Here is a 518,352-nt window from a genome sequence, read left to right as displayed (position 1 = left end):
CCATCCAGGCACCCCAAATTATTATAACTTTTGAAGGATATATTTGCAGGTTTGTTATTATAAGGCATTTGCTTTCATTTGATTACAGAAATTATTGTATTGTTTGGTATTTCCATCATTGCTGTTGAGAAATCTCATCGTACTTCTTTAAAGAGTTTTTTCCTTCCAGCTGCTTATAAAATGTTCTCTTTGTAATCACTTTTAGCAGTTCAGCTATTAATGTACCTACATATGATTTTAATTATCCTGCTTGGAGTTCATAAAGCTTCCAGATTCTATGACTTGATATCTTTCGTAAATTTTAGAAAATCTAGGTCATCATCTCTTCAAATATTACTTCTGCTCATTCTCTCTCCTCGCCTTCCAGAGCTCAAATTACATGTACCTCAGAATATGTCATCATGCCCCAAAATTCTCTTATGCTTTTTTTTCCATTTCCTATCTCTTTTTCTTATTCTAATTCAATCTGGATAATCTTTTCTAATCTTTTTTTTCTCATTTATCAATCCTTTCTTCAGTCATGTCTAATCTGCTATTAAGCTCATTAAGTTCTTATTTGAGTTACCATAATTTTAAGCTTTTTAATTTTCAAAAAATTTGTCAAAATTTCTGTTGAAATTTCTTTTATCTTTTTCCTTGAACGTATTGACAGTTACTCTAAATTTCATGTGCAATAAATACAATATATGGATCTCTATGGATTTATTTACTTTACCTGTTTTGTTTTTTTTCTCTCACATTGTCGTCTCATCCTGGAATATCTATAACTTTCCACAAAATACTGGAAGTTATGTATAAAAATTTGTAGTGATAATTTGAATCTCTGATGCTTTCTTTCTCCAGAGAAGACTTACTTCTTTATTTATGTATTTATTTTTGAAATGTTAGAATAGGGATAATCACCTGAACACGCTCTGGGGCTATACCAATTCAAAGTTTTGGTCTTTGTGATAACTTTATATCTTTTATTTGTACCATTTCTAGTGGGCCTCAACTGAGAGTCTAGAGTGTTTACCAAATCCTCTTTCCTTTGATGGTCTCTGAACTCAAATTTTATCACCCCAGCATCATGAGAAATGAAACCCCTGTGCAGTTAATCAACCTCTTGGCCACTGCTTTCTATCTGATATCTAATCCCCCGCTATTGTACACAATTAGTGTACAATTAGTACATGCCTGGAGGGGATAAGCAGCACAGATTGTTGGGATCATCTCAATTTATATACCTCTTTTTCCAAAATCCTGAGTTCAGGGTTTCTTTTCCTAGTTGCTTCAAAACCAATTTTTTACTTCATTCAGTTCTGTTAAAGTTGTTGTTGGAAAGTAAGTAATTATGATATAAGCTGGTCCATCTATACAGAAGTAAAAATCCTCTAAATCTGTCTCTGTGGATTACGTCTGTGAAAAAGAAAAAATGGAGGAGAAAGACCAGTAGGAAGATAATAACAATCTGAAGTATTGAACTTCAATCTGAGATTAAGACAAAGAGACAAAAAGTATATTGAAAAGTGAAAATTACTAGAATTTAGGGATCAGATGTGATCAGATATGTAAAAAAAAAAAAGATTCAGAAGAGACAAAAAGAACCAAGCATGCTTAGATGATGGATAGTGGTGCCACTAACTGAACAGGGCACATGAGATAGAACAGGATTGAGGGGGTCACAATGGAAAGGGATGTGGTCAAAAAGAAGAGATAATAAATTCTGCTTTGATTATGTTCAAGGTGTGTGTGGACATGTTAAACAGAAATAGCCACTAAACAGCTAGATTTGGGAAAAGAGGTTTGGACTATTGATACAAATGTGTAGTTACCTGAAATATAAGTGGTGGTTAAAATTATGATGCATGCAAAACTATATGCTATATTGATCAGGTGTTGGGCCTGCAATTATGCAGGTAAAGTTCTATATGCAGAATAAGTGAACAAGGCTTAGGACATAACCCTGGAAAACCTGGATAATTAAGATAAGGGAGGCAAATAAATATTTAGAAGCAATATCAATTAATTATATACAAAAATAGTTCAGCAGTCCAAACAAAAACCATCAATCCCTTTTTTTTCAGTTATTCTGTGAAAAATCTTTTCTTCCCAATGTTAACTCTTCTATATTCTTTCTTTGTGTAGTTCTAAATGAACAAAGCTAGCATTTTAGTAAGCCCATAGTAAAACTGTTATCATGTATTTCTATAATGATTTATGAATCAGGAACAAGACACAAACACCAGAATGATAAAGGAAACAAAGGTAACATGAATAAATTCAAGCTGGGGTTGATCTGGTATTACAGGTTTAGAGAATAGGCTCTTGGGGCACCTATGTGGCTCAGTCAGTTAAGTATCCACCTGTTGATTCCAGCTCAGGTCATGATCTTACAGTTTGTGGGATCAAGCCCCATATTGAGCTCTATGCTGACATCATGAAGCCTATTTGGGATTCTCTGTCCCTCTCTCTCAGCCCCTCCCCCACTTGCACACACACACACTCTCTCTCTATCAAAATAAATAAACTTAAAAAAGAGAGAGAATACTTTCTAAAGTAAGACTATAGGTTGTAAAATCGGAATGCCAAATTTGCATCCTGACTCTTCCACTTACTAGTTGTGTGACTTTGGGAAAGATGCTTAATTTCTCAAAGCCTCAGTTTTCTTATTGATGAAATAAAAATAATAGCAGTACTTACCCCATTAGGTTGCTATTACAGCAAAATGAAAGAATGTGTGTAAAGTGTTTAGCACAGTGTCAGGTATATAATAAACTATACATAAATATGGGAAGGTATATAACTTCAGACCAATTAAATTGTATAAAGGTAAAATTGGTGTGAACATTCACACCACGGTTGGATTCAAGCTTAAAACACATTTTACCTATGTTCAAATGCCAGGGGAACTTAATTGCAATGGTTTTCACTCCTTTGATTACCAAAACTAATCAAACTTTGAATATTTCCTTTTTGCTATGTTGTCCCCTAAAATGAAAATAAAGATGAACTTCCTACATAGAATGACCATCTTTTTGTCAAAGCATGTGAATGACCATGTTCCTTCCTTTAATTGCCTTTGTATATGTAATGGAGGTAATTGTAATATATGCCTTCCAAACTAGAGGGAAGGGTTATTGGCTCATGCAAAGGTATATGCTATATTTATCAGGTATTGGGCCTCAATCAATCATACTGTCAAAAGATCTAGTTACTGCTCCTGTTAAAATTTCATGTGATTGGAATTCTCCTGGGGAATTAATTCTCCTAAACCAAGAACAAAATTTGTATTTGGCCAAGATGATAGCTTCACTCTTGAAACCAACAAATTTTAATGATTGAAAAGCTAAACACTTGCTATTTATCCAAAGATAATAAGCAAATTTATATTCAGCACTAACTGTATTGACTTTACTTTCTTTTGCCTTCAGAGATCTTTTTTCAACATTTTTTTTTTTACCTCTAATACTGTCTCCACTTGAATGTGCTTAGTTAAAATGCACTAATGCATTCAGAAAACATTCTTCTTTCTTCAAGAAAGCCACTTTACCTGGGTGCATGGAAGAGAAGAAACTTGTTGACTCTATTCTCTCATTTTCCATATTTTACAAGTCAGAAATGTTAAAAATGAGGCAGCTACAATGTATTCTTAAGAGTCTTTCAGCTTTAGGTAGCAGAAATAATACAAATTATTTGGTACTCAAAACAAATGTGTAGGCAAGTAACTGCAATGCACAGGAATGGCGCTGGCTTAGACACAAATAAATCAAGGGTTTCAAACTGCTTCATCACAACCTTCATCACTATTGAAGTCTTCACTGAAGTCTGTATGTCTCTTGCTCTATTTCTCTCATATCTCTTATCTCTCTGGAAAAATATGTGTATTGGTTTTCTTTTGCTGCTTTAACAAATTATCATAAACTTGATGGCTTAAAACATGTAAGATTTAGTCTCTTCAAGTTCTGAAAGAAGTCCAAAATAAGTCTTGTAGGGCTAAAATCAAGGTGTGGACAGGAATCATTCTCTCCAGAAGTTCCAGGATAGAATCTGTCCCTTGCTATGATGGTTAATTTTAATGTGTCAACTTGACTGAGCCACATGGTATCCAGATATTTGGTTTAAATATTATTCTGGGTGTGTCTATGAGGGTGTTTTGGGGTGAGACTAAACATTTGAATCTGCAGGCTAAGTAAAGCAGATTGTGCGTGGGCCTCATCCAATCCATGGATGATCTGGATAGAACAAAAAGGGCAGAGTAAGGAAGAATTTGCTCTCTGCTTGTTTTGGATATGGGACATCAGTTATCTGCCTTCAGACTCAAACTGGAACTTCACCATTGTTCTCCTAGGTCTCTCTAGCTTGCTGACTAAAGATCTTGGGACTTCTCAGCCTCCATAACCACATGAGCCAATACCTTATAATAAATCTCTTTATGTTTTTTTTTCTGTTTCTCTGGAGAACCCAAACCAATGTACTTGCCTCCTCCAGCCTTTGGAAGTTGCCAGCATTTCTGGTTTGTGGCCACATCACTCTAACTCTCTGCCTTTATGGTCATTTTGTATTCTCCTCACTCTGCTTTCCTGCTCCCTCTTATAAGGACTCTTGGGATTACATCAAGCCCACCCAAAATGAAATATCCAGATAATCCAGGATAATCTGCTCATCTCAAATATTAATTTAATCATATCTTTAAAATCTCTTTTACCCTGTAACATATTCACAGGTTCTAGAGTTTCAAATGTCAACATCTTTGGAGGGCCATTATTCATCCAACCAGAGAGGATGTCGTGTTCACCAATTCTAGCAGAGAAATCCTAGGGAGAACTCTAATTGGCCCAGTTTAGGGAACATGTACATCCCTAAGTCAAACATCATGGCCAAAGGAATGTCAAGGATTAGTCAGCCTAATTTGCATGGCTACTCCTGAGGGATGGAATGAAAATGTTGTAACCATGGTCCAATTAGGTTTATAGGAATTTGGAGTGGAAAGGCTCCCCAAAAGAAATGTTGCATTACCAGAAGAGAGGAGGGATGGTGGTTAGACAAAAACAAACAAAAAAACCTACAGCAGATGCCCAGTACATATCTGAATGCTCTTTGGCAACAACAGTAGAACTCTTCTTATTTAAAAATTCTTTGTGTGAGACTATGTACTTGTCTGTATGTTTTCAGTCTGGAACAACAACAACAACAAAAAAGACTTGAATAAGGGCATGGGATTTAGAGGTAAACCAACCTGAATTTATAGTTTGACTCTACCCTTTCTGGCTGCATATAACATTTGACATGTTATTGAAATTTCCTGATTTTCAGTTTCCTCACAGGTAAAATAAAGTCGCTTACTATATTGCACATGGATATTTGTCATGTTTCCAACCCAGTACATTTGAAAATATCTTTATTATAGTGGAATATTCCTGGGGCACCTGGGTGGCTCAGTTGGTTAAGCATCTGACTGCGGCTTAGGTCATGATCTTACAGTTTGTGAGTTCGAGCCTCGTGTCGGGCAGAGTCTGTGTCTCCCTCTGTCTCTGTGCCCCTTTCCCACTCATTCTCTGTCTCTCAAAAATGAATAAACATTTTTTTAAAAAGATATTTATAGTGGAATATTCTCAGTCTTAAGAGTGCTGCTTCCACAGGGTAGAATACAGAAAACTAAATTCCCTGGGGCGCATGGGTGGCTCAGTCAATTAAGCATCTGACTTCAGCTCAGGTCATGATCTTATGGTTTGTGAGTTCAAGTCCCACACTGGGTGAGCTTGAGCCCTGCTTCAGTTGAGCCCCACTTCTCTCTCTCTCTCTCTCTCACTCTCTCTCTCTCTCTGCCCCTAACTCACTTGCACCCTCTCCCTCTCTCTCTCAAGAAAAAAAAGAAAAAAGAAAATTAAATCCCCAGCCTCTCTTGCATCTAGACCTGAGGCTATGACCATGACTCAACTTCTCTATTCAGACTTATATGCACCGGAATTTGCATCAGTAAGTGAGCAACAAGTAGGAGTCTACAGTCTGAATGCATTTTTGCTGCTTCTTTTGATGGTAGCAGCAATAGTGTATCCAGTTTCTCAGTGGTTTGATGGTCAACTTTCTGGCACATAAGTGGCATGGGGGCTTGGGGAGGAGCTGGGAATTGGCACCACCTTCCCTAATGCTCTGTAGGACAGCAAGAGAAGCAGTGGTTTCCTCTTTAGTCCAACTGTACCATGTGGTGTTGAGAATTGTTTCTAGGAGTGTAAGTTGAAAGTCCAGTTCTCTAGGCCTTCTAACAATTCTGCAAGCCAATGAATATCCTTGTAATAAACTCCCTTCTCTGCTTAATTAGCTAAAGAGAATTAGCTTCAGTTGCTTGAAATTAAGAGTGATGACTGATAGATCTACCTCAGGGTTGGTGTATAATTAAACAAAATAAAGTATTGTCACATAATTGGGCTTCTTTAATTTGCCTGCCACTTGGGATCATCTCCCAAATACACTATCTGTGCCCAAGCTCCTGTTTCAGGGTCGGCTTTTGAGGGAACCCAAGGAGGACAGACCACGTTAAAGGAAGCGCAATCCCAAGAAAACAGTAAACATTGACTTTGAACATTTCAGATAAAAAGAGGCATTTGAAACTAAAATTCCAAAGTGAATGCCCCAATCATTCTTTTCTTCAAGTCAAATTGCTTGAACATGGAATTTTATTTTTAAAATTTTGGAATGATTCCCATGACTTTCTATGCCATTAAGGTATCTGGCATAGATTATTTATTTTCCACAGAAATGTTGACAAAATTCTCTAAAGGGAATAGTATTTTTAATATATCAAGTTATCTCTGTGCTTATCCCAGAAGTAAAAGGTTTCATATGTGTTTGCACTGAAAATAGTGCTGAAATTTGAGAATGTACTTAAAAGGAGAAGACTAACATGCAGTAATATTCTACTGGTTGGGATGTATTTTACAAGAAATCTAATTACTTTCACAGAATAGTAGAAAACCTTAGACCTAGAATATGTGAATGATTTTCATTTGAACAAATTAAGAGAATTGATTCATCTTTGTTGCAAAGCAATCTAGTTACATTTAGGGAACATTCACAATGTTTGAGTTCAGTGTTTCTAGAAACCTAAAAAGAAAACTAGAGCACATTTTCCCTACAGGCTATAACTTGAAAATTCAATTAAGATTTATTGATAAAAGACTGCACCAGCTAAAATATATTATCCTAATTTAGGAATCAATAAGCATTTCTGTGATTTTTATGCACTATAAATTATATACTTTAATTTATACCTATCTGATGTCCAAATGTGTTGGCAAATAAGATGCCTACAGCAACGTATGGGGATAGAATAGAATTCTGCTAATGTTGAAAAGATGTGGCATTTGTATTCTAAGCATAACAGAGCTTATGTGGACTGTTTTAACAACTTGCATACTAGACTCATTACATTTATATAGTGTCCCTTCTGTCTCTAGTCTTTTACACCTGGCTGAGCCACCCACACACCATAAAGACAGACTGAAAGCACTGAAAGTTTTAGGCAATTGCCTCCACACTTTCCCATTTCTCTCCCCCAAAACTTATACCTCCTTCTGGCCTGCTTTGGCTTTTGATAGCCTGTATGTGTAATAAGGTTTCAGGTGGGGCTGAATTGAGAACAGTGGCTGGGTGGCTCAGTTAGTTAAGTGGACTACTCTTGATTTCAGCTCAGGCCATGATCTCAAGGTTTGTGAGTTTGAGCCCCACTTCAGGACTCTACACTGTCAGCGCAGAGCCTACTTGAGATTCTCTCTTTCTGCCACTCCCCTGTGTGTGCTCTCTCTCCCAAAATAAATAAATAAACTTAAAAAAAATATTGAATGACAAACTGGCAACATTTCTTGGGTTAGTTTCCTGTAGCAAGTCCCCTTGGAGATGTCTGTTTTGCTCTCACTTATGTAAGATGGTCAGGCACCTCTTCTCATGGGGGCGAGTCTCATAACCTCATGTTTTTCCTAAAGACTTCTTGATATACAGAGCATGCTTTTAGTGGAAGGTATGGGGAAATTTGCATACTGATGAAGATGCCATTTGAGAAAAAAAAGTGAATCAAGATCTGAACAACTTCCTTTTTGAGATTTAACATTGTTAGAAATTTTCTGACAGATTGAGGTGGTTCAGTCCAAGATTTTTCATAGGAAAGTAGCACCAAGGACTCTGAAGTAGAACTCTCCCTCAGTGATTTGTCTTTAAGACTCAGCCAACTCAAGACCTAGATGTCTAAAATAAGCACATGGGATGCATGAAAATACTCCAGTAGCTTCCGGTAATGGCCTAGCATTGATCCTTTGGGGACCAATGGCTGAATGTGTGCAAGTATAAATTTGAAAATTAACTATGCTATAACTGTAGAGGGCTAAGGGATCTGGCCAAGTAAAGGATATCCTTGTAGCATTGGATAAGTGTTCCTGAGACTGTGTAGAACAGGTGCTTAGTAGAGATACCAAGTACAAAAGCGGAACACCTCTGGTGTTAAAAGACTTGATAGACTTTTTGGATCTCTCCTCTAGCTTCTTTCTGAAAGCTGAACTGACCATTGTGAACGACTTGTTACGGGAAGATCACAGTAGGCAGACATTGGTGTTTCTGCAAATTTGAGAATGAGATATGTCAGGCTGATAAACTCAGTTGTGGTTTCCAGCTCTATTGACTTTTAGAGTTTTGAAGCCTCCCTCTATTCTTATATCTTTGGGTATAAGCCACATATATTGTGAAACTTAGATCACAGTTCTATTTTTTCAATGGGAGTGTAATAACTGAGCAGGAAAACATAGTTGATAAATTTACTTTTTAAATATCAACATAAGTCAAAATGTTAAAAATTTTAAGAACAAGAAAATAGTGTATAGATTTATAATACCCTTTTTCACAAATCTCAGTGTTTAAGTGAACAGTAGGGAGCTGGCTAACTGAGAAAGATTCTGAAATACAGATTGATTGAATGATAAGAGAAGACTATTCTGTGTTAGAATGAATAGGTGGCAAGTAGAAGACCTAGACAAAAACAAGACCAAATAAAGCCAAGAAATTTACATTGTTTGTCTTAACTCTGTACTTTAAAATCCGATTCACACTCCCACTCCTTATATAGCTGGCACCCAATAAAGAAACAGAACTTTGGAAAAAAATATGTTAGAAAACAAAATGAAAGAGGGGTACCTGGGTGGCTCAGTCGGTTAAGGCACCTGGGTAGCTCAGTCAGTTAAGTGTCCAACTTTGGGTCAGGTCATGATCTTCGGATCAGGTTTGTGAGTTCAAGCCCCGCATGGGGCTCTGTACTGACAGCTCAGAGCCTGGAGCCTGCTTCAGATTCTGTGTCTCCCTCTCTGTCTGCCCCTCCCCCACTCACACTCTGTCTCTCTCCTTCAAAAATAAATACATATTTAAAAATTTTTTTAATGAAAGAAATAAAATCGGATTTTAAAAATAAGGTACTTAGTAATAATCTTAAAAATAAAAGTATAAGATTTACTTGGGGAAAAATGGGAAATAGAGATATGCTTTGTATAGAATGACTTAATAATATAAATATGAGAATTTTCCCGAAGCTTAATGGGTTAAATCAATGTCATCCCAAAAAAAAATCCAAAAAAGCTTCCTTTTTTCTTTTTGGACTTGCAAAAATAATTCTGGAGTTCACCTATAAAAATAAATGTATTAGCGTAGAGCCAGAATACTTCTGAAAAAGAATATTAATATGAAGGGAAAATACCTACCAGATGTTACTATATGTAAATCTTCAACATTACGGAATATGATTACTAGCAAAGAACAGACAAATCTGTGAAACAAGAGAATTCAGAAATAAACCCCCAAATATATAGGAATTTACCACATAGTAAATATATCTTTTTGAGTCTCTGAGAGGTGAATGGATTATTCAATAAATGATACTGGAACAACAGGGTAGCAATTTAAGAACAATCTCACAATAAATTCCAGATAAGTAAATATTTAATTGTGAAAATAAAAACATAAAAGAACTAAAAAAAAAGATGAGGCCTTTTTTTTTTTTTTTTTACAATCTTAGAGTAGGAGACTTTTTATAGGAAGATTGAAAATCCAGAAGTCATTAAGAAATTGAGTCATACATATGACTAAACAAAAACTAAGAGCTCCTACAAGACAACAATAAATATTACAAATAAAGACAAAACACAACCAACCAACTAGCTGGAGAAAAAACAATTTGTAACACATGACAATTAAGTTCTAATTTTTTTAATATACAAACAACATTTGTTAATCAATAAGAAAAAAAGCAACCAAATAGATAAAAATTGACCTAGGATATAGACTTGGAAATACACTTAAAATATTTTCTTTAAGAAAGAAATGATGCAGGCACAAAACAAAGTCTCTTTCGTGAGTCTTAATTCTAGTAGGCAGGGCTGATAATCAGCTGGTAAGTTTTGTACAACCACACTAGTTGCTATTATGACTTTTATGCCCAATCCGATTGATTAGTGCCCATACCCTTCCCTGTTGTTAAATATTGTAAATATCATCCCTCCTAGTAGAGGATAACAGACAATAAACCAAAAAAATATATATACCAGGGTTTCTCAACCTCTTCACTACTGATATTTTGAACTGAATAGTTCTTTATGTTGGGGGCTGTTCTGTACATTGTAGGATGTTTAACAACATCTCTGGCCTCTAACTCACTATATGCCAGTAGTAGCAGCTCATCCACCTCAGGAAAATCAAAATGGTCTCTAAACATTGTCAAATGCCCCTCCCACTGTTGAGAACCACTAATACATATAATATGCCAGGTAGAGCATTATAAAGTGTTATAAAGGAAAATAAAGGTGCGTGGGGAGTGACAGAATGGAGGGAGGCCATATGCTACTTTCGGTAGGGCAGTCAGGTAAACACTCTATGAAAAGATGACATTTGAGCAGCAACTTTAAAGTGAGTGAACTCCCTTTAAGCGTGAGAGAGGGAAGAGGATTCCAAGCAGAGGAAACAGCAAGAGCAAAGACTGAAACATGAGCAGGTCTGGCATGGTTGAGGAATAGTGAGAAAGCCACACTAGGTGGAGCAGAGTGAGAGAGGGATTGATAAATGAGGTCAGAGAAGACTCCAAGAGTCAGATCTTTTAGGGTATTCCAGGCTTTGGAAAGAACTTCAAATTTTACTTTGGATAAAATGGAAAAGCACAGGACAGTTTTGAGAGAAGATTGATATGATCCATCTTATTTTAACAGAAAAAAAAGGAGTAAAAATAGCTATGAATCTATGAAAAAATAATCAACTTCAGTTGTAATTAATTCAAAGGACTTTAAAAAATTGATGTATAATTTTTTTTTTCACCTAGGATATTAGCAAAGATTACAAAGTTGAAACATTCAGTGATGCCGAATCTTTAGGGAAATAAGCACATTCCTCTGCTTTTAATGGATGTAAACTGGTACAACTTCTTTGGAGGACAATTTGTCAACACCTATTAAAATTTAAAAATTGATGCAGTAACTGCATTTAAAAGGAACTTAACATAAAGATGTACTCCACAAATGTACAAAAACATAAAATTATTTCAGGGGCATTGTTTGAAATATTAGGAATTCAGCATTTTGCTCAGTGTTCACTAATATTGGACTGGTTATATAAATTACAGCAAATCTATATAATAGAAGTTGTGCAGTAATCAAGAAGTTTAAAGTAAATCTACATAGGCTGATATGGAAAGATCTTCAAAATATATTGCTCATTCAAAAAAAAATAAAGCTAAATACAAAGCAGCTTATTGTATAATTCCATTGTTATTTAAAAGGATTAAAAAGGTGTATGTGTTTTGCCTTAGGATACTCATTTTCTTTATATCTGATTTCAATTAACTGATTTGTTCCCTGTGCTTTTCATTAAACACAATACAAGATGATTACTAATGAATAGTTCCTTTTGTTTGCACACTTGATTTTTAGAATTTTGTTTACTTTGTAGATTTATTTTGGGGGACTCTGCTTTTTAAGGTATTACATTTTTATATTTATATTTTAATATAATTTCATAATAAATATAATAATTCTACAAGTAAAAACCTGATGAACTAGTATATGGTTAGAATATTCTTGGAGAGGTACATAGAGAAATGTTAACAATGATTATCTCTGGAGAATGGAACCAGAAGTGGATGGAGTAGGAAATTTTATATTTCATTTTAACGTTTATTTATTTTTGGGACAGAGAGAGACAGAGTATGAACGGGGGAGGGGCAGAGAGAGAGGGAGACACAGAATCGGAAGCAGGCTCCAGGCTCTGAGCCATCAGCCCAGAGCCTGACGCGGGGCTCAAACTCACGGACCGCGAGATCGTGACCTGGCTGAAGTCGGACGCTTAACCGACTGCGCCACCCAGGCGCCCCTTATATTTCATTTTATACCTCCAAGTACTCATTTAAGGGTTTTAGCATGTTCATATTTTCTACAATATCAATAATACTTAAAATTAAAAGAATACAATCTTCTGGAATACTAGTGCTATTCCATGAACAGTCTCTATACCAGTGGCTTTGAACTCCTGTCTTCTGGGCCTGTCTCTTATTTCTGGTCTAGGATTACTTCTTGGAAATAATAACAAATTTGGTTTTCCTGGTTTTTATGCTCAATTCTCTGAACTTCATTTGCATTTGGCCTGGCTTCCATTCCTCCTAGTGCTCCAGGTAACCACCTCATGTGATTTCACCTGTGATCCATCTGTGTGCTTAACTGGCACCCACTGGTCTTCCATGAAAGCGGGCCAGACCAGAGTTTCATTAACTTCCAAGTACAAGCAACAGTATCACTTAGGGAAAGTGATTGCAAAGAAATAGTGATATTTAATACAAATTGACTTCATAAAGGTGCTCATTAACTATTTGTATTCAAGTTGAAGATACAAACTGGTCGTTGTTGCCATGCTTTTATTATAAAGTTGTAGGTTATAATGAATGGCTTATATGGTTTAGGGCTGTGGGCATGCCTCGCTCAGAAGAGGTACCCACACCATATACAAACACAGTCATTACAAAATAGTAGACGAAGTTGGGTAATTGCTTTCTTACGGGTACTCAACAGGCTCATTTTTGGTGCCACACAGGCCACAGAATCTATAGGAATACTGTTTCAGATTGCCTTGGGGCCACATGTAGTTTGCAAGGGAAAACTTATCTGTCTGTTACCCACCCCACACCCCATGGTTAGTTCCCTGTCAAGATTCTTAAATACCACTTTCTGGCCATTACTCCTACTTCTCACATGTAGGTTGAGTACTTTTCATCTCTGCTACTATGACAGGTTATCCTGAGTTGCTAACATGTAGCCAATAATAAATAATGGCATTCCTGACATTTTCACAAGGAATAAAACAATGTACATAGGTGTACATGTCACTTTTTTGTTGTCCAAACTTATTTCATGCTTTTTCTAACCTTTATTTTTGCCTAGTGTCTAACATCTATTTCTGAGCAGAGTTTTCTAGTTAAAAACTTCCTGATTTGTTGACATCTTCTGGCTAAATAACTGTCAGATTCCCATTTGGCCTTTAAACTTTCTTCCGCTCCAAGTGAATAAACACTAAAGGGGAAAAAAACACAGATGCTCAGAATCAGAGTAAATAGCATATGTCTTTTTCCTACTCTGCCAATGCCAGTAGTGGTATTGCAATCCTAATTAATAAATGTGGTTTACTGAAGCCAAAAAACAGTTATTATTTTTTCCAGGAATTACATTAAGACAGTATTAAAATGATTATTCAGGTACCCTACTCTTTAAGGACAGATGAGATTCTATATAACTGTCTGAAAAGCTAATTTGATGAAATCCTATTTGGTATTTTAATTACAGTATTGGGGATATTATTACCATGAAAAACAAATTCTCCAATCGCCGAGTGAAAAGCTTTCAGGAAAGAAAAGATTGCTGTGGTGGTCATTAATGTGGTTTGCTGGGCACTGTCAGATAATAGCACTCCGGATTATCATTGCACCTAGAGATCAGCTCTTTCTGCCTTCAGGTTTTGGACATTTGGACAGATCTTAGCAGTGCCTTCCCTCCTTCATGATCTACCTTTCATTTTCCTTCCATTACAAAACCTTAGGAATTTCTCTTTTACCAGGGCGTGTCCACATTCTACATAAAATTCTTCTACCTCCTATGTTTTTAAAATGTGCTTATGGACCTACACAGATACATAACTAGCACATGGTATATTCCTTGGGAAAATTTTTTAACTTTAAATGATATGTTAGTTTAATTCCCTATTGTATCAATTTTGTAAGTTTTAAGTTTTACATACTGAATAATGGTTGAGATCTGCTATGAATTATATATATATATACACACATATATATATGTATATATATACATATGTATATATATATACATAGTAAACATATACATATACATAGTATATATATATACACATATATACACATATATATACATATATACACATATATACACATATATATGTACATATATACATATGTATATATATATACATAGTAAACCTCACTACTAATGTAGAAAGTATGAGATATAATCAATAGAACTTTAATTTATATTCAACCAGCCTCAAAAGAACTGCTACCACTTTGTATGTGAATATCTATTTTATCTGAGATGTAAAAGGAAAAAACTGAAATTTTACTTGCCATCATAATAATTATTGGGAAGTGATAATAATGTTGTGTAAGTCTTTCAAAAATATATTTTCTGAGAAATTAAAATGTTTTAATGTTTTAAAAATAGGTTCTTAAATTTAAGATGCATGCATTTGCAATATGAATGGAAGGTTTCTTGAAATCTAATTTTAATTACCTGCTTTGAAACTTGTGTGTTTTGTGACCGTATATAATAACTGATGATTACTAATAAATAGGTAACTCAATTTTTACTTATTTAATAGTTATATTGTATTATCAGCTCTCACAAAGAATAATTACTTACAATTATTATATTTAGTTTTTTTCTTTTCAAGTACCTTTATGAAACAGAGTTTCTAAAGTTCAAAACAAAAGCAAAAACATAATTTTGACCCAGATCTTTTTCCTGTATATGACTCATGTATATTCTCCTTCTAGAACTTCTTTTGAAGTGATGACAGGCCAAAAGATGGAAGAGGGAAACAATAAAGAGAAATCAAAATTTCACTGCAGTTATTTAATATTATTATAAAGTCAATTCACCAACTTTAAAAGAACAGATAGGAAGTGGTGAGAAAAGAGATCAGAGAGAATAAGTAAACAGAGATTTGATGAATGGATGAGAAATGGATTTCATTCAACAAGTAAAAAGAAGCCAGTAAAATTTCCTGATCAGGGTATTGACATAATAAAAATTATCTTTGCAAAGATTAATCTGCAACAAATTAACAAGAAGGGAAACAAAATGATATAGGAATCTGTTATAGTACAGAGATCCTGACTGCCTGGAGTAAAGTAGTTCTTATGCAGAGGCAGAGAGTGTATAAGAAATATTGTGAAGAAGAAATGGGTAGAGCTTTGGGACTAATTGGTATAGGTAACAAATGAGAGGAAAAGATAAAAGCAACTCTCAGGCAATACGTTTATGTTGCAGCAAAGTTATTTGTTTTGGTAAGGACATCTTCTGAAGACTGTCATAGCTACCAACAGGATACCAGCTATAATTTAAAAATCCCGGGGGGCCTGGATGGCTCAGTTGGTTGAGCATCGGGCTCTTGTTTTGGGCTCAGGTCATGACCTCACAGTTTGTGAGTTTGAGCCCCTCATTGGGCTCTGCGCTGACAGTGCAGAGTCTGCTTGGGATTTCTCTCTCCCTCTCTCTCTCTCTGTCCCTCCCCGGCTCGCTCGCTCTCTTTCTCTCTCTCAAAAAGTAAATAAATAAACATAACAAAGTTAAAAATAAATAAAAATAAAAATTTGATGACAGGCATGCCTGCCTGGCTTAGTCAGTAAAGCATGCAACTCTTGATCTTGGGGTTGTGAGTTTGAGCCCCATATTGGGTATAGAGATTGCTTAAAAAATAAAATCTTTTGGGGCGCTTGGTTGGCTCATTCAGTTAAGTGTCCGATCCTTGATTTCGGCTCAGGTAATGATCTCACAGTTCATGGTTTTGAGCCTCGTGTTGGGCTCTGTGCTGACAGTGCAAACCCTGCTAGGGATTCTCTGTCTCTCCCTCTCTCTCTCTGACTCTCCCCTGCATGTTCTCTCTCCTTCCCTCTCTTTCTCAAAAATAAATAAAAATTTAAAAAATTTAAAAAATAAAGTCTTTAAAAAATAAATAAAAATAAAAATCCAGTGACAAAGAGAGAAACACATACTAACAAACAGGTGCCATTAACTCACATAATGCTTTTAGATGAAACTATATTTTATGAATCACAACAGCCATATGTGTGTTCATATTGTGCACTGTTGGGTTCTTCTGAACATCGATGTTGAGATGAATGCTACCTACCAGTGGCTGTGACTATAACATCTACAATCTTTGGAAGCAGTTGAGCAAAACTTGAGGAAACCTATTTATTCAGTTCTCAGATACTATCTAGCTCAGAATGGCTTCAAAGATGCTTTGCACGAACCTGTTAATTCCCCAGAGGCCAGTCATCCATAGATTGGCTACTAACTGGATGAAGAGAAACAGGAGTGTTATATTGTTACCAACAGTGATGGGAAAGTTCACAGAAGGAAGGACTCTTCTCCCCACCAAATCCCTGGTGTCCTTGCTTTCTTAGATGAAGGGGGAACTAAGAATTATCTACCATACAATCTTAGTTTCCTAGGGCTGCTGTAAAAACATCACCATAAATTTACTGGCTTAAAATAACAGAAATCTTATCTTTCACCATTTTGGGGGTCAGAAGACTGTTTATGGTGTTTATAGGGTCATGCTCCCTCTGAAGCATGAAGGGTCTGAGGAAGAATCCTTGTTTGCCTATTCCAGATTCTGGTGACTCCTGGTAATCCTTGGTATTCCTTGGTTCATAGTCCTGCTTCATTCCAATCTCTGCTTCTGTCTTCACACGGCTTTCTACACGTATCTGTGTGTCTTCACCTCTTCTTATAAGGAGACACCTGTCATTGGATTTAGGGCCTGCTTTAATTCAATGTAACCTTATCTCAAGAGCCTTAAGTAATTACATCTGCAAAGACTCTATTTCTGAATAAGGTTACATTTCTGAGGTTCTCCGTGGACAGAGATTTTGGGGAAACACTGTTTAGCCCACTATAGATACCTAAGTAAAAACCTAAACATGTCCCAGGCATGCTCCCACATCTTGTAAAGAAAAATGTTGCCTTTTTACAGTTGCTGAGTTATGCAAAGGTAAAAAAGCAATTAAGTTCTGAATCTAAAGATCAAAGGAAAAAATAGCCACAAGGCTACATTGGGAGTAGGTTAAAGCAAAAATGTTTTGATTGAACACAGCAACACAGGCATTAAAGAAAAGGCACAGTTTCCAAACTCCAGGTTTAAATTCTTGAGAACACAGCCTTCCCATGAGTGGTGGCTTTTATACACACACCTTTCCCTACTTGTGATAGACACATTCTGCCTTTATTTCACTATGAAAGAAGGAAATGAAGAAAAGAAGATAGGACATATTCCGCAGGCTTGTTATCGGACTTTCTTTTCATTAAACAAAACCCTTTTATTTTGTCAATTGATGTTTAAATTGTACATTTAATGCTATCTTCATCTTTCCTTTCATTCTCTAGTTTAGCATATTCATCCATTGAAGCCCAATTGTAATATTTTATTTTATCTAAAACACTCTGATTGTTCAGTCATGTAGAATAGAATGTGTGGGATTTTTAAAAAATACTAGTTTGTAATTCTTTTTGAAGTTTGTGTAAAATTGTGACTTTTTAAAAACTCATCACAATTTTTTTTCTGAACATGAATATAATTTGCATAAAAAATCAGAAAGAGGAATATGAGAAAAGATATTAGATTTATAAAACTATCTTCTTTCTTATTGTTGCTTTCACATTCTTATTCAGCAAATGAAAGGAAGAATTACATCACTGTAGGAATTCAGTAAGCTTTTCCTAGATAAGACTAAATTTGTCCTCCTGTCTGAATTAAATAAAAACAGAAGAAATATGGTTAGCCAGAATAATAGAGGCTGATGATAAAGAGATGAGTGAAACTGTGCCCCTGCTATTGAAGTGCTAAACAAACTAGTGGTAAAGAAATAATTATAATGTGATGCATGCTTCAGTAGTGATATTTATGTATTGCTATGACATTATAGGAGTTAAGTTGGTCAGAAAAAGGCTTCCCCGGGAGATGGCATTTGAGCTAAATCTGGAAGGATAAGAAAGACTTTGCCAGGCAGAGAATAAGTTGGAGAAGGATGCTCTAGGCAAAACAAAGAGCTATGCCAATTTGTGAATTGTATTGTGTTCAGAAAATGTTAAGACAATTATTGTATCTAAAGAATAGGGTTTGTGTGCCAGATGGAACATGGCAGGAAACAAGGATAAAATGATAAAGCAGATTAAGATCAGGTTATGATGTGCTTTGTCCATGCAGTAGGTATAATATTTTACAAACACTACATCAATGCACTTTAATGTCTCCATTAAAGCATATTCCTTTGCATGCTTGCACTTCCAAAGTCAAGCCATGAGGCTTATCATACCAAAGCAAATACCAAAATATTTCAAATATTTCAAAATTTTTTAATATATTCAAAATTTTGAAAAAATTTCAAAAGCCTAAATAGTTTGTATAAGGGAAAGGCAATCCAGAAAGGAAGGTTATGTGGGAAGAGTCTGCTTCTTTCAGTCTTGTTCATTAAACAGAAAGATGAGACAGGAAGAGTGAAACCAGGGGCATGTTTCCTCTCTCCTCCTACTTCCTGCTTTGAAAGCAGTAGGGTTGCAGGTGGAGGGCGGGGGGGGGGGGGGGGGGGGGCATGAGAGGGAAAAGCATTTAGAAATGTCAAAAAGTGAAATTAGCAAGATGGAGGGCTTTGGACCTAGGGACTCACTCCTTAGGAGTAGTGCTGGGGAGGCCATAGGCCTAGACAAACCCCACCCTTCACTCAATGCAATGTTCAACACGGCATAGGAACCATGATGTGGAGGTGGGGATAAATGATGGCCACATAAACAGACCTGCAGCACATCTCCTGGCTGCTCATGGCTTATGCATGTCCTACAGGAATCTCAGAAGTTCCTGAATGCTTTTGAGAGGGAAGCTGAAAGTGCTGAGAATGCCAGTAGACCAGCCTAGCCTGGGGTCATAGAAAGGACACTCTGTGAGAGAACTTAAAGTCCCAGAGCAAATGACCAGGCTTCAATAGTGAGTGCCATCCCATCCTCCCAAAAGCTGCACCTCGATGTTCACCAGTCCAAGGAGAATACTCATTCAACCTTTTCACTGTAAAGGTTAGCCCATCAGCCAAGTAACATATATTTTTTGAGCAGCTGTATTCTTTGCTGTGGGGATACAGAGATGAAGGAGACAGGCAGAACTTTGTGAAGAAGTGATATTTGACTTGAGCCCTGATTGGTGAGAAGAAGGCAGCACATGCAGATCTGGGGGAAGATCTGAAGTGAGCTAGGGCACTGTGAATGAGGAGGACAATGGCAGAGGCTAGAGTCAGAGAAAGACGCAGAAGATACAGAGCCTTGCAGGCCATGGTAGACAGTTTGGATTTTATTCTGATTACAATGGGGAATCATGAAGAGTTGCATGAAGTTGCATGAAGTGACATGATCAGATATACCCATTAGAAAGACCCTTCTGTGGGTGTCTGGGTGGCTCAGTCAATTAAGCATCCGACTTTTGATTTCAGCTCAAATCACGATCTCACAGTTAGTGAATTCAAGCCCGCAGTGACAGTGCAAAGCCTGCTTGGGATTCTCTCTTTCCCTCTCTCTCTGCCCTTCCCCTGCTGTCTCTCTCTCTCTCAATCTGTCTCTCTCTCTCTCTCTCTCTCTCTGTTTCTCTCTCTCTCCCTGTCTCTCTCAAAATAAATAAACTTAAAAAAAAAGATCATTCTGGGTGCCATATAAAGGGCAGACTGTAAGGGACAAAAGTGAAAACAGGGAGGTGGGTCAGGAAGCAATTTTAGTATTTCAAGTGAGAGATGACAAAAGCATACTTATAACAGCAGAGACAGTAAATATTGTTGGATTTGGCATATATTTTGGAAGTAGAGCCAATAAGTCTTGCTGATGAATCTGACTAGGATGTGAGGCAAAGAGAGGAATGGAGGCTGTTGGATTGATCAACTAAGGCACAGTGGCCATTACTTGATGGGAAGATTTGGTGGGAGATGAGTGAATTTGGGGAGAGGTGGAATCAAGAGTCTTGTCCTGGCAGTGTTGAGATACCAGTTAGACATCCAAGTGGAGATACAAAGTTGGGAGATAGATATACAAGTTCAGAGCAGGACAATATAGGGTTGGAGATGAGAGGTCAGTCTACAGATTATCTGTCGCATATAGATCGTATTAAAAGCCAACAGGCAGGATGAGGTCATCTAGATAGGGAACAAGGAACCCCCCTCACCACGGAGAAGTCCTGTGAGCTGCATCACCCTTTCTTCCCAGCCTAGATACTCTTAGAGAGTAATGGTGGAGGGAGAAGAAATCTCAGAGACCAAGCACTCTACAAAACACTACACATTTTATCCAAAGGGATGTTTAAAATTATTTTGCTGGATTACATTTACAGGTTTAGATTAAAATTTAGATTTTCTCTTACCCACCACACAGTAAGTGAGGGCTTATCAAATCAGCCCTAAACAAAATAAAGAAATTCCATTTTCTTTGATTACCTGAGCATAGTGGGAATAAATCTGAGATCTTGCTTCATATATAACTTTAAACCAAATAATTCTTGCCAACCTACACATAGTTCAAAAAAGTCAATATGATATTTTAATGTCATATATAAAAGAAATAAAAGGAAAGTAATTTATAATAAAATAATATGTATTTCAATATGTCAGTACTCAGACACGACTACACTAGAAAATATGAAGTAGTCAGATGCTTGCATCTATATATAGACTCACCATAAATGTGACAGCCAGAAATGTGGATGCATTTTTGGCAACTCAAATACCCAAACAGCATCCGCCATCAATAACACGATTCTCCAAAATGGCAAACAACTTTTGTAAGGTTCTGAACAAAACCTAAGTACATACTTCCCTCAATTTGCACAATACTTCCATTTCTGTAAAACCACTTTTTAGATGCCTAAACAGGCTTTCCACTTACATGAATTTCTCTGGAAACACTGTGCAAGATATGAAATAATTTTTCATTAAGCAAGAGTGTCCATGCATTATAGGCCATTTAGCTTCCCTGGCCCGATAAAAGTTAATAGTACTCCCAAATCATGTGACAACCAAAAAGGCATTCATAAATTTGCAGATATAGGGAGTAGTATTACTCCCATTGAAGACTTCTCTTTAAGTAACATCAGATCATTTTTTAGTTAATATAGAGCCAATGAGAAATTATAAGCAGAAAGGTATTCACACACCGGTGTTTTGGTGTGTGAACAATACCAATGGTATTGTATAGATTTAAATGGTGGAAATCAGTGGCTTAGAGTTCCATTAAGTGGTCTTTGCAATAATTCAGATAATAGAAAATAAAAACCTAGATCAAGATCATGGCATTATGAAGGGAGGAGAATCATAATCTAGACACAGCCTTAACAAAATTAAAAAATAAGAAAGTCCATTACACATAGATTCAGGAAGAGAGAGGAATGTGAGATGGCTCTGTATTTTCTAATTTGGGAGAAGTGATAATGTCATTCACTGTATTAATGAATATAAGAAGAAAAGCAGATTTGGAGGACAAGAGGGTAGAAAATAAGTTATATTCCACTTCAAGAAAGACTTGAAGAAGCTGCAGGACAGTTTTGTTTCCATCCATTTTACTATGACTAATTCATTAAAAAAGAATATATTGACTCAACTATTTGCCTGTCACTGGGTTTGTAGCAGTAAGACAATCATATTCTCTGCCCTCAAGGAATTTACTATCTAGTAAGAAAGAAATACATCGCATTTATTTCATTATAACAGTAGTTAGCACACTTATGATAAATGCAATAAAGACTTTGGCATCCAATGAAAAGCTGGCCTAATTAGTCTGGGCAGCAAGGAGATGTGCCCTGCCTGAGAGGCTCCAGGAACATTTATGGCCCCCAGTTTCTCAGCTGTACTTCTCTACATCACTCTGCACTGCTAGGATTTCACATTAGTTGAGAATCATTGAGATGACCTATTGTTCAATTTCCTTAGCCATCATCTTTTTGTGGTCTCTGAGACAGGCCTGCAACCTTTATTATCTATCATGGCTTTCAAGTGAGAAAAGAGCTGTTAAATCTTTCATGGATACAAAGTGAATTCATTAGGAAAAAAATAAAATAAATCATTTTTCCCTAACCAGATTTTTTCTCACCAAACGCCTCTACCTCTTGGTAGAGTTGTGACAGCAACTGACCTTTTTGAAGTCTCATATACATCCATAGAGCTAGATACTCATACCGGTGACCCTATGCCAGAGAATTTTCAGGTATACCTGGAAATGTCTACTTGTCTTTCAATGTCACTTCTCCCACTGTCTATAAAACTCCACCTCCACTTTCCTGATTTATATGGGCAGCCTACAAGAAAGCTGGTTCTTTCAAAAATTGTCTTAGACCAGCAGTCTTGAGGAGACTAGTAAGGCAAAAAGCCAATCTAAAACTGCAGAGCAGTTCCAGCAAAATCAGCAGATCCTCAGCCAGAATTACCTGACACTTCCCATATACCAAAGGAGACTTGGTCCCACAGGAATCCCTCCTTACTTACACGTTGTGAAGAAAAACTGGTGCAGCAATTTCTCAAATGAGAGAAAGCTTTAGTTATTATCAGAATAAGAGGGGAAAGTGTTATATAAAGTGGACTTCGGTGAGTTATAAGACTGTAGATGAAATAAGTTCCCTATTAGAATCTGACCAACTGATATTTAAAACATCTGTGTTCAAATCACTCAGTATTGAACTGGCCAGGGGAAATGTGGAAGATTTTCTACTTTGTAGTTTTCACTGAAAAACTCTTTTAAATATACTTTTAAATGTAATTTTCATGAATAAGTGACTACTACAATGTAACTCATAGTTTGAAAAATCAATATTTGTGTGAACTTCTGAATTTTGCCTCTGGACCTAAACCATAGTTAACACACACACACACACACACACACACACACACACACACACACAACTTTTTTTTTTAATAGAACAAATATAAAATATAAGCCAGGCTACAGTGAAAACAGAAATATCTATTAAATAGAAATAGAAACAGCTTTTAAAACACCTAAAAGATCATTAATTCGTAAAGTCCCGACCATCCTCCAAACACATTTAGATCAGTTGAGAAAACCTAGATAATTAGAAGGTTTATGGAATATTAAATAATTAAATAGAGGTGTTTCCAGGGGGTGCCTGGGTGGCTCAGTCACTTAAGCCTCCAACTCTTGATTTTGGCTCAGGTCGTAATCTCATGATTCACGAGTTCAAGCCCTGCATTGGCTCTGCACTGACAGTGTGGAGCCTACTTGGGATTTTCTCTCTCTCTCCCCCTCCCATGTGCATGCTCTCTTTCTCTGTCTCTCAAAAACAAAATAAAATAATCTTTAAAAAAAATAGAGGTGTTTCAAAAAAAAACTATAAGAAAACAAAAAAAATGAGGTGTTTCCAGAGGCAAAGAGGACGTCTGTAATATGTTTTGCATCTGTAATATGCTATTTTACTATTATCATTGACAATTTGAAGATTGACATACATCTGTTTGTAGAGCAGATAGGATCTATGCAACATCTACAGAAGAGTAATTCATTTATGTTGATGTCTAATTAGAAAATTGTGAAAAGCTATGTACTAAAATACTCCAGCTATTTTTAAGAAATAGAAATAATATAGGGGCGCCTGGGTGGCTCAGTCAGTTGAGCGTCTGACTTCAGCTCGGGTCATGATCTCGCAGATGAGGAGTTCGAGCCCCACATCAGGCTCTGTGCTGACAGCTCAGAGCCTGGAGCCTGCTTCAGATTCTGTGTCTCCCTCTCTCTCTGCTTCTCCCCTGCTCATGCTCTGTCTCTCTCTGTCTCAAAAAATAAAGATAAACATTAAAAAAAAAAAAAGAAATAGTATAGTGTGTGTGTGATTGTATAAATATATAAGCACAAGTCACACTACTGTTCTCTTTTAATTACAGTTTCAATGAAGATAGAATCAATTGCATTTCTGATACGATAGGTGTACCTTTAAAAAATATATGTTTGATTTCTCTTTCAGTAACTAAAAATGATGACTGTGGAAAATACCAACCTATCTTAATAACTAGGGGTCAGAAAAGGGATGATGATAAATACATTCAATCCTAGGGCATATATTCAAACCAAGTATGTATAAATAATGAGGTGTCCCTTAGCTATAATCTCTTTGGGAACCTCTTTTCAAATTCAGATGTGAGAACTGCAAAACACAAGCTGATGCAATATTCTGAAAAATCCTCCAGAGGGAAAAACATCTACAAAACAAGCATATCAAATGAATTGTGTTCAAGAATTTAAACCAAAATGGTAATGCTAAAAGAGCAATATAGGATCATGAAAATAAAATTATTTTTCATTATCATTTTAGATCATTCTCTCTGTTTTGGAACTGAAGTAATTACTTTCAAGAATATATTCCTTATATGAAACCTGAAAGCTATTATTGTTTTATCTGTCTTGGTTTAAAAAAAAAAAGCTATTACTTTTATGATAGCATTTGACTTGGTAAAAGTAATAAAACTATAAACTCCCTTGTCAAAAGCATGGAATTATTTAAATAGATCCCACTTTGACCACACAAACATGATAAAATTAAGAGAAGTTTAATGTTCACAATAAATCCCATAGGATCTGAGAATATTTTTATGACCCTGAATATGAAAGTTCCCATGAGAAACATTTGCGTTTTTTCACTGCATAAAAAACAAAGCAAATTGCAAATAAGGTACAGAGAACTTAATCAAAAGTATTTCACCAAATGTTAACAATTGAGTACCTACAAAACCATTGTGATAATATTCTCATTGACTAGCTAACAAGGAAAAAAAAATTTAATTTTTAATTTTAAGTAGTTTTCTAAAAGTGTAAAAAAAATCCTCACTCTAATCCTGGTTTACAGTTTAAAATGTTAATATATGATAATGAGGCTACCTTCTGAATTACTAGTGGAAAGTAATCACTGGGATAGTTGTTTTTATATTTTAATGTATCCAATGGAAAAAAAAATAGTTCTGTAACTTTGGCAAGATACAAAAACTTCTAATAATTTTTGTAGTTAAACTTCTTATGCATTATTCAGTACTTACATACTATTGTTTTATACTGATATGAATAGCAATCTCACAAAGCACTTACAAAATTTAGAATCTTTGATAGAACAGGATTAGTATAAAACCTACATTAAAAATTTGTTTCTGAATTGTAAAATCAAACATATTCAAAGTAAAATAAAAAATTATATGTTTGGTATCTATTCATATTTCTATTGATTCTTCTATGTATTTGTCCACTTCTGTTTTTCTCGTGGGTTGTTTGCCCTTTTCCCATTGATTTAAAGGCTCTTTTTATATCAGAGACTCGCCCTTCTCTGGCCCCACAGAGAATGTGTCACAAAATTTTTTCCAGATATTGCCTACTACTGTTTAGTGTATCTAAGACAATTTTTCTCTATACATGCTTATACAGTAACTTTAGATTTGCTCATTTAGTGACTTCTAATTTTCATGATATTCTTTAAAATATCTACCTCACTCACTCATGTTTTCTTCTTATACATTTATGATTTTGTTTAATAAAACTTAAGCCTTTGATTTAGCTATTTTGATTTTAAGAGTAAAATGAATAGCCCTATTTCTCATTTTGCAAGTAGCTAGCCCACTTATTTCAATATCATCTATAATTTATTTTCCCTCTGACTTGAAATAATACTTTCTGTGATTAACAAAATAATGCTTCCCCAAAGAACTCCATATCCTAATCCCCAGAACCTGTGAATAAATTAGGTTATGTGGCTAAGAGGAATTAAGGTTGCAGATGGAATTAAGGTTGCTATTCAGATGAACTTGTGGTGTGGAGATTATCCTGCATGATCTAGGTGGGCCCAATGTAATCATGAGAATGCTTGTAAGTGGAAGAGGGAGATAGAAAAGACGGAATCACAGAGAGATTTGAAAATATTATGCTGCTGGTTTTGAAAATGGAGGAAGGGACTCCAAATAATGCAGGCAGCTTCTAGAAGATGGAAAAGGCAAGAAAATGTCCTCTAGAGCCTCCAGAAGGAATATGGTCATGCTAACTAACACCTTAGCCCGGTCAGACCCATTTTGGACTTAGACCTCCAGAACTGTAAAAATAATAAATTTGTGGGGCGCCTGGGTGGCGCAGTCCGTTAAGCGTCCGACTTCAGCCAGGTCACGATCTCGCGGTCCGTGAGTTCGAGCCCCGCGTCAGGCTCTGGGCTGATGGCTCAGAGCCTGGAGCCTGCTTCCTATTCTGTGTCTCCCTCTCTCTCTGCCCCTCCCCCGTTCATGCTCTGTCTCTCTCTGTCCCAAAAATAAATAAACGTTGAAAAAAAAATTTAAAAAAATAATAATAAATTTGTGTTGTTTTAAGGCACTATGTTTGTGATAGTTTGTTACAGCAGTAATAGAAAACCAGTATGTCTTATTTTACGCATGAGAAAATGAGAATTAAAGTGACATTAATTTCCTAATTAATGGCACATTTTGGTTAATATAAAGGGAACTTTATTTTTAGGCCCACAAGCTAAACTTCTTATATTTACAAATAATAAAAAATTAGTAAAAGAAAGAGAAAAAAATAGAACTTAAAAATATAGCACAAATAATTGAAGGGTTGAACTATAAGTAAACTGAAAAAAAAAAATAGGAGGTAACTACTGCGCAGTTCAACATTACTATGGAGACCTATAGTAGATTACCCTGAGGTTTGGATAATCAGTTCCTTTAACTTTAGAGTATAATTTTCTATGAACATACCTGACATTTTTAGAATTTCTGGAGCTACACAAATGAATGGCCACAATAATGATGCCATAAAATAAAACTTTTACTGAGAACAAGGAAAACTTTGAAATATTACGCAACCTTACCTTTCTACTCAATGTATGATCTCCTTTCCACATAAAGGTTGGACAGAAAAACTTTTCCTATCAGTTGAAAGTGTCATGTAAGCAGAGAGAATCTTTCCAAGTGTGCTTTCTCATGCATTTTTCTGGTGTAGAGCAAGCATGAAGCACTAGGCTTTGAAAGAATGTTCAGAGATTTACAGTCAAGGTAACACTGTAAATTTAGGCTTTTGTGTACCCCTGTAGCACCAAAAATGAATCAATAATACGTAAAAACATTAGGAGAGAAAACCAAAAAGATGTAGTCAAACTCAAACATGAGATAGGTCTCCATGGATGAGAAACAGAAGAGAAATGCCAGAAGTTCTGCTAGACTCTAAATCCAAAAGTAAGCACTAGTAGCTAGGATTTTGTTTCTGAAGGCTAACAGAGACAACAATATGGCACGCAAGATGGAGAACTGAAATGACATCCACTGATCAAGGCTAGGGCCTGGAGTGGAACTCACCTCCTAAAAGGAAAATGAAAAAACACTGTTGTATCTGCTGCTTTGGTCACAGTGCATATGGAGCTTCAGGCCTAAGCAGAGAGGCACAGCTCCTTGACTGTGGAAAAAAAGCAAGTTATTAGGTGGCTTGAGGAACAGATCTGCAGTACTGTCAAATCAACATGTACTGATGACTCCAAGTTCTATTATAAAACTCTATTTTAGCCTAGAGATTTGGAAGAGGCAACCATACGACCACCAGCTAAGCAGAGGTGAGCACAGAAGTAGAGTGAGATAGAAATGCAAAGTAAAATTTCAAAATACTTACACTTGTGTGTGTGTGTGTGTGTGTGTGTGTGTGTGTGCCTGTGTGTATCCAAGAACAACAACAATAAAGTCAACAATTAAACAAATCCATCCCAGATGAAATTAACTTAGAGAACAGTCTAACAAAGATATTTAGATAGGTGTTTAGCAAGTTCATTGATATAAATGAAGACATAGTTTTCTTTAAAGAAGAAAAAGAGAAGAGCTGAAAATTTTCAAATATTGAGTTAGACTAGTGGATAGGAGTGACCATTTTCAATGGTCATTATCAATTTCATTTTTAGTTTCTTAAAGTACATATATCCTCAGCAGTATAGTTTCATTAATACTAGAATAAGTACTTGTTTGAAAATATCTTAACTGATACATAAATTAACTTATGCAAACCTACCTGGTTTTGCCATCTTTGGGTGTTTGTACTTTCTATGGGCTTGTAGTAAACAAAAAAGGAGAAAGAAAAATTTGTCCCAGTAATACAGTACTTAAATTTTGTGTCATAAAGCTGACAATTGCTGTTCCTTTAATGTCTTCTGATATATAAACACTGTAGCCAAATAAAAGATAAAGATAAAAAAGGAAAAGAAAAAGAAATCTGAACAAAAGGAGACAGAAATAAAAGAAAAAAAAACAGGTAAAATGAGAATCATAGAACTTACAGAAATTAAAAATGAAGTTATTTTTAAAAACACAATAAATTGAATAAAATTCACAAGACATAATAGATACAAAAAAGAGAATTAGTACACTTAAAGATAATATCAAGAAATTTACCCCAAAAGTAGAACTTAGAAACAAAGAGATTTATTATAAAGAAGATAAATAGAGGATTTAAGGGTTTATATTTATTGAAAAAGAGCAGATGACAGACTGCAAAGCTTTACTATGTGTCCAATAAGTATTCTAACAGGAGATAATGGAGGAATAGTAGAGAAACAATTATTGAAAAAATAGTACCTGAGAAATTTCCAAACTCAAGACAGACATAAATCTTCAGATCAAGAACACTCTAAACATAATGTAAAAAAATGAAACTAAATTCATATGAGGTGTATCCTACTGAATGTATATAACATTAAGAATAAAGATTAAAAATACAATGAGCTACATCTACGCACTACTAGAACAGCTAAAGCACAAGGAGCAACTAGAACTTTCCTACATTGTTGGTAGGATTATAAAATCAGACAACCACTTTCAAAAATATCTTTGTGTTTTCTTATAAAAACAAACAAAACAAATAAACTTCTGTATGAACCAGAAATCACATCCCTAATATTGACCTAAGAGAAAGAAAAGCATATGTCTATAAAAATATCTGTAGAAGGTTTATAGAAGATCTATTTATAATAGCCTCCAAACTGGAACTCAAAAATTCATCAACTGGTGAAAAGTGAGTAGATAAAAAAAATTGTGGAACATCTATACAGTGGAATGCAACTTAGCAATAAAAAGACACAAAGTATAATGCATATAAAAATATTAATAGATCTCCAAAGTTAAGATAGAAATTAAACACAAAATCTTATATAATCCCATTTATGTAGCATTCTGAAAATGGAAAATCCATAGAAATAGTAATAAGATCATTGTCAGAGACTGGAGATAGGTGAAGGGTTGAATAACAAGGGACATGAAAGAATTTGGGGGTTGATGGCAATGTTCTATATATTGAGGTATACACATGAAAAAAGTGGATTTCACTTATGTAAAATACACCTCAATGAACCTGAATTTTTAAAAAAGAATGAAGAAAAATATTAAAAGCTATCAGAGAGAGAAAAGGAACACATTTTAAGACTTCTCCTTGAAAAATAAAAGGCAACAGAAGGCAATAAATTATTAGATTTAAAGCAACGAGGAAAAATATATATAAACCTGATCTTTTATATCCAGTCAAACTATCATTCAAGAATGAGGCAGGGGCACCAGGGTAGCTCAGTTGGTTAAGCGTCTGACTCTTGATTTCAGCTCAGGTCACGATCTCACAGTCCTGTGATGGAGCCCTGTGTCCAGCTTAGTGCAGAGTCTGCTTGGGATTCTCTCTCTGCCCCTACCTCACTCATCCTCTCTTTCTCTCTCAAAATAAATCAATAAACTTAAAAAAAAAAAGAATGAGGCAATTATATTTTCAGATATATAAAAGCTAAAAGAGGTTACTGCTTATGGATTCTGACAAAAAGAACTAATAAAAAATGTCTTTCAGCAGTAACTAAAATAAAACCAGTAGGGACATATGAAAATTTTATTTTAATGGTGCATAAAACTCAATGAAAATAAATTTAATTAGTACTGAGGGTAAGACAATTCACTGCTTTCACATTTTAAAAAGTCAAGCAATTCTAAGACTAAAGAGGATAATAATGGATCATTAAAACATGCTAAGATCATTTTTATGTTTGAAGAAGAATGGAAACACCAAATAACTTAAAGTCTGTGAGAAAAATCTATAGTTAAATATTATGCCAAAAAAATAAAGATTACAACTAAAAGACAAAATATAAAATCAACAATAAATGACTCAGCAGATATAAAGTGGAGAATAGAAAATTTTTGTAATAAGTCAGAAAAAAATTTTTAAGTAACCAAAAAAAGAATTGTAGGCATAAAATATAAAATAACTTAGTAAAAATAAGTGCAGCCATATCAGAAATATTAATAATTGAGATTATTAGGTTGGATAAAACAACAAAATTGCTGTATGCTGCTAACAATACACTAAACCTAAAGACCACACACAACAGCTGAAAATAAAAAACAAAATATATCTTATGCAAATACTAGCCAAAGAAAGTTATTTTAGCAATATAATATTTGAAAAAAATCAAATTAAAAAAGGGGTTCCCGAGTGGCTCAGTCGGTTGAGCATCCCAACTCTTGGTTTCAGCCTAGGCCATGATCTTAGGGTTCATGGGATCAATAAAAAAGACTAACTCAAAAGAATGAGATGACAAATCATAGACAAGGAGAAAATGTTTGCAAAAGACACATCTAATCAAAGTTTGTTATCCAAAATTTACAAAGAACTCTTAAAACTCAACAATAAGGGGCACCTGGGTGACTCAGTGAGTTAAGCCTCTAACTTTGGCTCAGGTCATGATCTCATGGTTCACGAGTTCAAGTTCCAAGTTGGGCTCTGTGCTGACAGCTTGGAGCCTGGAGCCTGCTTCAGATTGTGTCTCCTTCTCTCTCTACCCCTCCCTCACTCATTCTCATTCTCTCTTATTCTCTCTCTCTCTCTCTCTCTCTCTCAAAACTGAATAAACATTTTAAAAATGTTTTAAATAAATCTCAACAATAAGAAAACAGCCTGATTAAAACAATGGGCAAAAGACTTCAACAGACATCTCACCAAAGAAGATATACAGATAACAAATATGCATATATAAAGATGTACCATATCATATGTTATTAAGGAATTACAAATTAAAACAATAATGAGATACTATTACATATCTATTAGAATGGCCAAAATCTAAAACAGTGACAACACCAAATGCTGGAGGGGATGTGAAGCAACAGGCATTCTCATACATCCCTAGTGGGAATGCAAAATGGTATAGCTCTCTGGAAGACTTTTGGAAGTTTGGCAATTTCTTAGGAGGCTATACATATTCTTGCCTAATGCCCCAGCCATTGTGCTTTTCAGCATCTATCCAAAGAAGTTAAACACTTATGACCGCACAAAAATTGACACACAGATACTTATAGCAGATTTATTTATAATTGCCAAATTTTGGAACAGAGATGTTCCCCAGGAGGTAAATGGATAAACTGTGATATGTCCAGACAATGGAATATTATTCAGCACTAAAAAGAAATGAGCTATCGAGCTATGAAAAAACATGGAGGAATCTTAAATGCATGTTACTAAGTGAAAGAAAATAATCTGATAACGTTACATGCTATATGGTTAGTGTTTTATGACTTTCTCAAAAAGGCAAAAACATAGAGACAATAAAAAGGTCAGTGAGTGCCAGAAGTCGGAGGAGACAGAGGTGAAGAAGCAGAGCACAGGAAAATTTTAGGGTAATGAAAATACTCTATGATTTTATAATGATGAATATATCTCTATTATACATTATATATTATACATTTGTCCAAACCCACAGAATTTACAACACCAAGAGTGACATTTAAGTTAAACTCGGGACTTTGGGTGATTTTGATGTGATGCAAAGGTTCATCTTTGGTTAAAAAAAAAAAAGTATTCTGGTGAGTGATTTGATGATGGGGGAGGCTATGTACATGAAGGGAAAGGGAATATGAGAAATATCTATGCCTTCCTCTCAATTTTGTTGTAAACCTGAAACATCTCTTAAAAAATTAAGTCTTTAAAAATAAAAAAGGTGCACTATTTGGGCAGTGGTGTCTTTATAGGACTAGCTTGGCTTCAGACTTCCAACTTAGTTCCTATATGTGTAGCTTCCAAGATTGATTCCCCTTTCTTCCCAGAGATTCTGAGAAATATCCAGTAGTCTTTACCATAATCCTTTTCTGTTGATGCCTAGCGGAACTGTTTTTATTGCTTATAGCTGAAAACCTAAACTGATACAGCTCTGAGGTCCAATCTACCTGGAAAGTAAGGGAAGAGTTCATCATATAAACTCTGTTGAGAAACAAAGACTGTGCCCTTGGGCTGTATTGTTGGGAATCTGGGCCTCATGACATTAGGTCAAAGTTTGAAGAATCTAAGAGTATGCCAAATTCCACTAAAACTCTACTGAAACTTCTGTCTGATCACCTATGATTTTGTTACTGTTATATCCAATGCATTTTCTTCTCAAGTTTGATATTTTGGCTATATCTGACACTGTTGACCATTCCATCCTTCTTGAAGCTCTATAGTCTCTTGACAGAGAGAATTTTGAGGGCAGAGATTGAGCAGATGATCTTTGTATTGCCAGTACATTGCATTCTGCAAGCAGAATGGCATTCAATGAGATTTCAATGAATGAATAAATACATATTTTATTTTTAACTACAACTAAAGGAGAGCGCCTAATCGAATAAAGCACACAAGAAATTTTGGTTGATAGGAAAAAAAGAACAGTAATTCATTTTGACTGTTTTGAGTCCATTGTAATTATAGTGATTAATAATGGCATGTCAGCAAATTGTAAAGTAATGCAAATGTATCAATGGGGTTGATCTATTTGTTAACATATGTTGATTTATCAGTTAGGGAGCAAAAAGATAATGAAGGAACTATAAAAACTGTATGCAGTTGTCAAGATCCCAAAGAACATCAAAAGTCCAGTGGATATTCAGTTAATCATACAGGTCTTTACCTCAACAAAACCAAAAGTCCCTTGCTGATTTAACAATACCATCTCATTTTTTGGAACTTCAGAGATCACAGACTGATTACCACATCTAGGTCAAATCTGAAGGTGAAAGCAATTTTCACCTATACAAAAGCAAACCCAGCTCCATTGGCGGTTTATAGTTAAATAATATTTATACCAAGATCAAACTTGCCTCAACCTACCAGATATCAATCTCATGGACATTCATCGACCAGGAATAGGGGTCAGAAGACTTTAGTCTGTGGACCAAGTCCAGCCTCTCATCTGTTTTGGAAATAAAATTTTATTGTAACACAGCTGTACCCATTTGTAAATGTATTGTCCAAGGCTGCATTTGCTCTATAATAGCGAAGTTAGGTTGAGACAGATATAATGTGGCCCACAAAAAGCCTAAGATATTTACTATCTGGATCTTTACAGAAGTTTGTTGATCCCTGATCAAGAATATATGAATATATGAAGAAAGCAGAGAGGTCTAATTTAGATTTTTGAACTTGTACAAGGAGCCTTGAAAATGGGAATTCTTTCTATCCTATTGTCAGAACTAAAGTTTCTCCCTCATCTCCTCCCCTCTCCATCTCACCTTTTCCTTATAGTTAAGGCTTACAACTATCAACAGTTTGTCATAATTAAAATTTGTGATTAAAAACATATGGTGTATCAGAATTCCATGTCCACTTGTTAATTCACCTAATTCTTTTTCCTAGCTTCTCACATTGTTCTTACTTGCAAAAAATTAATGGTCTCCTTTTCGCTAATACTCCTTCTTCTAACAATCCTTCATCAATCTATTTCTCTGCTCTTATTTTTTCACAAATATCTTAAATGTAATACTTCCTAATGTACATGTTCTTAGTAACATTTTCTCCCAGCTCCACACTTGTTCATGAATCATTTATCTGTCTCCATAGACTTCATCATCATTCTGTATGGCTTAATTCCCTCTTGCTTTGACCTTTCCTTTAAACCTCACACCTGCATTTCCAAATGTACATCTTCATGTGGGCGTGTTGCTTTCCTACTCACACTTGTCTGGTTTGACATCTAAATCATTGTCTCTACGCACAAAAAAACAAATCATAAAATACACACAAAAATAGCACAGCTATTCATTGTTTACATTCCCTAACGCAGTTAAATGCACCACTCTCTTACTGGTTGCCAAAGCTAGAAACAAGGGAACCTTCTCAACCATCTACATCGAACAAAACCTAAAATTCTGAAGAGTCTTGAAATTAAAATGTATTCAGGAATTGTATTCTTTACATTTTATTTTTTAAAGAGAGAGAGAGAGTGCAAGCTGGAGAGGGGCAAAGGGACAGAGAGAATCTTAAGCAGCCTCCACAGTCTGCACAGAACCCAACGCGGGGCTCAATCCCACAACCCCCAGGTCATGACCTCAGCTGAAATCAAGAGTTAGATGCACAACCAACTAAGCCACCCAGGTGTCCCCATATCATTTTTATTACCCTATTTTATATTCTCATCATCAAATAACTTTAAAATAGTAGCAACCTATGTTCCTGGTTTCAATTGACTATTTCTCTAATTGATCACTCATATTATTCTCAGACTTACTATAATATGAATCTGATCATGAAACATCTCTGTTCAAAAACCTTCAAGATCCACCCCCCCATAACTCCCAAAGCAAAAGTTTTAGAGTGGCATTCAAGGTTGATTATGCCCTGAGTGTCTTGTCTGGTCAGATTTATTTTCACTTAAATACCTTCTTAAATTTAAGTATAATAACATTTGATTATTTTCCATTTTCCAAATATATGTGGCATAAGAGTTGAGCCATTCTTCCCACCCACACTCCTTCACAGACTTTCCTAAGCACTTGAGAAAAAAATAGGTGGTCGTAGTTTGGCTGACAATTCCATTTTGGTTTACTAAGAACCTAATGCAAGCTGGCTGAAGAAGAGGGAAGGGTACAAAGAGGACCAAGGAGATTCTGAGGAAATAATAAGGCAATTATAAGAAAGAGAAACTTTGCAGAAAGAGCAGGGTTTTGAGCTGTTTTGCTGTATGACTCCTTCCTCTGTTTTCTCATTAAATCTTTACTAAGTCTATTTTTCTAAATAATACTCTACACAGTTGGATTTATTTAAGGGCTAAAACTGAGTGGCCTGGCCTGAAGGAGTACATGAGGTAAGTCCAAGCTGACCTTGGATTCCATTTAACTGCATATTTGTTTGCTTCCACCTTTATTTTATAAATGTTTTTGAAGGCATGAATCAGGTTTATAGGGACTGATCTCTGCTTATGTGATTGATTTGAATTCTATTAGTCTCTAACCTGTATTTTTCCTTTAATTTCTATTTTAATACTATCTCTGTGTACTATTCTCCTAATCCTTCTAGTATAATCAGCTGGACAAATGAATTGGCTCATTTCCACAATCTTATCTCCTCTATATTGGTATCCCCTGCTGTGTTACTCCACTTGGGTTTTATGAAAGACCTACATTAGTACCTGTCTTCAGTAACCAAAAGAAATATGAAGAGGATTTTAGCTTTTACAAAAAAGGTGGAAGGTGGCATCTGTTTTGCAGTGAGACCTTACAGAGGCAGCAGCACCTCCAGCAGCGCCCCCGAGCTTTTTCCCCTGGAACTACACTCAACATCTCAGCATGAAGGGGCATAACTTTGAGCTGTGTCTGTACCCGTGCTTTATCTCAATTCCTTTTCTGCATCTGTTAGCAAGATATGTCCTAAGGTATGAGAAAAGCCCAAGAGAGATTATTTTGAGGGGTCTGGAAATGCTCACAAAATTTTACAAAGAAATAAATGGTAATTACTTCTTCACATTACATCATTTTGGCTCACAAATGATTTCATAGAAATGCTGTACTTTCAAATCACAGGGAGATTCACGGGGTGGGGGGTGGGGGCGTAATCCTCTCACTATCACCAACATAGCACATGCTTAGAAAAGCTCCTTGAGGCTACTTATTCCTTCCTTGAATCAGAAATCAAAAGCCATTAAAATTCTTTAGAAAACAGCTGTTGTGTTTGACTTCTTTACCACTACCAAACAACAGTTGTTGGATATGACCCCTTCTCCCATTAAATAGCATTAGATGTGAGATACTTTTAATGAGGCTTATGATAGTCTATCTTTAAAGCTCTCTTCCAGTGCACTAAATTAGAGCATGCAATTGGTGTTTAAAAGAAAATCATGCCAGACATTATTTTAACAGTGCTAATTAACAAAATCCTAACTCTCATTGTTGCTACATTCTGGTACAGGGCAAAAACAAATAAATAAGACAAGATTATATCAGACAACAATAAGGCTATGGGAAAAATAAAACAGAGCAATGTGATAGAGTGACTGACTGATTACTTTAGATTTGTTAGCTTCAGTACATTAGAGATGTGAGGCAACTGAGTTACTCTGCGATATTTGAGCTGTGACCAGAATGACAAAAGAAAGCAATTATAGAAATATCTGAGAAAGGAACATTCCTGACTGAGGGAATAGCTAGCTCAATGGCACTGAGGAGGAATGAACTTGGCATGTTCAGGAACAGAAAGAAAAGGCAGTGTAAGGGGATGGAGAGTTCAAAATGATGACAAAGATGCATGCATGGGGATACATCACATGAGGCCTTGCAAGCCATGGTAAGGAGTATGGATTTTCTTCTAAGTGAGATAGGAAGTTTTTGAAAGGTTTTAAGCAAGAGAGTGATGGATCTGATTTACATTTAAAAATGAAGACTCTATCTGCTGTACAGAGATGAGATTGTGAGGGGGCAAGAGGAAAAGTAGGAGGCTCATAAAGAAGTCTAGCCATGAGAAGACAGTGGCTTGGACCAGGGTGGTGTAACAGAGACAGAAGTGGTCAGATGTGAAATATGTTTTGAAAGAATGAAGAATCAGATGGATTGGGTGTGGAGATGGGAGAGGAACAGAGAGAGAAAAAGAAGAATCAGCCAAGACTTCCATGTTTTTGGCTTAAACAAAATGAGATGGTAAATATTAACAAAGAAGCAGACTGGAGATGGCAGGACTACTGAACTTTCTTTTCTGGCCATTTCAGATTTGAAATGCTTATAAGACATGCAAGAGGAAATGCCATTATAGGTAGCTGGACACACAAATCAGAAACTCAGCGTCAAGATCAGAGATGACATACAGACCAGGGACTAAATAGAGACTATCAGGGAGTGCATGTAGAGCAAAGAAGGGAAGAGAGAAGAGGAGATGTTTAGAGGGTATTTCTACCAATATTTTGGTAACAGCAGAGGAGAAGGGCCTCTGAGTTCGGAGGACAAGCAGAGCATGAGCTCTTCTTTCTTTCTGAGCTCCAGACTCCTACATCCAATGTCTATTTTATAATCATCCCCAAACAACCAACAAGATATCCTTTTCCTCTGTTACTGCTTGAAGAAATTCTAGGATTTTTCTGTGAGCTGCTTGTCCAATATTCATATTTGTTCTAAGAATACAAATGTTTCCAATGACTTCCTCCTTTTGCCAGATTCTTTTCCTGATGCAAATCACACACCCCCCCGCCCCCCGCCGCCCCCCGTCACTTCCAAACTCAGCATACTCTGTTCTTTGACTTTGGTATCTAGGTGTTCATGCTTTCTCTGATGGCACAAGTCCTGTTGTGCTTTTTGTTTCAGAGGTTCCTTTGTGTTCTGTGTTGAAGCATTTCATACCTCATCTTAGTAACTAAAGAGTTTAAGAGAAGTACTTGAGGCAGAGAGCCTGGCCAATTAGCTTAATCTTCACCACTGACTAGAAGTATAATCTTTGGTAAATCCTTGAAACTAATTTACCTCACTTCTAAAATATATACTAAAAGTTATGGAAAAAACATTAAGTGAATGAGTAAATTAATAAATGTATATAATAGGTACCTAAAGACCAGGAGTTAGATCAGATCTCTTTGTCATCTAGAGGTCTTGACAAACACTAACAGTTTTTATTCTCTATGATTTGGTGGTTAAGAATTTTGCGTAAGAAAAAATAAACTAGTAATACCAGTCTCTTCATCCTCTCTCTTATGCCAATTCTCATCTTTCAATGTGAAAGTCATTGTTACAACTATTGTCTGCATGGAGTTGGGGCTTAAGAATTGTATTGCAGTGAGACTTTTTGGCATGAAGTCTCCAGTACACCGAGAGTTGCCAGAAGGAACAGTAACCTAACCCCAAAGATAGTTTCAATGTTTTACTTAGGCCTATATTGCTAAAAAACCCAGTGTCCATCCTCTTTGTTCTACTCAAAGGACATGGTTTCCAAAGTGCGGTGTACAAAACAATGGGGAGCAAGAATAAAATATTAGACTTGACACATTTATTTTGTGTCTAAAAAATATGAAGGGATTTGTACTTTTCTAATACTTAATGCACTAACACGGTTGACCTCAACGTTCCACAAGTCAAACACAGTAGCATGTACAGGAGGCCCGGGAAGGGTTGGCATTGAGGTGCTCATAAGTTGATTGTTTTTCTAGGTGTTATACCGGAATTTACATGCTACACAGAATGTTGTCAATGTGGTTAATTTTTATAAGATTAGATCTTTAAAATAACAATGGAGATTTTATATACTTTGTCTAAGACAAGGTGTGACCATGAAAATATTTTTACCACACGGTAGGCAGTTCACTGGTTATCTCCTAAAAAGGATTATCCAACTAAAAGTTGAGTAATATTTATCTTAAAAAAATTTTTGATAAGTGTGTCCACTTTGCTGAGCTTTGCTATGAATACAAGTGACTGTCAGATATTTTTGAAACCAAAATAATATTCTTAATCAGTTTCTTCAAGGTAAAGGTGATATTTTCAATAATGAAGGAAAAACTGCTATTCAAAAGACAGTTGTGCTACAGAGAGATCATTTTTAAAATAGTTACTTGGAAATGTCCCACTGTTTTGTTGCTGAAAACAATTTAAATGTAAAACTTCTAATATCTGCACACTTAAAAACATGGAAATAGAGTTTTTAAAACTGTTGTTAAAAAATTTTCCAGGTGAGTAGTTTCAATGGGTTTTAAACCTCTTTCTTAAAATTAGAAAAATGCAGTAAGTTCTGATTAGTTTCTGAGAACAACTGACTGATGTTGGGGATGATACATGTTTGCTAGCTACATTTCAACAAAACCCTTTGCATAATTGGGGATGGGATTTAAAAATAAGTATGAGTTATCAAACATAGATAATGGTACACTTCTATCTGGCTGTACTTATTTTTGTGAGATAGCTCTTTTAGCTAAAATAGACATTAAAACCAATATGGGAATAAACTGAACTTAGAACCAGACCTCTGAGCCACTATATCATTAGATATTAAACGAAGATTTTTTTGCTAATGTTTTGTTTTGTTTGTTTGATTTTTGAGAGAGAGAGAGCAAGTGCGAGTTGGGGAGGGGCAGAGAGAAAATCCCAAGCAGGCTTTGAAATGTCAGTACAGAGCCTGATGCAGGGCCTGAGCCCATAAACAGTGAGATCATGACCTGAAATCAAGAGTCAAGCGTTAAACTGACTGAGCAACCCAGGCACCCCTAAACCAAGATGTTCTAAATTAATGATGTATGTCAACCAAATTGACATCACCAAAAAAGGCAAAAGGTTGTTAAACCATTGATAAATAGAATGAAACAGTGTGAAAACTATTATTTAATCTTTTTTTTTATCTCATCATTCTTAATTTCTATTTTGTTTGTTTTATGAAGTATGTATTATAGTCTGGGGTGCCTGTGTGGCTCAGTAGGTTAAGTGTCCAACTTCAGCTCAGGTCATGATCTCGCAGTTCATGAGTTTGAGCCCTGTATCAGGCTCTGTGCTGACAGCTCAGAGCCTGGAGCCTGTTTTAGATTCTGTGTTTCCCTCTCTCTCTCTGCCCTTCCCCCACTCATACTCTGTCTCTTTCTCTCTCTCTCTCAAAAATAAACATTAAAAAAACTAAGTACATATTATAGAACATTATTAAATATATATAATTAGTAATTATATAATTGTAATGAATGAGCAATGTTTAAACATTTTTAGTCAGGAGTGCAAAATCTAAAAAGAAATTTGGAGATCACTGCTTTAGTAGAACCAATCCCATGATGCCTCAAATTCCCGTTTACTTCACCCATCTTTGGAGGTACAAGTGCCTTTATTATCAATTACAACCTGCTGGTCCATTCCTTTTTTGTTTTTTTTTTTTTAACGTTTATTTATTTTTGAGACAGAGAGAGACAGAGCATGAACGGGGGAGGGACAGAGAGAGAGGGAGACACAGAATCAGAAGCAGGCTCCAGGCTCTGAGCCATCAGCCCAGAGCCTGACGCGGGGCTCGAACTCACAGACCGTGAGATCGTGACCCGGGCCGAAGTAGGACGCTTAACCGACTGAGCCACCCAGGCGCCCCTGCTGGTCCATTCCTATACTGCTTTTCAATCTTCTAATCTGACTGAATCCCACTCCCATCTCAACCTTTCCACTCTGCCCTCTAAAAAGCCTGAGTCTGGATCACCAACTTCTTGTGGTAGCTAATCTCCTTAGATGGCTCCCAATGATCACGTCTCCTGGTATTGACAATATCGTGAGTTTCTCCCTGGAATCTGGATTGTCCTTGTGACTCACTTTAATAAATAGAATGTGGCAGAAGTGGTACTATGCCAGTTCTGGGTCTAAGCCTCAAGAATTTCTGTGAGCTTCCACTTTTGTGCATTTGGGAGCTCTGAGCTGCCATGTTAGAAGTGTAGCAACACTGCTGGAAAGTTCATGTGGAGAGGGAGAGACCCTGAGACTATAGGGAGAGAGACAGGGAATTGTCCTAGCTGAGCCCAGCTTTCCAGTCATCTCCACTAAGGCACCAGATAAGTGAATGAAGCAACTTGGATTTTCAAGCCAAATCAAATCCCAGGTGACCTCAGCCCCATCTGACATCATGAGAACTGGAAGAATCACTCAGCTGGGCCCAGTCAACCTACAGTATCTCAAGAAATAGTAAAATTATTACTTTAAGTCACTGAATTGTGGTATGGTTTATCAAGCAGCATTGATAACAAAATCCTCTGTTATATTCTTAATCTTCTAGAAACTTTCCCTTCCATCTTTTGACTGAAAACTGACTTTCCAGTTGAGGACATTTTACCCTACAGTCCTCTCAAGTGACAGCTGCTTTTCCCCTCACACCCCACCTATGCCAGGGCCAATAAACTGAGCAGGTATTGTCCTTGCTCCCCACTGTCCTCCTGCAGAGACCTCTGCTCTCTTGAAGCTCATGCCATCTGGCTATATCCTTCCTAAATCATGCTGCTGCCATCTGCTGATCTCTTGGCCATTCCTTTTACTCAAAGACAAGCTAGCCCCTGGCTCACACTCCGATTCCTGCTTTTTTCATTGTGCTCTATAATTTCAACATCCATGTGAATGACTCAGCCTATAACCTTCCTCTTAGTTCCTTGACTTCTTAAGTTTTCCTCACCTCTTTGGCCACCTGATCCCACGGTCATACCCTCGAATTTATAAATGGAACCACCTCTGAAATATAAATTTCAAGTATCTCATTCTTTTACCTCACATGTGCTATTAACTGCACTGAAACACTTATTTGGCCACATCAGTGTCTCTAATAGGCAATGACATGTTGAAGGAAATAACACAATCAGACTAACACATTTTTTCGTTGATAATTACAAACTTCATACGGACCTTCATCACTGCCCACAATACTAATTAGTTTCTGCATTAGGTTTGCATTCATAATTTTGGACACAACTATTTTATGCCATCTCTTCTCACCTCAAATCTCCTATTTCCCCTGCCCCACCCCTTACCCTCCATTAATGATGTCTCCTCATGCTTCATAAATAAAATAGAAATCATTCAATGGAGACTCCACATCTTCCTGACATCAGATCTACCAACCCACCTGTAAGTGGGTTAGTATCTTCACTCCTGTGACAGAGATTCACTTCAGGTGTCTGTCTCTCAGGCTCATCAGCCCACTAAGAGCCCTGGGTCCCATCCCCTCTTGCTTTTCCAAAGGTTTTGTACCTCCAATTATTCTGTCTACTTTGCATGACTGAGAGACCATCCACTTCAGTGTAAAGACAAAAGATATTTTTATTTTATTTTTCAAAAAAAAAATTAATGCTTATTTATTTGAGAGAGAGAGAGAGCACAAGTGGGGTAGGGACAGAGAGAGAGAGACACAGACTCTGAAGCAGGCTCTAGGTTCTGAGCTGTCAGCACAGAGCCGAATGCAGGGCTCGAACTCATGAATCGTGAGATCATAAACTTGAGCTGAAGTCAGAGACTTAACCAACTGAGTCACCCAGACACCCCAATTAAAAATATTTTTAAATACCACATCTCCCTTTAAAACATTTTTTAAATGTTTATTTATTTTTGATAGAGTGCACACATGCATTTGCATGCGAGTTGGGGAGGGGCAGAGAAAGGGAGACAGGTTTGAAGAGGCTCCACACTGACAACGGAGAGTCCTCTGTGGGGCTTGAACTCATGAACTGCAATACCATGACCCCAGCCAAAGTCAGATGCTTAAAACTGAGCCACCCAGGCACCCCAAGTCCCATATCTCCCTTATTATGCTATTTTTCTGCTCACCTCCGCAGAAATTCTTTTAAAAACGCACACAAGCAATCACCTGCTAGCCCTTCTTCAAACTCTAAATCTGGCTTCACTTTGGGGCACCTGGGTGGCTCAGTCCAACTTCAGCTTGAGATTTCATGGTTCAGGGGTTTGAGCCCCACCTCCAACTCTGTGCTGGCAGCTTAGAGCCTGGAGCCTGTTTTGGATTCTGTGCCTCCCTCTCTCTCTGTCCCTCCCCCATTCGTACTCTCTCTTTCAAAAATAAATAAACATTAAAAAAAAATTATCTCTGGCTTCACTTCCCAGTATTCCCAAAAATTATGCTTACAGAATTACCCATAATCTTCTCATTGCTAAATCCAATACATATGATTTTCTTGCCCTCTTGTTTCTTTTTCAGTTTTCTCCATTTGAATACAAGGCATCACCATCCATCCAGTCACTGAAACCAGAAATCTCAGCCTTAATTAGCCTTAATTACTTACACTTAATTCCTCCTTGACTCTCTCACCTAAATCTAATTCATCAATAAGTGCAGCCTTTTTGCCTCTATACCTGTAATCTTTTTACTCTTCTTCACTACAACCAGCCTGGTGCAAACCACATCATCTCTCACCATCAGCTCTTATTTTTTCACCAGAGCCAAGGTGATCTTTCCGAATTATAAACTGTACTTAAAATGAAATCTCAACTCTGAAACATGACCTATAAGACCCATCTGATGGGATTATAATGGTAATATTTATGCTTCCCCTCCACTCCACACATTCCATACAAAGGAGAGAAACTTCCCTCTGAAGGAAGAAAATTAAGAAAATACTCCTGTTTTCTCTCAGCAACTGCCCTCTCCACTCTCTTCCTTCCTAAGCCTTCCATCCCCTGAAAGATAGAGCTAAATTATCTCACTGATGAGTTGGGGAAAGGGAACTGAGAATGTGTGGCCAGAGATTTCTTGGGTTCTTTCCTTCAGAATGACTTAATTCTCCTCTGCCCTTTAGTAAATAGCCAGCCACTGGAGGGAAAACCCACAGTTCAGCTCTCTTTGGGATGAGAGGAGAGTTGGTTTGTTCAGGGCCATGGCAGGGGGAGGAATGCTAGTATGCCCATTTGGCTCTCCTTGCTCATTAGCACTATCTGTAATATAGCTGCTAATTTGACCTCCAGCTTATCTGACTCCTGAGTCCTGTATCTCACTTGGTTTTAAATTCTGGGATAACACAGAGGGCTTTTATTTATTGGTACCTATTAACACATCAGATTCTACAATATTTGAGTTTTCACTGTCTCTGCAACTTCATTTTTTGCCTCTCTCTCGTACTATTATGCTTCAATTATTCTGGTCTTTTTTCATTTCCTAAAACATAGTCACAATTTTCCTACCTCAGGATCTTTGCACTTGTGGCTCCCCCAGCTCCTCCTCTGTTTTTTTTTTGCATGATCTGCTTCTTATCTGCAGGTCTCAGATTAATTATCTTGTTCAAAGAGTGGCCTTCTCACACAATGTTAGTTACAGAATGTTCCTTCCTCACTGCCATTTTTTTTTAATTTTTTTTTTTTCAACGTTTATTTATTTTTGGGACAGAGAGAGACAGAGCATGAATGGGGGAGGGGCAGAGAGAGAGGGAGACACAGAATCGGAAACAGGCTCCAGGCTCCGAGCCATCAGCCCAGAGCCCGACGCGGGGCTCGAACTCACGGACCGCGAGATCGTGACCTGGCTGAAGTCGGACGCTTAACCGACTGCGCCACCCAGGCGCCCCCCTCACTGCCATTTTTGTCCGTTTTAGCTCCTTATCTGCTCCTCTCACAGTACTTATCATATGTTTATGTTTTGTTTGTTTATTTAGTTGCTTTTTGTCCTTCTCACTCAAATGGATTCAATGAGGAAACAAGTCTTCATTGTGAACCGCTATATACCCAAGTCTCAGCTCACAGTAGGCTAGTAATCACTGTTTGTTGAATAAATGAATGACTACGTGAAAACAGTAACTTAGAATTAATATCTGGCTTGTTGAACTGATAATTACAAAGTGTTAATTCCAGTAGATTTCCGTGTGAATTTTTCATATTCCTATAATTGTTTCGTTCCCAGAAAACTGGGAATAGGTTTGTTTATCATAAAAATTGGATTTCAAAAGTGCAAATGCCTTAGAGAGATGATTATGTCAAGAATACAGGAGTCTATCAATGATGTTTACTGAGAGCTTACACATATTGAACAATTACTAGGTTCTAGGAAGGAAAGCAAAACATTAAAAAGTGGATCTGGATAGTGGATTGGGAAAGAAAAACCCATGAAATGATGAAAGCATACATATATAGTAAAAAGTCAGAAAAAAGTATAGAAAAAGTCAGATTAGAGAACTATTAATAAATTATCAAGGATACTCATATATGTAATATCACATATGTGTCATCTGTACACATAGGTTTTAACTAATTTTCATACATTTGGTATAGCAAAGTAAGTTTAATATTAACTAGTCAGGTAAGTGGAATAATGCCCCACCCCCACCTCCAAAATGTGCATATCTAAGTCCCTAGAGCCTGTGGATATGTTATTTTACATGGCAAATGGGACTTTGTAGATGTGACTGAATTAAGGATTAGGAGATAAGAAGATTACCCTGGATTGTCCTAGTGGGGCCCAATATAATCACAAGAGTCCTGGCAAGGGAAAGAAAGAGTCAGAAGAGGAGAAGATGTGATTGCTGGCTGGAAGGAGCACACAAGCCAAGGAATGTGGGCAGACTCTAGAAGCTACAAAAGGCAAAGAAACAGATCTTTCTCTAAAGCCTTCAGAAAGGAATGCAGCCCCCTTGATACCCAGATTTTAGCCCAGTGAGCTCCATTTTAGACTTCTGATCTCCAGAACTATAACATAGTAAATCTGTGTTGTTTTCATTCAACAAGTTTGTGGTAATTTGTTATAGCAGCCATAGGAAACAAATACATTAAGCAAAAACTATATTCAGTCTTTAATACTTCAGAATCTTGCAGCCCCTCAGAATCATCACTATAAGAATCAATTATTAGTGAACTGTAGGTAAATAGACATGCTGGTTAATGAGGCTTTTCTATTAGAAAGTCTGAATGAGCCAGTTTTTATTATAGAAGCTTTGTAAGTACTAAGAATTGCTTAAGCAGGGTTGGATGAGATTAAATTAGGATATGTCTCCTTAAGGAAGTCTTTAAGTGATTTTTAAAGTGTTAGAAGAGGACCCCTGAAAAGGAAATGATGGAGATTATGAGAGATCTGGAAAAATCCAGAGGAAATAGGCAGTCACTGGTGACTTGAGCTACATAGAAGTATATGGAGGAAGGATAATGTAATCAAAACTCCTCTTTTGAATTACTTTATTTTTATTTAAAAGGCCACTCTCAAAGGGGGCCTGCGTAGCTCACTCAATTGAGTGTCAGACTCTTGATTTCAGCTCAGGTCACGATCTTACGGTTTCATGAGTTCGAGCCCCACATCAGGCTCTGTGTTGACAGTGAGGAGCCTACTTGAGATTTTCCCCTCTCTATGCCCCTTCCTAGCTTACACACTCTCTCTCTCAAAATAAATAAATAAACTTGGGGAGGAGAAAGGCCACTCTCAAAATGCTTATAGATGTTTCACAAGAGGAAAGGATGATTACAAGCCTTGGGTATAGATTATTAGATTAGCTTCAGTTAACTCTGAAAAGAAAACTGTTCCTAGGTAGAAACTAAATCAGACAGGTAACTTTGCCAGTATAGAGAGGTAGGTAAGATAAGATATAGGTGTTTCTTTCTTGTGCAGTGTCATAGTGGAAGTGAAGTTAGGGGTAATGAAACAGGTTGACATTCGGCAGTGTGATGAAATGAAAGGGATGTGGACTTTGAAATCAAACAGACCAGGTTCAAATTCTGGCTCTTTTTTTTCGTCATGTGACATTAGGTAAATTAATCAAACTATTTTGTTTCTCCATTTCCTTATTTGTAAAACACCTAACTCATGTGGCTAGTACTGGAGGTTAGTATTACATGAGAGTTCTTGACACATAAATAATCCCAAGAGCATCAAAACTAATTTCAATTACTTCCCAGTTTTGCCTTAGGCCAGTTCAGGGTCAGAGGAAAGGACTGTTAAGACTTAGAGGATTTCTCTACCAAGTCGGTGAAGATGTGTATATGTGGGCAGTGGGGTAGAGAGTCAGATAATTTTAGGTAGTAGAGCTAAGTGCCTCTATCAGAACCAAGCATCATGAAAAATATATTCCTTAAATTTGAAAGGCAGTTCATGCTTTTTTCCCTTGACAAACGTAATTCACAGTTTTTACAAAGATGAATTGAGAGTCAGAGACAAAGTGAATTGCCCCCACCCGAGACAAAATTAACTGCCACAGACAGAAGTCTTTAAAGGTAGAATGGGCCTCAACATTCTTGTGTCCTGAACTTTCTTTCTTTCTATGGCATTGTGCTCAACCATCAGTTCTCTTGGTGTTCTGAAGTCACCTATTTTTTTTTTTTTTTTACTTTGGCACAATTTTCTCATTATTATGCAATGTGGAACATACAATGAAGTGAGTAGACTTGGTAAAGAACCTGTAAACTGAGACCTCATCTTTCTCTAAGCTGACATCTTAAGGACTCTAAGGACTGACTTAAATTCAAAGTTTAGAGATGAAAAGGAATGAAAATTTACCCATACTTATCCAATGGTCTAAAAACAGAATTATAATAAATCATTGCATATTATGATTTCGAATCCTAAGTGCATAGCAAGTTTCTAACTCTCTTTTTAATGCAATAGAATGGCAAAGCCAATTGAAATTAAAATAGACTAAATATCATTTCAAATAACTGAGCCTATATCCTAATCAAAAGTAGTTGTGTTAAATTCACAAATAAAATATTATAGTAATGCAGGGATTTTGTCTTTTATATTTGTAAATTTCAGAGAAACAGGGACAAAAAATACTTTAAATACTTTAAAGACAATGAATAAAAAGACAAATAAAGATATTTTATAATATAGTATTATTTTTTAATCTGATGAGGTCACAAAAAATATAAGGTATTTTCCCTCAATACATTTATTTCCATATTATTGCAGTGTGGATTCGAACCAGAGAGGCTTAGATCTTATTTCTGCTTTATTTACTAGTTATAGATCCTAAGTTAAATCATTTAACCTCTCTGAACATGTTTCACTATCTGTAAAGCTGAGATAATAATACCTCACTCATAGTGCTGCTATATTACTTAAAATAAGCAATACTACACAATACCTTATCAGTCATGAAGCCAATACCATTCCCTTAGTAAATTTCTCAGGACTATCCATTACTCTCTATCCCCACTGCTTCTATTTTAGTTCAGCTCACACCTAGAATATGATAATGGTCTCCCAGCCTCCAGTGTAGACCTCATTCTTAGCCACTTTTCACTTTGCAACTACTAAAATATAAATTTAACTATGACATTTTCAAACTTCAAACCTTCAAACCCTTCAATAACTCCCTGCTACCCTCAGGATAATATCTAATACCTTACCTCAGCCATCACAGCCTTACAAGATTTGATCCCTCTTACTTGTCCACTTTTGTTCCATGACTTCTCCCTTTCCCCAAATCTGTGTACACCTCACCCTAACCATTGATGGCTTACAGATTCTTCAAAAAGATTCAAGCTCTTGTCTCCAGGCCCATACATATGTAGCTTTCTGTTTCGTTGACTTTTATTCATCTTTCAGGTCTCTGCTGAGATGATATCTTTTCGAGGAGGCTTTCCATGATAGGGTTAAATGTCCTACCTATATTCTTCCACACTACCCATCTTGGTAGTTATAGCACTGTATTTTAACTATTTACTTGTCTGTCTCTGTGCTCTTTGAGGGCCAAAACTGTGTCCTAGTCATACTTGTATGCCAGTTCCTAGGTAGACTGGCACTTGCCCTCAACAAATACTGCTTTGTTTAATCTGTTACTTCTTTTCCTGCCCCTTATACTGTTTTCATCATGTCATTCTATTTCTTTTTTTTTTTTAATTTTTTTTTCAACGTTTATTTATTTTTGGGACAGAGAGAGACAGAGCATGAACGGGGGAGGGTCAGAGAGAGAGGGAGACACAGAATCGGAAACAGGCTCCAGGCTCTGAGCCATCAGCCCAGAGCCTGACGCGGGGCTCGAACTCACGGACCGCGAGATCGTGACCTGGCTGAAGTCGGACGCTTAACCGACTACGCCACCCAGACGCCCCCATGTCATTCTATTTCTAAGAAACTTTCAGCGACTCTCTATTTCCTACCTTATCAAGTTTAAATTCCTTGCTTGGCATTTTTAACCCCCCACAACGTGTCCCTCATACTAAATTTCCAATCGTATTTCTAACTATGCCCTAATATGTACCCTTTTTTATGATCTTACATATATGACATATCTTTGCTCATGCTGTTTCTCTCTCTTGGAATAGATGCCTTTCTTCCCAACATCTCTCCACAAAAAAATTCTATCCACCCATATCCTCTTCTTATGAAGCCATCTTTGACTAATTTTTTTTTTAAATGTTACCACTCACAGACTTAGAGGATTTTCTAAATAGGAGAGACTTTAACAGTCTACTCCCTACTTTTGTTCCACATGATAAGCACCTATAGTTGTCTCTTAATAGCACTGAACACAGTGCTGAGCTCAGAACAGATGATTTTGAAGTGCTTTGTCCCATTTAAAAAAATGGGCACCTGGGTGGCTCAGTCGGTTAAGCATCTGATTTAGGCTCAGGTCACGATCTCACAGCCCGTGAGTTCAAGTCTTGCATCGGGCTCTGTGCTGACAGCTCTGAGCCTGGAGCCTGTTTTGGATTCTGTGTCTCCCTCTCTGTCTCTACCCCTCCCCCACTTGTGCTCTGTCTCTCTCTAAAAAATAAAAAAAAATAAATAAAAGAAATGTATTCAATCTGAGGCTATAGTTGCAATATGTAGATATTAGTCAGTTTGAGGTGATAGACCATGAAAAAAGAAAAATTTAATTTCATAATATTTAGAAAACGGTTAACCTATTAAGTAAACGAAAGATGTGTGTGGGCTGCGGGTGGGGGAGGGGGGTAGGGTTATAATGAGCCAGGGGCTGAGACATTTCTGTTGTTCAACCTAGACCAGCCTAAACTCATAGAGATATTTCGAAAATAGTTTAGGGGTGCCTGGGTGGCTCAGTGGGTTAAGCATCAGACTTCAGCTCAGGTCACGATCTCATGGTTTGGTTCATGGGTTTGAGCCCGCATCTGGCTCTGTGCTGACAGCTCAGAGCCTGGGGCCTGCTTCAGATTCTGTGTCTCTCTCTCTCTGCCTGTCCCTCACCCTCTCTCTACAAAATAAACATTATAAAAAAATAAAGAGTTTAGGTAGAAGACTGTTCACTGCCAACTCATTTTTTATCACTGTAAAGTTCAGTTAACTACTCCAGTGAGATTCCCTTAAATGATATTCAGAATGTCATGGTAAAGAAGAGGCAATCATTTCCCTATTATTCTTTTAAAGAACATTCTCTTTTCTCTTGACTTCCTCTTGCTCTGCCCTTCCCAGTACAGTTCCTTTAAAGAATTTAAATCACTTTTAACCTCTTTAAGGATATACACATTAATGAGGTAAGTCATGTTATAAATCTTGCCAAAATGTAGTGCTTCTGAGCCTTTCTAATAAGCATTTTCTTTGATCTTTCTCCACCCACTCCCAATAGCTATCTGGCTAATCATAAACCAATTTTCAAAAATAACTTGATAGACAAATAAGTCTGTGATACTTAATATATTTTTTAGATAGAATTTGAAAACCTTTGCTTTGTGCCAGAATTTCCTCCTTTATTTTGCAGCAGGCCTAATGAAATCTTGACTATTGTCTAACCCGGAGCATGGACACTAGTAGCTTTATTTCTGGAAAATTCTTGACATCAGGTGACTATTTTCTAGCTGTTTATGTAATCAGTGACTAGAGGTATCCTCAAAGCAATTCTTCTAATACGTAAGGTTTTTTAAAAAGTTTATTGATTTTGAACAAGAGACATTGTGAGTGGAGGAGAGACAGAGAGAGAGGGAGAATCCTAAGCAAGTTCTGTACTGTCAGGGCAGAGCCCAACATAGGGCTGAAACTCACAAAACTGTGAGATCATGACCCGAGCCAAAACCAAGAGTTGGTCGCTTACCTGACTGAGGCACCCAGGCACCCCTAATGTGTAAGCTTTTTAAGGGCAGGGGCCATTGTTTATTTTTTATCCCTAGTGCCTAGTATCATAGTGCCTGTATCGTAGGCACTCAGTAAATTTCTATTAGTCAATAGAAAAGAAACTAATACAAAGACCAGTAGCCACCTAGCAGAAGACTCATAGTTCAGGATAGAAACAACACAGATAGCAGGCATTATCATCATCATCAATTATAAATATTTATTGAATAACTAATTTTACTTGGTAAAGCCCTAGAATTTATCAAATGAATATTAACACCATTCTTTCTCTCTTTCAGGATAAAAACTCTGAGAGAATGAAGACTCATTCATACAAAAAATTTTTATTGAGCACTTGCTGTGTACTAGCATTGTACTGGCCCTGGGGATACAAGGGCAAATAAGGCAGACAAAAATCCCTGCCTTTAGGGAGCTTAAATTTAAATGGGGGTGCATACCAATAAGCAAAATATATATTATTTTAGAGGTAAGTGCTAAGGAAAAAATTAGTATGGAATTCAGGATATAAAGTGGGAATGTTGAAATTTTAGATAAAATGGCTAGGAATCCCGCATGCACGTAACTTTTGAATAAAAAGATGAAGAGAAAAAGGTCATATTCCTATAATAGGAGAAGAAAGGTGAGGTGAGGAGAACTAGCGTTCAGTGTGAAAAGGTAGGTGTTACATTGGTCCACTTCTGCATGTAGCATTAAGTATTGGGTCTCACTACCGATATACCAGTGCTTTGGGCCTCACTGTATGCAGTCTGCCTAGACAGCCCTGTAATTTTAATTGGTAGGAGTGCTGAGGGGATGGTTTATGGATTCAAGCAGAACCAAAAAAAGCACTTAAAGTAGTGTCAGGTAGGAGGTCACAAAGCTGCTGAAGCAGCTTTTGCTAGTTTCAATTTGTATATCCTAATGAAAGATAGAAAATGCTCTTAGAAATTACTGTATAAGAAAAGGAAGTAGCAGGAAAACTGAAGCAAGTAAATTTGAGAATCTGGGAGAGATTAATGAGTAAGAAAAGAGAAAGACAAAAAATGAAGAGCAGCAATACAAAGACCCTACGGTGATCTGGAGAGGTTCAAAATGAATGTGAAACATGGTGTGTGTCTCCAAAATGAATAGGGAATATGGCAGGGGTGTATGTGTGTAGCTTGCATTGGTGTGTTATGGATTGAGTCCTGTCCCCTGCAAATTTCTATGTTTAAGACCTGACACCTAGTAACTCAAAGTTTAACCTTATTTGGAAATAAGGTCATTGCAGATTTAATTAAAGATGAGGTCACACCAGAGTAGTTGGGCCTCCAATCTACCATGACTGGCGTCCTATAAAAAAGGAACATTTGAACAGACATGCCATGAAGATTGTGGAGCTATGCCACCCCAAGCCAACGACCTATAGAAGCTAAGAGAGGCCTGGAAGAGATCCTTCATTAAGTGCCTTCAGAGGGAGCATGGCCCCACCAACACTTTAATTTCAGACTTCTGACCTCTAGAACTGTGGGACCTTCAATTTCTATTCTAAGCCACACAGTTTGTGACACTTAGTTACAGCAGCGGTAAGAAACTAATTCGGCGTGTAAGATTATTTTAAGGCAAACACCAAGAGCACTCTTTTATCACAGAAAGGGAAAGGGTGCAGAAGAGTGATGTGCCTGATTGTCTTTATGCATCAGAAAAGCCCAATAGCTTGGATATCTGTAGTTCAGTTGTATTTTCTTGTTTTACCAAACCTCTCTCTTTTTAATTATCGTGTTTCATTTTTGTTTTAGAAAACTCACATAAAATCTGCTCTCTACTTAACGAATTACAAGGCGCTTCTGACTTGTGTGCTTGTATGGAATAAACGGAAACTGATCTGGCTGTGGGCGGGGGACCGGGGGGGGGGGGGCGGCCCGGATTAAGAGAGAGAAAGCGCCTTTTTCTCAACATTGAATTGAAAGAATAAAAGTTGAAAGGGAAAAGCAAGCCCGATTCAGCTATGCAGCATCTCACTTCCACAGGTTGTACTGCTGTGGCCCTCTCCCCTGCAGGAGTGCGGGTGCTGCTGTCTGGGGAGAGCGAGCTGATTCCTTACCACGATTACGAGGGGTCTGGGCAAGACCAGAGTATGGAGAAAAAGAACCTTTCCTCCAGCCTCCTCCCTCCCGGCAGAAGAACCAAAAACCTGGCGCCTTGCGCGCATGCCCAGTCGGGAGGGCGCCGTCCAAAGAGAGCGCCCCTGCTCAGGCTTTTCCCGCAGCTGTTGGGGGCTGGGGGGGTGGGCAGTGCCCGGAACCCGCAGCGGCCGGGCGGCCGGGGGAAACTCCGGCCGGCCGACTGGGCGGGGCCGCCGCTAACTCAGCTAGACTTTTATTTTCCTGCCTGGTAACCATGTTCCCGCCACCGTCCCAGGGAGAGGGGTGTGCCCTCGCGGTAGGGTGGAGCCCGAGGGCACCCCAGTTAAAAGGCTGTTGAGGCGTCTCGGGGGAATGGAAGGCCGCGCTAATGTCGGGAGAACAGCTGACTCCCTGAAGGAAATCCTGGGGCGGTCACTGTTCTCGACTGCCCAGACCACTCTGTTTTTAAACTAGCCACAGCCAAGACAGCCCTAACTGTCCCACCGTTACGCCCGCTAACATTAAGCGCCCTCCCAACGACCACCTCCCTGCTCTGTGCTCAGCGGGCCCACAGGCTGCTCTGAAAACGGGCGTCCTCAGGTATCTGTCTCTCAGAGGTGCTGGCCTTATCGCCTATGCGTCCATTCCAGCTTCATTTCAATGTGCCCGCTCTGCTTCTCGACCACCCTCCCGGGTCTGAGGCGGCCCAGCGTCTCCGGGAAATTCCCGCCTGTGCAACCGGGTTGTCCCGTAAAGAACATGGGTCGGTTTTCCGGGTGTGGACTGGCGGGGTTGGAGAGCAAGCCGGGGCAGGCCAGATGGTAGCACTCGGGACTCCGTATCCCCTTGCCTTGCCTTCTCCCGGCCCACCCACCGCACCGCAGGCGGTCGCCATCAAGCTCCTCCGCGGCGGCTGCAGCTGGTCCGCAAACACGCCCACCCGCACGCTCAGAATCACTTGCCTCTGGAGTGGAGGAAAAAAAAAAAAAAAAAAAAAAGAGGGAGGTACTGAGCATGCTCGGCGGGGAGGGCGGGGCGTTCTCGGGCCGCGAGTCAGGGCAGGCGCTCCTCAAGTCGGCTCGGCGTCTCCGCCGCCCGCCCGCTCGGAGCCGCGCCCGCCGCAGGCTGCGCCCGCCCGCCCCGCCCCGCCCCGCCCCGCCCCCCGCCGCTCGTCCCCGCCGCGGCCGCGCCGCCTGCAGCAGCAGCAGCAGCAGCAGCAGCTGCTCCTCCCCGGCGGCCGCCCCCCGCGGGTCCCTCCCTGGCTGCGGGAGAGACAGAGGTAGAGGGAGGACACAGCGCCGCGCCGCCCGCACCGGAGACCTTCGCCTCGCCCTGCTGGCTCCTCACCCTCTGGGAGGAACATGGGTAAGTCATCCTTCCTCCCCCGTCATCGCCTGACATTTTTCTCTTTCTCGGCGTGTTGCAGGGTGGGAAGCCTTCCTCGCGCAAAGTTGCCAGATTTCTCAAATCCACGGGTGTAAGACAGTGGCTCTTCCTCCGGGAAGAGTCGGCGCACGCGGAACGCACGCCGGTCCCCGGGCTGGGAGGGTCCCGAGCGCGGGGTGGGGTCGGGCCGCGGCTCTCGGGCACCTCGCTGCCTCGCCTCCCCTCCTCCATTCTTCCTGCCCGAGCGGGTGCCCGGGCACCGCGGAGCCTGCCTCGCGGGCTAGCCTCCTCTGCCTGCCCCATCCCCGTTTCTCCGGAGGCCGCCCGCTTCCTTTCCCCGGCGTCTGCTGGGCTGGAGGCTCGGTCGGACCGCCAGAGAGACCACTTCGCCTAACTTCCCTGTCAGGGCGACCTTTCCCCATCTTGGGGACTGTTCATCCCGAGGCGGGGAAGTGCGAGCAAGTAGTTTGTCAGGGCGATTGTACAACGTGCACGGAAATTATTTTTGATGGGGGAGAGCGGACAGCCTCATGGGTTGAAAGGATGACTTGTCAGAGGCCACGAGGAACGTGAGGAAGGATGCATAGAGCCGCTAGCTGTTGAATTAGTGTTGGGTGACTACAGTGTGCAATATTCCTGTGCTCAGCCCATTTTCTTGGTTCCTTCGCCTGTCTACTGTAGGAGGAAACGCACCCTGTAACATGTTACCGAACTTACGTGTTAGTTATTCGTTCCCAGCTTAGCCTGCCTACATCTACATAATCTGATTTTAGTTCCTTTGTATGTCTGGTTAATCTCAAGAGATTGTTTTGGATGAGATATTTAAAAGCAAATATATTTTCTAAAACTGCATGTAATTTATCTTAAATTTTTTTCATAACATACTGCTTAAATACTAAGTTCAGTAATTACAAAAACGTCTGATTAATTCTGCAATTATTTTTTTTTAATAGTAGCATTTCGGAATAGCATACTGCTATGTGTTCCCAGTTTGCTTCCACTGTTATCACAGTTTCCTCTTTTTAAAATTTGCTCCAGTGGCATCTGTCAACTCGGATTCTCCTACCCCTTCCGTGCAGGTTATTTTAAGTCTAAAATGAGTGTGGTTCTCTGATCTGTCAATACAGTGCTCAACACATCTAGAGTTAGGTCGTGGCAACTCAGAATCTTCAAGGAAGTATCTAAATCTAGAAATGGTGTCGATGGAGCTTACTGGGAAAGCAAATGCTCCAAGCTCTGTTTCAGACTTTTGAGGCTAGTGTTGCAGGAGGTGATATGAATGAAAAATGAATCTGGGGCCCTGAATTTTATTTTCAGTTCAGTTTTTCTCCCCCTTTTCACGTGCTATTGACATGGTGAACAAATTTATGTAGAAATGGGTGGCTGATATGTACTTAGCTTTTCTCTAGGAGTAGAAATTTAAATAAATATTAATTCAGATTATCGGACACATTGTGAATTTTCCTTGAACATTCAAAAATTTACTCCTAATTGTAGGTCACAAGTTTCTTCTGTAAAATACAATTGCCCATGTTTCAAGGTGAGCTACAAAATCCATTTAAATAAAATTTTAACTTCCATGTTGAGTAAGAATCTTTTCAGTAGAAAAAATTCAGTTATGTTGCAATACTTATGAATAAAATACTTAAAACAAAATTATTTACTTAAAAATAATTAATCTTCAAAATCTTGAATGTTATTGCTTGATTTCAAAGAATGGCCAGATAGAAACCTCTTATTTGGAGCCTCTCAGATACTCTTTGATTAAATCAGTCTCCCATAGCACTCTGTACCTTGTTGGAGGCTTTTTAGTACTTACATAATCTGCCTTATAATGGAGTTGTTTATGTGTGTGTGTGGTTAGCATTTAGTCATGAGTTCCAAAAGATGAAAATTATGTCTTATTGATTTTTGTGTATCCCCCCACCCCTCCGTGCTTTCCACATAGTAGATATTCAATAAATCTTTGGTGAATTCATTGTTGAACTTAAAACCTACCTATTATTTTCAGTTTGTGAACCTGAAAGTATGGGCTGTGAACAAACATTCAAGTTGGTAGACTATCATGGAGGCTTGGAGGAAATGGGAACAGAGAAGTATAATTTTACTATGACTACTCTTCTCTCACTAAAAAAAAACAAAGAAAAGAAAAAGAAAGTTGGCTCTTCTCAGAGCTAAAGGTTTTGGAATAGCCTCCAGGCTAGCCATTTCCTTCTGCACTGCTGTTTTCAATGGTAAGGTGGTTTATCGGATGATCACTAGATACATACAATAATGTAAAATTGAAACCGTGGAAAGCAGTTTCATATTCTGAACCAAGGAAGTTATAACAATTCGTGTATACATAAAAGGTATCTTGATTAATGGTAGGAAAAAAATCACTGTATAAGGCCGTCTCAAGAAATAAATGAGGTGATTTAAAAAAAAATTTTTAATGTTTGTTTGTTTTTGAGAAAGAAACAGTGCGAGTGGGGGAGGGGCAGAGGGCAAGGGAGACACAGAATCTGAAGCAGGCTGCGGGCTCTGAGCTGTCAGCACAGAGCCCGAGGTGGGGTTTGAACTCACAAACTGCGAGATCATGACCTTAGCTAAAGTTGGATGCTTAACCGATTGAGCCATCCAAGGCGCTCCGTAAATAAGGTGATTTTTAATAATCTCATGGCAGTGATTTTTCCCTGTAAGAAAGTGAAAGAAACTTCCTATATAATGTTATGGGTGATGGCTATTATTTAATGTATATATTTTATTATAAATTCAACATGTACTTAATATTTATTGAATATCAACCACATACACTGTACTGTGGGAGGAAAGAGAGGAATAAGACATTCATATTTCAAGCTGCATATAATATTAACAGGAATGAGGTGGTACATACACAGCTATAACAGAAATAAAGTATAAGTGATATAAAATAACTTTACATTTACATGTATTGTAGATTCAGGGCATGGAGAAAAGGTTTTAGAAAAATGATGTTATTTGAAACAAAAAAAGTTGGTTAAGCTTCTGTAAGGTAAAAATGAATGGAGACGGTTAATTAGGCCGGGGGTTGGGAGGAGAGAAATGGCATAAGTGAAGTTAGAGAGGGAACACTCAAGGAGTTTCAGGATATGGTTAAATAACCATGTTTGGTTGGAGCAAAAGGTAAGGTAAGAGTGTGTGTCACCTTCCTCAGTACTAATAGGTAAAGACCAGATAATGGAGGACCTTAAATGACAAGTTGAAAAAGTTTTTGGACTTTGACTTGTCTATTGAGGGACTGTGAAATGTTTTTCTGTAGTTAAGTGACGGATCAAGTCTGTGGTTTAGGAAAATTAATCTGTCAATTGAGTCAAGGATGAATTAGATCAAAAAATAGAGAACACTTCAGAGGGTGGTTGTTGCAGTGTGGGTGAAAATATTTACTGGTCTGAACTTGGCTGTGGCAATGGGAAGAGAATACTGCAAATAAAGAACAGAATTTCCTTGCTAACCTATTGAATATGGAATTGAGAAAGGAGTCATACATTGTCACCTGGGCAATAGAGAGATGTAAAATTATTAATATATATTTAATCCACTGGAAGAGGAAATGTGAATCGTTAGTTTTGGACCTGGTGAATTGGACTGTTTAGTTTGCCATTTAGATTCTCTGTTCATTGATGACAGGGATTCTTATAATAGGTTTTGAATACATTTCTAACACTAGTGTCTGACACATAGTAGCCATGCAGTAACCATTTGTTGACTGACTGAAACTAGGTGTAAAAAAAAAAAAAAAATTAACAAACAGTTATTTTAACTCTAAAGAGAGGATTTTGAACTAGAGATCTGGAAGTTACCCATAAATCTCCTGAGATGATATTTCAAGTTAGGTAGGAGGCTGAGAGACAACACAGAGAAAGAAAAAATTTGTCCAAAGTAAGAATCTTGAAGAATGACCCATTGTTAGGGAAGTGGAATGGAATGATTTGACACTGGAAGGGACGTAGGAGTGAAAGACTAGAATCTGCATGTGGTTGGTTTCATGAAAGAATGGTCAATAATGTCTTTTGCTTCAGACCAGTGATAAGGACTGAGAAAAGGATCTTTGTTGATGTAGTTTGCTTAGGATATTGCTCAGTATATTTTCTAAAAAGCAGCTTTAAGAGGTATGCTAGAAATAGAGGTCAGTTGTAGAGGCTAACTGGATAATGAGTGAGTGGAACTAAGAATTCCCAATGTATTCATGCTATATCCCTTGACCTATTTAAAGATCTGTAAGTAAGCATAGGCTTTTAAAAACATTTTTAAAATGTTGCACTTTACATGGAATGACACATGCTATTTTCTTGCCTGAGAATAATTTGTTATCTCACCATAGTGCTTCAAAATTTCTTTGACATTCCATTTTTTATGTCATTGTGTCTTAGTACAGTATGCTTTTTATGTTTGCAATATCTGTCATACAGAGTGAGCTTAGAAATGGTTTTATAATTTCACATGACATTTTACATAAAGTGTACTCTTCACTGATGAATGGTTTTATCACTTTTTATTTACTATTAGTCTTTGTGAATTTTGGATTTCTCTAGTTGTATGCATGCCTCTAATTATACTCTTAATTCCTGGAGTTGTGTTTTTCTCTATAAATTTGTGTTAGCTTTAGATATGAGTCTTTTTTTTTTTTTTTCTCTTGTATTTCTAAGTCCAGGAATGGTTTCATAGATAAATAGTAAAAAATAGTACTTTTACTTGTTCTTTGCAAAGTAGAGTGATAAAAATCTTTGTAAACTGATAATCACTAAAATTTATTATTTTAAAAGAGATTGACTAGTTCAATAATTTTTCTTATGTTGCCGTTATATCTATATTGTATATGTCTTCTTTTTTTTTTTTTTTTTTAACTTATAGGAGAATTGAAATCATTAACTTTGGTAGAGTCATAGTCTATCTAGTACTATGATTTGGGAGGTTTTAATAACCCTAATTCATTTTGTGAACTGTAGATTTTAACTTTCACAGTGGAATGTTGGAGCTTCTAGCTGCCTTTGGGGAAGAGTATGGTTTTCCTCTTCAGAGATTCCAAATCACCTGAATTTGAACTTGGCAATTCTGGTGTTATTGGTGGCACCAACAACAGCTATAAGAATGACTTAAATTTTTTAATCCTTGCTCATAAACATCAGGAAGAGTGGAGAAGGAAGATCCACTCCTTTGGGAACTTCATGTTAATTTTAGATAATCATGTTCAGATAACACTTAATTTAAAATACTTTCCTAGGCATTTAACTTGGCAAATAGTTCTTTCTTGTGGAGAGAGGAGGTATAATAAATGAAGATACCAGAATAGGTTATAAAGTCTATTTTGGTTATAAAATCCTATGATTCTGTGAAACTGAACTTTAAAATGTACTCAGTATCATTGATGTCTTAAATATGCCATAAACATACTTATATAATTCATTTTTCTTTGGAGTAATGTCGACTTGAGGTAGCACTTCAGGGTTTGAACCAACCTGTTAGCTTTGTCTAACCAGACAGCCTTAAATACCATTACTCATACTGGCTAAGATATGGATTCAAATTGCAGAGTAATGTCATTCTCTCAGTACATCCATTTATACAACTTTTGTTGCTAGAAGCATTCCAGGCATTAAAAGTGAGAATTAGGATAGTGATAAATGGAAGTAAATTGAGCTGCTAGCTATGATTGGCTATGCTTACAAACTCCAAAGTCCTTCTAACTTTTTGTACAGAAAATTAATTTTGTCTTTATGAGCTATGTATCTGGCCTCTTCTCTAAAAGCTGTTTTTACTTAATTTTGTCCATATTTATGATTTTAATTACTATGTGTATGCTGTTAGTGCCTGTGTGTGTGTGTGTGTGTGTGTGTGTGTGTGTGTGTGTCTGGGCTGTCTTTTCATCTAAGAGATTATTAGACATCTCTACATGCATAGTTAATTCAAACTCATTTAGCTCAAAAGCAAACTATTGTGTAATAATTAATAATGATAATTAGAGGTGTGATGGTTAATGTTTAACCAAAAACCCTTCTCCACAAAAGCCCTGATTTGTGGTGGTTGTTGATATCCTATGAATTCATGGTTGGGAAGAGATGAGATACAGCACACTAGTATATGGTGGATCCACTATATAGATATAAGAACCTGTGAGCACAGATCATAGTAAAGGGTAGTAAAATAATTAAGTAGTAATGAGTTTTGAGTAGTAATATCTTTGTTTTAATATAACTTACTTAAGTTTATAAGATTTAATTTTCAATAATGTGTGTTTTAATAATTGCCTCGAAAATTCTTAAAAATTTAATAATCATTTCTCATGGGCTGGTACAGGTGGGTTCTGGTATACCACTGGATTAATAATTATCATTTATTACTGTTTAATAAGAACTATTGATGAGTTATGTTAAACTTTACACTTTCTCATATTTTTAAAATTTAATTTTAATCTTTTCAACAATTCTATGAAGTGGGTGATACTATCCCCATTCTACCGATTCAGAGAGTTAGGTAATTTATCCAGGGGGAGAGAGCTCAGTCTCTAAAATTTTGTTTTAGAGCAGTGATTCTCAAATTCTGGCTTGCTTAAGAAGCCTGTAGCATTTGTTAAAAAAAAAAAATTACTAGGCCCGCCCTCAGAAATTTTGGTAAGTAGGTGTTGGGTAGGCTGAGAATTTGCATTGTCAAGACATTGGCAGATGATGCTGCGCTTTTAATAGCCTCACCATAGAGCATAGGTCTGCAGACTTTTTACATAAAGGGTCAGATGGTCAGTATTTAGGCCAAGAGGCAAAATCAAAAATAAGACAGAAATATATATGATGAGAGAAAACAAATATCCACAAATATTTTGTTGACTATGTTCAAAATACAACGTTAACTGAACAAAAGTTATTGCAATATAGGTCTACCAATGAAAATATTGTAATTCTGTTTTTGAGATAGCATTTCACTTAATTGGGATTCAGAGTTACCCTGCCATCAAAATTGATCCAGATGTTCATTTGTTAATGCAGATCTTTAATGTGATTTTATGGATTTTGTCTTTGGAACATGTTTTCACACAGATAGGTACTCTCAAATGCTTGTATCCGTGTATCCGTCCACGGGCATATGATTTTATTAATGAGACTATTCATTTCTATGGAAGGAATTATAGAATCTTTTAGATTCTTCTCTTGACGTTTAACATTTAGCATGCTACTGCATTGCAAATTAACCACTTGCAATAGTAAAGTAGAAACTCCTCTGTTACTTAAATGGATTTTGATGTTTGGAAGTTTCATTTGCGTCTGAAATAAGGTCTGAAAAACAGTGCTGCAACAGTAGTTTGAGCTTGCAAAATATATCTGTTGTAGATTTGTATATGTGTGGAGATCTTACTGTATAACATTTGACAGCACGAGAAGGGTATATGGCAGATTGATGGTTACTTGTGTTTCCAACAACGTTGTCAAAATGACTTAACATAGTTATGTTTCTCATATAAGCACTATTTTGCCTTGATTTTCAGGTCAAATTCTAGGAAACACCAAATCTGCAGCAAAATCTAATTTCCAGAGGCATTCATTGTCTGATAATAGTGGCATTTTTCCCCCAGAAATTTCATTCTCACTTTTTTTTTTTAATGTTTTACTTATTTTGGGGGGGGGGGCAGGGAAGGGCAGGGGGTGGGGGAGAGAATCCAAAGCAGGCTCTGCACCATCAGTGCAGAGTCCAACGTGGGACTCAATCTGAGCAGAAATCAAGAGTCAGATGCTTAACTTACTGAGCCACCCATGCACCCTGCATTCTCACCTTTCTGCTAAAAAATCACGATAAAACTCTACCATTGGTAAGCCATTAAACTGCTCTGTGACAAGGTAAGTCAGGATATTTGGCTTCTAATTCTTATCGAAGTACACAGAACTGACAGTGGTTAAATCAATGAGAGTGAATGAAGTTGATACTCCTGGCATGATGATTTAAAATATCTTCCTTATAAAATGCCTGCCAATAAATAATGTAATGAATAAGCATAGACTTTAACCACCTTACATTTCCACAAACATTGTAAGTTTGTTCAGCTATGCCTTTTACTGTTCTTCACATTTTTACCATCATCATTTGTAACACATCTTAGCAGATTCCACTTCAGGTTGTACTGAATTAATATTTTCTCAACTTTGAAAATATTCTTGCCTATTCTATGCAGACTGTTCATAGAAGCTACTTCTTTAGTTACTTCACACTCAGCATCAGTCGTTCCACAGATAACATGCAGTGTCACTAATACAGGTCAGCTCATCAAGAACCAAGGAAAACCTTTCAAAATCATTTGCCTTATTTTTTAGTTGAATATTTATATTGTTCCTAGTGTCCTCACCTCTTCAAGTAGCTATCATCACAGAAAGGCTGCCTCAAACAAATCACCGCATCCCCCCCCCCCCCCCCCCCCGCACCCCCCGAAATATTTCGTTAGCTCACCATGAGCTCACCAAGCTTTCCGTGCTTGGTTAATGAGTGAGCCACTCAGAAACTTACTTCATTTGCAACTTCATTTTCATTTTTTATTTTTGAAAAGAAATTCGGCTGTGATGAGCCATTATGTTTTATGTTTTCTAATTTCTCTGACCCTTCCCTATGAATTGTGAATATGATGAAGGCTTAGTCTGATAATATAGTGCTGTATTTTTCTAGCATAGCTATAGTGTCACTGCACGATACAGTGGTTTGCTATCTTATTCAATAACGAACTAATCCGTATACCACTTTAAATACCTTAAAAGTATGACATTTGAAGTATACTTTTCCTGTTTTGACTTGATCAAAGTGAAACGTTGTGTTATGTCAGTAGACATGGTACTTGAAACAGTGGACAGCCATAACTGTGCTATCCACAGTGCTGTCCATAATTTGGAGCACATCAAACAACAGGGCAAACTGATGAAAGTGCTACCCACGGTTTTTGTCTCACCTACTCAACTCTGTCATCATAATGTGAACACAGATATAGACAATAAATACAAGAGTAAGTTGTGTTACACTAAAACTTTGTTTATGGACACTGAGTTTCAATTTCATATAATTTGCACATCATGAAATATATTTCTCTTTTGCTTTTATTCAACCATTTACAAATGTAAAACTGTTTTACCTATAGGCTATTCAAAAACAGGAGTCGTTTGCTTGCTTCTACTATAGAGTCATGCTAAATTACCTCATCTTTACCGGTGACTTTTTCTCTCTGTGAATTCCCTAGCTCAGTAAATGGTATCACTATCTATCCAGTCAACCGTTCCTAAAATCTAGTCATTATAACATCCATTGGATTCCCTAAGTTCTAACAGTTCTGCCTCTTTGAATCAGCCCTCTCCTCTTTTCTCCGCTGCAGACATGCCAGTTCAAGGTTTTATTACCCCTTGAAATCTTCTTACTCTTCTGTAACAGATGTTCTTTCCCCCAGCATTTCCCCTCTTAACCAGTTTTTACATGCTGCTAGAGTACTCTGTTTAAAAGGTGAATCTGATCATTTCACTTCTTAGATATATTTTTTTCAGTAGCTCTCCAACACATCTAGCAGGGTTCCCAAACTCAAATGAAGAAGCTATATGATTAAAGAGGGGTAAAGTGGTAAGCTTTTGACACAGGTGCAATTTTTTCCTCACATACTAAATTGAAAGGAATATTTTTTTAAAATTAATTTATTTTGAGAAAGAGAGAGAGAGATGGAGAGCAAACAGAGGAGGGGCAGAGAGAGAGAGAAACACAAACAGACTCTGCACTGTCAGTGCACAGCTCGATGTGGGGCTTGAACTCACGAACCATGAGAAGTTGACCTGAACCAAGATAAAGAGTCAGATGCTTAACTGACTGAGCCACTTAGGCACCCAAGGAATATTTTTTATTTTCATAAAGATATATGTTTCCTCTCACTTTTCTTAAAAATTGTCTGTTTTTCATTTTCTCTCTTTTGATAAAAGACAAAGGTTAGAAAAATAGCTCTCTACTATAATAAGAATAGCAATGAAAGCATGATGAATGGCAACTAACACTGGGCCTCAAGGTGAAGATACAACAGGAAATGAGGAGACTATGGCAAACTAGAGGGTATGTGCCTAACCTACAACAGGAGTTCCCTACTGCACTCCAACCGTTTTTGCCGTGTAGGAATGTGGACCCAGGGAAGCCAGATTTGGGGACTTTTAAAAGAATCCAGCAATTAGATTTTTATCTACAGATAGCTGGCCCTTGAACAACATGGAAAATGGTGGCATGGACCTCCCACACAATTGAAAATCCACATATAACTTTTGATTCTCTGTAAAGCTTAACTACTAATAACCTGTTGACTGGAATCCTGACCAAGAGTAGTTAATTAACATATTTTTTAAATTTTATTTTGAGAGAGAGAGAGAGCGCGAGTGAGTGGGGAGAAGTAGAGAGAGAGAGGGAGACAGAGAATCCTAAGCAGGCTCTGCAGCTATCAGCATAGAGCCCAACATGGGGCTTGAACCCATGAACTGTAAGATCATGACCTGAGCCAAAACCAAGAGTCACACGCTTAACCCCACTGAGCCACCCAGGTGCCCCTATTTTTTTTGTTTTTGTTTTTGTTTTTGCTTTAGAGAGCACAAGCGGGGGGAGAAAGAGAATCTTAAGCAGGCTCCATCCTCAGCAAAGAGTCCCATGTGGGGCTCGATCCCACAACCCTGGGATTTTGGCCTGAGCTGAAATCAAGAGTCAGGCACTCAACCAGCTGAACCACCCAGGTGCCCCATGCATATTTTTTTATGTTGTATGTATTATATACTGTACTCTTATGATGTAAGCTAAAGAAAATAAAATGTTATAAAATCAAAAGGTGGGGGTGCCTGGGTGACTCAGTTGGTTCAGCGTCTGATTCTTGATTTTGGCTCAGTTCATGATCCCAGGGTTGTGGGATGGAGCCCTGCCTTGGGCTCCACACTGAGCATGGTTGCCTACTTAAGATTCTCTCTCTCTCACCCCATCTCCCCCGCTCGTGCGCACATGCTCTCTCTGTCTCTCTCTCAAATAAATTTTAAAAAAGAAAACCGTAAGAGAAAATACACTTACAGTGCTGTACTGTATTAATTGAAAAAACATTCACGTATAAGTGGACCTGTGTGTGGTTCAAACCTCTGTTGTGCAAGGGTCATCTGGACTTAAGATTGTTAATGGTTTTTGGAATTGTAAGATCCAGGGCCTCCAACAATGACATCATGGCTCTGTATCTTTCTGTCCAGGGCAGAGAACTGAGGGTTAGGGAGGCTAAGAGACATGCCCAAGTTCATACATTGAGTTAGGGGTAGTGTCAGATCTAGAATCTTGATTTCCTAACTCCTCTGCTAGTGTTCTCTTCATTATACCAGGCCAGCTCCAATTTGTTAATGAAGAAAAACACATCTGTACACATACACAAACACACATACCTATACACTCATGCACACAGAAATGAGCTAACTTCAAGGAGTCACTCACGTAAATAGGTTAGTGGAAAACTCTTCCCTTTGTAACATTTTTATTACTAAAGTCTAGGTCCTCATCTCTTCATTCCTGTACTACTGAGACCATTTCTTAGTTGGCCTCCCTACTACTAGACTCTGTGCTCTCCAGTCTTTTCTACATGCTACAACCAGATTAATCCTTTTAGATTAGTAAAAATATACTGCATTGATTATATCATTCTTCTCAAGATCTACTACTACTTGAACTGACTATCCTATCTTGTCTAAACTCGGCTGATCTTTCAAAAGTCATAGAAATCTGTTACCTTTCTTATATTTCTCTCTCTGAAATACATCTTCCTTTGATAATCACTGACCCTGAAATATTCTTTGTCAGTGATAACACCAGTATACCTTTGTTCACATTATTCCTCCTCCTAGAGTAACTTTTTTCCTCTGTTCTTATTCATTCTCCATTGTCTAGCTCATGAAGGCTACTTCAGACCTCTTATTTCTCTGGATACCTGTTACTTCTTGGACTCCTATAACACATTCACTAATACAATTTTAATCACTCAGTGTTTCATATTTCTTGTTGGCATTCAGTAATACTTGTTTGTTCAAGTCATAGAGTCACTGCAGACTTAGGTCAGTCTTCTTAATTAACAGCATTATCCTATAGTGATTATAGTCATGTTTATAATAGAGCTTGCAAACCAGCAGCCAACGGGCCAAATATACTTTGCAGATGGGTTTTGTTAGAGAAGTTTTAGAAATTGGAATTAGTCAAACATTTAAATAACATGAAATTTCTGATAGAAATCTATTTTGCAAATTTTTCTTGAAAAATTAAAAATTTAAGATCCCTGAGCCTGTATTCCTATTGGTGACAGTTAATGATAGTGTCCTTAGGCAACGTGTGGGGTCTCCAGTACTTCTTCCTGTTATTTTAAATCCTACAAATTTCACTCAGTACTCTATCTGGAAGATATTTTTTAACCTGTTCATTTGTACTTTATTTTTTAGTTTATTTTTTTTTTTAATTTGAGTATACCTCTTTCATCTGGCAACTATCTTTTAATTTTCTGTATTTATAGATTTGATTCTGCTTTTTGTTTATCTGTTTTGTTTGTTTTAGATTCCACATGGAATCATATTGTATTTGTCTTTCTTAGTCTGATTTAACTCACCTAGCATTATACCCTCTGGGTCCATCCATGTTGTCACAAATGGCAAGATGTCCTTTTTTATGGTTGCATAATACTCCTGTGTGTGTGTGGGGGGGGGGTATGTGTACACTGTGTCTTCCTTATCCATTTGTCTGCTGACGAACACTCAGGTTTCTTCTGTATCTCGACTATTGTAAATAATGCTGATTAAACATAGGAGTGCATATATCTTTTCAGTTAATGTTTTTGTATTCTTTGGGTAAATACCCAGTAGTAGAGTTATTGGATTATACGGTATTTCTATTTTTAACTTTTTGAGGAACCTCCATACTGTTTTCCATAGTGGCTGTACCAATTTTCATTCCCCCTTGCAGTGCATGAGGGCTCCTTTTTCTCCATATCTTTGCCAACGCTTTTTATTTCTTGTCTTTTGATTCTAGCCATTCTGACATTTGGCCAAGATGACAGCCATCTTTTCATGTGTCTGTTGGCCATCTGTATGTCTTCTTTGGAGATGTGTGTTTGTATCTTCTGCCCAGTTTTTCATTGGATTATTTGTTTTTTTGGTGTTGAGTTATATAAGTTCTTTATGTATTATGTATTTTGGATATTAAACCCTTGTCCTATATATTATTTGCAAATATTTTCTCCCATTTAGTGGTTGTCTTTTTATTTTGTTGATGATTTCCTTTGCTGTGTAAAAGCTTTTTTGTATGTGTATGTATGTATACGTATGTATGTGCATGTATGTATGTAGTCTTAATTTCTTTGAAGAGACATATCTAGAAAAATATTGCTGTGGTTAATGTCAGAGATATTACTCCCCATGCTGTCTTGTAGGACTTTTGTGGTTTCAGGTGTCATAGTTAGGTCTTTAATCAATTTTTAGTTTATTTTTGTGTATGGAGTTAGAGAGTGCTCTAGTTTCATTCTTTTGCATGTAGCTGTCCAGTTTTCCCAGCACTATTTATTGAGAAGACTGTTTTTTTTTCCTCATTGTATGTTCTTTCCTCTTTTGTCATACATTAATTGGCTATACATGTATATAATACATATAATATAAAACATATAATATTAACCGACCATATTGTGGGTTTATTTCTGAGCTTTCTATTCTTTTCCATTGATCCGTTTTTATGCCAGCACCATACTGTTTTGATTAATACAGCTTTGTAGTATATCGTAAAATCTGGGATTATGATACTTCCATCTTTGTTCTTCCTCAAGATTACTTTGGCTCTTCAGAGTCTTTAGTTCCATACTAATTTTAGGATTCTTTGTTTAGTTCTGTAAAAAATGTTATTGGTATTTTGATAGGGAATACATTTAATCTGAAGATTGTTTTGGATAGTATGGATATTTTAACAGCATTAATTCTTCCAATCCATGAACATGGACTATCTTTCCATTTGTTTGTGTGATCTTCAATGTCTTCCATCAGTGCTTTATAGTTTTCAGAGTACGGATCTTTCACTTCCTTGGTTAAGTTTTATTCCTGGGTATTTTGTTGTCTTTGGTGCAATTGTAAATGGAATTGTTTTCTTAATTTCTTTTTTATGCTGTTTGGTTATTAGTGTATAGAAAAGATACCAATTTCTTGTTATTAATTTTGTGTTTTGCTACTCTACTGAATTCATTTATTACTTCTGTTACTTTTTTGGTAGGGTCTTTAAGGTTTTTTTTTATGTATAGTATGTCATCTGTGAATACTGACAGTTTAACTTCTCCCTTACCAAAATGGATGCTTCTTCTATTTTTCTTGTCTGATTACTGTGGCCAAGACTTACAGTACTATGTTGATTAAAAATGATGAGAGTGTACATCCTTGTCTTGTTCTTAACCTTAGAGGGAAAGCTCTCAATTTTTCACCATTAGATATGATGTTAACTGAAGTTTTTTCATATGGCCTTTATTATGTTGAAGTATGTTCTCTCTAACCCCACTTTGTTTAGAGTTTTTATCATGAGCAGATGTTAAATTTTGTCATGTTTTTGTGCATCTGTTGAGATTTTCATATGATTTTTATCTTCGTTTTGTTGTTGTGGCATATGGCCCTTACAGGTATTTGAATTTGTGATCTCTGAGATTTCTGTTATAACTTTTGAATTACCAAAGAGTTAATTGTATTCATTTGGCCATCAATCATGGTTTAATCTGCAGTTGATCAGAATGATACAAGGAATTAGAGAAATAGAGGATAGAATCTCTCCTCTTTCATAAATTAATTCTGTAGCATAGCCTTTAGCAAGTTACTTAAGCTCTTTAAGCCCTCATTTTATCTGTATCCTTAAAATATTATCATTATTATTGAATAAGAACCAGATAATAGATTTCAAATAAAAATGGAAGGGGGAAAAAGCTCATTTCATAAAGAACTAATACAACTCGTAATAAGGAATCCTTCATACTCAGTTACTTAATAAAGGCTGACCAACCCCCAGACCCAGATCTATTGTATTTTTTTCCCTTTTTTTTGTGTGTGGGGGGATACCCTTGAGCATTAAATACACTTACTAGGGAAAATGATGGTATGGTATTTTTTAAAAAGTCATCAAAGTGCAATAGGCTGGTAGATTGTTTCTAAAAAAATTATTTTCTTGTACATATTAGAAAGCATTTTCTAACATATAAGGATTACATAAAATTATTTAAAATAATTATATCAAATGAATTAACATAGAATTACATAATTTTAAAGTATTTAAAGCAACAGTTTAAATTTAAAATTATGTAAAAAAGAATTACACAAAATTATAAAAATAATTTCAAGTAACTAGTAAGTTCCCCTTTTTTTATGTGTGCGGATTTTGTTTTTATATTCAGGAAAAGAAAAAAACAGGAATCATTGTACTTTAACAAAAAATTGCTTTCAAAGCTATGAGAAGCTTACACCAAGATTATTTTTAACAAGAAATTTGTCAGGAATGAAAAACTGTTTCCTTTAGTTCTTACAAAAAATATTCCATTTTGAAGATTCCTCCAGTAGCTCCATTATAAAAGATGACACTGATCCTTATAAAGAAGCAAAGCTTACACTGAAATATTTATTTTACAGAAATATAGATGTTAGTTTACCTTTAACAACAAAATTATAATAATGACAGGACTTTTATATGAGCTGATTAACTTAATTTCCTTTTAGTTGCAAGAATGCGTTTTTGGGAAGGGTAGCGTGAAGCTCCAAGAAAGAATAACTGTATTGTGTCACATTTCTGACTTTTATGTGGTTTGTATAAAACATCATCAGTCAGATCACAAACACAGGACTATCCTATTAGGCAATACAGCAAGTGACAAATAATGCAAGCAGTGACAGTTTTGCTTTTGAAAAGCTTAACCTCTAACTGTAAGATAGTAACATAAAAGAAATGAGTAACAGAAACAGATAAGGATATAGTTTGGATTCTTGAAAGAGAAAACGCAGAGACCAAAGAATTTAAATAAGAGAATAGATCATATTTACCTTTTAAGCACCTAATAAAACTTCTCAAGAATATACAAGTGCTCATTACTTACAGTGATCTAGAAAATTTTTCTTAGAATTTATTTTTCTATTTAACACTTAATGAAAGCTGGAGTATGTATCCAGCATTGGTACTGCCCTTGAGTTACTATGGCAGAGACTGCTCCTGGTACATCTCATTGTGATTTCCTTCCTTCCTTCCTTCCTTCCTTCCTTCCTTCCTTCCTTCCTTCCTTCCTTCCTTCCTTCTCTCTTTTCTTCCCTTCCCTCTTCCTTCCTTCCTCCCTCTCTTCCTCTCTTTTCTTTTCTGTCTTGCACACATTCACATATATAGACAGTTGTTAGCTCATAAAACTACCTAACACGGTTGGGTTATAAATTAATTTTTGAAGAATTTACGTCTACGTAAAGCAAAATATAGGCACTCCTTGCTTTGCACAGTTCTGATATTCATGAAATATGAATGAGTTTCATTTAACCTGGTACTGTGAAGATTGCCTGTTCACTGGAAAGAGCCTAGACATTGAAGACACATGTGTCTGGATTTATCCCACCTTTGGCACTTATCTTTCTGGGCAAGTTATTCAGCTTTCAGATACAACTTTCTCCATTAAAATATGGACAATAACAATAACACCTATTTCACAAGGTAGTTACAAATATTGATGAAATAATAACTATATAAATTTTAATTTCTATTCCCAAAGGTGAACATACATTTTTTGGGAAACTGTATCTTGTGTTCAGATGAAAAAGCAATCAAAGGATCTAATGCTGTTGGTTGTGTTATTTTAACCAAATCAGTATACCGAATATCAAATTATTATAGCAGATTGTGCTTTCCAAAGATGGCCACAACAATATCTCTTTCCCCACACATATTTTTCAAGAACTTGCCATTCCCCATTGAGAGCTGGGGAATTCTCTTCCTTTTTAAAATGAGCATGCTTGTGACTCACTTGTAACCAATAGAATGCACCATAAGTGTTCTATCATTTCCTAGGCCTGATAGTAAAAAATATTGCTTCCATACTGTTTGTGGAAATACTGACCTGCGTGGAGCCCTGAAAGTCTGACCCTGTAGCTACCATTCTGTGGGGAAGCCAGGCCATCTGAAAGCCTCGGGTCTCAGGTTGGCATTCATAACCTTCCAAGTCCTTTCAGACCAGTCACCAGAACCATCAAATGATTCAGATGATGCCAGCCCCTGCTATTTAGTCACTCTCGGAGACACACCCCTATCTTTTGAGACTCTCCATTGAGGCCCCAGACCTTGTGGAACAGAGACAAACCATCCTCAGTGTGCCCTTTATGAATTCCTGGTTCACAGAATCTGTGAGTTCAATAAAATGGCTTTTGTTTTATGCCATGAAGTTTGAGGGGGTGGGGGGGGGTTGTTAATGTAACAGTAATAATTGGAACAGTTATAAAACCTGAAAGATACATTGTTTCAGTAAGAAACGGATTGCTATTAAAACTTTCCAAAGTGGGAACTACCTGATGAATAAATGTTTACTGGGTTTTCTTTTCATTTTAAACAAAGATGGCCTAACAGAGAATTTTGTCTAGTAAATAGCATTTCCCTGTGGTTTATTTAATTGTCTTTTACTTGACATTGATTCCCTTGAAGAAATATTTGCTGCCAGAAAAGAAATATGCATGTTTAAACAGTTAAACAGTTTCATTATTGCTTTATGGTAAACTTTACCTGTTGGCTAATAAAAACTGTCAATACTCTTAGTAAAGATAGTTACCACTAACATTTGTATATTTAAAAAAAATTTTTTTTGTTTATTTTTGAGAGAGACAGAGACAGAGAGAGAGAGACAGAGGCAGAACATGAGCAGGGGAGGGGCAGAGAGAGAGGGAGACACAGAATCCGAAGCAGGCTCCAGGCTCTGAGCTATCAGCACAGAGCCTGACATGGGGCTTGAACCCACAGGCTGTGAGATCATGACCTGAGCCAAAGTCGGATGCTTAACCAACTAAGCCACCCAGCCACACCAAAATTTGTGTATTTTTTTTTTTTTCTCAAAGCACAGTAGCCTAATAAAACCTGATGGGAACAAAGGAATATCTATATTCATCTTTCCAAATTAAAATTTAGTAGTTATCCTTAATACCAATTTTAATGTTAATCCTATAATAATAACCTCATATTAGTATATTTGGCAAAATTATTTTGAATTTGTGTCTTTCCTATCACTTTTTGGGGGACTGTGGATTTCTACATTTATTACCACCAAATAATAAAATAATACTTTGTTGTACATTTACCAAGGGATTTCAGTTATAGGGCCATTCTTATGATTTTCTAAAATATAATTGTCATAATAATGGTACTTTTTATTAAGGCAATTACCATGCAGAAGATAATCAGTATTGTAGTAACATTTGGATGGACTGTGCTTTAAAGTTTGTGTGTGTGTTTGTAAATATAAATAACTGCATATATATACACATGTATATACATATGTGTACATCTATATACACATACACACACACACACACAAGGTGCTTCTAGAAGAATGCACAAGAAAATGTTAACATTGATTGCTTCTGGGAGTGAACTGGGATATGTGAAGGTAATTCCCACCCAAAATAAAATCGAAAGTAAGGGGGAAAAAAAAGTTTTTCTAACTGTGATAACTGTGCTATCTATATTCATGTTTGTATCTTTGGCACTTAGTACAGCGTCTGGTGCTAGGTCAGCCTTTAGTTCATATCATTGAACAAAAAGAAGCTTGAGGTTATCTTGTTAATGTATTATTCACTTGATCCACAGCATTCATGACCTGATACATTATGATACTTTTCACTGAAAGAGCTAATATTCTTTGTCTTTTCTCACATAATTTCTCATTTTTCTAAGAAGGCTATTCATGTATCTGTACTAGTCTAGGTCTAATCAGAAGACAAACCACATAATGTTAAATTTATATGTATATATAAATATCCTGACAAGAAACATGAAGTATATACATCATACAACATAGCTTGTTATTTACAGAGCATTTTAGTACATACAGCAGGGTTGCACCACAGGAGAGGAACTCTGAAATTACAACACTAAAAGCTTATGTAGGATTGCTGGCACATCTGTCATCCAAGATACACACACACACGCACACACACACACACAGACACACACACACAGACACACACACACACACACACAGTCTATAATCTGGAATTAAACAAATCATTCCTACTGAAGGGGAAAAGTATCTCTAGTGTTATTATCCTAAATGTAAGCTAAAAGCAAACCTCTGGAAAGAAGAGGGGGATTTTTTTTTTTTTTTTTTTAATGTTCCTAGAATGTCTCCAGAGAAGGAGACTTATTATAGCTTATCAATTTCCCTTGCTCAGAAGGCCCTAGTAGTAAGGAATGTCAAGAAATCCAGGGAGAATGGTCTTCCATTACACAGAAATGTAAACAGGAGACATTTAATGTAAAAAATATTAAGCAATAATAGGAGAGTAACTTTAAAGGTATATAACGAATCTGATGGGTAACCTTGAGCTACGAGAGTACATCCAAGGAAGGACAAACTTCCTCGGAAGGTGAGTTCTTGTTAAGATATAATTAAGATCACTGGGTTGCCCAGGCCAGAGGTAGCCCACAGTCACTAGGCCTGCAGGGACAACTCTTTGGAGAGCATGCAAGCTGAGGTTGATGAGTGGGCCCCAGACAGTAGGGCATGCAGAGGAAGTTGGGGTGCCGCAGCAGGTACTGCTAGAACTGGGCTAGAGAGGCCCCTTTCTACAGGAACCCAGCACACTTCTTTGTACAGTTTGGACCAGAGTGGCTCTGGGCATCCAGCCCCACGGGGTTTCCAGCATGTACTTTTCCAGGGCTGAAGAGATGGTGTGGGAAGCAGTGACTTGGGCTGGGATGCAAACGAGTTGTCTGGGGCTCTTGTACAGAGTTCTCTTGCCTCAGTTGAGAGCTGGAGAAAAAGTATGGTGAAAGCTATGACTTGCAGATGTGTGGCACTGGAGAAAATTATGAAGACTGAGCATGAAGGAGAGCACTTCCTCTTCAGTACTATCCATTGCCCTCTACAGACCTACCTTGTATCTTGCCATCTGGCAAAGGGAGAATATTTAAAGGGCCAGGATTCATTTTTACAGATCAGGCAGTGAGGGTGAATTTGGAGCTGAGAGACATAAGTTGATAACTGACCTAATGTCTCTTCATCCTGTTGCTTAAATTTTCTTTCAAATTTATGGTGCATTATAGCTTTAACACCATTTAAGTAAGGGTATTGTCATACTTTCTGATTTATTCAGTTCTTATCTAAATCGTCTTTTGTTTTATCTTGACTCTAAATTTTCATTATGCTTTCTGTAGCAGTATCCTGGGAAAATATTTCTTTTGTGGGTTCATAAATAATAGTTTAGACAGTATCATTTTCTAAAGATTTTTTAGAAAAGATTTTTAATATATACCTATGTTTAATTCACCTGTCACATTTATGATTACTTGTGTAGATATCATTTTTTCTTTTTGGCATTTTATTCAGAAAAGCTAGTGTTGCCTAAAAATTTATAAATTTCAGTGTACATTATCTCTTCCTTGTTATTTATTAGATTACTAAGTGAAACTATTTGCTTTGCACCGATCTTAATGAAATATACTTCTTTATATGTTTCTCCAGCTAAAGAAAGTTCCTTTTCTGTAGGTCTTTTATGTCAATCTTCCATCCAATTCTCTATTATTACAAAGCGTTGTAAACAGGGTCTTTCCTTCTTTCTCTTTGTTTGATTAGTGACAGCTTTAAGTATATTCTGATGGAGAATCTTGCTCAAGACTGCTTGTAAGTCAGTGTTTAGCCCCAAACACTTCTCTTTATCTATGTTATGTAGATAGCCTTCGGAAATTCCCATACACTTAGGCAGAATTTCCTCTTATATTATCTGCCCCTTGTCTGACCTTCCTTCCCTGTCAGGCATATCTTAGAGTCTAGGGCAGAGCTTGGAGGCATGATATCATTTACTCTTGAATGTTAAGTGCCAGGAACCAAAGCATTGTAGGCAGATACTTAAGTATCATCCTGGAGGAGTAGAAGGTTACAGCTAAAATAGTTAAGTCCAAGATCAATGTGTTAATCTAAGGGGCTAAGTGGAGTGTAAGGGACAAATTAGATGGGGCCTGAACAAAACTGAGAAATACAGGATAGAACATTGTTCTGTAAGAATCCTGGTGGTAGAATATTGATACTGTGAGAACTCTGGTTTGCAGGCACATGCTAGGTATAAGAAGTTAGAGCAGAGCACATATATTTCATGTGGTTATTTGTATGTTTCCAGAGTTTCTCTTCTGTTAAGGACTCAGTGAGCTTACCTGTACAGGAGTGAAGTTTGAAAGTATATAGTTTCCATTTTCCAGCATCTTCTGGAACTCATGTGTCCAGAGAGCATCCCAGTAGTTCTTCACACAGAAGCTGTTTGTAATAACAGATTGCACATTTTTACCAACATCATTCTGGTATAATTCTTGGGTTTCTTTAAATTCTTTGACAAATGCCATTAGACTTTGTTGATTTATCTACATTGATTTTCTAAGTTGGCTTATAATATTTTGGGTGTTGACTACTATTGGGTATAGTATTTTAAATCATTCTGTTAGGGAATTGTTGAGAAAAAGAAATCGCCCTCATATTTTTCTGGGTCATTTCTGCGACATGGCATTAAGCCTGGATCTCAGTGTAAATCCCTATCTAATTTTAAAAAGCCAATGTATTAACTTTTTATCAATTATGTTATATGCTAAAGCTATAATTGATAGTTATAAAACATGAAAATAATTCTTGAACTCTAAGTGAAAAGGTTTTAGGCATAGTGTGAAATAAAATTTTACAAACTATTTCTTGCTTTTATCCATGATGGCTTAATATTATAGTTGTAAAGATCATCTGTCAGACTCTTGACCCTCTAATCAAATGTGACAAGTTAGACTACATTGTTTCTGGTTTAAACTAAAATAGACTTTAACATCATTTAAGAATGAATGAAAAGTGATTGCTCATAAAGTTTTTATCTGATTTCTGAAATAATTAGAATGAGAAGAACACTTAGAAATGTTATTTTTAGGATAGTTCGTCTTAATAAAAATATTAATTATGGTGGTTTGTACCATAATTTATAATAAAAGATGCAAGCACAAGTAACTCAGAAAGTAAGGTAGATTTTCAGGATTTGTGAAGTTTCTACTATAGAGAACAGTGTGAGTATCTTAGAAGAATTTCCTGTGCTACAAGAATTTTCCTTTAGTATAATAAATAAGCTAAATAAATTTCCCTCTAGTATAATATCTTAGTGTCTTAGTATCTTAGGGTATCTCAGAAGAATTAGCATCTTAGTATCTTAGAGTATCTTAGAAGAATTAGTATCTTAGTGTCTTAGAGTATCTTAGAAGAATTTCCTGTGCTATAAGAATTTCCCTCTAGTATAATAAATAAGCTAAATAAATTTCCCTCTACTATAATAAGTAAGCTAAATAAATTTCCCTCTAGTATAGTAAATAAGCTAAAAGAGTTTTATTAACCCAGGACTATAAAACTAGCAAAATGAAAAAAGCAGAAGAGATAGGGTGATCTTGGTTCTAACATTGAAGGGGCAGAGAGAGGAGAAGGCCAAGAACAAATGTTCAGAGACTGGTGTTTTGAAGTCAGTAGAAACTATTCAAAAAAAAAAAAAAAGAAGAAAAAGAGTCTGTTGCTTCAAAGATATCAAATAAGAGGACTGAGAAAAATCCACTGGATTTGTCATGATATCATTTAAGACCTTTGCCTGAGTAGTTTTGATAGAAATTAAGAGGACTTGGTTAGATTGTGGTTTTAAGAGTGATGAAATAGTTAGAAGTAGGAGATGCAGAATTAATGACCAAAGTCAACTTTGCTTACCTCTTTGAAGATGTTATGTTTCTTTTCACAAGGCAGGCTAGACCATCTACTGTCATATAGGAAATAAATTACTTTTAAGAAAAATTATTAATACTTCTTAGTAGTAGAACCTCCCATGAAAATTATCTCATTCTTGACTCACTGCCCCCCCCCCCCCCCGCACTCCCACCAGCCAAAAGCTGACAAATTTTTCATTAGAAGAGTTTCAGTGTCTTAATGGTAAGGATTCATTGCTGAGATTTACTGTCATGGTTTGAGGGAGTCCAAAAATAACACCCTCTGTTCCTTACCCAAGTTCAGAATCACTGGAGACGTAAGCAAATGAGTTCTCTGATGGAATTCAAAATAACTGCTTTAAAATTGGTGAAGGCTTATTTGTATAGTTACAAAGGAACTGCTAATACTCCAGGGCTGAATTAGATGTATTTGCTAATGTTGTCACTGGTGTAGCTGTACACCCAAAGGTACGGAGGAACAGAGAGTTCTTGCAAATCTAAAAAATCAGGAACCCAGAAGGGGCTGAGTTATACATATCCATTTCTTCTTTCTCAACTTATTAATCATATATATTACTTCTTTCCTAGAGAACAGAGGTAGTGGTGGGCAGTTGCCAAGGGAGTACGCAGAAAGGACCAGAAGTGTCAGTGTAGTAGAAATTTTTCCATAAGGAAGCTTGAGGCCAGTGGGAAAGGGGTTGCAACCCCAATCATTTTATTCCCCAATATGCTCTTTTATTTTATTTTTGTAATGTTTTATTTATTCTTGAGAGAGAGGGGGACAGAGTGCGAGCAGGGAAGGGGCAGAGAGAGAGGGAGACAGAATCTGAAGAAGCTGGTTTCAGGCTCTGAGCTCTCAGTACAGAGCTTGTCGCAGGGCTAGAGCCCGCAAACCCTGAGATCATGACCTGAACTGATGTCAGACGCTTAACCGACTGAACCACCCAGGCTCCCCTCCAACATGCTCTTTTAAAATTGATGTATATTTGGGGTGCATGGGTGGCTCAGTTGGTTAAGTGTCTGACTCTTGGTTTCAGCTCAGGTCATGATCTCATGGTTTGTGAGTTGGAGCCCCTCATCCAGTTCTGTGCTGACAGTGGGGAGCCTGCTTCGGATTCTCTCTCTCTCCCTCTCTCCCCAACTCGTGCTCTGTCTCTCTGTCTCTCTCAAAAATAAATAAACGTTAAAAAAATAAAATGCTTAAAATCATAATAATGTGTAGTAATTCTCTTTGACAGCTTTAGTTGTCTCTGGATGAAGAATTTAATGAACTTTCCTAAAAAGATCTCACATCATTAATAGGCATGTAATTATTCCCATGGAGAGACTGAATGATTTTTTGTCAATAAGAAATCTTTTAAAAGTGGGATGATCTATGTAGGTTTTAGTTATATATTTTATATTCTTTAATGCTTCAATTGACTTCATTGATCTTAAAATATAAGACACTATATACTTCAAATCATATGGAGTACATAGTAGGTGCTTAACAGGTCACATTTACCTTCCCTTTGCTATTGGTACACTTTGGTTCTTCAGCATGTCATACAAAGGATGGTAACTAGACAGCTTTGTACAAGTAAGTAATTCATTCCTTTGTTTACTCAATTAATTTAACAAATATTTACTGGATACCTCCTATGTATCAAGTGACAGGTATAGTGCAATGACTATAATTAACAAGATGCCCCATACAATATAGTGGGGAGCATATGTTAACAATTAAAAAATATAATTAAAAATTATCAGGGGCGCCTGGGTAGCCCTCTTGGTTGAGTGTCCGACTTTAGCTCTGGTCATGATCTCACGGTTTGTGAGTTCAAGCCCCGCGTCGGGCTCTGTGCTGACAGCTCAGCCTGGAGCCTGCTTCAGATTCTGTGTCTCCCTCTCTCTCTCTGCCCCTCCTCCACTTGTGCTCTGCCTCTCTCTGTCTCTCAAAAATAAATAAATAAATGTAAAAAAAAAATTTAAAAAAAAAATTTAACCTGGGGCATCATGGTGGCTCAGTCGGTTAAGTGTCTGACTTTGGCTCTGGTCATGATCTCGCAGTCTGTGAGTTTGTGTCCTGCGCGCCAGGCTCTGTGCTGACAGCTCAGAGCCTGGAGCCTGCTTCAGATTCTGTGTCTCCTTCTATCTCTGACCCTTCCCCACTTGCTCTCTCTCTCTCTCAAAAAAGTAAATGAACATTAAAAAAAATTAAAACAAAAATCCTGTGAAGGATGGATATAGTGATTGAGAATGAACCCGTAGGGTTAAGGAAGAGGACACTTAGGTGGAATGGGCAAGAAGGTCTGTAGGGTGGTAACATCCAGATTGAGACTCGATGAGGAGGGCATGTCAGGTAAGGAGCTTTGGGGATGGGATAAAGGGAAGGAAAGAATTAAAAAAGACCTAGATGCCAATATAGAGTATGAATAACTCTTAACTGCTTTTTATTACTTGTTTACTGATAGTTTTGATAGATTGCTATAATTTGACTGACATAAGTCTTACTTTTTTCCTCAGTGTTGGGATAATTGCTTTTTATTGCTTTTAATAATATGAACCTAGATATTATATGTTATTCATACTTTATTTCAGGAAAATCACCTTAATATGTGCTTAATAAGTTTGAACAAGAATATCTAAGATATGATTCACTACAACTTTCTTTTTAGCTTATAGAAGAGAAGAGATATATACAAATATATGGTTTTCTTTAGACTAAAAATCAATTTCTCAAAACTGCTTAGTCCCTCTTAAGAAAGTAAATATTAATCTTGGACGTGAAGTCCAAGGTTGTCAAGGTTGTACGAGGTGTCACTAGACCATGTTAGTATTATTAGATATAAAATTTAAGTTTACTTTTTCTTGGGTTGGCAGGGAAAGTAAATTATCTTTCATTTCATAATAGGGTGTTTCATCATATTTTTAGAATTGTCATCAGCTGGCAATGTACAAAAGTCTATTAAAATGTATACCTTACTTTGAAGTAAGAAAATGCCTGAAATTCTAGTACTGTAGCAGCAATGCTGGAGGTCCTTGGTATCCCATTAGGGTATCTATGAAAGTCAATACCATTTGCATAATGCCATCAAGACATTATTTGTCTTTTTCACTCTGTTGACATTTCCCTTAACAATAGTACAAAAGCAATTATGGGTACAAAATTGTGGGTGCTTTCAAGTATATGTGAATCAGGGTAGTAGCAGCACCAAACTAGTATTAGTACTAGTAGTATTCTTCACCATGACATACTTAGAGTAAAATATATGTACATACACACACACACACACACACACACACACACACACACACACATACACTCACCAGTTTCACGTAAGAATACTCATGATGAAGCAGGAAAAAATGTTTAAAAAAAATCTCAGTCTCCTTAACACACTTAAAAAATATTCTGTGTAATGGAAGGTGCTCATAAAACACTTTCATTGCATTGCAAAGTCTGATGGCTGTTTTGAAGAGAAGCACTTGTGCAGTTCTTTGAGTTATGAGCTGACCAAGGTACCTTTTTCCATGGAAAAACATTTTTTATTTGAAAGAACTGAAAGACAAACTGGTTTTTCATATTTGGAAGATGTTTTCTCACAAATGAATGAAGTTAATTTTTCACTTAAGAAAAACAACTGACGGTATTTGTTGCTGGTAGTAAAATTGAAGTTTGTAAGAGAAGATTAGAATTTTGGAAAACTTGGGGGCACCTGGGTGGCTCAGTCAGTTAAGCATCTGACTTCGGCTCAGGTCATGATCTCGTGGTTCCTGGGTTCAAGCCCCCTGTCGGGCTCTGTGCTGACAGCTCAGAGCCTGAAGCCTGCTTTGGATTCTGTGTCTCCCTCTCTCTGAGTCCCTCCCCCACTCATGCTCTGTCTCTCTCAAAAATAAACATAAAAAAAAGGATTTTGAAAAACTTGTATACCTTCAGCTTGACATTTCACCAGTATTTACAACGTGTCTTTTAGTAAGATTAGTGATGATACTAACAAATGTGATATTTTGAAATAGTACAATGAAATGTGTCAATATTTGGAAGATAACTCCATGACCTAATTTTTTAAATGACCAATGCATTGATGATAAATATCTCACCTGCATGAAGGATCTCATTGCAAGAGATCAGTGGATTTGAATGTGAGAATTGGAAGCATTTATTAAAATCGTTTCAGATTTCTCATGGCAACCAACCTTTAAAAAACTACCACTTTTCAAGGTTTGGTATGGTATCAAAGACTATCCAAGATTATCTGAAAAGGCTATTAAAATACTGTTCTGATCTTCCAACTATGTATATATGTAAGGCTGACTTTTTTTCATCTACTCAACCCAAGCGACAAATTATAGAAGATTGAGTACAGAAGCAGATATGAGAATCCAGTTATCTTCTATTAAGGCAGATTTATAGAGATTTGTAAAAATGTAGAATAATATACCATTCTTTTCAGTGAGTTTTTTGTTTTTGTAATATATTTTGTATTAAAATAATAATTTTAACAAGTAATAGTTTTATAATATTAGGTTTAAGTAAATTACTAAAATAAATCCTAAAAAGTCCCAGTTTTAATTATTAGTATGTTAAATGTCAATAGAAATAATTGATGTAAATAAAAGCCCTTTAAGAATCTGAATTTTTAATAGTGTAAAGAGATTTTGACAATCTATGGTGTAGCAGAATCCACATACAATTTAGCATGAGAGCACAGCTTTATAATCCAAAATGTACATGTCTTGGCTTCAAGCAGTACTTAGGTTTGAAGTGTTTTTCAAATGGCAGTGTTAAAGTAGGTTTTATAGTCATCAGCTTTGTATTATTTTAAGTCACATTTTTTTAAATGTTTGTTTATTTTTGAGAGAGAAAGGGAACGTGAGTGGGAGAGGGGTACAGAGTAAGGGAGACACAGAATCTGAAGCAGGCTCCAAGCTCTGAGCTGTCAGCAAAGAACCCAATGCAGTGCTCAAACCCACGTACTGGGAGATCATGGCCTGAGCTGAAGTTGGACGCTTAACCGACTGAGCCACCCAGGCACTCCTAAGTCACGTTATTTGAAACTTTTCTAAACCTTCGTTTTCATTTTATGTCTTTAAAATATAGCAGAGGAAGCCAAAAATGAAACAAGATATTATTTGCAAAGCTATATAATTTTTTTGTGGATGTTCATTTTTTTTCAATTAATCATGGCTGGTTTCCCGAACAAGCTAACTATGGAATAAGAATCCCGAGAAAAATGTTCTGTGATAACCTGTATTATTCCTGAATATTCCTGGTATCTTAATGGATACAGATTGAATATTTCATATGCAAGTTAAATGGGTACATTTGATTTAAAAAATTTGTAATAGTACAGTCGATTGCCATTTTGTAATGTATGTGGGAGTTAATTCACAATAATGAGGGCCTGTTGCCTGTTAGTGATAACTGTCATGAAACATGATGATCATATGTTAGTGAGATTTCTGATTTCTCTTTTTTTCTATACGCAGATAATCTCAGTGATACCTTGAAGAAGTTGAAGATAACAGCTGTTGACAGAACTGAGGATAGTTTAGAAGGATGCTTGGATTGTCTGCTTCAAGCCCTGGCCCAAAATAGTAAGTCTCATTATGTTTCGAATGCCAAACAAAAAAGTGAAATCAGCAGTCATTCAGAAATTGGTATGTAGTTTAGCACATAACTTGCATTCACATAACTTGAGTTCTTTTGAATCCTATCCCAGAATACTGGGGTTGTTTCACATATTCCCCCCACCTACCCCCCCCCTCCCCCACCGCCACTCTCAAAGTACTGAAAGCCAACTTGATAGGCAGAAGAAAGGAGGAATTGATTGGTGGTGATGACATTAATATCAGCCCCAGAGAGAGACCATTATTTCATTCCTAACAGATAAGCAACATAGTTGTTTTTTCTTCTTAACACCTACCTTTGTTCTTTGAACAAGACTTCTGTGCATTTGTGGGGAGACTGGGGAGGAGAAGCAGAGGGGAGCTTAAAACACCTAAAAATTTTTTCTGAGATCCTATGGTCACCTTTTTATTTTTATTTTATTGTTATTATTATTATTTATTATTTTGAGAGAGAGAGAGAGAAAGAGAGAGAGTATGAGCAGGGAAGGGGCAGAGAGAGAGGGAGAGAGAATCCCAAGCAGGCTCTACACTGTCAGTGCCAAGGCTGATACAGGGCTCGAACTCACGAAACCTTGAGATTATGACCTGAGCCGAAATCAAGAGTAGGATGCTCGATAACTGAGCCACTCAGGTGGTTCCTTTTTAATAAAAGTCAACTTTTTAATAATTTTATTTTAAAATAATGTAAAATAATGTTTGTGCTTAGATTTAATTGGAAAGAGCTGTAAGTCATCCAAAAATCCCTTAAACCTGAAGTAAGACTTGATCTTTGATGCTGTGGTAAATAATAACAGGGATAAAAATTATACAGCTCTTCATTGGCTAACGTATTGTTGCACTTGATCCATCATATTTCCATTCATTAATTTTTGTAGTATCACAGAAAACAGGTACAGAATGATTTTTATCTGCTCCCTTAATTCTTTGTCCTGCTATGGCTTGTGCTGTACTAGTTTTTAATTACACCATTATCTTATTCTAGGACTAATTATGTAGCTGTCAAAGAATTCAGGAGAAAGTATGTAGTGTTAGAGTTTGAATTTCAAACACTCAGAGATGTTTGTATTATTTCTTTTTTACTTTATTTTTTAGTGTACTATGCTTAGAAAATCTAAGATGATTGCAGTACTCTCCATCAAAAAGCACATTTTTTAAATGTTTGTTTATTTTAAAAGGGGAGAGGGGCAGAGAGAGGGGGGGAAGAGAGAATCTCAAGCAGGCACCACACTGTCCGCACAGAGCGAGATGTGGGTCTTGAACTCACGAACCTGAGCTGAAGTCAAACACTCAACCGACTGAGCCAACCAGGTGCTCCTCGAAAAGCACATTTTAAAGCTAGCTTGGAAAATTCTTTTTTAGTAGTTCTCTTTGCTTTTGAGATTGTAACTCTGTCCAGCTATTTAATCTTAGAGATAACAGAGAAAGGGTTTGAAACAAGGAGTTCAATAGGAGCAAGGTTCACCATGGTAAAGAGAAACAACAGAAAAGCAGGGTGTCTAAGGCTGTGCCGTCCATTGTAGTAGATATATGTGGCTATTTAAATTTAATAATTTAAAAGTAATTTCCTTAGTCTTACTCTTCAATAGCCATATTTGGCTAGTGATTACTTTATTGAAGATCACACATATAAGCCATCTCCACGATGACAGAAAATTCTTTTGGATAGCGTAGGTCTAGAGGACTAGAAAGAGCCTGAGTTTTAAACATGCCTGTATAGGCAGATTTACATAATCATGTGATTAAGCCTAAATAAATTGAATATCTCAAGCTCATTTTTTTGGGAAGAGTTGTTTTATTATACTCTTGTTTTCGGTGGCCTTTTTTTTTTTTTTCCTGTTTGATGAAAGAATTTTCTAGATGGACCATTTGTTCAGGAACTGAAGGATATGGAGGCAGTGTTCTTGGTTGTATGTAGAGGGTTGTTAAGTCCTGTCCTGGAAAGACTAATGACAGATAAGTGAAGTTGAATTAGAGAAATGAAAAAAGGAAGCAAAAGTTTATAACTTTTTGAAGAATAGATTTAAGGAATACAGGTATATAATTGTTGGATTAAATTTCAGATCCATTGCAGACTTACTCGTTGAACCCACTGATTGAAAATAGCCTTGAAATTGTATATTATAGTGTTAAGGCCAAATAGTCACAAGGTGTTAATAAACCAACAAATGCTACCAGTTTAACTCTTGACTCCCCAAGAAGGGAGTGAAGGAATATGTCTTTTTAAGACTCTGTAACAAAATTCATGTGTCCTTACCTCTAAGACTATTGACACTAAAGAATTTGACACAGGAAGACAGAGTTCGTGGAAATGTTCAGTCTATGACTTGAGAGTGATATCTGTCATTGATTGAGTGCCTCCTGTGTATTCAACACTGGACTTGGGACTATATCTGTTATTTAATCTTTCCTATAGTCCCATGAAGACAGATTATCATCACCATGTAAAGGAAAAGGAATAGACACTATAAGGTTACTTCCCTTGCTCTGACAGAATTTAGCATTTGGATTTGAACTCTTAGTTTGGATTTATTTTGAACTACCAAATAAAAAAATTATATTCTGAGTAAAGTGTGGCTTTTTGCTGAGTGTATAGAGTACAAACTTGTTTCCAAAAGCTAGGTTTTAATATTGTGTCTTGAATTTTTGCTTTTTCTTTAAAATAGGTTCAAATTATATTACTAAAGAGGGGAATGATATATAAACTTTTTTCCCTTGAATTACAGACAAATGGATTACTTTATAGGTATTGATGTATTTTTTTAAAATTAGCATGTAGCTTTTAAACAAGAAAAAGTAAAAAAAAAAAAATTGGTAAGATCTTTATTTTCTACAGTTGTTCTTCCTTGAAGTGATTGATCCATTGTTACTTTCATCCTCTTCAAGGTAAAATTATAAAACATTTAACTTAAGTGAATCTGTACTGGCTTTTTTTTTTTTTTTTTTTTTTTTTTGGAGAGACCTTCTGGTGTCATAATTCTTCCTTAGTGTCAGGTGTTTTAGCTAAAAATATCCCTCTTTGTACCAGAATTGCACCTGATCAAGAAACAATGATTTCTCCATTCTGTACAAGATGGTAATGTGTGTTAATAAAATCTGAACTTAAATTTTTATTTTACAATCTACTAACCTGTCATTGGAAAGGACAAATCTGAAAGTAAAGAAATTATGCTTTTTAAAATTTTTACACTGTGGGAATTTAGTATATTTGAATTGCCCATCAAAAATCATAATCTGAAATTAGAATATTTGCTTTGATGTATGACTTCAGAGTGATTTTCTTTCTTAAATTTTTGAAGTAACGTTTTATATATATATGTGTATATATATATACACATACACATATATATATGTGTATATATATATACATATACATATATATATATATACATATATATATGTATACATATATACACATACACGCACACACCAGAATCTTAAGAGGCATGAGTTAGAACATTTTAATACTGACCAGGTTTTATGGAAAACATTTTAAATATTTTGTGTAAATCTCTGATCTAAATTAATAATAGAAGCAATTATTTACTCATAAATACTTCAGATCTCAATTTTAAAATGTTTTTAGGGGCGCCTGGGTGGCTCAATCAGTTGAGTTTCCAAATCTTGATTTCAGCTCAAGTCACGTTTTCATGAGTTCGAGCCCAGTGTCTGCCTCTGTACTGACAGTGTGGAGCCTACTTCTCTCTCTCTCCCTCTCTCTCTGTGCTCCCCCCTGCTTGCATGTGCATGCACTCTTTCTCTCAGAATAAATAAATAAATAAACTTAGAAAAAAATAAAAACATAAAATGTTTTTAGTAAATATTTGAAGGCCACCCACTAAGATATCAGATTCTGTTTACTTTTGTCTCTTTTGATTCAGAGAATAGCAGATTCTCTGTAAATGCTTATTGTAGTATGCTTACTCTATTTCATGCTTATTTGAAAATTTAAAACAATAGGCCACATTTTCATCCCTAAACATTAGGACAGGAATTGTCCTTAGAGAGTATGATATCTAAATCACCTTGTCAGACAAACTACTAGCATAAATCAAAGGTCCAAAGACAAAAAAAAATTAACAGTCCATTCATGGTAAAAAATTCTATTCCATTGTAAGAGCGTGGGGACCATGTTCTGTTGCTGAGGGAACCACAAAACAATGCCAGCATGATCACCAACACAGCCTTAAATTCTTGTTCTAAAGGATTAGGCTGTTTTCCTCTGTCTCGTTGAATCATGTATCTTTGTACTCTAACTTTGTTTAGTTAATTGCCTGACTTCATACAAGAGTCACATAAACGTTGATTTTCTGTAGAACAACCCTGTGAGAGAACACCAGTTTACTTGTCTTTAAAGAAAAATGTATTTAGTATATAGCTCCACATTCCTAACTTTATATCATATTCCTCTACTTGTCTTAGGATATTTCTTAGCCCTTGTTCTTTTTTTTATTCTTTATTTTGATTTTTGGCTCCCTTCTAGGCTATAATCCTAAACATACCAGATTATGTATACAAACTGCTAATGTAGATTACTCTGAATCTTTTCTAACAGGACTTGCTGTTGTCATTTGCTTTTAGTCTGTTTCATACCTTTAATGTTTCCTTTTTTAAATTTATTTTTGAGAGGGAGCGCAAGTTGGGGAGGAGCAGAGAGAGTGGGACAGAGGCTCTGAAGCGGCCTCTGTGCGGACAGTAGGGAGCCTGATGTGGGGCTTGAACTCAGGAATTGTGAGATCATGACTTAAGCCAAAGGCAGACGCTTAACCGACCGACTGAGCCATCCAGGCGCCCTTTAATATTTCTGAATTGGCTTACTTTTGGGTAACAAAATTATTTCCTAAGGGACCTTGAAACTTGTTATCAAATGGTTTTCAATAGCCATGTTAAATCTGAAATCACTGACCATGAAAGATTACTGCAAATTTAGTAGAAACAAAAAATTATTTTGCTTCTTTCATAGTAATATCTGGATTTCAATTTTTTTAATGTACCACAGAAGCGTATGATGTACCACAGAAGCAATATATTTCTTTTGCGAGCCAAATTTGTTATGTTGTTTACCTCATTTACATAGTTTTCTTTTATGTGATTCTTGTAGTTATTGTGTCCATAGTCCATAAGGGCTTATTAGTGGTGCTAATCATAGATTATCAAAGTTCAGTTTTTACTAAATAAAGATAGCATTGTGGAATAGAGGAGACTAAAGTAGAGAAAATGGTCCACCAAAAACACATTGACAGTACTGGATGAATTGAGACTCCTGGATTGCCATAGAATTGTGGGAGCAAGTGACCTAAGTCAGAAGTTTCCACACATTCTCTAAACACTCATACAGATCAACAAAGATATCAGGTAAATATATGAATTTAGTGCCATACTGTTATCTGAAGATGTCCTGTTTCTGGTGATGTTCTCTGGTCCTTTGTAGTCTTTACTGCTTTCCACTCAGAGAGTCCCCCTTAGAATTTTTTGCGTGGCTGGTTTAGTGGCCACAAACTCCTTTAGTTTTTGTTTGTCTGGGAAAGTCTTTGTCTCTTCTTCTAGTCTGGATGGCAGCCTCACTGGATAAAGGATTCTTGGCTGCATGTTTTTCCTATTCAGCACGTTGTATATTTCCTGCTACTCCCTTCTGGCCTGCCAGGTTTCAGTGGACAGGTCTGCTGCTACCCTTATGTGGCTACCCTTGTAGGTTAAGGCCCGTTTGTCCCTAGCTGCTATGAGAATTCTCTCTTTATCTGTGTATTTTGCCAGTTTCACTATGATATGTTGTGGTGTTGACCTGTTTCTGTTGATTTTGAAGGGAGTTCTCTGTGCCTCTTAGACTTGGATGCCTGTTTCCTTCCCCAGTCTAGGGAAGTTCTCAGCTATAATTTGTTCAAATAAACCTCCTGCCCCTTTTTCTCACTCTTCTTCTGGGACCCCTATGATGTGGATATTGTTTCATTTTTTGGAATCTCTTAGCTCTCTAATTCTCTTGTGATCTAGTAATTTCCTTTCCCTCTTTTTTTTTTTTTTTAAGCTTCATTATTTTCCATAATTTTATCTTCTATTTCACCTATTCTCTCCTCTGCTTCTTCATTCCTCACTGTCACTGTACCTAGTTTATTTTGCATCTCAGTTATAGCAAAAACTGAATAGTTTTTAGGTCTTTGGTCTCTGCAGCAAGGGTTTCTCTTGTGTCTTCTATGCTTTTCTCAAGCCCAGCTATTAGTCTTATGGCTGTTGTTCTAAATTCTTGTTCAGATATATTGTTTATATCTGTTCTGAGCAATTTTCTGGCTGTGATTTCTCCTCGATCTTTCTTTTGGGAAGAATTCCTCCATCTTGTCATTTTGGCTAAGTTTCTGTCTTGTGTGTGTTTTAAAAGCTTGTTATGTGTCCTGCACTTGAGAGGACTACTATATTAAAAAGGAGTCATACACTGTCCAGGGCCGGACACTCCAGGAAGCATTCCAACAAAGAGATCAAGTAAAACCAATTAACATAACTTATGTCTTAAGCATAACTAGAAGTTAGACTAAAACCTTCAAATTATTAGGGAGAGAAATAAATATCAAAATCTAGCCTACTCAGCATCAGAGCCATGATAGAGTTCATTGAGACTGCAGAAACTGCATGGAAAAGAGGAAAGGAAAATTGGTTGAACCAGGACCCCAAGGGTGATAGTACATATTTAAAATTGCCTTTAGTAAGAAAAAGTCCTAGCCTGAGAAAATACTAAGATCTGGTCTTAGATTTGATTAGAATATTTGCTATTGAGATATCAAAAGGAAGAGACTTAAAAACAGGACCCTAGGTAACAGATCAAGTGAGTGCCACTTTTGAGGATGAGCTTATTCTGCCTTGCAGACTTGGAGGTGGATGGAAAGAAGGAAGCAAAATAGGGAAATTAAGTGTTCTGTACAAGTAAGAAAACCATAAAATTAGAAGACACACTAATAATCCCCTTTGGTTTAAGTTCATAAGAGGGAGCTTTTGAACTAGAAACCTAGATGTTGATCCCAGATCTTACCCTTGTTGCATACATTTTTATTGCTTGTATATACAGAATTTGAAGTTGTAGGTGATAAACATACAAATTGCTATAATGAATAAAGCAGAAAATAAGAACCAACATTTTAGCTATTAAAAGTTTTCTTCCTAAGCAAACCATAAAGCAGTTATCAGTAACAGAACACCATGACCTGTATTAAATATCTTTAAGTCTTTGCATGTATGAAAACAAATCCTCAAGTAAGAATTTCAGATACTTGGAATAAAATTGGATAAATACCAGGATGATGTGAAATAAGAGTTAACTAGAAGACTGATTGAAGAAAAAGAATCATTTAAAAACTTTTTTTTAATGTTTGTTTATTTTTGAGAGTGAGCAGGGGAGGGGCAGAGAGAGAAGGAGACAGAATCCATTGCAGGCTCCAGGCTCTGAGCTGTCAGCACAGAGCCCAACACAGGGCTCAAACCCACAAACTGAGATCATGACTGAGCCGAGGTCAGAAGCTTAACTGACTGAGCCACCCAGGCACCCTGAAAAAGAATCATGTTAGTAATTAAAACTAGATTATAAGATACCAGGAAAGAATAGAGGTGACTGAAAATTAAGGGTCTTTGAAGAAAATAGGCAAAAGAATGAAGACAAAACAAAGGATCAGAGGGAAAATGATAGATATGTAAGATAGGTAAAAAGATCCAACATACACACAATTGAAGCCCTAAAGGAAAAAAAAAAAAACACTGAAACAGAGCTAATATTTAAAACTATGAACTTTTCTGAAATAAAGACCACAATCTACATGATGTGGAAGAGCCAGCCATGTACTTGCAAAAATTGACCTGTAATGGTCAACTCAGAGAGTTAGTCTAGTAAAATTTTTACTTTATTTTTTAAAGATTTTTTTAAAAATGTCATCTCTACACCCAATGTGCGCGCAAACTTAAAATCCAAAGATTAAGAGTTGCGTGCTCTACAGACTGAACCAGCCAGGCTCCCCAAAAACTTTTACTTTAAAAGTAAAAATAAGTACAAAGAAAAAATCCTTAGGACCTACATTCAAAAAGGTCAAGTTATTTAAAAAGGAAAGAAAATCAGATTGGCATCAGACTTCTTAGCAATATATTGCAATATAAAAGCAATTCAATAATGAAACAGTATTTTAAAAAAAATTCAAGGAATAAGTATTTTATATTGAGGTAAGCTGCTCAGTATCAAGGCTATTAAAAACAACAACAACAAAACAGTTAAATGTGGAAAAACCCAGGGAACACTATACTCTTTAGTCTTCCACAGGAATCCTCTAAACTCATGCTGTCCAATATTCCTTCACTGACGTGGCTATTGAACATTTGAAATGAGGCTAGTCTGAATTTAGGCACACTGTAGATTTCAAAGACTTAGTACCAAAATAAATAAAGTAAAATAAAATTAAAATAAAATAAAATAAAATAAAATAAAATAAAATAAAATAAACAAAACCTTATTAACAGTTTTTAAAATATTGATTATATATTGAATCTCATTTTTTAAAAGTTTATTTAAATTCAGGTTAGTTAACGTACAACGTAGTATTGGTTTCAGGAATAGATCCTAGTGATTCATCACTTATATAAAACACGCAGGGCTCATTCAAACAAGTGCCCTCTTTAATGCCATTCATCCATTTAGGGCCCCCTAGCCCCCACATTCCCTCCAGCAGCAACCCTCAATTTGTTCTCTGTATTTAAGAGTCTCTTATAGTTTGCCTCCCTCTCTGTTTTTATCTTATTTTTCCTTCCCTTCCCCTATGTTCATCTGTTTTGTTTCTTAAATTCCATATGAGTGAAATCATATATTTGTCTTTCTGTGACTTATGTAGCATAATACTCTCTAGTTCCATCTACTTGAATCTCATTTAAAAAAAATTTTAAGGTATTTACAAATACTTGATTTCTATAAGCCATTGTTTCTTGAATGGTGGCTGGTGGCTGATTAAAGTGGGTTTAAGAGTTGGGCTGCCCAGTGTGATATGATGGAAAATGCAACATCATCAATAAAATACAATTGGGTTATTCAGTGTAGGAGAGGACATTTATAAGAAGACATTTAAAATAATGAACTTAAGTTCATTAGTCAAGGGTCACATTCTAAGGAAGAGGCAGCATATCGGTTCCAAGATATGTTCTGTGCACTTAGTCAAAAGCAGAAAGAAGAGGACGGTGTATATCCAAATATATTTGTATCCAGGAGTTTGCAGAAAGGCTTGAATCTGATTGGAGAAATGAGAAAGACCGTCTTGAAATCTGTCACAGGCCATGAGATTAGCAACAGAAGCAAAGTATAACTATGATACTGGACGCTGTTTGCCTTTTGAGGTGCTTTTAAGCTGTACTTCATAAGGAGCCATAAAAGCACTTGTTTTGTGCATTCTCCAGAAGGAGATAAGCTTCCATTGGTATTTGTACTTTGTGACTAAAACATTGGCAGAAGACCTGGTTTTCTAACATTAGCTATAAATGTTACCATTTTGCTTCTTAAGTTTGCTAAATTTGAAAAACTTCTTCTGTTCCTAACAGAGAGTAAAATATGTAAGAGAAATGATGCTATATGCCAAATATATACTTAAAAGGATCTGTCCTCAATATTCATAGTACCAGTGCTGACTTACTATCACTAAGGAGTACACTTTTAAGTTATTGTTGAGGGAAAAGTGATGGGGTTTGTGCTGCTCTGTTTTTTTGACATTCTTTTTCAACAGAACAGGGTTGCATGTAACTCTGCCTGGACAGCTACTGTGGGTTTTCTGTGGTTATATGCTTGATTGATGTAACTGGCTTCTTTTATTTATTTTTTTTATTATTTTATTATTTTATTAAAAAAGTTTTTTTTTTAATGTTTATTTTTGAGACAGAGAGAGAGAAAGAAAAAGAGAGAGATGGAGTGCAGGCTGGGGGAGGGGCACAGAGAGAGGAGACACAGAATTTGAAGCAGGCTCCAGGCGCCGAGCTATCAGCACAGAGCCAGATGTGGGGCTCAAACTCACAGACCATGAGATTATGAATGACCTGAGCCGAAGTCAGATGCTTAACCAACTGAGCCACCCAGGCACACTTGGCTTCTTCTTTTTTTTTTTTTTTTTTTTTTTAAGTTTTTATTTAAATTCCAGTTAGTTAACATAGTGTAATAGTAGTTTCAGGTGTACAATATACTGATTCAACACTTCCACACAACACCCGGTGCTCATCACCAGTGCCCTGCTTAATCCCTATCGCTTGTTTAACCCATCCCCCACTCACCTCCCCTTTGGGAACCATCAGTTTGTTCTCTAGACTTAAGAGTTTGTCTTGGTTTGCCTCTCTCTCTTTTTCCCAACTTTGCTCATTGTTTTGTGTAACTGGCTTCTCTCATCAATTAAGCACTATCCCAATATGTTCTGAATGTGTTAAAGAATATGAGGTATATAGATTGGGCTTTTGACTGATACAGTGAATTAGAAATGAATTAATACATTCCTAACAGAAAGGTATAGTTGATATTTAATGGAAATTCTCAACAGAAGGGTATAGTTGATATTTAAAGGAAAATAGCACAAAGTAATAGATTTATTAATCTGTATTCAGTGTCTTTACTGTGATTATAAATGTTTGAAGCTGATATTAAATGTATGAGCAGTATCATACCTTTTACCTCCATAGTACCATAGTCCATGGTGGTTGTGTTTCCTCTAGCAACCTTCTTTACATGGTTTAAATGTTTTCACTTTTACCTCTGGTAATTCAGATTTCCTGAGTACCCATTTGAAACAAAGATTAAAGTTTCACCATTATGTACTCTTTCAATTCTATAAATGAGAGAGTTTGTGAAATAATAAACATTGAATCATTTTCCTAATGGAAACTTTTTAATAAAATATACATATTATAATTAATTGATAGAATTATGTTTATGACTTATTTTGATATACGGTATAAGGTGATGATCTAATTTTATTTTTTTCTAGACAGTCACTTTTCCCCAATACTCTGTGTTGTTTAGTCTCCCTATTGGTTGACGATGCTCCTTTTATCATATAATAACTACTTAATTTAATGTAATTGGGCCAATTTTGGAGTTTTATTCTATGCCATTAATCTGTTTGTCTATTATTGTGTTGTAGCCATGCTATTTTAATTATATTAGCTTTATGGAGGAAATTTCTCTGTAAATCTGTCAAAAATTTTTATTTTCATGGGTTTAGTATGTAACAGAAATTTTGGAAATTTGCATTGTCGTATTCCTGTAACAATCTAAGAACACAGATTATATCTTCTTTTATTTAAGTTTTTTTGTGTCTCAGTGAGACGTAGTTTGGTACATATGCTTTCCATACATACCTCATTTTAAGTATTCGTATTATTTTACATTTTTTGGTTGTTATAGCAAATGGAATTTTTGCCATTATAACTTCTAAGTGGTTATTGTTGGAGAAAAATTTTAAATCTGTATTGATTTTTATATTTTTATTTGTATTCAGCTACCTTCTAAACCCACCTAGTAGTTAAAATAAAACTTCAACTAGTTCTTTTTGATTTTGCAATCAGAACATCTGCACAGTCACATTTTTGCTTCCTCTTTCCCTTGTAATTCTAGATGACTTACTGTGTTAGCTTGAAATACCAGCAAAACAGTAAATAACAATTATATGGATAGTATCTTACTTTAATTCTGCTGTTAATGGCAGCCCTTTTAATGCCTCATCATTCAGTATAATACCTCTTGATTTAATGTAAAAGTTTTCTTTCATATTAAAAAAATAGTCTTAATGAATTTTTTAAATCAAGAGGAGTTTACCTTTAAAGCATAAACCTTTAGCCTAATCAATTAATACTAAAAATATTATTTTTAATATTATAAAGTTTATGATAAAATTATTTGTTGGGAGAATTATTACTAAAGGAAGTTTTTCTTAAGAATGGGAAGGACAACATAGCTTTACAATTTCAGATTGAAGGCCATTTAATATACCAGTAAGGTTCAGTATGATTTATATTTTCCTTTGCATATTCAGGGACAAATACTTACCTAATAAGAATTAGTACCTGAAGAATAATTAAAATTAACAGTATGAATTGTGTATTGTAGAATGAGTGATTATTAAATGGTCTGATAAACATTCTAGGAAATTTCTCAATTTAGTACTATATAGCCCTCAAAGTTTTCAGAAGTACAGTCAGTAAAGCATTACTTTTTTTTTCTTTTTGTAGGGGTGTCATACAATTTTTTAATTAAGTTTGAAAATTTTAATTTCCATATAATCAACATACAGTGTGATATTAGTTTCACGTATACAGTATAGTGATTCAGCATTTCTATTTATTACTCAGTGCTCATCATGATAAGTGTATTCTTTAATCCCCATCACCTATTCCACCTATTTCCCCAACCACCTCCTCTCTGGTAACCATCAGTTGTTCTCTATATAGTTTGTTCTCTATAGTCTGTTTCTTAATCTCAGTCTCTCTCTCTCTTTCCTTTGTTCACTTGTTTTGTTTCTTAAATTCCACATATGAATGAAATAATATGGTATTTGTCTTTCTCTGACTTATTTCACTTAGCATAATATTCTCTAGTTCCATCCATGTCACTGAAAAGTAAGATTTCATTCTTTTGATGGTGTATATATATATATATATACACACACACACATATGTATATATATGTATCACACGATATATATATATATATCACATGATATATATATATATATCTATATCTCACATGAGATCTGTATCTCACATATATATATATGTATCACACTATATATATATATATCACATGATATATATATATCTATATCTCACATGAGATATAGATATATATATCACATCTTCTTTATCCATTCATCTTTCAATGGACACTTGGGCTGCTTCCATAATTTGGCTATTATAAATAATGCTACTATAAACATCAGGGTGCATGTATCCCTTTGAATTAGTGTTTTTGTATTTTTTGGATAAATGTCCAGTAGTGCAATTATTGGATTATAGAGAAGTTCTATTTTTAACTTTTTGAGGATCCTCCATATTGTTTTCCACAGTGCCTGCACCAGTTTGCTTTCGCACCAACAGCTCACGAAAGTTTCTTTTTCTCCACTTCTTTGCCAACACTTGCTGTTTCTTGTGTTTTTTATTTTAGCCATTCTGACAGATGAGGTAATATCTCATTGCACTTTTGATTTGCATTTCCTTGCTGATGAGTGATGTTGAGCATCTTTTCATGTGTCTGTTGGCCTTTTGTATGTCTTTTTTGGAGAAATGTCTGTTGGTGTGTTCTCCCCATTTTTAATTGGATTATTTGTTTCGGGTATATTAAGTTGTATAAGTTCTTTATATATTTTGGATACTAACCCTTTATCACATATGTCATTTGTTAGTGTCTTCTCCCATTCTATACATTGTCTTTTAGAATGTTGTTTCTTTTATTGTGCAGAAGCTTTTTATTTAATGTAGTTCCATTAGTTTATTTTTGCTTTTACATCCCTTGCCACAGGAAGCATATCTAGAAAAATGTATCTACAACCAGTGTCAGAGAAAATACTGCCTATGCTGTCTTCTAAGATTTTTATGGTTTGAGGTCTCACATTTAGGTCTTTTGAGGGTTTTTGTGTATGGTGAAAGAAAATAGTCCAGTTTAATTCTTTTGCATGTAGCTGTCCAGTTTTCCCAGCACCATTTGTTGAAGAGACTTCTTTTTCACTTTGATATTCTTTCTTCCTTTGTCAAAGATTAATTGACCATATGATCGTGGGTTTATTTCTGGGTTTTTTATTCAGTTCTTTTGAGCTGTGTGCTTGTTTTTGTGCCAGTACCATACTGGTTTGATTACTACAGCTTTTAAAAAAAGTTCTTTTCAATGTTTATTTTTGAGAGAGAGAAAGCACACACGCATGAGCACGCATGAGTGGGGGAGGGGCAGAAAGAGAGAGGGAGACACAGAATCCGAAGCAGTGTCCAGGCGTTGAGCTGTTAGCACAGAGCTCGCATCCACAAATCATGAGGTCATGACCTGAGGCAAAGTCAGAGGCTTAACCGACTGAGCCACCTAGGCACCCCAATTACTACAGCTTTGTAATATAACTTGAAGTCTGGAGTTGTCCTACCTCCAGTTTTTTGTTTTTGTTTTTGTTTTTTTTTAAGATTGCTTTGGTAATCAAGGTCTTTTGTGGTTCCATACAAATTTAAAGATTGTTCTTTTTTCATGAAAAAGCCTGTAGGTGTTTTGATAGGGATTGCAGTAAATTTTAACAATTTTTGTTTTTAACAATATTTGTTTTAACAATATTTGTTATTCCAGTCCATGAGCATGGAATGTGTTCCCATTTTTTTGCATTGTCTTGAATGTCTTTCATCAGTGTTTTACAGTTTTCAGAGTAAAAATCTTTCATCTCTTTTGGTTAAGTTTATTCCTAGGTATTTTACTGTTTTTGGTGTAATTGTAAATGGATTGATTTTTATTTTTTGAGAGAGAGAGAGAAAGAGAATGAGTAGGGGATGGGCAGAGAGAGAAGAAGAGGGAGAGAAAGAGAGACAATCCCAAGCAGGCTCAGCAACGTCAGTGCAGAGCCTGATATGGGGCTCGAACTCATGAACTGTGAGATCATGACCTAAGCTGAAATTAAGAGTTGGATACTTAACCAGCTGAGCCACCCAGGCATCCCTAAATGGGATTTTCTAAATTTCATTTTCTCCTGATTTATTATTAGTGTATAGGATGCAACAGATATCTGTACGTTGATTTTTGTATCCTGAAACTTTACTGAATTCATTTATTAGTTCTAGTAGTTTTTTGGTGGTGACTTTAGGGTTTTCTATATATAGTATCATGTCATCTGGAAATAGTGAAAGTTTTACTTCTTCCTTACCAATTTATTTATGTTGTCTGATTGCTGTGGCTAGGAGTTCCAGTACTGTGTTGAATAAAAGTGGTGAGAGTGGAATCCTGGTCTTGTTCCTGACCTTAGGGGAAAAGCCCTCAATTTTTCCCCGTTGAATATGATGTTTGCTGTCGGTTTTTCATATATGGCCCTTATTATGTTGAGGTGTGTTCCTTCTAGACCTATCCTGTTGAGTATTTTTATCACGAATGGATATTGTACTTTGTCAAATGCTTTTTTCTACATCTATTGAAATGATTATACGGTTTTTATTCTTTCTCTTGTTGATTGATAATATCAGGTAAAGCATTACTTTTAGTACAAGAAAACTGTTCACAAAGTTACATCATACAAGCTTTTGAATTATGCTATAGCTATAAATTTAGATACTCATTTTTTTGCCAGTTTATGTTTATATTATTCAACACTGAAAGTGTGAACTTGATTGCTTCTGATTTTTCTTACTTTAATGTACTTTTATATAGATACCTCTTAGTGAGTTTTTAATGTCATGTGAATTTGGTAGTTTAAGATTTACTGAAATAATGAAGCATACATATAAGTTATTTTATAAATTAAAAGTGTTTTAAATACTTAGCCTTAAAGACTATTTTTTTTAATGTTTTATTTTCATTTTTAAGAGAGAGAGCATGCTAGCAAGGGAGAGGCAGAGAGCGAGAGAGAGAGAGAGAGAGAGAGAGAGAGACAGAAGCTGAAGCAGGCTCCAGGCTCCAAACTGTCAGCACAGAGACCTATGCAGGGCTCAAACTCATGAACCGTGAGATCATGACCTGAGCTGAAGTTGGATGCTTAACCGACTTAGTCACCCAGGAGCCCCACTAGAGACTATTTTAAAAGTTTCTAACACTAGCCAGAAAAGTAGGTAATTAAAGTAAATTCTTCCCCTTTTTTGAAGTTTGATTTCATGTAAATCTTCACATAAAATTATAGTTTTTCCATTATGTTAAAACTGAAAGAGATATCACACCATGGGAATATGTTTTATACCAAGTTAATAAATAAAAGCGAAGTAGTTTTATTTTTCATTGTGACTCATTTATTATTAACTGCAACTTTCATTCTTTTTGAGTTAGGAATATATGTGAATATTAATGACCAACAGCAAAATTGTTAAATTGGAAAAGTAGTCATAACATTAAAGACAAAATAGAGTAAAAGATTAATAACTCTGCCTGAGATAGTCAAAGTAAGGGAAGAAGAGCCAGGAAATGGAAAAGATCCTAAATTAAGAAATACTTTTTAGAAGCACATTAAAATGGAGTGATTCTAGTTGAAGAAATGCATGGTAAATCAATAATGTATCTTTTTATATGAATATAAGACACTACATTATTTTTTGTTTGCTGTACAATAAGATCTTGATGAAGGCCAAGGTATTATATACCATATTTGAAAATCACTAACAACTAAGGAAATATGAATATTTTGTGTTTTTAGTAAGGTAGAGTTTAGGTATGATTTTCTAGCATAATATTCATGTAATGGGCTATATACAACAAATCTTTATTCTCTAAATTTCTTAATAGAAGCTAATCGTATTCAGTGCCTACTGTTGACAGATAATTCACTTGGTAATTTCAGCTGTTTCACTACCACTTAAACAAAAAAACCCAATGCATTGTATAACTCTTTGAGATTTAAGAAAGCTAGCACATTTAGGTAAAACAGAAGTAATTTTTTTTCCTCTGTAGTTATACAGGGCTGTTGGAGCAGTGGTAGAGAACACTGTGTGACATTTGTCATCTGGCATATCAGTTATTCATGGCTAGAGTAAAAAAAAAAAAAAAAATTCCATGTATTGAATGTAGATGGACCTATTAGAATATTTGTAGAGTATTCAAATATAGTTAAGTTCATACTGCCACGGTATGTCATACTGCTTTGGTTAAACATTAACTATTTAGTTTAAAGTTAGATGTGGAACATCATGTGCAGTCATATCATACTTTGCACATCTCCTCATCTTCAGGTCTCATTCATTCGTATATTCAGCACTGAGTTTTATTTAGTAAGTTGCAAATACTGTGATGTCTCCTGATAATGGCAGAAATTTAGTCCTTGCCCTCAGAAGCTTATTACTCTGTGATAGAGACTGATAAGTAAATGTAAAATTACAATTTTTCATAAGTGCTGTAATAGAGGTATGTTCAGTGTCTGGTGGGAGTACATATATTTGCTGACCTTAAGAAAGTAAAAGTAGTTCTGTCAAATCAAAAGGAAATAATCATAAAATGAACTAAAGGCATGATCTGACTCTCGTACTTACTTCAATGTTTAAAAAATATCAGTTTGTCATTTGTTGATGGAATTGGTTTTTGTTTGTTTTAGAAGACACTAGAAGTAGTTACTTTATATGAAATAGAACGAACTACTTTATACTGTGTTGTGCTGTGATTGACTAATAGTATGCATGCTGATGCTTTTGGTTCATTAACCTCATTAACCATTTTTTTTTTTTTTTAACTTTTTAAAACCTTACTGATTTACCACCTGATTAAAGCATGGGATTTTTAACAGTATTATACATAACATTTTTTACATTGAAAACTTTATCTAGCATTTCATATTACATAATTCTGCTTATTCTTTCAAAAATGTATGCATCCATTGGGCAAGGAATACCTTTCATTAAATTATAATATTAAAGGCACTTAATTATCATGTACAGATTAAATGTAGCTATTAATTTTTAGTCATTTTAAGTAGGGAAAACATACCTTTTGTACATAAAGACACATTTGATGCAAATATGAAGATCAAATGTTTAAAAACTTAGAACACTAAGAAAAACTACACCTTTGATAAATATCTTTTTTTGAGAACAAAAAAAATATCTTTTTTTTAGATTTAGATATAGATTCTTTTACATATTCAGCTTTGGTTTCTTTCTTTCTCAAACTACAAAGCTGCTGGTAGCAAAACTCCAGGATTTCATATGAGTTCAAGCTATGTCTACCTTAACACAAATGTTAAAATAGAACTCAGAAAATGCTGTATTAAGGACCCAGCTTCTTCTCAACCAATTCTAGACCTGGGCTGACCATATAGTAACTTTGATACCCAGGTGGCTATTGAGCACTTGAAAGGGAACTAATTGAAATTGAGATGATTTATAACTTCAGAGATAGTCATTAAAAAAAGAAAAAAAAGTCAAATGACTCAATTTTTGTGTTGATTACATGTTAAAATGATAATATTCTATACAAATAAAATGCATATTAAACTTAATTTTGTCTGTTTCTTTTTACCTTTTTTAACATGACTGCTTAGAGAATGTTTGTTTATGTGGCTCACATTATATTTCATCGGATAGCACTGTTCTGTACAAATGGTTCTCAAACTTTAGGGTACATAAAGATTATTTGGAAGGATTTTTTTAAGTTTATTTATTTTGAGAGAGAGAGAGAGAGAGAGAGAGAGAGAGAGAGAGAGAGAATCCCAAGCAGGCTCCATTTTGTCAGCGCAGAGCCTGATGCCGGGCTTGATCTAATGAGTTGGGAGATCATGGCCTGAGTCTAAATCAGGAGTCAGGCACTTAGCCAACTGAGCCACCCAGGTGCCCCACTTTGGAAGGATTATTAAAACACAAATACTTGGGCTCTATCCTCAGGTTCTGATTCAGTAGCTTTATGTGGGGCCCAACAATTTGCATGTTTAATAAGCTCCCAGAGGATACTGATGTGCTAATCTGTAGATCGAACTTTAAGTAACAAGGTTCTAATGTAGACAATATCTTTTTAGTGGGGTTGAAAAGAATGTCTAGGATGAATCAAAGGCCACATCAGTGTTGACACAATCTGTTAGTTGGTTTAATCTATAAATAAAACACTGTCATACTGTTTAGAGGAATTTAATTATGAACTTTGTGCTAGACCTTTGAAGAAATATTTGTGGAATTTTGTCAAAGACTCTAACTTAAAAAAAAAAAGTGAGTATATATTTGTCATTGTTATTAAGAAAATGAAGAGAAAAATAAAAGCAACTGTTTGTCCTATGGGAAAGTAAGATTCAACCTATCATCTGTAAGACAACAGAATTTACTTACATATCTAAAGAAAGGAGAGAAGGAAAATTGTCATAAAAAAAATCCATACAGTTATAAAGATACAGTTGTGTGTGGCACAGAGAGATCTTTTATCTAAAGTATTTGCTTTTTTCTTAGATATTTTCTCTCATTTCTGTATTCTTAAAAACAGTTAAGCAGTGGATGATGAAATTAGAATGGGGAGAAAGATAAGGTAGAGAAAAGTCAGAGAAGGAAGGGGACAATAGTAGAGGATGGAAGAGAATAGTAAATAATAATAGAAAGCAGTGAGGACATAGATGATTATATTTAAGGTTGGGAACAATTCTTGTAGTGTCTTCTGTTATACTTGCAGACCTGTTTGGCTAACTATTTTCGGGGCCAAGGAAGGTGTTTGTTCATGGAAGGTGTTGTTCAAATAGTTACTCAGGCTTTATGAAGAGCTCCATTATTTTTAAGAAAATCCCTTTGTTTTTCTTTTTCTTTTTTTTTCTTTCTCTTTCTCTTTTAACTTTTTTCTTTTTTTTTCTTTCTCCTTTTCTTTTTTCTTTTCTTTTCTTTTCTTTTCTTTTCTTTTCTTTTCTTTTCTTTTCTTTTCTTTTCTTTTCTTTTCTTTTCTTATAGACCTAAGACTAGAAAATACTTTTTAATATTGATTGTTCGTCCTTGTAGTTGCCACTCTTTGGTCCTATTTGTAGCTCCTAGATAAACAAACAATATTTCCTGCCTAACAGACCTTCTTTATTTGGAGATAACTATCACATTTCTCATTTCCTCAGTTGGTCTTTGTATGACAAAGAGACAGTAGTATATTGATATAAGGTGATAGAACCAAGGTTGAGAATATTTTTTCCTACTGTCTGCATGGCATGTGTGTGTTCTTCCTTAGAAATGTTTAGGAAGATAAGATGATCCTCTTTTCTAGGGGCAGAGGTATATTAGGGTTCTCAAGAGAAATAGAAACAATAGGATATATGTGTGTGTATCTATACATATGTGTGCATGTGTGTGTGTGTAGGTGAGAGAGAGATTTATATTAAGAAATTGGCTTACTTGATTATGGAGCCTGGTAAATCCAAAATCTGCAGGGTTGGTTGGCAGGATGGAAACCCAGGGAAGAGCTAATGTTGCTGTTCAAATCTGAAGGTTGTCTACTGGCAAAATTTCCTCTTGCTCAGGATGAGGGGAATAGGGTAGGTGGAGGAGTGGGGAGAAAGGGTTAGGGAGGTTAGTCTTTTGTTTTATGTAGGCCTTTATCTGATTGGATAAGGTCTAGCAACATTTAGAGGGCAATTAGCTTTACTCATACTCCATGCATTTAAATGTTAATCTCATCCAAAAACACCCTCACAGAAACATCCATAATAATGTTCCAACAAATATTTGGGCACTGTGGCCCAGCCAAGTTGACACATAAAAGTAACCGTTACAGGGGTACCTGGATGGCTTGTCAGTTGAGCATCAGAGCTCTTGGTTTCGGCCCAGGTCCTGGTCTCATAGTTCCTGGAATTCAGCCCCAACTTTGGGCTCCACACTCAGTGTGGAGCGTGCTTGGGATTCTCTCTTTCTCCTTCCTCTCTGCCCCTCCCTGACTCATACACACATGCTCTGTTTCTCCCTCTCTCAAGATAAATATATTTTTTTTAAAGTACCCATCACAAGTGGAATATGTATTCTACTGAAATATCAAAATGGATTGTGTGGCATAATACTTACGTTTTGGGATAGCTGCTAGTGAAGAATGATGCCATTAGTATTAGAACTTTCCAGAGAGGAATCTATAACTGATTTTACTGAGGTTTTCCATGACCTCTGTTTTTTAATATTCATTGGGATAAACCCAAAAATGAGGCTCAAAAAGGCAGAGTAACGGGCTTTTTAAAAAGACATAAATTCAAAGTCTAGGTTTTAGCACACAATGTTCTGTGAGGTGAGTTCATTTTAGATGCATGTAATTTTCTCTTCCCATAGTTAAGTATTACACATCTTTTCTATTCATTGTACTAAAGGAGCAAACAGAATGTTTTCGTTTGGCTCATAATAACTTAGTTATGGATTGATCATCTTTCCTTTCTGATGTGTATATGTGGGAGGGATAATATAAAGGCAAGGTAATTTTCTGCAATGATTTCTGAAGGTTTAAAGAACATTTTTGCATATGTTTGCTTTTGAAAACATGTAATCTAAGGCCTGATTAGCCTAATGCAAAGTGAAAAGTTTAGTCTCTGCATGAGCTAGTGATAGGTAATTCTACAAGAAAACTTCATTTTTGATGAGAGAGTTCTTAAAATATAAGGCAATCTTACAAGCTCTATTCTCTTTTCTGTTAGAAGTAACTGTCCCTGGGGTGCCTGGGTGGCTCAGCCGCTTAAGCGTCCGACTTCGGCTCAGGTCATGATCTCGCGGTCTGTGGGTTCGAGCCCCGCATCGGGCTCTGTGCTAACAGCTCAGAGCCTGGAGCCTGTTTCAGATTCTGTGTCTCCCTCTTTCTCTGACCCTCCCCTGTTCATGCTCTCTGTCTCAAAAATAAATAAATGTTAAAAAAAAAAAAATTAAAAAAAAAAAAGAAGTAACTGTGCCTATGACAACATCAATAAATGTAACGTGGTTACTCCATCTTTAATATTCTATAACAGTTTATACATACCTCTGTTTGAACTTAGTGTGTATTAATTGTGTATACCTTTTTCATTTATTCAGGGCAGGGCAATTCTATTCAACTAGCGTTAGTTGGGTACCACCACACGTTAATTGGTACTTTGCCCTGGAGAGTTTAGACAGACAAGTGGTAGATAAATTTTAATATAATATAATACATTATGTAATAGAGCTGATTACAAAGTACTGGGGAAACAGCTTGATTCAAGTCATATTTTAAGAGTCTTTCAGAATATCACATGGGGATTGACATCTCACCTGGGTTGGATGGATAAATGAGTATTTTATAGGTGTACACTTCTTCTACCTCCCTCTTCTTCATACCTTGGATAATACCAACTGTCTACCTTTTTCACTTCCCAATTCTAGTACCCTTCAGCTGTTGGCCAAATAAAATAAAATAAAATCACCCAATAGTATGGAATGTTGCTGTTTCAAATTTAGGGTCCCTAGCCTCAGCTGGTAATGCTTGTACATATTCCTTTTTTGTAGAATATATTTTTCTCCTTTTCTGTTTACAATACTTTATTATCCTTCAAAACTCAGCTCAAATGTTACCTTCTTATTGAAAATTTCCATGATCTTTATGGAACTGTGATTGCTTCCCACTATATCTGTTTTACATAACCTCATTGTGGTATTAGTCACATTGAATCATGATAATTTATTAGCCCGTCTCTTTCTCTTACTAGACAGCTTTATGTGAGGATATGCCATTTCCTGTTTGTCTCCTATTCCCAACATAGTAGGAACTCTGTAAAAATTAATTTTTTTTAAATGATCTCAGATCTACTCCCAAGTCTTCAACTATCAAATAGGTGCTAAGAACTTGGTAACAATTACAACATTGTGTGTGAGTATTGGAGGAGAGGTGTGAGTTTGATAAGAAGGATCATAGTGCTGGATTTTGAAAATACAGCGCACTTACCCAGGTACTGGTGAGGGCTTAAGGATTATGAGAAGAACATCCCAAGCAGAGGAAACAGTATACACAAAGTTGTAGTAAAGATAAGAAAAAATATGGTTCAATTAGACACTGAAAAGTTTGGTATGGCCAGAAAAAAAAAAAAGTACATTCAGGGAAGGGGCAAGAGATGATAAATGGAAAAGGGAGTAAAGGGTTCAAATTATGAAAGGACTTTTATGACATGTGTCTTTGTCTGCTTGGGCTGCTATAACAAAATACCCAAGACCAGGTTGCATTTCTCACAGTTCTGGAGGTTGGGAAGTCCACATCAAGACACTGGTGGGCTCAGTGTCTGGTGAGACCTGCTTCTTGATTCAGACAGCTTTTTGCTGGAACCTCACATAGTAGAAGCAGCCAGGCATCTCTCTGGGGTCTCTTTTGTAAGGTCACAAATTTCATTCATGAGAACTCCCCTTATGATATAGTCATGTCCCAAAAGGCCCCACCTCCTAATGGCATCACTGGGGTTAGGTTTCAACATCTGAATGGTGGGGTGGAGGAGGGGGACACAAACATTCAATCTATAGCACCATCCTAAGGGAACCAGCACAAGCAAATAAACATCAGATTTGTGTTTTGAAAAGATTGTGGTAACAGTTTGAAAGAAGGGTTGGGGGATAGGCAAGGAGAAGAAAGAGGAGGAGGACATTTTTTCTCAGAGGCAGGAATTAAGGATAGGTAATATCATAAGTAAGTTTAACTGTGAAGGAACAAAATATTTACACTCTGAATTATTAGGAAAAGTTATTTGTTGACCATGATGGAGAATATGGCATATGTATAGAATAGTAGATGTTTAGAATTATTGGCTTAGGAAATGTGGAAGGGAAATAACTAGGGATAAATAAAAGGATTGCTGAACAATGTTGAGGGTCCAGTTAAGATTGTAAAATGTGAATTTGTTGTAGTACTAGCTATCATATTTAATAACATATTTTAAAATTGGAGAGCGGGAAGAAGTATATGGCTGGATTCATCCAGTGTCAGGGATTGAATGGCAAGGTTAAATAGCTAGGTAGGGTTTTAGGGAACTGAGGTAATACTAGAATTGCTGAAATCATTGATCATTTTATTCAGAGTAGGTAGGGATGAAGTCAGTCATGGAAAGGACTGATGGATTGGGAAAAGAAAGGAGGAGTTGAATGAATAGAGGTTTCAGGGAGATTAAAAAATATTTGCTTCCTAATAAGGAAATAAAATACATGATAAAATAGCAGACTGTAATAGAAAGTAATTTCCAAACTTAAGCTTTCAACTAGCTTTCAACTGTGGAACAACTCTCCAGGATGAAGGGGCGAGGGCCCTGGGTGTTACTGTGTGATGGATTGTTACAGAGCAGTGGAGAATTAGGCCATTTATTAAAGACAGGGAATGTGAGGCCAAGTTATTAACCTCCCTGTGTAGATTCACGGTTGTTCAGAATGATGGCAGGAATTGGAGGGTAGAGAGAACCTAAGAGAAAGATCCAGTGTACTTGAGGGTTAGGATATTAGCGATGAGAATTGCACAATCTTACTGGATGATAGGGGTTGAAAAGAGAAATTGTTTTTGAGTGAAGCCAGAGGACTAATGGTTTAGAAATGTTATTTTTGAGCTCAGAAAATACCAGCTCAAGCTCCAGGCTCTGAGTCTTGTGGTAGAAGGGGAAGAGAAGAGAGTTGAGATTTGCTTGAGAGCACTTCACAGGAAATCCCTAGAGAGGGATTCCAGCTGCAGTGAAGGTGGGGAGGTAGAGTTCTGAGAGGGACTGGTGTTTGTACACAATAGTCAAGGGATCCAAAGGACACAGTGAGGAAAGGTTCAGATGAGGTCTGAAGAAGTTTAGGGATGGGAAAGTTCTTTAACTGGCCATCTCACAATTATTCTTTTCCCTGTTACCATGTTCTGTCTATATAGCTTGGGATATTGCGATCCATTTTCTCATTTATGATCTTTTGTCAGTCTCTGCTTAGCAGAGTGAATTCTTCTTTGACTAATGTTTCCCCTTTTGTTCTGGGTTAGGCACTGTTAACAAACCTCCATCACACTTTTTTCTCTTATCATTTAGGTAGGCTACCCTGTGATGCCCTGCTTTCTCTCTTAGAACATTTGGCTGGACCTTTCCCTGTTGGTTTGTAGGATTTTTACAGTTTGATATTTGTCTTCAGTGTTACAGAGACCTAGTCAGTTATTCCAGTGCCATGATACCTGGTAAATCCAGGACCAAGTTGGAAAACTTTCAGTACTCATTTTAGGGTGCTACATATTACCATTTCCCACAGTTTGCAAAGTGCATTGTAAGTTTTTAGAGCACAAACATCTCCAAATTGGGGCCAAGGTTACTTTGCCAGTCTTGCTTTTACTGTCATAGGGCAATTGGTTGCTATGGTGATAGGACTAGGAGAGTAAGCGTGGTAGATAATGAAGAGTTGGAGCTGTTTTTGAGCATAGGGCTGAGGTAGAAGGCCATTTTGAAATATTGTACTTGGAAGAGTGTTCTGACATCTGCAAGGTTCTGTAAGCCAAACTAGTGTCTTTATGCTCTAAGCTATCATGGAAACTTAAGTGGCTACACAAGTTGTATGTGGGTAAGGAGAGGGAAATGGATGGTGAAGATCCTAGTGATGACAACTGACCTCCTGATATGTGTTGTTACTTCCACTGTGAAATCTACTGTATTCTTGAACCCTGATTCTAACCACCTTGAGTAAATATTCTGCCTAGTCTAGCTTGGTCTTAATACCTTCCATTTCAGTATGGACTTACAAAGGAGTAGGGTACAGAAAATGGTAATTATCTGCAGGAAATGAGGTTCTAAAATGATGGATAATCATCAAATATTATGAAGATTAGACAAATGGAAGTCTACACTGAGTTTGGTCCCTCTGTACATTAAGTCTGCTGTGGGATTTTTATCAAAATCATTTTTGTCAAAGCAGTTATATGCTGCTTTTATACTCTTTGAGGGCAAGGTATAGACTATATGTCTTGTTAGCCATTTGCCTAGCACGGGGTAGGTATTTACTAAGTATTTAAAGCTAAGCCAGTGCATGAATCTAGTAATTTTCTATAGAGTGGTGAGGAAGACTTACAAATCTTAATAATGTAACTTACATATTTGTAATGGTGGTATCCTCCTTCATGAAGCTTATAGGTTTCTTTAAGGAAAGGAAAGAAGTTTCTCAAGTAACATGGCACATGTTTCCTTGCAGCTTTCATTTAATGATGTGTAATGTCTTTTGGTTTACTGATAGCTTTTCAGTCTCGTGTGTATTTTAAGAGCTATTTAGTTACTATTTTATCAGCAGTAATTTCAACGGATAACTTACCCCCACTTTTGGTAGGTTATGGTAGTCTGAAGTCTGTTTCTCTTCTCGGAGTTTAGTGTTGGGGTTTTTTGTTCCTACTGTAGCCAGAGTATATTGGAAACATTTACTTGGAGAAGTTTACTTGATTCACCTCTTTTCAAAATGATTCAGTGCACTTGTAGTGCTAGACATATTTTGAATAGGATTATCAGTATTTTGCCAATTGTTCTTTACCCTTGTTCTTGATGTCTCTCAACAAATATAAAATCATTTATTGTCTCTGAAAGTCTCTCATGACTTATTCTGTAACAATTACTGTTTGTTTGTTTTTTTAACGTTTATTTATCTTTGAGAGAGACAAAGACAGAGTATGAGCAGGGGAGGGACAGAGAGGGAGGGAGACACAGAATCTGAAGCAGGCTCCAGGCTGTGAGCTGTCAGCACAGAGCCCGACATGGGGCTTGAACCCATGAACCGCGAGATCATGACCTGAGCCAAAGTTGGATGCTTAACTGACTGAGCCACCCAGGTGCCCCAGCAATTATTGTTTCAACTGACAGTCTTTTTTGTTATTTTTCTTGAAGTGCTTTGGCTTGGTATTTCTTCCACTCATAGCACTTCATTCTCCAGTCTCCCTAACACACACTTTTTAAAATAAAGAATTTACTGGGGCGCCTGGGTGGCGCAGTCGGTTAAGCGTCCGACTTCAGCCAGGTCACGATCTCGCGGTCCTTGAGTTCGAGCCCCGCGTCAGGCTCTGGGCTGATGGCTCAGAGCCTGGAGCCTGTTTCCGATTCTGTGTCTCCCTCTCTCTCTGCCCCTCCCCCGTTCATACTCTGTCTCTCTCTGTCCCAAAAATAAATAAATGTTGAAAAAAAAAATTAAAAAAAAAATAAAAATTAAAAAAAAATAAAATAAAGAATTTACTTAAAATATATTATAGTCAACTATTCCTGTGTCACAGCATATAGCCTAGTCACTCATTCCCCCTAATAACTAAAAACTTCTACCAAAAGTTTACATAAAATTGATTATTTATCATTTCAACATTAGGTCATCTGTTCTGAAGTGTTTTTAATCTTTGTGAAATTAACATCAAATTTTTTTCTTGATTAGTAATATCTTCTCTTTTGCTTTCTTAATTTTTTTTTTTTAATGTTTATTTATTTTTGAGATAGAGACAGAGCATGAATGGGGGAGGGTCAGAGAGAGGGAGACACAGAATCCGAAACAGGCTCCAGGCTCTGAGCTGTCAGCACAGAGCCCGACGCGGGGCTCGAACTCACGGACCGCGAGATCATGACCTGAGCTGAAGTCGGCCGCCCAACCGACTGAGCCACCCAGGCGCCCCTCTCTTTTGCTTTCTTATTCTCAACTCTTCATTCACTCAATGTTTTGTTTTGTTTTGTTTTGTTTTGTTTTGTTTTGTTTTGAGAGAGAGAGGGCACAAGTGAGCAAGGGGCAGAAAGAGGGAGTGAGAGAGAGAGAGAAGAGGGATTCACCCAAAGCATGCACCAGCTCACCTGCAGCAGGGCTCAAGCTCACCTGATGCCAGCCTCAAACTCACAAAGCGAGAGATCTTGACCTGAGCTGAAGTCAGATGCTTAACTGACTGAGCCACCCAGGCGCCCTCACTTTTATTTTGAGTATAGCTGACACAATGTTACATTAGTTTCAGGTATACAGCCTAGTGATTTGACAGGTTTATACATTACGTTGTGCTCACCAAAAGTGTAGCTGCCATCTGTCCTGTTACATGGCTATTATAATATCATTGACTGTATTCCTTATGGTGTATCTTATTCCAGTGACTTACTCATTCCATAACTGGAACCCTGTATCTTGAGCTTTGCTTGATAACTTAGTTCCTATTCTCTAGGACTATACTTGAAAGAAAATTATAATTTCTTTCCACAAAACTTTAAAAACTTTTCAACTTTACCTAAGCTAACATAATTTTATTTGGGTTTGTTTCTTCTTTCTAATAGAGCAGTAGTAAATCACTACAAATCTTGGTCAGTTCTTTGTTTCATTTATGCCCTGTGTCTCTTCATTTCCCCTTTTTCTTTACTGTGACTTAAATTCTTCTCCCCATCTTCCCCTCTTTTTCTCATTACACAGCTCTCCTCCTTTGGGGAAGCCATGAAATTTAACTTCCAAGATTATAGGAGCTATTTGCTGAAATTGGTTCAGGCCTAACTAAACTAATCAGTACATGGCATGGCATGGCATGGATCTGGCCAAAATAACTAATTCAGATCGGTTCAGTTTGGGTGAACCATGGTACTTTTGGGGTTTGTTTTGTTTTGTTTTGTTTTTTGAGGCAGGGAGGAGCGGTGTGGGGAGAGAAGACTTCTGTGTTGCTCTTCAATAAGACCTGAAACTGGTACAACCATTTTTCCTCCATGATATGGGCTAGTCTGATAATGTCAACGCACAGAAGAAGAGAGTTGAGGAGAGCTCAGAGGAATGCAGCAGGAGCAGGAAACCATTCATGAAGCTCACTATACTTTCACATTTTACAATGGTGCAAATTGTAGGGTAGTACATTCCTCTGTTGAAGCATAAATTGGAGTATGTAGTAGTTTCCGTTATTTATAGTATGTCCTGATATGTACAGATTTAAAATAGATTTTCTGTTTATAAAATAATGCCAGCATATGGTGTAGAACTTGAAAATACAGAAAATGTTTTTATTGTAATTTTTTTATTTTATAAAATTTGAAATCATTCCACATAAACATAGCTTACTTTTTTAAAAATGCTTTTTTGTTGTTGTTTATTTATTTTTGAGAGAGAGAGGGAGACAGAGTGTGAGCAGGGGAGGGGCAGAGAGAGAGGGAGGCACAGAATCCGAAGCAGGCTCCAGGCTCTGAGCTGTCAGCACAGAGCCTTACGTGGGGCTCAATCAAACTCACGAGACGCGAGATCATGACCTGAGCTGAAGTCGATGCTTAACTGGCTGAGCCACCAAGGCGTCCCTAAAAACTTATTTTTGAGCATCTGCTTATGATGTCAGATATTTTTAAATGATGTTTTTAATGATTACATAATGTTCTTTTGGATGGCTAGACCACAATGGTAGTATCTATTGTTGGAGATTTCTTAATTAAATCTTAATTAAAGATGATAATGTGAGCCATTCAGCTCTATCTCCTTCATCCAAGGTTACAGTAATGTCAGTTTTAAGTGACTCCTTTTTTCCTTTTCTATATACTTTTTTGCTGTTTGTTTTCCTGAAAAAGTGGAGTAAATTTTACATCATGTTGACTTGTTTGCTTCAAGTTGACTTGTTTGCATTAAGTATTATTTCCTTAAGTGCATTTCTTGGATCACTCTTTTTTTTTTTTTTTTTTTTTTTTTTTTTATGATGCTCCATTAAGAAATGACTTGTTTATTTGAGAAAGAATGTATACTCCTGTTATATGCTTACAGTAAACATTAACAAATTAAGGACTTTAAAGAATCCTGAATCCTACAGATGTCAAATCTCTAGCTTTCTTTATGTTTTCACCTAAAGTATTTGACTTAGAGTGGAGATGTGTCATTTACTGAAAATATTGCTGCACTGTGTTTTACTATAACCTCATACTCATAATTTGCAATGAAGAAATCCATATTTACTATAGGAACCATATTTTCAGTACTTTCAGCTTTTAAGTGAACAATTCTAGTTATATACTCTGCTTTTATTGCAATCATGAAAACACTTCCTCCTGGTGTTTACTTTCTCAGTAAATATCTTTCTTTTATTTTTTAACCACAGAACTCTTAATTTCTTAGCAACTGTTTTATCACCTAGTTAGTGGTAATGTTAAAGTAATCAAACTAGTAGATATCCTGGCTTTTTCTTGCAGAGATTTCCAAACACATGACTTCTCCCACTCCCACAGCTTACATTATCCCTGGAGTTGAAATGACTGCAAGACTTTCGGAATCATTTGTTGTAATTTTATAAAATGACTGTCACAACTTACTCTTTTAGTAAGACCTGTTTCTGATGGTGAGTCATTGTGTAAATGGGTCTTTCTTCTGCCCTCTTTCTTTTCATGACTGCATACATTTTCTCGCATCTCATGGTCCTTTTATTTGCTTAAAATCCTTACTGGAGAAAAAAGATTCTCACCAGTGAAAGAAACTGTTTTATTCATTCCCCACTCCCCACTTCATATATTTCCATTTTCTTTTAGGAACATTAATTTCTTATTTGTCAGGCTCTTACTTTAATCTTCTGAAGCCAGCATACATTCCTCTTATGTGTTTTAAATTGGTTTTAAACCTGCTTTGCTTTCTCTATACTTAGTTCCCATTCTTTCCTTCAATTACTGCCTCAGTTTATCTCAAAATATTGTATATCCTTTTATTACTTCAGTTCTTACTACTGCAAAATATGTCAAATAAAAATATTTCTTGGGGTGCCTGGGTGGCTCAGTCAGTTAAGCATCCAACTTCAACTCAGGTCATGATCTCATGGTTCATGAGTTCGAGCCTCATGTCGGGCTCTGTGCTGACAGGGTGAAGCCTGGAGCCTGCTTTGGATTCTGTGCCTCCCTCTCTGCCCCTCCCCCGTTCATGTACTCATTCACTCTCACTCTCTCCCTCTCTCTCTGCCCCTCCCCCACTCACTCTGTCTCTCTCAAAAATAAACAAACATTAAAAATTTTTTTAAATAATTCTCACATAATAACTGGTAAATCTAGTCCAAGTATTGTTATCACCACATATCTGAATGAGTTGTGGTAGGAAGAGTAGGGGACTGGGAATCAGAGAAAGTGGTTTCTTTTTTCTTTTCCAATATAATCTTATGTGGCCTTACTTGTAATATTAGAAAAACATAACCTATAATGCAGTTCTACATGACTGTTTTAAAAATGATGAGAGAATATCTTTGAAATTGCTTTGAAATTTAAAAAATGCTCTCAATACAAATTTAAAGTAGCTGTTATGCTGGTCAGATATGATTAGAAAGATTGATGGACTTTCAGTCAGGCATCTTTAAATGAAAACACTGAGTCTGAGTAGGAATAACCTAAAATGGTGGGGTGGCATTTCAGAGAGGAAACATGTGCAGTAGGGAGGTATAAAATAAGGTTAATTTGTTTTACTACAAGTAATTTAGTGTGACTAGCGTGTAGGATGTCAATGCAAGAGTTGGGAGGCCGGTTGGGAAATATGACAGATGTGCTTGACTATTTCATTAAATGTTATGGTGGATCATTTAAAGATTTCAGTAGAGGAGTGACCTGAAATTTACATTTCCTGAAGTTTATTTTGGTGTCATTGTAGATGACAGATGGGGGAAGATGGGAGCTGGAGTTAAGGAGACTCTTGAGGAGGCTGTTGGATTTAATAAAGGTCAGACTGAGAACCTGAAGTAACATGGATGTACAAAGGATAGATGCAAAAGATGCTGGTGAGATAGAATCTGTGGAGCCTGTGTTTTTGATTAAACGTAGGTGATAGGAAGGCATTTAGTAAAAGAGACAAATTTATGATCATTCAAGAGCTTCTGGCTTAGATGGGTTTCCTGCCATTCACTGAGATAGAGCCTAGTATGAATCTAATGGGAAAAGGGTAAATTTAATTTTGGAAATGTTAAATTTGAGGTATTGATGGCATATCCAAGTGCAAATGCTTTGTTTTCAGTTGGATAAAAGAAGAGAAGATTTGGGACTTGTCTATGTGGTAATAATCAATGACGCCTTGCATTTGGGTCAGGTGGCCTAGGCACAGGGCCAGGTCTCTTGTTACACCTTATTCTAAAAATCTACCCCTTGAGAAATACATAGTTCCCCAGGGAACTTTGAGTTCCCTGACCCTTTGGGTCATGAGTCCTATTCTTGGTCCTTGCAGTCAATCCCAAATCTGAATCTTTTCTTCATAGTCATAAAGGTCCCTTGGACGTGTAATATAAAGATACCAGTTCTTTATTCTTCCCATAATTCTAAGTAAAATTTCACACTTTTTTTATTACTCTAAATCAATACTTTTAATCTAATCTAGGTACATTTTTAATCCTATAGAGTCATACTAATAACAGTCATTATTTTTGTTTTTCCAACTTGGAGTTTACTATAAATTGGTTATCAGATGCATGCCGTTAATTTATTCTCATGTAGTCTATCTGCTGACATAACACCATAAATTCAGCTTATCTCAGTAACATACCTGAACACCCCCTCTTGGTGTTTAACTGTAAACCCAGTTACTTTAACGTATTTACTTTGTAGCTCTGTTGGGAATTTTGGACATTGTAGAAGGAATTATGAGTTCCTTCTCATTCCACCTACTCTTCTACCAGGTTATTGGCCTTGAGAAGTTCTACAGGTAGTTCTTTAACTTCTCCTCTAAGGCATTGTGTGTTATTGGCAATGTAGCCTGGCTCCTTGATTTATTCTTCTTTCAAGTTTCTCTAATCCAGTTGCTTGCTTTTCTTGTTCTTTCTATCACTGGCAGTTTCATAACTAAGTTGCCTCCTTGCCATCAGGAGGTCATGTGGAGTGTGGACATAGGACTGCAGGAACAGAATGAGTGCTTGCATAACTGCAAAGGCTACTGTGATGGATGTGATTCTTGCAGTAGCTCCCCCCAGATATTACTTAAAGTAGCAATTGTCCTTCATATATGGGTCCTTCAAACTTCAAGGACTGCCAGCTGCCTATAATTTGTAGGCATAGTCAAGCATTTTTATGACCACATCTAAATGTGAAGGGGGCGGGAGGTGGGGGGGAAGATGTTGAATTGATTCCCACAAACATTTACCGGAAGTGTAGTTAAAATGTCAGTAGTAGTCTGGCTAAAGATAATGAAAAGTCTACCTTTCTTTTTTTTTTTTTTAAGACTCTCGATCACAGTGCATGATTTCTTTACAGGTAGCCAATCATTTGGATTGCAAACACTAACTGCCGACTATTTCTTAATGTTCTTTTAAAATTATTTCAAGAGTACTCGCAGATATCTGAGAACATCTTTTCGTTCACAGATAAATATACATTTTGAGATACAGTAGATGGCCAGTGCAGAAAGTATATATGAAATGAGGCTCAAACTTTGTAATTATTTACTCTACAGTGGCATTTTAGTGGTAAGCAGTATTTGGTTCTTTATGTTTTTATGCCTAAGGAAGGAAGATAATTCCCAGCTGTTTGATTTAAAATCGAAACTTACATAGAAATCCTATGCTAGCAGGTTAATAGAATTCCTGTAAGATTTTTCTAAACTGTAAATCAGATTTATGTGAAAAAAACCAGATTACATTTTCCCTTTTATTTCTCTGACAATAGCATTAAAAAAATACTATTCCCAAATCCTCATTCGTTTTAGTGCAAACTATTTTCCCAATTCCTTGGATTGTAATCTGTGGCAAGTCTCATCAGAGTGTAAGTTTTGTATTGTTTTGTTTTCATTTTTGCCCCTGATAGTTCAGCTCTGATGTTAAGGCATTCTTTCAGTTAAGGTTAAAATGAGACACGTATGAGTGATTTGCACTTAACTGCTCGCCTCCACACACACAAATGCCTCAGCGTCACATCTAATTGTGATTCACGCCTTATGCCAGACTCTTGCTGTCATCCCAGCACCAGCAGATGGTGGGACAAGACCCCTGGGGCAGCGTGTCCCAGCATTCTGGGGATGTACATCTTCTGGTAACAATGGTCAGAAAAGGGAGGATTTTAATATAGCAAATTGAGTTCAGTTCTTTTTGGCTTCTTGGGGAAAAAAATCAATTAGTGGAAATTTGGTGTCCAATTTTCAGGTAGTACCTTAAAAACTTATTTTTTAGTCCAAGAAACAAAATAAAAGCAAAACATCACATTGTATTTTATAAATATTCTTGCTGAAAGGGCAGCTTCTGTGTTTAAGTCCCATCATGGGTAGTTTATGTTTGTAATAATCTGAATTATAAGAAACTTAGTAAGAAACTGCACACAAAAGAACAGGTTTCCTCTATTCATGCTCAAGTAAGTGTTCTTTAAGAAAAACATACCAGTGGATGCCAGATAAGACACATGTTGATTTGTTAGTGTCAGCATCTGAAGTTGCTGTTTATGCTTTATGATTAGTGGCTTTAGACAAGTTTTACTTCATCTTTCAGGGCTCTGTTTCTTCACTTAAGAACTGAGGTTGTTTTAAGGTATCCCCACAATATCCTTTTTATTGTAGTATATAAAATACAAGAAGCTAAAATAGTATTAGATGTGTGAAAATGTACTGGGTTTATGGTAGCAACAGGAAATGCATGGGTGGAGTTTCAACATTGAATAACCTTGGTTACTTGATCTGTAGTACTGATATCATAGGTGAACACACACACACGTAACCAATTGCGCATAACTTTTTTTAAGATAATAAATCCATGGAAGTACAATTTTCCATACAGTTCTCCTTTTCTTCAACCATTTCACGGTTCTCCTGATGATGTTAAGAGAATGTTAAGGTTCTTTAGCTCAGAATCCGCTGTAGTCAAAGAGTGCACAGGATAGTGGTTTTTAACTTTTTTGACCAGAACCTATAATTAGAAATGCATTTTGCAGAGAGCAGGCATACACGTACAATTACACGTGTGTCTGCATACACATGGTTCAAACCAAAGTTTCACTTTTTTACCTCACTATGGGCAAAATTTTTTTCTGTTCTTTTGTTGTTGTTGCAGATATTATTTTTGTTTCTCTCTTTTTTTAAAGTATGGTTTAAAAAAAATTTTTTTTTTTACATTTGTTTTTGAGAAACAGAGTGAGACAAAGCGTGAGCGGGGGAGGGGAAGAGAGAGAAGGAGACACAGAATCTGAGGCAGGCTCCAGGCTCTGAGCAAGCAGTCAGCACAGAGCCTGATGCAGGGCTCGAACCCACAAACTGGGAGATCATGACCTGAGCCGAAGTTGGACGCTCAACTGACTGAGCCACCCAGGTGCCCCAAGTATTTATCTTAGAGAGAGAGAACGAGAGAACGAGCTGGGAAAGGGCAGAGAGAGAGGGAGACACAGAATCTAAAGCAAGCTTCAGGCTCCAAGCTGTCAGCACAGAACCTGATGCAGGGCTCAAACCCACAAACCATGAGATCATGACCTTAGCTGGTCGGATGCTTAACCTACTGAGCCAACCAGGCTCCCCTTTTGTTTCTCTTTTTAAGAAAATACTGGTTCTTGTTCACCAAGCCAGAGTTCCTAATGGGCATTGGGATCCACAATTTGAAAAACACTATACTAAACAGTCAGCACTTACCATAAAGAAATACATTATTTTTTGGTAGACTCTCAAATTATTCTACTAAAAATGATTTTCTGGGGCGTTTGGGTGGCTCAGTTAAGTGTCCAGCTCTTGCTTTAGGCTCAGGTCACGATCTTATGGTTCTTGAGATTGAGCCCCACATCGGGCTGTGTGGTGATGGCACAGAACCTGCTTGGGATTCTCTCTTTCCCTCTCCCTCCCTCCCTCCCTCTCTCTCTCTCTCTCTCCCTCTCTCTTTCTCTCTCTTCCTTTCTGCCCCTTGCTTACTTGTGAGCATGTGCATACAGACTCTCTCAAAATAAATAAACTTGAAGAAATGTTTTTCCTATTTCCTACTGATTATATCAGCTGCCATTTACTTAACAAGAAATCTTTAGAGTTCTGTCTTATTTGTACAAACATTTAAAAGGAGTGTAGTTACAATGTCAATAGTAGTCTGGCTAAAGATAATGAGAAGTCTACCTTTTTTTTTTTTTTTTTTAAGAATATAAAGGATACAGAGGACTAAATTTAAATTGAACGTTTTAAAGAGCTTTTTAATTCTCTGTCTTTAAACACATGCCATTCCTCTTCCTTGATCAGAACCAAATAATGATTTTAAGTTTTGTTTCCTTGAGTTTTTCTTTAGTTCCTTCATTCCAGGTTCTTACTGTCTTTTAATAGGTCATGCTTTCAGTGACATGTTAAGAAAAAGTGAAGTAGCGTGGTTTCATAGAAAGGCTATTTGTATTTTAACAAAGAAGAGAAGGGAGAAAGGGAACTCTTGAATTTCTATATCAACAAATAGAGTTCTGAATACCATGGCCTTATTGCTGCTCATTCTCTTCTTCATGAGCAGTTATTTGAATGAGTTATATGAAAAACATAGTATTGGAACTATATGGTCTCCTCTATAGGATTCCATACAAAATGACATAAGGTGAATGATTTGCTCATTTAATTGTCATTAAAAAATTGCTATAGCATTGTAGGAAACCATAGAAATTATATAGATAAAGATATGCTGTTAAGAATTCAGAAGGGAAGTAGAAAAAAGGCCTTGCTAGTCCAAATAGACCAGGTTGGAACTAACATTGAAAAGCAGATTTGGTATGCCAGCGGTGTATATTCAGAAAGCATTCCTTTATAATATGACTTTAGGTAGACAAAACATTGTATTATATAGTATTTTGTGCAAACAAAAACTTAAAATAAAAGCAGCCTTTTGAACTGAAAATTATAAGTATATTTCTTTTGTATAAATATATATACACTTGAACATATACTGAAGTAATTTCTATTATGGACGGTGAAAATTCTTGGAAGACTTCATTGTAGATAATGTCAGTATTAGTGTTGAAGATTTTCCTTAAAGCTCTTTGTATCTCTTTCAGATATGGAAACAAGTGAAAAAATCCAAGGAAGTGGAATACTTCAGCTGTTTGCAAGTCTTTTGATTCCACAGTCTTCCTGCACAGCCAAAGTAGCTAACATCATAGCAGAAGTAGCCAAAAATGGTGAGGTTTTCCTCAAGAACTTTTCTGCTGGGAACATCTTCAGTTTTACACCTCACTTGTCAGTATGTTTTATTAATTTATGTTTTAATTTTGTAGATTAGACATTGTCCATTTCTTTCTATTTCTCTTTTCTTTGACTTTTTTTTCCCATATAATTGTTTAAAATGACTATAGTTATAGTCATTCTATTCATACATTTCCCATTTACTATTCTGTTCCTTCAGGGTAGAATTAAAGGGAAGTACTGCTAGTCCCTGCTGTACCTGTGTCATTTATTACTTTGGTAATAGGATTCTTGAGCTTGCCCCTGAGTCATTCATCTTTTTTTTTTTTTTTTTTTTAATTTTTTTTAATGTTTATTTATTTTTGAGACAGAGACAGAGCATGAACAGGGGAGGGTCAGAGAGAGGGAGACACAGAATCTGAAGCAGGCTCTAGGCTCCGAGCTGTCAGCACAGAGCCCGACGCAGGACTCGAACTCATGGACTGTGAGATCATGACCTGAGCCGAAGTCGGATGCTTAACCGACTGAGCCACCCAGGCACCCCTGAGTCATTGATCTTAATTGTCACAGGAGAGCTTACCTTTTTCAGTGTATTATATGTTGGTGTGTATTATACCCAGACAAACTTCCTTTTTTTTTTTCTTATTATTTTTTTATTTTTTTATTTTTTTATTAGTCTAAGCCTATCCTACCAATATTAGCACTTGGCTCTTAACTGCAACAGTGCAGTTGGAATGTATGTTCTGTTTTCTGCACTCACCTATGTAGGACATCTTTCTTTCTTTCTTTTTTAGTATTTGTTTATTTTTTATAGTGCAAGCAGGGAAGGGGATGAGAGAAAGGGGAACAGAGGATCTGAAGTGGGCTCTGTGCTGACAACAGGGAGCCCAGTGCAGGGCTGGAACTCATGAACCATGAGATCATGACTTGAACAGAAGCTGGTCACTCAACCAATTGAGCCACTCAGGCACCCCAGGACACATCTATTTCTTAAGTTTCCACATAAGAATACTATGAAAAAACAACAATGACAGCAAGACTTAGATTATATGATATCTAATCCATCCTATTAGATGTGGTTTATGTCCAGTGAGAGATTCTTTGGAAGAACTGTATTTTAGCAGAAATATTTGCACGTGATTTTAATTCAGTTTGAGAAAAACATGACTTCTTTTTTTTTTTTCAACGTTTATTTATTTTGGGGACAAAGAGAGACAGAGCATGAACGGGGGAGGGGCAGAGAGAGAGGGAGACACAGAATCGGAAGCAGGCTCCAGGCTCTGAGCCATCAGCCCAGAGCCCGACGCGGGGCTCGAACTCACGGACCGCGAGATCGTGACCTGGCTGAAGTCGGACGCTTAACCGACTGCGCCACCCAGGCGCCCCAAACATGACTTCTTTTTAAATTTCTTTTTTAGAGGCCCCTGGGTGGCTCAGTCGGTTAAGCGTCCAACTCCGGCTCAGGTCACGATCTCACTGTCCGTGAGTTTGAGCCCCGCGTCAGGCTCTGTGCTGACTGCTCAGAGCCTGGAGCCTGTTTCAGATTCTGTGTCTCCCTCTCTCTCTGACCCTCCCCCGTTCATGCTCTGTCTCTCTCTGTCTCAAAAATAAATAAACGTTAAAAAAAATTAAAAATAAATAAATATATATATATATATTTTTTTTTCTTTCTTTTTTTTAATGTTTATTTACTTCTGAGAGAGAACGAGGGAGACAGAGTGCAAGCAGGGGAGGGGCAGAGAGAGGGGGAGACCCAGAATCCGAAGCAGGCTCCAGGCTCCTAGAAGTCAGCACAGAGCCTGACGCAGGGCTTGAACCCACGAACCATGAGATCATGACCTGAGCCAAAGTCAGACGCTTAACTGACTGAGCCACCCAGACACCCCAGAACACTGACTTCTTAAAGCTGTTTTTAAGTATAAGGGCTTTAGTTAATGTCATGTCTTTGGTGTGCCTGGATTTTCAAAATTTGATATTATTTTTAGGCCTTTTATTTTAGTAATTTGCATATATTATACTTTTAAGAAGTTTTAAAAATTCTGGCTTCATTTACATAATCAGTAGAGCAGGTGGCATGTAAAGTACTGGTATGTGTTGTTTGGGGCCCAGTGAAACAACTCATTCATGTGTGTTACCAAAAAAATTGCCATGAAATTTTTTCATTTGTTTAGGAGTTCTCAAAATGTCTTTCAAATTCCAATGAGGTTCTGTATTGGTAAATCATTTTTTGGCCGTTAGCTGAAAACTGGCCACCTATTGTTTTATGTCATGTCTCAGCTACTGTACATATATAATCACTATGCTGTGCTTTGTAGTTGAGCTGGTCATAAATGTTCAGATTCCTAGTGGTTTGGGAGTATTCAGTGTACTTCAAACAGGTTTGAACTGCTCTGAATAGATTGCCTTGGGGCAACAAAGAACTCCAGAAGCAGATCTAGTTTGAGAATGGAACCCTTCCAGATGTTGTTTGTTAACCTAGACCAACCACTATGTGAATCTTCTTAGATGGAATACAGCTTGATTTCTTTTTTAACTGAAAAAAAAAATTTTTTTTATGTTTATTTTTGAGACAGTGTGAGAGGGGGAGGGACAGAGAGAGATGGAGACACAGAATCTGAAGCAGGCTCCAGGGTCTGAGTTTTCAGCACAGACCCTGACGTGGGGCTCGAACTCACGAGCTGTGAGATCATGACCTGAGCTGAAGTCAGATGCTTGATCAGCTGAGCCACCTAGCCACCCCAATACAGCTTGATTCTTAAGATCACATGGTTTATTTTTAACTTAATGAGAATTACAGTATAGATTTCCAGAAATCAGTTATTTTCTCAAAGTCTTTTCTCTTTTTTTCTTCTCAAATCTTTATTTAAATTCTAGTTAGTTGACGTATAGTGCATATTGGTTTCCAGAGTAGAATTCAGTGATTCATCACTTACAACATCCAGTGCTCATCATAACAAGTCCCCTCCTTAATACCCATCACCCATCTAGCCCATCCCACACCCACCTTCCTCCATCAACCCTCAGTTTGTTTTCTATCTTTAAGAGTCTCTTGGTTTGTTTCCCGCTCTCGTTCCCTCCCCCTGCCCCTTTATGTGTTCATCTCTTCTGTTTCTTAAATTTCACATATGTGTGAAATCACATGGTACTTACCTTTTTCTGACTTACTTCACTTAGCATAATACACTCCAGCTCCATCCACAAAAGCCTTTTCTCTTAAGAATGAGTTTACATACTAATTTTAGCATAGATTCAGAAATTTTGGATAGTACATTTTTGTGGATTGCCATTCCTCTGTGATCTTACTTAATATCAGTCATTATAATATTTTGTCACAGTTTCATGATAACTCTGCTGCTATAGGTTGCTTCTAGTAATACTTTAGTAGATGACAGCTATGTTCTAAAGACATAATAGAATTTGTAGCATTTATACTTTTAATCAGAGGCTTGTTAAGGGCATATCACTTACCTCTACTGGTTAAAATAAGCGGGATACATTTAAATAGTTATTTTTTGCTTAATCACCACATTGTTTTTGTAAGTGACTGGCTGAGAAAGTAAATTAGAATCTTTTTTAAAAATAAATAGTATCTTCAGAAATGCAGCATGACCCACAGAGTACATTAATTGGGCTTATATTTCTTCTTTTTAGAAACTTGGTGGTGAAAACAAGATTTTGTGAACCAGAGTTAAAAAGAGATTGGAAGGTGATTTTTTCATCTCCACTCTGCTGTGCATTTTATGTAACTACAGAGGAGAAATATTAGCATATACTTCATAGATTCAGATTAACCTTAAAATATAATTATGTTTAAATTTGTGCATACAAAATCTCCCAAAAATTAGCATACTAATGTTGAAATTTGAGAGGATTAGCAAGAAGTTTCATGTGCAAGTTTAATGTGGGAGCATAGCCATGATCATAAATTACAGTAAAGGATTTTGATACCTTTAAATAAAATATTCCCCTATGCAATACACTTAAGACTGATTTGAGGCAAAAAAAAAAAAAAAAATAAGCAAGATAGGAGGTGTCTATGAATGTTTCCTCCTTTTCAGAATTGTATTGTCAAGATATAATAATAATTTCCTAAGACTAGGTGCCATTAATATGCCTACATTGTGCCAGGAGTTATGTACATTATTTCAAATTCTAATAACAACCCCATATGAGATAGGACTTTGCACATGAGATAACAGGCTAAATATCTTGCCTATCTTTACACAGCTAGTAGGTAGTAAAGCTGAGATTCAGACACTTACGTGGGGCACCTTGGTAGCTCAGTCGGTTAAACATCCAACTCTTGATTTCAGCTCAGGTTATGATCCCAGGGTCATGGGATTAAGCTTCACATTGGGCTCTGTGCTGAGCATGGAGCCTGCTTAAGATTTTCTCTCTCCCTCTGCCCCTCTCCCCCACATGTATGTGCTCTCTCTTTAAAATAAAAAATTTAAGGGGCGCCTGGGTGGCGCAGTCGGTTAAGCGTCCGACTTCAGCCAGGTCACGATCTCGCGGTCTGTGAGTTCGAGCCCCGCGTCAAGCTCTGGGCTGATGGCTCAGAGCCTGGAGCCTGTTTCCGATTCTGTGTCTCCCTCTCTCTCTGCCCCTCCCCCGTTCATGCTCTGTCTCTCTCTGTCCCAAAAATAAATAAACGTTGAAAAAAAAAAAAAAAAATTAAAAAAAAAAAAAATTTAAAAAAATATATGTGATAGTCTTTGGAATTTATGCTTCACCTTGTTTTATTCTTCTTTACTTCTCTTCAGTAAATGAGATATTATGATAGCAGTGGAAGAGGTACTAGTGATTTTAATGCAGGGATAGCAGTGTATGACCTGAAAGATTAAGCTGATAACTGAAGTTAAAGGGTATAAAAAAGCAGACAAAAGATCAACCACTTGGCTTCTGTTCCTTTAGTCCTCTAAAACACTCCTTCCCTGTCTTGGACCATCAGCATCAGAATCACCAGGAACTTATTAGGATGCAGATTCTTTGATCCTCTCCTTCAGACCTATTGAAACAGGGACTCTAGGACTGGGATCCAGCCATTTGGTTTAACAAGTCCCCCAGTGATTCTCATACCTCTATAGCTTGAGAACTAAATCGCAGTCTAACGTAATATGGAATCAGTAGTTTGGATCAACATTATGCTTTTTTCCCCATCTGTACTTTATCAGATTATAAAAGTCATTATCAAACTTTTCCACTTGAATGCTCCCAACCACAAAAGAATAAAAGTGTACGCCTAGGATGGACTAGAGAGGGCACTGCCAGAAACATGGAAGTCTCGTGTTTTCTCTTGTAAATTTGTTTTAATTTTGCCCTCTACTCTATAACAAGTGTATGTCTATTTTAGTATTAAATATATGTATGCTCTAGAAAAGTTGTTGGATAAAATTAATACCCACCACCAAAAATAACGCACCAGGTTGTCAGGTAGCTTTAAGTATTCTTGATGTTGTAGTTTTGGAAGTTTAACCTCTGTCATTTTGTAAGAATTAGTAGCAATTTTTTAACAAAAGGCAATACAAAGTATAAATGAAAAATGTGATAACAACCTGCATATAAAAGTCACAGCTTTTTATATATTTATTCCTCATAGTTTTCCTTGTTCTTCTGAAGAAAACTGTAAAAAGCTAAGAGTTAATAATTGCTGTGAGGTTATTAGAGAAAATTCAAACTGAATATACTTATTGTTTAGTGTAACAAACATTAAGGCAGACTCTAGCACTCTGTTTTTATTTGGCTTAAAGAGTTTAGTTTTAATAAAATAGATTTGGTTCTGTCTGGCAGCTGAAAGTGACTTTTAATATTTGATAAATAGATATGTAAAAAGCAGGTTTTATAAAAAGAAATTTTTTATTTTATAGTTTTGTCACAGTACTGTACTTTGTGATGATGCTAAATGATATGTAATTCAAGTAGGTTTGGGAAAGTAAAAGCAAAAAAGAAAGGAAGACTGGATTTAGACAGAAATAGAGATATTCTATCAAGCATTTGAGTGTTTTGCTACAAAGGAAAAAACTACTCTTAAGAAATCAACTTTATGTTAATAAATTTGGGTTGGTATTGAGATAGAACAATGCCTATTCCTTAAAGCTCTATATTGAATTTCTGCATTGAAGTCCACACATTATGCAAACAGCAAAATGAATTTTATCTTGCATAGACACACATATATGCGTACAAATACTTAATGGTTTCTTTTTTTTATAAATTTTTTGAATGTTTATAATTTTCGAGAGAGAGAGAGTGCAACCAAGGGAGGAGCAGAGAGAGAGGGAGACGCAGAATCTGAAGTGGCTCCAGGCTCTGAGCTGTCAGCACAGACCCAGATGTGGGACTTGAACCCACAAATCCTGAGATCATGACCTGAGCTGAAGTCAGACACTTAACTGACTGAGCCACCCAGGCACCCCAATGGTTTCTGCCTTCTATTACATAATGGCTTCCACAGACTTTGGTTTTTCCACTCACTGTCATTCTGAATGTATCTTAGTTTCAGCTTTCCCCTGATAGTCCTTCCCTCACTCCCCTGGAGTAAAAATTGTCAAGAGAGGATCTGATTTTTCTTTCTTCTTCTTTTTTTTTTTTTTTTTTTTTTTTTAATTCATCACTATTATCCTGTTTAGTAGATGTTTTTTTCTTAAGTGGGCTCCATATCCAATATGAGACTTGAACTCACGACCCTGAGATCCAGAGTCGGGTGCTATACCACCTGAGCCACCCAGGTGCCCCATTTAGAAGATTTTTTGAACTAGAATATCTGATAGGCCAGCTTGTATATAGTCTGGACTGGAGTCAGAGTCCATCCAGCTATGATCAGGTAACAGGCACAAGCAGTGTGAACTAGGGATGTGTCTAGTGGGAACCCCTTTGAACAGGGATGACTGTCACAGCCATTCATTCAATTATATATATAATATTATACATAACATATAATTATGTTACATATATAATATCTTAATTATATTCTATATATAATATCTTAAACACATGCCTTATTAAGTCCTGGTATATTTTTACATATATCCATCTAAAGTATGTAACTACATTATATAATGCAATATGTATATAACTATTATATACTATATTTCATATATAACACTATACTATATATTATAATACTATATTATATATTATATAATAACATAATTATATATATTAATTATATAAGATCTTAAACATATTCCTTATTAATTCCTGGTATTTTTACATATATCCATCTAAAGTATGTAACTACATTATATATATATATAATATTATATATATAATATATATAATGCACATATATATGCATATTATATATAACTATATATATAACTATTATATACTATATTTCATATATAACACTATATTATGTATTATACTACTATATTATATATTATATATAACATAATTATATAAGATCTTAAACATATTCCTTATTGATTCCTGGTATTTTTACATATGTCCTTCTAAAGTATGTAACTTCATGTCTTTAAAACTAGCTAAGGAGGGCTGCACTCCTCAGTTAAAAAACAAATTGGCTGAAAAGCAGGTTTTAGAAGGGAATTTACTCTTTTCAGGGACTGGCAGTATTGCCTTTATATTGAAAGCTAAGGAATGTACTAGTTTTATTTTATTTTTAATGTGCTTTAAAAACATTTTTTTTTACATTTATTTATTTTTTGAGAGACATAGAGAGACAGAGCACAAGTTGGGGAGGGGCAGAGAGAGAGAAGGAGACACAGAATCTGAAGCAGGCTCCAGGCTCCAGGCTCCAAGGTGTCAGCACAGAGCCTGACATGGGGCTCGAACTCACAAACTGTGAGATCGTGACCTGAGCCAAAGTCGGACACCCAACCGACTGAGCCACCCAGGCGCCCCTTTAATGTGCTTTTTAAAAAAATTGAAACCTAATTGACCTATAACATGGTGAGTGTTTAAGGTGTTCTTTATATGCTTTTCTATTTAAAAAAAAAAAATGTTCAGAACAGCTTTAGTTTTATTTGAATCTGCAATTTTCCTGTAATTACTTATTCTCTATCATTTCAAGAATAACTGAAGCTGTTGATTGTACCATCAGAATTTTGAAAGATATGTTGGTATCATATAGACAATGAGGGTATCAAAGCAAAAATAGTAGCTCATAAATGTTGCCATTGTGTGAAGCATAGCAACAAACAAACCAGTATAATCTAACAACAGATTCCATTTATGACATAAGAGTGCAAATCAGACTGTTCCTAAATTTCTTATTTTAGTAGTTATTAAAATGATCTCACTGTTGGAAACTAGTTATAGGAAAAGGTAGAAGAGATAATGAATATGTGTATTTAATTTGATTAATTTGAGTTGGTGACGTGCTATTTTAAGATTTGAAATATATAAAGATCCTGAAGTGTGACCATTAACTTAAGAGGTAGACAAGTAGACTGATGTGTCATCTTCCATAGAAGATGGTCATTGAATTCTTGGAAGTACATATAGCATGATTTGTTTTCCCAATAGGGAAAACTCCTGTTAGGGAGTTAAAAAAAAAAAAAAAAATTAACAGTAAACTTAAAAGTTAGCTTTAGAAGTAACAAGTATTCTTAATCTTGGAAGTTTAAATTACAGAGAGCTTTCAATAATACAGTAGTAAGTAAGAGATATAATAGAAATGCAATCCTTTAAGTAGAGAGGAATACCTCTGTGACTCATAGCTATCTTAGCAGGAAAAGTTGTGTCAGAGGTAACAGCTCACATAACAGCCCTATATGATGTGCTCTAGGAATTTGAAAATGAAGAGAAAGAGAAGGAGGGTTGCTTATGATGGTGTTTGTGGAGCAAGCTAAGGAGTGGGCCCCCTTGAAAGTAATACTGAAAAGATAGTGATTTATTTATGTAGTAGGATGGGTTATAGGTAGAGGAATTAGATGTATGTTGACTAACTTCATTGACCAGTACATCCTTACAGCAAATCATGATGTCCAAAATAATGGTTCTGAATACTGATTATTTGGAGAACTTTTATTAATTAGATGTCATTATTATCCTTTAATTATGTAGTAGTCTATCATGAGACACCGTAAAACTTATGTCTAATCATCATGACTGTGATGCTGTTATTGGGAGACAATAAATTTGAGAATGGTTTACTATAGAGCTAATGAAAAATGAGTTGGAAGCATAAGAAAACTTAGCATTTGGTACTTAAGACCTATGAATGTGTGGGTATAACAGCAGATATTAATGATCCATACAAATAAAGAGTAGGAATGAAGATAAGGAATAGATGATTCCACTAGATCTTAGCAATTGAAAAGGAACTATTATTTTTAATGAGACACTTGAACCTTTGAAAAAAATCATATTTTGTCTTTTTTAGAGACCATATAGTGAAAATTCGCACAATTTGATAACTTAGTTTATAACTGTAGTACGTTAATTATCAGGTTCATGGAAGGAGCATTGCCAATGTTTCCATCATCACACATTGCTTCCCAAGCACATTTGTAATTATAAGAAGATAGTGATCAATTAGGTATAATGAAATTTAATTAAAAGTCTTTTTGGTTGTGGCAGAGACGTCAATAAAAATAAGAGCCCACTCATTTTGTTGTACTTATTCTATGAAGTATTTAGTAGGGTTATAATGGTGCTTTTGAACACAATGTACTCTTCAAATGGTAAGCCATCTTAAACATTTTAATCGTAGGTATTTATTAAGGGACGTGATTTATGTAAATTGTGAATTTTTAGATTTTTAATTACATATGTCTCTTATTTTCAGAATTTATGCGTATTCCATGTGTGGATGCTGGATTGATTTCACCACTGGTGCAGCTGCTAAATAGCAAAGACCAGGAAGTGCTACTTCAAACGGGCAGGGCTCTAGGAAACATATGTTACGATAGCCGTAAGTGTTGAAATATCAATGATACACTTAAAAACTTTTGTTTAAGAATTATGGTTTTCAGACTAATTCCACTTTTAGTGTTAGCACTGTCTTTTCTAGGCTAAGACACTAACATGAGCCAGATGATTTAGCTCTGCTTGCTTAGCAGAACCAGTGGAAATTTGAGCCATAGGATTCTTAACTAAGAAGTTAAGGAAGTGAATTCTTTTTCTCTGCTATCACAAATAATACTTTCAGAGGAAAGTAAGTCAATTTCTGAGAAATTGGGGTTTTTGAAGCGTTTTAGAACAAATGTATATTGTCTTTTCAGTTAGGTTTTATTGCAGTTATATCTCTGAATGAGAATGCTTATGAACACAGTTTTTTAAAGTATTTAAGTCTGTCCAAATAAATTTTTAATTACTTGTAATTCAATAAAACCATTAATAAAAACCATTGTCTTCTCAAAAGCTAGACTGGCCTACTGCATCTGCATTGACTCCATTCCTATTTGTCATAATGTCATTATCATCCTCACCGCTTTCTGTAATACGCTACTGTGCCAGGTAAAGACAAAGCAAGAACTTGGGTTTGGATATACTGCAAAAATTTTACATTTTCTACTTCTCCTCTCCACAAATATGTAAACAGAATACAGAAAAATCTTGAGTATATTCAGTTAAATTTGCCTTATCCTGGATTTTCCTTAGATTTATATTTTCTGAGCCAGAAACACATATTTTAACATTTACCTTTAAAGTCTCCTAGGAATTTAGTTCTATTTATATAACTAAGATAACTTTTACTGTTTATTTTCCCCAGTGATTTCATGCACAAAAGACATAACCCTTTCATCATAGGTGATGCCTCACAAAGTGATTTGGACATGTAAGCCAGATAGAAAATAAGGTCATAAACATATTTATTTATGATAAAAGAAAGTAGAAAAAAGACTGAAACTGTAACTTTCAGTTTTAATTTCTTTGTAGCATTGGTGGTAAGGCTAGCCTAACTTATTCTCCTTTCCTTACTTTTTCTGGAACATAATATGTGTGAGGATGTGGATGTCTTAATATGAATTTTAAGTTACAATTTCCAGTCCCCAATACTGATTATAAATTTATCTATCTGTTCCTTCCTTCCAGGGCCTTTTATCCTAGGGTATTAGCTTTATTTATAAAATTCTAGTGCTTTATGTTTGTAACTTTGCCTTTTTATATTTAGGATTTTTATTAAACATCATAGCTTACAGTATTAGCTTTGAGTATTGAGTGAACCATTTAAGATATATTTTATATCATTAATGTTAAGAATAAAAGTTAAAAAGATCTCTACAGAGTAATAGTCAAAGATTGATGGCATGTATTTGGTGACCATTGATCATTACTATGTTTATTCTTATCCTTCTGTGTTATATTACTAGAATTTAGGGCTGCCGCAAGTATTCTTTAACCCTTGTTCTGTTTAGTTATTCTTAAATTATGCATTATTTAAATATAGGAGTTCTCTATTTTAAGTACTTTTGTCCTGGAGTTTCCCTTAGTTTTGGCACAATAGAAGAAACACTCATAGTGATCTCTTATCTCATACTGCTATTATTTTTATGGGCACACAGTAATTTTATTTCCTGTGTACTCTAAAGAACCATGAAGTTAGGGTAGTAAATGTGTAGTTGATAAGATTATCATTCTGATGAAAGTAAAGTCCATTTGCTCTGTTCTTATGAGGTATAAAGTCTGTGGGTGTGCTTTAGGCTATGAAGTTAATTTTTTTTGTTTCATTTACTTATAAATATTTATAACCACTTCACTTTCATTTAATTCAATGTAAATTATAGTTAAATGGAAAATTAAGCATAGCAAATATAGGCTGTTTTTTATACTTGTAAACCTTGTTTAAGGAAAGTGAAGTTAATAGTCTTAAAAATGTATAAATATAAAGAGTGATTTATTACTGTAAATTGTCTGATAAAATGTATTCACTGTGCCATGCTATCTTATGCATATAATTTCTATAAGCCTGTATGCTTTCTTATCCTTTTATTTGAAATTAAATCTCTGTGAACATCTCAGTGATTTTGTCAGAATAATTGTAAGAAAAGTACAGCACTTTTATTTGAATTACGAAAATGATATTCTAGTCTGTAAATATGATGCTGTGTGCTTGATTTGTGAATTTATTTGAAATGCATTTCTCATTATATATTTTGACAATTAGGAGTTTGAAAGAACCCAGGAATTAGATTTCTTTTTTAAAAAGTAGTGAGTAACTTCTCTTTTAATTAATTAACCTTCTTCCCTCTCAAGAATGTAATGCTTCATTATTGAGGTACCTGGGTGGCTCAGTCGTCTAAGCATCTGTCCTAAGCTCAGGTCACAATCTCATGGCTCATGGGTTTGATCCCCACGTCAGGCTCTGTGCTGACCACTCAGAGCCTGGAGCCTGCTTTGGATTTTGTGTCTCCCTTTCTCTTTGCCCCTCCCCTGCTCACACTGTCTTTCTCAAAAATAAATTAAAAAAAAAAAAAAAAAGAATATAATGCTTCATTCTTAAAAAGAAAATAGAAAACTACACATGACAGCTTTATAAATACAGGGAATCTTTTTCTTATAAATAATACATGTTTTAAAATTCACATTGGTGTTTTATCAAACTTACCTGTCAGACTAAGCAGTTTACTTACATTTTATAAATGCACTCCAAGTGGCTAATTTTTTTTATTAAAAACATTTTTTAATGTTTATTTTTGAGAGAGAGAGAGTAGGAGCTCAAGTGGGAGAGGGGCAGAGAGAGAGAGGGAGACACAGAATCTGAAGCAGGTTCCAGGCTCTGATTCAGGCTGTGAGCTGTCAGCACAGAGCCTGACATGGGGCTCAAACCCACAAAACATGAGATGACTGAGCCACCCAGGCACTCCTAAGTGGATAATATTTTAATGCAGGTTCATTCAGAATGTTACTAGGCTTACAACAGATAATAAAGCCAATATATGCAAAAAGCACCAGAAGGAATTCACTATAAGAGATAAAAATTTGAGAAAATTTGTGTATATTTTATGGATTTTTATTTTAACCCTTAAAAGGTAATGCAGTTGCTAGGATATTTCAGTTAACACAGTTTATTTGAAAGGAGGAGAACTCCAACTGTAAAAGGAATTACACTTGCCATAAAATCCATGGAAATCTTTTGAAAAAAGTAGGTCAGATTTCAGTTTTACTGGCTTTGACATTTTAGGAACTCTTCCGAATGGAAGGAAACTCTTACATAACATAGGTAGCAGACTGACAGAACTGCTAAATAGGACGGAGTGAGGCTTTGTTGCTGATCAACTTTTTGAATCCCAGTCTTTCTCTTGCATATAGAGATGAAAGAATCACTGGATAAGAACATTTTTCATTTAAGATGCCTGGTCTTTTTTCTGATCTTCCAAAGAGCCTCCAAAGATACTTCAGTTATGGATTTTTCTTTCCAAGTATCCAAACAGACTTCTGATATAAGCAACATTTTAAAGCTGTCTTGCCTTGAACTTTGCCAAAAAACCCTTTTTATGAGACATTTGAGATGCTTTAAATCAAGGATTAGGGGGGCGCCTGGGTGGCTTAGTCGGTTAAGCGGCCGACTTGGGCTCGGGTCATGATCTCGCGGTCCAGGAGTCCGAGCCCCACGTCGGGCTCTGTGCTGACAGCTCAGAGCCTGGAGCCTGTTTCGGATTCTGTGTCTCCCTCTCTCTGACCCTCCCCCGTTCATGCTCTGTCTCTCTCTGTCTCAAAAATAAATAAACATTAAAAAAAAATTAAAAAAAAAAAAAGATTAGGGAAAATTTGTATTTCAATTTAGAAAGGAATTAGCAAAATTGTGATGAGATATGTTGGGTAATGTGATTTTAAATAAAGAGAAGTAGCATTACATTTCAGAATTGCATGCCTTCAGCCTATTTCATTTACATTTCTCTCAAAGGAGATATTAAAAAGAATGAGTTCTTTTTTTTTCTCATTTGTCTATCTCTGTAGTATTCCCTTCTTTCAATGACTAGTTTTGTTTATATAGCTGTACACATTTTAAATTGTTGATATAGTTAAATAGCCTTATGGTAGTGAAGAGCTGCTTTTTAAATTTCCACACTGTATTTATACTTTGTAAGGATAAGTTGGTGATTGGAGACTGAGTTTTCTCTGTTTGAAAATGTTACTGCTTGAGGTCAGGAAATAATTGATATTAGATGTATTTGTCCAAGGTTATTTAGTAGAAGCTGGAAGACAATGATTAGACAAATATTTGTGCCATTCTATATACCAGAGAAAGAATAATGTACAATTCAAGTTAATACATATTAAAATTAAATGTGCATCTTTATAGAAAATTAATGATTATTATATAAGTGATACTATTATTGGAAAGATACACACTTAAGAAACATATAATATGCCATCTTACATGATATGAAGAAAATTGGATTTGTGCTCACTGAAGAATAAATAAATATTCAAAATGAGATGATGATCAGGCTTGCCATAGCCAGTATTTATGAAGTGAAATAAATACTGTTTATTTCATTGACTTCAAGTATAAATGGAAAGGATACCAAATATATGCCTGGACCTATTTATATATTAATGATTATAACTTTGCTACACTATTTTTATGTAAAAAAAGAATTCATCATTCTGATTGCAAATGATAAAATATAATTTGCATTAATTCTATAGTATTTTGTAATGTAAGTTGGTTAGATAAGTATGTGTTATAATACAGACACGCTTTGAAATTGCCTAAGTAAGCAAAGTGTATTTGCAAATTTATGTCTGGCATTTAAAATAAATGCTTATTTCAGTGGTATAAATTAGGTTAAGTATTTAATCATGTATTAGAGAGTTTTGCAGGTTCATATATTTACCCTACTTTGTGTCAGTAGTCAGTTTTAGAATAAAATAGAATTATTATCCAATAAGTAAAAACCAGATTCTTTTATCAGTTAATCTGTTGTATAAGAATGGGTTTATCACCAAAGTGTATTGTGTATATGAGAATAAAAAACTACATGCAACTGTAATTTTTAGAGATAGTAATTATGGCTATTATCACATGAAAATACTTTATTACACAGACATGCTGAATATATTGGGAAAAAATGTTGTTTTGTAACACAATTATAAACTGAAAAATTTCATGCCATTAAAGATGTCTGTCTCTAATATGATAGAGAAAATAAAATGCACAAAGGAACACAACTTGTTGACAGTTAAAAGTACACACTAAATTTATGTGGGTTTTGGTCAGAATAAAAATAAATAGATGATAGCAGTTGTAATTGGAGCCATTTTTAGAAATTAAGCAAATAGTGCATTGCTTATATAAAATATAGTTCATTTTAAAATAAAAGTAATTATAAATAAGTGAGATTTTACTATGCCCCTGGAAGGCAAATATTGCAGATGTTAAGATTTCCAATTCTGCCATTTACTAAGTTGTCATTTAATCTTCCTGAATTTTAATATCCTCATTGGTAAAGTGGACTTGTGTGAATTAAGTTAGGTTTATATTTAGATGTATAATATAAATTTTGAGCTGCTGTGCAAAGGAAATATGTAGCATATATGCATGATCCTTTGTCTTAGTTTGGGCCACTATAACAAAATATCATAGACTGGGTGGCTTAACCAACAAACATTTGTTTCTCACAGTTCTGGAAGCTGAGGAATCCAAGATCAAGAAGCTAGTAGTTTTTGCCCACAGCAAACTGTATGCGTACATGGCAGAGAGAGAAGCAAGAGAGGAAGCAAGCTCTCCTGTCTGTTATAAAGGCACAAATCCCATTATGAGAGTTCTACCTCTATAACCTAATTATTTCCTACTACCATCACATCAGGGATGTGAATTTTGGAGGGACACAAACATTCAGTCCATACATTATTATTTCTAAAAGTGTGCTGTGACATAATGTAATACATATACTAATATACATAAGATATCTAAAATAAAGATACAAGGACCAGAAGCCATATAAAGAGAGGCAAAGATAAATCATTTAAGAATCAGGGATAATATACTTACCATAATAAGCACTAATTTAATTTGAGCTTCTTGGCAGCCAGGGTGAAAAAAAAAGTTGTTATGCTAAGTAATTTTTATTTTATGCTAGGGAGAAATAGTCTAGTTCCTTGGTCAAAAAAAAAAAAAAAAAAACAAAAACTGTTGAGACAAATGCTAGAAGAGATTTATCACTGGGATATCAGCTCCCTAGATGAATCTGTACACATCCCTCTTAAAATATGCAGAGGATATTGGCTGTCATTGGAGACAGCATCTTCAATAATGGCTGTATAAAAATTGCCCAGATAGTCTCCATATGATTGTTTCTTATACCAAATCTTCAACAGAATCCCAGAAATAATACTGAATACTTTGTTTTAATTGGACATCATAGCCCAGATATATTATTTTTTAGTGAACTGGAAGCATACAACTTAAAAATTTGAAATTTTGACTTGAATGTATTTTCTAGTTTATTTTCAGCCAAAATACAGTTTTACTTTGTTTGTACTCATTGTACATGCTCAATTTCTATGTTGTATAATGTATCCACGTTTCTTTTTTCTGAGACCAAAAAAAAATGCTTATCTTTTATTTTTAAGCCTGTTATCAATTTGATAAAAATCTGATTTGCATGAAAGTGAATATTTAAAAATACCACATATTGAGGGTGGCTGTATGAATCTATATATGTGATAAAATTGCTTGGAACTATACATGTCCATACACATACACAAGTGCCTATGAAACCTGATGAAATCTGAACAAGGTCTGTGGGTTGTATCAGCGGCAGTTTCCTGGTTGGGGTATATTGTATTAAAGTTGTGTAAATGTGACCCTTCGAGTGAGCTGGAGCTACATGGGACCTTTCTGTACTGCTTTTTTTTTTTTTTTTTTTTTTTTTTTTCGGTTTCCTTGAGCATCTAATTATTTCAAAATCAAAAGTTTAAAAAACTCCTTATATCTGAGAGGCATACATGTTCTCTCTTGTATGTGAAATGACCTTGTTTCTTTCAACTCTACTTGTAGTGTGGAGGAAATTATATATATATATATATATATATATATATATATATATATATATATACACACATACACACACACACACACTTATGCATGTATACACATGCATATGAAATTTTAAAGTATGATCTACAGCAATAACTGTTGGGGTTTTTAAGGTTTTGTTTGTTTTGGTTTACTGGGTTTGCGCAATTAAAATGGAGGATACAGTTGCCTCTATTTTTTTCTCCCTTCAAATTTTCAAATTTGACTTTCAGGAAAAAATCAACAAAAATTGCTAGTCCCAAAATAAGATTTAGGGAATTTATTTTATTTTATTTTATTTTATTTTATTTTATTTTATTTTATTTATTATTTTACTCTATTTTTTGTCAAGTTAGCTAGCATACAGTGTATACAGTGTGCTCTTGGCTTCAGGAGTAGATTTCGGTGATTCATCACTTACATAAAACATCCCAACAAGTGCCCTCCTCAGTGCCCATCATCCATTCTCCCCCCACACCTCCCCACTCCCTTCCACCCTTTATCTTTCCCTTCCCCCGTAGTCTTCTATGAAGTTTCTCAACTTCCACATATGAGTGAAAACATAATGGTATCTGTCTTTCTCTGACTTATTTCACTTAGGATAATATGCTCCGGTTCCATCCACGTTGTTGCAAATGACAAGATTTCATTCTTTCTCATTGCTGAGTAGTATTCCATTGTATATATAAACTACATCTTCTTTATCCATTCATCAGTTGATGGACCTTTGGGCTCTTTCCATAATTTGGCTATTGTTGATAGCACTGCTATAAATATTGGTGCATGTGCCTCTGTGTCAGCCACTGCTATATCCTTTGGATAAATTCCTAGTAGTGCTATTGCTCTGTCTTAGGGTAATTCAGTCTTTAATTTTTTGAGGAACCTCCACACTTTTCCAGAGTGGCTGCACCAGTTTGCATTCCCACTAACAATGCCAGAAGGTTCCCCTTTCTTAAGGAGAGGGAATTTATACTCTCAAGTCTTAGAGCAGGTAATGAACAAGTTACAACTTATTAGCCTCTGCCTTCTATGCAACCTATGGTGATAGGTTACACATTAGCATTCCTAGTCTCAGGAGAATTTCTGTGTTTGGCCACAAGCCTCTACTTCAGGTGAGATTTCTGGTAAGTATCAGCCTTTAAGTAGTTTATAATTTACCCTTGTTCTAGAAAACCAATGCAAATAATGTGAGGGGGAAAATGATTTTGCTGATAATCACTTCTGTTTCTGTCCAAGTGTGTCTCTTATATTTAAGGAAGTTGTAGTGTATTCATTGTATTGAAGCATGTATATCAATGTTAAAAAACAGGGTACTATGTAACAAATGCTAAAAGAGGTTAATAATATAGGTCTAGGAAGGAGCTCATTTGTGATTGAGCTCTTTCAATAGTATCCATGAAAAAGAAGGCATTTAATCTGCATAGGATTTCAACCTGTGGAGAGAATGTTAAAGGATTTTTTCAGGAGCACAGAAAAGCCTTTTAAAAGATAGATAATATAATGGGGTGATGTCTCAGGAACCCAGGTTAGGGAAGAGCTTCTGTAATGGGGAGCCGTTGAAGGTATTTCAGCAAAAGAATGAAATGTTCAAATTGATACAATAGACAAAGTTAATTTGAAAGAGATGTACATTATAAGATAGGCAGCCATTCTTAAGAAGTGTGCATCTGAAAACACTTAGGGAACATTTTCAAAATACGTTTTTGTAGTCATACGCTAGAACAAGTAAATCATCAGCATCTCTGAGGCTACAATACAGCCTATTGTATACATATTCTGCAAAAGCTCCCTAAATGATTCTGATGCACATTCCTACTTAAAAATCATTGGGCAGTGGACTAGATGAAGAATAACCACTTAAAAAGCTTTTTTCCCCCTTTTTCAACTTGAGGAACAAATGAAAGAGAGAACAGGAAGGAAGAGAGAGAGAGAGAGAAAGAGAGAGTGTGTGTGTGTGTGTGTGTGTGTGTGTGTAGAATCAAAAAAGGTATCATTTAAGAGGAAGGAGTCCATGGGTCCAGAATTTGAATCAAGATAATACCAACAAGAGACATCAATAGTGAGATCCCATCTAGGTGAATATGTTTGGAGGTGTGTTGAACCTGAAGTGCTGTTGTCACATTCTGGTGAACGTGCTTTAGGATTCATGCATTTACGAGTGATCGTTGACCCATGAGAATAGAAGAAACGCTTAAAGGAAAACAGCCATATTTAGGATGTAGAAGACATGAAGGAGCTTGTGAAGAAGCACTGAAAGATTCAGGGAAATAAATTTATTTCTTGTCATGGATTTCATAGAGTTGGTGGTAAACAGTGTCAAGTACTGCCAAGAAAAAAAATACTGAATTTTGATGACTGGAGAAAGAGACATTCATATTTTAAAAGACATCTTTAAGTTGAGTCTTGTTTAGAGAGAAGTCAAATTTCAAGGGCTATGGTAAGTAATGAGGAAATGAAGGGGGAATATTAACTTTCTGGAAGTTTAACGAGAAAAAAAGAGATGAGTAGTTTGAGGGAAGGGCCGCACTCTGAGAGTGATATAGAGCACTGGAGAGAGGAACATATTTGTTAGGCTAGAACCTGTGGACAAGGACAGAGTAAATCTCTTATAGGGAATAACTGATGGAGAAAGATCATGGATGAAAAGAGGAGAAATGAAATCATGAACCCAAGTAAATCTGGTATTATAGAAAACTGTCAGAAGATAGGTGAAAGTATAAAAAAAAAATGTTAAGGCAGTAAAGAGGGCAATCAGAATAGTGTTTCTGGCATGGCCTCCTATCTTCCCAATAAAATAGAAGTCAAGTCCATCTGTCAGTAAAAGTCAGCAGCAAGGCAATAGTAGGAAACTTGTGGTGTGGGGGGAAAGTTGAGAATTGGGGCTGTGGGGCATGATATCAACTGTCATGAAGATAGAATTTTTTAAATAACTAAATAATAGTGGAGGTTTACTGTGGTTACACATCTTGATTTTTGCATCCATGTGTCAATGTGTGTTGTGCACTTAAAATGTATGTAGACTATAAGGAGTTATTTTGTACTTTGATGTCTGGACAGGAGGAAAAAAACACTGAAAATAATTTGAAATTGATACTTCAGCTTTATAGAAGCATATACTTGGATCAGAATGGGAAAAAAAGTGAGGCAAAAAGAGGAGGAAGCCATTGCAGTAGGCCAGGTGTGATGTGGTAAAAACTGACTACAACAGAAGGAATGAAATTATAATATGAATTGAGATTAGATTGTTTATTATCAGTGTGGTTTATTTTTGCAAAGTAAAACATGCACTGGATTTATACAGTGCATGAAGGGTTAAACCTGAAGGGTTTAAATAACCCTTCAGATAGTTTACATGTTGAGGAATTGTGATCTTTTCCGTTTTTATACTTGCTATCACATTCAGATGCCTCTTGTTATTAAAGTGGCATTTAAAACTCAAAGATTCTTTAAATTTTTACCTTGATAATTGTAGGGCAAAGGACACATTACAGAGCTGCTTTTTTCCAATACTTCATTAGTTTCCAAGTACTATAAAGATGTGACTGTCTTGTTAAAAAGAGATGGAATAATCATTTTCAAGCAGTTGTTACCAATTTTATAGATATGAAGGTGGAGACAGCATTTGAGAAAGTGTTGCATGTGACAGAAATATTAGATGATTTTTCTTGAGTTCAATAAGAAGTCATACATAGTTGCCAAATTAATTTTTTTTTTTTTTTTTTTTTTTTTGTCCCCTGGATACCAGGCTCCTTCCTAGTCTCTGAGTCAAAGCCTGAATGGCCTTTGGAATTTTTCTTTCCTGAATAACAAGTCTTAGGGTGGGGAAAGTCTAATTTATAAAGTTCTTCAAAAATAAGATTTGTTTTTGCTTAAAACTTTCCCCCCTTTATTACCTTAATTTCACCATTAAAGATGAAGTCAACATTTAGATATAGTAAACATAAAATTTTCAGTCTGCTTATGAGAACCTTGTTAATACAGGTTATCCTCTGCTCTTAATTGTGTTCTGTTTTAATTTTTCAATTTTTGTTCTTTGTAACCAAGCTGAAGTACTGAGAAGTCTCTCTGTTCTTAATCAGTAGTCTCTGCTGCATGTTGCAGATATTTCCCTTGGCTGGGAGGGAATATAAAAGATAAATGCTATTTGAAAGTGAATAATTCACATTCTTCTTGCTGGCTGGAATAAATGTTTGTATCTTTCCCAAAACCGTGCTGTTGTCAGTTCAAGTTAAATTTTAAGTCGTAACTGTATATACATGTGGGCACACATACACACATACATATACATAACCTAGCATTTCTTTTAAGTATGAAATGGTTTCATACAAAAGCCTCTCTCATATGTAAAATAATTGGAATAAAATTTAGTTTTGATCTTGAGCAGTTTAGACTTATAAAGTAGAATAATAAATTATTTACATTGTAACCCAAAAGCTATTCAGAAATCATTTAAGGTAATTTTATGGAATTAATTGAGTTTAATTATTGTATAATTTTCTTATAATCTGCAGTTACTTAGTCTTTTGCTAATAAAATGATAGTATAGAAATATAAAAATAAACGGAGTAATTTCAGTGATTTCTTGGTGATTCGTGGATGCTCTATTATTTAAAGGCTTTTTGAAAAAAAGGATTATCAAACAGTTTTGGCTAATGTAAGAAATCTATTGACTGCAGAAATTAGCACAAGTATCATCAGGCGCCCCAGAGCTTTGTCTATCAGATGCCATGTTGTGACCTAATTTTAAACTGCATCTGTGGAACTAGTGCTTTCTTCCTGATCCTGCATTATAAATGTAAATATGTAAATGTATTTGAAATTTTCCTGCATAAAGACAAAATTTAAACCTGAATATTATACTGTGCCACAAAATTGCAAGTTTGATGCTTTTTTGATATGTGAGTATTTATTTAATGATCATGGTTTTTTCTTCATGACTCCTTTTTGTAATTTCACTGATGTAATATTTATAGCTTTTACTTTTATATCTAGTCTTTCATACATTTTACCTGCACCTGGTTCATGAATAAGTTGCTTTTTGAGTTCCAGAAAAGATACTGATAGATTCACATTTTTCGTTTAAATGCTTAAGACATATTTGAATAAACTAACAAAGATTTAACCTGTTGAACCATCCTTTCAGTCAGTCTTTTATATGACATAGGAAAAAATTTATCACTACTAGGAAGATTAGATTTAGAAACATGCCTTTATGTCATTGAAGACATGTATTTATGTTCCTGCCTCTGGAAAGTCTCAGCATCTACACCATGGGTCATATGGTTTGAGTGTTTTTATTCCAGTAGTGATGATGAGTAAATCCCTGGAAATTCTCACTTTGTGTCTTTGTATTCTTTTGTGTATATGGATGCACCAAGTACTTTAATCAACAAATATTGATTGAGCCCACTGTGTTCAGGGCACTATGCCAGTGATGGGCATCATAGGAGAAAATAAGAGCAAGAAATTCACATCCTTGTGGGGCTTACACAGGAGGCAATAAAGAAGTAAATAGTACAAGAAGAAAATATTTACAGACTGTGGTCATTGATATCAAAGGAATAAGCAAGATGATGTAACGGAGAGAATCTGAAGGTGAAGAAAGTTGTCTCTGAGGATGTTATTTGAGCTGAAGTCTGAGAAATGAGAATAAACTATTTAAAGAGAAGGGGAAGAATATTTCTTTAGAAGTATAGCAACTGCAAAGCCCTGAGTGAGGAAAGAACTTACTGTGTTTAAAGAACAGAAAAGAGATCAAGATAAAGGAGCTGCGGTGTACAGGAAGAGTATTGTACAAAAACATGGAAGAAATAAGACCTAGGTCATAGAGAACCTTGTGGATTATTCTAGAGTAATAAGAATTTATCAAAGGGGATCTGATTCGGGTTTTAAAAACCTCACTCTTGGAGCTGCATGGAAAGTGGGTTGAAAAGAATGGAAGTTGAGTAGTAAGATGGAAGCATGGAGACCCAATTGTGAGACTTGTAGTTGTCGTTGTTCAGGCAAGAGGGAAGGGTGACCTGGTTTAGGATTATGGTAGTGAGGATGATGGAAGGCATCAGAAGAATTTGAGAAGTATTTGCAGTGGTGGATGGATCAGGAATGTGAGAATAAGAGAGAAATCAAGAGTAATGTCTAGATTTGGAGCTTCAGCAGCTAGTCAGAGGTTAGGGCAGTTTACTGATACAGGAGAGAACAAAGATTGTTTTCTTATATTTTTCTGACTTTTGCTCTTACTGCTGCTTGTTTTTCTGGGGGCAGTAATAAGTCTGAGTTTTTTATAGAGATACACAAGAGGAAATGATAGGTGGGCAATTTCTATATCTTTATATTCATGTACATTTTGGGGATAAAAGTTTAGGTAATTTTTTGCATTTAGCATAATATTCAGATTATACTTGGATAGGTGGTGTAGATTCGGAAAAAAAAATAGAAAGCTTAAGGGAGTAAAGCTAGAATTCATCATTTTTAAAATAATGATTTTTTTAAGTACAAGAAACTTCTAGAATAAGTCATCTATTCCACCCCTTCCAAATTTTACAGGAAAGGAAACTGAGTCCTGAGAGTTCAAGTGATTTTTCAGGTTAGTGTTAAACTAAAATCCATTTCTCTGGTTCATTGTCTCTGTAAGTACTATATTTGAAGAAGTTATCACTTTCATAAATACATACTTCATTAAGTACATTTATGCTTCAATTTTTTTAATTTTTTTTAAATGTTTATTTATTTTTGAGACAGAGACAGAGCATGAATGGGGGGGGGGGGGGGCAGAGAGAGAGGGAGACACAGAATCCGAAGCAGGCTCCAGTCTCGGAGCTGTCAACACAGAGCCTGATGCGGGACTTGAACCCATGGACCGTGAGATCATGACCTGAGCTGAAGTCGGACGCTCAACCGACTGAGCCATCCAGGCGCCCCAATTTATGCTTCAACATTAACGGTTCAGCTCTTAGAATTGCAGATATAGGGGGAAAATTGCAGCTATAGGAATATGCTGTAAGAATTTTGCTAAAAGCTAATCCTAAACCAACATTTTGTTTAATCTGTTAAAAATCACAAAAATAAACTTTACCTAATTGAAAGAGATGGAGCAGAACCAAGTGAGGAGGGGAAAGCTCCTTACATTTTTCCAAATTTGAAAATGTTATGTAAAACATATGTATGTGCATAAATATGCTTTATTATCATATTTGATCCTTTACTTTTGTCATTTTCTATAAATGTAGAGGAGTCTATGAAATACTTCCCTGTTTATTCACTGGGAAATAAAAGACACTGTGATTTCATTAGGATTCTTAGTAAAACTAAGGAAAGCCATGTAACAATCTGAGAGTTTTATTGTTCTCAAACCAGTTAGACAAACATAGGTTTTCAGACAAATATCTGTTGCTTTGTCTTATTTCTTCTGTATACAAAGTGATAGATGATAAAATTTAAAATTATACTGTCTTTAATAATTGTCTGAAAAAATTCTTCCATTCCTGGCATGAAGAATGATAGGAATTTATACACATCTTACATATTTTTAACAAATATTTTTTCTAATGTTTATTTATTTTGGGGAGACAGAGACAGAGTATGAGCAGGGTGGGGGGCAGAGAGAGGGGGAGACACAACTGGAAGGAGGCTCCAGGCTCTGAGCTGTCAGCCTAGAGCCTGACACGGAGCTCGAACTCACAGGCTATGAGATCATGACCTGAGCTGAAGTCGGAGCCTTAACCAACCGAGCCACCCAGGCGCCCCAAAAAATATTTTAAAATTAAGTTTTGATCAACTTTTACTGATTGATACGCTTTTAAATTTGTCTAATTTATTGGCATTGTAAAGTGATCTTTTCTTTTTACTAGCTCACTAACAGAAAATTGTTTTTTGGATACTGTGCTTTGATGAAATAAATTGAGGATTTATTTATTTTTAATATAAGTCTGTTAGCATATAGTGTGATAATGATTTCAGCAATAGAATTTAGTGATTCATCACTACGTATAACACCCAGCGCTCATCCCAACAAGTGTCATCCATATAGCCCAGTCCCCCACCCAGCACCCCCACCAGCAACCCTCAGTTTGTTCTCTGTATTTAAGTCTCTTGTGGTTTGTCTCCCTTTCTGTTTTTATATGATTTTTGCTTCCCTTCCCTTATCTTCATCTGTTTTGTATCTTAAATTCCTCATATGAGTGAAGTCATATGATATTTGTCTTTCTCCGACTGACTTAATTCCCTTAGCGTAAATAAAGTCTGGTTCCATCTATGTTGTTGCAAATGGCAAGATTTCATTCTATTTGATTGCTGAGTAATATTCCATTGTATATATTCCATTGTATATGCGTGCACACACACACACACACACACACACCCCACATCTTCTTTATCCATTCATCAGTCGATGGATTTGGGGCTCTTTCCACACTTTGGCTATTGTTGATAGTGCTGCCCTAAACATTAGGGTGCATGTACCCCTTCAAAACAGCACTCCTGTATCCTTTGGATAAATACCTAGCAGTGCAATTGCTGGATAATAGGGTAGTTCTATTTGAAATTAAAAAAAAAAAATTTTATTAGTTTTCTTTAGTTTTGAGAGGCAGAGAGAGAGCATGAGTGGGGGAGGGGCAGAGAGAGAGGGGAACCCACAATCTGAAGCAGGCTCCAGGCTCTGAGTTGCCAGCACAGAGCCGATGCAGGGCCCGAACTCACGAACCGTGAGATCATGACCTGAGCTGAAGTCGGACGCTCAACTGACTGAGCCACCCAGGTGCCCCTCTATTTTTAATTTTTTGAAGAACCTCTATACTGTTTTCCACAGTGGCTGCACTAGTTTGCATTACCACCAGGAGTGCAAAAGTGTTCCTCTTTCTCTGCATCCTTGCCAACCTCTGTTGTTGCCTGAGTTGTTAATTTTAGCCATTCTGACAGGTGTAAGGTGGTATCTCATTGTGGTTTTGATTTGTATTTCCTTGATGATGAGTGATGTTGAGCATATTTTCATGTGTCTTTTGGCTATCTGGACGTCTTCTTTGGAAAGGTGTCTATTCATGTTTTTTGCCAATTTCCTCACTGGATTATTTGTTTTTTGGGTGTTGAGTTTGATAAGTTCTTTATAGATTTTGGATACTAACCCTTTATCTGATATATCATTTACATTTGCATTCCGTCGGTTGCCTCAGTTTAGCTGATTGCTTCACTGTGCAGAAGATTTTTTATCTTGATGGGGTCCCAGTAGTTCATTTTTGTTTTTGTTTCCCTTGCCTCAGGAGACATGTCAAGTAGGAAGTTGCTGTGGCCGAAGTCAAAGATGTTGTTGCCTATTTCCTCCTCTAGAATCTTGTTAGCTTCCTATCTTACATTTAGGTCTTTCATCCATTTTGAGTTTATTTTTGTCTATGGTGTAAGAAAGTGGTCCAGGTTCATTCTTCTGCATGTCGCTGTGCAGTTTTCCCAGCACCACTTGCTGAAGAGACTGTCTTTATTCCATTGGATATTCTTTCCTGCTTTGTCAAAGATTAGTTGGCCATACATTTGTGGATCCATTTTTGGGTTCTCTATTCTCTTCCATTAATTTGTGTGTCTGGTTTTGTGCCAGTACCATATTGTCTTGATGATTACAGCTTTGTAATTTAGCTTGAACTCCAGAATTGTGTTGCCTCCAGCTTTGGTTTTCTTTTTCAGGATTGCTTTTCCTATTCGGGGTCTTTTCTGGTTCCATACAAATTTTAAGATTGTTCTAGCTCTGTGAAGAATGCTGGTGTTATTTTGATAGGGATTGCATTGAATATGTAGATTGCTTTAGGTAGTATTGACATTTTAACACTATTCTTCTAATCCATGAGCATGGAATGTTTTTCATTTCTTTCTGTCTTCTTCATTTCTTTCATAAGCTTTCTATAGTTTTCAGTGTATAGACTTTTCACCTCTTTGATTAGGTTTATTCCTAGGTATTTAATGGGTTTTGGTGTAATTGTAAATGTTATCGATTCCTTCGTTTCTCTTTCTGCTGCATCATTATTGATGTATAGGAATGCAACCAATTTCTGTGCAGCAATGTTATATCCTGCGACTTTGCTGAATTCATGGATCAGTTCTACCAGATTTTTGGTGGAATCTTTTCGTTTTCCACATAGAGTATCATGTAGTCCGTGAAGAGTGAAAGTTTGACTCCCTCCTGGCTGATTAGGATGCCTTTTATTCATGGTGAGAGTGGACATATTTGTCGTGTTCCTGATCTTAGGGGGAAAGCTCTCAGTTTTTCCCCATTGAGGATGATTTTAGCTTTGGGTCTTTCGTATATGGCTTTTATGATCTTGAGATATGATTCTTCTACCACTACTTTCTTTCTTGAGGGTTTTTATCAAGAAAAAACATTTTGTCAAATGCTTTCTCTGCATCTGCTGAGAAGATAATGTGGTTCTTACTCTTTCTTTTATCAATGTGATGTATCACATTGATTGATTTGTGGATATTGAACCAGCCCTGCATCCAAGGAATAAATTCCAGTTGATCATGGTAGATAAGTATTATATTATTGGATCCAGTTTGCTGGTTTCTTGTTGAGAATTTTTGCATCATGTTCATCAGGGAAATTGGTCTGTAGTTCTCCTTTTTAGTGGGGTCTTTGTCTGGTTTTGGAATCAAGGTAATGCAGGCCTCTTAAAATGAGTTTGGAAGTTTTCCTTCCATCTCTATTTTTTGGAATAGCTTCCAAGGAATAGGCCTTAAATTAACTCTTCTTTAAATGTTTGATAGAGTTTCCCTGGAAATCCATCTGACTTAGACTCTTATGTTTGGGAGATTTTTGATTACTGAGTCAATTTCTTTACTGGTTATGTGTCTGTTCAAATTTTCTATTTCTTCCTGTTTCAGTTTTGGTAGTTTATATGTTTCTAGGAATTTGCCCATTTCTTCCAGGTGGCCCACTTTGTTGACATATAATATTCTGTTATTATTGCTTGTATTTCTGCAGTGTTAGTTGTGTCTCTTTTGTTTATGATTTTATGTATTTGGCTCCTTTCCTTTTCCTTTTTGATCAAGCTGGTTAGGGGTTTATCAGTTTTGTTAATTCTTTCAAAGAACCTCCTGAAGTCATTGATGAGCTCTACTGTTGTTTTGATTTCGATGCCATTGGTTTCTACTCTAATCTTTATTATTTCCCATTTCTGCTGGTTTGGGGCTTTATTTGCTGTTCTTTTCCCAGCTCTTTTAGGTGTAAGGTTAGATTGTGTATTTGAGACCTTTATTCCTCCTTTATGAAGGCCTGGATTGCCATATACTTCCCTCTTACAACTGCCTTTGCTGCACACAAGAGGATTTGGGCTGTCATATTTTCATTTTCATTGGCTTCCATGTAATTTTTAATTTCCTCTTTAATTTATTGGTTAAGCCATTCATTCTTTAGTAGGACGTTCTTTAATCTCCCAAGTAGTCATGACTTTCCAAATTATTTTGTGTGTGGTTGATTTTGAGTTTCATAGTGCTGTGGTCTGAAGATATGCAAGGTGTATCTTCTTGATCTTTTTGTACTTGTTGAGGGCTGATTTGTGTCCCAGTATGTGATCCACTGTGGAGAATGTTCCATGTGCACTTGAGAAGAATGTGTATTCTGCTTTAGGATGAAATGTTCTGAATATATCTGTTAAGTCCGTCCTGTCCAGTGTGTCATTCAAAGCCATTGATTCCTCGTTGATTTTCTGCTTAGATGATCTGTCCATTGCTGTAAGTGGGGTGTTGAAGTCCCCTACTATATAGTATTATTATCAGTGAGATTCTTTGTAATTAATTGATTTATATATTTGGGTGTTTTCATGTTGGGGACATAAATATTTATAATTGTTAGATCTTCTTTGTGGATAGACCCCTTGATTATGATATAATCTCCTACTTCATCTCTAGTTACAGTCTTTATTTTAAAATCTAGTTTGTCTGATATAAGTATGGCTACTCCATCTTTCTTTTGATGACCATTAGCATGATAGATGGTTTTCCATCCCCTACTTTCAGGGTGCAGATGTCTTTAGGTTTAAAATGAGTCTGTTGTAAGCAGCATATAGACAGGTCTTGTTTCTTATCAATTCTGATGCCCTATGTCTTTTGATTGGAGTGTTTAGTCCTTTGACACTTAGAGTAATTACTGAAAGATATGAAGTTAGTGTCATTGTGTTGCCTCTAGAGTTGGTGTTTCTGGTGGTGTTCCCTGGTCCTTTCTAGTCTTACTGCTTTTGGTCTTTTTTGTTTTGTCTTTTCTCCACTCAAAGGGTCCCCCTTAAAATTTCTTGCAGGGCTGGTTTAGTGGTCATGAACTCCTTTAGTTTTTATTTGTCTGGGAAACTCTCCTTCTATTTTGAATGACAGCCTTGCTGGATAAAGAATTCTGTCTGCATATTTTTTCTGATTCAGCCTGTTGAATATATCCTGCCACTCCTTTCTGGCCTGCCAAGTTTCTGTGGATATGTCTGCAGCAAACCTGATTTGTCTTCCCACATAGATTAAGTACTTTTTTCCTTTGCTGCTTTCATCATTCTTTCCTTGTTATGTATTTTGTTAATTTGACTATGATATGCCTTGGTGATGGTTGGTTTTTGCTTGGATTTTGATGTCTGCATCCTTCCTCAAATTAGGAAAGTTTTCCGCTCTCATTTGCTCACATAAAAACTTCTGCCCCTTTTTCTCTCTCTTCATCTTCTGGGACTCCTATGGTTCAGATGTTATTCCTTTTTAATAAGTTGCTGAGTTCTCTAAGTCTTGTATCATCCTCTTTTGCCTTTGTTTCTCTCTTTTTTCTGCTTCCTTATTCTCTTTAATCTTACCTTCTGTATCACTGATTCACTGCTTCATCCATCCTTGCCATCGTATCATTCAATTGAGATTGCCTCGTGGTTATAGCATTTTCAATTTCATTCTGACTAGATTTTACTTCTTTTTTCAACCCCAGCCAGTATTCTTTTTATTGTGGTTCTAAATTCTAGTTCAGACATCTTGCTTATCTCTGTGTTGTTAAACCCCTGGCTGTCATTTCTTCCTGTTCTTTCTTTGGGGTGAATTCCTTGATTTTGTCATTTTGGAGGAAGAAAATGAATTAGTAAAATAACAAAATTAAAAACAAAACGAAAAATTAAATAAAGGAAGCTAGATCCTAGGTGTGTTTTGGTCTGCTTGTTGAAAGTAGCTTGATAGAATAGAGAAAGGAAAGAAAAGAAAGAAAAAAAAAAGATAAGAAAAAATATAAGAATAAAAATTATATACTAAAAAAGAATAAAAATGAAATAATTTTTTAATTAAAAATAAATTTAAAAAATTTTTTAGATTCAAAGAAAAATATATTTTTCTCTTTCTGCATCCAAGAAAAAGAAAACAACTACAAAAACAATTTAAATAAAAACAGAAGCAAAAAAAAAAAATGAATGAACCAGCAAACACAATGAAACCTGAGTAAAGTTATATCCAGTTTCTCCTAGAACTGAAACTATGAAGGTTCTATTTTCTGTTCACTAAGCAGGTGGAGAGACTTGTGCTGGTTTTATAGGGGATGTGCTTGGAGGGCACAGTAGGGCAGGATTTGGTGTATGGCTCCATTCTCCACTAGGTGGTGCTTCTTAGCTTACTGGCGTGGATCATTGAGGCACCAATGCATGAGAGAGGTTGAAGTGGCTTCACCCAGCTCCCTAGTCTGATACAGGAACTTTGCATTCTCACCTACCTGCAATCAAGCACCCCTCCTTTGTCTCAGGCCTCTGTCCACTCCTACCTGTACCTTGTCCATGTCCCAAGTTTTCTGCCTGCCAGGCAGCACCTCCCTCCAGAGTTTTATCTCAGAAGGAGTGTGTTTCAAAACCACACACTTCAGAAACCCCTGTGGCTTGGACCCACGCCAACTCTCTGGGAGCTGGTCTCACTGAGCAATGGCCAGGTGCCAGCTTGCCCCAGAAAATGTTCATGTGATCACACAGTGCAGAGGTTCAGAGATTGTAGCAAATCACAACACACAGCTGGTACCAGGTTTCACCACACTCTGGCATCTTTGTCCCAATACCAGCAAATGTGGCTGTTCTCCAGGGTCCAAAGGGACCTTTACCTGTGGGGAGACCAAATGGTCTCTACCAAATGCTCTCCAAGCAGGAGAACCACTTCTCCCCATGTTGCACAAGGACCCCTGAGACCCGATGCCCTGCTTCCTTACCAGAGCACCACCAGATACAGAGCACTGATACTTCAGACTCTGTGCTGCAATGTTTATAGAATCCTGTTTGTAGTGAAACCCTCTCCTTCCTTTCCATCAGTGGTTTTAGGGAACAGATTTCTTGTTTAGTCCCCTGCAAGTGTTTTTATTCTTTCTCTCTTTCTCTCTAGCTACTTTCAGGGGAGTGTTTTTCCTGCGCTTTCCTGATGCTCTGCATTCTCCCCCTTTCTCTGTCCTCTCTCTGCAAAAACAACTCCCTACCTCTTCTGTCCCCCAGTTTACCTCTCCGCACTGCATGGCTGCCGAGTTCTGTGGCTCAAGTTATGCAGATTGTTTGTTAATCCTGAGATCATTTTCACAAGTGTGCAAAATGGTTTCCTGATGATCTTGGTGCGTTTCAGGGATGAGACCAGCTGAGGGTCTCCATGCTGCTCCGCCATCTTTTTTCCTCCAACCTAAATTGAGGTTTTATGCTGCAAAAACATAGTAATGTGTCAAATAAACAGCAAAAAAAGTTCTTCAGTGACCTGAAAAACCTTAAAATAAGCAGTGATAGGAAAATGAAAGAACAGAAACTGGTTGTTTCAACTGGACAGCTTGTCACTTGCGTGAATACCAGGTGATTGTTGTTGTTTTTTCCTTTGTTCCACATAATATAGGCCAGTTCATAACTATTTAATATATGTCATTTGTATCACCTAAACTTTACTAAATCATGCCAGTATATATAGTGCTTTATGATAAAGAAATGATGGAAATGAAGAAATGCCAAGTCATTTTTTACAGAATGGTATATATTTCAGGAAGCCATAACTGAATGAAAATCATAGGCAATTTTTTAAATAATAATTTAATGTTAAAATTGATTGACTTAGAACCAAGCCTCCAGGTGAAAATATTTAATGATTTCTGAGTGTAGGATCACTGCTATTATTCTTGCACAAAGACCTGGTTGCCTTTTTCCTCTTCACATTTCTGAGTTGTTATGACATAATTTCTGTCATTTCTAGAATTTTTTTCTTAGCTACCCTTATTTCTTTTAACCCTGATTTTTCCCTCATTTTTTGATTTGGATGAATATTATAAAGTTAATTAGGAAAGTTTGTACATTAAAAGCAATCTTGTAGAATGGGGCTGATGCTTTTCTGTGGTGGCCAAAAGTGATTTTGGAGGAGAAACCCTGTCCTTACATAGTTATGAAGCAGCTAAAGTTTGACCTCAATTTGATGTGTATTTAAAGAACCTCTTAAATGCTCAAGAATACTTACTTTTTTTTTTAAGATTTTCAATTTTTATAGTATTTGAACCTTTTTTTCTTGTTGTTTATTTCTTTTGAGAGAGTGAGAGTACACACACGTACAAGCAGGGGGAGGAACAGAGAGAGAGAAAGAGAGAGAGAGAATCCCAAGCAGGATCTGCATTGTCAGCACAGAGCCCAACACGAGGCTTGATCCCATAAACCATAAGACCTGAGCTGAAATCAAGAGTGAGCCACCCATGTGCCCCAGTATTTTGAATACTTAAGTAAAATTTTTCAGTGGTGTTTCACATTATTCTTTTAAATATAATAGCACTCAATAATGATACTCATAAATACCCACCATATGATTCAGCTATTCCATTCCCAATTATTTACCCAAGTATTTGTATATCAGCATTCGATGCAGTTGTATTCACAATATCCTCAAACTAGAAACAACCCAAATATCTATCAATATAGGTAAATGAATTAAAAAAATAGTCATGTATCCATATGGTGGAATATTCTTTAGCAGTAAAGAGTAAACCGCATACATACCTGACACCATGGATGAACCTCCAAATCATTAAGCTGAGCTAAAAGAGTGTCAGACATAAAAGAATACATACTGTATGAACATACATATAATATATTTATATCTAATGCATATATATATATGTATATATATATATATGCATATACATACACACACAATGCAAAATAATCTATAGTGACAGAAAACATTCATTGTCTGGAGCCAGAGGTAGAGGGAGAGATGGTTTGCAAAGAGACATGAGGAATCTTTTGATTGTGATGAAATACTTGCTATGTTGATTGTGTTGGTGGTGTCCAGGGTAACCAGAACCATCAAAACTCATCAGGTATACATTTTATATCTATTTAGTTTATTTTACATAAGTTTCCTTCAATAGAATTAATCAGGGAATCAGAATCTAAACAAAAAAGTCCACATTTTTTTTTTTATACATATAATAAATGCCACTGGTCTTAAAAGACATTCTGGGAAACATGACCATAGGTCTTTCTCTGATCCTTCCATGTAAACTAATTTCCTTATTTGTCCTTCCATTATATTCCGAAAACTTTATTGTGTTTACTGCTTAAATATTTTCCTTCATACTTTTCTCTCCTTAACTGTGAATTAGTTATTTTTGTATTCCTAAAACCTAGCTCAAGTTTATGAAGAATCATAGGTACCCACCCCCAAAAGTTTGATAAATAAAGGCAGGAAAATGAATGCTAATTTGGTCACAGGTTTTGAAATCCCTTGACCAAAATGATTATGCAATATATGTCATTAATCAGTATTTTAAGAAACTGTTACTCCTATTCAATAGTGGCTAACTTAGATTACAGGTGAGCTAGTGAAGACACTTTAATTTTACTGTATAAATCTACTCATTATGAATTCATAATTTATAGATCTTAGGTGAATATACTTACGTTTGTCATAAATATAGACAGTTAATTTCTGTGAAATTTTATATAAACCACCTTTCTCCTTTTTTTCTCCATCGGTTCCTCCAGAAGATGTGTATATTCTCTGTGCTTCTATAACACCCTGTAAAAAACTTTATTGAAGCATTTATTGTTTTTCTATTATCATCCTCATGGGAATAGAAACTCCATGAAAGCAACATCTTATATTTCTGTTTGTGCCTGACACAAAGGCTAAGTTAACGTTTGATAAGCACCTATTCTATAATGAAATGTGCCAATCAGTTAATAGTTTTTTTTATTTTGTAAATATTGAAGGTCTGTTTAGGATTGTATGTCTTCTTAACATTGTATTATGTCCCACTTTATCCCTGGTGATACTGCTTGTTCTGTGTCTACTATCTCTGACCGTATCGACACAGATTTCCTTTGATTAGTGTTTGCATAATATATCTTTCACCATTCCTTCATTTTTAATTTGAATGCCCTTATAAAGTGGATTGTTTATAGATAACACAGTTGGTCTTGCTGTTTTATCCAGCCTATCTCTACTTTTTAAGTAGCAGATTTAGAACATATGTATTTAAAGTGACTTTCTGTGGTTTGCTTTACTTGACATTTTGCTAGTTGTTTCCTGGTTTTTTGAACTTTTCTTTATTCCTGTTTCCATCTTTTTCTGATTTCTTTTGGAAAAATTGGGTAATCTTTATTCTTCCTGTGTAGTCCCATTATTGGCTTATTACTTACACCTTTTAAATTTTTTAGTGGTTCCCCTTGGTTTGCAATATAGATCTTTAACTTATCACAGTTTACCTTAAAATATATTACATCATATATAGTTTAATAACCTTACATCTGTGTACTTCTAATTCTTCCCATTCTTTGTGCTATTATTGTCATATATTTTGTTTTTACATAGGTTAGAAACCCCACAATATATTGTTCTTTTTACTCTAGGCAGTTAATTATCTTTAAAAATAGGAAAATTTAATATTTAGTTTCATTTTTGTCATTTTCAGTTTTCTTTATTTCCTTGGGTAGATCCAAAATTTTGTTTAGTATTGTACACCTTTTGCCTAAAAAACTTTTGTGAATATTTTGATGCATAAGAGATCTGCTGTCAGTGAGTTCTCTCCACTTTTATTTGTTTGAAAAGTTTGTTACTTCACCTTAACTATTGAAAGATATTTTCAATGGCTATGGAATTCTGGGTTGCAGGTTTTGTAAAAAACATTTTGAAATACCATGTCAGTATTTTATAGATGTTATTCCTTTGTCTCCTAACTTGAATAGTTTAGATGAGAAGTCTATTGTTTTTCTTATTTTTTCTATTCCAAAATTAATTCTTTTCCTCCCCCCCCCCCCCAACTGCCTTCAAAGATTCTCTCTCTCTGTCTCTCTCTCTCTCTCTTTTTTTATCAGCTTGGCTCTTTGATATGTATTTTTATTGTGTGCTTTTTTGGGGTTCCCTACGCCTCATAGATTTGTGGCAAGGTATATTTCATTATTTTTGGAAAATTCTCAGCCATTAACTCTTTAAATATTTTCTTCTACCCTATTCTTTATCTCTTCTTCTGGGATTCTAATTATAGTATGTGTTAGACTGCTTGCTATTTTCTTTCAGCTCTTAGGTGCTCTGGGTTTTCTCACTCTTTTTGTCTCCTTATATTTTAGTTTTTATAATTTCTCTTGATCTACAATTACTGAGTCTTTCTTTGGTTTTGTTGAGTCTACTGTTAAGCCTCTTGAAATAATTCTTCATCTTTAATATTGTGTGTTTCTTTTCTAGCATCTCCATTTAACTGTTCATAGTTTTCATTTCTCTGCAGAATTCCACATGTGTTTATGGATATTATTTACCTTTTCCATTAGTTAATCATAGTTATTTTAAAGCCTGTCAGGTATTTCTAACATGTAGATCACAATGAGTCTCATTCTTATTCTTTTTAATATAATTTTTTTTTTTTTTTTTACATTTAATTATTTTTTGAGAGACAGAGAGAGACAGAGCACAAGTTGGGGAGGGACAGAGAGAGAAGGAGACACAGAATCCGAAGCAGGCTCCAGGCTCCGAGCTCCGAGCTGTCAGCACAGAGCCCCACGTGGGGCTCAAACTCACAAACCGTGAGATCGTGACTTGAGCCAAAGTTGGATGCTTAACCAACTGAGCCACCCAGGCGCCCCACAATGAGTCTCATTCTGATGATTGGTTTATCCTTTAATAGTGGATTATTTCTTTTCTCTCTTTTTTAATACATCTCTTAATTTTTTATTGAGTGCTGGGCATTATATAGAAAAACAGCAGAGACTGAAATGAGCAGTATTTAATCCCTTGGAAAAAGCACACTTCCTTTTTTATTTCAGGCAGTCAGTATAGGGTGGAGGTCCAGCCGATCTAGTCAGAAGTTGGCTGGGTTCACATTTTACTGTTGCTAACTTTACTTCAGTGCAGGAGTCTTCAAACTCTCTTAGTAGTGGGCTCTTCTTACCTTGTGCTTAGAGGAGGGGTGCTTACTGTTCTTGCTTTCTCTTCAGCCCTTATTCATCTGTGCATACCTAAAGGTGGTATGTGTGTACCACATGTGGTATGCATGTGCCACAAAGGGATTCCCTGCATATTCCTATTCCTCTTCCAACAGTAGACTATGGTTGACAAGCACAAGGCAGAACCTCTATCACTATTACTACTAGTGCCCAGAGTAAAACCCATTTCTAAACATTTGGATGCTAAGTGGGAAAAAAAAAATTCAAGGACAGTCAATTAAGTAATGAGGAAATAATAATTTTCCATAGGTTGTGCCCATATCACAGTTTACTACATGTACACTATTGATTAATTAAAATTGTATATTAATTATACATTATTGTTAGTGATCTGAAAACCATAATTTCTGTGAGCTGTATAAAATCTGAATATATAGTAAAGGCTTACTTAAATCTTAAATGTCAAATCCTTTTTTTCTGTTTTTTAGTATAAAGCTTGAATATTATACATTGTTTATGTGGAGGAGTATAAATAGTTTCCTAGGAATGCTATTATGAAGTACCACAAACTGGGTGGCTTAAGAGAACAAAAATTTATTGTTTTATAGTTGCGGAGGCTAGAAGTCCAAAATCAGAGTGTCAGCAGGGTTGTGTTCCCTCTGAAATCTGTAGGTGAAAAGGACTTTTTTGCCCCTCCTGATTTCTGGTGTCCTCCAGAGTTCCTTGGCTTGTGGGAGTAAACTCCAGTCTCTTCCTGTCTTTACATGGTTGTCTTCTCCCTTTGTGCTTTTATAATTTCACATTGGCATTCTCCTCTCTGCATCTGTCTCCTTTCAAGAGGATACCAGACATATTGCATTAAGGATCCACCCTACTCTAGTATGACCTCATCTTCTCTACTCACATCTGCAGTGACCATGATTCCAAATAAAGTCAGATTCTGAGGTACTGGGTGTTAGGACTTGAACATATATCTTGGGAGAACATAGTTTGACCCCCATATAAGCAGGCATAAAGTCTGTATCTCAAAAGCATACTTCTATATCAATAACATCTCAAGCAAGTAAAGATATCAAACTACTGAATTTGAAAGACAAGCTAAGAATACATTCATGAGTAGATCTGTGTCATGGATTTATTGTAACTTTTTAGGAAGGATTTTGATAGCTGATTCCTTTTCAATTCAAGTAAATTTGCAAATAGCAACTGACATTTTAAAAATCACATTTAATGAAAATATAAACTCTGTCCCATTTGCTGTTTATTTGGAGCACTGTTTACATAGAACTCTGGTGACATTAGGCAATTCAATCCTTTCCTTAACTCAGTAATGGGATAGTTTGGGGATTTTCAGTAATATTGTTCACTTAGCTTTCTAAAACATCTGAATTGCCTTACACATGTGGCTGGCATTCCCTGAGAAGTAATGGGCTCTTTGAAGTTTAAAATCTAGTCTCTAGCTACAGTTTGGGCTTGACTAAACAGACTCAGTAGTATTTGTGTCCCTACATTTAAGAGTCTAATTTATGTTGCCTGTTGTTTTGAATCCTTGCGCAGAATATATTTACATGTGTTCAGGTTCTATCATAATAAAATATTTGTTCTTAGAGGTTAAAAAGTAGCTTAGCAATGGAGTTTGAAGAAAAGCAGTGATGGACTTCATTAAAATAAATTTTATCGTGGCACCTTTGTAATGATTGCTTTTTGCAAACTAACACTAGTAAGGACTTCAGTTATAATTGTTTGACTTAAAGCATCTACTCTGAATCACGTCTGTGTTCACTAAGAAAGAGCACTTGAAAAATTATTATTTTTAGACAGTATAATTTTTCAGAACTCAGCAGGAAAAAAACCAGGTCTCAGCTTTCCAGCTTAGCTTGTAAAAAGAATGTGATTTATTTACCATACGTCTTTTATAGTTTCTAGTAATAGTTACTTGGGGAAAACAAAAATAAGTACCTGATAGAATGATTAATGATTGGAAAGTTAAAAGAACAAGATTTGAAGGGTTTTAATGCGTTAAAAACCAAAACTAAACACAGCATATACTAAGTACTTCCTGTGTGCATGACACAGGCAGAGTAGAAATAGAGGTTGAAATAGAAATGAGTAAGAGTGTCAGAGCTAAATAGAAGCTCACAGTCTTCTGTTCCTTCATCCCCTCTTCCAGAGCAGGAAACACATCAACAGAGGTTAAGAGGCTTTCTTATGGTCAAATTTAACAAAGCTTATAATCTGGAAACCTCATTATGGCTACTTTATAAGTCATTATTACGTCAGTGATAATACAGTTTTTCTAATATTAAAAACTGATATCTTGCCGAATTGAACTTCTTAAGTTAACATTTCAGCTTTTAGGTAACAAAGAAATTCTGACTCCCTCTCCCAACAATCAGGACTAGTCCTAAGTTTTCATTATGAAATGTTCTTTGCATTCAGCTCCTCAGAGACCCTAGTTTATGACACGCGTACGACTTTGTTTACTTGAAGAGTAAAAGTTTTACCTCCTATTATAATTTACTTTCTTAAATTACAATAGGAGAGTCTAAAAGTGTTGGGGAAAGGATGCACATACTCCTACAGCTAATAGTGGAGAGGGTGAAAAAGTGAGGAAAGAGGGTGTTAGATGTTTTCTAACATCTGTTGTGCTGCTCCTGTTGTGGAGCAGCAGGTGTGGTTTCTGTTAAGAATGCAGGCGTTGAGAAAGGGAGGGGCTTTAGAAAGTTGTGACTGGGTGGGTCATCGTGGGTGATGTGACAGGGACATGTGAGGAAATATTGCAGCACAGTTTGAGATCTTGTCCATGCTTATGAGGCTTACAATTTTTGAAGTTTAAGAAAAGATTATATAACTTGTCCATTCTTTGCAATGTTTCTAAATATTGTTATTAAAAGCACATTCTCTAGGAGTGTTAGAAATATTTCACTCTCAAAATGGATCTCATTGAATGGATTAGTGGCTATGAGTTTTGACATGGCTGTGAAAATTGTGTTATTGTACTTTGCCTCTTTAATCTTTAACCAATTATATGTGAAATAGAGTTTGTCTACCAGCTGCTCTCTGTTTAGTGTGCATTTTGGATGGCTGTTGTAGTGTATAAATTAGTCTTAATATTTGTTAAGTTCATGGATAGTCTAAAAAGATTTTTGGCAGGAAAGATACCAAGAACTTTTCAAAAGTGTATCTCCAAACATAGATTCTCAATTGATAGTAGACAGTGCTATTGTCTTAATGAAATGAATGGCAGAAGTATTTCAGTGTGCCTTTTTTGTGTGTTAAATGAGGAAACATTGAATTAGAATTCAGATTTCCCAAGTTGTAGTTCAGAATACTGATGTTTAATCATAATCTCTTTAAGCAAAGTCCAAGTAGAAAAAAGGGAAAAAGAAAAACGGTTTGTAATTTATCTTTTTAATTCACTTATCAGAGTATTATCTCCGAAGTACATTTACAATATAAGTCATTTGTATTTATCAGCTCAGTGCCTTAGCTTCTGTTTTTGCCATCAGTAACCTTAAAAAGCCTTTATAGCTTTATGCTTTATGCCATTTTAAGCTACACCAAACACTCTAGCACTTACAGCAGTGCGTGTGCAGCCTGTGAACAGCCAGCATCATTAATTAACACTTGCAGAGTATTATGTGCAGGATGCTTTTATAGAAAACAGAAAAAGGGAGACAGTGCCCAAATCCATGGCACTTTAGAATGTTAAAGGTAAACTTTTTATTTGCTAAGAGTTCTTTGAAAGGATAAGAGATAATTTATTTAACAGTATCTCTATACACATATACTTTCTCATGTTCCTCAGTATGAATTTCTAACAAAATTTAGATGAAACCTTATTAGTATGACCAGCCACTGTTTGTTTCTCTCGTGTCATCTTCTGAGCTGTACATGATAGTTGTCACCACAATAACCATTCCTGATGTCACAAAGAATTATGACTTCTGTAGGAAGTAAGTTTGAGCAGATGAAATGCATAAGGAAGCAAGATCCTATTGTTATACAAATAATTAGAGGGTGGGAGGAAACTAATTTTAATTATGTATGTAAGCGTAATTTTTAAAATAGATTTTAAATTTGTATTTCATACTGAGAATTTCTGAGAAGAAATATGAAAAAGGTGATGTTTAAATCACAAAAGTGGAAGGAGCATGGAAATCATAGACTTTTAAATTGTAAAAATAAATTAATACTGTAAAAAATTTATTTCAGGTAATATTTGCTATTGCAGAGTCTAGTTTTTTGTTTTTTGTTTTTTTTATATCCAGCAACATGCCACCTCCCCAATTTTTTTCTCTTTAGTCTTTTCAGAGAGTTGAGTCTTTTCTTTTGGAAATCTGGTGATGATAGAAATGATAACTATGTATTTGCTGATGTTATTATAAGGCTTTTCTATAAAGCATGAATATAAAAAAGTTCCAGAATTATGCCTATCTCATCATATTTTACATGAAAGGCACTTTCTACTAGCTACTTGGCTGCCTTTCCATTTTTTCTTTCAAGTTGTAACATCTATGTATCTCTGCATTTATCTGTTTCCCTCGTTTCCTCCCTAACTTGAACTGTTGTGGGGTTTTATTTTTTCATGTACATGCTGTATACACTTCATACTAAATTGTCTTATTGAATGTACAGAAAAGTGGACTGTCAACAAAGACCTGCTTTTGTATATTCTGGAATAGGTTCAGCCTTACCTATCAGATTGCCTAATCTTTAAAAGTCAAGCAACCCCACAACCCCAAATCAAACAATACCCAAGTAGTAGTAGAGTGATGAAGCCATAGGAACTCACACCCTGCTGGGAGGAGTGAACACTGGCCTTGGAAATTATGTTTCCATTATGTTGTCATTATGGAGAACCTGGAAGATGTGCAAATTGTGTGAACCAACAGTACCATCTGTGAATTATTAATGATAACCCAAACCTAGGAACAACCCAAGTAACAGTCATCAAAAGAAGAGGCAAATAATTGCAAATAACAAAACATGAGTTTCACAAACCTAATGTTGAGTGTAAGAAGACAGGCACAAAAGGATAAATGAGGGGCGCCTGAGGTGGCTCAGTCTGTTAAGCATCTGACTTCGTCTCAGGTCATGATCTCACGGTTCATGAGTTCCAGCCCTGCATCAGGCTCCGTGCTGATAGCTCGGGCCTGCAGCTTGCTTCGGATTCTGTCTCCCTCTCTCTCTATCCCTTCCCCATTCACGCTCTGTCTCTCTCTCTCTCTCTCAAAAATAAATAAACATTAAAAAAAAAAATACAACATGATTCCATTCAAATAAAGTTCAAAAAACAACCAGAGCTAAACTATTCTATAACCATATTGTGCTGCTTAAAACAAAAGCAATTATATTATTTTCATTTTCATTCTCTTTCTTTCTGACACATGTACCCATACACCACACATACACACATTCACTCATTCACGTTCATCCTCAAGGTGAATGATAATTACCAAAACGTAGGCAAAGGCCCCACTTATTCAGTGAATACCGAGTATCTACTATGTACTGAGTATTGTCCACAGGGAGAGAAATATACAAGTCAATCTGAAATTAGAATACACTCTAGCACATCACAATGATTGTATTCAGTGGTTGTGTTTAGGTTCTTTCCTCAGCCTTAGGGTATAACTTGTACCTGATGATGGAATACCAACTTGGTAACTTTTTTTGGTAACATTTTTTTTTTCTCTCATTTGTGAAACATAATAACCATGACATATAAGTTTTATTGTTTCCTGCTTTTGGCTATTGAAAAGTAATGGAAGTGCAGTATCTCTTTAGATTCATAGCTCTCCTTCTACCTAGTGTGAAGAAAGATCATACTTGTGCTGGAAACTACTTCCTGTGACAAGTCATAATTGAAGAATGTAGCAGGGCCCCTAAAGAGTTGGTGGGCTGCACTTTCATCAGTGGTTGGATACCTTATAACTATCGAAAATTAAGATAAATTCTATTTCTAGAAGTAACATTGCAGGATGCGTCACAAGTTAGAAGATACTTACTATGAAAAGAGTTAAAAGTCAGCCTACATTCTGGTGATATGAAAGTTTAGGATAAGGTACCTTTGTAAATTATTTTTAAATGAACAATAATAACTCATTTTAATACTGTAACATAAAGCTATAGAGCTACCTTTATTGTAGGTGAATAATTTATATGGATTTGTACAATGAGAGATGATCTAATTATGTATTTAAATGATTTGTAAGATATCTTTAAAGACATACTCTTTCACTGGTTTTGGTGAAGTAATAGAATTCAGCATTTTACATTCCTCAGATTCATCCCTGGCTAACTTACCAAAATAGGGGGTGGTGAGGGGGAGGGAGGGAGAGAGGGAGGAATGAAGGAAGGAAAGAAAGAAGGAAGGAACTGTATAAATGTTGCTGTAGTGATAGTTAATATTTTTTTTAGCTTAGATTTCTATTAGTATATCTGCTTTGCTTTTTTTTTTTTCTCAAATTTAGTATAATGTAATTTCTACTCTAGAGATTGAGTTTACATTCTGTAACCAACTCCTGATAATACATGACTGAAGATCTTTGTTGTAAATAATCCAAACCGGGCAGGAAGGGAGGAAGGAAACTGAAGAAGGAAGCAAAGGACAGGAGGAAAAACACTGTGTCTCTGAAACACAAATAGGTAGTTTGCTTTCTAATTGTAGTTACGTTCTTATTTACTGCATTATTAAATTTGATGAACAAATTTGTTGAATAAATTTGCATTAAAGTTTGTTACATTATTGAATATTTTGAATATTGAATAGCTAACTTTTGAAAGCCAGCTTAGCTTTTAAAATTCACAGCAAATAGGCTCTACAAAGATTCTTAGTTTCCTAGAACATGAAATTAAGGCTTACTTTAGCAATTCTCTAAGATTTCTAAGTCCTAAGCATATGTGATTTATATTTTGAAAGCACGTACTCACTCAGCAGTTTGAATCAAAAACTATTAAAGCTTTGCATTTTAGGCATGGGCTATACTGTATATTCATAATATTGAAGGTCTAACCATTTAGATTTGTAATCCTACTGTTCAGTTTTCTCGGACATCATCCCCATACAAATTGCCCAGCAATTGAGATAATTTACATTTATGTTATTGGATAGTAAAACCTTGGATATTAGATTTCTAAATGAGATATTACCATTGTTCTCGGCTGGTTTATGACTAGTTACCCTGATAACTAAGAATTTGCTGTGGTCTTATTAGCTGATTAGCATAGTTTCCTGTTCTGCACGTATATAACAATATAGTAAAGCTAAGTGGACATGGCACAAAACTAAGCGAACAAAATTTTTTTTTCATTTGAGTTATGGATTTCCTGAAAATTTTTCAAAATTATGAAACTAGAATTTATGAAGCCCTGCTTTGTAAGGTGTGTGTGTGTGTGTGTGTGTGTGTGTGTGTTTATCATAAAAAATGATATATATTGTTTCATTGTCTAATATGATTCAGCAGCGATTATAAAGATATGACCTTAGTTTCAGTTCTCTTATTAGAAAAAAAAAATCTTTCACTTACTAACTTCATAACTGTAACTCCTTTGTGAGCCATTTCTTTTACTGATCCTTTATATTAGGCTTCTGTAGCTGCACTCTCCCGTACGGTGGCCACCAGCCAGATTTGGCTATTAAACAATTGTGAAATGTGGCTTGTCTAAATTAACATGTAACTGTAAGTGTAAAGTGTACTCAGATTTCAGAGATTTGTTGCATAAAAATGTAAAACATTTCACTAATAATTTGTATATTGATAGCATGTTGAGATGCTGTTTTATTGGATTCTATTGAAATAGATTATTCCAATTGATTTTTTACGTATTTCTTTTCACATTTTTAATGTGGCTCCTGCTAAATTTAAATATATATTAATGTGGATCATACTTAGGCTCTCATATTTCTATTGGACAGCACTATTCCAGAGTCTCTCATCATTTATATGTGGAAGTCAGATTTAGAAATGCAGATACTCTTTCTTTCATCACTTTCCATTCCTGCGTTCAGGGGTCAGAAAGTATTCGAAAGCTCTTTATATGTTCCAACAGTTAAATGACATCTATTCTATGTGATATATGTGTATACATAAGAGAAGGTATGTTTAACCATCATTTTGACCACTGGTTGTAATGATGAAGTGTATTGGTGTGTTCTAGAATGAGGGAATAAGATGAAACACAAAGTAGCAAGAAGTGAGAATGGGAACATACTTATAGACTATAGAAATGCCATTACAGAGACCCCAGTACTAATATTTAAGAATTATATTTTGTGATCTCGAATTATTCTGTAGGTCAGAAGGTTTTCTTTGATAATAACTAACTTTGAAACACACTGATAGGAAGATATATTTAGTAGTTTCCAAGCTGAGAAAAAAAAATGTCTACAAAATATTAGTTCCTGTTTTTTCCTCTAATTCAGAATTATCAGTTGTGAAAGAGGAGGTGAAAATTTTCACATGTGATAGTCATACATTCCTAGGACACAGAGAAGTTCTTTAAGCTCCTATATGATGCCAGTGAGAATAATCTTTTTTCTCTGAAAAAGTGATTGTCTCTTTTCCCCATCCCACCCCCATTTCCATGTTTACTTGTTTTATTTTGTTTTGTTTTTCCAAAAAGACATACTTAATGCCCTGCTTAGTTTATTTTCTACTTACTCACTAAATAAGGATTAACAACACTGTTATGTTTTATATTTGAAATTGTAAGGTACGTTTCTTTTTTCTTTTATTTTTAATTTAACTCTTTGTTTTACAGATGAGGGCAGAAGTGCAGTTGACCAAGCAGGTGGTGCACAGATTGTAATTGACCATTTAAGGTCACTGTGCAGTATAACAGATCCCGCCAATGAGAAGCTCTTGACTGTCTTTTGTGGCATGCTGATGAACTATAGCAATGAGAATGGTAAACAAAATTGAAAACTTGCTTTATCTCTGGGGGAAAATTAAAAATCAAACTACAGTACAAACCAAAAATATTTAGAAAAATGATGAACAAAGAATTCATAAGTGGCATATAAAATTAATAACTAGCCAACATTAGATCACAGTGTTTCAAAAATACAGAATGGTCTAATTTATTAAATGGGATGAGTTTTTGAAGAGTTACCCATGTTCATTAATACCAAAAGCAAAACAACATAAATGGTTTAAGATTTCTCACTGTGCACATTTTAAAAATAACTATTAAAATAGCTTCACATGGGGCGCCTGGGTGGCGCAGTCGGTTAAGCGTCCGACTTCAGCCAGGTCACGATCTCGCGGTCCGTGAGTTCGAGCCCCGCGTCAGGCTCTGGGCTGATGGCTCAGAGCCTGGAGCCTGTTTCCGATTCTGTGTCTCCCTCTCTCTCTGCCCCTCCCCCGTTCATGCTCTGTCTCTCTCTGTCCCAAAAATAAATAAACGTTGAAAAAAAAAAAAAATTAAAATAGCTTCACATTTATTACTTTATATTAATGCCAGGAGTAGCTTTAAAACACAAATACTGTCTATATAAGTAAAATTACTTTATCTAGATACTAGATTTACTTGTAAGAATAGAAAAAAATTTTTTAATTGTTTTTTTATGTTTATTTATTTTTGAGAGAGAGAGCACGCGAGTGGGGAGGGACAGAGAGAGAGGGAGACAGAATCCTAGGCAGGCTCTGTGCCATTAGCACAGGGCCCAACATGGGGCTTGAACTCATGAAGTGTGAGATCGTGATGTGTGCCAAAATCAGATGCTTAACCAACTGACTAGACTTAGAAAAATGAAAAAAATCTGGACTTAGAAAAATAAAATTCAGGGCGATTGCAGTATCTGATTTTAGAAATTTAATAAATATTTGTCTATAGAAGTTTCTTTTCTCTGTAAAAACATTCTTAGAACCTAGCAACAAGTGACATGTCAAAATTTTCAGATAATCTATATAGTTACTAATTAAATGAACATAAAATCAGTGATATGAAAGCTTCACTATACTTTTGAATGTCACAAAAAATGATTCATCTTCTATGAGTTACAGCATGGATCAAACACTCAAATTCTGATCATTTTCTAGACTGTAATATATACATAAGGTCTTTTTATGGTTTGTTTTATAATGGCATCTTAAGCTGTAGTCTTTGGCAGAGACAGATTTTATTTGCATATTGAACACATTATTCTTTACTTTCATGTGTTCTAGAAACATGTGGACCTTCAGGCATATTTTTCAGTTTTCAGTTTTATTAGTTACAAGTCCAAAAGAAATATTCTTAATAATTAAAAAAAAAAAAAAAAGATAAACATTGATGACAAATGGCTTCTGACATTTGGCCTTGGTGTTGGTGACAACCACAAATGGTGGAGACTGTAACCCTTGTCCCATTGTGTGGAGAGAGTCACTACTCTCCTCTTGCTGGTGGTTTCTGTATAGCAGTTTGGCCAAATACTGCCAAATCTTTTCATTTGGAGATGGGGTGGACTGAAAATCTGTCTTTTCATGTGATATCTGAGTTTTAAATGTTGGGTTACATATGCTTTTTTTTTTTTTTTAATATTTATTTATTTTTGAGAGAGAGAGAGACAGAGCATTAACGGGGGAGGGTCAGAGAGAGAGGGAGACACAGAATCTGAAACAGGCTCCAGGCTCTGAGCTGTCAGCACAGAGCCCGACGCGGGGCTCGAACTGATGGACCACAAGATCATGACCTGAGCCGAAGTCGGCCGCTTAACCGACTGAGCCACCCAGGCGCCCCTATATATGCTTTTTTAGCACTGTACAAACTAAACTTAGAATGTGTCCTCAGGTCACATCCTAAGCAGGGGATACCGGTTTTAAACCTTTGAATTAAATTTTCCAACAACAACAATAATAAAATAGTTTTTGTTTGTCAAATGGCTGGCCTATTAAACTCAAGCTAGTAACAAATGGTAGTGTTTATAGGGTCAACTACCACTTTTTTTTTTTTTTTTTAATTTTTAAAAAAAAATTCCTGTGGTGGAATCATTTTTGAAAAGAAAATGAACAGGGGAAACAGAAATGATAGAGTCTAGGTAATCTACAAATTGAGGAGCTGGTTCCTAAATAATTGAAATTTGACCATAATAGATATGTATCTGAATTGCATTAAGAACTCATTGGCCAGTTGTTCATGTTCCTTTCTCTTCAACTTCATTTGGGACATCTTGGACACCCATCTTCACTGGGTGAAGGTCCCACCTTGAGAAAGTGGGACAAGTGCTAAATAGGAGAATTGTTTAGAAAGGTAAATGAAAGAAACTAGTCATGAAGCTATTATAGCTGCTTTGGATATAAAGGAATTAGTCTTGTTATGAATTTGAACTCATTGTTTGTCCTTTGAGGAAGCTGTTGTTCAAAATCTATACAGAAACATATCAAATGACTAAATGGTCTTTAAAAATATCACTAATTCTAATCCAAAGGAGACTGCAATTTCCTTTGAGTCTCTACAGTAGGATATTACAGCATGTGGACATATGTACTGAGAAGGAAATGATTAACAACATGCAGAGTCCACAGATGAAATGCATAATATATTTGTTTTGTAAGGATAGGCTTTTTTTCTGGTGTGCAAGTATTCCCCAAAAGTAGATACTTTGGAAAACTTGATTAACTTTTCTCAGAAAATTATTGAAGCAGAAGTGTTTTTGTTCCATTGTTCTAAAAGCTGCAACTTGAATGCAGCCTCAAAACTTACTAGATAAAATAGAAGTACAGTTATCTTTAGTATTTTAAACAAACAGATGCCAAATGTAGAACTATCTTCTTTCCTTTGCTTGTATTTACATTTGTCTCTCATGGGATCATAGTTTGTGAAGTGATTCTTTTTCTCCATAATACTCTTTAATTTATATTCCTTTTCATTTTGCGTAATTATTGCGTCTTTGTTCTGTTGATTACTTTTTCTTCAAAATGCCTGTTTAAAAACTTTCCTACTTAAATATTAGGTCTTTTTGGCTAACTTCAGGTCTTTTGATATTGTGTACCCCTAGATGAGTCACTGAGAAAAAAATAGAGCTTTTTGAAATTCAGGAGACAGTTTTTATTAGCCCTCGAAAATGAGTTCTTTTTATGAGTATTTACTATTGAATTTCAGTACATAAGCCTCTTCTAGTTTTTGAGTAGAATAGTTGACTGATAATACCCCCTTGTTACTCTACCAGAAAAATTAACTGTGTCTTTAGACCCAGTAACTTAAGCCTTATTCATAGTTAGGGAGTTGTTACTTTAGCTTCACAGATAAAAAATTTTAAATACAAAGATAAGAAAGTACTGAAAATGGTCACAAAGACCTACCAATATAGTTTCTTTGATGAGAATATTTTCAATTTGTTTATTAGGCCTAAAAGTGAATTGACACAAGACCATACCTAAGATAATCTTGATTCCTGTCCATCTGGTGGACAACTGTGAGCACATCCAATTTTTAAATACATTAAATAGGGAATAAAAAAAATTTCCTAACCACATGCCAGACAGATATAGTGTGAAAATACCTATGTGGAAAAGGCATTCTGGTACCCTTTGATAAAGCTGTATAAAATTCAAGGTTCATGAAATTTTAAACTTTTTGAACCAGCTCAAGACTATATACACTTTTAAACTATGAGCTGGATATATTCTTTTGTTTCCCCATTGGTGAAGCAATTAAAATTTTTATACCCAGACTGGTAAGTGTGGAGTATCTGAATAGAAAAAGTTATAATTGCTTAGCCAGAAAAGTTGTGTCCATAATATTATATAAATCAAATCATGTTTACATAAAATAAGACAAAATTTTTGTTTAGGAAAAATCATTTACAATTTATCCTTTTGGGAAAAATCATACCTGTTTTTCACATGGCAGAAAAGCACTCTTCAATTCTGTTGCCCTCCAAAATAGTCTGAGTGTTCGACAGTTGTGGTTATAGTAAAGCATGTTGACAATTTGATAATCAATTTGAGGAAATGTGCTGAGCTTCCTATATTTTCTTCATCTAGTTATTATTCTATAAATAAGAAACCTAAGCCTATTATTATAGATATTTTTGTATCTCATTAGTTTCTTGGATATCTTTTTTTTTCTAGCATTGTTTACCCAATACCAAAACATTGCAGTGAAGACTAAAAATTTTGTTCAGATCTATTTTCAAATATGACACCATTTTAGCATATAGTATACAGTTGGAAAATATTTATTGACTTTTCTGGAAATTTAGTATTGTCTAAAAATTTTTTATTAGCAAAATCAATACTTGGAAGAAAAATGGGTTTTTGGAATGTATTTTCTTTATTCTATCAGAAGATGATAAGCTCTTGTCTACTGTATTAGTTGATATTCTCTGTTCACATACATGGCAGCAGCAGAAAGTGGCATTGAAAACATCCTGATAATAATGCCAAATCTGTCATCAAAAATTTACTCTGGGTGATCCACAAATTTAATAAATCTGAAAGTTGATTGCAATTTGAATACAAACAAACCAGTAATCTAAAGCAAAGCACCGGTATAATTTAATACTTTGTTGACGAATCTTTTCGTGGTTACCATTTTTATTATCTTACATGTACTATGTAATAACCATGATTAATCAGTAAATATCTCTTAGAAAACTCTGTAATTGAGAAAGTAATTTTTTTTCTTAATATACCTATGCTAGAGACATAAAATACAGTGAAAACTCTGTTATAATTCTTAGGAAAATTATTGGTGGTAAGCAATAAAACAAGGACTGAAGTGACTTGTTTCACATAATCTGTGCCATAAGAGAGAAGAGTAAAGGAAATAAACTTGCCAGCAAGAAAGGAAAAATTAGTTTCTTTCTAAAATGATTAACATAATATACACAATTTATGACTGGCTTCTTCATGTGACCTATATTATATATGTGTGTGTGTGTGTGTATATACACACACACACACACACATATATAATCAATTAAGGAATATGATGTATATTGGATATATAGGATATCAGTTTGAGGATATGATATGTATGCATATATATCGTATATATGTGACATATATGTGAATATATATATGATTTTTACAAATAGAGTTGATTTTTCTCTAAAATCTTAATAACTCCCTGTTACCGAAAGAGTAATTTCTCTTTTTTGTGGTTTCTAAAATCTCTCTGGGATACTCTTAAGATAATTCTCACATTGATTTACAGCACAGACTCACGATAACTGAACAATGATTGAAGGGAGGCTGTGCAGTTTAGGAAATGCAACTCAAATGCAAGGGTATGTTGTTGGAGCTAACAATTGAATTTAAGTATTCAGCCTAGTGCATAAATTCAGTTGTTTAAAATAGGCCTGTAAAGCATTTTCTCTCCTCTAAGTAAAGATTACTTTATGCATAATTAATTTTAGCTGCTACCTTCATTTCAACCATTAGCAACAATTTCACAATTTTAATCATTTTCCTAGTGAAATCAGTCCAGTAACTTGCCTTACTTGATTTTTCTTCACATTTAAAATAAGAAGAAAAGAAATTAATAAGGAATAATCCTGATTAAAAACTAAAAAGCACTTTGGTGTGAGCGACTTATTTATATTTACATTTTGGTATTACTTCATTACAGGTAAAAAAGAATACTACTTCCTAGATGTTAGATGTTTAGAAAATGATTTGCTTTGCATGAGTGAGGAACTATTTCTGCGATTTATTTACCATGGGTACAAGCTAATTAATGATTACATATATTTTCTAAATACTAACAAATTTTTCCCTAACTTTAAGGTAAAAAAAAAATCAAAATGTAAAATTTTATCTTTGCAATTTATTGTCTTTTATTCCCTTAATTATATTGATTTTTCAGTATACCATTTTCAGTGTATTTTGTGTTCATTTTTTTTTCTCTGTTTATAAAGACCTGGAAGATGTGCTTTTAAGCTCACATTCTTTAAAGTCCTGTTTGTCAAATTAAAGTATTCTACTAATGTTAAACAAATTGTGTTAAAGACTTTTATTATGCACCTAAAAAGTTTTTAGGCTTTAAAAACTTTTGTAGAAGATTTCTGAATTTCCACTGTTTGTCCAACAGAGCATTCAAATTTACTCACCCGGTTTGCACTCATGAAGTTCTGCTACAAATGTCATTTTAAACAAATTATTTCACTGAAGGGCAGAGCAGTTAGTTTTTCTTTTGCCTCCTGTTAATTTGTGTATTAACTTGGACCTATTACACTAGCTTAGCTTTTCATCATACTCCTTCTGAAAAATTACTAAAATGCTATTACTTAAGATAGGGTAAGAACTTGGTTTTTAGTAGAAGTGTACCAAATGCACATTTGGTTTAATTCCACATGGTCAAGTAGTGGCATTATTTAGCTTTGACCATTATAGAATGAACTTCTGAATGTAAGAATCTGAAATTTTATCAGAAAAAAAATGAAATGATTCTTACTTTTTTTGTTAATGATTTAAATTTTGGCATTATGGTACAAAAATAATACTTTCTTAGTATTTTCAGCTTCTAGATTTTTCCTATATCATAATAGTACATTTAGAATTGTGATACTAAATAGATAACACAGTTTTAACTGAGGGCAGTAGAGTAACAAAATATGTTTGTGATTCCTCATTCTCTAGCATGTTTTTCTTTATTTGCTTCATATCTGGATTGAAGATGGTTAGTTGTAGATATTATTGAATATCATTTTCAAGATTTTCCACATAGTAAAAGTTTGAGGTGACAGAGGTGGCTTTCTGATTTTAATTCATCCTCACAAGATATAAAGAATTTCCAATTTGGGCTTTCTGAAAGATTCATGGCCTGAATGAAATTAAGTAACTAAAAATTAAAAGCAGTTCCTAACATTTATTATTGTAAATTCTAAAGAGGATACTCTAATCTCTATTATTCTGCCTTAATTTAATTTTTATATTTGTATATTTCTCACCATCATTAGTTATTGCCACATTTTAAATAGCGCAATGTAAATATACATTTACAGTTCAGCTGACTGACAGAATTTCAGCATATGAAGCACAGAGGGATATTTTCTCTACACGTGAAACGCTTCCCAAATTTAAAAATGGGTATTTAGAGTAACAGTAAAACTGAAAGACCAGGCCTTGTTTTTATTCTTGACGTTACTGTACCAGTTGAAATATGATGGTGTCAAGCACATGATTATTGGCCACATACAGGTTTGTAGGTGCCAGAAGTGACATTGGAGTAAGTTTCCAGGTGTTTGGCCTTCTAAGAGCTAAGGCTAAAGCCAGGGATAAATGATGGAATTTGGCCACATAGCCATCTTTAATGTGGGGCTACTTACAATGTCCGCCTAGAGAGAAACTCAAGGCAGAGAGGTATCATGTGTAAATTCTTTTGTATAAAAAATAGTAATCCTGCTTTCTAACTACCAGTAAAATCCAGTCAACATCAAACTGCCTATATTTTGTTAACTGAAACATTTTTAAGTAAATACTGTTTGAAAGATGGATATTGGCCAGAAATCAGAAATCTTTTGTTATGTAGATATGTCTTGTTAACACAGTTTGTGAACTTCAGTATAATTTTAAAGTGTGAAAACTTAGTATAATGCTCCAGGGTAACTAGCAATATTTGTTTGGGTTTTTTTTTAAGCTAGTAAATCCTTTTGTAAAACAAAAGACTTTTTGTTTTTAAAGATACATGTTCATAAGATAAACATGTTGTGATGTACATTAACCTGGCATTTAGTTTGATTTGCTATACAAAAATGTAGGCTTAAATCTTCACCTACTATGGATATGGCCTTTCTCTCAGCAATGAGAACAGAGACAGGATATTTTTCTTCCACTAAGAGCTGCTTAAGCAGCAGCTGGTAGTAGTCCTCTTAAAACAAAACAAACAAAACAACAAAAAATTTTAACCTTTGAAAGACATAGTTTTCTTCAGTCAGAGTAGACATACTTTGTAGAATTTCCTTTTTAGCAGTATCCATTATAACAAGAGTGAGCCTAGGAGAAAAAAATTAGTCTACTATACTAGATTGAGACATGTTCATTCTAGATGTCACTGGATTGAGAAGAGTAAATGGGTAGGTGTCTTAAGAATAATAAACCATTTTTCCTTTTTGTGATTCTGCTTTGGGGATTTTGCTGTTGCTATTGTTTTACATTATACTCGTAATTTTGTCATTATCTCTAAAACTTTTACAAAAAAAAGGGAAATTTTACTCTTGTAGAGACTCTTGATTTTCAGAACCCAGAAAAAACTTTTGAATTCTTTTCTGGTTTTTATTAACTGTTAAAAAGCAAGAATTGTGTAAAGGTATTGCTTTAAACCTCCATGATTCTCAGTACTAATGAATCTTGATTCTCTTTTTTTTTTTTTTTTTTTCATTGAAATTACTGTTTGTCCTTGAAATGCATAACCTAGGGCTTAAATTATAGGGATAATCCAGGTGTAGAACACATAATGCATGTTTTTGTTTAAAAAGAGCTTTTAAAATTGAAGTTAATTTTAAACACATGTATTTTTATTTTTTTATATGCTCAACACTAGGTTTAGAATAAAAGTTCTCCACTTTCCTGACCAATCAGCAAAAAATACTAAGTAATAAGTAACTGAAAAGGAAGTCTACTTATTCCTGCACATGTGTATGTGTAAAGTTTTTAACCATGAATCATCCTCTTGGTAGCTGTAAAGTCAGTTTCCTTTTCACTATTATATTCACTACAACTTGTTTAAACTTATCATTTCTATTCACTGTTTTACATCATTTTTAATTTTTGTAGCCTTTTTTGGAAGTATATATATGCCCATAGTTAGGTGCACTTTCTTCAGTCTTTATTCTTAAATGGCTTTTATCCAATTTGTATTACAACTCTTCATCAAGATTTATATTTGCTTGTTTTTGTTTCAGCTGTATATAATTCACTTGATTGTAGATGGGGTTTTTATGCAAGCCTGTAAATAGGAATATTGTACTCTTTATGCTATGAATAGTATACATACTATTTATACATACTAATGTAGAGACTATGTATTTTGAGTTGTGTATATCTTATTTGACACAATTTCATCATTAAATCTTGTTTACCAATAAGTTTAATCTTGTAACATTGTCTATAAGGGCCTTTTCTTGTAAATAAGGTAAACATGTGTTACAGTCTTCTTAAGAAACTAATTCTTTATAGTAATTGATCAACATAACTTCAGTTGAGTTACTGGGATTCTTTTCTGGACCTATAATCTATCTATACCAATGTTTTAAACATTAAACTTAAAACTCAGGGGGAAAAAGGTTCTTCAACTTAAGATCTTCTCTCCAGATCTCCATTCTTTGGAGTTTCCATGAGTGTGACCTGAAGAACTTGGAACCATTGAAATTCAAATGTAGGTAGGTAAGTGTTCACACCAGCGCATGCGTTGATTGCCTTATATCTCTTTGTATATGCATCTGTATTGCACCCCCTCAGTGCCTTTCTTCCTCTTCCTCCCCATAGATCATGTAGGGCCTGTGTCATCTTGATATTTTGTAATTCTGTATTTTGGTCAGTATTTGTCTGTGATGTGTGTCAGGAGCAGTTTTTAAAAGTCTTCAGACGTTTATGACATCGTGCTGTCTAAAGACTGTCTTTCACACATAAGTGTTTGCTATGTACGAGGCTGGGTTGCATTTTGTGAATTGTGTTTGTTGAGCTCTGATAAACATTCCCCTGGAGTTGCTGGTATTCATTGAAGGATACAAAACTTCTCAGTCTTGGACTGTTTCACTTTTTCAATTCTAGAGAATGTGAACCATTTCTGGTTCTAAGAATTTTTTCCAGTTAGTCTTTGATTTAAAAGTCATACTCCTGATAACCATTCATAATAACATGAGCGTGTCACCTACTATCCTTTGAAGACCATTCATAAGCTTTCTTTGGGCAATAAGAAAAAGTGATTAAACTTCATCATTTGCTTCCAGCAATAAGAATTAATACCAATTTATTCCACACAATTTATTCTACTTAACCCCCACCCCACCCTCCAAAAAACTGTTGCTAGCTAACATACTAAGTTGTAACTGAAATAGGCAAATAGACCCAATCATGGAATAGTCCCCTAAGCTTAAGTAGAATTTCTACCCAAATAAGCAAAATAGGATGTTCAGGTGCTTAATGTAATTTTGGTTAAAATATCTGAACACCAAAATCTAGTATTCCTACCATGCTTTTAATTTTTATTTCTTCTCCTGTTATCTCATCTGCCAAGCACATCATTGAATTTCAGAATCTCTATTCCATGTTTTGTTTTATTTTCAATCTCCTCTAAAAGGTAGGTAATCCTTTGGCAGTGGTTCTTAAACTTTTGGTCTCTGAACTCTTTTAGACACTTAACAATTACTGAAGACCCTATAGAACTTTTGTTTATAAATATGGACTATTAAAAAAATGAGCTACATCTATCAATATCTACCATATTAGAAATTAAAATGGAAACAATTTTAAAAATTATTTAATATTGCATATTAAAATAATAGCTCATGTTACCGCATCTTTTTATGCAAAATAACTTCAATTTTAAAAATATTGCTGGGGCACCTGACTGGCTCAGTCAGTAGAGCATATGACTCTTGATCTGAGGGTGATGAGTTCAAACCCCACCTTGGGCATGCAACCTACTTAAAAATTAAATGCAAAATTAAATATATTGCTGAGAAAAATAGCATTTATTTTACTGTGAATGTGTGCTGCAGAAGAATATGATGACTACCAACACAATTTGGTGCCACCGACTGGGTCATAATAAAGCCCAGCGGTTTTACCCACCATTGTTTTTGTACCATTGGGTAAATATCAATACAGTGAAAAAGGCACATAAAATCTTGGTCTTTTTATGAAAGTAGTTTTGATTCTGTGATCCTCTGAAAGGGTTTTAGGGACTCCATTTTGAGAACCGTGTTCTAGGATGCCTGCTTATCTTGAAATGAAAATTTGTATCAATCTGTTTGAGTAAAGTTTTTTTTTCCTCATTTGAGCCTTCATTATCCAGGGAGAATGACTTGCCTGCAGTTGGTATAAACAGACGTTAGAGTTATTTGAGTATAATTTTTGTTTTAGTTAGCCTCATAGAAGTGGATATAAAAGAAAACACCCAAGTGATCAAAAATGGGTATGTCCATTGGATGACTATATAATTTTTCTCTTGTGTGTGGTATGTGTGTTGTATGTGAGTATACAATTAATTTGGCTCCTGGGTAGCTTTGAAACACATTTTCCCAAAACAAAGTGATTTTCATGATTTGTGGCGATTTACACCAAATGCCATTGGGCTATACTTTTTCTCCTGATCTACTATAATTTCAAATATTATTGCTTCAATTTGTATGCCAAAGATTTTATGAAACTATGCAACATTTCTTAACTTTTTGCCCCTCATTTCCCTGGAACCAAAATTCATACCTTAAAAGCAGTCCAAGAAAGTGGTAGAGATGCCAAGTTAGGAGAATATGAAGAACATCATCTTCTAAGTGGCATTCTCCTTATTGAGTTATCTCCTTCATAGCATTTGTTATTCCTCTGATGTCCCTGGACTGTTGGATTTGTATAGTTTGTACCAACAGTACTGAGGGGGTGTGTGATGCTTACATATATGCAGACATACAGTGGAGTTTGACTCACACTCAATGCATGCGCTAGTGCTCACGCTTACATACCTGAAATTTAATGATTCAACAGCTCTGCAGTATTTGAAGAGGTAGTCAAAATGAGTAAATAAATAAAGTTAAAAATACTGCTAAAGAACAAAGATCTGCAAAGGTGATCCAATAATAAGGAACTTACTGGTAAGTAATCAAAATAATTTCTAACTTGGAAGGCTTATTGGTGCATGATCATTACAAATACTGTGGCCACAATACAAGTTTTCTGCCAGTATAACACTTAATACTATACCTTATAAGTAATTTAATAATACCTTATACCTTATAAGATAATTTAATAGTGCGAATCATTCATCAGTTGCTGAGTTGTATAAGAAGAAAATATTTAGCATCAAAAGCATAAAAACATCATTTAGTTGAATATATTCTTTTATTTCTGTCTCCTTTTATAACAGATTTCATAACTCCATTGCAAAATTTGAAATTGTTTCAGATTTTTTGAACTCTAAATGTAAACTTCCCTTTTTCTCAGGGCTGTTTTCTTGTTTTGGTGATAGGCCCCTTTCTAAGATAGATGGGTCCCCAACAATTGAACCAGCTACTATGCATACACTCATCAGTTTTCAGGGTGATAAGCCTCTGTTGGCTGTCTCTTCATACTTTACGCTGAAAATAGGAAAAATTAACCACCGAGACTGCCAGGCATACAATCAACTGGAATGTGAGGCAGCTCAAGGGCCTTCATGTTCTTATCTGACAATCACCCAACTGCCTCCTTATCTATTGGTTAAGAACTATAAAGAGTGATGAAGGGTTATTAGGCAAACTGTCAAGGGATGCATGCTAAAAGGAAAATGTGTTTGTAATAAACAGGATTTTTATCTTTAGATTCCCAATAGGGAACTTAAAAGAATTTGGAGAAAATTATTATCTTAAAAATGGCATATAATTTTTAAAAATTTTGAAAGCATTCTTGTATCTTTGGGTGAAACAGTTATTAATAGTAAGTGTTTTGCATAAGCATGTGTTGATGTTTTTCTTAGCTTATTCTGAGAGGCAGTACTTTTGATTTTCATTTGGTTTATTTACCTTCAGCTTTGGTACAGGTATTCTATCATAATTGTTCATGAAGACCATTGTGGAAATCCAAGGCATATTAAATACTTTAAAACCAATTAGTTTCTTAGAAAATGAAGGCAAACAATGATGACAAAGCTTATTGATCTCATTCTCTTCACCTCTCAAGCCAAATTTTCCTTTCTTTACTAAGATGCTTGTCACTATTATTAAAGAAAATGTTGAAAAGAAAAATATTTTAAGTAATACATTTTTTCCTTGTTAAAACTACTTTCCTTCCTAGCAGTCATCGAAGAATGCTCTGGTGCAAATGATCAAAATAATTTTTGTGTATTATATATACTTTTCATTATTATGAAGCAACTATTTTTAAAAGATTCTAAGATTCTGTCTTCTCTTGGTCTTTATTAAATTGGTTTCTCTATGCTTTTCATATAGTCTGATTTCCTATAATACAAATATTACTTTGACTAACATTTTCACTTAACAACCAGCGGTAATGTTTAATTATTTATGCACTTTTAAAGCCTGCTCTACAAAAGTATAAGACCCTGTTTTAAAAAAAATGATTTGACACATTATTTCATTTCTAAATTTCCTTTAATCATTGAAAAGATTCAAAACTCAACTCTTGTGAACTAATGTTTTAAAATGTTTCAGATAATTATATGGATGAACTTAATCTTGTTTTACTGTACTTGAAATAGTATTGAGTTTGCAATAGGGAGAATAAGGTGTTTTCTTCTTACTAATGTCCATTTGTTACAAAAACACTTCTGTTTGTTTGTTTGTTTCTTACAGATTCCCTTCAAGCTCAGCTTATCAATATGGGTGTTATACCTACCTTAGTGAAATTACTGGGCATCCATTGCCAAAATGCAGCTCTTACAGAAATGTGTCTTGTTGCATTTGGCAACTTAGCAGAACTTGGTAAGTCCTAGCCATGAACCACAAATGTAATTCACTTATCAGTGTACTTACAATAAATTTTCCTTTAGATGTTAACAACCTGAAGATCCACGTAGATTGTATTATTTTTTGGCAGCATTTGGCTTGCTTCAGTGTTTAAAAAAGTAGATCCAATTATATTTTATGATTGAATTGTTTGTAATTGGAGCTGCTTTGCTTCCCTCATTGTTTTATTTATCAAAATTTAAAATTTACACTTGTATATTATTCATTAGAGTCGAATATTTAAAATGATTTCCACTTGACTTTAGTATTCTTATATGAGAGACAGTCTTGAAATCAAGTATTGTATTTCCAGGACAAAAATAAAGTCGATAATTTATTACATTTTATGTAAACTATTTGCTCATCAGGTAAAAAGGAATCTAGCAGACTAAGGCTTTCCCCCCTCTTTTTACAAAATCCCTCAAAATGAGAGAGAACTTTTTCATAAAAATATGTTTATAACAGCGTTAGAAAATATTCTGAGAAATCCTTGAAAATCAGAAGGCAGATGGAAGCAGACCAGCCCAGTCATAACAGAGAAGGGGACTGATGACTTCAGCACCCCTATCTCTTTTCTCTGTTTTATTTTTCTCTGTATCATTAATGATACTCTTCTTTCTGGCCTCCCTTCCCATGATTCTTGATATAAAGTTACAATTCCTGGTCTGAATCTACCCCCACAACCATATTCATAATAAATTTCATATTCTGGGAACAATGAAGCCAAATGATGTTTTGTCATAACTAAATATAACAGCTAAAGCAAATTCTATTAATCATACCCATTTTATACGTAAATAAACAGAAACACCAGGATTCTAACCTTGGATTTTCTAACTGAAAGCTCACGTTCTTACATACTGCATATTAAAGTCTTGATCTCAGTACTTTACTTTTGCATTGACTTTAAGTTAAAGGAACAGAGATTATTTATCAGAGCTAAATTTTAAAAGTCTTTTTTTTTTTCTTAAAAATAGCAACATGTTTAGATTTAATTTCTTTTCATGAGACAGCTAGATTTTTTTTTAGCATTGATGACACACAGTGTTAAAAGTCATTCTTATTCAGTGGGTCATCTCCTGGTGTTTATGAATGTTCTTGTCTTCTATTTTCTTCTGCTTTTCTTCTTTTTCATACTGTCTCATTATTTCTATCATTCACGTAAGACCAAGACTGAAAGAACATTTATTCATTGTTTTACAAGATATTAAAATGGGTTGTCAGTTTGTGTTTGGTATACTGTATAGAAATAAAACAGAAGTCATGTTATAATCCCTGATAATGTCATAATCTTTGTAACAGAAGCATAAGCATCATTTATTGTGTGTTGTCTGTGTTAAGGTATCAGGATTTATTTGGGAGATTGCATAGACCACCTCAATTCAGCCTCCTCTCCCTGGCCTTTATTAAAAGATGGATATACACTTAATTAGTTCAGTCTGATTTCACAGTCTATTTCCAGTTGTTACTGCCTTTACCCCATTTGGAGGACAAAAGGATAACCAGCTGTTACTGCCTTTACCCCATTTGGAGAACAAAAGGATAAAAGAGAAATATTCCTTTATATACTAGGACTTCTAGAGTTTATATCATGTCTGTTATGTTCATGTACTATCTAGGTTATATGTCAATACTGAAGTAGAACCTTATGCCCCAGAATACTTTTCTTCTTTTCAGTGTGTGCTTTATTCCCCATGAGTTAAAAAATCGACATAGTATTATTTTTATTGGCATAGGGTAAATATCAAGTTCCTATCATATTTGTATTACAGACTTCTGAATATGGCATATCACTATATGCTAGAGTTACTTTTTGTCAAAATTTTTAAATAAAAATGTTAAACAGCAGAAATTTTTGTGGTTTTTGCTCACAAAACATAAGCTTAAAGACAAAATATAAAATAATAAGTACAATCTATTATGGAATTGGGGACAAAAAAAGGAAAATGCAGCTCTGCCTTTTTGTTCTCATTGAATCCTAGTTTATGTACACACATGATTTTTTTTATATTCACAATTATAGCATGAATACAATTTTAAAGTTTGCATTCTTATCTAATATTATAGATTAAGTATGGGATTTTTTTCCCTTTTTATTTGGTTCCAAAATCTTCTATAAAGAAAATTTTCTGCTTAAAATACTAGGATTTTGAGGGTAGAGATGTTAGGATAAAAACTTGAGTTTAATTTCACTTCCTTCTGGAAACTAAAACTTCAGTAAAGGGATACTTTTTTTTTTTTTTTTTAATTTTTTTTCAACGTTTATTTATTTTTGGGACAGAGAGAGACAGAGCATGAACGGGGGAGGGGCAGAGAGAGAGGGAGACACAGAATCGGAAACAGGCTCCAGGCTCTGAGTCATCAGTCCAGAGCCCGACGCGGGGCTCGAACTCACGGACCGCGAGATCGTGACCTGGCTGAAGTCGGACGCTTAACCGACTGCGCCACCCAGGCGCCCCAGTAAAGGGATACTTTTTAAAAGGCTTAAATTTTCAAGGAAAGGGGGAAAAAAGGGAGGGGAGGGGATAACAAAAACATTTTAGGACCTGGGAAGAAATACCAGCAATAACTTGTGTTTTTAGCAATACTTTGATATCTTAATCCTGAATTGGAAAGCCAAGAAGTAACCAATTAACTCTTTGGAATCTTCAAAAGGATCAGAATTTGGTGGTATGAAAATCTTATTCTCTTTCCTCTTTCTTTCTCTCTCTCTCTCTCTCTTTCCTCTTTTCTTTTTCTTTCTGTCTCTCCTCCTTTCCTTCCTTCCTTCCTTCCTTCCTTCCTTCCTTCCTTCCTTCCTTCCTTTTTCTTTCTCTTTCTCATTCATTCATTCATTCATTCATTTAATCAAAACGTGTTTGGGGCGCCTGGGTGGCGCAGTCGGTTAAGCGTCTGACTTCAGCTCAGGTCACAATCTCGCGGTCCGTGAGTTCGAGCTCCGCGTCAGGCTCTGGGCTGATGGCTCAGAGCCTGGAGCCTGTTTCCGATTCTGTGTCTCCCTCTCTCTGCCCCTCCCCCGTTCATGCTCTGTCTCTCTCTGTCCCAAAAATAAATAAACGTTGAAAAAAAAAAAAGTGTTTATGGGGATAGTTTCCTACTCCTCTTGATTCAGGGTGCTTTTAGTGCTGCTTCCATCTGAAGGAACACCCTTCTGTAAGCCTTGCTTTTCCTCCCATAGACTGGCAAAGGACAGTAGTGCAGCCAACACAAATTCCTTTTGGGCATGGCTAAAAACAGTGGTGATTTTATAACATCCAGGGCACTTCACATACATCTACCAGGAGCTGGAGCTCTGCACCAGGCACTTCTTTTTGTGCTGCTTCTTCCCCTCTTCCAGGGCGGGTGGAAGAGGGCCTTCCTGAGGGGGCATGTTCTTGTGAGGAGGTCGTGACTGCTGGAAAGCCCCTTTCCACACTTTATGGTAACTGCCCCTTCCCATGTAAGCAAAAGACTATTCTCTGGAGAGACAAAAAATGGAAAGTTTGTTGTCTGGGGACAAGACTTAAGTTAAAGGAACAGGTACCAGAGTACCATTCCAAATATAGATTAAGTGAAAATAGGTACACTGATGGTGAAAATCCCAATGTTATATCCCTTTGTCCTCTAGAACATAGACTTAAAGGTACTTATACAAAAGCGCTATCTGACCACCCTTACAGATAATCTTGCAGTCAAAAAGACAACTCATACTCATAGCTCCTAATCAACTTTTAAATCCCAGTTTTTATTTTATTTTATTTTATTTTATTTTATTTTATTTTTTATTTTATTTTTTATTTTATTTTGTATTTTTTTCATCATGGTAAGTGTACTCTTTAGTCCCCATCCCTTATTTCCTTCAGTCCCCAACCCACCTCTTCTCTGGTAATCATCAGTTTGTTCTCTATAGTTAAGAGTTGTTTCTTGGTTTGCCTCTCTCTCTTTTTTCCTTTGCTCATTTATTTTGTTTCTTAAATTCACATGGTATCTGTCTTTCTCTGACTGGCTCACTTCACTTAGCATTATACTCTCTAGATCTATCCATGTTGCAAATGGCAAGATTTCATTCTTCTTTTATGGCTGAATAATATTCTAATAATATTCTTTAAGCATTCATCTTTCTTTTTAAAAATTTTTTTTAATATTTATTTATTTTTGAGAGACAGAGACAGAGCATGAGTGGGGGAGGAACAGAGAGGGAGACACAGAATCTAAAGCAGGTTCCAGGCTCTGAGCTGTCAGCACAGAGCCCTGTGCAGGGCTCGAACCCACAAACTGTGAGATCATGACCTGAGCTGAAGTCAGATGCTTAACTGATTGAGCCACCCAGGCGCCCCTAACCATTCATCTTTCAGTGGACACTTGGGCTGCTTCCATAGTTTGGCTATTGTAAATAATGCTGCAATAAACAAAGGGGTGACTGTATCCTTTTGAGTTACTGTTTTTGTATTTTTTGGGTAAATACTCAGTAGTGTGATTCCTGGATCATAAGGTAGTTCTCTGTTTAATTTTTTGAAGAATCTCCATACTGTTTTTCACAGTGGCTGTACCAGTTTGTATTCTCACCAACAGCACAAGGGCGTTCCTTTTTCTCCACATCCTCACCAACACTTGTTTCTTGTGTTTTTGACTTCAGTCATTTGGATAGGTGTGAGATGATAACTCATTGTAATTTTGATTCACCTTTCTCTGATGATGCATGATGTTGAGCCTCTTCTCATGTGTCTGTTGGCCATCTGTATGTCTTTTTTTTTTTTTTTTTTTTTGAGGAATGTCTGTTCATATCTTCTGCCTATTTTTTAATTGGATTATTTGTTTTTTGGATATAAAGTTGTATCAGTTCTTTATATGTTTTGGATACTAACCTTTTAATGGATATGTCCTTTGCAAATATCTTCTCCCATTCTGTAGGTTGCCTTTTAGTTTTGTTGATTGTTTCTTTCACTGTGCAGAAGCTTTTTATTTTGATATAGTCCCAGTAGTTTACTTTTGCTTTTATTTCCCTTGCCTCAAGAGACTTTATCTAGAGAAATGTTATTACAGCCAGTATTAGAGAGATTACTGCCCATGCTCTCTTAGGATTTTTATGGTTTCAGGTCTCACATTTAGGTCTGTAATACATTTTATGTTTATTTTTGTGTATGGTGAAAGAAAGTGGTCCAGTTTCACTCTTTTCCATGTGGTTATCCAGTTTTCTCAACATCATTTGTTGAAGAGACTTTTTCCTATTGGTTATTCTTTCCTCCATTGTCGAAGATTAATTGACCATATAATCATGGGTTTATTTTGGGGTTTTCTCTTCTTTTCCATTGATCTATGTGTCTGTTTTTATGCCAGTACCATACTGTTTTAATTTTGTAATTACTTTGTAATATAACTTGAAGTCTGAGATTTAGATACTTCCAGTTTTGTTTTTCTTTTTCAAGCTTTAGCTATTTGAGGTCTTTTGTGGTTCCATACAAATTTAAAGATTGTTTATTCTATTTCTGTGAAAAATAGTACTGGTATTTTGATAGGGATTGCATTAAATGTATAGATTGCTTTGAGTAGTATAGACATTTTAACCATATTTGTTCTTCTAACCCATGAACATGGAATGGCTTTCCATTTCTTTGAATGGTCTTGAATATCTTTCATCAGTGTTTTACAATTTTTAGAATACAGGTCTTTCACCTTCTTGGTTAAGTTTTCTCCTAGATATTTCATTGTTTTTAATGTAATGTACATGGGATTATTTTCTTAATTTCACTTTCTCTTGTTTCACTATTAGTGTATAGTAATGCAACAGATTCCTGCTACTTTACTGAATTCATTTATCAATTCTAGTAGTTTTTTTGGTGGAGTCTTTAGGGCTTTCTACATATAGTATCATGTCATCTGCAAATAGGGAGAGTTTTACTTCTTCCTTACCTATTTGGATACCTTTTACTTCTTTATGTTGTCTAATTGCTGTGGCTAGGACTTTAGTACTATGTTGAATAAAAGTGGTAGAGTAGAATCCTTGCCTTATTCCTGACCTTAGGGGAAAAACTCAATTTTTCACCATCGAGTATTATGTTCACTGTGGTGTTTCATATAAGGCCATTATTATGTTGAGCTCTAGACTTACTTTGTGGAAGGTTTTTATAATGAATGGATTTTCTACTTTATCAAATGCTTTTTCTGCATCTATTGAAATGATCATATGTTTTTTTATCTGCTCTCTTATTGATGTGACATATCATACTGATTGTTTTGCAAATATTGAACTATGCTTGCATCCCAAGAATAAATCCCACTTGATCATGGTGTATGATTTTTTTAAATGTATTTTTGGATTCAGTTTGCCTAATGTATTGTTGAGGATTTTTGCATCTATATTCTTGAGAGATATTGACCTAGAGTTCTCTTTCGTTGTAGTGTCTTTATCTTGCTTTGGTATCAAGGAGATACAGGCCTGCTAGAATGAATTTGGAAGATTATTTCCTCTTTTGTTTTTTGGAATAGTTTGAGAAGAGTGGGTATTAACTCTTGTTTAAATGTTTGGTAGGGTTCACCTGTAAAGCCATCTGGTCCTGGACCTTTTTTTGTTTGGAGTGTTTTGATGACTGCTTCAGTTTCGTTGCTGTTAATTGGTCTGTTCAAATTTTCTATTTCTTCCTGCTTTAGTTTTGGTAGGTTATATATTTCTAGGAATTTATCCATTTCAATTTGTTAGCATACAGATTTTCATAATATTCTGTTAGAATTATTTGTATTTCTGTGGTGTTGGTAGTTGTTTCCCCTCTTTCATTGGTAATTTTATTTGGACCCCTCTCTCTTTTTTTTTTTTTTTTTTTTTTTTTTAAATGAGTCTTGCTAGAGGTTTTTATCAATTTTGTTGATCTTTGAAAGAACCACCTCCTGGTTTCATTGATCTGTTCTATTGTTTTTTGTTGTTTGTTTGGTTGGTTAGTTGGTTCCTACATCATTTATTTGTGCTCTAATCTCAATTATTTTCTTCCTTTTGTTGGGTTAGGCTTTGTTTGTTCTTTTTCTAGATCCTTAAGGTGTAAGGTTAGGTTGTTTATTTGAGATTTTTCTCTCTTCTTGAGGTAGGCCTGTGTTGCTATAAACCTCCCTCTTAGAGCCACTTTTGCTGTATTCCAAAGATTTGGGACTATTGTGTTTTTGTTTTCATTTGTTTTCATGTAATTTTTTATTTCTTCTTTGATTTCTTGGTAGACCCATTCATTGTTTAGAAGCATGTTATTTAACTGCCATGTATTTGTGTTCTTTCCAGATTTTTTCTTGTGGTTGATTTCTAATTTCAGAACATTGTGGTCAGAAAAGATGTATGATATGACTTTGATTTTTTTTTTAAACGTTGAGATTTATTTTGTAACTAATATGTGATCTATTCTGGAAAATGTTATATATGCACTTGAATGTATGTTTTGCTGTTTTAGGATGAAATGTTCTAAATATGTCTTTTACATCCATCTGGTCCAGTGTGTCATTCAAAGTCACTCTTTCCTTGTTGATTTTCTGTGTGGGTGATCTGTCCATCAATCTAAGTGGGGTGTTAAAGTCCTCTACTATTAGTGTATTACTATCAGTTAGTTCTTTTAAGTTTGTTATTAACTGTTTTATATATTTGGGTGTTTCCACGTTGGGAGCATAAATATTTACAATTGTTATATCCTCTTGTTGGATTGTCCCCTTTACTCTTATATAGTGTCATTCTTTGTCTCTTGTTACAGTCTTTGTTTTAAAATCTATTTTGTTCAATATAAATATTGCTTTGCCGGCTTTCTTTTGACAGCCATTTGTATGGTAAATGTTTCTCTGTCCCCTCACTTTCAATCTGCAGGTGTGTTTTGGTCTGAAATGATAAGCGGCATGTAGTTGGGTCTTGTTTTTTAATTCACTCTGTCACCCTGTGTCTTTTGATTGGAGCTCTTAGTGCATTTACATTCAAAGTAATTATTGATTATTGCTATTTTGTTACTTGTTTTGTGGTTTCTGTAGATTCCCTCTTATCCTTTCGTCTCGTGCTCTCTTTCGTTGTTATCTTTCTTTAGTGATATACTTGGATTTCTTTGTCTTTATTTTTTGCATATCTATTAACTGCTCTTTGATTTGAGATTGCCATTAGGTTTGTATATAATCTCTTCTGTGTATAGCAGTCTATATTATGTTGGTGGTTACTTACATTTGAGTCCTCACTTCTCTCCCCACCACAATTTTAATGTATGGTGTCATACTTTACATCCTTTTATTTTATTTATTTCTACTGTTTTTGTGTTTTTTTATTTATCATACTCTAATTTACAGTTTTTCCTTTTTCACTTGAAGAGTCTCATTTAATAGTTCTTGTAGAGCTGGTTTAGTGTTCATGAACTCCTTGAGAAACTTTTCATCTCATTCTATTCTGAATTATACCCTTGCTGAATAGAGTATTCGTGGCTGCAGATTTTTCCCTTTCAGTACTTTGAATGTATCATGCCACTCCCTTCTGGCCTGCAAATTTTCTGCTGAAAAACCCACCGATGGCTCTATGGGGTTTTCCTTGCATGTAACTGTCTTTTCTCTTGCTGTTTAAAAATTTTTTCTATTGATCACTACTTTTTGGCATTTAATTACTGTGTGTCTTTGTATGGACCTCCTCAGGTTGAATTTTTCGAGGGAATCCCTGTGCCTTCTTAATCTGATACCTGTTTCCTTCCTCAAATTAGGGAATTTTACAGCTATTATTTCTTCAGATAAATTTTCTGCCACCTTATCTCTCTCTTTTTCTTTTGAGATCCCTATAATGTGGTTGTTATCACACTTGATGTAGTCAGAGTTCCCTAAGACTCTTCTCAATTTGTAGAATTTCCTTTCCTTTGCTCAGCTTGGTTACTTTCCATTACTCTCTTCTGGGTCGTTAATTCATTTCTCTGCTTCATCTAACCTGGTATTTATTCCATCAAGTCTATTTTTATTTCGTTTACTGTGTTCTTGATCTCTGATTGGTTCTTTTTAATCTCTGTGTTAATGGTCTCACTGATGTTCTCCACTCTTTTCTCCAGTCCAGTGAGTATATTTATGATCATTAAATGCTCTATCAGGCATATTACTTGATATCTGTTTCATTTTGGTCTCTTGCTGTGGCTTGATCCTGTTCTTTCATTTGGGAGATGTTTCTCCGTCTCATTTTGTCTGACTTTGTGTGTCTGTTTCTGTGTGTTAGGAAAGTCGGCTACTTCTCTTTCTCTTAATGATATTAGTCTTATGAAGAAGTGGTCCTGTAGTGCCCTGCAGTTCAGTGTCCCCTGTTCCCCAGGGCCTGCACTTCAGGGACCATCTCTTATGTGTGTTGCATGTGCTCTGCTGTTGAGTCTTGGCCTCTTTTTCCTTCATTCTAATTATCTACAGAGTCTCTCTATTGTATGCAGTAAGGTGTGTGGTGGTCAGCTTACGAAACACCTGCCCCTGCTGGGACTGAGGTCCTGCAAAATGAGCAGGTCAGGAGATATGTTATTGCGAGGGTTTGTACTGGTTTTCTGGGTAGGGAGTGGATAGCGCTGGGACTGAGGTGAGCATGACTGGGAAAGGTGGATCTTGACCAACGTGTTGGGGAGGGAGATTTGATGCAAGCAAGTTAGGTAAGGAGTGTGGAAGCCTCACTGGTTCCCACAGGTGGCTATTGTTTTTGCTGTAGAGGAAATGGTACCTGCCAGCTTCTTTATTCCTGGAAGGGGTCTCTCCATAATCCTTGTCTCTCCTAGTTGTGCTCTGAGATGAGCAAATTACTCTCTCCTCACCTGCCCCCATCCTCCCACCCCCTATTCGCCCCCGGGGTTTTCCAAACTGCTCATTCTACACTGTATCTGCACAAGCTGTCATGCTATCTCTTTAAGGGCAGGAACTCTGCTTCCTGATACCTTCTGGGTTCTCCCAGAGTGGAGCCTCCTTATTTTTAAAGTTCTAGGCTTTAAGTCATGCTGGTTTCAAGAACTCATGAAATTTGGCCGCTTCCACTTTCAAAGGTAAACATTAGAGACCCATCCTCCCTGTTTGTTGTGGAAGATTTGTTTTCTGCCCTTCTCTGTACTACCAGCTTCCTCCCCACCATATATGGCCACAATTTGTTTCCTCCCAGGTTTGTTTCCCTCCAAGACCACATCTTTGCATCTTCACCCTTCCTACCTTCTTTGATGTGGCCTCTTCCCTGTCTTTAGTTGTAGAGTTTGTTCTCCAAGTCTTCAGGTCATTTTCCTGGGTTATTTATGCTGATATGGGTGTTATCTAGTTGTATCCATGGGACAAGGCAAACTTAGAGCCCTGCTACTCTACCATCTTCCCAGCCAACTTAAATCCTAATCTTTAATGAATATGCAGACAGTGAGAGAGGTGAGGATAGCTTCTAACATGAAAGATAATGAAATAAATAGAAAAAAAGCATTGTAGAGAAAATAGAAACTGTACAGGGTAAGGAAAAAAACAGTATCTTCAGATAAGTTAGAAAAACATACTGTGAGCATGAAACTATAATGGGATGCTATTTTTAAGAAAGAGGAACAGAACGAAAAAGGCTGAATGTTAAAAGCACAGTAGCTAAAATGAAAGACAAATGTTTGGAGAGATAGTTGCAGAAGTAAAGCAAAAAACAAGAAGATGGAAAATACAAAAAAATAGAGAGAGAATTGGGCCAAGAGTTTTAGAAAGAGATAAACAGGAGGAAATCGCCAAATAACTCCCATATCACAGAACTAATGTACATAATTTTCTATGATTAGAAGGGTCTGTCAAATGCCTAGCCTAATGGATAAAAATAGACCCATATCATGGCCCATCAATGGGAAATTTTAAAATGGGACAGGGGCACCTGGGTGACTCAGTCAGTTAAGCAGCCAACTCTTGATTTCGATTCAGGTCATGATTTCACAATTCGTGATCAAGCTTCATGCTGGGCTTCATGCTGACAACACAGAGCCCGCTTAGGATCCTATCCCTCTCTGCCTCTCCCCTATTGATTCTCATTCTCTCTCTCTCTCTCTCTCTCTCTCTCTCTCTCCCCCTCTCTTTCTCGCAAAATAAATAAACTTTAAAATGGGACAAAGAACATCTTACAAACTTAGAAAAAAGTTACATACAAAAGACTGTAAATCAGTTGACGTCAGATATCTCAAAACACTGGCCATCAGAAGAAAATAGAGTACTGCCTTCAAATTTTGAGGGGAAATTAGTTCCAGTATAGAATTCTATACCCAATCAAACTGTCAATCAAGTGTGAAGTTATAATAAAGACATTATCAAACATGAACATCTCAGAAAATCAGTATCCTACATACTTTTCCTCTGGAAGCCACTGAAAATGTGTTCCACCAAAAGAAGGGATTTAAATTAACAAAGAAGACTACATAGGAATCAGAAAACAAGGGATCCAACAAGAAAACAAAAATTCCTAGTAGTGTGGTGACACGAGAGCCCTAAATGGCCTGTTTTCAAAGAGAAACCAGTCCAGATTGGAACAAGTCAAAAGGCTAGACTCAAGATTGGGGTAATTCTTGGAGGAGATGAAATTGATTAAATACTTAAATAAGCTTAGTAAGAGAAGATCAGATAACTGATGGGCAATTTGGAGTTTAATTAATGATAAGTACTAGACAACTGATGGAAAGTTTGGAGTTGAATTAATGATAACTACATAGAAAACTAAGCAAATGAAAAAAAATAATCCCAGGGGAAGTAAAAGTAATTCTAGGGAAAATAAAATACTATTAGAAATACTTGGAGGAATAGAATATGGATAGCAAAAAACACTAACACTATCATTTTTAAAAAGAGTGAGAGCACATAACTAGATAAATATTAATGTCTTTCTGATTCACCCCTGATTTTATGTTTCTGAAATTCTCCTCATTTGAAGTATTGTCTGAAGCAAAGGAGCAACCACAGTGTTCAGGACTTAAGTCATCCCTATTTATATCAAAGTAACTTTTTAGACTAAGGCTGCTCACATTTATAGAATATGATCTCTGAGGGCTTAGGTAGCTTATTGGAAAAGACAATCCATACTCCACTCCTACTTCTTTTTTATGGCATTAAGGAATCATTCAAGTTTTGGAGTGGATTTTCATCATTTTGGCATCGATCTGGTGTCAAAAGCAGTGTAACAAGAGAACAAATCAAAACTGTTAAGCCATATTAAGATTTGTTTTTCTCCTTTCTTTTAAAGTTTGAATTTGCAAACTTTTTTATTTGGTATCAATGGATATTTACCTGAAACTAGAGAGTAGAACCTCACTCCTGTATATATTTAACTGTTCATTCAGTCACACATTCATTCAATCAAGTGTTCTTAGGTACTGGGCATTATACTGTATACGGTGTTTGTGGTTGTTAATCGGCACTGTCCCTGCCCTCAAGGAGCTTATTATTATACTTTAGCTTATACTCAAGGGTGAGATGGAAATTTATTTTTTATTTATTTTTATTTTTTAAAGTTTATTTATTTGGCGGGGGGTGGCAAAGAGAGAGGGGGAGAGAGAAAATTCCAAGCAGACTCCATGCTATCAGCATGTCATGAACCATGAGATCATGACAGCCAAAATCAAGTCGGAAGTTTAACCAACTGAGTCACCCAGGAGCCATGGAAATTTGTTTTTTAAACAAATTTACAAACAAGCATATAATTATAAATTGTCATAATTTCTTGTATCAGAAAGTAATGGAATAAGGTGAGGGACTAATTTAAATTAGAGGCATAAACTCTGGGTGGGATAAAGCATTTTCAGACAGTCAAGATTTCAAAATATTTACCTCCTATATATATTATTATAGTAGTTCTCTTAGGAAGCTGCTAGAGGATGCTTCTATCAAATCAAAACAAGTGAAAGCAAAAGGATGTAGGTAACAGAGGAGAAGAAAGTATCAAGATAATGATAAAAAATAAATTCTAGGATGTCAGCTGTGCCCCCAAAACAGAAGCAAATCTATATTGGATTTGGTCAGAATTCTCTGAAAATTCTGGATAAATTATTGGGAACTCTGAAGCAGCAAAGCAAATTAAGAAGATAATTGGAAAGAAATGGGATGGATTACTGTTGTATTTTGGGAGTAGATTGGTAGACTTTGGTAATTCATTGGATGTAGAATTAAATGAGAACAAGTGAGCAATGACTCCTAGATTTCTGCCTGCATAGATGGATAGATAAACTGTTCATTTACCAAGTAAAGGAAGTCTAGAAGAAGACAGATTTCAGGTAATACCAGAAGTCCTTTTTAGACATGGAGTTTGGATGCTACAGGGGGGAGTATTCAAATGGAGATGTCAAGTGACCAGTTAAATAAATAGCTTGAGGCACAGAAGAGGGCTAGAGATGTGACTGTATAACTATCAACATAGAGGAGCAGTTTTGATGCTATGGAAGGGAATTAGATTTTCTGAGATGAGAGTAACAACCAAAATAAGGTAAGAAAGAAAAGGATCAAGTCCCAAGGAAATGGAATTTATAGAGTCTGGTGGAAAAGGAGAAGCAAGTTTGAAACTACAGAGGGTGGGGGCGCCTGGGTGGCGCAGTCGGTTAAGCGTCCGACTTCAGCCAGGTCACGATCTCGCGGTCCGTGAGTTCGAGCCCCGCGTCGGGCTCTGGGCTGATGGCTCAGAGCCTGGAGCCTGTTTCCGATTCTGTGTCTCCCTCTCTCTCTGCCCCTCCCCCGTTCATGCTCTGTCTCTCTCTGTCCCAAAAATAAATAAATTAAAAAAAAAAAAAAGAAACTACAGAGGGTGGATGTAGGCCAAAACTAGTTTGAAGTGGGTTTAAGAGTGCATGTGAGTTGAGAAAGTAGAGACAGTGTGTGTAGACAGTGCTATCAAGGAACTTGTTTGTGAAAGTGAACAGAGATTGGATGGTAGTTGAAGAACAGTGAAGTAGAAGAAAGTTGTTTTTAATATTGCTTTTTTTTTGTATAAGAAATATTAGAGCATATTTAATTGCAGATGATGAGGCTATAGAGTGAAGAGAGATTGAAGATGCTAAAGAGGCAAGCGGGACTGAGACCCCAAGCACATGTGAAGCATTGACCTTTAATAGTAGGCATATCATGCCAGTGCAAGAGCATACCACTTTAATGATCTGAGGGTAATAATAAGTCACCTTTACTTCAGCCATGTAAAAATGCAGTCTATTAAGAGTAATTTTTCTTCTTTGGCTAAAAGCCTTGAAACTATGAATTTATAACTTAGTAATTTAATTGTTGCTATGGTTACACCTATATGTTATGCTGGTGAACATTTTTTTACAGCCTTGAATAAAACTGGGTTAGAACGTTTTCTTTAATGACATTTTTCCTTTTCAAGAGCATTTAAACTGTATCTGATAGTTCCTGTATTTGAAAAGTATTTGTATTTATCAGTAATGGTACAAAATGAGCATGTATTGAAAGTAATAGAATACAGTTACTATGTTTAAATTTTATTTGCTTACTGTATATGTCCCTCTCCTTTTTTGCAGAGTCAAGTAAAGAACAGTTTGCCAGTACAAACATTGCTGAAGAACTGGTAAAACTCTTCAAGAAACAAATAGAACATGATAAAAGGGAAATGATTTTTGAAGTTCTTGCTCCATTGGCAGAAAATGGTGAGAAATTAAATGCACCTCTTGATTATTTATCATGTATGCTTTCCATTCTTCCTGATATTATTGAATTGCCAGATATTTAACTCAAAGCCCTTCTTTGCTTTATTAATGATGTGTTAAGTTTTATTTTGGGTGTCCATAACTTTAGCTACATTATCTACTCGATTATATCTATATTGGCCAAAGCTAGTTACCAAGTTCCTTTGATTTTAAAGTCTTGCTAAACATCGTTCTGTAGCTTACACATTTTTGTGCCCATCTGGAAAAGGCACCAGAGAGGCTGAACTCCACTTATGTAACCTTGCAGGGCAAAGGGACAGTGTAGACACTGGTAAACTATTCCCATCTTTGCATTAAAAAATCTTAAGGGATACACCATGGAATAAGAGTGAACCAGAGTAAACAAAACATCCCATATAATTTTTCAGATACAGTGTCTAGCACATAATCAGAGAGGACCAGATATATGAGGAGACAAGATATTGTAAGCAAGAACCAGCACAAAGAACAGGCAACCACAGCAAATCTCCAGATATTGAAATTATTAGACAGTGATTCACAGGTATGCTTATTATGTTCAGAGAGTTAAAGGCAAGCTTGAAACATTTAGAAGGAAACTAAAAACTATAAAAGGTAACATAGCAGACTTGAAAAAGAAACAGAAATTCCTGAATTGGAACAATACAGCCCCAAATAAGAACCTAATGGATGCGTTTAACAGCAGATTAAATATAGTTGTTTTAGAGAACCAGTGAACTGGAAGATAGACTGGAAGGAAATCCACAATGAAGTATAAAGAGAAAATAATCAGCATACATAAAAAAGAGAATAAGAAGTACAGAGGATACAGTGAGAACGTCTCATATACATTGTTTGGAGTTCCAGAAAGTGCAAGGTGGGAAGCAGAGGCAATATTTTTTTTTAATTTTGGCATAGAATTTACCAGAAATTGAGAAAGATAACAAAGATTCAAAAACTCAAATGAATCTAAAACCTGATGAAAAGAAATATACATTTTTTTTTATACTGAAACTATAGGAAACTGACAAAAATCTTAAAAGTAGCCAGGAAAATAATAGATTATCCTAAAAGAGGTGATAGTTTGACTGATTGTTAATCTTCCAGCACAACAATGAAAGTCAGATGACAATGAAACAGCTTCTATGTGATGAAAAAATAAATAAATAAATGCCAACCTAGAATTCTAAACCCAGTGAAAGCATCCTTCAAACTGAAGGCAAAATAAAGATATTTTCAGAGTAAAAACTGAGAAAGTTCACCACTGACTTTTAAGGTGATTACTAAAATAATTTTTAAAAACAACATGTAACTGCCAAACTAATGGAAGGATTTATGGGAAGATTTTTTTTATCTTTATTAAAAAAAAATTTTTTTTAATCTTTATTTTTTGAGAGAGAGACAGAGTGTGAGCAGGGGAGGAGCTGAGGGGAGGGAGACACAGAATCTGAAGCAGGCTCCAGGCTCTGAGCTGTCAGCACAGAGCCCTACACGGGGCTTGAACTCCCGAACCGTGAGATCATGATCTGAGCCGAAGTCAGACGCCTAACCACTAAGCCACCCAGGCGCCCCTATGTTTATTTATTTTTGAGAGAGAGACAGAGCACGAGTGGGGGAAGGACAGAGAAAGAGGGAGACACAGTACCTGAAGCAGGCTCAATGCTCTGAGCTGTTAGCACAGAGCCTGACTGGGGGCTTGAACTCAGGAGCTGTGAGATCATGACCTGAGCCAAATCCAGATGTGTAACTGACTGAATCACCCAGGCGCCCTGGAAAGATTGTTTCTTTAAATACACCTTCAATCAATACACCTTCAATAACAGAAAAGAGGAGAGAAAAAGGAACATAGAACAGGGGTTACAAATACAGCATAAAAAATATATTAGATTTAAGACACAGTATTACAGTAATTACATTAAACGTACTTGACCTAAATGCTTTAATTAAAAGACCAGTTGTCAGCTGAATTTTAACAATCAACTATACTTTTGGGATGCCTTGGTGGTTCAGTCAGTGGAGCATCCAACTCTTGATTTCAGCTCAAGTTATGATCTAATGGTTTGCGGGTTCGAGCTTGTGTTGGGTTCTGCGCTGGCAGCATGAAGCCTGTTTGGGATTCTCTTTATTTCCTTCTCTCTCTGCCTCTCCCCTACTTGCTCTTTCTCTCTCTCAAATAAATAAATAAAACTTTTTTTTATTAAAAAAAAATTTTTTTTAAAAATCAACTATACTTTTTAAAACAAACAACGCACTTGTTAAATATAAGGAGATTTAAAAGATTTAGAATAAAAGGATTTAAAAAATCATTCAAACTTAAAGAAGGCTGAGATAGTAATATTTAATCGTAAATAGAATTTAAGATTAAAAGACTCAATAGAGATAAGGTGACTTATGGTGATGAAAGTTTAGTTCAACTGTGAGCTCTAATAAATATACATTACCCCAAAACATATGAAGGCAAAATACTCAGAACTATGAAGAGAAATAGAAAAATTCATAAATATGGGAGCTTTTAATGCCTCTGAGTGATTTATACTACAAGCAGATTAAGAAAAACAACAAGGATATAGAAAATGTGAACAACATGATTAAGAAAATTGATTTAATGGATGTATTATAGAGTACTGCACCCAGCTGCAGGGCCCTTTCTTTTCAAATACACATGAAATATATAAAACATGCATAGTTATGAAAAAGTTTTAACAAATGTCAAAGGATTGCAACCTTATGGAGTATATTCTCTGACTTAAGTGAATTGTCTAATAATAAAAAGATAACTAGGAAATCCATTTATACTTACATATTTAACAATATACTTCGAATACCTCAGAGGTCAAAGAAGAATCGTGTTGGAAATTAGAAAATTTTCTAATAATGAAAGCAATGCTATATTTTAAATCTTATGTAGGTAAAGTCATACTTGGAAAGAAATCTGAAGAGCTGAAATTAATAAAATAGAAAATTCATAATGCAATATCGGTGTATAATCACTAAAATTCAGTCTGAAAGACTAAATAAAACTGGTAAATCCCTGCTAGGATTAATCAAGGGAAAAAAAAAAAGAAAAAGGAGAGAGAGCGAGAAAAGGCATAGATAACCAAAATCAAGAATGAAAAAGGAGATCTCATTATACAGATCTTATACCAAATACCAACAGACACCATTTATAAGAATAAAGGCCAGTCTCACCGTGAACATAGATCTAAAATTCCCCTTTAAATTTTAGCAAGCCAAATCTAATAATATATTCAAAATTAATCATTATAGCAAAATGGATTTATTCTGAAAATACAAAGCAGTTTAATATTCAGAATGCAATGAATATAATTTGTATTAAAACTTGTTAAAAGAGAAATCAAATGATCTTCAGAAAAGAAAGCATCTGATAAGATTAACTATCCATTCATGATTTTAAAAAACTCTTTGCAAGCCAACACTAAAAGAGAGTGAGAAGGATATATATCAGAAGCCTACAGAAAGTATCATACTCAATGGTGAAACAAAAAGCATTTCCCTTGAGTTCATGAATAAGAAAAATCATTCCTACTTCTGTTTATTTTTGTCTTATGGGAACTAACCAGTGCAGTAGAGAAAAGATACAGGAAAGACATCAAACAAATAAATAACATATACCTCCTTATTCATAGATGATATGGTTATATATGTCAAAAATTCAAAAGAATCTATAGGTGAGTTTTTTAATTAGGATGAGTTATGTTGGGGTGCCTGGGTGGCTCAGTTGGTTGAGCGGCCAACTTCGGCTCAGGTCATGATCTCGTGGTCCATGAATTCGAGCCCTGGATGGGGCTCTGGGCTGACAGCTCAGAGCCTGGAGCCTGCTTCAGATTCTGTGTCTCCCTCTCTCTCTGCCCCTCCCCAACTCAAGCTCTGTCTCTCTGTCAAAAATAAACATTAAAAAAAAAAAATTTAGAATGAGTTATGTTGCTAGCCAAAGCAAAACATAAGCAAACAAAAAATCAAAAACATTTTATCCCTATAAATAAGCCAAAAAATAGTTACAAAATGCATTTTTAAGAAATATATTATTTATAAAGCATAAAAAACAAAATACTTTAAGAATGGACTAATAAAAGATGTGCAGGGTCTCTTGTAGAAAACTGTAGAAAAGCATCAAGAGATGATATGTTGTAAAAGTATTATATCTCCCCATATTGATCTGTAGACTCAATGGAATTCTAACCAAATCTCAGAAGACCAGGTATAGCCAAGACACTGAAAGAGAACAAAGTAGCAAAACTGGGTTTACTGCATAACAATAATAAAACTTTATTCTGATAAAACTATAATAATTAAAAGGCAGTGTGGTATTGGTGCTAGGCTGAATGAGAAGACCAGTAGAACAGGATACCCCAGAAACAAATGGATGCATTAATAGGTGCTTATTTTATTAGGAGGAAGAAAAGTTGTCACTGCAAAACAGTGTGGAAAGAACAGTCTTTTCAATAAACAATGCTGGGAATATGGGGGGAAAAATCAATTGAAGACACGTATATAAACTCCCATTTCATACTGTACTAAAAAAAGGTATTCAGATAGATTATTAAGCGAAATGGAAAAGTTAAAACCAGAAAGCACACCTTAAAAAATAGAAGATAGAAGAATAAATATCATCATGGCCTTGGAGTATAGTTTTATTAGGTCACAACAATCTCAAGCATAAAGGAAAAGATTGATAAATTTGGCTAAAACTTTCTAATAATGAAAATGAAAGACACCAAAAAAACACCATTAAGAGTAAAAAGCAAGACAGTGTGTGAGAGAAGATATTTATAACACACATAATCAAAAGAGTGTGTAAATATATAAAAACTCCCATAAATCATTAAGAAAAATGTAGAAATTCCAGTGGGAAAATGCATAAAAAATTTAAATAGGCACTAGACAAAAGATAAAATCCAAATGGCTAATAAACATGAAAATATGCTTAACTCATTAATAACTGAGATACAAAATAAAATCACAATAAAATACTACCATGTATCTACTGGAAAGTATAATAATATCAAATGTTGATGAGGTTGTGGAGTAGTGGAAACTCATTACATGCTGGTGGGTGTGTACATTGGTACAATTTGGAAAACCATTATCTATTGAGTTGGAGATTGTATTCTGTGTGATCCAACAATTTTGCTCTTAAAGTGTACCCAGAAACATGCACATGTGCACCAGAAGCCATTACAGGAATGTTCTTAGCACTATTTATAATAATGAAAAATTAGAAACAACTCCTATCCATTAACAATAGAATAAATAATGGTATATTCATATAATGGAAAAATATATACTCACAAAAAGGAATGAAGACAACTATAACCAGTAGTATAGATGAATCTTATAAACATTGAAAGGGAAAAGCCAACACTGAGAAATATGTATTGTAAGATTCCACTTATATAAAGTTCAAAAAAAGGTAAAATTAAACTGGTTTTTAGGAATGCCCATTTGATAAAACAATAAGGAAAAGTATGACTATGATTACCATAAAAATCAAGTATTTAGAGGGCTGGAGGGAAGAATATGTGATAGGAAAAGGGAATGCACAGAGGGGCTTCCTGGGATGTTGGCAATGAATTTCTTGATCTAGGTAGTAGCTGCATGGTAATTTGCTTAATAATAATTAAGCTAATATGCATATTATGCACTTTTCTGCATTTGTGGCTTTTTTCACCATTTAGAAAAGATTTTAAAATATATATATATACCTACATAGATACATATTATATACATACATACATACGCAAATAGTAGTTATAAAGAAAGATGGTCCTTAGGCCGAATGGTGTTAATAAATGGTGCTGGGCTGTCTGCTTTGGCAGACTGCCTTGCTGATCTTCCTTAATAAGGCTATTGAAGCCTCCCACATATATATGTATATGATTAAAGTCAAACTGTGAGAGGAGAGATCTATAAATTTTAATCTTGACGGATTTAAAATTTTCTAAATGCCTTAGATCTTATTCTTTAGGCAGAAAGTTGTTTTTCATCTCATTTGGTGGTTTGGCCAAATGAAATTTTTATGGTGACCTTCAGTCAATTTTATGCCATAGAATTACCTGTAACCTTTCTTGTAATATGTCAAAATAACAAAGTTTTTCTTATATGTTTTCTCCTTTACTATCTTCACTTCTATCTTATAATCGTGCAGCAAATTGAATGATACCTTTGAAAACTTGTTTCTGGACTATCCTTAGTATATCACCCTTGGTTTTCCTTATGTGCAAAGGAGACATTTAAATTGGGATTTGTATAATTCAAGGTTTTTAGGAATTTTAAGGTTTTTTTTTTTTTTTTTAACATGGCTTTGATTCTAGTCACCACACATTTCTAGCCCTAGCATTCTGTAACCAAGGAAACGCCCTACTTTCAGCATAGCACAGTACAAGTGTACCTTTTAAAAAAATATTCCAGTTTGAATATTCTGTGTATTCTGGAGATAATATTCTAAAGATTATCAGTGATCCTGGTGTTAGGGGGAAATGAAACCTAAATTTTATATCTTAAAATTGCCCAAAAGAAAATGTCAAGTATAAAAAAGGTCTTTGTTTCTCCCAAATAATAATAACCTGAAGCTGCCATTGCTGTATATGTGCACATATACAGCTTAGGGAAACCAATGGCTAAAATAAAATCCAACTGAAAAATAAAATTTAAGTTTAAAAATTTGTATGTAGCAAGTTTCTAAGGTCAGTTCATCTACATTTATTGTAAGCTGTATAAATATACCCAGAGCATTTAGGTAGACCAGTTTAGGTTAAAATACAAAGATGAAAGAGGTATGTCTACTCTAATGAGGGAGACAGATATGGATATGAATATAAAACCTTCAATTAAGTAAGTTCTATAATAAAAAAAAGTTATTAGGGGTGCAAACAATTTGTTAAGAGTAGAACTTACTATGAAGAGAATTTTTAACAATATAATTGGGATGTAAATTTTTTCTGTTAAAATACCTTCACACTGTTGGTTATCAGAAAGCTCAAAAGTTATTTTTTTCTTTCAACTTTTATTACGGAAATTTTAAAACCTATTCAGATGTAGTGAGAATATACTCTAATGAACCACCAAAGATCCATCACCCAAGCAAACTTGAAATTAATGAAAACCTGAAGTCCTTTTTCAAAACATGGCTTTTAAAGTTCAGAAAGTTACAGATTTATTAACTGCCTTAGAAAAATAACATCTAGGGGCACCTAGGTGTCTCAGTCTGTAGAGCGTCCGACTTCAGCTCAGGTCATGATCTCCTGGTTCGTGGGTTTGAGCTCCATGTAGGGCTCTGTGCTGACAGCTAAGAGCCTGGAGCCTGCTTCAGGTTCTATGTCTCCCTCTCTCTCTTCCCCTCCCCCACTCACACTCTGTCTCTCTCAAAAAAAAATAAATAAACATTTTAAAAATTAGAAAAATAACATCTATACAAGTATGAATCCAAATATATACGTATGGTATAGTTTGAAATTTACTAATAGCTCTTTACTTTTCAATAACTTTCTATTCACATGCCATTAGTGAGTATATTTTTACTTTATATAACAGCATATGTGTTTTATTTTAAACAGTGTATTTAATAGTATTACCTTTTTAAAACATGAGCATAATATCTACAATAACAGTGGAGTGCTATTACTTTCCTTCAAAGCTGAGAATCAATTTGTTTAGGCGCTGCAGACATTACAAAAAGTGCCCTAATGTCAAGTAAAAAAGAAAACTGAAATAAAACTTTTGTGTATATAAGCTGCACTGTCAGTTCCTTTTGAAACTCAAATCTTCAAACATGTATTATGTAATCATGCATTTTCTTGATTTCTTATAAGTCTTCATAATAGGTTGCTTATACCAGAACTTCTGTTTCATCTCAAGTTTTGGTTATTTTGTTCACATTATTTTTTAGATGCTATTAAACTACAGCTGGTGGAAGCAGGGCTGGTAGAATGTCTACTAGAGATTGTTCAGGAGAAAGTGGATAGTGAAAAAGAGGATGATATTGCTGAGCTCAAAACTGCTTCAGATCTAATGGTTTTATTACTTCTTGGAGGTGAGTTATAATTTAAGTCAACCTAAGAACATGATTATTAGATTTTTTTTAATGTATTGTCTCTTTTGTGAACACTATATATATTAGGCATTTTCTCATTTTCCTGCCTCATTTAATCCTGGTGTGATGATTTGAAACCTTAAACACATCATGAAGAGAACTAGAGATAGTGAACCTGGAAAAGAGGAGTTTTCACTATCTTACAATATTCAAACAGCTGTCATAGGACAACTGTGGCACTAAAAGCTAGAGGGCTACTTGGGACTTAGACTAGAAAAATCCTAAACTCTTTTATAAAAAGAGTCATTACTTGTCCTTTTATGAAATATCATTTCTGAAGTGTATAGTTATCCAGTTGGATATTCATTTAGGAATATGGATTTGTTGCTCTATATTCTTTTCCTTTTATCTATTTGTTTCATTTACTTCCAGATGAATCCATGCAGAAATTATTTGAAGGAGGAAAAGGTAATGTGTTTCAAAGGGTGCTGTCCTGGATTCCATCAAATAACCACCAGCTACAGCTTGCTGGAGCACTGGCCATTGCAAATTTTGCCAGAAATGGTAAGCATCTCATATTATCCTTTTTAAATCAGATGTTCTATTTTGTTTTTGTTTTTGTTCACCGTCACATGTACTAAAATGAACATTTCAGAAGTTAGTATGAAGTGTACTGCTACCTTAATTTTTTTGAGATACGAAATACTTAGTGTTTTTTTGTTTTTGTTTTTGTTTTTTTTTTAAAGTAAGCTCTGCTTACCAACATGGGGCTTGAGCTCACTACCCCAAGATCAAAATTCACATGCTATACCAGCTGAGCCAGCCAGGCACCCCTACTTAGTGCTGTTTCTAGCAAATTACATATTTTGTGCAATTTAACTAAGTCCTGGTATTTTAAAGATCATGAATAGTGATTGTAAAGTCCTTCTTTGAGTACTCTGTACTTTAGAGATCAGTAAATTTGAGTCCCATTCTAATATCCTCTTACCTGGGAGGATATGCTCTCTTGCCTGGTGATTGTTTTTTTAAGTTTTTATTTACTTATTTTGAGAGATAGAGAACGAACAGGGGAGGGGAAGAAAGAGAGGGGGGAACAGAGGATCCAAAGCGGGCTTTGTGCTGACAGCAGAGTGCCTGATGTGGGGCCCAAACCCATGAACCATGAGATCATGACCCAGACTGAAGTCAGTTGCTTAACCAACTGAACCACCTAGGCGCCCCGCCTGGTGATTTTTTAATTTAATAATGTGAGTATTATTTGTAGGGTTATTGTGCCTTATTTATCCTTTTATGCCTACTGAACTTAAGTATGAGTAATCAGTCCTCTCGTTTAGAGTAGAATATTTAATTTGGTTTAATAACATTTCCAAGGCACCAGACCTTCATGTTCCTTTCTGAAGTCTGGAACTTCTGTTCAGTCTAGAAACTTATACCGTGTCTAGGAAAATCGGTTCTTCTTGTTTTTAGCTCGAATTTATTCTAATGTGAATTGTATATCATAATGGATGGCTTATTTCGTTTTTACTTCCTTACTTCTGAGGATGATCATTCACTCCTTAGTGATGTAATTAGGAATAGTAAAATATTGGTAATTGTTGAAGGTAAATGTGGAGTAGTGAGTGGTTCATTATAATATTCTCTCTGCTTTATGCATACATATTTCAAAAGTTTTGTCATTGAAAAATAAACATCAGAGGCGCCTGGGTGGTGCAGTCGGTTAAGCGTCTGACTTCAGCCAGGTCACGATCTCGCGGTCCGTGAGTTCGAGCCGCGCGTCGGGCTCTGGGCTGATGGCTCAGAGCCTGGAGCCTGTTTCCGATTCTGTGTCTCCCTCTCTCTCTGCCCCTCCCCCGTTCATGCTCTGTCTCTCTCTGTCCCAAAAATAAATAAACGTTGAAAAAAAATAAATAAATAAATAAATAAATAAATAAATAAATAAATAAAAGAAAAATAAACATCAGCCATGATAACAAAATATAGAGTACTGTCACTGTAACATTGGCAGGACTTAGGCCTACTCGACTATAAATGAAAATTATTGGTAGACATTTTAAGCATGTGGTTTCTATTTACTCATCTAATATATTGTCAGGCTCTATGCTAGAGATTTTTCTGGTCATGACTTCTCACTCAATAAAGAAAAAAAATCTATAAATCTGATGGGAGAAAGTATTGGAATTCATCTTATTTTCATGTAGTTCCATTTTCCCTAATGTATAATGGACAATTGATAGGCATCACTATTATAAAATATTTATAGGTATTTGTAAAGAGGAAAGGAAAAAATGCTTTTGTTTTGTTCAGATGGAAATTGTATCCATATGGTAGACAATGGAATTGTAGAAAAACTTATGGATTTACTGGACAGACATGTAGAAGATGGAAATGTAACTGTGCAGCATGCAGCATTAAGTGCCCTCAGAAATCTGGCCATTCCAGGTAAGACTTAAAAATGGTGAACAACTATGTAAGAAATAAGATCTATTGTTTTGGGAAGGTATTTATTTTATGTGATTTGTGGACCTGCCCTGACCAAGAAAAAAAAATCTTCAAATTATTTATATTTTTCTCACTAATAAATGGAGATATATCAAATAAGTTTTCTAAGACTATACAGGTATAATTGTTGTATTTGTCCAGATCATTCAAATATTCTGTTACCTTTTGTAAACTCCTAGATTTTCATCATATTGTATGGTTAAGCTTTTTTAAGCATCTTCAGTTGAGGTAGGGTAATAGCATCATTTAAGAGAGTCCCTATAAGAATGACTTTTGGGGGGGGGGTTCCCCTTCTATATAAGCAGACATAATTTTTAAAAATAGCCTTAATGTGTCTTTGGATTAAAGACACTTTGAGCCATGAAATCACATTATCATGGTAAATAGGAGATAGTTAAAGCTATTATTCTACTTTCTAAAAATAAATTTCTGATTAGGTAAAATAGTATAACTGTATGATGATACAATCTATAAGATATCAATTTGGTTCATATAACAGATTAATATTGCTTATTAATGTCTATAACATCTATAGTAACACAATTGGATCAAGAACACAGGTAAAAAGAAACATTTATTAAACCTGAGGAATTGTGCTTTTTGTAAATAAGAAGACAACATTGTCAGAGTTCCTTTTCAAATTGTTTAAGTGTTTTGAGATTAGGTTTAAAAAGCCAGTTTTGTATGTTATGCTCCTATAGACAAACAAGATAATTACCCTCACCCCCAGTCCCATTCTTAAAATACACAGAAAAGCAACATGACCTTTAAATAGAAAAATGTAACATGGGGCCTTAAAAATAGTAAGACAATAAATGTATATTGAACTGAATGACTATCATCAAGAATGCTAGCACCATTTTAACTATATTCTTTTTCCTCTCCCTCTCTCTCTCTCTCTCTCTCTCTCTCTCTCTCTCTCTAGTTGTAAATAAAGCAAAGATGTTATCAGCTGGAGTCACCGAGGCAGTTTTGAAATTCCTTAAGTCCGAAATGCCCCCAGTTCAGTTCAAACTTCTGGGAACGTTGAGAATGTTAATAGATGCCCAAGGTAAAAGAAATGCTTTCCCAAGGTACATTTTTGGTATGACAGTCAGTGTGCCTTAGTTGAAAAGGACTTGTTTTTAGCTTTGAGAATTATGTAATCAAAGATAAATGGCAAATAAAAGGCAAAAAGAGATTGGTTTTAGAGCTCCATTCATTAATCCCCATGCTTGGTTATAATTGACTTTAAATGGAAATTATATTGCATCTCTTTATTGTACATATAATCCTGGTTTATCACTGATTCATTAGCAGTTCTGAAGGGTTTTTATGCTTTAGTATTTCATACCCATTTTTACTTTGTCTTAAGAATCATGTTTCAATATACTGACAGTCAAAATTTTTTTTAATTTGTTTGGCAGACAGGGAGATCATTTTTCTGTTTACAGAAACAACCATGAAAACCACTGCTTGGAATGACTTAACGTTTATTTACTTATTTCTAAATTCTAAACCTTTGTCTGTATTGATTCCTCAGAGTCCTTCTGATACTCTTTGTTGTATTTTGCCAGAGTACTAACAGACTACCAGGCTGAACCACAAGAGTATAAAATTGTATTTTTGTATTTTGTATGAAAGTCCACAACTTTATAGAAAAAGCTAAACAGTCCATCAGATACGGAGTATTCGCAGTTCTTAATAAAATCATTGTGCTGTGGTTTTAGATGTATAGTTTCCTTTTGCACTCTTACAGTCCGTGCCAGGTACTTCAGTTGGTTGCCTGTCAGTGATTGTTTCTTTTGTGGTTTGCCTTCTTTCCTATAGCAGAAGCTGCTGAACAACTGGGAAAGAATGTTAAATTAGTGGAGCGTTTGGTGGAATGGTGTGAAGCCAAAGATCATGCTGGTGTGATGGGGGAGTCAAACAGACTGCTGTCTGCCCTCATACGACACAGTAAATCAAAAGTAAGTTCCAGAGGAAACCATTTGCTGGAAAACCTGCAAGTGGCCCCTTTGGAAACTCAATATCATAGATCCTATAAATAAGCTTGCATTTCACTATTTATATATAAATACATTACAGGTGTACCTCAGAAATATCATATAGGTTCAGTTCCAGAACACTGCAATAAAGTGAAAATGCAGTAAAGCAAGTCAAATGAACATTTTGGTTTCCTAATGTATATAAAGTTGTGTTTACACTATATTGTAGTCTCTTAAGTGTGCAATAACATGTTTTAAAAAATCATTTTTATGCCTCCATTAAAAAAACACTTTATGCCTAAAAATGCTAACCGTCATCTGAGCTTTCAGTGAGTTGTCAATCACTGATCGTACATCACCATAACAAACATAATAATAATGAAAAAGTTTGAAATTTTGTGAGAATTACCAAAAGGTGATGCAGGCATAAAGTGAGCAAATGCTGTTGGAAAAATGGCTGACAGACTTGCTTAACACAGGGCTACTACAAACCTTCAGTTTGTAAAAAACACAGTATCTGTGAAACACAATAATAAAATGAAGTGCAATGAAATGAGGGATGCCTGTGATCCAGAATTCTGAAAAAAGAACTGAAAATTGAGGCTTTTAATTAGTTCTAGTCCATCATAGTTAAGAGTAAGGCTTTGGAATCAGACAGAGGAGTTCACGTAGTATCCCCACTATTTACTTGGTCAAGTGTCTTTCACATCTCAGTGTATTAAACCTGGGGTGATACCCACCCGAAAGTGTTGTGAGAATGATTCAGTGAGATCACCTATATGAAGTACTCAACTGGAATGTAGGACAAAGTAAGCACTCAGTAAATGGAATCACCATAAATGTTGATGTTATTATTTTTACCACTATCCTCAGTGTAAAATATCTTCTGTGTACCAAGCACTGACCAAGCTAGCTAATGATATTAAAAATTAAATGATATCTAGATAGTATATGGTGCCCTGAACTCACAAAGTTGGATGAAATCCATTCTCATAGCAGTGTCCAGTCTAGTATGTGTCTGACATGTGGTTGATTTATTCAATTAATGACTAAATGAATTATTTTAAAGATCATAATGGTGGGAAGCTAGGCCAGCTGATTTAGTATCTGTATTATATACCTTTTATTTTTTTTAAGCCTGTTATCCAGAGTGAGCCTTTTGACCATTTCACTTATGTCCATGGGAAAATGCATCACAACTTCTTAACCTAATCTTGGAACTAAATTCATTAAACTGTTAGACTAAATTGAGATTTGAGGCTTTTCTGCTAATATTTATCGCAGGGTTCCCTTTCCCTCATCTAAACCCCTACTCTCCCCTCCCCCAACAAAAAAGCTTTCCGGTACCCATTAAGCATCCATCACATGTAGGTGCTTTAAAAAGACAAGAGCAATATTACATTGTACCTTTCTAGGGGTGTGTGTGTATGTGTGTGTGTGTGTGTGTGTAACAAAAACAATTTCCCCCATAGAATCTTTTTTTTTTATTTCAAGTTTTTATTTAAATTCTAGTTAGTGTAACAAAAGGGACGCCTCGGTGGCTCAGTCGGTTAAGCATCTGACTCTTGATTTCAGCTCAGGTCATAATCTCAGGGTTCGTGGGCTCAAGACCCACATCGGGTTCTGCACTGACAGTGCACAGCTTGCTTGGGATTCTCTCTCTCCCTCTTTCTGCCTCTCCCTCACTTGTGCACTCTTTCTCTCAAAATTAAATAAATGTAAAAAAAATTTTTTTTAAAGAAAACAGTTCCCCCCTTGAATATTCCTTTATTTTTTTTTTCTTTTCAATTTTTTTTTCAAATTCTAGTTAGTTAACCTATATGGTAAAATTGGTTTTAGGGGTAGAATTTAGTGATTCATCACTTATATACAATAGCCATGATACAAGATTATAACTTTATGGGCACATTATAACTTTATGTTTATAATTCAGTACCAAATAGACTGGGTTTTGTTTGTTTGGGGTTTTTTTTTTTTTTTTTTTTTGCATATCTTTCCTACAGTTGAGTGTATATTGCTGCTAAGCAGCAATAGGAACCTTGATTGACATACTTTAATGATCAGAACACAGGTGTGTTCCTTGTGGAGCTCCAGATTAGAATTATTTTCAAATTTCACAAGCATTGAAGTGGAATCTGCGATTCCTTTTGAGCAGTTTTCAGAACATGTTCTATTGAATAATAACCCTAAAGAATATTCCACAAAGAGAAACGGTTGTACGATCAGATTAGAGAAATAGTTCATTTCTTTTCCCTGCCTTTGAAATTCACAGCACACATTAGCACTACTCTAAAAAAAACAAAAAAAAAACATCCTTTACTATCGCACAGTGGGTCTTTTTTGCAAGTTGCATCTATTAAATACATTCCACTGAACATACTTTGGAAAATGCTGCTCTGGAATAAGCTTTTAAACACTAGGTTCAAGGGGTTTTTTCTGTTTTTTTGTTTGTTTGTTTTTTTTTTTTTTTTTTTACATTCCTGTAGATCCTTAACCAACTGTTGTGAATTATAGCTCTGTCCTTGTGTTATTTTTAAACTTTGAAGATCCTACTCCTTTTAAAGTCACCCTGAATTCTGTCTTAGAGTCCAACCCTCTGAAAGTTTGCACTGACTCACAGGGTTTCACACTAGCTTAGTCATCTCAGCCATATACAGTATATTTCTGCACTTGTGCCAATAGGTAAATTCACATCTTCCTTCAAAGAGTGCCCTGGACTAGAACTCTTGAGCAACTAGCTGGACCTTCTGATTTAGATATCAAAAACAGAAAATATATTTTGCCTTTACATTAGGAACATAAAAATTACCTCCTGTCAAAGACACTTTTTTCTTTCCTTTAAGAGTAAAACATTCTTCATCAATTATCAAGCTAAAAACTTGTCTAAACAAATGTTTTTAGTCATTCGCTCATTCATCTGACAAACATTTAAATCCTATACTGAGAAGTAGTTTTTGATGCTACAAAGTTGAGAAAGAAAATTTTTTGTTAGGTGATTCAGTGCCTACACCAATCTGCAATCTTATAAATTACCTTGAACTCAGGCCTATTTCAGAACATTACATTGTAATAATCAGTGTTATTATACAGTTTTCAACAAAGTTTTTAGCAGGAATTTATCTCAGTTATTAAAGGCATATTGACCGTAAAAGTTAAATATGCAAGACTGTTACATAGATAATTTGCCTTGGTTATGTATGTACCAAAATTTAGCTTTCCATAAGAAAACTTGAGAAACAGGATTGCAAAATAACACATCATTTAAAACTTTGTAAAGCATTAAAGTATGTCCAAAATTTTTGGAGATTTTGCAGATACATCTAGGGTTTAGAAGGATTACCCAGAAAAATATCTTACTATTTCTACAGTTTACTTATTATAAGTGAAATGATTTTAGAAAAGTTAAAATTATTTTTAGATGTGGATATTGAAATTATTTGTAATTCTCCAGACGAACCTCTTTGCTCTGTGGAATGGTGCTGATATCCCTTTTTTTTTTTTTTTTTAGTATCTTGAAGTTTAAAAATGTAACTTTAAAATACATCCATAGAGCCTCTTTAGAACACATTAAGTGACTGCCTGTGCATGGCACTATGATGAATTCAGTACACTTACTTTTGGTTAGACCACAAACGGTCTAACTGCCTGGATTTGAATCATGGCTTTTTACCTCTTAATCACTGACAATTTTCATAACTTAATCTGAGCTTCAGTTTCTTCGTCTATTAACTGGAGAAAATATCTAGCTAATGGGATTTTCTTTGAGGATAAAAATATGCTAATATCTGTAAGCTACCTGGTATAATGTCCAGCGTGTAGTGGTTGCTCTATAGAGGGCAGCTATCAATATCATTCTCTTTTGTCATATAACACAAATACAATGCTTCATTTGTCTTTTATCCCCCATTCTGTCAAGCACAGTAACTCCATAGCGGACCTACTCAGTAAAACTTACTGAAGTAGGAGGAGAGAGGGCAAGGCATTTAAAAAAAAAATACTTCAATATCTGTTCAAAAAAGTGAGATGGAAAAGGACCTATGCTTGAACTTACGGGGGAGCTATTTGCTTCTGATATACAGTTTCCTTCTTCATTCATGACCTGCCCCTTCTACTACAGTAGACTTTCCAGGGTGAATCACAAAATAAAGGATGAAATAATAGGCCAGGAACCTTCATTAGGTGACTGCATGTGTGTCTATGAATCTCTTGTGGTCTTCTTTACTCAATAAATTCCTTTGTGATTTTTATAAAATTCTTCACTAATTTTAAGAATTTTATATCTGTTTCAATAAAGTGCCCACCCAGTAAGCAGTGTGTTGAGAGGCTTTCTTTTCATTAGAAGAGACTTTAAAAGATCGTTTTTCACCTACTAAAAGAGGTTGATGAGAAAAAGCTTGTTGGATGCTAGAACACAATTACCATAAAATCTCAGTACTAGGACCCCATCAGTTTAGATTGTTTGATCTCTAAATGTTGTTTGGGCTCAAAGCAAAGACATTACAGATAGTTTTCTTAAGAATTTATATAAGGTGGGGGCGCCTGGGTGGCGCAGTCGGTTAAGCGTCCGACTTCAGCCAGGTCACGATCTCGCGGTCCGTGAGTTCGAGCCCCGCGTCGGGCTCTGGGCTGATGGCTCAGAGCCTGGAGCCTGTTTCTGATTCTGTGTCTCCCTCTCTCTCTGCCCCTCCCCCGTTCATGCTCTGTTTCTCTCTCTGTCCCAAAAATAAATAAAACGTTGAAAAAAAAAAATTAAAAAAAAAATGTTTTAAAAAGAATTTATATAAGGTGGAACCATTAAAAAAAAAAAAAACCTTTTTCAGGGTGCCTGGGTGGCTCAATCGGTTAAGTGTCTGACTTTGGCTCAGGCCATGATCTCACGGTTTGTGAGTTCGAGCCCCACATCAGGCTCTGTGCTGACAGCTCAGAGCCTGGAGCCTGTTTCAGATTCTGTGTCTCCCTCTCTCTCTGCCCCTTGCTTGCTCACACACACTCTCTCAAAAATAAACATTAAAAAAATTAAAATAACCCTTTTTCAAATATTTTAGCAGATTAATTTTAAAAATATTTCTAATTACAGTAGTTTTATACTCTTGAAGCTAATGCAGATGGGGTATTTAATATCTGGCACTTCAAATGACTGAAAGTAGTAAGAACCAAGAAAATTACTTTTAAAAATTCTCTAATTGAGACTTTGCACTAAATCATATTTAAGCCAAGAGTTTTCAGGCAACAAAACTTTGAGATGAAAACAAAAAAATAAATAAATGTGACCATTTTTAAAAATCAAACTTTTGCCATATATTCTTATATGTTCTTTTTATGTAATAACCGTGTAATTATCACACAAACATATGATAACACATTATTCCAGCATTATAGAAAAAGTCACCAAGATGCAGAGAGGTTCTGTAATTTCCTTGGTCAATGTTGGCACTGGGCTTTTTTCAATCTGGAGCACACTGTCTCCTTTGCCATTGGAGAGGACAGAGCTATAGGTACCATGAGAAATGAGGGAAACAATTTTTTTTTTAATGTTTATTTTTGAGAGAGCGCATGCACATGAGCACGAAGGGGGGAGGAGCAGAGGGAGGGAGACACAGAATCCAAAGCAGTCTCCAGGCCCTGAGCTGTCAGCATAGAACCTGATGCAGGGCCTGAATCCACGAACCTTGAGATCATGACCTGAGCCAACGTTGGACGTTCAACCGACTGAGCCACCCAGGTGCCCGAGGGAGACAGAATTTTGATGTAAGTTCTCCTCAAGTCCCTTTGCATGTAATCCAGTTTTGTCAGATCCAACAAAGACATAAAAGCTTAAAAAAACAAGAGACTTTACCTGGATCACCTGGGGAACAACTGCCTGGTGCTGTAATAAATATTTAAAAGGAAGGACTTTTTTTGTTGTTGTTATTCCAAGTCTTACTCTCTTTTGTTAATCCTGTGGTAAGGCAACATTTGGGGCAATCACACTTTTATTTCTTTGGTAGCTTCTGGGACTCCCTATTCCTTGCTATGAACTGCAATGGTCTTTTCCACCTGGGTAATTTAAGTTGTCATCTTTTGATGAATTTATTTAAAGCTAAAAGCTTTTTCCTTTTCTTCTGTGAAGAAAAAAAAATATGGTTAAATGTAATGATTCATACAGGACACTGTCAGGAAACCACTCAATTTAACAATGAATTGACTGACTATAGTGCAGTTTCTTTCTGTTTAAAAGTAAAGTTTATAATTCTTTGATATTTATTTATTGTAGGATGTAATTAAAACCATTGTACAGAGTGGTGGCATCAAGCATCTAGTTACCATGGCAACTAGTGAACATGTAATAATGCAGAATGAAGCCCTTGTTGCTTTGGCACTAATAGCAGCTTTAGAATTGGGTAAGTACCCCAGTGTCAAACTTATTTTCTCCTATTTTTATCTTGGATGAAATGAAGCACAGGAGTGGAATAGAAGTCAGACAAAACCTTGACTAGAAGCATTTTGCTAGTGTGTGTCTGCAACCTAGAGCTAAGAATATAGGAGATCATGTTCTGTAGATTGCCACGACAGCTTTTGCTTTCGGTAACATTTTTAGGCCAATCATTGACTCTTTTTTAGGGTTTGACTCTTAAATGTTACTTCAAGTTATAGGCGCTTAGTGAATACAGAAAACATTTTCAGCAGGCCTCCCAGAGAAATGAAACATTATTTAGAATACAACAGCGGGTTTAGAGTCTGCTACTCTTCCAGTGACCCAGACCTTCTCTTCCATCTCTACTACTGATTCTCTTATCTCCTTCTATCACCATGGTTTCTATTGCTTTACAGTATTGCCCTCATTCTAAATTTTCACCTTCTGGGTCAGTCTTCTGTGTGTTTTACATTCAGAATACTGCAAAAGCAGAGTTTAAATCAGTTAATTTCTGTCTAGTGTATAGCATCCCTCTTGGTCAGAATTCTTCTTGAGAAGCTAATTCATAGGCATCTAGCTTATGGATAGTAACCTTTGTCCCAGGAACCAATCTCTGATATAGTTAGCTGGGGACAATCAGTCACATGCCTGTGGTTAAGGCCTGAGGCTGCCTTCCACAAAGGAGGACTATAGACTTAGTAGGTTTGTCCTGTCAAAGCCATTTAGATAAACACTGTTAACTGATCACCTCTTAATTCCCAGTGATGACTTATATCCATAATTCTACACAAGAGCAAGTGGACCCACCAACCCCTATCCTAAGGGAGAGGCCAAAACATAAACATCATATATCTTCCTCTAGTGTCACATTTACTCAGATTTTAGATGTGAGAGATTTGGATTTTTTCATCTAAAAGGGTTTTGAATTTTAAAAGTTTTTAAAAAATCACAGGTATAAATAGGATGTAAAATTTTTCTTAATTTTAAAGATAAAACACTTCAAGAAAACATATGCTTATTCTCAGTGACTTGGCCTATAGTTAGAGATGCTTTGGAGGTCATTTTGAGTCCTGGATTAGTCATGACTTAACACAGGGTTTGGGTGGAATCAGCCTAGAAGTCCAACCATCTTGGAGGGTTAGGTTGGAGGAGCTATGATGAATGAAGGTGGGAATCACTGAGGACATTGAATACCAAACTGGGTTCATAGCATGATTTTAAATGGTTTAAAGTGATGGGGCAATTTCAGAATAGGCTTGACCACCCAGCCTGGGATGAATCTGGTTTTGTGCCAGTATCTTCCAAACAAGCTGTAATTGCATCGCTTCCTGATAGCAGAGCATTTGCCTGAATCTGGTCCCCTTACCGTAGAATTATATAAAAGGCAGTACATACTTTTTTTATTGTTACCTAATGTTTTCTAGGCTCCGTGGGCTTAAGATAATACTTTTTAATACACAACCCACTTTGAAAACCATATTTTTCTAGCCTTGTTTCCTTACAGGTGTTTGATATGATTAAGGAATTACAAATCTTTTGTATGATAGTAGCATTAAAGCAACCTTTAAGAGTCTTTTTTTTCTTTTTATTTAATTATAAATTCGCATGCAGTTTTGTAAAACTAAAAAAAAATACTACAGAGATCCCTTGTATACTTTGCCCAGTTTCTCCCAATGGTAACATTTTGCAAAACTATAAACAATATTTTAACTATTCATGTAATTTACCAGTCCTACACAGATTTCCCCAGTCGTTTGTGTGCGCTTGTTAAGTTCTATGTGGTTTTATGATGTGTAGGGTTGTGTATCGACCACCACAGTCAAGCTACTGAATGGCTTAATGCCACAAGGATCCCTCCACTTGTAACCACACTCACCTACCTCCTACTCTTACCCCTCACCTTGCTTCCAATCCCTAGAAACCACTAATCTTCCCTTCATTTCTAAAATGTTATATATATAGAATCATGTAGTATGTGACCATTTGGGATTGTCTCCCATAATTTCCTAAAGAGTCATCCAATTTGTTTGAGTCTCAATAATTTTTTTTATTGCTGAATAGTGTTCGATGGTAGGTACATACCAGTATTTGTTTAACCATTCCTGTCAAAAAACATCTGGGCTGATTCCAGTTTGGGGCTTTTAAAAATAAATAACTACTATAAATATTCATGTGTAAATTTTTTTGTGAGCATTGTATCCATTTCTTTGTATATATGTCTAGGAGTGCAGTTGCTAGGTTATATGGTAACTACAGGTTTAATTTTTTATGAAACTGTCAAACTATTTTCCAGAATGACTGTACCATCTACATTCCCACCAGCACTATATAGGTGATCTAGTCCTCTCCACATCCTCACCAGATATTTGGTGTTGACACTTTTTTATTTTAACCACTCTGATAGCTGTAGTTAAAGTATCTCATTATGGTTTTAATTTCCATTTTTCTGATGGTAAAGCATATGAAAAGATGTTCATCATTATTTGCCATCTGTATACATTCTTTGGTGAAATACCTATGGATATTTTTTGCTCATTTTTTTAAATTTATTTTTTAATTTACATCCAATTTAATTAGCATTTAGTGCAATAATGATTTCAGGAATAGAATCCAGTGATTCATCCCCTGTGTGTAACACCTAGTGTTCATGCCAACAAGTGTCTTCTTCAATGACCCTTGCCCATTTAGCCATCACCCCACCCACAACCCCTCATTTTGTTCTCTATATTTAAGAGTCTCTTATGTTTTGTCCCCCTCCCTGTTTTTATATTATTTTTGCTTCCCTTCCCCATGTTCATCTGTTTTGTATCTTAAATTCCTCATATGAGTGAAGTTATATGATATTTGTCTTACTCTAACTTATTTCGCTTAGCATAATACCCTCTAGTTCCATCCACATTGTTGCAAATGGCAAGATTTCATTCTTTTTGATTGCCATGTAATACTCCATTGTGTATACATATACCACATCTTGTTTATCCATTCATCTTTCGGTGGTCATTTGGGCTCTTTCCATACTTTGGCTATTGTCAGTAGTGCTGCTATAAACATTGGGGTGCATGTGTTCTTTCAAAACAGCACACCTGTATCCTTTGGATAAATACCTACTAAGTACAATTGCTGGGTCGTAGGATAGTTCTATTTTTAATTTTTTTGAGGAACCTCCATATTGTTTTCCAGAGCAGCTGCACCAGTTTGTATTCCCACATGCAAAAGAGATCCTCTTTCTCTGCATCCTCACCAACATCTGTTGTTGCCCAAGTTGTTAATGTTAGCCATTCTGACAGGTGTAAGGTGGTATCTCATTGTGATTTTGATTTGTATTTTCCCTGGTGATGAGTGATGTTGAGCATTTTTTCATGTGTCGGTTGGCCATCTGGATGTCTTCTTTGGAAAAGTGTCTATTCATGTCTTTTGCCCATTTCTTCACTGAATCATTTGTTTTTTGGTATTGAGTTTGATAAGTTCTTTATAGATTTTGGATACTAACCCTTTATCTGATAAGTCATTTACAAATACCTTCTCCCATTTGTAGTTGGTTTTTAGTTTTGCTGATTGTTTCCTTCACTGTGCTGTTGCTTTTTGTCTTGATGAGGTCCTAATAGTTCATTTTTGCTTTTGTTTCCCTTGCCTCTGGAGACATGTTGAGTAAGAAGTTTGGCTGAGGTCAAAGAGGTTTCTGTCTCCTTTCTCCTCTAGGATTTTGATGGCTTCCTGTCTTACATTTAGGTCTTTCATCCATTTTGAGTTTATTTTTGTGTATGGTGTAAGAAAGTGGTCCAGGTTCATACTTCTGCATGTTGCCGTCCAGTTTTCCCAGCACCACTTGCTGAAGAGACTGTCTTTATTCCATTGGATATTCTTTCCTGCTTTGTCAAAGATTAGTTGGCCATACGTTTGTGGGTCCATTTCTGGGTTCTCTGTTCTCTTCCATTGATCTAAATGTCTGTTTTTGTGCCAATACCATACTGTCTTGATGATTACAGCTTTGTAATATATCTTGATGTCCAGGATTGTGATGCCTCCAGCTCTGGTTTGCTTTTTCAGGATTGCTTTGGCAATTCGGGGTCTTTTCTGGTTCCATACAAGTTTTAGGATTGTTTGTTCTAGCTCTGTAAAGAATGCTGGTGTTATTTTGATAGGGATTGCCTTGAATATGTAGATTGCTTTGGGGTAGTAGCGACATGTAAACAATATTTGTTCTTCCAATCCATGAGCATGAACAAAAGCAATATTTGTTTTTCCATTTTTTTGTGTCATCTTCAATTTCTTTCATAAGCTTTCTCTAGTTTTCAGTGTATAGATTGTTCCCCTCTTAGGTTCATTCCTAGGTATTTTATGGGTTTTGGTGCAATTGTAAATGGGATCATTTCCTTGATTTCTCTTTCTGTTGCTTCATTATTGGTGTATAGTAAAGCAACCAATTTCTGTGCATTGATTTTATATCTTGTGACTTTGCTGGATTCGTAGATCAGTTCTAGCAGTTTTTGGTGGAATCTTTTGGGTTTTCCATATAGAGTATCATTTCGTCTACAAAGAGTGAAAGTTTGACTTCCTCCTTGTTCATTTGGATTCCTTTTATTCCTTTGTGTTGTCTGATTGCTATGTTAAATAATAGTGGTGAGAGTGGACATCCCTGCCTTGTTCCTAATCTTAGGGGGAAATGCTCAATTTTTTGCCATTGAGGATGATACTAGCAGTGGTCTTTTATATATGGCTTATGTAGTCTTGAGGTATGATCCTTCTATCCCTACTTTCTTGAGGGCTTTTCTCAAGAAAGAATGCTGTATTTTGTCAAATGCTTTCTCCAAATCTATTGAGAGGATCAGGTGGTTCTTGTCCTTTATTTTATTAATGTGATGTATGATGTTGAGTGATTTGTGGATATTGAACCAGCCCTGCATCCCAGGTATAAATCCCACTTGATCATGGTGAGTGATTCCTTTAATGTATTGTTGGATCTGATTGGCTAGTATCTTGTTGAGAATTGTTGCATTCATGTTCATCAAGGAAATTGATCTGTAGTTCTTTTCTAGAGTGGTCTTTACCTGGTTTTAGAATCAAAGTAATGCTGGCCTCATAGAATGAGTTTGGAAGTTTTCCTGCCATTTCTGTTTTTTTGGAACAGCTTCAAAAGAATAGATGTTAACGCCTCTTTAAGTGTTCAGTAAAATTCCCCTGGATAGCCATCTGGCCCTGGACTCTTGTTTTTTGGGAGGTTTTTGATTACTAATTCAATTTCTGTAGTGGATATGGGTCTGTTCAAATTTTCTATTTCTTCCTTTTTCAGTTTTGGTAGTTTGTATGTTTCTAGGAATTTCTCCATTTCTCAGATTGCCCAATTTATTGGCATATAATTTCTCATAATACTCTCTTACTATTATTTGTATTTCTGCAGTGCTGGTTGTGATCTTCCCTCTTTCATTCTTGATTTTATTTATTTGGGTTCTTTCCTTTTTCTTTTTGATCATACTGGCTAGGGGGTTATCAATTTTGTTAATTCTTTCAAAGAACCAGCTCTTGGTTTCTTTGATCTGTCCTACTATTTTTTTTTTTTTTTATTTTGATACCATTGATTTGTGCTCTAATCTTTATTATTTCCCATCTTCTGCTGGCTTGGGGTTTTATTTGCTGTTCTTTCTCCAGCTCTTCAAGGTGCAAGGTTAAGTTGTGTATCTGAGACCTTTCTTCCTTCTTTAGGAAAGCCTGGATTACTATATACTTCCCTCTTATGACTGCCTTTGCAGTTTGGGGCTGTGGTGTTATCATTTTCATTGGCTTCCATGTACTTTTTAGTTTCCTCTTTAGCTTTTTGGCTAACTCATTCATTCTTTAGTAGGATGTTCTTCAGTTTCCAAGTATTCATGGTCTTTCCAAAATTTTTCTTGTGATTGATTTCTAGTTTCACTGTGTTCTGGTCTGAAAATATGCATGGTATCATCTGGATCTTTTTGTACTTGTTGGGGGCTGATTTGTGTCCCTGTATGTGATCTATTCTGGAGAATGTTCCATGTGCTCTAGAGAAGAATGTGTATTCTGCTGCTTCAGGATAAGTCCGGTCCAGTGTGTCATTGTTTCCTTATTGATTTTCTGCTTAGATGATCTGTCCGTTGTTGTAAGTGAAGTATTGTAGTCCTCTACTATTATGGTATTATTTCAGTGAGTTTCTTTATGTTTGTGATTAGTTGATTTATATATTTTGGTGTCATTTATTTATGTTGGGGCATAAATGTTTACAACTGTTAGATCTTCGTGGTGAGTAGATCCCTTAATTATGATATAATGCCCTTCTTCATCTCTAGTTACACTCTTTATTTTAAAACCTAATTTGTCTGATATAAGTATGGGTACTCCAGCTTTCTTTTGATGACTGTTAGCATGATAGATGGTTCTCCATCCCCTTACTTTCAATCTGAAGGTGTTCTTATGTCTAAAATGGGTCTCTCATGAACAGCATATAGATGGATCTTATTTTCTTATCCATTCTATTATCCTATCTCTTTTTATTGGAGTGTTTAGTCCCTTTACATTTAGGGTGAGTACTGAAAGATATGAACCTAATACCATTGTATTGCCTCTAGAGTTGGCGTTTCTGGTGGTATTCTCTGGTCCTTTCTAGTCTTTGTTGCTTTTGGTCGTTTTTGTTTTATTTTATCTTTTCTCCCCTCAGAGAGTCCCTCTTAAAATTTCTTGCAGGGCTGGTTTAGTGGTCACAAACTCCTTTAGTTTTTGTTTGTCTGGGAAACTCTCTCTCCTTCTATTTTGAATGACAGTCTTGCTGGATAAAGAATTCTTGGCTGCATAATTTTCTGATTCAGCATGTTGAATATATCCTGCCATTCCTTTATGACCTGCCAAGTTTCTGTTGATAGGTCTGTTGCAAACCTGAGCTGTCTGCCCATATAGGGTTAAGGAGTTTTTTCCCCTTGCTGCTTTCATCATTCTTTTCTTGTCTGTGAATTTTATGAATTTGACTCTGATTGCCTTGTTGATGGTTGGTTTTTGTTGAATCTAATGGGAGTTCTCTGTGCTTCCTAGATTTTGATGTCTTTTTTTCCCCCAGGTTAGGAACGTTTTCTGCTATGATTTGCTCACATAAACCTTCTACGCATTTTTATCTCTCTTCAGTTTCTAGGGCCCCTATGATTCGGATGTTATTCCTTTTTAATCCATCACTGAGTTCTTTAATTCTTATAGTGTGCTTTTTTGCCTTATTTCCCTCTTTTTTCTGCTTCATTATTCTCCATAACTTTGTCTTCTATATTGCTGGTTTGCTGCTCTGCATCATCCATTCTTGCCACTGTGACATCCATTCGAGATTGCATCTCAGTTACTGCATTTTTAATCTCGTCCTGACTAGATTTTACTTCTTTTATCTCCGCAGGAAACAATTCTATGCTTTTTTCAACCCCAGCTAGTATTCCTGATTCTAAATTCTGGTTCAGACATCTTGCTTGTATCTGTGTTAAGTCCCTGGCTGTCATTTCTTCGTGTTCTTTCTTTTGGGGTGAATTCCTTTGTTTCATCATTTTGGAGGAAGAAAAGGAATAAAAACAACATACACACAAATCAAGTAAAGGAAGGTAGATCCTAGATGTATTTTGGTGTGGTTTGTTAAAGTAGCTTGGTAAAATAGAGAAGGGAAAATAAAGAAAAGGAAAAAAAGAAAACATTTAAAAATGTATACAATAACATAGGACAAAATGAAATGAAGTAGACTACAAAAAATAATAAAAATATCGTCAAAAATTTTTTTTAAATCTTTTTTATAAAACAAAATAAAAATAATTTTTTTCTCTTTCTCTATCCATGAATAAGAAAAGACAAAATATGAATAGATGGACCAGTCAACAGAATGAAATTACATCTAGTTTCCCCTAGAAGTCAAACTGTGAAGCATTTTATAGTCCATACACTAAGTAGGGGGAGAAATTTGTGGTCGTCCTCTAGGGCTTGGTTGGCACAATTGGACGGGGCTTGGTGTAACGGCTCCATTCGCCACTAGGTGGTGCTGCTTAGCTTACTGGGGTGGATTGGTGTGGTGTGCATATGCGTGTATACACTTGTACAGGGGAATCACCCAGGTTCTAGCATCAGAGCTGTGCTCTTTCCAACTGGCTATCAAGCATCCCTTCTTTGTCTCCAGCTTCCATCCACTTCCGCTTCTTCACTGTCCACCACCAAGCCATTAGCCTGCCAAGCAGCACCTCCCTCCGAAATTTTATCTCAGATGTTTCTGTGTTTCCAAACCCCTCACTTCTAATGGCCCTGCGGCTTGAACCCACTCTGACCCTCTAGGGGAGGGTATCATCAAGCAATGGCTGGGTGCCGGCCTGCCTCCAGAAATGCTCCCACAAGCACACCACTTCAGAGACTGTGTCCGGGTGCCAGCCCACCCCAGAAAAATTTTGCATGATGGTGTAACAGCAGCGATCCAGGGACTAAGGGAAATCATAACACATATCTGGCTCCAGGCTTCACTGCACCCTAGCATCCTTTTTCCAACAACAGCAAACTTGTCTATAATCTGGGGTCCACTGGGACTTTTGCCTGTGGGGAGGTTTCACGGCCTCTACAAAATGTCCTCCTGGCAGGGAACTGCTTCTCCCGTGTGGCCCAAGGACCCTTCAGACCTCACTGTCTGCTCCTAGGGATTCATCCTTCCCACCAGAGCCCCACCAGGTATCAAACTGTGGAGTTCCCAACTCTGTGCTCCCCTATTTATAGAGTCTTAATGGTATTGAAACCCTCTCCTTTTTCCCTTTATTGTTCAGTTCTTTGTGGGTATTTCCACTCTTTCTCTTTATTTCTAGAGGCTTTTGGGAGGAGTGCTTTTCCTGTACTCTCCCCCGTCTTCACCCTGTCTCTGCAAACAAAAACAGCTCCCTACCCTCCATGACTTCTCTCTCCCCCAGTTCACCTCTCTGCACTGCTTACCTGCTGAGTTCTGTGGCTCTAGTTATGCAGATTGTTGTGTTAGTCCTCAGCTCAGTTTTCTAGGTGTGCAAAATGGTTTGGTGCTGATTGAGCTGCATTTCAGGGATGAAAGAAGCAGAGAATTTCCATGCTCCTCTGCCATTATGACACCTCCCTTTTTGCTCATTTTCTAATTTTTAACTATTGAGTTGAAATTTTTTTATATATTCCAAAAGTTTTATAGTTTTACATTTTCTACTTACGTCTGTAATCCATTTTGAGTTAATATCTGTACAGGGTGTGTGGTTTAGGTCAATGTTTCTTGCAGAGGCTATCTTGCCTTCCCTGAATTGATTTCGTACCTTTGTCAAAAATCACTCTGGGTCTATTTCTGGGGTTCTCTGTTAAATTCTCTGTCTCTCCACCAAGACCACATTGCTTTGATAACTGTGCTATATAGTGAGCCTTAATATCAGGTAGAAAATTCCCCCCACTTTATTACTTCTTTATCAAGATTCTAGGGCCTGTGGCTTTCCATATAAATTTTAGTATAAACTTAGCGATTTTCTACAGAAAAATCTCCTGGTATTTTGATAGGAGTTGCACTAAGAGACTTCATTTCTTAAAGATACATACCTAAATACATATGAAAGAAGCCATGTCATTTTTAGGATTTTCTCCAAAATAATTTGGGGTGGGTGAAAGTAGGTGAATGAATCTAGAGCTAGATGAACATGTTTGGACATAATAGTAAGTAATGTATCACTGTGTATTCTTTTCTACTTTTGTATGTGTTTAACATTTTCCAAAATAAAGATTCTTAATTGCCTATTAAAAGGAATATTGTAAAGCTAAATTTTAAGCTTAAACTCCTGAAATATCTGAATTCTTAACTCTATTTTTTAAATAAGGCCTAAATTTAATATTCTATCTCTCATTGTTATTTTATTTAATCAGTCCCTTTTGGAGGGTTTTATGTGGTCAGTTTCTAGAAAGGGAATCGATGTTTAGCCACATTGCACCAGGCTCGTAAACAGTGGTCATAACTGATACTTTGTTTCATATTCTAGGCACTGCTGAGAAAGATCTAGAAAGTGCTAAACTTGTACAGATTTTACACAGACTGCTAGCAGATGAGAGAAGTGCTCCTGAAATCAAATACAATTCCATGGTCCTGATTTGTGCTCTCATGGGATCTGGTAAATATTTCTTCTATCATTTTACATCCAGCAACATATGGTTGACATTAAATATAGAATAGTCGTAAATGGTGGCTTTGGATTTTAAGAACATTAGAAATTAGTTTATGGAGGATATAGGATTACTTGAAAATATTTCAAAAAGATTATAATGAAAGTATCATATAGCAAATAGTCAAAAATCAGTGTTAAAAAAATAATACCTGTTTCATCAACTCAAATATTTCATATAAAGAACAAGTTCTGATTTTGTGTATCATGATATTAGCTAAGGGATTTGGTCAAGAAATCATTGGCATATCTTGGTATATGTTCCATGGACACTGAAAAGAATGTATATCCTGTTTATTGGGTGGAGTGTTCTTTAAAATGTCAGATCCTTTTGGTTGATGGTAAAGTGGAATTGAGTTTGCTATATTATTTTGATATTCTAACTAATTGTTCTGTCTGTTGTTGAGATAGGGGTGTTGAAATCTCCAAAAATAATGGTGGATTTATCTATTTCTCCTTTTAATTCTGTCAATTTTTGCTTCCCATATTTTTTAGCTCTTTTGGTAAATACACACACCTTTAGGATTACTGTGTCTTCCTGGTGGATTGACATTTCTATCGTTATGTAATGTTCCTCTCCATCTCTGGTAATTTTTTGGCTTTGAAGTCTACTTTATCTGATATTAATGTAGCTACTTCTACTTTCTTTTGAATAACATTCATGGGATCTTTTCCCACCCTTTTAGTTTCCATCTGCTTTATCATTATATTTGAAGTACAGTGTATTGTTAGGTTATGTGCTTTAATCTACTCTGTCAGTCTCTTTTAATTGTGTATTTAGTCCATTTACATTTATGTAATGACTGATGTTATGGCTTATGTCTGCAGTTTAATTTTTTTTATTTTCTGTTTGTTTCTCATTCATGGCTTCTTGTTGATTGCTTGAACATTTAGTTTCATTACCCTCTCTCATTTATAATTATCTAAGATATTCCTCTTATATATTTACAACAGCATTTAGACATTGTTACAACTTTTGTTTTCAACCTTCAAATATAATTCAGAAAACTCAAGAGAAAGAAAGTCTGTTGTATTTATTTACATCTTTGCTATATGTGTTGTTTTCCTTCTTTATGTTCCAAGGTTCCTTTTCTTTTTTAAAAAAACATTTTCCTTCTATTTAGAGAACCTACTTTAGCCATTCTTTTGGGTTAGGTCTACTAGTGACAAATTTTCTTTGTTTTCTGTTATTTTAGAATGTCTTCATTTCCCCTTTTTGTGAAAAATATTTTCTCTGGGTATAGAATTCTGGGTTGACAGTTCTTTTCTCTCAACACTTGAAAAATGTGCCACTTTCTTCTGGCCTCCATAGTTTAAGAAAAATTCAGTCTTCCTGTTATTTTTTTCCCTTGTTGGTAAGGTGTCATTTCAAGGGTTGGGTTTTTTTTTGGGGGGGGAGGTGTCTTTAATATTCAAGTTTGACCATGATGTGTTTTGGCATGGATTTTTTTTGGGTTTATTCTGTTTCAAGTTTTCTCACCTTCATGGTAGGCTTATGTCTTTTGCTAAACTTGGAAAGTTTTTTTAACCATATTTCTTCAGGTACTTTTTCATTCCTACCCTATTTCTCCTTTCCTTCCAGGTCTCTAGTGGCAAGAACGTGAGATCTTTAGTTATATCCCACAGGCCCCTGAATATTTCATTAAATTTTTCCCAGATTTTTCTCTCTCTTGTTCAAATTGGGTAATTTCTGTTGTTAAAGTTCACTGATTTCTTTTATCCCTTCCATTCTACTCCACTCTGATTCGAAGTTATCCAGTAAGTTTTTATTTCAAGTACTATAGTTTTGGGTCCTATAATTCCCATTTGCTAGTTCTTTATGTCTTGTTCCCTTGCAGAGACTCTGTTATTGAGATTATTATATACATAAAGTTTACCATTATAACCATTTTTAAATGTATAGTGTATTGGCAGAGTAGTACATTCACACTGTTATACAACCATCACCACCATTGTTTTTCCCAAACTAAAACCCAGTACTCGTTAAAACATGTCACCAATCACCCATCCCCCAGCTTTTGGCACCTACCATTCTGTCTTCTGTCTCTGAGAATTTTATTACTCTAGGTACCTTACATAAGTGGAATCATGCAGTGTTTTGTTTTGTTTTTTTTTTTTTGGGTCTGGCTTATTTCACTTAGCATAATGTCTCCAAGCTCACTCATGTTGTAACCTGTGTCAGAATTTCATTCTTCTTAAGGCTGAATAATTTTCCATTGTATACATGTATTACATTTTGTTTATTCATTCATCCATCAATGAACATTTGGGTTATTTACACCTTTGGGCTATTGTAAGTAATGCCACTATGAAAACGCTGGTGCACTAATATCTTTTTCAGGCCCTGCTTTTAGTTATTTTGGGTATATACACAGAAATGGAATTGCTAAATCATACAGTAATGCCAAGTTTAATTTTGGGGGAAACCATCACCCACAGGGGCTGCAACATATTACATTCCTACAAGCAATGCACATGGGTTTCAATTTCTCTACATTCTACCTTTTATTGTTTTGTCTTTTCTATAATAGCCATCCTGAGGAGTCTGAGGTGGTATCAAATTGTGCTTTTGATTTGCATTTCCCTAACAATTAGTGACATTGGGGATCTTTTCATGTGTTCATTACCCATTTGTTTTTCTTCTTTGGGGCATGTCCAAGTCCTTTGCCCATTTTTTAATAGGGTCATTTTGTATTGAGTTGAAAAGGTTCTTTGTATGTTTAGGATATTAATCTTTTATTGGATATATCATTTGCAAATGTTTTCTTCCATTCTGTGGGTTGCCTTTTCACTCTATTGGTAGTATGCTTTGGTACACAGAAGTTCCTAATTTTGATGAAGTCCAGTATATCTGTTTTTCCTTTTGTTGCCTGTGTTTTTTGATGCATATCCAAGGTCATCCTTGCTAAGTCCAATGTCATTTCCCTTTCTATTTTAAGTCTTAACAGTTTTAGTTCTTAAATTTAACTTTTGTATATAAGGGCTTGTGGCTCTCCAATTTTACCAGCACCATTTGTTGAAAAAACTGTCCTTTCATCATTGAATGGTCTTGACATCTTTGTCAAAAATATTTTGACTACATATATGAGGGTTTATTTCTGGGATCTCTGCTTTATTCTGTTGGGGTGTGGGTGTGTATATGGCAACCTATCTATATGATATAAAGACAGCACCACACTGATTTATTATAGATTTATAACAGGTTTTAAATTAGAAAGTGTGAGACCTCCAACTTTGTTCTTTTTTGAGATTGTTTTAGATATCGAGAGTCCTTTGAAATTCCATCTGTATTTTAGGATGTGTTTTTCTATTTCTATTAAAAACATTATTTACAATAAGACCTCAAGTCTTCTTAATGTAAATATATCAATTTAAGGAATGCTGATTACATTAAACTTACTAGACCTCAGTCTTCTCATTTGCAGTCTCAAAGTCTTAAGAAGACTCTTGTATTTTCCTGTAATTGAGGTTAAATAGAGCAAGAAAGCCAGAAAGAGGATGATCAGGAATAAAAAAGGGAAGCCTGTTGACACAGAAATTTGTTGAAGGGATGTGAAGTACAACCTATTCATTTGCCACAAAATTAATTTGAAACAGATCTGAGATTTTTTTTAAGTCATCGACTTCATATTTGAACTGATGATAGAGTCAAGGGGTATATAACTGAAACTTGAGATCATACAATGAGCTGTGTTTCATTATAACTCATTACCCTAATCAAACTTAGACTATAGAACTTGACATTTGATTTATCTATGTATAAATATGGCAAGTAAAGTTCCTTTGATTTTTTATAACACATCTATAAAGAAGACATTTCTAGGCTACTGCTGTGCCCAACCTTGTCTTTAAAAGTGTCTTAGCATTTCTAGGCTACTACAGTTTTTTCAAAATATTATCTAAATAAACATTTTGGGTATATGTATTGGATAGACTGTATAGTAAGATTAGAATAGTTTAACAGAAGCATCTCTGTTATCTTGTTTTTTTGTCTTCCAGAATCTCTACACAAGGAAGTACAGGATTTGGCCTTTCTAGATGTTGTATCCAAACTTCGCAGTCATGAGAACAAAAGTGTTGCCCAACAGGCCTCTCTCACAGAGCAGAGACTTACTGTGGAAAGCTGAGAACCGCCCTTCCCTGACACACAGCATCATCCCACCTCTGATTTCCCTTGTCCTCCCATCCAGCTGCCTCTTCTGCTTCATTTTCTTCCATATCACTTGTGCATGCGTGTAATGTTCCCGTACAAATTGAAGAACTGCTGTAGGTACCTGCCCAATAAGATTTCTAAACCCATAGTTAGTGTGAACATGAATTTGTCAAAAACAAGTCTCCACCCCATAACTGTTCTCTTGTATTCCTGTTGCTTGAGCTACATTAAGTAGAATGTGCATGTTGTAGTCCTATGATGATGTAAACTTGGTACTACATAATGACTTGCTCCTCACACTTGGTAAACTACATAATAATGTACTGGTAAATTAGAAACAAACAAGAATGCAGCAGGATCTGTCTAGCTTATTAAAGATGGAATTGAATAGTAAAAATAGCTCCATTTTTGGTGCTTGGGAAGCACAGTGACCAAAAAACTGTATGGCTGCTCATTCATTAGTCTTACTTACTAATGTCAAACCATGGTACCTAGAGTTAAATAAAATCCAATGCTCTCACTCTTTACCCTATGGTTTCTCCTTCTTCTTAACTATGTAGACTCTTGAAATTGCCACAAACTTGGCAAGACTTCCCTGAGGTTTTTAAATTTCATATTTAATTGGCTATCATCAGTAGCCTGATATTGAAAACATTTGTGGTTTTCAGCATGAAACTAAGGGGCTGAAGAATCTATTTTACACTAAGTACATCTTTTTTTTTTTCTCTATATTTTAGAATCTGATATAGTGTGACCTCAGCACTTCTTCTATCAATTAATCAGCGTCGTCCAACACTTGTCTTTAAAAGTCACTTGGCATTTGTTTTCACCTAAGGAAATTGAGTATAGTTCATCGGAGGGTAGTTCTTTTGGGGGGTTTTTTGGTTTTTCTTGGCTGTTTTTCATCATTCAGCTTGAAAGCAAAACATTTCCCCTGTTATAATCCTTTTAAACCTTCTAGTAGAACTAGCAGGACATAGGAAACATGATTAAGAAAATAGAAGTAGCAGTACATAGAATAAAAGATTAAGAAAGAAGTTTGTCTATACTAAAGAAAGGAAGCAGGTTATAAAAGCCATAGTAGCCAGTCCAGTTCATTCTGCAGATGGCCTCATACCAAGTAGCTGTTAGAGTGTCCCACCTCCATTTGCCACAGAGAACTGCAATAGATCTTAAAGCTATCAGAAAAGGTGACAACGCCAAGACCCAAGAGATGAGAAGACCCTCTTGGCGAAATATAGTGTATTCTTCACTGCCACTACTACCACCAAATGGGTTTTTAGAACTTTGAAACACAATCTTTGTAAATCAAAAGATCCTTGTGACATACCTGTCTTGTCCCCATGCACAAGTTTGACAAATACTGGCTGAAAGGTACGATGATGGGCTCCAATATGGAAGGACTGCAGGACAGTAGAATGGGCTGCCCAGGGTGACAGAAGCTCTTTCCTGTCCAATGGGAGATGCTGCACATATCTATGGAGTGATTGAAGTTGGACTTTTGACTCAGAAACAGCTATAATTCAAGAAAATTAAAACCTCAGTGGAGGTAAAGAAACTTTGTTGCCTTTGATGTCCAGAAAAGGAACGATTATTGTGAGTGCTTATGCTACACTTACTGTAAGAATGATCTTGTTTATTGTCTTCTTCTGGGCTGGATAGTGGACTATATTTTATTATAGGTTTTGAAAAACATCTGTAATGTTGAATAGGCTATCCATATTAATAACTAAATAAATAGTATATCAAACTATTATGGCATCATTTGGTTTGTTTGTATATTTTACTTCTATTTTCAGCTCCTAAAACAGTAATTGCTCATTGTTGGTGCTAAGTATTTGTTGATGAATTCCCATTTACATAGAGAAATTGAGATTTAGGTGTTTTTGTCTGGCTTCCAAGAATATCTTTTATAGGATCTATCCCTATTGAAAAGCATCATATAGAAACTTAAGTCAGAGGCATCCAAAAGTTACAGGTTTAAGAGAAGCTATCATCTGGGCCACCTACCAGCAATCAACTGATACACTAGGAATTCCCATCTGCAGCAAAACAAAGTACATTTCTAATCACCAGTCTTTCTACAGCGAGACCAGAAGGCTGTGCCCTTATGATAACAGAGGTCCACCAAACTGGGTGACGTGCTGCTCTGCCAGGGCAGGAGGTGGGAGTCTACAGACAATACTATACCATATATCTTGCTACTTCATCTTAGTTCTAGAAGCCACATTTAAACGTTTGCTACCCATTAAACATGCATTCTGAGGGAGACAATGGGAGGAACCGCCTGGCATAGCATTAATTATCGCTGTGTCAGGATTAGAGCATAGCTGAAAAGCAAAAAGGCCAGGAATTAGAAGGAAGATGATGTCTGAGTGAAATGCGCTAAAATGTCTTCTCTCCCTCCTGGGAAGGAAGCCCATTACCTCCTTGGGATCTTGCTAACCCCCCACCCCCACCCTAAGACTAACCTCATTGTGCTCAAAGCAAAACTAATTAAATGCTGGTCCATAATTCAGTGTTTTCAACTGATAAAACATGGTTTGTGCACATTATCTGATAACCATGAAGATGTAGACAAAGTTTTTTGGTTGTGAAATGATTTTGACTTGGACCAAAATGCAGCTCTTAAATATAAGCATTAGTGTGAAGTGTTCTGAGAAACGCTGCATGTGAAGATTTCAAACAGAAATGCTCTTTGGTGTCATTAGAAAGCTTATTATCTAATTCTGAATATGAGGGATGAAAATGTCTGTTAGGTAAGTTTTACTCCCTTTGTGTTCAGCTGTTAACTAGAATCAGTAAGCTTTAAAGTCATAACTCTAGGCAACCATAATATTTGAATTATACAAGTATCTTTTAAAAAGCATTCAGTGATATTTGGGATGAATCTTCATAGCTGTAACCAGGAAAATTGAGGTGTTTTTTTTTTTTTTTTACAGATGTGTTCTCTTAATTTATATAGATACAATACATAATGCCATGTAGCTTCATAGGTTGATGTTTTATAGGGGTGTCTGACAAATGTGAAAACTGTTTTAAGTGTAATTAGTGGAAAGAGTAAGGTCTTTACTGTGTGATCTGAAGTCACATCCTGGTTCTGTTACATACTGGCTATGTGACCATCACAGAGTTACTTAAACCCTCTGGGCCTGTTTTCCCATCAATATGATGAGTTTAATAATCTCTCCTTCCCAGGGTTTCTGTAATAACTGAAATTTGCAGAGGTTGAAGGTAAGGTTGGATAGAACTATAATATCTGTGATACCCTATGGCCTATCCCCTTTTCCCCCTGCAGGATCCCAGCTAAAGGAATTCAAAGAACAGCCAAATAGGAGACACTGTCTATTAATAGTTTGAGGAGCACTGAGTTATTCTCAGTTCAAAATACATAACCCCTTGCTTCCCCTCCCCGCCAAAACTATGACATCCAGGTCTGCAGAGCAGGACTTGGATGTAGGTCCCTAATACAGTACTTCCCCTTCCCATTCAGATGTCTCTGTCTCTACAGTGGAAATAACAGCTCAATAATCTTACCTTTTATTATTATTAAGCCAATATAAATGAAATTGCAGTACTATGAGTTCTCAATCCCTCTTCCCATTTTCAATGTTGCTCAGTTTATCAGTATATATTTTTATATACCTGTTCATTTATGTCTTTTTCTTAAATATAAATACTGTGTGTTTTACATGAAGGCTTTTGGTAGCTATGCTCTGAATCCTGATAGAATCCACCTGTGATGGCCTATTGGTCATTATGCTTCTTGACTACACAGGCAGAGTCCCTTTATGTTGGAGGTTTCAAGGGTAAGCTGTTGGTTATATGGCATAAATGGTCAGCTACAGTATTTGAAGGAAAAAAGGGAGCATTGCATGGAATTTATGCTCCTTTTTAAATTTAACTAATTCCTTATTCTTTCCTTCTTAGTGGACTTTTAAAAAATCATTATTTTCTTATTCTCACTTTATTTCTTCCTAGAAAACCAACAAACCAAAACTTTTTACCAAAACTTTTTCACTACGGCCACAGACATTTTAATCTAACATTTCAAAAATGGACAGTATACACCTGTTTATAATACTAGATAGATAGGAACTTAATATGGCGACAGTTCATTTATATATTAGAACCAATTACAATTAGACCAAACTTAGGTACGTACTGATGCCTGTGGTTCTCCTGACATTTTTGTTTTCTCAGTCCCTGGCTTTCCCACTGCCTAATACCACATTTATCCAAAGAGAGATGTAGAGCCTCCTACTTACTGAGCAAAATGGAAGATCAGGGTGATGTTATGAGCAGTGTCCTGGGCTCACAAGCAACTTCAATGGTTTCTCTGGTCCCCAACATTGTCAATGCAGTTTTCAAGGAATCAAAAACAGAGCAAGCAAGGTGGCTAAGGCATGGAAATGGGGGCTCAAGGGAAAATTGACTTGAATAAAAAAAAAAAAAAAAAAAAAGGCTTTTACCTTCACCCCTGACCTGAGGGCACATTCTTGGAACTTGTCCATGGCTCAGAGATTTGTAGTCTTGCTGGTAGGCATGTGTGTGATTTTATTTTACTCTGTTTAGCCAAATAAAGTTAAAACCACATTCAGCAGTGTGTGGAATGGTTTTTAGTTGGTATTGGACACATATGTAATTTTCTGTTTGAGGATTAGGCTTTCAGAAATTTGGCTAAATTTATCTTCATCAGGAAAGTATAAAGCCTAATCTTGTCATACTTTGAAACCTATTTGAGGTTTCAGTTTTTTTGTTTTTTGTTTTTTTTTCAGGAAATAATTTTAAAGTTACTAGACTTCTGTTAATATTTTAAAATTTTACATCCTTAACACATACATCCAGTATATGAACTTTAAATATAACAATAGATCTTTTAAAAATATATGTAATCTATTTTCACATATAATTGAGAGACATTACTATTTAAGTAGTTACTTGTTATTTATTGATTCCCAGGAATCCTGAGGAATTTTGAAGGAAAGAAACTCTGGCTGTCCCTTCAGATTACAGTCCTACTAAATTTCTCTGTGAATGCTCACTTTAAATTTTATAACCATATCTACTTTAAAATAGGCCTAGCAAAATAGTGTTTCTGTTGGCTTTTAAGGGACTGCAATATAAATGAAGCCAAGACCATAGGGAAGCTGGCTTCATCCCTGACCTCACAGAGTCCATGCACTCAGATGAAAAACTCCTTCTCCTTTTGGGACATTTCACAGGACTCTTCCAAGGTCAGCATCACCCCATCACCAGGAACACAGCAAGGTAGCTGCTTTTGACCTTGTCTTCCCTTAGGGATATTCTGCTCAGCTTCTTGGTTCTCAGTCCCATCCCCATGTCTAGAATAGGCACATCAGATGAATACCTGTAGTTACCTAGAACTTATGAAGGAGGGAAAGGTTGAATTATACCCTAATATAAAGGCATGTAGGTTGCAACCCAACACAAAAAGATAAATAGCAGTGTGAACAATGGGGAGGAAATATTAACGAGAGCAGCTTTGATTTCAGACCCATCTCTGAAGCAATCCAAAACAGTTCTCAATTTCACTTGGGGCCAACCATCAGTATACAATTCTTCACCCCACCTTCCCTTTTTTTAAGGTTCTAGAATGCAACCCACTCCCCCATCATATCTTTCCTACAATAACTTCCTTTCTCTTGCAGGCAAGGAAAGTAAGGGAGGAAGTATGAATGACTCCTACTCCACTCTTTACCCATACCACTCAATTCCTAGTACCCAGAAAGTAGAGGAAGTGACACAGCAGAGTGACCATTGAGCTTTATAATATCACATACTAATACCTTTTAAATCCTCTGCTTCCCTGCTCCTACATCCTGCCCTCTTGTTCCCCTATCAGGATAACTGTGAGCTGCAGTGCCTTACCCGGAACCATGAGAAGTGGAGCAAGATGTGCACTGACCTAAGAAAAGCATCCGAGGGTTACCCGTACACATGAGCACGTATAACCGGATTTGGCAGTCCCTTACTCTAGAAAATGCAGGCTTTGTTAAACCTGTGACTAAAGTCCTACGCAGAGTTTCAGAATGAGGTTCTGGCATGCTCGGCCACAGCAACTGCCCTGTGCGTGTGCATATGATGCAAAGGTGAAGCTACATCGTCTTCTTTCCACTTCTACAATAAGCATTTGTCCACATTACTAAGAACTGTATTTCATAAACCTCATTTTTAATGGATGCATATTCTTCAAATACATGGATGTACCATAATTTACTTAACCATTTTCCCCACATCTAGACGCTTAAGACATATTTTGATTTTTGAAAAACAAACCCCAAACACTACGCCGTGAGCACTTGGAGATGCTAGAGCAGTTCCTAAAAAATTATCTGACCTGTCAGTCCCTCTACTTTCTGCCTCTAATTCCTATTACAATCTTCTTCAGAGGTCCTTGTCAATTGCTCAGTGTAGCCTCTTTGCACCCTCCTGATTCCATTTGTCCTTTCATTATTTCCTGGACACTCTGCTCCTCCCAAGCCCTCCCCATTCTCCTAAGGGGACTGACCACCCTAGGGAAGAGGGGCCACAAGAGCAGAGTGACAGCACCTACCTCCTGGGCATCTAGGCATTAAGTCCGTTACACCCACTCACCATTGACCACACCCTCTTCCTTACCAAATGTGTCAGAGTGGGCCAAAAAAGAGTAGGCACAGAACACACCTCCAAACACCCATTAGAGCCGATGTTTAGCTAATTGGAGCCTAATTGCCTCTTGGCGGTGTCCTCAACTGCTACCAGCACTTTTGCACCTGTTACCAATCCTGTGAACCACCACTCTTGATTTGTTCCAAGCTGATAAACACTCTCCAGGCACCACTCACATGGAGAGGGGAAGAGTGGGGTGGAGAGCCTCTTCTTCCTCAAGAATCTTCATTTAACACTCCTTGGGGTTGGATAACCTGGCTAACCCATTTCTTCCTATAGACCAAACATGGCAAACTGGGGACCCTCATACATCTTTGTATCACAGGGTATTTTGAAAAAAACGGGGCGGGGGGTGGTGCTGAAAAGCTGTAAACATTTAAAATTTGGATGATTTTGGGGGTGCCTGGGTGGCTCAGTCAGTTGAGTGCCTAACTTTGCCTCAGGTCATGATCTTGCTGTCTGGGTTTGAGCCCTGTGTTTGTTCTGTGCTGATAGCTCAGAGCCTGGAGCCTGCTTCGGATTCTGTGTCTCCCTTTCTCTCTCTGTCCCTCCCCTGCTTGTACTTTGTCTCTCTCATTCAAAAATAAATATTAAAAAAAATTTAATATAAAAAATGAAAATTTGGATGATATTGGATAAAAACCTAGTCTTTTTTTTTTTTTTTTTTAATGGGGAAATCTGGTAACCAGGAACTCTCTATTCCAGGAGGACAGCATGTGGCTGTGGTCCCCCTTTGGATAAGGCATGCTTCTCCAGCCTGTTAAGAGTCCCTGCCTGGCTGCCTTCCCCTGTTCCTCCGTAGTTCCTGGAAGTCCATGTGTCTGCGACCCTGTGGAGCCCGTATGTGCAAGCTACCTACTTTTGGAGCAAGAGTAAGGGGAGTGGATTTTTAGGGCAAAAGCAGCAGCACTACGGGAAAAGCCATTTCTAACGGAGGTCCAAATATTTGACCCAAGGGCATTGACCCTGAGCAAACATGCATTGTTTTTATCCCCTCAAAGACTTGAAATTCAGAGGGTCAGTGACAGCTGCAATCTGACAAACGTTAGGTGCGTGGAAATGCAGACAGCTACAAGCCATGCCTCGGCCTGCCCCCACTCCATCCTGCTAGCAGGAGGGGGCTGGTGCTGACCTTCTTGTCCCCTCACAGGGCTGGCAGCACACTGTGGTGACTGCAGAAATTGAAAAAGTCCCTTCTTATCTGGGTCAGAAATGCATCCCTTCTCCTGAGGCCAAAAGTATCCTAACCATCCCCACGAGTTGGGTGCTTTTATACAAAAGGGGGATACTGCTAACCCAAAAAGAAAAGCACCCTGCTCCTAAATGTTTCATTGACATCATATACCAAATGGAAGTATGTTCCCCGTATACTCCAGACTGAATAAGCCCCAAGGGCCAGGTAATTCTCTGTGATTCAAACCACCATCACACAGACCGTGAGCTAAAATATGACAATAGCACAAGAACAGTTGTCAAACCTTGTTTTCACTGGAGGTGACTAATTCAGGACCAAATATGTGCCAGAGCTCCCATAGCTCTGCCATATTGGAAGATGAATATAGTATCAAGAAGAGACCCAAACAAACAAAACGTCTTCAGTTTGAGAAAATGAGGCAGAGCATGAAAAAGCAGAGGAAGAAGGAAGCAGCCACCACTTGGGACACAGACATGGTGCAAATGTCTATAAAGCCAGCACATATGGGAACAGTGTGCTTAGGCAAAGGGTCAGATTAGTAGGATCAATTAAAAAAATTTTAAAAGACATTTTGTTTTTGTGATAGATATTATGAATTTTTCACCCAATATCCAGCTCCCCATTCCTTTTTACCAGAACTCCAGTTTTGTTCAGGGGGACATTAAGCCAAGCTTAAAATACTCCAATTTCTCAGCTTTCTAAGCTTCATCTTTTCCTTTTCTTCCTTTTCCCTGCCTCAGATAGTGATATGGTTCCACATGTCCAGCAGCCCTCTTGCAAACATGAGGTACAAACTTGAGGTGAAAGGACTATACACCAAGGATAGTGGAACAGAAAGGTGAAAAGCGCCTCGACCCTCAGTAGCATCCATGACCTGGAGGAGCTGCCTTGTACCAAGGACTCTCAGTAACACATGAGACACACACCTGCTGTTCAAACCCCTAGAGCAAGGTTTTCTGTTATTTGGAGTAGAATGCAATTTTGATTAGCAAGGCTAGTCATTAAAGCATCAAAACCTCTGAAGACAAATTGTTCTGTTCATGAGCCATAGACACAGAACTCATTAAAACAAAAGACAAAGGATTAAAACAGTTGGGGCTACCGGCTTTAACTCTCAAAGTTCAGAAAAGGCCCCGAACAGCCTCACTTGCTGATGTAGCAGCTTTCCTCACTACACAAAAATTTACTGAGCTCTTACGGTGTACATCAGGCACCATGTTGGGATAGAACGAGAAGACAGATATGGTCCATTGGGGAAGAAGATGAGAAACATTAATCTATTACATTAAGTAAACAAGTAAGAGTGTTAACTGCATAAACAACTACAGGGGTCTGTAGAGAGAGGACTCCGAGCATCCTGCAGCAGAGAATACATAGGAAAGAAGGGTGGAGGCAAAAGATAAGGTGGGAAAAATAGAGAAGACCAGATGGAGACAGTGGGGCTTAGACATTTAAAATTTTTATTTTGTCATAGAAAACAAAAAGTTTTTAAACAGAAGATTGGAATATTGGCTTTATGTTTTGTTCTACAACCAGAACTATTGCTAATAGGACACACACGCACCAGCAGGAAGATTAATAGGTAATTGTGCTAAGTTCCTAATATTGAGAGACAATTCTCCATGGGCATCTTGTGTTTCTATACTTCTGTGAAGAGATAGCTTTTTGTCTCTAACTATCCCTACAAGGATGTTGGTATAACAAACAGCCTTGTGAGACAGAGCTAATGCCTCCTTTGATGGCAAAATATGGCCAAGATTGTTGACAGACCCCTTTATAAGATTGGGGCTCTCCTAAGTGTTCCTCAGTTGAAGCACAAAACTACTATGTGTATAGTCACCATCTGAGTCACTGCCCCCTGTGGGACTAGGGGGCATGAGAAACTTACAACCTGCAGGGTAGTGAGTAATAAAGTCCTGTGTCTCTGACCCAAGAATCTCATACCTCCTCTCGGCATTGGTGAAACAGAGACAGGCTGACCTGTTAGCTCACATGGAGGATAAAGCCTCAGAGTCATCACAGTTCTTCATGCTTAAACTGGGACCATATGGACAGAAAAGGGTGGATTTTGGAAGCAAAGTTGATTGTGAAGTGTCTGGATTGGGTGGCAGTGCAGAAGACAGTGAAGATGTTAATGGAGAGGAGGAACAAAGGAGGAGAAACAGGTTCTTGTAAGAGAACAGTGAGCTGGCTTTGATGCACTGGGTTGGAGGTGCTTAGGGCATCTTGAGGAGACATCCAGTGGCAGGTCCTTATCTAGCTAAGCCATGCCTATAGGAGATGTTCCATATAATAATAAGACCCTCAGCCTGCAGTGTGCCTTTTAGTACTTCCTAAATGCACATATTGTTGTGTTGCATCAGGGTCCCCAGGAAACACCAAAAACATCCCCCCTGCCTGCCAAAAAAAAGGTATACTTTGCTCAAAACTTAGGGAATTAAATCTCTGGAGATGGAGCCTGGGCATCTGAATTTTTAAAGCTCCAGAAGTGATATCTATCTGCAACTATAGTGGAAAAACATTGGCCTATTAGAAACTAGGCCAATCAAACTTTCCTTAAAGTCTTCAGAACTTGACCTGGCCAACAAATGGCAGGTGGCCATTTACTGCATCAATAATCCAGGATCATTATTCAAACTTCAACCTTTTGGAAGCCACTAAGTTCTGACCCAGGGACCAATAACAACTTTCTAAGTGAGTGGACTTCTTAAGCTGCTCCACTCCAGATGTGGTCTAAGGTAGACATCTCCCAGAATGGTCACAGATCTTTCTGACACCCCAAACTCCCTGGAATGGTCATTCTTAACACATCCTCTGGAGATATGACCTGAATATCCTCCTGCTTGCTCAGTCTTACTGGGCACAACTCCAGATACACCCATTGTCCACAACATCCTGCCCCCATCACCTTGATGGAAAGCCCAGACATCAAGAGCCTCTTGCTGATAATCTGGGGCCTTGAGCTCCTAGAGAAGGTGAAGGGAGTGAATGCACCCCTGATATGCACCAAGCCTTTCTCTTCAGCTTTCCATGTGTCCATGTGTGCCTTACAACCTTTCCATGTGAGGACCCATGACTTCCTCTTGTCTGGGAAAGGGTGGTTTCTCTTCCCACCACTGGATACCTGAAGGATAGCCAACTAGTGCAGCACAAATACTCTTACTGTTTGAACCTAAGCTCATGAGACTCATGAGGATCTCAATTTCATTTGGCAATCTCACAAGAGTTTTTCTCAGCTTAATGTTGACCCCCCCTCCCGGCAACATAGCTATTTCAAAAAATAGTTGTTTCCAAAATCCTTCAAGCCTGGGAAAAAGTCAGAATTCATTAGCAAAATAATTTTTCCCAAGGTCTGATCCTCACCCACATTTGCCTTCCTTGTTCGATGCTTAAATAGGATTGGAGGGAGGGAGGAGAAGAGAGCCTGTGAGGGTTAGACACAGGCCGGAGTTCATCCAGGGTTGTCTGGCAGTTGTCAGGGTCAGTTCAACTTTGAAAAAAAGCATCTTACAGGGAAGTAGAGATCTATTTTATAGAATAAAAGTCCATCCTTTAGGTGAGCATATACTCTCTATTCTCATCCTGTACTGACATGCTCAGAAAAGCAGCTTCGTGAATATTTGGGTGCTTGAGACACAGCGGTCAACAACATGGGCCAATTCCATGGAAAAAAGGCAATGTTCAAGGGAATTCATGTGTTAGGAGTTCTTCAGAAGTGAGTGTTATGGAGCATGTGTTTGGGGGAGTGGAGAGAGGGCCCCCCGAGTTCTGACAGGATCTCCCTGAGAAAGCATTTTTTTTTAGGTGAGTCTAGGGCATGCATGGGGTTTGGAGAAAAAGAGCAGTTTGACCCCTTTAATCCCACGGTATAGGTACCACCATCTCCATCTTACAGGGTAGAGCACTGAAGTAGGAGAGAAAGTAGTGTATCTAAGGACCCACCTTAGGGGTGGGGATGTGGCCGAGCTCTAAGGAGCGCATACAGTTTATGACCTTCTGACTTTACCACAAATGGGTTTCCTTTTTTCTAAAAGCAACCCCAAGACTTTTCACTGACAGTATTAAAAACAAGACAATAGGCCCAAAATGGAGTTACCAAACCAAGACTTAATTACATTTTGGCCTCTCCCGGAAACGGAATCTTAAACCAGTCAACCAGGAATCACCAGTCACACCAGTGAGTTGATTATGTACCTGACAGATTCCTGCCATCCCCTAAAGGAAAGTGACCTTGCCACAACCAATCTGCTTTATGCTAGCATAACTTCCTTGTTCCCACTGCCTTCTGCCCATAGAAGTCTTTCATTTTGTACAGCAACTCCGAGCTCCTTTCTATGTGCTAGATAGACGCTGCCCGTTTCATCAATCATTGAATAAAGTCAGTAAGATCTTTAAAATTTACTCGGTTGACTTTTGTTTTTTAACAAAAGTATCCTTCAGGCTTAGCAAGTGACCAGCCTTCTATTCACAGAGACTGAGTCATTCAGGCATATGTTCCAATGTCCAGTTTCACTCCAGCTCTTCCCATGACAGAGTCCAGAAAGGAATCGACATCTCATAAAGGCTCTCCTTGAACTCGAGTGGAATGAGTTGACTCCTTGTATTTGCTTTAACACTGCCTGTCTTCCCTCCATAACCCTAAAATTGAGTAGAACACTTGATATACAGGAGGTTGAGAAGACGCATGTTGAGAGCCAGCATTAGCAATTGTTCAAGGAAGCAGAGTAACGAAAGCATTAGTAAAAATTAAATTAGGACTTGACAACTAGGACTTAAAAAAAATTTTTTTTAATTAAATTAGGACTTGAAGCCAGAGTCCTGAGACGATCTTTCCCAAAAGATATAATGTACCCTCGAGAGCCATTTTCTTTTTCATGTTCTCCCACTGAGAAGATGGTGGGAGAGGATAGCACTGCTCTGCACTCGGACAGCTCAGTGGCAAATGCCTCCATCACAACAGATTTGGAGGGTGGGGTAACCAGCCTTCCAATATTTTATTAGGTTAACATAAGTGCTAATCTGAAACAGATAAAAGAAAATTTTCCTCTTTTGATTTTGGGTGCAAATCTTCACAAAATTAACGATTTTCATTTTAAAATTTGTGAATGATAAGGTATCAACTTTGCACAGTTTTAAATAAGGCTTAACTGTAAGTGCCACAAATTAGATGTGCTTAGTTAGTCCTTTGATATAGTTCTTCCACTATTAGGAGTCTACCAATGTGCAAAGTATAAGAAATGTACAAGAAAGTTTACTGCAACTGTATTTACTTGGGAAGGGCCTAACTTTCCAATAGTGATGGTTGTTTAGTTAAATTATGGTTTATCTAGACCAGCAATTCTTGAACTTTTTTGGCTCAGGATCCTCTTACACTTAAAAATGGTTGAGGCTCCAAAGAACTTTTGTTTATGTGGGTTATTTCTATGAATATTTACTATATTAAAAATTAAAAATGAGAAATGTTTAAGGCACAAAAATACCCAAATATATATTCTGTTAGTTGTCAGAGTGAGGACATCACTACAGCATTCAGTCTCTGAAAATCTCCACTGTGCACTCAGAAAGGATTATAAAGAGGAAATGTCTCAGTATTATTATGAAATAGTCTTGACATTGTGGATTCTTTGAGAAGGCCTGGGGAACCTCAAAACTTGCCTGGACTTTTGCCTTCATTTTGCCTTTTTTGAAAACCCCTAATCTATACAATAGAATACTATGTGACCATAAAAATGTTTACTGCATAAAATATTCAGTGATAGTGAAAATGTCCTATTTTGAAGAAAGCAGACTACAAAAGAGCATAACCAGTATTAGAAAATTTAAAACAGTCTATGGCCATACCACCCTGAACGCGCCCTATCTCGTCTGATCTCGGACGCTAAGCAGGGTCGGGCCTGGTTAGTACTTGGATGGGAGAAAATTTAAAACAAAAAAGTCATAGACACACTAATTTGTGAGTCTATACCAATACAGATCTTTAGATGGTAAAAATATAAAATATATACAAATATATATACACATATAAATACACAAAGATATAAAATATAAAAATGAAAACACATATTTCTTTTTCTGTTTTCCTGTGCTTCTTGCACTGCAATTCTTCTTTTGCAGTTAGCACAAGATATACTTAACAAATACACACATATTGCCTATTTATTGCCACCCTGAGTTTTCCTTCCCAGACATGAAAATTTCAACTCAGTAACTTCAGGAAAGATGTCATCCAGAAATATCAAAGACAAGGTATGAATTTTGCACTGCTGTAACTAAGGCCTACCTGTACATTGCCTGTGCCTTTCAAAGTGTGGTCTGTAGATGACAGCAGCGTCACCTGGGGCCTGCTAGAACGATGGCCTCCACTGCTACTCAAGGCCTGCTAAATCAGACCCAGGTGATTTAAGGTGACCCAGATGATTCATGTAACATTAAAATGTGAAAAACCCTGGTAGTGCAGGAGGAATCACCTGGGAGCTTAAAAATGGGGAATGGGGGGCACCTGAGTGGCTCAGTCGAGCATCCGACTTCCACTCAAGTCATGATCCTGCAGTTTGCAAGTTTGAGCCCCACGTTGGGCTTGCTGTTGTCGGTGCAGATGCTGCTTTGGATCCTCTGTCCCCCCGCTCTCCCCCCTCCCCACTTGTGCACACACACACACTCTCTCACTCTCTCAAAAATAAATAAACATTAAAAAAATGGGGAACGGAGGGGCCACCTCGTGGCTCAGTTAAGTGTCTGACTCTTGATTTCAGCTCAGGTCATGATCTCATGGTGCATGAGATTGAGCTCCATGTTGGGCTCTGCCCTGACAGTGCAGAGCCTGCTTAGGATTCTCTCTCTCTCTGCCTCCCCACCCACTTGTCTCTCTCTCTCTCTCTCTCTCTCACACACACACACACACACACACAAATATGCATTTTTTAAAAAATGGGGAGTGGGGAAGTTCTGCATGGTGGTGTTTTGGGTTTGGTTTTGGTTTGTTTTTGTCTGATACTCCGATGGGATTATAATGTGCATCTACTGCTGAGAACAACTACTCTCAGGCAAGGGCCTGGCTTCAACATGAAAAAGAACAAGACTGTCACCTCCAACCTCCACATGCTTCCATGCAATGTTCCCCGCTGCAACATGTTGGTGCTCACCCTGCCAGCTCCCAGATCATAGAAATTTCACAGGGACGGTGGAGCTGGATGGAACAAATGGCTGGGTTCCAGAACAAGGAGAAAATAAGGTATTTGCTGCTGCCCTGAAGAGCTCTAAGGCCATTTGATCTGTAAAGTTACAGTGACTTCATGCATGGGCATGGGTGTCATGGCTGTTATTTTATTTGCTTCCCACAAAATACTTCGAAAGAAAATTCTGGCAAATTTTTGAAATGATTTTCTGAGTATTCTCATCAAAAGCCAGGTTTTTGTACCTGCAGACATTGTCCAGCTTTACCACAAATCCTACTTTGCATCAAACACCTCTTCATTCCAGAAGGAGGGTGCTATGGATCACCTCAGGTACCAACCCCCATCATTCAGCAAGTTTCTGAGGTCTTGGCCTGTGCCAGGGACTGGGCCACAGTTCCGGGACTCTGTGTGCTTGACTTTCTCACTGCTTATCTGCACTTTTCCTTACCCCTGGGGCCTCCCCAGCAACACTCACCTTCTCACTCCTGCACTGGGATGGCTTCCTCTGCTCTTGCTGGGGGCCCAGGTCAAGCCTGTCTTCCTCCTTGAGGCCTTCTTCCATGGCCCTGTGTTCTTCCCCTCTGGGCCAGCACCACCTTGGAAGATACCGGTTTAACTCGGGATGAAGTCTAAATTTTCCACATGCGTGGGGTTATTCTCTCCTTTGGTTTACATTTCCTCAAAAACGTATGCAGAGTGCTTACAGCACAGTGCCTGGAACATAGTAAACTTTCAGTAAATGCAGCCTGTTACTTCAAGGCATAGATGACGCATTACCCGCAGTACCAGCTTATAGGAGGCTGTGGGTGGGCCAGTGGGCTGATTCAGTCACAAAGTAACAAAACTTAAAGAAAGCACACATCATGGAAATATAGCTATTTTATTTATAAGGCTTTAATCACCCCAACAAGTTACATTTAAGATCATTTACTTAAAAATGGACCACGACTTTTAACAATAAAACATTCCTAGGGCACCTGGGTGGCTCAGTTGGTTAAGCGTCCGACTTCAACTCAGGGCATGATCTCACGGTTGGTGAGTTCCAACCCCACATCGGGCTCTCGGCTGACTGTGTGAAGCCTGCTTTGGATCCTCTGTCTCCCTCTCCCTCTCTCTCAAAAATAAACAAACATTAAAAAAAAATTTTTTTAAATAAATCATTCCCTATGTTTAAGATGTCCCACAAAACATGCTGAGACTATGTGTAAGAGCTTAAGGAAGATACAGAGAGCCCGTCCTAAGCCATGTTCAGGTGCATCCATTTAAACGATATGGAGGAGCTCTGCCCAGGGCACATACATACCAATTCTAATGTGAAAAGCAGCATGTGGACCTCAGAACAGTCCTCCCACTTCCTCCCTGAAAACCAGCACAAGGCAGTCGAACTCTGTATTTGTTTCCTAGGGCTACAATAGCAAAGTACCACAAAGTTGGTACAGAAATTGTCTCACAGAAATTGTCTCACAATTCTGGAGTGTAAAAGCCTAAAATTAAGGTGTTGGCAGGCCTAGGTCCTTCTGGAGGCTCTGAGGGAGAATCTGTTCCTGCCGCTCTCCTAGCGTCCAGTGGCTTAGTGGCAATTCCCGGCATTCTGTGTTCATGTGGCGTTCTCCCTCTGTGTGCAGCCACATCCAAATTTCCCCAGAAGACCCATCCTACTCTAGTATGACCTCATCTTAACTAAGTACATCCACTCTATTTCCAGATAAGGTCACATTCTGCTGTATTAGGTTTAGGACTTCAACATACGAAAATTTGGAAGACAGTTCAACTCACAACGAACTCCTAAAACACAAGCTACAGTTGGCAATCCAGACCACCCCCAACACCCTCCCAATCTTCTTTAAAATCAAAGTGGCAAATTCTCGGATCAAAGCAAACTCCAGGGGATCCAAACGGGTGCTTATAGAGAAAATACCAGAAATGTCGTATTCATTGCTTCAGGAGAATTGCTTGCCCGGCAGATAAGCAGTTTTAGACTGCCACCACCTCTCATGTAAACTGTGTCTGAGTCTTGGCAGGAAGACAGGGCCCAGCTTCACCTGCATGCACCCTGACGCAGAGCCCTGTAAAGTCCCAGGACATAGACGGTAAAGAGAGCCAAACATCCTGCTCTCTCACTTTCCAAAACAAACTATGTCATTTTCAGGAGTGCATAAAGGGAATGAAGGACTTACCAACCCAGAGCACACAAAATACAGCCATATAACGCTCAAGTGTCTCCAAAGCACAAGTACTTCTGAATAGTGATTTCATTCCTGCAGAAACCAGAACTCCAGCCAGTAGTTGTTCTACATGGTCACCACTAGGGGGCAGGCCATTAATACGTTCCTGTCAAACCATTTGCTCTGCAAAAGTTAATATACGAAGATAAGTTCCAGATTTACAAGACCAGTGCCCTAAACCCTGAGCTAGGGAGCCTATAAGCTCCAGATTTAAAAGGAGTCTTTCTAGTTGGTTTTCTCCCACATACATTGCAAGTACACATTCAAAGAAAAGCAACAACATGGGAAGAACCATCTTGTTTGCATGCTGTTTTCTTTTTAGAATGTATTTGCACAGTAAGAAACTCTTAAACTAACCTGCTCTTCCTTCAGGTATTCTCCGATCGGGAGCTCCTAGAAGTAAATTGGGGCCTCCACTGGCCAGTGCAGGTCCCAAGGAGTTTGATTTGGGTTAACGGATGCCAGGAGTGGACTAATTCAGGCATCCTGTCATGGGTGCCAAGCTTATAAGAGAAGTACTCCTCATGAACAATCCAAAGGAAGCTGTATTTAATTCTTCAAAATTACAGAAGTCCTAAAAACTAGCACTTCTATGATTTTATAAACTCGACCTTTGTCACAAACTCTTCCAAAAAAGAAGGCAAAGGAAGTCTAAAGTTGGCTTTGGTCTTTGTTCCAAGTTTGGCTTCTCTCCTCTAACCCCTACCCCTACCCAGAGACATCTGCCTTATCTGTCGTCATATATAGATTTTATGTCACCAGAAGGCCAAAGTTAGTATATTTCCAGGCAAACACTGTATTTTTCCCTCAAAGACGCAGCTTCTCACTGCTGAGAGGGCAGCACCTCCGAGCAGTCCCATGACCTCACTGGAGCGTGCTGGCCATGAACCCTCGTTGGCCAGTGCTCATGGAGAGGTTGCCAGTTCTTCCTTGGAGGTCTAAACAGGATTTCCCTCGAGAAGGAGGCCTTCACTGAACAAATGACAAAGAGAGCTGCAGAGGGCCAGCCAGGTCACTGGGCTCCAGCTCCTCATTGTTCAGCCCCCCGGCTTCCCAGGGCTCCTGTCCAAGTGAGCCGGAAACTGACACTCAGAGGGACTCCACAGAACTGCAGAATGACCCCACTCCTGCCCACACAGACCCAGGGCATGAATGAGGAAACATTCTGCACAATGAGGCCAAGAGACACTTTTCAGAATCTCCTGGAGAGAAGGAAGACTGGGACCTACAGTAGGGAGAAGGCTGACAGAGACATCAAGGTTTACTCCTTGGGAGAAGAAAAGAGGGAGAAAAAATAGAGGGACTGACTTCTCTTTTAAGTGCCTTGTGATGCAAAATTCTTTTATTCCTGTGTTCATTTTTAAAAATGGTATTAAATATTTTTAAATCATGGAAGCAATGATTTTGTCGTAAGCAAACGATACAGATAAAGAGAAATTTAGGAACCATCCTGCAGGAGTCTACCTTCAAAACAGGAAGAAACTTCCTGTAAGCCCTGAGTTTTGTGGACAAAGCATCCTTTTACATCTAAGCTAGAATTTTCTTTGTTGGCTCTGTGTCTGCTGTGAGCAAGGAGGGCCAATCACCTCACAGAGGTACATAATCCCTACCAGCACAGCTAAGAAAACTCAGTAGGGACTGACTGTTTATCTCCAATTGCCACTGACAACTCTCTCTAAAGTCAAAATAACATTTTGGTCTCAAATATCCAGGGAAACGAGGTAAAACGTTTCTCAAACAAGTCTTGGGACCTACTTGGGTCTCTATGAAACTTCACATTTTGTTTGATCTTTGAAAAAAGTCTAATAGTTTTAAAGACAAGTCTTTCTACAGTGGTAATTCACAATGAAAGGACATTTACAATAGCATTTTTCAAATGGGTTTTTAAGATTCTTATTCTCAGGGACTACTAGCAATTATTTTCTTAGAAAAAAGTTGTGAACATTACCAAGATAATGAGTCCTGAATTTCACTGTGCATTAAATTCTTAACGGGAGCTTCTTAAAAACATAGGCTCTGGCTCATGCCCTCCCAAACTGCCAGGGGCAAGGCCTGATGATCTGCATCCTACGTGGCCCCCAGGTGACTGTGACCAGCAGACAATGACCTCAAGGACAGACAGTTCCTACATACCCACCTATCTGCACCCAGTAGCACAAAGGGACTTTTCCCTCCCCAACCCCGAAATGTTCCTTTCCCCCTTAGAGAGCTGATCAGAGCAGTACTTCTCAAACTGTGCATCCAAGACGCACAGCATCACCAGGGAACTTGTCAGAAACGCACCTCCTAAATCAGAAATTGTGGGGATGGGGCAAACCCAGTAATCTGTTTCAGCAAGCCCTCTGGTTGATTCTGATGCCCGTTAAAGTCTGAGAGCCACTGGATTTGAGAATTCTGCAATTCCAAGACAAGTAATGAAGAAAGACAGAACTCCACGTAAGGTAGAACCAGTTTATTAATGACAGCCTTAATTACAACCACTCTCAAGTGTAAAAAATAAAGGGTGACCAATTAAAATTTAGAACGCACTTGGACTTGCCGTTTGGCCTTTCACTGGATGTGCCAAAGGGAGGGGATCCCGCCTGATTCTGAATCAACTGGTCAGAGGGAGTTCACCGGAGAATGAGGTAATAAAACAAGAGTGCCAGTTGCGGGGCTCGAGTCTTCTCCGTGTTGGAATGACATTACAGAATGACAACTGCGTGGGGGCAGAGATGACATCAAATCATCTTACAGCCAGAAGATGGAATGAACATCTCTAACTACACAGAGACACAAAAACACACATGCAGCCACACACACACCCACACTCTGGAGACAGTTTTCAAAGAATTTCTGTCTTTTCTCTGAGCAGATTGACACGTTCATCAGCCACAGCGATGCAACATGGGGCTAAAACGGAAAAGCTTGCTAAACTTCCACGAAGCATGCTAGCTGCCCAGTTTTGTGCTGGCAAGTGCGGCATCACCGTAAAATGTACCTGTGGTTTTCCCGCCATTCCACAGGCTGATGTCTGCTCCCCAGGAGAGTGGCATCCTGGTGGATACCAGCTGGATTAAAATCTGGGGGCAGGACACATCCCTCCCCACCTTCGTGGGGGTAAGGATGAGCGGCAGCACCTGGCAGTGGTGTCCGACCTTGGGTCACAGAACACTTGCCCCATCAATGCCCCTCCCTCCTAAGTATTTGTGCTTTGTTACCATCCTGATGGCTAGTCTGCACTAGGAGGGAGCTCTGGCCATGCTTTTTTGTTGTTGTTGTTGTTAAATAAAAGCAAAGTAAAACCAGAAGGGGGAAAAAAACATTATACATTTCTTGATTGTGAGTCAACACTGTTTCAGCATTAGGTTCAATTCCATTCAAAGAGAAAACTGGGGGCTGCGGAGGAGGCCCCGGAGACTGATGGGGTAAAAGGACTATCGAGTCTGTGGAAGCATTTACCAGTCGCTTCGCAGCCAGGGAGGACACGCCACACCTCTGAAGGCCGGGAACCTACGAAGTGAATGCCGACCAAATAACATTTATAAATGTTCGTGGGAGACAGGGCAGGAAAAGGAGCTGGTGGATTCAGGTTCACAGATCATGCAGGGAGATTATGCCAAAAAATTAACATTGAGCTGAGTAAGAAAACACTTTAAGAGAAACTGCATCCCAGCTCTCACTTTTGGGAGACAAAAACAAAAACGCAAAAAAAGCCAAACAAAACCCAGAATATTCCAGAGTTTCCAAAGAATCCAACAACTAATAGGGTGGGCGGGGGTGAGGGATGTTAACCAATAACCTCTTCATTAACTTCAATTTCTCCTTGAATGTCATTGATAAATAAAGCTCAGGCCTACTTAGAACAACGATCTGTCCTGCTAAAATTCAGCATCTCAAAGTGTCCTGCTGCCCTTACTCCATGCACGTGGGATACACAACGTCCCTTCTAAGGGACACTCCAGGAGAGACCACGCATGCCCACCCGCATTACTTGCTGAATGCGGTCACAAACTCTGAACCCCGAAGACAAGCTGTTTTCTTCTTGGGATCACAGTTGTTAACAGTTCCTTGAAATGTACAGCGAAGGGGTGCCCCAAAACACCACAGCCCCCCCCCCCCAGGTAAGGGGCTGAGTTTTAGGAAAGATGTACTTCTTTAGGCCATGGAACAGAAAGCAGTCCCTTCAAGGTGTGACAAAGAACAAAACTGCTTCTTCCAGCCCTCCAGTTATCGAAGTGGAGAACGAGACTGTGTGTTCCACAAATTCAGGTACATCTGGGTCCCTCACCCTCCCTTTTTTTCTTTTTTTGGTAAGTATCCATCCATAAATTCATGGCTACAGTAGAGATTCACGGCTCAACGACTTTCATACTGGTTATCTGTTTAATTCTGTCAGTGAGCAGCATTTCCCAGTTGCACCACCCCCTCCCCCAAACCAAGTTCTTGGCAGCTCCATCAGGTGGGATTGCAAGATGCCTCTGTGATCAGGGTCCGTGCAGCATGGATTGGGTTGGGCACGCTGGAGGGGCAGGAAGGCTGGGTCTGTCCAGTGTTTTGCAGCAGCATTGCCGGGGCCCTACCAGCTAGCCCTGACAGCTTCAATATCACTAACCAAATTCTGGGCCAGGCAGATCCCAAAAATCTGGGAAAGGAAGGAAAAGAGAGTCAAACAGTGAAACTCAAAACGTCATTAGGCTTTTCCTAGGTCAATGAATCTCTTTTCTTTCATTTTTAAAATTGATACATAATTCATACACTATAAAGCATGTCCTAATTTTAAAGTATACACATCAGTGGTTTTTAGTATATTCACAAGGGTGTACGACTATCACCACTGTCTAATTCTAGAACATTCCATTACCTTGAAAAGAAACTCTGTACCTATTCACAGGCATTTCTATTCTCCCATCCCTCACAACCACTCAAGTTCAATCCTTTTGATGACTTGACTAATATTCCATTCTATGGATAAACCACATGTTGTTTATCCATCATTAGCTGATGGACATTTACACTGGTTCCACTTTTTTGTTATTATGAATAGTGCTGCTATGGATGTCCCTGTACAACTTTCTAGTGAACAGATTTCCAGTTCTTTTGGGAGTGGCGTTGCTGGGTCACAATGGCAACTCCGTTTAACTTTCCGAGCAAGTGCCAAATTGTTTTCTACAGTGACTCTATTGTTTTCATTCCCTTTAACAATGTATTACGGTTCCCATTTCTCCACATCCCTGCCAAGACTCATTATTGTCTTCCTTTTTAATTATATCCATCCTAGCATGTGTGAAGTGCTAGGTCATTGTGGTTTTGATTTAAATTTCTCAAATATCTAATGATGAGCATCTTTTCATGTGCTTATTGGCTATTTGTACTTTCTTTGGAGAAATATCTATTCAAATTCTTTGCCCATCTTTGGATTGGGCTGGTCTTTTTATTGTTGAGTTGTTCTTTATATATTCTAGACTTTGGACCCCTATCCGACACAATGATTTGCAAGTATTTTCTCTCATTTTGTGGGTTGTCTTTTCTCTTTCTTATCATTTTTAGCACTCAAGTTTTAAAATTTTGATGAAGTCCAACTTATGTACTCTCTGTGGTTGCTTGTGCTTCTGGTGTCATATATAAGAAAACACTGCCTAATCCAAGGTCACAAAGATTTACACCTACACTGTCTTTAGCTTTAGCTAAGAGTTTTATAGCTTTAGCTCTTAAGTTTAGGTCTTTGAGCTATTTTGAGTTAATTTTCATATATGGTGTGAGGTAGGAGCCCAAATTCATTCTTTTTACCTATAGGTATCCAGTTGGTCCAGCACCATTTGTTGAGAAGACTATTCTTTTCCCATTGACTGATCTCTGTTCCCTTGTCAAAAACCAACTGACCACAGGGGCACCTGGGCGGCTCAGTTGGTTAAACATCTGACTTCAGCTCAGGTAATGATCTCATGGTTGGTGAGTTTGAGCCCTGTGTCAGGCTCTGTGCTGACAGTTCGGAGCCAGGAACCTTTTCGGATTCTGTATCTCCCTCTCTCTCTGCCACTCCTCTCCCCTCACGCTCTCTCAAAAATAAACATTAAAAAAAAAAAAAATTTTTTTTTTTTTTTTTTTTATATCAACTGACCATTGATGTAGGGCTTATTTCTGACTTTCAATTCTCTTCCACTGATCTGTGGATCCAACCTTATGTACCATCTTGATTACTGTAGCTCTGTAGTAAGTGTAATTGGAAAGTGTGAATTCTCCAACTCTGTTCTTTTTCAAGTTTGTTTTGCTATTCTCGGTCCCTTGCATTTCCACATGAATTTTAGGGTCAGCTTGTCCATTTGGGGGCGGGGTGGGGGTAGGAAGGCAGTTGTAATTTTGAAAGGGATTGCAGCACTGAAGCTGTAGATCAATTTGAGTACTGCCACCTTCACAAAATTAAGTCTTCCAATCTATGAATACGGAATGGCTTTCCATTTATTTAGGACTTCTTTAATCTCTTTCAACCACTGTGCCCCATTTGTGACCCTCTAAGAAAAGTATTACATCTCTACAAGAAAAAAAACCTCAGCTCTTGGGGCTGCTTAGGAGGAAAAGTGGGTGTCTTCCTTCCCTCACTAGCATTTTGACAAGGCGGTCCAGAGAGAGAACAGAACACTGGATGTGTGTGAAATTCTAAAAAGTCTTAATGTTGCCACTGGGATCTACTTCTGACCATTCCTACCTGCCCCAACTGTCACAATACAGTATTATTTTGCCCCATGGAAATACTGGAATCCCAGCAGACAACTGCTAACCCAATCAATTTCTCCATCTTGGAAAGGAAAAAAGATTTCCTGAAGTATTTCAGGATAGTAGCATCTAAAATGGGCTTTAAATAAAATATAAACCCAATAGTTTATGTCTGTTTCCCAGCCTTCCAATGTGTCTTAAAAATTGTGACGTTAAGGTAATTAAGCAGAGCTCCTGTCCTGGGAAGGGCTCTCCCAGAGCATCATTTCTCTGTGACATCCATAAAGGAGCCTGGTCTTACCTGTAGCAATGCAATGCCTATGAAAATACCAGCCACGATGGTTAAATTGTCCTGCAACCACTTCTCAAACTGGGGCACACAGCCTTTCGTGTAGATAACAATCTGCTGGTCAACTTCCTTCGCAAGGGAAGAGGAGAGCACAGTGTCACCATGCAAGTTCAAAAGCTCCTCAGAAACACCCTTTGTGCTAAGTGACAAGATGAGATTCCACTTACTGGTTTTTGCCTGGCATCATAGCCACACTGAGTGTTGATGACATCTTCCTGGGGAGGAAGAAAATAGAAAAGTGAAATTCACTCAATAGACAGGAAGCCCACCTAAGAATTAGCAGAAGATCCCTGTTAAGTGTTGTTAATAAACTGTGTGCTTAGGCATGGAGATGTCCTAGGTACCACGTTAAACACTTTTATGTATTATCCCAAGTAATTGTTATAAAAATTCTCAGAAGTAAGTATTAAAATATGTCTTCTTTTTTCCAAAAGAAGAAAACTGAGGCTCGGGAAATATAAGAAAAGCAAGCATGTTATTGACAACCTCAGGAAGCATATGGGGTTCAGAAAACTAAGACATAGATAAAACCATGGTAAAGGGCACAACGACTATGTTTACTTATGCTCTTTTGGGGGGACTTCTACTTTTTAATCTATATACTTCTGTATCATTTAAAGGATTTTTCAATGAGAATGCATTACTTTAATAATTAAAAACAAAACAATGTGCTGACAACACGTCACATGGACAGACACCCTGACATCTCACAGGTCTGACAAGAAATGTGGGTTCTGCGGTTTTAGGTTTATTTTTTCCCCTCTGCAGGGTATGGGGTGGATTTTATTAGCTTGGCATTTATGGAATGAAAACTCTCTACCCAGAGTATCTGTAGTCAAAAGGGGAGCATAATGCCTTCAGAGATGCTTCATACTTCTGATGGAATGTTAACACAGGGCAGGAACTGGAGACAGAATAATTTGCACCTGCTGGCCAGTACCTGCGTGGGTACCCAGGGCTCTGTACTGGGTGCTCTCCTGCCTGTGAGCCCTCCTCAGAGGAGAGCACGAAACTAGCCAGTAGGAAAGGTGGGCTTCCTGGCAGGGTCTCAGAGCAGGGAAGCACAGTCCTTTCTGATTCTCAGTCTCTTTCAGACCAAGAGTAATAGCCCAGAGACCCCTCTGAAGCCCTCAGAGAACTACTTTTCCACCCCAAGACCATGGCCTCTTTTAAAGAGCCCCACACCTTACACCCTCCATGGGAAAATTGCTGACAAGTTCAGTGGTCCTCACTGGGCTCCACTTGACTTCGAGAAGGGCGGCCTGGAGGAGGCTGCCTGGATTGATGTCCCAGAAGGCCGAAGAGTGGGGGATGGACATGTGCAGAAGCAAATTCTCCCGCTTGTTCTAACATTCACTCCTGGCTTCTAACTTACGACAAGGCACTTGCATCTCAAGACATCCCATATCCCAGTCACATGATTTGACCCAAAATACAACCAAAGTCATGGTAGAAGGGGTTATGCACAGGTGTAATATTTTATCTTTTTCTCAAATACCAACTACAGTTATTATCATCATTGCAACTGAAAGTCCAGGCAGCTGCGGTCTTCCTACCTAGTAGATGAGCCTATCCTACCTCAAACTCCTCTCCTATCCCTAATATCTCCCCCAGAACCAAGTCGGGACGCAAGGGATCACTAACCCCAAACCAATGCAGGGAGCTCTCACCTAAGAGCGTCCTTCTCACAGAGAAGGAATTACAGACACCATAGGCAGGCTTCCTGGGTCTGAAGCTCGGCTCCTCACTTGCTAGCAATGTGAGCTTGGGAAAGTTAATTAAACTTTACTGGCCTACATTTCACCCAAAGAGGGAAGATAATGGTGGTATCCGCCAGAAGGAACATTCTGAATTTTATTGAGCCAACTCACAAAAAGACTGAGACTAGGAACCAGCACGTACTACTACATTAAGGTCAGCAATTATTACCCCTACTGGGAAGATCTGAGCACTGTGCCCCCTACAGGAGCTACAATTGGGAATGAGCACGTAAGAAGAGGCTTCGAGAAAAAAAGTCACTGTGCTCATCCCCCCAAACCCCCCACCCCTGCCCATTCTCGGTGTGACGTGTGGAGCTGGCCAACAGTCTGCTGGCCTTCACTTACTGCGGGGTCTTTAGTACAGCAGGAGAATGGCACACCGCATCGCTCTCGACTTGCATTGGAATCTGTGCAATTGAAGTAAATATTTAGGTTCCAATCATCAGCTCCAAAAGCCCCACAGCACTGCCACTAGAGCAAACAGGAGAGAATTAGAACATCTTGACTTGGAGGCGACCAGGCGCCTATACTCACGACCAAACGACCGACACCCAGCTTCCGCCAGCTCTAACCTTCTTTTCTGTCTCAGAATTTAGTTGTAGACCAAACTAAACCTAAGCAGCTCCTATAAAAGCTTCCAAAGTGATTAAGGCCCAAGATTTGTAAGATGTGTTAGCATCTGATTTAAATGATTTAGGAGACCCATGGTGTTAGGTGGGGGAAGGGGAGGAGTTGCTCAGCAGGCTCAATCAGAACAAGGTCTGCCTGGCTTGGGTACGTGGAGGAACATTCTAGAAGGATAAATAAGACACTGAACCCTGACTGTGCCTGAAGGAGGCAAGTGGGGTTATGGGTGGGAGGGCTAGAGGCTTACTGTCTAAAAATTGTGGTCTCTACCGCATTAAGGGTTTTTAAAAAATCCTTTTTATTGAGGTATAATTGACATACAATATAAACTGAACATATTTAGAGTGTACAACTTTTTTTAATGTTTATTTATTTCTGGAGAGAGAGAGAAAGAGAGAGAGAGGCAGAGAGACTGGGACACACAGAATCCAAGCTGTCAGCACAGAGCCCGACACGGGGCCCGAACTCACAAACTGCGAGATCGTGACCTGAGCCGAAGTCGGACACTTAACTGGCTGAGCCACCCAGGCACCCCTTAAAGTGTACAATTTTATAACATTTGACATACGTATACATTGTGAAACCATCACCACAATCAAGATAGTGAACATGCTCATTACCCCCTAAAGTTTTAGAGGCTTACTTTTCATTATATATCTGTTACTACTCTGAAGTTTTTAAAGAGCAGGTATTTACATTTTCAACTTAAAAAATTTAATCATCCAGCAGCCGCTAGGTGGCTCAGTCAGTTGAGAATCCGACTTTGGCTCAGTTCATGATCTCATGGTTCATGAGTTCGAGCCCCACCGTGCTGACAGCACAAAGCCCACCTCGGATCTTCAGTCTCCCTCTCTCTCTGCACCTCCCCCACTGGCGCTCTCTGTCTCAAAAACAAATATTTAAAAATACGTAAATGCATTTACAAAAATTCAATCATCTAATTAAAATGTATATAAAATGAGCAGTTAAAGTCAGTGAGTCTCAAATGGGGCCTGGTTCGAGTACTGCTTGCTCCAGAAGCCAACTTCATCACTCCCCTCAAATGGACTAGCTCTACCTCTCAAGAGTTAAATACACATCAAGCCTTGACCATTTTAAGGCTTTCAGGACCAATAGCTACTTCAACACATTAAATTCCATAACAGAAAAATAAAATCACATGAAATAACAGGATTTCCATATAAAGCAGACAGCATTTCAAGAGAACGTGTTCACGCATGTTCTTCCAACCCGTCTGGTCCTTCGAGGGTTTGGGTTGTGCGTCTCAAGGTTTGCCCACAAAGCTTCATCAGATCTGTCACGCAAACTAGTCAGCGATGACATTTGGCAAGGTGTGAGCTTGCATCCATTATGACCTAACAAAACACTGAAGTCTGCTGAGGAGATGAAACAGGGCTTAATTTCACACCTGAGGTGCAGCTTACTCGAGGACGGTCATTGATGCTACTGAACAAAACCAACACAACTCAGCTGACTTCTGAGTACCTAAGGAAGGAGGGTGGTCTCCCAGATAGCAAGTGCTGATGCAGCCGTCTCCTCCCTTTATCAAGAAGGGACCCCAGCTCATTCTGGAAAGCTGTCCAACCAAGAGACCACCGTTGATCCACTGGGCTTCTGTTGGCCCTCCAGTCCTGCATTTATGGCACAGACAGCACTGTCCAGTTCTGCTCACCTTATCCAGTTTCTCAGTGCATGCAAATAAAGACCTTAACACCTTAGGACAGTTACACCTTAAGCCTAATATAAAACCATGCACATCTCATTAGAGTGCCCTAATATTTGCAGGAGTTAAACAGTAGCTATTATTATTTCCGTTTTACTCTTGGGGAAATAGGTCAAGGTTCTGTTAGCCCACGGTCACTTTGCTAATCAGATTTTGGCACTAGATCTGTAAGTTCTTCTGAACCTTGTTTATACCATTTTGCATTTTGAGTCAAACAGGGTGCCTGCTACTTCATTTGCATTACAGAGGACATCACCTGGTAATGTTCAGAAACCTGGGGTGGGGGGTGGCTCTGTGAGAGATTCTTTACTTGTTAGAAGCCACGAGGGCTTAGAAGTTTCTCAACTTTCAGTTGCATGGAACTGCATGTGCTAGGATATTTGGATGGGCATGTTAGGAACTTTGTGGACAAATTTTCTATTGCTAAATGTATTATTGTGAGCTGTGAAATGTGGAAGACGATCAAAAGGGAACAAGGGGCGCCTGGGTGGCTCAGTGGGTTGAGCGTCCAACTCTTGATTTTGGCTCAGGTTATGATCTCATGGTTTCGTGAGTTCAAGCTCCACACTGGGCTCTGTGATGACAGTGTGAAGTCTGCTTGGGATTCTCTCTCTCTCTCTCTCTCTCTCTCTCTCTCTCTCTCAATCTTTCTACCCCTCCCCACTCACACTATCTCAGTCTCTCTCAAAATAAGCAAAAAAAAAAAAAATTTTTTAAAGGGGACAAGGAGCAAGAAAGAATTCATGTTAAACACCAAATAAAACGCTACACCTCTAGCAAAAGAATATTCTTCAGATGTCAATAGGAAACAGCAACTGTAGTTATAATCTTGTTGCTCAAGAAGTTTTCTTGGTCCCTTGGACTTCGTAGAAATTGAGAGAAGTGAAAATAGGGCATTTCCATTCAGGGTGCAAATCATGTAAGTCATAAAGCAGGTCAGAAAATAATAAATACACAAGCAAACAAACAAAACCATGTGGAAGAACCAGAGGTAGGTTCCAGCTGGCATATGCAGAAGCCAGGAGGAATGTTCTCATTCCTCGAGAAGGCTTTCAACTTAAAAATAAATTTAAACTTACATATTCCTGGGTGAAGTCTATGAGGTTCTGTAAATCAATGTCATCTCTGTACGCTCTGATGTTGTTGTTTATAAAGAAATACAGCTGGTCTTTGATCCAGTCTTTGAAAACAAATGCCAGAACCCCAGCAGTGAGCTCCAGGAAGAAAATAATTCCCAGGAACACAGAAAACTAAGACAAAAGACACACAGAGAACAGTTAAAAGGGCTATTTTGATCATATATAGTTAGAGGGTTCCTTCTAAAAAGTTTTGTAATTACATTGGGTGGTTGTTACACATGTCCAAAGCAGATAATCTTCAGTTTAAGATTCATTAATAGAATATTATATTCCAAGAAAGGATTTTTAAAAATCATTCATAATCACATTTTAGGGACTCTTGTGGTCCATTTGGTAATTAAACAACAAAGCCTATAAGCAAACATGGATAAAAGGAATTTCTCATTAGACCCACATTAAGACCTAATGAGTTTCTTCTGATTGATGTACTGCCAGACTCTTGAACCATGACCTGCCCCTACCTCTAGTAAGCTTTCGTAATGCTGAAAGAGAAATTATCTCAGTATTGTAAGATCGACTGCCATTTGTTACTATGGCCTTGATTCTGTATGCAACGCGTTCCTTTTCTGGATTCAGATACTGCTTTAATTCTCCTTTGCACCTGCTTTATGGTGTAAGATAGCAGATGTGTTCGTCTTGGATGAAGAGGTCAAAGAGGAAGTTTGTGAGTGTGGGCGGGGGGGGGGGGGTGGTGGTGACTAGGATGTGAAAATCATTTACCATCATGAAAACTGGGTTGAAAGCTTTCTTAGGAACACTAGCTGTGCTCACCCTTCTTTGTAAATACCAGTCTCAGAAGATTTTAAATAACATCAACCTGCAGCCAAAGGAAGACTTCTGGCTAATGCAGACAACAAGAATTTAAACAGAAAGGCTGGAGGCCACAGGTAATGTGATTGCCCATAAATCTGGAGAAATTGCCTTTCCATCTAGAAGACTCAGATGGCAGTCATACCAACGTATCATTCACACCCACGGTTCTTTCCACTTCCTATCGCCCCCACCCTCTTACTCTTTTCTAATTCATTGTGCTGAAACAGATTATGAGAAATGAGGTTGTGAAGGACGAGGTGAACTTCTGGTAACAAGGACAGAAAGAGGGCCACAGCTGCTCAGCAGAGCTCCTGAAAGCTACAGGACGGAGAGTGGTTGAGAGGCAGAGGGGGCTAAAGCTCTCTGCCTCAGCAAGCAGACATCAAGCAGCCAACCGAGAGAAAAAGGTGCTGGAGGAGTGGCGCAAAGCAGACTACACAGTTACTTATTAAAACAAAGCAAAGACAAAAATATGTTAATTCCTCTAGCAAACATCGAAGGACCCATAATAGATCAGGCCCTGGATTTGGAGGGCTTTGCAGAAGCAAGGATGAGTAAGGCATAATCCTGCCTCCAAAGACCTCACAGTCTTATGTGCGGTGAGGGTAGGAGAGGGCAGTGGGGTGGGGCCTTCTCACATCAAATGTCTGCATATCTGACAGTGTTTTTCCAGGGTACCAAGGGCCATCTTGGGAGGGTGGGCATGGGGGCGGGGGGGGGGGCTGGAAGAAAGAAAGAAGTTCCTGGCAAAGTCTAGGACCCCAAAGTTTGGGCCTTAATTCTAGACCCTCCAGGGCTCAGGTTCAGCTTCCATAGATCTCCTGGTTATCTGTCCTTGATGCATACAGTAGAAATAGGATCTCAACTGTTAATTATCATCAGTGGTACCAGTAATTTCAAAGTAAGCTTTCCTCAATCTAGAGAAAAAGACAGGAAAAAACTATCACTTTTACTCAATGCCTACCCCATAGCATAAGACAACTCCCGTCCCTTTATCAGGTACAGAAATACACTAGTTATCACACTACACAAATGAGAAAATCATTTGTATACAAATGTACACAAAATACCAAGTACAATACAATAGTACACAAAATACCAAGACGCAAGTCATGAAGAGATTTTAACTAGCTTTTTGTTCTCATCACCATAAAGATTAGGCAAGTTTATTTTCCAGTTACCCTGGGAAATTTTCCTTTAATGTTATATGATACATATATGTCAAAAATTAAGTCCAAATTAAATTCTTATAGAGTATTTGGCAGAAACCTATATGCCCTGACCCTGTAACCCAATTTCCCCCACTTTCAAAGGTGCCGAGACTGACTCACAGGCTTCAAACTAGGGCCTTAGCTGACCAGGAAGCTCCATTTCTATTTCACATTATCTTAGCTCTCAGATTTTCCCTCAGCAAATCTCCCAGCCTTACAGAATCCAATCTTTGAGGCTGTTTTCAAGCCATGTTGACATTTGTTTCTACTTATTTCACAGCTCCTGCTCAAAGAATATTCTGGGCCAGGTTTTATTGTTTGTACTAAATAGAGACCATTTTAAATATTATCCGACATTTTTCAAAGCCAAGAAACAATTCAATTTTCTTCCCTTCCAAAATGGGACTTTAGAAATTAAGGTGCTGATTTAGAGAAATGTATCTATTTCTGCCTGTTCAGTTAACTCTGGTATCTTCAAGTACAAATACAATAGACTACATTAAAGGGATTCCTCTTACAAACTAAACTGTATTCAAGTAGATCATATTAAAGGGGATCCCATACTGAGGTCACAGAGGCTAAAACTGATAAAATAGTGGCAAATGCTCAGTATTACCTGTGGCCTTATGAGACTACAGAAAAACTGAGTGAGGTGAGCCCACGCATTTAGAAGGCTCTCATGCCAGGAAGACTGGCAGGTTAGGATCATGGACAGAGCTCTCCTGGGGGCTCCACAGGTCTTTGATTAGGTAAGGAATGAAATAACTGTGTGTGCATGTGTTTAAAAGGGGGAACTGGGAGATAAGGTAAATGGAGTGTTAGGAAACCAGTTGTTCCCAACACAGACCTATGTATACAGAACAGAGAACCAACTGGTCATTTAAGTGTAGAGAAGACCAAATATCCCTTAGTTTTCCCTGTTAGCAGAGTCATGTAAACTTTCAGGTTAAACATAAGAACGTTCAGGTCCGATCCTCCAAAACCTCATCTGCTCCAGAGCTGCCCAAATTTGAAATGGGCTACCCTGGGTAGGGTACAGTGAGTCTGCTCTCTTCAGGGATATTCAAGAAAAATGCCAGAGGATGATGTGGCCCGGAAAGAGAATCACAAATTGCATGGCTGCTGGGACTAGTTCAAGTGTAGGCTCTCGTTTTAAGTGAAAATGTCCCTGAATGATGAGAAGTATGATTCTAGCAGCAGGGGTTATTACATGAATACTGTTGTCTAGAAATCCCACCATCTTCCCTCACCACAGGAAGGTGGATTGTTTTCACCCTTGCGCTGTTATTCAGAGGGCATCCACACAGGTGCCCACCCGCATGCCAAGCTCCAGACTGACAGGCACCTTTGGCTGACCTTTGACTACACCTAACAAACCTGTTTCAGATCCATACACGTAAGCATATGCCGTTTTTTTTCTCCTTTGGAAGGAATCTCCAAAGGAAAGGCTTTCATTTCTCACACTCTACTTTATTACTTATCTGCCCCTGGTAAAACTCCTCCTCTAAAAATTTTCATGCTAACAGTGCACACACCCTGCAAGGGACCTGAAAATTATGCTGATCATACAAAAGGAGAAGTCTGTACTGGCAGAGAAGGAGGAGGACGTCCCTCTGACTGTTTTTCCATATTCTCCGAAACCTACTGCTTAACAGATTTAATCAGGACAGGCCACAGCCAATGTGCTTATGTCTGGTTTTTCTCAACTATGTGAAGAGTTCACTACCGACTAGGTGCTTAAAAGAGGAGGTAAAAATCACTTAAGAGAAGAAAACTATATGTATACCTACCTTAATCTAAAGGCATTTTAGGGACTGGAAATGCAAATCCTGATATACACGTACAAAACCTCCACGGAGGGCACGGGCTGGGGGTGGTACTTATATTATTAAGAAAAACGGGGGAGCACGTAGCTGGTGATCTAGAGAGCTCTCCCAAAAGGAAAGCATTAGCCGGGCCATATTTTTGCTTTGCCTTTGGTAAAGCCACTTTGCCTACAGATGGGGTATCCTCCTGTGGAGAGACGGGAGCTTAGCCCTCAGCCTGAGAGCCGAGTGGGATACTCACGAACTTGAGAAGGAAGGTGTTTTCCCGTAGCGCTCCGATGCACCCTGCGAATCCCAAAATGAACATCACTCCTCCCACCACAAGGAAGAGCCAAACCGGGTCAAAGCCACCGAGATCAGTGATGGAAGAGATGTTGGACAGAACTCCCTGGGGACGGAAAAGCACACACAACAAGGCACCAGGATGCCCGGTCAGTGTTTCAACATGGAAAGATTAATACAATGGTTTATTCCCCCTTTCAATGAAAAACTTCAGAGGTCATCTGATTACTATGCATGATTAATACTCAAGAAACACTGCAAAAAACAAACAAAAGACTACTTTTTTCTAAGGTCTAGATAAGTTTGTAATTTTGGTAAAATTACATAAAGCAAAGAAATGACCCCAGGAAACTGTCATCAGACCTTGTATGGAGAAGATGTGGATGTTACCTTTTTTCTATGTCCAAATATAAGCAGTCATAAGTAAAAACATGTGGGTAAGAGAAACACACTTCCCAACCCCCAGGAAGAGGAGTCATTTTTGAAGCCCCAAGGCAGACAAGGGCCTGCTTCAAGCCTGTGGCATTTCTCAGGAACCAGGGTGTGGAGCTAGATGCTGAAGGCTACCACAGCAGGCCAGCCCCAGCAACAAGCCCCTGCAAGTCTTCCAGGAAAGGACCATGCCTCAGGATCCACCCTTGAGCTTCAGTAGACCCTACCCGGCTCCGATCCCCCAAAGCCCACTTAGGTGATCTGTGCTGATGGCTATCTCACACTGACTCATTAGGGGTATTTAACTTAATACCTTTTTTTTTTTTTTTAAGAACTGAGATTTAGGGGCCTCTGGGTGGCTCAGTCAGTTGAGAGTTCCCATCACAGACCTATGTATACAGAACAGCCTTGATACTGGCTCATGTCATGATCCCAGGGTCATGGTATCAAGCCCCCACATCGGGCTCTGAGCTGAGCATGGAGCCTGCTTGGGATTCTCTCCCTCTTTCCCTCTGCCCCTCTCCCTGCCCCCCACATGTATTCTCTCCCTCAAGAAATTTAAAAAATAAATAATTGAGATTTAAAGGATTCATACGTCAAAAGTTACTCCCAGACTTTCCACCCTTTTGTTTTCCTTCCAAAGGAACCCAGAGTGATTTCATTTCTTTATGGACATGCAACTCTTTTTACAGAAATCATTTCTCCCTCAGCTGTGATACAACTTCACATACCACCCAGACCCTACGTTAGAAATTATGAGATTTTTTTCCCCCTAAAATGCAAGGTACATATTTACTATTCATTCCTATAGAGGCAGACACCTGTTTTTTGAAACTGTGGATGTATAGGAGTCTTAAATACCCAATATCATCAATATTTTATTTTATTAAATTTGTTTTGAACTCTCAAAATATCCCAGAATATCATAGTATAGCTTGCTGTGAAGTCTTATAATAATTTGTTTTCATAGCACTGCCAACAACCTGAGAGAACATAAAGTATGTATCTGATTCTATACTTGAGGAAAATGAAACCCAGAGAGGCTTGGTAGCTTGCTGAAAGTCACACAGCTACTGATATTTTGGAACCAAAACAGAATGCCTACTTCAGTGTTTGCCTACCAAGTGGAAGCCATGTATTTGCTTCCCAGCACTTCCCAGTCAGCATGAATTAACACCAAAGTATAGGAGTTTGAAGTTTCCATCCATTTTAAGGTTGTAGGATCATTTGGACAAAAACAATTTGTTTGTTGTTATTATTGTTGTTGTTTTTAGACAGGGCATTAACTTAAGAACAATAGGATATTAATAATAGGACAAATATGAGAAATACAGGAGTCTTAAAATGTACAATTTAAACTTTACAGGAAAGGCCAAAGGTTTAAATAAGTCACAGATAAAGGGTTGAGAGATTATGAAAGCAGTTAGGAATGTAGGGTGTATTCACTAACTTCTGAGGTGACCTCACAAACACAACCACACCCTTCATGAGACTGCTTAGACCAATGGTTTGATCCAGTCTTGTGTTTCTCATATTTCCAAGCTTCGAACTGTGACTACTCTGGGGAGGCAGGGGAGAAGAGGAAAACACAGAAATAGTTATCAACTCTCTACCTGCACAAATGATGCTAAGAAAAAAAATTGCCAGAAAAGACACACAAAATCCAAGCACCAGTGGTGAGGGGCCAGTGTTAGAAGGAAATCAACCTCTCCCCCTAGAATGTCTCTGAACACAGGTGTCCATACTTAAAGTCTTAATGTTTTAGACCTGCTAATAAGCCAGGGGAAAAGAGGACTTTGGAGGGTATATAGATAACATTCTCTTAAAATTTAAAGAGTTCATTATGAGATAAGTAGATTCAATTTACTTGGTACCGAAAAGAGGCAGCAGAGGTGGAAGTGACAGGAAGAGATGTCAGTACGATTGTAAAAGAGGGCTTTCTAATACCCTCTAGCAATGGATCAGAGAAGGCTCCCCATTCATGGGGAAGCCAAACTATGAACCTTGCTGTTCAGTTGTGTTAGGATGGATTTCCAAATTGGATGGGAAATGGGGCACAAGGACCTTTAGGTTCCTCCCAACTTTAATACCATTCTATGATTTCACCTATTTTTAATGGGCTTTTTGTGACTCACACTCAAGTTTGAGCAAAGATCCAATTGTTCCCAAACACTCTTCTGTGATCTGTGGCTCTACACAAAGAGGTTATGGACAACAGGGGCATTTATCTGGGCAGCTCTGGCCAAGCCACCAGCCAGCCAACACACATACCTGCGTCTCAAACACAAAGCTACACCCCAAAAAGAAAAAAAAAATGATGTCAACTGTCAGTAGATTCCTGGATCATTTGTTTTCTCTGGGTTTCATTTGGAGGAGGAGTATTTGGCTTCCCAGACAAACTTATTTTCATACTCTTACTCTGTCCAGCCTACGGGGGCAATTTTAATTGAGAGGACTTCAACTGTTTCCATGGAAACAACAATCATTTGGGGGCCTAGCAGGCCTGCAGATTCTACTCATTTAATCCTAAATTCCGGCAAAAGCCAGGGCTGGAGACAGATACTGAGTGCTTGTGGGAGACAATATTCTGCAAAGCATGAAAAAGACTACCAAGAACTTTATTTTTAACGGATTCAGAATACACCCAGGTCGTTATCTGTTGAAAACTAACTCCAATCTTAAAACACAAAGTGTGGAAGTCAATGCCCAGTGCCCAGCTTCCTTTTCCTCAGGATTAGGGCTACTTACCTAGACAGAGATGAAAAAAAAAAAAGACTGTACTTCACCTGTGCTGTGTTTCCAAATATTCACTGAAAAGCAGTCTTACTGCTTCTGACTACACAGATTAAAGAAGAGCTGAACGTAATCCTGGCAACAAGATTCTGGATTACAAAAATGATGGGGAGTTGATAGTTCAGCCTTCTGCTGTCTTAAAGATGGGGTCTCTCATTGGACTTTTTAATTTTGTTAAGTTCAATCTGACAAATGAGTAAGAAGTGTTAGCACATGCCTGCTGAAGAATAATTATAATCAAAGCTTGTTGTTGACAAGAAGCTGGGGGGGTGGGGGGGAGGGAATACAAGGTCTAAGATTACAGTTAAGTCTGCCAAGTGATTTAAAATAGATATTCTGACTGGTGGTAAATCCTGAGGAATGTGCAAGAACCACACCAGCAGATACCTAGTCTTCTGGGAACCTGTGGGCACCACCCTCTTCTTTGGGGAACAACACTTTCCCCTTCTTGTAAGGATTCCTTCTCCCCCAAATGCATTCCATGTGCCCCTCAGAGCTGCCAATTCTCACATGACCCCACTGCCCCAGGACAGTTGAGAAGTCTGAATTGCCTTCCTCTGACACTAGGATTTACAACAAGCATCTCCCTCCTGTGGCTCAAGTTGTAAAATACCAAATTCTGGAGCCACATATACTGTGTTTTCCACCACGTGGAGAAAGTCAATCTGCAGTGAGAAATAGAAAGCCAGGCTTAGGCAGAAACAAAGAATAAGGGTAGGGAGGGAAAATCCTGTCAGTATTATAATCCCTGGCCTGCCAATGAGTTCTACCAGTCACTCCCAAATCCTTAGAATACCCCACCCTTGACTGCACAAGCTGGTTCTATTTGAGTCTGTGTTTGCATTTGAGGACCTGCACAACCTGACAACAGCTGAATAAATTGTGCTTTTAATGCCACATGTGTGCATATATACAGGTGCATCACACACACACACACACACACACACACACACACACACACACACCTTCAAAACCTGAAGTTCACACTTTAGCAGGGGAAAAAAGATTTTGGGGGGTGGGATGGGGAGCGGAAAAGAGTAGAGGTAAGCCTTGGACTTAATATGGTTCCTTTACTCAGCTGGCTGATATTTACAGTCAACACAGCAATTAAGCCAGCGTAAACAGTCTTCCTTCATGTTGACTCGCTATCAACTCAGCATCATTAATGAAATGAGTTCTGCGTGGAATTTTTAGGTGCTTTGTCTCGGTCAATACTTACATAATTTAAATTCCAATTCTCCATGTAAATCTGAACGCTCAACCCTTGAGCTTAAATATCAACTTTTTAGAATTCAAACTTATTTGCGCACCTGGGTGGCTCAGTCGACTGAGTGCCATCGGCTCAGGTCATGATCTTACAGCTCGTGAATTCAAGCCCCACATCAGGCTCGCTGCTGTCAGTACCGAGCCCACTCCAGATCTTCTGTCCCCCTCTCTCTCTGCCCCTTCCCCACTTGTGCTCTGTCTCAAAAATAAAGATAAAAAAAGAACTCAAACTTATTGAAAAAAATAAATACAAAATGTCATTTGGCTCCTCTCTTCCATCCCCAGCACTGCTGCTTATGTGAGAAGTACATACACACAGCCTGGTATTTGCATCCCACTTACTAGTAAGTTCTTTTACTTCTACAAGAATCCTGCAGGCAGAGCCCTGGGAGCAAAAGCTGTTAAGGGCACTGGGCTTCATGCATCAAGTCAGAAAATATCCTCCAATGAAGCTGAATCATGAAATGAAGAAAAATGGAGGAGAAGTAGAGCAATTAGCCACATGGACTTATTCCTTTACCCATTTGTTTTGGTTGACATGAAAATGGAATTCTGAACAGTAGCAGCAGAGAAACAGAAAGAGTCAGAATAAGAAAGCCAGAGACCAAGACTACAGATCACAAGAATATATTCAAGTACTACAGACTCAAGAATATAGGGAGATATCCTACACATATATTCTTAATTTATCATTAAGATTATATTAATAAACACTGGTTTTTAAGAGTTCTTCATATTCATACTATGTATTTCTGTATGATCTGATGCCCTCAGCTACTCCAGACCTATAGCTGGTGCAGCAGCAGAGGCAGAAACAAATTGGCCATAACGTAAAGTGCTGCTCTAAAGACAAGATGAATACCAGGCAATTAAAAAAGCTGAAAGAAACAAATATATTCAGCAAATCAGCGATACCACAAATTGGCTTTTGGACAACTAGCTTAGCTCCTGGCATATCAATTCAGAGCCTTCAAGAGATGATCCTCCAGTGAAAATAGAAGATTTCCATTATCTACTAGGGACTGGATAGGATCTCTCAGAACTTAGCAAGAAGACCAATATGTGCCTAAAAAGAAATAAGACAAGTTCATGGAACATGTCTAAGGCAATATCGTACAGAAATTTAGAGAGCCAACAAAAACATGTATCAATATGCATCCTCTATCTAAGGTAAAGGGGAGACTCAGATATTCCAGTCACTTAGGCTGCTCTAGAGTGTGGCAGGGAGCGTTTGTCCTGCACTGTACTCATGCCCACCTGTCCACCTACAATTTCCCCTGGAATCCAGAAACACAGAAAGAGGGTAGCCTGGACAGGGCCAGATGAGGGGCAAAGGGACAGGACACAATAATACAGATATATCTTGTCCTGAATCCTAGTTCCACAACCTACTATCTGTGTGACCTTGGACAAGTTACCAAACCCAAGTCTCAATTTCCACATCAGTGAAATGGTATCTCACATCCTCAGGATGAAGGAAATAATTCAAATAAATCCAAACACTATGCTAAGAGCTTGGCACAAAATAATAAGCCAGTGAATGTTTACCACTTTCCTCATTATCATCACTATTACATGACACCACAAGGAACCTATCTGATGCTTTAGAAGCACATAGGAGAGGCATCTAACCCAATTGCACTGGAGTGGAATCTGTTTTGCTCTGGTACTTACTTTACCTGACCCCCCTCCCCTGCCCTTTTTAAATGTTTATTTTATTTTTGAGAGAGAGCATGCAAGCAGGGGAGGGTCAGAGAGATAGGGAGAGAGAATTCCAAGCAGGCTCCACACTGACAGCAGCAAGCCTAACCTGGGACTCAAACTCACGAACTGTAAGATCATGACCTGAGCCAAAGTCAGACACTCAACTAAGAAGCCCAGGTGACCCTGTGCCTGACCCTTTCTAAGGAAAGCCATACCATATCTGATGATCATGCCTGATGGAGGTGGCAGTAACTGACTTGCCAATCAGATCTTCTTTGTTGGGCAACGGGAAATCACCTAAAGGCACTCAGAGTAAAGGCGGAAGAGAGAAGCCATGAGTAAGCAAAAGCCAGGAGTAGGCAGAAGCCACGAGTGGGTGGAAGCTAAGAGTACACAGAAGTGGTGCAGCGGAGAAAAGAGCAGCGAGAAGTGTGAGTCAACAGTGGTAAGCACACGGAGCAGTCAGCAGCCATGCTGCCATGATGGCGGCACCCTGAACCAGGGAAAGCAGGCTTCTGCTGTCAAGGAGCCAGATGGGCGCCCTGGTGGTCAAAAATTCACCACTCCTGAGTGATCTTCCAGCTACTTAACAATGTCCTACTCCCTGTGGGATCGCATCATCCGGTGGTTTGATGAACACGTATATCTCAGTAAGAATGTGAAAAATCAGCCCACCTTCCCTCTGCTCTCCTTCCTCCTCATCAGCACCTCATTCATTCAGCTACCTCTGGAATTTAAGCAGCTTCTCACCAGGGTTCTGCAATAAAGGAATATGCTCTGAGGATAACGATTTCTTCTTGGAAAAGGTTTCTATGCACGTGCAGAAATGAAAAGGCAAACAAAGCTCCAGAAGGGTTTCAAACCAATAAACCTCAGGAGCGTCTGTGGTTTTTTTCCACCACCAGCTCAGAGAGTCCTCTGTGTACCACCTGGCAAGCTTCAGTTTCTTCTCTCACAACCCACACAGGAAAGAAATGCAAAAATAGCATTAATAAGCCCCTAAGGTCTGGGACTCTTCTGCTTTGGCATATACAAGCGCATTCCTTCCGACTGCTGGATGAGAAACAAAGAGACAGTCACATGGAATGTGCACCCACAGCCAGGCCAGATGGACCCCTTTGAGATTTATGAGACTGGGTCCTGATTCACCTACCCCTCCAGAAACCAGACCCTACTGGGGTGGAACTGGCAGCAGTTCTAGAGTAAAAAGGAGAGAAGCATTTCCCTACTTGAGAAAGGAGGCGGGATAGGACATTCTAAAGAAGATGAGGTACCGGGGGAGGGGTGGTCCTGAAGAGCAGGAGGTGCAGCTTTAAACAACAGCCACAGGAAGACCCAGCTGAAACCAAAGGCCGCAGGGAGACCTGCTCCTTAAACATTCACCAGAGATCCCCCCAAATATTACAGAGGAAAGCCACTCTGCAAACCCCCCAACGTCCATTTGTCTAAAGAACTGCAGCAGAGTCCAGAGAGAGAACTCAAAGGCGAAGAGACAAGAGCTCACTGGGGCCTGAGCGGTCTGGGGAGACGTAAGGTTGTGGGGGCAGCGGAACTCGGGGTCTGGCCAACAGATGCAGGGTTAAAGGAAGACCAGCCGCATTAAAGGCATGTGGTTTCCCTTTTTTTTCTTGTCAAAGGTCATCGATGAGATTTAAGGATCCCTTCTTACAGATAAAAAAATGGCCATGACCTGCTTTGGGAGAAGAGGAGGAGGAGAGGCCATCACCTTCCAGGTATCCATCAAATCCTGCAGCCAGGCAGCTGGTGGGGCAGCCAGCTGTACCAAGTCCTATCCATTAGTGCCACTCACAGGCCAGAAATGCCCCTCCCCCCCGCCCCTGGCATGAGGGGCTGCCTCTCTGAACATGGAAACAAAGCTTTTTCAGAAATCCAGCATGTTCCCAGGCCACTGCCCAGATATTTTCACATGCATGTTCTGATGATGGAATACGTACCCAGAAACAGCCCTAAAGTATAAAGTTTAAACTGAAATATGTAACAGAGGCTCTGATCACGGTGACCCCAAAACTAAAGTGAAAAAGACGAAAGCAAAGTCTAGCCTAGTGGCACGTAATCAGTGCATTCGAGGGCTCCAGAGATACAACTCAGTTATTGAGTAAAGACCTTCCTGGGGATCACCTGAGAGGCGACAAGTACTGCGTTTGTCAGGGGTAGTCAGAATGAAGGCATAGTGACACCCCCAGGAGCGAGTCTAGAGGGGAGACAGGGAAGTAGTGTGTTGGACAGAAGCGTCTGCAGTGGGTATTATGGGAACACAACGGGGAGGAGCAGGTGATGTCAGCAAGTGTAGAGACAAAGTGACAGGGTCTGGCTCACCGAGGGGTCTACGTGTGAGTGGAACAGGTGGTGAGAGGAGACTAACAGGTCGGTGGGGTGAGCAGAGGGAGGCCCAGGTCATTTGTGCGCTTAGAAAGCTCACTCCTTGGGCAGCACGTGGGTGTTAAGGAGGCAGCTGGTAGGCTCTGTGGGGATCTGCACTACTGAGCACACTGTGTGCCCGGCATGGGGCTCCCTGGATTACTTCACCCTCACAATAAACCTAGATAGGACCAGTGTCCATGGCAAGAAACAGACTCAGAGACGGAGTAAGCTGCCAGCCCATCCAATTAAGAAAGTGGTAGGGCAGGGCGCGGAGTTCAGGCTGACAGACCCCAGAGCAGTCTGTCTGCCTACCGCCATGATGCTCTACCGTCTGAAAAAAGCATGCAGCAATGAGCAAGAAGATTCTTATTCTCAACGCGACTGTTTCTACACAGTACACCTGTTTCTAAAATTTTAAGAAAAAGATGTAACGTGATATTAGAATGACGTTTTTACCCTAGACTTCCCTGATCACTATCTGAAGACCAACATGAATAGGAGACAAAGACCCCCCCCCCGCCTCCCATCCCCCACACACCCCACAGGCAAAGAACTTTCTCTTGCACACCCCACAGAAATCAAGTGGATATAAAGTGGCTTAAGGGAGAAGAGAGTGAGAAATTCCCACTTCTCTAGAGAAAGTGGTAAATGTGCTGGGCAACACCTCTCCCCGGCAGCTTGCTTTTTACCTTAAACCTAGTGAGGAGTTTCAAGGGGACCACTGGGAGGGGCGGGGTGGGGGGGGGTGCTCTGAGACACAGTGATTAGGGTCAGACTGCCCAGGAAGGAGCCTGTGGGCTTGGCTCTGACTCCCGCCCTGGAAATCTAGAGAGAGAGGAAGGCTTAGGGCAGGCCAGTGCTGTTCTGGTGGCATTGGCCTCACCCCCAGATGAGTGTGTCCAGGGAGAGGCAGCTTGGGGTGAGAACAGGAAACCTGGGGGGAGAACAGGAAACCTCAAAAGGCAGAGTGCAGAGGAGCACTGGTTGAGGAAGATGGCCAGGTCTGAGCAGGGGAACCAGGCAGCCGCCAAGAATAGAGAAATCCACCAAACTCAAGGGAACCACTAGACAGAGGGACTCAGCAGGGAAGCCTCAAAAAGACCAAGATATCATCCCCTTCACCATCTGCCAGGTCCCAAGAGCAAAGCTCCACTCCCACTTCAGCTCTGGCAGGAAGTGGGCAGAGGAGCATCTGGTGAGCTGGGGAAGGGTGACAACAGGAAGCAGGGGGCAAAGGCCTCACCCTGCTCTCCTCCTTCAGGGGCCCAAGGCAGATGGGGCTGGGAGAGCAAGAACGTTGTAACACAGAGTTAGGTTCGGAGATTTGATTACCATCCAGCCCATGCGGGCTTGGACTTGTGCCTCAAGAAGAGAGTAGAGCTATGGTATCTGAGAGTGAACACCAAAGTCACAGGATTGTTGACCCACCTGAATTTTCATTCCTGAGAAATCCCTCTGAAAAAGAGTTTACACAGATACACAAAAAGAAAACAGGTGTCAATATATTTCATGTGTTTGTTGAACATGCTGGTGACAACACATCAGCTCACATGCTAACTTTCCAGGTACTGAGAAAGAGCTGTCTGGTTTTCAGATTTTTGGCTACAACACAGAACTTGAAAGGATTTCTTGGATAACACAGAGAGAGGCAGACAAATTTACTACGTTTCGGTCAATAAAATGCTATCTCCAAAGAAGTATTTTCAGCATCTCAGAAATGTCTCCTTAAAGTAGTTTTGAAGCCAAAGCAGGCATTTTTCTGTTCCAGTTATCTGGGGAACCACCTACACCTACTGCCTCCCTCTGGCTATGGAAACTTGACCGCCACTGCTATGAACTGCCTGAATCACTGAATCTCCTGGTCTCAGATTTTCCTTCCCAGGAAAATGGAGGCAGTTTTTCCAAGGTGAGTCTCGGAAAACAATCATGTCAATGACTATGACATGAAGTAACTGGAAGGTTCTAAAGGGAGACTTACAGTGAAACAGTGGTCAGGGGAAAGCCTCCAGGAAAAAGAATCCTTCTTGTCCATCCCGCAGGAAAGCCAGAGAGAAAAGCAGTCCAGGCCTGAGATGTTCTAATTCCCATTCCCCTACTAGGTCAGGACTGCCACCAACTTTCCCTCCAGGATGCTTGCTGCAGAGCCCAGGCAGGTTAGCGCAATGGAGGGAGAGGGAGGACGGGCCTCAGCTTACCCACCTCTGAAAGCTCTCAAAGTTTAACCCTAGGGATCCACAGGTCATGGAAGTGAAAACAAAACCCCTTCATGAAGAGCTACTTTGTCCGGTGCAGTCTTTACAGTATGTAAGGGTCCTCTGACTGTTCTCATTCATTTGCTCACCAATACGTTCTGGGCACATGTGGTGTAGGAGGCACGCAGCCAGAATGGAGCATAAAAGGGCAAAGAAGACAGGCTCCTGCCCGCAAGAGGTTTTCAGGTCCCACGAGCCCAGGCTGCACCCTCTGCCCGGCTGGCCAGCGTCTGTGCTGGGGGGACACAGGCAGCCACGGGGGCCTTGACTGAAGGCCAGGGATCGACACTCTTCCTACTCCAAGAAGCTGAGTCTCTGCCTGGCCCTCGACAACTCTGCTGCAGCGCCCCCCTTGTGACCACTAGTGATGTATCCCTCCACCTCTCGCCCCCACCTGAACACTAAGTGAGAAGCACACACCGGGAGCAAAATGGAAAAGGAAAGGTACCCCTCATTTTTCCACGAAATGGGGCAATCATATATAGATTCCTATTTTCATGCCAGAAATGAACGTTTATTTTCTTTCCCGACATCTAGAATTAATGGATTTATTGTTGTTTGTAACACTGTACCATTATCAAATCAGACAGAACCATATGTAATTCTACTTGCTTTTATGCTGTGAGACTCGTCAACACTACATGCTTATGAGAGATCTGGGGCAACTTCAGACTTGCGTAACTGAACCCTACTGGTGTTACGATTTAAAAGAATGCTTGCTTCGTTCATTTGCTCATTCATTCTTTTATAAGCAATATTTTTTGAACACCAGCTCTATGCCAGTCAATGTTCTAGGTATTGGAGTGAAGCAGGAAACAAAAGTCTTTGCCCTCACAAAGCTGCTTTTTTAGTGGAGTGTGTGATCAACACACTTGCTGGCATGAAAGTGGTAAAACCTATAGAAATAGGTAGGAGGAGAAAAATCCAGGGAAGAGGGAGAGTAGCTACTCTAAATAGGTCAGAAAGGCCTGTGGACAGAGATCAGAAAGTAAGGAACGTGCCAAAGTGGAATTCTCGGGGACAGCATACCAGGTAGGGGACAGCAAGTGCAAAGGCCCTGGCTGGGGTGGGGGAGTTATGTTTGAGATTTTGGAGAAACAGCAATATGGTCAGTGGGGGCTACAGCGTAGCAGGGAAGGTCCCAGAAGTAAGGGGGGCACCATATACAGCTCAGAGAGTGATGATATGCTCATTGGAAGGTTTGGAGCAAAGAAGTGATAGGATCTGACTTATATTTTTTTAAAATTAAGTACAGTTGACATAAAATACTAATTTCAGGTATACAACATAGTGATTCATCATCTATATACATTATGAAATAATCACCAAAACAGTCTAGTTACCATCTGTCATCATACAAAGTTATTACAATATTACTCACAATATTCCCCATGTTCTACTTTTCATCCCTGTAACTTATTTTACAATTGGAAGTCTGTGCATCTTACTCCCCTTCACCTATTTCATTTATTCTCTAACTTCTCCCCGCACCCCCCGCCACCTCTAACCACCAGTTTGTTCTATGTACTTGGGAGTCTGTTTTATTTTTTTAGGTTCCACACATAAGTGAAATCATATGGTATTTGTCTTTCTCTCTCTGACTTACTTCACTTAACATGATACCCTCTAGGTTCATCCATGTCGCAAATGGTGAGATTTCATTTTCTTTTTTTTACAGTTGAGTAATGTTCCATTATATATAGACATACCACAAATCTTCTTTATCCTATCATCTATCAATGGACACCTAGGTCTAGCTTCCATATTCTTGATATTGTAAATAATGTTGCAATGAACATAGGGGCATATATATCTTTTTAAATTAGTGTTTCTGTTTTCTCGGGATAAATACCCAGAAGTAGAATTGCTAGGTCATCTAGTATTTCTATTTTTTATTTGTTGAGGAAGCTTCATAGGTGTTTTCCACAGTGGCTGCATCAATTTACATTCCCAACAACAAGGCACGAGGGTTCCCTTTTCTCTACATCCTCACCAACACTTGTTATTTGTCTTTTTGATACTAGCCATTCTATATTATATTTTAAAAGGATCACTCTGGATGCTTCATGGAGATGGACCTGGGATAGGAGTAGGGAGACAAGAGTAGAGGCAGGGAAATAACTGTGGATGTGGTAGCAGCTTAGATCAGGGTATAAAAGTGGAGGTGGAAAGAAGACATGAGATTCTCCATATATTCTCCAAGTAGAGCCAACAGTGTTTGCTAATGGACTGAATGTGGTATGAGAAGAACAGAAGGAAGAGTGTGAAGAATCACCCAAGCAAGTAGAAAGAGAAAGTTGCCATTTATTGCAATTGGGAAGAGCAGATTTGGGAAGGGGAATCAAGAGTGGTGTTTTGGATTAAGTTTCAGAAGCCACTGGACATTTAAGTGGAGATGTTGGGTAAGCTATTGGCTATACAAGTCTGGAGTTCAGATGACGTCCAGATCAGAGATCTAAGTTTGGCAATCATCAGTGACAGATGGTGTTTGAAGTCCCACACTTGGAGGAGATCTCCTAGAGCCTGAGTGAAGATAGAGAAAGAGGTCTTGGGACTGAGCCTGGGGCACTCCAAAATTTAGAGGTCAGAGAGGTGAGCCAGAATTAGCAAAGTATGAGAAAGCATTGCCTATGAAGTAGAAAAACTGAAGTGTGGGATATCTTGGAAGCCAAGTAAGAAAACCATTTCTAGAAGGGGGAAATGATAAACCATGCCTTAGTACTTGCTCTACTGACAGGGTTTATGAATTCCTGGATGAGAAAATAATGTGCTCCAGGACCCAGTATGGGTCCAGTAAGAAAGTAGTAGGTTCAACTAAGTCCCTAGGCTGGTTAATCAGAGATAAAGTGAAGGATATAGTCTATCTACAAAAACAAGAAACAGAAAAACAGCCTGATGTAATGACAAGTAGATGGATTAGAAATTGCTTGACTGATGATGCCCAAGGGCACATATAAGTGAATGAGTGTCAACCCCAAAGGAAATTTCCAGTAACATGTCACTGGGTTCTGTCTTGGCCTGCTCAACATAGAAGTGGCTTTTATCAGTGATAAGTAAACTTGACTGCAATCAGAACAATCTAGGAGGCCTGTGAAAATAGAGCACCCCAGTGTCTACCCCAGACCTACTAAATCAGAATTTCCCTGAGATGGCACTGGGGGGGGCAAGGACCTAAAGGAAAGCCTGAGTTAGAAGAAAGAATTGAGGGAGAAGCTTGATCCAAAGGTACAGCTAAAACCAACATCAATGGAATGGGGAATGTGCTGGATGACAGCTGGGTAAATGTATTTGATTCTGAAAATCAGCCAGACATGAGGTGAACAGGGTAAACTTAGCTGGATCTGAGACCAACTTGGGACTCCCAGTGATCAACAGCAGGATCTCAAACTGCACTGACAACAGATGAGAAAAGGGACATAGTCCAGCCACACCTCCTATGGCCCCTAAAGCACCTTCTCAATGGTACAGAGGACACACTAGAGAGAGGTCAAGGGATCACAACCAAGATGGTGAAGGGACTCCTCACCCACAAAAAGAAGCAGATATTTAGCTCGAAACGCATAAGGAACCAGGCCTCCACCTTGAATGCCTTAAGGGCCAACATGTAGAAGGACTTGCTCTGTGGGATCCAACAGGGTAGATCCATAATCAAGGAGTAAAAACTAGTAAGACATGATTCGACTTTTGTAGAAGGAAGGTCTTTCCAACAGTAAAAGTAACCCAAAGAGACAGAAGTGGTGAGTATTTTGGCACGGAAATTGCTAAACTTATATACACCCCAAATTAGCATATATTACAATGTTATATATTGTATAGTAGCGTGTGTGTGTGTATCTTTCCTAGACTGTAAATTCTCTGAGGAGTTATATCCTGAGTCCAGTACGAACCCAATCCCGTGCTATGTGCTCAATAAATGCTACCTGAAAAAGTAAGTTGATTATGGCTGGATGTTGCCAAGCCTATTATAGAGGTGATTCATGCTACATAATTGTTAATGTTCCTTCTAAACAGCAGATTCTATGATTTCTGAAAACCTGCACATAAACCAGCTTCCCCTGGAGACACAGTTATCCTTTGCACAGTCAATTTGGAATTCAGATAAAATGGATTATTTCATTATTATGTCTAATATTCAATGGTAATATTAGCCCTAGGTTTAAGGCTCAGCCTGGTATTATGTATGCACAAGGGGGAAATAATTTTTGTCACTAAAAATGTGTAAAAATGTGTAAAGCCTTGTCTGTTAAAGAAATTTCATCCTTCCAGTGGAAATCTGGTCCTTCTAGCTGGGACCAACCCAGTTTGGAGATTTACCAGTTCTACATCCCTACTGGGGGGAGTTCACTGATTCATGGGCTGGTGTTTTCAGCCCAGCAGGTGCATGCTACCCACCACCCTTGGCCAACTGTGGTTCACCTCAAAATTTCATCCCATCAGAGGTGAGAAGTTAACCCAAGGTGTTTTGACAGAGAAGCTTTTGCAGTCACCAAGGTGATCAATGCAGATATCTTCCTTAAGAGACCCCCAAACAAAACCAATTCTTTGCTCCATAGATCAAAGCCTGAACTCTCCTAAAATTTGAGGCAGCTTCCAACGCCACCATTCTGCTCCTCCCCATGCTATAGTCATGCGTCCAAGGGAGGCAGCCCTATATACAAGGAGCATTTACTTTATACCAGGCACTTCTTGGGGACCATCTCATTTAGTCCTCAAAACAAGCCTATGAGGTGGTTACTGTCCTCAATGCACAAATGAGGAAAGGACATCTCAGAGAAGTTAACACAGTTGCCCAAAGTCACACCGATGGTAAATGGAGGAACCAGTATTTGAACTCTGGTCTGTTCAGCCTCAAAGCTGTGCTCTTATTCCACATAGGAACCAGAGCAATCTTAAAACAAAAGCCAGACACTTAAAAAAGAAAGAAGAAAAAGAAAAAAAGCCAAATCAGGACACTCCCTTATCAAACTTCAGAATGCTCTGGTGACTTCCTCTCATCCAAACTTCTGCAGGACCCTGCCTGCCCCTCTTGCCACATCTTCTTCTTGCCCTTGCTCTCTCCCTTCCAGTCTTACTGACCTCCTTCTTGTTCCCTGGAACCCCAAGTCCCTGACTCAGGACCACCACACCTGCTATTCGCTCTGCCTGGAATGCTATCCCCCCAGTGCCCTGCAGACCCTGCCCACTTCCTTTGGGTCTCTGCTCCAATGCCACCTCCACAGGGACACCATTCCCAACCATCCTTTTCTAAAAGAGACCCCTTCTCTCACCACTCTCTAACGATACCTTAGGTTTCTCGATAGCACTCACCAGTACTTGAACAAAGGCGGGTTTGGGCGGGGGGAGGAGTAAAATGGGAATGGAGTCAGTGGGAGGGGGTTGTGGGAAGACAGGGTCGGAGGGAGGGGGTGGTGGGGACAGGAAGCTCAGCAGGAGGGGTAGCTTGGTAGTGTGGCCTGGCGACCACCCATTGAATCACCTTGGGTTCCACGGCCTCATGTTAGGCGTGCTCTGATGGTGGCAGTGCAGGGGCCTGCTCAGTGCTCACCCTGAATCCAGTGTCCTCAGGTAACCCAGAAGTGGGGGTGTGAAGGCCAAGGGGAAGAACAGAGCCTGCAGACCACCATGGGCAAGACTGCAGCCCTACCTGTCCCTCCTTCCTGCTGGTCCACTTCCCCCCAGGTGGGTTTCTTCCCTATGTGCCCCCTTCCAACCCCACTGTACCTTCTTTGAGACCTTGATTTATTGTTCACCCCTCTTCTCGAATTTACTTCTTGGAAAATATATTTCCCCAGAGTATGTCCGTGTCAGGCACAATTCAAGACGGTGAGGACATGTCATGAAAAGTCTGATGACAGGAGACAGGAAAGGATGAAGTGAGACAGACAGAATGTCACATGGACATGGGTGTGGGGAAACAGGTCCATAGTAGGGAGGCGGGTGGTCCGATAGGTTCCACAGAAAGGTGATTTGAGCCGGACTTGGATCAGAGCTTGGTGATAGCTAGGCAAAGAGCACTCGGGGTCCCTTGAAACTCCTGAGGGGACAGTGTCTACATCAGGGCCAGTGAAGGCAGAGGCACAGATGCCATCAGCCAACAAAAAGGCCTCAGTGCTGGGGCAAGGGCCCAACGGGGATTGTATCAACTCTATGTTTTGCAGCGAGCTATGGAAAATCAGCTGGCTGGAGTAGAGAAGTGAAATTATCTGACATACATCTTCAAGAAGTCCCTTGAGGAATTAAGGAGACCAGTATGGGTCCATTGCAGTTCGGGAGACCTTGGTGGTCAGCATCGGGGTAGGTAGCACCCAAGGTGGTAGGAAGAAGTCCTCAGCTAGTTAACTGCTTATTGTCAGGGCCCCACAAGAATGCAAGCTCCACAGCGCAGGGACTGCACGTCATTCACTGCCGTGTCCCCACGCCAGGGGCCAGACGTGTGGCCGAAGTTCACTAGAGAGGGTTGCTATGAGTCCTTTACCCTCTGCTACCTCCATTTATTCCCAGCTGGTGAAGTTCTGCTACACAGTAGCTGGCTGGCTGGCTGGCCAAGTAACTTCAGCTCTCCAGAGAAACTTTCCATTCACTGGTAGTGGCTTTGACAAAGAAGGGACTGCTATTTCAACCCTACCCAAAGGCTGCGTCGCTCCCTTGCTCTGATATTTGTGTGACACTGCCAGCTTTAGAATTTTGTCATTTTATCAGAGGAGAGACATTTGGGGTAACTGATGAAACAAAAAGGTAATTATATTTCACAAAGTGGAAAAAAAACCTCCCAAATTACCAATGGTCTGTTTATTGCCACAATAGACAATTAGTTCATTTAATGCCTTCCAACATCTTTTCAAATCAGATAGAAATGGACTCTTATTAAAGGAGAGTTATAAAAAGCTGTGTTATCTGGCATTAACCAATCAGAAGGCTTCAAAAGTAACATTTCTGAGATTCCACCAATACAAACCTACAAGCCTACAAGGGGATCAGGCAGAAGACATGTATTCAACATAAAAGTTTCTAGAGAGAAAATGTCTGTTCTGGGAACTTAATTTGTCTCCCTTCATCACTGGCCTGCCTCAGAATGTTGCTGGAAGGTGGTGCACTTTCTGTAAAACATTTTACATTCTGTATAAGTAGTCTGCAAATAAACAAAGGATGGTTCACTTTCAAAACTCAGAATATGAGTTTTATTTGATGCAGTCTATCTGAACATTTTTATTTTTCCTTTTTTTACTTATAGAAATTCCTACTGGCATCCGAGGGGCTTTTGATGGCTGGACTTTCTTAGTTTTTCCTCTCCTAATACACCGAACATCTCACAGAAACTCTTGGCTTCAGGCCGTGGTCAAGCTCAAAGGATGAAATGCCAAAGAGATAACAGACTGGTCTTCTGGGAAAACTTAAGCTAAACTCTGTTTACAAGCTTTCACTGATCCATACACTCCCTCACTCTCACAAGGTGGGTGATAAAACGCTGCCAACGATTTCACTTCCAAAGAAGGAAGAAAAAAAGCTCACGTTAATTTCTGAATTCCAGTGCTTGGCCTCAGTAGAATTTGTAAAGAAACAATTAAAAGGTGCTGATGGGAAGTAAGGCAGAGGAGTGGACACAGAGAGGTCGGGTCACGAGAGTGTTGCTTAGAGCATAAACTGCCGAGAACATTGCATCTTCACCGTAGCCTACAATATGCCACTCTGTACTTCCAGATATTTCCTTTTACTATATTGTATTTAAATTTCGAACATTACTAAATACTTTCAATCAGCAGACAAGTATTCACATTCTTATTAACGTTAAGTTTATCTGATATTCAAACATGAATTTTATCCAGCTTCCTTCATACAACATGCTAATAACAGCTTATTACATAATGCTCACACTAAAAAGAGAAACCATCTTTTACGGCCTGAGTAATCTTCCAAAGGGTTAAAAGAGAAAGAGAGAAGGCTGAAGGTGGTTTAGTGGTATTTATAGGCATTACTGAAATTCTTGTGCCAGAGCGAGGAAACGTTCCACAAGAACGCACATCTCCTGCTAACCGATGTTATGCACATGTATTGTTACTTTTGTAATTATTTTGATAAGATGACTGATTTAGCCTTCATTTCTGAAGAGCCTTTGAAATATGACACTATCTTCTAAGAACACTTTCTTTCATTAAAGAACCACGTTTCTTTATACTCTGCAGCTGTCAAAGAGGAAAGGAGACAACATGTAAGGCAAAGTGCAGCCTCTAACGACCAATATGTGTGCATTTTCATGATATTCAACTTACTTTTTCATTCCACGCCCACAGTCCAATTCCAAGAAATGCTATTCCCAAAAACTGAAAGAAAGAAAGAAAGAAAGAAAGCGTTAAGTATAAGGGTAGATGCCATGTTTTTACTAATACAAATATAAATAAAGTTTTCAACCAATTCTTTTATCACCTTATCTGTCTGAGAAATAGCCTTGCCTAAAATCTGAGTAATAGCCTTTAATGGAAAAAGAAACACCATAATCACCTTGATTAAAGCTATTACAGCATTAAGAAGGCTTCAGTAAAGAAAATGTGGTATACATTTGCAATGGAATATTATTCAACCTTAGACAGGAAGGAAATCTTGTCATTTGCAACAACCTGGAGGGCACCACGCAAAATAAAATAAGCCAGACAGAAAAGATAAATACCACGCAATATCACTTACACGTGGAATCTAAATAAATAAGTTGAGAGGTGCCTGGGCGGCTCAGTTGGTTAAGTATCTGACTGTTGACTGCGGCTCACGTCATGACCTCACGGTTAGTGGGACTGAGCCCTGCATGAGGCTCTATGCTGACAGCAGGGAGCCTGCTAGGATTCTCTCTCCCCCTCTCCCACTTGCACGTGCTTGCACACTCTCTCTAAATAAGTAAATAAAACATTAAGAATAATAATTATAAATAAATAAGTTGAACCCATAGAAACAGTAAAAAAGTAGTGGCCAAGGGTATAGTAAAGGGTGTAAGTTGTAAGATAAATAAGGTCTGAGGATCTAACGTAAGCATGGTGACTGTAGTCGGTAACACTACAGTAAAGTTGAACCTTGCTAAGAAAATGGAAATGATGTCCCACACACAGGAAGGTAACTACATGAGGTGATGGAAGTGTTAACTCAAGGCTAGGGAATTCTTTCACAATGTACACTGAATCATCACATTGTACTCTTTAAATATCTTATAATTTTATTTGTCAATTATATCTCAAAGTGGGGAAAAAACTTCTCAAACATTTTTAAAAGACAGGGTGGGGACATGTCGGTGCTTAGAACTCACTGAAATTATGAGGAATAATAATTAGGCAGAACCTTGAGCAAAATCAGAGTCATTAATAATGTTTAATGCTGCCTTTTAGGGTAGGAGAGGAAACAGTACCTACCCCCGTCCGTCCAAGCCAAATGTTCACTAAAAAAATGGACGACCAGGGACATGAATGTAAAAAAGCTGGCGACTCTGTCTATGCCGTCATGCCGTCAGAAATGGGCCAGGTCCCAGAAGGCATGCAGAAGCCCAGGATGCCCCTCAACATACTCTTCACCACGTCTTCAAAAAGTAACAAGAATCCTACCAAGTTCAATGTGACCCAAAGAAAAGTCCTGGATGCTTCCATTTTTCAGACACTTAAATGATTTACATTGCAGTTGAGAGGCCTTCCACAACTTGGCCTGCTCTCGACTCTGTGCCATACGTGCACATGCCCCGTGAAGCACAAACCACACACCCCCAGCGCTGCCCGCCAGGGAGGGAGGGGGAGCAAAAAGTAACAGAGGGATTTTCCATTTTAGTTAGTTGTCACTGTATTCCCTCTGCTCTAAGATACACATTCTCCCCCCCACATTTTAACATGTCTGAAATTGGGACAGATCTTGAAATCAGTGGCATCCCAGTTTTTTCCCCCTCTTGATTTTACCTAACTAAAATAGCAGGTCTTTTTTTTTTTTTTTTAATTAATCAAATTAAAATTTTTTTTAATGTTTTCATTATTTATTTTTGAGAGAGAGACAGAGCATGAGCGGGGGGAGGGGCAGAGAGAGGGAGACATAGAAGCTGAAGCAGGCTCCAAGCTCTGAGCTGTCAGCACAGAGCCCGACACGGGGCTTGAACTCACGAACTGTGAGATCATGACCTGAGCTGAAGTCAGATGCTTAACCAATTGAGCCACCCAGGAGTCCCAGCAGCATGTCTTGCAATCAGGGTGTCACATGTTTGAGGACACATTGTACAGGGCCGTCTGCCCACTAAGAGCTCGGCAGTCGGAACTGGGCGTAAGGGAGCATGAGGGAAAACACATCTTATTCCTCAGCTTCATTATCAATAGCAACTCTGAGTGAATTTCCTTCCCAAACACTGAAGTGAAAAGAGAGTGGGCAGGTTAATGAGCAGTTTCAATCGGATGACAGCAGCACACTCTGTTTATTTTACTAACATCTTGATTAAGTTAAATGTCAGGAAAGCTGTCCACCGAGAGGGTGCGCAGAGAAGACAAGAGTGAGTGAGGGTGGTTATTCTTTGCAGTTTGGGGGAAATCTGAGAGCTGTCCACCTGGCGAGGTCATCATTCGCAGCAGGGAAGCGTGGGGGTTGCTGACGCTTTGAGGGCATCGGCTAATGGATCCAAGAGGGGCTGGGGGAAAACAGAAGGAGCAGAGGGGAAACGCAGGACTGAAAAAACAGACGGCTGACTGCCCTGAAAATCTGGTTGTGTTTTTAGAAGAACTTCCCAAATCTCCCGCCAATTATCTGATTCTGCAGTGAGACAGCATGTAATACCTTCTGAGCCTCCATGTGCAAAAGCTTCAGCAAGTCCTTGATTTGGCAAAAACTGAGGACCCCTTTCTTTTGTTCTTATAGGTTTGAAAAGGGTTTAGAAAGAGCTGTTGTTCTGAACCTCCCAAAAGAAAACTAAGGTCCCCTCTACGGCCCTGGTTGGAGTGCTATGTCGCTTTATGTTTTTGATGGAAAACAACAAATGTACCAGTCCCAGAAATGACTCAAAGATACCTGGGACTCTGTAGTACAAAAATAAAGCAATTCAGCACGTTACTTTCCTATTTATAGGTCCTAGGCACAACAGGGTAACAAGTGATGACTGCATACACAGCATCCCATCAGACCTAGAAATCACAGAGTGCTTGACTTCACACCTATTGATGTGAAACTCGTCCCCGTGAAATGCCTGCCCTACACTAAAGCTCTTCATGGACAAATGTTCAATCATCTTCCTGATGTGGCATTTAATCACAGTTACTGTAAGCAACGGGTGGGATGTCGTGGCAGAGAACATCACGGTCAGCCGTTCCTCTGGGGTGGACATGTTACTGCTGAGGGCCCTGCTAATCACTAACATTCATTTCTTATTACTTGCCAGGCACTGTGCTTACTGCTTTGTATGTAGTGTCTCTTTAAGCTTCACAGCAATTTTATTTTGGAATAGGCACTGTTACTAACCCCCTTTTAAGAGAAAAATGGGGCTTACAGAGTTGCATTTGCTTAGAAGCACACAGCTTGAACTGAGAGGAGATTAACACCAATGTAGTATATGTTCTTACCAGTCCTGATAAATTCCCATTTTCCTCCCTGGGACAGGAAGTAGAAGCCCTTGGGTTAGAATTACATGTGAGATGAGGAGGACATCGTATACTCTGCCCCCAGCAGGCAAACAGGACTTGAAGAGGTAAAACAATGAGAACATGGCCTTCACATAAGAACTGGCCATAGAACAGAAATTCCCATGCTGGAGTCAGCAATGGGAGTGATGTAGAACAGAGAAACTCAGTGGCGGGTCAACATTCTCCTCTTTGCATGAAGTTCTCCTCTTGCACTTTGAAAACCCATTTTCCTTCCCGGATCATAGAAACAGACTGGAAACCAATGATCTTCCACAAAGAAGAGAGAGAACTCAGAATTTAAAGAAGACTCACAACTTCCTTTACAATCCTGCTCTAATACTTTCTGCTCTGACTTTCCAAACAAGGTTTAAGAATTTTCAGAAAAAAAAAAAAAAAAAAAAAAAAACAACACTGAATGTGAGGTCAAGGAAAGCACTCACTACCTAAGCAAGCAGAATGGGGCCGGGGCCTCAACTGCACATACCTTCAGCACTACATCACTAGCAAACGTCCTCCCAATTACTCTCGGCCCATGTGTTTTGTTTTAAAATCAAGTTGCTCCAGCTTCAAATAATTAAACAGAAGAGAGCCAAAAAACAGAGACAGGCACGCAGCACTGGAGGCACGCTGAGTTTCCCCTTTCCCACCTCCAGAAGAAAAGTCAACCGTAAACCACCAAACTGACCTCATTCCGAAACCTAGGGGCCAACTTCCAGGGAATTGGCCAAGAACATTCAAGTCAACTCTTTATTCCTTTGAAAGAGAAAAACAACAACAACAACAACAACAACAACAACAACAGATCTGAGGCCTCTCCCCCTGTGGCAACGAATGCAAACGGGCAGTACTAATGTTTGACCACCCAATTTTTGATGTGTTTAAAGTAAGTTACGATCATTTTGCCAACATTTGTTAACTGGCAAAGTATGAACTAGGTACTGTGTTTTATATGAATTCCTGAAGACAGCACTGCCTAAAATACAGCCACTAGCTACTGAGCTTTAGAAATGTGACTAGTGCATGCTGAGGTACACTAATACGTTGGATTTTAAAAGACTTAATATAAATGAAAAGAATTAGTCATCCTACTATTTTTAATTTTTTAATGTTTGTTTATTTTTGAGAGAGAGAGAATGACAGAGTGTGAGCAGGGGACGGGCAGAGAGAAAGGGAGGCACAGAATCCGAAGCAGGCTCCAGGCTCCGAGCTGTCAGCACAGAGCCCAATGCAGGGCTCAAACTCACAAACCGCAAGATCATGACCTGAGCCAAAGTTGTACGCTTAACTGACTGAGCCACCCAGGTGCCCCAGTTGTCATTCTATTATTGATAACATGCTGAAATTATAAACGTTGGATATACTGGGTTAAACAGATTATTAAAATTGATTTCACCCGTTTCAGTTTCCTTTTATAAATACAGTACCTGGAACGTTTAAATTATATATGTGGCTTGCACTACATTACTGTTGGACAATGCTGGCCTAAAGTATCCCAAGTCAATCCCATACAGGAGATAGGAACACTATCCCCCCTTTTATAGATAGGGACACTTAGAAACTTTGAGTTGCTCAGGAGATCTGACTCCTCAGTCCAAGCTCAAAACTATTTTAGTGCTTTCCTGAAACTCTTGTTCTAAGATGCAAAATCGGCCCTTTAGTTTCTAGGCATTCAGGGCAATGTTGTTCCTGACTGGGGTTGAGAATGGCACTAGGTGCACACAGAGTGGCATGTGGGTGGAAGCTGGCTGGGGTTGGCAGAATATAAGCCAGCCGGGCTGACCCCAGAAAAGGCTAGAGAGGAAAATGGCCCTAGTATGTGAGTAGGGGAACTGGGTGTCTGTGCCAGGAGGGACAGCTGCCCCCTCTGGGGGCTATGAACAGAAGATCTCTCTCCATCTGTTGCTTCAGTTCTTGCTGAGCCTTCCACAACGTGGAAGTGGAACAGTGCCCTGCTCTAACTGGTATAAAAATAGACAATTTAAGAAGCCACTCATCTGTCCACCTACCATCTTCAAATATTCTTGAGTTCTGTGTACTAGATACTACTTCTCTCTGGTGATAAATATACAATTCCTGCCCCCAGCGAGCACACAGTCCAGTAAGCGAGATAGATTTTAATCAAATAAAGCATAAAAGACAAAATTGTCTTTGATGGTGCTTTAAAGAGAAGAAAATAAGGCCAATACAGACAAAAGAGGGAGATCTGACCCAGAGAGCAGTCCAGGAAGGTTTCCCTAAATAAGGCATGTAGGACCTGGGGTCTAAAAGATGAGATGTTAACCGGCAAAGAAAGGAAATAAAGTTTCAGGCAGAGGGAAGAGAATGTGCAAAGGCCCTGTGGTGAGAGGAACACAGCAAGTAAAAAGGTCTACAAGGTGATTGGTGTGACTAGTGTGTGGACGATGGGGGTTGGGGGAAGTGGCAGGTTTGAAATTAGAGATGTGAGTGTCGACCAGCCCATGCAGGGCCCTATAAGGTACATTAAGGAGTTCAGTCATTAAGCTAAGAGCGACAGGAAGCCTTCCAAGGGCCATCTGTGTGTAGTGGGCTGGGGTGGGGCAAGGGCACAGGACTTTATCATATTTGGGCTTCATAAAAATGATAATCTGGGCTGCAGAAAAGAAAGACCAGAGTGGACACACGAGGACTGGAAAGAGGCAGGTTTAGTCACATAGACAAGATCTGACTGTGACCCGGATGGAAATGTGGTGAAGAAAAAGATGAATTGAGACTATTTAGAAGTAAAACTAACATTTTCAGTGATGACTCCATATGGTGAAGGGGGGGCAGGGGTGAAGGAGAGAGAGGAGGGGTTATAGATAATTCCCATGTTTCTAGGATCTTCTGCATGGAGACTACGGCTCTTCAAAATTCATCTTATGTCCTCTCTGACAGAAATAAATCTCAGGTGCCAATTTCATAACTAGCTTAAGATCTAGTGGCATTTCTGAAGGACAGCTTTCTTTTATGGTATTTTGGCTGCTATCTGAATTCTCTTTGAAGCGTATTTCAGCTTGTACACTTAAAAAATAAGTTAATTGAAATCTATATACATGTCTCCCCTCCCCTCCCCACTAAGTGTTTTATTCGTAAAAGGAAGCAATTATGTACAGGTGTACATTAAAGGTCACGGACAACCCTTAAGTGGACATTTTCAATCCTCTTTGTTTAAAAAAATGACAATTACGTCAATGGCATCTGCCCAGCATCCTGTGAACAGGCTCAAAATAATAATGCAGCAAGGTAAACACAATAGAGGAAAAGAAAGATCAGGTCAATCTTCTCACCTAAACTAGAGCCTCAAAAATATTATCCTAAATAACAATGGAAGGAACTCTTTTCCTGTCAACATTCTGATGAAGTTAAAAAAAAAAATTTTAAGCTCTGCCTGAATAAACAGGAGAGATTCATTGAAAATATTTGGCACAGAAGAGAGGAAAGAGTGCCAATGGGGGGGGGGGGATGTATTTTCCTTACATTACAACACAGGTACTTTTTATTTGATGTTTTCTGACACTTTAGGGCAGGTGGGATGGAGCATTCCACACAAGGGTGTTAAGTACTTACGTTAACAAAATGCATATTGTCTTTCTAGAGCAGGGGCTGATTTTAGGAATAAAAAGCCTCTGGGCATAATTCTTGCCATGTCAAAGGCGTAAGCATGGGCTGGTAGAAAATTCAATACACAGAACGTCAATCCAAATTTTGCCACTGGGTCCCCACGTACCAGCTGGTACATTCAAACTGTCCAGAACACTCATGATAAGATGGCATGACAGATAAAGCTCAAACTCGTAAACAGGACATTCCCCATCTAAGCTGGAGTCGACCTCTCTCACTTCACTTGGCCCTACCGACCTCCATGTCGTCTGAACACACATAGCCTGCTGAACCCTGCCTCCAGTGCTCCGTGGTTCTGTGATCTTGACAAAGGCTCTTCCTTCACCCAACATATATTTACTGGGCATCTGCTATCAGCCAGGCAGTGCTCTGGGGGTTCTGGAAAAATTAGGAAACCAAACAGACAAAAGTGCCTGCTCTTATAGGGTTGACATTCTAGTTGGGGAGTACAGGGAGGGAAAGGCAATAAAAAACATAAATGAACAGATTACATAGAATTTTTTTTAAATTTTTTTTAACGTTTTATTTATTTTTGAGACAGGGAGAAACAGAGCATGAACAGGGGAGGGTCAGAGAGAGGGAGACACAGAATCTGAAACCGGCTCCAGGCTCTGAGCTGTCAGCACAGAGCCTGACGGAGGGCTCGAACTCATGGACCATGAGATCATGACCCGAGCCGAAGTCGGCCGCTGAACTGACTGAGCCACCCAGGCGCCCCTAGAATTTTAAAAGGTAAGAAGAACTGCAGGAAAGCAGGGAGAGCAGCATAACCAGACTGAAATGTGTCTTAAGGTGGAAGGAGATATTGCAATATTAAAACAGAGAGGCCAAGGCAAGTCTCCATTAAGAAAGCTACACATAGGGGCACCTGGGTGGCTCACCTGATTAAGCATTTGACTCTTGGTTTCAGCTCAGGTCATGATCTCACAGTTCCTGAGATGGAGCCCTGTGTTGGGCTCCGTGCTGTTTGTGCGGATTCTCTCTCTCCCTATCTCTCTGCCCCACCCCACCCCCCACCGGCTCTCGCTCGCTCTTTCTCTCAAAATGAATAAACAACAAAAAGAAAGCTACCCATAAGCAAAAACATGAAGCTGATGGAGTTGGCTGGTAGATATGGGTGGGGGGGGTGGGGGGGCGGGGAACAGTGTTGCAGGCAAAGGAGCAGCCTGGCTGGTCCCTATGACAAAGGTAACAGGAGCCAGGTGGGGTTATGACTGCGATCTTCTCAGGGAGAGAATCACTGGAGGGAGATTCCCATGGTTCTCATTTGTCTAATGGAGGCAACAAGGCACCCAAGGAATTGCACAAAATGACTGCAGGGGTCCATGTGCTCATGTGAGACTGGGTGGCATACCAAGAGCCCATCATGGCGCCGGTTCAGTCAGCACTTTGTGAGTATCAGCACCCTCCCCTTCCTCCTGCGTTTCCCGGCCTGCCTCCTCTGCCCAGATGTATAGCAGGTCCAGATGAAGCCCTGCCTCCTCCTCTGAGGAGAAAACCTCCTCATTTACAGTGATCAGAAGCCTCTCTCTTCTGAACTTCAGTCTCACCACATGGACCCCTATTTGACATTCACACACACACAGGGTTGTAAAGGGGTGACATAATCTGGGCCCAGCAACGGAAGTGATGCAGCTGTGTTAACCAGAGAACATGTGCCTGGTTAAGGGGGCAGCAGCACCTGCCTTCCAATTAATCGTCTCCCTCCCCTGATACCTGCCGGAAGATTCTTCCAGGATCAGTGTATAGGAGTATCGCATGCATTTAAAAGAAACCAATAAACTCTAGTCAGAATACCAAGATCATGTTTAATTTAAAATCTTTTCTGTTTATTTTAGCAATCTGACTTAGGAATTTGGGGTCTGATTGGACCCATAATTTTAAAACCTACTTATTTTGAAATCCACATTAAATTAAGTTTCTTCCCACAGGGCTCCTTGATGCATCTTCCCTCTCCCTAATTTTATCACTCCTTGCTGTCGGGTTTTGGTTTCATTATACCCATTTTAAGTTTACTTATTTATTTGAGACAGACAGACACAGCACAAGCAGGGGAGGAGCAGAGAAAGAGGGAGACACAGAATCCCAAGCAGGCTCCACACTGTCAGCACAGAGTCCAATGTGGGGCTCGAACTCATGAACCACAAGATCATGACTTGAGAGTAGGATGCTTAACCAACTGAGCCACCCAGGTGCCCCTCATTACACCCATTTTTAAAAATAGAATCCTTTTGGAAGAATGTGAGATATAAATTATAACCAATATTGAGGTTGGGGTAGCTTCTCAATCTACACCCTCCCTTTTTGAAAACTGGCTCCCACCCACAAAGGTGGGCCCTTGCAGCCATGTTTGTGAAGGAGGCTTCACTCCCACTCTACACTCTTTAGACCGAGGAGTTGACCAAGGTGGGACATGTGGCTCAGAAAGAGCCATTCCATCAAAGACTAGGCTGAGACAGTCTCTCTTCCCCAGGAATGGGGTACTGGACACAATGGGTTTTGTCAGCCTCAGTGTCTCTGATGCTAGAACAGACTGGGGTGCAGACTGGGAGAAAGCAACATATGTAGAAAGCAGAAGAGAGACTGAGAGTAACTTCCATTCCTGACCACTCTGCTTTTTATCCCCAGGACCCTTGGCTGCACTTCCCAATCGTGGGTCCTAAGCAATGCCCTGGGTCCTTATTGTACCTCTCCTCTCTCCCTTCTTAGTTCAAGCAACTTTGGGGGCTTTCTGTTACTTGCAACCAAGAGAGTCCTAAAACAATAAATAAGAGACCAGCTTAATTCCCTTCATGCTTAGTGCTGTGACAAGCTCCGTGCTAACGATTAAGCGTGCAGCACAGGCATGAGCGCGATGGTGCTCTAGAGACTAATCAAGACCTGGCAGAGGGTGTCTTTCCTTTCCAAATAACTGAGTAGAAGCTCTAGTGGTTCTGAACTACGGGGCAAAGCTTTTGCCACTTGGTGTGAGGAGGAATACATGATTCAGCCGCACAACCACCTAAGAGAAAGAGCTGCCCTCTGCTTGCTTGTTGAGTTTTGGAAGCAGAAGGATACAGTTAGAGCACAAGAAATGGTCCCAAAGCAATTACCACAGCAGAGCCTGAAAAAAAGTTAAGACGGAGCAGGAGAGGAGCCTCTTCCGTGGTTCCTGTATCCTCTCCTTCTGTTTTTCCAGAAAGGATGGAAGCACTCTCTCTGCCTCTGAACTTGTACCACACCAAGAGAAGGCCAAAGCACCCCTCTGAAGACATGTCTATAATCCAGGGACAATCTTGTTCGGAAATTCCTTTGTTAAAGTTTGGAACTGAATATCTTGGCAAGAACTAGTAATGTGAGATGGGAAGGGAGAGAAAAGGGGAGGGTTATGCAGGCAATAAAACCTATATCCTTCTTGGAAATTACGCAGGCAAGGCAGGCACATAGCAAGGAACGTGAGGGATTAAGCTGTGCAATTCTGGATGGAGACACGGAGGGTGCAAATTTACAGCCCACTAATCTTTGTCTCCGTAAAAGCAAGGCATACACCGCCTGGGCTATTCCATCTGTAACTCTCTGATTAGATAAAACCAAGGCTAAGAACAGACCAGAGAGATGTTCCAAAGGCTGAGGAGGACGGAGGGATAACTCAAATATTTTAAACCACAGGCACGAGAAGTAAGTTATCTACAGACAAACATCAGCCTTCATGGGAATAAGCTCCTGCTGTTTGCATTAAACAGCCAGGCGGTGCAGCTCCAGCTAATGGCAGCTTTGAAAGTTTAATACTCTCAGGTGCACACTGTTTGGTGTTGAAACATCTTCAGGTTTTAAAAAACATCTTGGGCAAGATTTAAAGGTTAATGCAAATGAAAATTAAAATAGGATTACTCTTTTTTAAAGCACAAGTAGGATTACATAATTCAATTCACTTACTAAGTATCTTCAATATATACTGGGCACACTGCTAGATGCCAGCGACAGAAAGGTGAAAAATACAACCAATGATCTCTTTTCTTAAAAAGCTAACTGTCGAGGGGTGGTGGATGGGGAAGAAAGGAGTGAAACCACAACACGCACAGGGAACAGGGAACAGAGCCTACCCAGAAACACGTTGCCATAGAAACACAGAGGCCAGGCTAGGGGATCACTGCGGGGTCAGAGGAAGCTTCCTAGGAAGTGACACTTGAACTGTGTTTAGAGGAAAGGAGTGGGGGAGACCATCTCCTGCAGAGAAGGCAGTTTGTGCAGAAAGACCAAGCCTGGAAGAGCACATCCCTCAGGAGTGGGCAAGCGCTTCTGGGGCTGAAGCAGAGACCGTCAGGCCCGTGCCCAGCAAGCAGGGCTCCTCCTCCAGGTGTGGGTCCTGCTGCTCCAGCAGCACCCAGGAACTTGCTAGAAATATAATTCTCAGGTGGCCCCAGACCTACCACATCAGGAACTCTGGGGATGGGGCCCACCAAGCCCTGTTTTAACAAGCCCTCCAGGTGACTGGGATACATGGTAAAGTTTGAGAGCCTTTGGGCTGGATGTTGCTAAGCAGAGGCCTAATCACTACAGGCTGTGTCTTGGGGAACCAAGGCATCCCCAAGCTATGTGAAGCCAACCAAGGTTTTAGCAAAAACAGTGACAGGATCAGATTGCATTTTAGCAAACTCATTCCCGTACAGCATAGAGGATGAACTAGAGGGAGGTGAGACAGGGAGCCAGATCGGGAGGCTACCATGGTAATCCTGGTGACAAGGACACCAGCCCCAAAAGGCAGAGGCAGTGACAAGAGGATGAAGACGGAAGAGGTTAAGGAAAATACTCTGTGAGACATCGTGACAGAAGCAGAGCATGTAACGTTAAGACCATGCTTCCTTGAACCAGAATGCCTGGGCTTGAAACCTAAATACATGACCTTGGGCAAGTCACTTAACCTCCCTATTCCTCCATGTCCAAATCTATAAAATGGGGATATTTATTTCTATGAAAACAAGCTCCAGGGGAGCCTGGGTGGCTTGGTCAGTTGATCGTCCAACTCTTGATTTCAGCTGAAGTCATAATCCTGGGATCGTGGGATTGAGCCCTGCATCAGGCTCCACCCTGAGGTAGATAGAGCCTGCTTAAGAATCTCTCTCCCTTGCACCCCCACACCCACCCATGCACTCTCTCCCGTCACATGCTCCCCCTAAAAGAAAAAAAAAATTTTTTTTTTTTTTTTTTTAATTCAAGGGACACCTAGTGGCTCAGTAGGTTAAACATCTGACTTTGGCTCAGGCCATGACCTCATGGTTCATGAGTTCGAGCCCTGCATGGGGCTCTGTGCTGGTGGTGCAGAGCCTGCTTGGGGCTCTGTGCTGGTGGTGCAGAGCCTGCTTGGAATTCTCTCTCTCTCTCTCTCTCTCTCCCCCCCCCCCCCTCTCTCTTTCCCTCCCTCCCCCTTCCCCACTTGCTCTCTCAAAATAATAAATTTTAAAAAATTAAAAAGAAAACAAGCTCCATGGGGGCAGGGATTTTCTGTCTGTTTAGTTCATTCTGCATCTAACAAACTTAGAACAACGTGTGCTTCACAGATCTTAAATATCTGTTGAATAAATGAGGGAATTACTTGTGGAAGAGGAGATATAAAAAAGAATCTAAGGAAACTCCCAGGTTTTTAACTTAAGCAACTTGGTACACTGCAGCATGAATTTTGAAATTAGGAAGACTACTAAGGGAGAAAGATCAATCTCAGAGTTCAATTTCGAGCACTCAAGTGAAAACATCCTGGCACATACACAAGAGGACCAAGAAGCTGGTCAGCAAGGTGGCTCCAGAGTTGAACTTAGGTTAGAAAGTAGGCTCCACCACTTACTAATTGTGTGACCTTGTACAAATAATTAACCTCTTGGTTCTCTATTTCTTCCTCCATAAAGTACAGAGAAGAACAGTATCCATCTCGTAGGGTCACTGCGAAGACTAAATGAGAGAATGCATCCACGGGGCTTGGCAAAGTGCCTGGCACATTGAACGTGCTCAGTAAGTGTTGTTGTGGTTACTGTTGAGGCCACATGAAGAGTCTGTACAGAAGAGGACCAAGGCATTGTCTTAGAGAACACGAAGATTTATGGGGAGGCACACAGAGGGATCTTGAAGGGGAGACTACAAAGGAGGAGACAGAGAGGCAGCAGGAATTAAGGAAGGTGTCACCAAAGCCCGTGGAGGGAGAGTTCATCACCCGTACTTACACATTAAGTCAGGGAGAGAAAGGGGCTGAAATAGTGGAGACTGCTCATGTTTAATTAAATGGAAAGTAGAACTTAGAACAAGAAAACATTACAGAAAGTAACTTCCCTCCTTTCAAACTAGTCCCTGACTCTGGACATGACTGGCACCATCACCAGACAATCCATGCCACGTGTGCCTGGGCAAGACCCAAGATTAGTCGAGAGGTGTAGCATCAACCAGAAGAGAACTTGGGATTAGCCTGGGGTCACCTCTATATCAGCTGATAATGTTCTTTGCTTGTGTAGGAGACCAAAGGGTTACACAATGTGCTTCAAAGACCAACAGATTGGGTGTCAGGAAACCCCAGGTTTAGTGCCAACCAGAACATTAACTAGCTGTGTAAATTTGGTCAAGTAACTGAACAACAATCTCCTCGAGTATAAACGGAGAATGTCACCACCTGCCCCAGGCACACAGGACCGCGGCAATCCAACACAAGAGCAGACATTTTGACAAGGATATGCTACATAGTTGTTGAAATATCACATCTTATCCATCTATTAAAACAACACGGTGAGATACATGCTGTAGCCTCTGGCCAGGTCATCTGGCACACATGTAGCCCTTGAAAATCGGTGTACTCTAATTGTTCATGGAATCTGCACTAATTTGGTATGTAACCAGAGTATTTTGTGCTGGGAGATAATTTCCTCAAGATTTTGCCCTTCTTATGAGGGAGGAATTGATCGGAACTACAAGTGAGTCCTTTGTTACCGACTACCTTCAAGGACATTTGCAGAGCAGACAGCCCAAGAAGACAGAGACAACGTTTCTTCACAGAGACCCTTAAAGGATCAGGCAGGCTTACTGCCAATCATAAAAGTTTGCAGTTCCCTCAACTCAAGGATCCCCTCCTGTGACACAAGTCATTATGTATACCGTGGTCAACTGGCCTTCTCTGCATCACTCTATGGAAAAGAGTATGAAAGATACACTCTGGCTACTCGTAGTGCTGTGATTAATAAAGTCCTAGGTCTCCAACTTAGGAGTCTCGGGTCTCTGTCCGCATCCATGACACTGTGGCAAGGTAACCTGGTAGCTGGCAGGTAGGGCAAAATCTCAGACCCTTCACAGTTCTGATTATTTGCTGTTCCTACTTCACAGAAGAGGAGTTGGTACTTCCTCACACCCAATAGATTGTTCTCCAGCACCATGTCTTGCTCTGGTCTGCCAGATTGGAAGGCAGAGGCGATGTGAAGTCATAATGATCTCTGGTATTTTTTTTTTTTGACCTAATGCAAAATATCTGTATATCTGTCCATGTATCTGTAGATTTTAAATTTTTGTTGTTTCCTTTGTCTTGCCAATGTAATCTACTTTCTTTTCTAAGAAACATAATGACATTTATACATTTTCTGGGGGGAGGGGAAGTGACTGTTACTAAACAGATATCTTTGCTATAGTCAATGTATAATTCTTTCATTTAAGTATCCCCATTTGACTGGGAATATTAAAAACACTCCTTAGAAATAACTGCAAATATTTCAGGTATATTTTAGTAAACACTGAACAGTAGTTAGAAACACTTGTTAAAGAACACAGGAGACTGTAACTTCAGTTCCTTCGTCATCATATAAAATGAGAATAATAGTGCCTATTGGTCCCCATGGTGTGCACACATGTGCGTGCACACACACACACACACACACACACACATACTCACACCATTTAGGCAAAGTCACCATAGGAAACTATATTCAGAGTGCACTACTCCTTGTTAGAATTCAGAATATTTCTTTAAAATAAAATCTTACTGGGACGCCTGGGTGGCTCAGTCATTTAAGCATCTGACTTCAGCTCAGGTCATGATCTCGTGGCTCGTGAGTTCCAGCCCCACATCGGGCTATTTGCTGTCAGCACAGAGTCTGACTTAGATCCTCTGTCCCCCCCTCTCTCTGCCCCTCTCCTGCTTGTACAGTCTCTCTCTCTCAAAATAAACAAACTTAAAAAAAAATTTTAGTAACATTAGTAACACCGGCATCCAAGAAATCATCTTTGAGAACCTCAAGTTCATATTAAAATGAAAACTGAATTTTCTCCCAGTGGGCCTTTTGAAATGCTAAAATTTGAGAAATATGCTACATCCTAGAAATGCCATGTGGCCTTCTGAATAGCTATCACAGAAGTTACAATTCTGATCAAGTCAAGCAAGAACACTTTACATTTCCATACTCATGCTTAAAATCCCCTTAATATTTTTGCTTGGTTGACGTCACCTTTTGATGCTTTATATTCAATGAAAACCTAAAACATCTTGAGAGATGAACACAGGATACATGGAGCACACCCAGGAGATCCAAATCCATTGATTATCATGTGAAAGAAGGCCTAGAGGCAATTAGTCCTTTGTTGTGGATGACAAATAAACCTCCACATAAAATGTTCTATACACTGAGGCATCTTTGATCAGTCTTACTGGCTCAATGACTCACAAAGGATGGGGAGGGGGAATGTCTGAAAACAAAAGGGCAGACTGAAGGCACCATTTAGTTATTTATTCTGTATGTTCAGCTCAGTTTTTCCTCTTTCCAACTTTTCATGACACTATAAAAAGAAATGGAATGGATTCTTTTCAACCAAGAACATCAGCACTGCATACTAAGGAGAAAAGTATTGGCTTAACACAGAACCCATATAAACCACTAAATATCAACCTGTTCTCTCTAGTTAGGTATTTTTAACAAGGGAAATGGGCTTTGACAAATCACTCTTATATAAAAGAGTTTATTACACAGACTCCTGGAAATTAATTTACATATAAGACAGGCTGCAGCCAAACCATTCACAGCTTCAGGATGGAAGGCTGGGTTCTCAACAGGCACTGCCTTGGAAACGATCCATGTATGTGCTCTTTGGAATTTTCCTTTTCTCTTAGAATTGTCTGGAAGTGTCTCAAGAAGAACAACAGTGTGAGTGATGTATGAATAAGCTGTACCTATTTCCTCTGGTTTAAAGAGACCCATAACTTTTTGTTCTCTGAACAAAGGTGCATATTAAAATAATTTGAAGACAAAAAACAATGTCCTAGAGATCAACAGGCTTCTAAAATGATTAATTCAGATGCATGTAAAAATCTGGTATGGAAGCAGGAATTATCTTTAAGACCACTGATATTTTCAAGTTAAAAGGGACAGTATAAATGGACCGTGTGAATCATGAATAGTAATACAATCAAATGAATGTGGCCTGTGGCAAAAAAAAAAAAAAAAGGTGGTTCAAATCCGGGTCCCAGCATTTACTAGATGTGACCCTAGACAAGCTGACAGGCTCTTGATTTTCTTACCTGTAAATGGAGGCAGTAATAGCATCCACACAGGACTGACATGAGAATTAATGAATTAAGATCTGTATTTTATATATAACATGTACTCAGTAGACACACTATTATGGCAATTAAAAATGTCATGGAAAAAGCCTTTTTTAAGTACCATATAGGTTCGCTTTTCAAATAACAAAAGGCAATTATCATATCACCTGTGCATTACTCAATTAATCTAACAGATTTTTACAAGAACGGATACAGTATATACCATGGGAAGAAAGATTACAAAAAGGATTTGAAACCTTCCTCCCTATCCCGGCCCCTTTTTTAAGGAACTTCTTTTCATTCTCAGTATAAGATTTCATTTAAAGCTATTTAACCAGAGAGGGTCACCATGGGAAAGTAAACCACTGACAGCATATATTAGATGCACATTAACTTATAGAGGTAGCATAATGCTTATGAAAAATAAACTGGCTGGAAGCCCACGGTTTGCCCTTGAGCTTCAGCCAGCAAGGAAGTTTCAGGCCATGTGATTAGTGAATGAGGAGACTCTGGGTGATTAATTAGTGCTCTAAGCCAATCCTATCAGACGGCCTTTCAGCCAGTAATGTAAAATAAGCTACCCGATTTTAACTTCCTCATCTCAAAATTGACTTCCATGTGAACATGACTTTGTCAAGCACTTTAAATATTGAAGGAAGATTTTCTCCAAATCTCCTTTAAGACAAATCCTGCTTCCTTTGACACACATTTTAGCTCTGGTGAACGGCAGACTGGATGGGAAAGGATCTAAATAAGGAAGTGTGACTGCAAATTCTCTGAGCACCGAATTAAGCTAAACTCACTTTATAAGTCCCCATAAGTGTTTGATGCTCAAAAGAAAAAAAAAATTGCCTATGCATGAACAGATTTTGTATAGAATCCTAAAGGTCTATCAGTCTCTTTAAAAGAAAGTCATTAAAAAAAACTGTGCATCAGTAACTTTAACTGGATTTTATTATGCAGTTATCAGTGTGTTTTCTTAACATCTAATGAAGCAAGCAGTGACAAGTAATTTGTTTTTAAATCTGTGATTTCCCAGATATTTCTGATATGTATTTTATCCATGTATTGTCCCAAGACCAATGTTGCTGTCTCTAGATTTGTTCATTTATGTTACTGCACAGGCAGTTCTCTGCTATCTATTACTATTTCAGTCAAGCTTCCTAAATTAGATTTAAAAGAGAAAGAAATAACTTTCCTAAATTAAATCAGTTCCTTTAAATGAGGTCGACCTTTGGATAGATAATTTGTGTAAACATAAAATGGGTCCTGCACTTCTCTAAATCTCATCATTAGCGAGGATCTCAAAACTGGGCTTCAAATGTGAGAGAGGGGGTTAAGAGATCAACATTCTATTGTGGTCTAAATATTTTCTCATTGCAGAGGAAAGGCTCCACATTAACCACACTGTGTGAAACTATCCTCACATACAGGGCCTACAGAGCAGGGAACACACACAGAAACCTATCTAAAAACGTCTTCTGTTATAAAATACAGGTCTCCTGGGCTAAAATCATTATCTGTTTCATGCTGCAAAAGCTCAAGGTTTAAAGATACCAGGCTGTGCTTAGGCAGAGAGGAGGCTGTTACTGATCTTTGCTCATATACTGTTGGAGCTGAAAGCAGCCTCTGAGATCCAGTCATGTCAGGAAAAGGGAAATTGAGAAGCTCTGTTTAGAAGCTGGAATCATACCCCCAACCAGAATTGTTCTTTTCCAGATACACAAGGAATCCAAGGCAGCCCAAGAGATGAAATGTCCAATGTAAGCAGCCGTCACAGCCTGAACCTCCCCACCCCCAAAAGCCCCCCTCACACGCATCCGATTTTACAGCTTTCAAATGTCAGCATAAAGGTAGCGAAGCATCCAAGACACCAGACGCTTTCTCAACAAACCCCTCAGAGGGCTTCAGTGGGGAGAACCCCCTGCTCTCTGCACAGGGACCAACCCTGATGGCACCTACCACCTAGTCGCAGAGATAAGTTATAAACCAATAATTAACATAAAAGCTAATTTGCAGTAAATGCCATATAGGAGATTGAGGAAAAAATGGTAACTTCAGAGAAGATCACGAGATGCCAAGATGAGGAAAGATTTCACGGGGGTCCCAAGGGAAGGATACAATTTCAAGAAATGGAGATGGAAAGCCTTCTAGATCACTGTTTTTCAACCAGGTTTGAAAACCTGCTGATAGCAGCACAATGGGTCAAGACCAGAATTTCTTTCCTCAGTGATCAGGAAGTATTTCGTGTGGCCAAGATAAAGGACTGCTTCATGAAACTTGTTTCATACGTGAGATAGATTTCTTACCGAGGGTCTTGGTCAAGAAGTTTGAAAACCACTGCTTTATTTTATGGAAAAGAGTGAAGTTGTCTATCTGGCTGAAAACAACTCAGTTATCAGCTTATCTAGGCCAGACTGGAGAGTCTAGAACGTGGTATCAAAGAGTTTGGATTTGGGGGCGCCTGGTTGGCTCAGTTGGTAGAGCACGCAACTCTTGATCTCAGGGTCATGAGCTCCGGCCCCATGTTGGGCATGCAGTCTACTTTAATTTTTTTTTTTTTTTTTTTAATTTAAAAGAATTTGAATTTTGTACTGTAGGGACAGAAAAGTCATTATAGGTTTTCAGCTTTCTGCCCTTTTTAGTTTTATTTAGTTTTATTGACACCTACTGTGCTCAGTATCTCACACATGACCTCACTTAATTGTAACAACCATCCTTTGAAGTGGGTATTATTTCCATTATAGAGGAATAAGTGAGAATCAGACAGATTATATAACCAGCCCATAAAATGAAGCCAGGTCTTTTGACTTCAAAGCTCATAATGTTTAAAAGAAACAAAATTTTGAAGTGATCAGAGCTGAGCTTTAGGAATATTAATCTTGCACCTTCAAACAGCTAAACTGAATAGACTGTAGACAACTACACACTATTAGAGGGGTTTCTTTTGATCACTCAATTTCAGAATTTAAGAGCAATTTAAATACACTCCAAATCCTAGGCAAAAAAAAAAAAAAAAAATCACACCAAAACCAACAGCTAAAGCTGCTCTTTCTTAATCACCCTAAAAAGAATTGAATGAAATTTCTTATTTCTCACTAGCTTCGTTAGTATCCCTTTCACTTCATTCTGAGCAATGAAGTTAATGACTGTTATCACTCGCAAAATGCTTTGAAGAAAATATGAAAATAGGTGCACTTGCAGAAGTCTGCCTAAAGCAGAAATGCTAACATAAAAGAAGTAACCCACTGCTTTCCTCAGACTCACTCCCTCCGGCCCTTCTGTTCCCACACCCAGACACTCTGTCTGATCCTACCTACCTCCAGGAACAACCGTGAGGGCTAATGGTGTGATCTGTGAAGAGCCCAGAGCTCCCAGAGAAAGAAAGCCTGGAGAAAGCTCAGATATTATCACTGGGGGGCTGAGACTATGCCCGTGGTAGACTTCCTAATATAAAAATGTGAAGAAGAAAATGGAAAATAGGATAATGGTGTGCCTAATTTAAAGGGAAAAAAGAAGAATTTGCAAGTGGCTATATCTGATGAATAGAAGACAGAAGGCAGAACGTAGTGAGCAATGACAAAGAGAAATCTTCTCCCTTTCTGCTAAAAGCACACACGAATCAAAGAAGCTCCTCTGTGTAGCCAGAATGACCCAATCAACCACCTAACACTCAGAGGAACCAGGACGGGAAAAGTGTTCCTCCACCCAATGCGGGAGTTCGACAGAGAAATGTGTGCTGAGTATCCAGCAAATCAGAACAATCAGCTGTGCACAGGCCCCTTCTCTGCACACTCTGAATGATCTAGTCAGTGTTTCATGACTGATGTACAAACCCTCTTTAAAATAAAATACTCACAGGGGCACCTGGGTGGCTCAGTCAGTTGAGCATCTGACTCTTGGTTTCAGCTCAAGTCATGATCTCATGGTTCCTGAGTTCAAGCCCCGCATTGGGCTCTACACTGACAGCATGGAGCCTGCCTGGGATTCTCGCAATCCCTCTCTCTGCCCCAACCCCCGCTTGTGCTCTCGCTCTCTCAAAAATAAACCTAAAAAAAATTTTTTTTAAGAATAAAATACAGACCCTCAAGATTGATTATTGTTACTTAAATATTTTTAAAATGTGCAGACACAGAAAACTTGCATAAAATCCCAAATATATTTACAAATCAACTACAAACACTATCAAACCAACAAAACTCAAACTAGCCATGATAATTAAATGTAACAGATGATGTTTTTTGCTGCCACTAAAACACTGATGTAGCATCTAGCCTTGTTCTATATTTAATCTGTTTTGGTATTTTGACTTTCATGAATGTTTACATAGAGAACATTTGTTTACATAAGTATGTTCTACAAAACAGCAAAAAAACCTAGAGGCCAGATTGAGATGATCAGACCTCACACTTAACCCAAAGTAAGCCAATTTTATCACATGAAAACTTTACAAAGCTCTCTTATTTGCTTCAGAGGTAGCACAGCAGCATCATTGAAATTTGCATTTTTTCTAGCTTCAACTGAGGAATAATTAAATAAAATTTGTATATATTTAAAGTGTACAGTGTGATGTATTTAATATACTACACATTATAATGACTGTCACAATCAAACTAACATATCCATCACCTCACAGGGTTAGCATTGTGTGTGTGTTGAGAATATTTAAGACCTACTCTCTTAGCAAATTTCAAATACATCATAAAGTATTACTAACTACAGTCACCATGCTGTGTATTAGATCTCTAGGACTCATTCATCTACGTAATTGAAACTTTGTACCCTTTGAACATTTCTCCATTTCCCTCATCACCTTAGTCCCTGGCAACTACCATTCTACTGTCTGCTTTTATGAGTTCAACTTATTATTTTTTTTAAAGGAGTTTGTTTTTAATGTTTATTTATTTTAAGAAAGAGAGGCTGCAGGGCAGGAGCAGAGAGAGAGAAAGAGAAAAAGAGAAAGAGAAAGACAGAGAAGGAGAGAGAGAGAGAGAGAAAGGCAGAGAGGGAAAAAGAAGGAGAGAGAGAGAGAGAGAGAGAGAGAGAGAGAGAGAGAATTGCAAGCAGGCTCCATGCTGTCAGCACAGAGCCCGATGCTGGGCTCAATCTCACAAACTGAGATCATGACCTGAGGCAAAAATCAACAGTTGGACACTTAATGGACTGAACCACCCAGGTGCCTCGAGTTTGACTGTTTTTAGACTCTACATATAAATGGGACCATGCATTAACTGGGCGACTAATCTAATCACTGCTAAAGTGAGAAACAGACATTTTTTTCATCATGTACTTACCAGCCATGCTTACTACCAATGAACTATATTACAAGGTGCACGTGCAAAGGCTAAACTGCCCATCATCCTGCTGGGAACAGGAGTATGGTACTGACTGCTCCCAGTTTGGTGTGACCATACTGCAAATCGCTTCTCATTGATCTGTCTTCACAGTTACCCTGGGGGGAAATGTACTTTACCCACATTTAGCAGATGAGGAAACAACTGAGTTAAGTGACTCACCCAAGGTCACACAAATTGATACCGACGGAGCCAGGGTGCAAAACCAGGAAACCTGACTCCAGACCTCAAGCTCTAAACCACAAATGCCTCTTGGCCTGTAACCGCCATGTAGCCCTGCGCCAAGCGTACACACACACACACACACACACACACACACACACAGATGCAGGCACTGCCCTTATGTCCAAGCAGTCACTTATAATGTGGTTGAGAACATGATCCAGAAGATGCTAATATTTTTAACTGCCTACCTCCACTTGGTTATTCTGCAATCAAGTAAGACAGGTGCACCCAAAGATCAAAGACATTAGAAGCTTTTCCTGCAAACCCGTAGGGTCTACTTTAGGATTTGAAAATGATTACAATTATGTACTCCTAAAAAGTAAAAAACTGCCAGATGTGAGCTGTGAGTTTAAAGATGACATGTCCCAGGGCGCCTGGGTGGCTCAGTTGGTTAAGCATCCAACTTGATTTCGGCTCAGGTCATGATCTCACGGTTCACGAGTTCGAACCCCATGTTGAGCTCTGTGCTGACAATGTGGAGCCTGCTTGGGATTCTCTCTCCCTCTCTCTCTCTCAAAATAAATAAACTTAAAAACAATAAAAAAGATATGTCCGTTATAAATAAAAAAAACAAGGGTTAACATTTATTCGAGTCCTTAAAATGGATCGGGTGCAGGCAGGCACTTCACTTGGATCGTATTTCACAGACACCTCTCAAGAACCTTCAGAGGTGAACACTACTAACTACTAACTTTGCAAATATAGAAATTGAGCTTAAAAGACATAAGTGACCTGGCCCAGAGCACGCACCCAGGCATCCAACTCCAGAATCGCAACCCACGCTACGTTACAGCTGGGAGAAGACCTGCCGGCAATATCCTTTCCACTTCACTCCTTCTCCAAACTCTGGGACTTCTGCAACCAGTTTAATCTGTAACCTACCTGTCCTATTTGGTTGGTTGAAAGATAGCATTCTGTCAGAATAACACAGATCTGTAATAATTCAGAGCCTTTTGGCTTTAAGACCAAAAACTATTGTGACCCTAAGAAGAATCACAATGAAAGAATATTAAGATTTTCAGTATGTTCAAGCCAAGAGATCCACGCTGCCCTGGGAACACAAAACCCAGCTTTGGTCACAAAGCCAGACCAACATTGGTGCAGCCTCCAGCCTAGACCATCAGTTCCTCAAGGCGGGCGTCGAACCTCACATGTGGTCGCTGGCAGGAGAAGGAGTGCAGAAAGGCCACGTGAGCCTCAGGCGTGGCTGCTCCACTGTTGTTCACCCAGCCAGCTCCTCACTAATTAGGCAACATGATGGATGGGTGCTGCCAGGAGGCGACAAGGCCCCGGGGATCAGGGCAGAAGAGAGTTCCCACAGACAGGGCTCATGAGCCCAACAACGAAAGTTCCCCCGACGCTGAGAGGCGGTGATCATAGAGACTTCGTGCTGGTCACCAGCCTGTGCCAGGAACTACAGGTGCCTTCTGTCTCGTACCATTGCTCATCACGCTGTGAAGCGGACCGTGCTATCCCCTTTATACAAATGAGGAAACCGAGTCTCAGAGGCAACACAGCTCTAGGAAGCAGTTTGGGCCAGAGTCTCCCAGACCCACAGTTGTTTCCATCTTCCCGGATGTACTCTCTACGCCACCTGTGCCCGGGCTAGGGAGACAGGATGGGCCCTGGACTTGGGAAGAAAGGAATGGATGGGTGATAATCTGTGGGAGGAATACTTAGAACCAACAAATGTTTTACAGACCACCTGAGTCTTTTCATTTATAGATTAAACTAGAGAAGTTATTAGACTCACATGGGATTACAGGGTTTTTGGTTTTTTTTTTTAATATTTTTGAGAGAGAGAGAGACACAGAGCACGAGCGGGGGAGGGGCAGAGAGCAAGGGAGACACAGAATCCAAAGCCCGTTACAGGCTCCAAGTTGTCAGCACAGAACCCGACGCAGGGCTCAAACTCACAAACCACAAGATCATGACATTTGCCAAAGTTGGACACTTAACCGACTGAGCCACCCAGGCATCCCCAGAGGTTGTTTGGTTTTTTTTTAATATTTATTTTTGAGATAGAGACAGACAGAACATGAGTGGGGGAGGGGCAGAGCGACAGGGAGACATAGAATCCAAAGAAGGCTCCAGGCTCTGAGCTGTCAACACCTAGCCCAACACAGGGCTCCAACCCACAAACCACGAGATCATGGTCTGAACCAAAGTCGAAGGCTTAACTGACTGAGTGGCCCAGGTGCCCTGGGATTACACAGCTTTTATATTTCAACTAGAATTACTGAATCCTTACTTTGTAGCAGAAATGGTCCTAGTACCTTTAAATACATTGCTAATTTAATCCTCACCACAATCCCATTAGGCAGGTACCCTATTTCACAGGTAAGGAAGCTGAAGCATAAAGAGATTATGCAATTGACAGATCTTTCAGCTGCCAAACTCTACTCCCCACAAACCCCTTGCTGCCCCTGCTGTGCACCCCTACCCCCCACCCCTGTGAGCCACTGAAGGAGCCAACATTCAGGTCTCTGGTGCTGTCTCTCCCTGCTAGGAGGTAGAAAGGACCCTACATGGAGGTCTGAGACAAGCCTAGCTGTGGTTTCTGCAGTCTATCTCCCTGGTTTTGCTCCTTTTCCTCTGTGGCACTGTTATCCAAGGTACTGCCCCCATGGAAAGATGTCTAGGTTTATCTTCTCCCTTGCTTGGAGCTGGTTTGGCTGGATTCCAGCTGACAGCAGGATGAGGGGAGCTGTGTACCTGCCTGCAAGGGGTTTGTCTCGATGCCCTGAAGGACCCTGTCTCTGTCTGGCACAGTCTCTTCTAAAGTATGAGCAGCAACAGGGGAAACATGCTTACGTGAAGGCTAGGGTTCTTCACACTCTTATAGACCCAGTACAGGAAACGGACTGTTCCAAGGCCATAGATCTCAAGGCCAAAGAGGAAAGATGCACACAGGACCCTGGAGTCAACTGTTGTTTATGAAGTCACTCCATTTTCAAAACAATGACTTGGGACACTTTGCCTCTCAGAGTCCGACTAGGAAGGAGTAGTTACCTGAGAGAGTTACCCGCTCTCCACACTTGACACCAATAACAAATCTGGCCTGGGATGGAGAAATCCACGGTGTCTTCTAGCTGAGGAAGGCGGGGTAGAGAGGCTGCATCAGTTCACTGCATTAGTGTTTTAGTCTGCCAGAGGGTCCCCCAGATGGGCAGGGGACCAAGGACCACAGGGCTGACCAGAAGCCAAGAGTGGGCTATTCCCCTGACACCTAAGGTTCACATCCATGTGATGACTACAACCCACAGCTCAAAGCCAGCATGGAAACATTCGCTTCAAGCCACTTCGGGAAAACATTCAATTTTTCCCCTGTGCTTAGCATATACAAATTACCATTCAATGAAATATTTGCTTTTATGGAATGCGTGACATAGGAATTCTTCAAAAATAGTATTTTATGTTATACTTTGTATCAGTTCTTGTTGAAATATTTATCAACATGTCCTACGACTGCCTGTGCAGGGATTTATTCAAATTTATTTCATTTTGTTTGTGTTGTGCCAATTTTTACTGGTAAATTTCTTTTGACTGTATGTACTATAAAAGAATTCATTCAAATTTGCTTATTACAGTTTGCTTTCGCATTACCATTATTCACCAAAATACTATACAGGTATGTGTGTTTTTTTTTTAAAGCTCTGCATGTGTGATATAAAAATCTCAACTGTTTATAAGTGTGTTATATTACATATTAGGTACCCGTGAGTTTCATATATCATCTGTATGACTAAACTGTTGGGAAGGAGACTGTAGAATATTATTGCTTATCCAGATGTTAAGATTTCCTACTGGATCTCAGTATATTGTTTTTGCATAAACAAAATTCTTTCCCACCAAAAAAACACTTTTAAGTCACTTTAAATACATTTATGAAGTATTTATATATTTTTTATCAAATAATTATTTGTAAAAATTGGAACATCTCTTACAAAGCTCTGTTTCTTATATTGCATCTGAAACAGCACACTGAAGGAGTCCAGGAACCATGAGCCACTCCCAAGTTACAGCCTGGACTGAACCCTAAACTCCTTACCCCATCTTAAAGGCAGGAGGACCTCAGATTCCCACAAACACAAAAGACCTCAAAAACAAGGCACATCCAGATCTTTCCAACCACTCTTTTGCCATTACTCCCTTCTTCTCCACACCATACTGACATGGCAGACTTGGAATAAAATCAGGAAGTTCATCTAGGATCGGAGATGGGATAACAGTGTATTGGGCCTTCATCCCTGAATACTTCATCCCCTTCATTTTTTTTTTTTTTTCTGGTGATCTCTTGTATTTTGTAATATTTCAGTGGGGGGAGTGGTGAAATATGGGTAAAAAACCATGTAATTTATTCAAACAAAATTTTAATTTACAAACTATGGTAAGACAGCCTTCAAGATGGCCTCCAATGATCCCCACTTCCTGGTATTCATACTCTTGTGAGTTGGATATATCACCAACAGATTTCAACAGGAGTGATGGAATGCCATTTCTCAGAGCAGCTTATAAAAGATTCTGGCTTCTAGCCTGATGGCTCTCTAGTGCAAGTGGTCTCAGATCAGCATGGCACTGAGGGAAGCCATGTTGTGAGCAGCTCTATGGAGAGGCCCATATGGCAAGAATTGAAGCCTCCTGCCAATGTCCGCATGGCTAAGTTTAAAAGCAGACCCTCCAGCCCCAAATTTCCAAATGACTATAGCCTCAACTCACAGTTTGACTGCAACTGCATGAGAAAACTACTCTCAAGATTCCTGACTCTCAAAGCACATGAGATAATAAAAGTTTGTTGCTTTAAGGGACACCTGGGTGGGTCCGTTGGTTAAGCATCCGACTTTGGCTCAGGTCATGATATCACGGCTCGTGGGTTCAAGTCCAGCTTTGGCTCATGCTGACAACTCAGAGCCTGGAGCCTGCTTTAGATTCTGTGTCTCCCTCGCTCTCTGCCCCTCCCCCACTCACACTCTGTCTCTCAAAAAATAAATTTTAAAAATGTTAAAAAAAAATGTTTATTGCTTTAAGCTAAGTTTTGGGGTAATTTGTTACACGGCTATAGATAATTAATACACACAGGCTTTCATATTCTTACATGAGCATTCTTCAGTTGTCAAAGTTTCTACTATAAGCATGAATTACTTTTTGTAAACAGAAGAAAAATCTAAAGTAATGCTTTAAGAAGCTTCATCCTATTGTGGCACCTGGTGGCTCAGTTGATTGAACATCTAACTCTTGATTTTGGCTCAGGTCATGATCTCGTGGTTTGTGGGATTGAACCCTGAGTCGATGCTGACAGCATAGAGCTTGCTTTGGAATCTCTCTCTCTCTCTCTCTGCCCCTCCCCCAGCTCATGCATGTGAGTTCTCTCTGTCCCCCTCTCAAAATAATAAACATTAAAAAAAAAGGAAGCTTCATCCTGTAAAAGACTATATGTAAGTGTGTCTTCCTGGCCAAAGAAGAAATGGCTGGCTGAGATGGTGAGTTCCCTCTGTCTTATGGCTCTTAATTCCTGGGCTGAGAAGCATCTAGCACAGGCTGGACCAACTAAGATGCCACACAGCTGATGTGAGCACAGATAATGGCAAAGTGAAAGAGATTCCTCCTATCCTGAGATTCTACCAACACTCACATGCCCCCAATCTGTCTTTTCTCCCCTCACGTGGGCTTAAAAACATCCACCCAAGATGCAATTTCATTCACAAAATGTAAAGATTATCCAAAACACTATGATCAATTGCTTCTATGGCTGAGGACTGCAGAAGGACATAGATTTAAATTAAAGAGGTATTTATAATTAGCTTTAGGAAGAATTAGCCAAACAACCCAAAAAACCTGTTGTGAAACAACTACACGGGATGAACAGCTGCCATGCCTTATGGAGTGGCAGCATGAGGTGGTACGAAGACTTCAGCTTCAACAAGACTAGGTCCACACCCAGGTTCCATCTCTTTCTGGCTGTGTGGCTTTGGATTAATTACTTGACCTCTCTGAAGCTCAGCTTCCTTACATGTAAAATAGTACAGATATTACCACCTACCTTGTATGTGCTCAGCTGGCCACATTCCTTCCTTCTCTAGACAGGATGGATAAAGCCACATCACTAGACCCTTTCCAGCCCTACAATTCTCTGGACCAAGTTTTGTACTGGCTTGAGATAGATGGAGATTCAAGAACACTAAGTTGTTCACATCTACCAAACTTCCTTCTCTCTTGGCAAACTGAGAGACTCTCATTTCCTGAATGTTTCTCTCAAGAACATTATATCCTGGCATTGCATCATTTTCTTCTGGAAGAAAATGTGGAGTAAGCCAGGAAACGAAATCTTATGAAGAACATGCCATTAACTAGCCGGGTGCTTGTAAAGCAAATCATTTCACCCCTCTGGGCCTTGGCTATCCTGGTAAGATAGGTTATGGAGGTCATTTGACCTCTAAAAGCCTAGAGTCTAATTTTAGGGTGCTATGGAGAAGGTTTCAGAAGTCTTTATGTGTTATTACAGGGTTTCTGTTTAAGGGATAGACATCTCTGTATAGTTTTGCTCTCACTTGCTCTCTCTCTCCCCGCACTTGATTTACCTCCATGTAAAATGCTCGCATTCCCTTTGCAAAATATATTGATGAAAGCCTAAGGCAGGTTGAATGCTGGCAGCTGGCAGGCTACTCTTAGGCAAATCTCTTAAACCTCTCTGTGAATCATTTTCCTCCTGTGGAAAAGAAATAATAGTACCTCACATGACAGGGTACTGTGGATTTTAAGTGAGTCGATGTAGGCAAAGAGCTCAGAACACATAGAAAGTCCGTAGAAGTGTCAGCCTCTGGTGGTCACAGAGCCAACACACCTGTTCATGTTTGTTCCCACCAACGGGGGCTGTGTGCCTATGCCAGGTGAGCTGTTTCCTTTCAGACATTTTAGTGCCAATTGTATTTACTCTGCATTTATACTATCCAAGCACCATGTAAAAGCAATTAGATATGAATGCCAAGAGAGTCATTTCTGTAAAAACTAATTTAAATGCTTTGTAAAGGGTCACTGAAGGCAAACACTGAAAAAAAAAAAAAAAGTCTGCTATTAAATTAGGTGTGGGAGAGACCACTGTAACAGGCTGGAAAAATTCTGGAAGGATCCTGAACGTAGATTACTTTTCAAGTATTGCTAAAATCTAGATCCACCTTAAAGAAATGTAAAGGTCAGTTGTAGCTGATAAATTGTGGCTGAAGTTTATAAAAGATACTAGAGTCAGAGGATCCATCCTCAAAGAAAGCAGGCTGGTCATGATCTGGTTCAGGGGATCGAGCCCCGTGTCAGGCGGTGCACTGATACCACGGAGCCTGCTTGCAATTCTTTCACTCCCTCTCTTTCTGTCCCTACCTTGCTTGTGTGTGTGCTCTTTCTCTCTCAAAACAAATAAATAAACTTAAAAAAAAGGGGGGGGGGAGGAGTCTGGGTAAATATCAAAACATTTGTGGCACTCAAAATTTTATAGCAATTGACAGAACAGTGGCAGGAGAATTTCAGGGTCTTCACATGCATAGCCAGGAAAAAACAAAATGCTAATCATGTGGCTTAAAAATTATGCTTTCATTTAAAATTAAATGCCTAAAGCATGAGTCATTTTTCATGTATCCCCATTTTAACTGACTCTTCAAGTTAATTACCAGTCCCAATTTAGTGTGACAAAGGGGCTTTAACTCTGTGTGCACATGTGTTTTCACACAAGTGGATGTGCTTGATGGGGTTACAAAGCTCCCATTAGATAATATATGTAAATCACATCACTTCCTTGCCTGGCATTTTACATATGTAAAATACACACACACATACACACATATCTATACACACACATATATATACACATACACATATATATGTAACATATATATACACATACAGATACAAATTTGCACATAAAAACAGACTTTAAAAGGATTTTTTTTTTTCAACGTTTATTTATTTTTGGGACAGAGAGAGACAGAGCATGAACAGGGGAGGGGCAGAGAGAGAGGGAGACACAGAATCGGAAACAGGCTCCAGGCTCTGAGCCATCAGCCCAGAGCCTGACGCGGGGCTCGAACTCACGGACCGCGAGATCGTGACCTGGCTGAAGTCGGACGCTTAACCGACTGCGCCACCCAGGCGCCCCTAAAAGGATTTTTTAAATTATCTGTAGGGAATTTCCCAATTTTGCGCCCCAAATAATACAGTACATACTTTGGGAATAACTGAATCCATACTTTTGTCTAGACTACACAACACTGGTGTTTCCATCCTATGCAGTTACAAAATATTAGAGCACAGTAATGGCCTTAAAAATAAAGAAGTACAAAAAACGGGCAAAGGAACTGAATATACATTTCTCCAAAGAAAATATATGACCAGCCAATAAGCACATGAAAAGATGCTCAGCATCAATAATTATTAGGGAAATACAAATCAAAACTACAATGAGATACCACCTCGGACCCATTAGGAGGTCTACTATCAAAAAATCAGAAAACAAGTGTTTTGGCAAGGACATGAAGACATCGGAACACTTGTACATTGCTAGTAGGAATGTAAAATGGTACAGCTGTCGTGAAAACAGTATGGAGGTTCCTCAAAAAGTTAAAAATGGAATCCCCATATGACCCAGCAATTTCACTTCTGGGTATTTACCCAAAAGAATTGAAAGCTGGGTGTTGAAGAGATATTTGTCCATTCATGTTTACTGCAGCATTATTTACAGTAACTACAAAATGTACACAAGCTAAGTGTCCATCAGTGGATGAGTGGACAAGCAAAATGTATTATATATGTAAAATAGACTATCACGCAGCTTTAAAAAGGAAAATCCTATCATACGCCACAACATGGATGAACCTTGAGGACACAATGTTAAGTAGAGCTAGTCACAAAAAGAAAAACACTGTATGACTCCACTTATATGAGGTACTTGAAATAGTCAAGATCATAAAGGTGAAGTGTAATGGTGGCTGCCAGGGGCTGGGGACAATACGAAGTTGTTGTCTAGTGAGTACAGAGTATCAGTTTTACAAGATGAAAAGAGTTATGGGAACGGATGGCACTGAAAGTTGCACAAAAATGTCAGTATCCTTAATACCACTGAAACATACACTTAAAAAATGGTCAAGATGATAAACTGTATGTGTATTTCAATTGTAATAAAAAAAAAATAGGGGCGCCTGGTGGCTCAGTCCATTAAGCATCCGACTTCAGGTCAGGTCATGATCTCACGGTCGGTGAGTTCGAGCCCCACGTCGTGCTCTGTGCTGACAGCTCAGAGCCTGGAGCCTGTTTCAGATTCTGTGTCTCCCTCTCTCTCTGCCCCTCCCCCATTCATGCTCTGGCTCTATCTCAAAAATAAATAAACATTAAAAAATAAATAAATAAAATAAATAAAGGAGTGCTTATCTTGTTTCCAATTTAAATAGTGGACTTAAAATATCTTACAGCCGGCAGATGAAAGGCTCCAGGGTGTGACCTCAACTCTGCTGGCCCCAGACCCACAGTACTCTTTAAACACCCTGGCAGACACAATTCACCATCTGGAGCCCCTACGGAAACCAGAGTACCCATCGTCTCTTGCCCCATCTGTGGGGTGTGTGTGTGTGTGTGTATGTGTGTGTGTATACAATCACAAGTATACGGAAAGTCCTGAGCTGTCCAATAACTGAGAAGCCTAACCTCATGCAGTCTGATCCTCATTCACAGGCAGAGGATGAAAAACGGGCTGCAGAATGCAGTCATGACCTTCAGACTGGCCAGACCACAAACCGAAAGGAGTGACCACTAAGGAGGTGGGATGTCACATCTTTGTAGCCTATGGTTTAGAATCAAAGTAACAGGTGCTAAAAGCTTGGGAAAGCAATCAGAGGCAGCATAAAATAAGAAAATGACTTTTAAGTGGTAACAAAAAGATGGGGTGACTGAAAACTTATTTTTTTTTTTATTTTTATTTTTTAGCAGTGATTAGGAAAGATGGTATGGCAGACCTTTGAGCACAGCTATAGTAGAAGAGCGAAGATGAAATGTAGTTTGGAATTCAAAGCACATAAGTGTCAACACTACTCTCTGTTGGATTATTCAAAGACAGTACTTTACGTGGAAAGTCCTATGTTCTGAGAAGGAACAGTAGAGGAGCACAGTGGGCATCTGCTAGGACTTTCCCAGGCAGCAGCCCGCCCTGCTTTCCCCATGTGGTTGGAGGGGGGCTGAGTCCACAGGGTAGATGCTCCCGCCTCCTCTGGTTCAGCAACAGAGGGGGCAGAGTGCCAGGAAAGGAGGACTTGAAATCCATCAGAGTCAGTGCCCCTCAGATGTGGGACCAAATTGGAACTACCAGAGAAGAGGCTTTCTCTTTCCACTACTGGGATATGAAACTAGAGCAGCTGGTGGCTGTTTCTGCCACTGCTTGGAGCGAGCTCGCCTGAAAATAAAGCCAACAGGGAAAGGCAGAGCAAGAAATGAAGAGACAGACATTGCTGATATCGCCAGAGCAGCTGGATGTGGCCAATGCCTAAACCAACACCCGTAGACTTTTCCATTATGTGAGTCAATAATTTCCTGGTTTTGTCAAGCCAGTTTGATTGGGGTTTCTGTCACTTGTAATTGAAATTAGTCCTAACTAATTCAAGGTGTAAATGGCTGCAATCTATTGTTCCCATTTAACCACACTGCTTACAATCCATGTTTGGAACACAGACTTTAACCCTACACTTAAGCCATGTACTCTTAATGGGCTCAATATAAATTATTCCAAGGGCAGAAAAAAAATGTAATCTAACTGGGGATACATGTAAACATTAAGATACAATATTAACAACAGCAACTATTCCTTTTTTAATTTTAATTTTTTTATTATATGAAATGTATTGTCAAATTGGTTTCCATACAACACCCAGTGCTCATCCCAAAAGATGCCCTCTTCAATGCCCATCACCTACCCTCTCCTCCCTCCCACCCCCATCAACCCTCAGTTTGTTTTCAGTTTTTTAAGAGTCTCTTATGCTTTTTCTCTCTCTCCCACTCTAACCTTTTTTTTTCTTTCCCCTCCCCCATGGGTTTCTGCTAAGTTTCTCAGGATCCACATAAGAGTGAAAACATATGGTATCTGCCTTTCTCTGTATGGCTTATTTCACTTAGCATCACACTCTCCATTTCCATCCACATTGCTACAAAGGGCCATATTTCATTCTTTCTCATTGCCACGTAGTACTCCATTGTGTATATAAACCACAATTTCTTTATCCATTCATCAGTTGATGGACCTTTAGGCTCTTTCCACAACAGCAACTATTCCTTATGTGTTAGTGTGTGCTTAATGTTAAATGCTTTATATAACTCAACCTTCACATTTTTTTTTTAAGAGAGTGCATGCATGTGAGCAATCAGAGGAGGGGCAGAAGGGGAGAGGGAGAGAGAATCCCAAGCTGGCGGCATGGAGCCTGATGCAGGGTTCAATCTCACAAACTGTGAGGTGATGACCTGAGCCCAAATCAAGAGTGGGATATTTAGCCAACTGAGCCACCCAGGCACCCCAACCCTCATAACAGTTTAAGGTAAGTATTCTTACTATCTCTGTTTTAAGTATGGAAAAACTAACTAAGAGAGGTTAAGAAACTTGCCTAGCGCCAGAGACAAATAGTGGTGACACAGAGCCAAGAATGAACCAAGCCCTCTAACTAAAACATTTGCTCTTAACCACTCTGCCCTACTGCCTCCAAAAATCACAGTGTACTAACAACACACAACATAGTTCTGCTGTGCCACATAAAGAGGCTCAGAGGTTCTGTGGCACCCTGAGCCATCCCTCACCACAGTGGTACAAAGGACACGATGCCACATGGTATTCCTTGGAGAGGTGACTTTGCAACTGCAGGTAGCAAACCATTAGTGGGTCATGAAAACTGATTGAATGAGTGCAGACCAGTAGTATTTTCCCCCATGGAACAGAAAATATAGTATCAGATTCTGCAGTGTATGCTATAAAGGTAAATATTGCTTTGTGAAACCTTTTTAGTTACACCTATAAACACATTTATGCATGCATACACTGGGTCACGATGTAAAACACATCTCACTATAGATCACTGTTAATAAAGTTTTAAGGCCACTAATGCAGGGCAAAAGACTCTGTGCCTGCTGGCTGTGGAAGCACCTAAACCAGGAGTCAACAAGGTCCAGGGTAGAGAGAGAGGCAGACATTAAAACCAAATGGCCTCGAGAGTTGGGGGGACATTAAAAACAGACCCACACTGCATACATTTTCATGAGGCAATCCTTTAAACGAATCCATCTGACTCCCTAGGAGAACGCTTTTTCCTTAACTAAATATTAGAGACTACAAATACTTTCACAAAACCCACAATATCTGATGTTTGTGTAGTAATTCAAACCTGGAAAGAGTGAAGCCAGTGATATTAACCTAGAATGTGCTGTGCGTAAATGGACAAGGCTCGCACAGCCAACAGCACTGGAGCTGGAGCCCTCAGCAGCACCCCAGGCAGAAGGCTGATGTTTAACCTCACCGATAACTTGAGTTTGGGAGGGGAGGGAGGGGACCAAAACGGACAAGTACAACATCAGCCCTGACTGGATTAAAAGAAACCTCAGGCTCACTCTCCCTCTCGCTTTTCTCGGGTAGTTCCCAGTGCGAGGTGGCACAGAGATGTCAAGGGGTTGAACATCGAACACTAAACTGCCACCAAGGCTTGCTGGCTTTCCCCCCTCCCCCAGGGAAAAAAACGCTTCTTAAACTTTTATTAAACCATCGTCATAAATTGCTTAGGAGAGCAAAGTAACATATTTTATCACTTGCCCTTTATTTCCAAATGGCAAGAGGTGAGCCTGTGCCTACTTCAAAGCATGGAGCCAAAATCAGCTGGCAGCACCTTTCCAGTCATTAACGGAACTGGCAGCACTGTGGAAGCCCATTTTGTTATAGTCTCATCCATAATAGATTTTGTTTGAAGCTTGTACAGACTGAATTCGGTCACCTGAGTTACCGATTCATTGTAAAGCTTAAATGCCTCTGTGTTTCTCCCATCACTCTTTTTTGGTTCTCCCACACAAAGTTGTTTAACCTCATCGAGTCAGGAACCATTTCTTGTCAGTATATTTTCATCAGTGGTTCTGAACCTTTTGTGGGTTCACAGTTCCCCTTTGAGCATCTAATGAAAGATGGGCCCCTCTCAAGAAAAATGTGAACAGGTATATAGATGTGTGATGCGCCCACACGAAATTTTGCTAGAATTTTACGGGGTTCACAGACATCAAAAAAGTCCTCCATGATCTCTTAGGAAGCATATGAACCCCAGGTTAATATTCTCAGTCCTAAACTCTATCACCTTTTATGGTAACCAACATATTTGTAGCAAAAAAGAAAAAATCTGCCCACTAACGCAGTTAAGTCGTTTCTCTTAAACACATACCAAAGAACAAAATGAACAAACAAAAGTATGATGTCAGCATTTCCTAGTTAACTCTATTACACTTTAGAAATGGCCAGTTAAGTATTTAGGGCCAGTTATTTAGGACCATGCTTAGTGCTAAGATGGATATAAAAAATGTAGACGTCTCAGTTCCCCATCTTAACAAAATATATTTTGAAGCAATGGTTGGGGGAAAAAAAGACGATACACAGTTACATGTTAAATTCTCTGGCCCTAGCTAAAGGCATAATGAGAATTAGACTTGATTCTTTATTGATCTTCATAGTGGCCATCCAGGGGCTTCTCTGCTTATTTAGAGAATATTTCTCTTCTTGTTACATCATCTTGAGATTCATTGGGGCATCACACTGGTGGGCTAAGAGGGATATGACCCAATCCTGGGAAGCATAACATTCCACCTACCACAATGACTGCTTTTGGAATAACAAGTGGTCAAACCTAATACAATGAGACCCAAGACTAAGACTTCTACTTGAGTATTTAGAAAGAGAAACTCTCATTTGCTAGTTATTAAAAAGGTACGAAAGATGCCAAGAACTGCTGGTGGCCACCTTAAACCCAGAGGGGGATACTCTGACTGAGAATGAAATCAACCCAAGAGACAGAAGAGCCAAGAAATGGATAGATCCCTACATGATTTGATGGATATAGCTGTAGCTGAAGCATCTTTCAAGTAGAAGAGCAAATAAACTCCAACTCCACAGAGAGTGTTGATGACCACTGTAAGTTCAGGTTCTGTACTTCTCTAACCTTTCCGTGAAACTAGTACACCTCCCAAGGAGTACCTGGAATTTACCAGGTTGTCATACAACGTGAAAGATTTTAAATGATAAACGACTCATTAACTGTTACTTTACTTGATGCCACTATAATGCCAGTCAACAAAGCAATGGTATTTAATTAAAGGCATAGATTTTCAATATTTTATGTAATATGTATTTATATTAAAAACTTCTGTGGGGGCGCCTAGGTGGCTCAGTCAGTTAGGCATCTGACTTTGGCTCAGGTCATGATCCCACGGTTCGTGGGTTCAAGCCCCACATTGGGCTCTGTGCTGACAGCTCGGAGCCTGGAGCCTGCTTCAGATTCTGTGTCTCCCTCTCACACTCAATCTCTCTCTCCTTCAAAACTAAATAAACATTAAAAAAAAAAAAAAAAAAAAAAAAAAAAACTTCTGTGAGCTAACATCTTAAAATGGAACAGTAAGCAAAACATATTACTAGGTAACACCACTAGTGTAAAATTATCTAATCTGTTGTCCAAATGTATTAGAGTAAATTAAGTAAAACTAAACCAGTAGGATAGCATTTTAGAACCAACCTAAATCTCCAAGAGGGAAAAATCATTAAAGTCCAAGCTAAAACACTAAAACACATCTTAAAGGAAGTGAAAACAATACATTAAGTACAAGACAGTTTAAAAAATGTTATCCCTAGGTGGCGGTATTACAGAAAATTAGAAAGAAAAGGATCATGCATCATTCCAAACTGTCCATCCAGATCATATTATCTTGATAATGGGAAAAAAAAATGAGTTTTTAAAAAGATAACATGATACAGATTGGAAATAATAGGCTTCTCTTTCAAAATGTTTTAAGAAGGGGTTCGTTTCATTAGGAAATTGTTCATATGCTGTCACTGAAAGAACCTTTCAATGGTGAAATAGGCACTTATATACTTTTGGGTGTATTTCCAGATAATTTCTTGGGATCAGCAGATCAAAGAGTCAAAACAACTAACCACCGGTTTGGGCAAGACCATACCAAACCAAATTTCAGACTTCAGCTAGTTCTTCTCCAAATTCTCCTAAAGAAAATGTCAAAAGCATTTCTGGTGATGTGTTAAAATGCTAACAAGTAACAAGGTCTTACAATCAACAAGTTTTTCTCCAAGTGTAAGTTCAATTCCATTTTATACTTGATCCCTTCAAAAGTAAAATTTTCCTTCCATTATAAAAAGAAACATCTCATCCCAACTCCCCAAAAGGATATAAAATATCTGGTTACGTAACTGCCTTTTAACTTTTTAGCTGTGTTTTTAGAAAATTTGAAACTCATCTTGATTTGAAACATGAGCCTACTGATTCCAAAAGCCCTGTTACGATGTGGTGAAGTTCAGTGTCTCACGCTTTGTGTGTTCACAGCATGAGCCATTATGGAGAAAGCTTATTAAGAAGTTCTCATTTCATATTACAAATCCATAATCTAATGTGCTAATTATATTCGTTCAGTTACCGCACATCCATAAATGCCATTGTACACAATAATCATTAAAATTCACTGTGGAATAATAACTTTAAAATCTCATCTTGAACACAAAGCTATTTGAAATTACTATATTATCTTTAATTTCTAGCTTAAATTTATTTCTAGCTTAAATTTGGTTGAATGCCCCTGCAGGCTTTTTATAAAAGAAGCTAAATATAATGAGGCAACAAACCCTAAACTATTCCATTACCACAGAAAATATAAACTCTTATTAACATGTATAGATTCTGAATGAAAACAAAAGTTTCAGGGGCGCCTGGGTAGCTCAGTGGGTTGAGCGTCCAACTTTGGCTCAGGTCATGATCTCACTGTTCGTGAGTTCGAGCCCCACGTCGGGCTCTGTGCTGATAGCTTATAGCCTGGAGCCTGCTTCGAATTCTGTGTCTCCCTCTCTCTCTCTGCTCCTCCCCCGCTCATGCTCTCTCTCCTTCAAAAATAAATAAAAACATTAAAAAAAATTTTTTTTAATTAAAAAGGAAACAAAAGTTTCAGCCTGGACCTAAAGGACAGATCCACAAATATTATGAGAAAGCATTCTCTAAAAGGGCAATTTTTGCTTTCTAAACAAAAGATTCTTAGCAAACGGATATGCCCTACTTACTAAATAATCTCACCTACATGTTCATAATGAGGGTTGGAGGTAGAGGGAAGACACAGATTATAAAAGCTCACAGATAAATGCCATGTGTGCTGCTGGATGGTTATAAAACACACAGCTTACGAAAACCAGAAGTTTCTCCAAAGCCAGACCCTGAAATGTGATTAGACTGTACACACAAGGGGCTAACAATGTAGGTGAGCTATAGCTTCCAGCAGCCTCAGAGCAATGCGTCCTAATGGTACTGGAGATGTTCAGGTTGTTTGTCTGGTTGTTGTTGTTTTTAAATCCGGATGCTGGTTACACAGGTATGTGCAATTTGTGAAAATCCACCCATATGAACACTTTTCTGTAGGCACATCATGCTCCATGAGCCACGAAGGTCTCCATCCTCTCCTTCCCACCACCCCTTCAATTTCACCTCACACCATTCCTTCCAGTCGTCCTTCTACTCCTTGACCACACTAAGCCATTTGCCACCTCAACCTTAATGCTAACTGAATTTCTTCCTTCTCCTCTGGATGGGTTATTCCCAGGGGCTCACTTCAGAGGACAGTCCCTCAGGGAAGTCTTTCCTGCCCACCCATGTTAGTCTTTACTACATCACCTGATTATTCCCCCCCTCACCTCACTTACCACAACCTGAAATTATCTCTTAATTATATCTGTAGTTGTTTTTCAACAGTTTCCCTTACGAGAATGTATGCTTCAAGAGAATGGAGACCGTATAGATCTTATCCACTGCAGTCTCCCCAGCGCAGTGCCTTGCACTTAGTAAGTGTTCTAAAACAAACTGAAGGAATAAATGACACCTCACCTTAAAAACTTTTTCCCAAGTATTATGCTAAAAGGAGACTGAAAAGAAAGTAGTTAAAACTTAGGAAGTAGCTGGAATGGAGACAGATTTAAAACTCTATTTTCAGACTGCTTTCATGTAACCTTGCTTTTATTCACCACCACCAGCACCATCAGCATCATGACAGTGCTGATAACAAAACCATAAACCAACAGTTCCCAGTCATCTAGCCTACCCTTTTGAAGAGAAAACTTCTACCACACTGTTAGATGTTATTAAGGATAAAAGCAAGCTTATTAATTTTTTTTTCTTCCTGTGAAAAGATTGGAAAATCACTTCAGGCATTTGCGCTCACGTGTGTGTAAACACACACACACACACACACACACACACACACACACACACACACGCCCCTCTCTAGCAGGAATAGCTCTTCAACACCGGACTGGTATCTCCACCTACAACCTAACCCACTGGGGACTTCATAATCCTTACACACAGCCTTGGCCTGAGATGCAGAGAAATTTCATGCCAAATATGTGGGTGGGAAAGTCAATTCTATCCTTCCTGCAGAAGGATATAGAGGCAATTATTACACAACTTTCAGATGACCCATGCCTTCCTGTCTCAGGAAGCTCCCAGAGGCTCCCTTGCCTCTTATTCATCAGTGCAGTGGGTTTCAAACTTGCTCAGATGATGAAGCACCTGTAAGTTGTACTGCCCATTGAGAGAAAGCATGAAATTCTAAAATACTGTTTCTTCTTATGAACCAGGAACAATTTTTCTGGTAAGAGAAGGCAGTATACAAATGTCATATAAAATCACAGCCTAAATGTGTGTGTTCAACAAAATAGTATTGAGACAGTTATTGAACTAATTGGTTGTAGGAGTTTTTCTGTTAATGGACTTTTGCTACTTATTCATTCATTCACATCTACTAATACTCACCAACAGGCCCATGGTAGCTAGTGCCAAAAACTGAAATTGACAGGAGAAAACCTTGAAACTGAAAAATTATTTCTATTAACCCATTTTTTTTTCTTCTGTGGATAGGGATAGGCCATTACTCATGTCTAGCAATAAAACTGCTGGGTTGGAGGAGTGTGAATCACGCCTTAAGGGAAGTTTTCTCCTAAAGTCCAATTATTATCATTCCTGGCTAAAAATAATGACAATCTATTTTTTCATCTTTGTATATATATGGAAGATCTTTAAAAATATTTCTAACCTTTTAAAATCCATATATAAAGAAGGAAATACATACATATATCTATATAGATATATAGATATATATAGGAAAGAAATTTCCAATTCTCACCAAGTTTATACTTACCAAAAATTAACTGAAATGGCTATTTTTAGGTAACAAATTTGTTAAAAATTATACCATATTCTGAAAAGAACCAAAAAGCTGAATGATCCCTCCAACCACATTGTACTGTCGTGTGCACAAATGTTACATATGAAGTGACCTGAAAGTTGACTACACAGAAAATCTTTACTTATATACTCTTGTTGGGGTTGACAAAGTCAAAGCCAATCAGACATGAAAGACTTCCTTTGATAGTAGTGCCCTTAAAATACATAAAGATGTTAAAACAGTTTTATTATAATAGCACTTTTCAAAATAGGGCACACACTCAACAGTAACATAAGCAGTACAAACAGGTCTGTGGTCTCCAAAACTGACAGTAATGCAACTGAAGCAGAAAAAACACACAAACAGGATTAAATCTCACCACAGAAAAAAGAGAGGGCAGCATCTGGAACTTCTGGCATGCTACTAAGAACAAACACTGGCAGAGATACAAATTCTACAGTCTAATCAAAGCTGGGTGGCTGTAATTTGGGAAGCTTACTTTCCCTTCTTAGTTAGAATAAAATGTCCATCAGAACTAGTTTGTAGGTAACTATAATGAATACAATAATAACCGTTCTACTATCCAAGTACTTTTTTAATGTTTATTTTTGGGAGAGAGAGACAGAGCGTGAGCAGAAGAGGGGCAGAGAGAGAAGAAGACAATCCAAAGCAGGCTCCAGGCTCTGAGCTGTCAGCACAGAGCCTGATGCGGGGCTCAAACCCACAAACCATGAGATCATGACCTGAGCCAAAGTTGGACGCTTCACCGACTGAGCCATCCAGGCACCCCTATTGTCCAAGGAGTTTTTAAAGTACACACACTTAGAAATCTGTTTGAGCATTTCAAATAAATACTCTATCCTCAATAGGAAGAGGAGCATAACCCCCCATTCCTGAACTCTGGGCTGTGCACAGTGACCTCCTTCTAAAGAGCACAGTGTGGAAACGCAGGATGGGGAGTGATTTTACAGTGGAGAAACCTGACAGACCCTCCATCAGCCAGGTGACCATGCCCAACATCAACAGTGTAAGTCACACTGATAAAAGTAGGTACCCTTGATATGACCAAAATGGCATTTTACTTCCGTGGTCTTCCCCCGCAAAAACTTAACCCTAATATCATGAGAAAAACATCAGACAAATCGTAATTGTGAAGCTCTGTATGAAATATGTGAATAGTACTCCTCAAAACTGTCAAGATCATCAAAAACAAAGTCTGAGAAACTATCACAAAAAAAGAGAAGCCTAGAAATCATGATGATTAAATAGAAGGTGGTATCCTGGATAAGAACGTGGAATAGAAAAGGACATTAAAGAAAAAAAAGGAAATCTGAATAAAGAAGGGACTTTAGTTAAGAACAACGTATTGATATTGATTCATTAATTGGAACAAATGTACCACATTAACACATAAGAAATGAAGAATGGAAAATTGGATGTGGGGAAAAAGAAACTCTATACTATCTTTGCAAGGTTTTCATAAATCTAAAACTCTAAAAAATATTTTCATAACTATGATTGAGTTTGATATCTGTTTCCATATACCCACAGACAAAATAGAAATAATGTGGACAAAAATTCTGTCCATCTTTAAAATTTGTTTTCATTGTTGCTCAGGTGGTTGACCTTCTAAGTGGAATTAAAACAAAAGAGATTCTAACAATATCATCCAAAAAAAGAAATCTAAGATGAGCTCATTCTTGTCCACTCCCCTCTTAGGTAGCAACGGTACCTCTTACACTATTAAATTTGACTAGCATCTCCTTACTTCTTGTACAATGTAAATCCAAAGCCCATCAGAAAACTCCCCAAAGTGTTTTCTAAGGACTGCCAGTTCGACACAGCCCTTACAGAGAAGAGTCAAGAGGGTGGGGGTATGTTGAGCTAGCTCTGTGCCACAGTCTCTTGGCCAGCTTAGTAATGCCACGGTAAGATAGGCTCCTTTATGGCTGTTCCTTTATTGAGGGTCCCCAGTTGTGCACAGTGAACAGGATATATTGTTTCCCAAATTTCTTTGACCACAAAACTCTTAAGGTTGTGTGGCGGGGGGTGGGGGGGGGTGCATCTCCAGGAACTAGGTTTCTTGGCACAATTTCGGGAAACACAGCTCTCAACAGTGGTTAAGCATCCTGAGACAGAATATGCCAGCTCCTGTTAAAGCCTTCTCTGGCAACCCAACCCCCCCCACCCCCGCCCCACCACTTCCCTACACACTCATGACTCTTACTTAGCTTCCTGACACTGTGAATCTACCAATCCCATAGTTCACCATTACATATTATTTTAGTTATTGAAAGAGAGGGATTTCTATCTTTTCATTTTTCTATCTAAGCCTACAATTAAAATGGCGGCGGCGGGGGGTGGGGGTGGGGGCTGTTACAACATGTGCTTTCATCTGGGAAGAAAAGTTCCAGGGTATATTTTCTCATTGCTATGCAGCCCCTGCAGATATGATTACGGACTTTAATTTGAAAGGAAGAGCTATAGTACTTCGGAGATATTTCTTCAGAAATGGTGAGTCAGTCGCTGCAGATAAGAACAGAATCTTTCTCAGCGGGCAATCAGGACCCATAATTCCCTTCTAAGCTGATCCTCTGATGACTTCATAAAAACAGATGAAGAGGTGTGAACAGTGATACATGGAGAAAACTAAAATTTTTCTGTTTAAATTTATTCTTTTAATTTCTTTACTAAAAGAAGGATTTCTTTTTTAAAAAAATTAAGTATATTGACGTGAGGTTTGCATGGCACTCCAAAACATAAGATGTAATTTAGTCAATGCAGAAAGGAGTCCTCTGCCTTCCTAGCCATTCTCCCCATAGCTACATGAAGCAGGTGGCCCTGTAATATATCAGTCATCCGACAGAGTTAAAGAAGGAAGGGTATTACCTACCACAACTTTTCAGCTATGTTCCTGAGCAGGGCACAGGCGTCCACCTTAGAATCCTCTTTGGGGTTGGGGCTATTTTACTGATCACTCAAATACCAGCTTTAAAACACAGCAGCTTGAGAGAAGACCAATAAAAAAAATAAAAGGTATGTTTGTCTACACTGAGCATAAGAAATCTAAAAGAAATTTTCTCTAAAATTTCATGCTGGTAGAATACTGTAATTTTTAAAAAGCCATTGGAAAAAAAATGAAAAGCATTTCAAATTCTACTGGAATAGAAGAGCAGAAAACTAAAAAGCTTTTTAAGAAGGCTTAGAAAAGGTAATTTTTTAATGAAAGCAATTAAAACCCATGTTTTACGTTGTTCCTGGATCTCAGTCTCCTGGCTGACAAAGTCAGTCCACACCAAAGGCTGAGCTGAGATTAAATGGAAAGCTTTAAAATTTGCAGAGGGGGGAGGAGGGGCGGGGTCAGTGGCTTGAGCACTGCCCAAGGGCGGCTAATGTGGTGCAACCTCAGAGATCCTACGCTCTCCGGCTCCTGATTAACATAAGCAAGTGTTTCCAAGTGCTTTTAAAGTTTGGTGGGTTTTTATTTTTCTCTTCCCCGGTCATCAAAACACTCCAGAAGGCAGTTTCTGAATTCTGCCCTTTTGTTTTAGCTTTTCCTAGCTTCACTGTTAGCCTTGCCTGCTGCTGACCACCTGCGCACACTTAACCGAGTGTCAGAGCTGAGTGGAGTCACTGGAAACCCAATATGGGCAAGGGGAGCTGACCCAACAGGCCAGAGTCCGAGAGACTAATTTTTCAGGCTGTCATTCTGACACAAACTGAAAACTTTCAATCCTTGTCCTGGGCAGGACATAAGCAGGGACAAGAGTCCCTATCTACTGTGTGCTGAGCCTCAGCAGGTTTTCTCCTTTCATCTCCCAGCACCCCGTGGGGTAGGTCCTGTAAATGCCCCCACTAGGATAAGGATGACACAGAATCAGCAAACGAGAAGTAACTCCCTCTAAGAATAGCAGAGCAGAATTCTAACCCACGCCTCTCTGCCTCAAACCTGTACTTTCTGGCTTACACATTCCCTTCCCCCAACACAATGCATTGAAACACAGATGAAAACATGCCCTTAGAGAATTTTAACAGCATCAGCAGACAATAGGACAATGTCCCTCCCACATTCCCTACAGCAAAAAGACATCTGTTTTGGTAAGATGTCTTACCAAAGATCAGTCTAGGATCTCCTTTCCCAGTCTGTCAAATTTGGAAATCATAAAGAATCACCTTAAACATAGTATGTACGAATGGCAAAACATGATCAGATATTCAATTGTTTTTTTTGTTTTTTTTGTTTTTTTTTTTTTACATTTATTCATTTTTGAGAGACAGAGACAGAGTGAGGGCATGGAGGGGGAGAGAGGGAAACACAGAATCCGAAGCAGGCTCCAGGCCCTGAGCTGTCAGCACAGAGCCAGATGCAGGACTCAAACTCACAAACCGTGACATCATGACCTGGGCTGAAGTCGGATGCTTGACCACCCAGGCGCCCCAAAACATGATCAGATATTCAAAATGAATGTTGCTGGCATCAACAGTCTAATAGGGTGATGTTATAATGCAGAGGAATTTTTTTCTATCTTTATTTATCTCTGTCCTTAACCAGAAAGGTAGAATAATTTATAAATAGGAGTAAAAATAGGCTAATAAAGAAATTGAGGAGTTCACATGAGAGTTTAGACATTTATATATGCTAAATTATTACATACACACCATTTTATTAAACACTTTTAAGCATTTTTTTAAGCCATCATTAGATACTGATTTTGCTTGAATTACTTTAATAATCATTAGCTGGAAATGCTTCTAACATAAGTAGGTTCCAAAAGCTTTTCTGTATTTGCAAAAACTGTATCTACAGACTAGCCATAGCTACATTCTTTAGCCCTTGTATCTTCAGACAGACCCTGAACATTCAGGTGTTCTTGAAATTCAGGCTAAATTTTCACAATGGTAGAAAGTAGAAACTTGAGCCAACCAACTGCTACAGCCTACAGAAAACCAACAAGCTGTTTCGGTCATTTTTCCCTCGGTGTAGAATGAGGTGACTGACTGTACTGAGCTGCTTCTGCTGCCCCCCTCCTGAGATGTCATTTCCCTGAACAATTTCCACCGGCACACAACCAATCCCTTCAAAGACAAGCATTCCCTTAAAATTAATTTTAATCTTTTCCTAATCCAAAACATCAAACGGTGGAAAAAGCAATTTTTCTAAACAGAAACGTATTTCCTTTGGTCTCCCAGTAGATTCTAAATTCTAATCAGATTTAGTCCAAAGCCACTTAATGACTACGTATTCCAACCCAGATAATGAGACATGCTGCTAACTTACCATTTGGTGACAAATGCCTCTTTATTCAAGTGTCCCCCCCCCCCCAACTGGTGGTATTATTAGCAATGAAGAGAGTGACTTAGAGGCCAACTTTTTCAAAGAGCAGGGTAGATCTTCATCCAAGTTTTTCCCATGATCTCCTACAACTGAGTAACATCGACTACAAGGAGATTTTTGAAGTATGCTGCTAATGAATTTTTTCCCTCCACACACCTATATTTAAATGTTTCTAAATGCTAAGCACAAGAGAAATAATGTTGAAAGAGAAATGGAATAGAATATACGCTCCAGGAGGGCAGGAACCTAAATCCCTTGGTTCAGCATATATCTCTAGGGCCTGCCTAGCACAAGGCGCTGCTTACCAAATATTTATTGAAATGCACAAGACAAATCCTTGCCTTCAAGGAGTTCACACTCCTTGAAGTGCCAGGCACTGTTCTAGGCTCTGCAGATAGAGCCAAACGTATCTTGGAGGAAGCAAAACCCATCTTCATCCTCACTGCACGTATTCTGAGGGTGGACAGGGAGGGAGAGATGAAAAGATGAGATGGGAGACAAATGAAAAACTATGTATGAGTTACACACTCTTAAGGAAAAAAAAGACAGCTTAATAAGGGGGAGGGGAGTTTTTCTAGATTGGGTGGCCTTACACTTGGAAGACTTTCAGATGAGGTTGAGATTTAAACGAAATGAGGGAGTGAGTCGTACAAGTATTTTGGGTCCAAGTGTTCTAAACAAAGAGAACTGTTAAATAGGCAACTAATAATACCAGAGTTTGCAACTACTATAATGAGGTACGCGGGCTGGGCTTGCTAGGTGTGTACTGTGATTGCACTTCTTCCTGGACACCCAGCAAGACCACGTGTTTAGCTGCCCTTGCAGTTTGGGGCAGCCTTGTGACTCGTCTTTGTCAAAGGACTGTAAGAGATGTGTTATGTGCCACTCCTGAGGCAAGGCTTTCAGAAGCAGGCATGTCTACTCCATGCTCTCTTTTTTTCCCTTCCACATAAAGTAAAGCACAAGGAATGGGGTCAGCAGAGCCATATGGAAGGGGCCTGGGTCTCTGAACGTTACCTGGGAGACGGCCATCTGCTGACCACGGGTACAGCAAGGCATGAACAAAATTGTCTCCCATATTAGACTGGGAGCTCCTGGAGGACAGGATGAGGCCTTTTTCACTTTTATATCCCTAGAGCCTGGCACAACACCTGGTGAATGGTAGGTACTCAAGTATTAATTGAATAGATACTATCAAGATGGTGAAAAAAGCGATTTGTTCTGTTAAACAGTAATCAAGGAAATGAATCAGCAAGAGTTCACGGTAAGGACAGTTTAAAAATTTTTTTTTAATTTAGGGGTGCCTGGGTGGCTCAGTCGGTTGACCCGCGGTCATGATCTCGTGGTCTGTGAGTTCGAGACCCGCATCGGGCTCTGTGCTGACAGCTCAGAACCTGGAGCCTGTTTCTGATTCTGTCTCCCTTGCTCTCTGCCCCTCCCCCACTCATGTTCTGTCTCTCTGTCGAAAATAAATAAACCAAAAAAATTTTCAATTTTTTTTTTTTAATTTACTCAAATTCAAGTTAGCTAACATACAGTGTAGTACTGGTTTCAGGAATAGGACCCAGTGATTCATCACTTACATATAACACCCACTGCTCATCCCAAAAAGTGCCCTCCTTAATGCCCATCACCCATCTAGCCCATCCCCCACCCACTCCCCCTCCGGCATCCCTCCCGTTTGTTCTTGGTATTTGAGAGCCTCTTAAGGTTTGCCTCCCTCTCTGTTTTTATCTTATTTTTCCTTCCCTTCCCCTATGTTCTACCTATTTTGCTTCTTAAATTCCACATGAATGAACTCATGTATTTGTTTTTCTCTGACTTATTTTGCTTAGCATAATATACTCCAGTTCCATCCACGTTGTTGCAAATGGCAAGATTTCAATCTTTCTGACTGCCGAGTAATATTCCATTGGGCGTGTGTATCCATATACACGGATACACACATACGCACACACCACTTCTCTGTCCAGTCGATGGACCATTTGGGCTCTTTCCATAATTTGTTAATTGTTAACTCCATAATTTGATAGGGCTGCTATAAATAAACACTGGGTAATAGGTGCCCTTTCGAATCACTATTTTTGTGTCCTTGGGATAAATACCTGGTAGTGCAATTGCTGGGTTGTGGAGTAGTTCTAATTTTTTGAGGAACCTTCATACTGTTTTCCAGAGTTACTATACCAGTTTTCATCCCCACCAACAGTACAAAAGTGTTCCCACAAGAAGTATATGTTTAAGAACAGAGTGAACAGCTCATAATGGATAGGAGGGGTGTAGAGGTAGATATTCTTGGCAGAGTCAAGAGCATGAGCAAAGAGAGGAATATTAGATATGGTAGAGGGACATGATCCAAAAAAGTGTCCATACTTGTATACCTTTCATTCAATAAAGGTTTATTAAGCAACTACTATGTACTGAGCACTGCTGAAGTTGTCAAGAGCACACAGCCTAGTAAGGCTAGACCCTGCTCAAGGTGGGTACTGAAAGTCAGGATACAAAGAGGACATAAAAAGGAGAATGGTAATTCTACTGCGGATCGTGACACTGTAGCTGCGTCCTGAAATTCCAGCAGACATGGTCCCAGCAGATTAGCCAGGGTTGGGCATCCTAGAGGAAGAGGGTGAGCAAAGGCTTAAAGAGCTCAGCCCTTCAACAAAGTAGGCTCCAAGAGGCCAAGGCCTTTGTTGTATTCATTGCTGAATCTCTGGGGCTTGTACTTAGCAGACTGGGAATGACTGAAGATCTGGGGGAAGAGGGTAAGATTAGAAATAAGGCCACAGAGGAGGCAGGGACAATAAAGGAGAAGGAATCGGAGACCCCTGATGGGGACCACATCAGGTTTGCATTTTACAAGAGCACTCTGGTTGAAACGTACATGAAGGGGTGTGACCAGGAAAGGAGAGCCTTAAGAGATGGCTGCAAGGGCCCAGGCCCCAGCTGACAGGTGACTAAAACTGAAATAAAAGGGGAATTTGGGAGTAAATCACAGGATTCCCGAACTCTATGGGGAAGACTCAGAGGCTTGTGATTTTATTTATCTAGAAAAGAGGAAAGTCTATGATGACTACTAAATACAAGGAAAAGCAGGTTCAGAGTAAACAACAGTAATCCAATGTTGCACATGTAACATCTGGGCTGCTTGAGGGTTTTCCAAGAAATGTCCAAAAGGCAGTTGGACACGCAGGCATGATGCTCCGGGAAAAGTTCTGGTCCAGTGTCAAAAATTGAAGAACCAGCAGCATTTAGGTGATAGCCAATGACATGGGAATAAATGAAACTGCCCAAACACAGCTACCACTGCTACCCGGATTGTTCACTGCACAACTCCCAGAGCTCTAGGGGCCCCAGATCACTGCAGTTTTGCACAACTGTCACAGCATTTCTCTGGTAGATACCTGTAATGAATCTGTAAGGAAAGACATCTTCTAATTCATCAAAGTCTTTGTATTGATGAGCAACAGGTTTGCCTCCAGAACTCCTCCAGAACAAGCAGAGGTGAGATAAAGGAAAGGGAAGAAAAAGGAGAAAGGCAGGTGAGGGAGAAAAGAGACAAAGCAAAATCGACTTCTGTTTAGGTATCATTTCGAAACTGATCAAGGGGCATATGGGTGGCTCAGTCAGTTGAGCATCCAACTCTTGATTTTGGCTCAGGTCATCATCTCACAATTCATGAGATCGAGCCCCAGGTCAGGCTCTGCACTGACAGAGCGGTGCCTGTTTGGGGTTCTCTCCCTGACCCTCCTCCGCGTGCACATATGAAAACCATCCTCCCGCTGCTGTCTCAGAGAGATCTCAGGGGCCCTCCTTCAGCTTCATGTTCCAAGGCTCCATTTCCTTTGTAAAATGCTGCTGCTGCAGGCATCCCTACACATAGACACTCACCTAAACACAGTGAACAATTCTCCCCTGACCTTCACCAATTAGAAGACTAGGATAAAAATCACTGCAGGGCATTTTCAAATGGCCCTCCCCAAACTGGAAATGAACATGATAACAAATACCTGTTAACAGCACAGAATGCTGCTGTGTTTCGACAGCAACATGCATGGTGTGGAACCAGGGGTTCTGAAATGGGGGTGACTTTGTTTCTCCCCCAAAGGACGTCTGACAATGTCTGGAGACGTTTTTGGTTGTCACAACAGGGGGACAGGGAATTAGTTCTTTTGGCATCTAGTGGGTTGAGGCTAGGGGTGCTGTAGACCTTACAATGTACAAGACAGGTACAAACAATTAGTGGGCCCCAAATCTCAGTGGTGTCAAGGTTGAGTAAAACTAATATTAAACTATAAGTTTTTTGCGGCCTAGGACCAGTAAGTACTCCCCGACTCAAAGCAGATGCTCAAAAATGTTTCGGACCAAATTAAAAGGAAGACTTATCACACCATATTGAAGCAATGGGCAATAATTTCACTAATAATTTCACTTTCTTTTCTCCTTCTGCTATCACTGGCTTCCTTCTAGGCTTCTAGACTTTTCAAATAACCAAAAAGTCACGAAGTGTTAGAAGCCTAAATGATATATACAGTTTAAGTGCTTTGATAAACCAAATTCTCTCATTTCTATCAAATTCTTAACTTCTGCCTAACATAGATAAAATCTTTGAAAAGAATCATCCCTGCCTATGTAAAATTTCATCATTTTCCACAAGTCACATAGACTAAAATAATCGTCTACTAGGAAACACAAACAAAAACAGTTGTTGACCATTGTTCTATATATTGAGAAATGCAATGCTGGCAGCTAATTTAGATTAGACAAAAAAAGCAAACAGAATGAAATAAAAGCAGAAGCTAAATATAGGTCATCTAAGTTAATCTCACTCTGACTCCCTTTATCCATTACTAATTACTGCTCCTCACACCTAACCTCAATAGCCTTTCATTTCTTTTCTCAAAATTTAAATGGGAATAATAAACTCACACATTTTGTAAAGGGGCATCTGATTTAAGTTCTGCCATTTGCTTGGATCCTGACACTAAAATTGACTGTGTTCCTAATTTTAAGGTTCTTCTTTCATTTCCACTGTAACCAGATGAGAGAGCACAAAAGCTTTTTTTTTTTTTTTTTTTTTGTAAAAACCCTAGAGAAACATGTTCCTGCCCTTCCTGAAAAGGGAGACAGGATATCACTATCCCAAACCAGCACCCTTCAGTAACTAATGCCTTTTTGTCCCCCAGTGTTGAGACAATGGCTCCCTTAAGCGTCAGATGCCCTGAGAGTGTTACAACTGCTGAATGAATTTTCATGGAACATAAATCACTTTCCCACTACCTGCCACTTACAAACCTGCTTCTCATGAACCTTGGACCCTGCACAATATGGCTCGTCATGTCCTTTGTGACAGCTAGGAACAAGGGACTGTTTGCATAAGTAGATAAAGGGCATTTTCCCTTTTGACACTTATGTTTTTTTCCTCCCCTTGTGCAATGAAAAGAAAAAAAATTTTTTTATTAAAAATCACAGGAACATCCAATTCCTGCATGCCAACTAAATTTAAAATATACTTAAATATTTCCATGTTTCTTATGGCTGTTGAACACTTTAATAGGACTTTTAGAAACATATTTATCTGATCATTTCCTAATATAACCTCCATGTGGATCAGATCTCTTATTCTTATGCTTTTGCAGGAGAACTTTTGAGCAACTTTTCATCCCATTTCGGGGGGTCTTAGAGGATGGAGGAGGATACAGACACACCGTAGGACGGCCCCACCCCCCACATTTACCGGTTGAGAAATTCTTCCCATATATGGATTTCCTAAATTCACTTAATCCTCTTGGACTGGACTTGCTGAAAAGAACAACGAATAAATACTGTTGTTGAGGTGACAGCATTCATATTCATCTAATCCCACTGCTCTGTGCTAAATTCAGGCTGCTTTCAAGTGGGAAAGTTACACACTTCCCACAGGAACTGAAGTTGCCGGCTCCTTTGCAGCCCTTACCCTAAGCAGCTGGGGAGCCCAGGGGCTGTTTGGAAACTCACACAAGCAGCACCCCTGCTGAGTAAATCACAGCTGCCAACGGTGAGCCTGGGTGCCTGTGTTCTCTCCTTTTCCACTGGCCCAGAGCACACACCTCACCTGCACACCCAGCTCAGACATGAACAGATGCTGAAGTCAGGCGGTCCCATTACAAAAAACAACACTTCTGAGCCAGGTTATGCCAGAGGCTCTCTAGGCACGAACTCATGAAATAATTTAATACAAGCTTGGATAAAAAGCCAAGTGAGCAATTTAGACGCCAAAAGGAAACCCAAGGGAAAGTCCTCTGGCTTTCGTGAGAAGACAGCAATAGGCAGAGAGCATCTTGGACACATTCGGATGGGAAACGAGAGAAGAGTTGGGGCAGCGGCTATCTGCCAGGTCCGTTCTAGGGAAACGGTGGAAAAGTTTCCTTTACTCCAACTCCCGAGATTAGGAGTGCTTACAATCTGGGCTAATAATTCTAAACTCCTCTTAGGGTCAGGAGAAGCAAGTGACATTGAATGTAACTGAAGCAGAACAAGAGCTATGTGTGCCGATCTTGCTAAAAACCAAACGAAGTCCAGCATTTTTCTGACAGTGGCCGGAAATCAGTCTTCCACGTGGCATGTAAAACCTTGAGGGGGAAAAGCATCAGCCTCAACAAGTCTCATGGGGGAAAAAAAATCTATTAATGAAAAGACCTTTGCAACAGAAAAAGATGGCAGTAGGGATGTATGCTGACAACCTTGAGAATAATGCCACAGGCTAGAGCCAAGACATGTGATTCCAATGTCAGGCCCGAGCCCAGCTGGAGCGGCCATGGGAAAGAAAGATACCATACAGAGGAGAAGCCCAGGGCCAGCGCTGAGTGAAGTGGGTGACAAATTGGTGCTAAGGCACCATAAGCGGCAGGCTTGTTTTCTCCCGCCTGAGGATGTAAGCTGTAAGAGGCTTTCACCCTGGAGGCCTGGATGCCGGGGAGGCAGGCGGGCAGCATATATACAGCGGAGTTTCCCTCTGAGGCAGCGGGAGGCTGTCACCACCAGCACAGCAGGGAAAACATGACACAGACACAGATGCTGGCCTCTGGGCCAGGTGGGTGCGCGGCCCCAGGCGGACGCAGAGCACGCAGGGCAGGAGATTCACAATCCAACACAGCACGTCCCCCAGGCCGGCAAACGTGCCTTGGCCTGGAGAGCAGGACTCAAACACTGTGGCCGATTGTCACCCAAACAGCTGTGCTGCAGCCTGGGCGGCCAAGTGCGGGGACGCTGGCATGATGTCTTCAAGAGGGTGCAGGCTCCTGAGCGCAGCAGAAACAAAGCTGCCCCCAGGGGCCTGCTGGCCAGTCCTTGCAAAGGGGCATTCAATAAATGATTGTATAACTGGCTTCAATTTCCTCCTCCTGCGCCCACAGGAAAATCTATCAACCAGAACTGACCGAATTTCCCGAAACCTGTGAGGCCTGGGAAGATGCAGAAGGATGAAAAAGTCTCTCTGCCCTCAAGGGGCTTATTGTCATCTAAGTCAAATCATTTTTTTTCCAAATCTGTGCACAGCCTTCCTTATAGTCAAAATCAATTAAATGGGTCAAAATCACAAAATTAGCATTGTTTTTAACACACACACACACACACACACACACACACACACACAGAGAGCTATGAGAATAGAAGAGAAAGTTCTTGTGGAACTTTTGAATCTAGTATGTGTGTTTTCTACTACTGTGGGTCAAAGTGAAACTAAGTTTGAAAGTTGCTCATCTACTGAGGAAAACAGAAACACCTAGCCATATACAAAGACCTTGCACACACACACTATTTTGCAGAATCATCCACGAACCCCATGAAGCAAAAGTCCTCATTATGCCCATTTTTTCCAGTGACTCAGAGAGTTTAACTGGCTTGTTCAAAGCAACACAGCAGAGCTTGAAAATAACCCCAGATGGGTCTGACTCCAGTATATCCTTGAGTCCCACAGGAGTTCAGGGACACTGGTAAGCAAAGAGGGCTGGAGGAGAAAGGAACAGAGAGGAGCCAGGGGGATACAATCTGAAAGGGGCCCGGAAAGGTGGGCAGATCTTGGCTGGTGTGAAGGGGTAGAGATGCAGAAGTGAGCGAGGCTATTTGGGGGTAAGTGGAGAGTCCAACCCGATTGTAGCAGAGGGCTCTGGAAATTGAGAGACTAAAGCAGTTGGACAGGCCCCAGTAGCCCTTATCAGACACTTTGAGACCTGAGACTTTGGACACAAACACTAACGTCTTTGAGCTTTACTTTCCTCATCTGTAAGATGGGAGTAAGAACAGTACCTCGACTTCAAAGTAGATCTAGTAAAATAATGTATGCAACGTGCTTGAGCTCAACATAGGATAGCTTAAAAAAGTTGCGTCATCCAGAATCCTGCACCAATGAATAAATGAAAACACATCATTGTATTTGGCCCTGACAGCAATCCTATAAAATAGACAAGATAAACTTTAAGGGCTCAGAAAACTCTGGCAGAGACCAAAGATGACTTACATTGGGGTTTCTGTTCTGGGCTGCTTACTCAAAGGGGAGAAGGGGAGATAATAAGGCTGAATAGTTTGGGCAGTCTGATGGCGACCTTGAATGTTAGGCAGAGAAATTTAGACATCCACCAATACGTGTCAGGGAGCATAAAAGGTTTTTGAAGAAAAGAGCTATGGGGTAAGAGTGGGGATGGGGTGTAAACTAATAGGAAGGCTCTGAAATTAGGAAAATCCTACTGCTCTCAGACCTAATTTTTATAGGTCAAGATGTGCAGGGGCACCTGGGTGGCTCAGTTGGTTGAGTGTCCAACTCCGGCTCAGGTCATGATCTCGAGGTTTGTGAGTTCAAGCCCCGCACTGGACTCTCTGCTGACAGCTCAGAGCCTAGAGCCTGCTTTGGATTCTGTGTCTCCCTCTCTCTACCCCTCCCCTGCTTGCTCTCTCTCTCTCTCTCTCTCTCTCTCTGTCAAAAATAAACATTAAAAATAATAATAATACTAAATGAAAAAATAAATAAAAGTCAAGATATGTAAACACATCCCAGAGAAACAGCTCTAAGACTTACAAAATTGAAAGTATTATATCTAGGGGCAAGAATCAGCTGGGGCAGTCAGATGGGGATTGGTAAGTCCTGAAAGTGGAGAAAAGTTGAGATTTTAAGAAAGCCACAGTGGTCTTGCCACTGGGAGCAATAGGGACAAGGGAGCCACACGCAATATCCTTAGTCCTTGGAGGGCTCAGGAACTACTGGCAAAGTCAGCCCTGCTGCAGAGCAGGATGGAGGCAGCTGAAGCCACTTCCCTTTGGGTGTTCCCACTGGCAAGCCTCCTGACCGTGAAACAGACACCCTGGGCTTAACCTGATGCCATTTGACACTTAGCTTTTTGTTTTTATTCCATGCTAGCCAACTAAGCATCTGATAATGATTTGGCTCCCCATGCAGGCCTGGCTACAGGAAGAGAATGTGTGCTGGTTACTCCCACACTAGAATCTCAGGCCATGAAATGGAAATAGAAAGAGTTCATTCCCCTTTCAAGTCAGTAGGTTGGCAATCTGGCTTTATATATCCACTTCCTGAACCCAGTCAACACAATGGGGAGATGAACTCTTGTTATGCTCATCAACTCCACTTCTGAGCCGACAGAGCTGAGGTCCTCAAGGAACCAAGGACACCCACGGAATATGCTACTCTGTAAATCCTCCTGGGAAAACCCACTTTGCCATCTATTGATGGCCTGGGAAAGCAATGGGGACTCATGTCAGCTTAAAGGCCACAGAGGTTAGGGAACCAAAAAGATAAACTAGACAAGAGGCAATAGGAATGCGGAAGAAAAAAATGAAATTACAGGGCTCCTGAGTGGCTAGGTCAGTTAAGCGTCCGACTCTTGGTTTTGGCTCAGGTCATCTCACAGTTTCATGGGTTCAAGCCCCGTGTCGGGCTCCACACTGACAGTGCAGAGCCTGCTTGGGATTCTCTGTCTTCCTCTCTATCTGCCCCTCCCCCACACAGGCTGCCTCTCCTCTCTCAAAATAAATAAATAATTTTTTTAAAAAATGAAACTACAAGGGGCGCCTGGGTGGCGCAGTCGGTTAAGCGTCCGACTTCAGCCAGGTCACGATCTCGCGGTCCGTGAGTTCAAGCCCCGCGTCGGGCTCTGGGCTGATGGCTCAGAGCCTGGAGCCTGTTTCCTATTCTGTGTCTCCCTCTCTCTCTGCCCCTCCCCTGTTCATGCTCTGTCTCTCTCTGTCCCAAAAATAAATAAACGTTGAAAAAAAAAAAAAAAATGAAACTACAAGAGAAACAAAGCAGCAAAAAAGATGCAAAGAGAACTCAGATTTTCAATTTCGGGGACTCCCAACCTCTAAAACACAGTGGTTTGTAGAACCTGGATTTGGCTGGAGTCGTTCACTTGAGATGACATATAGTAGCTATGTGCAAGCCACCAACTGATTGGGATCATAAAAGTATTCATTAACACTGCTGGTCACCCTTTTCACTTCACAAAAATTTACTGAGGAGTGACAATATGCTAGATATTACTACACCAGTCACTGGGGCTCTCTGCCTTCAAAGAGCTTAGAGTCTACTGGTGTTACAGGGAGGTTAATTTGCTATTTTGATAAATCTAGGTACTACAATGCACAGAGTACAATGGGAACACCTAAAATAATGAGCACCATGGGGGAGAGAACTAAACTTTTTCAGCCAAAAGAGCTAAATCATTTTTAAAGAGAATGTAAATCAATGTTACTTTTTCATCTTGTTAATTTAAGTAGGCTTCACGCCCAGCATGGAATTCAAACGCAGGACTTGAACTTGCAATCCTTAGATCAAGACCTGAGCTGGGATCAAGAGTCAGATGCTTAACCAACTGAGCCATCCAGCACCCCTCATCTTGTTGACTTCAAATCAAGTATCGAATCATGTCCAGGTTTCATTCTGTAAGTGGTGAGAATAAATAGCAACAGTACTAGAAGATGTGATCTTAGCTGAAGGATTGTAGCAACGTGTGTAGAAAATTCCCCATAAAGGCAGATGCCAGATCTATGACAATCCATGAGAAGGCAAATATCTAATATTCAAGCCAAAAACCAAACCCTTACGTAAGGCATTGCCTGCCTACATAAAGACTACACATTCCTCTAGTTTTATCACCTAGTATAAAATTCCCAAACTGCAGCTCACAACTCATAATAATTTAATTTTCCATTCACTGAAAATTTAAGAGATCATAAAATCTCAGAGCTGAGAAGAAAGGCAAACTCAGGAAGCAAGACAATTCCAGGATACTGTTATCTTGTAACCCAACAGACTTTTCCAGAAGAATAATCACCTCAAGTGCATAAACCAAGAAAATATTCTAGGGCTACCAAAAATCAGAAATCTTAGAAAAAGACCTAGGATATTCCTCAATTACCAGGACAGGGTCAACAGAGGTACAAGGAAAATACAGAGCTAAGAGCATTGGATGACAGACATAAAAGAAACGCAGCTATATCAAAAAAGCAGATATAGAAACAGTCTTGACTAGAGCTCATACCTCCTGCCTACCTTTTTCTTCCCCATACCAACCCTCCACTCTAGGCTTAGTATAATGTACTGTGTTTGCAGAAGAATAAGAGTGGAAGATTGGGGAACAAATATTTCCGTAACATCTTCTATAGAATATGTCTTCAAAACTGCTTTTGTTCCTGGTAGACTGCTGTTACTGAGATGTATTTTTTGGTTGCCCCACTGGCCAACACTGAGGAACAGTATAGGAAGCTGCCCTAAAAATTCTTTACCATGTTCTAGAACTTTACCATGTTCTAGAACTTCTCTAAGCAGTATTATGTATTTTGTAACACAGGGCTGATGGTGGTTCACTCTTTGCACTGCTTTATAGGAAGCTCAGAAAACATTTGCCAATCAATGTTGAACTTTTGGCAAGTTCAACTACCTACCAGTGCAAAAACATTACTTTTATCCCTTATTTTCCCTTCACCCATTCTCCTAATTAAAAACAATAAACAAAAAAAAGTGTAATAGTTAATGTTAATAGCAAATGTTTATTGAGTGCTTATTAAATATTCTAATGCCATAGCCTGTCTATATATCCTCTACCTTACATTTTGACTCCTTAAACCAGGTTTATTAAATACATACATTTAATATAAGTAAGTATATTAAATTTTGGTTTTGGAAAAGTTAGGGTATGAAAAGATGGGTAGACGGATGAGTAAATTGATAGATGGGGGGAGAAACAGATCAATAGCTCACATTATGGTGGTGGCTTTTCAACCTTATCATGAAAAAAAGGGCACAAATAATGGCAAATGGCTGTAGATGCACTAGGTGGGACTTGGTTCACCCTGGGCTGCAGTCTAGACACTCCCACATTAAAAGCAGTTTCAGATATGTCCCACGATAAAGCAGAAAAACAAAAACTAGTACTCCCCTGTAGTAGACATCCACTGTAGCCTCTCATTTGTACCCCTAATTTGCCTTGTTTATAAGCATATATAAATCCCGAGTGCAAATTTCAGCCCTCTGTAGGGTGGGAAAGAAAAAAACACGTGTATAAAAATACACAACACAGTATCTGAACTAGCTGAGAGCCAGGGTAGCTTAGAGAGTAGGGGCACAGACGGGGGGGGGGGGGGGGGAGGAGGGAGGGGCACAGAGAGGGAGAGGGTCTTCAAGCATCCACAGGAAGCCAACTTTCCCCTTGAATGCTCACACTCGACCAAGTCGATGTGCTTTCATCTTAGCACTCGTTTCTTCCTCTCCTCTACCGTAAGTCCATACAGAACCAAGCTAAGCGGGCTGTTGTGCAGCTGCAACAGACCAAACTCCAGGTAGGAGTTCCTGCAGCTCACTGGGAGCCATTCCAACAAGTTCTAGCTGGCTGGATTATCTAGCTCTCACACCAGAGACTTACTACAAAGCAGCACATTAGAAGTGAGAAAGGGGCCGGCCCCAAGCCTGAAGGGCATTCGAAGAACTAGGCCCACCCAGAAGTCTGTGGCCACTCATGGAAGGGAGGCTGCATGCTGCCTCCCGGCAGATGTTGTGACAGGTGGGCCCAAGGCTTCCAGGGGGACAGTCTCTGCAAGAGGCCAGCAAACTCCTGGGAGCACCAAGAATTGACACAGACAAGAAGGCTTCCCACACGGTGTGTCAGCTATTTTTCAGATGTATAATGTTAGTATAGTTAATAAAAAAACATCAGCAAATACTATTAAACTTAGAAAAAAATGTATAATAAAACCCCATTCTATCAGACAAGCAAAAATACATCTAATGCAATGATGGAAACATGTCCACAAGAATATACACCCACAGAATATACACCACTAAGAGTGAACACTAAAGGTAAACTACGGACTTTGGGCATTATAATGAGTCAGCATGGGTTCACCCTTACCATTCTAGTGATATTGATAATGGGGGCGGTTATGCATGTGTGAGAGCAGAAGGTACATGTGAAATCTCCATACCATCCTCTCAATATTACTGAAAACCTAAAACTGCTCTAATAATAATAATAAAATCTGTGGGGCACCTGAATGGCTTAGTAGATTGAGTGTCTGACTCTTGATTTCAGCTCAGGTCATGATCTCATGCTCCATGGGACTGAGCCCCGTATCAGGCTCTGCACTGACAGCACAGAATCTGCTTGGGATTCTCTCTCTCCCTCTGCCCCTCCCCTGCTTGTGCTCTTGCTCTCTTAAAATGAACATTAAAAGAAATAAAAGCTTTAAAAGTAAGAAGTAAACATTAAAACAAAATACATCTTCTGTGCGAGGTTTGGGAAATTTGACAGTGAAAGGGGGGGACAGTGCTTGGGCTTAAAAAGTTTGGGAACTACCAACATATCAGTAATAGGCCTTGAAGTCAGACATCTGGATTTAAATCATGGCTGCCTCTCTCAGTTCAGCATCTGCAAAATGGGCATTAAACCCTCTACCTCACAGGGGTCTGTGAAAGAGTAAGCACAGGACAGCAACTATTTCCCTTGGTGAATTAGTTTGTTCATACATTTAACAAATAAGTACCATCAAGCATCACTAGACACTGTGGCCGTAATGGTAAACCTCCAAGGTTTCCACCATGAAGGATGGGATAGTCCAGTGGGGGGGGGGGGGGGGGGGGTGGACACTGAGAACAAAGACATCAACGTCACAGTGGGCCAAACACGAGAACCATGAGCCCAGGAGCAACACACAAGAGGGAAAGCTGACCAGGGTACAAACAAGAGAACAAACCCATGTTGTAACACAGTTGTTACATTTAAATTTAAAGGAGTTTTAACTCAATTAATTACTTCAGCAAATATCTAAATGCTGCCATGTGCTTTCTCTGTTCCAGGGGCCGAGGTCAGAGCAGAGAGCAGAGCAAAGCCCCTGCCTCCGTGCAGCTTACATTTGGGGAAAGAGAGGTCACATCATAAATATTTAAGTAAAAATTATGTCAGAGAACTAACAAGTGTGGTGAAGGAAGCTAAGGTCAAGGAGAAGGAAAGGGGATGTCGTCTTAATGAGCTGGGTTGGGCAAAACCAAACCATGAGCTGTCCACGAACAGGTGCTCCAGGCGGATTAAAAAGCAAGTGTGATAGCTCTGAGGTAGAAGCTGCCTGGCAAGTTCATCTCAACAGCTTATTTATGTTCCCAACACGATGTCTTCGGAGGGCAAGGGAGCCTTCAGAAAGAGGTGCATTCAAAGCGATTATAAGAAACACAATGATGTTCAACAGGGAAAACCCTCAGCCCTCCAGAAAGTCAGCCGCCCAAAGTCAGGCCACCTTCACCTAAGCCAAGGCTTCACTGTACTGCCTTTTTGATCTTTTTGCTTCCCTTTTTTGCCTTTAGCCACAAAAATGAATATGGAGATGAAAAGAAGTTGTAAATATTCTTCCCTCATGCAGCACCTTTTCCCCATTCACCTGGAACATGTTTGCCTCATGTGACAATAAACAGTCCAGATTGTCTAACTCCTGAGAAAGAGCCATGTCACAATCACAGTGATTTGTTTAAAGAATCTTGCCCACTGCATAATTAGCCCATAGGTCACCATCTGTCTCTAAGTCCTCATAAAACTAACCATATGTTGTTTTCATCAAGGGCTCAACTCAAGTAACACACACTCTGCCCCAAGAAAAATTCCACAAGCCCATTTTTCCTATGGCAGAGGGGCTGTAGGGGGCTGGGGGAGGGAGGGCACTTCTCCATTACCACACTTTAAAATTGTTCCCCCGCACGACCACTGTTTATTACAAAGGTGAACCCTGCTCCTCATGATGGGTTGATCAGTAGGAATTCTGATGGCAAGCATGGGCACAAAGACCTCCAAACTTTTTGGGATTTGTAGCAACAGGAATCAGCTAACCAGCAGAATCCAGTCATCCTGGATGAGGAGGTCTTTGATCTCCCCAGAAGCCTCATCCATATATTTCTGGTGATAGGCCACCAGGGCTTTAGACATGGATTGCATAAATCTGGGCTACATGACCACCACCCTTCGCATGGACTCGGACATCCACCCTGGCAAATGGTTGCTTGCCCAAAGCAAGTGAGGCACTGTGTGTAGCTCATCAACCCGAGGGGCAGCTTGTTCACCTTAATGAGGCCATTGCCCTGGATGTAAGACGATGGCCACAAACAAAGACCTGCATGGACTGCAGAGGGCCCGTGGACCACACGGCTCCAAGTGTAGACAAGAGCTCTTCGCCACACAGTGCCACAACCAGAAACCCACTTTTTTTTTTTTTTTTTTTTTTTAATTATTTGGTTCTCTTCATGCTGTGCATGGCTACCAAGCCAAGCAACTCCAATAATTTCTAGAAATTTCTGAAGGGGTTCTTCCATTCATATTGGGTGAATAAGCTCAGGGCCCCAGAATTTTAGTACTTTTCTACAGTCTGACCCAGTGATAGAAAGAGAAATGCACACCAGCAAATATATCTTATAAATGATTCTTCCTCTCTATTGTCTATTGCATTTTGTAACTCTAAGTCATCACATATCAACTTTTTGATCAGAGTAACTCTGCTTTAAAGTAGATAAATGAATCCAAATCATGGTTTCAAACTGTACAAAAACAGTCCTCTAATACGGTTTTGATTTGAGAGCAAGAATCCTCAAACTGTTGAGTTCTGTTCCTCTCCTCATATCACCCACCAATGACTAAACAATGAATAAGCAGCAGCACAAAATGTTCTAGGTTTTAGTCTGGTTTAGTTTATTTTTTAAGCAAATTATGAATAAAAATTATCTCCCCAAAATGTGCCTACAGTTTAAAATTACATGGCAAGGAACACTAAAGCATTTAGACAACTCAAGAACGCTAGAATCTCATGGTAGAAGTGGGCCATTAACACTGCTAAGAAGCAGAGAAACCAGCTCTCCATCTACCCACCTCCCTGAGGGCATTACAAAATTAATCTGACCCATGGTTTACAGAGTCAAGAATAAACTGTATTTACAAAACTGGCCACAATTTCATCATTTAAAAAAAGGCCAAGAATTTCCTACAAGGCTAATGACTCCATGTGGCCTGGGAAAGTATTTGTTGAACTAAACTGGTACAAAGAGAAATTTTAACTTTCTAGATTTCCTGACTCCTTAATCCTTAGTTAACTCTTTCACCAAAATAATCATGCTCTCCCTTTAAAGGTTTAGCACTTATGGAACTTGAATTGCGTTTATTTTTTCTAAACTCACCAACTATTAACGATTGGCAGGTTCCTCCCTCACGGATAGATTTTGTTAAAGGTGATTTTCTGTCCTCCACCAAGAGCATTTACTTTACTTATATGAGCGTAACAGAAGACTAACTCTCAGGAAATTTTAAAGTTATTCCTAACAGATCTTGAGCATTCTCCAAGAGACTTTTTTTTTAAATTGTTTTTAATGTTTATTTATTTTTGAGAGAGAGAGAGAGAGATCGATTGATCAGGAGAGGGGGAGAGGCAGGGAGAGAGGGAGACACAGAATCCAAAACAGGCTCCAGGCTCTGAGCTGTCAGCATAGAGCCCGATGCGGAGCTCCAACTCACAAACCATGAGATCATGACCTGAGCCGAAGTTGGACGATCAACCGACCGAGCCATCCAGGCACCCCTCCCAGAGACTTCTTTAACTTAAGGGGTTTAATTAAGGAAGTCTTACAATGGGTTAGGTCCTCCTCAACTTATGTTGGAGATACATCCCAATAAACATATCACAGGTTGAAAATATTGTGGGTCGAAAATAAACTTAATGCACCTAATCTACCAAACAGCTTAGTCTAGCCTACCTCAGACACGCTCAGAACGCTTACATTAGCCTACAGTTTGGCAAAAATACCCAACACAAGCCTGTTCTATAATAAAGTGTTGACTATCTCATGTAACTTATTGACTACTGTACTAAAAGAGAAAAACAAAGTGGTTGTAAGTAGATCTGTTGTTTATCCTTGGGATTGTGTGGCTGCCCGGGAGGTGCCACTGCCGCCAGTGCCCGGCATCACGCGACAGCATTGGACCATGTATCAGTAACCTGGTAGAAGGTCCAAGTTCAAAATCTGAAGTAGTGTTTCCACTAAGTGTGTATTGCTTTTGCACTGTCAAAGTCAGAAAATCATAAATCAAGGGACCATCTGTATTTGCAGTAACAGGGACACAAGCTGTGCTGGTTCACTATGTGCCCCGTAGAGATTTCTCCCCCTCCTCCCGTGGCCATGGTGGAGTGAGTCACAACGAAAAGCAACAGTAGTGTGACTGAAGGACACAGAGACAGACGCGGATTTCCATCCTGGCTCTGCCTCCTACCTTACTTCCAGCCCTGGTTTCGTCTTTTCCAAAATGAGAACGCCACCTCCAAGCCAGAGTAACAACGAATATTAAGGGAAAGCACAAAGGGAGCTTAACAAGGGATCAGACCAGCAATGGACACCCAATAAATGACAACATTACTGAACAGGTTAGAGACGGTTCTGCCCTACCAAGCCTACTTTTTGTGATCCAGTGAAACCAGTCTTTGCCCACTTCCCCCTTTATTTAAATCCATTTAAATAAGGAAGAGTAGGATGAAGGTGAAGAGTTAGCTGGGTGAAGCAGGTGGGAGCAGGAGTTCCCAGACCAGAGGACAAGCATGAGGAACGCACATGGACAGGAGCCAAGAGGTACAAGATGTCACACATGGGGGCATGGACTGCCAGGCAGCGATGGACAAATCAGGGCTCTCCACAGCCACAGAAACGCAGTACCTACAAATCCCCTTTTCAGGGAAGATCTAGTGACACAGAGGAAAGCTCACGATGTAGTGGTAAACTGAAAAAAAGATGAAGCACAAATATAAAATATGTTGTATATATACAAATGTTTGTAAAAATATGTAAAATTACTTTAAAATATATAAATTAGCAGGGGTAAGCACTACACATGCACACACACACACACTCATTCTTTTATATATAGGTTTTCTAAATTTGGGGGAACGATTTGAACACATAAAAAAATCTCTAATGGCGGGGGGTGGGGGGGAAGGGTGAATTTATTTGTAAAGAAGAAAGCCCACACTGTCAGCATCTTTCCCAATGAGACCATAGAAACACTAATCATTCCACTCTATGATCTTCAACACGCATATTACCTGAACAGTTTGCCAGCACCCAGCTCCTTGTACTTATTTTCTTCTCTATTTACCAGGTGTCTGTGATTACTTACTGGGTAACTAGGACCCTGAGCCACTGGGGTTGACCCATGCACTTCTTTTCTTCAGAATGAGAAGGAGGGTCAGGAATAATATCCAAGCTCTTTTATATATCTCAGTTAACAGAAAAAATACCTATTGTGGCTTAAGTTTTTTTCTAAATAATCAGTACCTCACATGGTATTCTAGGAACTTTTTCCTCTTTCATTAGAAGCTACAGTACAATATCCTGAATACGATATCCAATGCCATTTCCAACCATCTTCCTTAAAATAAAAAAAAAAAAATTATTTCCTTTCTCTGAAGGCCTAGAGTATTCTCTCACCTTCTGGATATTCATGTGATTTATAAGAAAATTAAAAAAACAGTATTTTTTTCCTCCCCCAGTTTATGTGTACCCATCTACTTTTCCATCTTATTAAAACTTCAAATTACTGGGGTGCCTGGGTAGCTTAGTTGGTTCAGCATCCAACTTCAGCTCAGGTCAGGATCTCTCAGTTAATGAGTTCAAGCCCCATGTTGGGCTCTGTGCTGACAGCTCAGAGCCTGGAGCCTGCTTTAGATTCTGTGTCTCCCTCTCTCTCTCTCTTCCTCCCCCCAACTCACGCTCTCTCTCTCAAAAAATAAAAACATAAAAAAATTGTTTTAAACTTCAAATTATTTAACTCAATCAACCTGTAATGCTACAAATCTTATTTAAAGTTGTGCTGGCAAATCTACAATATCCATATATTTTGCCTTTAAAATAAGGAAAAAATAAACAGATGCGCACCAAATTAGATTATCTGAGCACATTATCTTTGATTATCCAGACACTGTGATTCAAAAGATGTCATGCCTAATAAAGATCTTTTTCTAGCATAAACTTAGCTATTGCTTTTATTAAGTCCTCTATCCAGATATTCATAGAGATTAAAAAATTGTTTTATGTTCTGCTTTAAGATAAAACCCAAAATCTAGGGCACCTGGGTGGCTCACTCGGTTAAGCACCCGACTTTGGCTCAGGTCATGATTTCACGATATGTGGGTTTGAACCCCATGTTGGGCTCTGCACGGACAGCTTGGAGCCTGGAGCCTGCTTCGGATTCTGGGTCTCCATCTCTCTCTGACCCTCCTCAACCTGTGCACACACTCTCTCTCTCTCTCAACAATAAATAAACATTTTTTCAAAAAATCTAAAACGAAACTCTAAAAAAATTCATCTTCTTTTCCATATTTCTATGAGCAGAAAAGAGCAGGGTCATCCCTGCTTATCAACCACAATGCTCACACATTATATTTAAGGGCTACGAAATACAGTACCTGGCACTTCTCATCCAGAAGTTACTAACGTACTGAATTTGAAAGGTTTACTGCCCTTAAGATTTTCCAATGGTCGTGCCAACCAGAATCCTTAATTTTCCACCCTGAAACTCCACGTCTCTCAACATATGGCTTCTCCTACCAAAGCATCTCTGCCGGTGTAAAATACGTACCTTTCCCACAGAGTATTGCTCCGAAATTGACTTCTGAATGCCTTACATGATCAGGACCTATCATCATGCAAGTGATGCGATTTGCCCAGCTCTTTAACCCATGTTATGATATTCAGGGTTCATTTATTTCAGACAGATACTGTACCCACTCACACTGTTTCACATCTGACAAGTGTTAGGATGATAGGCAGCAGAAATGAGGAAGCGCCACGGAAAACGGGAATGCCCAGGACAAAGAAAAGCGGCAAGGTGGCCTGGACTGCAGGAGCACTGGCTCCAGAGCCCAAATGTTTCAGCTCAAATCCAACTCTACTAACTCAAGGCTGTGTCAACACTGAGTGGCTTCGCCACTTTGTGAATCAGTTCCCACAGCTCGAAATGGAGATGCCCGTAGTGCTAACACTTAGGGTGCTTCTTATGATCAAAAGATAAATCAAAGGAAGTAACTCAGTGAAGTCCTCAGTTCAATGCCTGGCACAGAGTAAATGATAAATATTAGCTGTTTTCAGGACCTGTTTACCAATTCAGGAATGAAGAATGCCCTGAGATTCAAGATCATGAATGATACCTTATCGAGGAGCTGCCCACATCACATCAGATCATAAGATTCAACACACATCCTGTTTTTCGCACTTATTAATTCTGGAGAGCTAATTAGAAAATGAAATTTATTTTAGGAAAGAAATGCAAACAGCTACGCAGAGTTAATCAATTATGTAAAGCTGCGTGGTCAAGAGGCAGTCCCAAATCTCAGTGACCCTCCCCCAGGCATGAACTTGAAACATGCCCTGAAAACCCTATCACCTTTATATCCCTGAAGAGCAAACCCACCTGTGAAAAAGTTCACTCACCATCCCCCTAAATGCTTACACTTGAAGAGAAAATAATCCCACAATTATATTTGGTTTTATCTACTGAGAGATGAATTCCCCCTCCCATATGATATTGTTTGGCTCTTTCCCAAACAATAACCCCTCGATTGTTCCCTTCTTTTCACCAGTATTTATTAGCATATATAATATGTCAAACCCTGTGCTGGGCTTGGGGGATAGGATGCAAACAAAACAGTCACAGTCCCTTCCCTTTTTGAAAGCGGAGAATAGTTTGCCCTTTATTTAGAAAATCCGCACCCACTGGATTTGAGACTTGAAATTCCCTGCAGAGGAATGTGAAGTTATGTGGAATAGACAGAACTGTTGAGCTCTAGGATGAAACAAGCATTGAGAAACGGGTCCTCCCAGCATACTGCATCTGAAAGAGTAAACAAAACTATACATCCACCCAAACCTCAACATTCTTTTCATTCTTGTCTTTGTCCCATTTAACAAAAGTAGACAGCACCACCTCCTTCCTTCCAGGTCCAGCACAGCTCTCCGCTTCTCCTCTCGTCATTCTCTGGCCATCTCAGGAGTCCCCTCCTCTAACCTGAGCAGGGCACCACCCCAAGGCACACCTGCTGGAAGCTTCTAGAGAAAGTAAGATGGTCTGTTTTCCACCCACACGTGCCCCACAACATTGACCATTGTCCTGTATTCTCTCTCTAGTACATAATAAATACCCCTGGCATGATTATGACTGTTAAGGGCACAGGGAGATGTGCTGGGTGGAACAGCTGGGGAGTGGGCAGCTTTCCTCCACACAAAGCCCTGAAGCACAACAGCTGCCGCCCCCAGGTCCTCAGAGAGGGCATGGTCAACTGCCACAGAACATCTCCACCAGTATTCCATTCCCAAGAAGCCCAAGCTGGCCCTGCTCCTGCCATGCTCCCAGCTCCATCCTGACATCCTCTGGTGTGTGCACACATGTTCCTCTTCCTGTAACAGAACCACCATAACCTCAATCAGAGGGAGGAAAAACCACCACCAACCACTGAACCTCCACCAACCTATGCCTCAGTGCAGCATTTCTCACGTGAACCAGGAGCAAGTTAAATTTCTGGTGCCCTAAACCAATGAGCAACCTGAGAAAGAATTAATAGCACAACCCATGCAACTCTGCAGAAAAGAAAAGATTCATAGTTCTGTTTTAAAAGAGAGAGAGAGAGCGCACGCAGGAACATGAGCTGAGGAAATGAATGTTTAACCAAAGGCCAGAGCTCCATTCTGTTAAATTTGATTATTTTTTAACACTTCTTTGAAACAACATGGTTATTCATTTTCCCACTAAAATGGTAAGATAACAATAAAGACAGAAAAATTGCATTACAAGAATGTACTTCAACATTAAGGCTTCCACACATAGTATCACTCCCCATTACCAAGGTCGCTTTTCAAGACTTTCTCTAATCCTAGCCACCTCATGCAGCATTAAGAGGGCACTTAGGCTTATCTATGGAGAGCAAAAGTGTCCAAGTTAGGTTTATTCAAATCAGATCTTCATAAGCAATATGAAGGATGGACATGAAAAGTTTTTTAAAAAAATTATTTTGCTGCAATTTATGAAACTTTATGTAAGAATATATGTGAAATTTTTCACACATTTGTATTTATTTAAATTTGTTTTTAAATTTACATACAAGTTAGCTACCATAGTGCAACAATGATTTCAGGAGTAGATTCCTTAATGCCCCTTATCCATTCAGCCCATCCCCCCACCCACAATGCTTCCAGTAACCCTCTGTTTGTTCTCCATATCTAAGGCTCTCTTATGTTTTGTCCCCCTCCCCCCGTTTTTATATTATCTTTGCTTCCCTTCCCTTATGTTCATCTGTTCTGTGTCTTAAAGTCCTCGTATAAGTGAAGTCATGTATTTGTCTTTCTCTAATCTCGCTTAGCATAATACCCTCTAGTTCTATCCACGTAGATGCAAATGGCAAGATTTCATTCTTTTTGATTGCCGCATAATACTCCATTATATACATATACCACATCTTCTTGACCCATTCATCCATCGATGGACATTTGGGCTCTTTCCATACTTTGGCTATTGTTGATATTACACACTTGTATTTATATGCCAGATTAGGTTTTAAAAAAAAAAATCTTTAGATCCAAGAGGATGTTTAAATCATTCCGTAAAATAATTTATATGCATACATGATGACTGGCTAAGACATCTGCTCTGTGACATTTTCACATTACACAACAACCTTTTTTTCCATTAGTGAGTCTCTCCAGGTTTTGTCTAGGAAAACAAACAAACAAAACCTTTCATGCCTATTTGCCCAGAGAAAACAGAAATACTAGGTGAAAAAGAATGGTCCATTGCTCTAAGGAAAATAAGCTCTTGTCCATCACAATTGTAAACATACACGTTCAGATGCAGGTTTTACACACAGAGGTCTGAGAAACTATCATGGGTGGTGACCGCCCATTCTGATCAGCTAGTGCAAATGGAGGCTGATGAAGGGGGCTGCATGGACCAGCCTACCCCACCCCAAAGTCCAGAGAAAACTCTCCTGACCCAGACTGCTCAGTTCCGGCAAGGCTGAGCTGTCTAGCTGACCTCTTTCACTCTGATGCACACTGGGAAGATTTTGAGGGTAGAATTACCCCAGGCTCTGCTGTCCAGGGTAGGCTGGAAGCCCCATCTACACTCGCTTCTTCAACTCTCCTGCACAGAGCAGTGGACAACAACTCACCTACGCAACCTGGAGAAGGCTGCCCGGAGAAAAGTCAAGGAGAGGAGAACAGACACCAGATCACCAAGATGATGGCCATAACAGCCAATATGAACAGTGAATAACACTGTTGGACAAATTATAAGAAAACTAGAAACCATGTCTAATTTTCTTGTGAATAAATTGAGATATTCGATTTTAAAGCCAAACCACAGAATTTTTAACAACATGAAAGCCTATTTTTCAATTAAAAATGAGAAACCTGCCACTTAAGAATGTTTACAATGTCAGCCAGGTGCAGACAGGTATAGAAAGAGCTTCCTGTCTGCTGCCCAGGCAGGGGCTGTGAAGAAGTATGTAATTTGTTCCTGGAGTTTTTTCCAACTGTAATTTCTGTGGAAAACGAGAGACTCTGGCTAGATCTCCATTCTCTCCCCTCTACTGCCTCTACTCAAATCCCTCCTTTGTGGACCAAAGTTAATGACTTCAATCTGGAAGCACAGGCTGACCATTAGAAACCCCAGAACCAGTAAAAGGGGCAAGAAAAAGTAACTGGAACAATTTGTTGGCTCTGAGAGGCTCATTATGCTCTCAAAAGAAAACAAGTACTCATTTTGAGGAACTCCTGATTTGAGTTTCATTTTCTAAGACTTGTATAGAATCGAGGACAGCCAAGAAGATATTTTAACAACAAAATAACTAAAACATGTAACTACAGAGATGGGAAAACCTTTCAGAGAATATAGCAAAGCCCAAAGGAGTGTGGGTGGCTTGGCTGGAACATCCCAAACTGCTTACCGAGAAAAGGGGTTCCACCTCAGAACTCTGTCATCTCTAATATGTTTTCCCTAGATAACCCAGTCGATCATCACTAGCAGATTTCCATGTGCAAGTAGGGTCAGGAATGCATAACCTTGCCCTCAGGAAGCTCCTTTCTACACTCAGAACTTTCTACACTCCCCGGTCTTTTAGGTGACTCCTTTTCTCCTGTTCCTTTATCTCAATCTTTTCTGCTAATCCCTTTGTAGGGTACTAATTACTCTATCACAATTACATTACTCCACAAACAAGGACAACACCATACAATAAAGTCCAAAATGGATTAATGTTGTATTTACTGAATTAACTTAATATATTGTAATCACATCATTAGCAGATTTTACATCGTATGAAAAAGGAACGGTAATTCTTTCCCATTGTTTTCAGTGCCACCAACTTTGATTAAAAAACAAAACAAAACAAGAAATATTTCCAAATTACCTGTACAGCCAGCAGTCTGCCCCCTCCCCCCCCTTTTTTTTTTCCTAAGAGACCCACAGCATGAAACCAAATCCCACTATTTTTCACAAGACTAACTAGACATGGAGGTCAACTTAGGGGCCCAGTAGGGAGAAACTCGGGTGCTGACCAGGATGTCTGGGCCCAAGAGATTACCACTAGTAATCTGGTTCAAATTATGATACTGTCTAGGACCAAGTTCATGCAAACCTGCAAGGAAAGTCAATGCACACCACACACGCAGGAGTAAAATGAAATGGAAAAGCATGCAGAAGAGATTTGTTTCCAGTCCTGATAGTAAGTGCAGGATGGCATTCACCGGCTTGCCACACACAGATGTGAACAGAAGCCTCATCGACAAGACACCCACAGTGATCTCTACCCTAAGCTTAAAATCCCAAGTCTTGAGGCAAACAATGCTGCAGAACAATTTTTTTTTTCTTTCAGGAATCCTCCAGCTCCTTGTAAAATGAAGTCCAGAATGTCTTCCCACTAGCTTATTTTCCACATCGCTAAAATTCAAAAATGAATTCACATTATATTCTTTATCAGTGCCTCCCCAGCACTAATCCCACTACAGTTAAGTCTTGAAGCACACAGGTTTGAACTGCACGGGTCCACTTACATGCAGATTTTTTTCCCAATAAATACAGTGCAGTACTGCATCCATTTTCCTCTTCCTTGTGATTTTCTTAGCTTTTTTCTCTAGCTTACTTTATTCTAAGAACACGGTATATAACACACATGTAGATCTTACAAAATAGATGTTAATTTGCTGTTTATGTTATCAGTAAGGCTTCCGGTTAATAGTAGGCAATTAGTAGTTAAGTTTTGGGAGAGTCAAAAGTTATATGTGAGTTTTATTTTTAAAAATTTTTTAATGTTTATTTATCTTTGAAGGAGAGAGAGACAGAGCACGAGTGGGAGAGGGGCAGAGAGAGAGAGAGAGAGAGAGAGACACAGAATCTGAAGCTGGCTCCAGGCTCTGAGCTGTCAGCACAGAGCCACATATGAGGCTCGAACTCACAAAGCTGTGAGATCATGACCTGGGCCGAAGTTGGACGCTTAACCGACTGAGCCACCCAGGTGCTCCCATTTTATTTATTTTTTAATACATGAATTTTCAAGTTCATGGGGGCCAGTGCCCATAAACCCGGGGTTGTTCAAGGGCCAACTGTATGTTGTAATTAAGGTGTCTCCCTTGTTAAAACTGCAAGTCCCTGAGGGCAGGGGTTACATTGGTTTGATCTATATCAAAGTACTAATGACCAGAATGAAGACAAGTATGCATGAAAGCATGGTACCCACAAGAGATTGAAAATAACTACCATGAGTTGTGAATTCCCTATGTGAGACAAAAACAAAACACAGTCCTTGGTATCTACAAGAAGAAGAGGCAGATCTACTTACATCTAGAAAACAAAATGTTGTATTCATCCAGAAGTCACCCACCTTCCATTCCCACTATCCCCCTCAACCGTAACCCAATTCAACTTGTCAACTGAAATAATCCAGGCAAAGTGGTTTGAAAGTCAAGGCCATGCATTGGCCCCTTTCACTTCTATTTCATTTTAGCAGTTTGGTCCTAGATTTCTACTTTTATTCTTCATACACCAGCATAAATTTCCTTCATTTTGTCTCTACAGAGATGGCATTTGAATGATTAAAAGAAGGAAGGCAATTAGCCCCATGATCCTGACAAATTTTCAACTTGAGAGAAGAGTGTTGCGTGAAGGCAAGAGCCAGGGGGGCTCAGAGAGCAGAGAGTCTCAGGTTAAGCGCCTGCTCCCTCACATGACCCCATGACCTTGTCTGTGTTGCTGATCCTCAGTGCACCAGTGTTCTCATCAGCAATATGGAAGTAGGTAACCAGACCACCCTCATGTAGTTCAGAGGAGGGAGTGGGAGAGTACATGTCCAGTGCCCCACAGGGAGCCTGGGTCATGGCAGGCTTTCTGTCCACCACACCTGGGAGGATGTGCTGCTTCACCATTCCCCATTCCCATCCAACTTCCACCACACAGTCAATAGGTCTCTGCGGTATTTGTACACATACACAGACTGGCACCTGCCATCCTTGACCCTGGCTCCTTCTCTGCCCCTAAACTCACCTCCCAATCTCAAAACACCCCCTGAGCCAAAGGCCATGGGACCCACTATACCCTCTGGCACCAGAGCTTGTTTGGAGAAAAAGGAGTGGCAAGACCTTCTGAATTACTCTTACTATATAATAAGGACACTTGAGCAACTGCCATCTTACGGAAAAGTTATCCAATCCTTAACATTCAAGATAAGCAGTCAAAAATGCTTTTTATTTAAAATTTTCCAGTTACTGAACAAGCACATATGCCTAAGTATTACTGAGGCTGGAGAGTGTGTAGAATACTCAACCCTGCTTCCCAAGCACCATCCTACTACATAAGCACTTAACACCAGCTCAATAACTGTTGAATAAATGAATCAATGAACAAATAACCAGCAGGTAAGAAAACAGACTTACAAATGAGGAGCAAATACACAAGAGTATTTGCAAAGACACAACTGGTTCCTACTTTAACCTGCAGGCTTTCCAAGTCAAAGATTCTGTGATCTCCTCAAGCTAACTTGTCCATGTCCCAAGGTTCCAAGAGGAGAACCCTAAAGGACATCTGCCTCCTCATACTACAGGGCTATCACCATGCAAAGCATGATGAATCAGACTTCAGAGAAAATGGAGGTGCCTAGAGAATCGACTCAAGGCATGTTTTGACAATTTATCCTCAGAGCACCCAAGGTTCCAGACTCCATCTACTTCCTTCTCTCAACAACAAATACCAACAAGAGGAGACCTAAAGTTTGAGGACACCATGCCTCCTCCTCCCACCATTTCTCAAGCCAACAGATTGGTGGCCAGCTTCAAGAGAATAGCATTCTTGCACTGCCTTTACCTGCCCTTACCTCTGATATAGCTCAGAGGAAGTGGTTTCTTGAGGTCGGGACTGATGTTGAAAGAGCACAAGACCCGGGAGTCAAGAAATCTGATTTTTAATCCAGAATGTGTCCAAACCAGATCTGTGCCTTGGACGATCGAGCTTCCTTCCCTGGACACCAATCTCAACTGTGAGATGAGACCCCGTAGGAGATCACGAAGGTTCCTTGCAGCACCACGACATGGAGACTACATATGCAGCTGAGAAGATGAGCCAATTTTGCTCTCTGGCCGCTGACTAAATCCTATTTTTAAATCCGGTTTCTCAGTCTCCCGAAAAAGTTGGCCTGACAAAATAAGACACCACGACACAATCTGGAAGAACCAGCGCTGTTAAAGCAGTGAGCTTCAAGACTCCCTAATGGCACGTTTTGAATCTTGTGTCCACTGGCACCTGACCTCCTACACAGCCAAATGTACTGGGAAAGATCTTTAAGGGCAGTCTCAAGTTAGAAGAAGCTATAGTATGATTTCCTTTTAAAATCTAGGTAAAAACGGCTTCCAATTCATTTAAAAGTACTATTCTGGATCTGTTACCAGAAGAGCAAACCTCTAATTTTTTTTTCCCCTTCCTCTCTTTTCTACTAACCACTGAAGACCTTGCAAAAATCCAACATCTCCCCATTAACTGCCTTCTCACATCTGCAGCAGGCCTCGTGCAATTTCTGAGCCAGGGCATCGTTTCCAAGGGAACAAAGCAAGGGGGGGTGGGGACAGAGATAGGTCTAGCACATTTAATATGCAGATGAACTAGGTCACTCAGTAGTCTTTCACTAATAGGCAAGAAGATAGATGAAAGCCTTCTATTCTTTCTTCTCCATTTTATATTATGAGGAATTTATTTGGGGCTCTGACAACAGACCTAACAATTATCCTTTGGCAACGTGGTTTCCAAAATACAAAACTCCAAAGAGAGTTTGTACAGTTAATCAAGCGAAAAGCAGCTTCTGTTGAGAAAGTCTAAATGGAAAAAGGAAAGGGGTCCTGGAGCACTGAATCTAATTCTAGACACTTGTTTTTGCAGTTCCCTTACAGCTAACGAACAATGGCACAGCACATGCGCCCCTGCCAACTCTTCACTCGAGCGGTTAGAATCCCCATTCTGATCTCCCCACCGAGATGGCAGCATGCACAAGAAACTCCCAGTTCCCCAGTTGGAGGAGTGACTTTGGCTTCCAAAGGGGAAAGGGAAGCCAAGGAGGTGGTGCTGTCCTGCCCCCAGGCACAAAGGCAGGGAACTGAATGCGCTGGCTCTCGGGAGGCAGAGGGGGCCAAAAGCCAAGGGTGAGGGGCCAACGCAGGGCCGCTCTCTCCTCTGACGGGTTTTCTCTGATGGCCCGCATGTGGTGCTGCCGCCACCACACATGCCAACAACCGCTTCCCAGCCATCCTTCCAGAAAAGTGAAGAAGCCCCAAGAGAGTGGGGGCTGCGGAAGGGTCAGTTCAGCATACCCCAGTAACAACAACAAAGAGATTCTCTGGCGGGTCACAGGCAGAGATGAAGAGGCATTTGTGTGCACCAGCAATCCAATCAGACAGCCCTGCTTGGCACAGGCAGGGAGGGCGAGGCTCCCCAGAGCTACAGAACCCTGGAGCATGAGACACCAGGACTTCTAGCGTTCTCCATGGCAAACAAAGACCCATTGTGTTTTCCCGGGCAGCCGTACTGCCAACTTGTCTCACACCTTCCAAAGGGGCCTCATTATTAGTCTCTTCCTGGGCCGTCTGCCTTTTCCTCGGCTCCATGAAGAGTAAACATGTATTTCACCACTCTAAAGGAGGTGAGTGGGGTCGGGGGGGAAGCAAACAAGTCAGAAACAAGCTCCTTCTGTGCAGACCTCGCTGAGGCGAGGCACACTTGCCATCTCCACAAAGACCATGGCACTTGGGCCCAGGTCCACAAGGCCCGGCCATTTCCAAGTCTTCCAATAATAATAACTGGCCCCTTTGGCATTTCACCGAAGGCGTTCCCTATGCTTCCCACCCTGTCCTTTTACTTGTTTCTTAAATGAAACTCACAGCCAAGCCATCCTCCAGCCAAGCACAGGCCTGAGCTCTCTCTTCTGCAAACTGGACGTTCTGTGTACCACTTTGGAGACTCCTTTCATTTTCCTGTTTTGTAAAAATGGTCATGTCTCGGAAAGTTAAAAAGGAATTAATTTTATCACGGTCTGCAGGATGACAAAATAAAAGGGGCATTAGGACTCCAAGGCATCATGGAGTCTTTGAAGTGAGGCAACTGAGCCAATGTCACATGAACATGGTGACCAGTCACAGAGGCTGCAGAGGACCAGAGAAATCTGTTCTCACCATATGTCTCACTAAGTAAAGAAAGGGCAGTACTAGGTGTTAACTTCAATTTAAAGTTAACAACTCTCTTCTGTTCCTGAGTGGGCCACTTCTGAAAAAAAGGGATTTTAAAACTACACTGCCTATTTTTTAAAGAATCTCTTCTTGGGGCATATGGGTGGCTCAGTTAAGCCTTTGACTTCGGCTCAGGTCATGATCTCACGGTTCGTGGGTTCGAGCCTCGCGATGGGCTAACGTGCTGACAGCTCAGAGCCTGAAGTCTGCTTCAGATTCTATGTCTCCCTTGCTCTCTGCTCTTCCCCTACTTGCGCTCGGTCTCTCAAAACTAAACATTAAAAAAAAAAAAAAAAAAATTAAAGAATCTCTTCTCATCTCCCATAGGTCCTTATACTTATTTTCACTATTTGTAAAAATCTCCCAGGGTACCCATTATTCCCAGTGCTTGAAAATAAAGGACAAAGATTAAATGACAGGAAAAGAAAGCCAAAGAAAGTTCAGTTATGATATTCATAGAGATAAGGTGGCCCTGTGGCATATGGATCTGTCCTAACAGATCCTTGCCAAAGGCAAATTTAAGCTTTCCAATCATTTGTGTGTCCCCAGAAGACTTCAAATGTTGTTTCTCTAATGTGAGCACTGAAATAAGGTCATTGAGTTTACATTTAATAACATCTTACATTTGTCAAGTGCTTTGTTTTTTAAGGTGTTCATTTCCAACTTGTCATTATAAATGTCACGTTTATTTTTTGACAAAAACCCTAGAAGCTTGGCTGGAAAATAAGCTCCTATTACATTCTACATATGAGAAACCTGAGGCCCAGAATAGGTATGAGGCCTAGAAAATAATACAGCAGAAGGGTGGCGGTTCTGTGACGAGACTCCATACACCGATCACTAATGCTAGGCTCCCTCCACAACACCTCCCCCTCAGTGCTCTCCACAGGGGAACAAAGTCCACCCTGGACTGGTCCATGCTGGAAAGGAGACCTACATAATCTTTAATAGCAGACAACTGTAGGCCATCACATTGTGAATTCCTGCACAGCAAACATGGGTCAGCAAATTGAGGCAGGCATATTTTTGTATTCTTTCTCATGGGTCATCTAATCCCCCCAAACTAAGACCAATCCTTGCCGAAGGCACCGAAGAATGTGGGTGTTTAACAGCCGGCTCACCAGCCTGACTTGGAGAAGTAGCCGGAAATATTCCCAGGGCTTTCAGGAAAAGCCTCTGATGAGGGCTTTAACAGACAAAGGAAAGAGGTGGGGGGCGGAGGGCGGGGGGGGGGGGGGGGGCAATTACCAGGGAATTTAATTCCCTATAAACACCAATTTGGAGTAATTGACAAGAGGGTGAGGGGCGCCTTTCTTTCCTCCTTGGCAGGATTTCTTTACATCAGCTGGATAATTGCTTCCGTTCCACAATTGCCTAGACCTACAATTGGATAGGAGCAGGCTATCCACATACAGACTACCAGAATTAGACTCAGAACGGAAACGCCAATGATGTAATTAAGTTTTTACAAATACTTTGCCATGGAACAGAAATGTTCATTACCGGGGCGCCTGGGTGGCGCAGTCGGTTAAGCGTCCGACTTCAGCCAGGTCACGATCTCGCGGTCCGGGAGTTCGAGCCCCGCGTCGGGCTCTGGGCTGATGGCTCAGAGCCTGGAGCCTGTTTCTGATTCTGTGTCTCCCTCTCTCTCTGCCCCTCCCCCGTTCATGCTCTGTCTCCCTCTGTCCCAAAAATAAATAAACGTTGGAAAAAAAAAAAAAAAATTTAAAAAAAAAAAAAAAAAAAAAAAAAGAAATGTTCACTACCTTGTGCTAAGTGTGTCTTCTCTGACCAAAGTGTAAAATGTTGAGGCAAAATACACTGTATCCTCTATCTGGTGTTGCAGTGTTAGGAGAAGCATATCAAGGAAATGTTGCCACAGAGGGTGGTCAGGTCCCCCCCCCCCCCCCCCCTTTACTTCTTTCTTCTTCAAGAATCTGCTGAGTTATTTCAATAGCATATCAAGCTCCATTTACACAGTCACACCTCTTTCCCCTACTGCAATCACAGGTAATGAGCTTCCAACATCAGACTGATTCTCAGCAGCCCAGCCTGCTGTCTGCAATTCCAGTCACACCACTGTATATCGGGAAGGCAAAGTACACAAGAGACCAGGAAATAAAGGTGCACCACCTCCATTTCAAAAGGAGCCACACACGGATCACAAACTCCTCTAGCCCCCTACTAATCAGTCAAGCATTCCGCAAAATGTTTATGGTGCCACTGGACATATAGTTGTATGTGATATGGACCAGAGCCAGGAAGCTGCCCAACAAAGGAAACAAAGTCACTAGCCAATTATGTGCCAGGCACAATGCCAGAAGTTGCCGCTTCTTTCATCTCATCCGATTTTCCATAAACCACTGTGGACATCCCCCTTTTACAGATGAGGAAATGGAGGTCACTGTGCTGGCCAGGGTCATGACTTGAACATGAGTCAAACTCCAAGTCTGGTGCCATTTCTACTCATTACCTAAACCAGGCCCCTCAAGGGTGAAGTGGTTCTTGTAGCCAAGTTATCAGTATTAAGAAAGAGGAGTTATCCTGAAGAAGGCTTTGATCAGGAAAGGAACTCTAGGTCATTGTCTGGCAGCCCAGGTGAACTTGGTCTTCAACTCCAACATACCATATCTAGATGAAGAAAGGAGCCCCCTTGAAAACTGAACAGCCACTTCATCCCACATTTTACATGCCAAATATACAACATACTGATTTCTTCAGACACTTAATTCCCTTTAATTTGGGTTTCATCAAATTTAGGTTTACCTTGACAAGATAATAGCTATGAAATTTTGAGATCTTAAACTAGGAGCTCTTCAAGTAGCTGACTCTCCAAATAAATACCCATCGGTGCAGGAACCTGAGAAGACAAGAACGAACACACATTTTGGTAACTCAGTAAACCTCAAATACCTATGTCTGCCTCAAGTGGGAAATCAGCTTCCCTAGTTTTTTTTGCCTATTTGATAGCCCATTGGAATTCTATCAGCCACTTTGCTCTGCTAGGCTTCTCCCATATGTTAGGTGTTTTCTCTTCATTTCAGGGATAGGATAGTTTTGCTGGTCTGCTAAATTCAAAGGCAGGAACAACAGGAACTGAAGAGTCACTTAAAGAAAGACAAGAGGAAAATGTGCCAGAAAGTAATACTGTTTATACTGTTTACTCCTTAAGTTTGCCAAAGATCTACAGGAAAACTCTGTTAAAATATACACTTTAAAAAGTCCCCAAAAGCTTTCGAAATAAGCATGTAATCCAGAAGGACATTTCAAAACAATCAAAATGGACCAGTATAAAAGTGCTGATAGTCCCCCATTACTTACGGATTACAGCCTAGAAAGTTATTTTTTAACTGGTTTGTTACACTTGGAAAGTAATGTTTTTCTATAGAAACAGGGTCATAATTAGTACTTTCTTTACCTTTTTTTTTTTTTTAACTTTTTTAATGGAAACTGAAAAAGAAATCAACTCTGAGGTATAATTTACTTAAAATATACTCACTTTGAATGTACAGTTAAGTGTGTTGTGACAACTGTATACACATGTAATCATTCCACATCAAGATCTAGAACCTTTCCACCAACCCCCCCAAAATTCCCTTAATCCCCATGCCAAGACCCAAACAACTACTGATCTTTCTGTAAATACTAGTTCTGCCTGTTTCAAAACTTCAAATAAATGATTCCTACAGTGTGCAATCATTTATGTCACCCTTCTGACTCAGCACGATGTTTCTGCAATCTGTGCATGTTGTATATAGCCATAGTTGGGTCCTTTTTTGAGTGGCAGTCCACTTATAAATGATACAACTATTGGTTTAACCATTCCCTGGGTGATGGACACCTTGGTTGTTTTCCAGTGTCCATCTGGAACTGGTATAAACACTCACACACACGTATTCTTGTGAGTACATTTTAATTATCTTTGGTAACTGCTAAATGGTTGGTAAAGCTTAAAAATGGACCCACAAAGGCCTTTTCAGTCTGCTGTGTGCCTGATACTATCACTGCTGAACTGGTCGAAAGGAGGCCTGTGGTATAAGAGGTGGTGTGTACAGGAGGAGAATTTTGTCTGCATTTTTCTACTGGCAAAACTAGAAACGCTTTGCCAATTTCAAATTTTCTTTCGGACAAAGCCCCATTTACGCACCTCTCTCCCCACCCCCATAGGTGGCTAAGTGCTCACAGCCCTCCTATCACCCCTACTCTAAATCCCCAATGAAGCCACAGAACCAGCCCATCTCTCTTCCAAAGTGTCATCAATCTCCAAAATTACATTCTTCTCCTTTCCTTCCTCTCCCCCTACAAATCAAAACTTCTGCCCCTATTTAATTGCTCATATTTAGGGATTAGGAAGGCAATCCGATTAAATGGACCTTTGCATGAAACACCGGTAACCCCTTTAAATGAAGATGTTGAAACAAAAGTTAAAGAGACAGCCATCTTTATAATCCGACAATACTGCTTATTCCAAATAAGGACAATGAAGTGAAATAATGAGAGGTCAGTATAGGAGGCAAGGCAGGGGAAGATTTATTCTTCCTTTTAGGATAGGAAGTTCACTGTGTTTATAGGCTAGACCTGCCACATCGTATTCTGTATCCTCCAAAGTTATTTGTTTTTCACAGTTTCTTTCCTTCTTCTACATTCTCTGCTCACAAATTCTCAAAAAGTCTCATGTTCTTTTTACATTAGAACCCACAGTCACGGCAGCATGGTGGTGGTGAGGAGGTCATTTGAAAGCGGGATAATGACATCTATACTAGAGTAAGATCTTTAGGGGTCTCACTACCAGTTCAGTTAGACTGCACCCTACCAGGCACTTTGCTGAGGAAGCTCCCAGCTAGATCATTAACATCATATGCTTTCACAAGGCTGACAAAGAACATTTGCCATGGGCCTATTATAAAAGATCAGATTTCAGAAACTCAAGCATAAAAGCAATGTTGCTATCAAAATAAGTCTGTTAACAGATTTGGAACCTAAAACCATTATTAGCCAGCTCACACTAGGGCGTGAAAGACAAAATCAGTGCCACTGTGGTTTTTGTCTTTTTTTTTTTTCTTAATGTTTATTTTTGAGAGAGAGGGAGAGAGAGAGGGAGAGAGAGCAAGCACATGCACACATGTGACTGGGGAAGGTGCAGAGAGAGGAAGAGAGAGATTCCCAAGCAGGCCCCACACTGCCAGTGCAGAGCCCCACGCTGGGCTCAAACCCACAAACCTTGAGATCGTGACCTGAGCCGAATCAAAAGAGTCAGATGTTTAACCTACTGAGCCACCCAGGCACCCCTGGTTTTTGTCTTCTATCTCATCTCTCATGAACTGACTTACCCAGACAGCTTAGGTATCATCCAGGCAACGGACAAAACAGTTCTGATTCATGCAACCATCTCCGAGTTCTAGTTCTAGTGGAACAAACACTTTCAAATGGATCAGAAGTGTTTCATTTAAACAGTATAAAGTTAATGTACCATAAGAGCCCAATCTGCTTTACAGCTCATGAGTTCAAGCCCCACATCAGGCTCTGTGTTCACAGCATGGAGCCTGCTTGGGAGTCTCTGTCTCCCTCTCACTCTGCTCCTCCACCACATGCTTGCTTGCTCTCTCAAAAATAAACATAAAAAAAAAAAAAAAAAAAAAAAAGTCCAATTTGCTTTGGTGGACTGGTCCTGTGTCAAGTTACAGACACAGATCTTCTTCACAGTGGAAAAGAGAGCCAGTGTCCACATTTGGCTCCTTGAGATTTCTTATCCCCCTGCTGCTTACTCTGGAGCTTGAGACCAGTCCCAGCCAGCAGAGATTAGAAAAGCCACAAAACTCCTCTAATCACTTCTGAGTCGTACAGACTCTAAGGCAACCCAATCCTAATAGGCACTTGAAAAACAATTACTTTCTTGAATTTCTGGAATTACTTGGTCATTTTGAACTACCACTCTGATCACCTGCCATTTCCTCTTCCCTGTGTGATGCTAACTTAACCTTTGGAACTGTTGAAAATGGGGTGAGCCAGGATGAAAGAAAAAAAGAGAATATTAGGACCTTCAATCACCCAGCACTGCAGTGAGCTCTCAGTGCTCTAGATTTCAGTGGTGCTGCGGCACCAGGTAAACTCCTTATTGTCCACTCTAGGAAAGGAGACCAAAACTCCGTTCATACAATGCTGCTCCCCATCACCAATCACTCAAGCTTCATATAGGTTCTCTACTTGATACCAAACAAACAAAAAAAAAAAGGTTATTTTAGTCAATTCCTGGGCTTCCTGAAGACTTCTTTCCACAAAAATGAATGCTTTGTAATGCTAAGGAGATTCTCACACTGAAAACTGTTCTCACATCTCCTCATCAAAATGACAGCGTCACTGCATCTTTGACACCATGCCGTTCTGGAACTGAAGAACTGAGATGAATCAGCAAGGCATTGTCTTGTAAAATAGCTAACGTGACATGGGACATGTTAATAGGAATAAGACATGTAGGGACTATGAAGTCATCTCCTGCCATAATCTAAACAGTAGTGGGATTCATACTTGAACGCCAAATGCAGTCTGAAGTTCCAATTTTCAAGATAAGCGAACAAACTGGAACCAGCCCAGGAGGCTTATATTTGGAGAAAGTGGTGTTCCCAAATGTGTAAAAACGTTTTACAACTATCCTTGAAATCCACAAGAAGGGAAACGGAAAAGAGAGTATCTATTGAGCACATACTCTGTTCTTAGTACCACTCACCCTTGAACAATATGGGCCTGAACTGCACAGCTCCACATAGACAGATTCTTTTTTCTCCATTAAATACAGTATTGTATTCTAAATGTATTTTCTCTTATGATTTTTTCAATAACATTTTTTTTCTAGCTCCCTTTACTGTAAGAATATGGGATATGGTACATATAACATATAACATACAACATATGTGTTACTTGACCACTTATGTTATCAATAAGGCTTCTGGTCAACAGGAGGCTATCAGTTAACTTTTGAGGGAGTCAAAAGTTATGTGCAGATTTTTGACAGGGGGTCGGGGTGGGGGGAGAGAAGGTGGGTGGTCAATGGCCCTAACCCTTACACTGTTCAAGGGTCAACTGTATGCTTTATAGGACTCTTCATTTAATCTCTAACACAACCCTAAAAACCAGGTTTCAAGCCTTTTGTAAAGGCTAAAAAGTATTAAACAGCTTGTCCAGAAACACTCAGCTAGGATTCCTCAACCCTGCTCTCCCCCTGGACGTCACTCTTAAAAAACCCAGGTGCTACCAGGCTCTTCAAATTCAGCAGATCCAAAATTGGATTCACTTTCCACTTGCTCTACATTTTAAATATTTTACATATACATATGTAAAATATAAAATCTTTTAAATATTTCCATGAATAAGGGCAGTTCATAATGGTTTAACAATCAGTAATAGATTATTTAGGCTTCTCTTTTTTTGTTGTTGCTAAAACAAAGAACTATTTCCGAAAGTCTGGTGGTCTAAGGTTTGAAAGAGTCAAGCATTTTAATATAACCTTGAAGCAATAACTGGATTATCAGCATGTCAGGGAAGAAATATGCCAATTATCAAGCAACGACTTGGCTAAAGTTCAGTTGTGGGAGTGCTAATTAATTCAATGAAAAGAATGTTGCACTGCCCTTCCAGGACTGATCTGTGGACAATGCCACCGACCTACAACTACAGCAGGTGAGAAGAGCAGAAACATACTTCTGCCCCTCCTCCACCTCCCATTCATGGCAGCTGCTATGCACCATGCCCCCCTGTGGGAAATCTCCAGAGTCTCTGACCCAAAGAACGCCCAGAGGACAACAAGTATACCATTTTTAAGCAAAATATTCTGCAGATATCGCAGTCCATCTATAATGCTAACTTAAAAGGGGCGCCTGAATGGCTCAGTCGGTTAGGCAACCGACTTCGGCTCAGGTCACCATCTCGTGGTCTGTGGGTTCAAGCCCCACGTTGGGCTCTGTGCTGACAGCTCGGAGCCTGGAGCCTCCTTCGGATTCTGTATCTCCCTCTCTCTCTGTCCCTCCCCGGCTCATGCTCTGTTTCCCTCTGTCTCTCAATAACAAATAAACCTTTAAAAAAATTTTAAAAAATATAAAATAAAATGCCTTGTGTTTACACAGCCTTTAATTAGCCCAACCCCTGGTGGGAATGCAAACTGGTGCAGCCACTCTGGAAAACAGTATGGAGGTTCCTCAAAAAATTAAAAATAGAGCTACTGTACGACCCAGCAATTGTACTACTAGGTATTTATCCATGAGATACAGGTGTGCTGTTTTGAAGGGACACATTATAGCAGCACTATCAACAATAGCCAAAGTATGGAAAGAGCGCAAATGTCCATCAATAGACAAATGGATAAATAAGATGTGGTGTGTGTATATATACATACATACACACACACACACACACACACACACACACACACACACACACAAAATGGAGTATTACTTGGCAATCAAAAAGAATGAAATCTTGCCATTTGCAACTACGTGGATAGAACTAGATGGTATTATGCTAAGTGAAATTAGTCAGAGAAAGACAAATATCATGAGTTCACTCACGTGAGGACTTTAAGACACAGAATAGATGAACATAAGGGAAGGGAGCCAAAATAATATAAAAACAGGGAGGGCAACAAAACATAAGAGACTCTTAAATATGGAGAACAAACAGAGGGTTACTGGAGGGGTTGTGTGGGGGGGGGGGATGGGCTAAACAGGTAAGGGGCGATTCCTTACAGGTAAGGGATCTACCCCTGAAATCACTGTTGCACTGTATGCTAATTAACTTGGATGTAAATTAAAAAAGAAAAAAAAATTAGCTCAGCCCCAAACTGTCAATCCCTCAGCCTATTCCATCCCTGGCAAGAACCACAGGAAGAACCAATTTCTAAGGACTTATAAACAGTCTAAAACTAGAGATATACATGTGGCTGTTTAAAATTCGCCCGTTTTGAGTTAATGTGTGTTTTTTGGTTCTGTATCTCAGCTGTCAATCCAGGATTGCTCCGGAAAACCACAAACCACTGTGAAATATGCTATCTCCCTGCAGCTCCTCTCCGCTGTGTGGACTTCATGGAATTGCCCTCATCAGAAGCAACTGCAACTCTAGCCCTGGAACCAGAGCGTGTTCTGGTTACCTGACATGCGGCTCATGCTGAAACCACCATTTGTCATCTCTGTCTATGGCATTTTTATGCATATAGCACATTTCTCCCAAAGGGCAGTTGAATGGCATCACTTTGTACCGCAGTCTCAACTGCTCTGGGCAGTCAAGACCATCCAGAATCATGCACATCACAGCAGCCTATATTTTACATCAGAGCATCCTAGATGTGCTCTCAGAATCAAAGGAGAATCTACTCAACTATTTTCATGTGATGCGGTAGCAATAGGCCAAAGGAAGCTTGATTTTATTTTTGCAGATTACCCGTGCCCTTGAAATAGTCCTTGTTACATAAAGCAATTCATCGAGTCCAATTCTGGTTTTTCCCCATTCTGGAATATTCATGCTCAGATTTGTACTTGCAAAAGAAAACAGGACAGACACAGAACACTTAGACCACAAAACCTTCCAAAGCAACATCAGACTCTCCTCACAAGCTACTCAAGGAAAAGTAAGGAAACATCTGTCTGCACCACATACTATTCCTAGATTAAACTATAAGGGAGATACAGTTTTTCTGAATTCTCTATATACCTATGCTAGGGTTTAAACCTTTTCCACCGCCCATCTTATTCTCTACCTTTCACTCCAGATCAAACACGATTATCAAGGAAATGTATTCTGAGGTATTTCTGTATTGGGATACGTTTTTAGTTTTAGATTACAACTTAGTGGCTATGATTAGCAATGGCTCAAGTGGGAAAGTTTACGCAACTATTGAACACATATGAAAGAAAATGAGGAACTGAATAAAAAGTCTTTTCCATTCCCAAATTTTTATGACTATTTTTTAATGAAGAAGAACAGAAAATGAAAGCTTGATAAGGAAATGCAATTTGATTCTTAAGAGGCTTTACTGCAAGTCTCATTCCAAATTAAAAAATACATTTTCATCTTTATGAGGCATTAATGAAAGGTCCCGATGTGAATGTGCTTTTGCAAGAAGGTAAAAATACAAAACAAAACGATACACCAACTCTTCATAAAGTGGCAAGGTAGAAAACTGACCACAGCAAAGGGCCACTCCCTAAGGTGAGATATCCAACGGATATTCTGGTCAGGATCCTGAATGACCACAGAGGAAAATCATCACTCAGGCAGGGAGGTCGGCAAGGAAAACCCCCTCCCACCCTGCTCACTGTCCCCGTTCTGGGTATAATCTTGCTTTATCGGTTGTTACAACTCCTGGCAGCTCAAACAATCAAGTTCTCAGAAGAATGGGGGAGAGAGCTCAGAGAACCACATGCTGCGATCTCAGTATCCCACACAAAGACTTTTTCTAAAAAACAACTGCAGAAAGCGGTCACAAGGAAAGCATTTCCATGTGGCTGGTAGTGCAGAGGATGGCACATACATGAAGACTTGCTGTAAAAACCTTAGACATTAACCCCTCACCTACTGAAGTAACGTGCTTTCTTTAAAGAATTCTAAGAAAGAATTCTAATACTCACCCTGTTTCTCCTTCAACCTTGGTTTCCAGGAAGCTCAGATTGAAATGGAATGCTCATTGGCAAGAACTTTGCTAGCCTAGGTTATTTGGTATAATCATCCCCCCCCCTTCCTCCATGTGGTTTTGACCATCTATTTATGTTTTATCAGTCCTCTTTGTCTACATATACATTTTTGTTACAATCTTCCTTAAATACTTGTGCCTGTGATTGGAATACACAGTTAAGAAAAACATTGTAATGCCTTGAACAAAGCTTATATACACTGCACCTAGCATTTTATTTTTTGAGAAATCTGCAGAGAAAGTTGAACTTCGGAGCCTTATCCATAACATGCTAGACGTAAGCTGCTGGAGTGTGAATGAATGACCAAAAACATCGTTTCAACTCACAGGATTCTCTACTCCATTATGCAGATGTCCCTCCCCCATCACAGACAAACATACCTGTGATAGGAATTCTTTCAGTTGAATCCCTTCTGATTTTTAAAAGCTATGGAACTTCTCCCCTAGAAAAAATGGACACACACACACACACACACACACACACACAACATTGGACTTGTAACTTGAGGCATTCACAGACCCATCTGGGTTACTTCTTGCTACAGAGATGGTAGGGACAAGGGTAAGTCTCTACAGCAGGCATCTACCTGGAATCTCTCCTGTGCCCAACCCACCCATCAGGGCAGCTCCACATGGAGCTACAAGCTCCTGACCTCCTTTCCCGGTCCCCAGTGAACCACCCACAGAGAGGGCCAGTCTTCTGTGACAGTGCAGATCCCAACACTGGGAAATGACAATAGGAAAACGAAGCCCAGGTGTCCTGACCCCAGCATTTTCATCCTCCCCAGTATTAAGGGGCAGCATCCTTTCTCTCCAGGAGAAAAAAAAAAAAAAAAAAAAAAAAATCTGTAACAATTTCCCACTCTTACAAAGGAAATAAATGCAGTGCCTTATTTTTACCCACAAAAAAAAAAAAAAAAATCACACAATGCTTCCTTCAGTCTCTCCCCCCAATATATCTGATTTGCCTTTGAAGATTTTTCTAACTCCAAACCCTCAGTACTCACCCTCAAAAAATACATATGTTTCTTCTTTTCCCCCACCACTACCTTTAAATTCTTTTGTTGCTCCCCCAGATGAAATTGCAATTATTGATAAATGGTATTTATTTGTTTACTGAGCAAAGCAACCCTTATCACAGACCAAGGCTTACATCACTCCCTTGCATAAGACTTAAATTTAGAGGGTTTTATGTAGCCAATTAGGATTAGACTAGGAGGTCACAATGACAATGGCCTAGAGAGTAGTAAAAGAAAGAAGAGAAAAGAAAAAAATAACCACCAACACTGGACAGTCCACCTGGATCTACTGGGATTTTCAATCATAATATTAAATACAACTAAAAAATATTACAGGGGGGGCAGGGAGAGAGAAGACTGCTGAGCAAGCTTTATCCATGACGAATTAACTTAAAATTGCTAAGGAGGAGATCTGAATATTGGATTTTTCGAAGCTCCTTGTTAGTCCACTGTGGGGCCAGAGTGGAGGACCACCCAACCTAGTGCATTCTAAGGGAAGTAGGTGCAGCAGGGAGGGTCAGGGCAAAAGCAGAGTTGGTGGTGGCAGTGGAAGTTAAACCAGATGTGTCCCTTGTTGCTGGTCCTCCCAAATAGACATATTCATCCAGGGAGGTGTTTGTAGGGAATCCATTTTTTGAGCAACAGTGGTGACAGCCAGCAGCCCAAGCAGTATGGGGGACAGGAGTGGGGGAGTGAAGGAAGTTTCTCATGAACACAGCCCCCAAACCAGTCTCCATCCTCTTGGGCTCTGGGTACATACCCAGAAAATCTATTCAGATTTTCTCTGGACTCATGGGTGTATTAAAGGACAAGCTTCTAGCAGCTTGTTCATCATCACCACTTCTCAGTTCAGAGTATTCCTAAAACCCCAAACTCCCTGGATGGGCAAGGCACAATTTGCCCCTATCTTAATGGGGCTGGAAGGTCCCCACTCCCGGGAAGGACCAAGGGAGACAGAGCTGAACCTGAGGAAGAGTGAACATGACAACCAGCTAGAGATGAAGGGTTCTGAGCAGAAGGGGAGCACAAGATAAGTCGCAGGCTAACTGATTTCTGTTGCTTCAGGAGCACCTTGTCCTCAAGTAACAAGCAAGAGGGCCCCACATCCAACACAAACAAGCTAATAGAATTTGCAATAATTAGCCCAGCTGCTGTATAAAAAACACCCCAAACCTACACAGCCCTCTCTTGCTTGAGCTCTACTCTACTCAGTCACTTTTCACAGCAGAAATCTTTCTTCTAAAATCTGATGACAGGTAAACCAACATCCTTTTTGTTTTGGGTTCAAAATTAGCTACCAAAATGGACACTGATCATGAGCTGGACTCACCTAGGAGGTCTTACAGGTACCAACCATAAACAGGACCACAAAGCACTCTGATAAAGAGCAAACAAAGTGGACCCAAGAAGCACAGTCAAGCATATGTTAAAAAAAAAAAACAAAAACAAACAAACAAACAAAAAAAAAAACAGTCTGATTAACTAAGAGCTACAGTAGAAACATCATAAAATGTTCTGTGGTGGCCCTTCACTATCCATCTTTATTAACTAACCATTCATCTAGTGTCCCTCACACACCCTAATATTGCATCAAGAAGGAAGGATGACTAATGTGGTAGACCATACCCTGGCATCTTCCCATTGCTCCTTTGCCCCAATACTTTTAACCAGCCATGTCACGCCCCACACCCCCCAAGGGAGACTATACTTCCCAGGCTCCCCTAAAGCTGGGTAAACTCCTATGACTATAACGGATATATGACTTTAAGGGATGTGTCAACTTCAGGGTCGCCTTCTCAAAGATATAGCCACTTGAACCACTGACTTGAGACATGGTAACAAAGGAAGCCACCTGGTCAGGGGTGGAAGAAGGTAGCACCTCCCCCTCTTAGGCTTTACTACTCACCTCTGAATTATGATCTGAGGACAACTGTACTCAGGGGTGTTCTGGTCACAGGAGACTAATCCACATCCTGAGTAATTCCAGAAGGAAACAGAGAACTCATTTTGTAGCCCTGACTCCAATATTGGTTTGGGGAAAGCCACTTAACCTCCCCCTTCCACAGTTTCCTTCTTCATAACTTGCAGATAAAAGTACCAATAACAAGAATCAAATGTACTATCAAAGTACAAATTCTTTGGAAAGTTCCATGATATAACTACAACACACACACTTCTGGAAGGTACTGCCCAGAATGAAACCTGGTTCCAGTTATACCCAAATACTACTACTTTTGACAAGCTAAAATGTCAGTTCACCATGGTGATGAAATGTGAACTCTTTTAAATATATCAAATACTTACAAATAGGATTTGTACACACAGACATTAAGATGTCCATTAAAACTAGAAACCAGGATAAACTTTTAGCCAGACTCACCAAAAAAAAAAAAAGGACTCCAATAAAATCATAAATAAAAGAGGAGAAATAACAACCAACACAACAGAAATACAAAGGGTTATAAGAGGAGGTTATGAAAATCTATATGCCAACAAATTGGACAGAAGAAATGGATAAATTCTTAGAAACATCATCTCCCAAAACTGAATCAAGAAGAAATAGAAAATCTGAGCAAATGGATAACCTGCCAAGAAAGTGAATCAGTAAACAAAACAGACAAAAGTCCAGGGTCCAGACAGCTTCACAGATGAACTCTACTGAACATTTAAAGAAGACTTAATACCTATTCTTCTCAAAGTATTCCAAAATATAGAAGGAAGACTTCCAAATTCATTCTAGGAGGTCAGCATTACCCTGATACTAAAACCAGACAAAGACACTGGAAAAAAAGTGAACTACAGGCCAGCATTCTGATGAACATAGACACAAAAATCCTCAACAAAACATTAGCAAACTGGACATATTAAAAAAGTGGCGTTTATTCCTGGGATGATACAAGGGTGATTTAGCACTCACAAATCAATGTGATATGTGACATCAAAAGAAATGATAAAAACCATACGATCATCTCAATAGATGCAGAAAAAGCAATTTGACAAAGTACAGCATCCATTCATGATAAAAATCCTCAAAGTAGGGTTAGAGGGAACATACCTCAACATAATCAAAGCCATATATGAAAAACCCACAGCTAACATCATGCTCAATGATGAAAATAGTATGATACTAGCACAAAAACAGACACATAGATCAACAGACCAGAATAGAGAACCCAGAAAAACCCGCAATTATATGATCAATCTTCAACAAGGGAAGACTAGACAATAAGGAAAAGACAGTCCTTCAACAAATAGTGCTGGGAAAATTGGACAGTCACACGCAAAAGAATGAAACCAGACTTCCTTTCACCATAAACAAAAATAATTCAAAATGGATTAAAGACCTAAATGTGAGACCTGAAACCATAAAAATCCTAGAAGAAAGCACATGCAGTTATTTCTCTGATATTGGCCATAACAACTTTTTTCTAGAAAGGTCTCGTAAGGGAAACATGCAAAAACTATTGGGACTACATCAAAATAAAAAGCTTCTGTACAGCAAAGGAAACCATCAGCAACAAAAAAGAGGCCATAGTGAATGCAAGAAGATATTTGCAAATGATAAATCCAATAAAGGGTTAAAGCCAAGATACATATATAACATATAATTCAACATCCAAAATCCAAATAATCCAATTAAAAATGGACGGAAGACATAAAACAGACATTTCTCTAACGAAGACATACAGATGGCCAACATACACATGAAAAGATGCTCAACATCAATCATCATCAGGGAAATGCAAAATCAAAACCACAATAAGTTATCGCCTCACACCTGCCAGAATGGCAAAAATCAAAAACATAAGAAACAAATGTTGGCAAGGATGTCGGGGGACAAAGACCTTCATGCACGGATCGTGGAAATGCAAACTGGTATGGCCGCTTTGGAAAACAGTATGGAGATTCCTCAAAAAACTAAAACTAGAATTATCATATGATCCAGTAATTCTACTACTATTTACCCAAAGAATATGAAAACACTAATTTGAAAAGATACATGTATGCTTATGTTTATTGCAGCATTATTTACAATAGCCAAGATATGGAAGCAACCGAAATGTCCACTGATAGATGACGAGATTAAAAAAAAAAAAAAAAAAAGGTGAGATTATACACACACACACACACACACACACACACACACACACACACCATAGAATACTACTCAGCCATAAAAAAGCATGAAATCTTGCATTTGCAACAATGTGGATGGATCTAGAGAGTATAATGCTAAGTGAAATAAGTCAGTAAGACAAACACCATATGATCTCACTCATATACGGAATTTAAGAAACAAAAACAAATGAACAAAGGAGAAGAAAGAAAAAAAAAAAAAAGACCAGCCAAGAAACAGACTCTTAACTATAGAGAACAAACTGGTGGTTACCAGAGGGGAGGTAGGTGGGGGCATAGGTGAAACAGGAGAAGAACATACTCACTGTGGTCAGCACTAATATATGGAATTGTTGAATTATTATATTATATACCTGAAATTAACATAACACTGTATGTCAACTACACTGCAATTAAGATTTTTTAGATAATAAAATAAAACCAGTAACCATGAGAGACAGGGAGGTGGCTCCATGTGGTGTGAACACTAAATGTGGTTCTAATCACATCTCACCAGGTAAGAGCACGGTGTCCTGAGCAGGGAGGCAGAATCCAGACCTCACTGAGGTTTCTCTCTGGCATGGCCATTGACAGTCCTTAGGGCACCTTATTTTAGAAATGGGTAGGCTTGCTAAGTTGCTTTATGAGAAATACAAAAAGACCCCTTCCACCAGGCTGACCCATCTCTATGGCCTGGGAGGTTGGAGAGCAAGCTACATTTCAGTGAATTCAGCCTTCTCTTGCCCCTCAGTTAGGGGCCCCTGTACCAAAAAAACAAAAAAACAAAAAAACAAACAAACAAAAAAAACATGTTCCAACTGCACACAGGGCTCTGTCCCAAAGTTAAAGTGTAGTAACGCATTATCATCAATAACGTAGTTGTACCTCATTATTCCTGGGCTTCCTAATTCTGGAGAGAAACCACTACCTGTCAAAAATGCACCAGGATCCCTTCATTGGAAATTGAGGTATATTCCATTCCAAAGAACAGTTAAGTGAACTCTCTATCCCATCTCCCTACTATGCTCTCAAAAAAAGAAAAAAACAGAAACAAAACACCAAGGAAACACAAGCAGCAAACATCACAGAGACAGGTTGGAAGGGAAGGCTTAAAGCCCAGTGCTGCAAGCAGGGGACAGTGAGCACTGAATGAAAAGGCTAGAAGACAATGGCTAAGCATCAAGGGATTTACAAGAACAATGATGCATCCTTCAATTATATTCTTTTGCTTAAACTAATCTTTCAGTTTTTGTAACGTTCAAGTGAAATCCATTTACAATTTCCAGAACAAAGCCAACAGCACCCTCAAATTTGCTTAGCAGACCTAAACAATAACAATGTTGTAACTGGCAAGGACCCTTTTGCCTTTAAAGGAACATTTAAATGTGTGTTAACATAATGTTAACTACACTTCCTGAGGTGATGATTTCACAACATATACATGTATCAAATCACGTAGTATACCTGAAACTAGTATGTTGTATGTCAATTATATCTCAATTAAAAAGTCAGCATGAGAGATCCTTGTGGTAATGAAACTGTTCCATACCTTGACAATTGTGGTAGATACATGAACGCACACATGATAAAAAACGCATAGAACTACATATGCCCCCCCCCCCCCCCGCAACACACACAATACTGGTGATATCTGAATAAGCTTGGTGGATTGTATCAATGTGAGTTTCTTAGTTGTGATATTATGTTATCATTTTGCAAGATGTTACCACTGGAAGAAGGCAGGTGAAGGGTACATGAGATCGCTCTATTATTTCTTACAACTGCAAGTGAATCTACAACTATCTCAAAATAAAAGTTCAATTAAAATAGCAATAATAACAATAACAATAATAATGATAATGATAAAGGGCAACATAGGCAGGCCACCTTGTAGGCACAATACTAAGGGAATGTATGACAGACCCAGCATGACCTCCGTCATCTCTCCAGGAGCACAGTCCTCTCTCACTCCCTCCTCCCCAGCCAGCCTTTCCCCACTTCAGGGTCTTCCAGTGTGCTTCCCTCCTGCCTGAAACACTTCAGCTCTTCTCACCTTTTGGCTGGCCTTCCCCATGCCTCAGGTTCCAGCTACAGCATCCCTTCCTTCCCCAGAGAGGCTTTCCCCCCAACCTACGCAGTGCTCTTCCTGGGATTCCTCTTCAAATGCTGGGTTTTGTTTCTCTCGCAACAGCACTTACCAAAATGTATACATTTCTTTTTCCTGCAGTATTTATGTACTTATTCCCTGGCTCCCTTATAGAGGTCAATGCCAAGATGTCAAGAATCATTTCTGTTTTGTTCACCATTTTATACCCAGCCCAGTGACAGTCACCAAGCTCAGTGTGCATCTACTGAAGGAACTTGGGAGGACGGAAGAGACACCACAGTCAAAAGGACAGTGACGGGCCCTGTGCTGGAGACCAAGTCAAACAGCTCTGGGCTGAGCCCAGCATCTGCACTTTCTAAGTTCCACAGCTGATTGAGATGCACAATGCCCTATCGAGAGGGGTACTAACCTAACATTTTCCTGGCAAAAATAACATACTCAAATGCCCAATCACTCTATACAAAAGTAGTCTGAAGAAAAACGTACAATAGTGCCCCAATTTCTGATAAGCAATCTGTCCGTAAAGTAGGAGGCTTACAAATGGTGGCTATGCTCTACTCTCTCATCGTATTTCCAGATATTCTGACCATACCATAAATGATTGTAATAAAACCTACCCAGGATATTAGAGTTTCAACAAGCACACGGAAAAGCGATATTGTGAGTAAGAATCCATATACACTAAGCTAGTTTAACAGCTGCAACCATCCTACCCATAAGCCTGTGTTCTCCGATAATGCAAATGTGGTCTTTGCAAAACACCAAGGCCCAAAATCCCTTCCTTCATAATGCAACAGAGGCCCAGCCTGCTTACTTCAGTGTCTGTTAACACACCAGTCTTTCCCCATACAATTTTCTAGTCCCTGTTGTAGACATCAAAGCTTTGGCCAAACAACAACAAACATGGTGACTGATGTAACCCAGTCCTGCCTAAGATCTCTCCTGGTGGTGGTTACAGCAGAAATTATTACAGATAGATAATGAGAAATGGGGGGAGGGGTCAGGTGGGAGAGGCAGTCTATGAGTTTAAAACGCATGGTCATTGTCACTACTAAATGCCAGTTTTTCATCTCAAAGATCCCCCCCCAACAATGCTAACACTCAAGCTGCATTTTCTCATTGCTTTCCAATGTTATCCCTCCCTAGGCACAACCAATTATCACTTCCAGCCTTCACCTAGCTAACTAAATAGCCCCTTGCATGTCTTTACCCTCTCATTTCTGGAACTGTTCTGCTCATAGAGCTATTCACTCTGAAATTGTACCAAAACAACTGCCAACTGCCTAAACAATTATTTCATTTTTAAGAAAGTATTTCAGCAGTGGCTGGATATCTCAAAGCACAAATGAGTTTTCCAGTGTTCGGTTTTCAAAAGTCACTTGGTATCACTCATCTGTAGCTTACAAGAGTAGATGCAGAGAAAGGAGCTGAGCTGCCTAAAACTTGAGGGAGGGATCTCATGACTAACTCAGAGTTCTGCTTAGGGCCCTACTCTAGTCCTACAAGCCAGACTCCCATCTTCAATTCAGCCACAGACCTGCCACACCCACCGTACTTTCTAAGGAAAAGGCCCTAGGCTGCTCCCAGTACTATGGGGACAAAGTTTTCCAACTCAAGTGATGGCCCCACTCCCAGGTGTTTGGACTCGAAGTGAGCCCATGACCCAATGCAAAGATGGTTCAGCGGGACCTTGCAGAGGTCAAGAAAGGCTTGAGCCACTCTCGATTTTAATACTCTCAGTTATGTTAATAAAGAATTGACAAGATATTTTAATACCTACATTGAACAAATTAACATTTCTAACACCCAAACACTTATGACTAATTATGCTCTTCATAAGACAGTTACAAGATTTATAAAACATATTAATTCATAGTGCACTACAGGCAGAATATCCGTTAATGAGAAACAAATTTAGATTTGGATGATGAATGCCGTCTTCTTTCAATCCTGCCAGTTTGTCTCTGTGACTGAGTATAGAAGCTCATGTGGAGAGAACACTAAGAGAATCAATTTGAGGCCCTTCGAGCACGTGAGGCCCACACTACGTGACCTTGCAGTCAAGCCCTTCTACCCTCCTCCCTGACATCACACACACTATGCCCTTCTGGTCAACATCACAGGATAAAGAATTTAATTAAAGGTCCTACTTAATAAAGATGATGGTAATTAGCTAGACCCATGAAAAGTCATCCTAGCTGGTTTAAAGAAAGAGGCAGTAGTCACAAACTCCTGCTGGTGACACCCCTGATCTAGGTCTTGGATCCAGAGCAACCTGTCAACATATGACCTGTGAGGCCTGGCCCCTCACAGGAACACTGTTTGCATCTTTGGATATTCCTGAGATTCTCATCTCTCTCGTTACATATAATCTGAACCATAACCCCCTGCTACAGAGTTTTTGTGCCGTGGGACCAGGAGAGCCTAGTGTCACACTTGCCTGAAAACTGCTGAGAGGCCGCCCCTGTGCAAAATTTACCCAAGCCTGAAAACCTCAGGGGGTTAAACAGAATACAGTACTTTTCCACTGCACTTAGCAAATCACTCCCACCTTTATGGTTTCACGGCCCTTCCTTTCTGTTTTGCGCTCAATCCCTCAGCTTCTCTCTTCACTGAGAGAGTACAGCATTCAATTCAGTATTTCCAGGTTCTCAGATGAAGAGATTTCTCAACAGTGCTTTTAGGGAAAAGAAAAACACTACATTACATATACACGTTGATTCTTTGATCCACTGGAATTCCAACATGTTTTTAAAAGTCAATGTCATAGAGTGAAGAAAATAAGGTAAATGTGTCTATTTCAATTAGGAAGAAGCGATAGAATTAAGGCAGAAATGGCCAAATCTGGCCGGCAGCACAGTCCTGGGAAACATACAGGGCACTTGGCAGCTACAGCCAGGCAAGAACTAGGACAATAAGAACCAAAAGGAAGCAAGACAAAGATGCTGCAACTCACTTCAGACAATGCACACACAACGTCTAGAGAAGGTTTCCAATTTCCCAGAGCTCTGCACTAGAACCTCATCCAAACACTGGGTAGATTTGCAATGCCATTCTGGTTGCACTTTTCTGTCACAAGGTTTCTTAGTTCCATATTAACCCACCCCACTCAGCTCTTGCTTCTTTTGCATTCCATCAAATCTGCATCAACCCTCAGAATTGTACCTCTGCTTCCCTCTTAAAAATTAGAGCCCTCAGAGAAAAAGGAATCATCGGGGAGGACTTAAGAAGTGACCTCTCGGGGCGCCTGGGTGGCGCAGTCGGTTAAGCGTCCGACTTCAGCCAGGTCACGATCTCGCGGTCCGGGAGTTCGAGCCCCGCGTCGGGCTCTGGGCTGATGGCTCAGAGCCTGGAGCCTGTTTCCGATTCTGTGTCTCCCTCTCTCTCTGCCCCTTCCCCGTTCATGCTCTGTCTCTCTCTGTCCCAAAAATAAAAATAAACGTTGAAAAAAAAAAAAATTTAAAAAAAAAAAAAAAAAAAAGAAGTGACCTCTCATGAAGGACACTTCCAGGACCTGAGCCCAATTCCTGAGAAACAACTCATGTTTACACAGACCATTCTGAAGAGGAAGCCCAAAGCTCTTGGAGTCTGTTCTACCTTGAAATAATTCTTCCGAATATGGGTCACTTGGCATTTAAGAACCTAACAGGTCAGAGGAGAGGCAATGTGAGGTCTTTACCTCTGGTAACTCTGACAAGTGCTAATAAAGAAACCAGCTAGATCTGGTGCCCAAAGGACAGTAGGGACATCACAAAGAACAAAGCACAGTCTCAGCCCTCCCAGGGTCTAGCTGCACAGTCTCAGACAAGTGGTGAAACCTTTCTCAGGTCTCAGTCTCCTCCTCTCAACCTGAAGGGGTTGACCAGATGGCCTCCACTGCCACTGCAAGAATATGCTTCTATAATTGTATGTCGTGTGTCCTGTAAGTTACCTCCCTAACAGCAGTTGCAACCAGTACTGTCCCAACAACAAACGAGAGGAGATCCTTTCCAGACTTCAGAGAAAGATAAAATCTGTGTCTCTCCCTCCAGAAAATAATGATACATACTTTGATTTCCAAATTCTTAAAAGCTAGATATGGACAAACACCACCCGAATCTTTAAAAAAGAAAAGCAAAAGAAAGGGTTTGTGCTTCATTTTAAGAAGTAAATTTGTGGAGCCCATTATTCATAGAAGCAAACACCAAAATATATGAAGATACATATTGTAATAGCAATGTAACAGGACAGATGGTAGCTACATTTGTGGTGAACGCAGCATAATGCATAAACTTGTCAAGTCACTAAGTTGTACGCCCATAACTAATGTAACATCCTGTGTCAAGTAGATACAAATAAAAAATATATATACATATGAAGATACATATGATGATTTAATCAGCGTTGGGCATTAAAGATCTTATACTTCTATCATCATCTGGTCTGGCCTCTTCATAGAGAAGAAAAATTAGGCACAGAGAAATTAGGTAATTTGCCCAAGGACTCCCAGCTAAGAAGAGGCAGGCCAAATAGTAGCACCCAGCCAAGAATGATTTAATTAGTCCAAAAAGGTATCAGAATAGGTTAGCAAATTCTGGGTTAAGCGCCTAGTCTTTGGAAGCTACAGTCAAAGAGGACAGCCAAGCCCTCCCACACAGCGTTGCTTACGGCTCTCATACACAGGCCAGAGCACCAGGCTGACCAGTGCAGGACGCATAGATCTTTGGCTCCCACATTCACACATTTCCATCCAGGACAAAGACGGCAGAAGCCCCACAAGGCAAAGAACAGCTGACACCCCTTCCAAAACAGGCCAGTGGCTCCTAAGTGCTTAGGACCTCAGATTCCAGGCCAGGTTTCCCAGTTCACTGTTGTTTTTGTGCCACACACAGCCACCTCACCACACCACGGGAAGCCAATGCCACCAGGGCCAGCCCACCAGCAGCAGCTGCCCCAAAGATATCACCCCAGGACCTCACTTCCTGCTCTGGCAATCAAGCCCTCCTCTGTGCCAGTTCAAGGTCTGGCCCATCGTTTTTCAAAGCATAGAGCTGGACAGGCCCCAGATATCCAAGAAACCATCTGTTACCCAACTCTCCTTCCTCCAAATTCACTTCACAACAGACCACAGATTTACCACCATCCCTGGTTACACAAGTAGGAACTATCAAGAACCTTCTGAACTGAGGCCCCCTTGGAGAGCTCCTCCCATGATGACCCTTGTCCAGAAAGGGAGGAATCACCAGTGTTAAACCAGACATCCTGAAATCAACGCATCTATTCTGACAGCATTAATTATGGTGGATGTCAGAAAAAGGCAGAAAAATACATTCAACTTTCTAAAGTCCTAGAATTTTGAGCCATTTCTCCTTTTCAATTTCTATTTATTCTTGAATAGACACTTTTCAAAGCAAAAGTCATGAGTATTAAAGACAAGGTTGCGGGGGTGGTGGGGGGGGGTGCTCCTGGGTGGCTCAGTCAGTTGAGCATCTGAGGTCACCTCAGGTCATGATCCCACAGTTCGTGAGTTCGAGCCCCACATTGGGCTCTGTGCTGACAGCTTGGAGCCTGGTGCCTGCTTCTGATTCTGTGTGTGTGTCTCTCTCTCTGCCCTTCCCCTGCTCATGCTCGCACTCTCTCTTTCAAAAAATAAACATTTAAAAAAAAAAAAAGTATTAAAGACAAGGTGGGAACAATCGCACTAATAACCTACAAATATCCCAAACTTAGAACAGTATAACCTTACTTTCCAATTAAGAGCAAAATCAGAATAAGATTGAGCACTCTTTGAAAGCCATTCCAATATTACTAAATTTAAATTCCAAGTAAACCCCAAGCAGCTACATTTGCATAATAATAGTCATAATAGCTAACATTGATTGAGCATTCACTATGTGCCAGACTGTATAAGGATCCTCATACATAGGATCTCACTAAGTTCTTCTAACAGCTCTATTATGATCTCCCCCTTAAGTGAAGGGGGCATACGGAAGGTAACTAACTTGCCTAAGATCATAGCAATAAGAAGTGTCAGGGTTAACGTTCAAAACGTAGGTCCACAGGACTCCAAAGCCAGTGTCTTTAACATTACCTCACGCTGTGCTGGGGTCTTCGGTGTGTAGAAGCAAAAACTGAAACTGCATTTTAATTTACCGAACCGCATCCCTCTGCATTTTAAGAGGTTCTGTGTAAGTGACTGCCCTGAAAATTCGCCGGCAAGGAAGGGAAACTGGCACTCAGCTGCCAAGCCTGTAGCACAAATGTCAAGCGGTATGCAGGAGCCAGAGGAGCAAGCGAACCGTGTACCTGGCAAGGTTATGTGTGTGTCTGTCTCAGACTCGAAATTTTTCAAAGAAGTGAGGAGCCGAGGAGATGGGAAGGAGAAGCTCATTCTCAATTCTGCAGAGCGTGTTAAATAAATATGATCAGCCCCACACAGCTCTGATAAAGTCCGTCTGTTAAAAATAAGCTATAGCCCTTACTACCTTCCTTTCTTCACCCAACAGGCACAGCAATCCGTGAGCAGCAATCCATGAGCACACACACATACCTTATTAGTACTAGCCTATTTAAACTTTAAATTTTTAATTCTGTTTATTCTCTTGTGGGGAATTCATTCAGCAAACATTTGGCTTCACTTATACTTGTGTTGCTATGTTTTATTGCTGGCATCCAGAGGATGTGCTCTTGGGTAGCGATCACAGGGGTCTCCTGCAGTATCAATAGTCACCAGGCAGCCAGATTTATGGCTGGACAATGGAGATCAGGAGGATAAAAATACAGGCACGGGCCCCTGGGCGTATTTACTAGTGGTCACGCTTGGATTGGCTGCACAAGCTCGTGAGGTTTGGGATAGAACGGAATACCTTCCCTTGCTGTGCCTTTTCGAATTCTATACAACTTCCATTTCATAGTCTTACCAAGCACCCATTCTGTGCCAGCCACTGTGTTAGATGCTGGGAATGCTATGGTGAGCAAAGTAGGTTTATCACCTAGTTGGAAAGACAAATTAATCCAATGATGACACAAAGGAGTGATTTACAGGGGAACACTCTGAATGAACACAGATGGAGAAATACTGTGGCAGTTTTTAACCACAGTCGCAAATTCTGATATTCCTCCATTGAAGGGGAGGTCTAAATCTCCCCTTGTGAATCTGGTGGGGGGGGGGGGCCTGGACAGCTTCCACCACTAGAGAGTGAGGTGGAAATGATGCTACAGATTGCCAAAGCTAGGTCCTAAGAGGTCGTGCAGCTTCTTGCCTTTTTTTTTTTTTTTTTTGTGCTGGAATACCCACTCATGGAGCCCTGAACCATCCTGTAACAAGTCTAACTATCCTGAGGCTGTCCCACTGTGATAAAGTCTAAGCCACATCAAGGAACCATGGATAAGAGCGCTGGTCAGCCCAGTCTTTGGGTCATCCCAGGCCTGGCACCAGACACAGGCTCCCAGAAGAGTCCAGCCCCAAGCTGTTGAGCTCTAACCTGTCTGCCAACCTCAGACATCACAGAGGAGATAGACCACTCATCTACAGTGTATCTGAATTCCTGACGTACCTGGAGTCCTGACAGACTCCAAGAGCAGAACAGAACGGTGGTTGTTTAACACCAGAAGTTTCCAAGTGCTTGGTTGCACAGCGGTAGATAACCAAATGAAGGGTAGCATATGTAATAGAAGAGGCTGCCTTATCCTGGAAGCCCTACACGAAAATATCCCTGGAGCTGCAGTTGGAAAGGTGGAAAGGCTTCCAACAAATGGAAGGAAGGGGATGGCAAAAACAGGAATAAAAGCAGCTCGTAAGCACAGGTCCTGCGGTTAAAGGGAGAAAGCCAGCAGGCCAGAACACAGACTAAGAGAAGATGAAAGGGCTGAGGGGATAGGCAGGGGCCAGCCTAGGTTCAGGGCTTTGGTCTCTTACTTGACAGCAATCAGAAGTTCCCTAACAGTTGTTTTTTGGTTTGGGGTTTTCTCTAACTGAGGTAAGATTCACATAACGTAGAAGTGTCTGTTATGGGTTGAATTAGGTGTCTGAAAAATGCATATGAAGTTAAAACCAGTACCTCAAAACGTGACCTTATTTGGAAATAGGGTTGTAACAGATGTAATTAGTTATGATAATTACGGTGGGCCCTAACCCAATAGGGCTGCATCCTTATGAAATGGGGAAATATGGACACAGACACGCACATAGCAAGAATGTCACGTGAAGACAAAGGCAGGGCTGGAGTGAAGGTTCTATGAGCCAAGGAACGTCCAAGATTGCCAACAAGCCACCGGAAGCTACGAGAGAATCCTCAAACAGATTCTCCCTCCACACCCTCAGAGGGAGCCAACTTTGCCAACACCTTGATCTCAGACCGGTAGCCTCCAGAGCCATGAGACAAGACGTTTCTCCATTTTACAGCACTGAGTCTGTGGTACTTTGTTACAGCAGCCCTAAAGAACTAATACAGGCATCATTTTCACCTGTGCAATTCAGTAATTCTCAGCATCTTCAAAATATAGTGCAATAATCACCACTATCTAAGTCTAAAACATTTTCATATCCCCAAAGGCAATCCTGTTTGCTTCTTCCCCAGCCCTGCCAACTATTAGTCTGCTGTTTTTATGAATTTGCCTTTTCTGGACATCATATAAATGGACTCACAATATGTGGCCTTTCGGGTCTTACTTCTTTTACTTTACATAATGTTTTCAAGGTTCATCCATGTTATAGGATGTATCAGCACTTCATTCCTCTATATAACAGCTAAATGACAGTCCAGTGTATGTATAGATCATCTTATTTACCCATTCATCAGTTGATGGACATTTGTTTTGACTTTTTGGCTATTATGAACAACACTGCTATTGAACATTCCTGGACACCTTTTATATGAACATCTGTTTGCTATTCTCTTGGGCAAATACCTAGGAGTGGAATTGCTGGGTCATACGGTAACTCTGTTTAACTTTTTGAAGAGCTGCCAAAGTGTTTTCCACCAGGGCTGTACTATTTCCACTCCCATCAGCAATGTCTGAGGGCTCCCTGGGAAGTTGTAAGCAGATAGGGTAAACCTCAAGATTGTGCTTTGAAAATAATAAGAAGAACCAGTTTTTGTGAAAGAACATGAATTAGTTTTGGACTGATGGGTTTGACATGCCCTTTAAAACATTCAAGTGGAAACGTCAGGTGGGAAAGGCTTGGAAAAGAAGCCAGTCGGCTCTGGAGTTAAAACTGGAGACTCCACAGCCATAGCCATGGAGTGAGGGCACCTGTGTGGCTCAGTCAGTTAAGCATCTGACTCAATGTTGGCTCAGGTCATGATCTCACACTTCACGGGATGGAGCCCTGTGTCAGGTTCTGCACTGACAGTACAGAGTCTGCTTGGGATTCCCCTTTTTCCTCTCTCTCTCTCTGCCCGCCCCCCCCTCCCCCCGCCCCTGCTGGCTCCATTGCTTTTGTGCTCACGTTCTTCTCAAATAAACTTGCAAATAAACTAACATAGGGGTGCCTGGCCAGCCCAGTGGGTTAAGCATCCAACTTTGGCTAAGGTCATGATCTGCCAGTTTGTGAGGTGAAGCCCCACGTCAGGCTCTTATGCAGATAGCTCAGAGCCTGGAGCCTGTTTGGGATCCTATGTCTCCCTCTCTTTTTCTGCCTCTCCCCCTACTCATGCTTGCTCTGTCTCCTTCAAAAATAAATATTTTAACAAATTTTTTTAATAAATTAAAATAAAATGCTTAAGAGAAAATACAGAGTGTAGAACATGAGAAGCTTGGCCAGAACCTTTCAGGAGCTCCAAAAAATGAATAGTGGGGTAGAGGAAAAGGAATCTGCACAAAGGAGCATCTTATAAGTAGAATGTAACAAAATAATCAAACTGGTGGAATAAGAAAGAGGAAGGTGACAGAGCAGGACAAGAGATTCACCAATAAGAACAAATCTGAAAAGGGTCTCACTTCTAACACTTTAACAAAGAAGATAAGCATCATTTTACTTCTTTCTACACTTTTTTTTTTTTTTTTTGCAGGGTGGGGCAAGGAAGGAGTCATGGTGGTAGAGAGCAATACTTTTAGGTTCCTCAGTCTTCTATGTAAGAAGTTAAACTACTTGACCTTTTATCAGAATGGGTGAATAAATGCTTTTCAGTCTGAACATCCAGCCACCTAACTTAAAATAGACCTCATGAGGGAGCTGTGTGGAAAGAATCTGGTTATGTACTTAACAGGGTCTTATTGTCTCATCAAAGCGTCCGAAAGCCGGGGAAGACAGTTGGACACCGCTTCAAAGTAACACGAAGAAATCAACAGCGATTAAAAGCGAGAGAATAATCATTCCTCTATACACCCTCACCGCCAAATAGATATTTAATTACAGAGGCAAATCAAAAGAGGAGAATCCTAAGAATAAACCTATAATATGTTCTGTCCCATTTCAAAATTACAGTTTTGATTATTTTACTTCACAAAAGCCATACATAGTTCCAGAGATTATAAAACTCTTTACATATCAATCAAGAGTGTAACTAATCCTTTCAGGCCTACATAGCAAGGAATTGAATTTTAACTTTGTAATTATGGGAGCAAAAGTCTCAGGGTTAAATAAACATTGCCTTTAGCCGAGCAGAGGCCAGGCTGGTTCAGGCCAAGCCCCTCCTTGGATATAGAGTTATGCCCTTGGTTACCTACTCCTTGAGTGACCCACAATTTTCATACAAAAATCGGGAAAAGTCAAATTGCATCACACTGAATTACTTTATTTGAATATAACATACACACAATTGCATATTCACATCCTTTGAATGATATAATTTTGTCAATTGACAGAAGAGGTGTCCTCCACGAGTAAGTCTGGAAATAAGAGCTTTAAGGTAAGTCTATGTCAGGCAGAAATCCAACTGACAGTAAGACCCTAAAAAATATCTTCTTTTGCTTTATATGAAAACTATGAAATTGGTTCCAGTTATATTACCACATTCAACCATATTGGAAAAAGTAATAAAATCATTGTGAGTATTAGCTACAGTCAGGCATACATGCTGGTGTTTGTGCCTGGTATTTAACTTATGCTATTTCAAAAGCATTATTATCCCTGTTTTATAGACAAAGGTCCTGAGGTACAGAAGCTCCAGATCTTACCTCTGGTGAAACAGAACTGAAACACAAACTTTTTTTTTTCTTTAAACTGCGATCCCAGGACTGCCTCTACTATACTGTCTTCATAGACTTGTGGGAATTTTTAGAACGTTAGTGCTAAGTACAGATGGAACTGCTGCATAAACAATGAGAAAATAAAGTCAAAAATGAAAGATGGTGATCTCCCAGCGGAAAAAAGACTCAATATATATTTAATAAGGAACATTTTATTAGTAAGTTCTACAAGAAGTTACTTGATTTACTTTATTTTGTTGTTGGGGAGGCATAAAAATTTTAGATATGGGTAGTAATAAAACAGCAAATGTTCTCACGCACTATTTCCCACAGTACATAGAGAAAAGTTCCAAGCCCCTGATTCAAAGAATCAGTTGATCACAGTACTTGGAGAGACTATAAGATCAGTAACTAATGCTAATTAGTACTTAATGGGGTAGAGCCACAAACATTAACCTATTCATTAATTCTCACCACACATCTCTCAAGCAAGTAGGAGCATCCCTCTTTTATACGGGGAGGGCAGGGGGAAGCTAATGTCACAAAAGTGATGGCAACTGACTTCCAGGAAGTGCTGGTCATAAATACAAAAGGACAAACACTATACTTAAGACTTTAAACTTTATATAAACAGAGGCACAAATGAGCATATTTCTAGACACGACTAATAAATATACTCATCCCAAAACAACAATCATTGAAAATGCATAGCATTCCAGAAAACAAAATATGGTTTGAAAGCACTGAAATATAACAATAACAATAAAAATAGGCAGGGGGAGGAGGAGGAAAAAGCCAGTAATTGCTAAGTCCTTACAGTATGCCAGACTCTGCTCTAAGTACCTTATGATCATTAATTCTCAACCCTCACAATGAGGTTGTGAAGTAGTTATTATTATTTCCCTCCTATGTGGAAACTGAGTGACACTGATAGTTCAGAGCAGGATTTGAAACCAGTCTGGCTCCAAAGTCCATGCTCTTGACCACAACATCACAGTTTAAAAAAAAAAAAAAAAAAAAAAAGGCACAACTTGTTTTCATGTTCAAATGAACATTACCATGCAAGACTGAACTTTAATTCAATAAGAAGAAAAAAGCCACTTAACGCTTTGCACTTAACCCTGTTACCAGGGCTCCTTCAGAGATATATCCCATGGACCTCTGGGACAATACAGCACCCAGCCAGACCTGGTCCACTCCAGTTCTAAAATACACATTTGTATCTAAAATACTCGTTCCTCTCTTTCATGGCTTCATCCAACCTACTCCTTGCATCCAATTTCTCTTGAATACATTTAATAGCTTCTTTGCAAATGAATCCTATTAGTACCATTTATCCATTCCTTCCGAAACCATGTGTTTAGGGGGCTGGAAAATAGCATGTCAGTATTATGTTTATTTCACAAAATACACTGCTCTTTAAAAAAAATATTCTTGCCTAGAGCTTTATGCACTGAATCAGTTATAAAATTTACACAAGAATTTTTAGAAATTGAGTAATGTGTTTATAAGAAATAAAGCAAGAAGAGCAGAAACACTTCATACCTAAGTATCTCTAAAGGATTTTCCATACACCAATTATTCACTCATTCCAAAATCACTTGTTATTGTATTTATCAACCTGTGGTTCAAGGACCACCCACCTGAGAATCACCTGGAGGGTAGTTGTTAACAATACAGGTGAGACCTAATGAATTCTAGTTTCTATGTAAAAGAAAAAAAAAAAGTCTGCATCACCCACAAACAACCCACACAAATGGGTTGTCCTCAAGTATGAGAGCCACTAAGTCCCTTCAGTGTGCCTTCAGGACAAACTATGCAAAGGGCTCATCACATTCCCTTAATCGCTCTCCCTGCTTCTACCCTTCTTCCTATCCCCACATATTTGCTATTCCCTAATGTAACAGAGAGTTCTTTTCACAAGCATAAGCCAGATCATGTCACTTCTCCGCTCAAAACTCTCCAAAGGCTTCTCATGGACACTCCATGGCCAGAAGCCCTGACTGATCTCCCATTTCACCTTTCCTACCGTTCTCCCCTCAGCTCCAGCCACCATGCTGCCTCCTTCACACACCTAGCCCATCCAAGGCAAAGCCTTTGTACCCTCTAGGCTCCCTCCGCCTGGACCACTCCCCTACAGATACCTGCATGGCCTTTACCTCACTTCCTTTGGAGCCTTGCTACAGAATCACCCTCACGGGAAGCCTCTCCTGGCCACCCTACCAAGAACCATCACACCCACCCCACTCTCTCCTGCCTGATTTTGTCCTCTTTAGCACCTATCACTATCTGACATACTTGCTAGTTTATTTATCTTGTTAGTGGTCTGTTACCCTCACTAAAATGCAAGCTTACATGTTCTCACTAAAATGTAAATAAGCTTCATAGAAGCAGGGTTTGTTTTTAAGTCTGTTTCATTCTTAAATGCATCCTACTTGGCTCATAGAAATCAAACAGTAATTACTGACTGAATATCAAAAATGCTCAAATAAACGTATTAATGGAGCTTTGTAGAAACCTAAACGAGACAGCCACCAAGTCCTCTAGGGTACAGCCTACCTCTCTGCAGAGAAGGTAACACAAGCTGGGGTTTGCAGGAGGAATACAGAATACCCTCTAAGAAAAGGAAGGATGTTCTACAGAACTGGCTGGCAATTTTCAAAAATGTCATCATCATGAAAGACAAGAATGAGGAACTCTTTCAGATCGAAGGAGGCTAGAAAGGTGTGAAAGACATAATTGGAATAACTGGAGAAACTCGAATGGAGTCCTTCAGTGAAGGATATATTTTATACACACACACACACACACACACACACACACACACACACACACACAGTTCCTTTTCAGTCTTCTTAACCACTTTCCTAGAAATCCGAAATTGTTTCAAAAGAAGAAAAAAAGGGGGCCCAGAAAAAACAAAAGCAACAGAGTTCCATGAGTAAATGTAATGTGTTAAATAATCTGTAAATGAAAACCCAATGATAAAATAGGGAAGAAAGGACTATTTCTTCCAAATGTCTCCATCCCCCTTGTCCCCCCGTTCCTCCAAGAAAAACTTTGAGCCTATATCATCTTGGCTTAGAGTCAGCCCAAATATGGTAATTTTTCTTTAACGTCACACAAATAAACCCCTGGATTACAGTGGAAACACAGCATGCAGCAGGACATTTGTCTGTGTAAACTCTGTAGCAAATGACATCTCTTTTCTCCCTACAGAGTAGAAGCTTGATCCCCATGAATTGCTGTAACTCAAAGAATACTTTTTACATAAAAATAATGATAGCGTTGGAAATAGAAAAAGTAAATCTTTGGACTGGATTGCTGTTGTGAGCCAGAGAAGGACTGAATATAAAACAAGGGCGGAGGGAGAGGAATAAAACAGTAACAGCACTAGGTTATAAAGAACCAGACTGACATAGATTTTTTTTGAAACTGGAAGATACAGGCAACATGCCTCGAATTGAGATACCAGTATTAAGGACCAAACACTCTTCCGAGCACCTACAGCTCCCCTGACAGGTCACATCCCATTACAACAAACACCACAGCAGAAGAATCTGAGTAACTCAAAGCATGCCTAGCTCATGACCTCCTTAACTCAGGCAGTACACCATACCTAACCCCATTCTCCATTGAAACACAGAAGTCCAAACATACAAAACAAATACAGTGAGTGATTACTCGCTGTACAAAGGACTCATCAGAAGTCTCTTAACCTTCCATTAAAAGGTACAAGGCTATTTTTAAAATATAGAAAAGAAAATTAGCTTACCTAAGACTTTTCGGGGATACATGTATGTACTGCACAACCAAACAGGCACGTGAGAGCAGAAATTTCATGCCACAGGAGGAAAGTCTAGGGCTGGACGCTGAGCTCCCTCCAAGTCCCCTATTCTCCTTTGTACATGGGGCCCACCACGCTCTCTGGTACCGGTTTAACTTGAATTTTCTTCCAGCGTCCTGAAGTTGGGAAAGTTTTCACTTAATGTGTTTTTCCAACTGAAAATTGGTGACATCTGTCAACACAGGCCGTGTATTCTCTGGTCAGCCATCAATGGAGGAAAGCAACTGCCAGGACTGGCAGGAGCTCGGCTGATCCTTTACCTCACTCCCGATCACTCCCTACCGCAGCCCCACTCCTGACACTCAATAGTTTTTTTTGTTTTTGTATTTTTTTTTAAGTTTGTTTATTTATTTTGAGAGAGAGAGAGCACAAGTAGTGTAGGGGCAGAGAGACAGGGAGAGAGAATCCCAAGTAGGCTCCACTCTGTCAGTGCAGAGCCCCACGCAGGGCTCAAACTCATGAACCGAGCCAAGATCAAGAGTTGGGCGCTCAACTGACTGAGCTACCCAGATGCCCCTTGATGGCTTGTTTTCTGCCTGGTCCCTCAAAGCACAGGAATCTGCAGCCCCAGCTTTGAAAAAACAGCAGCAACAACAGAATAGCCAACTTGCTGGGATACCAAAACCAAGCTACACAGAACACATTCTGCTCTAATAAGACTTCAGAGAAAAAGCATAATATTATTATGTATAAATTACACTCACATTTTTCCAAAGGCATTCTCACCAGCATCATCGGGAAAAAGGCAAAGTTTATCATTTTTAACTGAAACCACTTTGCTTGGGAAACAGGAATGCTTTGAAAGTCTCTTAGTTTATCAAACCATGAAGTTATTTGTTTTAGAAGCCTCTACAAGAGTTCAAATGTAATCATCATAGTTATAGAGATTTTTTCCCCACAATTGAAAAACCAGAAAAAGCTAACGATCCTAAGCATGCACAATCTGTGATGGAAACAAGAAACATAATTGCCCTAAACTGTCAAAAGAGTAACTTCTTTCTGAATCTCCTAATCTTCCAGTTACACACTATATGTAATCAGAATATCTTCAGTCCCACAAGGATTATTTATGGGCACATGACCATACTCATGGACAGGTCACATGCTTCTCCGTGCCTCAATGTCCTCAGCGCAAAGGGTGAAGAGGAACAGCACAGACATCACACAGGGGCACTGAGAGGGTTAAATAAGTTAATATATGCATGCAGCACTTAAAACAGTGCCTACCACGTGTTTCCTTTTAATTCTTACACAGCAATCACTACTGCTGAGTCTTGAATTGCTTGATGCACTGACCTAAACCACAGATAAGTTAGGTTTTCCTGTCAGAAACGTCCTCCTCTCTACCCTGGTTTACAGGGTGAAACACTGTCTATCTGAACAGTTCTCCACTCAAAGCACATTCCATTACTATCAATTTAAATTGCTGCCAAATCTCAAAAGTTGTTAATAAATGCGGTGATTTCTTAAACGGTTTATGGTCAACCACTCTAAGAAGTACTTAATGGAAAAGAATTAGCTCTAAGCCAGTATCCAAGAGATAGAGATTTATCAAAACAATTATAGAGTTTAAAGAAAAAAATCCCCAGCACAGTAAAAATGTAGCATTCAGAAAAATTCAGTGTAGGAAAAGAGGAGTATCCCCAAAGGTGGAGCCTGTTAGCTAATGAATGAATGAATAAATGAATGGACATCAAATTGGTGATATGCTGCTGACCAGACACATGCTTTCCTAAAGACAAAACCACCAAAGCAACAAAACAAAAAACACCACTCTGTTTATACCCAAGTCATTGCTGAACTGTCTTGTCAGACTTACAGAGCCAGGTAATAAGAACATGTAAAAAATCCTCAACCAGCCTTCCCTAAGTGCTTGCTGTATGCACCTGCTGCAATTGTGCTTGATGTGGATGGGGTGGTCCCTGGCCTCAAGGAGTTTAAAATCCAGTTGGGGAACAAAACTAACAGAGATAAACTAAGTGGTAACATCTGAGAATCGACTATACAAGTTCAAAGAGTGCTACAGCCAAGGTAGGCTGTAAGCGCCCTCAAAGTGATTGGGAACAGGACAAAGGAAGAGGACCCCAGAGAACCAGCACTACAGCTATCACAGTGCACAGGGGTATACACAGCAAAATGCAGAATGTAGGCTCAGCTCCGCATCCTAGCAAGCTTGATGAGGGTTTTTTTCTGTTGTTGGGAGGGGAAAAATATATATACAGCAGTGGGCACCTGGGTGGCTCAGTTCGTTGAGCGTCTGACTTTGGCTCAGGTCATGATCTCAGGGTTTATGAATGTGAACCCTGTGTCGGGCTCTGTGCTGACAGCTCAGAGCCTGGAGCCTGCTTCAGATTCTGTGTCTCCTTCTCTTTCTGCCCATCCCCCACTCACTCTCGGTCTCTCTCTCTCTCTCTCTCTCTCAAAATTAAACAAACATTGGGGCGCCTGGGTGGCGCAGTCGGTTAAGCGTCCGACTTCAGCCAGGTCACGATCTCGTGGTCCGTGAGTTCGAGCCCGGCGTCAGGCTCTGGGCTGATGGCTCAGAGCCTGGAGCCTGTTTCCGATTCTGTGTCTCCCTCTCTCTCTGCCCCTCCCCCGTTCATGCTCTGTCTCTCTCTGTCCCAAAAATAAATAAACGTTGAAAAAAAAAAATTAAAAAAAATAAAAATAAACAAACATTATAAAAACGCGCGCGCGCAGACACACACCACAAGTGTTGTGCTCAGACAATCCCTAAACTTCCTTCAAAATGCACAGCAACATCACCTCCTCTGAAAGCCTCCCTGACCACTCCAGACTCGGGCATACATACCACTTCCCTTCTGTGTATTTATTTATAAGTCTTTCCTCCACTGGAGTGAGAGCTCCTAAAATCCAAGAATTATCTGAAACCATCCTGTACTGTAGTTATAGGCGTGCATGCTCAGTCAACATCCCTAGATCAAATGAGTACGAGGGAGGATCTCATAGCCAGGGGAAGAACTCTATAAACACAGTCCAGGAACTAAGGCCATGCGCCATCTGGAAAAGGCACAGCCCAGCTTCCCTCTACACTGGCGCTACTTGGCAGGAGGGAAGGCCTCTGTCCTCAAAGAACGTGGAGTCCGCTTAGATCACAGAAAGTATCCTGAGAAAGCGTGTTAAGTGCTCTATCACGGCAGTCATTTATTACTGGGAATTTGAAGACGTCCTCCCCTTAAAAGGAGGTGCAGTGGTTTTTTAAAGGCCCTGTAGGGCTAAGGTCTTCAGATGACAGATCACTGGCAGCCGGTACACATCACAAATAAGAGTTCACTGGGTCATACCAAGGAAGAGAATTAACTTACTCATAAACCTCAAACACTCCCTCTTTTGCTCACTGGCTAAGAAACTGCCATCTGGAAGGCTTAGCAGACGAAAGGCATTATCACGGTTCTCCTGGAATATTTCTGGTAGGCAGGGAACACAAGATGCCAGAACTTAAAAAAAAAAAAAAAAAAAAATCACATAATTGTGATTACCTCATTTCACCTTTCTTTTTAGCCAATCTAAAATTCAGCCTATGGTAGATATTTAACTATTAGCAAAATCTCACAAATGCTTTGCTGAATCACTGGACTAGCAAAATGTCCATGAGGCCTGCCCAGCTCCCACATTCTACTGCTCTGGCCTAAACCAACTGGGCAAGCAAAGCGAGTGCCCTTTGCACACAACCTTCGAACCAAAAGATGGCAGGACTGCAAGAAAGGCGCTGCTAAGTTTCACAGAGCCCATCACCAGACTCTCCTTAGGTCCACCGGGATATCCCAGAGGCATGTGGCTTTAGTGCACTGTCCCTCCCTGATGCCAGATGCGAGTGCCCAGACCTAGGAGTTGAACACACCTGCACCCTCTCTCTGGTCTATGCTTTTGTGTTGTCTTTGTTTTCTGGCATCCTTCGCGACTGCCTGGGGCCTCTATGAGGCTCCCCAGGCTTCCAACCCTGCGGGGCCAACACAAAGGAATTCACCGCTTCAAGGCTCAGCAACTGAGGCACAGAAGCCAGGCCGGAGAGAGAGGGGGTTTGCGGGTGTGGTTTTGAGACCGCAGGCTATGCGCACAGATAAAAAATATCTTCACACTGGAGTCGCAAAAAGCCCTTTTCCCCTGAAAGGGCCACCAATTTCAAAGTGTCTTGCAAAGCATGTTCTCGTTCCATTCTTCAGAACCTTCCCTGAGGCTGGCGCTTGTAGGTACCAAGTCAGAGAAGAGGAAACTGAGTCTCTGGGGGCCTGGGCCATAACAGGCCTCAGAAAAGCAGGGCCTCGTGCTGCCTTTTAGATTTTAGATTTTTTTTAAATGTTTATTTTTGAGAGAGTGCACTTACGTGTGAGTGGGGGAGGGGCAGAGGGAGAGGGAGACGGAAAATTCCAAGCAGGCTGCGTGCCACCAGCGCAAAGCCCAACGTGGGGCTCGAACCCATGAATTGTGAGATCACGACCTGAACCAAAGTCGGATGCTCAACTGACCGAGTGCCCCCCAGAGACCCCCCTTTTTTTTAAAACTCAACAAGATCACTTGGCACCACCTGCATGACTTCTTTACGTCTACAGATGGGCAGCAAAACTGAAGCATAGATTATTCCTGTGCTTCCCACCAGGTCCCCCACAAACCCATTGCCACCTGGAGACCAGCTTGTGCTAGAATGAGGACAGCAAGTGCCGTGTTTGGTGGCCCAACAAGGTGCAAAGAGCCTCAACCCCTTCCAATTAAGCTGTCAGCCCCTGATTGGAAGAAGTACCTACCCTGTGTTTATTTTCTGTTTCTGTAACAGCCTTGATGCCTCTCACGATGATGTTCTAAAATCCTAAGTGCACAGTGGAATGTTCTTACCTCTTCAAAATATTGGGGGGGAGGAAAAAAAGGCAAAGGTCTATATATACATGCTGCCAGAGTTTCAAGAATATAAATTATCTTCAGCCAGATGAGAATCTATCAACAACCATCTCCCACCCTGCACTAGGAGCCTGAAAATTGAACCATACCTGAGTCATTCACCATCCTTTGGTTTGAAATAGGATCACTATATATGCTATTATCCAAAATGAGTCATTTTCAAAGTGAAAGGGGAAACTATTAGTGAGGACACCAGGACCACAGGTGTAAATCCAAACTGCTGTGGAAAACCAAGTCCTATGGAGCACATTAAACACCCTACCCCAGGGCATCAGGCTACCATCAATGTCACGTTCAGTATATAGCCCCTGCCTTCTGGAAGCTGACTAGTGCAGAATACAATCAAATAATCACCCAAACAAGCAATAACTGTCTAACCCAATTATGATGCATAGTCAGATGGAGAAGTCCTGGGTGATAGGACAGAATATTCCAAGGCTTTAACCGATTGGGGGGCGGGGAGAACCCTGCATGCTCTGGGAGTAGCATATGTAAAAGAGTCTGAAGTAGGAAGGACTCCAAGGAGAAAAGAAAGGCCAGAGGCCTGGAGTGGGAGAGGAGGAGAAGATAAGGCTGCAAGGTAGGCACTGGAGGAGAAAACAATGGGGAGGCTTTTACGCTAGACCATGGACAACAGAAGCTGAGGAGGGCACTCACAGCATGGAGTGTCATGAGTGCGTTCAGACAGAAGACACGAGACACGAGATAAGACCTCTCTGGCTCAGGGTAAAGAGTGCCAACAGGGAAGAAGGTAGGAGGCAGAGACCCATGGGCGACCAGTGCAGTGAGGAGGATGAAACCTCAGACCAGGGCAAAAGTTGTGTAGATAGACTAATGAGGGCAAATGCGAAAGAGATGGAGAGGTTAACACCTGCCCTGGTGATGGGTCAGAAGGTTGGTTGCCAAAATTCTGGCTCAGCCGGGGGGAGGGGGGAGGAAGGCCTGAACATAAGACAGCAAAGCCAGTTCCTTATACAACCCTAAATTACCCTAGACTTGCCCCGCAATCCTGTTCACACAGCCTCAAAAATCCTTCACAACATAATGTTCAAATGAAGTGCAAACGCTAAAGCTACCTTGCCAGTTTTCCCTCACCCACAAATCAATGAATCCTTCAACAACCTAAATAAGGGAGACACACCTAAACAACTCAATATCCTGTGTTTGCCGTGACCTCTTCAGTTATATCACCCAATAATACAATTGAAGATGAAGTTATTAGAGTTCTGAGTGATAAATCAAGTTTGCCTTTCATCTTTGGAGATGGTATTCAAATCTCAAATGCTTTCTAGGATTAAAAATCTGTAAAATCACATCGGATCCCATTTCATCACTTGGATGAACAGAATTTAAAATGATTATTGGTAGCCACCCTTGGAGACAATCTGATCAATAAATTGAAAGGAATCATTTGGATCACAATGGCTACACCACCCTGTACCACTACCCCTAAAGACTAGATTTTCATGAAGTATATCACACAGAACAGAACAGCGTCCAGGCTCTTCTAGATCAAGCCAAGAATTCCCGCACACTTAAGTAAAAATGCCCAATCACAGTAAAAATTACTAAGAACTTACATTTGTATCATACCCCCCACTTCGCAAGGTTTTGACTTTTTTCAGCGACCTTGACGGCACATGCAGGCAAATACATACTCAAGCATCAAGATTTCTCACAAGAGCTCAAGTGGTAGGGAGTGACATCACCGCTCCATAGCGCTATCTCCCAAGAGATAGGCACAAAGGACCTTTTACCTTGTCCTACCTAAGCCAACAAAGGAAAACTGGGGCCAAAGACTGGATTATAGCATCATCAAGTTTCACTACCTAAGATTTTGCTACCATGTCTTCAGATTTTCTAGAAGTTTGCATTTCAAATATTCAAATAATGTTAACTGACATGCATATATATGCACTTTTTTCCTTTGAATAATTATTTGAAATAAACCAATTCATTAAATGTGGGTTAATGTGTATGCTAAGTGTTTGGTACAAAAGAAGTCCACAAATGGGGGGGAAAATCCATTATGAGAGGTTTGTCCCAATGTTTAAAGATATATAGTCACCATTCTCTTACCTTCCAGACGTACCCCAACCCATTCAAGAAAAGGGTCCCAAAAAGTATCCAGGAAACACAAAGAAGGAATCTGTGGCTCTGGGAGGAAAGAGAGGATTGTGTCAGAGATAAGTCTCTACAGAAGAAGACTGGAACAGAGGCAAGGTGGAGAGAATTAAAGGATAAAAGGGATTACAAACCCTAACTGGAGGGGGTGGAAGAAGAGACAAAAGAGAACCATTCTCTGAAAAGCACCTTAAGTTTGAACTAAAACAGAGAAACAGAGTGCAGAAATCAGGACAATACACTACTTAGAACTTCCTCTACTGCCACACTGGCTAACTCTTCAGGGACAGAAGTGCAAGAGAAAGACAGGGCACAGGCAGAAAGAGAGCCAAGTATAGTAACCATCTTCCATCACCCCAAATTGCACTGCCAGCCCGACTTCTGCACCAGTACATCTTTCCACATCAGAGAAGGGGGGGGGGGTGGTTTGTTCACATTCGGCTCGTGGTTTACTGTTAACTAAGCACATTTTCCTATTTAGTCATTCACGCATTCAAAACAATTTATGGAATGCTTTCTGGGAGCCAGGTGCTGTCAAGACCTGGGATGAGACTGCATTATTCAGGTCCTGTCTCAAAAGGACCTCAGAAACCATGGGAAATGCGCCCCCAAATGAATCAACACCAGAGAAGACCCAGGTAGCAAGCACCCGATAGACGTGCAATTCCAACAACACAGTCCCTGCAGGAGGGAGGGTTATTGACTAATGCCTATCTTCTCGCCATTGTTTAAAATGGTTCTAATGGTAGACCTAGCTAGACAGAGTACAATCCGTATGATGTGACAGCTTGTAAGTTTCACAATTTAATAGGCAGCTTGTACAGTTAACCATTCAAACCCACCTTTGATTTATCCATTAGAAAACAATTTGCTGTGAATCAAAGGCCATCAGGTGGAAAACAGGGTGTTAACAGGGAAAAAAGAGACTACAAAACAAAACAGATTGCCCAGACCCACTTAAACTGAAAAAGGCCAGCACTTTAGCTAAGAGCACTCCACAGCCCCCCCTTTATAGAGGCCATCCAACTGGCCAGAAGAGACCTATATAATCGCCTTCTTTTCAGTATTATAATAGATTCTGGTGTATTTTTTTTTTATTATTTTTTTTTAATATTTCTGAAGATCTATACAGAATATATGCTATAGGATTAAACGGCTAAATGGGGTACACCTAAATGATGGGGTGGGAATAGAAGCAGTTTAGCAGAGCTACTTCTGTAACCAAAGCCTGTAGGCAGGCTGTAATTCTGACACCAACTCTTACAAAGACAATTACAGCAGCACCAGCACTAATCAGGCCCGGAGATCAGTGCTTTGTACCCATGACCTCTTTATTCTTTACAACTTTCTGTGGTAGATGCTATACCTTTAAAAGAAGGTGGACAGAAATGGTGGAAAGGTCACTGAAAGCCCAGATAAGTGCAAAGTTACAGTCAGGAAAGTGGAGTTCACAATTCACTAGTCTCCAGGCCCCAAATCCCACAGGGGGATGGTAAGCAGACCAGGCAACACCTGCATACACAGCAGACTGTGTCACAGCACAGAGGGAACTGAACTTAGGGAACCTGAACAGTTTATAATGAACATCAAATAGATCTTACCCCTTTGCTCCATTGTCCATACACATACGGCTGGGGAACAGAAGAGAAGTGTGGGAGGGGAAAAGTAGGCAAGATCCCTGTAATGAAGCTTGGCTTTAATCCTGTCGTAATTAAGAGCCAAGTAAGTACTTAAAGCAGGGCAGTGTGACACAATCAGATGTGCCACTAGAGAAATCTCTCTATAGGAGAATGGGGAGAATGGAGTGTTGGGAAGGTAGGGGGTACTATAATATTGAACATGGGAAATAGGAATGACCTGAACCAGGGCAGGGACAGGTGGTAGAGAGAAGAAGCAGAGCATACAAGCATACACTGATTAAGACTTGCAGTACTGTGCAGGATCCAAGATTTTAACCTACTTACAAGCTAACAAGTTAGCCTACCACAGTTCCATGGGTGCTGGCGAGAGACTGAAAACCCCTGGGTCAGAGACAAAGGATGGTTTATTACTCACAGCAGTGGCAGTAGTCACAGTATCTGTACTTGTGCCAGCTCTCTGAGCAACACTTCCCACAGGACAATGCAAAGAGGGCTCACACAGTGATCAGGACCACAAGAGAGGGCTCCTGAACTTAGGGAACCCAGGTATTTTTTTTTTCATGGGCATCTACCTTCCAAGGCTTTTCACTATACAAACATCCTTAAAAAGCCCAGAACAAAGGCAGTCAGTGCCCCAGTTCACAAGATGTGCAGAAACATGGGACAACTATGGAGAACAGTTGTTCAACATACTCCCTTTACTCATGAGGAGACAAGGCCTCAAAAAGCTTAAAGAGGGCAGCAAAGCTGCCTGGGATTCAAATCCCTACCTTAACGATGCCAGGTCCCACAGACTTCCACTATTTCAAATCCCTTTATATAAAATACATATAAAGTGACTTCTGCTAGTGGATTGGGGGTATGGGAACAACAGGTAAGTCCTCTAGGCTTTTCTGGAGGTTGTCAGCTCACCTGGGCAGGGAATAAGAAACACATTGGGGGCTGGTACCTCCACCTAGCTGTAAGGAAAGTAGACATTCTCTGTGTGCTAAGGGTCCTCAAAGCTTGAGTGCCAGGACAGAACCAAGTTGCTGCAGAAGGCAATAGCGGTGTATCTTCATGCAGTAGGGAGAGTTCCACTCCCAAGTCTTTTTTTATGAAAATGCATCCAGAATAGTGAAGAAAAGTTTTTATGTTGATACTTGGTTTTTATTTCCTAGAATTACTTGCAGAGGCAAGCAATAATCTTCCACACAAAAAAGTGATCTCTATTAATCTGGGCATTTACACTGGCAAACACTATATATATTCACATACGTAATTAAAAAGTAAAGTAACTGTATTAAGAAACCAGAAAAAAAAAATTGGTCAGCAGCCTCTTCATACCCTGGATTCAAGATCCAAAGGTAACTACAGACAGACGATCACTTCACAAACAAGGTTAATTATTTTGAATATGAGTAATCAAGCTCATTCACTAACATAAGCAAACCACTGGTTTATTTGATTTCAAGGGTACAGTAACAGGTTCAACAGCTGCAGTTCTTTTGTTCTCCCTGGGCCCAATAAGAACCAGTTGGAGAGTGGATCCTGGGCTGAGGTTTTTTTGGCCCAGTCTGCAAAGTCCCAAGGCACCTGAGGGTCTTTGTCAGACTAAGGAAACCTCTCCTTAGCAAGGAACTCCCAGGTCCCCATGAGAAGCCCTCACGTCTACCAACATCACCCTCATTATTCAAGGGCTGAAAGGCACAAGTGGTACTTATCACACTAAACAGAAATGTCTGAACCCATTTAACTTAAAGGACCACCCACTTTACATGCCACTTACTTCAACCATTGGATGACTGCCCAATGCACACAAAGCTCCACATTGCACAACTCCAGGGAGCATCATGCATATCCCAGGAAGTTGTACAGACCACAACTTATGTTGTGCAGCCCTTGGGGATGGGGGACAGAGGGGTCACTCCCACAGATATTTCCCCCATTAAAATCCACTTCCTGATCCATGCACTCTTAATCCATGAATCCTTAGATGTCAGCAGTCACCATGGATCTCATTTTGATGGCTATAGATGGTTAATACCTTTCACATATCATTAAATGAATAAAAAATATTTAGAATTTGGTTGACTGAATGCAAATAAGATTCACACTAGAAACAACAGGAGTGGGGTTTCAATAGCTTACCTCATATTTGAGCCCTGAGAGTCCACTCTCGATGTAAAATCTTAATATCAGGCCTAATTACCATAAGGTCATATTCTTCTTTTCACAAGGGAAAGAGCAAGTATCTACTGCAGCTAACAAGTAAATACACTTTTACAGGTATTTGATGAAGAAAAAACACGAAAAAATATTGTTTTAAACAAATATTCTTACTTGCCTTTCATCAGCTGCATGACTGTTAATATAAATGCTCTCTAAACTGCGTAAACCAGCTTGGAGATGATCTCGGTGTTACTCTCCAACAGGTTAAGTGATTGCTTAAAAACAATTCATTCCACAAATATCACAAAGCAAACAAATTTTCTTCCCCAGTCCAATTCAGCAGAGCCAGGATATTTCTGAGATGGGTTCTTCCTGCCTCTTCTTAGCTCTGGCCTGCTGCCTTGGCCTGGACTTCCCCATATCTCTTCTTTCAGGGCCAGATGTCCTCCTAAGCTCCTAATATTGTGTGCTCTCTTCCCACCGCCACCAATACTCCTGGGTTCTGTTGCTCAGTACTCTCAAGATCAACCTCTTGCATATTTCAGTTTTATATCTTACCTGACTCAGGATACAATTCTTGGCAAAGATGCCGTGGTCTCCCTTGGTTCCCTTGGTTCCCTGGAGACATACAGGCCAGGGGCATAGATATGAAGTACACAAAAAGCTCTGAGGAACCACCCACCACTGCCTTCCTGACCACACTATTCGTAGGTTAGGCCCAGGTGATTAGGGTCTAAACAGGACACAGCTCAATATATTTAACTGGATAAGTATTCAACTTACACACAATACACCTGTATCTAGCCTTATTTGCTTTTACTCTACTTACATGGTAATAAATTAACCTGTTACCATCGCTTGGAAGCTGGCAGAAGACACGAGACACCTGGGTCAGAGACAAAGGAGTAGTATTCACAGCAGAGAGCATGAGCATCATGTTTGAGTAGGTTCTCCTTGTCCCAAAGTCTGAGGGTCGGGGGGGTTGGCATGGAGGGGCCCAGATGGAAGCTGCATGTGCTGCTCTATGTCTGCATCACAGCTGAGGAAACTGTGCTTTAGGGAACTTCTGCTTTATAATAAGCAGTAAATGGGACTACGCTTTGTTCCAGAGAGAGACATTACCTCATCCTTCAAGACTGCTCACTGCAAATACACCTCTAGGAAATGGCCCAGGTAAAGAGGATTCCTGGCACACCCAGTAAGATACAGAGAAGCACAAGAAACATGTGGAGTGTCTTCTGATAACTTGTGCATATTCCTAAATTTAGATAATTATCTTTGTGGGGTTCATGGTCCCAGAAACTCCACCACATGAACCTCCACTACACTCGTCATGGGATACAAAAGCTGAGCATAGGCCCCTCACTGGAAAGGAACTTTGAAACATCCCATATTTATTTATTATTTTTTTCAACGTTTATTTATTTTTGGGACAGAGAGAGACAGAGCATGAATGGGGGAGGGGCAGAGAGAGAGGGAGACACAGAATCGGAAACAGGCTCCAGGCTCTGAGCCATCAGCCCAGAGCCCAACGCGGGGCTCGAACTCACGGACCGCGAGATCGTGACCTGGCTGAAGTCGGACGCTTAACCGACTGCGCCACCCAGGCACCCCGAAACATCCCATATTTAATTGCTTAGTCCAATAGCCTAGTCTAGGATTCCCCCCAAGCACATCCTTCCCTCAAGACAATGGCCTTTGCTTCTCTTCTTCCTCTCTTTCACCTCCTCCACCTTTGGAAACTTAGGATTAGAAATAAACAAGAAATAAAACCAAACTAATAATGGACAGAATAGAAGCTGGTCTCAATCTGGGAAAAACTTCAGTTCCAGAAATCTTCATCTATACAGTTGAAGGAAGAAAAATCACCTATGATAGTTCAGAAAATGAAAAACGAGACAAAATTCCACTGGGCAAATGTTCACACTCTGAAAAGCACTAACTTTGGGAAGGCAGGCAACTTTCTTCTTGTCAGAATTATACTGACATTCCATACAGTGAAAACACAACTTAAAATGCCAGATTCCTTAAAGTTCAACAGCTCATAAACATCATTTATAACAAAAAATTGTAAGTATACAAATATAAATTCAATTTAAAAAGTTGTAATTATTATCACAATAAGTTATATATTAATAAACAGGTTCATAAACATACCTACTTGTACATAAAAAAAAAATCTTTGCAGAGGGCCGAAATGGATGCTAGTTTTTTTCCTAAGCTAAGAAAATTAATTTAGATTTAACTAATTCATTTCAATTAACAAGTATTGGGTAGCTACAATACTTTAGGTATTTTTCCAGGCATAAAAAATTTTATGCCTTTCATATGCCTATAAGATCTACACATGTTATTTTCTGGAACTGTAATTTCTGCATATACTACCATTAAAAAAAAAAAAAACAAAAAACCCAGGTAGGTCTGTGGCCTCAAAATGACCCTAGAGACAGGACATGAGAACTATGAAAAAAGCCGGTGTTTGTGATATAGAAACAGAGTGCTGATCAGGTCACGCCAGGAATGGGCATGGTGGACAGCTGCAGCTAAACAGGAAAGCAAATTAGGGTCCAGGAGAGTGGGGAATGGAGCAGGTGTCCTGGCCAGAAACCCACAGATCCAGTTGCCAAAGGAAAGCATGGAGGTACAATTTCCACCAGTGAGTGAAGGACAAAAGGAAACAAACAAACAAACAAAACTTTGCTGTGAGTGAAAAGTTCTATTATACAGAGTGTATCTCCCTAACAAGGAAAGGTGAGGCTCCCGGACACCAACACCTTTCCCAGATGATAATGAACCAAACAAAAGCCTGCACCTGTCCTGAGTTGTCATCTATTCTACGCTTGATTACAGTATCAGTATCCACTGAGTGCTCACCCCTCTCAGGGATCCATGGCAACATCTTATTGAACTTTTGCAATTATCCTAGAAGTAGACTCACGTTTTGCCCAAAAGGAACAGTTCAGAGCAATGGAGTAAATGTACACAGTCACACAGCTTCAAAGGGTCAAGGCCGGTATTTGAACCCAGTCAGTCTCACTCTTAACCACTACCTTAAACAGGGGGGGGAAGTATTCTCTGCCCAGCATGGGGGTTGGGGGACAATAAAATTAAATATATAAATAAAGAAGCAATGTCCCATTTTTTATATCATGTGTGACTATCTGGGGCTAATGGTGCAAAACAAAATAAATTCCATGGGTAGCTGCATTCAATATGAAAAATACCAAATAGGGGAGCACCTGGGTGACTAAGTTAGTTAAGCGGCTGACTTCAACTCAGGTCACGATCTCATGGTTCGTGAAGTTGAGCCCACATCGGGCTCTGTACTGACAGCTCAGAGCCTGGAGCCTGCTTTGCATTCTGTGTCTCCCTCTCTCTCTCTCTCAGCCCCTCCCCCGCTCCTGCTCTGTCTCCCCCCAAAATAAACATTTATAAATAAATAAACCAAATAGGACCTATATGAATTCATAGATTAAGGTCATCACCACAGAAACTTCAAACACCTAGTAGCTTGTTTAAATATGAACAATATTAGAGATGACAAAGAATTTCAAATAATACCTACACCATCAAGCTTAATCTATTCAATATGCAACTTTATGTGCAAATTAATCGAAAGGCTTTGTGTTTCTGCTAACTTAAAAGCCACATATGGAATCCATATGAAGCCAAGTTTTTGAGTCTGTTCATTCCAAAGCGTAAGAGTAATACATAGTAAATGACCTGAGTACTCACTTCACACAAGCAAGGTTGATGTTAATCAGAATGCACCAAAACGGTTCAGAAGAACCAAATGGAGCCGAAGCACTAGCACTTGAAAACTAGGGCAATTCTGCGCGCCCACAGCGTACAGGCAACACAAGCCAACACCGACTACTAGGTGAATTCGTAAATGCTAAACAGATGCCTTCCCCACCATCCTCAGCAAAATCCGCAAGGCCTCTCCTGGTCCCCTCTGCGTGCTCTCCCCACGCAGCGTGGCGGAGGAGGCGTGAGCCCGGTGAGACGCTAGGCTCCTGTTTTATAGCTGTTCCCTGTTTTAACGTGGCGGGCTCTGCTGAAAATTTTGGTTGGGGCAAAAAAAAAAAAAAAAAAAAAGGCGTAGGGGGAGGAGGGATTCACTATTAGGACCCCGCGGGGCGGGGAAAGGAGGTAAAAACCTAGATGATTTTTCAGGTCCTTTTCAACATAGAAATACTTAGATCATATAAAGAGGACTGCAAAAGACCAGTGAAAGGATAGTTCCAATACCCGGGCACTAAACAGATCCACCAAAGAACACTGAATAGCTGTGCCGCCATTCATTCCTGCTGAAAATAATTCCAACCTTCTGTTCTGTCATCAGCAGGTTAACCTCTTTAAGGAATGAGAAAGAGATTCACCTTCACTGAAAGCAAAAAGCCCGGTCTTCACAATTCTGAAATTAAATTCACAGAAAGAAGAGGGGCAAAGCAGGGGATATTCAATAGAAAGCTCACAATTAAAAAAAGGTTCTTAGCAATAATTAATGATCTGTTGGTGCCTTCAATTAAGATGTAGTAATTTTATAGTTCAAAGAGTTCATTTTCTAGTCTTCATTTAAGAACCAAAAATATAATCACAGTCTTTTTTTTCTGTTTATGCCATCGAGACTAAAACCGATCTATGGTTTTTCTTTTTTTTTTTTTTTTTAAAGTAGGCTTCTCACCCAGTGTGGAGCCCAACACAGGGCTTGAACTTAGGACCCCGAGATCAAGGCCCAAGCTGAGATCAAGAGTTGGATGCTTAACCAACTGAGCCACCCAGGGGCCCCTCTGGTTTTTATTTTTAACTTAAAAAAGTTTTTTATTTGGTTTGCATATTTATACTAAACTGTCATAAAAGAAACTTTAGTCTTTTATCATAAATAAAATTGTTTGGAGGTCATATGGTCATTTAGGAAGCTTGTCTTTCTCCAAAGAAAGCACATATCTACTAACAACAACAACAAAAAAATCCAAGGGTATAGATCAATATTTAATATTCACGAAGGATATATATTTGATAATTTACTGACTTATACTGATATATTAAAAATCCAAGTATATAAATATCTAAATGGAATACTTGTATTTCACAAAATACAAAATATTTCTCTCCTCTTTTTAGTGACACCAATCCTTCCATTTTTAAGATATTGATTCTGTATCTTAAAAAAAGAAGAATAAAACACAATTTTCAAACTTTTATGTAATTGTTTCAAATCCTCACTGGAGAGCAACTTTAAAACTCTCAAAACATACAGTAAGAACATTAGGGATTATTAAATCTTGCAGACTCAGGAAAAAAATGAAAATGCCACATAGAATTAGGTCATCTAGCCATCTCTTCATTCAATTTATTCTTTCCACAACCAATAGACAAAGCTAAAAGCACTGGTACCAAATAAACACTATTTTCCCTAGGATTACAGTTATGAGATTAAAAAAAAAAAAATACGAGGTAGCATTTGTCACATGAGTTACCATGTGGGCAGTTGCCACACATATTTGGATAAGCAGGGCACCAATAATACAACTGGTGCTCAGAAATTTTTCAGCTTTATTTTTCTGTCTACATAAAGGTCATGTTGAAAAATATTTAAAGCTAAGAGCCTGGGTTTTGGCTCTTTCGTTTAAAAGTACAGGGTTTTTCAAATGCCTAAAGCAGATCTATTGATTTTTTTTTTTTTTTTTTTTTTTTTTTTTTTTGGTTGTGTGGAATTGATGTTTATTCACAAGGTATTTGTTCTGTATGTTGAAACACTTATTCTAAACGTTATCCTGAGGGGGGAAATGCAGGTAAAGTCAGAAGAAATGCTTAAAAGCTATTGATGGCAGAGCACCTGGGTGGCTTAGTCAGTTAAACGTCTGACTTCGGCTCAGGTCATCATCTCACAGTTTGTGAGTTCAAGCCCTGCATAGGGCTCTGTGCTGACAGCTCAAAGCCTGGAGTCTGCGCCTTCCTCTCTCTGCTCCTCCTCTGCACGTGCTCGCTCTCTCTCTCTCTCTCTCTCTCTCTTTCTCTCTGTCAAAAATAAATAAACATTAAAACAAAATTTTAAGCTATTGATGGAAAAGCACTTTTTTTTCCTTTACAAAGTTAAGTAACCAAGGTTTGTTAAATTCAAATCCTTGTAAGAGACTACAAGTCTTTAGTGAGACCCTAAAATGGCTTTTTGTTTGTTTCGGGGTGTTTGTTCACTGCTCTCACAGTATTTCACTAAGAGTCTCCATTTTTAATATAATTGAACCAAAAGAAAGTATTACTGGGATTGTGGTGAATTTCTTTTCCTTCAAAAAAATGTATATTAGTGTTGCTGTATTGTTTTTACAGTAGAAAAGTATAAAGAAAATGCCCTATTCTAAAGAATGCATCAAGTAAATGGACTCATTCCAAATTGAACATAATCCAAAGCAACTTGAAGGAAGAGGAGATGGATGTAAAAGGAACCCACTGAGATAGATTTCCTCAGCTTTTAAGGTCAACCTCCTATTAGCCGGAGATCCAATTTTCCAAAGCATTTTCTTTTTTCTGCCTAAGATGTAACTACTCATTGGGCCCAGAGCTGGTAGCAACTTTTCAGAAATGGGGGGTACCTCTCTTTTTTCCCCCGACAGGAAACAGAACCTGAAGTAGGCAAAACTTTCAACACATCTCCCCAACCATTTTACCTCTAGAGATCCATCCATCTCACTAATAGAGTTTAGCTTATAAATGTATGCCTTCCTTCGAATTACTTAAAAGCAGGGCTCCCCAAAGTGAGATTCCCTGGTGACCTGGGGTGCCAGAAGAGATGATTTTAGAATACAGCATTAAATAATCTTGAATAAGAAAGTCATTTCCTTTTCAACTCTCTTTTAATCCTCTGGTCTAGTCAAGGAGAAAGTCTTCATTTGATGCCAGGACGTCGAACACTTTGTACATTTGTTAACCTCTGTTGTAACAAAGGAAAATAAGCTTCTGACTCAGGCCTGCTAGCAGGCACCAATCACTACCTAGAAATTAATAAGCCAGATTATCGTCACTGTATGTATTTGAATAATGATATTTTTGAAGTGTTTTTTTTTTAATAAATGTATTTAAGGTTTAAAAACAGAATTGATTTAAAAGAAAAGAATAAATTTGCAACGGTCTAGATCCTTGCAATTCAAAATGAGATCAGTGGACCAGCCACCGTGGCCTCACCAGTGAGCTTATGAAAGTGTTAGATTTTTGGCCTCTCTCACGCCTACTGAATCGGAATCTGCATGTTAAACAAGATTCCCCACGTGAATTGTATGCACATTAAAATTTAAGAAACTCTGAGGTGGCACCAGAGTTTGTCCAAAACCATGCAGGAAGCTTGCAAATGACTAAACTTTGGGGTTCGCTGTTTGGATTATCAGGTGGGCCATCCTCCAGGCCTCACGGAAACTGGCTAGCACAGGTCAGAAGGACAAGGTGATAACTTCAGTGTTTGCAAAGGGAAGTCACAAACCATCAAAGGATTGTGAGGCCAATGAGGGAATCAAAATTAATAGTGTTGGGCATGTTGCAGGTAGGCTAAAATTACCTTAAGTATGCTCCTATAATATCCTGTCATGCTCCACAGATCATTCTTTTTGACCAGTGAATGCTACAGTAAAAATTCTACTTACCCTCCCTTTCATCCCTCCTCCTTCCCTTTCAAGGGCTGGGGTTTTCTGTACACCTTCTGCATAACAGTGAGTGATAAGGCTCCTTGCACCTACTAAATTAGCATTCCCTGGCCTTTTCTCCTAGAGGTGAGCCTAATTAGAGGGAAGATTATGCTTAGAATTTAGGACAGCCTGGGGCACCTGGGTGGCTCAGTCAGTTAAGCATCGGACACTTGGTTTTGGCTCAGGACAGGATCTCACAGTTTTGTGAGTTCGAGCCCCTCATAGAGCTCTCCGCTGACATCGCAGAGCCTGCTTGGGATTCTCTCTCTCCCTCTTTCTCTCTGCCCCTCCCCTGCTCACATTGTCTCTGTCTCTCTCAAAAATAAATAAATAAACTTAAAAAAAAAAAAAAACAGAGGAGGGCACCTTTTGGGATGAGCACTGGGTTTTGTATGGAAACTAATTTGACAATAAACTTCATATATTGGGGAAAAAAAAGAAATCAATTAATGGAAAGGTAAATTAAAAAAAACAAAAATGTTTGGAAATGAAGCTATGTTATTCTAAATAACCCAGTAGTCAAGAAAATACGATGACAATTAGATAATGAAAATTCAACACACTAAAAAAAAAACCAGAAAGAAAGAAATTAGGACACTCTGGGTCCTCTGTGTCACGTGACGCCACTGGAGGCAAAAGAGCACAGCACCCAGTGCACCCCATTACTGCCCCAGAGAAGTCACACCGTCAGTCAGTCACCAAGATGGGTGGCCCTTTAGTCAATGACCAGGTACTTCAGGCCAAAATTCTACTTGTGTGCCAATTCGAAGGCCCCTTCAACAATCTAAAGAATTTTTCTGAAATACAGAGTAAAACAATGACTGAAATATCCATGACTGATGATACCATAAAAGCTAAAAGCTAAAAATATGTAGTTACAGCCATCCAGATATTTCTAGAATATCCCGATTCAACAGATGTTAATAAAAGACTTTTACTTCCGCCAGGTGTTAGGCCTAACACCAGAGCTCAACATCAGAAACTCAACTGTCCCAGCACAAAACACTAATAGGAGACCAAGACCGTATGGTTTTGCAAAGAAAATGAAAAGGGAATCTAAATGGGTAAAGAAAAAGGGGGAAATTAACAACAAACAATAGATGCAAATTCATGGTCTGGTATCCATGATAAGAATTACATGCCATTCATTACAATGAAAAGAACACTGTGAACATTTGTTAGATCTCTTTTCCCTTTAGTTATTTTGAGAATGCGCTTATGTAGGCAGAACATTACAGAGAACAAAAAATATATGTTACAATGTAAGATTACTTGAATGGTTCTGAAAGAAGTTAAGAAAAAAACAATAAAAAAAAAAATCATGGGTGTTGAGGAAAACAGAGTAATAACTGCTAATATCTACTGAGTTTTCCAAGCCATTCATACATATTAACTCCTCTAATCCTCATGACTCCAAGACAGATATTGAGTCTTAACACTACTATTAATGACATCAATTAACACTACGACTAAGAACGCCATTTTGCAGATGAGGAGATTGAACTGTAAGGTGACAAAATAACCTAAGGTCACAGGCCTGGGAAGAGAGCTGGGTAAAAATCAGACACACGTGAAATCCAAACTCAACACCATACTCTTCAGCCTGCTTCCTCGCCTGCCCAAGTCACGATGCACCTTTTTCATCACTCTCTAATACGGTCCCAAATAAACCATTTTTCCACAAGGTCAATGACCTGTGGAGTCTGCATCCGTTAAAGGGCTGGGGCATTTTTATAGAACTATACCTTAAAACAGGAGAACTAACTTTTGGCATTAAATGCTTCAATAGTGATTAGAACTACTTACTTGGCAGAATTAAATTTTAAGGCTGCTTGGGGGGAAATATTAACAGCTGGGGGAAATTTTTGTTGGAAGCAAAACATACTTTGAGAAATGCTTAACTCAAGTATTCCCCTTTTATTAGGACTACTTAATGAAGTACAAAGCATTAAAATAGCTGGCCTGAATATTTATTAGAGCACCAGCTGTTCCCTCCAGATTTTTAGAAATTCAAGACTTAGTGCCAAGTATAATTTAGAAAAAAAAAAAAAAATCTCAACAAGTAAAAAGAGCCCTATGTCTTATAATACTTCTGTAAATAGTAAACAGTAGCTGGAAGAGGTATACAACATCACTTTGCCTTTTCAATGAGAGGAGCCAAAGTGTTTTGCCATCTACTTCCAAATACTAATTGGTTATCAAGGTTGATGATTACATTGCTTAAAAATTATACCTTGCATTTCATAATTAACAATCTTTTACATACAGATACCATCAGTGCTAACCACAGAGTTTGTCCACCATTCTGGGTCTTTTTTTTTTTTTTTTTTTTAAGTAGTCTTTACACCCACTGCAGAGCCCGGAGTGGACGCCAACACAGGGCTTGACATCACAAGATCAAGACCTGACTTGAGATCAAAAGTCGGACACCCATCTGAGCCACACAGGCACCCTTTTTCTTTCCCTTTTCAGAGCAGTGTGAGAACTATGCCCCAGTAACACATCTCAGAGAAATACTTTAGAATTTTTTTCCAGATTTTATTTCTTTCAAAAGATTTCCACTTTAGGAGCCCAGCCATAACCAAATACCTAATCTTTTTAAAGGGGGTAGGAAGAAGTCAAGAAAATTATCTGAAAATTCATTATGCACACTCTGAATCTTCTACATTGAAGCTTCCCTTGCTAAAGTAAACTGACAGGGGTGCCTGGGTGACTCAGTTCATTAAGTGTCTGACTCTTGTTTCAGCTCAGGTCATGATCTCACAGCTTGTGAGACTGAGCCCCGTGTCAGATTCTCTGCTTGAGATTCTCTCTCTGCCCCTCCCCTGGTCACACATGTGTACGTGTGTGAGCGCACATACACACGTCACTCGCTTTCTCAAAATAAATATTAAAAAATTTTAAATAAAAATTAACAAGAGAAAAAAAAAGTAAACTGACAAACATCAGGCTTGAGTCTCCTGTGTTGTGTTACTGTCAGCTCTTTGTGACAGTGCCACACACGGGGATGTGGGAGAAGAAATTTCCCTGCAATGGCATTGCAGCAGTGATATCAACAAAACTGCCCTAGGATACAGAAAGCAACTCCCCTTCACCCCATCCCCAAATGAGGGTACGGAGGGCTGGAGAAACAGAAGAAAGTTCCAGGAAAGGAAGAGCACCTTGGCCAGGGAGGCCGATATTTGAAGGGGAGGACAGTTCACTATCTGGCATCTGTGGTTAGACCCAGTCCACTGCCCTGAAGTGTGCAGGGCAGCTAGGGCAAAAGAACAAAATGTCTATTTCTTCACTGTTCCTGTCGAGTAAATAACTAGCTTCTATCCCTATATGATGCTAATTTTTAGCATACTAATTGCAGCACAAGAGGTTCTGTTTAGCAGAGATTTTCTCATTTTGTTTTTAGGACTTTCAGATTTAAAAATAAACTGGCATTTTTGGATTAATAAAAAATTCCATGAAGGATAAAATAGGCCGCATTATTTTTTTCTCATAAGCAACGAACACTAGCTTCATGTGCTGGTGAAATCAGTCACTCTTTGGTCATGGCTTTACACTACCCACTCCCAGCTCCCCCAAGTGTCCTCTCCAGACAGCATTTGGAAGAGATGCCACATCTTGCCAAGAAAAACAACCAGAGCTTCTCAACTCAGCTGGACATCAGAATCACCTGCAGGCATTTAAAAACAAAACAAAACACACACACACACACACAAAAACACAATACCAAGGCCCCATCCAGGACCTACTGAATCAGATCCCCTGGTGGGAAGACTAAAATTTCCTAACAACTTACTAACTATGCTGCTACATCTATAAAGAGGTGAAATGCCAACTGATCTTACAGAAGTCACTCTAGCTAGTGAGACGGACTTCCTGGGCATGAAGAGATTCACACATAGAAGAAGGACCCACACAAGGAATGATTTTGTTAAAACATGCCTTGACCATCAAGATTCAAAAACATCTGAAAGCTAGAATGGTGGTTTTCAATAGTTTGTTTAAGCAGGAGACCCCTCTTTTCAAGGAAAGTTTTTCATGGTATCCCAAAATATCAAACCTAATGGCTGAATTCTCAGGCGGGGGGAGAGGTCACAGATACTCCCTGTCAGCCCAAGCATACCTCAAGGAAGCCTAGGGCTTCTGACAGCACAGTTTAAAAACTGCAGGGCTGGAATAAGACATATAAATGGGATAAACATATAGCACTAAATCTAAATTCAAATAATTAACTAGAGGGTTAGGGCTGCTGATTAGCACTTAGCCTAAGGAGATGAGTTTGACAGAAGTTCACCTGAAAAAGAAGTGAAGGTTTCATTTCACTAGAAATTCACTTTGAGCCAACAATGTTCTCTGGCTGCCAAGAAAAGCCTGTGTGGTTTAGCTGAGGTTAATCACTACTATTTGTATTGAGAGATTTACCTTTTACCAAGCACCTTCATGTGCATGCTCTCCTTTAATACTGGATAACAACTCTATGAGATATTGGAATTATTTTCCCCATATTTGAGATAAGCAACTGAGGAAATAATTTGTGAGAGTAACTTACTCAAAGACAAATCCAGGCGGTGGCAGAGGCTTCTACCTATAGGCCCAGCATGGCCTAGAGACTTAAGAGGAAGTTCAATAGTAACAGCCCACTGCTTTCTGCATGGTTGGAACAGTGAGTGAAGAATGTGTTCCACTCTGGTTGCTACATTAATGGAAGTGTGTCTGACCACAGGCAGAGTATCGTGACAAGGGCAAAGTACAATCTGGAAATTGTACATGAAGAATACATGGAGGAATTTAAAGCTGGAAAACAGAACAGTTTTTAAAGATGGAAAACAGAAGGTTTAGGAATGACATAATACCTGTTTTTACATACTGAAGGGCTACAGAGAAAGGAGGTAAGTTTTGCTTCATATCACAAAAGTGTTACATAGGCCCTTTCCCTTCTTCTGAAAAATTCTGTCCTAAAGCCATTAGTTGGGACCAAGCAAGGTAGGCCTTTGTGCAAAGACGGGTATGAAGAGGGATGTGGAAGCCCAGAGCACAGTATCAGAGCCCAATCAGAGTAGGGAGGGTATTTTGGGGTGCAGGGTTGTGGCATTCATGTTGCAGCATCAGCAGGTAACGAGGGCAACAGGAGCAGCTGTGGAAGACTGGCTACATATGAGGAGAACTTATCAAATAAGTAAACTGTTAAGAATCATGGGAGCCAGGAATCTCACTATCAAAGAAGGTATTTACAAATATAGAAAAGGAAAAACCTAGAATAAACCCATGGTATCAAATAGGGATTTGAGGTATCACGGAAATCATGATTTTCAAAATATAAATAAATATAGAAACGCATATGTAACGTATGCATATGTGCATATATGTATATACATACACATATGCCGCCATTATATCCACTGGGAATTCCCAGGGGTGGTGATACCCTCATAGCGATGAGCACACTTAGCAACTAGATCTTGGCTTCTAAATAACATTCGCCACTCAAAGGAACCAAGGCTCCTTGGAGAAATGACTGATACAATAGATGACACCCCAAAATTACAAAATGAGCTTGGAACATCTTGTTCTGACAGAAAGCACAGAAATGCTCAAAGAATGATGGGAGTTAAAGGGCATAGGAGCGGGAGGGGGAGGTGGGGGGGGCAGCGCCTGGGTGGCTCAGTCGGTTGAGCGTCCACTTTGGCTCAGGTCATGATCTCACAGTTCGTGGGTTTGAATCCCATGTCAGGCTCTCTGCTGTCAATGCAGAGCCTGCTTCCAATCCTCTGTCTCCCTCACTCTACTCTTCCTCCAGCCTCTGTTTCTCAAAAATAAATAAACATTAAAAATAAATAAACAAGCAAACAAATAAATAAATAAATACAGGGCACAGGAGGCAGCATGGCCGCCAAACCTGGGACCAACTGCAACATCAAAGTAAGGAGGGTAACAGTTTATTTTATTTTTTATTTTTAATGTTTATTTATTTTTGAGAGAGAGAGACACAGAGTGTGAGCAGGGGAGGGGCAGAGAAAGAGGAAGACACAGAATCTGAAGCAGGCTCCAGGCTCTGAGCTGTCAGCACAGAGACCGACACGGGGCTCGGACCCATGAGCTGTGAAATCATGACCCAAGCTGAAGTCGCACACCCAACCAACTGAGCCACCCAGGTGCCCCAGGAGAGTAACAGTTTAAAATTCACTGAAGAAAAGGAAGCAACTTCTTACTGATTCATATAAATTAACAGGTTGAAATTTTGATGGGGACTGGGCTATTTACATTGTTTGGACATAACCTGTCACAAAATATGTACAAGTTACAAAAGGAAAAAGAGTAACTTCATGGCAGAGCAGCTTTGGCAGACCACACTTTAATCAAGTGACCATCAACAGTAACAGGACAAACAGAAATCAGTGCCATCTGATGGGATGCCATGAAACGAACACGGCACCATTTCTGTAATTTTCCTACCAACGATGCACAGTCTGAATCTAAGAATGAGAAAATGGAAGGCAAACCCAAAGGGAGGGACATTATACAAAATAACTGGTTTATAATCTTCAAATGTGTCCAGATCCTGACAGAGAAGGACTGAAAGAGATAAGTAAATACAATGCATGCTCTGCATTGGATTCTTTGCTTTACAAGACATGACTGGAACAACTGGGAAACTTGAATGAGGTCTGAGGATTAGATGAGGGTAATGTATCAGTGGTAATTTCCTGGCTTGGATGGCTGTCCTGTGGCTATCTGGGAGAATACCCTAGTTTACAGGAAATATACAGTGAAGTGTTGGTGTGACAGCCATCTATCTGGCAACTTTTTCTCAAAAGATTCAGGATAAAAGCAAATTATACCACATGCAATTTCTCTGTAGGTCTAAGATTGTTTCAAAACAAAAATTAAAAATCAGCCACAGTAAATTACAAGGATGGGAGTTACAGGGAAACATATTACATCTACTTGGAGGACAAGTGAAACTCTAACGATTAAAGTGGTCCAAAAACAGATCCATGTTTAGATGGGTTGGCAGGATGTTAGAGAAAATGTCTCACTGAATAGGAAGTTAGAGGAGATGACGTCTAGGTACTTTCCAATGATTTCATAATTCGTTCGTTCAACAAATATTTATTAAATATCTACTATGCTCCAGACAATGTGCTAGACACTGAGATTATGAAAATGATGGAGAGACAGTCCCTGCAGGTGAGGCCCTTATAATCCAGTGATGATTAATGATTCAGAGGTTAGAAATGTAAGACAGTCATCAGTGTCACATATAGAAAGAAGCATGTGTCTTCAGTACTCCATTGTCTTTAATCGTCTTTAATAATCCAATTTTCATTTATGAATTTTCAATAGACTACACATAGTTTATTATACTATCATATTCTCTAACATTTTCATCCTAACTCTTTATGCTAGTGGGTGGTGTTAATTGAGGCATATGCAAAAACTTTATCACTTTTCAATTATGAACAGATGTAAGTGACTTACTTGATGTTTTATTTTAAAATTAAAAGCATCTTCTAAAATAAGTTTCAAAGGAGAAGCTGGGGCTATCGTTACTAGAGGAGACTTAATACTTGAAAAGCAAACCCTGACACCTTCTTCAAAGAGCTCAAAAGTCACTCCACATCTCTGTGCTCCAGTTTCTTCATCTGTCACAAAGATGTCATAATATGCTTGTTAAGATGCTTTGAGATGCTTAGAAGAAAGAGACCATAATTATAAAGCTTTGTTAAAACAAAACACGGGTTGCTTTCACCTTATGCCTGGGATTATTATTGTGGACACATTAAGACAGAGTGATCCATTTTAGCTCACCTTGGCAATTTGATGCTGGGTGGAACATCATTTGGTTTTCTACCTTTTCCCCCTTTGCTTCATTTCTATCTTCCGGGGATATCATCAAGTGTGAATGCTTCAGTGCCTTCTCACTGACCCAAGAGTGAACAGCCAGACCAAGCAAGTTCAGTATTCAATTACTTTCCCCACTGAGGTCTATACACCTTTGTTACACTTTTTCCATATGACACTTTCATAACCATATTTAGCTTTCTTCCTACCATCTCCCTGTAATTCAAAAGGCAATTTAGACTCCCATATGGTTGCCATCGAAGCTAACAGATGTCTAGCAAATTAAAACAAAAATTATGACTTATAAACTGCTGATGTATCGTCATTCCAGAACATCTTACAATTTATAGTGAATCATAAGATAAGGCTTCCTACTTGATGCCCCCCCAAGGTTCCCTAAATCTCTCTCCTCTCTGAATTTAAGCCCTGTGGAAACAAATTAGATACAATATTCTGCCATCAACCCAGGATAAACCTCCTCTTAAAGACACAATGTAATATTTGAAAGCACATCAAAGAGAAATTTGGCCTCAAGTATCCAAGGCTGTTCTAATTGTAGTGCTGTAAAGAGAAGAGAAAAACCAGTTGGTGTCCCCAAGCCATTCTTGGTTTTCCCAAGTCATTCAAGGTTTCCACTGATCCATGGGGCTTCTTTTTCTAATAAGTGACAAATTTACTGAATCCATTTTACTGAATCCTAGGAAGATCTTAAAGGTATTAACATTACCTAGTGGTAATGATGCCAAAGTATCAGGCTAAAGTATTCTAGAAGTTCTACAGTGCAGAATGGAACCAGTATAAAGTCTAGAGACAATAACAATAATGATAGTCACCATGTGTTACATATTGAGACATTGTACTGGGTAATATGTTACTCACTGAATTCTTGAAACTATAATTCCATTAGATAATGTTATCCTTCCTTTATAAACCAGAAATTATGGCTCAGTGCAGCGGAGTGTATGTTCCAAAGATGGCCACAAGCCACATGACCTTGACGTTTGTCCATAAAAGGTAGAATTTCTTTCTTCTCCCCCTTGAAATTTAGCAGACTCCATGTGTGCTTTAATGAGTAAAACAGACAAAAGTGACAATGGGGCAGGTAAGTAGTTTTAACTGGCTGGAACCTTCTTTCAGTCTCAGAGACAGGAAGAAGCCTCAAATAAGTGCTCTAACCAACAATCCTGGCTGAGCTGAAAGCAAACATCAACTGCCAGTCATGTGAGTACACCATCCTGGCCATCCTACCTCAGTGAGACTTCACATCTCACTGCAACTGCCCAAGAGACCCCAAGGGCAACTGCCCAGATGAGCCTGCTCAAATCACATAACTGTGAGATATAATAATAAAGTTTTGTTTTAAACCACTAAGAGTTGGGGTTGATTGTTACATAACAACAGATCAACAACACCAGAATGAGGTCAATTTACTTGCCTACAAACAGTTAAGCATTAAAACCAAAATCCAAAAAAGTCCTGGGGCACCTGGGTGGCTCAGTCGGTTGAGCGGCTGACTTCGGCTCAGCTCATGATCTCGCGGTCCGTGGGTTTGAGCCCCACGTCGGGCTCTGTGCTGACAGCTCAGAGCCTGGAGCCTGTTTCAGATTCTGTGTCTTCCTCTCTCTGACCCTCCCCTGTTCATGCTCTGTCTCTCTCTGTCTCAAAAATAAATAAAACGTTAAAAAAAATAAAAAAAATAAAAAGTCCAGAGCAAAACATCTATTAATGGTGTGAGGTGATGTGGGGGTTCAGTCCCCCCAAAAAAGAGACTTTAAAACAAAATTCCCTGTCTCCTCCCTCACCCACCTCAAAGCAGCCTAAGGGTTTTCCAAGAAATGTCCTAGTAGGGTGACACCCTCAATAAAACCAATTCCCTTCTGGCTTGAGGTCTTCCAACATTAAATAGGGAAAATGAGATTTTCCCCACCACCCTGTGACAACTAATGAGAAAGGAATCTGGACAAGATGTTGACTTTGTTACTCAGAATATCGTACAACTTTTATATAAAAGGATTCATATTTTACACACCAAACTGTAACTCTAATAATAAAAAAAAAATTTTTTTAATGACTCACAGGACTCCATTTGAGATTCACAGTTGGGGACAGGGAAGAATGCAAACTACACCAATGAGTGAATAAGCCAAGAAGAAAAAATGAAGTAAGAAAACTGATCTTCAGACAACTCTCAGTAAGAGAAAAGGTCTGTAGTAAGTACTCCCATAGATGCTATTTTCATTATACACGGTGCCCATCTCTTGTATTTTTCTTCCCTAGCCTATTGGAACGTGACAGACACATTCTTTGCCAGAACTAGAAAGAACCTTACAATTCATCCAACTCCTTCATTTTAAGAGCTGAGAAACTGAGGCCCAGGGCAGTTAACTGACTAGCAAGGAGTCAAACTACCCATTAGCAAGAGAACCAAGCTCACAGTGCCAGGGTGACAATGTCCACATGTCAATTTTACTTCACCAGAACTACACCTCCAAACGTCCTCGATGTATTTCACATTTATTCTAGCATCTCACAGCGTGAAAATGAAAGATTAGGAAGCCGTGCTCTCTATTATGAATCTCTTCTTCATAACTGTGTAAGGGTAGCATCGAGTCTGCTGTTTCTGGCAGTAACTGACAGGATGGTAACTCTGCATTGAGCAGAGATGTGCCACTTGACAGAAGCAGACTGCCAAGTTACTGACCCCTGTTCTTCAGTCACTAATAACTTAGTCTGAATTACTGTACTTTAATCGAATGTCATGTTACCTTCCTGCTGATTGTGACAAGAGACTATGGTACTGACACACTGGGAGATTTAAATATGGGGTAATTTTGAAGTAGACAGCAGGATAGGAAAGGTATGAAGGGGCATCTGGGTAAAAGGCACTAGGCACAGAAAGGAGGGAGGAAGCATATACAAAGCAGAGAAGGGCTATAAGGAAGGCTTCCACTTAACAATTTTGCCTGGGGTAGCTTGTTTAGTTCCACAGCCTAGGTTTCCTCTCAGGCTTCCCATAAAACTCCCGCCAAAAGACCTTCAAAATCAAACAAGAGGAAGCTCTATTCTGGAAGTCTCTATGCATGCATTCCATAATTCTTTGATGCTCTCCACAGTTCTAGTGGAACTGCTACAACCCAATCCACAGAAAATACTAAATTTTCCTCTGTATACTGTACAAAACTACACCAAACTGTTAGGGAAACAGGCCCAAATCCCTTTATTTCTTTTCCACCTCCTGCTATGAAACTACAGAGAAAGCCCCTGGGTGCTTTCTGTTGCCTGGTAGCTGAAACATGCAACTTTTGAAAGTGTTCAAGTAGAATGCAGAGGCCTGGACTCATTACCTCAACAAGGTCCAGTCTCAGTTCAGTAGTCCCCGACTCTCAAAGTCACAAAGTTTCAAGGTCCAATAAAATCAAAACACCTCACTCAGAAATGTGACTAGCCAGCACTTTTCAACATTTTTCAGATGAAAAAAAGAGAAGCAAAGAAAAAAAAAAATTTCTTCTTCCTATTAATTGCAGCAGGGAAGGGGCGACCACTCACAGGAATCACATACAATCTCTGGCAAGAAAAACATACAAACCTGTCTGTGAATGACTAGATACAATATTTATTCATGTTCTCCGCCCCCCCCCCCCATTCTCTTTATGAGTCTTGAGGACAGATGACATGGTGACACAGAGTGGTCCCCAAACCCTTCCATTTCCCTTTGCAAAACATGCAAACCAATGCAAGACACTTCAACAGAAAATAGGAAAAAATGTAAAAATGGCTTTGTTAATGTGTGTAGGAAAAAAAAAATGAATATACAGAGCTATATGGATAACTATTCTCATAGCTGTACATGTCTACAACAAATGGCTAAAATTAAAGAACAATCAAAATAAACACAATGTGTGCATACTGCCGTGGATTATGACTGATCCCACCGTTGCATTACTGTGTGTCTCATACTGAACCTACACTGAATAGCAACTTGGAAAACACCCCCAGACAGCCACCATCTTTACTTTCCACTGGGGGGGGGGGGCGCATTAAGGAAGAAGATGGGATGGGATGGGATGGGGGGGGCGCATTAAGGAAGAAGATGGGATGGGATGGGATGGGGGGGGCGGCAGGAATAAAACAGTCTTTGAACCAACGTTCTCTCCTTGCCCTAGTGAACTCTTTGTCTGGTTGCTGAACACGTTTGTGAAATCAAGGAAAAGAATCCAAACAAAACAAAAGAGTAGGCATCCCAGCCTAATTACAATAGGTGCCCAGCACCCTGTGTTGCCAGCAAAGCCAGAGCGTGGTTTGAATCTTTCGTTCAAGCATTTGCTCTCCGTACCCCCAATAAAACGTATCTCATACATTCTCTTTGCATTTCTCCAAGGTTTCCCCAAAACGGCCCACTCTGTGTCACTCCTTAGAAAAGGAGGACGTGAGGCACGAACACACTGAAACATGTTGATGGTGACTTGTTATCATCCTGAGAATATACACATGGAAATAAAACCCTCCACCCCACGCGCCCACTAGCCAGTCCATTATGCAAAAGGAGCGCTTTCCAGCTGATGGGGAAGAGCGCGCAGGAAGCGTTATTTACGTGTACATTACAGAACCGTATACCACTGCATCTGCATCCTACACAAAGCCCGAGATGGTGCAAGAAGATACACGCTGAGCATGGCACAGACCAGCCGCGGCAACACGGAGCCAAGCCCTCGTCCAATCAGATCCCCGTTAGAAGGTGGACCTCAGGGTCGGCTCTGCCCGATTAGCCTTCCCTATTATGACACCACGCTCTGCCCAACAGCCATATCCCACCGGGAGCAAATCTAATTCGTGCGGTTGCTCATTTCTCAAACTGCCGAGCCTTTCTTTCATCTGCATCCCTGCTATTCGTCCCTTAAAAAGCCACCCCAAGGCCTGGGTGCCCCCTTTCCGGCTCGGTTTTTCTTTTTACCTCTTCCCACTCCTAAATAGGATTAAATGTTTATCTCTCCAACGCGCAAGCTGGAAAGGCGGAAGGCAAATGCGTCTCCTTGCTCGGGCAAGCGCCCGAGGGGCTGCGAAAAGTAAAAGCAGCAAGCAACGTGGGGGAAATCGCCGCGGATCGATCGGCCACAATAGTTGAAATCCCAGAAGCGCTCCAACTTACCCAAAATATGACATTGAAGCCAAATATGAAATATTTGATGCAACAACTGACTTCAGGACCCTTGTAGTGCTTCCCGGACATCCTCTGGGTTCATGAAGACACTTGCCCCGGCAGCCCGAGTTTGGAGCCCCGGAGCACCGTTGCTCGGAGCAGCCCGGAGGGGAGCAGGGGATCTGGGACGCAGCTCCGGGCCGCGGCTGAGCCGCACGGGGACCGACCGGCGGAGAGCCGCTCCCGCACCTCCAGCCCCCTGCGCGTCGAGGCCGCCGGCGCCGGGGTGGCCGTGAGCTAGCGGAGAAACCGCGCGCTGCAAACCCCGAGCCTCGCCAAAGCTGGCCCCGAGCCCAAGGCGAGAGCCCGCGTCTGTCCGCCAGGCGATCTGTCGGTCCGTCGGTCTCCGAGCTTCGGGCAAACGCGGCCACAGCAGATGCTGGTGGAGACGCTACTCGCTCGCCCGCCCGCCGGCTCGCGCGCGCCCTCCCACCCCTCGCTCCGCCCGCCGCTCGCTCCGCCCGCAGCTCCGCCCTGCCGCCGGCTGCCCGCCGCCAGAGCCTCGGCGAGGCTCGCGCGCGCGCGTACGGGCTCGGGCGCTCCCGGGCGGCCGCGGGCCCACGTAGCCGCACCGCCTCCTGCCACCGCTCTCCGCTCCTCCCGCTGCCTTTCTCCCCGCCCCTTCTAGGACCAGCCGGGAGCGCCGCCGACCCCCCAGCGCGGCAGCGGGGTAGGTGGGGAGGAAGACTGGCGGAAGGGAGGAGGAAGCGCGCCCCAGGATTGGGAGCAGCCTGGCGGAGAGACTGGGATTGAAGAGCAGCGGGTCCCTCTCCGCCACCCGCTGCGGCAGACTGCATCTGGGGGTACGCGGGGAAGAGGGTCGCTCTGGGGCGAGAGGGCTGGGTAGTACGGATCCTGCGAGCCCCCTGTTCCCGGACAAGCCCCCTTCCGGGTGTGACCACACTCGCCCCCTCCTCCACCACCCGGTAGTGCTGCAAGAGAAGACTCCCGGCCACTGAGCGTGAGTGGAAAGGGGTCGTAGACTTTGCTGGGAGCAGAGGGTTGGGGAGCGGGGGAGGGGGAGAAAAAAAAGAGACGGGAAATGGGGCGAGTAGATTGGGAGAATTGCAAAGGAACGTCTCCGGAATCCAAGTGTGGCTCCAACCCAACCTCCCCACCTGCCGGAAACATGAGCCTCGTCCCAGAAATGCGGACAACCAAGGAGAGATGGCTCAAAGGAGTCCCAGCCGGGATACAATTCTCACCCTAGGGTCTTGCAGTAAACACAAACTCGGACAGCAAATGCCCCCGCGAGAAGGAATAGTGCCGAAGATCCTGACTGGTTCCAGGAAGTCTTCTGGGAAGTTGGAATTGGGATTATAAATCATAAACCATTAAGCTTTTGACCCCTGGGGAAGGATAGAACGCGTGGCTGGAAACTGTTTTAGAGCGCTGAGAAGGTGTGCCTATTTGTTGCGTATCCGACCTCCTCCTGGAGCACCTTCATGGGTGCTAGGGAGCAGGTTCGAAATATGAGCAGTTCAGAACTGTGTGTAAATGTGTATGGGAATGTTTTTCCCAAGCTTCACAGAATTAGAAGGAGAGATGAAATCAGGAAAGATTTCCAGCACCACCCATGTAACCTGGTACTGCACGCAGAAATCTGCGTGTTTCCTAAACTCCCCATGTGATACTTAGTGGGCTTATGTTTGAGAACCTTTTGCATAGGGTTTCTCTGGTTAACTGCCTATCACTTTTCTCAAAAATAGGATAGCTAGTTGACAACCTGTAATCCAGCTTTGGAGGACCAAGAAGTTGCTTTTTCTTGCAATAAACCATCCTTTGAGATAAGCTTGGCCTTGAGAGGGATTGAGGGTATATTGAGGTCACAGGGGACCCACAAACGTGAGAGGATCAGGAGATCCTATCTATTCAGTACCACAGAACTATGATACTAGCTAACACAGTGACTTCAGCCCTTTGGATGATAGAACCCTCTCTCCCTCATAAGTGCCCTCCACCTACGGAAAACACACAGCATACTAACCAGGTAGGCTAAGCTTCAAAGGTAAGGTCTGCCTTCAACAGCAGATTCCCTTCTAACAGGAAGGCACTGAGAAGCTTTACCTAGACCTATTCCTGCGATATTGTAACTCTTTCTATATATATAAATAGAACAGTTCCTGTAGATTCCTGAATAAGTCAGAGGAAAGGTCTTTCTTAAGTAGAGCTAACACAATTCAGAAAAGGACTGGAAATTAGATCCAATTGGATCTAAGTTGAGTTGATCCCTAAGCAGGATTTATCTTTGAAATAAAAACAAAGAAGGGAAAGTTCAGATAACTCATCAGTAATCGGGAAGACTAGTTGAATTCTCATTTCCTATGTCAAAAGTAAGTTTAAGTACATTTGTAAAGCAAACCAGAAGAAAACAGAGTATTTGTTTAACCTCTAGCTAGAAGTATTTCTCACCTAAGAAGCAAAAGAAGAAAATGATGTGGATATGACTGGGTAGTATCTTAAAATGCATCAAGCATTGTTTTAAAAGGCAACCTAAACCAGGGAAAGAATATTGACAGCAGACATGAAAAAAAGTCTGAATGTCTGTAAGTAGGGCTCATATAGCTGAAGCTAAATGTGAAATCTCAATGATTGAGTATAAACAGAAAACAAACTATATACAAACAAATATGAATAGTAATAAATATACGGTGAAAATCAACCTTACCAGTAATAGAAATAAACATTAAAACAAATTAATGATAGGGGGCCTCTGGCTGGCTCAGTCAGGTGAAGCATGCAACTCTTGACCTCAGACTCATGAGTTTGAACCCCACGTTGGGTGTGCAGCCTACTTAAAAAGAATGAATGATTAAATAAATAAATAAACAATTTTTTTTTTTAAATAATTACAAAGGTATTAAGATAATGAGCACTGGTTTCCTCATTCGTTGCTGGTCCTTGTGAAGGGATATCATGCATTTGGAAGGCATTTTGGCTGTGTGTCCCAGGTCAGGGAGTGCCTACACTTTGACTCAGCAGTCACACTTCTGGGAATCTAGCCAAAGAAATACTCCAAAATATGGGGAAAGTTATATACTGCAATTTGTACATCATGGCATTATTTATATTGAAGATTTGGCCACAGCTTAAAGATCCTGGGGTAGGGACTATGGCCGTGTCCTTGTAGCCACCTGAACCTGGACCATAATGTTACTTCATGTTTTTTGCCTGTGCCCATGTCATTCTTGCCTCTGCCTAAAACACTCTCCTTGCCCTTTGTCTGCAAGCTGACTCCTCCTACTTATCATCAACACTTTTTAGCTCCAGTGTGGTTAACATGCACTGTTATATTAGTTTCAGGGGTACACCATAGGGATTCAACAATTCTATGCCTTGCTCAGTACTCATCACCGTAAGTGTGCATTTAATCCCTTTCACTTATTTCACCCATCCAGCATTTGCAAGGTTCTTTCTTTTGTTCCCTCAACACTTCCTACATTCTTCCATTTTGCACTAGGAGACTACCTGTAATTACTTGTTTCCCTGCCTGTCTGCTCCACTCTGCTGTGACTCCTTCAAGGGTGTGGTCCATCTCCTTTTAATTTTAGAATCACTAGCGCCTTGCTTATGTGGCAGGTGCTTGATAAATATTTTTTTAATGAATGAATCATTTACTCAACATTTTGCAGCCATTAAGGACGATGATTATAAAGAGTATGTGGCAATATGAATAATTATAATGTTAAATTTCCAGGGCACTGTATATGGAATTATATCAAAGTAATATTGTTAAATGAAAAGAGAAAAGTGCAAAACAGGATACACAATGGGCTGCCATTTTGTAGGGGAAGAAAAAGAGTGTTGACAAAGGAGACTGGAAGCTTTGTATACACACATATTTCTAGTTAATGGGTCGGTCATCTACAGAAGAAAATAAGAGAAATTGATAATAGAGGTTTGGGGTGGGGTTGGGGAGCACACTGGAAAACTAAAAGATAGGCTACAAAAGAGACCTGCTGGGGGCGCCTGGGTGGCGCAGTCGGTTAAGCGTCCGACTTCAGCCACATCACGATCTCGCGGTCCGTGAGTTCGAGCCCCGTGTCAGGCTCTGGGCTGATGGCTCAGAGCCTGGAGCCTGTGACTCCCTCTCTCTCTGTCCCTCCCCCGTTCATGCTCTGTCTCTCTCTGTCCGAAAAATAAATAAAAAAACGTTGAAAAAAAATAAAAAAAAAAAGAGACCTGCTGTATATTTTAATATACCCTTTTGTTTTTGAAATGTGTACAGTGTGGATGATATAACTGTTTTGAAAAATAGATCACCCTACAAAAATTTTATGCAATTGGATGAAATAAGGAGTCAATTCTCAATAAATAATAACAGTTGTTGGTTGTGGGATTGTGGGTGATTTTGTTTTCATGTCTCTGGCTTCCATTTTTTTTTTTAATGTAGCTATATTGCTTTTACAGTTACAAAGATAAAATTAAAAAGACTAAACAATTAACTAAATAATCATTGTATTTATTTCATCACAACTTCCTCACTTCTCCTTAAATTTTGATCTATCTTAAGAAGAAAAGAAGAACAGTTTTCTCCCTGGAGACTCTTATGGTCATCTCCTCTATAATTCTGAAGTTGAAAAATGGTTAGTAAGTTTAACTACCAAAAAGTTAACCAGTCTTTCAAATAGCAGTGAGAACATGTTAAATAGGTAAAGCATGTTCTTCTAACAGTTGCAGAGCTGAACAGCAAGATATGACAACAGCATTGTACCAAATTTAAGACACCAAATTTAATGAGCTTGTCTGTCTCTGTTTTACTCGTCTTGCCCACTTTTCTGCCTCCCTCCTCTCCCTTTTACTGTCTCTGCTCCTCTAGTCCTTTTTTTTACTTCTATGCAACCAGCACAGCTGGTTACCTCTCCTCCCCCATTGCCTCCTTCCTCTCAGAACCTGAGGAGTGTTCTAGTGTCCCCTCTCTTTTAACATCCATATCTTCTGGGAAGACCAGTCCCCTGCCAGGCTCCAAGGGATGTCTTGACCTTCTAAGACAAACTTGGCTCTTGCCAATGTTTCGTTCAGAAATGGGCTGTGACACAATTCTGGCCAATGAGACATGAGGAAAATGTGCTGAGGGGTTCCTCACACCTAAAAGATGGTTTCCTTTTGGCCTTGGATTTAATTGTGTTTGGATACGACAGCTGGATCCTATATGTAGTCTGATAGTAAAGACCGTACCAACAAGGGCAGAGTGAGAAACTGAAGAGAACCTAGGCCTTGCAGACATTGCTGCATGGCTGACTTAAGCCTACCTCAGGACTTCCTGTCATAAGAGAGACTCACTGGGTTACGGGCACTGTGAGAGGGGTTTTCAGTTTCATGCAGCTTAAAGTATCCTGACTTAAAACACTCTCCTCTGAGCTTCTCCCCGTCCTTTTGATTTTCTCTTCTTGAATCACCTCCAGCTTCTCCATGTTTCCCTCAGTAACATGCTTTTTCTATTTTTCCCTCCCCTGTCCTCTCTTCCCCCACTGTTCTGTCTCTTTGAACTAATACGGGGCAGACCTTTAGTGCACTGTCTGACCGGTTGATAACCCACCCCTTTCTCTCAGCCTTTCTCAGCCACAAAACACTTCCCCACCTCTGGCCATGTTTGTACTTCACAGTGGACAGGGCTGTGTAGATCCAGGCTGGCCTGCCAGAGAGTCTTTCTCACTCAAGGGGGTTCAGTAAAAAAAGGATCCCTTCCTGTGGCTGAAATGGCGGTGATGTTTTTAGGAGAGTTGGGGTGCCTGTGTTTCCAGCAGGAAGCCAATCTCTCTCTCTCTCTCTCTCTCTCTCTGTCTCTCTGCAGAAAGAGGAAGGAAGCATAAATGCTGAGAGAAATAGCACTCTGACAGCGTGGGCCACACAAATGGTGCATTTTGTCTTCTGAAAGGCCTCCAGCCATGCTAAAGGCTTTCTACTTCTGGGTTTCTTCAAAAGGACCTTGTCCTTGAGGTTTATGAGATTTTTAGACAGAATCCTTCCATCTCAGCCCATTTTGTCTTTAGCTACTTTGAAATGGGAACCTCACATTTGCAAATCAAAAAACTTTGATTCGACAATGGGTCATCCCACCTCAAATCCATTGTGAAATGAGGTCAACTTAAAATATTTTTTAATGAGTCATAATATAAAATTAAAGTGTATTCTCATGGTTAATGGATTAACTCTTGTGCCTGCTGTTCTTTAATTGAAAAGTGAGTGAATTAAATGTTATATTTTTCTATGAACAATTCGTCCCCTAGGATCAGTACCCGCCCCATGCTCCTCTAATCCCATACCCACACATACCATTAAAGAAGATTAGCTTTCAGAGTCCAAGGAAGAACATAGAAAGTATATTTGTCTCAAAAACATGATTAAACAAGTATATGTAGAACATAATTGTTTCACTTTTTGAAATCAGTTATAATTGCTTGTACAGTAAGATTCTGTCTTTTACAAAATATGACAAAACAGGCATCGATTTTATTCTACTTTCTTTTGAAAATAGCACCTCAATTTCCTCCTGCTTTGGAAATAGTCAGCTAAGCCTGTGAATCAAGGTGCCAGGCCCTTCCCTCACCTTAGGAGGGAGCAAGTACTCAGAAGCTACCCTTTGTGATACTGAGTAGAGGGAGAAAAAGACCAAAAACCCCCTGGAGTTCAATGATACAGGAACTGAGACCACCTTTCAGATCCTCCTGGTTCTTCTCGCCCCCCCCCCCCACTCCCAAAGCTAGCTGAGTTCTTTCCAGTAAATTGTCTTTCTGATTAGCCAATGCCTATTTCTATGGCTTAGATCAAAAACTCCTGGGGCAGCTGGATGGCTCGGTTAAGTGTCTAACTTCAGCTCAAGACATGATCCTGTAGTTCATGGGTTCCAGTCCCACGTCAGGCTCTGTGCTGACAGCTCAGAGCCTGGAACCTGTTTCAGATTCTCTGTCTCCCTCTCTCTCTGCCCCCACCCTCACCCCGACTCATGCTCTGTCTGTCTCTCTCAAAAATAAATAAACATTAAAAAAAAATCTAATAATACTATGTGAACTTTTAAAACTGCACCTTTTGGGGCACCTGGGTGGCTCAGTCAGTTTCAGTTAGGGTCATAATCTCACAGTTTGTGAGTTTGAGCCCAGGACCAGGCTCAGAACCTGCTTCAGATTCTCTTTCTGCCCCTCCCTCCCTCAAAAATAAAGTTATTAATTAAAAACTGCACTTTCCAGAGAAAAATACTAACTTCTTTTTTTAAGTTTATTCATTTTTTTGAGAGAAAGAGAAAGTGCGAGTAGATAGGGATAGAGAGGGAGAGAGAGAATCCCAAGCAGGCTCCGCCTTGTCTGCTCGAACCTACCGTGAGATCATGACCTGACTGAAGTGGGATGCTTAACCGACTAAGCCACCCAGGCACCCCGAAAAATATTAACTTCTGATTTCAAAAATAACATAGTCTCTTTACACAATATTTAGAAAATACAAAAAAACATTTTTAAAGAATCACCCATGACAATATTTCCAAGAAAAACTATTGTCAATATTTTGATATATTTTCTTTATTAATAAATATTTTTATATGATTGATATAAATCTCTGCAGACTTCATTCTGCAGAGAAAAAATGTAAACCTATTATATCTTTCATTTCCAGTGCCCCTAAGCTTTGCGCAGTGGCGGTATCATAGCCAACAAGGTTTATCCGAGGCATGGTTATTGCTAATTGAAAACTTCTCCAGGGGCGCCAGGGTGACTCAGTCGGTTAAGCGTCTGACTTTGGCTCAGGTCATGACCTCACCCCTTGTGTGTTCTAGCCTCACATAGGGTTCTGTGCTGACCACTCAGAGCCTGGAGGCTGCTTCAGATTCTGTGTCTCCCTCTCTCTGCTCCTCCCCCCCCCCCACTCTGTTTCTCTCTCTCTCAAAAATAAATAAAACATTAAAAAAAAAAAAAGGAATCAAGGAGAAGAAGGAGAAGAAGAATAAGGAGAAGAGGAAAATATAACTTTTCCAGTGCCCCAAAATAGTGCCAAGAAATCCTCTATTAGAACAGAGGCAAGTCCATCTCAAATTTCCAGGCTGTGGTTATCAGTCAAGATTCCAACCTCATAGCCCCATATCTCAAGCCCTTCAGTGTTTTCCTTTTCCGCCAAATATCAGTCTTCATTTCTATTCTTATAAGGCAAACTGCCTGCATGTTCTCTTACATTCCTAAGTCACTCCTAACTCCAAACGATCTCAAAAGGCCATTCCCATCATATAAACCTCACCTTCCATCCATCACCAGATCAAATTACTTCATAGTTAAGTAGAATTCAACTCCTTATGAAATCTGCCCCCACTTAGCGGTAGGCATGCATATCCAGTAATTGTCTCTTTCACATTCAGTCATTTTTAGCCTCTAAAAACTTTGCTTCTGTGATGAAATATCCCTTTCCAGTGAATCTATAATGGGTGGAACACTGAACTTAATGTTCAGAAACAGGGAATAGATACTAACAGATTCATCAGATAATCTACTTAGGTTTTATTATGCAGAATCAATTGATTCAGCCACAAATATCTATTGAGCACATCTCCTGTTAAGGCACCTGTGTTCATGGTTCCTGCCCTAAAAGTGCAACTGTAAGAAATAGAGGTAAGAACTCAGGTCGGAGTGAATTAAATGCTATAATTCCAACAAAGTGTGGCATGCATACAGACCATAAATAAAAGCCTCTTCCAGAGCTATTTTTTCTTTTCTTTTTCTTTCTTTTCTACAATGGTAGCACTAAGATAAAACTTCTAGGAACAAAAACTAGTTATGTTAATCAAGACTGAATGTCTTATATCCAAATCATTTATTTGAATGGGGTCAAGACTCTGGACGAATAGGTTTTTGAAGTCATGCTTAACCACATGGTACAGCTGCTGTGGAAAACAGTTTGGTAGTTCCTCAAAACATTAAACAGAATGATTCAGCATTTCTGCTCCCAGGTATATACAAAAAAAAAAAAAAAAAGGAATTGAAAGCAGGGACTCAAACCGATACTTGTGTACCAATGCTCCTAGTAACACAATAGCCAAAAGGTGACAATAAAACAAGTATCCATCAACAGATAAGTGGATAAACAAACTGTGGTATATACATTCAGTGGAATATTATTCAGCCTTAAAAAGGAATAACATTCTGATACATGCTGCAGCATGGATGAACCTTGAAAATATTATGCTAAGTGAAATAAGCCATACACAAAAGGCCATATTTCATGGTTACAGGAAGTAGAATAGAGCTTACCAGAACTGAAGGGCAGGAGGATGGAGAGTTATTGTTTGATAGGTAGAGTTTCTGTTTGTGATGATGAAAAATCTCTGGAAGTGGATAGTGGTGATATTTGTACAGAGTTATGAATACTTAATGCCACTGAACTTAAAAATGGTTGAAATGATGGGGCGACTGGGTGGCTCAGTCGGTTGGGCGTCCGACTTCAGCTCAGGTCACGATCTCTGGACTGATGGCTCAGAGCCTGGGGCCTGCTTCCGATTCTGTGTCTCCCTCTCTCTCTGCTCCTCCCCCATTCGTGCTCTATCTCTCTCAGTCTCAAAATAAATAAACATTAAAAAAAAATTTTAAAAAAAAGGTTGAAATGATAAATTTTATGTTATGTATGTTTTACCACAATAAAAAAGTCTATACTTAAATAACAAACAGAGGAATAGTTCAAAATGTTGATAAGTTGCTCTCACAAGTCTAAATATGATCAAAATTAAATGTCCAATACATGCATTCTAAGGCTATGAGTTGTATGCGTCCTCACTTTAGGAAATCTAAGAGAAGTGCAAAAATAAATTAAAAGGCAATTACATATAGAAGGATCTATTTTACAGAGGGATTTATCCAAGCATCCCTTTAAACAAAGAGCTTCCCTAGTAAACTTAAGAGTGGAAACACTCCACTATTGAGAGCAGGAACACTCTCCGGAAAGAACTATCAGGAAGCTGGGGTCCCTCTCCAGTGCACAGTCTCAGATAGGAGACCAGCCACCTGTGTTTTTCTCTTTCCAGAGGAAACTCTGGCCCCTCTCAAGACTCCCATGAGAATCCAACACATCTGAGGTGATTTGGGGATGTGTGGTTGAGGGCATATAGCTACGTTCTAAACTGGCAACCTGAGTTTTCCTTTCAGTGGTTCAGCTGCCTTTTCCATCAGGCTGTAGACTCCTTGAAGGCAGGATCAGGTTTTCCTTGTAGTATGTTGCAAGTATTCTATACATGCTGGGTACATAATATTATTTACTGAATAAGTGAATGAATGGATTAATAACTTTAGTGAAATGACAAGGGAAGGTCAAACAGCTCTGAAATTCTAATATGTAGGAAATCTTACTTGAGTCATAAAGTTCAAATGACACATACAATCCTAGAGAAATACTTCTCAAAGCATACAATGAAAAAAAAATCTGTGTTCAAGTTTATTCTATCTACGAACGAGACATATTTTCTACTGTGTTTGTAATTCTGCCGCTCACCCATATGTACCACATTCACTAAGTTCACAATAAATACTGTTGACAGAATGAATGACAAGGCAAAAAATAGCTCGCAGTACTTTCATTTTTTACAAGTGTGGAAAGCATATTAAACCATCTGCTGATTAAAAATATGCGTGTTTTGACTTGCATATGAATCAAATTAACATACATAAATCCAGCATCTTCACATCACTAGATTCACAGCCATAGCCAATGTAATTTTCCATGTTTCTTCAAATTCATCAATTTCAGTGGCATAATTAAGTTATTAGGCATAAAGTACACAGCAGTGATATATAACTAAAAGCTAACTTTTGTTTTATTTCAATTCAATGATTGCTTATCCTCTAAAAATAAAAAGGTGTAAGATTGTTGCAAATCTAAAATTTTATGTTCAAATTTGCTCTATAAATGCCTAACATCACCATGGAAAACTAAAATTTGAGGTACAGAACAGGAACTATTACCCCTCAGTATGATGAATTAGGATTAACTGAAATACTGTTCGTTGAACAATAGCACCTTGCTGCCTATATAACTCCAGAAACAACTTGCAAACTTCAGTTTCTACCTGCTTCTGCTGGCCCATTACCACCTACCTCTCTCCAAGACCCTATCCGGAGCAGGGAAGATATTCTGTGAAGTAAAGGAACAACTCTGTACACTGTTACACTAATGGACCAAGCAACCACGCTGGGAGGAGGAACACATCCAAATTGCAAACCTAGGTCAGAGAGAACACCAGGTCTGGGCCAAGACAATTAAGATAGGGTCAATTGCGGGGCACCTAGGTGGCTCAGTCAGTTAAGCATCCAACTCTTGATATGAGCTCAGGTCTTGATCTCATGGTCATGAGTTCAAGCCCTGCGTTGGGTTACATGCTGAGCATGGAACTATTTAAAAAAAAAGAAAAGAAAAAAGACAAGGTCAATCTCTGTTACTAAGAGACACCTATTCCTTCCTCTTAACTCATCAGTCCCTCGGGATCCACCACCATCTGGAGCACCATTCCAGGACCAAGAATGTAGCCCAGGTGGAAACTCTAGTACCTTGCTATTGATATACCTCTGGCACTATAAATCTGCCACCATATAAATGCCCATCACCTTGGTCATTGGGTCCTCCCAGGACTGCTGGCACTGAGCAACTGAGAATAATAGAAGTCTTTCTAAAGCGGTGTTTCCTAGCTTTGTCTGGTGATAAGAATCATCTAGGGCTATTGATATAAACACAGATTTTCCTAGACAAAAATATTTAGGAGATCTATCTGGGGTCCAGGAATCTGAATTTGTAACAAGTACCCAGGTGATGCTCTTCACCAGGGTATTTGGGGAAATACTGAGTTCAGTACACTCTTCAACATGTTCCTAGAGTCTCCTAGTAGGGGGACAGGGGGAGTTGCCCTGTGTGGATTCAAGCCTTGTCATCTTCAGGGATAATGAACTAAGTGTCCTTTGTACACTGAGAAGTCTTTGTAAATCCAAGGCATGCCGTCATTATCATGATTATATACCTTTAGCCACAGCCTCCAGGACAATATGCAAAGCTGGGTGAGCTTCTTCTCAACACACAGGGCTGAATGACCAGTTGAGGGAGGATGAAGAGTGGCCAAAGGCAGAGGAGAGAGGGAGGAGAAGGAATAAAATCTGGATCGAGAAATTAATACTTATGTATTTCAATCCACAGCTGCTTTGGCTGCTGATATAAATCAAAGGAAGAAGGAGAGAGATTGAGGGAGAAAATGTAAACAACATGAATTTTTCAGATATTAAAAACTGAATGTGTTAGCTGAATTATTCATTTATTGAACTTCCAATTTATTTTTCAGTACTACTATGTGAATAAATGTGAGTTGGGCTCTGAGATACAAGTAGGTATTAAGATAAGCACCTATGATGGGTAGCCACACAAAGTAGGGTGCCTGTGAATTTTAGTCATCTACATGAGGTTGCCACAGCTGGGAAAAAGATTCCATTCTGTCAGTTTGGGTGCTGACTTACCATAAATTAAAGATGAATGTACTTAGAGCACAGTCTCCCCCGTGGACACAAAGCCCAGGCCCTTCCTTACAATATTGATAAAGAAAATTTGCAATGATGCCAGAAATGAAAGATCTGTATATTCTTGCAGGGAGCTGGGAGATAATTTAGAGACAACAACCACTCTCTTTCTGAGACTTGAAAAAGAAGTTGTGAGTTACATAGTACTCTGCAGAATCACGTGGCATTAAGAAAAGGAAAATCGTGCTCCAGTCTCCTTCAAAAGATAATTCAATCTTCTGAATTCAATCATATTCTGATTGAATATGTTCCTGCATACTAATGGAGAAATGGACTGGCTTTTCCTGATCCCATCTAAAGGCATGATTATACAACCAAATATTAGCAACTCAACTCAGCAAAGACACGTTGTACAAATAAATAGCATGAATGAGTACAGCAGGTAAATCTCCTGGATGGAGTTGTTTGGGAAGAATCCTTCAAGTTTCTGAATACATTTTAAAAGACACAGGAATTCAAACTTAACTCTCCTCAGGTCAGAAATGTATCTTAGCCCTTTAAGAAGGTGTAGTTCCTCCCATTGTGACAAATATTCCAACCAGCTGTGGTGCAGTCAGGAGATGGCTTTGGGATCATCAGGAAGTGTATTAAATGCCGAATATGCCCCCCAAAGCACCATCTTTTGACAGCCACATGAAATATGCAAAAGGCACTTAATAATTCCCATTTTCAATTACAATTCCTTAGGTGTCATTCCTTTTTTCTCAGATATGTACAAGAAAAAACGTATGTCCACGGTCATCCTGCTGATAAAATTTCAATCACAGAAACTTTCCCTTTAAAACTAACAAGGCTTTTTATCTCCCTGAGTTAGCCAGATAACGATTGCACAGGCCACTCGGAATCACCAGGGAGAGCTGAAACTGGAGCAGCGCGGATAAATGAGATCCCTGTAGATAAACCACATAATTCAGGGCAGCCAGGAGGTACAGACTCTTCCCTCACTTAACCTTGTAGCAAAGCTCCTGTGGGTAATTTGACTCCCTGTGAGCTTTTCTCTGTTGGAATGGAAGGTGGGCTGTAGGGAGGGAGATGTTAGCGGGGGAGGCAACATCCTGGAAAGGAAGGAACACTGGATAAGGACATAGGAGAGCTACCCTAATTTGCCCACCTTTGCTCAATGACTTTGCAACTGAAAAACCTTAGCTTCCTTACCGAGAAGCGGGGAGACTGAACCTGTGGGAAAGAGATGTTGACGTGGAAGAACTCTCCAAATCCCTGCTGGGGACAGTGGGAAAGTAAGCAGGTTCCAGGCTGTGGCTATCACCAAAGGGTATTCTGTCTGTCTGTTTACATGTTGGGATTTCATACAGGATTTCATTTTCTGCAGCGTATCCCGTACTGAAAGAAAGTTTGCAACCCCTGGATTAAAAGAATGGTTTACTTTCAGTTAACAGTCAATGATAAAAGGGATATAGACCTGCTAAAGTGACTAGAAGGTTCTCAAAGTATTAGCTACATATTGGTAGAATCTACAAAACGAAGAGATGCTCAATGGATGTGAAAGGAAATTTAAAGAGAACCTCTGAGGGTTAGGAAAAAGAGCTACATCATTCTTTCTTCCTCCCTTCTCATGGCAAATTTTTACCCCTGCCCCAGTGTCTCTCAGCTCTGGCTGCCCAACAGAATCACCTGTGCAACCATTAAATTATACAGGGTCTGGGCTCCACGTCTGGGGATTCTGACGGAGCTTTTTCAGCTATTCCAGTAGTGTGTGTGTGTGTGTGTGTGTGTGTGTGTGTGTGTGTGTATGTATGTATGTATTTAAGGATCCATAGCTGACTTTGATGTATAACTACGATTGACAATCTCTGCTTGGCTTCAGTTCTTGGTCTTTCCTAAGACCACTCTCATAAAAGACATTAACGACCTCCCCAATGTCAGTTATCATTTTTGGGCAGATTACTCCAAATCACACTCTCTAGAAACAACCACCTTCCATCTGGGTGTCTCAGCTCTTTGCCCACCAGCCAGCCTTGCTTCCAGTATCACTCCATCTGTTAGGGCAAAGTCCTTCTAGTGGCTCAGGCTCTCAGTGACCCAAAGGCATCTCTGATTCTGCCACTCCCTGTGCAGCCAGCATCCTATCCGCACAAGCTTAACAAACCTACCCCTGTATCTGATCTTAAACCAGGTCCCAGCTTTCCATGCCTACTGCCACTCTTGAAATCAGGCTCCCTTTATTTCTTGTCTACGATGTATATAGTCACTTACAGGAGTCTCATTCTCCCATCTTTACCCTCTTTGATCTACCCTAATCTGACTTAACTAACCCCTTGTTTAGATAACTACAAATAAGTAACCCCACAGCCTACCCTTTCAAAATAAACCCCTCCATCTATCTTTTAGGTTCCACAATAGAAACCCAATCTAAGTTTCCAGCCTGATCTTTGATTACACAGCAGCATGAACACAATCCACCAACCAAAGAGCATTGTTGTTTCTTTTGTAAACATATCCTAGGCTTTCCTAATTATGCGCCCCTATTGTTCTCTCCCTCTCCAAGACCCTCCTCCCCATTCAATGCCACCTCCTCTGAAAGGCTCTCCAGAATTCTCCAAGTGAATCTGAAGCATACTGAAAAACATCGTGCTTGATCCTCTTTCATAGTAGTCATTATACCCTGTCTTGTGGTGTGGCTATCTATGGCTATCTCTTATCACCTTTACCAAGCTGCTGCTTCTTCAGAGCCCTGCCCTGGGAGCCTTGTAGCTGTACAGAAAGAGAGGGGACTTTGGAACCAGAAAACCCTATATTTAAATCCCAGCTCTGCCACCCAACATCTGTTTGAGCTGGTTCAAATTATTTAACCCTTCTCTGTTCTAGTTTCCCAATCTGTAAAATGGGAATATTAATATCCAGTTCCTAGGATTAGTGTGACGTCTGAATGAGATGTAAGGTGTCTGACACAAGAAAGGCTCTTAACAAAGGGTAGTTCCCCTTAACGAAGGTCAAATGGGGACTCCACACACTTTTATCTATAATGGAAGATGATGTGCTGCTAACCCAGCCTAATGGGAACCTTCCTCTACAAATATTTGCCAGCTGGTCCTTTTAACTTATTAAGAAGATGGCAAGGTATTTTTGAAACAAGACTCTGAAGCAGGGAAGTAATGGCTTCTTCCCTATTATCTGTTGGCCAGTAATAATAAGTGTTAGTACTAATAGTGAAATAGCAAGGGGACAGGAAAGGGAAGAAAAGGCAGCAAGAAAACCCTGAACTAAAATGTCCAGCAATACATAGTGAGAGACATAAAATGCCCACAACTTTGCAAAGCAAATATCAAGTTACATTATGCAGTAATGGAATAAGCCATATTCAGGACGGTGGAAATCATTAAATAATAGGAGAGTTATTAGAATAATACATCAAATCATTATGTCAAATACAAAAAAATATATAATTGCTTCTATATACAATACATTTGATAAGATTTAACACCAATCCCTAATAGCATTATTTTAAGAGTAGAAATAGAAAAAATATTTTCTTAATATAACAAGTATAAAATTAAAATCAATAGCCAGCATTATATTTAATAGTAAAACATTAGTGATAACCCCATTAAAATACGTACAAAAGAAGGAAAACTATTTAATATTGTTCTGAAAGTTATAACCAGTGCAATAAGACATGATACAAAATTAAAGGTATATTATTAATAATGAGATAAAATGGCACTTTTTATTTTTTATTTATTTATTTTTTTAAACGTTTATTTATTTTTGAGACGGAGAGAGACACAGCATGAATGGGGGAGGGGCAGAGAGAGAGGGAAACACAGAATCGGAAGCAGGCTCCAGGCTCTGAGCCATCAGCCCAGAGCCCAACGCGGGGCTCGAACTCGCGGACCGCGAAATCATGACCTGAGCCGAAGTCGGACGCTCAACTGACTGAGCCACCCAGGCGCCCCTAAATGGCACTTATTTTCAAATGAAGTCATTATACAATTGCAGGTTCAAAGAAATAACTTAAAAATTGATTGAACACAGGAGATGGATGCAAGATAAACAAACAGGCATCAAAAGCACCCCAACATAATTGAAATAATCAGTTGGAAACTTTTAAAATTCATATTAATATGTAGTTCTAAAAAAGATTGAGATGGTTGTTAGAAAAAGTGAATACAGAGAGCCCATACACTGTTACAACAACAACAAAAATATCTTAGAAGTAGATTTAATGTATACTATCTTTCATCTATTTAAACAAAGGAGCAAAATTTTATTGAAGTATATTTATTAGAGCTTGAGAAAATGGAAAAACACATTGTGCTACTGAACACAAAGACGTTGTTCTAAATGTTTAAATATTTTTTAAATAATAAAGGTTTAATCAAGACACTCAACAAGTATTTACTGAACATTTATTACATGCCTAGCAAAGTTTTAGGGGATAACCATACAAAGAATGAATAACACAAAGACTTCCCACACGGTGTTTAGATTCTTATGGAGCTGACACATCAAATAAAGCCTTACTATAACATAATGTCAGGTGCATTGAATATAATATGTGCATTGAAGAAAAATAAAACAGGGCTAAGCAAGAGAGAATTAAAGGAGGAGAATATTGTTTAGAATGAAGTGGTCAGGAAAGGTCTTTGAGGAAGTAACATATGAACAGAGTTAAATAAAGTGCAGTGGAAAGCCATGTGGCTGTCTGAAGGAATGGTGTTTTTGCAGAGGGAATAGCAAATGCAAACACCCAGACATGAAGCCATGCTTGATGTCTACCAAGAACAGTAAGTAACCCGGTATTATTGAGATAGAGCAAGTGAAGACTAGTAGGAGATATGAGACAGATCATATAGGGCCTTGTGGACCATATAAGCTCTGGGTTTTATCTTAAATCTGATGGTAGCGATTGGAAAATTTTGATCAGGTGAGGATGTGATTTAATTCCATTAAAAAAATTTTTGTCTGGGGGCAGCTGGGCGGCTCAGTCAGTTAAGCATCCAACTTCGGCTCAGGTCATGATTTCACAGTTCATAAGTTCGAGCCCCCCACCAGGGGAGCTTGAGCCCCACTTTGGGTGAGCTTGAGCCCCACTTTAGGCTCTGCACTCTCTTTCTCTCTCTTTCTCTCTCCCTCTCTCTCTGCTCCTCACTCACTCGTGCTCTCTCTCTCTCTCAAAAAAAAAACAAAAAAATTACATTAAAAAAAAGTTTGGTCTCAGTGCTGAGAACAGATAGGGTGGAGATGAGGGGGAAGTAGTAAGAGCAGTTAGAAGGCTATTTCAGTAATTCAGGCTGGAAAAAATGGGCTTGTGTTGGGGTAGGAGGGGCAGGGGAATCCGAAGTAGAGTCCAGATCTATACAGAAATAGACAAAAGATTTGCTGATGGGTTGGGTAAGAGGAGTGAGAAAAAGAGCGATATCAAGGCTGGCCCCTAGGTTTTTGTCTTGAAGCAACTGGTTGGATCTTAGTGTTCATAACTGAGATGGCAGAGACTGCAGAAGGAGCAGGAGTTAGGAACTGAAATGAAGAGCTGTGTTTTGAACTTATTAAGTTTGCAATGTCTATCAGATGCCAAGTGGAGATGTTGAACAGGCAGTTGCTATGCATCTGAGACTCAGGGGTACTTCTTGGGCCATCAGCAGATAGGTGGAATGTAGAGTCAGTGGGATTGGATGAGGTCATCTATGGGGAGAATGCCACAAAGAGATGTCTAGGGGTCACCAAAATTTAGAGTTTGGGACAAGGATGAAAATCCAGCAGAGAAGACTGAAAGGCGGCAGCTGGCACAATAGGGGAGAAACTTGGAGACTTGAGTCTTAGATGCCAAATAAGTAGTTTAGTATAACTCCCATCAAAATATCAGTGATTTGTTTTCGTTAAGTAACAAAATCATTCTAAAACATACTGGAAAAATTTAATGCACACCTAGGATAATAGACCATCCCACCACATAATTCTTGTGTAACAACTGATAAAGACATGATGTTTTTATGACTTGGTAAATGAAAATGAACTCCTATATATAATCTATATAATCCTTCCATCTTTATACTGACACACTTGTTTCAGTCACCTTGCTGGTGCCCTTGTAGCAAGACAACAGAATGTAGCCTGTGCTGGAGAAAATTTTTCCCAAGAAATTTTGCTTTTGATACTCACAAATTGATCCTATTTCATATAAGTATTCATTATGCCATAAGAAAACATAATAAACCATCGGGCAGGGATGAATTATTTAATAAATGGTATTGGGACAAGTGTCTAGAAATATGAAAACTAAATTGATTTCTTTATCCCACACACCAAAGTAAATTCCACGTTGATTAAAAAGTTAAGTATCTAAAATTCCAATAATAGAAACATGTTAAGAAACTATGGACATCTATTTATAAAACTACTATAAGAGGGAAGATTACGTAAGCCTAGAAATAAACAGGAGAAATTATAAAGCAAAAGATTAGCAGATTTGAATCTATAAAAATGATTTTTCTATGCACAAAAAGCCATGAGGTAAATATTAAAATGGAAAAATGTTTTCAATAAAATATAAAAGTTAATATATCATCTACATAAATAGTTCATGCAAACTGATATGAAAAGTCCTAGGGCCCAATGATAACTGGTCGATAGAATACTCATAAAAGAGATCATTACCCAAAAGAGAAAATCCATCTGGTCAGCTCATATGCAAACACGCTGATTCTTGATAATAATCAAAGAAATACCACAACAAATTGTTATAATTTTTCAGCAATACTATTACTAAAGATTTGTTTTTAAAAATCATAACATGCAGTCAGGAAGAGTTCAGTAAGGATGGTCTTCTTTTGTCCTGACGGTACACATTTAGACAAGCAATTTGAGCATCTCCACTTGTAGACTATCATAAAGAAATAATCCTTATGTGGAGAAAAATTATTATTTAAATAAATAAATAATATGATTATTTATAAATAGAAATTTTAAATATAAATAGAAAATTTTAAATTTTAAATATAAAATTTTAAATTTTAAATATAAATAGAAATTTATAAATATAAATAGAAAATTTTAAATAGAAATAATATAAATGCTTTACAGATATGCTAGACTTGAAATAGTTAAATTAGAAAATAGCCTTCCCTGTTTTAACCAGAAATAATTCTTTTTTTTTTTTTTTTTTTTTTTTTGAGAGAAAGAGAGAGCATGAATTTACATAAGTCAGGGGAGGGAGGAGGAGGGGGAGAGGGGAGAAAGAGAGAGAGGAGAATCTTAAGCAGGCTCCACACTCAGTATAGAGCAAGACACGAGGTTCGATCCCACGACCCTAGGATCATGCCGTGAGCGGAAATCAAGAGTCCAATGCTCCACTGACTGAACCACAGGTGTCCCACAGCCAGAAATAATTCTTAATGTTACAAAGGAAGCTTCACTGTGTGCATATTTCTGCCCAGTGGGGATCTCTTTATAGCTCTGACCCCAATCAGTAAGTTACTCTGTCCACCAAAAGGAGAATTTAGCTGCCATCCGTGCAATGTGGGCAGAAGATAGAGGCTGCTGACCAGGGAACACAGAGAACGCAGAGTAAAAGACTAGAGAACTCCAGGGTCATGCAAATAAAAGGGAGTTTCCTCTGATAAGAAATAAGCAGCACTAGGCATCTTTGCAGAGCTTATTGAAACAAAACAAAGTCTCCTTTGTGATGAAATTGATAAAGAGTATTATTTTGGGCAAACTCAAAGCAAACACAGGCTTTCTGCTGAGAAATCAGGGTCACAGTAAAAGAAAATGACATTCCTGCAAACACTGGCATAGAAAACGAACAAGCTAAAGGTCATCAACAGAATTCAGGGGACACCCAAAGTAGAGGAATCTCGACCAGACCAGAGACTGCTCACTCAGTGACATTTCATATACATTCATTTATTCTCTCATTCACTCTTTCATTAATTTAGTAGTTGATTCATTACGTATCTATTGAGTAACAGATATATGCCAGGCACTAAGCAAGTGTTGGGGGTTACCTTAATGAAACAAAGCTCTGCTTTCATAGAACATAAAATAGTAGCAAAGCTAGCATTGAAGCAATAATAACACAAATTGTTATTTAAGTTCAAATTCAGGGGCGACTGGGTGGCTCAGTCAGTTGAACGTCGACTTTGGCTCAGGTCATGATCTCACGGTTTGTGGGTTCGATCCCCGCGTCGGGCTCTGTGCTGACAGCTCAGAGCCTGGAGCCTGCTTAAGATTCTGTGTCTTCCGCTCTCTCTGCCCCTCCCCCACTCACACTCTGTCTCTCTTTCCTTCAAAAATAAATAAACATCAAAAAAAATTTAAGTTCAAATTCAAAAGTGATAAGTATAACCAAAAAAAAAAAAAAAAAAAAAGTTTTAAAATCTGTGAGAGCAAATGACAGGAGGACCTAACCTAACTCAGGGCATCAGAGAATCCCTCTTTGGTTTCTATGAGGCTTGAAATTGTAAATAAAATTGAAAGGTGAAAAAGATTTAGTTAGGGTAAGGATTTTTACTAATTCCTTAGGGGAGAAGGAATTGGAAAACTTGTTTGTGATTTACTGAATATATAATTCACATATGCTTTCTATGTAGTTAAGTGTAATAATAGTTTCTGTTCAATTGTCTGATTTCCATCATATTCAACAAATTGTGTTATTTTTATAAAGATCTAAATTATTCTTTTGGATAGATTTTCAGTTTGGGCAATCCTTTCCATCTATTTAGTCAAGATTCTGGTATTGCCAACACTTCTGTCTGGTATTCTAACCATCACCAAACTATAAACATTTTAGTATAGGCATTTCAAGATCATGCATTCATTTAAAACAAGAAGAGGAGTATTGAATGCTAAGCTATTAACGGGCTAAGCTCTATTTTTGTAACTGAAGTTGCTGTGGACAGGAAGACAGATAAGGTTCCTGACCTTATAGGGTTTACATTCCAGTATTAACTTAGATTTTATGTTTCTAATGTTCTAATTAACATTTCCAACAGCAGTATATAGGAATGACCACTTCACTGTATTCTCATCAGCACGGGGTGTTATTATTGCTTGTTTGTATAATGAGGAAAAGTACAAAAAAATAAGGCAATGTTACGGATTGAATTGTGTCCCCCCCCCCCAAAATAACATGTTAAAGTCCCTATCCCCATTACCTCAAAATGTGATCTTATTTGGAAGTAGCGTTTTTGCAGCTGTAATTAATTAGTTAAGATGAGGTCATTAGGGTGGGCCCTAGTCCAGCATAACTGGTGTCCTTCGACAAAGGGAAAAGTTGGACACAGATACACACAGAGGAAAAACAACATGTGAACATCAAGGTAGAGATTGGGGTTATGCAGCTGCAAGACAAACAGCACCAAGGATTGCCAGCAAATCACCAGAATCTGGCAGACAGGCATGGACAGATGATCCCTCACAGCCCTCAGATGGAGTAACCCTGCCCACAGGGTGATCTCAGACATCTAGTCTCCAGAACTCTGCAACAATATATTTCTGTTGTTTCAACCACCCATTGTGTGGTTCTTTGTTATGACAGCCTGAGCAAACTAATACAGAGTGCTTCTTACTCTGGATTCCCCTGAAAGAAAGGAGACTTTGGTGGTCATTCATGTTTGTTCAACACTTGTGCTCAAGATGTAAACCTTGCTCTCAGAAGTATCACGATGTTTCGTTAGTTTGTTTTTTCTCATTTTCCCTGTGGGTTTAGATACAAATGATAATCAAACAAACCAAAGGCCTTCAATGAACAATAAAGGTCTCCATCATAGGTTGCCAAATTGGGGTAATCAATGATAACTGGATGCAGGAGTGGATCTAGCTTTTGTGGGGCTTGACGTTTATCTAATCTTCTCTAAGAATAAAATTATAAATACAAAATTAGGGAATAAAAGTTAGCATTTATTTAGAATAGAAAGAAAGTAAAACAAATTACAAATATTGGAAAGATGATAAACACTACAAATGCCCCTAAGTCTAGAAATATATAACATTCTTGTTTTAATTATCTCACATCCCTTTGTGATTTTTTTCTTACATATTTTGGCTGCATATTCTTTGATCATCTCTTCCTAGGACATCAATTTTGTAACATGGCTTTCTACATAGAGAAAAAAAATTAGTTGTCTTCTTCTGGCACGGTTGGTCAAAATTTATGTTTCATTATTGATAGATGGGTTGCATAAAACATTTAACTTCACACATAGATGTAACTCGCTGCCACAGGATTGAGCCAGAAACATGGGAATTCTAATAAAATCTATTTTAGGTGATTAAAATGTATTTGCAGTTTATAATTACATATGATGTATCATCAAATATATTGCTGACAGGAGAGAATTTCTGCCTTGATGAGGCATTGATGATAACTGAATCCTCTGCTTATGATTTTACACATCTGATGCTTGGAGGAATTTTCCACAGAATTGCTTCTGGCTCTGATCACTGCAAACCTTGTTCCTCTCCCCACACACTTCCAGCGTTAGGTGTTGCAGGACACATTCTTATCCTGACATGACCTCTGACCCTGGTCTTTGAAGTCATAATGCCGGGTAAATTGGCTCAAGAGCAGGAAGAGTATCTGGGAGTCATTTCTGTACTGGGTCAGTCAGTAATAGCTTAGCTATATAAGGCGGTGACTATGGCTTTCACAAATACATCCCACTAAACCAGAACTTAATATGCCCCCAACTCAACTTCCCTTAACGAGATCGCTGAAATACTGGTGTCCACAGTAACATCATTGACTGCACTACAATACATGGGAAGTCAAAATGGAAAGAGAATGGCTTAACCAATTGCCATGAAAGTATTTTGCTTTTACAAAGTTCACCAAAATCTAGAATTGTGTGAACATGTCAGGATCCTTCCCTGGGTCCTAGAAGGAGCCTGTGCATGAGAGGACCCCTCCATGAAAGGGATCTTGAAGCTTAAGTTCCATTTGCTTCATGGTGACCTGCCTTTCACAGTGCAAAATGAATGATCTAAGCCTCATCACAGGTATGTTCTTTAGATATTTAATTTTTGATCATTTGTACTTTGGCAGAAGAGAATAATGTTTAGACAATCTTTCCGGAGCAATGGCAGGCTGCGATGAAATAGAGAGTGGGAAAATGAGAGGAATTGTTAGAAGAGTTGGAAAGTGGTAGTGTGCATGGAAATAATGAGCTATAAATGCAAAATATAAGCATTTTCTCTGTATTTTATGTATATTGTAAAGGATAGATAATGATCTTCAAAGACAAGATAATGTCAACCTGATTTATTTAACTGAGGAGGTCAGAGAACTTGTTTGTTTTTTTTTTTTTTCAATCCAGAGAAATCTGTGCTATAAGGACCTAACCTGAAAGTTAATTTGAGCTATTACTTTGTACCTTATTTTCATGTGGACCTCAGACCAAATTATTTTAGCATGTTTATAATGGAAAACACACAAGGTTTGTTTTTAGCAATAACAGTAATAAATTGGAAAATGGCTAAGTCTGTATTTGTCATAAAGATGATAATGATAATATTAGTTTGTGGACCCAGTGAATTCTGTTTGGTTTGGATTCTTTGGTCCAAGTAAATCAGTGTTAGGGTAAGAATAGCCCTGGGCTATTCGGTAGATGTCTTTATAATAAAAGGAGTTCTCTTTTGATTAATAATTAAATTGCACTATTGATCTTTGGATAAAGGAAAGGCACAAAGAAATAAATTTCAAAGACATTAACATGCAATCTATTTTTTAGTGAGTATAAAAACAAAGAAACAATCTAATAAATCAATAGGAGTAACAAGGACTTCAACAGATTTTGACATCAGTCTAAGAAGTTAGAGATTACTTAGATGTTCTTCCTAACCAAGAAGTGTCTTGCTCCAACTTTAACCATGGAGCTATGGGGTGTAAATATGTGCTGACAAAGGGGTCAGAGTCTCTGACTGCCTTGATTTGTTCTCTCCCGTGTTCATTTTCCCCTGCTGTTGCAATAAACTACCACTAACTTGTGGCTTTAAACAGCACAGATGTATTATCTCTACAGTTATGCACGTCAGAAGTCCCATATGGATCTCACTGGGCTAAAATCAAGGTGTCAGGAGAGTTATTTTCCTTTCCGGAGGCTCTAGAGAAGAATTTGTTTCCTTGCCTTTTCCAGATCCAAGGGGCTACATTCATTGGCTCCTGGCCACTTTCCCCCATCGTTAAGACCAGCATTACAGCATCTCTTCTACAGGCATATTGCTTTCTGGCCATGGCTAGCAAAGGTTCTTTACTTTTCAGGGATCATGTGATTAGATTGGGCTCACCTGGATAACCATGTGTGACCACATGGATGGACCTATAGAGCATTATGCTAAGTGAAGTAAGTCCGGTGGAGAAAGACAAGTGATTTCACTCATACATAGAATCTAAAAAACAAATGAATAAACAAAGAAAAAGCACAATCAGACCTGTAAATACAGAGAACAAACTGATGGTTGCCAGAGGGAAGGGGTAAGGGGATGAGAAAAATGGGCGAAGGGGAGCAGGAGATACAGACTTCCACTTATGGAATGAATAAGTCTGGGAATGAAAGTTACCTCTTAGGAAATATACTCAATGGTATCATAATAGAGTTGTATGGTGACAGATGATAGCCACACTTGCGGTGAGAACAGCATAAAGCACAGAGAAGTTGAATCCCTATGTTGTATACTTAACAACTAACGTAGCATTGTGTGTCAACTACAGTCAAATAAAAAAAAAAAAAAGAACTCTGATGGTTGTGTTTTTGTATGAGTTGAGTGGCTATCTAGCCTGCACATGAGATAAAGAGATAAAATACTACTATTTTGGCTACTATTTGTCTTGGCTTGATTTAAACTACTGATTTTACAATAAAGCCAAAGGGCATCAAAGTCCATTTCCAGATTCCTGCACAGTCCATTTCCCTTCATTGCTATTTTGTCATTTTGTGCTTTCCTGATTTTGCCCAAATATTTGCAATTTGGGTGGGGACCACAGCTTACCGGTCAACCCAAAATTCTTTTACCTATGTGCTATTCTTCTACTTGCAAGTAAGTAAACTCCAGTCCAACAAAGCTCCTTTGAACTTTACATATCAAAGAAAAATCACTCTTTTTAGACTAACATCTAAAGCAGCACGGCGTGCATGGAGAGGCCCGACTGAGATCTCCTGGCAGGCTGTCACCTATTGACTAGAGATCTTTGATTTTGGAAAATGATTGTTTTTTTACATAGATGTTGGCCTCTGCTATGTAATCCTTCCCTTTTATGCTTTGCCATTAAAACTATTTACAATCAAGACACGAATCTCTAACTCTTTCTTTCTTTGAATGGTTTAGTTAATTGTTACCCACTGGTGCTATCCCACAGTCAAAGGAGTTCTTTGTACCCTGCAATAATGACTGAAGAAATGAATGAATGAATGGATGAGTGAATGAATGAATGAATGAATGAGCGAATGAATAAATACAAGACAATGTCATGTGGTAGGTGAGCCCAGGCCAATCAGGTCTTGGCTCCGTAAGCCTCAGTTTCCTCATCTAAAAAATGTGAATAGTAGTATCTACCCTGTAAATTTATTGTAGGAATTTGGGATAACATATGTAAAATCCTTGAAACACAGACACTGGCAGTAAATGTCTCTCAATAGGAATCATTATCCAGTGTTTTGCTCTTTGGGGATTACACAACTAACCCTCAATAATCCACATGTGGGTTATTCTCTTTGCAAATTAGCTCCAGCAAAATTTTGAAAGTAAGTAGATTTTCCCACGAACTCCTCATTTACTCTTGGCTGACTTCCCACCACCAATCTCGTGTGTGTTTATAGAATGCAAACAATTTAATATTAAGCTACATATTACATTAGTAGAAAGGTAAATCTGAGGCCACAAATGGGATACATTAAAAAACCAAACATTTATGACATTTGGATTCTCTAACTTGCAGTTACTTGCCAAGATTGCTGAAGAAGCCAGATGTAAAATTTTTAATTTTATTGTATTAAATACAGGGACAGGATAGCTGGCTAAATATTTGTATGGTTTTGTAAATTAAAAAAAATTTTTTTTTTTTACTTAACACTCTTAGATCATGTCTATGTATAAACACCAATATTAATTTTCACCAAACAGCTTTTCTGACATCTAAAGTGTTTGCTGTCACTGGCTCAGTCGGGATCATCAGATCAGTCATGTCTGACCTCAATCCCTTCTCTGGGCCTCTGGAGAGGAGAGCTAATGTAATCATGGCTTGCTGATGAGTTATCAGCCATTGCACGGAGCTGAATCCTGTAGATTAATAATGGAGAGATAGCAAAGTTAAAGCCACGGGGAAAAGGCTGAAATGTAAATACGTGGGGATGGCTAATAACACTGGCAGAAATTTGAAAATGAGGTTATTAGGTTATAGTATAGAGGGGTAAGACATCACAATTCCAAACCAAATTAGAGATATTGCACTACTGATACATTACCAGAGGCTAGTGGATAAAGATTTGAAGAGGGGGAAATGACATTTAAGTATTCCTGCTGCTCATTGAGGAAGAAGGAAAACATGAATAGAAGAAAAAGAAGCAGAGGCCAAAGGATTTTCACAGGGAGGAGCAGGGCTGTGCTTCAGCACCACGAGCCAAACTCCACATGTACCCATGTTGACTGGCTTCATCACCCAGAAGGGGAGGCACCTGGAATGTGTTCTTTTTTCCCTTTTATTCCGTAGTGTCTTTATTGAGATAAAATTCACATACTATAAAAGTCACCCATCTAAAAAGTATAATTCAATGGCTTTTTATCTGGCTCACAGATATAAGCAACCATCACCACAGTCCATTTTAGAACATTTTCATTATATCAGAGGGAAACTTAGCACCTATTAGCTATGAACCCCCGTCTTCCTATTTCTCCTCTAGCCCTAAACAACTACGAATCTACTTTTAGTCTATAGATTTGCCTATTCTAGACATTTCATATAAATGAGGGATGCCTGGATGGCTCAGCTGGTTGAGCATCTGACTCCTGTCAGCTCAGGTCATGATCTCACAGTTTGTGAGATCGAGCCCCATGACAGGCTGTGCTGTGGGCAGCACAGAGTCTGTTTGGGATTCTCTGTCTCCCTTGCTCTCTGCTTCTTCCCCACTCATGCTCACTCTCTCTGTCTCTCAAAAATAAATAAATAAACATTTTTAAAAAAATGAAATCATATAATATGGTGTTTTGTGTCTGGCTTATTTCACTTAGCATAAGGTTTTCCAGGCTTATGCATGCTATAGCATGTATCAGTAAGACATTCCTTTTTATGGCCAAATAATATTCCACTGTATAGATATACCACATTTGATGATCCATTTGTCAATTGATGGACATTTGCGTTATTTCTAGCTTTGGCTGTTATGAATATTATGAATAAACATTTATGTGTAAGTTTTTTGTGTGGACCTTTTCATTTCTCTCGTGTACATACCTAGGAGTGGGATTGCTTGGTCATATGGTAACTTAAGTGTAACCATTTGAGGAACTTCCAGGTTCATTTCCAAAGTGTCTACACCATTTTATATTCCACTAGCAGCAATTGTGTGAGGTTTCTCCACAACCTCGCCTGTCATCTGTTCTCATCATTTGGTTTTAAATAGTTTCTCCTATATGACAAGAGAAGTGAAATGAAAACATCACATTTGCATTTTGGGCACAAGAGACCACTATTATTGGTATTCTAAGAAATGCTTATTTTCTACTTTATGGTTCTACTACTAATGTGAGCTAACTTTTTTCAATATGTACTATGATAATATGGATGATGAAGGGAAAATCCAATGCTGCATTTTAAATATGTGAAAAATGGTTCCTATACATTGCCACTTAAATAATAAACAGCCCAAAGTATCCATACATACCCACCCACCCTGAACTGGCAAAGTCTTACTCATCTTGTGGATCCCTGGGTACCTTCCCCAAGTCACTGGCTTGAGTTAGGTCACCTTGGGGTGAGGCTCCCTAGAGGCTCTACTTCCTCTGACACAACATGCATCAGAGTTTATTCTCATTATTTGATTAATATCTGTCTTGTCCTCTAGTCTATAAAGCACTGGGGCAAACTGACCTTAGCTACCTTCCCCACAGTTTTCCCAGCATCTAGCATATATGTGAACTCCACAACTATTTGCCAAATGAAGGAGCAAGAAAGGTTTTACACGAACATTCTCCTGCTTACTAACTTACTTACTAACTTTTCCTGCTTACTCACTTTTCAGTGAGTATGTATAAATTAAGCTTAACCATGAAATTTTCTTAGTTTCGATACAAACTGCATCCAGGCTGCGTCTCAGCTTTTTGACGTCCTCAAGAGCAGGCTTCTTTTGCCAGCAAATTCCTCCCTGAATCTGCTAACGCTAAGGTATGTTCAATATTTGTCTAAAAACTATCCTAATCTTCCCCAACAGAGGCCAGAGTGTAGCTGAAACAGCTCTTCTGACATTTGGAAAGCTCTGATTCTGCCAGTCATTTTCTGTTCTTTATCATGTTTTTTCAAGGGAAAAAGCTGTTTTCCTGTGTGTGAGGACATTCTCTCCTATCTAATAATGCTCAATTGTCTTTCTATTCCATTAGTGTGTGAGAAACCACCCGTCCAATTGAGATCAGAGCTGTGGATGTCAAAGTGTCTCCTTTTATATAGACGTGCAGCTGTCAGATCAGAGATCAAAGGCTTGCCTTTAATGAAAACAAGTCATTTTTACCAACATGACTATAGAATTCATATGAATACAGTTTTCTGGATCATATGATTGGCATCTGTACTTCTCGAGCTCCCACCACTTTATCAATGAGTTGGTTTTCCAAATAAAAGGATATGGAAAATATCCTAACCCTTTCCTTCCCTTCCAATCAGGCTCCTACTGTGGTCTCTATAAAGAAGGTTTCATAATGATGTCCTATGGGTCATGCTTGAGAAATACATTTTACTTGACTAGCAGCATTAAATTTTTTTTCTTAAGTTAATTTAAATTTCTTAATTTAATTATTTTTCTTAAACAAATCAGAATTTAGGGACGCCTGGGTGGCTCCGTCAGCTAAGCGTCCGACTTCGGCTCAGGTCATGATCTCACGGTTTGTGAGTTCGAGCCCCGCGTCGGGCTCTGGGCTGACAGCTCAGAGCCTGGAGCCTGCTTCAGATTCTGTGTCTCCCTCTCTCGCTCTCTCTGCCCCTCCCCCACTTGTGCTCTGTCTCTCTCTGTCTGCCAAAAATAAATACATGTAAAAAAATTAATCAAAACTTAGAAGATTCCCATAAAGATTTGACCTTCCAACTTTCCTTGGTAAATCAGGCACTAGCAATACTGGGTGGTGCTCCCACAAAGGAAATATCATAGTGCTGCCTCTAAGATGATACCCAATGATCCTCACTCCCTGGTATGCAAGTCCCCGTGAAACCCCTACCCCTTGAGTGTGGCCTGGACCTGGTGGCTCACTTGTAATGAAGAGAGTATAGCAACAATGATAGAATGTCACTTCTTAGATTAGGTGCAAAAATACTCACTTCCACCTTGTTCTCTCTTTCTTCTTCGCTTGCTGTGGAAGAAAGCTGGCTTACAAGTTGTGAGCTGCCCTAAGGAGAGACTTTTGTGGCAAGGGACTGATGCTTCCAGCCAACACCCAAGAAGGACCTGACACCTTTCAACAGATGTGTTTGGGGTTCAGAAGTGTATTTTCCCCCCCCAGCTGAGCCTTAAGATGAGCCCACTTACAGAGCTGACACCTGGCTTGCTCTCTTATGAGGGACCCTGAGCCAGGGGACCCAGCTAAACCATACCTGGATTCCTAGCCTACAAAATACATATATTTTTTGAGAAAGTATATATTTGTTGTCTTAAGACAGCAAGTTTTAGGGTAACCTGTTACACAGCAATAGATAACCAATACAGTAATAATTAGTGGTCTGCTGGAATTCAGCACAGCTGTGCCCTTGGAAGGTATATGTTCTCTCTGGTCTGTGCCTGTCCAGCCCACCTCTGGCTACTGAGTCCCGGCTCTATACCATGGAGTAATCCACCATTCACTCAGCCACCCCACCAGGACGTAGCATCATCCCTTAAGCCACCCAGTTACTAAGCCCTATAGGATATACATGTGACTTTCATACCCTGTCTTCACTCCACACTCTTATCACGTGTTTGGTACTTTGCATGGTCTTGCATGAGCTTTGGCAGCAGTCTCCTGATTCCTCTCTCTGTTTCCTGTCTCACTAGCCTCCAATTCATCTCTGTACATAGTGGTGAGAGTGCTCTTTTTTGTTTTTTCCCCTGAGAGAAAGAGCACTAGCAGGGAGAGGGGCAGAGGGAGACAGGGAATCCTAAGCAGACTCCATGCTCAGCACAGAGCCCAGCCCAGCGTGGGGCTCAATCCCAGCGCCTGAGATCATGACCTGAGCTAAAATCAAGAGTCAAGTGATCAACCAACTGAGCCACCCAGGCACCCCATGAGAGTGCTCTTTCTAAACTCTCTCCAGGATAAAATCCACACTTTTTGGCTTGGCTTCCAAGACCCCCCCATGAACAAGCCAGCCTTGCACACCAGCCCCATCTCTACCTCACCCACCTCACCACTGCCTGGAACCACATGCTTCAATCATCCCAAACTCCTCACTAATCCTCAGATGTGTCTGCTGTGTCCCACCTCTGTGCCTTTGCCCTCACTGGCCCCTTGGCCTGCATGAACGCCCTTCTCTGAAGCACTCCTTTGTGCACCTTCAGCCTTCAGTTCATACTACTCTCCTGGTGCTTCAACACTCAATTGCACTTGCTCCCTTACCAACCATTCTTCTCTCACTGGGTGTTGAGCTCCTCAAGGGAGATACGATGAGATAGCCATCTCTGAATGTGCAATGTCCAGCATACTGTCTGCACAGAGAAGGTACTCAGTTCGCAACACTATTTCCACAGAACAACACCAACCAAACTGATTCTATTGTTGCCCCTTAATGCCACCACTTGCCAGTCCTGCCACCTGGACAGAAACCACTCAGTTCTCCCTCTTCTACTCATCCTTCAGGTCACAGCTTAAATGGCACTCTCCTAGATCGCTCCTGATCCCATAGATCACATCAACAATCCCCTTGGTAAGACTCAGCACTGTTGTAATCATCTACACAGCATTTACTATATACCAGGAACTTTTCTAAGGGAGTTGTACATATATCAGCTCATTCAATTCTCCCATAATTCAATCAGGTTATCCTAGCTTACAGATGAGAAAACGGAGGCATTTGAACCAAGCAGTCTGACTCAAGGTCTGTGTGCCTAACCAGCCTCTTTAGTGCCTATCATCGGCATGCCTGCACCGTACCGTCCCACATATGTGTGCACGTACTCACACACCATTAGACAATAGGCTCTAAGAGGACAGGGTCACATCTACCTTGTCCTTTCTGTTCCCCAACCGCAAGCCCAGCACCTGGCACAGAGTGGCTATTATTGATGGATGAACTCTGAGTTCCTGAGAACGGATGGACAAAAGAAATTTTGGAACCAGTAATTTATAGCCGGGCCCCTGGACTGGCTGGCCTTTGAACCTGATCCCCTGGATCAAGGGATGCAACTCTGAGTAGCCCACCCCAGGCAGTCACAGCTTGTCACTCTTCATGCAAAACCTAGTTCTAAAGCTCAACGGTGTAAAAGTTTCAGAGCAGATTGTAGCCTCATCAGGAAGCAGGAGACATCCAAGCTCCATATCTGGTATGAATGCTCTAGTGTCTGCTGGGACCCTGGCCATCAAGTGGCATCCAGGAATGACCCTCAAGAATGTATTGACTTCTCATAGTAAAAGAGCTGATGTCTCTTGAGCCCTCCTACAATGTTCCAGAAACTCTCTACCATGAGTTCAAGTCCTCACAATTCTTCAAGGAAACTTTTTGTCAAGATTTGAGATCAGGAGGGAACCCTCCATGAGGACAGCACCGTGTCCCCAGCACCTAGAACAGCTGAGTGGCACAGAATGGGTGCTCAACAAATGCTGGTCTAGTGAACTTTGTGGATGAGGACGATCAGGCTCAGCAAGTCCAGGCCATACCCATTGCCACCCAGCTGGTCAGTGGTGCAGTAGGGAGGGATTTCAGTGTAAGACTCTCTGGAGCTAAGTCATGCTTTTTTCACATTCCACAGTTACTCCGTGTAATATTCCCATTCCCAAGAAACTGGTTGGTAGAATTAAGGTCTTGAAGTTCAGCAGTGAGGACCATGATAGCCAGGGCCCAAAACATGACTCCTGAAAGGTGTACTTAAGTGACTCAGGCCGACTGTGGGTACAGGAGAACCTCACGAGTTCTTCTGTCTGAAAGCAGATTGGGGTCATACAAACACGGAAGCCATATTCTGAGGAGCTGGTAACTCCCCTCCCCCATTGTTCCTCAGGCCTGTCTTTTCCCTTCATGGTCACTGTTTGCAAAAAAATAAAAAAGTCAGAAAGGCTCTTTTTGCATTCTCTCTTTTTCCTGAACACTCATGTCAGCAGATTCTCTTCTTTTCCTGAACGTTCCTGAGCCACTGATGTCCCCTGTTAAATGCACTGCTTTCAGGGCTGACTTTCAGGCTGGATTAAAAGACAGACGGCCCTGTGCAAGCGTTAACTCGTGGCTGTGCACTGCATTTTTAAAGGCCCAGAGAGCTGCTGAAGTATGAAATGACGTATCTTTTACAAATGACTGACCTCATTTCACTCCAAAAACTCTGGACTCATTATTTATGTGGAGTACCTATCTCCTCATTATAAATCTTGGAGAGAAATTTCCATCCACACCCTTTAATGTTCCGTAGTTTTGAAATTCTGTTTCTGTTCCTTGTCAAAAAAAAAAAAAAAAAAAAATTAGCAACCAGAGGAAGTATTATGGATACCCTTAAAAAAGCTGAACTATTATAATGCGTTATGAAATTGTTACTATTGGAGATGAGTTGATCGACCTCTTTGCCTATTATGTCCTTTCTTCTTGGGTGTGTCTGTGAGGCTAGTAATGGGTATGGAAGCCCCGCTGACATCTGATTCAGGTAGCCTTGGCTCTCAATCTACAAATTAAAAAACTTGTAGCGGCTCAGTTCAGAAAACATGTTTCTATGTAAGAAACTGATCATGTTAGACTTTTATGTTCATGATTATGTTCATGAGTGAGACACTTGGTCACTGTACATCACAATTTGAGGTTCATACTGAAAACAAACTACCTAAGTTTTAGTAAGTTTTAGTACTGTTAGGGTCAGATTTGCTACCTTAGCAAATATGTTGTTAATCTGAGAGTTAAGAAGTACAATCAAATTTAGAGTGGACCATGGGGGGACTGGGTGGCTCAGCTGGTTAAGCATCTGATTCTTGGTTTCAGCTCAGGTCATGATCTCGCAGTTTGAGTTCAAGCCCCACATCAGTTCTGCGCTGACAGCTCAAAGCCTGCTTGGGATTTTCTCTCCCTCTCTCTCTCTCAAAAATAAATAAACAACAACAAACAACTTTAAAGAAAAAATTTAGAGTAGACCAGACTGAAGAGAGAGTATCACGAAATGGAAACTGCATGGGATTTAGATCTCAGCTCTGCCATTACTGTGTGTCCTTTGCCAAATCACTCACCTTCTCTGAGCCTCATTTTCTCCATCTCTAAAATAAGTTTAATGGTATTCACTTCACAGGTTACGGCAAGGGAGAAATGAGAGAATATTGGTGAAAGCACTGGTTCTTGCTTCCTGCCCCTCTTATACTGGGGCTTTCAGCTCACCTGAGCCCGCCTGAGGCTTCACCTCGAGGTGCCACCATAGCTGCGTCCCGCCCTTAGCGCTTATTACCTTTCTCTCATCTTTGGTATTTTACAATGTGTAGTTCCCTCTTCTCAATACTCTTGAGCAATCTTGTGTTTGCCAGTCAAATCACAGGTAGAAAATGAATACACACTGAGGAGGGTAAGTGTGGGGATGGAGAGCAATGTGCCCATCATCATACAGGTGGTGCACTATACACATGTTAGTATCCTAAGGCAGCCTCCAGCCCACTGAACGGTTTGGGGAGCCTTGATTGGTATTTTACCTCTTCAACATATTATCCTTCATCGACAAAGAGCCACAGCCTCAGGCCCCAACCTAGAGTGTGCAGAATTGCAGAAATGCAGGATGGACTGGCACAGGGGTTAAGGGATTGGGCTCTGGAGTGCCCACTCAGGAATCCTGCTCTGCATCTGTCCATCATGGTACCATGGGCTTTGCTTGTCTCAGCCACCTCAAATGTGAAGTGGGAATATGAATAATACTTTCTTATTAAGTAATTAGTGTTAATATTTGTTATGGACTGGATGTTTGTGTCCCCTCCCCAAAATCATACATTGAAATCCTAACCCTCAATGTGATGGTATTAGGAGCTGGGACCTTCGGGCGATGATTGGGATACGAAGGTGGAGCCCTTATGAATGGGATTAGCATGCTCCTAAAAAGAGACCCCAGAGAGCTCTCTTGCTCCTTCCACCATGTGAAGACATAAAGAGAAGACTGCTATGAACCAGAAAATAGGCACTCACCAGGCAACTAAATTTGCTAGCACCTTGAGCTTGGACTTCTCAGCCTCTAGAACTGTGAGAAACACATGTTTTTTGTTTAAGCCACCCAGCCTGTGCTATTTGTGTTAAAGTAGCCCAAACTAAGACATATTGGCATTAGTATTATTTTAGCTCTTTGGTCTTGGGACATGAACTTGTTCAGATCAGATTCCACTGTTTACAAAGAACAGAAACCACACAAACAAGGTCAAGTTAGAGAAGACATTGAAGACACATAAGAGAATCCCAAGGAAATGTAATGCAGGAAGTATTGCCATGGGACTGGAAAGTCATCTTTCTGTCTCTCTCCCTACACACGTGTGTATGCACACACAGAGAAAGATGCAGAGAGGTTTTCAGCATTGTTTCTCTCTTTGCATTCGACCCATTCTCCACATGGCACACCAGCATCCTCTGTTTTTCATGGCTTCTGCTCCCCCACATAACTTCAACTTGTATGTGGTATTAGCCCACAGCGGGCTAGCTCTGCTTCTGACACTATGGGGTCTCACATGTCTAATATTCATGGCATGCCACCATACACACTGCATTTCCTAGTCAAATTCTAGAGAAGAGATGGCTGAATTTTGGCTAGATTATGGACTAGTTTTGGGCGGTCAGATATGGTGCCCTGGTCCAATCGGCTGGGAATATGATTCTAGAATCACTGTGTCCAGGGCAGGTGAGTCGGCCCATTAAGCTAGAAGGAGGAGTTATACCATAAACACTTCAGAATATGATTTTACTTCATCTATAAAAACTGTTACATTTTAATTTTCATAGAAAAATGTAATAATACATTCCTCATTTTCCCATTTTTTGTATGTTTTTTCTGATAAAAGAAATACATACATATTTTATAACTTTTGGAGAATATATACAAAGAATATTAAAAATAAAAATCTGGGGCGCCTTGGCTCAGTCGGTTGAGCATCCGACTTTGGCTCAGGTCATGATCTCGCGGTCTGTGAGTTTGAGCCCCGCGTTGGGCTCTGTGTTGACAGCTCAGAGCCTGGAGCCTGCTTTGGATTCTGTGTCTCCTTCTCTCTCTGCCCCTCCCCCGCTCATGCTCTGTCTCTCTCTCTCTGTCAAAAATAAACATTAAAAAAAATTTTTTTAATAAAAATCAACCTCGATCTTCCTCCTTAGAAATTAACCTTAGAAATTGAATTTTCATACATTTCTTCTTTTTATCCCTGTCGCTCTCTTCATGGTTGTGGATCTATTATAATTATTACTTTTGCAACATGGTTTTTCTTGGTCTGAGTGCTCCAGGAACACATTCTGAAATATAGATTCAAGAGCACATACTTTATTTTTAATGTGACCCCAGGAAATACCAGTAAGCAAGTGGGGAAGAGACACAGGGAAGGAAAATATTCCAGTTACTGTGTAACAAGTTACTCCTTAATGGTATATAGCATTATATAATTTTGTGCATCAGGAATTGGGGGAGGGCTTGGCTGTGACATGTCCTCTGAGTCTGCAGTCATCTGAAGGCCTTGCTGGTCTGGATGTTCCAGATGGCCCATTCCCATGGCTGGAAATTGATCCTAAGGGTCTGCCAAGAGCTCAACCAGGGCAGTCCATCAGAGCATCTGCCTGTGGGTGCTCTGGCACAGGTGCCTCAGTGTATTCAGACTTCTTACCTGGTATCTGGTTTCCCCAAGAGTGAGAGTCCAAGGGACCCAGACAGAAGCTGGCCTTTCATTTTCTAGACTTAGAAATCATAGAGTGTCAATGCTTCCATACTCTTTTAGTCAAGGCTGTCCCATGCCCTCAAGGGGAGGGGATGTAGACCCACCACTTAATGAGAGGAATGCCAAAGAATTTGGGGTCTTTTAAAGATCACCACAGGAAGGAAGTCAATAGATTGTATGTAAATAATCCAACTGGCATTGTGTAGCAAAGGAGTGGAGTTCTGCTGGAGAACTCTTGGACACAGTATAGAAAACATCTCAAAACTGTCCCCAAGGAAGGCTGAGAAAGCTGAAGCATTTAACCATCCACTTCCCGTCAGTAATTGGTTGGGTTGGGAGTTTGGGGAGTGAGCAAGAATTCCCCTAAGAAGTGACAGGCATTCCCCCAGCACTGACTTCTAGTGTGCTCCCTGGTCAGAGGAAAGCCTCAGGCAGAGAGTGTCATGTGATCACAGCAAGCAGCCTTTTCAGGAAAGGAGAAGTGTACAGAGATGGAATGCCACAGGGTTCTGAGGAAGGTATCTCCTACAGCATAGGTATTTTTCCTTTGTGACAACTTCTAATGTTACACAGATATTTTGCTGTTCAGTTAACATCATCTTCAGCACAAAGCTGAAGGCTGGGTGGGGGTGGGAATCACACCCCTGTGTCAATGAGTGCCAGCACATGTCCTCTAACTTTAGACCACCAGTTACTCATCTTTTTGATCTTTTTGGTTGACTCCCACCCTACACCAAACTTTCACCTCGCACCTCAAGATCCCTTTCAACTTGCAGCCCTTTACTTCCAGGAGATGATCTAGTCTGTTTCAATGACAAATGGAAGTCATCAGAGATGACAAACCTCAACTCCATGATTTCCCACCCACCCATTTCCTACATCCATCTCTTTCTTCCTTTTCTTCCAACCTAAGAAGGTAAGGAGTCCCTCCCTGAATTCTAGGCAAATTCCCATCCTCCCCTTCTCCACCTTGTCTCAACCCCACCTGAGATCCTCCTACCTTCTCCTCCATCTTATCTCATTTCCTCTCAACTGCTTGCTCACTCTCCACTCCTCCCACCCTTCCTACAAACACACCCAATACTTTCTTTGGGCTAAATTAACATGCCTTTGCCCCTCTGGCAGATGTATACTTTCTCTCCTCATTTCCCATTCATTCTACAATCCACTGCATTTCAGCTTCTGCCCCTGCCACTCTCCTGAAACTGTGCTTGTCATGTCAACCACCAGCTGCCAACTCTAGAGGGTGAGTTATAGCTCTTGGCTCTTAGATGCCTGCTGCAATGGAGTCCACCAATAGCTCTCCTCTTTCTTAAAGCTCTTTGCCCACGTTGGTCCATGATTCTGCACTCTCCTGATTAACCACACCTTATGAACATTACTTCTCTCTTTTTTCTTGGCCACTCTTCCCTTGGCTACCTGTTGCTCACTTTTAGCGTACACTTTTTTTTCCTAGATGATCTTATCCTCTTTCATGCTCTCAATTAGAATCCTTTATCTGAAATCCTTAAGGCCAAATGGCTTCAGAATCCAGAATTGTTCAGGTTTGGGGAAGGTAATAAGGAGTATATGCTGAAAATTATACACTGGTCCCAGTAGAGTCTGAGATGGTACCTTGCAATCAAGTATATGAATATCTCTAGAGCAAAACACAGAACTATTCACAATAAGTAGGATTTTTCAAGGCATTATAAATAGTTCTCATGTATGTTCACATCAGTTTTTAGTGTCAGAGAGCTCAGGTCAGGTCAGGTGTTGCCACCAAATGACTTTCTGAAAGACTTAGTTTTTAGACTTTTTTTTTTTTTAATTTGGAAATTCCACCTAAGGGATTATATCACCTACATGCACCTATGACTCGTAAATCTTTATTTCTGGGTCACAGCAGTGTCTGGAGCTTTAGGTTTAGTTGTCCAAAAGCCTGCTAGATCTCTCTACCTGGAGGTCTTACAGACATACCAAGCTCCACGCATCTAAAACTGAATATCGTCCTTCTGTCAAAGGTCTCTGAAACAGATATCTGTGTGCAGGAAATTTACTGGGGAGACCTCTAGGGAACAGCACCTGGAAGCCGGAGGTGGGGGTGCAGGATAAGACACAAGGAGAAGTTGAAGTGTGATGCAGACACAACAGAGGCTTTAGCTGATCTTCAAAGAGCTCTGGGGTTAGAATGGCCCTTCAGAGTTGCCCTGAATTGAGAAAAAGGAGCTTAGCTTTTGTGCCCTTAAATCAACCAATCATTGAATGTGGGCTGCCTTGGCAAGGGGATGTAACCTTAAGCAAAGTAGCTCCTTTGGGCCAGAGAGGACTCAGCTGGAAGCCTGCCATTAATTCTGGAGGCTGAGGGAATGATGGTTTCTGTCTTGAAGGCTGTGCACCATGGTATCCAATGCAAGTTCTCCTCCAGTTTCTGTGCCTGCCATCCACCTAGGCGCCCAAGTTAGTAGCTTTTAGTCACCCTGGACTCCTCTCCATCCCTTACCACTTCTATGTCCGATAACTCATCATGTTCTCCCAGTTTAGCCTCTAAAATATAATTTTTACATCTGCCTCATCTCCTCCATCTTTATGTTCAATGTCCTAATTCAGACTCACACTGTCTCTTTCTTGCCTGGTATTGCAATTGCCTGCTACCTGTCCTCCTTCCTTCATTCTTTTTCTCAACTACATCCATATTTTGTAGGTGCAACAAATGAACTATCTAAAACTCAAATCTGGACAGGGCATTCCACTCTAGAAATCTCCCAATGGTTCACCATTGCCTACAAGACATATCCCAAGTTCCTTAGCCTGTTATACAAGATTCTCTATGATCCAGTCCCTGTCTAGCTTTCCTCAGCTGCTATCCCAACACTCATTAAGCAGTACCCCCCGAACTGCAACTTGTTTTCCTCTTGCAGTCTCTGCTGCTTCTTGTCTCCATGCTTTTACCCATGTGGTCCTCTTGTCTAGATGCCCTCCACCCCGCCTCAACTCATCGTTTAATACTTGACTCATTTATCATTTGCTTTGGGTAGCTTCTCTAACTCCTCATCCCCGGTCTTTGTTGAGTGCACCTTTGTACATGTGTAATACATCTTCTGCTGCACTTAGCACTGTTGTAACTCAAGCTGTTGCTGTTCCTGGAAAACCAGGACAGTGGTTTCATCTTTTCACCCCTCTTACCTCGCACAGAGCCAGGGACATAACAGGCTTTCATTAAAGCTTGATCGATGAATGAATATAAGATGATAATAATTATAATAGCTAATGTTTACTAGGCACTGTGGTAAGGGATTCACATACATTTTCTCATTTTATCCTTAAACAATTTTATGAGAAAAGTACCATTATTCTCATTTTCCTAATGAAGAAACTGAGGCTCTGAGGGCTTCAGCAACCTGCTCAAAGTCACACTGTTAGTAGGTGGTAGAACTGGGATTTGAATCCAAGTATGTTTCACCCCAGGATGTGAGTTCTCAACCACTCTGCAAATGGCTTCCAGGAGCCCAAGAACATCTTATTCACAGCCCTGAAGCTGCAAAGGCTCTTGCCTAGGTTACACCCAGTAACCAGAGACTTAGAAGTCAGTGTTTAATCCAAAGTTCAGAGCATGTGATTCTCCAACATTAAACTTCAATGGTCTCCTACTGAAATTGAATAAAATCCCAGATCTGAAAAATTGCTTATACGGACCTGAACAACAAGGCCCCTGCCTTTCTCCATCTTCGTGTCCTCCTGCTACTCTGTTCCTATCACACTGTGTGCCCTTGACAACTTGAACACCCAAGGGCTTTCTAGACTCAAGGCCTTAGTACATGCTTTGCCCCTGTCTGGTTTGCTCTTTTCTATATTCTTCCCTTCCACTTAGCTATAACCTACACATCTCATTTAAATGTTACTTCTTCACAAAAGGTTTTTGAAGTAGGTCCTCATTATTATCTGCCTCATGCCCTTCTTCATAACATTTATCATGATTAGCAAGTATTTTATTTTACTTGCTTATTTCTGTCTGCTCTTTCCCCTCGAATTATCAGCTTCATTAGCGTAGCAACAAACAGAGGTCTGTTTGTTGTAATTCCAACACCTAAGACAGTGAATGGTTGAATAGACACTAGATGTGTATTAATTCACAGTTATATACCTATAGAATGGCTGTTATTTTTTTTAAAAAACCCACATAGAGAAAAATAACAAGTGTTTATGAGGATGTGGAGAAATTGGAGCCCTTGTGTATGATGGGTGGTAGGAAAGCAAAATGGTACAGCTGCCATTGAAAACAATATGACAGTTCCTCAAAAAATTACAAATAGAATTACCATATGATCCAGCAATTCAACTTCTGGGTATGTGTCCAAAAAAATTGACAGCAGAGACTTAAAGAGATATTTGGACACCCATATTCATAGCATCATTATTTGGAATAGCCAAAAAGGAGAAGCAAACTAAGTGTCCATAGATGAATGGATAAACACACACACACACACACACACACACACACACACACACACATATATATACATACAATGGAATATTATTTGGCCTTAAAAAGGAAAGAATTCTGAAACATGCTGCAACACAGATGAATTTTTTTTTTTAATTTTTTTTTTCAACGTTTATTTATTTTTGGGACAGAGAGAGACAGAGCATGAACGGGGGAGGGGCAGAGAGAGAGGGAGACACAGAATCGGAAACAGGCTCCAGGCTCTGAGCCATCAGCCCAGAGCCTGACGCGGGGCTCGAACCCACGGACCGCGAGATCGTGACCTGGCTGAAGTCGGACGCTTAACCGACTGCGCCACCCAGGCGCCCCAACACAGATGAATTTTTGAGGACGTTATGCTAAGTAAAATAAAACTGTCAGAAAGACAGATACTGTGATTCCATTTATATGAGGTACCTAGTATAGTTATATTCAAAGAGACAGAAAGTAAGACAGTTGTTCCCAGAAGCTGTAATTGGGGGCAACAATAGGGAGTTATTATTTCATGGCCACAGAATTTCAGTTTTGCAAGATGAAAAGAGTTCTGTGAACAGATGGTGGTAATGGCTGCACAACAATGTGAAAGTACTTAATGTCACTGATCATTAGTACACTTAAAAACAGTTAAGATGGTAAAATTTTGTTATGTGTATTTTACAATAAGAAAGAAAGAAAGAAAGAAAGAAAGAGACAGAAAGAAAGAGAAAGAAAGAAGTCAACAAAGAAAAAGACAGAAGGCATGAAAGAAAGAAAGAAAGAAAGAAAAGAAAGAGAAAGGAAAGAAGGAAGGAAGGAAGAGAAGAAAGAAAGAAAGAATTGTATATCTGTTTGGTAATACTCTTGATCTCCTGGCTCCCAGTCCAGTATTTTTTTTTTTTATTTAGATGTGCTGGCTCCTGTCAGAGTATGTTCTATTAACTAAGCATTATAAAAGAGACAATCTCTTTTCCCAGATGAGAAAACTTTCTAGGATATATCATAAAGGGATAACACTTACTTTAGAATTAGAAGGAACTTTAGAGTTTACTAAAATCTGTATCTTCTTTATCAGTCAGTGAGGATAGAGTTAACAAAGGCAGGATGCCATTACTGCCTTGGTAAGGAGAGGGAGTAGTCACTGGAAACTTCATTATACCACACCTCATTCTACAAGTGAAGGCACTCAGACTCAAAGAATTAAATGACTTGCTTAAGGTCTCCCGGTGATAAATACGAGATTGTCATGGAGTGTATGATCTAATAAAGCTTCTACTCAGGCATCAGTAAGGAAGGAGAACATTAGTTTAAATCCGGAAAATCTACCACAAACAGAACATCTAAAGAATGTTTTGTTTTAAAAAGAGGGTGCTTTGCACAGCTCCCACAGAATTAGCATTCATCAGAAGCTTTGTGCTATGAACTTTGTAAGTCTGATTCATCATGTTACAAAGAAAAAATTTTAAGATCATGAGTTTTCTTCCTGCTTTTGTCCTAATGATCATCATAGTTTATGGGACATTTGGACATTGAAGCAGAGTACTAAATTATAAATGTTTAGCTAAATAAAAGAAAAGCTAAGTCAAAGAAAATTATTAAAAAGATCCATAGACTTGCATCCTCAAACAAAGATTTTTCATAACTAAAAGACTTTGAGACAATTTTACAGACTCTCGGAAGTTCACAAGATGGTACTTTGAAAAATTAAACACAGAGTACTGAAACTTCAGGGGAATAAAACAGGAATGGTGCTTTTTCCGCCCCCCTCAAGGGTATAATGCAGAATAGGATAGCAACCAAGAGTCTAAGTTCAAAAATCAAAATTCTTGGGTTCATCACTTACTAGCTGTGCAACAGTGGGCAAGTGACTTCACCTATCTTTCTGTTATAGTTTTCCCATTTGTGATATGGGAATAATTGTACCTTCTTCATCAGGTTGTTGTGAGAACTGTATAAAATAATATAGACAGGATTCTTATCACATTGCCTCTCTGGCACATACTAGGTGCTCAAAAAATGCTAAAGAGTACTATTATGGCATAATTTGTTCTTTTTGCTACCAGAGGTGGTTGTAAAACCATATTAAATGACTAAATCCTCCCAATTTTTTTAATGTTTATTTATTTTTGAGAGAGAGACAGAACACAAGTAGGGGAGGGACAGAGAGAGAAGGAGACACAGAATCAGAAGCAGGCTCCAGGCTCTGAGCTGTCAGCACAGAGCCCAACGCGAGGCTCAAACTCACCAACAGTGAGATCATGACCTGATTTGAAGTCTGATGCACAGCCTACTGAGCCACCCAGGTGCCCCTCTCCCAGTTGTTTTCAATTTACATTGATCTATTGATCTGTTGACACCACCCTGAAGTCCAAGTATTATGACAATGTACAATTATGAAGATGGGTCTTAGGTGAAAAACAGTGAATGGTAATGCTTAATTAGATAAAGGAGCAGGAGGAGGTGGGAAAGGGGAAAGGAAAAGAAGAAGAGGAGCGGTAGAAGGAGAGTAAAGGGCCCAAAGGTGGATCTTTTGAGGGGTGAGAAAGACAGGATGTATCAACCTGCCACCATGGTGGTCCCAGGATCCACAGCTAGCCACATGTTGGACCAAGACAAAAAAAGAAATCGACAGAAACCAGTTTATAGCTTAATGCATATAGGATATTGCTATACCAAGGATGCCAACATTCATAAAAGGATTTCCTTGAAGAATCAGTTACCACCTTCTGTCTGCAATTTGCATGTGAAGCACACATATGAGGGAGAGGCCTCCTCCTCTTAGTTTGCCTGCTTCGCTTGGTGGACACAGTGTCTGTGACCCTCAGGGTGAGGACTGCCCCCCAGGCCTCTAGGGAATCCCTCCCCAATTCTCCTTTGAATGCCAGCTCCCAGGGATACCTCCCCATGTGCACAAGCAAGACACTGAAGGATCTGAAAATAGCACTTAGAATGGCCTTTATCCTCAAAGAATTTGCAGCCTCAAGGTGCATGTGGAATTGTTTGCAAATTATTGTACATTTGGCAGATTTCTCCCTGGTCAAGTGTAGCAACACAAACAGAAGAGTTAAAAAACAAACCACTCCCATTATTCTTCTCAAAGATGAAAGTGTACTATTTACATCATTTATGGAAGTAACAGAAAAGCAAGATGAGGAAAACCAAGCCTTTGATGTGTGTGTCTTAGAATTAAAATTAAGTCGTCCTAGTTTGATGTGCCCATCATTAGCTACATTTAGAAAGAGCCTGCATTTTGCTGGCTGTAAAGCTGGCTGTAAGCATTTCAGTTTCTTATTTTCAAAGCAGGTCACAGGTTTCCTAGGCCCCTTCTGCTTCCCTTTGGGGAGGTGGAAGGAATTTTTCCACTGCTCATGGTTTCCTTTCCTTTACTTGAGAAATAAACAAAGGCAAATCTTGCTCGTACCATCATGTTTCCAGCTTCCTAATTCCTTTGGCTGAGGTTTGAACCAATTCTCTAAGTTCTACTTCCTTCTTTTTCTCCCCTTTCTGTGCCACCAATGTTTCTTGTTCCAATGGTCTGTTATAATTATGAAAGTTTGGTAGATTTCTTGTGGTTCTTGTATGGAAAGCACTCTGCATGTGAGATTAACTTATGTATGTAGTATGTTCCTTATGTGAAACAATTTAATAATTTCCCTTTGAAGAACACCATAGTCAGAAACAGAAACCTAAAAATCTGAGTTCTAGCATGTTGCAGGATAGGTGATCTAAGTGGGAATCTATAAATTGTCAGGACAATTTCTGTTTACTTGACAGATTTTTTTTTAATAATCTAGAAATTTACATCAAATTGGAAGATCTGATAATTAATTATTTTAAAAGAATACTACCTATAACAAGTATCTAATATTAGGTTCTATCTTGCTTTAACTTATAGCTTATGTGCTGTGTAGCTACTAGTAAAACAAAAGACAAGTGGTTTAGATTAAGTTCGCCATTATTCTGTAAAAAAAAGATAAAAATATATCCTGAAAAATGAGAAGGTCAAGGGTAGTCATGTTAGTCATTGACTGCAATGGGGAGGTAATAGAGATAGAGAAGTGCTACTATAATAAAAAGAGGTCATCTGAACCTCATGTTTTACAGTGGGAGGAGAAGAAACCATGTACTCCTTAAGTGCTTGCTATGTGACCGCACACTGCTGAGTGCTTTTCATATGTTTTTTTAAATGTTTATTTACTTATTTTGAGAGAGAGAGAGAGAAAGAGAGAGAGAGTGAGTGAACACAAGTAGGGGAGGGGCAGGGAGAGAGGGAGAGAGAGAATCCCAAGCAGGCTCCACATTCAGCATGGAGCCCAACAAGGGGCTCGATCTCATGACTGCAAGATCATGCCCTGAGCCAATACCAAGAGTCAGACGCTTAATAGACTGAGCCACCCAGGCACCCCCCACATATGTTGTTTTATATAGTATTCTCAAAATGCTGTAAGACTGCCATTAACATGACCTGTTTATATAAGAAGAAATGGAGAGGTTAGATAATTTGCCCACGACCATGTGGCTAGGAAGTGGTGAAACTGGGATTCTTATTACTCAGATTCCTAAGTATATCTTTTTGTCACTAAAACATCAGAGATATAGACATATAAAATAATTTGGGGGGGGGGGGCGCCTGGGTGGCTCAGTCGGGTAAGCGTCCGACTTTGGCTCAGGTCATGATCTCATGGTTTGTGAGTTGGAGCCCTGGATCAGGCTCTGTGCTGACAGCTCAGAGCCTGGAGCCTGCTTCAGATTCTGTGTCTCCTCCTCTCTCTGCCCCTCCCATGCTCATGCTCTGTCTCTCAATAATAAATAAACGTTAAAAAAAATTAAAATAATTTGGTTTTCCTTATATTAAAACTTGCTTTGCACACCTGCTAGAATGGTCAAAATCTGGAACACCGATGACACCAAATATAGGCAAGAATATGGAGCAACAAAAACTGATTCGTGGCTAATGGGGATGCAAATGTCACTTTGGAAGACAGCTGGCAGTTTCTTACACAACTAAACATGCTCTTACCACGTAATCCAGCAATCATGGTCCATGGTGTTCACTCAAAGGAGTTGAAAACTACGTCCACACAGAAACCTGCACACAGATGTTTATAGCCACTTTCTTCATAATTGCCAAAACTCGGAAGCAACCAAGATGTCCTTCAGTAGGTAAATGGATACATATACTCTGGTACATCCAGACAACGGAATATTATTCAGTGCCAATAAGAAATGAACTATAAATCCATGATAAGACATGGAGAAAACGTAAGTGCATATTACTAAGGGAAAGAAGCCAATCTGAAAAGACTACTCCAGGTTCTGATACTAATTCCAACGTGAGGTGGGGGGTGCTCCCCACACCGACAAGCAATTCCCCAATACCAGCTGGGTGTCTCACAATTCAACTCAATTCTGACGCTATCTATCTAAAGAGAGCATTGGATGCCACAGGTTAAAGGTTCAGTCCTACAAGGCTGCCCTCCCCACCACACACCCACTTCAGATGCCAGTTGAAAGTCTAGGTTGTCCCCTGTGCTTTTGGCCAACTGGCTGGATTAGAGGTTCCAACACTATGTTTCTTGCGTCTGGTAATTTGCGAGAGCAACTCGCAGAACTCAGAGAAACACTTTACTTACTAGATCACTGGTTTATTATAAAAGGATGTAACCTAGGAACATCTAGACAGAAAAGGTGCACAGGGCTATGTGTGGGTAAAGGGGGCTTCAAGCCTTCATGCCCTCAGAATTTGCCACTCTTCCAGCACCTCCACTTATTCACCAATCTGGAAGCTCTCCAAACCCCATCCTTTTGGTTTTTATGAAGGCTTCATTACTTACGCACAATTGACTAAATCATTGGCTATTGGAGATTGAACTCCATTTCCAGATCCCCTCGCTCCCTCCTGCAGGAAGTGGGACTGAAAGTTCCAACTCTCTAATCACAGGACTGGTTCTCCTGGCAGGCAGCCCCCATCCTCAGGTGGGGATCCAAAAGTCACCTCAGTAACATGACAAGAGACACCTTTGTTGCTCTCATCACTTAGGAAATTCCAGAAACTGGAGCAGGACCAGATATATGTTTCTTATTATAAATCATATTACAGCTATATACTGTATCATTCCCACTGTATGACATTCTGGAAAAAGCAAAACTATGGGAACAGTAAAAAATATCTTTGGTTACCAGGCATTCAGAGTGGAGAGGAATGAATAGGTGAAGCATAAAGGATTTTGAGGGCAGTGAAATTACTCTGTGCGATACCATAGTGATGGATACATGTCATCGGACATTTGTCCAAACCTGTAGAATATACAACCCCAAGAGTGAACCCTAATGTAAACTGTGGACTTTGGATGATAATGATGTGTCATTGTAGCCTCATCAACTGTAACAAATGTGCCCTTCTGGTGGGGATGTTGATAACAGGAGGTTATGTATGTGTGGGGGTAGGGGATACATGGGAAATCTCTGTACCTTCCCCTTAATTTTTCTAGGAACCTAAAACTGTTTTAAAGATTGTCTTAATAAAAAAATTTCTCTGTATTGGATAATGGGCAGCTCAATGTCAAAATAGATAGGTTTTATTACCTTGATGGACCACAGAACTCATTTTAAGGGTCTATTATTAGTGTGCATACAAGTAGAAGAGAAATAACCTACTGTTTATTCTTCATTGAAGAATTCTAGCCCTGTGCTCGGGTGTTTATGAATGAATGAAATCTAAATAGCGTTTCTGTTTAGATTATTTTTCCCTGAGCTGAGTGCAAATATATTAGAAGAAATACTAAAATATTTATAGTTGTCATTATTTATGAAGTTTATTGGTCAACTGGGTAATGAAAATCTCATTGTAACTCACATTGACACTCCCTTTTAGAACAGAGCCTTATTAAAGATATGGTTATGGAAGCTACTTCATGCCCATGGGAGCTGTGTGACCTTGGAAAAGTCATTTAACATCTCTGAACCTTAGTGTCTTCACTACTAAAACGGAGACAATTCCTAATTATCCTAAAGACAAGGAAGCTGGGTAGTTTTTTGTTTTTTTTTTAATTTTTTTTTTCAACGTTTATTTATTTTTGGGACAGAGAGAGACAGAGCATGAACGGGGGAGGGGCAGAGAGAGAGGGAGACACAGAATCGGAAACAGGCTCCAGGCTCTGAGCCATCAGCCCAGAGCCCGACGCGGGGCTCGAACTCACGGGCCGCAAGATCGTGACCTGGCTGAAGTCGGACGCTTAACCGACTGTGCCACCCAGGCGCCCCTGGGTAGTTTTTTTTTATTTTGTCTTTTCATTGTTAAAAATATTTGTTTTGATAAAGTCTATCATAAATAGACATCACAGATGCTGCTGCAAAGATCCCTGTGCCATCCAAGCCGTGAACATCTGATTGATGGAGCGTACGCTTTCCATGTTGCTCCTATTCATTGACTGTTTTCAAATCCAGATGATCAAATAGTCCTTTATCCCCAAAGTAGGCTCAAAACAATTGGTTCGGGCATTTCAGGATCTGTATTCCTCTTAAAGTCCAAGTAAATCACAAGAGGGAGGAAGCCCAGCAGATGGTGAACTCGGTGCCCTCGAAGATGCCATTGAAGAGCTTTTGCAGTGTCTTTTTGGCCTCTTTGCTCAGCTTCACTCTTGAAATGGCCGGGATGGTGCAGGACGGCAATAGATGGTTTTTGATACCCTTCTGGTGGGATCTGTGCTATGAAAGTCCCAACTCCTCAACATGTGATATGGTCCCATCCCACCGTCCAACCTATTCTGTCATGCGCCCTTTTCTGCATGTCCATGGACTCCAGTCAGACTACAGCTGTGTTCACTGACCACCAACCATGCCCATTTTCACTCCAGGCCCCTCCCACTGGAATCCCCTTCTGTCCACAGCCAGTCACCTCTCCAAGAATACTATGTCTTTTCGGGGCAGAGTGTGGGCCTGGCCCCGCAGCCAGCACACAGCCTGGTATATAACACAAGCTCAACGAATATTTTTTGAGTCAAACAAAGTTGACAAAAAGAGAAATGTACTGAATGGAGGAGAGGATGGCAATACCACCGGCTGATGCCAAAATGTGCTGCTTTTCCACCTGGGGACACCAGCCCCTTCCACACACAAATGCATGTTGCGTTAAATGTGTCGCCTTATCACTTTCTTCTCCTTTTCAGAGCTACCCTTTCATGCTTTCTCCTAAACCAAAAGCTTAGGAGAAGTCAGGTGCACAAGTCCCCTACCCCTGTCTACCCCAGAGCCCCTTTGGAAACAGTCTTACTTGAGAAAAAAAGATAATTATGTGCAATATATGAGGGAAATGACAGAGAAGGGTAATTATTAGTGTGGGACAGAATTTAGTTTAAGAAAAGCTAGAGTAATATTACATCTTTTTGGATAGTTATTAAACCACAGAAGTATCTTGAAACCCTGACTATTCAGAACAAAGTGTCTAAGGAAATTCTTAAGACTGAGTTTGAGGAGGGGTGCCTGGGTGGCTCAGTGAGTTAAGTATCTGACTCTTGATTTCGGCTCAGGTCATGATCTCACATTTGTGAGTTCATGCCCTGGATCAGTCTCCACGCTGACAGCATGGAGCCTGCTTGGGATTTTCTCTCTCCCTCCCTCTCTCTGCCCCTTCCCCACTTGCACTCACTCTCTCTCTCTCTTTCTCTCTCTCTCTCTCTCTCAAAGTAAATAAATAAGCTTAAAAAAAAAAGAAGAAGAAGTTTGCAGAAATACCTGTGAAAGCAGAGCTGCCCCAAGAGTTCAGGCACGGGCCACCAAACCTGGGGGTCTAGAATGTGTGTCTAATCCCAAGTAAGCATTAATTCAATAGTCGCTATGTGGTGGTCACCATCATAGGCTGCTAGCTACTACATATGGAACCCATCATGGCACTAAGGAAACGGTACCATCCCATCTCATCCTTCCTGCAACCCCAGTGAGGTAGGTATCACTATCTACACTTTACAAGTCACCAAATTGAACATCATGGAAGGTAGCTCAGTTGTATAATGCCCCACAAAATTCAGTGGCAGAGCAGGATTTGAACACTGTCTTTTCAGATTCCAAACTCGTCTACTTTACTTCACAAGGAAGACTTTGCAGTATAACTGAAGAAATTGTTCTCAAGAAATAGTCATAGGTCAGGATAATATACGACAAAGTGCTAATTTTAAGCACTGATAAGAGTTGTTGATTTCTGGTCTCTAAGGCAGTGGTTATGATTAAGTCACTCACATCTGAAAACAAATTAATGATGAGTAAATAGTTAAGTGTGTACTTTCAGCCAAATCCTATGCAAGTTGCCTTTAGATACATCAAGCAAACTTTTCTTACAGTTATCTGTGAAATAGGTATTACTGTTAATACCTTCGATTTACAGAAAAGGAAAATGACGTTCAGATTTTTTTAAAATAATTTGTTGTCTAGGGCTCCTGGATGGCTCAGTCGGTTAAGTGTCTGACATCAGCTCAAGTCATAATCTCACCGTTCATGAGTTTGGCCCCATACTGGGCTGGCTGCTGTCAGTGTGGAGGTCACTTTGGATCCTCTGTCTCCTCTCTCTCTGCCCCTCCCCCACTTGCACACACGCTCTCTCTCTCTCTCTCTCTCTCTCTCAAAAATAATAAATAAACATTTTTGTAAAAACTTTAAAAAACTTTTTTTAAATAATTTACTGTCAAGGGGCATCTGGGTGGCTCAGTAGGTTAAGCGTCTGACTTTGGCTCAGGTCGTGATCTCATGGTTTGTGAGTTCAAGCCCCACATCAGGCTCTGTGCTGACAGCTCAGAGCCTGGAGCCTGCTTCAGATTCTGTATCTCCCTCTGTCCTTTGCCCCTCCCCCACTCATTCTCTCTCTCTCTCTCTCTCTCTCTCTCTCTCTCTCAAAAATAAATAAACATTAATAACTTACTGTCAAGTTAGCTAACATAGAGTGTATACGGTGTAGTCTTGGCTTCAGGAGTAGATTCCCATGATTCATCACTTACATACAACACCAGTGCTCATCCCAACAAGTGCCCTCCTCAATACCCATCACTCATTTTCTCCATCCTCCCCAGCCTCCCACTCCCATCAACCCTCAGTTTGTTCTCTGTATTTAAGAGTCTCATTAATAATTTATTTGGGACCATGTTGCCATGTTTTTCAAAATGTGGTTTGAAATGTGGCTAGAACTTTTGTGACAGGCTTTACCCACCAGGTTGCTACAATAGTAGGATGTTAGTTGGAGCCATGGTATCCATCATTGCTCCTGTTTGGTGACAATGTACCAGAGAATGAAGCCAATATGGTGAAAAGCCTGGTGGACAGGGACAGAGGGACTGGCTCCTGGTGATGTGTTTGAGCCTCTGAATGCAGCTGTGCCTGAAGCTATGCCTGCTGTTGCATTTGTCCTGATTTGCTCAATTTTTCTGCCACTTTCAAGTGAAACCGTAACTAGTGTAGCTATCACATATCAGGGGCCTACTCTGTAACAGGCCTTTCACATCTGTTAGAATACAAAGCTTTTGGGGTACCTGGGTGGCTCAGTTGGTTAAGCATCCAACTCTTTTTTTTTTTTTAATTTTTTTAATGTTTATTTATTTATTTTTTTTTTTGAGACAGAGAGAGACACAGCATGATCAGGGAAGGGGCAGAGAGAGAGAGGGAGACACAGAATGTGAAGCAGGCTCCAGGCTCTGAGCCATCAGCACAGAGCCCGACGCGGGGCTCGAACTCACGAATCGTGAGATCATGACCTGAGCTGAAGTTGGACGCCCAGCTGACTGAGCCACCCAGGCGCCCCCCAACTCTTGATTTCAGTTCAGGTCATGATCTCATGGTTCATGGGATTGAGTGCTGGAAGCCGAGCTACCCAGCCTGTGTGGCAAAGCCCGGGCTGTGGACGGATTGGTGACTGCAAGGCGGCCCGCCGACAGTGAAGCTTCTTGTACTCCCGCTTTTAGGTAATTCGGCCTTAAAATTACCTGGGGTATTGTCTGTTGGGGAATTGCCCTCAGCAGGCCCCCTGGGAAAAGAACCATTAGGGAAGAAAATAAGGTTCCGCAAGAAATTGTGCGGCCTTACGTTTGGCCCTTGCCATCCCCACGGAGACTCCTCTACTTACAGGAAGGATAGCCTCATGCATTTGCCAGCAAAGGCGGCCAACAAAGGAGAGACATATGGATCCGAAAGCCCCACTCCGGTAACTAAGGAGTGTATCTATGGACACAGGTCACTCTGACCCCTAGGCCCACCTGGCCCCCAGGAGGCATTCCAGATGATGATTGAACCTAGTCGGTTAAAGCTACAGAATGGTTCATTGGTTCCTAGGTGCATTGTCTCTCTGAGAGTGTATAAGGCGTGGGTTTCTAAGGCCCTCTTGGCCCCCTTCTTGGCACCTCGGACCCAGGCGAACCCTTTTGTTCTTTAAAACCACGAATGGTTCAGGGAAACAACAAAGAGGTCGTGTCCCTGTAACTGTTCCACTTGAGATGTTGAGAGATAAATGGCCTTTCGTGAAAACAGCAAAGCAAATACTTTATAAATTATAGATAAACATAGATACATAATAAAAACAATAAAAGAAATTAATCAAGAAGCAAAGGGCAGGAGGGAACGTTATGACAAAACAATCAAGTTATTCCTTATTGGGTGATTATACAAAGGGACAATTTTAGAATTGGGTAATGTTAGAAAAACATAGATGACGTATGTTACGAGGAAATCACTAGCGAATATAATGCCACGTTTACTGCAATAAATCGGCCAGTTCAACACACTGCTGTTGTCTGTGTCCATTTTTATTTTTGTTTTGTTTTATTTTCACTTTTTCCCCGACGCCGTTCATCCTTCGGGAACCCCTGGACCTGCTGGAGCTGGACTCCGGCAATCGAGCCCTGTGTTGGGCTGTGCACTGACAGTATGGCGCTTGCTTGGGATTCTCTCTCTCTCTCTCTCTCTCTCTCTCTCTCTACCCCTCCCCCACTCTCTTGTGTTCTCTGTCTCAAAATAAATAAACATTAAAAAAAAAAAAAGAATGTGGGGCACCTGGGTGGCTCAGTCAGTTAAGCGTCCAACTTTGCCTCAGGCCATGATCTCATGGTTCATGAGTTCCAGCCATACGCCAGGATCTGTGCTGACAGCTCAGAGCCTGGAGCCTGCTTCAGATTCTGTGTCTCCTTCTCTCTCTGCACACCCCCCTCAAAAAAAAAAATAATAAACATTAAAAAAGTAAAGAATACAAACCTCATGATGCCAGGGAACCACTTCATTTTTATCCTTAACACTTACAACCATCCACCATACTACGTATTTTACCGATTTAACTGGTTTGGGTGTATCCCTATCCCCCATAGAAGGCAAGCCCCTTCTGAATGTCTCTGAAGGAGATGGAAGAGTTCTGGGCAGAGGACACATCTGACCTGACCTGCTGCCGTGACAAGGTTACTTGGTGACGAGAAGAAAACGAAGGGGAGAGTGAAGAGAGGCAGAAGGGAAAGCAATTTGAAGGCTCTGGAAATATCCAGGCAGGAAAGCTGGCAGCTTGGACCAGGGTAATAGTAATGATGATGGGGGAAAGTGGCCTGATTCCAGATGTATTTAGAGGTGGAATCATCAAGATTTGGAGAGAAATTAGATATGGAGATAAGAAAAAGGGAGGATTTAACGTAATTGTGCAGGCATCTCTGTCTCCTCTGTAAATTGATTTAAGGGTAATCACATCTTCTTTGCCAGTCACTGATTCAGGAACAGGCATATGAATGAGAAATGACAAGACATCTCCTGGGAGCTTCTCCATAAAAGAACAACAGGAAGAGAGTCACGCTCTTTTTCCTGTGGATGTAGTTGCTCCTGGATGTGATAGCTGGAGCATCTGCACATCTTGATACCAGCCTGAAGATGAAGCTTGGAAATTGACAGAGCTGAGAGATGGAAAAAACCAGCATCCTCGGTGACATCAGTGAGCCACTCAGTCAACCAAGCCTAGCGTTGAACTTCCTCACTATGAGATATGATATTGCTATATTATTTAAGACAGCTTGAGGCAAGATTTCTGTTGCTTACAATCTCAAGAATCCTGATCCAGGACCCTCTTTTGTAGGTTTTACAGCTTATCCTTTTTAGAATGAATTACCAAAGAATTTAGAAATGTTTCCAGTGCGTCCAAAACAATATATCCTACATTATAACACTCTTGGCTGAAGGAAAAAGAGCTGGTGGGAGGAAAAAGGCTGGAAAGGAAACCAATTCCACAGTTATAGTAGGAAACAAATTATATGTACATTGATTTATGACATGAAAGGAAACAAATCAGTTGAGGGATTGTGAGTGCAAAGCTATGGTGCCCTAGAGCAGCATTTTTCCAACTGCACTTTGTGAACTGCTGGTAGGTCACATAAACAATTTAGTGAGTCTAGACTAGCATTTTAAAAAGTGGAGTAGAACAAGTAGGATAGATAGAGGAATAGAACAGAATAGAATGGAATAGATCAGAGCACGTAATAAGATTCATTATCTTGTGGAAATTTTGTTTCAGTTATATATTTGTATATGTGTCTACTGAGTCATCACGTAAAATGTTTGCCTTATTGTGGGTCATGGCCAAAAAGATTTGAGAATACTGTCTGAGAATAAATTGAGACACTGACCAGCCCTCTACACACAACACTCTAAACCACTAGTACAGACTGGTCAATTTGCTCTAATTACACAAATACACCTAACACCTTTTCTTATAAAAAAAAAATTCTTTTTTTTTATCATTTGATAGAAAGAAGGTGGGGGACAGGGCGGAAGAAGAGGGAGAGAGAGAATCTTAACTAGGCTCCATGCTCAGTGTGGAGCCCGACACAGGGCTCGATCCCTCGACACTGGGATGGTGACCTGAGCCAAAACCAAGAATCGGAAGCTCAACTGACTGAGCCACCCAGACACCCCATCTAATGAAAAGTATTCTCATCATGTGACTATAACAAAATGTTCCTTCTCAAATAAATATGGTGCCCCAGTTGCATGGAATCAGTAGCATATCCAGGTTACCCAGCTGAGCCCCTGTGAGATCCCTGGATCTCAGACTGACCTGCTCTGTGGAGCTTGCTCTTGTGTTCTCTCCCCAGAGACTCTCTAAACATCATTTTTGGTTTCTGCATGATTCTTGCTCCTTATGCCGACACTGGCGGAGGAGGCAAAAGAGATTTATTTCCATGGCATTGTTGTCGAAGGTACCCTCAAATTGGTGTAGATTCATATTAAAGCTGATTTTTTTTAATTCCAAAGAGATTGAAAGTTGCTCCCCAAATTTCAATTTCCATTGCAATTAGAGGTTAATTAGGAGCCTCATCATGGCACATATATTCCTGTCAAGGGGCTCCACTTATTCCAAGAAATCTTATATATCATTCCAGTTCATGATATGAAATATTTGATAAGGTAAAGGGTCTGTGCTCTGTGCTGATGGACAAACACGCTGGCCTCCTGTCCTTCAGGAGACAATCCCAGGAGGAATTCTGTATGCTCCTCAGAGGTCCTTAAATCTCAGAAATTTCTGCCTGAAGCTAGACCTTGATAATACACGCTTCCATCAACTTTTTCTCCTTCCCTGGCCCACTCTCTCTTTTCCCTTCCTCCTGCTCTTTGGGATAACTTCCCAAATAGAACACTGCACCCAAATCCTTGGTAGGACTCTGCTTATAGGGGAACTAAAAGAAAATCTAAACTAAGCAGAATCTACGCGACTTAAGGGCAAACACATCTAAAGAAGTTATTTCACAAACCCAAACAAAGCCTTCATAATATGATATATTTATATAGAAATGTTTTTATAAGAATAGGGAGGGATTAAGTAATAGGGAGTAGTCCTTGAGAGTCATGCTCAGAAGAACAAAAGAAATTAAGGTGGAAACTTAGAAATCTGTGGCAAGAATCAGCAATCTTACAGAAAAGAGGCTGGTGGTCTCCGGACCCATTTCTTATCCACCTGGGAATTATAAGTCCATAAGGAGATGAATGGGCAGCGGTTGAGAACAGTGGAAATGTACACATGGACAGCCTCACACCCAACCTCCTTTCCAGAAGGATCGCAGCACATGCTAGCTAGCCTTTTACACTAGATCTGATCTCTAGGCAAAACAAGGGAACTGAGAATGTGAAAGTCTATTCTGGGAAACAATCTTTCACAAATCTTCACAAATTATAAGAAATTCGAAAGGCAATTGAATTAATAAAACTCTAAAGTACAAAAATATATTTGAGGGTCAAAATGCAGCATCATTTTCCAAATACTCACAGAAATGCAATCTGCTCTACCAAACCAATGCTTTAAAAAGTTCCTTAGGTTAAGGGGCACTTGGTTGGCTCAGACAGTTGGGAGTCCAACTTCAGCCTGGATCATGATCGTGCAGTTCATGAGTTTGAGCCCCGTGTTGGGCTCTGTGATGACAGCTCAGAGCCTGGAGCCTGCTTCTGGATTCTGTGTCTCCCTCTCTCTCTGCCCCTCCCCTGCACTCCCACATCCTTGCTCTCTCTGTCTCTCTCAAAAATAAATAAACATCAAAAAAAATATATTAAAAAAGTTCTTTAGGTAAATTGGTTTGGTAAAAAGTTAAAAACAGCTTATAATGTGTGATGTTGATTATTTTTCATTAATGAATGCTTGAAATAGTGTATTGTTGTGAACATTTTAAATATCCTCCTGTGCTTCCCTTTATGTTATTTGTAAAGCAAAAGATATTTTTTAAGTGGCAAATCCTTGTTCAACCTTCTTCTAGAATATCACAAATGATGCTTTTAGTGATGTCTGGATTAATGGTATTCTCCTGCCCTGACAGGCACTGACGGTAAGACATACAAAGGCTGAGAACCTACAATTTTTTCTATATTTAACATTGGTCAGACCCTTATTAGTGTCAAATCAAGTTTTGGTTTCTAAATTTTGAGAGATCCATAGAGGAGTTGGAAAAGGTGCAAAGAGAAGCAACAGAAACCATTAAAACGATGGAAAAGAAAACCCGTGAGAAAAAACTAAAAACATTGAACTGGCTTCGCCTTGAAAATTACCAGCAAGGACTGATTTAATAACTTTCCTCAAGAACAGGACCATTTATTTGGAGGACGGTGCTAGCTGGCTTTTCTCCATCTCTATAGAGATGAAAACCAGACAAAATTGGATTAGAATGCAACAAGAGGGTTTCTCTGACCTAAGGCAGAACTCAGCTGCAAAGGTGATTAAGCTCTGTCATTATCATCACTGGAGCGTTTTGAAAATATGTTCAACAACCATTAGCTATGGGTAGTTTAGGCAACCCACTGGAGAAGGAAAAGCCTTTCAACTCTGTGTTTCCATGTATTTGAGCTCTCAGAAGCCAGGTTAAAAGGGTTAGTCAGAGCAGAGGGGAGACCGGATTTCCCACACTTGGGAACAGGATCATCAGAGCATATCATATTTCATTCTGAAACCAGAAAGATTTAACACTGAATGAATGATATCAGCCATATGCTGAAGTAATGCAACTCTAAGAGAGGATTTGCAAATATTACTAATGAAACTAGCATTTCCCAAGTTTCAGAAAGGGATGAATGGAAACCATGTTGCAACAGATCTAAGAGAAACTGTGGTTTAATAATATTCATTTCACATCTATTGAATACCTGCTATGTTTCCAGAAGCGTGCCAGGCACTGGAGATTGCAAGTCAAATACGACATGGTCACTGCCCCCTGGGAGTTTACAATCTGGTGAAGAGAGAGATATGGTAGAGGCTAATCCTGTATTAGGGAGCAGTGCAGCATGCTGTGGGAGCACCTGAGACCCCTACTCCACGAGTGTTCTGGGAAGGCTTCCTGAGAAAGGGTCCTGAGGATGAACTTTGGAAATAGACTAGGTATAAAACTGGCACAGGGGGAATTTCTCACAGAGAAGCAAATGGATGTTAAAGGAGAGATAATAATAGAAGAATACCAAGAATGAGTATGTGCCAGGCATTGTATCAAGTGCTTCATCAGCATGATTCTATTTGATCATCTTGACCTCCCCCATTTATTCATTTACAGACATTTGAGTACCTCCTATGTTCCAGGAACTGTGGATACAAGGGTGAGGCGAAGAAACACAGATTCTGCCCTCCTAAAGCCTAGCCCAGTGCAGGATGCTATATAATAATCAATCATAGGAGGTATGAAGGATGGAAAATAGAGAAAGTTGTTAATTACAATATTTGTAATTTCCTTCATTCTTTCAACCATCAAAGAGAATTCCTTTTTTGTCTTCTAATCTTCTCCCAACTCACTCCCTCTCCTGCCCCATGCCAACAAGAATCCTTTCTCTGTCAGCTGAGTTCCTGAGCTGTTGTGATGCCAGATGTAGTTAATGGGGAAAGAGAGACTAGATTTTAGAATTAAGTACAAGCAACTTGTGGAGAAAGGAAGGAAGGAAGGAAGGAAGGAAGGAAGGAAGGAAGGAAGAAAGAAAGAAAGAAAGGAAGAAAGAAAGAGGGGCACCCGGGTGGCTCAGTCGGTTGAGTGTCTGCCTTCGGCCCAGGTCATGATCCTGTGCTTTGTGGGTTTGAGTCCTGCCTCGGGCTCTGTGCTGACAGGCTCAGAGCCTGGAGTCTGCTTTGGATTCTGTGTGTGTCTCTCTCTCTACCCCTTCCCCCACTCTGTCTCTCTATCTCCCAAAAATAAATAAACATTAAAAAATTTATTTTAAGAAAGAAAGAAAGAAAGAAAAGAAGTAGATAGAAATAATTTAATCAAAAATTAAAATGTTTACACTATTGCTTTTTTTGGTCTTATTTCTTTTTTGTCTGTTTGTTTTTGCTCTTTTTTAAAAAACATACCTTATTGTCAAGTTAGCTCACATACAGCGCATACAGTGTGCTCTTGGTTTCTGAGGTAGATTCCCATGATTCATCACTTACATACAACACCCAGTGCTTATGCCAACAAGTGCCCTCTTCAATGCCCATCACCCATTTTTCCCTCTTCCCCGGCCCCCTCAAACCCTCAGTTTGTTTTCTGTATTTAAGAGTCTCTCATGATTTGCCTCCCTCTGTGTTTGAAACCATTTTTACCCCTTCCCTTCCTCCATGGTCTTCTGTGACGTTTCTCAAGTTCCACATATGAGTGAAAAGAGATATCTGTCTTTCTCTGACTGACTTACTTCACTTAGCACAATACCCTCCAGTTCTATCCATGTTGCTGCAAATGGCAGGATTTCATTCTTTCTCATTGTCATGTAGTATTCCATTGTATATATAAACCACATCTTCTGTATCCATTCATCAGTGATGGACATGTGGGGTCTTTCCATAATTTGGCCATTGTTGCTAGAGCTGTTATAAACATTGGGGTACATGTGCCCCTATAAATCAGCACTTCTGTAAACCATCAAAACCCTAGAGGAGAAAACAAGCAACAACCTCTTTGACCTCAGCCGCAGCAATTTCTTCTTCAACACGTCTCCGAAGGCAAGGGAAGTAAAAGCAGAAATGAACTATTGGGACCTCATCAAGATAAAAAGCCTCTGGACTTCAAAGGAAACAATCAACACAACTAAAAGGCAACCGGCGGAATGGGAGAAGATTATTTGCAAATTACAAATAATCCAGTGAAGAAATGGGCAGAAGACATGAATATACACATTTCCAAAGAAGACATCCAGATGGCCAACCGACACAGGAAAAGATGCTCAACATCACTCATCATCAGGGAAATACAAATCAAAACCACACTGAGATACCGCCTAAAATTAACAACTCAGGAAACAACAGATGTTGGTGAGGATGTGGAGAAACAGGAACTCTCTTGCACTGTTGGTGGGAATGCAAACTGGTGCAGCCGCTCTGGAAAACTGTGGAGGTTCCTCAAAAAATTAAAAATAGAACTACCCTATGACCCAGCAATAATGGCACTACGAGGAATTTATCTAAACTATTGCTTTTTATATCTTTTATTGGCCACGTTATTATGTTTCAGGAACAGTTCAATGCACCTTACTAGCATTATCGCCTACAGTTCCCCCCCAAACACTGGGAGAGGTACTGACTTTCTCCCTACTTAACAAACGTGAAAACTGAGGCATAAAGAAGTTAAGGTAACTTTCACTAGGTTACAGAGTTCATAAGTGGTGCAACCAGAACTCAACACCAGTGCTGTGACCCCAGGGTGCACACCAGCAGCTGGAGGGAAGGTTCTTGGGACTGTAATGCAAAGTGTGACTGAAGGCAAGAGGAAGGGCAGAAGTGAAGTTCTAAAGTGTAGTGTGAATCATTAACTGGATCCCCTTGATATTCTCTGGTTTCGGTAACAAATTCAATTGCTTTTAATTACTTACCTTGAGTTCATATCTCTGAGAGTGACCCTGTGCTGGGACTGGGCCCCATGGGCAGTTTTAATGTGGCATGTAGAGCACAGGACTGCAAACTGTGCTGTGCTAGGAAGGAAAAATACAGAGAAGTCTAAAAGCAAAGGCTGAGGCCCATGATCTGGCTTATGGGGTCAAAGAAGCTCTTCTGAGGAAGTCAAGTTTGAGCCTGATTGGAAGGCTGAGTAATGGTTACCTGGGTGAACTCCAGGAAGAGGAAAGAGTATGTGCAAAGGCACTGAGGCAAGGGTGGAGAAGGACATTGAGAAACTGAAAGAAGACATGGAACTGGAGCACTGAGAGTGAGAGGGAGACAGGTCTGGTAAGGAAGGCAAAAAAGTAGGCCACGGGACCATTCCCTGAGGTAGAGAACACTGAAAGAGGGCCAGGTTTGAAATGTTCATTCATATTTATCTGTCACGAATCTGTCTTCAGTGAAAAGGATGCTCCTTTCCTCCAGGTGTAGGGAGGGCACCTCTCACATGAGGGCCTTGTGACCTGCTTTGGAAGAAGCTAAGAAAGCCCTTCCTACACCTGCCATTTTTCAAATTCCCTCAGCCTGAAATCCTCAATGTGCCAAGGTGCCATATTTTGGGTACTGTGTCCTGAATTGCATCAACAGGAACATGGATTCTGGAGCCAGGGTGGATCCGAGCTCTCAGCTCCACCCCTCATTAGTCACTTTGGGAAAGTGACATGCTTTTTTCTGCCTCAGTTTTTCTGATCTAGGAAATAAGTTAGTACTACTTACCATGTATAGGATTGTATGAGGATCAAAGAAGTTAACACATGAATCTCTGTTGTTACTATCACCAGATGAGTTCGGAGGTGGACATTTAAGAATAAGCAAGATTCTATGGTGGGGGAGGCATATAGGTGGAGGGAGGTATATAGGTGGAGGAAGCAGTATGAAAAAGGAAAGATATGGGTAGGTGGGGGGTGCTCAGAAAACTACTGTTTTTCCAATTTGGCTGAGGCAGAGGGTACATGTTAGGAATAAAAGACACAGAAGTGAGAATTTTGGGGTGGGCATTGTATAAGATGCCCAGCTGAGGAATTTCTACTGAATTCCAAGGACCATAGAGAACTTCTGAAGGTTTTTGAATAGGCATATAAGATTTGGGATGTATTTGGGGAAAAGTAATCTGGCAGTCACATAGTGTGAATTATCGTAGGAAAGACTGACCGAGAAACTGAGAAACTTTGCTGGAAATTTTTTAAGTAGACTCTCATACTGGCAAGCAAATATATATATTGAGCATCTGATAAAACATGCTGGTCTATTTGCTAGTCATGCTTCCTAGGGTAAATTAATACAATCTATGGTTCATAAATCAGTCCATCCATCTATCCATCAATAGGCTTGCTTATTACTTTAAAGTGCATTTCTTTTTAGATGGCTCTAAGAACACTTACAAACACATGCAAATACAGCAGTCACATAAGTCAGAATGAAAAATCAAAAACTATATAGGGGAAATGGAAAGGTAATTGTCTAGAATAAGGATCTAGAATAAGATGGTAAATTCAACTGGTCATTTCATTAGTTCTAGCTTGCTAAAAGCCCAGGCATAAAGGGAATCCAGAAAGAGACCTGTGTAGTACTTAATGCCTAATAAAAGGAAATTTATTAGTTTTTAGGTAAGACTAGCCTTTTCTTCCTGGAGTCCCATAGAAAATTAGCATATACTCCCTAATGAAGTCCAGTTTTTAGACCACGAAAAATCAAACTTCATATAGTCACTTCTAATGACTCATTGGCATGAGTGGTCCCCCAGAGCCTCGTAATTCCCCTGAACTGGTAGAGAAGATTTTCTGAACTTATAAAATCCCAGGCTTGAAAGGAAGTATGTCGTAAGTTTGTCATACATACATATGCCAAGGCTAGAGCAGCAATGGGAAGGCTATGTTCTGTCACAGAGCAAGAAACCCAGTAGGTGTCCTCACCACAGAAATGGGCTGGCTAACTTTCTATTAGAGAAGTAGGTTATTTCAACTGAATTTTTAAATATGAGCTATTTTAACACATAGAAAAGTACAGAGAATAATAATGAATATCCTTATTTCCACTACCAATATTCAGTAAGTGTTTCCATATTTTCATATTTGAATCCATTTTTTTTAAGAAATAAAGCTTTGAAGAGAATTGAAGTCTCTTTTTCACTCTATCTGATCCCAATTAGCTCCTTATTTCACTAGAGTCAACCAGCATCATGAGTTGGTGTATCCTTGCCACCTGTGTCTTTCTAGTCTTACTCCAGAGATATGTATACATGAACAATATATGATACTGATTGGAATCAAATTGTAGGAATTATTCTGCAACATTATTGTCCATTATTGCGTGTCTGAGATTAGTCATCAACATCTAACCGTAGATGTAGTCCATTTAGCATTCTGTTCTGGAAAACAAAAAACTTGATGTGTAATATATGTGAACCTGATACCCAATTGTATATATGAATTGTTTGCAATGTTTCATTATTATACATAACACTACACTGAACATCTTTATACATGTCTCCTTGTGTACGTATGCAAGTTTCTCTTGGGAATATTCTTAGAAATGGAACTGTTGGATCATGAGGTAGGAATATCTTAAACTTTAATATATATGGTCAAATTACTCTTTGAACTGGTTTATACCACAACCAGCAAACTATCAGAACTCCTATTGTGTCCTAACATGTGTTATTAGCATACTTATTTTTTTTAATATTAAAGATGGGTGAAATGGTGGCTCATTGTTTTGATTTACAGGATTATTGGTAAGTAATCTTATCTTTTCAGATGTTTATTGGTCATTCAGGTGTGCTCTTTTGTGAATTGCCTTAACAAACCTTTTGCCCATTTTTATAACAGCTCATTTTTCCCTCCTGTTTTGCAGGGGTGCCTTCTTATATACAATGGTCTTTTTATAATTTGCATCTGGATTATATAAATTTTAAATATGTTCCCCTGTCTGTGACTTGTTTCCAAAACTATCGGTGGTATCTTCGGTCAATGGAAGTTTTCTTTTATTATTATTATTTTTTTTTTTTTAATTTTAACGTTTATTTATTTTTGAGACAGAGACAGAGCATGAACGGGGGAGGGGCAGAGAGAGAGGGAGACACAGAATCGGAAACAGGCTCCAGGCTCTGAGCCATCAGCCCAGAGCCCGACGCAGGGCTCGAACTCATGGACCGTGAGATTGTGACCCGAGCTGAAGTCGGACGCTCAACTGACTGAGCCACCCAGGCGCCCCGGTCAATGGAAGTTTTTAATGATACCACCCAGAAATCTAAGATAAAACTCACCAAAATGATGTATATTTCCCACTTTTTGTTAGATAAATACAATCCTCCTTTTGCTAGTTTCATTACTTTTGAAAGAATAACTAAAGTTTGGGATGACCCCTTAGGATAGCTGAGGCAAAAGAAATAAACGTGCCATCAGGAATATCATATACACAGCAGCGTATGGGAGGAGTCTATTAGGCTAGAGCTTATGGGGATTTTTTAAATTGTTTTAAGAGTTTATCTAGTGTGTGTGTGTGTGTGTGTGTGTGTGTGTGTGTGTGTGTGAAAGAGAGAGAAAGAGAGAGTGAGAGAGAGAGAATCCCAAGCAGGCTCTGTGTTGTCAGGGCACAGCCCGACACTGGGCTCAATCCCACCAACTGTGAGATCATGATCTGAGCTGAAACCAAAAGTCAGATGCTTAAGTGACTGAGCCACCCAGGCACCCCAGAAGTATATGGGGGTTTAAAGTCTTTTTTTCGTCATCATGAAAAGGAATTGCTGAAAAATACATTCTCAGATTTGAAACTCTTCAAATTATATTGTGCTCTGGAGAACACAGGAAAAAATAGTTTCTTTGAAAGCTTATAAACCAGATTAGGAGGATATAAATTTCATTTTTCCAGTGAGTTTGCATTTACCTTTCCTCAATAACAGGATGTGTCATAGAGCTAAAGTGTGTTTGCATCTCCTTGTGACAGAACCCTGGCTCTGCTTAACTTCCCTTGATGAATATCCCTGAATTCGCTCCTCTAAGACACTGTCCACCTCTTTTCAACAATATCCAGTTAGATATCTTGAGAGAAGAATAAATGATCTAAATAATAAAAATTACAAAACCCTCAGAAATAAATTTAGCAAGAAATATCCAGATGCAGTCTATTGAAGAACATAAAAGATTTTAATTACTGTAGGGAAATGCTGTGGTCCTACATTAGGACAGTTAATTATTGAAAGAATGTTGGGGTGCTTGGGTGGCTCAGTTGGTTAAACATCCAACTTTAACTCAGGTCATGATCTCCTGGTCCGTGGATTCAAGCCCAATGTCAGGCTCTGTTCTGACTGCTGGGAGCCTGGAGCCTGTTTCATATTCTGCGTCTCCTTCTCTCTCTTCTCCTCCCCTGCTCGAACTCTGTCTCTGTCTCTGTCTCTGTCTCTCCCCCACCTCAAAAATAAGTATTTTAAAAAATAAAAAAAAAAAGGATATCAAGTGTCCCCAAATTTATCTATATGCTTAACAGTACTACACCAATAAAATGAAGCAGTAAGAATAGCCTCAAAAATTCCAAAAACAAAAGTAGTAAATTGTAACTGCCTTGCTAGATCTTTAAATGTCCAAAACTGGTGCCAAAATGCAAAGTCCAAAAGCATGTAAAAGAAATTACCAAATGATGCATGGACTTTTGAAATCAGCTTGAAAGGGATGGGCAATGCAATATATGATATGAATAACCATTCAACCAATATAAAGTTAGATCACTACCTCGCATCATATGCTGGAATAAACTCCAAATGGATTAAAGGGTTAAAAAAAATAATGCCATAACATTATCAAAAGAAGATAGAGCTGTTTATTTATATATCTTTGGGAGTGCAAATGGCCTAAGAAAAGCAGAGAACATCCTAGAAGAAAATCAATAGAAATGAATACAAAGTTTCTTCATGGTCATGGTGATGATGTTGATGATGATGATGATGATGATGATAAAATTGGAGGAAAAATTACCATCTTATCTTTAATATGCAAATAAGTCTTCTGTCTAAATGCCTACTACGGGTTGACAGAGTTGTAATGTAGGAAGGGAAAAACATTCACTTTTTAATTTGTGCATTTTAAATGGTTATTTATTTATTTTTGAGAGAGAGAGAGAGAGAGAGCACAAGCAGGGGATGGGCAGAGAGACACGGAATGTGAAGCAGGCTCTAGGCTCTGAGCTGTCAGCACACAGTCCAAGGCAATACTTGAACCCACGAACCATGAGATCATGATCTGAGGCAAAGTCGGACACTCAACTGACTGAACCACCCAGGCACCCCTTACTTTGTACATTTTAAAAAAGAAATAATTATGGCAACAAGAACCATATGATCCTCTCAATAGATGCAGAGAAAGCATTTGACAAAATACAGCATCCTTTCTTGATAAAAACCCTCAAGAAAGTAGGGATTGAAGGAGCATACCTCGAGATCATAAAAGCCATATATGAACCACCCAATGCTAATATCATCCTCAATGGGGAAAAACGGAGAGCTTCTCCCTAAGGTCAGGAACAAGACAGGGATGTCCACTCTTGCCACTGTTATTCAACATAGTATTGGAAGTCTTAGCCTCTGCAATCAGACAACACAAAGAAATAAAAGGCATCCAAATCGGCCAGGAGGAGGTCAAACTTCACGCTTCGCAGATGACATGATATTCTATATGGAAAACCCAAAAGATTCCACCAAAAAACTGCTAGAATTGATTCATGAAGTCAGCAAAGTTGCAGGATATAAAATCAACGCACAGAAATCGGTTGCATTCCTATACACCAACAATGAAGCGACAGAAAGAGAAATCAAGGAATCGATCCCATTTACAGTTGCACAAAAAAACATAAAATACCTAGGAATAAATCTAACCAAGGAGGTGAAAAATCTATACACGGAAAACTATAGAAAGCTTATGAAAGAAATTGAAGAAGACACAAAAAAGTGGAAAAAGATTCCATGCTCCTGGATAGGAAGAATAAATATTGTTAAAATGTCGATACTACCCAAAGTAATCTACATATTCAATGCGATCCCTATCAAAGTAACACCAGCATTCCTCACAGAGCTAGAACAAATAATCCTAAAATTTGTATGGAACCAGAAAAGACCCCAAATAGCCAAAGCAATCTTGAAAAAGAAAACCAAAGCAGGAGGCATCACAATCTCAGATTTCAAGCTACACTACAGAGCTGTAATCATCAAGACAGTATGGTACTGGCACAAGAACAGACACTCAGATCAATGGAACAGAATAGAGAACCCAGAAATGGACCCACAAACGTATGGCCAACTGATTTTTGACAAAACAGGAAAAAATATCCAATGGAATAAAAACAGTCTCTTCAACAAGTGGTGCTGGGAAAACTGGACAGTGACATGCAGAAGAATGAACTTGGACCACTTTCTTACACCATACACAAAGAGAAACTCAAAATGGATGAAAGACCTCAATGTAAGACAGGAAGCCATCAAAATCCTTGAGGAAAAAGCAGCCAAAAACCTCTTTGATCTTGCCCGCAGCAACTTCTTACTCAACACGTCTCCAGAGGCAAGGGAAACAAAAGCAAAAATGAAGTACTGGGACCTCATCAAAATAAAAAGCTTTTGCACAATGAAGGAAACAATCAGCAAAACTAAAAGGCAACCGACAGAATGGGAGAAGATATTTGCAAATGACATATCAGATAAAGGGTTTGTATCCAAAATCTATAAAGAACTTATCAAACTGAACACCCAAAAAACAAATAATCCAGTGGAGAAATGGGCAAAAGACATGAATAGACACTTCTCCAAGGAAGACACCCAGATGGCCAACCAACACATGAAAAAATGCTCAAAATCATTCATCATCAGGGAAATACAAATTAAAACCACCATGAGATGCCACCTTACACCTGTCAGAATGGCTAACATTAACAACTCAGGCAACAACAGATGTTGGCGAGGATGTGGAGAAAGAGGATCTCTTTTGCATTGTTGGTGGCAACGCAAGCTGGTGCAGCCACTTTGGAAAACAGTATGGAGGTTCCTCAAAAAACTAAAAATAGAACTACCCTAGGACCCAGCAATTGCATTACTAGGCATTTATCCACGGGATACAGGTGTGCTGTTTTGAAGGGACATATGCACCTCCATGTTTATGGCAGCACTATCAACAATAGCCAAAGTAGGGAAAGAGCCTAAATGTCCACCGATGGACGAATGGAAAAAGAAAATGTGGTATATATATACAAGGGGGTATTACTCAGAGATGAAAAAGAATGAAATCTTGCCATTTGCAACAACGTGGATGGAATTAGATTGTTATCATGCTAGGTGAAATAAGTCAGTCAGAGAAAGATAAATATATGATTTCACTCATATGTGGAATATAAGAAACACGATAGATGAACGTACAGGAAGGGAAGCAAAACTAATATAAAAAACAGGGAGGGGGACAAAACATAAGAGACTCTTAAATATGGAAAACAAACTGAGGGTTACTGGAGGGGTTGTGGGAGGGGCGATGGGCTAAATGGGTAAGGGGCACTAAAGAATCTACTCCTGAAATCATTGTTGCACTATATGCTAACTAATTTGGATGTAAATTTTAAAAATAAAAAATAAAATTAAAATTCAAAAAAAAAGAAAGAATGAATTATGGACCATTTTTACTTTTTTTCCTCTATATTTTCTAGGCTTTAATTTTTCTATAATAAGCACACACTACTACTTTGGTTATCAAGGGAAAACCCATCTTTTTAAAGTAACTCTAAAGCTTTAAAGTAGGCTAAAGGCTAAAGTAACTCTAAGAAAGAAACATTCTGAAAAAGTCATCCGAACTGAAAAATAGGCAAAAGATGAGTATAATAAAGCAGCTCATAAAAGAAGTAAAAATGGCCAATAGGCACAACAAAATATATTTAATTTCATTAGTAATCAGAGAAATACAAATTAAAATCATCCTGAGAAATCACAGTGATCTGTGAAATTGACAAAGATTAAAGAGAAAGATAATGTTCAGAGCTGGTAAGGGTTTGAGGAAATATGTTCCCAGGAAGTGCCAGTAGGAATACAAATTTGTATAACATTTCCAAAAGGTAATTTATCGAACAGATCAAAAGTCTTAAAATGTGCTACCTTTGACCTCCAAACTTTGTCTTAGCAATTTTTTTTCTGAAGAAATAATCAAATAAGTGCACAAAGACTTTTAAAGTATCGTTTGTCATAGTGAAAACTGGAAACTGTTCAAATGTCCACCATAGGGGAAAGGTTAGTAAATGACAGCAAATCCACAGAAATGGAATACTATGCGATTGTTAAATAGTTATGTAAATCTACATTTCTTCAAATGGAAAGATGTCCACAAAATAGTAGAGAAGGCAGTTTGTAAACAGAATTTATAACACAATCAGATTTTATTCTTTTTTTTAAACATTTTTAAATTTATTTTTGAGAGATGGAGTACAAGTGAAGGAGGGGCAGAGAGAGAGGGAGACACAGAATCCCAAGACGGCTCCAGGCTCTGAGTTGTCAGCACAGAGCCTGTCGAGGGGCTCAAACCCATAACGGTGAGATCATGGCCTGAGAGGAAGTCAGATGCCCAACCACAACCGACTAAGCCACCCAGGTGCCCTCACAATCACATTTGTGTGTGTGTGTGTGTGTGTGTGTGTGTGTGTGTACAAAAACATAGAAAAACTCTGGAAAGAAATGCCCACCTCTCTGTAATTTTTCGGATAGTTCTGTCAGGATGGTGGAATTATAGGTGATATTGTGATTTTTCTTTCTGCAATTTCTTTTATTATGATTTTAAATTTTTTCGGTAAGTATACATTAGTTCATACTCACAATAAAAAAAGTAATGCTTAAATAAAACAAAACAAAGCCCCCACCATCTGTGATGCACATCTTTCCTCCAGGGTATCCCAGATCCTACTCTCCTTTGCCAGCCATGTGTCTAACTGTTAAGCATTATCGGTTCTCATTCAGACAGACCCGTGATAGAATTCAAGCCCCAACACTGATGAGATGAATGCCTTTGGTTAAGTCTTAATTTCCCTAAACCACAGCAGCTTGCTGTAGGAGCAGTTCTTGGCTCGCCACAGATCTTGCTGATACCTTGCAGACTGCAGAGCCCGCACCGGCTCTAGAGCACCTGGACTCCACGAGCTGCTCTAGGACCACGTGCACCATCGTGTACTGGGCGGGCTTGCCAGTGGCCTGTGTCAGCTGCTGGGTAAGCTCAGAAAGGGGCTGGTACTACACAGAGGCTCGGGGGACACTGGTGTTCACTAGGAACGGCATGCTGGCAGAGGAGAGGCGGGGACAGTTGTGCATGGATGCAGCCCGGGAACCTGAGCTAATGCTGGGAAGTTTTTAAAACCCAAGAATATATAATCACAGATTCTACTAACTCTCAGAGCAATGATGTCATTACATGTCTTGCAACCTCCAGAAAACTCCATACTTGAGAAAGCATGAGAGTGGGAAAAGCAAATAACATCTTAGTACTTTTATGAAAAAATAGTTTGAACTCACAGACCCTGAAAGAGTCTCTAGGACTTCAGGGGTCCCCAGAACTACTAATCTAGAACAACATACTGCAAATTTAAGAGGGAAATGTCTAATGTTGCAACATGATCACGATCCTTGATCCTCATTGCCACTGTTGCAGATACTATACTCCTCTATGAATACCTTCCTTCGTATCCATGAATTGGAATCTGAACAGAAGCAAGAAAAGGGACACTTACCATTACTGCTAAATGATACTTCCTTACGGAAGGATCTATTGCACTAGAGCTATCTAAATAGGCCGGCTTAGACAAGTTGTTTGTCTTTTACTTAAGCACTTCTTCCACTTGCCCGGGGGTCCCCAGTGGCATTGGTTCCTAGATCAGCACCAGCCCTCACTGCCACATAACGAGTGCTACCTCCAGGGTCTCGTCAGCCGTGGCCAGTGACCTGCAATTCAGGGCCATTCAGGACCTCCCCTTCTTTGCGATGCCTTTCCTAAACTCCCTGGGGGTTAATACAGAATCCTGAGTAGGGTCATTAGAGGAGGACAGTGAGCTGCTCTGGACTCGTGCTATAGTAGTTTCTCCATCCCCCAATCCCAGGTAACCCAGGCCAGCCTTGCTCCTGGCCCAACCAACCCAAGCATTTTGCTCCTGGGAACGGTGAGAGTCTGTCTCCACATGAGTGTCCATGCTGCTCCGACTCAGCCCCTCGGGGCTGATGATGCCTCCAAGACTGCAGCAGTGACCTTCTCCCGCTGTCGGCATGGGCCTCCTGCCTACATCTGCTGCTGCTTGGCCCTTCACTTGGACTGGAGAAATCCTGGAGCAGACTTGCGCCCCACCCACACTTCTGTTAACTTTCTTACCTGGAAAATCTTCTGGATCCCTTTCCGGGCCCCTTGGATGTCATCAGAAACTAAACTTGGGGGCAGTTTCTGGCCTTCTCCTGCTTAGATCTTCTATGCCACGGTCCTGTTGGCTCTCCCCATACCGACCTCAAATCTCTGCCTGGGGTTTATTTCAGACTACAGAGCCTCGGAATTCTTTACTGGGGCTGGTGGCAGGGCCAATGAGGTACGTGTCCTGTCTATTTACACCCTGCATGTAAATCTCTCCAGCCTCATGCCAGAGTCTTCAGCATCTGCCCCCAAAAGCTAAGGTTGCTCTTCTCTTTACCTCTCTATTCTGTTTCTGGCAAGTCCCCAACAATGCAAGCCCCATGTCTGAGTCTGATGGGAGAGTGGTCCCAGAAAACTAATTTTCCTATTATTCACTAAGTTTTGTGCTTTTTTTCCATTTACTTTTCTTCTACTTCTTCCTTTTTTTTTTTTTTTTTTTTAATACAAAGGTGATTTGTTACACATTCAACTAATTATTGCTTATTCATGAAGGTAGATCAACAAAGGATCTTTTTTCCAAAGGATCCTTTGTGGTTGGGGGCACAGTCATTAGGGTCACCCTATCTATTCTGCTCCCCTGGCAGGCCCAGGAACGGGGTCCACACTGAAGGAGGACTCCTGTAAACAGTGCTGGATGCAGCCACCGGCTGGGCAGGAGGCTTGTAGCTTTAAGAAGGCGCGCCATGGCTAAGATTTTAAGCCACTGTCTCTCTTCCATCCGGTCTCCCCACAATCCTTCCTGGCTTCCTCCATCCCAGTCACCTTGCAATTGCTCCCACCCGGGCTTAGCTACTTTCCCTAAGATTTTTCTAAAAGGCCTCTTACGTGTGCACCCTTCTAGCTTTCCCACTGAGGATTAGTTCAAAGTCCCTGCAGCCCTGGGAAGGGAAGAGTGACAATAAAAGAAAACCCAACTGGAAAAAGGTTTGCTTTGGCAGCTGCTTGATTGTTCTGTAGGTGGGAGGCATCTGCTCCAACCTCTGCAGCCCACTTGCCCTCACAGCCCATTACAGATGTTTTCTTTTGGTCTGGTTTCCTCCTGCCTCTTTTGGGCCTCTGAGCCCCTACTTCTAGCAGGCTTATGTAAATTTCCACAAGGCCTCGGCAGGCCCACTTCTGCCTCCATGGATCCCTTTATCTGTTGCCAGCACAAGATTCTCCTAATCTTACCCTGAGCCACACTTGGGAGAGGAGAGGCTCAAACACTCAGAAGGTAGGGCCCTTTGCTGTTCAGTTCCGTGATTTATTTTAAGGCCACTGGGCTTAGCAGGAGTGAGTGGCTGAATGAACAATCTGTCAGAAAGCTTGCCCCATCATGTGCTCAGGAAACACTTGTGAGCCTCAGCCAAAATCCTGAATGTCAGGAGTATTATTACTGCTTTGTACAGGGGTTGCAAATTTTTTCAAAAATTAAAGCACCCTGCCAACCAAACCAATCACCGGCTACATTCACCCCACTATGGCGAGCTTAGGACCCCTAACCAACTTGCCTGAACTGGGGTTTCTTAACCCTGTTGAAATAATTCTGACCTTCTCTTGCAGTGTGGGTTTATTTTTAATGCTTTTGAAAAGGCCTGGACCAGAAAGTCCAAAAAACAATCTGCACAGCCTCTAGGATAAGTGTCTGTGTAGGTGTCCATAGGGGTAACTTTGGGTAAACTTGGAGATCTAAGTTAAATATTGAGTCCTTCTCTTGGCAAAATGGGACCCTAAACCTCCTTCTTTCCCCACAGACCATGCAATAAACTGCTGACTGGGTGACTCTTTCACTGTTACTATTATCAAATGGGTTCTTCAGATAGTGAAATCTTGGGATACCCATTGTTCTTTCTGATTCTATCCAGACACTGCTTATCCCTTCCAGAAGGATCCCTAGGCTTGCCTTCCAGGGCTACCGCCTTTCCCTTTCCCCACTGGCTCAGTCATACCAGGAGAGGTCAGGGCAGCTGGACAAACACCATGTGCCCAAGTTAAAGTAACAAAGGCTTTTTCTCGGGCTCCCAGCTTGTTGATGATGAAAGATTATTTCCTTAACAAAAAACAATCCCACAGAGCCTAAGCCACCTGCTAAAAATGCTTCCTGCCTGTCTGATGTAATCTGAGAACAAAACTTGGAATATAGCTTTTTGTGAATTGCTCTGATTTGGTGAGGAAGTAAGCCGTCCTAGTCTTGGTTTTGTTTGCACTAACTCAAAAAGTAACAGGGCAATAAGTGAGCTGTGTGAACTACTGCCCATGCAGAATTAGATCAAGATAGGGGCTGGTAAGGCAACCAACGGAATGGGAAAAGATATTTGCAAATGACATATCAGACAAAGGGCTAGTATCCAAAATCGATAAAGAGCTCAGCAAACTCCACACCCGAAAAACAAATAACCCAGTGAAGAAATGGACAGAAAACATGAATAGACAATTCTCTAAAGAAGACATCCAGATGGCCAACAGGCACATGAAAAGATGTTCAACGTCGCTCCTTATCAGGGAAATACAAATCAAAACCACACTCAGATATCACTTCACGCCAGTCAGACTGGCCAAAATGAACAAATCAGGAGACTATAGATGCTGGAGAGGATGTGGAGAAACGGGAACCCTCTTGCACTGTTGGTGGGAATGCAAACTGGTGCAGCCACTCTGGAAAACAGTGTGGAGGTTCCTCAAAAAATTAAAAATAGACCTACCCTATGACCCAGCAATAGCACTGCTAGGAATTTACCCAAGGGATACAGGAGTACTGACGCATAGGGGCACTTGTACCCCAATGTTTATAGCAGCACTCTCAACAATAGCCAAATTATGGAAAGAGCCTAAATGTCCATCAACTGATGAATGGATCAAGAAATTGTGGTTTATATACACAATGGAGTACTACGTGGCAATGAGAAAGAATGAAATATGGCCTTTTGTAGCAACGTGGATGGAACTGGAGAGTGTGATGCTAAGTGAAATAAGCCATACAGAGAAAGACAGATACCATATGGTTTCACTCTTATGTGGATCCTGAGAAACTTAACAGAAACCCATGGGGGAGGGGAAGGAAAAAAAAAGAGGTTAGAGTGGGAAAGAGCCAAAGCATAAGAGACTGTTAAAAACTGAGAACAAACTGAGGGTTGATGGGGGGTGGGAGGGAGGGGAGGGTGGGTGATGGGTATTGAGGAGGGCACCTTTTGGGATGAGCACTGGGTGTTGTATGGAAACCAATTTGACAATAAATTTCATATATTGAAGAAAAAAAAAATAGGGGCTGGTAGGACAATTTCCAAGAGTCCCAATCCACTGAGTGTGTGTGTGTGCATGTGTGTGTTGTGTGTGTGTTCAAAACAAAATGAAATGCTACAAATGTAACAAGAGGTTGAAAATGGTACTCAACCAAACTCCTCTCAGGGAAAGTATTGTATGTGAATCAAAGGCATAAAGATCTTATATAGCCACTTGGGCTGGGAAGTAGAACCTCTAAGAGGCATTGCTGAATAAAAGTAGTTGGTTCAACTAACTACCTTCTAAGGAAAGTGAATGCAATTCATTATTAAGCTTTTGTTTTCCTTTGTGAGGTACGCAGGATCACTGGGTCAATAGAGGAGGTGCTGAGCCCTGCCTGCCCCGCCACCCCCGCCATGTCCTCTTGCTCTCCCCACCTGCCAGAACACTTGCAGTCTGCTTCAAACACTGAATGGAAAAGTCCAGAGTCTTTTTAAATATTACCTTGAAGGAGTGCCAACATGTCAGCTTGCCAAGAAGCCCACACCTCTGGCCACGTCCCTGGACCTCAGGGGTTTGCCGTCTTGGAGATCTGACTGGTTCACACTGGCTATAGCACCATCCTAGGGGATTTGAGTGTGCCGCGGTTCCAGACCTTCCCCTTGGGGAGTGGGTGGGAGATAGATCAAAGCAAAGCTGTCCATTACGGATAAAAGAGGAAGCAAGACGTGTGATGTCACTCAGACAATTTTCACTAAGTGACGAATCTGAAGTCACTAAACTCCCCAGCTCTGTTACCCTAGGCATCATTTCATTCTGGCCAAGATCCACGTGACACAGATTGTTTCCACAGAATGTCTGGGCCCCATACCTAAAACCTCCATCAGGAGGAATTAGGAGGAGCAAGCAGCTATGGGTGAAGGGACAGGGTGGAGAAGAAAGGGCCTAGGAAATGAAATCCTTTCTCATGGCAGCTGGGCCCGGGTAAGGGGCTCTGCAGGGTGCTGAAATGTGACTGGCCTCTGCTGTGCCCAGTTCTTTGGTTGAGGTCCCTCAACCTAGAGTACAGCCCCAAACCCTACTGAACCTATGTCTTTATAACACTGTCAGAACTCATGTCTTCTGACCCATGTCATTTGCCATTCCTACCGTCCAATCCCCTAGCTCTACAGCTGTAATTCATTGTCCATGCTTCCATCTTATCTATTAATGTGGATGTGTTATTTGTTTGCTCTCTCTCCCCAGGACAAGATAAATTTCCTTCTGAAAGTGCAGACTCAGAGCAGAGCTCCACACACAATGACAGCAAGTGTTAGAAGTTTATGTTCATGACAAACATGGTCTTGTGCTTCTCTGCCTCCCACAGCCAAATCCAGGCCCCTCCGAAATGAAGGGATCCTTTTGGGCTTTGCTCAAATTTTTCACTAAGATGGAAAGCAAATTCAGTATATTACAGTTGGTTTGTGTTTACACAAAATGAAAGATATTTTGCCAAAATTAAAATGGAAATTTTGGAGTCATTCTTAAATATTTTTAAAATGATGGAGTGTACATGTGCATATGCTTGTGTGTGTGTGTTTGATCCTCAGTTAGTGTCTCCAGTTGTTCTGATGTTCTTGAACACCAAATAGATATGATAAATTATCTTGATTTGATCTGCATATGGGGTTGGAATTACTCAATCTGGAGAAGTGTGAGGGACAATAGCCAAAGAAAACCATCAATGAGTAATTAGTTAGAAAGAAAGAAAGAAAGAAAGAAAGAAAGAAAGAAAGAAAGAAAGAAAGAAAGAAAGGCTTATATTGCTGCATGAGAGATTTTTATATTAATGAAAATCATTAAATATTGGAATGCGCTATATCAAGAGAGAATATGGAAACTTCTCTAACCGTCACTAAAGCAAAGCTTGTTTGCTACTAGATAGTTTAGCACTGGTCCTAATAGCAGGAAGAAGGGATATTTTCCCCCCTATTTTTAGTTAAAGAAAAAAATCTCAATTTTGGCTTTGCTAGCTTTAATCTAGTTATCTGCAAAGCATTTGTAACCAAGTTCAAACTGATTCTACTAAAAGTTCTTTGTTAATAATATTTGTGAGGCAAGTTAGTGTGAACTAGTACAGAAAAAACATACTAGTATGATGAAACATACACACACAAAAGAAAAAAGAATTTTAAAATATATTTGTTATTTATGTATAATAATTAAACTGGGGGCATCTGGGTGGCTCAGTTGATTAAGCATCCGGTGTTGGCTCAGGTCATGATCTTGAGGTTCATGAGTTCAAGCCCTCATCAGGCTGTCTGCTGTCAGCACAGAGCCCACTTCCGATGCTCTCTCCCTCTCTCTGCCTCTCCCCCACCAAAAAATAAATAAACATTTTTTTTAAGTCTAAAAAAATAGTAATTAAACTGGATCACATTTTAAAAACCAATGACATCAAAGAAAAATTGGGAGAAAATTACATCTCAGTATCTTCTAGACACTTGAAAATAATTATCTGCATTTTAAAGTTTTCTCTCTTTCATGCCTTCATTTCTAGTCTGTGGCCATGCTCTGTAGAAACAGCCATGGCAGTGACTCCAATCCTTGCCATGTCCTAAAGAGCTTATCTTCTCTGCTTTACCTCTGCTTTAAAAACAAAGGCCCATCAGAAATAGACATGAAAATTCATAAGTATTTAGAATACAATAAAAGCAGATTGTTCAGTAGTGATCTTGGGGAAATTATTTGGCTATTTGAAAAAAAAAAAATGGAAGCTGGACCCATACCTCAAAGTATAAACCAAAATAAACTCCAAATGAATTAAATGTCCAGAACATAACAGATCTGACCAGTCAGTCTTTGGATAGGGAAACCTATTATAAACAAAACACCAAAGATGAAAAATGTTATAGAAAAGATTAAAAGAGATTCACAACGTAAATGGTAAAAACGTTTGTTGATGAAACACACACACACAAAAGATAAATTATGTGCTGAGAAAATCTTGGTTACATATGTAAAACAATGGTTGTTATTGTTAAAATATAACCAGTCTTTCAAATTAATAGAAAAAGGAGGAACTCACCAATAGGAAAATAGAGAAAGGACATAAATGAGCAATTGGGGGAAAAAGGCCAAGGAGAATAAAAATATGAAAAAACTGTTTAGCTTCACTATTCATTTAAAAATAACAGAAGAGGGGCCCCTGGGTGGCTCAGTTGGTTGAGCATCTGACTCTTGATTTCAGCTCAGGTCATGATCTCAGGGTCATGGGATTGAGCCCCATGTCTGGCACCATGCTGAGCATGGAACCTGCTTAAGATTCTCTCCCTCTCTCCCCCTCTGCCCCTCTCCCCTGCTCCCACGCATGCTCTCTCTCTCTCCCTAAAATAAAATTTAAAAAAATAACAGAAGAAAAAAATTTTTTAAGTTTATTTATTTATTTTTGAGAGAGAGAAAGAGTGTATGAGTGGGGTAGGGGCAGAGAGAGAATCCCAAGAAGGATCTGTGCTATTAGCACAGAGCCAGTCACAGGGCTCGATCTCACGGAAACGTGAGATCATGACCTGAGCTGAAATCAAGAGTCACACGCTCAACTGACTGAACCAGCCAGGCGCCCCAACAGAATAAAGTTTTATAAATAATTAAGTGAGCTGCCATTTTCAAATCCAACATATTGACTCATATTAAAAAGAATAATATGACAGTGCCAAGATTTGCACTCATCCACCCAACTGGTAGGAGTGAAATGGGATCCTTTCTGGATGGCAATTAAGTAATAGGCGCCAACAACCTTAAAATATACTAATTTAACCCAGAAATTTCACTACTATGGTTTCATTTTTCATTTTTTTTAACGTTTATTTATTTTTGAGAGAGAGACAGAGCATGAATGGGGGAGGGTCAGAGAGAGAGGGAGACACAGAATCTGAAACAGGCTCCAGGCTCTGAGCAGTCAGCAGAGAGCCCCGGGGCTCGAACTCACGGACCGCGAGATTGTGACCCCAGCCGAAGTCGGACGCTTAACTGACTGAGAGCCACCCAGGCGCCCCGAAAAGATCGTCTTTAATAACAATAAAAAGGAACAAAGTAACCCTCATCTAGTGGCCACAAGTATATATACTAGTGATCCCATCATTACTTGGGGCTCTCAATTTTAAACAGCTTTGAAATTAAAAGTAAATCCTTAAGTGACTTCAGTGCCCTGCTCTTTTCTCCAAGCTCCCTTATGTCTGGCCCCCTTTCCAAGAGGTGTAGACGCTTATCATACGTTATATGTGCCAAGTGCTGGGTCAGAAGGAGAGCCGAGGCCTTCATCAGTCAGGGAAAGCAGGTGCATGGAGACACCCACAAACAGTGATCACTTGCACTACCTTGAGTTTTTACATTTTAGAAGCTGTGTGTGTAAAATGTACACCTGCCTACAGAGCCTTCCATACTGTAGCAACTGAGGAATTATTAAGGAGTCACTTAATTAATAGAATTCACACAGCCAGTTGCAAGACAAATGCTGAATGAGAAACTGTAAATCAACAAAGAAATGTTTGTAACTTGCAAAGAGACTGTAATTACCCAAGTTCAAGATCTGCATCAACTTTTAGAGGGGACAGCTCAGGCAAGAAAGCAGAAAAATATCCCATTCTTTTCCTCCCCTTTGAAGTGTCTTACATATAGATAGATTTTCCAGCAGATATTATTTTTAATTAGTAAGTTCATCTGACAGAAAGCATTTTCTTGTTTGTTTGTTTGTTTGTTTGTTTGTTACGGTCAGGAGGTTGCAGTCCTATTGTATTATCTTGGTAAAAAGAATTACCTAAAGCTACTCGCAATGAAATATTGTTATATGCCTTGATTTGTAGGGCACCAAAGTACAATGGACAAAGAATAAACACAGGATGTTTTCTTCACTCTGAATTGTTTAGTGTTAAAATAGCACACTGAGTAATAGCAGCTGATGCCACTGTGATACACACTTATGTTGTGCCCCTCTTTCTGGTCTATGAGAAATCTGTGTGCTACTGAAAGAGGTCTAGACCTGGGTAACTCTTCTCTTTGCTAGGTACTAGGGATAGCTGGGTCAGGGTCCTCAGGAGTGTTGGATGGGACTCTTGAGATTAGGGCTAACATTTTCTAGCATACATTGCTAAAAAAAAAAAATTATAGTCACAGTAGAAAATTGAATTTGTTTAAGGAAGCAGCATGTGAAAAAAAGACCGGAGTTTCTAGAATTAGACTTAGTTCAAACTCTTGCTTTGTCTCTTATTAGAGGCATGGCCTTAATCCCAATGACTTTCGGTCTCCTCAGTTATAAAACTAGAATAAAATTATATATGGCGGAATATTCATAAGGTACATAGACCTTTGTGATGCATCTTCAAATACATTATCTCATTTGATCTTTGCAATTATTCCATAAGAAAGATATTATTATCCCTCATTTATAATTGAAACTGAGGCTCAGAAATTGAAACGCTTTGTCCTAAATCACATAGACTAATGAGACGTGTTTTCTGGTTCACAGTCTTGTGCTCTTTCCACAAAAACACACAACATATATTCTAGCTGACTAGCCGTAGAGAAAGTGGGTTAGAAGGAAGATGAGCAAAATGCAGATGCTTGTCGGTAGCCCAAACCATGCTCCCACTTGTGACTAAAGTTGGTAGTTCCAGTCATTGTGACCCATCACTTGTCTTCCCACCCTGGCTGCAATGCCCTGCAAATGGGGACATCCTCACGGGTATCCCAGGGAAAAGGAGTAGTTAGCTAACTGAATAAGACCTTGATCTGCTTGACCCCAGCAAGTCAGCCCCGCAGGAGCTGAGAAAGTGGCAGGTGGGCTGTGGAGGAGGGAGGTGGCCAGCCCTCTACGTACAAACATAAACTCAAGCTAAATTGAGTTCAATTCAGAATCTGATTCTACATATAGGAAAAGGATTTTACATATCGGCCCTCATAAAATTGTATGAGTAGAAAATGGTCTCAATTACCTTGTGTTACAAAAATTGGATGTAACATGAGACTAAGGTTTCAATCTGAGCTACTATGAAAGTTCAACAAAGTAAGAGATAATTCTGTGAAACTGACTTTGCCTTTTGCTCTCCTGGGTAGTTTCACGAAGCTAGTCTGGATCATTAGCTCATTTTATTACCTGTGGGGTCTTTTCATTCTCCATTGGGTCCTTTTCCTGCAAAACTCTGCCTGGTTAGAATTTGGGACCTTTGAGAAACATGAAATTTATGATGTGGGATTTTTCTAATTGTATAATGCAATGCTTTCAATTTCATTAAAAATAAAACTGCTTCAAAATAACGTTAGGACACAAATTCTGTGATGTGAGACCACATTAATGTTGAATTCTTCACAGAGTCAAGGATCTGTGCCTCAAGTCTAAAATTCGCCTTCTGGATACAATTCTCTTGATAGCATCATAATTAAAATCTTATACTCCAACATAACACAAAACTGGGTTTTAATCTCAGCTCTAACTGCGGGATCTCAGATGAATTAGTAACTTCTTTATGCTCAATTCCCTCATCTGTAAAATGGTGGCAATAATTGCACTTGCTTCATAGAAATTGAGGATTCGAATGAAATGTTGCATGCAGCGTGCTTAGTAACTCCTGGTAAATAGTCATCATTCAAGAACGTTACTGCCATCATGATTCATCAAGTATTTATTCCCTGCCATGTGCCAGACACTGTGCTCATCCCTGGGGGTTGCAGCCAAAGGCAATGGTTCTTGTCAGGAGGCCAAGTTAACAAGTGCCTGATGCATAGTAACTGCTGAAGAGCAGTTAGCTTTCGATAGTATTAAAACAAGTCTATAAGAGGAACTACTAAGAAGCCCACCCCAAAGCAGAAGTCCTCCCCAAAAAAATGAGCTCCCATCTAGAAAGATCAATTGATTTGGGGCAATATCCTTCATTTTAAAAAAGGTCCAACTATTTAATTTTAAAAAGACAACAAACCAGGGCACCTGGGTGGCTCAGTCGGTTAAGCGTCCAACTTTGACTCAGGTCATGATCTCACAGTTCATGAGTTGGAGCTCCGTGTGGAGCTCTGTGGTGACAGTTCAGAACCTGGAGCCTGCTTCAGATTCTGGGTCTCCCTCTCTCTATGCCCCCCCCCCCCCGCTCACACTCTGTCTCGGTCTCTCTCAAAAATAACTAAAAACAGGGGTGCCTGGGTGGCTCAGTCAGTTGAGTGTCCAGCTTCGGCTCAGGTCATGATCTTGCAGTCTGTGAGTTCGAGCCCCACAGCACGCTCTGTGCTGACAGCTCAGAGCCTGGAGCCTGCTTCGGATTCTGTGTCTTCCTCCCTCTCTGCCCCTCCCCTTTTCATGCTCTGTCTCTCTCTCTCTGTCAAAAATAAATACACACTAAAAAATTTTTTTAAATAAATAAATAAAAACATTAAATTTTTTTTTACAAAGACAACAAACCAATAGAAAAACAGTCAAAGGCTTTGGACAGAAAATTTACAGAAAAAAGGGCACCTGTCTGTCTCAACAGGTAGAGCATGCAACTCTTGGTCTCAAGGTTGTGAGTTTGAGCCCCACACTGGGTGTAGAGAGTACTTAAAAATAAAATGTTTAATAAATAAATAAATATTAAAAAATTTTTCACAGAAAGAGCTACAAATAATGGGGGGAAATGAATGCATAAAGATTATGTAAAAATAAGATTCCTATGCTTTCTATTTTTATGGGGCTTTCAAATTTTCTATGAATGTGTATTACTTTAATAAATATTTTTAAATTGTTAGTTTTATCTTACAAAAGCTTCCATGGAACTAGGACTTAAGAAGCAGATGCTATCTGCCTCGACAAACCCCGGTTGCAAGCCCATGTTGAAACTTCATCATCATCCTGCTACAACAGAAAAGGGCTGTTGCTGTCATTTCAAAGACCAAGTCTTGCCAGGGCATGTTGTAGGTAAAAAAAATGTTAAATCATCATTGTTTAAAAAAAAAAAAAAAGAGGGGAAAGAAAAGAAGCTTTGGTTGTGGGTCACAAGACTCTTGACTGATGGTCAGGCAGGTGAGGGATGATGACTGGTTCCGAGAATGAGTGTTAATTCTATTCAAGTTTATCAGAAAATTGCTTACACATTTTGTCAGGGAATGCATGCATTTCTTCCCAGAATGAGGCTGTAAATTAAAGCAGACCCAGAGGAGTTTTGGAGCCATTTTTCCTTTATGTCTTCCAGTCCTCCTTTTCTTCCAACAGTTCTTGCTTCTCTGATGAGCATCCTTCCCATGTCATTACCTGGTCCACAGATGAAGGCATCAGTCTCTCCCTTTCACCTTTGGGCCAATCACCAAGTCCTGGGGCCCAGCTCTTAAATACATTTCTCAGCTCAGTCGCCTTCTTTCCAGGACCTCAACCACTACCTTAGTTGAGGCCCTGATGAGGTGTTTCACCTGTGGATTCCCGGGATAACTTCCTATTTGTCTCTAAGCATCTGGTTCAAAACCGCATGGCCAAAATTCAGTTTTTCTCAAAAATAATATAAAAACAGGGAGGGGGACAAAACAAAAGAGACTCAAACATGGAGAACAAACTGAGGGCTGCTGGAGGGGTTGTGGGAGGGGGGATGGGCTAAATGGGTAAGGGGCACTAAAGAATCTACTCCTGAAATCATTGCTTCACTATATACTAACTAATTTGGATGTAAATTTTAAAAAATAAAAAATAAGGTTAAGTTACAGAAAAAAAATTCAGTTTTTCTATTACTAAAAGATACTGACACTTATGTATTTCCTGACTGCCCAATTACAGACACTTTGATTTTCTATTTTAGTCACATTACTTAATATTATTTTTTCATGAGTTTTTTTTTTAAAGATGACTACTGTAATCAGGGAAAAAAAGATGGTTTAAATTCTGATAAATCAAGGTTAAGCTATAAAAAGTTAGCTCAAACTGTGAGTGAGTTTGATGTTATATATAATGTGCGTATAAGAGCAGTGAAGGAACTGTTAGAAATGTCATTGAAGATTTTCTGTCACTGTTAGAAATGTCACTGAAGATTTATTTGGAGTTAAATAAATAAATAAATAAATAAAGGATCATGTTGTGTCCAAATAGCCCATCCCACATAATTAGGGTGACTATATTTCTTAAATGGTCTAAGGAGAGTTCCAGTTTATGCCTGTTGTCCTGGAATAATCATTATTTATCCACTATACCTAGAATGGATATCTCATACAATTTCCCTCTTTTTTCTGATAAAAAGAACCTATCTGGGAAGTATCCATCCTATGGGATCCCAATGGGGCTGAACCCTCACACTGCTGCTCTCCAACCCCCACCCTCTACAGGTAGACACATGCCTCCAGCTTGGTCAATTAAAATACCCCATGTCTTGAACCATAGTTTAGGGGATTAGCATATGACCCATGCTAGCCAACCAAGCAGAGTCTTTCCCAGGACATCTTTTCAAAAGCTATCTTGAAAAAAATTCTCTTTCATCGGGGTTTGCTCAGCTGGTCAGATGAGTGTTAGGGTGCCAGTGACTACTTAGCCTGCCATGTGAAGAAGATCCGTCTCAAAACAAGAGATCCACAGTGATATCACTGAGCCCCTGGATCCCGCTACGCCTGAAGTCAGCAGTATTCCAGACTCCCCAGTTCAATAAGACAATGGCTTTCTTTTTTAATTACAATTAAAACAGTCCTCATGAACATACCCTCTCTCCAGCTTCCTCTCCAGTGTATAAGATGAAACCCCCAAAGAAATTGAACATTATATGGAAGCCCATAAGAGCAGAGGTTTCTATTCTTAAGATTTCTCTAATGGAAAGTAGAACACATATTGGTTAAGGCACTTAATAATGTTTATTAACTAAAAGTAAATCGCTGTTAAAATTATAACTGCTGGGGAGTAACCAGCTCTTGCAAAATGCAAGGGAACTCTCAGAGAAGGAGCAGTGTGCTCACTGCATATTAATGGCTCTTTCTGAGCTAGGAGCCTGCAGTAAGCACATGATTCCTGGCTATGTGTGGCTTCTCTGCCAGATGTTGTCTAATTCTCACCCTGCTCTGACCCCATTCCCGGCCTCCACAGATTCAAGAGTTGGCATGGGGTGAGGTTCTGCAATGAGGTGAGACGGCTGTTTTGCACATCACTTGGTAATTTTTAAGAGGTGAAAATGTAATTATTTTTAGGCCACCTCAAAATATCCCCCAGCCAAAACACCTGCATCAAAGCAACAGCTTCCAAGTGCCAGGTAGCTGCTGCCTCTTTCGGTCTGGCCTTACCTGCTTAATTCACTTTCCATCCAGACTCTTGAGGCATTTTCTTAAGATGAGAATCTGATCTAATCATGACCTTATTTAAAAGCCCTCTGGCTCCTGTTCTCCGTCCTTCCACCCCTCCCCCATGTGGCTTCCTACCTCCAGTTATACCTAGCTGTGTGCAGTGCCCCAGGTGTCTATAGGAGTCATGCCTCCGCACCTTTGCAAATCCCTTCTTCTGCCTGGAGCCCCACCTCCCCAGTCCTGCCTGGTGAACTCTTCATCTTAGGGTATCTCCTGCTTTTCCTGCTCTGTGCCACTTCTCTAGTATCACACTTAACTCCTTCAGTGGCATTATTTGTGCTTACATTGGTCTCCCTTGCTAGGCTGTGAGTCCCTCAGGGGCGGAGAATGTGTCATCTTTATCTTTGTAGCCTTTGAACTTGGCATAATACATCACATGGCAATCATTCAGTGAATGTTGAATGAGTGAATTATAATTGAATGTGAATGAATGTATGAATGAATAAATGAATAATAAATTGAGCGAAAGAAGCCAACCATAATAGGATGATTACACTGGGGTCTCTCACATAGCTACACAGTTTCCAGTTTGTTCATGTGAAATTTGAAGTTGTTAGTTTCCCGCCTTCCCCACAGGGAAAAGGGAAGTTTATGTTGCTCTTCAGGGTTTGGGAATAAAGTTCTGTTCATCTTTAGTTATACTTGAACAGCATGATGGTTAACTTGCCAAAACTTTAAGGGCGCCAATCTAAAGTAGATGTGACATTTCCTGGATATCAAATTAGATAACACATGTAAAACATAGTGCGTGACACAAGTAGCCATTAAAAATATTAGCTACTGTCGTCATCATCATCAACATCAGTATTAAAGAATCATGTTGCTGGATATATCACAGTAGAGCACAGAGGTTAGAGAGCACAGGGTTTAAAGTTCAATTCCATGACTTTGTATCCTGCTTTCACCACTTACTGGTTGTTGGCCTCGAAAAATTAACCTGATGATTTCCGAGTCTCAGTTTCCTAATCTGTAAAATGAAGATGTATTCATTTCAAATATGATTAATTGCTTTCTCTGTGCCAAGAATTGTAGTTGCTTGGGATCCTCAATGAATAAAACAAAGATCCTTGCCCACATTGGGGTTTACCCTTAGCAAAATAAAATGTATCAGAATGAATTAAACATATCAATAATGTTGATGGTGGTAAGTGCTACGACTGTGAGAAAAGCCAGGACTGGTTCTGTTGAGACAGGACTGCAATTCTAAACAGGATGGCCAGGGAAGGCCACAGTGAGGGATAGTTGAATAAAGACCTGAAGGTGGAAAGAGAGTGGTCAGTGATGAGTGAAGTGGCGAAGCTGGAGTGGGGAGGCAACATAAATAAGTGAGCATGACAGAGTCGAGGGGGGGCGAGGCGGGGAGTAGAAAGACAGACGAAACAGTACCAGGCAGGGACAGAGCTCACGAAGCTGTTGTAAGGATTCTAACTTTTCTCTGAATGAAGGCTCACTGGAGGGTTTTGAGCAGAGACATAATGTGACCTGACTTTTCCAGGGTCAGGCTGACTACTTTGCTGGCAATGGCTGAATATGGAAGCAGTAAGGCCATAGCAATAATTCAGTGTAGATGGTGGACAGAGCATAGGGGCCCAGAATCCTCCAATCTCTCAGAAACTTGTTATAATGTACTTATTCTATTAGAACTGGCAGCTGCTGGAAATTTATTATACTACACAATCTATGATGCCTACAGTGTGAATGGCTGACTCCTTACGTTGTACAGTGCACAACCTGCACAACCATATGTGTTAGTCAAGAGAGAAAGAGAAATTAAGGATAAGTTACAGGTCTTTAGCATGAACAACAGAAAGGATGAAATTTCCATGAACTAACAAGGATAATTCTATGAGGAAGGCATGTAAGTAGGGGTAGGCAGATCAGTTTTGAATGTGTTAAATTTCAGATGAGTAATATTGGGGATAATAATAGAACCTGTCTCATGAGTACATTAAGGATTAAATTAGTATATGTAAGCACTAAAAGCAGTTCCTATAAATAGTTGCTCAATAAATACTAGACCTTATTATATGTATAGATTTATTATATGTACATATTATATGTATGTCATCATTTATGCATATGTAGACATAGTATTATCTTCTAAGTGATTATCATTCCAGGCTCACTATTCCCAAATATAATTCTAAAACTTCAAACCAGACTAATCTCCTATCATCAAATTATAAATAAAGAAGTTATTTTATATGTAAATACAAATATATATATATACACATATATTTGTGTGTGTATATATACATATGTACATATATTTGTGTGTGTGTATATATATATATATATATATATATATATATATATAACACAATAATATATGTTTTGATAAAACCATGTAAATATGTACATTTGGGAGGTTTTCTTTATTTTGCAAAGTCCCCTCTCCTCTTCCCCTGGTACATATACGGGCTCTTTGTCCTAATAGGGTAATAAATAATATACAAACAAATGTGAAACCACTTTAGAAAAGAATTGATTATCTTTCAGAATGTCTTTCTAGTTTTAAGCAGACTGAAAACTAGTAATGCACAGATCTAGCTACATTGTAAACTGAACTTACATTTTTGTATTTATTACCTGAAATACCACTGAAGCAGAATATTTGACATGACTGTTTAAATGTCAGTACGTAACAATATGTTTATTACAATCAGGTGTGGTAGGTTTCTCTTCCATTGACCCTCTTCTTCTCTGGAACACACCAAGCTAGACTAATAAGACAGGGTTTGGGGTAAAGTTAAGTACGAGACTCTTGAAAAACAAAACAAAACAAACTCTGTAGAGTTAAGCTAAGTCGTGCAATTCTGGAAGTCTTTGCCAAGAGAGAGAAGAAAGACCAAGATGCTAAATGGTCTAGCATTAAGATATTTTAGTACTAGACTGTATTAGATGTAGCTCAGGAGTTTACACAGAACATGTGCTCGAGGGTATTGTCACCCATCTCTAAGTTTTAACCAGGTTGCCTGTTTTGCGCATTAATAATCTTTAAAGCTATTGAATAGTTACTATGTTTAAAGTACATTTTTATATGCACATAGAAATATACAGACTGGGGATACTTTTCATTTTATATAAATGTGTCATATATTCTTAACACCTCATTTAAAATTTTTGTAGTGAAGCATTCATTTCAAGAATATGTGTTTAATATATACAAATAGCATACATAATAGAGAAATGAATGCCCATGACATTCAACTTAAGAAAGAAAACAAAACCAATGCCTCTGATGCTCCCAGTGGGTCTCTTCATGATCAAAGTGCTTCCCTCCTCCAAAAGGTAACCATCATCCTGCTATGCTGAAGTTGGCATTGTATGTTCCCTTGCTTACCTTTAGTTTTATCACATACATATCTAAAACCAAACAGTTTCTTTGTAAGTTTTTAACCTTTATACACAGGTAATTGTGCTATAGTCATTTTTTCTGTGATTTTTCATCAACATTATGTATATAAAATAAATCCATGTTGAAATTTACAGCTGTCATTCAACGGTCTTAAGTACTAGATAGTATTTCATTGTGTGAATAGATGAAAAGCATTTTTCTTTTCTCCATTCATTGGACAGATTGATGGTTTGCAGTCTTTTACAGACAATGTTGCTGTGAATATTCTGGTCTCCTGGTGCACATGTCCAAAGTTTCTTGGACATATACCAAAGGTGGAGTCAGCATGTTATATGTTTAAGTACCCTCACAGACTGGCACAAATGTCAAACTCGGACAATGCCAAGTCTTGGCAAGGTTGTGAAGCCACTGGAACAGTTTTATAGATCTCACTAGATCTATAAAATATAGAATAGAAGATGAATAGAAGATGGTGTAACTCTCCCAAATGGCAGAGGCTCAGTGAAAATAAGCATTCTAATACAGGTACGTAAATCCTAGGCAAATACCTTTTTACTGCCATAAGCTGAAAGGATACATTGTTAATAAGAAATTCCAGAGCACAGTAAGCTGGGGCTGCTCAGTGAGCATCCTGTTAAGAGTCCTCTTACTCCCTTCCAAGAGGCCGGCTCAGGCTGGTGGCCATGGCCTTCAGCTTATCATGAGAGCCTTGTGGTTGAGAAAAACTTCTTTTCACAAGCCTAGCCACCTGGATCTAACACCTGGGTTACTACACCCCCAGCACCTTCCTGCCACACACCTGTAGAGATGCAACGTGACTCAGTGGCAGTGACCAGACGTGGATAAGCAAAATCAATTCCAGGCCGAGGAAGGTTGGTACAAAACACACTGTTGGATTTTCCATAAATATCAAATCCCTTTCAAAAGCGGTTACATGTTTTAATTCTGCTGTAGACTTAGTACACAGAACGTGTGTTACAAATACCTTCTCTGGGGTTGTAGCTTGTCTCCTCACTGTCTTTATGATATCTTTTGAAAAACAGAAGTTCTTAATTAAAGGCAGTTAGATTTATCAATGTAGCTAATTTTCTCAATCATTTCCTCTATGATTTGCGTTTTGGGGAACTTATTTCAGATATGCTTTCCTACTCTGAGGCAAAATGTAAAAAATCCTTTCCTAGATTTCTTCTAATGTTTTGCTTGTCACATTTCTAAGACCTTTACTGAGATATTTAAGACATACCCATTCAAAGTTTACAACTCAGGGATTCATGGGTGGCCCAAGCGGTGAAGCCTCCAACTCTTGATTTGGCATCAGGTCATGATCTCATGGTCGTGAGACTGAGCCTCGTGTTGGGTTCCTTGCTGGGTGTGGGACCTGCTTAAGATTCTGTCTCCCTCTCTCTCTGTCCCTCCCATGCGTGTGCATGCACACACTCCCTCTCTCTCAATAAATAAACTAACTAACTAACTAACTAAATAAATAAATAAATAAATAAATAAAGTTTACAATTCAGTGAATTTAATATATTCCCAGAGTTGTACAACTATCACCACAATCTACTTTTAGACCGTATGTCTCACCCCAAAAAGAACACTCATACTCATACATGGTCACTGCCCATTCCTCCTTACTCCTCACTTCCAGCACAGCCCTAGGCCACCATTAATCTACTTTTTTAATACCTTTGTCTATCTGGATATTTCATATAAATAAAATGATATAATATGTGGCCTTTTGCAACTGGCTTCTTTCACTTAGCATAATGTTCCTAAGATTTACCCATGTTGTGGCATGTATAAGTATTTCTGCCTTTTTATGACTGAATAATCCATTATATGGATATACTACATTTTATTTATCCATGTGCCAGTGATGGACATTTAGGTTGTTTCCATTTGGGGGCTATACTGAATAATGCTGCATAAACTTTCATGTACTAGTTTTTGTGAGGACTTCTATATTTTCATTATTGTTGGATATTTACCTAAGAATTTATATGGTGGGTCATATGGTAACTCCATGTTTAACTTTTTGAAAAACTATCCAACTTTTTTCACAATGGCTATAGTATCTTTGCATGAACATTTTAGTATCTCAGCATCCTTCCTAATACTTAGTCTTTCCGTCTTCTTATAGCTGTTCTAAGGTGTGGGAAGTGATATCTTAGTGTTATTTTAATTCGCTTTTCCCTAAAGCAAATTGATGTTGAGTATGTTTTCATGTGACTTACGGGCCACTTGTATATTTTCTTTGGGGAAATGTCTATTCAAATCCTTTGCTCATTTTTACACTGAGGTATTTGTCTTTTCATTATTGATTTTTAAGAGTTCTTTGTATATTCTGGATACACAGCCTCAACATCTCATAATCTCTCTTTCGGATTGTCCATTTCTTTGTGCATATATGCTGCAGTCTAAGTCGTTTTTCAAATCTATCATCTAGTTCAGTAATTCTCTCTTCAGCCATACCTAATACATTATTTAAGAGACCTAAAAATGTGACCAGGTAGATGTTAATTCAAAATATTATAGAAATTATAGACATGTCCTGCCTCTTGATATCAATTTGTCAAAACAATTCAAACCTACATTTAAAATCTATACATATACTGCATGTAAGTTATACCTCAATTTTTTTTTTAATTTTTTTTTTCAACGTTTATTTATTTTTGGGACAGAGAGAGAGCATGAACGGGGGAGGGGCAGAGAGAGAGGGAGACACAGAATCGGAAACAGGCTCCAGGCTCTGAGCCATCAGCCCAGAGCCCGACGCGGGGCTCGAACTCACGGACTGCGAGATCGTGACCTGGCTTAACCGGACGCTTAACCGACTGCGCCACCCAGGCGCCCCAGTTATACCTCAATTTTAACAAAATGATTGAAAACTGAGACCCAAAATCTGCTGCAAAAATCTATTTGCTGGAGTAAATAGGGTGGGGGTGGGGAAGATAAAGACAGAGGTTATAGTAAGTTTGAGTAGAGAGCAATGGTCTTTCAATAAATGTACATTGAAGGATCAATACATGAATGAATAAATGAATAGATTAACTTAACATGATTGGTTTTCATACACAGCTTTGCAAAACCAGTTTCACTATTTTGTAATCAAATCTCAGAGTTCTGCACTTCATGTTCCTTGGTTGCTATTGGTGACTAATATCATTGTCGGGCAGAGCTTTCTCCATTCTTGCAATGTAGAGAGAGCTTTCAGGCTGCAAGGACTGTGAAACAACACTGTTGTAACCAAAGAAATTCAGACAATCTCCTTTCTTGACTTCTCAAATCTCCACATTTGATAACATGATTTTCTCGATGCTAAAGTGGTATTTTAGCATGACACCCAGGAGAATAACCTTCAGTCCTGTAATTTTTATGCCTTTCTGGCCAACAGAGGTCAATATATAGGCCACTAGTGGGCCTACCCTTTGAGGCACTGTTCTAAAAATGTGCTCTCAAAACACTGCTAATCTCCAGCTGGTTCAGAGGGAAAAGCAAAGAGGCTTTGGTTCAACGCACATTTCATAAATGTGAAATAAAAGATTGTGATTTTCACAGAATTGCTGTTACAGTCTTAATAACCAATTCATTCTTAAAACTTGAACTATGCTTTATCAGAAGAATGGGTACATATCTAACCTTATATATTTTTGCATATGTAATTTGTATAACACATGAATGGTGATCAGAAACTCAGTGCAAAATATAGAATGTGAACTTATTTGCTCTGCTTCAAGGTGATCTGTAAATGAGATAATTTCCTACACACAGCCTAAGAAGAAAAGGCAAAAAAGAAGCATACAGTGGTGAAAATATTAAATTGAATTTTGTTTGACTAATATTTCATTTATCCCTATTCCTTGACACTCTGTTTTGAAATTTTGTCAAACAGTGATATGAAGGCAGCAGAACTTTCCCATAATTTTCAAATAAAGATGAGTGATCTCTACAGTAAACTAATGAAGTTTTTCCAACACAAGACCTAAATAATGCATCTCAGGAAGGAACTAATTTATTTTGTCACTAAAAGCAGAGACCAATATTACTAAGATATTATTAATCATTTCACTCTTCCTTGCAAAATTAGACCCAGGCCATACTTTTGCTACGAGGTTTATAAAACTTCTGTAGATACAAAAATACAGTGCTTGAGAGAAAACAGAATGAGCTATTAGACAAAATTTCTTTATCAAATGGAACCATTGGATGCCATCTAATGACAATGACACATGATATATTAAGTACTATCTCACATTCATGCTCTGTGTGTGTGTGTGTGTGTGTGTGTGTGTGTATTCTTTTTAGTTGGATGAAACTGCTGATATACTGAGCATGAATCTGCACTTGGCATATGTGCTTTCCATTTGTGAGGAAAAAAGTATATTTGATGTGTATGTTGTACTTATTACTGAAATTGCATGTTCCTATTATAAAGAGATTCTCATTAATTGAAAATTCCCTTGTGAAAAGTGATATTGACTGGGGAAAATGCATTGGGTTGGTGTTGACAGATGGGGATATCCAGGAAGGGGTTTTCTTGTGAGTAAAAGAATTTATTCTTGAATACCTGTCTGCACATTACTACATTCTTCATTCGCATTCGATGCTGTAACTCCTGATCTTGATTTGGGATTGAAGAAAATAATGGCAAGCATAAATAGGACCAAATTACATCCACTAGCAATAAAACTGTTTAGCATGCTGTGTGGGAGGGGGAAGAAAAGGGCAGTGACTAAAAAACTCCACTTTTCCACACTGTCATAGGAAAAAATACTCACATGAGACCATATGTAGAAGTTTAATTTTATTCAAAAGTACTCACATGAGCCCACATATAGAAACATTTCTAGATTACATAATACCATTAATGCCATGAAGGACTAATGAACCCATGTAATTTGTTGTCTGATCAAGGACACTTTTGAGAGTGAAAGGAGGCACTTTTAATCATTTTACGTGGATAATAGACATAAACTGGGACTGTCCCAGGGATGTATGGTTACCCTAGTGAAGACTATTTTTTATGATTTCAAGTGATTTCTTTAAATATTATGTGTATAATATTGTTGACATATCGAATAGCTAGCATAAAATTATCACTTCAGGGCAGAAATATAATCATTTTTAATGTTGATGCTAAGCTATTAATATTTCTTTAAAAGACTGAATTGTGATATAAATGATTTGATTGCTCAGTGTTTTAATATTTTCTAATCATAGATGATTTTCTTCACTCACTGGAGAAATAATATGATCCTGCATAATGAACATATTTTCAAATTTTGAGAACATACCAAAAAAAAGAAGAAGAAAGAGAAGGAGAAGGAGAAGAAGAAGAAGAAGAAGAAGAAGAAGAAGGAGGAGGAGGAGGAGGAGAAATACTTTCTGAAGCTGAACTCACTCAGATTGGATTTAATAACCCATCCATCACTGTCTCCCAAGGTGAAACATCCAACCTTGGATTTCTAGTTTATTGATGATGGAATGGAGAAAGTACTCAGTGAGAAGCCTCACTGTAATTCTCCCATAAGCACTTAAAATACACCAAACACTTGCTGACTATCTCCCAAACCTTTCATTGTAGAGTTAAAATGCTGTCGTTGAACAGAACAAAGGGAAATATAAACTAGATGTAAAATCTGGCCAATGGCTCAAAGTATCTGTAGCTCTATTAGTGAAAGATAGTGAACAAGTATCATCCTTCTTACTGATAAGAAACTACTACTAATAATAGTAAGTTAACATTATGCTTCGGCTTCATTTTTTTTAATTATGATGAATCTTTTGAAAATGTTTACATTTGTCGATTTATATGATTCATAGGCAAAGTTTTAGAAACTTTTATTTTTTTAAAGCTTATTTATTTATTTGAGAGAGGGAGACAGTGCTCGTGCCTGCAAGTGGGGGAGGGGCAGAGAGAGGGTGAGGGAGAATCCCAAGCAGGCTCTGCACTGTCAGCACAGAGCCCAATATGGGGCTCCAACTCACAAACTGTGAGATTGTGACCTGAGCCGAAATCAAGAATCCAACGTTTAACTGACTGAGCCAACCAGGTGCCCTGGTTTTAGAAACTTTTTTAAATGATGGTTTTATGCCAAAGTAAAGGCTGGCAGCTTTAATCACTGTGCCTAAGCCTGAACCAAGACTCCAAAAAGCTGAAGAGATGGATATCTTTAAGTCCTGCATTGCTACAACTTTACTCTGTAAGAATCAACTCAGGTGTTATCCTTTACAAACATTTGAATCCTTTCTATTTGTCAGACTTACAACTATGTGCAAAAGCAGCCCTTGCCCTCAAGGAACTTCAGAAAATGTGCAAAACCTCAGAGGTTTAAGTGCCATTGTAGGGAAAACTTAAGAGGCTTTAAAAATGCATGAGAGAGCACCTGCCAGGACTGGGGGGGCATCAAGTCCAGCAACTGAGACCAGAAGCCTAAAGGGGTGGTGAAGGAGAGCATTCCAAGAATATGCAATAGGATTTGCACAAATCTGGGAGGTGAGAAAGAGCATACCACACTCACAAATCACAGATCACTTGGTATGGCAGAGCACCCAACGTGAAGGGAAGAGATAGATACCCTAATGAACACGGTTTTTACGAACTATGTTACAAAGCTTCAATCCTGGGCACTATGGGTAGCCAATGAAGGCTATTAGCAAAAGAGTGACATGAATACATCAATGCCTTAGAAATATTCTGTAGTGTGGAAAATAAAGGGAGCAAGAAGAACCTTCTTGTCAGGAGGCTGTAATAGCAATGGGATGATTTAAGAGCAATGACAGCAAAGAGTATGGAAATGCAAACGAAGGAGAAGTGAAAGGAAGGGAGTGAATTGAATCTTGATATTTGATTTGAGTCTTGAAGGATGTGTAAGGGTTGACCAGTCAGGCAATTAGAGAAGGGTGTTCAAGACACAGCAAAGACAAAAGAACTGAAAAGAAAAAGATGTTCCTGGGTATTCGCGCATAAAAGAAATGAGATAGGGGAAGACAGATGGCTTGGGAACAGGTTGACATGTCACTTGGTTGGTTGGGCTTTGACACGCTTAGTTCTATATTTTAGAAAAACAAAAATAGGGTGAAGTATAGATTTGGAGATGTCACCCTACCAGCCTCCTTTAGGATAGCTTGTCTGATCAGTTATCCCACAGACCTCTGGGTCTTCATCAGAATTCCTTCATCCCAGGAGATTTGGCCAGAACAAGGGCAGGTCAGAATGAAGTACTTTCAACAGACCCTTTCAAGAACCAGGCCAGTTTCTTAACCAGGGTGTCATGTTGGCTGTAGATCTTCCTAGCAGATGCAGTGGGTTGGTATCCAGTAGTCCCCTTCCTCGTGCCTCTATATTGTTTAGGAATCCCCTCCCCACAAGTGATCACATAAATCCTGACTGATTCAAGCCCAGCACAATAGTCTCACTTCCCCCCAGAGTGACTGCTTCACTGAGAACCATGTGATCCACTTCTGACAAATGAGATGAGAGAGAATCTTCTGGAGATTGTCTTGATTCTAAGACAAATTTCTGGGCTATTTAAAAGGGTTCCAGGAAAAGATGGTTCCCTTTTATGCTTCCATCATGACGTGATATCTGCTGATCCTGTGGCTTTCTTGGTATAAAGAGGGAGAGAGTTTGGAATGCTGAAGATGGCTGAGGAGAGAGATGGAAGGAGTCCACATGTTTGGTGTCATCAGTGAGCCTCTGAAGTAACCAAGTCCAGAACCACCCTACCTTGGAGATTCTTGTTACATAAGCTGAGTTCCTCCTTCATCTTAGCCATTTTGTGCCATGGAGGCACACAGAGTGACAGGGAGAAGCTAAAGAACATTAAGTGACTCCACTTCCCACTCCAGGCTGCTTGATTGACTGATTGCAACAATGGAAATATCCCTCCTGGCTTTTCAGAGGAACCCCGTGAGCACCTGTTCTTTGCATGAGATGTGGGAAAGAGTCATCATCTTAATGCAGGGCCGATTTCTTCACCAGGAGTGGGATGAAAATATCAGAAGGGGCCAATGTGAGCAAAGTTTCTCTTAATTGGCTGACATCCCTAATTTCCAGCATCCTACCGGCAAGCAAACTCCACTCCCACACAAACATAAGATATGAGTGGCTGAGTGTTTCTGACACAGGTTCAGATTTATGATTGGGAACAGAGAAAAATTGCCACAGAAAATAGTCCCTGGTCTCTCTTAGAGCACAGTAGGAACTCCAGCAAAGAAAACTGTTTGTCAACTTTTGATTTCTATGACTCATCTTTTCTCACATTTTAATTTTCTGAAATTGGGATGCATCTCACAACTACAAAGCAACACTTAATGTGGTATTATTTCTTTCCTCATAAGATATTCTTAAGTAGATGCGTGTCAACTGATGTGCTAGGGAAGGCATGAGCAGCTCCACTGCCCTCAGGGTAGGACAAATGTGCTGGTCAGCCAGCGACCTCTGTTACAAGAGGCCTGTTCACTTATGGAACACGTCTCTGGGGAATGGTGCCCTCTGAGCTGGGTGGCTGGGGAGGTCTGACCTCTGGGTGGGCAGGGGAAGTTCCCCAAGTGGCATGGCTGTGGAGTCCCTTATGTGGGAGGGGATCTCTCATGCATCCTGTTCAGCCTGAAATTCCTGCATTATTAAGTGATATAGTCTACAGTTCTGACAGGATAGTAGGGGGTCATTTACAAGAGTGGGGCAGTCAGAGGTGCACATCCCGTGTAACCACATTGCCTGGTGTTGGCCCTGTGCCCTCAGAGGAAGCACCTGCCCATCGCAGTGCTGGAGTTTCCTCAGCCATCTCCTGGTTCTCCCACCTCCCCTCGTCCCCTACACCAGCCACTGTCATCAGAAGAATAGCCACCCGTACAGATGCAGACAACTTCATCTGAATAGAACAAGCAGTCTCCCATGAAGCAAGGTTGTATGGCCAAGTTCTGGAGAAGGCAGAATCTTTCCCTGCTTTTCTCTCATCCTGGGTCCTGGGAATGTCTCCCCAGAAATACCTGGTGGGCTCATTAGATCATCCATTTTTTCTTCCCCAAAACCAGCTCTGAGGTCTTATGGAATCTGAAAGCCTGGTTGGAATCCATGCCACTTTCTAACTCTGTGAGGGGAGCATATGACTTAATATGGCATCAGTGGCCTGGGTTTTAAAATGGGATAATAACAGTACTGGGCTTGTGATGCTGGGGTGAGGATTCCGCACAGGTAGAGTACTTAGTGTGTAGCAAGAACCCAGTTGTACAGATACCTCTTATTATTAATAATACTAGTCACTGCCTAGTCTTACCTGTTGAATAGTTGTGTGTGCCTCTTAATAACCTTAACCATATGCCTCTTTATAACTGAAAATATTTTTAAAGACTGTGTCTTCCACATTAGGTTGGAGAGTAGGGAGTAATCAGGTTGGAGTCTAATGCAAACCACTTGTCATTAAACTAAGGAAGATGTAGCTAAGATAATTCCTTACAGATGCTTGGCTCTAATCTATGCTAATAGAGTCAGCCCAATTCCTGGACACTGTGATGCTAAAATACCAACTCCATTCCACAAATAACTCAGCAGCCCTTCAGATAATAGCACTACAGATATAGATAATAGAACTATAATGAAAATATGCTTTCTCTTCGTTGTTATAAGGTATCAGTCTTCTATTGTTCTTGTCCTGGATTCTTCCATTCTTTTTGTTTTTCTCTGCTACTCTCTTTATCTTGTTTCCTACTTTCCAAATGTGATAGGACTTCCTTGCCATCTAGACAAAATGACCAAGGCTGCCATACATTTCTCTTCCTTGCTCCAGACAACTCTGGAAACTCCTGAAAACTCTGTCCTGAAAACTCTGCTGCTAAGGGAAAAGCTATGAAACGGATAAAATATTTCCACTACTTCCAATGTGAAAAGGTCTAGTACACAGGTAACTGAGGTTACCTAAGTAGATTTGAGAGAAAAATATTTCAACTAGGCGATGAAAACAAGTTTATATGAATAACAAGCAATATTTTGAAACTAAGTAAATTGAGTGTGTCCATGAAATGTAATGTAATGGCAAGAGAAGACTTGATAGAGGGTGATGGAAGAGGGGGTCTTTGGGAGGTGCTAGCAAGTCAGTGATTGACTTTCAAGCAAGCAGCGTGTAATAGTGTGATTTATGATAAGAAATATATATATATATATATATATATATATATATATATATATATATATATATTTGGTCTTCTTTGCATTCTTGTAAACTTCTTTAACATTTTATTTATTTTTGAGAGACAGAGCATGAGTTGGGGGGAGCAGAGAGAGAGGGAGACAGAATCTGAAGCAGGCTCAAGGCTCTGAGCCATCAGCACAGAGCCCGACATGGGGCTCAAACCCATGAGCCCTGGGATCATAACATGAGCCGAAGTCAGATGCTTAACCAACTGACCCACCCAGGTGCCCCAAGTCTTCTTTTCATTCTTGACACAGAGCTCCTAAAATCTTGGAATTTCCCACGTGGTAAGAGTAATAATGGTGTTTTCCCTAACAAACCTCTTTCAACCAGTGCCTGAGTTTATGTGAATGAGGTGATTTTTGCAAAGCCCCTAAGGATGGGGCTGGTTATCAGGGGAACCAACCACATGATTAGAGGGTTAGAACTTTCAGCCCCACCTTCCCACCTCCAGGGAGAGGAAAAGAGCTGGAGATTGAGTGCAATCACCAACGGCCAATGATTTCATCAATCACGCCTATGTAATGAAACCTCCATAAAAATCTCTACAGTACTGAGAGCTTCAGGTTGGGGAACTCAAGGAAGTACTGGGAATGTGGTTGGAGAGGGTGTGGAAACTCCTTGCCCCTTCTCTGAGAGGGTGCC

At 39.2% G+C, this 518,352-nt stretch overlaps 2 protein-coding genes, 1 long non-coding RNA gene and 3 pseudogenes across 10 annotated transcripts; 2 read left to right on the top strand and 4 right to left on the bottom strand.

Annotated features, from left to right (window-relative positions):
• The first annotated feature begins 54,143 nt into the window (after positions 1-54,143).
• On the top strand, positions 54,144-228,084 carry RAP1GDS1 (Rap1 GTPase-GDP dissociation stimulator 1). Of its 6 annotated transcripts, none has more exons than XM_045472242.1 (15): positions 54,148-54,475; positions 82,937-83,044; positions 119,518-119,640; positions 129,399-129,524; positions 164,696-164,842; positions 178,365-178,493; positions 192,959-193,084; positions 201,009-201,152; positions 201,585-201,716; positions 203,457-203,591; positions 204,577-204,702; positions 205,464-205,600; positions 211,872-211,998; positions 221,999-222,127; positions 226,178-228,084. In XM_045472242.1, exons 1-15 carry the CDS (start codon positions 54,472-54,474, stop codon positions 226,303-226,305), a joined length of 1,821 nt encoding a protein of 606 aa, XP_045328198.1. In that variant the 5' UTR covers positions 54,148-54,471; the 3' UTR covers positions 226,306-228,084. The 6 variants fall into 6 exon arrangements, with proteins under 6 accessions (XP_045328209.1, XP_045328198.1, XP_045328188.1 ...); XM_045472232.1 differs by having other exon boundaries at positions 54,180-54,475; positions 205,461-205,600; XM_045472253.1 differs by lacking the exon at positions 164,696-164,842 and having other exon boundaries at positions 54,144-54,475; positions 205,461-205,600.
• LOC123595076 lies at positions 181,587-182,421 on the bottom strand (annotated as a pseudogene).
• A 17,951-nt stretch (positions 228,085-246,035) lies between the features above and the next one.
• On the bottom strand, positions 246,036-420,200 carry TSPAN5 (tetraspanin 5). Of its 3 annotated transcripts, XM_045472197.1 has the most exons (8): positions 419,680-420,200; positions 279,118-279,168; positions 259,981-260,127; positions 255,830-256,000; positions 252,746-252,871; positions 250,808-250,855; positions 250,593-250,709; positions 246,036-248,222 (listed from the first exon to the last, which is right to left on the bottom strand). In XM_045472197.1, exons 1-8 carry the CDS (start codon positions 419,758-419,760, stop codon positions 248,157-248,159), a joined length of 807 nt encoding a protein of 268 aa, XP_045328153.1. In that variant the 5' UTR covers positions 419,761-420,200; the 3' UTR covers positions 246,036-248,156. The 3 variants fall into 3 exon arrangements, with proteins under 3 accessions (XP_045328153.1, XP_045328168.1, XP_045328160.1); XM_045472212.1 differs by lacking the exon at positions 259,981-260,127; XM_045472204.1 differs by lacking the exons at positions 279,118-279,168; positions 419,680-420,200 and adding an exon at positions 266,892-266,948.
• A 1,048-nt stretch (positions 420,201-421,248) lies between these two features.
• Positions 421,249-424,006, bottom strand: LOC123595053. Its single transcript, XR_006711005.1, has 2 exons — positions 423,913-424,006; positions 421,249-423,686 (listed from the first exon to the last, which is right to left on the bottom strand). It is a non-coding gene; the product is annotated as an uncharacterized LOC123595053 (long non-coding RNA).
• A 3,340-nt stretch (positions 424,007-427,346) lies between these two features.
• Positions 427,347-427,479, top strand: LOC123596516 (annotated as a pseudogene).
• Positions 427,480-468,349: 40,870 nt separating this feature from the next.
• Positions 468,350-469,011, bottom strand: LOC123596423 (annotated as a pseudogene).
• Positions 469,012-518,352: the final 49,341 nt, after the last annotated feature.

The sequence above is a fragment of the Leopardus geoffroyi genome, chromosome B1 (genome assembly GCF_018350155.1).
Source record: "Leopardus geoffroyi isolate Oge1 chromosome B1, O.geoffroyi_Oge1_pat1.0, whole genome shotgun sequence".
Lineage (NCBI taxonomy): Eukaryota > Metazoa > Chordata > Mammalia > Carnivora > Felidae > Leopardus > Leopardus geoffroyi.
Note: the sequence above shows the minus strand (reverse complement) of the source record. Positions and strands in the feature narration are given on the sequence as shown.

Excerpts from the sequence above, each read along its gene's own strand:
- RAP1GDS1 (XM_045472232.1), top strand. Across the intron at positions 119,641-129,398 it reads AGCAGAAGTAGCCAAAAATG|AATTTATGCGTATTCCATGT; the intron begins GTGAGGTTTTCC and ends TCTTATTTTCAG. Across the intron at positions 129,525-164,695 it reads AAACATATGTTACGATAGCC|ATGAGGGCAGAAGTGCAGTT; the intron begins GTAAGTGTTGAA and ends TTTGTTTTACAG.
- TSPAN5 (XM_045472197.1), bottom strand. The coding sequence starts at position 419,760 with ATGTCCGGGAAGCACTACAAGGGTCCTGAAGTCAGTTGTTGCATCAAA. Across the intron at positions 260,128-279,117 it reads TGTGGGCGTGGAATGAAAAA|GGAGTTCTGTCCAACATCTC; the intron begins GTAAGTTGAATA and ends TTCCGTCCCCAG. Across the intron at positions 252,872-255,829 it reads TAGACTTCACCCAGGAATAT|TGGCAGTGCTGTGGGGCTTT; the intron begins GTAAGTTTAAAT and ends TGTTTGCTCTAG.